This window comes from Neovison vison, chromosome 1 (genome assembly GCF_020171115.1).
Source record: "Neovison vison isolate M4711 chromosome 1, ASM_NN_V1, whole genome shotgun sequence".
Classification (NCBI taxonomy): domain Eukaryota; kingdom Metazoa; phylum Chordata; class Mammalia; order Carnivora; family Mustelidae; genus Neogale; species Neogale vison.
Window position 1 is genome coordinate 265810227 of NC_058091.1, and position 576716 is coordinate 266386942.

General features: G+C 41.4%; 5 protein-coding genes and 2 long non-coding RNA genes across 12 annotated transcripts; 4 read left to right on the forward strand and 3 right to left on the reverse strand.

The window, feature by feature from the left end:
• The first annotated feature begins 69169 nt into the window (after window positions 1-69169).
• On the forward strand, window positions 69170-338592 carry ATP10B (ATPase phospholipid transporting 10B (putative)). 3 transcript variants are annotated; one of them, XM_044230157.1, is made up of 25 exons: window positions 69170-69225; window positions 148480-148543; window positions 218992-219073; window positions 238047-238341; window positions 239329-239523; window positions 255868-256072; window positions 272100-272185; window positions 274876-274982; window positions 278430-278561; window positions 281893-282020; window positions 283572-283824; window positions 284928-285166; window positions 294452-294643; window positions 296637-297237; window positions 299638-299747; window positions 302446-302572; window positions 305532-305716; window positions 310018-310339; window positions 313230-313306; window positions 315328-315453; window positions 322719-322919; window positions 324099-324179; window positions 325410-325514; window positions 331399-331586; window positions 335943-338592. In XM_044230157.1, exons 4-25 carry the CDS (start codon window positions 238067-238069, stop codon window positions 336403-336405), a joined length of 4398 nt encoding a protein of 1465 aa, XP_044086092.1. In that variant the 5' UTR covers window positions 69170-69225; window positions 148480-148543; window positions 218992-219073; window positions 238047-238066; the 3' UTR covers window positions 336406-338592. The 3 variants fall into 3 exon arrangements, with proteins under 3 accessions (XP_044086092.1, XP_044086101.1, XP_044086110.1); XM_044230166.1 differs by lacking the exons at window positions 69170-69225; window positions 148480-148543; window positions 218992-219073; ... (1 more) ...; window positions 239329-239523; window positions 274876-274982 and having other exon boundaries at window positions 256008-256072; XM_044230175.1 differs by lacking the exons at window positions 69170-69225; window positions 148480-148543; window positions 218992-219073; ... (2 more) ...; window positions 255868-256072; window positions 274876-274982 and having other exon boundaries at window positions 272086-272185.
• LOC122893278 lies at window positions 322811-405823 on the reverse strand. The gene is made up of 4 exons (XR_006381606.1): window positions 405683-405823; window positions 398978-399088; window positions 335492-335641; window positions 322811-322892 (listed from the first exon to the last, which is right to left on the reverse strand). It is a non-coding gene; the product is annotated as an uncharacterized LOC122893278 (long non-coding RNA).
• A 78004-nt stretch (window positions 405824-483827) lies between these two features.
• Window positions 483828-491256, reverse strand: PTTG1 (PTTG1 regulator of sister chromatid separation, securin). 4 transcript variants are annotated; one of them, XM_044230204.1, is made up of 6 exons: window positions 491138-491256; window positions 490672-490772; window positions 490151-490332; window positions 488757-488850; window positions 484687-484845; window positions 483828-483963 (listed from the first exon to the last, which is right to left on the reverse strand). In XM_044230204.1, the coding sequence occupies exons 1-6, from the start codon at window positions 491215-491217 to the stop codon at window positions 483887-483889; spliced, it is 693 nt and encodes a 230-aa protein (XP_044086139.1). In that variant the 5' UTR covers window positions 491218-491256; the 3' UTR covers window positions 483828-483886. The 4 variants fall into 4 exon arrangements, with proteins under 4 accessions (XP_044086139.1, XP_044086130.1, XP_044086147.1 ...); XM_044230195.1 differs by having other exon boundaries at window positions 490151-490335; XM_044230212.1 differs by having other exon boundaries at window positions 490151-490335; window positions 491179-491227.
• Window positions 491257-494884: 3628 nt separating this feature from the next.
• Window positions 494885-510274, forward strand: SLU7 (SLU7 homolog, splicing factor). The gene is made up of 16 exons (XM_044230232.1): window positions 494885-494992; window positions 496415-496600; window positions 497872-498025; window positions 498362-498442; window positions 498735-498899; window positions 499789-499857; window positions 503484-503531; window positions 503713-503844; window positions 504116-504213; window positions 504384-504451; window positions 504583-504722; window positions 505587-505748; window positions 507301-507405; window positions 507565-507636; window positions 507748-507864; window positions 508707-510274. Exons 2-16 carry the CDS (start codon window positions 496431-496433, stop codon window positions 508884-508886), a joined length of 1761 nt encoding a protein of 586 aa, XP_044086167.1. The 5' UTR covers window positions 494885-494992; window positions 496415-496430; the 3' UTR covers window positions 508887-510274.
• A 1570-nt stretch (window positions 510275-511844) lies between these two features.
• On the forward strand, window positions 511845-518175 carry ZBED8 (zinc finger BED-type containing 8). Its single transcript, XM_044230238.1, has 2 exons — window positions 511845-512247; window positions 515762-518175. The coding sequence occupies exon 2, from the start codon at window positions 515811-515813 to the stop codon at window positions 517593-517595; it is 1785 nt and encodes a 594-aa protein (XP_044086173.1). The 5' UTR covers window positions 511845-512247; window positions 515762-515810; the 3' UTR covers window positions 517596-518175.
• Window positions 518176-527365: 9190 nt separating this feature from the next.
• LOC122893328 lies at window positions 527366-533642 on the reverse strand. The gene is made up of 2 exons (XR_006381615.1): window positions 533564-533642; window positions 527366-528839 (listed from the first exon to the last, which is right to left on the reverse strand). It is a non-coding gene; the product is annotated as an uncharacterized LOC122893328 (long non-coding RNA).
• A 43-nt stretch (window positions 533643-533685) lies between these two features.
• On the forward strand, window positions 533686-555710 carry C1QTNF2 (C1q and TNF related 2). Its single transcript, XM_044230249.1, has 3 exons — window positions 533686-533807; window positions 550500-550752; window positions 554751-555710. Exons 1-3 carry the CDS (start codon window positions 533688-533690, stop codon window positions 555362-555364), a joined length of 987 nt encoding a protein of 328 aa, XP_044086184.1. The 5' UTR covers window positions 533686-533687; the 3' UTR covers window positions 555365-555710.
• Window positions 555711-576716: the final 21006 nt, after the last annotated feature.

Here is a 576716-nt window from a genome sequence, read left to right on the forward strand (position 1 = left end):
CTTTGGTCAAATCAGAATGCCCTATGTTGCTAATCTATATTATGAAATTTGAAAAAATTAGTGTTGCATTACAGTCCAAAAAGAGATTCTGAATGGCATTGGAAACTACTTTGATCCACTATCACTTATTAATATAGCTAGTGCATGTCTCCACAACTGAGAGACTCACCAAGTAAAAAATTACCCACCCATGAGCAATTATGCCTTTTCTTAATATTCACTCACAAATATATATGGATCATAACACAAGCAGAGCACAGAGTGAGACACTACAGAAGGGCACAAAATTCAATCACAAGAAGGTATCATCTCCATCTCGGGACACAGAGTACATGTTAACCATCTCATCCCACTAAATACATAGAACCAACTGTCCATATCTCCCACTGGCTCCCACAGCAAGAAGATAATCAGGGGCAGGGATGATCAGAGAATATGTTCGGTAGGAAGCAAAAGAAAAGCTTATAGTAAGTTAAAGGGGATAAAGTAGCCACAATTTTCTGAAGAAGAATTGAGCACATTCCAAGGAGAAGATCTAAAAGGCCCATGGTTTTAGTCAAGTAAATCTTTCCCTGATGAAAGCACTGGGGATTATGTAAAATAAAGTGTGCCCTTCCTCATGAAATAAATACAAAATAAAAATAAAACAATATCTTCTGCTGACTAAATTAACAATATAAAATAATTATCTTTAGAGCTGATAACCCCTACTCTGGGGCTGTATGTGATTTGCTACAACTTTTCTTGAGGGACAACTAGCAATCTGCTACCAACGGCCTTCAAATTTATCATACATTTTAAGATAAAAATGCCATGTCTATAAAATGAGATCAACGTTGAATTTCTGTAAAATGGAAAAATTACAAAAATATCTATGTCCAATAGGTGGCAATTAGTTAAAATACACATCCACATGATGATGATAATGGGAAGAATATTTAATAACTTGAAAATTATTCATAGCAACTAATGAAGAATGTGGTCCAATTTTCTTAAAAGCATTTCCTATATACTAGGAAGCATCTAAAAATCTAAAATCATATTCATCAAAATGTGATGGTTCTCTCTGAGTTGTAAGGTTAGAGGTGATTTGTTGTTTTTTTCTTTCTTTTTATTTATGTCACTTCCACATTTTCCATAATGAACACGTATGCCTTAGAAACCAGAAGAACATGAGAAGTGTTCTTTTAACAACTAAGGAAAAAGGTTGAATGAGGAAAGGTCAGTGTTTTCTCATTGCTCACAGTATAAAGGTCAGATTCCCTTACAAGGCTTGGCTCTACCTGCTCCTCCAGTCTCCTCTCATTACAGTGCCATCAGCTTACTCAGCCTTAGCCACACGGATCTCTGGGGTTTTTGCGATTTGCTCCCTACCACAGAGCCTGAGTGTAGTCGATTATATTATTTTTGCAATTATATATCCCCATCCCCTCCCGTCAGAAAATTATGCTCCTGCTCACTGCCATGCACAGTACTCTGTCCTGAGAGTCAAGGTCTGTACATCCCTGTCCCGTTGGCTTTGAGTATGGCTTTGATCTCTACTTCTCAGGCCTCCGTGGCCCCTTCTTGTGGATTTTGAAACTGTTAAAAGCTCACTGTCATCAAAAGGAATGCAAACCAAACATGACAAGTCTACATCCAAGCAGAAGCCTTCAGAGTTGTGTTAAAGGTTTCCAACAGTGTTCCTGACCTTTTGTTCCGCTACAAGAATAGCATGTCCCACATTGGGGCTGTTCCTTCAGTTTGAGTCCTTGAATGAGGCATGGAGTCATGGCCCAAGCAGAGCTACCATCTACCTATAGCCTACCTGTGAGTAATAGGCAAGTAATTAAACTCTATGGTATAAGCCATTGAGGTGTGGATGTCAGTCAAGCCACCACAGCATACAAAACAAAACAGACTAATACACATGGCACATTGTGTTTCTTTATCTAGAATATTCTGACATGCCACCTCTACCCTATAGAGTTAATTCCATCACTTCCTTTACATCTCAGTTCTTCCCTAGCCCCCTAACAGGTCAAATCTGTGTCATGAGTTTTCTCAGTACTGGGTACTGCTCCTTCATAACATTTAGCACAATCATAATATCACAACTTTTGCATGATTGTCCAATCAATATCTGGCATGCCAGTGGACTATGAACTCCTTCAGATCAGGGATAGTGGCTCTTCATTCACCCATGGGCCCCCCCAGGACCTACACAGTGCTTGGCACATAGTATATCCTCAATAAAAAAAAAATATTTAAATGAGTACATAGAGGAAAGCATGGATAAACTAAGAACCTTAAACATAAAAGTGAGAAGCATAAATCAAATAAAGCAAATATTTGGAAGATACTATTGGTCTTCTGGTGAGAATACATTGTAAGTCTTTTATAGTACAAATAAATACACGGTAACTATGTTCAGGATTTCCTGAATAATAATATTTAATAATTAAATTAATTATTAACAATTAATTAAATAATATTTAATAATATTTAAGCACTCTCACTTTAAAGGCCATATGTATATATATGCACATATATATGCACTTATATATATATGTACATATATATATAAGTACTACTATCTGCCCCCAACCACCCCCAGGGACGTTTGGCACTATGCCCAAACCACGCGGTTGGGAGCTGGTGGAGTAAGGGTTTAAATCCAAGCACTCTGGTGTCAAAGTCTATGTCTGTAACCACTAGATTATGTAGCTGTTCATTTTGTCTGAAGGTTATGAGTACTGGAAAGGACTTGGGGAACTGCATTGGCAAGACAAGAAAACATTTAATTTTAGTTTCCCTGTTGTGTCACATGGGATCACCTGAGTTACTGATAGGGTGGGGTGCACCCCTCCAGGAGAGCATCTCCCTTGGGTAAATAAAAAGCACACACATTTTCCCACACCACCCTCATTATTCGTTTCCTACTCAGTGTCCTCTCCCTGATTCACTGATAAAGTGATGCCCATGACGGTAATGACATCATCATCTCTTCACACCCCTTACTATGCCTAGCACAATGCCCTGCACATATCAGGTGCTTAGTAAATGTGTTTTGAATCAAATGGGTCCTGTCATTCTTGCCTTATGATTTCAATGATTGAGATGGACAATCATATGAGATCTAGTTGCCTGTACGACAACGCCTTCTGAGGGAGCAAGTGAGATGTGAGAATTTCATTCTAACGCTAAACCTGACTGAAAAAATAAGAAGCTTGAACCCATTACCTCAGCCATGGAGTAGGGAGAGGACCTGATTGTGGGGCCCATGCACCTGGCTTCTTCCCCAGAAGTAACAGTACCCTAGGGAGTGAGCCTGGGAAGGGTTGGCCTGAGAGGAGTCAGCTTTGGGAGAGGAAGAGTAGTGGTAGCAATAATTTAAGGTCTAGGGGTCAGAAGGGAGAAAGGGCAGAACTAGGGCTCAGTGTCTTTTCTGGTGGGATAAGAAAGGGTTCAATGATATCACATCTAAGGTCTCTTACAGTTGGAATATCTGTGAGTCTAACACTGTCCTCTGACAAAACTCATCTGTAAGTTAAAGGGAGGAGGCACACACTGCAGCCAGCTGGGACATTCCTGAGGGCAGGGGCAGAAGCAGGAACTGGAAACAATGGAAACAACTGGTCCTTGCAAAGTTTAAAAGGCATCAAGAAATGTCAGGCTGGAAAGAGAGTATTTAGACCTCTTCTAGGGCAATATTCCTGGAAGCACAGAGGCTAGACCATTCACAGGTGAATCCTGTAGGGACATTTTTTAAAATAGACTCCTGGGTCCTCTTGGAATCTGAGAATTTCATGCAGAAATCTGCCTTCTTAAAACCTGAGATAATTCCTATGAGTCTAAATATCTGTAAATCTCCGATCTGGAGAGAGGGAATACTAACTTGCCTGGGCAAGGAAATAAAATCCCCAATGCTTAGATTTGAAATCTGAGCAATGATTTTTGTTTTGTTTTGTTTTAAGATTTTATTTTATTTTATTTTATTTTTTTATAGTTCAGTTTTTCCACTTTATTTTTTTTCCAATTTATTTATTTTCAGAAAAACAGTATTCATTATTTTTTCACCACACCCAGTGCTCCATGCAAGCCGTGCCCTCTATAATACCCACCACCTGGTACCCCAACCCCTCAGATTGTTTTTCAGAGTCCATAGTCTCTCATGGTTCACCTCCCCTTCCAATTTACCCAAAAGCACATACCCTCCCCAATGTCCATAACCCTACGCCCCTTCTCCCAACCCCCCTCCCCCCAGCAACCCACAGTTTGTTTCATGAGATTAAGAGTCACTTATGGTTTGTCTCCCTCCCTATCCCATCTTGTTTCATGGATTCTTCTCCTACCCACTTAAGCCCCCATGTTGCATCACCACTTCCTCATATCAGGGAGATCATATGATAGTTGTCTTTCTCCGCTTGACTTGTTTCGATAAGCATGATACGCTCTAGTTCCATCCATGTTGTCGCAAATGGCAAGATTTCGTTTCTTTTGATGGCTGCATAGTATTCCATTGTGTATATATACCACTTCTTCTTTATCCATTCATCTGTTGATGGACATCTAGGTTCTTTCCATAGTTTGGCTATTGTGGACATTGCTGCTATAAACATTCGGGTGCACGTGCCCCTTTGGATCACTACGTTTGTATCTTTAGGGTAAATACCCAGTAGTGCAATTGCTGGGTCATAGGGCAGTTCTATTTTCAACATTTTGAGGAACCTCCATGCTGTTTTCCAGAGTGGTTGCACGAGCTTGCATTCCCACCAACAGTGTATGAGGGTTCCCCTTTCTCCGCATTTTATTTACTTATTTGACACAGAGAGAGATCACAAGTAGGCAGAGAGGCAGGCGGTGGGGGGGGTGTGGGGGGGTGGAAGCAGGCTCCCTGCTGAGCGGGGCTCAATTCCAGGACACTGGGATCATGACCTAAGCCGAAGGCAGAGACTTTAACCCACTGAGCCACCCAGGCGCCCCAATGATGGTCTTTTTTAAATTAATTTTTATTCTCTTTTTAATTACTTTTTTCAAGTAATCGGACTCTTTTAAGACCACCTGTGGATCAGTGGAATAGCCATCAATGGGCATGACTAAGTACTTGTTAATAATAAACCTGGAGTGCATTGCTGTACTTGCCTTGCTGATCTCCCCAACACAGAAGAAACAGAATTTCCTTTCTGCCTGTGGTCAGAATTCAACCTGTCTCTCAAGTTCTCCCCCTCACTTTTTTTATTGAAAATAAAGGTGGCCACTGCATCTGTCGTGAGACAAGCTGGGGCCTGTGAAGAAGGGGTGCTGGATAGCCAAGCCTCTGGTAGAGATACAGCTTCTTGGCCTGGAATGAAATTACCCTGTGGAGCAGCTAGACAGAACCCCATCTTCTGGTATTTTGGACTTTGAATTCCTACAAGTTTCTAAATCAGTCACCAGAAAATGGATGCTCTCAGGCCAAGTGCCTGAGTTCTGGCTCTAATCTAGGGGTTCCCTCTCAAAATAACTTGGAGGGCCCAGAACCAGGCTGGTGGAGACCAGGCCAACCACCCACCAACTAAAAGCACAGGCAGCCTCCCTGGGGTTAACTCGGGCTACTTCAGCTGGTTCGGCCAGCCCAGCCAGGGAGCATTGAAGGAAGAGGAGGAGGAGGAGGGTGGAGATGCAGGGCTTGGAGGAAGAGCCTTCAAGCCGTGGGGAGGGTGGGGCTAAGCAGCAGGCCAGGAGAGGAGGAAACCTAGTGGGGGAGCTGTCTTCAGGTGTGTAACACTTGGGCGGGGCTTCTGAAAGGGGTGGAAGCAGCCTGCTCCAGCCAGAGCTGAGAAGGAAACTGTCACTGGCACTCACTCCTCTTTGGAGGGATAACTGGAGGTGGTTGTAACCTAGCCTCTCTAGTTACTGTCCCACCAGAAGGAGTCCTGACTCCCCCTGTCATAGCTGTGGAGCTTGTACCAAGGAAAGAGGAGGTAAGCATCCTACTTGATGGGTTGTTTGTTTGTTTTTCCTCCACTTTCTGCACTGCTTGCTGGCCTGGGACAGGTTGTCACTTCAAAGGGAACCTTTGAGCTTGTCTCTGGCCTCCTCCTCAGTACCCGGAGTCCTGGGGTCCGCAGCTATGTCCCTCATTAGCCACCAACAGTTCCAGCCTCCCAGGGAACTCTCAATTTGGGGAGCTCTTTGCCCAGGCTGGAAAGCCCTGCGCATGTAGTTGACTGGGTTGTGAGGGCAGTTGCAGATGGTGACTAATCTATGTAGTTTTGGCTTTTTCTACATGCTGATGAGCAGGCAGCCTCTGCCTATGTTGCCTATAGCTTGAAATGAATTACTCGTATGGAGAGTCAAAATACACAGGTATTGATCATTACCTATACTATTCTAGGACCTCTCCCAAGAGCTTACAAAACCATTATGCAGGATTTTGAAATACGTACACATGTGTGAGGAAGAGAGTAGAACAAAGTTGGGTCTTTGATGGAAACTAAAAGTAATAATAGTGAGAGCTCCTTGCAAGCTTATGGTTTGCAAAGCATGAGGGTGAACCATATTTTGTCTTATTGCAAGTTCCCGAGGCAGGTGTTGGTATTATCTACAGTTACTGACGAGGATGCTGAGGCTCAGGTTAACTGAGCCAAACCGATGTTTGCAGGTCCCAGTCCATGCTCTGGACTTAAATCATGAGGTCATAATTAGTCTTGGGTTTTCCAGATTTGAAATGTACCGGGGTATAGTAAGAAACAACCAACTGTAAAGAGGCTTTGTAAGGAAGCTTTCTCCAAGCAGAACAAAGCTGACAGCCTCCATTTCCTGTGGCCATATTCAGGAAATAATTTAGACTGTCTCTCTACTTCTAAGACTTCAATGTTCCCTTCTTGTGAATTTGGAGACTGTCTGGAGCCCACTATCAGCAGTATGTAATCCACATGATTTGTGCCATTAAGAATTCAGAGACTGTTGGGGCGCCTGGGTGGCTCAGTGGGTTAAGCCGCTGCCTTCGGCTCGGGTCATGATCTCAGGGTCCTGGGATTGAGTCCCGCATCAGGCTCTCTGCTCAGCAGGGAGCCTGCTTCCTCCTCTCTCTCTCTCTGCCTACTTGTGATCTCTCTCTGTCAAATAAATAAAAAAAATCTTTAAAAAAAAAAAAAAAAGAATTCAGAGACTGTGCAGCTGAGCAATAGAGCTAGTCTTTAAAGCACTAGAACCCATGGTGGAAGGGGAAAGGAAACGCCCTCAGAGGCCAGACCCCAGGCCAGGGCAATATGGCCACTCAGAATTAAACCCAGTGCCCCCAAAATGGTTTGACAGACCTCTTGTGACCTCAACTCTTTCCTACACCCCAGTCTTAACTAACATCGATCCCTTAATTCATGGTGAGCCAGCAATACTGGCTGCCTGTTCTTTTCCTTCTTGGGACCTGTGTGCCTAGTCTTCCTTCCACTTGGAACATTTTCCCATGGGCTTTTCCTATATTTGTCCTTCTTCAATCAGGTTGCAGTTCAGATGTTGCCTGTTCCAGAGGGCTTCCTCAAATGCCTACAGAAGCTAAAATAGGCCCACCACTACCACCATTATCACCCCCAATTACACTCACTCAAAGCATTATTTTTGCAATGCTAATGACCATCTGAAATTCTGTCTTCTTGTGTATTGTGTATCTCCCCACTAGGACACAAGTTCCATGAGCAAAGGGAGGCTCCATGTCTTCTACTTGCTGGACACTCCTGGGTCCCCAGGGCTTAGCAGATTTCCCAATAATAATAGGGACTGGGTTAACAGGTTGAATGAAAAATAGAAAGGATGAGGAGATACCTTGACCACCAGAATGCCTCCTTCTCATTCAATACCTCCTCTCGGTCTCCCTTGACAAGGCAAAGCCATTGGTCTAGAAACTGAAATAAGCACCTGAATTTTCAAGTGCCCAGGGGAAACCGATTACATTCCCGGAGTAACATAGGGGAAAAAAGCTAAATGGCATTAAGCGGATTTAGTTCCCTGAGGAATAGCAAGGTATGGTAAGGCTGGCTCTGCTGACCAGTGTCGATAAACAGCACTGCCTCTGATTCAGCCCAGAATGCTCTTTTGAACCAAATGTGGTATGGATGAGAGCCATGACGGAGTACTTGCCGTGCCAATAGGATTTCAGAAAGCTGAGCGTGCACCTTTCCAGGCTTGCTTCTTCAGTCACTCACTTAAATTCTCATCAGGCTTCACTCATGTGTCTTTTGCTATTTGGGGCGTCATTTATAGGGTGGGAAGAGGCTTATAATTGGTACTGGGGGGGGTCAAAATGTTTCTATGGGCAATTGTGGGAAAGTCCCTTAGTGCCTCCACTTGTCATGTTTCTCCTCGGTAAATGGAATGATTACAGCCGCCCTGTATAGCCTATGAGGTTGTTGCCAGATCTGATGCCAGCTCTTTGGGTATTGCAGGTGATGGTGATATAGAAACTAGCACCATAAATCTCTTGCTCACAAGCACACAGCCCTACGCTTCCAGGGGAGTGTAGAACACACAGGTGTGTTCGTGGGTAATTTCACTTGTGGAAAATCCACAATTTCAAAAGAAATCTATGAGAGGAAGAGACTCCTCTGTAGGATTCCTTTTCTCAAACAACTACCTCAAGAATCAACTTCTACACTTTAATTAACACCCAGCCTATTTGCTTTGCAGTGGGGAACTTTAGAATCCAGCCTAGTGATGCTGCTTCCTTGGCAAGCACACAGCATTTGGCAGTATTTCACATGCTGATGGTTTTTATGGGTCCCTTCTTACACTTATGGGTTCTTCATTGTAATGTATGTTAAGCCATCCTGGCATCAACCCTGGCCCTATTTGATTTAAGAGACATCTGATTTTTATATCTGATCCTCAGGTTGTTCTATAATTTTTTTTAAGGCACTCCTTATCTTGTTCTATCTTGTGTTATTCTTGATTTGCAGATTTTTAAAAATGCCTTTTTGTTTGTTTGTTTGTTTGTTTGTTTTTAAGAAAATATGTCTTTGTATCAGAAGCCACGCCAGAACCCTAATGATTTTCTGGGGAAGAAGGGGCCCATACGCAAAGTTGTATCCTGAGGAAAGAATTACATTATATGGAGACATGGGCTTGAATCCTAGCCCTACTTCTCAGTAATCTTTATCCAGCTTCTGGGGCCTTGGTGAGCATAATAGCAATATGAGCAGTATGACTTTTTTGAGAACTTACTAAGTGCTAAGAGGATTCCTTGAATAATCTCATGTGATGTTTATCCTGATGACCTCTGTGTTTGGAAATAGGGAATACAAGACATGGAGTTTATGAGGTCATCAGGTAATAGGTCATGGAACCTGGATTTGAATGCATGCTTGTTGACTTGAGAGCATGTGCTCTTATCTCCCAGGCTTATTGCCTTCTACTCTGATACACTATCCTGGGAACTTTCTTTATACAAAATTTGACATTACTGGGTCTGTCCTCTTCATAGGCTGTCATCCAATGAAATAATGCCTATAAAGATACACTGAACTGTGCAGTTTTACATCACCATTTTTGTTGACCAAGATTTAGAGAAATATTCTATACGGACCCCCTTTCTCTAAGTGGCCTTTGAAGTAAATGACAAATATTTTCATAAAGCAAAATGGTGCATCTTGCCAAGAAGGAGTATGAAGATCATCTGCTCTAACGCCAAGCATACATTGGATACTAGGATAGACCCAAACTTCTTTAAATTCTTAAAATCTTTATACTAGAGACTGATGGTCAACAACATCTTCATATTCAGTACCGAGAGAAGCATTTTCCTTGTTATTTCATGTGCAAGAGGCCATTCATCGTCATGGTAAAAGATGTGGCCTCATGGTTTAGAGTGTCTGACTCTGTCAGTTGCTAGTCTTATAACCCTGGACAAGTTTCTTAGCCACTCTGTGTTTCAGCTTCTGAGTCTATGAGTGGGGATATGACTGAACTTTCCCTCAGTGTTGGGAGATTTATAGAGGTGCTGGAACAGCTCTTGGTATGTAGTGGATTCTCAAATATTTGCTGCCATTCTAACTTTCCCCTCAGCGCTTCTATAAGTGACATTCTCTCACCTTCATCTTCTAAATGTAGACACTGATGAAGAGTCAGTTCATCTGACTAGAACCAGCATTTGAACTTCTGTGTTCATCCAGGGCCTTCCCTCATCTATGTTCTATTTCCTCAATAAAATCTCAAGGAAATACCAATATCTCTGGGAACCCACAGTTTGATGGGATTTATACTCTAAAACCAAACCTACTTTCTCCTCATGCATGTACCTAAAGGTACCTATTGGTCTCCTGTCCTCTTTAGGCTGGTGAGTAAAGTGTCTTGTTGAAAATGACTAAGTTGTGTTTCTAGGTTATCATCAAACCAGCCAGAATTTTTTTTTTTTTTTTTGTCTATTCAAGATTCTTTCTGTGGACAGGCAACCCTGCTGGACTTAGGGTGCTAAATTTGCTCATTAAAAGCAACCAATGGCACTATTTCCCAAGAGAGAGTACTGACCTAACCAGGTAGGTGGCTTCTTTTAGCTCTAACACCATCCTGTGCTGGCTTAAATCTGTTGACCTAAATTCTCTTGAGTTAGTACTGATGTTGGGCTATGTAACCAGAATAAATTATCTAGACATCTGTCCTGGGCTAGTCAAAGACGGATGCCAGCTCTTGTACTCTTTTGGTTATAGTACCCAGTTGGAAATTGGAGTCATTTTACAAAGTCCTTCTCCCCCTGCGTGGGGACCTGCCTCTGCCAGGATCCCAACACACAGTGTAAGAGCACCAGGATTCCTGAAAAACAGCCATCCTTCCTTTGCCTGCCCTGAGTAAGCCTGTGTCTTAAAAATCTCTCAAGTAATGGCAGTAATTAATAATTAACAAGAGCTTCCTTTTATGAGTACTTGCTGTGTGTGAGTTTACTTAATTATTCATGTAATCCTAATGCAATACCTCTCTCAAGAAAGTTCCACTATTATCCTCTCTATTTTAGGGAAGAGGAAGACAACATGTAGAGAGTTCATAAATTTGGCCAGAGGCCACCAGCTGAAAGTGGCACCACCAGGACATAAACCCAAACCTGTGTGACTAACTACCTGTTCTTCACCTCTGTGCTTAACTACCCCAAGCTCCTCCTCCTGAATCACCCTCACCTAGATGGTTTGATAACACATTTCTGATTAGCTGTGGAAAAACTAGTTCTATGGGGCCACCTCACAGAAGATGTGGACAAACCTGTCTCACCTGTTTCCCTGGACCTTCCTGCCCTGACCTGGGTGGTGAGGTTCTTTTTCCTGTTGCCTCATCTTAGCCAGACATGGTTGAGCTCCTTCATTACTCAGCTTGGCCTTCCCTCCCTAATCTTTCAGCCAATGGAATATTCTAGTAGATGAACATGGGGGTGAAGTCTCTGTCCTTCCAAGGCACCCTCAGGCCACTCCTTACACTTTGGAAAAGTAATCCTTTTGTGTTTGTCCAATTTCTTTCCTTTCTTGTTCTCTTCTCAGCCTGGTTTATGAGCAAACCAGATTAGATCACAGATCATAAAGCATATTCTCTATGCTGTGAGACAGTCCAGTAATTGGTATCTTAGCCTGAGCAGTGGCCCGTGAATTCTGTCTTTTACAAAAGCAGACAAAATGGTGGTCTTCATTGTAGCTGTCCATCAATTGTTGCTTATGCAACTGGACTCTTACCAGTAAGGAATGCACAAAGGAGTTGGAGAAATCTAGTTACATTGTAGATACCATACCATGCCTCTTAATGCCTGTGTGATCATGCACCAATTATTTTCCACAGTAGCATAACAGTGTTTCGTTTCATATAGCTCTGCATATTTTACTGACATTTCTACAGTGTCCCAGGCACTGACCCTAATATGTATACATTTCACTTAAGTCTGAGACCAACCTAATGAGGTAAATACTGTGATCATCACTTTACAGATGAGAAAACTAAGGCTGATAAGGTTAAGGTGGGATTTCAACCCAGTTCTTTCAAAATCAAAATCCATTCCATTATGCTGGCTGATGGTTCAATGCTAAATCATTCCCTTTCTACCGCAAGAACATATACAAGTCTTTCTCTCGTGCAGCTCATGCTGAGGACATTTTTCCAGGCCCCATCCAACTGTACTGCTTCTCCTCATTTGCCAGCCTTCCAATCGATGACCGAAGAAGCTCTAGCCAGTGCCCAGACCATCACTCATTATCTCTTCTGTTCAGTCTGCTCTCCCTGTCACAGAAAGAAAGATACCTCGTCGATGAGAGTAAACACTTTTTTTCTTTCTAGCAATTGAGAGATCTTCTAAACAAATACTTATGCTTCCTTCTGACAATACAACCATCTATTTCCTTTGTCTGCATGGTAGAAGCATCACCAGACACTGCTGCATTTCTAGGACACTCCAAGACAGAAAAGCAGGGGCTGTATATGGGTGAGCTGAATAAGCCATGGAGTTGGGGGCTTGGAGGGGACCCATTAGGACTTAAGCCTGTGAGTACAAGGGTCAACTCCATCTCATTTGTCACTGTTCCCCAACACCTAGATCAATACCAGGCACAGAGGACAGGCTCACATGTTATTCACTGAATCAGTATATTAGCACTAAAAAAAAAAAAAAAAAAAAAAAAAAAGTGTGTGTTTATTACATACTTGTTTCCTAGATATGTTTCTGTTTTGTTTAAAAGTAAACAACAACAACAACAACAAAAAGGTGGCTGGGGGGTAGCTGTTGGGTCATTGGAATTCGTATATTTGCAAACAGTTTCTTTTATTAAAGCAGACAGTTACCATGCCCAGCTACACTTTGAATTAGTCCCAACTAATTTTTTTTTAAATTTTATTTATTTATTTGACAGAGAGAGATCACAAGTAGGCCGAGAGGCAGGCAGAGAGAGAGGAAGGCAGAGAGAAAGGAAGGGAAGCAGGCTCCCAGCTGAGCAGAGAGCCCGATGTGGGGCTCCATCCCAGGACACTGGGATCATGACCTGAGCCGAAGGCAGAGGCTTAACCCACTGAGCCACCCAGGCGCCCCCCAACTATATTTTGAGGATGAAGCTTTTTCTCCCATGTAGTAACACCATCTCTCCTGTCACAGCTCACACTGAGAGGCCTATGACACACACTCTAACTCTTTCCATCCCAGATGGAAGTTTGGTTGGTGACCACCTGAGTGTCCCTGGACCCCACTTTTTGGCCACATCCTCCTTTTTTCTTTGCTTCCAAAACTATAAGATTTCCATTTACCAGTAGCAACCAACTAGGCATAGTGCTAAATACCTTCCATATACTACTAAATTTAATCATCCCAAGATCTTTACCTTGTCATTTTGCAAATTTCAAAAACTCTGACAATCGGAAAGGTAAAGTGATGTGCTACAGGTCCCCAAGATGGTTGTTGGTGAGCCCAGGCCTCCCATGTTGAGTCTTTGGGTTCCCAACCCCAAGCTCTTTCCACCAGGGGCTGCACAGCAAATCCATGTCTGAGGCTTGTTATGTAACCTCGTATGTGAGAGGGACGCTAGTCCTTTCCTTACTTTCTCAAGCCAAATACCCACAATATAAAAGGTGTGCCCCCCCCCAAAGGGCACTTTCTGATGTAACTTACTGTGAAGAGCCTGCGGCTGAGTTCCATGTATCTATTAGGAAACACAAAATCCCATAAAGGACCTGCACCTTCACTCTTGGTTGCCATTCTGTTAAGGAAGACAGAAGGGCTGCTGTGTGGTCTGAGAGAATATGGCCCCAGCGCTTAGAAAAGGCTGCAGTTGGCTCCAGGTCATGAGGCCTTAAGGCCTTTCCACCGCTCAGTGTGTGAGGATGAAGGTCATTTGGGAGCTCAGATAGAGGGTTTGGCAGGGGTGGGGATCCTATTCTTCCATTCCTCATGACATACAATGACCACATCTTGAGGCTCCACCAGGGGCAGCCTTCACTAATATTTACTAGACATCATTATTTCAACAGAAATGAGATTTGTCTTCAAAGTCAACTACTCTAAGTGGAAAAATCACATTATCACAAACAGCAACTGTGAAATTAAATACAATGATCACAGAGCACCATGAGTACACTCTACCCAGACAGTGCTATCCATGGGAAGCTCTGGCCCTGAGACTGGTTCTTGCTTTGTCTAAAAGGAGAGTTAATTATTCACTGGCACTGCTTTGTGGGTAGGGAGTTTCAGTCTGGGAAGTTCTGGAGATGGAGGGCAGTGGAGACTGCACAGCGGTGTGAGTGCACTTAACACCATGAAACTCTGCACTTAAAAGTGGTTAATATGTAAGTTGTTTTATGTATTTTATCAGTGGGGGGAAAAAAAGGAATAAAGCAGCTCTTTGTGTACAGTTACAAAACAATCTTCAAGGTACCTTAAGTGAAAACAAGGTACTGAACTGTGTGATTAAAATGTTGCAACTTGTAGTTTAAAAAAAGAGACACACCCACACATCTATGCTTGCATATGCATGGATTCCTCTAGAAAGAATGACATTTGATTCCATAGAGGGAAGGGGCTCTATGGGATGGGAACAAAGAGGGAAGGAGGGTCATTGCTTGCTTTTGAGGTATGTTCCAGGGCACCTGTAACTTATTCTAATTAATAATATTTTAAACCCTAATAAAAATGACTGACTAGCATCACAATTAAATTGTCTCCCTAAAGCAGTGGTTCTCAACCTTGGCTGCACCCTAGACTGTAGCTGCTCCAGATAAAATCCCCTAATGAGCAACATCAGCATCACCTGGTTACAAATGAGGGTCTCCAGCCCCACCCACACCCTTGGAATCAGAATCTGCCTTTGACCAAAATCACCAAGTGGTTTGTCAGACACGAAAGAATAAGAAGCTTTGGCACAGGACTGATTTAATCCTGAGGGGCTTGAGCCTGAAGTTGACTGAAGCCCCCCAGGTGGTTTCATGGGGCAGCTAATGTCGAGAGCGACTAACTTAATGCAATTGGGAAAAATGAAGAGATTGGATTTCCCTACTATGTAATGCAGTTTTATTCAGTGGGGTCTCTGTGTGCCTCTTAAAAATCGTTACCCATGCCACACTTGAGAGCGCTGGTCTCAGATCTCGCAAACATCACAGGGACCTATAACCGTGAGCTTCACCTGAGCTCGATGGGGAAAATGTTCTTTGTTAGCTTTGAGTACATTTTTCATGTTATATAAAATAGACTTCAGAGTTCCACACCAAACATATACCGATTAAGGATTTTTTTTTTTTTAATCCAGGAATATAGCATAACGCCAAGTCATCATAAAGTCAGACTTGAGAGTTAGAAAAATATGCATCTGAATTCACCTTTCGGAGCCCCCTGCCAAATGGGGTTCACACTTACCATATGGAACTGTGTTATTTAAATGAGATAGTGTAGATAATGCTTGATTCATCCTTTGCGCTTGCTCCCTGGGAAGTAACGATTGGATGTTTATGTCCACTCTCTGCTCCCTGCCACATCGTGTCCGGAGCTGCTCTCCTTGTCACTGGTTCTTTCACATTTGCTTATCTGCTTTAAGCATCTCTTGTACAGATGACATTTCTCACATTGCAAGTGAAGCCAAGGACCTTGCCTTCCACCGCCCGCATCTCTTGACAAACAGAAAAAACTCTGCTGGCTCTTACCAAATTATCTGACACATTTCTAAAATACAAGTGAAACCTCATTACATGGATGAACAGCTTTCCATCAGCTCATTCCTAGCTCTGATATTAATATAACTGTTGCCGAGACATTGCAGTTGGCCTTCGAGGCAGGCAGGGAGGCGTCGTTGTTAGCACCCCGAGATGACTGCAAGTGCAGAGAGCTGGCGGAAGCGGCTCGGCTTCTGCGTGGATAGATGATGTTGCAGAGTGAACGCCATGGCTCCTTTTCCACTGCTGTGACAGGTAACAGCTGGTGGAGGGGGATAGGGTATCCAAGTCGAAGATAGATGTCTCTCCCCACAACACCCAGAATCATCTTTTCAAAATGAAAATCGGCACATGTTGAAATCTTTGCCTAAAACCTTCTGAGAGCTTCTTACTACTTTGAGCATGAGGACTACCTTTCCTAATGGGTCTGCAAAGTCTGGCTTCTAGCTACTTCCCAGTCAAGTCCCCATCTCCAATTTTTCTGATCATTGGGATGTCTTCTCACTTGATTAGGTTCTTGCTTTATGTGAATCCTGTTTCCCAGGCCATAGACCAAGTCTGATTTTTTGCAATCTCATAGCCTTAGGGCCTAGTTTGTAGCAGATGCTCAATAAATATTCATGGAAAGAATAAACACAGGCAAGAATGTTATACAAGGGGTTCCTGCCTAATTTGCCACCCCTGCCTTGCAATATGTCTCCCAGTAACACTGAAATGCTAGCAGTTGCCTAAATAAGTACCAGTCTTCTTATTTTTTCTGTTTTAACTTTTGCTTGACTACCTTATAGCTTTTGCTTGACTGGACCTCTTGCCTAAGATTAGCCTCTTACTCCTCACTCACCTTGTCTAGGAAATCTTATTCTTACACAGGGGTTTTCTCTAATAAACTGCCCTTGACTCACCACCCTTCTAGTCTTCTTAGCCCTCACAGCCCTCCTTTATGTCCTCATTGCTCTCCATATATAATCTCTCATTTAAGTCTGTTCCAAGTTTGTGCCTATCTTTCCAGCACTTTGAGAAAGAAGAAATGGGGTCGTGTAAACTGTGTGTGGTATGGTAGGTAATGAGTAAATAGGGTGTGTGTGTGAGTTGTGTGACAGAGAGCAAGAAAATAGGTCACCGGTGTTTCACTGTGAATAAAGAAGTATGGCTTACAACCCTGATGCTTTCATACGTGATGTTTCCTTCATCTGGATTCTTTCCCCATCCCTTCTCTTGGCCATTTTATTTATCCTTCAGACCTTCAGTTATACCACTGCCACATGGAAATTTTTCCTGCCCTAACACTAGACTCTATCAAACCCATTTTTAGATCCTTATGTTTCCTTTATGAAGCAGAAAACTGTTTCTAAATACAAACTGTATTCTTAATTTCATTTGCCTGTCATTATACTGGCAATTTCCTGAGAACTGGCTTTGTCTTCATTTCCCACCCTACACCCTTAGCCACTGACCCAGCATCTAGCATAGTGCCTGGCATCCTGTAGGATGAATTGAAATGAATTATTGATCGTCTACAACCCTTTTGAGTTCCCAAGTATGAAAAGAGAAATAGATTAAGAATGCCTAGCTTCCCTTCCTTCTTGTGGTCCTGTGAGCCTGTTGCTCAGTTGGCTAGACATAGAAACACCTCAGCCCACTCCAGTCTTCCAACAGGGCAGGCATCTGCAGGCAAGCATTGTGGCTGCTGGTCCCCACCCTGTCCCACAGTGCTCTTTTCCCTGCTTAAATTAGGCCACAATTGTCTGAGAACTAGTTTCTTGGAACACTCTACCAGGTCCAGCTGCCAACTGCTGAGACAGCAAAGGTTCAGAGTGACAAACCCAGAAGGAGAGGCAGGTGGCAGGGAAGAAAGCAAAGTTGTGGCTTGTAAGTAGATATGACATCCTCAGACATGTTCCGTCTAGAAAAATTAGCCGTAACAGACTTGGGACTGGCAAGGGGAGAACTGATACTCTCCTCCTCCTGCTGCCCCTCTCAAAACAGACCAATGGTGTGTTTGGACTTGAGTAGAATACCCTTTCAGGTGACATTACACCCCCAGTCCAATTATAACACTTGAAGCTGAACATTTCCCTGTCGTTGACATTGAGAGGACCCTGACATTCCTAACATCGCCAAACCACCACCAAGTTTTTCTTCTTTTTGTCCTGTCCTAGAAAGCTTTCTGGTGCCTGTCCCCAGGCACCTTGAAGGTTAGAAGCCTTCAAACATCTAAGCAGCCCAGGGAGAGGCTTGGAAAGTATGTATATGAGTGTTTGTCCTTCACTAGTAACAGCCCTGTGCCACGGGTCCAGCAGTAGCCTGGTTATCACAACAAAGGAGAAACAAAGGAGAAAAGCACATTGAGCTCAGAATCCTGGGCCCCACACCCAGCTACCTGCTCTCTGTGCCTTATTTTATTCCCTGTGAAACAAAGGGGCAGGATGATAGGAGTGATTTTTCTCACATATTCTCTGGAGCAGGTGAAAGAGCTGATTTGGAGCCACCATGGAGGGCAGAAGACGGGGACCTTGAGGCCTTCCTCCCCATGTTCACGTGTGTACTTGACACCATGACCTATTCTACTCCTCTTCTCTCCAAGGTTTCGTCTGTTTCATGTCCTGGCATACTGTGAAGGGCACATGACACTGCATGTGATAAGAGAGTGGGGTCCAGCAGAGCATGAAAAGATTTAGAAGCCACTAAACCAGATAACCTCTGAACTGTACCAGCCCCTTGAAACTCCAGCTGTAATACTGGGATGCACGGTCCTGCTGCAGACGTGTACCAGAAAGTAACAAGAGGATAGTGGTTAAGGAGTAGGGGCTCTGGAGCCAGACTGCACAGGTTTGAGTCTGGCCGCTGCCACATACTGTGTGTCTTTAGGAAAGTTATTTAACATTTCTGTGCCTTCATTTCCCCATCGCTGAGATGGGCACAAAGGAGCACCTACCTCTTGGAGTTATTGTGAGGATTAAATGAGTTAAATAGGTAAAATGTATATAAAAATGCTGTGTGGTATGACATAGAAAGTATTCTTAAGTATTAGAAGTTACTGTATTGTTTAACATTCGTAGTGGTTTTTAACATTTTGGGGGATCATGCATCCATCCTTTTGTAAATCTATTAAAGCTGTGGACTCTTGCCTTGGGAAGCTATATACCAAAAATTCTGTGCATTCAATTCAGAGAGCAATTAGTTCCTCATCTTCAGTGGATCACTGAGACCCCAAAGTGTGAAAGACTTTGCCCAAGATCATGTAATGAAGTAGAAGTAAAGCTAAAACTGGAGTGTGGATTTGCAGTTCTGTCTGGTGTTCTTCTCAGTGCATACACCATGCCTCCCACATGCAGACCTTGTAGGGCATCACAAAGACTTAGGCTCTATCCCTGTTCTTCCGTCTACTAACTGTAGGACGCCGGCAAGTTTCTGAACATCTCTGAGCCAAAACCAGACAAGTTTGCTTGTCTGTAGAACAGGGATATGCTGTACCTCACAACTTGTTATAAAGTTCCCATATCAGGGAACACAGACTAGGTGGACCACCCACCTCCCACCCTCTGTCTCTATGGTAACAGAAGGGCTGTTCTGGGAAGTCCAACTCTCTTCTACACAGAAGGCAGGCTAATGGAATGAAAAGGGTTTTCTTTCCAAGAAGTGTAGTGGCACCAGAAAATAGATTGTTATGCTTGAGAGATAGCCTGAACCAAAGCATGGGGAGAGTAAGTGCTTCGTTCTCTTTTTGTAATATCCCTTGTCTAGATGTTCAGGGATTGGCTTTCTAGAGGGTACCACCTCCAATCGAGTTTTCCTCTCCACCTTTGAATGTCATTTCATCATACTTTGAAAAGCTTTTAAAGTCATAATTCAATACGATTTGAAGGAAGTCCAGTGACTTGTTCAAGGAGGTCCTTGCTTATACGGTTTGCACAAGAACTCAGGCCTCCTGCTTCTGAATCAGGACGCCTCCTTTGTTCTTGCAGTCACCCTGGTCCTACAGCATCCCACTTCTAGGCTCTCCATCAGTCTGCAGCTTATATTTGGGCACCTGCTTCCACAGAGCTCTTTTCTAGGCTTTATGAACTCCTTCTAACCAGGCTTCCCTGAGATCAGTCCCCATGCTGTGTCCAAGAAGAGAGGCTGGCTGTTCCCTAGTTCTAATCCCTGAAAGGAATTTTCTCTCATGGTCCTTTAAAAACAGAAGTGGGTAATTTCACCAGCCTTTTACTAAAATTATGGAAAGTCTATGTCCTCAAGCCCATGCTGGCAACTTCTTTCCCTGAACAGCTGTATAATTGGAATCTAGACATATAGTCATGACTACATATAACCTCACATTTATCTTTAGTTGGTTCAGGTTCATAAGTCTTATCTTCCCAGTTAGATTTGTAAAGAGTCTTGAGTGTAGGGTGCTGTTTTATAACCTTTTTGCCGTTGGGTCTTGCACCCTTCTGAACATAGAAGAAGGCTTAGTTTAACATTTTTTTTTTAACATAACCAAGCAAAACACAAAAGCCTGGTTAATTTTCTTATATAAATAAATACACACATAAACACACACACACATACACACATACCTTTAAGGGGCAAGAGCTTGCATATTTGTAGAAGTATGTTATTAAGTCACTTAACCAGTGAAACAATGAAAAATCGGGCAATTAATCGCTTCTGATAAATGACTGCTAATTACATTTTATGACAGAGCAGAGCCAATCTATATTCATCTTAGAAGGATCTCAATATGTCCCTTGAATTGCTGCAAATCCTTCAAACAAGGTATACATTTATTTAAGCACCTTCCAAAGGGACCTAGTTTCAGGGATTGCAATTTGCTAAGAGATTGGACTGGGTATTTCCACAGCAAATAATTCCATTTACATTACACCCTGGCCTGGTAACACTGCATGCCCTGAATAACTCATTACTATCAGTGCAAGGCATCCAACCCTATAAAATGTGCAAAGCATAAAGAATGCATAAAGAAGATAGAACATTCAGGTTTGTTAAATTTCTTCAGCTTTTTTTGTTTTGTTTTTGCTAGCCCTCTCTTCCTAGGACTTTAGCTAGGAGAATGAAAGCAGTGAGTTTTACAACCAAATAGAATGTAAGATTGGAGCCATGTGGATTGAAGTAAAGGAGATAATGGATGGACTAGGATAATGAGCTCAGTGATCAGCATGCCACTAGGTGTATGCGGCTTTCATTTTCTGGAAGCCAGTTTTATGAGGCTGCAGTCCCATGGCAAATGTCTCTAGTGCCAACTCTGCCTCTGGGATCCAACAAAGTTCTGAGAGAGGGGAGAAAATAAAATATGCCAGAAGGGAATCCCTCTATCATCCCATTTTCTCCATCAATCTTAACTCCTTGAGTTTCAGAAGTAGATTTCCAGGGAGCAGCAAATCCCATTGAGTTTTATAGGGTAGTTAAGGTCCTATCTCAGGGTATAAAAAAACATGGACCTCAGGCTGAACTTAGATCTCCTAATTCCCATACTGGTTATAGAGTCATAGGAAAATGAGCAAGAGATCACTTATCTTTTTATCTATCTGGAGACCTATTTGAAGGAATTCTCCTTGGTGTGGTATGTATGTGTGTGTGTCTGCAATTAACATATAATGGACATGTAGCACTGTATTCATCTCAGGGGTACAACATAATAACTTGGTATTTGTGTGTATTATGAAATGATTATCACCAGAATAAGTCTAGTTAATATCTATCATCATAAAGGGTTAAAAAAAAACCTTTTTTAAATTGTGATGACAACTTTTAAGATCCATTCTCTGAACATCTTTCAAATATACGTTACAGTAGTAATTATAGCCACTACGCTGTATGTTACAAATTCATGACTTGCTTATTTTATAACAAGAAGTCTGTATTCTTTGATCCCCTCCACCCATTTTGCTTGCCTACCCCTCACCTTCTTCAACCAGCAGTATCTATTCTCTGTATTTATGAGTTGTTTGTTTGTTTTTTTAATTCCACATGTGAGACCATAGCGTATCTGTCTTTCTCTGACTTATTTCAATTAACGTAATGTTCTCAGGACCTATCCATATTGTAGCAAATGGCAAGATTTCCTTTATTACGGCTGAATAATATGCCATTGTTTGTATATGTGTGTGGGTGGGAGTATGTATGTATGTACACACACACACACACACACACACACGCAATTTTCTTTATCCATTAATTCATAGATAGATACTTATGTTGCTTCTGTATCTTGGCTTCATTGCCTCAAATGAAGCTAAATATTTCATTCAAATCTAGGATTCTATTTTAATCTGCAGAACAGCTAATGCATGAGGGACACTGAGATGTTGTCCTGGAACTGAGTCATGGACCATCTTGTTCTCTTTCCCCCACTGAACTGGTGGCCTCTATAGTCCTTCTCCCTTATCTAAAGCACTACCTTTTTTTAAGACCCATTTACCAAAGAAGCAGGAGAAGGTACCTTCTGAATTATTCAAACCCTACTCTTCAAGGTCACAGAGAGCACAGGGAAGTGTGGGATGCCAGATTACATTGCCCCACTGAACCACCCCACCTGGTGTCCTTAAGGTCCAAGAGATAGGGAAAGCACAGATATTTAACACCATCTAGAATCTTTAAAAGACAATTACAAAGAATTATCCCTGTCCCACAAAAGTTCCTTATTTCTTTGGGTAATTTATTCTTCATTATTGTACCTTAAATTTGTTTTTTAAATACAATTCTACTCTGTGACAACTCACATTTATTTGTTATGCTGAGTACACAGGCCCTGCTTTACCTGTTCTCGTCTCTGGTCAGTACCCACACAGCCCCTTTCCACACCAGTGGAAGTAATCTCTCTCCCTACTGGGGTGAAAGCTTCTTGGCAGTGCTTAATTTTTTTTTTTTTTTTTTGGTCTTGCTCTTGGGTCTTTACATATAGTAGGTCTATTTAAATATGTTTCAGCTAGAACAGATTAATAATCATGTTACTAACCATGATGTCTTCACACTTACTATTTGCTAGACACTGGGATGACAACTCTATGTGCATCATATTTGCAAGCAGGTTGCTGTTTCCTCATAGGTTAAGTGGAAATACTACTGTGTTTTTTATGTCTGAAAAAACCAGGCTGGGTCAGTTGGTGCTTTGAGCTGAATTGCATCCCCTGAGAGTATAATCCTTTGAAATGCTCCCCTCTCTGGCTTCCTAAGGAGAAACATTTTTGTCCTAAGTTCTGTTAATGGAAGAATATTCCCCACAGTTTGCTTTTTAAGATTTAACTGTTTAACCAACCTCACAGGCTATTGATGCATAGGACTCTCACATAATTTGGGCAAAGCTTCAATGTATCTGAGCATGTGTATTCCTCTGCCCACCCAGAACCATCTGCTAAAATCAGAAATGACCTTCAGAGAAATCTAGTTCAGCCTCCTACTTCTAGTCGACTCTGGATGTAAGCATCCTGACCATACTAGGCAAAAGGAAGCCTCAGTCTTCCCTTAGATTTACTTACTTACTTACTTACTTACTTACTTATTTGAGAGACAAAGAAAAAGAGAGAGAGAGAGTACATGAGCAGGAGGGGCAGAGGGAGAGGGAGAGAGAACCCCAAGCAGACTCCATGCTGAGAGCATGGAGCCTGACACGTGGCTCAATCTCATGAGCCTGAGATCACAGCTGGAGCCAAAACTAGAAGTCGGATGCTCATCTGACTATGCCCCTTAGCTACCCTCTCGGTCTTCCTTTGTGATTCATTTCTGTTCATCCTTTTCTCTCTCCAATTCTTTTTATGTCAGTTGGAACTCAGATTCCTCCTTTTTTAATGCACAGTCATGGTCTTTTTCTTTTTTTTAAGATTCTATTTATTTATTTAGAAAGCCAAGGGGTGGGATGGCAAAGGGAAAGGGAGAGAGAGAATCTCAAGCAGACTCTAGCTGAGCATGGAGCCCAGTGCAGGGCTGAGTCTCACAGTTCTGAGATCATGATCTGAGCCAAAACCAAGATTCAGTTGCTCAACTGACTAAGCCACCCAGGCACCCCCTTAGCCATTGTCTTAGAGCTGGGGCATGTAGAAGTGGAAATGACAGAGAAAGTTTGTAGAATTTTTAGAGTTCCTAAGATGTAGCAGGAGAGATAGTTTTGAGTTATATCTCTTTTGTCCTCTGAGCCTTGGGAAGGTATATAAGGGAAATTATGTTAGTCAGGGATGTTAAGCCCAGACTGAAGAAGACATACGAAGAAAAAATAGTTTGAAAACCAGCCCCTTCCACTGGCCAGCTTCAGGGTACTGAGAAAATCTCTATACTTTTTAAAGCTTATAATGATATTTCCTTGATTCTAAATCACACACTTTTTTGTCATCAATGTTTTTAGGCTTTGTTTTGGTTTTTGGTTTTTTCCTTTTTTAAAGATTTTATTTATTTATTTGACAGACAGAGATTACAAGTAGGCAAAAAGGTAGGCAGAGAGAGAGGAGGAAGCAGGCTCCCCACTGAGCAGAGAGCCCAATGTGGGGCTCAATCCCAGGACCCTGGGATATGACCTGAGCCAAAAGCAGAGGCTTTAACCCACTGAGCCACCCAGGCACCCCTATTTTTTTGTGAGAGTGAGTGAGTGGGGTGGGGCAGAGAGAGAGGGAGAGAAAAGCAGAGAGGGAATTTTTTTTAAAGATTTTATTTATTTATTTGACAGACAGAGATCACAAGTAGGCAGAAAGGCAGGCAGAGAGAGAGGGGGAAGCAGGCTCCCTGCCAAGCAGAGAGCCTGATGTGGGGCTCAATGCCAGGACTCTGGGATCATGACCTGAGCCAAAGGCAGAAGTTTAACCCACTGAGCCACCCAGGTGCCCCCAGAGAAAGAATCTTAAGCAGGTCCAGGCCCAGCATAGAGCTGGATTCAGGGCTTGATCTCATGACCCTGAAATCATGACTTGAGCCGAAATCAAGAGTCAGACACCTAACCGACTGAGCCTTATCAGACACATGAAAAAATGTTCATCATCATTAGCCCTCAGGGAGATTCAAATTAAAACCACATTGAGATATCACCTTACACCAGTTAGAATGGCCAAAATTAACAAAACAGGAAGCAACATGTGTTGGAGAGGATGTGGAGAAAGGGGAACCCTCTTACACTGTTGGTGGGAATGCAAGTTGGTGCAGCCTCTTTGGAGAACAGTATGGAGATTCCTCAAGAAATTAAAAATAGAGCTTCCCTACGACCCTGCAATTGCACTCCTGGGTATTTACCCCAAGGATACAGATGTCGTGAAAAGAAGGGCCATCTGTACCCCAATGTTTATAGCAGCAATGGACACGGTCGCCAAACTATAGAAAGAACCAAGATGCCCTTCAACGGATGAATGGATAAGGAAGATGTGGTCCATATACACTATGGAGTATTATGCCTCCATCAGAAAGGATGAATACCCAACTTTTGTAGCAACATGGACGGGACTGGAAGAGATTATGCTGAGTGAAATAAGTCAAGCAGAGAGAGTCAATTATCATATGGTTTCACTTATTTGTGGAGCATAACAAATAGCATGGAGGACAAGGGGTGTTAGAGAGGAGAAGGGAGTTGGGGTAAATTGGAAGGGGAGGTGAACAACGAGAGACTATGGACTCTGAAAAACAATCTGAGGGGTTTGAAGTGGCGGGGGGGGTGGGAGGTTGGGGTACCAGGTGGTGGGTATTATGGAGGGCACGGATTGCATGGAGCACTGGGTGTGGTGAAAAAATAATGAATACTGTTTTTCTGAAAATAAATAAATTGGAAAAAAATTGTAAAATAAAAAAAAAGAAGATTCAGCCTTTATAAATTATAAGCCCATTCAATGTAGCATTTTCCCCCCTCCTTTTAACACTTTTAAGAATTATTGAATTGTCTTACCACCAAATTTTTTTTTAATTGCTCTTGGTACTGAATTATATTCTTGCTCAATTTATAGGATGGTGAAGTCTGAATGAGACTAAACTTAGGGCATTTTGAAAATTAAAAAGACCCAAAGAAGAGCTAATTATTATTCCACTGGCTGAATATTTACTGAGCATATACTATGAACCAGACTTTGTTTTCCATATAAGGACTAGAACATTGAAAAAAAAATTTAAGGCTCTGCTCTCATGTAGCTTTCTTTCTACTAGGAAGAGGTCAAAAATATGCACACAAATAAGATTTCAGAAAGTGATGAATACTATGAATAAGGTAATGGAGAAATACTGGGTAGCACCATTTTGCCTGGGAGAACCAGGAAAAGCCTGCCTGAGCTGAAATCTGAATGTTAAAAAGGAATCAGGGAAAAGGGAATGAAGGGGAAAGGATGGAACGGCATTTCATACAGAGTAAAGAGCAAACAAATGTCCTGGGACAATCCTTTCAAGAGTCTGAGGACATTATGGCTGGAACACAGTAGGTAAGGAAGAAGGAGAAGAAAGCAGAGAACAGAGCAAAGGCCAGATCATATATGGCCTCTTAGGCTATGAAAAGAGCTTGGATTTTACTTATCAAGCCCCTGCTTTTAACAAATTCAGTAACTAAAACCCAAAGGTGAAGTGACTTGTGCAAGGTCATGGAAACACTCTGTGGTTTTGGAAATTAGATCTTTTCACTCCCTGACAGTTGTTCTGCTTTACTGAGCTACTTGCAAACAGCAGGTTTTTTCATGTTGGTCAGCTGAGGCCTTCAAGATAAAACCTGACATTCCTTTGTACTCTTTGCGCTTGTGGTTTTCCCCACATTTTCCTAATAAATCATTTTCCTCCTAATTAGAGATGACTATATTCTCATCACTTAGCTGCTTTATAAACAAACGCCAAAATAGAAGAGATTCCAAGCCATTTAAGTCAAGATTAGTTATTAAGATACTAAAATAGTCCAGATAGGAAAACAAAACAAAACAAACACACACACACACACACACACACACACACACACATACAATCTGATGGATGGTTCTACAAAGCAGCTAATCTAAGTTATTTCTATTGTTGGTCCATTGGGGAAAATATAATAGCACGCCAAATGTGACAGGATCCTGCTCCTAGATTCAGAACACTGATTATCTCAAGACAGTGTCTGCTAAAGCTAATGGTAGCCCTCCTCCAGGTTCCTCGGCTCATCCCTTGTGACCCACTGGCCTGTAACTGGAACATGTATCATCAGAGAGCATCCCTTGGCATGCCCAGTGGGGGAAACCAAGGCTCTGATATCATATTTTAATTTGAATCACTTTCCAATGCCATGTTATTTTTCATCTATGATATCAAGATAACTCAGGTCGTTATAATTAATCCATGCAATGTAAGTATTTCTCATAAAAAGTAAACAAAACTATCTGTCAAGTTATCTGGCTCCATAATGTCCCTTCCCTTCTTATGACATCTCTTAGAATCAAGGGCTCTTTGTGTCCCAGATCAATCTGCCTTTTCTTGCTCCATTCATAATATGTGGGTCCAAAACTACTTAATAAACACCTTCTGAATGACTCGAACTGACCACATACACCCGGCTAATTAATATTTAGGGACATTCCCATTCTTGTAACAAACATTATGAAGTCTATAAGAAATATAATCTTTCTGTCCTAAAGAGTTTGACACTTCAAAGGATGATTTCTAATTAGAATATGATTTAGGATTTTGTATTTCTAAATACCAGAGTGTAGGTTCCTGGGAGGAAAAGAGAAAGGAGAGAGGGATACAAACTGGAGCAGCCGGAAGGCTTTGGGTAAAGGGGCTTGAGCTTGGCAGGATGAGGACAAATCTGGAAAGGAGTTGGTGGTGTTCCAGTTTAGGGGATTAACAGCTAGGTAGGCATGAGCATAGTGTGGGTGTAGAAGGGGAGAGCATGATAAAATAATAATCCCTGCCACTACCTGGATTATTAGTTTTTCCACTCTTTTCTGCAGCCCAGTGAGTATCTTCATGATCATTACTTTAAACTCCTTATCAGGCATATTGCTTGTCTCCATTTCATTTAGTACTTTTTCTGACATTTTTGTCTTGTCCTTTCATTTGGATCATATTCCTCTATTTCCTCTTTTTCTTGACTTTTTGTTTGTTTCTGTGAGTTAGGCAGAACAGTTCCTAATTCTTCTAAACTTGAAGAAATGGTCTGATATATGATCATCCCCTGTGTAGTCTGTGTGCACTTGGTTACTTTTACCAGCCAACTAGAGCTGTGGCTGGTGTGGGCTGGGAATCACAGGGCACTCTATGCTGGGGCTGCCCTTGTCAGATGGTCAAAGCTGAAGTAGGTGCAAGCCAAACTGCCCAAGGGTCCTGTGCCTCTACGACACCCTGGAAGGACAGCGGAAACTGAAGTGGGTGCAAGCCAGGGAACTCTGGGGCTCTATGCACAGAAGACCATTTGGCAGAACAGCTACAGCTGAAGTGGGTACCGGCCTGTGTCATCTCTGGAGTCTCCACACAGAGGGTGCCCTGGCAGGACAACTGAGGCTGAAGAGGGTGCAAGCCAGAAAATCCTGGAGCTCTATGCACAGAGGGCACCTTGGCAGGATAGCTAAAGCTGAAGTGGGTATAAGCCAGGGTGTTCCAGGACTCTCTGCACTGAGGGTACCCTAGGAACAACTGAAGTTAAAGTGGGGGCACATGGGAGTGTCCCAGGACTCTGTGCAGGGCCAGCACAGGCAGGAATATCCTGGGCTTCTCTGCATAGGGGGCACTTTGATGGGGTGGCTAGAGCCAAAGCGGCATCAGCCAAGAGGTCCCAGAGTACTTTGTACCTGGGGCGCTCTTGTAAGCCATCTAAAACCAAAATGGTGAGGGCCTAGAGTGTATGGGGGTGCTTTGCACCTATGTCACATTGTTGTAAAAGCTGGAGCTGTAATGAGTGCTAACAGTTCCGGTGTGGGGGGAGTGTGCACCTCACTTGGTCAGCCTTGGTGGGATGGCTGGAGCTGGTGTGGGATAGCGGCCCAGGGCCCGCTGGGGCAATAGGCATGTTAAGGTGAAGCTGCGGGCTTTTTGTAACATTATTTTGGAATGATATCCCATCACCTCTGCCATATTTTTTTCATTAGAACCAAGTTATAAATCTAGCCTACACTTGTACTTTCTCTCCAAAGAAAAGGCAGTGGTGCCTGGGTGGCTCAGATAATGTGTGATGCTCAGTTAAGCATCATACATTATCAAGAAAGGTAGGAGGGGCACCTGGGTGGCTCAGTGGGTTAAGCCTCTGCCTTCAGCTCAGGTCATGATCTCAGGGTCCTGGGATGGAGCCCTGCATTGGGCTCTCTGCTCAGCAGGGAGCCTTCTTCCCCCCGCAACCCCTCTCTGCCTGCCTCTCTGCCTACTTGTGATCTCTCTCTCTGTATGTCAAATAAATAAAATCCTTAAAAAAGAAAGAAAGAAAGAAAGAAAGGTAGGTAGGTGACTGTATAATTCAGTCAGGAGTCCAGCTGTTGGTTTTGCCTCAGGTCATAGTCTCAGCTCGCGAGATTGAGATCTGCTTCAGGCTCACCGCTCCGCCAGGAGTCTGCTTGAGATTCTCTCCCACTGGCTCTTCCCTCGCTCATGCTCACATGTTCTCTCTCTCTCTCTCTTTCTCAAATAAAGTCTTACAAAAAGAAAAGTAGGAGAAGAATATTTTACATTAACATTAGGTATAGTACCTCATCCATTCTAAATTCTCAATAAACGGAAGCTATTTTCTAAGTTCCTTCAGAATCTAACTTTCTCAGCTTTAGATATTCAAAATCTAAAGTCTAAATCTAAAAGCCATGCAATTCCAGTTACCAAGTACCTGCAGGATTCCACATGTAATAAAAGTAAAAAGGAGGGTGCAGAGGAAGTGGGAGAAGAACATAAGTCTCTACAGAAAGTCATGACCTCAGGTAAACAAAATTGTTGCATTTCTTTTAGTTTGTCTTGTTTTGTTTCATTGAACTCTAATTGGTATACAATATCATATTTCTTTCAGGTGTACATGATAGTGATTTGATATTTTTATGCATTGCAGAATGATCCCAACAATAATTCTAGTGACTATCAGTCACCTTACAAAGTTATTACCATATTATTAACTATATCCCTTATGCTGTATGTTATATTCCCATGATTTATTTTATAACTGGAAGTTTGCAACACTTAATCTCCTTCACATATCTTGCCTAACCCCTCAACCCCCTCCTTCTCTGGTAATAGTTTCTTTCCTATATCTATGAGTCTGTTTTTGTTTTGTTCTGTTCATTTGTTTTGTTTTTCAGTTCAACATGTAAGTATACCATATTTATTTTTCTTTCTCTGACTTATTTCATTTAGCATAATACCTGCTAGGTCCATCCATGTTATTGCTCATGGCAAGATTTAATTTATTTATAGTTGAATAATATTCCATGGTGTGTGTGTGTGTGTGTGTGTGTGTGTGTGTGTGTGTGTGTGTGCCTATATATATTGCATCTTTATCTATTCATCTATCAATTAACACTTAGGCTGCTTCCATATTTAACTATTTGAATAATGCTACAATAAACTTATAGGGGTGTGTATATTTCTTTGAATTAGTGTTTTCATTTTCTTCAGATAAATTCTCCAAATTGGATCATCTGGTAATTCTATTTTTAATTTTTGAGGAACCTCCATACTGTTCATTGTAGTGACTGAACCAATTTGCATTTCCACCGACAGTATCTGAGGACTCTCCTTTCTCCACATCTCCACCAACACTTACTTGTTGTCTTTCTGATAGGAGCCAATCTGACCAGTGTGAGGTGGTATCTCATTATTGTTTTAATTTGCATTTCCCTAATGATTAGTGATGAACATCTTTTCATGTGCCTTTTGGACATCTGTATATCTTCTTTGGACAAATGTCTTTTCAGATCTTCTGCCCATTTTTAAATGAGGTTTTTTTTTTTTTAATGTATCAATGTGTGTAAGTTTTTCATATATTTTGGATATCAACCCTTTATCAGATGTATGATTTGCAAATTATCTCCCCCCATTCAGTCAGTTTCCTTTTTACTTTGTTTTTCAGAGTCCATAGTCTCTCGTGGTTCACCTCCCCTTTACTTTGTTAATGGTTTTCTTCACTATACAGAAGTTTTTCAGTTTAATATAATGCCATTTGTTTATTTTAGCTCTTGTTGCCTTTGCTTAAAGACAGTGTTCTAAAATGTTCCAAATATTGTTAAGACTGATATCAAAGAGCTTACTGCCTATGTTTCTTTTAGAATTTGTATGGTTTCAGATCTTTCATTCAAAGACTTAAATATAATTTAATCCACTTTGAATTTATTTTTGTGGTATAAGAGAGTGGTCCAGTTTCATTCTTTTGCAAATGGTTATTCAGTTTTCCAATACCATTTATTGAAAAGAGACTCTTTCATATTTTGTCATAGAGTAATTGACCATATGAAGCATGGGTTTATTTCTGGGCTTTTTATTCTATTCTATTAATCTATGTGTCTGTTTTTATAGTAGTACCATACTGTTTTGACTACTGTGGCTTTGTAATACAGTTTGAAACCAGAAAGCATGATATCTCCAGCTTTGTTCTTTCTCAAGATTGCTTTGACTAATCAAGCTGTATTTCTGTTCCTTACAAATTCTAAGATTGTTCCTGTTCTGTGAAAAATGCCATGGGCTCTTTTATGCAGAGTGCATTGAATCTATAGATGGCTTTGGATGGTATGCACACTTTAATAGTATTATTTATTCTAGTCCATGAATGCAGAGTACCTTTCCATTTGTTCTTGTCATCTATTTCTTTCATTAGCTTCCTATGGTTTTGGAGCACAGGTTTTTTACCTCCTTGGTTAAATTTATCCCTAGGTGTTTTATTGCAAAAGGGATTCTTTTCTTAATTTCCCTTTCAAAATTTTCTCATTTCTTTCTTAACCCTATCCTTACCCCTTCACATTACTTTTTTATTTCAATGAAATTAGGCTTGAGACAAGAGCTTAAACATAAACATTTGGGTCTTTAATATTTTACAAAAAAGTTCAATGTTTCATCTATTTACTGGCCAGATTGAATTGAATGCCAGCCATTATGTGCTTTAGTTGAGATTTTATATACATTATAACAAAAATTTTAATATTTAGGAAGCACTCATTGAGCCTCAGGCTCTGTGCTAGTACTTTACAGGAATGATCTTTACTCAGCAAAAAAACCCTACCATGTAAAAGGTACTATCACTTGTTTTGTATAGGAGGAAATTGAAGACTCAGGCAAGTTGTGAAATATGTCAAATATCATAGCTTCAGGTGGTAGAGTTGTGAGTCAGACTTGCTCTCCAACTCACTAGGCTGTGTTGCTGTTTAATTTTCTTGGCAGCCCTGTGGAACAGAAACTGTCTCACCATATACCTGAGGAACCCCAGCCCCAGGGATGTTAGTGACTTGCCCAAGGCTAACAACAAAGCTATTAAATGGTTGATCTGGGATTGAACCCAGGCTCATCTGAATTTTAAATGCAAAGCTGGGCAATCCCACAAGACTTGTTACCAAAGACTAAAGATATCTAATGCATTAACCCCTGTACATAACTCCTCTATCAAGATTTACATACACAGTGCAGTACTCTAGAACCAAACCAGCTCTCTGTCATTAGGGTGGTTTCTTAAGCTCTCTAAGCCTCAGCTTACCTATATGTTAAATGGGACTAATGGTACCTGCTTTGTAAGCTTGCTGTAAGCACTTGAAATAATATTCAGTCCAGAGTTTGTTGTTCAATACCTATTAGTTATTTTTCTTCAACCTTGTTTACGGTATAGTTTTAAGGAATCTCCTTCTTTGTCTAGTCCTCAGTTTCCCCACATGCAAAGTAGGAATTTGTCTTGATATCCTCTGACTCCCCTAGCTGTCATTCCACCCTTATAATTGAGTAAGATGCCACGTGAAGCCACACAGGTTTGTGTGGCACCTAATGGAAGCGTAAGGTCTTCGTGAAAATAAACACATGGTTAATGTTGGCAAGACAAATTCCATAGCCCCCAAACTCTTAATGATTATAATTGCTTTCATTTGCAGAGTGCTTACTACATACCAACTGCTCTTCAGAACATGGCAGTTATATTAATGTAGGTAATTCAAAAATCTGTTCACCCTTTGCTTCTCCCTTGCTAATGTTGGCAAAATACATATTTTTGCCTAAAAATGTATGTTATAATCTGGGCAGACCACGTTAGTGCAAGGTATCATATTAGCTAAAATAGGTGCTGCAACAAGCATGAGTGATTCATGTAAGTGCATTCATGCATGTGTGCACACCTGTGCGCACACACACGCACATGCACACACCTGTAAATTGAGAGAGAGAGAGTTAATATTATTGCTTTGTCTGGACTGGAATGTCTGCCAATCTTGCATCTGTTTAGACTGTGAAGGCCAAGAATAGAAAGAGCTCATATATACTCATATAGGAAGAGCCCACATATACTGAGCAAAAACTAAATTCTAGGTCTTGCTATGAACATTGCACGTAGACTGCCTCATGTGCTCCTCACAGTTGCCCTTTTGTGTAGGTATTATTAATGTCTTTGCCTATAGATATGTATGAGACTTAAAGAGATTAAGCAATCTGATCAGCTAGGAGATTAGAACCCCATCCAACAGTCTAACTGCGCAGCCCTAGACTATTAACCACACTCAGACCTTGCCACAGTTTCTGAACTTAAGCCCCTTTAAGAAATATTTATTTATTTAAGATAAAGAGCATGCGCAGAAGGAGGGGCAGAGGGACAAGCAAACCCCTACCGAGCACAGAGCCCAACCCCAGGACCCTCAGATCATGACCTGAGGCAAAAATCAGATGCTTAACCAACTAAGACACCCAGGTGCCCCTGAACTTAAGCTCATTTTTTAAGCAGGAAACCACGCCCAGCAACCTGAATAGTTTCATGGGTTTTGTTTTGTTTCGTTTTGGATTTTTGCTTTTTTTTTTTAAAGGCACTGAGATCTTTCTTGGTCCTGGGGAAAAGAGCAGGGGTGGAAACCTTAGCAGGAAGCGGAGGCCCTCAGTCCTCAAGCCTTTGGTCACAGAGGCTTCCAGGTGAGGCTAGCTACTCCATGAATATTCTGACCTTCCACATGTCACTATGAAAACACTCGTGGGGCCACTAGCCAAGAATGATCTCCTGGTCCGGAGAGATCTAAGGCCAAAGGCCTGTTCCAGCCCTCGCTGACCTGGGGTGAGGGGAGAGCTGTGACTGACTGCCACTGAGCAGTGCACCGGCACTTCCTTCTGAATGAGAACAACATGAGGCTAGGTGGGTGGGCAGGGGGCCGTGCTGTGCTCCCATTCTGCTGCTTTTGGTGGTGCGAAACCTGCCGGGAGCAGCCAGGCTGCAACTTGGCAAGCGTGTGACCGAGTCCTTAAACGATGAGGGGACTTGTTCTGCAAGAAGCAAAATAGGATGAGAAAAGGGATATTAATATTGTATCCAGGCTTCTATAATATTTCATTTTCAGTCAACCATCAAACAGGTAGTTAGCATTTCATGCAACTGGAAAGAACAGATTCATGTTATTACAAGTTTTCCATTTATGGAGAATATACTCTATGGTGCAGGTCCTTCAATGGCTCTTGAAGTACCCTGACTACAGAGAGAATAAACTGAATTTGGGCCTCTGAGAACCTGTAAGCCAAAGCCTGCTGGAAGCACGTAGCTTTCTCTCTATGAGAGATGATAAACAAAGGATCACATGTGGCAGGGCTTCAGGTCCCCAAGCCTGCCAAGGCAGCCTCACTGCATTAAGAACAGGGACAGGCTTCTCTGAGACCCAGACTAGCAAGTTAGAAACTTTGAGTCAGTCTACTGGGTTCTGGTCTTGAATTTGACACAAACAAGCTACGTGGCCCTGAGCAAGTTGGCCTTTCTGGGCCTCTGCCTTCCTGCCTAGAAGATACAACATTTTGATTGAATGGTCTCTGACTCCTCTTTTAGAATGTTACATAGCAAATAAATTCTCAGCCATTTGCTGCTGTTGCTTATAGTTGCTTATTAGTTTTTGAGGCAAGGCAGTGGATGGGTGGGGTTTTGGAATCCAAGAGAGCAGATCTGTTTTGCTCAAGATTCTTTCTCCAGTGCCTAAAACACAGTGGATACTTTGTAAATGTCAGATGAACAGTAGTTGCATGGGTTCTGCTTTCTCTTCTGAGTTAAATACTATCTTCCATGGATACTTCTAGCATGTACTCACAAGCACTCATCAAAATAGACTCCCAAAGGGTGTCCATATTAATTGCTGGTGACACTTTTGAAGCTTACACAGTGGATCCCTTTAGTCATTGGAACATGTGTCTCTCTTGTTTCCTTTATCACTTGCCAGTCCACATGCCTTTATAGTAGCAATGACCTTTCTCATCTGCCAGAATGTTCCAAGTTATTGAGCAATTATTGAATTGTCTAACCTGTGCTAGAGTCCTCTAAAGGATGTTTTAGAGGAAAACCAAAATTAGGAAAACCTGTGCACTGCCATCAAGGAATCTGTGGTTATTGGGGAAAAGAAAAGATGCTCCTATTTCTCTGTCACCTTTGGTTCTTGCCCTGATACTCTTTGTTTTCTTCATCCTGAGCTCCATTCTTTCCCCCAGAACAGAATTTGAAACTGTACTCTATTCTACCATTTTGCAGATCTCCTTAAATGCTTGGCATTTCTCCATTTTCAGGGAAATTTGACCCCAGGTGTTCTCAATTACACATTTGCCACAGTCTCTCGAATTATGATAGTGAGGACACCATCAGGGATTCTGAAGTGGAGAATGGTGCGTTTCTTTACTATAACACAGCAAACTCATCATAAGGCTGGCCTATGGAGTAAGATGCCGAGGCTCACTCATTCGGGGTTCTTCAACTGTCCTCCCCACAGGAAGAGATTTTGGAAAACTTAGCATCTATCAGAATTGTTACCAAAGCAGTGAGACTTCTCTTTTGTTAAAAAACAAAAACAAACAAACAAAACAACAAAAAAACTATGGTTTTATTTTCTAGAATTTGACCTTACCCTTAAAAGAGGAAAAGGACTTCTGTAAAACTAATGTTTGATTTTGAATTTCCACTATGTAGACAGTAATGTACTTATTTTTAGTTAGTTTAAACTAAAATTAAACCCTTTTGTACACGATCCTATACCTTCACTCCTTCAAGGATTAGTAGAAGCAGGTGCATCTGAAAGACTCCCAACAGAGGTGGACTCTGATCTTGGTTCTATAGCCAGTCATGTGACCTTGAGCAAGTTAACTTCACTGAACATTTTCTTCATCAGCAGAATGTGGGTCCTTTATTTAAAGGACTACCTCATGTAGTTGTTGGAAAGATTAAGTGAGGTAGAATCTATAAAATGTAATGCTTAGCAGATCATAGGGGCTCAATAACCTACTGTCTGAACCAAGTTCTACAATTTATTGGTCTTCTGCAGTGCACAAGGACCTTTTGGGGAGTGCAGAAAAAGCCACAAGGTTGACCCACTGTTTCCCAAACAAACCTTGATACATATACCTCATGTGCTTCCCATTCTATCCTCACACTTCTAAATATCAGCTCCAATATCCTTGCTACAGAGAGGGCTTCCCTTCCACAGTATTTAAAACCAGCCCCTCATCTCATCACCTTGTATAGATCCTTCACAGTATAAGCATGTTTTATAGGTTTGGTTGGTTGGCTCTTCCTTCTCCACAAGCTGGGGGAAGCTGAGACTTTGTGTCTTTTTCATTATGAAATCAGACAGTACTCAGCCCAGTGTTTGGAACCAAGTAGACATCCCAACTATTTTTAATTAAATGAACTAATCCTAGCTACTGAGGGTTCATGAGTATGAAAGCAGGTGTAGGTCTTCTTTGGATTTGATTCACAACCAAGTGGGGAAACATAAGAACCTACAAGCTAACTTTTTAAAACTTCCCTACTTTTACTAAGACTTAACTTTCTACCTCAGAGAAGACAATGATGGGTTTTACAAAGGAGGTATAAATGGAAGTGCCATACCCAGAAGAGGAAGGGAAGAGGTAGCTGGGGTGAGGAAAATGTGTTACCAAATTTGTTCATGCCCAGATGTGCAATAAGCCAATATCTAAGACACTAGTTTTAAAGCAAAGAATATTTTATTATCAGGAGGGCAGTCCAACAAGAAGGCAGAGATTATTCCTAAAGCGGCCTTCTCCTGCTGAGCCTAGGCACAACTTATATATGTTTGTGGAAGGAGGTGAGGACATAAGAGGGTGAGGCATTTCTTGAAACTTGGGAAAGGGTAGCACTTGAAACAATGTAGAGCAATGCATTCTTCTGGACAGTGAGGCACCATTTGGTACTTGGTACAATCAGTTACATCAGATAATTTCAAGACAAATATTACCATCCAGTCCCTTTAGGTTTCTACAATCACTGGGTCAACAGGGTGTAGGGGTGAAAAAGGCAAAGTTGATGATTCATTGTGCATGAGGCTAAAAGGCACATATAACCTAATCAGGAAACTAAACAGAACTTGGAGCTAAGTTAATAATGCAATTATGCATCTATTGTTCTGCTTATGCTTTCAGAACAGGTCCAGGAGCCAAGTATCTGGTCTCAGGTGTGGGAAATCTTTACTAGAAGATGGCATATGAAACTTCATAACATTTGCAATGCATTCCCAGGATGGAGCACTTTTTTCAGATCAGCTTGTGGTCACTCTCAGGAAGAATGTTCCCATTCTGAACTAAGAACTGAATTTTTCTTTAGACAAGTTTTTTTTATTTTTTCAATTTATTTATTTTTAGAAAAACAGTATTCATTATTTTTTCACCACACCCAGTGCTCCATGCAATCCGTGCCCTCTATAATACCCACCACCTGGTATCCCAACCTCCCACCCCCCCGCCACTTCAAACCCCTCAGATTGTTTTTCAGAGTCCATAGTCTCTCGTGGTTCACCTCCCTATCCAATTTACCCCAACTCCCTTCTCCTCTCTAACACCCCTTGTCCTCCATGCTATTTGTTATGCTCCACAAATAAGTGAAACCATATGATAATTGACTCTCTCTGCTTGACTTATTTCACTCAGCATAATTTAGACAAGTTTTGATTTGCACCTCGGATATTTTCCTATGATCCTGGAACAACCATATTATGTTGCTCTCTAGGGAGAGAAAAGATGCCATTCTCTTGTCACAACCAAGGTTATAAGGAGAAAAAGAATACACCCCTCCCCTTAAAAAGCATTTATACTTTTCAGAATATGTTCCAGCACTATTTTCAATAACATGAGTAATATGTGCTCATTGCAAATATTTAAGAAAATACAGATAAGCAAAGGAAGAAAGTAAATCTTATTCATGATCTCATAATACAGATTACCATCAACACATTTTGATGCATATGCTTTTGATTTACTGTGTAGTATATGCCAATCATAAAGTTATTAGATGTGTGTTTTATGCCTTGTGGTATGTAATGACCATTTTCTTTACCATTTAATATGCTCCTTCACCCAACAGAGGCAGCACATACATCAATACCTGTGTGAAGGGAAGAGGGAAATTTGGGGAACTCACGAAAAGGGCTGTCTGTGGCTGGGAGTTGAAAGTGCAGATGTTGGAGTTGTCCCATGTTCAAATCTGGGCTATGCATTCCCAAGAAGCAGAACATCCCCACACCTTTGAACTTGTGATAGCAATGTTTTCCCTATCTGTAAAATAGGAAGAGTGATGGTAAGTGTTCCCTGTGGTGTTTTTAAGGATTAAAGAGTGTAAGGAAAGTGGTTATCCCACAGCATTCAACAAATGTTCATTTATTTTTCATATTCAAAGGGGAAATAGAGCAAGATGGAAAGAGAAAATGTGAGCAGAAGACAAGGCAGGGAAAGAAAGGAAATGCTGTTTCCATAATCTGAAGCTATGCAGGAGTTAAGGCAACCTAAGGAGAAGAGGAGTCGATGCCCCATGGGAAATGGCAGATTTTCTATAGGAGCTTCTGGTCTATGTGTCTGAGCTCCTCGCTGCTTTAGGTAAAAACAAAACACAATAGCAACACAATTTTTTGTTGCCCATCTGAACGGTAAGCTTTCTGTTGAGGGTGACTGATGCAGTGAGGGGGATGGAGTGGGAATCTTCGCTTTGCTCTCCCAGGAGGGGAGTCCCCATGAGCACAGAGGTAGGTACAGGAGGCCACAGCTGCTGCCTGGGCTATCCTCTGTCCTTCACCTGCATGTGGACCTCACTGGTGTCCCATTCCAGAATGGGTAGTATAAATGAGATGTATTATCTCTACCTTCAGGCACTTACATTCTGAGCTCACCTGCCAGAGAAAATCCATGACTGCCATTTTTCTGTAGTGGTGGTTATTTTTTTCCATATAATCTTTACTGATGTTAACAGCTTTATTGAGGCATAATTACTACGCAATAAATTGCATGTATTTAAAACCCCATATTTAGTTTGTAACATATGAATACACCGGCAAAACCCTCACCACAACCTACCTAATGAATATCTCTGTCCCCTCCCATCTCCTCATGTTCCTTCATTGTCCCTCCCATCATCAATCATGCCCCCAAAATTTTTTGCATGACTGCATTTTTCAAATTCCTTTTCCATTTTATTTTCAGTAATGAGACAATTCGATGTTATCATATTCCTGTGGTTTCTTTTTTCTGAGAGTGGATTCTCATTGTATTTTTCTCCATATTCCACTAAAAACTGTGACACACACACCCCAACCTCATGTCTAAAGCACTTCCGAAAAGATAACTACATCTTTTAATATTCCTTATTGCAAGTGGAAATGTTCTTATACTTATATTGTTTTTGATTTCCCTATGGAATTGGAAGTAGACCTTGCTAGAGATGATTTTGGCACCAAGATGGAAGAGAAATCATGGCTTTATTCATTCAACAAAAGGCAGGCAGCTCCTAGAAGGCAGCTTTTCATATGCGAGGAAGGGTTAAGACAGAACAGGTTCCTTACCTCACAAAACTCACAGCTTAGAAAAGGAAGGCTGAGCATACCCAGGTAAACAAACAATCATTTAGGAAGAAAAACAAAAAGCATGTAGTTAAAAAAATTCTGGATTTGTTTTCTTTTATATGTTAAGCATAAGAAATGGGCCATCAGAATGAAAGCAATTAACTAAGTGGATAGCAGATTCCATCTTACTGAAAAGCTTCAGAGAGCCTGATAATGGGTATTAAGGAGGGCACGTATTGCATAGAGCACTGGATGTGGTCCATAAATGATTTCTGGAACACTGAAAAGAAAATAAAAAAGAAAAGAAAGAAAGCCTGGGGAGCAAGGTTCTAGGCTGGGTCATGAGCAGATGCCAAGGACCTGAGGCAGAAAAGAAATTGAGACCTCAAGAGAGCCATCCAGCATGGTTGGAGCCTGAAAGACATAGAGAGATGGCTGAGAACAAAGGTGCAGGTCAGAGCCCATGTGGGCCTTGGAAAAGGCTTGGATTTTATTCTAAATGAAATGAGAAGCAATAACAAAGCCTCATTCAGAGAAGTGGTACAATTTGATTCTTTAAAGATTATAGCTTCTCCTTAATGGATGTAGAAAATATGAAAATGTTAATGTCTGGATTAAAGCAATAAATATAAATCTCTATAGCTACTGAGCTCAGAGAAAAATAACTAATGACTATTTTGTATTAAAATGTGCTATCTGCCAGACATAGCTCCAGGCATTTTAGCTATATTCCTCATTTATCTCTACAAAACATGTATTATTCCTACTTTACAGATGAGAAGATTGAATCAGGTTAAATAATTTTCCCAAGTTTACAAAACTTTGAGACTAGCTTAGCTAGGGAACAGTAGAGCAGAAGGAAATGTTTCTTTCTATCAGAACTTCTCAGCTACTTTTTGCTGCAAAGGCACATTTAAACCTGTTTTCTTAACCCCCATGGAGGTTAATGGCTTTCAGAAGAAAATAGGTCATGCACTGAAAGTCAGTGATGAAGAAAATCAGTGGGGGTGAAGGACACATACTGGTGGGATATTGGGACAAGAGACAGAGTGTCCATGATGGTCACCCAGAGCATATGTAAGGTTACTCTCTACCTGCAAAGTAACACAAGGGGCAAGTCAAGCTATCATGTGGTTCTGGCAACATGGAATGTTGGGCAAGGAGGAGCACACCCTAGCAACTGCACACATGTGTTGCTTGTCTCATATACAAAAGGCCTCAAAAAATTAAAATTACCATGTGACTCAACAATTGCTCTTCTCAGTATGCATTTATCCAAAATGAAAACAAATATTCAAAAACAAAAACAAAAACAAAAACAAAACTTTGTAAATGAATGGTCATAGCTATACCAGTTGGAATCATCAAAAGGTGAAAACAATTCAAATGTTCATCAGATGACGAACGGATGGATATAACGTGGCATACCATACAATGGAATGTGACTCAGTCACACACAAAATGGATTTCCAATACATGCTATAATGCAAATGAGCTTTGGAAATTACATTTATAAGGAAAAGATGCCAGACCTAAAAGGTTACATACTATGTGACTCTGCTTACATTAAATATCTAGAATAGGCAAGTCCAGAGAGATAGAAAGCAGATTTGTGGTTGCCATGGGCTGAGGTCGAGGAGAGTGGGGAGTGGCTGCTTAATGGGTATAGGTTATAGGTATATGTACTGCCAGTTGTGATGTGAATTATTACATTGTGAGAGTACAACATGGCACTATTTGTATATTTTAAATGATTACATGTTTTCTCAGTAAGAAAAAATTCAAGAGAGTCAGAGGGAGCATCCAAAATCACTAGCTAAGGGAAACTTCACAATCCATAAAGAGAATCTTTAATTTTTATTCATTCCATTTATATCCATTGAACATTTACTATGTTAGGGATTAGGCTAAGCCAAATGTTACATGGTCTCTGCCTTTGTAGAGTTCATAGATAGCCTAGTGGAGAAAAAAGACATTAATCAAACAACCACAAGAATATAAACTATGAATGTGGTGAATGCTCTGAAGAAGAAGGTTATAGTGCTAGAAGGGGAGTAAGGGAATGCTTCCCTTATGAAGTAGCAATTGAGGAATCTTCTGAAGGAATTTACTAGGAGAAGGGCAGGCAGCTTGAGATGGAGAGGGAACAGCATGTGCAAAGGCCCAGTGATGGGAAATTTCAGGGAAGAGTTCAGGACCTGAATAAAAGCTTGTGTGGCTGGGTTGTAAACAAGAGAAGGCCTGTATAAGATGAGCCTAGAAAGGCAGCCTGGAGCCTCGAGTAGGTCAGATCACACAGCGCCCTGGAAGTCACATTCAAGATTTTGGTCCAAGTTTTTGGAACCAAACACACTTCATGTCTCCATTCCCTGCCCTGCACTTTCCATCCTGACACTTTTTACCACCCTTGACATGTCTGTTGACTGTCTCATACCACTTCTGCATAAACAGCATAAGGGTAGGGACTGTTCACTGATAACGTTTGCAGCGCACAGCACTTACTAGGTGCCCAAAGACTTGTTGAATTGACTCATGGATTTCTATCTTGAAAAATATCTTTCATACTGCAGTATGGTAAAAACGGATTGGTTTGGGGTAAGAGGAGACTCTGTGCCACCAGCTCCTTGATTCCGTAGTAGAAGGGAAGAGCTGTGTGGTTGGGTTACCTCTCCTGAGAACCTGTGTGTGTGCTGCACTGCCTGGGCGTGGGCAGCAGCTGCTTTCTCTGCAACAGGCAGGTCTTTCCTGGAAGACTAAGACCCACCTCTCAGCTGAGCACTCTGTGCCTTAGCAAGAGGTTAAACAATCAAAAGGGAGCATCCACTCAGTGAGGAATGTCAGAAGCTGGGGTCTGATGGCAGGGTAGTGCACGGGGCTTGGCTTCCAGAGACCTGGCTTCTACCCCATGCCCATTTCACCATGAGACCTTAGCGTCTCCATCTTTCTGCTTTTCCATCATATTAATGAAGTAAATAGGAAATTGTCTAAGTCAATTTATCCCTATTCTATCTTTTCCACAGAAGATTTTGTCATTTGTGATAAGAGCAACCTGTTTCTTTATCTAAGACACTGGGACAAAAGGGTACTATGTTGAGCCTTATGACAAACCATCCTATGAATTCAGTAACACTTTTAATAGGATTCATATTTCATCATGCCGCTAACACCTACATCTCAAAAACATATATGTATACACAAACTCATATTTATTTAATCTAGAGATAATGTCTAGTGCTCATGGATTTGCTGGAATGAAAAACATACAAGATCATAATCTGAGGAACAAAGAAAAAAATGATTATAGGATGGAAAATGGAAAAGCTTCACAGGCTGCCTTGAGGTGAGGCTGGTTTTTTTTTTTGGTTTTTTTTTGGTTTTTTTGTTTTTTTTTTTTTGCTTCTCCCCCTCTGTTTCCTGATTCCGAACAGGTGATGATCCCCAGTACCTCCTCCTCCAGGAAGAAAGGTCCTCCCAGAACCAAGGAGCAGACTGCCTTCTTCTTTGACATTCTATTGCCAGTGTGCTGACCCTGAGCTGGTTTCTAGAACGGTTCACAAAATGATGAAAGTTCAAAGAAGCTGCCTGGGCGCTGAGAGAATTCTGTTGGCTGCTTAATGAAGTTTATCAGAAAAAGCAAAACTTGTGAATCTTTGAAGCAGAAAGACCCAAGTCTGGAAATTGGCATTGCCCTTTCTCTTGGCCTCTGCTGCATTTATATTTTTCAAACAGATTTCTTTGTCAGAGGCACTGATTTTCTTTTCCCCAAGCTCATTAATTTCTCAACATTAATACATTTCCCTTATCCTCTAATTAGGCACCACTTCTCACATATTTATGGGAGTGAATGCCCATGGGCCAAGCTTGCCCCTCTTCATGTAACACAGGCCAGTCCACACTTGTGATCTGTGCTCCAATTGCACGCATGGCAGTGCGGGAGCCACTTATAAGGGTAATTCACAAAAGGCTCCATTGACCATAGCCTTTTATTCAATACATTAAACAAATATTTGAACAATGACTGCATTTCAGGTGCTATCCTAGATGCCTGGGATTTTTGCACAGAACATAACACAAAAATCTCTGCCTCCCATCACAAGTAAATGATATCATAAGTTAGGAGTTAGTAAATGCCTCATAAGGAAAAACAAGGAATAGGGCTGGGATTGCTTGCGGGTAGCAATGGGTAACTTCCCATGTAGCAGGGAAGGTGTCTGTAAATACCATGTTGAGAAGTTGTATCAGGAAAGAGTTAGCCAGAGCAATCCAGATGACAGGGACAGTAAGTGAAAGATCCTCAGAAAGGGTGCATAACTGCTACATCCAAAGAATAGTAAGGAGGTCAATGTGCCTCAAGTGAGAGGGGCAGGTGGGGAGGGTATCATAAGAAGGTTGAGGTCAGAGTAGTAATGGGTTCTGATTGTGGGAGGCTTTTGGGTCCTCTGTAAGGTCTAGGGCTTTTAGTAAAATGGTCCATGCTGAGTTTTAACCAGAGGAACAATAAGATCTCATTTTTGTTTTATTCATCACTTGCTTATATTTCCTTTCACCTAGTAGCTTTAAAACCGATTGAAAATTTGTGGCTGGATCAATTTCATTAAAGCTTTGCAAAATACTTTTTCTAATTCTATCACTTATTCTCCCTCATCAGCTGCCATTCCTTTGTGAAGTAGAACTTTCTCTCATCAACTCTGGGTATTTGATTGCCCAGGAATGTATTTCCTGCTGGAAAGTAAAAAATAAATGCTTAGGTCATTGTCTTTAATGGCAAATTCTCAAGTATTTTTTTTATTAAATAGCCACCTCAAATAGAGACAAACTGTGGATCTTTGAAGCACAAAGATCCTTGTGCTTTAGAGGAACTCTCCCACTGCCTTCTTACAGCATCCTTTCTTGGTCCTTGGGATGAATATCCAGCAGGGAGCCATTCCTTCAGTTAGCTGACATCTCTTGGAGACTTCTTTTGGGTGGTGTACACCTGATACCTAGAAGGCTAAGAATGGCCCTGGAGGAGAGGGTGTTGATAACTCTTCCCTAGATTTGTTGATCACATGAGCTGATTATTGTGTCCAGATCCTGGAAAGCAACTAAGATAATGCCACGTCCCTTGTTCAACAACTTTCATTACTTAGTTAAATTCAAATGGCTTCACTGGGTTTTTAAGGCTCTGTGAAATTTGTGCCCTGGTAGTCTTTAACTCCTTGATTCTGTTCCTGTCCCTACATCCTCCCTCCCTGCCTTACCCACACTCACATACATACACACCCTACATTTTGGATATTACTGTAGCCCCTCCAAACTACCCAGTGCCCCCAAACACACCCTATTCTATCCCATCTCTAGATTTTCTCTATGGTGGAATATTCCATTGGGATGTCCTTTTCCAGAGTTATCTATGCCTGTTGAATTTCATCCTTCAAAGCTTTCATCAAATGCTCCTTTCTCCATCTCCACTCTAGGCAACACCTGACTCTTCTTTCTCCATGTACTTCATCTTTTTTTGTCTTACTCCATTTTCACTCTGTTTCTCATGTTCTCAATTGTATAAAAGTTACTTGTGCTTATGGTTGTATCAGCTACTTAAGAGATGAGGCTCTTGCACTGATTTTTAGTTTCTCCTGATGGCTGAAAGTAGTGTCTGGTTCATGATAAGTGCCCACACACTGGCAGAAAAGTATGTACACAGCAGCTGTAACAGTTTTCAAATGTCTACTTTTATTCATACATTTAATTAAAGGGTGCTATACACTGAGCCCCTACTGTATTCAAATAATGGGTATGATGGAGAATACAAAAATGAGTGAAGTAGATCCTGCTTTCTGGAAGAGTCCAACTTAGAAGGAAAGTGAGACATCTGTAAATTACTACATTACAAAGGAAGGAGTGCTAAAAGCTAGAAGAGTAGGAACAATAGGTTACATTCATTTTGGTATTTCTCTTTGCCGCTCCAACAGTCTATGAATCATCCCATTAACTGGGATGAAAACAACTTTCATTAAACCACCTGGGATTTTTCTTTTGTCCCCCAGAAGAGCTTTCAGTATCGTGCTGATGCCCTTTCTGAGCAGACAACAAAGACATATCATTTCTCCCTTTCTCTTAATGCATGTTGGATTCACACTCAAATGTGATTTTATAACTTTCACCAATAACCAGGACTTTTGTTTCCATGACTCCCTGAATTAGAAATCAATACAGTTAATCCTGAAGTTAGGTAAGATGACCATAAGCTCCATCTTCTCTGACTTGCCTAAGAAGTCATTTTGGTGTCCATTGTTCTCATGGGTCTATCAGCCAGCCCTGAGAACACATCTGGAGGGAAGAAAAACACTTAAGTGTTTTCTCTAATGTCCTGCTGGTTCAGATTTCATATTCTGCATCTGGACCATGCAGGTGTTCTCTTCCTTGTTAGAGTCACAGTGTGCTCTTTGCATTAACCCCCCTTACTAAAACAGGGGTGTTGAGAACAACCAGATCCTTGCAATTCCCTCTCAGCTCATCTGTTTTCTCTGTTTACTTATGCATTCACTTATGTATTCATTTATTCAACAAATACTGATTAATCACCTCCTTTTTTATATACCCTGCCTATTCCCAAAAGGATCAGAGGTGGCTTGCAGGATCAAACATAATGCAAAACAAAGAAGCTAAGGATAAAAACAGAAAGAAAAGAGGAGGCCTTGCCACCTGCTACAAAGATGGTCGCAATTCAGTTCTGGTTCTATTCCAACAAAAGAGAGATTTGTCAGATCTCTGGGTTTTTTGCATTCTGATCAACAAAACATGCAAATTTGTGTACAGAGTGTAATTTTTTCTGCAGCTAAATACATTTATTGAACATCCAGTGGAATGCTTTGTTCTTATAGTGCAAATGCCTTCAGAATAAATGAAAGAACTAATTCAGTGGTTTCCAAATTTTAGTCAGTCGTATGCCACTTTTCAAATGTTTGCTTAACTACATGACTGTTATTTACTTTGTAGGTTAAAAAAATTAACTTTTAAATTTACTTTAAAAATACTTGTTCCTTCTATAAATACAGAATTTATATCAATTGCCATAACTAAAAAGTAATGATAAATTAAAAGGAACCTCACATTGCAAGTAAAGATAGCTCCTACCTAAAAACCTGAGCTTTGATGTTTTCCTTTGTGTTACCAGGGAAATTAGGATGTGTTAAGGATTAAAATCAAGCTAGCACCAAATTGTGATAGATTCTTTCAATACAAAAGGAAACTAAAAAAGAAAAATCCCATTATAGACATCGATATTCTATTACTCCTTTTTCAGTAGCATCCTACATTTTCTCATACTGCCCATGGGCCCTATTACATAGGCTCTCCCTACCCTGGCAAGTACTGATCTATTAACTGAAGCTGAAACGTGTGGGGTAGAGTTTCTGTGCTATCTGGAAGATATGAAAGGTCTTTATACACATTTGGGTTTATCCCAACAAGTACATCAAGCCACTCTCACCCTCACCTCTACCACCTTGGGTTACCTAAAAAGAATGGCGGTAGTATGGTTAGCCTCAAAACAGAATATGTGTGTCTCTTTGAAGAGTTAATAATCGAGATAAGATTTTGGAAGACCTGCTTGGATCCAGCAGCAGTAAATTATGCTCATTTAATGTTATTAGGTTGCTTAACAACAGTATTCCAGACAGCGTAAGGGACTATTTGTTGATTAGGAAAGTCTCAAAAATTCAAGAATATTTCTGTTCACCTATTAGATGTCCTAGTTTCAAAGTGCTTAGATTTGGATCCTAATTTCTTCTCATATTCTAATGTACTCATTTAGCTTCTTTTGCATCAAAAATGCATATCAATAAACATAATTATCTACTTAGGGAGTAGAGAACCTATAAGAGGATCCAGTGAAGATTAACATGTATTCCAGCAATGGCACCTGATTTCAATGGACATCCACTTTGGTCTTGTTTGTTTGCTTTGACAGGTTGGATGGTCCACTCTATCTGTTCAGGACGACCTCTTTCTCTTCTCTCTTGCTTGGTTTTTTGTTTTTGTCTCCCCCCAATTCATATGTGAAGTCTCAACCCCTACCTAAGAATATGACTTCAGTTAGAAATAGAGGCATACAGATGTAATTAGTCAAGCTATGAGGGGGTCCCACTGAAGTAGGTGGGCTTCTAATCTAGAATGACTGGTATCCTTATAAAAACAAACTGGTATCCTTATAAAAAATAACGTGCACAGAGGGAGGACACTAGGTGAACATGAGAACAAGCATTAAGAGACTAGATAAACACGAGGACAGGGATCAAGAGGATATGTCTCTAAGCCAAGGCACATAAAAGATTGCCAACAAAACAGCAGAAGCAAGGAGAAGGTATGAACCAGAGTCTCTCTCCTACCTTCAGAAGGAACCAGCCCTGCCAATACCTTGATCTGGGATTTCTAGCCTTTACAACTGTTAAGACCATAAATATCTGCAAGTACTACCCAGTTTGCGGTACTTTGTCTCAGCAGCCCTAGCAAACTAATATCTCTTCACCACTACCCCTGCAAGAGGGAAGGGTTGGAGACTTGGCACCACTGCACTTTCTAAGTACTGCTGTCCCTCACTCAAATAACAAACCTCGTAATTATCATTCAAAATACCACAGGCACAAATGTACACGTGACTCAGCAGAATTTCTGCACTTCTAAGAAAAACAAATAACTTTTATTTAAGAAGTTGACATTTGGGTGTTATTTAGCTGATTTGTTAATAAAAAAAGTTTACCTAATTTCAAGGGGCAAGAAAAAGCTTTATCTGTCATTTAATTTCTGGGATTTTCTGATAGAGCTTCAAGGGGAAAATAATATTAACTACTTAAGTGGTATTTAGCTTATTGGTTATTGGACCATATAAGCCCTACTGATCTAACATACAAAAGTAGTCATATCTACTCTAATTTTTTTTAAAGATTTTATTTATTCATTTGACTGACAGAGATCACAAGTAGGCAGAGAGGCAGGCAGAGAGAGAGGAAGGGAAGCAGGCTCCCTGCTGAGTAGAGAGCCCTACATGGGGCTCGATCCCAGGACTCTGAGATCATGACCTGAGCCGAAGGCAGAGGCTTTAACCCACTGAGCCACCCAGGCTCCCCTGTACTCTAATTTTTTTAATGTGCTTAATTTAAAGAGCATTGGAACTTTTGTTAGTATATTTTTTTTACCTTCTAATGTTCTTTTTGTTTTTGTGTGTATCCATTTTTGGTAATTTGGAAAGCTTATACTTAATGTATAAGTAATTATTTTAACTATAACATTACTAATGACTATTAACCCTCTAATTTATTTAAATAATGTCTATCAACTTTATTATAAGCGTTGGTAAAATTAAAATATCTCCTCTTTTCCCCGTTATTCTATCACCCAATTACAGTTTACTATTATCTTTGCTGGTGTTTTCTTCTGTTCTATTATACTTCAGTGTTCACTTTATCATTCTGGGTTATAAAATGTAAGAAAATCACTGTATCAATACCACCTGTCCTTATCTGTCCCTCTTCTCTCAACTTTTGTAGGGTAATAAAATGTAATACCCTCCTCTAAAACCGTAATCTCTATGTGACATTCGGTCTCAGTCCTGTAGTTACATACATTCAGTCCTCCCCCACCAGTCTTTTTGCTATTATTTTTACATTCTTAAATGGGTGGGCTGGAATTTTTCCTCCAACAGATTTTTTGGTGAAGACTCTTGGGGACAATATTCCCTAAGTTCCTGCATATTCAAAAATGTAATGATAGTTTGGCTGGGTGTAAGGTTCTGAATCTATATATTCTATCCCTGGGGGTTTTTTAAGGTGATGCTGCCTGTCTTTCAGCCTTTGCTGAAGCTATTTTCCCTCCTTACCCAGGACTCAAATCGTTTTTTTCTTTGGCTGCCCCTAAGGATTCCCTCTTTATCTTTAATAGTAATAACTTCATGAGGGTATGTCATTGGATTGGTAATTTTGGGTCACCTCTTTCCCAGAACATAGACTACCCTTTCGAACTATATATGCAATTTTTTCTCTGTGTTTACTTTTTTCTTTCATTATAATTCCTAATATCTGCTTTAGCTGCCTATTTCCATTTTCCTCATAAAAGTCTTCAGTTATACACATAACGGACAGCCCCATCTGTCTCTGATATTGTTAATTTCCCCCATGGATCTTTTTAAACTTTTCCCATTCCTTCATTCTGTAGTCTACTGCATTTATATTAGCTTTTGTTCTTCCTTGTGTACCATCCGATGTCAGGTTTATTTTTTTGTTGCCTTCCCTTCTATTCTCCATGTCTTTTCTTATACCAACCAGTTCCATTATCTTTTTTTTTTCCTTTCTGTATTCTTACAATACTTTTCTAGACTTTAGGGTTCTGACCTGATCTCTGGATTTGAGTGATTATTGCTTCACAAGGTGGTTTTGTTGTGCTGTGCTCACCGTGAAAACTTGGTCAGAATTATGTCTTCTCTATGGTAATATTTTTTGTTGAGTATTTATTGTTTTCATTAGTTTTTCCTGTTCAATTCCCCTCTCACTCTGTGTAGTATCTATGTATAAAATTAGCAGCTTTTACAAATTTCTTTGTGATTACTCATCTTTGAATAAGATTCTGTGCTTCTGAGCCAGTTATTTGCAGGAGGTTTGATGGAGATGCTAGGGGAAATTTTAAAAGGAGGGTTTTGTAAGTTTTTCCAGAATTTCTTTCCCAAACTGAAATACATAGGCAATTATAGGAATATTTCATGTCCCACAGGTACTGTTGGCTTTGAAATTAGGCATTTTTATAAATTTTTAGTCCTATACCCTCAGCTTCTCTTAACCAAATAGGGAGTGAAAATGACATGATAAATGATAGCAGCGTATGAGATGAATTATATTGTCCAGTTCTCATACCAATGGAGAAAAATGAGAGCTGTTAGATGTGGTACCTAGTTTACAGTTGAGTTGGGCAGAGTACAGTCATAACAACAACTGCCAGTGAATGTTATGCCAGATTAATTCTCAGATATGAGATATGGATCTAGAGCAAGGAAATTTATAATAATTGTGTAAAGTAGTTATTACTTTGCTTATTTTTCAGAAGAAGAAACTAATACTGAGAAACTAAGTAGTTTTTCAAGGTCAAGTACCAGAAAAAGGTGGCAGAAAAGGTGGCAGAGGTGAAATTAGTACTAGGTCTGTGTGAATCAATTCTAATGCATTCTCAACCTCACTGACTCCCCAGTGGTTGATACATAATTAACCCTTATAGGAATTACTTGACTTCCCTATTTAATTAATGCCATTGAATAATTACAGATTGGGTAGATATTAGTATGTCCCTGGCTTCCACCGCTATTGAGGGCTCCAAATCTTGATTCTCTTAATCTATGTAGGTATAGTGGTATAAATTTCAGTATTTTCCTCACCAAATATTCCTGGGCATTCAAAGGCATACCTAATATGCAATCCCAATTAATCCTATTCCTTACCAATTTGCAGGTCTTATATAATGTCACTCACATTCGCAAGGTTAGAGTAGTATTATGTAATTGATTCGTCAAGAGAAGGCAGACTTTTCTTTTTAAATTTATGGTAATCCAACCTGACTTCCACATCAGAAAGATACATTTATTCCTTTTTTTATAAGAAAAACAATTTAATAGAGTGTTTTCAAATCAGAATATGAAGTTATTTTTGTTTTTTCTTTCTTTTTTTTTATTAACATACAATATATTATTTTCCCCAGAGGTACAAGTCTGTGAATCATCAGGCTTACACTTTTCACAGCACATACCCTCCCAATGTCCATAACCCAGCCACCCTATCCCTACCCCCCACCCCCCAGCAAACCTCAGTTTGTTCTGTAAGATTAAGACTCTTATGATTTGTCTCCTACCCGATCCCATCTTGTTTCTTTTTTTTCTCCCTACCCCTCAAACCCCCCTCACTGCCTCTCAGATTCTTCATATCAGAGAGATAATATAATTGTCTTTCTCTGATTGACTTATTTCACTTAGCATAATATTTCACTGAGCATAATACCCTCTAGGTCCATCCACATCATTGCAAATGGTAAGATTTTATTTCTTTTGATGGCTGCGTAGTATTCCATTGTATATACATACCACATATTTTTTATCCATTCATCTGTTGATGGACATCTAGGTTCTTTCCATAGTTTGGCTATTGTGGACATTGCTGCTATAAACATTCCAATGTGCATGCCCCTTTGGATCCCTACATTTGTATCTTTAGGGTAAATACCCAGTAGTGCGAATACTGGGTCATAGGGAAGCTCTATTTTCAACTTTTTGAGGAACCTCCATATTGTTTTCCAGAGTAGCTGCACCAGTTTGCATTCCCACCAACAGTATAGGAGAGCTCCCCTTTCTCTCCATCCTTGTTTTTTCCTGACTTGTTAATTTTGCCATTCTGCATGGTGTGAGGTGGTATCTCACATGATTTTGATTTGTATTTCCCTGATGCCAAGTGATGTTGAACACTTTTCCATGTGCCTGTTGGTCATTTGGATGTCTCCTTTGCAGAAATGTCTGTTCATGTCTTCTGCCCATTTCTTGATTGGATTATTTGTTCTTTGGGTGTTAACTTTGATAAGTTCTTTATAGATTTTGGATACTAGTCCTTTATTTGATATGTTATTTGCATTCTGTCAGCTATCTTTCATTTTGTTGACTGGTTCCTTTGCAGTGCAAAGCTTTTGATCTTGATAAAGTCCCAATAGCTCATTTTTGCCCTTTCTTCCCTTGCCTTTGGCAATGTTTCTAGGAAGAAGTTGCTGCAGCTGAGGTCAAAGAGGTTGCTGCCTGTGATCTTCTCAAGTATTTTGATGGATTCCTGTCTCACATTGAGGTCTTTCATCCATTTTGAGTCTATTTTTGTGTGTGGTGTAAGGAAATGGTCCAGTTTCATTCTTCTCTTTGTAGCTATCCAATTTTCCCAGCACCATTTGTTGAAGAGACTGCCTTTTTTCCACTGGGTATTCTTTCCTCCTTTCTCAAAGATTAGTTGACCATAGAGTTGAGGGTCTGTTTCTGGGCTTTCTATTCTGTTCCATTGATCTATGTGTTTGTTTTTGTGCCAGTACCATATTGTCTTGATAATGGCAGCTTTGTAATAGAGCTTGAAGTCTGGAATTGTGATGCCAGCTACTTTGGTTTTCTTTTTCAACATTCCTCTGGCTCTTCAGGGTCTTTTCTGGTTCCATATAAAATTTAGGATCATTTGTTCCAGTTTTAAAAAAAATTGATGCTATTTTGATAGGGATTACATTACCTATATAGATTGCTTTAGGTAGCATAGACTTTTTCACAATATTCATTCTTCCAATCCATGAGCATGGAACATTTTTCCATTTCTTTGTATCTTCCTCAATTTCTTTCATGAGTACTTTATAGTTTTCTGAGTACAGATTCTTTGTCTCTTTGGTTAAGTTTATTCCTAGGTATCTTATGGTTTTTGGGTGCAATTGTAAATGGGATTGACTCAATTTCTCTTTCTTCTGTATTGCTATTGGTGTATAGAAAGGCAACTAATTTCTGCACCTTGATTTTATATCCTGACACTTTACTGAATTCCTGTATGAGTCCTCGCAGTTTTGGAGTGGAGTCTTTTGGGTTTTTCCACATAAAGTATCATATCATCTGCAAAGAGCGAGAGTTTGACTTCTTTACTGATTCAAAAGCCCTTTGTTTCTTTTTGTCTGATTGCTGAGGCTAGGACTTCTAGAACTATGTTGAATAGCAGTAGTGATAGTAGACAGCCCTGCCATGTTCCTGACCTTAGGGGAATAGCTCTCAGTTTTTCCCCATTGAGAATGATATTCGCTCTGAGTTTTTCATAGATGGCTTTGATGATAGTGAGGTATGTACCCTCAGTGCCTACATTGTGAAGAGTTTTGATCAAGAAAGGATGCTGTACTTTGTCAAATGCTTTTTCTGCACCTGTTGAGAGTATCATATGGTTCTTGTTCTTTCTTTTATTAATGTGTTGTATCACATTGATTGACTTGTGGATGTTGAACCAATCTTGTAGCCCAGGAATAAAGCCCACATGGTCATGGTGAATAATCCTTTTAATGCACTGTTGGATTCTACTGACTAGTATTTTGGTGATAATTTTTGCATCTGTGCTCATCAAGGATATTGGTCTATAATTCTCCTTTTTTATGGGGTCTTTGTCTGGTTTTGGGATCAAGGTCATGCTGGCCTCCTAAAATGAGTTTGGAAGTTTTCCTTGCATTTCCATTTTTTGGAGCAGATTCAGGAAAATAGGTATTAATTTTTCTTTAAATGTTGGTAGAATTTCCCTGGGAAGCTGTCTGGCCCTGGGCTCTGGTTTTTTGGGAGTTTTTTTTTTTTCCCCAATTTATTTATTTTCAGAAAAACAGTATTCATTTTTTTTGGGGGGGAGATTTTTGATGATTGCTTCAATCTCCTTACTGGTTATGGGTCTGTTCTGGTTTTCTATTTCTTCCTGGGTTCAGTTTTGGGAGTTTATATGTCTCTAGGAATGCATTCATTTCTTCCAGATTGTCAAATTTCCTGTTGCATAGTTGCTCATAATATGTTCTTAATAATTGTTTGTATTTCTTTCATATTGGTTGTGATCTCTCCTCTTTCATTCATGATTTTACTTATTTGGGTCCTTTCTCTTTTCTTTTTGATAAGTCTGGCCAGGGATCTATCAATCTTACTAATTCTTTCAAAGAACCAACTCCTAGTTTTGTTGATCTGTTCTACTGTTCTTTTCATTTCTATTTCATTGATTTCTGCTCTGATCTTTCTTATTTCTCTTCTCCTGCTGGGTTTAGGCTTTCTTTGCTGTTCTTTCGTCAGCTCTTTTAGGTGTAGGTTTAGATTGTGTACTTGAGACCTTTCTTGTTTCTTGAAAGGCTTGCATTACTAGATACTTTCCTCTCAGGACTGCCTTTGCTGCGTCCCAAAGATTTTGAACAGTTGTGTCTTCATTTTCATTTGTTTCCATGAATTTTTAAAAATTCTTCTTTAATTTCCTTGTTTACCCATTTATTCTTTAGTAGGATGCTCCTTAGCCTCCATGTATTTGAGTTCTTTCCAACTTTCCTGTTGTGATTGAGTTCTAGCTTCAGAGCACTGTGGTCTAAAAATATGCAGAGAAGGACCCCAATCTTTTGGTACCAGTTGAGACCTGATTTGTGACCCAGGATGTGATCTCTTCTGGAGAATGTTCCATGTGCACTAGAGAAGAATGTGTATTCTGTTGCTTTAGGATGGAATGTTCTGAATATATCTATGATGTCCGTCTTATCCAGTGTGTAATTTAAAGCCTTTATTTCCTTGTTGATCTTTTGCTTAAATGATCTGTCCATTTCAGTAAGGGAGTGTTAAAGTTCTCTACTATTATTATTGTATTATTGTTGATGTGTTTCTTTGATTTTTTTTTTATTAATTGGTTTATAGCATTGGCTGCTCCCATGTTAGGAGTACAGATATTTAAAACTGTTAGATCTTCTTGTTGGACAGACCCTTTAATATGCTATAGTGTCCTTCCTCATCTCTTATGGTCTTTGGCTTAAAATCTAATTTATCTGATATAAGGATTGCCACCCCAGCTTTCTTTTGATATCCATTAGCATGGTAAATTATTTTCCACCCCCACACTAGCAATCTATAGGTGTCTTTGGGTTTAAAATGAGTTTCTTGTAGATAGCATATCGATGGGTCTTGGTTTTTTTAATCCATTATGATCCCCTGTGTCCTTTGATGGGGAATTTAGCCTATTTACATTCAGGGTAACTATTGAAAGATTTTAATTTAGTGCCATTATTATTGCCTGTAAGGTGATTATTGCTGTATATTGTCTCTGTTACTTTCTGGTCTGTTACTTTGAGGCTCTCTCTTTGCTTAGAGGACCCCTTTCAATATTTCCTATAGGCTGCTTGGTGTTTGAAAATTCTTTTAAGTTTTGTTTGTCCTGAAAGTGTTTTCTCTCTCCTTCTATTTTTGGTGGCACCCTAGCTGGATATAATATTCTTAGATGAATATTTTTCTTGTTTAGTCCTCTGAATATATCACCATACCTGTTCTTTCTGGCCTGCCAGGTCTCTGTGGATAAGTCTGCTACCAATCTAATATTTCTACCATTGTATGTTACAGACCTCTTGTCCCGAGCTGTTTTCAGGATTTTTCTCTTTGTCACTAAGACTTGTAAGTTTTACTATTAGATGATGGAGTTTGGACCTATTTTTATTGATCTGGGGGGTTTCTCTTTGCTTCCTGGATTTTGATGTTTGTTCCCTTCCCAAATCAGGGAAATTCTCTGCTATCATTTGTTCCAATATAACTTCTGTCCCCTCTCCCTTTCTTCTTCTTCTGGGATCCCAGTTATTTTAATATTGTTTCATCATATGGTATCATTTATCTCTTGAATTCTCCCCTCATGGTCCAGTAGTTGTCTTTTTCTCAGCTTTGTTATTCTCCTTCATTTGGTATCATCATTTGGTATCTCCTTCATTTCTGTATCACTAATTCTTTCTTCAGCCTCATTTATCCCAGCAGTAAGAGTCTCCATTTTTTATTGCACTTCATTAATAGCTTTTTTTAAAATTTCAACTTGGTTAGATTTTAGTTCTTTTAGTTCTCCAGAAGGGGATTTTATTTATCCAGAAAGGGATTCTCTTTTTTCGAGTCCAGGTAGCACCTTGATAATCATCATTCTGAACTCCAGTTCTGACATATTACTGATATCCATATTGATTAGGTCCCTAGCTGTTTGTACTGCCTCTTGTTCTTTTTTTGGTGGTGAGTGTTTCTGCCTTGTCTTTTTATCCAGATAAGAATAGATGAATGAGGCGCACCTGGGTGACTCAGTGGGTTAAGCCTCTGCCTTCGGCTCAGGTCATGGGGATTGAGTCCCACATCAGGCTCTCTGCTCAGTGGGGAGCCTGCTTCCTCTTGCCTCTCTGCCTACTTGTGATCTCTCTCTGTGTCAAATAAATAAATAAAATCTTAAAAAAAAAAGAATAGATGAATGAGAGCAAAATACTAAAATGGTAACAATGACCCCAGAAAAATATATACTAACCAAATAAGAAGAGACCTGAAACTGGGAGGAAAGATGGGGGGGGTGGAATATATATATATATTAGATGGTTAATAGAACAGAGCCACACACTTGATTTTGGGTGTATTTTGATCTGTTAAAAGAAACTTCCCCTCAAAATTTTAAAGAAAGAAAAATCTATATACACAAAAATAAGGTTAAACATGATGAAGGGATAGAATATGACTATAAAGATACAAATTTTAAAAGATTATAAAAAAGGCATTGATAAGAACTTGATTGAAAAGAGAGAAAAAAAGGGAGGAAAGAATGTGATCAGGCTGGAGACTAGAACAAAGTCATGTGCCAGGTTTAGGGTGTATTTTGATTTATTAGAATAAATTGTATCCTAAAATTTTAAAGAAAAACAACCTATATGTATACAAAAAATAAGGTTAAATACAATGAAAGGATAAAATATGACTTAACAATGAAAATTTTAAAAGATTCTTAAAAAGGTATTGATACAATAAAATAGTTAAAAATGTTGAAATAAGAAAAAGGAAAAAAATTTTAAATAGAATAGGAGGAGGGAGGAGTCAAGATGACGGAGAAGTAGCAGGCTGAGACTACTTTAGCTAGCAGGAGATCAGCTAGATAGCTTATCTAAAGATTGCAAACACCTACAAATCCATCGGCAGATCAAAGAGAAGAAGAAAAGCAATTCTAGAAACAGAAAAACAACCACTTTCTGAAAGGTAGGACTGGTGGAGAAGTGAATCCAAAGCGATGGGAAGATAGACCCTGGGGGGAGAGGCCGGCTCCCAGCAAGTGGCAGAGCAACGGAGCACAAAATCAGGACTTTTAAAAGTCTGTTCCGCTGAGGGACATCACTCCAGAGGCTAAACCGGGGTGAAGCCCATGCAGGGTCAGCATGGCCTCAGGTCCCGCAGGTTCACAGAAGGATCGGGGGTGTCTGAGTGTCGCAGAGCTTACAGGTATTAGAATGGGGAAGCCAGCTACAGAGACAGAGCCGACAGTGAGCTCACAGCTCAGGGTTACCTGGAACTGGTCGCAGGCTCAGTGAGCTTGGAGCACTCCCAGAGATCAGGCAGACGGGAGATACTGGGCGCTGTTCTCCGAGGGCACACTGAGGAGTGGGGCCCCAGGCTCTCAGCTCCTCCCGGCCTGAGACCAGGAGGCTGCCATTTGTATTCCCGTCCTCCAGAACTCTACAGAAAGCACCCAGGGAACAAAAGCTCCTGAAAGCAAACCCCAGCGGATTACTCAACCGAGCCTCTGGTAAGGGCGGTGCAATTCGCCTGGGGCAAAAACACTTGAGAATCACTACAACAGGCCCCTCCCCCACAAGATCAACAAGAAATCCAGCCAAGACCAAGTTCACCTACCAAGGAGTGGAGGTTCAATACCGAGGAGAGCAGCAGAATTCCAGAGGAGGAGAAAGCAAAGCACGGAACTCATGTCTTTATCCCTGTGATGCTTTAGTCTTGCAGTTAATTTTATTTTTTTCTTTTTCATTTTTTTCCTCTTATTTTCCTAAATTTTTTTACCTTTTACCCTTTTCTTTTTTAATGTTTTTTATCTAGTTTATCTAATATATATATATATATTTCTTTTTTATACTTTTCTTTATTCGTTTTCTTTTTTAATTCTTTTCTTTCTTTCTTTCTTTTTATTTCTTTCTTCCTAAACCTCTTTTTATCCCCTTTCTCCCCATTCACGATTTGGGATCTCTTCTGATTTGGTTAAAGCATATTTTCCTGGGGTTTTTGCCACCCTTTTAGTATTTTCTTGCTCCTTCATATACTCTTATCTGGACAAAATGACAAGGCGGAAAAATTCACCACAAAAAAAAGAACAAGAGGCAGTACCAAAGGCTAGGGACCTAATCAATACAGACATTGATAATATGTCAGATCTAGAGTTCAGAATGACAATTCTCAAGGTTCTAGCCGGGCTTGAAAAAGGCATGGAAGATATTAGAGAAACCCTCTTGGGAGATATAAAAGCCCTTTCTGGAGAAATAAAAGAACTAAAATCTAACTAAGTTGAAATCAAAAAAGCTATTAATGAGGTGCAATCAAAAATGGAGGCTCTCACTGCTAGGACAAATGAGGCAGAAGAAAGAATTAGCGATATAGAAGACCAAATGACAGAGAATAAAGAAGCTGAGCAAAAGAGGGACAAACAGCTACTGGACCATGAGGGGAGAATTCGAGAGATAAGTGACACCATAAGACGAAACAACATTAGAATAATTGGGATTCCAGAAGAAGAAGAAAGAGAGAGGGGAGCAGAAGGTATACTGGAGAGAATTATTGGGGAGAATTTCCCCAATATGGCAAAGGGAACAAGCATCAAAATTCAGGAGGTGCAGAGAATGCCCCTCAAAATCAATAAGAATAGGCCCACACCCCGTCACCTAATAGTAAAATTTACAAGTCTTAGTGACAAAGAGAAAATCCTGAAAGCAGCCCGGGAAAAGAAGTCTGTAACATACAATGGTAAAAATATTAGATTGGCAGCAGACATATCCACAGAGACCTGGCAGGCCAGAAAGAGCTGGCATGATATATTCAGAGCACTAAACAAGAAAAACATGCAGCCAAGAATACTATATCCAGCTAGGCTATCATTGAAAATAGGAGGAGAGATTAAAAGCTTCCAGGACAAACAAAAACTGAAAGAATTTGCAAATACCAAACCAGCTCTACAGGAAATAATGAAAGGGGTCCTCTAAGCAAAGAGAGAGCCTAAAAGTGGTAGATCAGAAAGGAACAGAGACAATATAAAGTACCAGTCACCTTACAGGCAATACAATGGCACTAAATTCATATCTGTCAATAGTTACCCTGAATGTTAATGGGCTAAATGCCCCAATCAAAAGACACAGGGTATCAGAATGGATAAAAAAACAAAACCCATCTATATGTTGCCTCCAAGAAACCCATTTTAAGCCCGAAGACACATCCAGATTTAAAGTGAGGGGGTGGAAAAGAATTTACCATGCTAATGGACATCAGAAAAAAGCAGGAGTGGCAATCCTTATATCTGATCAATTAGATTTTAAGCCAAAGACTATAATATGAGATGAGGAAGGACACTATATCATAATCAAAGGGTCTGTCCAACAAGAAGATCTAACTATTTTAAATATCTATGTTCCCAACGTGGGAGCAGCCAACTATATAAACCAATTAATAACAAAATCAAAGAAACACATCAACAATAATACAATAATAGTAGGGGACTTTAACACTCCCCTCACTGAAATGGACAGATCATCCAAGCAAAAGATAAACAAGGAAATAAAGGCCTTAATTGACACACTGGACCAGATGGACATCACAGATATATTCAGAACAGTTCACCCTAAAGCAACAGAATACACATTCTTCTCTAGTGCACATGGAACATTCTCCAGAAGAAATCACATCCTCAGTCTAAATCAGGTCTTAACTGGTATCAAAAGATTGGGATCATTCCCTGCATATTTTCAGACCACAATGCTCTGAAGCTAGAACTCAACCACAAGAGGAAGTTTGGAAAGAACCCAAATACATGGAGACTAAACAGCATTCTTCTAAAGAATGAATGTGTCAACCAGGAAATTAAAGAAGAATTGAAAAAAATCATGGAAACAAATGATAATGAAAACACAACAGTTCAAAATCTGTGGGACACAACTAAGGCAGTCCTGAGAGGAAAATATATAGCAGTACAAGCCTTTCTCAAGAAACAAGAACAGTCTCAGGTACACAACCTAACCCTACACCTAAAGGAGCTGGAAAAAAAACAAGAAAGAAACCCTAAGCCCAGCAGGAGAAGAGAAATCATAAAGATCAGAGCAGAAATCAATGAAATAGAATAAAAAAAAAAATAGAACAAATCAACGAAACTAGGAGCTGGTTCTTTGATAGAATTAATAAAATTGATAAACACCTGACCAGACTTATCAAAAAGAAAAGAGAAAGGACCCAAATAAATAAGATCATGAATGAAAGAGGAGAAATCACAACTAACACCAAAGAAATACAAACAATTATAAGAACATACTATGAGCAACTCTACGCCAACAAGTTTGACAATCTGGACGAAATGGATGCATTCCTATAAACATATAAACTACCACAACTGAACCAGGAAGAAATAGAAAGCCTGAACAGACCCATAACCAGTAAGGAGATTGAAACAGTCATTAAAAATCTCCAAACAAACAATAGCCCAGGGCCAAACGGCATCCAGGGGGAATTCTACCAAACATTTAAAGAAGAACTAGTTCCTATTCTCCTGAAACTGTTCCAAAAAATAGAAATGGAAGGAAAACTTCCAAACTCATTTTATGAGGCCACATCACCTCGATCCCAAAACCAGACAAGGATCCCATCAAAAAAGAGAGCTATAGACCAATATCCTTGATGAACACAGATGCAAAAATTCTCACCAAAATACTAGCCAATAGGACTCAACAGTACATTAAAAGGATTATTGACCACGACCAAGTCGGATTTATTCCAGGGCTGCAAGGTTGGCTCAACATCTGCAAAGCACCCAATGTGATACAACACATCAATAAAAGAAAGAACAAGAACCATATGATACTCTCAATAGATGCTGAAAATGCATTTAACAAAGTCCAGCATCCCTTCCTGATCAAAACTCTTCAAAGTGTGGGGATAGAGGGCACATACCTCAATATTATCAAAGCCATTTATGAAAAACCCACCGCAAATATCATTCTCAATGGAGAAAAACTGAAAGCTTTTCCTCTAAGGTCAGGAACACGGCAGGGCTGTCCATCATCACCACTGCTATTCAACATAGTACTAGAAGTCCTAGCCTCAGCAATCAGACAACAAATGGAAATTAAAGGCATCCAAATCGGCAAAGAAGAAGTCAAACTATCACTCTTCGCAGATGATATGATACTATATGTGGAAAACCCAAAAGACTCCATTCCAAAACTGCTAGAACTTGTACAGGAATTCAGTCAAGTGTCAGGATATAAAATCAATGCACAGAAATCAGTTGCATTTCTCTACACCAACAACAAGACAAAAGAAAGAGAAATTAAGGAGTCAATCCCATTTACAATTGCACCCCAAACCATAAGATACCTAGGAATAAACCTAACCAAAGAGGCACAGAATCTATACTCAGAAAACTCTAAAGTACTCATGAAAGAAATTGAGGAAGATACAAAGAAATGGAAAAATGTTCCATGCTCCTGGATTGGAAGAATAAATGTTGTGAAAATGTCTATGCTACTTAAAGCAATCTACACATTTAATGCGATTCCTATCAAAGTACCATCCATCTTTTTCAAAGAAATGGAACAAATAATCCTAAAATTTATATGGAACCAGAAAAGACCTCGAATAGCCAAAGGAATATTGAAAAAGAAAGCCAAAGTTGGTGGCATCACAATTCCGGACTTCAAGCTCTATTACAAAGCTGTCATCATCAAGACAGCATGGTACTGGCACAAAAACAGACACATAGATCAATGCAACAGAATAGAAAGCCCAGAAATAGACCCTCAACTCTATGGCCAACTAATCTTCGACAAAGCAGGAAAGAATGTCCAAAGGACAAAAGACAGCCTCTTCAATAAATGATGGGAAAATTGGACAGCCACATGCAGAAAAATGAAATTGGACCATTTCCTTACACCACACACAAAAATAGAGTCAAAATGGATGAAGGACCTCAAAGAAATCCATCAAAATCCTTGAGGAGAACACAGGCAGCAACCTCTTCGACCTCAGCCGCAGCAACATCTTCCTAGAAGCATTGCCAAAGGCAAGAGAAGCAAGGGCAAAAATGAACTATTTGGATTTTATCAAGATCAAAACCTTTTTCACAGCAAAGGAAACAGTTAACAAAACCAAAAGACAACTGACAGAATGGGAGAGGATATTTGCAAACGACATATCAGATAAAGGACTAGTGTCCAAAATCTATAAAGAACTTAGCAAACTCAACACTCAAAGAACAAATAATCCAATCAAGAAATGGGCAGAGGACATGAACAGACATTTCTGCAAAGAAGACATCCAGATGGCCAACAGACACATGAAAAAGTGCTCCATATCACTCGGCATCAGCGAAATACAAATCAAAACCACAAAGAGATATCACCTCACACCAGTCAGAATGGCTAAAATCAACAAGTCAGGAAATGACAGATGCTCCTACACTGTTGGTGGGAATGCAAGCTGGTGCAACCACTCTGGAAAACAGCATGGAGGCTCCTCAAAATGTTGAAAATAGAACTGCCCTATGACCCAGCAATTGCACTACTGGGTATTTACCCTAAAGATACAAACGTAGTGATCCGAAGGGGCACGTGCACCTGAATGTTTATAGCAGCAATGTCCACAATAGCCAAACTATGGAAAGAACCTAGATGTCCATCAACAGATGATTGGATAAAGAAGAAGTGGTATATATACACAATGGAATACTATGCAGCCATCAAAAGAAATGAAATCTTGCCATTTGCGACAACGTGGATGGAACTAGAGCATATCGTGCTTAGCGAAATAATTCAAGCAGAGAAGGACAACTATCATATGATCTCCCTGATATGAGGAAGTGGAGATGCAACATGGGGGTTTAAGTGGGTAGGAGATGAATGAATGAAACAAGATAGGATTGGGAGGGAGAAAAACCAATAAATGACTCTTAATCTCACAAAACAAACTGAGGGTTGCTGGGGAGAGGAAGGTTGGGAGAAGGGGAGTGGCTTATGGACATTGGAGAGGGTATGTGCTATGGTGAGTGCTGTGAAGTGTGTAAACCTGGCAATTCACAGACCTGTACCCCTGGGGATAAAAATATATTATATGTTTATAAAAAATAAAATATGTAAATAAAAAAATGTTTAAAAAAATAGAATAGGAAGAAAATAAAATTTCAAAAAATTTAACTTTGAAAGATTTAAGGATCAAGGGGAAAAAAACATGAATTCTATGTGTTGCTTTCCCCTTGCCCTGGAGTTCTGCAGTTCTCATTGATTGGTGAACTTGGTCTTGGATGGATGTTCTTGCTGATCTTCTAGGGGAGGGGCCTGTTGCAGTGATTCTCAAATTTCTTTTCAAATTCCTGAGGCAGAATTGCATCATCCTTGCCAGTGGCCGGGCTAAGAAATCTGCTAGGGTTTTTTCTCAGTAGCTTCTGTTCCATGAATGCTTTCTGTACAGCTTTGGAGGATGGGAATGAAGATGGTGGCTTCACTATCTCTGGCCCCATAGGAACCAAGAGCTTGGGGCCCCCCTCTTCAATGTGCCCTCAGAGAAAAGCAGTCAATTCCTTCCATCTCCCTGGTCCCCGGCCACACTCTGTGCTCACCCTGCCTGTGACTGAGCATTTCTATCCCCGGTGCACAGCCCCATTTGGACTTTCCAAACCTAGCCAATTCCTGCAGCATATTCCTGCACTGTTCCTCCTGGAGAAGGAGGGTGGTGGTCTCCCCAGATCTGCCACTTTTGGGGTCCCTGCTCAAAGAGCAGTGGTCTGACTGTGCCATGGATCACAGTTTAAGGTAACCCCAATCTGAGAGCACACTCCTTAGCTCTGTCTCTGCAGCTGGCTTCCCTGTTCCAATACCTGGGAGTTCTGTCACACTCAGACACTCCCTGTCTTTTTGTGTCCCTGTGGGTCCTGAGACCACACTGTCCCCATGAGAGCTCCACTCCCTACTTAGCCTGTGGGACAACATCTCTCAGTGGATCAGATTTCTAAAAGTTCTGATTTTGTGCTCTGCTGCTCTCATTTTCTGGGAACTGGCCCCTCCTCCCACAGTCTATCTTCCCCTCATTTTGGATTCACTTCTCCACATTCAGGAAAGTGGTCGATTTTCTGTTCTTAGAATTGCTGCTCTTCTTTTTTTCTGTCTCCTGTTGAGTTTGTAGGTGTTTAGAATGGTTTGACTATCTAGCTGAACTCCTGGGACCTGATGATATTTCAGTCTCCTAGTCCGCTCCTTCTTCAAAGTTATTTTTGATCCACATATTCATATGCCTGGGAAACGAGGTTCTTATTGGAAAATATGCAAAAATTTTTTTCTTAAATTTATTTTTTAAAGATTTTATTTATTTATTTGAGAGAGAGCATGAGAGAGAGAGCATGAGAGGGGAGAAGGTCAGAGGGAGAAGCAAACTCCCCATGGAGCTGGAGCCTGATATGGGACTTGATCCCAGGACTCTGAGATAATGACCTGAGCTGAAGGCAGTGGCTTAACCAACTGAGCCACCCAGGTGCCCTGTCTTAAATTTATAAACTTCATAGCAACTGTTTCAGCAAGTGTTGAGTGCATGTGAGGAAATTGAGTAAAGCCTCACTGGAAACCCTGTGATGATGATTACTTATAAATTTAAATGAGAGGGGCACCTGAGTGGCTTGGTCATTGGGCATCTACCTTCAGCTCAGGTCAGGATCCCAGGGTCCAGAGATCGAGCCTTGCATCAGGCTCTCTGCTCAACAGGAAGCCTGCTTCTCCTTCTTCAATTCCCCCCACTTGTTTTCCCTCTCTGTATCTTTCTTTGTCAAATAAATAAATAAAATCTTTAAAAATAATAAATAAGTAAATAAATTTAAATGAGAGAAAAAGAGTAAATTGGATCAAATGGACATGTAGGTTTTTACCTAAGATAAAAACCAACTGTTCAACATGTTCAGGTTGATTGAGAAACCAGAAGAATTCGGGTAAAAAATCAAATAGGCACTCACTCTTCATGCAAGATTAGCCACTATTTCACCCCAGATGTGGAGATGGTATTCTAGCAGCCTCTTTGGGAGGAAAGGTTTTTTTGTTTGTTTGTTTTTGTATAGGAACTTCAGAGAGCAGGTCAGAGGTGTCTATGTAAACCAGGCTTAATAACCTCTCTAGCCTTGTGATGCTAAGGATTTGGTTGGTTTTCACAGTTCTTATAGATATCACCCAGAGCCCTTTTAAATGGCATAAATGCAGTGAAATAACAAAGCCAGAGCCATAAAATATACTTGAGAACTTCTAATATGAGGAGTATGCCTTGAGTTCTAAGATGTCTTCAATCATATACTACATTTGTAAATTAAATAATAGCATTTGAAGATTTAAAATATCTCATAAAAGTACTTATCAAGTGTAAGAAGCACCATAATTTCAGAAACATTAGCATATAAAAAAGTGAGTATATATGGTAATATGAGCTTTGATCTTATGATACTAATTGGAATAAATCCTTTCCATAGAATTTCCCAGAATGAAAAAAAGAAAAGAGTTACCAAGGATACTGGAATATTAATTACTGCTGAGACTGATGGAAAAATCAAGGATATACCTGTCATCCTATAGTCTTTGCCCAATTCATAATTAGTTGCAATGTAGAACTGTGAGGATGGTCACTTACAGACACATAGTTGGGGAACTTCTATGTGATGCTAGTGATGTTGATTGCATAGATGGGATTCATATTCTGCAGAGGCATCAAAAGTCAAGGGAGACCCTGGAAATCAGAAATGAGAGTTTCAAATCTATATGATATAGCAATGATAAAGTAAAGGAGCTATAGAATGGAAAAAAATTCTGAAGATGTTCAACAAGTCTTTGGAAGACTTTCCCAAGACTATTTGGATGCAGAAGTGTCCCTAGAAAACATGTGGTACTTGGGCTCTTGTTCCTTTGAGGCACAATCTGAGGTACCATCACACATGATGCCTCTGCCTCCACCATCCTATTCAGAAAAAGTGTCAGGGAAACATCTTATTGAATGAATCAAATATTTGAGTCTACTTAAAGTGTCACACTGTGGTACTCAGAGTTCACTGCTCTTGGTCCAAAGTCCCAAGAGTCACTTTATATACCACTGTTTATTGTCACAGACTGAATGATACTCATGCTCAAGCCTCTGGCCAAACCCTGGTGCTAAATATAACACCCTGCATGGGCACCAAAGTTAACAGAAAGTTTATTCCTATTCCTGTTTGCCCCATTTCTATTATAATAGGAAAATACTAAAAGGTGAAATAATAACAATAAGCCATAGACTTATTTGGGCTGCTGAGAGAGTATGTGAATAATTTGGGACTTAGGGGCCTTAGACACATCCATACAAAGGAAGAGCTAGAGGAATCTTAGAACTTTTTAAAGAAAGGCTCTCATCCCAATCAATATATCTCTAGTAACTGTGTGGTTCTCCTGCCAACTTTGTATAGAACAACCCAGCTTGATTTAAAGGGGTTACAGGAGAGAGAGAGTTCCTTCTTCTGGTTCCCTCTATTGCTAAGTATTGGCTTCTTATTATAATCACAGGATGGTGACACAAAGACGACACAAGAAGAAAGTATAATTCCTGTAGGAAAAGTTACTAAAATTCTACTTGGAGAAAATACTAATGCAACACCTTATGTTGCAAGTAGTTGGTAATTGAGAATTAAATTGTGTTGTTATTATAAAGAATCCAAAAGGAAGTGGATCATTGAGAACAAAGAAATTTGGAGAGTCTTCTTAGAGAAAATGTCAAAAATAGGTGTTCCTAATCAATAAAAGTTAGTACTTAATTCCACAAACGTATGTGTTTCCCATTATGTGCTAAGAACAGTAGGTGCTATTTTTGTTCTTTATTTCTTTTCCTACACATAAAATACTTTATTGTGACTGTCATAACAATGGCTAGTCTTTTTTTTTAAGGTCTTATTTATTTATTTGAGAGAGAGAGAGAGAGAGAGAGAGGGAGGGAGCAAGCATGAGCAGGGGTGAGGGGCAGAGGGAGAGCAGAGAGCCCAATGAGGGCCTTGATCCCAGCACCCTAGGATCCTGACCTGAGCTGAAGGCAGCTAGATGCTTAACTGAATGAGCCAACCAAGTATCCCTGTATAATCTTAATCTTTATTTAGAGCTCAAAGAATACCACACATTATACATGCATTATCCATGAATTAGACAGTGGTGGCATCCCCACACTATAGGTGAGGTTTTTAAGTCTTAGAGAAGTAAAATAACTTGCCTAAGGTCACACAGCTAGTAAGAAGTCAAAATCTGAACCCACAACTGTTTAGCTTAAAAAGCCCTAGCTCCTAACCATGACCATGTAATATCTCTTTAGCTTCTTCTGAAATTAAGCAAGTAACAATTTCTTAATCATTTGTGCTGCACTTAAGTCTGATTTTCCTCAAAAGTAACATTATAAAAGCCCAGTTTTGCCAGATTTTACAGTATCTTCATCTGCATTATAAAATTCCCAAAGCCATAATAACCAAAGTTTATGTGAGTTGAAACAAACAAACAAAAAAATTAGAATAATAGGATAATAGGATGGAACTTGAGGGCACTATGCTAAATGAAATGACTTAGATAAAGCTAGATAAATACTGCATGGAAAAAAAAAAAAAAAGAACTACCAAACAAAAATCAAGTAGATAGATACAGGGAAAAGATTGTTGGTTATCACAGGTGGGAGTTTAGGGATGGGTAGAATGGTTGAAGGAAGATCAAAGGTACAAACTTCCAGTTATAAAATAAGCCATGAAGATATACTGTACAACATGGTGACTAGTTAATAATACTGTGTTGCATAGTTGAAAGTTGATTAAAAACGTAGATTTTAAAAGTCCTCAACACAAGGGGCACCTGGGTGGCTCAGTGGGTTAAGCCTCTGCCTTCGGCTCAGGTCATGATCTCAGGGTCCTGGGATCGAGCCCCACATTGGGCTCTCTGCTCAGCAGGGAGCCTGCTTCCCCCTCTCTCTGCTTGCCTCTCTGCCTACTTTTGATCTCTCTCTCTGTGTCAAACAAATAAATAAAATCTTTAAAAAATAAATAAATAAAAATAAAGGTCCTCAACATAAGAAAAAAAATTGTTATATCTTGATCAACTGTTCATCAACTGTATGTTGATGAATGTTAACTAGACTTATTGTAATGATCATTTCACAATATACAATATATACAAATGCTAAATCATTATGTTATAACCTTTAACAATATAATGTTTTTTGTCAATTACACCTCAATATTTTAATTTTTTTAATGATTTTTTTAAATTTATTTGAGAGAAAGAGAGTAAAACATTGGGGAAGTGCAGAGGGAAAGGGACAGGCAGACTCCTTGCTGAGCAGGGAGCCTGATGTGGGGCTCAATTCCAGGACCCATGAGATCATGACTGGAGCCGAAGGCAGATTCTGAACCAACTGATCCACCCAGGTACCCCTATACCTCAATATTTTTAAAAATCAGAGTAATGCAAGCCCCATCACAGGGTTAAGAGGACTGGTAATATATGCTATGAAATCACAAAGAACAATAGTAGGCCATTTTGGAAATTGTGGCATTCAAAAACTCACATACTGAAAACCAAAAATATCAAACCATTCGTAGTGTTTTACCTTTAAAGATTCCATGATGTAAGTGACACTTGCAGTCTGTGGTGATGAAAAGTGATGATGTGGCCTTGGGACTACGCAAGGGAACAATTATATATGAACTGTTTGTATGTGCAAAGGCAGGGAATAAGCATTCATTCAATACCAGAATGTGTTCTAAGAATATAAAATAATGTGTATATTAATGTGTATGAAATCAATTATCCTGTTGTAATCCATAATGAATCAATCTTTTCTTCCAGCTTCAGAAATGAGATTTTTCTGTATCATTGTCATTACAGATGGTGACACAAGTTATTTAGAAGAAGAAAAGCAACACTGTTTCCATGGTTGTTGTTCCTATGTTTGGTAAGTTTCAGTTCTTAAATATTCCATGAGGTCGAATTTTAGAATATGATTATCACGTATTTGTTGTTTGTGCCTTCTGAGAACCCCTGACCTCCTTCTGATAACCCATTTTCTTGTAAATAATATATTTAATGTGGCTAAAAGAAATGACTTTGCCGCAGCAATGTGTACATGAGTTGGTGAATCAGAATATCCATCCCTATGACAAAAGTAATTGGTCCAGGAATGAGCCCTAAACCAAAGTGAGCCAATCGGGGCTTTCCTGGGACTTGGGCAAAATAAAATGTTTCAGGAAAAGCATTTTAATGAAACCAAGCCATGATGTATGTATGGAACCCCAAGGGCCACCTAGAACACCACATTGAGAAAGCCAGCCTACAACAGGTAAGGAGAAGGCTTATGATATCCTAGTTCTGTAGCCCAATAAATTCTTCTTTTTGCTTAATTAGTTTGAGTTGGGTAGAAAACATACTGTGATTATGGTAACCTCATTGAGACAATGAGTAGCGGCAGAATAAATGAGGATATAAATGAGGCAGAATAAATAAGATAGACTTAGCAGTGACATTGATTTGTGACCTAGAAGCAAACTGCTTTATCTTCTCAAATCTGTCTCCTTTTGGATATGCTAATACTGGATCACATAAAATCTGAGGCCCTATCTTATCTCTGTTTTTATTCCAAATACCATTGTTTTAACTTTATTAATTCATAGTTTTCTCACCTAGAAGTCATAGGGAATGGTGAGCCATACACACTTCCTATTAGCACATCTAATTAAGGCAAGGCTTTTATTTGCAGATGAAGATCACATCACTGTTCCCAGGCCTCATTCCATCTCTAGCCCGAGCAGCTGCCTTGAAAATGTGTGATGTTAGACAACCACAAGACCTGCACAACAGTGCATGCTTGACTCTGAGAAAATCTATCCCTTTCACTTGGAAAAATCAACTTGAGTACTTGTATTCAGTGGATAAAAAATCATATACAAAGGACACTGTGTTCTGTCTCTTACTTCATGTCTTTATTTTTTCCTTTATATTCCTGTAGCCCTTATTCTAACCAATGATTTCCACACAAATGCACAATGAAAACCTCTAATTATTTTTGAAAGCTGTGAGATTCACAGCTATTACATTTGAAGTTAAACATATGTGTGCTAATCGACTCTAAGACTAAAATTTCCACATTAAACTAGCAGCTGTATCATAATGATTTTTAGAAAGATTTTATTTATTTATTAGAGAGAGAGAGAGAGAGCAAGAGCACAGGGGAGGAACAGAGGGAGAGGGAGAAGCAGACTCCCATCTGAGCAGGGAGCTCCATATGGGGCTGGATCTCAGGACCCTGGAACAGGACTCAACCTGAATGAAGGCAGAGGCTTAACTGACTGAGGCACCCAGGTGCCTCCAGCTGTGTCATAATTCTTCTAGTACAGAGGTTCTGTACTATTTGTCATTTATTTCCTAAACTAAGTGAAAAGTATTATATATGGATATTGGCATACCTTTTGGATTTCAGTGTATACAGATTATTGTACAACTTTTAAAAAACCTGAGATCTGCCCTATTGACCTGTGTGACAAGCTGTTCAGTTCTCTGTGTTTTTAAAATGAATAAGGCCAAGAGTTTGCTTGAAATTTAAAAGATGTCCTTATGACTTATTGGATATAGACATAAACAAGACCAGTGCTTAGATGAGCAAGTAAATTTTCCTAGTTGGATCTGGTTACCTGTTGTCAATTAAATTTATTTCCAGTATAAACAGATGGGTTTCACTGTGTATGAATAGCCACCATTTATAAGTTCTTTAAATATTCTCTCTCATAAGCAACTACGTATAATTCTTATAAGATCCTAGAAAGAGATATTTATGTGCTTGTATACAGTTTTTTTGTTTGTTTTTTATTTTAATACTAGCTGGTACCTCCTTAGCGATTAGTTTTCTGGAAACATCTAGTTTATTTTCCATGTAAGCATTGAGAATTTGGAAACATGATTGCTGTATCAGGGCACTTGACATTCTCTAAAATTTGCAACTTTCAACTTCTAAAATTCTCTCTTAAATCTGATAAATGATGTGCTTAAATTAAATATGCTTACAAAATTCTATAATGTTTCCCATTTACAAATTATACATAAACAGTACATGTCACCATTTAGAATAAACCACCAATGTCAAATCTGCTGAAAGATAACAAGCACTGGCATAGAAACTATGAATTTAAGAATCAAGACTAAAAACCACTGATAGATCAGTGCCATCTGATAAATATCTCCTCTGAGGATAGAAATGATGGTTTCTGCCTAACCAATTCCATAGAATTATTATGTTAAGCTAATTCATGACAGGAAAGCCATTTTAAGGTATATCCTATACTACTGATCTCAAAGTGTCCACCTATCAGAGTTTAACCAGAGAAACTGAACCAGTAGGCGATACATCTTAAAAGATTTATTGCAAGGGGGTGTCTTCCATGACTGTTGGGCTCATTAAGCAAGTGTGACATCCATAAGGTAAGCTGAACATCAGGCAGGCCAGCTGGAATTCTCAAGCATAAGCTGAGGTTGCTATGTGTAGCTGTAATTTCTTCTTCTATGGAGTACATATAACAATTACTCTAAGGCCTTTCAACTGATTAAATCAGACCCACCCATATTATCTAAATAGGCTCTCATATTTAAAATCAACTGATTATGGACTTTAGTCATATCTATAAAATCTTAGCAACACCTAGACTAGTCTTCGATTGAATAACTAGGGATTGTAGCCTAGCAAAGAGACACATAAAACAAACAGTTATAGTCCCCCAAATCTCCCTTTTTCAACCAGGTATAAGGCTGGATTATTCTTCATAGTGAGACAGATCAAATGCATAAACAGATATGAGAATTCAGCTGTCTTCTATTCATATATTAAAGAGATTTAGAAAATTCTCACTAATTTTTTTTGTTTTGGAAATACAGTTATTTTTTATAAAACTGTTGTGTGTGTTAACATGCAATGAATATATTATTTTTAAAGAAATGTAAAAATTATTTCTAATTAAAGTTTCTAAATATGGATGGATATAACACATATAAACAAAACTCATTAGGATCCTAAATAATTTTTAAGAGTGTTAAGGAACCCTAATCCTAAAGGGTTTCAGATTAATTCTGAACAAGTAGAAAGATTATATAACTACTCATATCAATAAAACAAACACCTCAGTAGTTATCCTTATATTTGTCATAAATCATTGCAAATATCTTCTCTTATACAGCATGTTTCATAAAAATTTTGTCCTACTTTATGAATGTAAAAATCATGCATTGATTTAAACAAATTATTATTCAAAGAATCACAACCTCCTACTAACTTAATCTGATGCTATAAACTACCTATTTGAATTTTGGCTATAAACACTTCCAATATCAGTATTCAATATTTTATTCTACAGCTTAGTTTCTGCAGATTCCAGTAAGTTATCCCTACCAAGTTACCCATACCATGGTCAAAACATTTATTTGGGGGATTTTTTAATCTTGATTTATATAGTAAAAATTATTAAGTGACTTTCAATTCCAATTCTTGATATTGGATAAATATCAAGTTATTCTCTACCATTAGCTACTTTTTGATTAGCAGAAAAAATTAGAGGAAAGTCATGGAAAAGCCAAAATCTCATTTTTTGGGGAAAAAAAAATTGACCAAAAGATAGGGCAAAGTCGATCTGAGAAAAATGCATCCGAGTAAAACTGCATATCATATCCCAAACAGTTTATTATGTGTCACCCTAAAGCGTAAAGTATAAAGGAGTATAAATATAATCTTTTAAGACTGAAGTTGCAAACTAAGATTGCTGCAGGAACATAGCAGATAATGTCATGCACTGAAGCTATTCATAGGAGGAATAGAGATATTTGTGCCCTGTCCAAACTGGGCAGCCATTATTCAGCAATGGCCAGCTCTTGACTTGTGGGAATGTGTACCCATTGTTGTCAGTTCTTTAGCTTGTTTCACAAAAAAAGAATCTACATTACTATGAGAAATACCCAATGTTTAAGTCCTGCCAGCTAATAAAAAATTTAAGCCTGTGCAGGCCAAATATTTCTGCAGATGGTTACCACTATGGAACATCTGCTTTAGGAATGCTGGATATCACATGAATTACTTGGTGACAGAAGACCAAGAAGATATCATCCTCTAAGGTAATCTGTCCCTACCCCCTCAACATTACTTAATATAAAGGCTCCTCATCGTTATTTTGTCTCTGCTTTCTAATATTACTTCAGAAATCAAATTAATCAGTGGAGGCCCAGACTGAGACTTTGTGCTCCCTCAAATTGCTCATCTTTAAAAGTTTGTTCAATATCTGGAAAAAGAACCACACTTAGGTGGAGAAGAGGCAGACAGAACTCACCAAACTCAGTCTGTTCACTCAGTAAGTCAGTCCTGCCATTATCCTAATGAATGCATCACCTTGAGAATTCAGAAACCTCTCAGGCAGGATTTCTTAACCTCAGCAATATTGACATTCTGGGACAGATCATTCTTTGTTGCAGGAGGCTATCCTGTACAATGTAGGATGTTTAGCAGCACTAGAGGCCAGTAGGAGCCCCAACCCAGTTTGGCAAAGTTGTTTTCAGATACTGCCAGGTATCTCGAAGGGACAACATCAGCCGTTGTTGAGAACCACTGATTTAGGGGTAGTTCATGCATGCCCCATGGGGTCCTCTCACCTCTTCTCAGGCTGGTTACTCTATACTCTTTCTAAAACGAGTTCTGGTTAATGAAATGTGTTTCATCATGTTACATTTCAGAGATGTTTGAGGCCCTGGACAACTGTGTTGCTGTCCATCGCTTTGCCTCAGTCCTGAAGGAACACGTTTTATGGCTAATGTCTCATGTTAACCTATTCCTCTTCCTATTTCTGTAACTTGCTTAATATTTCTTCTAGCTCGTGCTCATTAGTCCCATACCAGTGTTTGTATCTGCTTAACCAGCTAAAATGCTTCAAGTTACTTTCCATTCCAAATACTTAAGACATTATTTTGCTGTATAGTAAAGATTAATCTAGACCCTTGCCTTTCTTATGACCAAAGTCATATGTATCTGTCTTAATTTATCAAAGTGACTATAAGATTTTTCCTTACAACTTTTTCTATTTCAGTTGGTTTGAAGAATTGGATAACCCTGTTTTTTTGGGGGGGGGTGCTTTTAAATATTTTATTTATGATAGAGAGATTGAGAGAGCAAGGGGAGAAACTGAGGGAGAGGAAGAGAATCTCAAGCAGACACCATGTTGAACACAGAGCCTGACACGAGGCTCGATTTCACAACCCTGAGATCAGGACCTGAGTAGGAAACAGGAGTCAGATGCTTATCCAACTGAGCCACTCAGGTGTCTCTACAGCCCTCTTTTTTTTTTTTTTTTTTAATAGAATAGTTAAGTCAAACCATAAGAGTCTCTTAGTCTCAGGAAACAAATGGAGGGCTGCTGGAGGGGGTAGGGAGGAATAGCATGGCTGGATTATGGACACTGGGGATAGTATGTGCTATGGTAAGTGCTGTGAGTTGTATAAGACAGATGATTCACAGACCTGTACCTTTGAATCAAATAATACATTATATGTTAATTAAAATTTTCTTAAAAACTTAAAAAAATAGTTAAGTCAATTTATTAAGGTTGCTGGGGAATTAAATGAGTTATTATATAAAGTGCTTAATACAGTGCTAGGCATAAATTGATCAGTAACAGTTATAACAGCTGCCACTAGTAAAATTTTCACAGCTTGTAGTAAATAATTGGTTGTGAGTTTTTATATTTCATTCTAGTCATATGGTATTTGGGTGTAAGATGGGAAAAAAACCTCTATCAACAATTACTTTGTTAATTGGCAAGTTTGAGCAACAAGAATATGAAAGCTAAACATGACAAACTTCCTAAAAATCATAAACAAAAAGCATGATGCAGTCAATGAGAAATGCATGTATATACAAAATGCTAAATTCACATTAGTGAAGAGAAGTTGACCGCTGGAAAGGGAAATTATATAAAGGTCTGAGGTGTGTGATCCTGTAACATGATTTATCAGGGAATTCTAGAAGCCCCTCTAAAAGAAAGAAAAGAAAAAAATCATGGCCTCTCTAACAAAAACTGAACACACCATTTCTTTTTTTTTTTAAGATTTTATTTTTATTTATTTACAGACAGAGATCACAAGTAGGCAGAGAGGCAGGCAGGGAGAGAGTGGGGGGAAGCAGGCTCCCCGCTGAGCAGAGAGCCTGATATGGGGCTCGATCCCAGGACCCCGAGATCATGACCCGAGCCAAAAGCAGAGGCTTTAACCCACTGAGCCACCCAGGTGCCCCGACACCACTTCTTATCTATTGTCATTAGGGCTCTAATTAGCTAGTCAGTGGCATTTGATTTCATGTTATCATTATTCCATGAAGTTATTTACTCCATGATATAAATAACTTGCTACAGGCCTATTAGTATTTATAGTTTCTAAGCAGCTAGGCAAGTAAGTGTGTGCTTTGAGGACTCTATATTTACTGGTCAGGATGACTCTCTTATCCAAAATTGTTCGTGCCTCTCTCTGTGTGTTGGGGAAACGATGAGGGGGAGGAGCAGGGGTTGTGGAAGTAAGGAGATGTGTTCTGTGTCTGCCACTAATTTCCTGTATGGCTCTAAGCAGATTTAACATCTCCAAGCTTCAGTGTCCTCACCCACAGCACAAGGAAGCAGCACCAAAGACTTCTGATTACCTTCTGTTGTTAACATTTTGTGATTAACCAGATCTGTGATTCTAGGTCACACTTGTGCTGAGAAGCCATGAGACTCAGAAAAGAGAGGAACAGGACTTGCAAAGCACTCTTCTCTTTAGCAGATGGAGATCCGTGGAATGCCAAGTGCCTTTAAAAAAAAAGTTCTAGACTATCTAAAGTGTTGGGCAAATTTCATGTTCTTAAAAATCCCTAACATATCTTACAGCTATTCCAGTTTTAGACGTGTGGGTGTTTTGTCCCTTCTACCATGTTTTTATGTCCACATTTCTTCTTAGTATTCTGATAGGATCCAACAGTACACAGAAGTTCACAATTACCTTAGCAACCAGCCAAGATCCTAGGGAAAGATTTTCATGAAGTTAGATATTATGTTCCATTTTTTCCCCACCTCTTTTCTTTCCCAAGCTTGGCAATAGTACCCCTTTTTGCTACCTTCGGAATAGGCTTGTTGCTCGCTCTATCTTGTTTTATTTATGGACTCACCAATAACTATCGATCAATATGGCAACTGGTTCATGACTTTACCCCAATTAGCAGAATTGCAACCAACTCAGTAAAAAGATTATACGTGAAAATTTTCCTTAGGGAGTGAATCAGGACTCTCCATAAGCCCATAAATAAGTCTGACTTTCTGTATGTCTGAAGCATTCACATAATCCATAACTATAATGTATTGGTCCCCCTTTCCTTATTTTGTATAATCAAACAGTAATCAATAAGAACTATGACTGCTGCAAAATGGGACTGCTGAGGACTGGAGGGCAAATTCATCACCAGCACATGTATAAAAGTCACCGCAGAGAGTCTTTTCTCTCTTTAAGTGCCCTTGAAACCCAGCGACTGAGTTATGTTCCAGGCCCCCAAGGAGAACTACAAGGTTATAATTGTCTCACACTTAATTACATGCATTGCAAAAGGTAAATGGACAAAGTCATTCTTGTACCAGGTATAGAGAATAAAATCACTTATGAATTTTTATATTGCTGGCTCACTGATTCACAGAAAGTAAAAATTTATGCAAGACCCATGTCTAACAGTGACGGTGCTGTGTAAATGTGCAGCCAAGCCAAGAACACTGCCTTCACTGTTCTGGGCCCCGGGCCTACAATCACAGTCCTGCTATTCTTCTCTTTCTCTTGTGGCCCTAGCGCGGCGGCTTGTTTTTCCCTACTTCCTTTACAGGCCACAGTTGTTATTTGCCAGGCCATCTTCTTCTCTGAGTTTCTAAGAGAGGGTTAGCTTAATGCCTTGTCTTGACACTATCAGATATAATCAGAGAAATGAAAAATGCCATGGGCAAGATAAATGATATTTTAGCCAAGCTGTTCAGGATAAACTGGGCCACTTTCAAGTCCCGTTTTCCATGGTTTCTACTGGAGTCTTCTCAGGAGAGACAACAGCCTTTCTGGGGTAAGTAAACAACTGACCCTTTCGATATGATGGGGGAATGATTACCTCCTATGATCACTAATCCTCAGTTTTGAATCAAGCCCATGATATATACCTACTTTTCTTCATCCTGCATTTGAAATGTCATTTGGCTTGCTGGGTAGAGATCCACATCCCTTTTGTAACAGAATGTTGCATTTTTCTTTAACTGATTTCATCAGGAAAAGCTGATGGCAAATCCTACTTCCTTATGCAAGAGTTTGCTGCCTGAATGAACCTGTATATGTTTTATGATAAATAATATATCTTACATTTATCCAATGCAGCCTGAGGAAGTAAGATGGAGTTAGTGTCTTGTGTCTTATTCTCAAAGCAGAAAGAAACTACAGTTTAGAAGAAGAGAATGAAATTATTACACGCCTTCCTAATTTCATTTTGATAAACTCCAAAGCTGGCACATTGTGGCACATATAGGTAGGAATTTTGACTCTCCTTTGAGTTCAAAGGAAAAAACTGATGTTTAAAGAAAACTATTTTTAGTGTCTGAGTATAAAGTATTCCCTCCAGAAAAAGCCCCGTGTATGCAGGCAAATCGATGAGGAACACCTTTAGTATAATCCTGTTGTGATATGGAGTAAAACCTCTCCAACCACAGGCAAAAAGTAAATTTTTTTTTAATCACTCTGAGAAGCTAGTTCTTTAGCCTACAGAGTTCATATACCTGGTGAAATTCATTTGTCCTCTTAAATTGCTACACAACTGTGATCAAGGTAGTCAGAGGAGAATTGAAATTCTGGGGAAGAACTAGACCTTCAGTAGCCAACCTAAGAACCTTCTCCTTTCTTCTCCCATAAGACTTTCTCTATTCCCAGATCTTGAAGACATAGAGTGAAGAGTGCTAGGAATGTTACTCCATTAACAGATGCACTGTTCTGTTAAGCTATTAATCAAGCAAATCACAGATGTTGTTTTCTTTCTAGATGTTACTATAATTGCACCTAATAACACCTACTGAATTTGTCATTTCATTGCCATTGATGACTTTTTTTTCCATTGATGACTTTTTAAAAAATTTATCATCTAAGTCATTTCTTAAATTCCATTTATATGGCTATCAGTTGTACGTCTACCTTGAAGGGTTCAGGATCTCTCCTCTAGTTGTCACCGCATATTTGCCAAAGAATGTAACGAGTAACCTCACATATGGGTAGATAAATAGGTTCTTGAGAGACTGAAGTTTGAAACCCACATGCTGAGTTTGCAATCAAACCATATTCTCCTTACACTGAGAGATGGGTATTGTCATTTTGAGGCATATTTGGTGCTAATAAATCCAGTTGAAGGAATCTGCCATTCTTTTTTTTTTTTAAGATTTTTATTTATTTATTCGACAGACGGAGATCACACGTAGGCAGAGAGGCAGGCAGAGAGAGAGGAAGGGAAGCAGGCTCCCCGCTGAACAGAGAGCCCGATGCGGGGCTCGATCCCAGGACCCTGGGATCATGACCTGAGCCGAAGGCAGAGGTGTTAACCCACTGAGCCACCCAGGCGCCCCGGAATCTGCCATTCTTAAAGGCAGATCCAGGAAGGGAGCTTAACCTAGCTGCCTGCTGTGCAGATGGTGAAACTGGGACCCAGAGAAATGAAGTTTCAGTTACTGAGACAAAAAATGACCAGAGTCCAAGGCTCACGCCTCACAATCTATTGTTATCTCTTCTACCATACTAGTTCTCCAAATAGTCCTTGCCATGTCAGGAGGAAATAAAAATCTCCTTCCTGATTTAGCTGAAACAGTTCAGATTTCTGAGATTCATTCTACACATTTGCCCACTCTCCTAAAATTAAAATTTAGCCAGATATTCTTCAACCCTGATTTGAACTGAGTGAGCTCTATCTTCATTGCTGATTAAATATCGCTAGTTTCTCCTGTTCTGGTGACATCATTTTAAAATTTCCTTCTAAAACTTTCAAGTTTATGGAGTGATTTTTCCTTCTCATCTTTTAGGTCCCTATAAAATATGCTGCTATTAAGAGATTGATAATTGGGTAGTGACAATAGTAGTGGTGTGGCTTAGAAAAAAATGGGCATTGGAATTGAACTTGGAATCGAATCTCTGATCTGCTCAGTAACTGTGTGATTTCAAACACGTTACCTAAATTTTCACATCTTTCCATTGAAACAGAAAGTGTTCCCGGGTAAACACCTGGTACACACAATGATTGGCTTATAGAAGGCACTTAATAATGATTAGTAATTGCTATTAAAAATAATGATTAGTTATTGTTATTGATGAGAACCATACAAGAGAGTGGGAACTGCCATGGCATTTTTTAAATGTTCCTTAACATCTAGAGGAGAAAAGGAGGACCTCATTTTCTGCTTTTAGTATTAATGATCATGGGTTGCTACCACCAATGCAGAGAGCCTTGCAGATAGTTAGCTGCCTACAAACTGTATTACTGAAGAGGAGGTACTTTGACCTCTTAGCCAAGATGGTTGCAGGCTGCTGTTGTGGTGTATATCAAACTGAACTCACTGGATTGAAGAAACAATTCAGGGGGCTCAGTGGGTTAAAGCCTCTGCCTTCAGCTCAGGTAATGATCCCAGTGTCCTGGGATCAAGCCCCGCATCACGCTGTCTGCTCAGCCGGGAGCCTGCTTCCTCCTCTCTCTCTGCCTGCCTCTCTGCCTATTTGTGATCTCTGAGTGTCGAATAAATAAATAAAATCTTTAAAAAAAAAAAAAAAAGAAAGAAAGAAAGAAACAATTCAGGACCACAAGAATACGTTGGGTGTTTCTTTGTCTTACCTGTTTCATTAAATAAGAATTCCGAATCCCAGCACTCACCAGTGAACTTAACGGTGTCATGTTCACAGAGACGCCCATGCCACCATATGTCCTCAACCTCTTCCTTCCCAGTTACGACCCAGAGCGGTGGTTCTGGTAATGTGCTTCCTGGGCCAGCTGCATCAGCTTTCGTTAGGAACTTATTAGAAATGCAAATTCTTGGGCCCAACTGGGGACATGCTGAATCAGAAACCCTGGAGAAGACTCAAAAAGTATGCTTTTAACAAGCTTCCAGGATGCTACCAGTGCTTACTAGAGAGTCAGAGAACAGTTACCTGGAGGATCTGCCCAGGTGCCCCAGGGTTTCTCGAAGTGAGAAGGAGGTACAAGGGCAGGACTTCAAACGATCCAAGAGAGGACAACAATGACTTTCAAGTAGTGAGAGATTTCCTGTCTTTATTCTCTTTCATTACTTAAGTCTCTGTTTGATGTTCATAGGCCTCTAATACCTCTCTCACCATCGCTAATCTTCTTTTTCAACAAAGAGAGTAGGATTCAAATCCTAGGTCTTTAGAGAGTGGCAGAATTTAGTTAGAATTTAGTGATATTTTGTTTCTTTCTGTTTACTTTTATGGATACCTTCAGCTTATGGCCCATCATATTTGTTGTACATTTAATTGTGGTTAAAAAGTGTGTGTGTGGGCGCCTGGGTGGCTCAGTGGGTTAAGCCTTCTGCCTTCGGCTCAGGTCATGATCTCAGGGTCCTGGGATCGAGTCCCACGTCGGGCTCTCTGCTCAGCAGGGAGCCTGCTTCCTTTCTTCTCTCTCTGCCTGCCTCTCTGCCTGCTTGTGATCTCTCTCTGTCAAATAAATAAATAAAATCTTTAAAAAAAAAGTGTGTGTGTGTGTGTGTGTGTGTGTGTGTTTTAATAAGTGTTTAGTCAAGGGGTACCTGGGGTGGCAAAGTTGGTTAAGTGGCTGACTCTTGGTTTCCGCTCAGGTTATGATATCAGGATGACGAGATTGAGCCCCAGTTCAGGCTCAGTCCAGAGTCTGCTTGAGATTCTCTTCCTCTCCCTCTGCCCCTCCTCCTTGTGCTCTCTTTCTCTCTCTCAAAATAAATCTTAAAAATATAAGTATTCAGTCAATTTAAGGAAAAGGTTAAGAAAACAAAATAGAGAGTATGCAGATATGGCAAAAATCAGTGACACCAGAGTAGATGCATTCAGAGAAATGCTGGCGTAGTACAAAGAATATATTCTGTACTACTTTTCCTAGCTTCAATTTTTTCATCAACTGAGAATGATGATACTAACATCACAGAAGCGGTGTAAGAACTTATGTATGAGAAATACTGGCTGTAATGCTCAGTTACTTTACTTGCCACATTCTTATTCTCTTGCCACATTTCTATTCTCTCAAGCTTTATTTGGAAGTTGGCTTCCTGTGTGGCCTTCAGGATACCATTTCGTTTTGGACTTCTAAGACGTCATTTGTAAGGCAACAAAAGGAGACTTGATTATCTCAAAAGTTCCTTCTAACTCCTAACCAATATGTATATACATGTATGTTGTGTGTGTGTGTGTGTAAGCATATATAATAATATCTGTATTTCCTATCTTTATGCAAACATGAAATAGGCATTAGTAGCTATATTCCCCAGCTATAAACCTCGAGTACTTGGGAATAATATTGAAAGTGAATGAGCTGTGTTGGAAAAATAAAAATCAAGTCATGAGGAATGTGTGAGCTGATGTACATTTCAGAGCTCAAAGGTAATTTCATTGTATTTTATTATCATCTGTCAACTTTAAAGCAGTAGTGAGACTAGAAAATAAATTGTCATGGAGGTTTCTGAGGACAGTGGTTTCCATGAGTTGATGTAAATATATTCAGAGAGACTCATTCCTACTTAATAACTCACATTTTTTCTTCTGAATTGCTGATGCATTCACTTATAGCATTTGAAAGGCAGCTTGTCCTTGCTGTCAAGTGAACTTGATAGAATAATAGAAAATTCTGAAAAATTCAATCAGATCTTGTTGTTCCTCAAGGGAATTTCTTTTTTTTTTTTCAAGGGAATTTCTTGACTATGTATTCTATTTAAGGAGAAAGCATTGGCAATGTTTTTTGGGTTTTTGTTTTTTGTTTGTTTGTTTGTTTTTGATCTTGTACAAAATGTTGACCAAGTTTAACAGCACAGGTTCTAGTTAGCAGGTGCTACATTGAGTTTTCCCTTCTCAGCATTCCAGGGGATGGTGCGCTGGAGTTTGGGTTCCTTTGGCAGATGAAAGAAATACTTAAGTGTATACTACAGTCTGGGATTGTTATGAAATCAGAGGTGACAACCATCAGCTTGCCTACTGTTTATAGCATTCTCATCAATTAGACCTAAAAACAGAGCAAAAAAGTGGTGAACTTAGTTTCTCTCAATCATAATGTAAAGTAGTTTGACTGTCTTTTATGTAACTGACTATTAAAGCAGAAGATAGATGCTCTCCGATATTGACACTTCTGATGAAACACCCCAGTGGGACTATTTGACTCAATTCAGCTGTCAGTTAATTGAAAATTACTATGTAAGTAAGGTACAGGGAATGTGCTTGAAGTCAGATGGACAAAGGTTCAAGTTATTATCTCCCTATCTCTTTAAGCTCTGGTCTCCACATCTATAAAGTGAGAATAAAATGCTCCTACTTCACAAGACTGTTCTGAGAATTAATGTTGGAAATAATTTAAAAAGCGAATAGTCACTGGGCACTTACTACTTACCAGGTGTCATTCTAAGGGCTAGGATCATTTAAGCCTCCATAAATCTGAGCCTAAGTTATTAGTTCCAGGTTATGGTTATGGGAACAGACCCCAGAGAGAACTTAACTCGCCAGACATTATGTAGTCTGGCTCCAGTTGCATCTTTAAGGCTTTAAAGCACTTGATATTGTTCCTAGCATTTCAAATGAATTGAGTCGTATGAAAGTACAGATACTTGACCATTTTTTAAATGTATAAAAATAGCAATTTCATGTGGTTCTACCTTATAAACATTAAATGTGTATTTATAGTATCTGCACTTGTTATTGCCAATAACGGTAGCAGTGATACTGATTTTATCTTTGAAACTCATTAATGTAAGGAATGCAGGTGGCATTATAGTGTAAAGATTCCTAGCATGGCAATTAGGATCTGGCTAAACTCTAGGTCTTGCTTTCCCCACTTGTAAAATAATGGTGTTTGTCTTCTCCAGCTCTAACATTCAATGGCAGAGATTTTAAAACCATGTATTAAAAAAAGGATCTTTTTTGGGACACCTGGGTGGCTCAATCGGTTAAACGTCTACTTTCAGGTCAGGTCATGATCTCAGTGTCCTGGGATGGAGCCCCACACCAGCCTCTGTGGTCACCAGGAAATCTGCTTCTCCCTCTCCCTCTGTGAGTGCTCTCTCTCTCTCTCTCAAATAAACAGATAAGATCTTTTTTTAAAAAGGAGATTTTTTTGGTCTAATTCATCTTTAATGACTAGTTCTACCATGAGACTAGTACATAGTTCATGTCATACATGAGGTGAGTTTACTATACACATGTTTAGATATTGTAATAGAGCCAAATTGTACCCATTTCTAAACATATATTATTTTCTTATTTACCTTGTAAGCCATTAATAATCAATTCATGCATGGGCACTGGTTCATGAACTGTATACTATGAGTAACATTAGAACTCTGTGGTATATAAATGTATTCTTAAAGAAGAGTGTGTGGATGCAGGTGTGGGTGTGTATTCATTCCCTTCCCTTTAAAAAAATGTATTCTTTGGAGATTATAAATGATTATTTAAAAATGTAAGGAATTGTAAAAGTAAAGGCCACAGATAGAAGTATTACTCAGGGTATTTGGATAAGATAGAGAAAAAAAAGCAATGTATTCCACAATCTGTTAGTACATTTATACATTTATATATATATTTTTTTTTTAAATTCAAAAATGGTTAACCTTCTTTCATGTTGTGTTTATATATATATATATATATATTTTTTTTTTAATTTAAAAATGGTTAACCTTCTTTCATGTTGTGTTTGAAACACTAAGGAATAGGGTTAATTGAGGCATGGCCCTTGTCCTGCAGAAGCTCACAGTCTAGCCAGAGATGCCAGCAAATAAGCATATAATTACAGGATAGTAGATAATGCTCTAACAGAAGATTAACAAAAAAATATTTTTTAAATATTTTATTTATTTATTTGACAGGGAGAGATCACAGGTAGGCAGAGAGGCAGGCAGAGAGAAAGGAAGGGAAGCAGGCTCCCCACTGAGCAGAGAGCCCAATATGGGACTGAATCCCAGGACCCTGAGATCATGACCTGAGCGGAAGGCAGCGGCTTAACCCACTGAGCCACCCAGGTGCCCCAACAAAAAAATACTTAATTTGGCTTGGGTATCAGAGGGGTTTCACCCCTAAGGTATAATTTCTTATATTTTGTTGTTTAAAATGTTTTCACTTTACTGAAATACTTTTTATTTATTTATATGTGACACAAAACCAATGGAGTAATCTTAAGTCTACAGATTGGTGAATTATAATAAAATGAACACACAAATGTATGTAGTTCTATATAGTTCAAGAAACTACTACTTGATCAAAATTAGAATTTTTTTTAGCTTTCTGGAAGGTACTGATGTGCCCTGTCCTCAATCATTGCCTTCTTCATCTTCACAAATGTAACCAAAATCCTGATTTTTAATACCAAGAATTAAATGTTTGTTCTTCAATCCTACTTTAAAAACAAAATATCTAGAAATAAATTTAACAAGTAAGTGAAAGACCTATATATTGAAAACTATAAGGCATTAATGAAATAAATTGAAAATACAAATAAATGGATATTCCATGGTCACGGATTGTCAGAATCAATATTGCTGAAATGTCCAAACTTACTCAAAGCATTATACAGATTCAATGCAACCCCTGTCCAATTTCCAATGTCATTTTTCACAGTAGTAGAACAAATAATCCTAGGATCACAAGAGATCCGAATAGCTAAATAATCTTGAGAAAGAACAAAGCTAGAGACACTATGTTTCGTGATTTCAAAACATATTAAAAGATAGGATGATTAAAACAGTATATTGCCATAAAGACACACATATAGATAAGTGGAACAAAAGAGCCTAGAAATAAGTCCATGAACAGATGATCAATTTATGAAAAAGACAAGAATATACAATGAGGAAAATTCAATCTCTTCAATAAGTGATATTGGGAAAACTGGACAGCCACAAACAAAATAAAACTGACCACGATCTTAACACTCACAAAAATTAACTGAAAATCACTTAGAAAGTAGAAAACATAGGCATGTTAAGCTCTTTGGCATAGGTCTTGGCAATATATTTTTTTAATCTGACACCAAAAGCAAAAGCAACAAAAGAAAAAACAAGTGAGACTACATCAAACTAAAAAGCTTCTACACAGCAAAAGAAACAATCAACAAAATTAAAAGGCAACCTGCTGAATGGCAGAAAATTTTTGCAAATCATGTATCTGGTAAGGGGTTAATATCTATATAAAGACCTCACAACTCAATAGCAAAAAAAATTATGATTTCAAAATGTGCAGAAGATTTGAATAGACATTTTTCCAAAGAACACCTACAGATCAACAATGAATGAAAAGATGCTCCACATCATTCATCATCAGGAAAATGCAAATCCAGAGTAAGATAGTACCTCATACCTGTTAGAGTGACTTTTATCAAAAAGACAAGTAATAACAAGTTTTGACAAGTATGTGGAGAAAAGAGAAACCCCATGCAATAGATGGGAATGTAAATTGGTGTAGCCACTATGGAACACAGTAAGAAAAAATTAAAAATAAAACTACCATGTGATCTAGCAATTGCATTTCTCAGTATTTACCCAAAAAAAAAATAAAACAGTACCTTGAAAAGATATATGCACTTTCATGATCATTGGAGCATTATTTACAATAACTAAAATATGGGAAAAAACTAAGCATCCAGGGCACCTGGGTGGCTCAGTGGGGTAGGGCCTCTGCCTTCTGCTCGGGTCATGGTCCTGGGATCCTGGGATAGAGCCCCCCATTGGGCTCTCTGCTCAGCAGGGAGTCTGCTTCCCCCTCTCTCTCTGCCTGCCTCTCTGCCTACTTGTGATCTCTGTCTGTCAAATAAATAAATAAAATTAAAACAACAACAACAACAACAAACCAACTAAGCATCCATTGATGGATGAAATAGATAAAGAAATGAATAAGAAATAAAGAGAATTAGGTAAAGAATTGTGGCAGTTCTATGGGTGTATATATGTATATACACAATGTATGTATAGTTATACACACACACACACACACAGTGTAGGCATATAAATACAATGGAATATTATTTAGCCATAAATATAAGATAACCATAAAATTGGATAAAGAATTGTGGTGATTCATATATATGGTAGTTCATATATATGTATATATATCTACACACACACACACTGGAATATTTAGCTATAAAAATGAAATCTTACAATTTGCAAAAATATGGGTAGAACTTGTGGGCATTATCTAAGTGAAACAAGTCAGAGAAAGACATATATGACCCCTCTTATATGTGAAACCTAAACAAAAGAAAACCAAACTCCTAGATACAGATAACAGGTGGATGGTTACCAGGAGGAAGAGGAGACATGCGTGAAAAATAAAAATTTTTAAAAAGTTTGTAGCAAGGCAGGAATCCCAATTATACTTGCAATATGTTAGAGTAAAACATTGTCTATGAGCTATTTATGGGGGAAAGCTAAAAAACTATCAGTGTATTAGTAGGAGTTTTTCTTGGGTCATAAAACAATGATGATCTTTTTTTTTCTACTTTTAAGTATTTCTTGCATCTGCTGTAATGAACATGTATCACCTTCAATGAGAAAAAAACTAGTCAAGTTTAAAAAACTACTTTAGAAAAAAATAAGTTTTTTTATTTAAAAAAAAAATAAAAAAGACTGTTTTAGGCCTAGGCTAGTTGTCAGAACCCTGCAGTGGTAACCTCTGCTGGCTGCTGTGTCTGAGAGGTTAGTCCATCATTGTTCAGGCCCCATAATGACATTTACTGAGTATTGTCTATGGGCAGAGATTTAAATGAAGAGCATTTGTTCTAATTGGGTGCTAGAAGGATGCAAAGACAACCTAATAGATGTGGAAGACAGGCAAAGTAGAATGAGAACTATAGACATGGGGTCAAGTTTGTTATTTGCCTCTTACCAACTCTGTGAACTTGGACACTCCTTTGTTTCTGGGCTTACAACTTTTTCTTCGTAGAATGAGGAATGTGGACTACATGATCACCAAGATCTCTTTCAGTTCTAAAATTCTGTTGAGATCCTTTTCCCCCACCCCTGAGTTTAAAAGGGAGACCTAACTGTAAGATCTAGATAGCAGATTTAGGGGCCTGAATGCTGGGTTTTATACTTAATAATGTTGCTAACTTCCTGGCCTTAGTTTTTACTCCTTAAAGTTGAAAAAAGCATATATGCCTATTCTTTAAATCTTATGCAAATGGAATCACACTAATGGATTCCCTTGTGTCTCACTATTTTTTGTTCAATGTGATTCAAAATCATGGTTCCCAAACTGTGCCAAAGCATCCCAGGACACTGTCAGATACTTTTTTTAATTTTAGAGAAACAGTAATACTCAACATGTCAGAAACTGGACAAAGTAATAGCTTCTGGTAGTTCACAATTTAAACATTAGATTGTATCATGTCTTTTTTTTAATGTGTCATAGTTTTGCATATTTTAAGGGCAGCTCTGATTTAAAGTAAATACGTGCAAAAATCAATGTGGAAGAAAAAAATAAGGGTGGCTGTACCTAATCTGACTAAAATTTCAGAAGCTGTGTCGTACCCAGAAGGCACACACATCCCATTAGTAGGCTGTTGTGACTACTTAAGAATAAAATTTTAAAAACTAGGCTTTTTTCTTTTAATTGTTGTGTACTTTTCAAGCATAGCTTCTAAGTTGTTGGGACATAAATAATAAGTTGCTGGGAGCTAACTACTTAATAATCAGAACTGTTAGGTATTTCTTTTGGGGTAGCAACATTATGAAAAAATTCCTGAGACACTAAGGAACCTGAGAAAATTTGGAAATTTTTGCTCTATGAAATCCATTTCTGTTTCCCAGTACTTTTAAAAGTTATGTGTACACTATACAGTAGTCTATTAAGTGTGCAATAACATTATGTCTAAAACTACACCTAACTTTAAAAATAGTTTATTACTAAAAAATGCAAACCATCATCTGAGCTTTCAGCTGGTCATAATCTTTCTGCTGGTGGAGGGTCTTGCCTCAGTGTTGGTGGCTACTGACTGATTAGGGTGGTGGTTGATGAAGAGTGGGGAGGATATAGTATTTTCTTAAAATAAGAAAGCACATTTGACACATTGGTTGACTCTGCCTTTCACAAACAATTTCTCCGTAGCATGTGTTTCTGCTCAATAGCACTTCACCCATAGTAGAACTTCTTTCAAAAATTGTGGAGCATAACAAATAGCATGGAGGACAAGGCGCATTAGAGAGGAGAAGGGAATTTGGGTAAATTGGAAGGGGAGGTGAACCATGAGAGACTATGGGCTCTGAAAAACAATCTGAGGGGTTTGAAGGGGCGGGGGGGGTGGGAGGTTGGGGTACCAGGTGGTGGGTATTGTAGAGGGCATGGCTTGCATGGAGCACTGGGTGTGGTGAAAAAATAATGAATAATGTTTTTCTGAAAATAAATAAATTGGAAAAAAATTAGAATCAGTCTTCTGAAAACCTGCCACTGCTTTATCATCTAAGTTTATGTAAATATTCTAAATTATTTGTTGTCATTTAAACGTCTTCATATCTTCACCAGGGATAGATTCCATTTCAAAAGAAAAAAACTCACTTTCTTTGTTCATCTATAAGAAGTAACTACTCAACCATTCAAGTTTCATCAAGAGAAGGCAGAAATTCAATGCCATCTTCAATCTCTCTTTCTAATTCTAGTTCTCTTGTCATCTCTACCATATCTGCCATTTTGTCCTCCAACTGAAATCTTGAAGTCATCTATGAGGATTGAAATCAACTTCTTCCAAATTCTTGTTCATGTTGGTATGTTTATCTCTTCTCATGTATCCTGAATGTTTTTAATGACACCTAAGATGATGGATACTTCCCAAAAGGTTTTCAATTCACCACAACCAGATCTGTCAGAGAAATTACTATATATGGCAGCTATAGACTTTATGTATTTCTCTAATTTTAAGACTTGAAGTCAGAATTACTCCTTGATCTGTGGGCTGCAGAATAGATGTTGTGTTAGCAAGCATGAAAACAACATTCATCTTGCTGTACATCTCCATCACAGCTCTTGTACTTCCATCAGAGGTACATTGTTAATGAATGGCAGTATTTTGAAAGGAAGCTTTTTTCCTGAGTAGGTCTCAACAGGAGGCTTAAAATATTCTGCAAACCATGCTGTAAACAAATGAACTGTCATCCAGACTTTGTTGTTTCATTTATAGAGCACAGGCAAAGTAGATCTAGCATAATTCTTAAGGGCCCTAAGAGTTTCAGAATGGTAAATGAGCACTGGATTCAACATAAAGTCACCAGCAACATTAGTACCTAAAAAGAGAATCGATCTGTCCTTTGAAGCTTTAGAGCTAGGCACTGACTTCTCCTTTCTAGCTATGAAGCACTAAATGGCATCTTCTTCCAACAGAAAGCTGTTTTGTCTACACTGAAATCTTTTGTTTAGTGCAGCCACCTTCATTAATTACCTTAGATATGTCTACTAGATTCTATATCTATATCTACTAGATATGTCTACTAGCTTCTATATCAGCACCTGCTGTTCACCTTGACTTTTATGTTATGGCGATGCCTTCTTTCTTTAAACATCATGAACCAATCTCTGCTAACTTCAAACTTCTGCAGCTTCCTCACCTCTCAGCATTCATAAAATGGAAGAGAGTTAAGCCCTTTCCCTGGGTTAGGATTTAACTTAAGCGAATGTTGTGGCTGGTTTGATCTTCTATCCAGACCACTAAAACTCTCTCCATATAAGTAATAAGGATATTGTACTTTCTTACCTTTTGTGTATTCACAAGGGTAACATTTTTAATTTACTTCAAGAACTTTTCCTTTGCATTCACAACTTGTCTATTTAGCAAGAGGCCTGGTTTAGATGTATCTTGGTTTTAACATGCCTACTTCACTAAGTTTAATCATTTTTAGTTTTTTATTTAAAGTGAGAGACATGTCACTTTTCCTTTCATTTGAATACTTAGAAGCCATTGTAAAGTTACTAACTGGCTTAATTTCAATATTTTTGTATCTCAGGGAAAAGTTGAGGCCAAGGGAGATGGAGAGAGATAGAGTAGGTGTGAGGTGATATCTTACTTAGAGTTTAATTTGTATTTTTCTGGTAATCAGTAAAATTGAGCTCCTTTCCATATACCTTTGACTATTTGTGTGTCTTCCTTGGATAAATGCTTATTCAGAGCCTCTGCCTATTTTAAAATCAGATTTTTTTTTCTACTGAGTTGTATAAGATCTTTATATGTTTTATGTGGTAACCCCTAGTGAGATACTTGATTTGCAAATATTTTCTCACATTCCATAGGTAGTATTTCATCTTGTAGGTGGTTTCTTTTGCTATAAAGAGCTTTTTAGTTTGATGTTGTTTCAGTTTTTTCTTTTGTTGCCTATGCTTTTCGTGTCAAATCCAAAAGTTATTGCCAAGACTGATGTCAAGGAGCTTCATGCTACAATTTCTTCTTGGAGTTTTATGGTTTCAGGTCTCATGTTCAAGTCTTTAATATTTAATATTTGCATATGGTATAAGACAGGGATCCACTTTCATTTTTTTGCATATAATTGTCCAGTTTTCCCAGCACCATTTTTCAAAGATAAATTGTATATTGTATTTTTTTGCTCCTTGTTATAAGTTAATTGATTGTATGTGCATAGGTTTGTGCCTGGGCTTTCTATGTAGTTCCATTGAAGTGTTTGTTTTTATGTCAGTACCATAGTGATTTGATTTTAAAAAGCCTTTTAATTTGGTTTGAATCAGAAAGTGTGATGTCTCCAGCTTTGTTATTCTTGCTTAAGACTGGTTTAGCTTCTATGGGGCCTATTATGATTCCATTAAAATTTTAGGACTGTTAGTTTTATTTCTGTGAAGAATGCCACTGGAATTTTGATATAGAGATGACACTGAATCTATAGATGGCCCAATGATATTAACTTTAGACTGGAAAGAGACTGAAAAGTCTATGAACAGAGGATATCTTTTCATTTATTTGTGTCTTCTTCTATTTCTTTCATCAGTGTCTTACAGATTTCAGTGTACAGATCTTTCTTGGATAAACTGGTTAAATTTATTCCTAAGTATTTTGCAATTTGATACAGTTCTATGGAATCATTTTCTTATTTTCTCTTTTTGATACTTTATTGTTAGTGTATAGTATCACAACTGCTTTTTGCAAATTGTGTATTCCTGTAACTTTACTGAATTTGTTCTAACAGTTTTGGGTTTTTGTTTGTTTGTTTGTTTTTTGTTTTTGTGGCCTCTTTAGGGTTTTCTACATATACAATGTCGTCTGCCAATAGAGACAATTTTAATTCTTTCCAATTTGGATGACTTTTATTTCTTTTTCTTGCCTAACTGACCTGGCTATAATTTCCCAAACTATATTGAATAAAAGTGGTGGTAGTAGGCATCCTTGTCTTGTTCCTGACTTTAGAGGAAAAGCAGAAAACTTTTAGAATATTCAGTTTTTCATTCTTGGGTACAATGTTAGCTATGTGCTTCTTATATAAGGCCTTTATTTCATTGAAATATTTTCCCTCTATACCCCTTTGTTAAGAGTGATTATCTTGAGTGGCTATGGATTTTCATCACTTATCTTAGCCAAAAGGCCGAGAAGCAATACAGAATTTCATCAAATATTTTTCTGTATCTATTGAAATGACCATTTGATTTTCTTCTTTTTTTTTATTTCTTTTCTTTTTTTTTTTTAAATATTTTTATTTATTTATTTGACAGAGAGAGATCACAAGTAGGCAGAGAGGCAGGCAGAGAGAGAGAGAGGGAAGCAGGCTCCCTGCTGAGCAAAGAGCCCGATGCGGGACTCGATCCCAGGACCCTGAGATCATGACCTGAGCCGAAGGCAGTGGCTTAACCACTGAGCCACCCAGGCACCCACCATTTGATTTTCTTAATGAAGGATTGACTGATTGATTTTTGTAGATTTTAGGCCATCCTTGCATCACTGGAATAAATACCACTTCATCACACTGTATAATCCTTTTTTAAATTTAAATCTTATGCAGTTAATATACAGTGAAATATTGGTTTCTTGAATAGAATTCATTGATTATATACAGTGCTCATCATAACAAGTGCCCTCTTTAATATCTCTCACCCATCTAACCCATCCCCCACCCATCTCCCTCCGTCAACCCTCAGTTTGTTCTCTATTGTTGAGTCTCTTTGACTTACTTCCCTCTCTCCTTTTTTTATTTTCTCCCCTTCCCAAATGTTCATCTGTTTTCTTTCTTAAATTCCACGTATAAATGAGATCATATGGTATTTTTCTCTGACTGACATATTTCACTTAGCATAATACACTCTAGTACATCTGTGTTGTTGCAAATGGCAAGATGTCATTTTTGATGGCTAAGTAGTATTCCATTTTATATACATATCACATTTTCTTTATCCATTCATCAGTTGATGGACATTTGGGTTCACTCCACAGTTTGGCTATTGTTGATAATGCTGCTATAAACATCAGGGTGAATGCACTCCTTCAAATCTGTATTTTTTTTCCCCCTTTGGGTAAATACCTAGTAGTGCAATTGCTGGATTGTAAGGTAGTTCTATTTTTAACATTTTGGGAAACCTCTGTACTGTTCTCCAAAGCGTCTGCACCAGTTTTCATTCCCACCAACAGCACAAGAGAGTTCTTTTTCTTTTCTCTGCATCCTCACCAACACCTGTTTTTTCTTGTGTTGTTAATTTTAGCCATCCTGACAGGAATGTGGTGGTATCTCCTTACAGTTTTGATTTGTATTTCCCTGATGATGAGTGATATTGAGCATCTTTTCAAGTGTCTGTTGGCCACCTGGATGTCTTTTTTTTTTTTCCCAATTTATTTATTTTCAGAAAAACAGTATTCATTATTTTTTCACCACACCCAGTGCTCCATGCAAGCCGTGCCCTCTATAATACCCACCACCTGGTCCACCTGGATGTCTTTTTTGGAAAAGTGTCTATTCATGTATTCTTACCATTTCTTATTTGAGTTATTTGTTTTCTGGGTGTTGACTTTAAGTTCTTTATAGGTTTTGGACACTAATTTTTATCAGATGTCACTTTCAAATATTTTCTCACCATTCCATAGGCTGTCTTTTAGTTTTGTTGACTGTTTCCTTTCCTGTACAGAAGTTTCTTATATTGATGAAGTCCCAGTAATTCATTTTTGCTTTGGTTTCCCTTGCTGTAGTGATGTGTCTAGTAAGAAGATGCTATGGCCAAAGTCAAAGACATTGCTGGCTATTCTCTAGAGCTTTGATGGTTTCCTACTTCACATTAAGGTATTTCATCCATTTTGAATTTATTTTTTGTATATGGTATAAGAAAGTAATCCCGTTTCATTCTTCTGCATAGAGCTGCCCAGTTTTCTCAGCACCATTTTTTGAAGAGACTTTTTTCCTTTGGATATTCTCTCCTGCTTTGTTGAAGATTAATTGGCCACAGCATTGAGGGCCCATTTCTGGGTTCTCTATTCTGTTCCATTGATCTATGTGTCTGTTTTTGTACCAGTACCATACTGTTTTGATGACTACAGCTTTGTAACATAGTTTGAAATTTTGAATAATGATGTTTTTATTTTTTTCATAATTGCTTTGGTTATTCAGGGTCTTTTGTGGTTTCATACAAATTTTAGGATTGTTTTTACTAGCTCTGTGAAAAATTCTGGTGGTATTTTGTTGGGGGTTGCATTAATTGTGTAGATTGCTTTGGGTAGTATAGACATTATAACAATATTTGTTCTTCCAAACCATGAGCAAGGTAAGTTTTTCCATTTCCGTGTGTCATCTTCAATTCCTTTCGAAGTGTTCTATAGTTTTCAGAGTATAGGTCTTTTACTTCTTTAGATTTATTTCTAGGTATATTATTGGTTTCAGCTCAACCCCAAAGGGATTGGTTCCTTGATTTCTTTTTCTGTTATTTCATTTTTGGTATATAGAAATGCTACAGATTTCTGCATATTGATTTTATATCTTGCAACTTTGCTGAATTCATGTATGAGTCCTAGCAATTTTTTGGTAGAGGTTTTCAGGTTTTCTACATAGAGTATCATGTCTTCTGCAAATAGTGAAAGTTTGATTTCTTCCTTGCCAATTTTGATGCCTTTTATTTCTTTTTGTTGTCTGACTGCTGAAGCTAAGGATTCCAGTACTACATTACATAACAAAAGGGAGAGTGGACATCTTTATCTTGGTCCTGACCATAAAGAAAAGGCTCTCAGTTTTTCACCATTGAGGACAATACTAGCTGTGTGTCTTTCATATATGGCCTTTATGATATGTTCCATCTCTCCCTACCTTGTTGAGGGTTTATCAGGAAAGAATGCTGTATTTTGTCAAATGTTTTTTTTTCTGCATCTATTGAGAGGATCATATGGTTTTTATCCTTTCTGTTATAAATATGGTGTATCACATTGATTAATTTGCACGTATTGAACCACCCCTATAGCCCACGAGTAAATCCTACTTGATGTTGCTGAATAATTCTTTTAATGTACTTACTGTTGAATTCAGTTTGCTGATATTTTTTGAAAATTTTTACCTCCATCTTTACATGGATATTGGCCTATAATTCTGCTTTTTAGTGAGATCTTTGGTCTTGGAACCAAGTTAATATTGGCTTCAGAGAGTGAGTTTGGAAGTTTCCCTTCCATTTCTATTTTCTTGGAACAGTTTGAATAGGTACTAATTCTTCAAGTGTCTAATAGAATTCCCTTGTGAAGCCTTCCAGCCCAGGACTTTGTTTTCTGAGAGATTTTTGATCACTGATTAAATTTCTTTCCTGGTTATGGGTACACTCAAAGTTCCTATTTTTTCCTGTTTCAGTTTTTGTAATTTGTAAGTTTCTAGGAATTTGTCCATTTCTTCTAGTTTGCCTAGTTTGTTAGCATATAATTTTTCATAGTATTCTCTTATAATTATTTATGTTTCTGTGGTATTGGTTGTGATCTCTCCTCTATCATTTGTGATTTTATCTACTTGAGTCCTTTCTCTTTTCTTTTTGATAAGTCTGCCTAGGGACTTATCAATTTTATCAATTCTTTCAAGGAACCAACTCTTAATTTCATCAATCTGTTCTACTGTTTATTTGTTTCTACATCATTTATTTCTGTTTTACTCTATTATTGCCCTTCTTCTGCTGACTTTAGTCTTTATTTGCTATTTCTTTTCTAGCTCCTTTAAATGTAAGATTAGGTTGTATCTTTGAGATGTTTCTTACTTCTTGATGTAGGCTTGTACTGCAGTATACTTCCCTCTTATGACTTCTTTTGCTGCATCCTCAGGTTTTGGGCTGTCATACTTTCATTTTCCTTTGCTTCCATGTACTTTTTTAAATTCTTTTTTTCTTGGTTAATGCATTCATTCTTTAGTAGAGTGTTCCTTAACCTCCATGTATTTGAGGACTTTCCAAATTTTTCTTGTGGGTGACTTGCAGTTTCATAGCATGGTAGTCAGAAAATATGCACAGATCCCTAACTTGAGGGTTAATTTCTGACCCAGTATATGATCTATTCTGGACAGTGTTCCATGTGCACTCAAGAAGAATGTGTATGTTGCTGCTTTAGAATGAAATGTTCTGAAAATACCTGTTAAGTCCATCTAGTCCACTGTGTCATTCAAAGCCATTGTTTCCTTGTTGATCTTCTACTTAGATGATCTGTCCATTGCTGTGTAAGTGGAGTGCTAAAGTCCCCTATTATTATTGTATTATCGTCGAGTTGCTGTTTACTAATTGATTTATATATTTGGGTGCTTGCAAGTTGAGGCATAAATATTTACAGTTGTTAGATCTTCCTGGTGGATAGACCCTTTAGTTATGATATAATGCCCTTCTTCATATGTCATTACATTTTTTTGTTCTAAAATCTAGTTCATCTGTTATAAGTATGACCACTTCTGGCTTTCTTTTGATGTCCATTAGCAAGATAAATTGTTCTTCATCCTCTCACTTTCAATCTTCAAGAGTCTTTAGGTCTAAAATGAGTCTATTGTAGGCAACATATACATGGGTCTTTTTTTTTATATACATTCTCACGTATTTTGATTTTTTTGATTGGCACATTTAGTCCATTTACATTCAGAGTGATTACTGAGAGACCTGAATTTAGTGCCATTGTGCTACCTGTAGAGCTGGTGTTGTGTTTTTTTTTTTTTTTAAGATTTTATTTATTCATTTGACAGAGAGAAATCACAAGTAGGCAGAGAGGCAGGCACAGAGAGAGAGAGGGAAGCAGGCTCCCCACTGAGCAGAGAGCCGGACGCGGGACTCGATCCCAGGACTCCGAGACCACGACCCGAGCCGAAGGCAGCGGCTCAACCCACTGAGCCACGGTGTTGTGTTTTGATGTTCTCTTGTCCTTTCTAGTCTTTGTTGTTTTGATCCTTTGTTCTCTACTCAAAGAATTTCCCTTAAAATTTCTTACAGATTGGGGCACCTGGGTGGCTCAATGGGTTAAGCCTCTGCCTTCGGCTCAGGTCATGATCTCAGGGTCCTGGAACCGAGGCTCGCATCGGGCTCTCTGCTTGGCAGGGAGCCTGCTTCTCTCTCTCTCTCTCTCTGCCTACTTGTGATCTGTCAAATAAATAAATAAAATCTTTTAAAAATAAATAAATAAATTTCTTACAGATCTAGCTTAGTGGTCATGAGTTCCTTTATCTTTTGTTTGTCTGGAAAACTCTTTATCTCTCCTTCTATTTTGAATGACAGCCTTGTTAGATAAAGAATTCTTGATTCCACATTTTTCCCATTCAGCATGTTGAAGATTTCCTTCCACTTCTTTCTGACCTGCCATGTCTCTGTGAACAGATCTGCTATGAACCTGATCTGATCTTTCATTGTAAGTTAAGGACCTTTTTTCCCTTGCTGCTTCCAGGATTCTTTCCTTGTCTATGTACTGATACACCTTGTCAATGGACAGGGTTTTTTTTGTTTCGTTTTTAATTTAGTGGGAGTTCTCTGTGCTTCTTGGGTTTTCATGTCTGTGTTCTTCCCCAGATTTAGAGAAGTTTTCAGCTATAATTTGTTCAAGTCAAACCTGAGCCCTTTTGTCTCTCTTTTCATCTTCTGGTATTTAAATGATGTGGATGTTACTATGTTTTACTGAGCTAATGAGTTCTCTAAGTCTATCTTCATGTTCCTTTACCTTTCTTTCCCTCTTCTTTTGGCGTCACTGTTTTCCATAATTTTATTGTCTATATCACTGATTTGCTCCTCTGTTTCATTCATCCTCATTTTTATGGCCTCCATTTGTGTTTGCATCTCAGTTATAGCATTTTTAATTTTGGCCTGACTAGATTTTAATTCTTTTATCTATGTATTAAGGGATTTTCTAGTGTCTTCTGTTTTGTTATTTTTTTTCAAGCCCATCTAGTATCCTTATAATCATTGTTTTAAATTCTAGTTCAGACATCTTACTTATATTGTATTGATTAAATCCCTGGTTGTGAGTTCTACCTCATGTTTTTTCTTTTGTCCTGTCTTACCATCATTTTGCCCAGAAAAGAAAAGAAGAAAGAGAAAAGAAGAAACAACAAAAAAACAAAAGCAAACCCAAATCAAATAAAAGCAAGAAAAATCAAATACAAAACAACCCCCCCCCAAAAAAAAACCTAGGTCCTGGATGTGTTTTGGTCTGCTTGTTAGAAGAATCTAGATCCCAAAATTTTAAAAATAATTAAAAAAATAAAAGTAGACAAGAAATAAAAAATATATATGAAAAGTATATATATATATATAACTTTTAAAAAATTAATAAATGAAATAAAAGGAATTAGAAAATAAATGAAAAATAATAAAAAATTTTAAAAAGAGAAAAAGTAAAAAAGAAGCTCTAGCCTACTTCCCCTAGAGTTGAAGCTTTGTAGCAGTGTGATCAATAAATTTGGTACAAGCTAATTGTCTGTGCTGGTCTTCTGGGAGAGGAGCCTGCTGGGCTGATCCTCAGACTGCTTTGTTTCAGTGGAAATACTTCTCCAAGGTACAAATGGGTGGGACTAGGTGTACAGAGGTAGCTCAGGCCTCCACCAAGTGGCGCTGTTTTGTCCTCTGAAGGCACTGATGGGCTGGATGAAAATGGCTGCACTCTGCTCTTAAGCCTCTGAGCTGAGCCTCTGAGTTTGCACCCCCTAGTTTTCAGTAAGGCTTCACAAAAAAGCAATCAATCACATCATTCTATTTGTTTTCCCTGCATGTGGCCAAGACTTTATCTCAGGTACATGCCTGAGTTTCAGAATTCCAAATTTCAGGGACCCCTGTGATGGGGACCTGCACTGTTCCTCTGGGGGAAGATCTTGCTATGCTTGCTGCCCCATCCCAGGAAAGCAGTTGCATAAGCAAATGGCAGCTCCCAGTTTATAGCAGTAAGCTGGCACCAAGATCCACTGCTCTCTACCAGCTTCCTGGCTCATGTGCCTGGGAATGGCACAGCACCTTGACACCATCAATTCTTCCTGTGACCCAGAGGATCTTGAGACCACCATGTCACTCCTGAGATTCTGCCCTTCTTCTGCCACCTGAGCACCTTTAATCCAGGTATGTCCCCATGATAGCGAACTTAAAAGTTCAGATTTTGTGCTCCACTGCTTCTAACACTTTGCAGTAACTAACCTCCATATATTCAGGTTCCCTCACCACCTGATCCTCAACTATGTCCCCCACAAGTGGATTTATTTCACTCCTACCTTACAAAAGGTGGTTGCTTTTCTATTTATAGACTTGCAGATTTTGTTCACTTAAACCTCTGACTGACTTCTTCGGTGTTCAAAATAACTTGATAACTATCTAGCTGTGTTCCAGGAAGAAGACAAATTCAGGATCCTCCTACTTCTCTGCCATCTTAACTCCTCTGCCCATGTATGATCCTTTTGATGTACTGTCAAATTTAGTTTGCTAACATTTTTGACAATATTTGCATCTATGTTCATTAGGGATATTGACCTATAATTTCCTTTTCTTGTAGTGTCCTTGCCTAGTTTGGAGATCAGAATAATGTTGACCTTGTAAAATGATTCTGAAAGAATTCCCTCTCCTTTAAGTTTTGGGAGAGTTTGAGGAGTACTATTAATTCTTTAAATGTTTGGAAAATTTCACCAATAAAACCATCTGGTCCTGGACTTTTACTTGTTGATAGTTTTCTTGTTTTGTTTGTTTGTTTGTATTCATTAGTGATTCAATCTCTTCAGTCATAAACAGTATATTCAGATTTTCTATTTCTTCAGGATTCAGCCTTTGTAGGTAATATGTTTCTGGGAATTTATTTCTCCTAGGTTGTCCAATTTATTGGTATATCGTATTTCATGGTAGTTTCTTATAATCATTTCTATTGTGTGGCAGCAGTTATACTGTTTCCTGTGTCATTTTTGTTTTTAAATTTGAGTCTCCCCCCCCCCAGTAAGAAAAAAGGTTTCACTTTTGTTTATCTTTTCAAAAAACCAGCTATTATTATTATTTGATAATTGTCTTTGTCTTTTATAATCTTTAGCCAAAAGTCTATTTTGTCTGATGTAAGTATAGACAATCCTGCTTTCCTTTGTTTCCATTTCATTCAATATCTATTTCTTTCTTTTTCATTTTTAATCTCTGTGCATTCTTGAAACAAAAGTGAGGTTCCTATAAGCAGCATATAGTTGGGCCTTGGTTTTTTTAATCTATTCAGCCACTCTCTGTCTTTTGATTAGAGAATTTTGTACATTTACTTTTCATTTATTTATTTATTGAGAGAGAGAGCACACACACATGCCAGCAGGCGTGAAGAAAGGGGCAGAAGGAGAGGGAGAATTTTAAGGAGGCTCCACACCCAGCACAGAGCCTGACTCAGGACTCCTTCTTATGACCCTAAGGTCATGACCTGAGCTAAAATCAAGACTAGGATGCTTAACTGAGCCACGCAGGTGTCCCTAGTCCATTTACTTTTTTTTTTTTTAAGATTTTATTTATTTATTTGACAGACAGAGATCACAAACAGGCAGAGAGGCAGGCAGAGAGAGAGAGGGGGGAAGCAGGCTCCCCGCTGAGCAGAGAGCCCAATGTGGGGCTTGATCCCAGGACCCTGAGATCATGACCCGAGCCGAAGGCAGAGGCTTTAACCCACTGAGCCACCCAGGCGCCCCTAGTCCATTTACTTTTAAAGTAATTAATAAATGGGCTTACTGTTAATGTTTTGTTAATTACTTTCTGACATTTTTATAATTCTTTTCTTCTTTTATTCTCTTCTTCAATACTTAATAATTTCCTATAATAATATACTTAGAGTCCTTTATCTTCTTTCTCTTTTATCTACTATAGGTTTTTGCTTTGTGATTATCATGAGGATTACATAATACATTTTATAGCAGTCTATTTTAAGCTGATAGCAACTTCAAACATGTACTAAAGCTCTACAATTATACTCTTCTCCAATAAATGTTGTCTTTGATATGACAATCTACATCTTTTAATCTTGTGTGTTCATTAACAAATTATTGAAGTTATATTTATTTTTAGTATTGTTTGTTTGTGTAATCTTTATACTAAAATTATAAATGATTTACCCACCACTGTTACAACACTGGAGTATTCTGAATTTAACCATATATTTACCTTTCCTAGTGAAAGCTATATTTTCATATATTTCCCATTATTAGTTAGCATCCTTTTATTTCAGCTTGAAAAAGTTCATTTAACAATCTTATAAGGCTATTCTCTTCTAGTGGTGATGAATTCTGTCAGCTTTTACTTATCTGGAAAATTCTTTGTCTTTCCTTCCATTGTGAAGGAAAACTTCCAGGTAGAATATTTTTGATTGGCTTTTTTTTTTTTTTCTTTCAGCACTTTGAAAATAACCTGCCACTTTCTTCTGGCCTGCAAAGTTTCTGTTGAAAACTCTGCTGATAATCTTATGGGGACTCTCTTTTGTGTAACTTTTTTTTTTTTTAATTTTATTGCTTTTAAGGTTCTCTTCTTCAGCTTTGACAAATTAATTATATGTCTCATGTGGGTCTCTTTGGATTCATCTTATTTGGAACTCTATGGACTTCCCAGATTTGAATATCTGTTACTTTAACCAATTTAGGCATATTTTCAGCCGGTATTTCTTTGAATAAACTTTTTCTCCCCCACCTTGTTCTTCTTGGACCCCCCTCCCATAATGTCTACATTGGTCTGTTTGATGATTTCCCATAACTCTTTTTATTACCTGCACTCTTTATTCACTTTTCTTTTTGTCACTCTGATTGGATGAAGTACATTGTCCTATTTTTGAGTTAGCCAATTCTATTCTGCTATCGAACTCTTCTCTTGTATCTTTCAGTTAAGTTATTCCATTCTTCAGCTCTGTGATTTTATTTAGTACTCTCTTACATTTTCTATTTCTTTGTTGAAATTCTCACTTTTTTCATATATTGTTTCCTGACCTCAGTGAGCATCTCTATGACCATTATTTTGAACACTTTTATTAGGTAAATCACTTACCTCCATTTTATTAAAATCTGTTTCTGGAGTTTCATTTTGCTTTTTTCTCTGTGTCTTCATTATTCTTGACTCTATTTCTGCACATTACATAAAATGGCCCCCTCTCCCAGTCTTGACAGAGAAACATCCAATAGAAAAGAATTGGCATTCAGCCCAGGCAGTGTTTCTGGTTATCTCTCAAACCTTTGTGATTATTCATGCCACATTATTTGTTCTTTGTGGCTGGTTCCCAGTAGTTGAGAGAGTGTCAAGGTCTAACCATGTCCCAAACAGAGGATCACAGTCAGCACCCAGATGCAAGATGATTGAAAGCCAGATGCTTGGGCAGCAGCTGGAAACATATATAATTAGAGCCCTTCTTAAGAGAAACAGGGAGATTGGCTTTTTTGCTTGCTTTCTGTATGAGTCTGAATATAGAGCCATAGGGACTGCTCCCACACCTATTAATAACTGCTTCTTTGTTTGGTACAATTCTGTAGGTCTTGCTAATGCAAGTCCCTTTGGTTATCAGAGCCAGGTGATCCTAATTTCATCCCCTGGGTGACACCACAAAATCTGGGGCACCAGACATGTATACAAGCTTCTTGTAGGGTATCATTGGTAACTTTAAGCAAGCTAGAGGAAAAGGTCAGTAAATGTGCCCTTAGACTTTCCTGTTGTTGATGGAGGATAGCAGCACTTAGATGCATATTGAATTAAAAAGCTGACATTTACAATCAGAGAAAGACAACTATCTTATGATCTCCCTGATATGGGGAATTTGAGAGACAGGGTGGGACCTTGGGGGGTAGGGAAAGAAAAAATGAAACAAGATGGGATCAGGAGGAAGACAAACCATAAGAGACTCTTAATGTCACAAAACAAACAGAATTACTGGGAGGGGGGGCATGGAGAGGGTGGTGGGTTTATGGACTTTGGGGAGGGTATGTGATATGGTGAGTGCTGTGAAATGTGTAAGCTTGATGATTCACAGACATGTACCTCTGGGGCAAATAATACATTATATGTTAATAAAAATTAAAAACAAAATAAACAAACAAACAAAAAACCCTGATATCCAGAAAGTAGCTTTTAAAGTATAAAGCAAGGCTTTTTCAGGAAAAGCATAAGAGATGGTTGTTTCTGACTTTTCTCTCTGCCTTGAGTCCTGGAAGGTTAACCTGGAACATTGTTTCTTTGTTTGCTACAGTCCTGTTGGACTTGTAAAGGCAGGCTCCATTGGCTACCAGAGCCAGGCAATCTAGGGGTCTATAATTTGGGTGACAACCATAACAGCTGGGGCACCAGATGTGTGTATGAGCTCCATCCAGGAAGATACTGGCAATGTGGAGAGGGCTGGAGTGAGAAGGTGGAGATGTTATCTCTTAGCTACTCCAGTCTCCAGAGATGATCGTCATCAGTCCCTAAATACATGTTAAATTAGAAGGCTGACCCTCAAGCAGCGACTTTTAAAGTATGCAAATAGTTCTCTTGCAAGGAAAGACTGAGAGTTTTTTGCCTGCTCCCTGTGTACTGAGCCCTGACAAATAGCTCTACTGAGTCCACACAAGCCCCTTATGAATTATTTATTTGTTTGCTATAGTTTTGTGTGTCTTATGGATACTAGTCCCTTTGGCTTTCAGAGCTAGGTGTTTTCAGGACCATCCTCAAGTGGGAGTCTTTAAAGTTGAGGCACTAGATGTGAGGCCCCAACCCTTCACTCCTCAGGGAGAGGATGGTGGTTTCCCCCTAATTATGTAAAGCTATGCCAGGAGTCAGGTTTATGGCAAGCCTGTGTTTCTCTTTCCTGCCCATTTTGGTATGGGTGAAATACCATTTTTCTCTTTTGCCTTGATGTATAGGAACTGCTTAGCTGTTTTATAGATTGCTTCCACAGGAGATTTCTCCATATGTAGCAGTAGATTCAGTGTGTTTATGAAAGGAGGTGAGTTCAGAAGGCGCTTCTGTCACCAACTTGGACCAGATCTCCAAAAATACTCTTTTGTTTCTATCTTTCTTGCATTTCATATAAGGTGTGGATCTGGCTTTGATATCAAGGCAGATCAAATAAACTGGGAATTGTTTCCTATTTTTCTACATTTTTTTTTCTCTTCAGATCGTATAAGTCTTTCGCCTTTTACTAAAGATTTTCTACATTTTTGAAACAGTTTGCTTAAGATTCATGTTATTCATTCCTTAAATTTTGGAAGAAATCAGTAGTAAAGCCACATGGTCCCAAAATTTTCTTGTAGGAATGTTTTAAAAAATGAACTCAATTACTTAACAGATATGGGGCTATTCACGTTTTCTTCTTCTAAAATCAATTAATAATGGGTTTTATTTTTATAGGAATGTGACCACATCATCTAAATTTTTAATTTTATTGATAGAAAGTTGCTCATAATATCTTCCAATGGTGTTTTCTTGTCAGTTGAAAGTTTAATAATATCCCTTTAATTCTCCTCACATTATTGGTTATTTGTGTCTTCCTTTTTCTTGATGAGCCTTTCTAGGAGTTTATCACTTTTTGTAGTTTTTTTCTAAGTCAGACCCTTTGCATTTTTAAAATTCTGTCTACATTTTTTTAAGCTTATTAACTTTCACTTACATGCTTTGGGTTACATTTGCTTTTTCTCTCCTTATCTCCTTAAGAAATATATTTAGATAGTTGTTTTTAGCTTTTGTTTTTCTAATATATGCATCTAAGTTCACAATTTCCCTCTAAACATGGATTTAGCTGCATCCCACAAATTTTGATAGGCCATATTTATTATCATTCAGTTCAGAATATTTTCTAAGCCTCCATTATGATTTCTTCTTTGACCTGTGTGCTATTTATCAGTGTATTGCTTAGTTTTCAGTTTGAGGGTAGATCTTTCTGCTATTTCTTCCTAGCTTATATATATTGTAGTCTGAGAACATACTCTTTGATTTTTATCCTTTTAAATTTGTTGAGACTTGCTACATGACCAGGATGGGATCCATTTTGGTAAAACATTTTACGTACACTTGAAATCCTATGCAGGACTAAGAGTATATGATCAAATACTCTTTTCATAAATTCATTGGAATGATTCTTTCTCCTGCTCCCTTTTAGTTTGGTTATATCATTTATTATAAATACAGCTCATTTGTTTTCAATTTGCTTTCAGTTTTAAATTTTCCTTCTTCTGAATATACTCAGAAAAGTGTTACTGCCTCCTGCATTTTTTCAATTTCATTTCCCTTAACAATCTTGTTTCCTCATTAATTATTTTTGTTTTCTTTTAGATGAGTAGATGTATATATGCTCTTAATTTCCTCTTCTTTTATACAATGTAGCTTTTAAGCTCTTTTTCAGTTTCCCTTTTTCATTTAACTGCATCTCCCAGAAATCACTCCACATCATTCATAGAGATTTTTCCTCGTTCTTTGCATAGTATTCCATAGAATATATGGGTCATAGTCTATTTAATCAATCTCCTAGAAGCATTGAACATTTAAATAGTTTCCTAAAAATAATACTGCAAGTATCAGCTCTTAGTGTATATGTGTTTTGTTTTGTTTTGTTTTTCATACTGTTGGTAGTGTACCTTCAAGATAAATTCCTATAAGTGAGATTGCTGGGTTGAAGGATAGATGCTCATGTATTTGTATTAAGTGGCACCAAATTCCCTCCATAATGATTTTGCATTCCTACCTTATTGCATTTCTACTAGAAATATATGAAAGTGCTTAATGATTTTCCACAGCCTTTGACAAAATGTATTATCAACTTTTGAATTTTGCCAATCTGATGAGATATATTATCTCAGTGAGTTTTAAATTGCATTTGCTTTAATATGAGTTTTCTTTTCATATGTTCAAGGCTCATGTTTATGTATTTTGTAAATTTCATCTTCATGTTATCCTGTTTTTCAAGAGTATTTATCATTTCATTTTTTAATTGAAGTATAGTTGACATACATTATTAAATTAATTCAGTTAAATTACATAATGATTTAACATTTATATGTACATTACAAAAGAATTACCATGATAAATATGTTACCATTGGCCACTATATATATTATTAATTGTATTTTCTATGTTGTACTTTATATCTCTGAGACTTACTCATTTTATAACTGGAAGTTTGTATCTATTAATCCCCTTCACCCATTTCACCCATTCCTCACAGATTTATCCACTCTGGCAACTATCAGTTTGTTCTATCTGTTTGTGAGTCTGTTTTTGTTTTGTTTTGTTTGTCCGTTGTTTTCTTTCTTAGATTCCACATACAAGTGAAATCATTTGGTATTTTTCTTTCTTCAACTTACTTTACTTAGCATAATATCCTCTAGGTCCATGTATGTTATGCCAAATAACAAGATTTCATTCCTTTCTATGGTTGAGTAACAGTGTCTTGTATATGTATATATGACATCTTTGTCCATTCATCTATTGAGGGCCACTGAGGTTGCTTTCATATCTTGGCTCTTGTAAATAATGGTTCCACAAACATAGGGATGCATGCAGGTTTTCAAATTAGTATTTCCATTTGTTGGGGGTAGTAAAAACTCAGTAGTGGAATTAAGAGATCACATGATATTTCTATTTTTGATTTTTTGAGGAAACTCCACAGTGCTTTCCATAAAGGCTGCACCAATATACACTCCCACCCAAAGTTCATGAGAATTGCCTTTTCACACTCTCAACAAAACTTGTTATTTCTTTTTCTTCTTGATACTAGCCATTCTGACTGGTGAGAGGTGGTAATTCACTGTACTTTTGATTTGCATTTCCCTAATTATTAGTGATGTTTAGTATCTTTTTATTTATGTTGGTCATTTGTATGTTTTCTTTGGAAAAATGTCTCTCTAGGTCCTCTGATGATTTTTAAATCAATTTTTGGTGGGGAGAGTTGAGTTATAGGAGGTTTTTTTTAATGTACTTTGGATATTAACCTCTTACTAAATACGTAATTTGCAATTATGTTCTCCTATTCAAGAGCTTGCTTTTTTTGTTTTGTCAATGGTTTTCCTCCCTGTGCAAAAGCTTTTTAGTTTGATGTAGTCCCAGTAGTTTGTTTGCTTTTGTACTCCTTACCTTATGAGACATATCTAGAATAATGTCTCTACAATCAATGTCAAAGAAATTACTGCCTAGGTTCTCTTCTAGGAGTTTTATGATTTCAGGTCTCACATTTAGATCTTTAATTGATTTTGTGTTGATTTTTGTGTATGATGTTGGAAAGTGGTCTAGTTTTATTCTTTTGCCATGTAACTGTCCAGTTTTCCCAGCACCATTTATTGAAGAGACGGTCATTTCCCCATTATAAATCCTTTTCTCCTTTGTCATAGATTAATTGACCATCTAAGCCATCTATGTCTTGTTTTGATGGTGAAGTGGGCCTATTTTCTTCATTTCCTAGACCACTCTAGCAAGAATATAGGGTAATGGCCTCTTTGAGTCTACAAGTAAAACTGCACCGTGTAAGAACCCCCAGACTGGAAGTCTAGTACCAGCTGTCCCGTGCAGTTTTTCAACTTCATGCTGCATAAATCAGAGAAGAGAGGCATCATGAATTGATGAGGTATAGCATAGTAACCTAGGGCTTCAAAATTGGTGCCAGATGAGAAAGCGACTAAACTTCTATGTACTAACTTAATTTTATAATTCTGGCAAAAGTTTATTAGTGAAAGATAGCTCAATACCAAATGGTGCCTGCAATCTGTGGCTCCATTGTAGAATCCTGATGTGAAAGATATAGGTTCTGATAACTTTGCTCAGACTTCTAGGAGATAATGTATACCTTTATAATCAGTAATGGTTCTTATATCTTAGTGAGCTAATGACAAGTACAGGAATATCTCCAGGGCAAGAATGGGATGGAGAATGGATCATGGGGAAATAATTCTAAAAATGGTTCTCTAGAGCTAAGGGATAAACCAGATAGTATGTATTTGAAAAATGGGGAAGAACAAATTATAGCTATTTACATTTCTACTCTGAAGGCAATGCCTGTATTTTCTGTAGTATAGCTTCTTTGTTAAGGACTATTAACTTGAAAGGGGAGAACTACCACCAAATGTTACTTTAATGGCCAGAATTAAAAATGTGTTACTTTTGCTGTGATTTCATGGGGGAAAAAATGTATTTTGGTAAAGAAACCTTGATCATATTTTATAATCTCTATTGGGTCTTTCTCATAAAATAAAATAGCAACATTTTAGGAAGAGAAATTCTAACATGGCTTTCTCTTTTATAAACTATTCAGTTTGGGGCACCTAGATGGCTCACTTCGTTAATCTACTGCCTTTGGCTCAGGTCATAATCCCCGGACCCTGGGATCAAACCTCTCATTGGGCTCCTTACTCAGTGGGGAGCCTGCTTCTCCTTCTCCCTCTACCTGCTAGTGCTCTCTCTCTGTCAAACAAATAAAACATCTTTTAAAAAAAAGAAACTATCAAGCCAAAAAATGTTCAATAAGCTCTTATTATATTCATGGCACTGTACAAGGTACTAAGGGAATACAACGGGGAATAAAATTTATCCCTTGACCTCAAAGCATTTTTTTTATTTTTGTGAAGAATATTCCAGTAATTAAATTTTCTGTATTATATGATAAGAGATTGTAACAATATATAAATGATCCTCCTCACATACAATTATAATAGCTGATATCTTTTATCCTTGCTTTAAAAGAACTTTTCTAGTTGAAAAAAGAAAATCCCATGAAACTTTCTTAAAAGAGCTATACAACTTGCAACATTAGACAGATATAATCAATAGTAATGAGGAAACATGGTGGACTGACTGATGAGGAGGAAAGACTTTTGATTGCCTGGATATATGATTAGACACTGAATCCCTATGCCTAGAACCAGAACAGTGATTTTTCCAAAGGGTTGTTATACTGAAAACCTCTCAAGAAAAAGAAAATTGAGACATTAAAGGAACATTTTCAGCTTCAGTAAGGGAATATTTGATAACTCCAGAATGAGAATATTGTCATAACATCATGGTTCAAGGGAAAGCTTCAAGGAATAATAGCACTATAGAATACAAGAGGGAGGAGAAAATAATAGTCAGAGATAGAGTATAAAGGAAGGAAACCTGGAGGAGGTGGCATTTAATGTCAGCCCTGAAGGATATAGATGGGTTGAGTCCCTGAGAAAGAATTGTTTCAGAGGAACTACAGTGACCAAACATACGATGCACTGAATTTTCTAGGAATGTTGTGGGGAAAAAATAATTTGTCTGTTGAGCTGGTAAGAGCTGAGGAAGCAAAAATAGTTTGCAACTAGTTCACAGAGGATGTCCATTGAATTTTATTTAATAAAAAAATGAAATATAATGCACTAAAATCATGGTTTTAGAAAGGTAACAATGGAGGAGCAATGTAAAGGGTAAGTAAGTACTTGTGGCAGTAGTCCAGACAGAGAAAAGAAGCAAAAAAACTCTGCCTCACTTTGTCCTTTACAAATAACTAGCACCTTATTGAGCCCATGGCAGGCATTCCACAAATATTTTATTTACTCAGCACTTGACTGTAGCATGTCTTGCACATATAAACATCTGTGGAGGCTGTAGAAATGGAGAAATGTTCCATTGTTCCCAGGAAACTTTGAAGGTTATCCAAGGTTTAGATGCCTAACTGTTTTTGAAATGGTTTACATTCCACTCTCAAGGATAGCAATAGTCAGGACCAAACTTTAGGAATAAGCCACACACACACACACACACACACACACAAGATTAAACTGTACAAAAGATTATCAATTGCACGAAACAAGCAAACAAACTCGACTCTCTATTACATCTCCATAATGCCTTATTGGTTTATTTCCACTGAAATTATATCTAAAAAAGCAGAAACGGAAAATACGAGATCTGACGACAGGGGGCGACCATAGCGTTATGGAGGACTTACATATTTCCAATGCATGAAGAAAAATCCTACCTAGAACCAAATGCCTTAAGCCAATTAACCAAACATACATAACATAGGAAAATAACTGTTTGACAAACAGGCATTTGGAATCAGGAAGAGGAAGATACATTTTGTTTGAAAATGGCATAGTGATATTTATCTCTACAATGCTGTATATTCCCCAAGCTTGTCTTGATTCTTAACCCCTGAGGAGAGAAATAAACTGAATTGAAGCCAGTGGATCAAGATCCAAATGTAGTACATAAGCTTATTCCTGATGGAGGTAGGAGGTCCCAGAGAACAGCATGTTCTATAAAACCTTGGGCAGCAGAAAGAGATGACCATATGCTCCTCTTGCCATTTCTTCTTGTCATTTTAGACTCCCCTTCCCCCTGCACTGATAAGCAAAAGCTTAATATTCCTTACAAAACAAAATAAAACAAAACAAAAAAACTCACAAACTATACATCTCAACTTGTTCTTCAGCAAGCACAGTCTGTTTCTGAGCCAGCGTTTGGAATTTGAAGTGATATTTTATTCCCCTCTATCTCATCCTCAAATTATTCTCTTTCATTTGCCGTATTTTAATCCAGGGTATATGAAACAGGATTCTCATAGAATGAAAAAAAAAATCTTGCTGAGGAATTATCTCTCCCAGCTCTACAACACCTTTTTTGGATATTCTCCCACTGAGCATGTGTTCAGAGGGACTTACAGCTCATCAGTAGTCTGCATCTCAGCTTTTACTTCTTTGGGGAAAAACAAGGAAACAAACAAACAAAAAAAAACCCTTGATTTTCAGTTTTTAGGAAACACACGGAATCCCGTAAGGGACTTGGAAGTGGGGGTGTTGAATGAGGCAACTACAAACTTATGGTCAAAAGATGCACTGAGATACATACAAAGCAACCTTATTCTTCCTATTACCATCACTGAGAAAGATTCAGGATGCGTAGTCTTACAGATCTTCAGTCCTTAAGGAAATATATGATCATAATAACAAATTCATGTTGAGCTAGGAAATATTTTTAAAAATTCTGAAAGGTATACCACAAAATCATGACTAAAGATTTTCTCCACTTCAGGAGAACTTATATGTGAACTTGTATAGAAGCATGTTGTAAATTGAGAAGATCTGTCATACCTTATGCCTCCTGATTAGGTTTTATCTAATTAAATTTTAAGCACCATTCACCTTATTTGACACACCTTTTTTTTTTAAGATTTTATTTATTTATTGGAGAGAGAATCAGTGAGAGAGAGAGCACGAGAGAGGAGAAGGTGAGAGGGAGAAGCAGACTCAGGAGCTGGAAGCCCAATGCGGGACTCGATCCTGGAAGTCCAGGATCATGACCTGAGCCCAAGGCAGTCGCTCAACCAACTGAGCCACCCAGGGGCCACCGTTTTTTTGTTTGTTTGTTTGTTTCAGTTTTATCCATATTTAACTCAACTAGTAGGCTCTTACGAAAAATGTTGTCCTGTAAAGACAACATCCCTCTGTACAGAGGAATCAAATATATATTTTAAAAATCAATATTCATTGGTTCCTGTCACATCCAGCCCATGACTGAACTTGACCACCCTGGACAGCATGCCCATTACTCTATATATAACAATATTATGCCCATAGCTGTATAAGAATCTGCTGTTGCTTCTTGAAAACACAAGTAAAAATTCTCTTCACAAAGAAAACAGTGCTTCTCTCTCTCCCCTAGGGACATTTTTTCCCCTAGAATCATACAGTTGGTATTGAAAAAACTACTTCCTGAATATAGGCTTTTAGAGATACTATTGGTATGGTTACCATTTTAATGTCTAGATATCCATACAGAGAACTTCATTGAATAACTGTCATTAAGTACAATAGAACCATTATTGCCAGTAAACTTCAGGATGTGCCTAGATCTATACCAAATTTTTCTATAGAGTTGAAATTCTCTTCTTAAGTATTTGAATTGCACTTTAACCACTGCACATGAAAACATTTTGAAATTTGTTTTTAAACTTTTTAAAATTTTAATACACATCTCACTGTTAAAATATTAATGATACAAAATCACACAACATAAAAATATGGTTCTTTTTTATAACTTTCATTCTCAGTTAAAACTCTCCATCCCTTTGTCCCCTTTCTTCCACTAGATTCTTTAAAATATTGACCAGTTAGGGGCACCTGGGTGGCTCAGTGGTTTAAGCCTCTGCCTTCGGCTCAGGTCATGATCTCAGGGTCCTGGGATCGAGCCCCGCATTGGGCTCTCTGCTCAGTGGGGAGCCTGCTTCCCCCTCTCTCTCTCTGCCTGCCTCTCCACCTACTTGTGATCTCTCTCTGTCTATCAAATAAATAAATAAATAAAAATCTTTAAAATAAAATATTGACCAGTTAAAGTCTTTTAATTCCAACCTCTGGACTGCTGCTATTGACTACTTTTTCTCTTGATTCTGAATCACTTTTTCCTGCTTCTTTGCCCATCTTATAATTTTTTTTGTTGTATGCTGGACATTGTGTGAAAAAAGAACCATAGAATAAGATAAATATTAACTCCTTGAAAAGAACATCTCCCTTTTTATTCAGTCTACTAATATGGAAAATTAAGTCCATCTAATTATCTAACTTATAATTGAGCTGGTTCTGGGAATTGTTGCAGGTTTGTTTTTTTGTTGTTGTTGTTTTTTGTTTTGTTTTATTTTGTTTTGTTTTTAATTCAGTTCACTATTGACTTCAACAAATTTGACATCAGGATCAGAATTTTTCCTTTATTGGGGCTTGGGATTTCATTACTAGTGAGAGTTTTGAGCTCCTGCTTTTCTCTACAATTGAGCAGCAGCTCCCCAAATAGTGGTAGGTCTCTCTTTTATGACACAGCCATCAACTTCTTAGTTTTTGGTGTCTTATTAAATCTCCCTACCATTCTACTCTGACACCAGCCTTCTGAGCATTACTGCTTTAAAAAAAAAAAAAATGGGTGCCCTCTCTTACATTTGGTAAAGGCCCATGCTCCATAGAGGAAATTCCATAAGATCTCCTGGTCTACCACTGATTCTGGCACTCTAGTCTTGGGCATTTTTTAAGGGTGTTTTGGAAAAGAAGTGGCATGTAAGTGATTCTTGCTTTGGTTTGCATTTGCTTGGGATTCTAATTTGTCATGTCAGTCTATACCTGACCACCTGGCCATGAAAAGATTGTTATAAATTGGGCTTGTTTCCTACTGACCCTATTTAGATAGGTTTGATCCTCATTCTGCCATGCCTTCAGGACTGAAAGAAGTTTTGGCATCTTCCCCTAGGAGTAGCTTATCTTTTTCTATTTATATCACTGAGGATTCTTCATATCCTCAATTCTCTAAAGAATTTTTTAAAATTATTTTGTGGGCTACTTAGCTTTATATTATTTTCAGGGTGGGAGCAGCTGTCTCTTATAACATTCTACATTGTAACCAGAAGAAATCATGCAGGAAAAATTTGAAATTCTTCTTGCTCCCCAAATATGTGTACATACACACACACACACATAACCACCCACACAGTATGTGTGTGTGTGACTTTCAAAATAAGTATGTAACCTGCTATGCATTCCCTCTACACCTTCCTCTTTTTATTCCCCAGCAATGTGCTGAGTGTATATTTCCCTGTCAATACAGGTAGAGTCACAACATTCTTTTGAACACTTACATAGTATTTCATCATATTGGTTAAACCCCCATTTATCCTAGCAACCTCATACTGATGGACCTTTAGTCATTGTTTTTTTTTATTATTATTAAATTTTTTATTTTTTATAAACATATAATATATTTTTATCCCCAGGGGTACAGGTCTGTGAATCGCCAGGTTTACACACTTCACAGCACTCACCATAGCACATACCCTCCCCAGTGTCCATAACCCCACCCCCCTTCTCCCAACCCTCCTCCCCCCAGGAGCCCTCAGTTTGTTTTGTGAGATTAGGAGTCACTTATGGTTTGTCTCTTTCCCAATCCCATCTTGTTTCATTTATTCTTCTCCTACCCCCTTAACTCCCCATGTTGCATCACCACTTCCTCATATCAGGGAGATCATGATAGTTGCCTTTCTCTGCTTGACTTATTTCGCTAAGCGTGATATGCTCTAGTTCCATCCATGTTGTCGCAAATGGCAAGATTTCATTTCTTTTGATGGCTGCATAGTATTCCATTGTGTATATATACATCTTCTGTATCCATTCATCTGTTGATGGACATCTAGGTTCTTTCCATAGTTTGGCTATTGTGGACATTGCTGCTATAAACATTCAGGTGCACGTGCCCCTTTGGATCACTACATTTGTATCTTTAGGGTAAATACCCAGTAGTGCAATTGCTGGGTCATAGGGTAGTTCTATTTTCAACATTTTGAGGAACCTCCAAGCTGTTTTCCAGAGTGGTTGCACCAGCTTGCATTCCAACCAACAGTGTACGAGGGTTTCCCTTTCTCCGCATCCTCGCCAGCATCTGTCATTTCCTGACTTGTTAATTTTAGCCATTCTGACTGGTGTGAGGTGATATCTCATTGTGGTTTTGATTTGTATTTCGCTGATGCCGAGTGATATGGAGCACTTTTTCATGTGTCTGTTGGCCATCTGGATGTCTTCTTTGCAGAAATGTCTGTTCATGTCCTCTGCCCATTTCTTGATTGGATTATTTGTTCTTTGGGTGTTGAGTTTGTTAAGTTCTTTATAGATTTTGGACACTAGCCCTTTATATGATATGTCTTTTGCAAATATCTTCTCCTATTGTGTCAGTTGTCTTTTGGTTTTGTTAACTGTTTCTTTTGCTGTGCAAAAGCTTTTGATCTTGATAAAATCCCAATAGTTCATTTTTGCCCTTGCTTCTCTTGCCTTTAGCGATGTTCCTAGGAAGACGTTGCTGTGGCTGAGGTCGAAGAGGTTGCTGCCTGTGTTCTCCTCAAGGATTTTGATGGATTCCTTTCTCACATTGAGGTCCTTCATCCATTTTGAGTCTATTTTCGTGTGTGGTGTAAGGAAATGGTCCAATTTCATTTTTCTGCATGTGGCCGTCCAATTTTAGCAACACCATTTATTGAAGAGACTGTCTTTTTTCCATTGGACATTCTTTCCTGCTTTGTCAAAGATTAGTTGACCATAGAGTTGAGGGTCTATTTCTGGGCTTTCTATTCTGTTCCATTGGTCTATGTGTCTGTTTTTGTGCCAGTTCCATGCTGTCTTGATGATGACAGCTTTGTAATAGAGCTTGAAGTCCGGAATTGTGATGCCACCAACATTGGCTTTCTTTTTCAATATTCCTTTGGCTATTCGAGGTCTTTTATGGTTCCATATAAATTTTAGGATTATTTGTTCCATTTCTTTGAAAAATATGGATGGTACTTTGATAGGAATTGCATTAAATGTGTAGATTGCATTAGGTAGCATAGACATTTTCACAATATTTATTCTTCTAATCCAAGAGCATGGAACATTTTTTTCATTTCTTTGTGTCTTCCTCAATTACTTTCATAAGTACTTTATAGTTTTCTGAGTATAGATTTAAAGAAGAACTAATTCTTATTCTCCTGAAACTGTTCCAAAAAATAGAAATGGAAGGAAAACTTCCAAACTCATTTTATGAGGCCAGCATCACCTTGATCCCAAAACCAGACAAGGATCCCATCAAAAAAGAGAGCTATAGACCAATATCCTTGATGAACACAGAGGCGAAAATTCTCACCAAAATACTAGCCAATAGGATTCAACAGTGCATTAAAAGGATTATTCACCACGACCAAGTGGGATTTATTCCAGGGCTGCAAGGTTGGTTCAACATCCGCAAATCAATCAGTGTGATACAACACATCAATAAAAGAAAGAACAAGAACCATATGATATTTTCAATAGATGCTGAAGAAGCATTTGACAAAGTACAGCATCCCTTCCTGATCAAAACTCTTCAAAGTGTAGGGAAAGAGGGCACATACCTCAATATTATCAAAGCCATTTATGAAAAACCCACCACAAATATCATTCTCAATGGAGAAAAACTGAAAGCTTTTCCGCTAAGGTCAGGAACACGGCAGGGATGTCCATTATCACCACTGCTATTCAACATAGTACTAGAAGTCCTAGCCTCAGCAATTAGACAACAAAAGGAAATTAAAGGCATCCAAATCATCAAAGAAGAAGTCAAACTATCACTCTTTGCAGATGATATGATACTATATGTGGACAACCCAAAAGACTCCACTCTAAAACTGCTAGAACTTGTACAGGAATTCATTCAAGTGTCAGGATATAAAATCAATGCACAGAAATCAGTTGCATTTCTCTACACCAACAACAAGACAGAAGAAAGAGAAATTAAGGAGGTAATCCTATTTACAATTGCACCCAAAACCATAAGATACCTAGGAATAAACCTAACCAAAGAGGCAAAGAATCTAGTCATTAAGTGTTTTAATATTATAAATAACACTGCCATGAAGAATCTTACAAAGTTATGAAGAATTTTTTTTAAAGTTTCTGTATATTTTTAAAATTTCAGTGTTCCAGAATTCATTGTTTATGCACCACACCCAGTGCTCCATGCAATACATGCCCCCCATAGTACCCACCACCAGGCTCACCCAACCTCCCACCCACCCCCTCCAAAACCCTCAGTTAGTTCCTCAGAGTCCACAGTCTCTCATGGTTCATCTCCCCCTCCAATTTCCCCCCACTCCCTTCTCTTCTCCATCTCACCATGTCCTCTGTGTTACTCCTTACGCTCCAGCAAATAAGTGAAACCATATGATAATTGACTCTCTCTCTGCTTGACTTATTTCACTCAACATAATCTCTTCTAGTCCCATCCATGTTGATACAAAAGTTGGGTACTCATCCTTTCTGATGGAGGCATAATACTCCATAGTATATATGAACCACATCTTCTTTATCCATTTGTCTGTTGAAGGGCATCTTGGTTCTTTCCAGTTTGGCAACTATGGCCATTGCTGCTATGAACACTGGGGTACAGATGGCCCTTCTTTTCACTATATCTGTATCTTTGGGGTAAATACCCAGTAGGGCAATTGTAGGGTCATAAGGAAGCTCAATTTTTAATTTCTTAAGGAATCTCCACACTGTTTTCCAAAGTGGCTGCACCAACTTGCATTCCCACCAACAGTATAAGTATGCCATTCTGATCAAAATTCCACCAGCATTTTTCAAAGAGCTGGAGCAAATAATTCTTGTATGGAATCAGAAGAGACCCCAGATTTCTAAGGAAATGTTAAAAAAGAAAAAACAAAACTGGGGGCATCATGTTGCCTGATTTCAAGCTTTACTACAAAGCTGTGATCACCAAGACAGCATGGTACTGACACAAAAACAGACACATAGACCAGTGGAACAGAGTAGAGAGCCCAGATATGGACCCTCAATTTTATGGTCAACTAATCTTCAACAAAGCAGGAAAAAATATACAGTAGAAAAAAGACAGTCTTTTCAATAAATGGTGCTGGGAAAATTGGACAGCTATATATAAAAGAATGAAACTTGACCATTCTCTTACACCATACACAAAAAACTTGAAATGGATAAAAGACCTCAACATGAGGCAGGAGAAACATTAATTGTGAACTTACTATATGCTAGCCTTGGTGCTAAGAAATTTACCTGAATTATCTCATTTACTTCTTCCAAAAGCAGACAAAGGAAATACTATTGTTATTTTTAATGGACAGATAAAGAAACTTGGACCCAAGGAAACTAAAAAAATAATAGTAATTTGTTTAGAGTCACAAAGCAAATGAAAAAACAAGTGGGAAAGCTGAGATTTAAACTAAGCCTATCGCATTTCAAAGTCTGTCTTTAACCACTTGATTTAACCCCACACTATTCTTTCCACTCTGAATATATGTACATGTGTGAGATAGACACAGAGAAAGAATGAGAATGAAACTAACCAAAGCTGTTGCTCTGATAGGTGAGATTAAGTAGGATGAGAGTCAGATTGAAGGCCAGGCAAACCTGGGGTAAAATTTCCACTTGTCAGTCATCTCTCTAGGTGCCGTTCTGTATGCTGTCCTCATTTCTCCTCTGGAGCTTCCACCAACGTGACTTGTAGATTTTGCAATGGAAATCTTCACTGCAGAAAAAAGGACTGTAGAGCATCCTGGAGCTAAGAAAAAGGCCAGTCCAGAGAGTTTCATATATAAAAACTTATCTCAATTTCTAATGAATTTGGATTACATGAAGTCAACAATATTTTCTCTGGGGAAAACCAATCCGCACAAGCATACAAGAAGGCTTAGATTAATCTGCAGCTGGAAGCACATTTGAGAAAGCAAAGCACAGGTTTTCAAAGCTCAAAAACCTTAGGCCTATTTGATCTAGTGCCATGATTACAATTTGTCACATGCAGAAACATATTTATTCATCAAACATATATGGAGCCCTTCATTTCCAAGCACCATGTCGATTGCAGCAACGCCTACATAAACACACAGTCATTGGAAAAGATTAAGGAATGAACTGCTTGAGTACAACTGGGAAGATTATTAAAAATGGAAGATTAAAGAAAATATAAAAATGTGTGCTACTAACTTCTGGCATATAAATAAACATTATCAAGAAATCACTTGAATGGGGGGCGCCTGGGTGGCTCAGTCGGTTAAAGCCTCTGCCTTCAGCTCAGGTCATGACCCCAGGGTCATGGGATCAAGCCCCACATCAGGCTCTCCGCTCAGCGGGAGCCTGCTTCCCCCTCTCTCTCTACCTGCCTCTCTGCCTACTTGTGATCTCTGTCTGTCAAATAAATTTTTAAAAATCTTTTTAAAAAAAGAAAAGAAAAAAGGAATCACTTGAATGGCATTAGTATAATGAATTTTATATTAGAAATCTCATATGCATTCAAATATTTCCTGAGCAACTGTTATGTGCTAGATATGTGTTGGGTCCTGGGATGCATAGGACAGTTTTTTAGCTCAAACAGCTTAAAGCTGAGTAAAGAAGAGAGTCATAAAAAGATAATAACCATACAACTTACCAAAGGTGTTAAAAACAAAATTCACCTTTGTAAATTTGAAGATCTAGCTGACTTTATTAAAAGATTCATGAATCTAAGTGACTCTTAATCTCACAAAACAAACTGAGGGTTGCTGGGGGGAAGGGGGTTGGGAGAGGGGGGTGGGGTTATGGACATTGGGGAGGGTATGTGTTATGGTGAATGCTGTGAAGTGTGTAAACCTGGAGATTCACAGACCTGTACCCCTGGGTATAAAAATACATTATATGTTTATTTTTTTAATTTAATTAATTAATTAATTAATTGAAAGAGCTGTATTTGGGGAAAAAAAAGATTCATGAATCAAGCAGCATCCCATCTTAATAAGTAGAGGAGAATCTCTGCTGAGCTAAACAAAAGAAACTTTTTCAAAGGCAAATAGAGGTCATTAAAGATTTTATTTATTTATTTGACAGACAGAGATCATGAGCAGGCAGAGAGGGAAGTGGAAGGAGAGAGAGGAAAGCAGGGGAGGTGGAGGGGAAGCAGGCTCCCCGCTGAACAGAGAGCCTGATGCAGGGCTAAATCCCAGGACCCTGGAATCATGACCTGAGCCAAAGGCAGAGGCTTTACCCACTGAGCCATCCAGGTGCCCCTACCAGTAAATTCCTTAATATTGATCAGGAAATTCTGTGTTGACCTGTTAAAGATTATATTGGTGGTGGGCAGGAAAGGGGGATTGAAACTGCCATTAGGTTAGATATTACATCTTGGTTTTCTGACTTAGAGTCCCTAATAAGTGTTGCCATCTCTTTTTTAACAAGAGATAAAGAAGTAGCATAAACAAAAATTGAATAAAAGTCATAAAGAATTGGTAAACCTTTATGACATGCATAAAGGTAGTTGACAAGTTATATTTAGCCTCTGGAAATATTGGAGAAGATTTGGGGGATCACAGGAAAATCCTGTCCAAAGAGGACACCAGGCACAGAGAAGGTAGCTCATCCAGAGTCAGCAATTGGCAGAATGGGACTCTAAACATCCTTGTTGCATTTAAGAACCCTTTGTTGGAGATATTCAAAGAAGAGAGGTGAACTTTGCTGGCACACTTCTCACCTGGGAAGAAGTTGTTCTCCACATTTTCTACTTCTGAACTTCTTAGTTTAGAATGATCATTTGTGAACATGCCAAAGTACTTTCCAGAAAGCAATGGAGAACACAAGCAGTTTGAAATAAACATTTCCATTGCAAAATGTGATAGGGGGTACTTTTTTGTAAACTATTTGCATTAGAATCATCTGTAACAAAGTGAGAACTGCTGGTGTTTACTGAAAATCCTTCTTGGCATAACAGGGTGCAAATAAACAGCTGCTGCATTTCTGCAATGTCACTGCTTGGAGGTTTGTTAGAGGACTTCTTGTTTGTGTTGGATATATCTCCAGGCCACTAAGAGTTATCTTTACCAGGAATTAATTTAATCCCCTTTATTATTCATAAAATAATGAAAACTGGAAAACCAATATCCACCTGCTATTCAGTCTGAATCCCCTTTCAGTTTTATTCACTGGACTACTGAGATGTAGGGGCTAGACAACTACATGGGAATCTTAAACATGTTCATGTACTGTAGCCTCAAAATTCTACTTCCAGAGTTTAAGAGAGATTATGAAAAAGAAAAAAAAAAAGGATCCACTGTATTAAACCTACTTTTCAAAGAACTGGTTACAATGGTAAGAATTATATAAATACCTTACATGTCAAATAATATAGACAAGCTGGGCAAATGAGATCAATTCTAGAACATTATAAAGAAATTAATACTAATACCTGTCTAGCCCCATGAAAAAACGTGCTTAACATGATGTTTGTTTTCATTTCTGACATTTTGGCTGATTAGATAAACTAGAAACCTTATATGGCAATTTGACCATATAACCTGAAAGTAACCTAGAAGAAAAAAATATAACATACTTCCTTTTAAGTGCTGACTAAGCACTCAAGAAAGTAAAGAAAATCCCGAGGGGTTAAAAGCCAAATAGAAACAGAAAAGGAAATTATAAATGTTGTTACTCTGAGTACCTGGAGTGAGTTTAGGGATAGCAGATAGGGCTAATAGTCTCTATAATGTAAGAACTTGATTTTTTAACAACCAGTAGTGTGCAAGAGCCAAAATCTTGGGCCTCAATTATTTAAGAATCTTGAATTAAGTTGCCTATATAAAACCAGACACTTTTTTTTTTAAGATTTTAATTATTTATTAGAGAGAGAGAGCACAAGTAGGGGCAGTGGCAGATGGAGAGGGAAAAGCAGGCTCCCTGCTGACCAAGGAGCCCAATGCAGGACTTGATCCCAGGACCCCAGGATCATGACCTGAGCAGAAGGCAGTTGCTTAAGCTGAACCGACTGAGCCACCCCAAGTGTCCCAAAACCAGAAACTTCTAAGGACTACAACTTAGTGAAAGACTACAACTGAAGAAAAAAGTGTGCCCATTAGAAGTTTATATACCAATGCCTGAGTTCAAGGAAAAGTATGGAGAAACCTTCCCTGAAAATTCAAACTGAGTATGTTTTTGCTTGTGTTTGGAATTTGAATTTCATACCACCTGTTTGGTCCAGGAATTTTTAAGCTGTAAAATATACATACAAATAGAGTCTTGTTTTCTGCCTCTGGCTATGATGTAATAACTATACTTGACTCCCTCCATGAATGATTAGAAGACTAGGGAAAAAAAATGAAACAATTCTTTTCAAACAATGAATGAAAGATAGTTTAAGGCTGTAATTCCTAAGAAAAGGGGGGAAAATAAGGTAAGCTTTCCATTGTCCCAATTTTTGCCTATAGGCACTTTCCAGACCACAGTGCAGGAAAGGAAAACCCAAACAGAAACAGATCGTAGCAGACTCTTGATTTCAGAAGACTGAGATAGGGTGCAGGAGAGTTTAAGTGAAAGGAATTTGGAAGGTCAGTCTACCAGAAAAGAGGAAACCATATTAAAACAAAAACAAAACAAACAAACAAAAAAATGTTCCTGGAAATTGTATAGGGTCCCTTGATTCTGTTGCTGAATATTAAAATGCATAAGTATAAGATGAAACTATATGGGACCAACCAAAATAAAACATAGATATGGCATGCTGGTCAAATCACAGGACTCACACAGACCTGGGAGGTGCCCACATTCTCAAATGCTAGGAGTTTAGTCATTGGACTGTGAAGGTGCTCAATAGCAGCCCCATAAGACCACACTTTACCCACCTGAGTAGGTGGGCTAAATTAGCACTAGAATAGAAATTACTCCGGGCTAATTCTAAAGAATCTTAAAATATGATCCACAAGATTAGTGTGACCTACAAATAACTTACTTGACTGCCAGAACAAAGTCTAATATTCTTTAAAAGGAGATGATAGATGCAGATATTCAACAGTATATAAAATTCACAATGTACTACTAGAAAAAGTACTACTAGATTTAACAATGAAACATGAAGACATGACCCATATCCAGGAGAAAAATCAGTCGGTAGAAACAGATTCTGGAACCACAGAGCTGATGCAATTAGCAGATGAGGACCTTAAACTAGCTATTACAAATATTCTCAGTGATTTAAAAGGAATTTGAGGGATGCCTGTGTGGCTCAGTTGGTTGGACAACTGCCTTCGGCTCAGGTCATGATCCGGGGTCTCGGGATCGAGTCCCGCATCGGGCTCCCAGCTCCATGGGGAGTCTGCTTCTCCCTCTGACCTTCTCCTCGCTCGTGCTCTCTCTCACTGTCTCTCTCTCTCAAATAAATAAAATCTTTAAAAAAAAATAAAATAAAAGGAATTTGAGTATTGTGAGGAGAGAAATAAAAAATATAAAGAACTAAATGGAATTTTCATGGCTGAAAAGTACATTATAAACAGAAAATTCACCAGATGGGATTAGCAGCCAATTTGATATTACAGAAGAAAAGACTGAGCTTAAAGACAAAACAGTAAAACTACCTGAACTAAAACAGAGAGAAACAAAATAATGGAGGGCAAAATGGACTTAGTGACCTATGAGGCAACAGTAAGTAAACTAATTAGAATCGTAGAAGGGAGAGTAAGGGGGTAAGGGGAGAAATGGTGTTGAAGTAATAATGTCTAATTTTTTTTAAATCAGAACTATAAAACTATAAATCCATAAAGCTCAACAAGTCTCATGTAAGATAAACATAAGGAAAAAAAAACACACTATAGCACATCATAATTAAATCGCTAAAAAGCAGTGATTAAAAAAACTAAGCAGCAAGAGAAAAAAAGATACATTACCTAGAAAGAAAAAAAAAGTAAGAATTAATTATTTATAGGAAACATTATTTTATAAAGGGAAAATTCTCAAAAAAAAAGCTACTAGAATAATAAGTAAATTTAGGAAGATCACAGGGTAAATATATAAAAGTTACTTGTACTTTTATAAACTAGAAAAGTGATTAGAAGTAAAATTTAAAATACCATTTACCATCCAAAACAATCCCATTAAACAACATATGTTACCTGGAAAACTCTGCTGAGAGAAAATTTTAAAAACCTAAGTAAATATGAAGACATACTCAATTGATGGATTGGGAGACTCCGTGTCATTCAGATGTCAATTCTATTGAAATTTGTCTACAAATCCCGTACAATCCTGATGAAAATCCAAGCAGGCTTTATTGTAAAAATTAAAAAGATGATTCTAGGGACGCCTGGGTGGCTCAGTTGGTTGGACGACTGCCTTCGGCTCAGGTCGTGATCCTGGAGTCCCGGGATCGAGTCCTGCATCAGGCTCCCAGCTCCATGGGGAGTCTGCTTCTCCCTCTGACCTTCTCCTCGCCCATGCTCTTTCTCACTGTCTCTCTCTCAAATAAATAAATAAAATCTTTAAAAAAAAAAAAAAAAAAAAAAAGATGATTCTAAAATGTATATGGAAAGGACAAGACCTAACAGCCAGAGAAACTTTAATGAAGCACAAAGTTAGAGAGCTTGTACTATCTGATTTCTAGAGTAATTATAAAATCATTGTAATAAAAAATAGTCATCAAAATAACATTGTATCAACATCCATATGGACATATGGATCAATAGAGAACAGAGACACCAGAAATAGATGCCCACATATATGATCAATTGTGTTTTGACAAAGCAGTTGTGTTTTGACAAAGCAGTTAATGGTGCTTTGTCAACAAATGGTGCTGGAATGCTGGCTATCCATATTAGAAAAACAAGGAAGCTTGAAAAATAAATTTGAAAAAAATGAACTCACACTAGACCCTAATACTGAAGCTAAGACTACCAAACTTCTTAAAGCATTCTTTGTTCAGAATGGTAAAGCTAAAAAAAAATGTGAAAACAATTTATCAAGAGTAAGTTATTAATCAACAAATATCAGAATTAGATGCCAAGAACTTTGGGGGAATGAAACTGGCAAAGGCTGTAAAATATGAATGATGAAATGCATAAAAGAAGGCATGGCAATTATAAAAATTGGAACAAAACTGTCTCAAAAGTGACCAGGAAGACTTTAAAAGAAACAAATAGGGCTTGTGGAATGAAAGAAATAAAAGTTAAAAACACAGTCAGTGACTTTTAAAATTACTTGGTGTTACACAGCAGACCCAGGAAATCAAGAAGTAGTAAACTGAAATATAACTATAAAGAAATTACCCAAAAAACAACCATAACAGTGAGTAAATGAGATAGAAACTCGGAGTGGGGGAAAGAAATGGAGGAGAAGCTGACAGACACAGGAGTGAAAGAAACAAAAAAGGGGTGGCGGGCAATCAGAACTGTGGCTCTGGTAGCTCAGATTAACCAGAGTGCAACTCAGAGCTGAAAGTCTGCAGCACAGAGACCCAGAGTAAACCTGCAGACCAGGAGACAAAGAGAAATCTCAGAAAAACATAAATGATAGATACTGTTGCAAATAAATACAGACTTCTCATTGAAAAAATAGAAGACAAAAGAAAATGGCACTAGAAAAGAATCACTTTTAACCACAAAGTATATATCCAACTAAGGTAGTATTGAAGAGTGAAAACAAAATATTATTGTTGATGTGTTTCTTTGATTTTGTTATTAATTGGTTTATATAGTTTGCTGCGCCCACGTTCGGGGCATAGATATTTAAAATTGTTAGATCTTCTTGTTGGACAGACCCTTTGAGTATGATATAGTGTCTTTCCTCATCTCTTATTATAGTCTTTGGCTTAAAATCTAATTGATCTGATATAAGGATTGCCACTCCTGCTTTTTTCTGATGTCCATTAGCATGGTAAATTCTTTTCCACCCCCTCACTTTAAGTCTGGAGGTGTCTTCGGGTTTAAAATGAGTTTCTTGGAGGCAACATATAGATGGGTTTTGTTTTTTTATCCATTCTGATACCCTGTGTCTTTTGATTGGGGCATTTAGCCCATTAACATTCAGGGTAACTATTGAGAGATATGATTTTAGTGCCATTGTATTGCCTGTAAGGTGACTGTTACTGTATATTGTCTCTGTTCCTTTCTGATCTACCACTTGTAGGCTCTCTCTTTGCTTAGAGGACCCCTTTCAGTATTTCCTGTAGAGCTGGTTTGGTGTTTGCAAATTCTTTCAGTTTTTGTTTGTCCTGGAAGCTTTTAATAAAGATGTTTTCAGACAAAGACTGAAAGAATTTAACACAAGAGACTCCCACTAAAATATGTGAAAATTTAATAAAAAATAAACAGATTTGAAGAATATATTTAGCAAAGTTGATTAAGTGGACACACAAAGAACCCAGCATCCAAAGTGGACCAAAGGTATTCTCTTTTGAGGACAAACATATTTATAAAATTGTCAATGTATTCAACATAAAACAAATCTCAAATACTAAAGAATTGGTATAATACTAACAATTTAATTAGAATCATTAAATGATTAAGCAATAACCAAAAGATAACTGTTTTAAATTCTCATATATTTGGAAATATAGAAAATTCAAATAGGTGAAAGAAGAAAGAATAGAAATTTTAAAATATTTAGAACTAAGATATAATGAAAATACCACATAACAATTTCCAAACCCCGTAAGAAGAAAAACTAATGCCTGGAATTCTTATATTATGAAAAAAAGACACATTAAGCTAACAAAAGAGCTAGCATGACAGGAGGAAAATAATAAAAATTAGAAAACAGATGAACTAGGAGAAATTGAACAAAAAGTCAATAGGTGGGCTCTTTGAAAAGACTTAATAAACCCCATGTATTTCAAAGTTGATCAAGCAAAGGAAAAGAAGATACAGTAGAGGTTAAAGAGAGATACAAAATATTATTTACAACTCAAAGTCAATAATTGTGAAGGCTTTAGAGTATATGATCAATTTCTTTAAAAATATAATTTATCAGACCTGATTTAAGATAAAATAAAAATGCTGAAGAAATATTAAAAAATCTAATATACTCAAAAAAGGTCTTAATCACTAAAGATAATAAAAACAACAGTTTAAAAAGCTCTTTCTTCCAGCCTCAATTCCTTCTACAAATACCAAGATAGTTTTTCAGGTGAGTTTGACTATATGTTCAAAGAACAGATAACATCTATCTTAGAACCAGAAAGTACAGTTCCAATTCATATGTAAAGCTGATATGACCTTAAAGCCCCATCATACAAGAATAATAAGAAAGAAAAAGTATTGGCCATCTCACAAATGAGCATACATGAAACATCTAAAATAATAAAACTGTCAATGGGTTTTTAAAAATCATCTCAAAGGTTAAAAAGCAAGTCACAGACTTGAAAAAATATTTTAAATTCATATAACCAAGCATTATTGTCTAGGGTCAATTAAGAACTCTTACAATTTAGCAACAGTAAAAGACAAGCTAACAGTAACAACATGCAGGGCAGTCTGGTGATCAGTTTATAGACATAATATACTAGAAATATACATAATCCTTACTTTTATATTTTATTTTTTATATTTTAATTTTTATAATTTCCTTTATTAAGGAAATAGACATAATCCTTACCCACAGAATGCCCACAGCCAAGTGAGGGATAAGAAACAAACAGGTACACAAATCAAGTTGAATACATTTTGTTATGGATTGAATTGTGCCCCCCAAATTCTTGGGTTGAAGTCCTAAACCCAGTACTTCAGAATGTGAACTTGTTTGGAAATAGGGTCTTTGCGAATGTAATGAGTCAAGTGGGGATCATTATGGTGGGCCCTAATCCAGTATGACTGGTGTCCTAATAAAAAGGGGGAAGTTTGATACTGAGATAAGCATACAGGTGGAACATCATGTAAAGATGAGGGTAGAGGGAGCCTGAAGTTTCTACGAGCCAAGAAATGTGAAAGATTATCAGAAAACCACCAGAAACTAGGAGAGAGGCTCACAGCCCTCAGAGGGAATCAACCCTGGCAAGCCCTACATTTTGGACTTCTAGCCCCCAGAAATGTGAGAAAATAAATTTCTAGTATTTAAGCCACTCAGTTTGTGATAGTTTTTTATAGCATCTGTAGCAAAATAATGCATAACTCAATCTTAATACATGAACAGAATGCAGTAGATAATGCCTTAGAGAACAATGGGGATCTGCCAAGATAAAATGGTCAAGGAAAATTTTCTTGGGAATGTCTTATGTAAGCTAACATTGGAAGGATAAGAAAGATGCAGGGAGGCCAGGAGTTTGAGGCAGATTATCCCAGAGAGAATGATGTGGCCAACGCAGCTAAGGTAGAGAAAAGATAGTTTACAGTTTATTAAAAGAGAACGTTATTGTGGGGGACAGTGGAAGGAGTTGATGATAGAATGCAGGTTATTGGCTTTTTGAAGGATAAATGATTACCAAAAACAACTTTTAAAACCCAGTTCATCCTCATATATTTGAGGGTCACCAAGGTCATGGTGTGGATCCCCTGACAACCCTCAGTCAGAGACAATCTGCCATCCTCAAAGTATTGTGCTTATGGACAATATGGTAAAATTGCCATTTCCAGGGATGTTAGAATCCTACAAGAGTCACTGGAATGCCTCAAATCTCAGTCTGCCTTCCAAAGTGCATTGACATCATCTCTGAGATCTTCACTATTTGAATATTCCCTGTCCACTCACCGCCTCAAAGAACAGCCCATTCTGTTTCTCAAGTGTCACTTACAAGTGTATTTTGAATCAGTAGTATAAGTATATGGCACAAAACTTTAGAGATTAAAAAATTGATTTACAGTCAAAATTGTCTCTCTCCTCTGCTTCCTTCTAGTTTCCCTTCCAGAGGCAGTCCCTATTATGACCCAAGTCTATGGATTTATGAACAAACATGAAGATTTTCTTTTGGCAACACAACTGGAGCAACTATACACAGCCCTTGACCTTTGTTTTGTTCTGTGGTTTACGGGGGTTTTTTTTTTGTTTTTTTTTTCCTCTTGGAGGTTCCATATCAGTATCTAGAGAATTGCTCATTCTCTTAAAATAGAAGTCTGTATAGCTTGCTTTTGTGGTTCTAATTTTTTGCTAGATTCTCTTTCACTGGGATAAAGTCTGTATCTCCATAATTCTTCCTCATCAGTCCTTGCTCTGGATCACTTGAAAATGGAGCTAATCCCGCTTGGTCTCTGCTAAATTTCCACACGAAATAAGGAAAATTTCCCTGAGGACTAACTAGCACAGTGCTCTAGAGCCATAAACCTCTGCAAAGGTCATGGTGAATTCGGGAAGGCAATATAGACATTGGCTAAAAAGATAGATAGCCCGTGTTCAAATCTGGGCTTTGTCACTTCTAGGTAAGTGACCCTTGACCAGTTACTCCAACCCTCAATTTCTTCAACTGTAAAATAGAAATATTGCACCCATGTAAAATGTGTTGAGTTGATTAGGCCACATTTGTCAAATCCTAGCGCATGGTAAAAGTTCAATAAATGCAAATGGTTGCTCTCTCCATCTTCTCCGGAGAATATAGATCAACCTCCCAGACTTCCTGGACATTACTGAGAGAGAAAGACAAACACAGTGAAGGGAAACCTCCCTTTCAGCTTGTATTCCTGCCTCTGAACCTTGTCCCCCTCACCTCTCAGGGCACCCTCTGAATAAGCAAGGGTGGCAATGCCCAGCTGCCCTTCAAATTCTACCTCTTTTTTTTTTTAAATTTTATTTATTTATTTAACAGAGATCACAAGTAGGCAGAGAGGCAGGGAGGTAGGGGGGAGGCAGGGGGAGCAGGCTCCCCACTGAGCAGAGAGCCCCATGCAGGGCTCAATCCCAGGACCCTGAGATCATGACCTGAGCTGAAGGCAGAGGCTTAACCCACTGAGCCACCCAGGTGCCCCCAAATTCTACCTCTTGACTTGTTTTCAGATCTTATCCTTACTGGCAACAAGGGCATTTGACCTTGGTCTCTGTCAGAGGAGTGTCATTTGACTTGCAACTATCTTCCCACAGGATGCCCCCACTTCATACCTGGGACCGTCTGCTCACATACACACAGCTGCTATACACAAAGGAACCAGCAAGAGCCTCTGGGGCACTCAGGGCCACCACAGGCACGGTGTAAATGCTCGCAAGTGCCTTATGTTTCACTGTGCTTGGGAGGTTGGCAGGCAGCAAGACAGGTTTCTGGCTCTGGAGAATATGGATTAGTCCCAGTGGCCCTTCTTGGTGGGTGTGACCCAGTTAGTATAGTCACCCAGAAAATCTCATGTGTGTTTGCCAGTCCTCAAATCCGCAGCACTGCAGGCAGCTTCGGTTCAGCTTCTAAAATGAACAGACTGCATAAAACCTTAGATGGTCTAAATGGTTTCTTCAAGATATACTCAGCAAGGCAGTTAAATTTAACAAGATGCTGTTAAATACCAATGATCATTTAATAAGAATGTGCTGAGGAGCTACCATGTAGGCAACACACATTAGTATTAATTACTGCTAAATGATTTTAAATATAGCATTTAAATTTTAATAATTCTTATCAAATTGGAATACTTACATGCAGAATTCTACATATGATACATAAGCAGTGATATTTAGTCTTTAAAGCTCTTCTTTCTCCAAAAGGGAATAAAAACTAATATGTATGCTATGTGGGTACATACAGTATACCAAGTGCTATTCTAAGCACCTGAGAAATAATACAGTTAACCTCAGAACACAACGAGATACTCCTGTCTATACCTCTATTTAATATATAAGGAAACTAAGGCACAGAGTGGATACATGACCCAAGGTTGAACACCCTTAGTGGAGGGTGATGGAGCCAAGTCTTAAACATAAGCAATCTATATCCGGAGGCTGCACGCTTGACAGCTGATCGTACCAACTCCCACGTGACTGCAGCCTTGTTTACTTTTCAGTCTCTCTCGTCTAATACTGAAGGGACCTGGGGCTTTGGATCCAGGTGAACCAGGGTTTGAAACCTGACTTATTAGCTATTTGTGACTGTGGACTCCCAAGCCTGTTGCATCATCTGGAACATGTCCACACTATGCATGCTTACATGGTAGGAGAAATGTCTACACTACGCATGCTCACATGGTAAGAGAACTGTCGGCACTGCAGCATCCTTACATGGTAATGCATGCAGAGTGCCTCACACAGGACCTGGCACATAGCAGGAACCCTGGTTCACTCACCAGCCTTATTCATTGAACATTGTCTGTGTACCACCCCTGTGGAAGATGCAGGCAAAAATGATAACTGAAAGTAGTGGTTGATGCTCTTATCACACACGGAAATGAGACTGAACAGGGGAATTTGACCTGTCTCTGAAAAGGTGATGGGCACCTGTAACTCATCCTTTACAGGTGTAGGTATTTGGCCAGATGTGTCTGTTGTTATGCACAAACACAAGTATAGGACATTCGATGGGAGTTTTTTGCTGGGACTTTGAGCATTTGAGCTCAGGAGTTGTCGAAGGAGTTGTCAGGAACTGGCGCAGAAATGAAATCTGCTCTCTGTGAAACCTTCCAGGGGCAGTGTTGAAGAAATCTCAGCATTGACCCACCCTAACAGAACCTCTAATGGACAAGAGATGCTCAGTAAAGAAGAACAAATATAAAGCATTGGGAAATTTTTTTAGATTTATATAGTATCTCACATTATGAACTGTTTTTCATTAGAGATCAGTGGTCGAACTATCAGGTTTACATGATTCCACCACATATAACCCCATGGGACCTTGAGTAAGTTTCTATGCCTCAGGTTCCTCCCCTGAGAAAATGGGTTAGTTGAGGATTGAAATAGAGAGTATAAATCTCTTAGCACGTTCCCTGCCATGTGGTAATATTCATGCCAGTATTCCGAGGTGGTGGTCCATGGCAGGTGATGGTGTGGGTGAGTGTTCAACTTACATAGCTCAACAAAAACGGGTGGTAATAGAATTTTCCTTTTACATAAAAGGAAAAATGGAAGTTCAGAGGTCTAAGATAGCATGGCTAGTCAAACTCAAGTCAGCAGGATCCAAACCCCTCAGGGCAGGTGAACTAACAGAAGCCCTTAAAGCAGAAGACTGCTGCAGAAAGAAAAAGCCTGCCTCAGGGGGCTGTGCAAGAGCATGAGGTCAACAAGAAGTCATTCATTCCTTCTGAACAACCAGTAAGTGCACCTTGTGGCTTTGGATGTTCCCTGGGCAGGGAATCTAAGCTCACAACGAGGACCCCAGAATCTGGGGTGGGTGGTAAATACAGCACCAGCAGGTTCCTGGGCTGCAGAAATCAAGGAAGAGGCCAGAGTTGCGCCATTTGATGCGAAACTCTGGCCTGTAACTCTAGGATATTCTGTGGTGTGACCAAGATTTTATGGCATGAAGGTGTAACTGAGTCAGCAAACTCTGCATTATGAACTTACTTAATAGACAGAAGAAAGGTCCAGGTTTTGAAGGCCCTACGAGGGCTCTAGATGAGAAGAAATTTCAGAGTTTTTCAGAAGAAGCAGATCTTGGCATGGGCCTTGAAATAGGAATGTTTTAAAGTTGTTTCCTAAGCTGATATCATCTATCCCAAATGATAATGGGGAAATATTTCTTGCTCAGTATGAGCAAATACTGATAATCAAAGGAAAATGTCCTGTTGCTGAATTCAGTGGAGGAAGAAAATAAAGCAATTGTATTAAGAGCCAAATCAAATACAAAAGACCACTAAGCAAGATCCAAGATTCTTCTCTGGCTGGAATCTACTGCCTATCACTTAGTACTTTGGAGTAGTAAGAACCCTAGATCACAGTTCTAACATTGGCTAATGGTAACAGATCAAATCCTAGGTCTACTGTGTTTTTGCTGTGTGATAGAGGACAAGTCTCCTAGCCTCTCTGCTTTTCAGTTTCCTCATCTGTAAAGTAGGAATAGTGATATCTTTGTATATTTATTTCTAAGATGAGAAAACTGAAGCCTAGAAAGATAAAGCAACTGAGTCACTCATCCACTAAGTTGCAGAGCTGGGATTTAAACCCTGGGTGTTAGACGTGAAGTCCATTCTTTTGACCACTACCCCACAATGATAGGATTATAAGAAATAATGTACATGAAGTACCAACCAAGATTTCTGACCCTCAATAAATGACAGCTGTTGACATTTTCATCATTATCAAGGACTTAAAATTTCCTTCTTAAATGAGATAATGAATATACAACATTTGGTTTGATAACTGACACATTGTTAGTGCTCCAACTCAAAAGTCCTTATTACAGTTGGCAAGGAATGAGGTTTAAATTTCTAATCAGAAGATTTTGCATCCTGAATAGATGAGAATTAGAGGTGAAGTCATCACTTGTAAGGAAGAAGGAAAATTATCTTCTTCTAGACTCTGAGAAACGAAGAACTCTAAATCTTATCAAGTTGCATAAAACTGTGTACTCCAGGACATTCTGGGGCTTCTTCCCCATTCTTCCCCTCAAGTAATGTGTTTTTCCAGAAGCACCAGACAGCCTAGCACTCATAAATGGCTTAATTCAAGCTGTAATTGGGCACCTGAATCTAGTCATCCATTGATTTTTAGGCACACACTGAAAGTTGCATTCAGCATTAGAAAAAAACCCTTCATCCCTTAAATAAGCACTTTTTATAGCAATGTCAGCAAAGCAAGCATCAGCATTAATTAACAGTGACTTCGGAATGTGTAATGTTTTCCATTAGATCTGAAGGGGGCTAGAGGGAGGAGGAGAAAGGACAACACAAGTCATCACCACGTGTCTGGGGAAAAAAGCAGCTAAATTCAGAATGCAGAAGTAGAATCCTGTTTGTTCAAAAATAGAAGGGAAGTGATTAGAAACCTCAAGTTGGTAATGGTGTAGATGGTTAAACCAGATGACCAGTCTCCCAGAGTGACACGCTGTGCCTATCAGTGGGCAGCTATGTTGCTGAGGGCACAGTAAAGGGCATAAGTCTCTCAGCCTTAAGGAGAGACATGGTGTTCTGAGCATGAAGACTGTTTTCATTCACTTCATTGGTATACCTTTTGAATAAAAATAAAATCTGAAAATTATTTAGATTATTAGATTATTTAAATCTAAAAAATTATTTTAAAATAAAATCTAAAAAAAAAAATCAGTTCTTATTGCTAATAAGACTTTCTTGTGGATATCTGTTTCCCTAATAATGAACTGTCTCTTGCTTGCCCCCTAAAAGGTTTCTTAGGGCGGCTCTAAGAAATTGCTACACATGTAGACTTTAAACAACAGAAATGTACTCTCTCACATTTCTAGAGGCTTGTAGTCTAAAACCAAGATGTGTGAAGGGCCATGTTCTCTCTGAATGCTCTTGGGGAGAATCCTTCCTTGCTTCTTCCCCCAGCTTCTGGTGAAGGCCAGCAATCCTTTGCATAATGGACCTTGTAGATCTAACACTCCAGTCTCTGCCTCTGTCTTCCCATGTAAGCACAAACTCACCGTAACCAGCTACATCTACAAAGACCTATTTCCAACTAAGATTACATTCTGAGGTTACAGTTGGACCTGAATTATGGGGAGACACTGTTCAACCCCATTCATCACCCCTTTGACCCCCCAACCTCACCAGCTAAGCTCTGGCCACTCCCCTCAGTTCTTTGGATCTCTTGAACGCTTTCCTGCCTTTGTCCTTTTGAACTTCCAAGTCCTCGCGCTACCTGAATGTGCCCCTGGCTACCATGTCTTGGCCTTGCTGGCTCCTTCCAGCACTTCATGTCTTGGCTACAACGTCACCACCTCAAAGAGACCTCCTTGCCCATCCTATCTAAGCCTCTCTATTGCATTATTGCTTCCCAGTCTCCACACATACTTCTTTTTAGTATTTAACACCATGTCAATGCTTTTCCTGTTTGCATGTGGATTTTCTTAGCTTCCTCACTAAAATGTAAGTTTGTCCACCAGAAGTTCCACACTGGTTTGTTCGCCCATTATTTCCCCCCCAGCTCCAATTAAGTTCCACGTCAATCACCAAATGTACTAAATGAATAGTTGTTTATTTATCAAAAAAAAAAAAAAGTGTTAGTATCTACTACATGCAAGCCCAGAGCTAGACACATGGGAGACAAGAAGTATATGAAATATAATTCCTGTCTTCAAAGGATGTAGGCTGGAGGTGAGACCAGAGGTAAACACAAATAATTGTAAAACATGGTGTGTTAAGTTCAAGCAGAGAGGACTGAAAAAGTGCTGCAGGAAGAGCTCAGAACAAAGAGTTTGGCAAAGCCGACTGTCTCAGGGGAGTGGAGGGACACAGGTAGGGAGAGACTTGGAAAGTTGCTTTTAGAGCAAAAGGGAGCTGGTGTTCATTCAAAAAGTGAAAGTAATTCAGGGTGCACACAACCATGGGTAACCTGGGCATTAGGCACATCTGTGGGCTGGATTCAGTGGAGCCAGGTGGAGTAGGTGCCTCACCCCAGCTGCTGGGGCAGGCAACGTGTTCAAGAGGAAGATGCAGCAGATGATGCCTTTATCAGCCAGGGGTTCCAGTGCCCTAATCCTGGGCCTCTAGAGGACTGGGAGCCATATGTTTAATGAGTTTTGAAGATACCAGAAACTCAGGAAGGGCTTTTGCTGCCTACCCTTCAGTGCCTCTAGCAGCTGGTCAGGTTCTACCCCTTTTTCTCCCCTCTAGCTCCCACACTAAAAGGATTGTATAAGCTTCAGTTTAAACTAAATCCTGATGCTCCTGGAGCAAAAGGCACTCAAGCTTTTACTCCAATGGACAGCTGGCTCAGAAGAGCCTTTTCTGCCTTTATTCCTTCTGGACACCCTTCTGGTCCTCCAGATATGGTAGAGGTAATACCCAGGTGAAGGGTTCCCTCTCAAGATTCCCACTTGCTGTAAGAATCTATGGTCAACAATATGTCAGAGGAGAAGGGAACCTCTTGTCAGGCATTAAATATAAAATGTAATTTTCTCTGCAATTTGCTGGCTAGAATCCAATATCCTTCTGGAAGAAGATCTTTGGGAAGCGCACGTGTAATGTGAACCAAGGCAATACCAGTCAGGAACTGGTGTGACAGTGGATGTGACACAGATGTGACCATGGGCTTTGTCATGAATACACTTGTGAAAGAATTCATTTAGAAAGTACTGTTTTTGGAATGTGAAAGAGATAATACATTAAAAATGCTTAGCACCAAGGTTGCCACATGGCAAACAACTAGTTACTGTTAACTACTGTTGTTACTACTATCGTTACTATTACTGTTTAATATTTTCACATTGCTTGTTATAGTGGAAATCTCCATGGCACCCAGAAAAAGACTGGACCCTTCTTTACCTGCTGCTGCTGCGTGGGCTGAAAGAGCTTAGTGTGAGGATGAAGAGAGGAGATTCCCCATAGCTGAAGGTGGCTAGAGGAGAAAGGCCACTGAGAAAGGAGCAAGAGAAAAAAGAGGAAAATAGCAGCTGCTGTGGAAAGTGGAATGTGAACACTGAATATTTTTTTTAAAGATTTTATTTGTTTTATTTGACAGACAGAGATCACAAGCAGACAGAGAGGCAGGCAGAGAGAGAGAAAGAGGGAAGCAGGCTCCCTGCTGAGGGGAGCGAGCCCGATGCGGGACTCGATCCCAGGACCCTGAGATCATGACCTGAGCCGAAGGCAGCGGCTTAACCCACTGAGCCACCCAGGCGAACACTGAATATTGAAAAAGGCTTTGTAGCATGTTAAGGATAAGACTGTCCTTCATAGCTCTCCTTATTAGACTGTATACATTGATTGATAAAGTGTCTAGAGTGGGCCTGATAGAGTTACCAGGTATGGTATGTCTTGTCTTGGTATGGTCAGTCTTCAGACTGACCTCAGTGTAGTCTCTGGGCTAAAGAGGCTAAGTGACCCTCAGTCTATAATACAGATGAATATTGTGTCAGTTTCTTAAGACTGCCATAACAAATTACCACTGACTTAGTAACTTAAAACAACAGAAATTTACTCCTTCACAATTCTGAAGGCCAGAAGTCTGAAATCCCCTCAGGGGGCTTTAGGGGCAGAATTTGTTATTTCCTTCTTCGGCTCCTCATTGCTCTTGACACTCCTTCTCTTGTGGCCTCATCACTCCAATCTCTATCCCTGTGGTCCCATGGCCTTCTCCTCTTTCTACAAATCTCCCTCTGCCTTTCAGTTATAAGGATACTTCTCATGGAATTTGGGACCCACCTGAATAACCCAAAATGATCTCATCTCAAGATCAACTGCAAAGACCTTTTTCCAAATAAGGAAACATACACAAAATCAAGGAATTGAAACATGGATATATCTTTGTTCATGGTGTGGGAGGTCTGGGGGGCACTGTTCAGCACACTATGAGTACCCTACAACTAAGAGGTTAAATGACTGGCCAAAAGCCTCAGAGCTGTCAGCAAACAAAGGAGCTGAAAGAAATCTCAATATAAAAATCTGAGAAACAGAAAGGGAAATGATTTACTCAAGATAGTACAATAAGGACTAAACAGATTCAAGGCTTCTCTCTTCACCAGTCTGCAGTGGTTTCACCCAAAGATAAGAACAGTATGGGTATTTTCTGTAATCATAAAAATATTCTTGTCTGGGTTACTGGAAAATATCAACGAAGTTGCTTTTTTTTGTTTGTTTGCCATTGAGGTATCCAATCTCAGACTCAACTCAAGGAATCTTTTTCTAATCAGGATTTTAAAAGATCATTTATAAGAAGATAAAGAAATGGAATGCCCAGTTTACCATGCATGTCAGTGTTGAAATGTAAAGGGGAATGATTTCTATAGAACATGGCCTCCATCCTTTTAATCACCAAAAAACATTCATCTGTTCATATAGTTATTTGTTTATTCCTTCAACAAATTGAAGACCTTCCCTGTGCCAGGTAGTGTGCTTGGTTAGGGAGATCATAATGAACAAGATGATTGCATTCCTTCCCTTTGTGTAATATACTATAATATGGAGAAAGCAGACAACAACAATAATAACAAAATAAGAGAGTGCTATTTTGAATTTTTGAACAATTCTATCAATAAGATAGAGTGCTGTGAGAGAGTCAATTACTGATTATTCTCCTTTAGGTAGAGGAATTAGCCAAGGTCTCTGAAATTAAGGTGAAATGCCCTTAAAGGGGCCAGTGGGCTTGTCATGCTCTTAGAACACTTAGAAGGCCAGTGTGTCTAGAATTTAGAGATGGATGGGAAGGTGAGTAGAATGAGATTGTAGAGGTAGGTTGATGCTACTTTTCATATTGCAATCCAGAGAAAAAAAATTAAACTCAAAGTACAATGAGTTGAAGTGTTAGGAGTATTTGTGTTGGGGGAGGAGAGACTTTGTATTTTTTAAATCTCTTAGTGGAGAAGACATTACAGGAGAGCAAGAGTAAAGCAAGAACCTATTAGTCTATAGTACCGGTCTAAGCAGCAGATGGTGGAGGTTTGGACTTGTGTAGTGACTATGCACATGGAAGTGAGAGGACCCATCTGATGTATCATTAGGAGGTAGATCCTATAAGACTTGGATGATGTACTAAATGTTGGACATGATAAAAGATAAATCAGGAGCAAATGGATGGATGGTTGTACCATTTAGAGATGAGGGAGAATAAGAAAGGAACAGAATGCTGTCAAGGCAAGTAGAGCCAGATTATAAGGAGTTATTGTAGCACTATGTTAAGTTGGAAAAGCCTATGAAATGATCAAAGTGGAGATGTCAAATCAGACAGTGAATACATGTGTTTAGAGTTCAAGGCCATGGTCTAAACTGGAGGTGTAATTTAAGAATCATCAGTCTATAGATGGTATTTAAGAAAGCCATGAGATGGACATCCAGGTGGCTCATTAGGCTAAGTATCTGCCTTCGGGTCAGGTCATGATCCCAGGCTCCTGGGATGGAGCCCTGCATTGGACTTCCTTTTCAATGGGGGGACTACTTCTCCCTCTGCCCCTCCCCCTTTTGTGCTTTCTCTCTCTCTCAAATAGATAAATAAAAATCTTCCAGAAAAATAAAACCATGAGAATGGATAAAATCACCTAAGGAAAGAAGGATCAGACATCATTTCAGGAAATGGGTTGGTATCTCATTCTGTCCTGATTTTAATAGTTGTTATTTTTTAATTTTTTTTTAAGATTTATTAATTTGAGAGAGAGAGACTGTGCACATGAGTCAGGGAGGGGCAGAGGATAAGGGAGAGAGAGACTCTCAAGCAGACTCCCCACTGAAAATGGAAACCAGCACAGGGCTTGATCCCAGGACCCTGAGACCATGATCTGAAGGAAATCAAGAGCCAGATGCTTAACTCAGTCACCCAGGCACCCTGTAAGCCTGAGTTCTGATCAGCTTTTACTTTATCCTTTTCTAGCTTATAGATAAATTGCTCTCTTTGCTCTGAGACCTCTAGACCCTCAAATTTCACATGATTGAAGCGTAGCAATACCTACTAATGACTTTGCATACAGAAGTCAGAAAACGTCTAAGGACGGCCAGCAGATAAAGGGCTTGGTCATGACTTCTGGTGTAATCCTTCACAAGAATGGAGTTTAACTGGCTACTTGGGGTTCTGATGGGTGTCACCATCATTACTCCTCCTCCAAAACATAGCATGGGTCACATAGATGGAATTTGTACTTGAAGAAATGTAATTACGTTAAGTAAACAGATTTCTCTCCTGTGGACAAACTCATGTTTACTATGTAACTGCTTCCTGTTTGCTCAGTGGAGAGACACTGACACAGAACTATCTGCTACCTCTAATTCAATTAGACGTGTTATATATGGTCAAAATGTGGCTATACAAAATTCAAGGAAACCTCCTTTAATAACATTTGGTGAGATTAGATATAGATTGAGACCTACTTAAAGTTGTTTTTGCCTTTTCCTGTTTATATTCCTGGCTCCTAACTTATGTTAGTGCCTGCATCAGTATAAGTCAGTCTGAATGGCTGGTGAATTAACACTTCATCTCTGACCTCTCCTCCCACCATTCTCTCCATGACTTTTTATACCATCACCCTTTACACTACATAGCCTTATTTCAATTTCTCAAATACACCAAACTCATTCTGACCTCAGGGCCTTTGCACTTACAGTCCCCTCTGCTTGAAGCACCCATTCCCCATATTTTCACATGGCTGGCTTCTTTTGGAATCAGATTTTAGCTCATATATCATCTTCCCTTAGAGATCTTCTATGACCACCTGTACTAGATGCTCTTCTTATTTCTACCCCTACTTTCATATCCATGGCCTGAAATAACTTGAGATATCCTCAAGTTCCTTATTCATTTATTTGTTTTTTACTTTGTTATCATATCCCTCCCACTCAAACAGAAGCTCCTGAGGATTAGATTCCCATCTGTCTCATCCTCCCATATCCCCAGGCTTAGAAGACATTCACTCAATAATAATTGGTTTAACAAATACAGGTAACAATATAACTTTTGATTATATGTCAACTGCTCTGCTTAAAGCTTTATATTTACCTCAATATATCTTCATCAAAACCCTTTATGAGGGGATAGATATTATTTTCTCAACATCATATAGGGGGCTGCCAAGAATGCCAGAAATGAAAGCCAAGCCTGTCTGCTATCTAAGCACTTTTTCTTTACTACCACTATGTTCTGCAGTACTTTGGGGATGGATGACATTTATGACAAAATAAGAGAGGGAGAATTTTTTTAAATCTTGAACTCCTTTGCACCTAGCTGAAGAGACAGTCAGTATGGGGCTATTCATTTATTCATCCATCCAGTCATTCATTCAAGAAATATGTCTTTAGCATCCGTTCTGCTCAATGCTTAGAGTGATTGGGACTCCCAGGCAAAGGGGCTCAAAGGTAGTGTTCGACTCTTTTTTCATTTACATTTTAATAAATAAGTAACGAGTGCCTACTATGAGCCATTCGTTGTTTTAGTATCTGGCCCAACTAATGTGTATCCTTCCAAACTGATGTGACCACGTGTCCCTCAGCAACTGCCTCTTCATCTTCCCACCCCCTATCTTTCTTGGTTCCACTTCTCTATTGCAAAAAGGTTTATTCCATGTGGCAAAAGAACTGCCATAGTTGACTCCAAGATTACATCATCCCAGCCCAGTCATGACAAATCAAAGAGCCTCTGTATCTTCCTTTTACCTAAATTGTAAATCCCAGAAAAGTCCTTTTCAGCTCAGGTCTGGGTCATGTTACTTCTCTTGAACACATCATTGTAGTCAGAGGAATATGGTACTTAGAAAAGGCAGACCTGGATCACCTGACTCCCTTTCTGTCAGCAACCCCATCAGAATCACACAGTGGGAGAAACAGGGAATCAGTTGAGAGAAAGGAGTTCATGTAGGACAGATGAAACAATAGACGTTTACTATCTTGAATCATCTACTACCCACCAGTTCCTTAGGAGCAGGGATATTGTCTCATTCACCACTGTTTTCCCCATGATGAAGACAGTTCCTAGGACATGCTCCTGAAAAACTTTCTGTTGTATTGATAGGATCTTTATTGATAGGACTCTTTATCCTTAAAAGAAGGATAAATTATTATCTGGAAAAAAAAAGATTTACATTATAACATACTTAACAGTGGATTACTAAATGCTACTATTATATAACTCTATTGCTGAGGACTATTGATCTAGGGATTGGGAAAACTAAAACTTCTGCTGCATAAACTACCAGACTTTCTTCATGATTAAATGCTATTAGATCATGAAAGGGCTTAGGAAAGTATTAAGCAACATACAAACACAAGGCATTTCATTATAAATGGCAGCTAGGAAATGAATGATCAGCAGAATTGTCTAAATAGGCTCTTAAAGGGGTATGGTCAAAAAAATGGAATTTTATAAAGAAAGTTTGGCATTGGAAGAAATGCTTAGGTAGCAAAAGACAATTTTCTAAAACAATGAGTTTGAGAAGAACAAATCAGCAATGAATGTTGGTGCAAAACGTGATTTAGGAAGCCTGGACATTCTTATGATTAAAAGATATTTTCGGGTGCCTGGGTGGCTCAGTGGGTTAAGCCGCTGCCTTCGGCTCAGATCATGATCTCAGGGTCCCGCATCGGGCTCTCTGCTCAGCAGGGAGCCTGTTTCCCTCTCTCTCTCTGCCTGCCTCTCCATCTACTTGTGATTTCTCTCTGTCAAATAAATAAATAAAATCTTTAAAAAAAAAAAGATATTTTCAAGAGTGACTCCAGCAGAAATAATAAAATGTTAGGCATGAACCTATTCACTTAACTCTTGTAGCTAACCAAAACAAGAGAGCCTGAGCTCACAACTCCTTCCCACCAGGAGTCCTCAGCACCTTTCAAGTTAGGGCATTATGCACTTCAACTGTATGTTTAGTATTTTAGGTCTCATCGTTTCAGCCTAGGTGCCTCCCTCTTGGAGAATGACAAGTGGAAAGGAAGCCAGACATCTGTCCATAGGCCAAGAGACCAATTCCTATCAATCATGTGAATGAATTAAGGCACAGATAAACAGCTAGCATGGAGACCAAGCACAACAGCTTAGAGGAGCAAGCCTGTATCCTCACAGCCCAAAAGTGGGGGAGTAGTCGAGGGCAGGTAGGCAGCTCCACAAGGTCATTCTGAGTCACAGACTGACCAGTTAGCCCTGCCATCCTCTATATGTGGCTTCCAAGGAAACTCCCATATTGTTTTCCAGCCAAAAGGAAGGAGCCTAAGAGGAGAAGTCCTGACAAGTAGATTTATCCTTAGGGAGATGAGTGAAAATTTTCAAGTATCAGTCCTATTCCTATTCTACTAACCCTAACTTAGTCACATGACCACATGTAACCAAAGGGAGACTGGGCACTAAAATAGCCAGTTGGACAGCTATGTATGTGAAAAGCACTTAGGGCAAGGGAGGGGGGTTATTTCTAGGAAAAGGGGACTATGGATACTGGGGATTATGGATATAAACTAGCAGTCTCCGCTATGTCATGCATAAACTGAGTTTATGCCATGTTTGAGAATTTCAACTATGTATAAGACAATAGTCTACATTTCAACTACATATAAGAAATAGCCTGTATTCCAGAAGGCAAGACAGTCTATCACATATAGCAATAACTCTCACATAAGGAGAAGTGTGACAAGGAGTAAATATAAACCCAGTGTTATGAAAGTTTAAGGAAGGAGGGGATTATTTCCCTCTGAGCGAACTTGAGGAAAAATTCTTAGAGGAGGTAAGATTTGAAATGGGCCCTTAAAATTGAATAGAACTATAAATTGAAGTTAGGAAAAAGGGCTGGGAAGCAGGTGCACTGGGTCTTTGGTCAGTATGGAGGAAAGAGCATCCCAGCCAGAGTCATTTTCATATTTATGACCTTTTGAGAACCATCCAGGAATGCCCCCCCAAAAAAGAATTACTACATGAAAGTAAGTATTGTTTGCTATCCCTCCCTCCTTATCTGTTCTCTCCTATTTCTTTAGTGAAGACAATTCTTTTTTTTTTTTAAGATTTTATTTATTGTCAGAGAGAGAACGTGCGCCCACACAAGCAGGCAGAGTGGCAGACAGAGGCAGAGAAAGAAGCAGGCTCCCTGCAGAGCAAGGAGCCCAATGCGGGACTCGATCCCATCATGACCTGAGCCGAAGGCAGCAGCTTAACCAACTGAGCCACCCAGCCATCCCAGTGAAGACAATTCTTTTAGTTCAACATATTTTCCTCCATTTAGAGATTATATATGATCATGTGACCAACTTTGGGCCAGTGATATATAAGTAGAGGCACTGTATACAACTACTGAGAAGTATTTGTGAAGAAATAGCTTTCCTTTGCACCTCTTCTGTACCACTATCTGGAATTCAGCTGTGATGACTAGAGCTCTGGTAGCCATATTGGGTCAGAAGAATGAAAGTCAGCCCTGAAAGTGGCAGAGCAGAAAGTTAAAATTAGCATTCTTTCCTGGTGACTCTATAAAATCCCCTGATTAGGAAGCCATAATATACTGTCTACATCCAGATTTCTTTAAAGCAAAAACATGCTGAAATGTTTAAGCAACTGCTATTTGGAGTTTCATGTCACATTTGATCACACCAAGTCCTCACAAGCACAAGCAGCTTGCAAGCGCCAGCTGATGCTATCAAACTCAATAATGGATGGGGGATAAATAAAACCCATTAGTGCCCTAAGGCTACCATACACATTATTACAAACTTGGAGACTTAAAGCAATACAACTTTCTTTATCTTAGAGTTTTATAAGTCAGAAGTCCAACTGGGTCTCACTAAGCTAAAATCAAGGTGTCTGCAAGGTGTGCTCCTTTCAGGAGGTTCTTGGGAGAAATTCATCTCCTTTCTCATTCAGGTTGTTGGCTGAATTTACTTCTCTACAGTTATAGGACTGAGGGATCACATTTCTTTGCTAGTTTTTAGCTAAAAACTATTTCCAGCTGCCAGAGCCTACCCAGATTCCTTGGCTCATGGCCTCCTTCCTCCATCTTCAAACCCACAACAGTTCATCAATCTCTCTCACATTTCAAATCTCTCCAAGTCTTCCAACACTGCACATCTCTGCTTGCTTCTTCCATGTTTATGGACCCATGTGATTACATCAGGCCCACTCAGATGATCCATGAAAATTTCCTTCTCTTAAGGTCTGTAACCTTAATTTTATCTTCAAAGTTTCTTTTGCTATGTAATGTAACAAATTGATAGATTCCAGCATTTAGAGCATGGGCATCTTTGTAGGTCATTACTCTGTCAACCATAGTTAGAGAATATGAAGTTCCCTTTGTGTACCCTCCTTCTCCTGTCAATAGAAGATCTTATTTCAGTTGTCCTCCTCATTGACAGGTGTAATAACCCAAGGGTCCAACTGTATTGGATATCCAGGGCCCTGGGTAGCCTCGACAGTCAGGGATGCTGGCCTCCTCTAATCCTCAGTAATAATGCAGCGTCTTTACCCGATCTCCAAAAAATATCAGGGCAATACATCAACTAACAAAATGGGCTACGATGCGGCCAAATTTGGTGAACACTGGGGGTTTTTCATGGAGGCATGGACTAATACTAGTGTCCGTCTTTAAGTTTCCTTAAGGCCTGAGAAACTCTGAAAAAGTTTAGGTCTGCTGAGTGGGTTGCAGAAAGCAAGTTCCTTATAGATTCTTTCAAGCTGGATTTGAGGATGGAACTGGAAAATTGGTGTATTATACCCAAGGCAGTAATTTCAAAGAGAAGAGAAAGGAAAGAACAAACGTCCCTCCAAGAAAATGAAGAGATAGAAGACTGTATAAATTATCTGGGTGGAGTGGGGCAAGTCACCTAATTGGTAGTGCTCTCCTTAATATCCCATTATAGCTTCATTTTTGTACTTTGTTCCTCATGCACTTTGAGGGACAGAGGTGTTTCATTGTAAGGTGAGTGGAGTGTTAGCTCCAAGAGGACAGGATCTTCCTCTGTCCTTTTTGCTTTACTTCCCAGCTCTCAGGGTTCTGTTTTGCCCAGAGTAGTAATAAGTATACATTTGCATGAATGAAGAATGAATGAATGAATGAAATATTAATTAATTGGTGGCCATCCAGTCTTTTTTCCCATTAGGCAGTACAGCCTTGTGGTTAACAGTTAGGCTGTAAAATCACTTGAATACAGGTCCCACCTCTGCCATTTATCCTGTCAATGTACTCCCTGGGAACTTAACCTGAGTCTGTTTGCCATTTGTAGCATATAACCATTACTACTTGGCTTTGTGAGGTTTCATTGAGATAATAGGTAAACAGTGTTTAGTAAAGTTCCCAAAAGTCAATGAGTATTAGCTCTTAATGTTAGTCCAAACTGTGTGCTAATGCCAAAGTGGTCTCCCCTTGATCGTCAAACTGAATTTCTAGCCCCCACCTGCCTTTGTTTGTGTCAATTATCCTGTCCATTTAGCATTTTATGCACACATATGAGTATATGTATACACATGTGTACCTATGCAAATATCACAGAGAGCGGTCAAAAACAATTTAAATATGATCTTCCCCATGAAACCAACCATTATGAGAAGTCATCTCTTCCCTTCAGAACTCTTGGATACTGATTAAGTCACTTTTGCGTTTATCACATACCAATGCCTAGCACAGTGTCTGGCATATAATAAAGGAACCTAACACATTTGAACAGATGGATGGATGGATGGATGGGTGAATGGATGGATGGAAACTTATGTTCTCTGGCAGCTCCACAGGAATTTATTTGTTTTTATACCCACCCTGGTCACACAGTGCCTGACCCACAGCAAGAGCTCACCAAATCCTGATTTGATGGGAATAAAGGGGAAGAAAAATCAGAAAAAGAGAAAATCAAATCCAATGCCCACCTGGATCCATTCTCTTTTTAGGGCATCCTGTTGAAAGGAGTTATTGAGGAGAGAAGCAGGGAGTTGACAGCCACTCTCTGGACTCTCTCCCAGGGCCTTTTTAGAACAGGAAAGTTAATTATGGAACCAGATTAACAGTTTCTTTTTTGATACAGTCAAAGTAAAACCAGCAGGATGCAATTTAGCTCTTCCCCACTTTCCAAATAGCAGCAAATTTTCATACAAAACAAAGAGACACTTGAATTGCAAATTACTTAGAGAATCAGCTAGCAACCCCAACGGAAGAATATTTCTGCTACTTTCAAAACCAAGCTGTTGCCTTTTCAGGTTTAACCATGTAGTGGGACCTTCACAAAGGCCTGGGCGTCTTGCTGTTTCAACTCTGGGCCAAGTGGGGAGGAAGAGTGATTCACTGAGGCTTACTGAAATGGCACAGCGAGGTCTTTTTGCTCTGAACATTTTTCTCTTCTCCACATCGTCTCTAACTCTCCTATCACTGGTCTCCACCCACAGAACTGGGACTGATGATGTGTTCTCAAAGGTCGCCTACATATAAGGGTGGCAAGAACAAATGCCTTCAAGGGCAGGCAAAAATATAAATGAAGCAAGAGGTCAGAGTATGTGTATATGTCCACTTGGAAGTGAGTGAGGACTGGGTTAAACCCATCTAACCACTGTTGTCATGGGAGAATGCTGGCCCACTGTCAAGAGTTGCTAGATAGTTCTGACACATCTGCTATCTGGATTCTTTGTTGAAATGTTCTTTCTAGCTGTTGGCAAGAGAAAAAAATACCACCTATTGCTTCCATTGGCTGGTTATACCTTGAAGGCCACCAGTTTACAACTTCTAATCTAGCTCAACTTCCTCTCTTGATAGATGGAAAAACAGAGGTAAGGAGAAGGAAATCATTTATGAAAGTTCACCAAGTGACAGTCTTCTGACTTCTTACCTAATGCCTAGTGGATTATACTACACTGTCTCCCCCAAATCCCTCTCTCCTGCACACAGGGCAGCTATATTTTCACAAGAGCATTTAGAAAACTCGTCTTTCTGATTCAAATAAATAAGTCCTATTTTTTACAGAGGATTTGGAGGATACAACAAGGATAAAGAAATAATAAAATGAAATCTCACATAATGTGATTTTATTTCTGGAGGGACTGGAGCTGGATGTGGGAGCCTGGCTAGAAATAGGCTGCTTCCAGACAAGGCCACTGGAGGGCAAGGTGGCATCTCAGTTGGGTTAGCCCCAAATAGGTCAAAGGAAAGTTAGGACAAGGGTTGAAAATGTGTATGCTCACAGCAGCCAGGCAGGTGGCAGAAATGAGTAAAAAGAGGCCAGATGGGAAATAGGGTGAAGGAAGAAAATACATCTAAAGGACTCAGATACCACTCAGATCTGGCCCGTGTCACCTTGTGGCAATGCACACAGTTGACAGTCCTTTTGATTTTTTTCAAGCAAAGCTTGAAACCTAAGTTTTTATGTAAAAATTCTCAATGTTTAAATGTAGTTCAAAAAAAGTGTGACTCAAACAAAACATATGGAGGAGTGGGATTTGGGTCGCAGGCTTCCACTTTTTGATCCCTACTTAGTGACTCATTGTGGGTAGATAAGTCACTGCACAGGTCAGTCTGCTGGGCGGAGAGTTTGCAGTCGCTCTAGTCACAGACCAGCAGACAATGCTGTCATGAGAATGACGGAGGAAGCAGAGATGCTCCAAAGACTTAGCACAGAAGTCCTCTGGGGGAGAGTGGGCTTCAACCAGAGCCAGCCTATAGCCTGGACAGATCCTTGGGGGAGAAGATTTGCACACATCTAAAATACCTACTGTGGCTTTCTATAGTGTATATACATGCATATGTGTGTGTGAGTATATGTGACAATCTTTACTTCCTAAAATAATATAGGTTGGGGTGCCTGGGTGGCTCAGTGAGTTAGGCCTTTGCCTTCGGCTCAGGTCATGATCCAGGGTCCTGGGATTGAGTGCCGCATCAGGCTCTCTGCTCTGCGAAGAGCCTGCTTCCCCCCTCTCTCTGCCTGCTTCTCTGCCTACTTGTGATTTCTCTCTCTGCATGTCAAATAAATAAATAAAATCTTTTAAAAATAATAATAATAAGTAAATAAATAAATAAAATAATACAGGTTATCTCCCTTGGTAGCCCTGTGGAAGATTCATCCAATTTCTTAAAAGCAGAAATGTTAAAGTCAGTAAAGACAGCAATGAGTGTCTCAATTCTTTCCATTTTGCTGTAACAAATCACTGAATGAGTAGAGTGGAGCAATGGAAGGAGTCCTTCAATTAGAGGTCTGGGACCTCCCCACCTTAACATTTCTCTGGGCCTCCATTTCATACTTTGTAAAGTGAGAATTGTAATACCTGACCCGCCTTTCTGCATTAGTGAAGATTCTTGATTGGGAGAGACAGAAAATCCAATGAGCTTAATCAAAAGCATGCATGTCTTGGTTCACACAAGTGGAAATTTCAAGTATTTAAATCATAGCTGGATCCAGGTGCCCAAATAATATCAGGCCCTGGTATCCCTCACTCAGAACTGCAGTCTTCATTTTCCTTGTTGGAGCCGGCAGCTCCTGCTGTGCTTTCTCACCATCCGAAGTACAGCCAGAAGAGATCTGGTCCGGCCCCACATGTTCCACATGAGTTTCAGGACTGACTTTCATTGGTCTGCGTCAGGTCCTATGCTCATTCCTGGACCAATCAATGTGGCAAAAGAGATGAAATGCACTGAGTGGCTAGGTCGATACACATTTCATGGAGCAAGTAGGCATTTAGCCGGAGTCTATGGGAACATGATGTACATTCCAGAGGGTAGCAGATAAAACAGAAGACTTAATTCCCTGATAGGAATAAGCTGTTCTTATTGAAACAACTTCCTGGGAAAATGTCCAGATTTCTGGAGTCTGTTTAAAGCTGGAACCACGCACCTGGAGAGAAGAAGGCAAAGTACTTGATTACTGCCTAGTGCCAAAATGAGATTGTATATTTTGTACATATTTTCTCTGTGTGTCTTACAGGCTTGCCTTGATGAAAGGATTGGAACTGGTAACACCTGTTTCAAAGAAAAAAAGAGTGTGAATAGTGAGTCATTTTCCTATTATTCTTTGGGTCTACAATATGGACTGCTGTCTGGTGCCAAGACGAGCCTTATTAAACTACTATTCCTTCCTCCAGTTTATTTAAGAAAACATCAACTGGCTTCATTATTAAATCAAATGCAAAGTATGTGACTTAAATTTCTCTCCCCACCATACACACATACACACACACATACACCCCAGAGCAATATAGGAACTATCAAGGTACAGAACTATTAAGGTGTGTTCTTGGCTGTAAGTAACAAAATACAGACTCAAGGTGGCTGAAATAATCTAAAAAAAAAGTAAAGAAAGGTGAAGAAAAAAGTTACTAGTGCTCAGAACAAGAAGTCCTAAAGTCGGACAGATCCATAGTTGATTAATTGAGTAGCTCAAAAATGTCACCATAATCTGGATTCTAACCTCTTCCGTGGGCTGTCTCTTTCATTTCTTTCTTTTTATCAGCCTTTCCAGAAATCCCCCCGCAGGGTTCCCTCACGCTCTTTGGTCAGATGCATGTCACGCGCCCTTTTTTACAATTCCTTGCAATGCAGATGGGATCACTTTGATTGACTGAGATCAATCATGAGTCCTGTGCTGGGGCTAGGGATAGTACCCACATTCTGAAGAGAGTGAATATCTGAACAAAACTGAACTCTTGTTTAAAAGGAGAAAGGAAGGAGGAATGGTTATTGTAAAGGCAATCAACACTCTCTGCTATAAGGCAAAACTATCAAAATCTTAGTGATATTTCCTCCAAGGTGAAAGTTTGTACAGGCACCTAAGTTCCAAGGTGTCTTACACTCCATCACTAGAGAAAAAGCAGCAACCTAGCCGTGGCTAACCTCCCCCAAAATCACTGATAAATTGAAGAATTATTAGAAATACCTTTGACTCTGGATATAAAACCCAAACCATTATAATACCATATGCAGGCTGTTTCTTCAATTTGCATAATTATATACTCCTCCTCAAAAAACTAAGCATTTCTGCCAACTTAGAAAAACAAACTACAAAGCAGTATTAAATGTGCATTGCTAATTTGACTTTTTAATTTTTCTGGGATCTTCATAAAGACATTCATAACTCTATAGATACTGAGGCTTAATAAGATCTTCCACCTGTCTGAAAAGAAATCAGCAGGAAAAGAAAGGCTAAAACCAAAATTTTTTAGCTAAAGAATTTGATTTGATCTGAAAATTATCAGTAAGAGATCATTCTATTAAAATGACTCTAAAACTCACTGTTCTGTGTGCCAGTATCATTCAGTTGTAGGTGATTGCTTTGTGCAGCCAAAAATAGGTAATATTGCCTTAGATGTCTCTATTCTGTTTAGAGTCACCTATGAGCTATGTGTGTTCTTAAATTTGAACATTTATAGGAAGTGACTGAAGAGATGCAGAAAGACTTTCTTGCCTCCTAATCTATTAGTGATCCACACAAATCCCTGACTGGGGCTTTGAAGGTCACAGCTATAATAAGTATATGTTACCTAGCCAAGGTGTATTATTTTTAGACACTTCAGTTTGAGTTCATCAGTTAGCCCTAGTGATGAATGAGACACAGGATACAGATGTAATACACATCCAGAGAGGTCCTGCTGGAGCTGTATTACAAACCACATATACTAGCATAACTCAGAAGTACTGCAGGTTCGTGACTACCACAATAAAGCAAATATCATAATAAAAACAAATCAAATGAGTGTTTTGGTTTCCTGGTGCATATAAAAGCCATGTTTATACAAAACTGCACTCTATTAAATATGCAATAGCATTATGTCAGAAAAAATAATGTACATACCTTAATTTAAAATACTTTATTACTAAAAAGTGCTAGCCAACATTGAGCTTTCAGCGTAATAATCTTTTTGCTGCTCTAAGACTTTGCCTTAATGCTGATGGCTGCTGATTGATTAGGGTGGTGGTTGCTGATGGTTGGAGGAGCTGTGGTCATTTCTTAAAATCAGACAACAATAAAGTTTGCCTCTTTAATTAACCCTTCTTTTCACAATTTCTCTGTAGCATGTGTTTCTGTTCGATAGCATTTTATCCACAACAGAACTTTTTTCAAATATGGAGTTAATCCTCTCAAACCCTGCCACTGCTTTATCAATGAAGTTTATGTAAATATTCTAAATCATATGTTGTCATTTCAACAATCTTCATAGCATCTTCACCAGGAATAGATTCTGTCTTAAGAAGCCACTTTCTTTGCTCATCCATAAAAAGCAACTATTCATCCATTTGTTTTATCATGAGATTGCAGCAAATCAGTCTCATCTTCAGGCTCCAGTTCTCATTCTAGCTCTCTGTTATTTCCACCACATAGGCAGTCACCTCTTCCACTGAAGTCTTGAGCCTCTCAGAGTCATCCATGAGGCTTGGCATCAACTTCTCTCAAACTCTTGTTCATGTTGGTATTTTGACCTCTTCTCCTGTATCATGAACGTTCTTAATGGCCTCTAGAATGCTGAATCCATGCCAGAAGTTTTCTGCTTACTTTGCCTAGATTATCAATGGAATCACTGTCTATGGTGGCTACAGATTTACGAAGCGCATTTCTAAAGTTAACAAGACTAGAAAGTAAAAATTTACTTGGACAGTAGAATGGATACTGTGTTAGCAGACATGCAAATAACATTAGTCTTATACATCTCCCTCAGAACTCTTGGGTGCAGTGTCAATGAGCAGTAATATTTTGAAAAGAATGTGTTTTTCTGAGTAGTAGGTCTCAACAGTGGATTTGAAATATTCAGTAAACCACACTGTAAGCAGAAGTGTTGTCATCCAGGCCTTGTTGTGCCATTTATAGAGCACAGGCAAGGTAGATCTAGCATAATTCTTAAGGATTTTCAGAATGGTAAATGAGATTTGGCTTTGACTTAAAGTTACCAGCTCCATTATTCTCTAAACAGAAGAATCAGCCTATCCTTTGAAGTTTTAAGGGCAGGCATTGACTTCTCCTCTCTAGCTATGAAAGTTCTAAAAGGCATTTTCTTCCAACAGAAGCCTGTTTTGTGTACATTGAAAATCTGTTTTTAGTGCAGCCATCTGCATTAATTATACTAGCTAGATCATCTAGCTAACTTGGCTGCAGCTTCTACAGCTGATTCACCTGGCCTTTTATGTTGCGGAGATGGCTTCTTTCCTTAAACCTCATGAACTACTTCTGCTTCTGTCAAACTTCTGCAGTTTCCTCACCTCACTCAGCCTTCACAGGATTGAAGAGAGTTAGGGCTTTACTCTGGATTAGGTTTTGACTGAAGGGAATGTTGTGGCTGGTTTGACCTTCTATGCAGACCACTAACACTTTCTCTGTGTTGTCAATAAGGCTATCTCACATTCTTATCACTTACTTATGTGTTCACTGGAGTAGCACTTTCAATTTCTTTCAAGAGATTTTCTTTGCATTTACAACTTGGTTAACTGATACTAGAGGTCTCGCTTTCTACCTATCTCAGCTTTGACATGCCTTCCTCCCTGAGCTTAATCAGTTTTAGCTTTCAATTTAAAATGAGAGAAATGTGACAATTCCTTTCACTTGAATACTTAGTAGCTACTGTTGGGTGGGTTATTAATGGGCCCAATTTCAATATTGTTGTGTCTCAGGGAACAGGAAGGTCTCAGGAGAAGAAGAGAAATGAAGGAACGGCCAGTCAGTGGAGTAGTCAGAACACACACAAAGTTTATTGATTGACATCTTCTAGGGGTGTGGTTTGGAGCAACCCAAAATAGTTACAATAGTAACAACAAGGATTACTGATCACATATTACCATAACAAGTATAGTAATAATAAAAAAAGTGTGAAATAGTTCAAGAATTGCCAAATTTGACACGTGCATATGAAGTGAGCCAATGTTGTTGGAAAAATGGTGCCAATAGACTTGCTCATAAACCCAGGGTTGTCACAAAACTTTGATTTATAAAAAGCACAATTTTAGCAAAACACAATAAAATGAAATGAAGTAAAATGAGGTATGCTTATATAAATGTATACATATGGATCTATACATAAAATAAGGATAAAGATTATGTATAAATACAACACACATATGTACAATATTATGTAAGTGAATTCCTTTTAATACAAGCTCTTCTATAACCTGCTTTTTAAACTCATCAATACATTACAGACATCTTTCGATTGCAGTTTGTGTGTATTTATGTACACATCATTTGTTTTACCATTGATTAATGTTACAACTCAGGAATGAATGGTAATTCATTCACTCAGTTCTCTACTCCAGGATGTCTATCTTTGCAAGTTTATATTGTTACTATTTTAAATTACACCAAACCTTCATGTGCATCAGGACCTTTCTCTACACACTTGGGTTATCCTTTTAGTCAGGTTCCTAGAAGGATGATCACTGGGTTAGTGAAAAGTCAACAAGCTGTGTTAAAGGGAGAGTCATAAACGGTAGAATCTTGACCCTGGACATGGGCTCATATCAGACCATGGGCCCTTTGGGGCTTCTGGATATGCCAGTGAAACATTGAGCTCCTACAGAAGGAAGAGGTGAAATGATAGGAGGAAGAAATTGGGGACAAACTGTATGAACCCATAACTTTTTTAATGCAATATTTTTATCCTTTGCTATCATGGAACAGTAAGGGAAGTACTGTTATTATGGTCAACCATACTTATTTTTGTGTTTACTTGAGAAATGTCTATCAATCCTCTGTCTGGACTATAAAGTTCCCATGAAGTGAGGTCTGGTTTTCTGTTGTTGTTGTTCACTAATATGTGCTGAATGCCTGACATATTTATTACTGTAGATGTGATTTGGGAGGTGAAAGAGTGAATTAGTTACATAGAAAATATTTCATGATGGAAGGGATTTGGAAGGAAGTTCCAAGAGTGAAGTACCAGGAACTGTGTCCTCCTACTGATCTTCTACCCAATGCCCAGTATGACTTTTGTCTATTACACTCTTTATCCTATAACAGTGGAAATAGAATGCCATACAACTCCAGATATATCTACTATCTTAGGGCAAAAGATGATTCTGTCTCAGGAAGGAGTATATAAAAGCAGGCTGTTATAAATGGACCATCCCTGTGAGTCAAGATTTATCTTTAATGTAATTCACTCAACCACTGACCTTAGTGTCAACTTGTTTTTATGACCAGCATTTGATTTATTTTTCCCTTATACTTCCCTTTCTAAACAAGGTGAGATTCTTTGAGATTGTGAAAGTCAAGGAAGAAATGGACTTACAGATGGGACTTTATAATAAATTCCAGCCATTGCAAAATGGTGGGATTCTATAACATTGTGCAATTTGACTTGCTCCAAAACACACTGGAAAGACGAGATTTTTTTCTTTCCATAAATGACACTTACTTGCCTTTTCTCTTTCCAAAAATGTTTCCTGTCACATCATTCAGGGTTTTATCTAAGATTCTTGAATTCTTGTCATCCTTCCCAGAGCAGTGAGGTAGTTTTCATGCTTCCTAAGTCACTTAATGTCTGTCTGCTGTTCTGTGTCCAGCCAAAGAGCAAGATAAACAGAGACACCCTACACCAATCACCAAACAGTGACTCCATTGGCTCCTGGGCGGAGAGTAGTACCGACCTTAGAAATCCTTCAACTAATCCTGAGGAAGAAGAGAGATTGCTATTTGGCTTTCAGAGTGAACACTTCAGACAACCAGGATTAACATCCTCTGGTAGCTTCTTAAAATGCAGAATCCCAAACCCCACCTCAGACATAGTAAGTCATAATATACATTTATCAACACCCATGGTATTTGGTTATATACTTTTTAGATCTCAAGGACAGTCTCTTGCGGCTATTCTCCCTGCTATCTTCCTATTTCCAAAATATCTCCCAGCTTTAACCAAAATGAAGCACATATAAAATACAGAATAACCAAAGGTGCATTATTTTAATATCTCACACCATTATCCTTTTAGGTTAAAATCATATATACATATATACATATATACATACATATATGATTATGTTAAATTTAGGTTAAAATCATATATACATATATACATACATAAATATATATACATATATACATATATACATACATATATATACATGCATACATATATACATATATACATACATATATATACAGATATACATACATATATACATACATATATGATTTTATATATAAATATATACTATATATATATTTCATATCAATTTAAAGACCATTTTCTCTATTTAAAAATAACTACTTAAGGGTGCCTGGGTGGCTTATTTGATTAAGCATCTGCCTTCAGCTCAAGTCATGATTTCTGGGACCTGGGATTAAGTCCTGAATCAGACTCCCTGCTCAGTAGGTAGTCTGCTGCTCTCTCTCTTTCTCCCTCTGCCCCTCCCCATGGTTCATTCGCGCTCTCTCTCAAATAAATAAACAAAATATTAAAAAATACTACTTTATCCTGGAAGTGTTTTGTTATTTTCAAAGCAATTCCCCCTAACCATTCTCTCATTTGTTCAAAATCATAGCCCTACAATTAGATCAAATCATGGTTAAAAATGAGAAGTAAAATAAAGTGATTTTTGGTGTTCCCAGCCCCACCTTCTGAACTTATTTCCTCTGCTCTGTTAAGGATTCTAGTACTCTCACTCACTCTCTTACCTCAAGCAAAATCTTTTCTTGGGACAGCACATATTGCAACCATTTATTACTTTATATACTTCCACAGATTTGTTCTAAAAATTTGTAGTCATATCTCTCATAATGAAAGAAAGTCTTTGTCTCACATTAAAGGAATATTACACATGAGGAAGAGTGAAAATATAAGAAATACTGACCTCTAGATTAGAGCTGGCAAGTAAGTTTTATATGAGCAGGGAGCTTCCTGGAGCTCTGTGTTGAAAAGGATTCTGAGGCTGCATTTGGGTTCCCTGAAGGGAGAAGAAGGAGATTGTGATCAGTCAATCACTAGGTATGAAATAAATATGAAACCATAAACCAGCCATACAATGTTTCATGCTAACATTGACTAAATCTTTACCTGCCATGCATGTCAAGCTACTTGTATGCTGTCTTCATTATCTACTGCTGAATAACAAATCACTCCAAAATTTAGTGACTTACAGGTATAATATTTATCATTACATAGTTTCTGAGCATCAGGACTCTTTAAGCAGCTTTCTTGGGTTCTCTGTCTCATGGTTTCCCATAAGGAAACAATCAAGGTATCAGCTGAGGCTGCAAGTCTCATTGAAAAGGCCTACCTGGAGAAGGATTCACTTTCAAGATCACTCATGTGGTTACCGGTAGCATCAAGTTCCTGGAGGCCTCAGCTTCTCACTGGCCATTGTCAAGAGATAACCCTCACTTCCTTGCCAGATTGCTTTCTCCATATGGCAAGTATGCAAGACAAGTAAGAGAGAATGTTAGCAAGAAGGAAGTCACAATTATAGAAATGCTATCCCTTCACCTTTGTCTGCTGTACTCATTGGATTAAGTAACCCTGTCCACTCAAGGAGAGGGCGTGAATACTAGGAAGTGCGAATCACTGGGAGTCCTTTTACAATCAGCCTGCCATCCATGTCCTATCTCAATTAATCTCCACCTGACCTCTTAAGATATGTACAGTTATAACCCCATTTTTACAAGTGAGGAAGTAGGGATAGAGAGGCAGTCATTTATTCAAGATGATAAAGCTAATAAGGGACAGAGCCAGGGGTTTGATCTGGGTCCACTTGTCTTTAAAGCTGTTGTGATTGTTGCAATGCCTTTTTCCATCTCTACTACAGGGTGGTCCTCAGAATGTTCAGTTGGAAGTTTCTGCTGTCCAACCACAAAAGGGAGGAACTCACCTCCTCATCCCATGATAAATGTTAGGAGGAATGTTGAATGAATAAGAGCTTTAACAATTCCTTCCTCTTACTTGGTTTCACCAAGTCACATAAGGAAGGATATTATAGAATTGGAGTAGCCTCCTTCCAGCTCAAAGCTGTAGGGCTTGACTGTGGAAGAAGAAGAAGAAGAAAAAAAGGCCTTTAATTCTTCCTCATGATCAGGCTTGAGGGGTGGAAAGAAGTGCAAATGTAGTTTCCAACGAGACTATCTGCTTTATAAGGAACTATTTATTATTGTCTAAAAATTATATGTGTGTTTACTTTAAGTAGGTAATCCATTCACATGGTAAAGACATGTTTAATGCAGATATTTAATGATAATTAAGTTTTCCCAACAGCTTGTCTTCACCCTCTCTGCTCTCCTCCCCTAAAATAACCACTTTTTTAAAAAGATTTTATTTATTTATTTATTTGACAGAGAGAAATCACAAGTAGATGGAGAGGCAGGCAGAGAGAGAGAGAGGGAAGCAGGCTCCCTGCTGAGCAGAGAGCCCCATGCAGGACTCAATCCCAGGACCCTGAGAACATGACCTGAGCTGAAGGCAGCGGCTTAACCCACTGAGCCACTCAGGTGCCCCTAAAATAACCACTTTGAATATGTGTATCTTTCCAATGAAGGTCTGTATCCATTCAGATATACATGGAGATGTCCACTTATTTTGTGGTGGGCAAACCCAAGTGGTTTACACATTGTTCTACACCTTAGTGTTTTTTCACTTATTTTTTCCTAGATATGGTCTTATATCAGTACACAAAACACTTACTTATTCTTCTTAATGGCCACATAATATTCTGTAGCATAAATGCGCCAAAATTTATGTAACCAATCCTCTGTATATGGATACTTAGGTTGATTCCAGTCTTCTGCTCTTATAAACAATGCTGTGATCAATCCTTTAGAGACTTATTGGGGCAAATATTTGGCTTTCTCTTTTTCCTGACCACTTAAGAACTGTGTAGTCTTTGTTTGGTCCAGGTTGGGGAGTAGCTGACTAACACAGACATATATTCACCTCTGAATCTTCTAGATAATTCTCTGACAGAGATGCCCTTGCTCTGGTACTTGCTGAATAAGCCCCACAATGCTACAATGAGACTCCCCTGGAAGGTTAGAGAAACTAAGGCTCCATCTTCCTTCTATGAATTTCCCACTGTAGTCCTGGGAACTCTGCCATGGACTAGCTAACAGAGGTTTGCCAGAGTAGTATGAGTGGCCTTGAACAGTGGCCATGGTATAGAGAGGCAGCCCCAGCTTTCAGGTTTGTGAACCTGAACTCTGTGGGCAGTTCCTCTAATCAAGATGTCACCAGAAAATAGGGGCTTGGTTGCTGGCTAGACACAAACCAAGGGTGCCCACTGTAAGGGGCATTCAAGCAGATCCTTCTTCAGTGACCCTTTGTCATTATCCCTTTTACAGCTCTGAATTCCCCTGCCTCTCAGTCCTCTTTCCACAGCAAGACTAGATGATCTCTAAGATCTCATCCATCTCAAGTTTCCCCGAACTTTGTGATTTGCCATCACAGGCATCTGCCTTTACTTTCTTTCACCCACATCTTATCAGATCACTCAGAACTCCCCAGATGTGGAAATCTGGCCCTTTCTCTTGCTTTCCTGGCCAACTGCATATGGGAATTATTCACAGCTGCCCAACTGAAATGCCTTATGAGCACCTGTTTTTTCTCTGATTTTCAAATCTTTATTCTAGCTGGGGTGACACACACACACACACACACACACACACACACACAGACACTGAAATCTCAGCCTCTGGGCAAGATTTTGACATGTAGACAGATTGTCGTAAGCATATGGATGACAAGGCTGATTGTATCATTCCCCTCCACAAATGTCACAGGGAGAAATCTTTAGTACTAACAACAGCAACAGCAGAAGCTCCATTTGAGTTCCTATTTGACCATGCAGTCTGTGTGAGATATGGAAGATTGTGAGGAAGAGCATGGGACTGGGAATCAGTCTAACTGGTTGAGAACCCCATTTCCATCTCTCTGCAGCTTCATCATCCTGACACAGTCTTGACCTCTCTGAACATCTGTTACATGATCTACAAACAACACCACCAACAGAAACCCAGCATCCACACCTACTACAAAAGGACCGTTAGGAAGATCTAATGAGGTGGCCCATGGAAAGTACTCAGCCCAGCACCTGGCACAGAGCAAACACGAAGTACTAATTGGCTATTCTTGTAGCTATACCTACAAGATTGTTTCTCCCCATTTCATAAACATGAAGACTCAGAAGCAGAGAGGTAAATAACTTGCCCAACACCAAAAAATAGCAGAACAAGTAATTAAACTTAGGTTCATCTGTCTCATTAATTTTTCAAATAATTTTTGTGTGCCTCCTAGGTTCCAAAACACCAGGAATAGGGAAACAAGTGAGTAAGGCACAGTCATGGCCCTCATGGAGCTAGCTGGCTGTCTATTGAGGTGCCATAGAGCTCTTTGACCTACCTCCAATCCACTGTCTTTCCGGAGCTGCTCTGGGGCACCTGGTTAAAATGTGCTGCCCGCTCCAATATTCTTGACAGTAACTGCAATAGCTAGAATTTATTGGGTGCTATTGAGTGCTCATTTAATTTTCCCTGCAGCCTTGTGAGGAAGCTACTATGATTATCATTTTACAGATCAGGAATCTGAGGCTTGCAGAAGGTAGAATGACTTGTTAAGGTCATGGAGCTAGAAAATGCTAGAGCTGGTATTTGAACTTGGGATGCATGCTAGCACAGTTTATTAGATTATTTCCAGGGAAACAATGTGACCTGTGACTGGGATAGGAGCCTGGGCAAAAAGCTGTGTCACTGCTAGAGCCCACAGCTAGTCACCCACGAGGTTGGTCCCATTTTTTTGTGTCCTGAGCTCCTGCAGTTACCCTCCAAGGGCATGAAATACTAGAAGAGACATTTAGCCCTGAAAACAAAGAAATCAAGCACTATCTCGTTAAAAATCAGGCAGTGGGACTTAAACTGATTACCTATGCTCCCCTAAGCTCCAATTACTTGCATTTTTAAGGATCCCTGTGTCAAGAGGCAAACCCTCATTAGGTCATCCAGTGGCAGATATTGACCCCCTTGGAAGGAGGGCTTGATTCGGCTGGGTGCAGACAGCCATGGCCCCAGAAGGCATGGGCAGGGCCTGAGCTGGGAGTCTTGCTGATAAACATAGTTGTGGCCTACTGACTTCTGCAACACGGCTGCATATCACAGAGAAGGCTGTGTTCATAGGAGTTGAACAAACTTAATTCTGACCCCCTGATTCAGAAGATTCATCTGAATCTCCACAGGCACCTAATGGGTCCAGGGAACCAGTGATGCTAGTAATAAGTAAAATGGTGCCAGTATGATTTTTCCCTCATTTGTTGGCTTTATTCATGGCTCACTGTTACCAGCCAGCAAGAGAGTGTCAGCACAAACCTAAGGCATTGTGAGATGGTTGTGAGATGGTTATTGAGGAGTAAAAACAAGGCAGAGAAACAAAGAGGCCTTGCCCTTCACAAACAGACAAAGCCAAGCACAGCTGGAGCCAGAGTTCAGGTCTGTGTTACTTACAAAAGAGAACACGGAGCCAAAACAGAGACTAGATTTGTAATTGTGTTCCCAAACTGAAATTAAGAAATCTAAAGCAGTGAGTTCCTTCTAGATCAACTCCCCAGCTGTCTCTCAATGTGGGCAGATCACCATAGGAAAACATAAATGACCACCCAGATGGTGCAGCGAGGCTGAGCACAGTTGATAGAGCTAGATAGGAAGCCTTCCCTTTCCAAAGTTTTACTGATGGTGTGTCCCATTTGAGCCTGAAGCATAACGTAGGGAAGACACTGGATACTTTAACTCACTTTATGTGTCTACAAACTGTGAGTATCCAGGCAGGTTATGAGATCTGCCTAAAACCAGGCAGCAACTTGATAAGAGAAACAATACCAAACTCCCTATCTGTCTGCTCTCAGTGCACACTTAGACTTCAACAGTATCTCCAGGGACACACGAGAACACGTGCAGGTGCTCCCCACAGCCACTGCAGCCTTGGAAGCCCTCAGTCCTCATTTGTCATCAGTAAGTTGCTGATACTCTGGCTACTCTTCCCATGGAGCCACAGGGAAGACCAATGTCATTTACTGTGTATGTCTACCTCCTAGGGTTATAGTGGCAAACCTCCTAAGGAACCCCAGTGGAAGAAAGCACCCTCCTGAATTAAAGCCCTTGAGAACATCTGCTACACCTTCCTCCTTGTAGAGGAAAAAACTGTACATATAAAGAGTATTAGGAATACGTGTGCCTGGGTGGCTCAGATGGTTGGGCTTCTGCCTTTGGCTTGGGTTGTGGTCTCCAGGTCCTAGGATGGAGCCCCATGTCAGGTGTGGCTCACTGGGGAGTCTGCTTCTCCCTCTCTCTGTGTCTTTCCCCCTGGTTTTGCTCTCTCTGTCTCTCTCTCAAATGAATAAGTAGAATTTTTTTTTTTTTAGAGAGAGAGAGAGTCTTGGGAAAAAACAGAAGAGAGAAATTTGCCTCTGCTCAAGGTGTGCCTGCTGGAACAGGACGGATGTTTCTGGGATCCAGAACTTGCCACAAAACTGCTGCAGAATAAACTGTAGCCGGGTGGTCAAGAGCCAGACAGAATGAGATTCAAGGCCAAGATCTGCCACACTCTAAGTGTATAACACTGGAAAAATATTAGCTGTTCCATCTGTAATTCTTCAACTATAAGATGGAGCTACTATGTACCTAACAAATGGCTCATAAAGTATTTAGCTGAATAAATGAGCCATCTCAGTAGCAGGTTTCTAGTAGAGCTGGAAATACCTCCAGAAATCACCTCACTCAAAGGTTCCCAAATCTCACTGAGCACAACCTCTGCAAGGTGCTATCTAAAATGCATATGGCTGGACCCCAGACACTCCCATCCCTTGCAGCTCTCAAACTCAGAGACCTCCTCACTCCTTTGATATACAGTTACAGAGTCTGACCAGGGCAAAAGTAAGTCATTTCCATTAACAACATCTATAACTATTTTTCAGAATTTCTGAGGATAGAGACCAGGCTTCTGTTGTTTTCAAAGCTGCACAGGTGATTCTTCAGTCATGAGATAAGTGTTAGCTCTTAAAATGATCCGGGGGCAGGGGGATGGGGGTTGCTGTGACCTACACCTGGGAATCCAAGAAACTTGAAGTTCCCAGAACCATAGAACTAATTAGCAAATCCTAATAATAACAACAAATACACCCTCCATTTTTCTGATTTTCAGTCTAACGACCGTTCCAAAGCAAACTAAATCAAGGAAAGAACAAATCTTGGGTGGCCGCCTCAAGTGAGGTCCACGTGTCCTGGTCTATGATGTGTTAACAACTGTTTATAGAGACATCACCAGATTCCTCCCTAAGGACCTAGGGTATTCATCTTAGAACCCTAAACCCAGGGAGATGTAAGATCGGTGTGCTGAAACATTGCTGACCTGCTCCAGAAAAGGCTGGCTTTTCAGGACACGAGGCCAGAGCACAGACATCACAGCTCCCTCCTACAGATGCACTTGCAAGTATCTTCGTGGGTGATGAAAGGCATCGTGCCCCAGACAGAAATGACCAAATGGAAAGAGCAAACCAGGCACACAAACCAATAAGGGATCGCATGTGTTACATTCGGAACCAGTGGTTAGGATTAAGTCCTCCTTTTCCTGAGAGCTGCCCAGTTGCCAAGAAATGTGCTGAGTATTGAGATAACTTACTTTAGCAGCACTACAAGAATAATGCTCTTGTTTATTCTTTCGTCTCACTTATCAATGATTTTAATTTATCACCGTTGTAAGGATGAGGAAATGTAAGTGAGGAGGTGGGGAGTCACAGAGCTGAGATGAGCATAAAGTCACATAAAAAAAGAAAAATGTAACATTCCTGTCTTTACAAAAGGAAACACATTTTGTTTTTAATAAATGTCATAAATGTTAATGACCTTTCCTTTAAATAACAGAATATTTGTTGCCCTCAATATTTCTTGATGCTTCATTTTCCTCAGTTGTAAAATAAGGATTTATAATGTGCCTACTTCCTAAGATTATCAAGATTGAATGATTTAATGCATGAAAAACACTTAGCACAATGAATACATCATAATTGTTCAATGAATGTTAGATACTATAATTGCTATTAGACTGGATTTGTCTTTCATTAAGTAGTAAAATTTACTCAATTCTAAGGGTGAAAAATATAGTGAATGATTCATTTGAGTGCATTTATACAGATAATAATTTATATAATATGGCTCGCTTAGGGCTTTAGACATGGCAATAGTTTTTTATTGCTATGTAACAGATTACCAGAAATTTAGCTTAAAGCGGCCTTCATTTATCATGTTACCATTTCTGTGGGTGGGAAGTCCAGGCAAGGCTGGACTGGGTTCTCTTCTCAGGGTCTTATAAGGCTGAAATTAAGGTATTCATTGGGCTCTATTCTTTACTGGAGCTGCTTCCAAGCTTACTCGGGTTTTTGGTCAACTCAATTTTTTACAGATGTAACCCTGAAGACCCCATTTCTTTGCTAGATGTCAGAGCTGGGACTGTTTTCAGCTCCTCAAGGTTATCTACATTCTTGACCACATGGTCCCAGCTGCCTATCCATCCTCAAAGTCAGCAATGGAGAATCCCTCTCCCATCAAAGCCCTCCCACACTTCAGATCTCTCTTGCCAGTCCATTTGAGGGGCTCACCTGATTAATCAGACTCACCCAGGATAATCTATCTTAAAGTCAGTGGCTTTGCAACCTGAATTATATCTGCCGGACCCATACCCAAAGTCCCTAGAATGGCATTTAGTTGAATTAATGGGAGAAGGCATGTATAGACCAGGGTCCAGGAACTTTGGGGACCATCTTAGAGTTCTTCCTACTAAAGATACATTTTCTCATCAAATCTGCAAGATGGGAGAGTAAAATAATGAGAGGGACTTCTTTTTTACATGCAGATTTCTTTACATTTCTTTATATTCTTTACATTTCAAATTTAAGGAATTAAAGCAATAATTATTTAAAGATTATTTTCATTGTTTTATAATTATATCCCATATATGGGATACCCAAGACCCTTGGCTAGCACTTAGCAGGAATAAGGGTTGAACATGCTATATAGTAATGTATTATTAGAGTCTCTAGAAATAATCCCCAATACTCCTCAACACTGGTTATAATGCACTTAACATTTTCATACCTATTTTATCACCTGTAAATGGAAGAGATGAACATTCACCTCACAGGGCTGACATCAGAGTCTAAGGATATTTTACATAAGTGATAATGTTGATGAACAGCTCTCATTTCTTGCCAGCTTACCAGGTGCAGGCACTGCACATACTTTTAGGGGCATTGTGGTATCACTGAAGGTGTGCAGCCCCAGAACTGAGGCTAGAGCCATGATTCAGTCCCAGCTCTCTCTCACCGGGTGAATTTCTGGACTACTTGGAGTCTCAGTAACTTTAGAGAATAGTGATGGAAACATAAATGTGGATTTCACCCTAAATACATGGTCAGGAGTGGCCTCTACACAAATACTTTTTTTTTTAAGATTTTGTTTATTTATTGAAAAGAGTGAGAGAGCACAAGCTGGAAGAGTAACAGAGGGAAAAGCAAGCAGGCTCCCCTCTGAGCATGGAGTTGGATACAGGACTCCATCCCAGGACCCTGAGATCACGACCTGAGCCAAAGACAGATGCTTAACTGACTGAGCCACCCAGATATCCCTGCATAAATACTTTCTTTCTAAAACTGCCGTCTTTCATGATTTTTGCCCTAACTGCATACCATCTATTCATACTACCTACATACCATATATTCATTAAATCAATTTTTTTCATATTCAGGCCATCATAGTCTTGATGTACTTCATTTTTTTTTAAGCTTATGTTAAAATAAATGCACAACTGCTAAAAGCGCACTGAGCAGGGGTGCCTGGGTGGCTCAGTGGGTTAGTCCTCTGCTTTTGGCCTAGGTCATGATCTCAGGGGTCGTGGGATCGAGCCCCACATTGGGCACTCTGTTCAGCAGGGAGCCTGCTTTCCCCTCTCTCTCTGCCTGCCTCTCTGCCTACTTGTGATGTCTCTCTCTCTGTGTCAAATAAATAAATAAAATCTTTAAAAAAAAAAAGTGCATTGAGCAGAATTACCAAGTGTGTTACTAGGGTGCATGTTAAGAAAGAAAACAATAAGGATATAAAAATTCCCTTCTAAATAAGAGGTAGTGCTCCTTGAGGTCCTGAACTGAGAACTCCCCAGATTTTAAATGACTTAATTTTTTTTTTTAAAGGTGACTGGAAGTCGAATTCACAGAATAGTGAAAAGAAAATTAAAGTATACTCAAGCAGAACTCACACTTATCTCTTCCTAAATCCAAAACTCATGTTTTTTCACCTCACAGCAAAAAATGGGACAATGGGAAGGAGGCAGAGGAGATGACTGGGGCAAGTGCAGAGGGAAAACTAGAAATACAGAAGAAGAGTGACAGGCAGAGAGGGAAGGAGGGAGGAGAGGACATATCAGGAAAGAGATATTTCGGGCGTGGGGTGGATTTAGTAAATCCTTAAGTAATTATAAACCGTCCTTATTATCCATACTCAAGCTCCAATGGCTTGTAAAATGTAATTACCACCTAACACTATTCACTGTATGTTAATAGGTGACTGACAGCTCTTTGAGTGTGTTTTCTTTGAAGCCTTTAGAATCCCCCTTAGCATCCATGTGATATGGCTGCACAGTAGGACAAACTTATGAACTGTCTGGCACGCTCATCCTCAGGGCAGGGTGACTCCAGGATCTGAAAATCAATCTGAGATCCTTAACTGAGTCCCTGTCCTCAGTCCAAAAAGTGGCCACACTAACGAAATTCTGGTAACCAACTTACGATCTTGAACAAGTGAATGAGGTGGTTTCAGTGTTTCTTTTTGACTTTCTACTTCTGCTAAGTGGTTCTCCAGAGGTGGATTTCTTGCAGCCATTTGCTTCAACAACTAGAATTAAATTCTCTGCCTTTGCCACTTCCTGTCCCAAGAAGCCCCACAACACTGAACGCTCAGCACCTAGGGAAGAGCACTTTCATTCTATATTTTAATTAGGCCCTGACATCTGGTGTGGACAGAGTGCTTATTTGCACACCTGCAGGCTATTGGCTGTAAAGGAGCCCAGCCTATCTGGAGATTACTCCTGCAGATGGAGACTGCAGTCATTTAATTTAATAGAGCAATTGTGTGGGCCTTGTAGAATGTGCCGCAACTGTGGAACGCAGGCCCCATCTCAATTCGAGGTAGTCAGTGCTCTTCTTCAAACAAGGCACATTTCACCTCTTCTGTCAATCTTCATAACAAATACAGTCAGTTAGAAGAGAAGGTTGGCAACAGAGCCACCTTGAAAACCTTTCAAGCGGGGAGGGAAGAACGGTGGGGCTCCCAGGAAACAATTAAATATAGAGAGACAATGAAACTTGCCAAGGGTTTAAACGATCATCTTCCCTCCTCTGTTCAAACAAAGGTGCCCTGTGCCACCCTCGCCTCATCTAATGAGACGTTGTCTGTCCCTGGGAAGCGGGAGGGGCATACCTGGTACCAAGACGGAGGCAAATGTGACAGGAGGTGGTCAGAGTGGGCTCAGGAGCACTTGTGTTTCCATGACACTGGGGACAGTCCTTTACTTTCCCATGACAGACTGCCAACTCAAGACTGAGGTTCCTGTTTTATGGAACTTCGCCTGCAACATCTGTTTTATTTCCCACTATATCCCAGTACCTCTTATGGGGTCCAACCATTTGCATTCTCAATAAGCGTTTGTGGGAAGAAAGGAAATGAATGATTAGTCAGCTGAGGTTGTATTGTCAGACCACGGAGACCCATGAGCTTCCTGAATGCATCCTTCTGGACATTCTCAAAGCTCTGGGCCCACCTGGGTAACTTCCTGGAAATTCTGCCCATCGGTGTTCACTGGCTATGGAAATAGTGATGCTCTTATTTGATTTACATTGTTGCCTAATTATCTCTTGCATACCTGCTTAAATTTTCACAGAGGAGAAAGGGCATTCAGTAAAATAGTGGCAAATGATTCAAAACAGAAAAATACCTAATGTTAGGTACTAATTAAATGTTGGAGGGGTTGTGATGCATGTGTGGCTTAGTTGGTTAAATGTCTGCCTTTGGCTCAGGTCATGATCTGAGAACTGAATCCTGCATCTAGCTCCTTGCTCATTGGGAAGCCTGCTGCTCCCTCTACCTGCCACTCTCCCTGCATGTGTTTTCTCTGACAAATAAATAATAAAATATTTAAAAAATAAATGTTGAAGGAGTTCAGAGGAGAGGGAATTTATGTGGCCCAGGAAAATAAGAAAGGCCTTGTATAGGTCTTAAGTATGGGGGGTCAGAGGAATTGTGGAAAGTCTACCAGATAAAGAGGAGAGGGGTATAAAGCAGTTAGCAGCATGCATTATGGTCAAAGCTGTCTTTTTCTTTTTAATTAACATATAATATATTATTTGCCCCAGGGGTACAGGTCTGTGAATCATCAGGTTTACACATTTCACAGCACTCACCATAGCATATACCATCTCCAGTGTCCATAACCTCACCACCTTCTCCCTACCTCCCCAACCCCCAACAACCCTCAGTTTGTTGTTCTAAAATTCCTCATATCACAGAGATCATATAATAATTATCTTTCTCTGATTAACTTATTTTGCTTAGCATAATACTCTCTATTCCATCCATGTCATTGCAAATTGCAAGATTTGGGGGTTTTAATGGCTGCATAGTATTCCATTGTGCATATATAGCACATCTTCTTTATCCATTCATCTGTTGATGGACATTGAGGCTCTTTCCATAGTTTGGCTATTGTGGATATTGCTGCTATAAACATTGGGGTGCACATGCCTCTTTGGATCACTACATTTGTTTCTTTAGGGTAAATACCTAGTAACGCTGCCAGTTTTACCATTTTCCAGCCACATGAATATAAGTAAATAGCATAATATCTCTAAACCTTAGTCTTCTTTTTTAAAAGTGGGAATAATTATGATTATGCCACAAACATGTCAGAAAACATTAGGATTAGAATATTTCAAAAAAAATCCAGATACATAGCAAATACTGAATAGATAACGATAATGATAACGATAGGAGAAGATGATGATGGTGAAGCCAGTGATAGCCAAGACCCCATAATAGAAGTTGCTTTTTCTGGAAGGAAGGAAAGAAGCTCATGCACTTGGGGAAGGGGTGGTTGGTGCTAACAGAGTACGGCTCTGACTCAAGAAAGACTTGAAAATTGTGAAGTGACAAAGAAATACTGAGTGGTAGAAACATTCAGGACAGGAAAGGAAAAGTTTACTTGTATGGAGTGCAAGGAAGTCAGAATTATAAAGGTCAGGTTCACCAAATGCAAAATACATGTGTTTAAAGGACTATATCCTCAAATTGCCAAGGATACTAAGTTTACATGTATCTGTTCCTGTTGGAAAGACAGCAGCTTCCTCATGCGATTACCATATTCATAAAGTTCAGGACGTTTCCACAGACATGAGCATAGCAAACATCTGGAATTAAATTCCTTTGTTAGGATTTCAAGGTTTATGTGAAATAATCAAGGCTTTAACATTTTGGGGAAAAGAACCAGCCAGAAATTTTTGGAGGATTGATTCTCCCCTCCCCCCAAGTATCCATTTTTGCTTCTACTGAAGTAATAGCTGTAATCCATTTCATGGCCACAGATATTTAATTCCAAATCAACGATTTGGGAGTCAGATGTTTGTTCAAATGACAGAATTATCGTTAAATGACGCTGTGAGTTCAAATTGCTTAATCTCTCTGAAGCATAGCCCCACCATTTGTAAAAAGGGGATGAAACTCTTGTGTTATTTTTTTATGGATTAAAATATAGGTAAGCACTAAGCACAGTGCTGACACGTTAGGAATATTCAGTCAGAACAAGTTTTTCTCCCATTGCCCAAAGCTATGCATCCTCACATCTACCTCAGGGAAGATGCGAAGGTGAGAATATTGATCCCAACGAGCCTGTAACTTCTCCACTAAGCTTGGAAAATCCCCTGGAGACTGAGTGGAGGCCAGTGTCAAACTTCAGAAGTCCTTTGTCATGTTCTGGAGGAATGTGTCTGTGTGGATGAAATAGCACTATCGTTGCCCTCAAGTCAGTCTTCAGCAAAGTGAGAAAAATTAAAAAATATAATAGGGTTTTCATAAAGTGAGATTAATTTAACTTAAGGACTATCATTTGTTCTAAGAACAAATCATTCCTCCCAATGAAGTACTAACCAGGCCCGACCCTGCTTAGCTTCCGAGATCAGATGAGAAGATCATATCATTCCTAATGTTGACAGAATAAAACCATATGAGTATAAAGGTAGTTTGGGGTTTGGGTTTTGTTTTTCACTTAATTGGAAAAGTAAAACCTTAGCAATCCTCGATCAGCTCCCAACATTTCTTTGTAAATTTTATTACACTGTATAAGGCAAAGGATGGGAACTCTTGCAGGAAATCTTCATTTTGCTGATTAGGACAGTAGTGGCAATCACAGTACCTTACCTCCAGAATTATTGTCTTTGGATATATACTGGAAGCAAGGCTGTGGGAAAAGAAAGATTCTAGTCTTCTTGGTTATTGATTATTTCAAGCCACATGCACCCAATTTAAAACCCAGTCACACCTTCTTTCACTGAAATACCAACACTGTTGTTGTGTTTGTGACATGCCTGTTACCAGTAAGTGGAGGTGTTGACTTACATTCTGCGGGTAGCAGATGCTCAAACTGCCCGATTTTCCTAGAATGAGAATGGAAGTTGGTATCTCTCTCTCTCTCTCTCTCGGCTTCGAATTTGAGAATCCTATCCTAAAACTGCTGGCACTTCCTTCTGTTGTCTAAGAATGCTGCTCTGAGGATATTTGTGAAATGCTGAAGTGTGGGCCTGACACCCTCAAGTGTGGGGCATCGTTGCTCCGTCTACAATGGTGGCAGTAATGGTAGAGGATACCCAAGGACTCCAGAATTCCTATGAATAAGCACATCCTGGAGCAGAAACAGCCAACACAGGGAAGGACAACATTCAGATTTCCTCTTCCTCCTGAAAGGAAAGCAGTTCTCTTTTTGTGAGGATGGGAGGGGAAGTGTGAAATGTTTGCATGAAGGTGATGACTTGGGGTGATCGAAGAGGGCATAGGAAAGAACAGACTGAATATTCCTTTGGGTACAGACATCCTGACTGTTCTTACACAGCCTGTTGCCATAAATGTCTACAGAACATGCCCTGGTGTTTGGAAAGACTCAATCTACAAAGACCTCAGGTGTTCACTCGTGCCTTACTGAGTTCAGTAAAACAGATGGAGAAGCAAAGATCTTTAAAAAAAAAAGGCTGTTTTATTTTCTTTGTGTATATATTCAGTGAAAGATAACTGGCCATCATTTATGGATGACCAAGCTATTCTCTTCTTATCAGGGTTAGAGCTTTCAAATAAGCTATCATGCTTACCTCTGCTTCCATCATGATACAATTTAAAGGCTGGGTGCTATTGAAAACATGAATTGTCATTTCAGGAGAGACTTTGGGAAAAATCATAATATAGATTGATCCACCAGATACCAGGCAGAGCTTTCCTTATCATGAGGAGTTCAGTGTATTTCATGGTGTCTGTGCCTAAAATTCTATGAAAATGTGGATAACTCAGAGAAAATAATTACAGCTTAAAAGAATCCAGAAAGGCAATCCTAACCTTCTTTTACAGATTCTTGAATCATACATTTTTTATTTGTCAAAGAAACTCTAAAGATTACAATGTAAATTATGATGGACTGGACTGCTGGATTGATGGTTATTTTGTAATTATAAAGTCTGGGACCCTAAGATGCCCAAAGCCAGCTTTGTTAATCATCCCACTACTTTATGGGCTTCCCAAGAAAATCATGTAAAAGGAATGCAAAGTACTACATTATTAAGAGTTTGGGAGTGTTGCAAAGCTCTGATAGAAAGGTTAGATTGAATCACAGGGTTTACTGAGATCTCAATTATTAATCTAGCCTTTCCTCCATGTCTCTCTACTCCCCATCTGAATCATTTTTTTTTTTTTTTTTTTTTTTTAAGAAAGACGAAGGGAGAGACAGAGAGAATGGAGGGAATAGCAGAGGGAGAGGGAGAGCGAGAATCCCCGTCAGGCTCCATGCTGAGTGCAGAGCTCAATGCAGGGCTTGATCTCACCAGCCTGAGATCATGATCTGAGCTGAAATCAAGAGTCTGATCCTTAACAAACTGAGCCATCCAGACACTTCTACTCCTCATCTAAATCTTGACCCAGTATTCCAAAACATGCCAGTAAGAAAAGAGTGATGATAAGGCTCCAACAAGAGCCATGTCCACCTACCCAACTGGGAACACTAAATCAGAAAAAAAGAGAGGTTAGCAGACTCTCCCCAGTGGCCAGGCCTGCCTTCATCTGTTTACCATGCAGAGACAGGAAGACAGAAGTATGAGAAAAAAACTAAAATTTTTCAGAGTATGGCAGCCTTGACAGCTAGTGAGCTCTATGTCAATGCTTTGATCAGTCAGGAAGACATCTTCTCTTGCCTTGCAGAGGAACCAGGAAGAGAATGGACAGAGGCAAAAGCTTCTTGTTGTAGGAAAGTGATTCTAGAGTGCAAGTGTTTCTGCCTTCATAGTAATAACAATGTCCACCACATATTAAGTAGATACAATGTGTTAGGTGCTGTTCAGAGGTTTTATGTAGATCATCTCATTTAATTTTCCCTGAACCTCTTGTGCTCTTGGAATTATCATACATATGTAACAGACAAGAAAGCTGAGTCTTAGGAAGGTCAGGTTTCACCTCCAGCTATCCTATTCAGTGTTTCAATACCCACTGGGATATGTAGCCAACCACTGGTGACATAATAACATAAAATTCACTTTCACCACACCCAACCTTTAAGCAGCTTGGATCAACCACTGGTAATTTTGAACACAATGAAGTTCCCCCTGCTATTGAAAACGCTGTTTCCCTATAGCCTACTACAATGAACTATTTGTATCCTCTATAGCCTTGATTTTCAAGTATGGTGATTTTGCCCCCAAAGACATTTGACATCTGGAGACTTTTTGTTGCTACTGTGGGAGTGCAGAGTTCTGGTGATACTGTAAACACCCTACAGTGCACAGGATAGCCCCCACAACAAAGAATTATCTGACCTAAAGGATTAAGGTTGAGAAATGTTGTTGTGTTACCATACACAGTAAACTGAACTACTTTCTTCATTAGCATTCTTTTTTTAATGTTAGCCTTTAGATTTCTGGAGAGAGCAAAATGTCATTCTAACCTCTCCACCTTGTGTATATCCCATCCTTACCACACGAACTCTCCAGTCTTCTGTTACTGACTTGTTTTAATGTTCCCCATATATAAGAATGGAGACTTAGACAACTCAGTCTGCTCAAGATCAAATACTATTGAATGATAAAGCCAGCATTAGATCTAAGATTACCTAGTTTGTATTTCAACTCTCTTCCATTTACACCATGTCTAATCTCAATCCATTCATTGGGAATAAATCAATATCTCTGTTCTTACAAAGATTTATCCTCCAATGAACATTAATCCAATATATTCCCTACACAGGTATGAATAATCCCCTTTTGTCATTTGATTTGGTTGTGTTTGCTTTTAAAGCCAATAAAAAAATTCTAATAATCCAGGGCTTCAAGGAAAACATGATAAATTTCAAGTCAAATATGAGCCTGTACATATAGATCAACAGAACAGAGGCCAGGAATGTACCCACATACATATAGTCAATTGATTTAGACAAAGGTACCAAGGCAATAAAATAAGGAAAGGATAATCTTTTCAATACATTGTGCTAAAATAATTGGACAGTCACATGCAAAAAAAATGAATCTTAAACCTTTACACCATAAGCTGCTAACTCAAAAAGATCATAAATCTAAATGTGAGATCTAAAATTATAAAACTTCTGGGAGGAAAAAACCTAAGAGAAAATTTTAGTAACCTTGGGCTTGACAAAGATTTCTTAAACATGATACAAAAGCATCAACTATAAAAGAAAAAATTTAGATTTCATAAAACCAGGAAGTTTGCTTTGAAAAGACACTGTAACAGGAATAAAACAAGGTATAGATTGGGAGAAAATATTTGCATGACATATCTAACACAGAACTTATGACTGAGATATGTAGAGAACTTGTAACTTAAAAATAAGACCAGCAACATAAAAATTTTTTTAAAAAATAGGGAAAAGATTTGAACCAAAAACAAATTGCAGATTAAAAAATACATGAAATATATGCAAAATCTTTGGTCATTAAGGATAGGCAAATAAAATTCATAAGGAAATACCCCTGCAACATATTAGAATGGTTAAAAATTAAAAAGACCACAAACTGGTAAGAATTAGGAACTAGAACTTTCATACACTGCTGGTGGGAATGCAAGATGGTAAAAAAACATTTGTAAAGCAATTTGGAAGTTTCCTAAAAATTAATTTTATAATTATATATCCACTTAGCCCAATTATATTGAATTGATTATATCTCCACTATTCAACCTAAAAACTCCCTTCCTAAATACCCAAAGGAAACAAAGAAACTGGTATCCCACTCATAAAGACAAATATTGAGAACAATTTATTTACATTAGCTCAAAACTGGAAACACAAATAAATAGTGTGTGGTATATGCTGTGCAAACAGCAAAAAGGAATAAATTACTGATACATAAAAAACAGAAGAATATTAAATAATTGTGCTGAATAACAGATGCCAAACACAGTTGCCACCCCACCTCCAAAATACTGTATGATCCCATTTATATAAAATTATTAAAAATGCCCCCCATCAGGCTCTCTGCTTAGCAGGGAGCCTGCTTCCCACCCGTCTCTCTGCATGCCTCTGTGCCTGCTTGTGATTTCTGTCTGTCAAATAAATAAAATCTTTAAATTTAAGAAATATATATATTAAAAGAGGCACCTGTGTAGCTCAGTGGGTTAAAGCCTCTGCCTTCAGCTCTGGTCATGATCCCAGGGTCCTGGGATCGAGCCCCGCATCGGGCTCTCTGCTCAGCAGGGAGCCTGCTTCCCCCCTCTCTCTGCCTGCCTCTCTGCCTACTTGTGATCTCTGTATGTCAAATAAATAAATTAAATCTTTTTTAAAAAGTTATTAAAAATGCGTGTCTGTAGGACAGAAAGGAAATCCAATCCTGGAAGGCAGGATTATGAGGGACAGGGATTTAGAAAGAGGCAAAAGGAAACTTTTGAGGTGATGGATATATTCATTAACTGGATTGCAGTGATGTCATGAATGTATACTTATGTCAAACTCATCAGATTGTATACTTTAAATAGACATCGTTTATTATACATCAAATATACCTCAAAACTATAGAAAAATGAAATGAAATAAAGTGTGTCTGTGGCAAGGAGAATGGGCTGTGTCCTCTAGCTTCCTTTTCACAAATGGAGGCCTGCTGCCCAACAGGGAACATCTGTATCTATCCCTATAGTGTTAGCCACACTGGTCATTCCCATGACGACTGCTTCTCTAGGGCCAGCCTACTGCAGTCTCCTGATCTCTAGGAAGTCATCTCTAGGAAGGCTCTGCTGGTGCAGCCATTCACCGGTCAACCAGCACACAAAGAACTGAAAAGGCAATGATTGCTTAGAAATTGCACATCAGTGACATCAGTGGCCTCATCTTGGGTAATCTTCATCATTAAATATGGACTGAGTTACACCAATCATTTTAGAGTCAAAGGCATAAATTAGAGGTCATACAAGTCCCAATCTGCTAAAACACAATGTCTGAGCACATATGTCACTGTCATAGAACCTTATAGTACATGATCCTTGAGTTTCATTTCACATCTTTATTTGTTCCCTGATGACGTATCTTGGAAAGCTTATTTGTTTTGACTTTCCTTTGTCTTTTTCCTGACAAGAAACAATAAAATCCTGAGACAAATGAAGACCACAAGACATTTATTTTCCAGCAAACTTCTTTTTGGGAATAGGTTAACTATGTGTTTAAGACTTGGGAATCTACATTGATGATATTTGGGAAGATGTTTATAATGCTCTTGGACAAATTTCTGTCATCTTACCATCATATCTCTCTCTCTCTCTCTCTCTCTCTCTATATATATATATATATATATATATATATATCAGAAAGGGGTGATAACATACTATACATGACAGGCTGCCTGCTGTAGTAGAAACTATCACAAACTTTGCACTCAAATCTGAACTCACAGACTCTATACCGAGCAGTATGACCTTAGGCAAGTTTCTTAATGTTGCCTCAGTTTTCTCTTCTGTAAGGTGGGATAATTGTTGTAATGGTTTAGTAAGATAATTTCTTTAAAGGACTTTGTACAAGAAGAAGTCATAGTACAGACATTCAGATCATGGAATCTAAAGCCAGACACACTACATTTTAATTCCGGCCTTACCTTGCATTGCTTAACTTGGATTACTCTGTGCCTCAGATTCCTCATCTGTAAAATGGTCATACCTCACAAGGTTGGCATGTCAGGATTCAATTAATTAGTAAATATAAAGCATTGACAACAGTACCTGGAACAAGATGAGAACTCAGTAAATGTTAGCCGTCATCAGCATTAGTATTGTAGTCATTTGTTATGATGTGTGCAACATAGTAAGCATGGATAAGTGATAGGAATTGTTCATTTAAGATGGTCTCTTCTGGTTTTCAAAACAAATTCTGTTTCCTATAGTACCCCTGAAGTAATTCCAAGAAAACACAAATGTTCTTCAGATCACAGTAGGAATGACACTTTTTTTTTCCCTGTGTGTGTGTGTGTTGCTTAGCAAAGCAAATAGAATAATAACTAATGTGAGATTTTAATTATCATGTATGTCAGTGATGCTGCTTTGTAAATCAAAGTTAATTAATTCTGAGTACTTGCTACTTCTTCGATCCTCCTACCATCTCAGGAGCAAGCATGCTATTTTCTTTGTAAACAACAAGGGTGCTTCTAGAAAAGATGTTCAGAACAAGCAGGGTGCCATCTATACTAACCGATTTAGAAGGCTGGGAATTTAGACTTACCATACCAAGTTATACTCAAAATATATATCCTAGAAAGGGAGGAGAACATGATGTTTCCTCACTGTAATGTTAGAGCACAGCTTCCTCCAGCAGTTGTCTTTGGGCTAATCCTTCAAAAGTTGTTCCAAATTTTTTGAATCAATGATTTTGTCTTAGCAGTCCTCTGCAGCACTCCTTTATATAATGGATTTTTCTTTTATTTGTCTAAGTGCATAGTTTTCAAACTTATGTTTACTCACATTAAATCTTGCATGAAAATATAATTCACCAAGCGGAAAATAAGAGGAGCTGAGGGGTTTAGTTTGAGAAATAAAGCCAATTGCCTCCCAACCAAACCCCACACATACTCCTGTCCCCTACAGCTTCCCCTGAAGTACTTCTAAGAAACCCTAAATGTTCTTCAGATCGCATCAAGAAAGTTTCTTCAGTGTAGAAACTCAGTTTCTGAAGAAGCTGCTTCATCATTACATTTGTGTATTTCATGAAAAGCCCACAATCCCTAAGACCCCTGGTTTTACCTTTATCCGTTTCAATCGGGTTGTCTTTAAACTGCCTTCTTTCCAAAATGAAAAATCCAAAATTTTTAATAAATCGAAAATCCTTCTTCCTTCCTATTATCATTCTCCTAATCATTATAGTGATTTTTAAAAAGGAAATATAGGGAAGCTTTCAAGATTCTTTAGTCTGGAAAGATACAAGCAAAAGTTTGGAATGATTAAAGCCCATGAAATTATCATGGGGCTGGAGAGAAGGAAGATGTGTTTGTTCAGCAAATCCTTCACTAAGAGATATGAGGAGATTCTTCCTTGTAGCTTAACAATAAATATCCACTCAGAATGAGAATTTATTACTGAAGCAAATATAGATCAAAAATAGAAATTGCTTTGCCAAAAACAGACCAAAGACGACAAAGCTATCCATTTTTACTATTCATCAGTCTTGGGATGGCAACTCCATGATATGTGCCCCCATTCCCACATCCAATGGCCAAGGCAGAGATCACTAAGTGATCAGGGCTTAGGTATAGCCTCAGTCCTTCACAACACAGCATTCCAGGCAGCCACTACCAATTAATCGATTAATCATGATTGGCATGGGATTTGAAATCTTTCTGCCAATAATAATCAAGTTCAACCTGCAGAGTTCACATAGAGTTGACAGTGTGCCCACACCATCACACAGTTAGTAAGTGGTGGAGAGCCACATCCTTTCACCAATACAACTCTGGGTCCCTTACACTGAAGAACCTTTCTTGGACCCTGTTTGAGAATGCCTGTGTTTGTATTCCCCACCTCCACACATAGGGAGCTAAGAGCATCTCCTACCCTTCTTTAGTTCTCAGGTTGTTCCACAGTGTTTAGTTCCCTGTAGCTTTTCAAAATTGATGTCACTAATACTATATATGGGTGATGTCTTGCAAAGGTTAAGAGATAGGGTACACCTGACCAGGCAGAACTGAGTTGGTATTTCTGCTCTGCTACTTACTTGATGTATGATTTCCAGGACACAGTCTAAACTCCTTGAACTCAGTTTCCTCGTGGTTAGAACAGATCCCATCTCACAGGGATGTTATGAGATTAAATCCAATACTGTATGTAAAAGTGCCCAGCATGGGGCCCAGAGCTCAGCAGGTAAAAGATTTACCTGTAAGAGTTTTCCTTTTTCCCCTTCCCTTCTTTCCTTTTCTCTTTTCCTCAAATTCAGTTCCATAAGTTATTAACTCCTTGACCTTGGGCAAGGAACTTAACTTTTCTGAGCCTTCATTTTTAGAATGAGAATCAGATTATTATTAACTACACTGAGTTGTTATGATGGGTATACAAGATTAGAGCAACAGTAGCAAACTCAATTTACAACATGGGTATAGACTCCATACTGAGAATCTTCTAGAACACTGAACAGTTTCCTTGCACATAAATATCTAGCCCCGGAGGCTTTTTCCATGAATGTTTATGTTACAGCCAGTGGAAGTAGAATTGGCAGCTACTGTTGGAAATCCCAGTTCTCTCTTAAGAGGGAGTCCTTACATAATGGGTAGGAATAGTCATTGGATTTCAGGTTTACAGACTTGGATTCCCACTGAATCTTTCATGAAGTTGCTCTATGCCCTTTAGGAGATCTTTTCGTTTTTCTGGACTTCAGGGTAATCCACTATGCCCACCTTAAAACATTAGTGACCCAAATGAAAAATGACGGAGGGAAATCTAAATGATCTACAAATAGAAGGAATTTTTTTCTTTTTTTTCTTTGTTCCTGGAACAAAAAATTAGGGTTGGGGTGAGAGATCTGCCCCCTTGAGTTTGAATTGACTGTAGTTTATCTTTATTCTCTTGTATACACAAATGTCTTTTTCTGTGACGATTTTTTTTTAACTAAAAAATTAGAAATGTGGCTGCCCTACTTAGAGTCAAGAATGTCTTTGAGCAGCCGTCTCTAACTCCTACACATATAGTCAATTAGACGGTGTACACTGATCCAGCGCCTCAAAGAATCTTCTGATCTTTATAGTAAAAACTTCATGTTCAGATAATCTCTGAGTTGATACATCTAATGACCTAGTTGATCCAGGACAAAAAAAAAAAAAAAAAATGTGAAACATACCTTTCTTTTTACCTGTTCCCCACTGCAGACAGACACATATGCATATGTGCATGCAGATAGACACACACATATTCCTTTTTCCAGACCCCTTGGGTCAAACATTTTAGAATCCCTCCTGCCAAGCTTCTGTGAGACTCCAGAATGACAACAGTGGGGACAGCATCAGTGACAGTGTCAGCTGTGATGAATCATTTGACCAGCAGCAAAGTTTCTAGAATGGAATGAAAGCACTAGGTAATTGAGAATGAGTCCTTTGGGCTATTAGGTATCTAGCAGATGGTAAGATAAATCCTCATCCCTTGCTAGTTATTAAAAAGAGAGAGAAAGGGAGAGATGTTTCCCCTACAAAGAAAGTGAAAGGACTAGACCATTATCAGTTACCATGGCAACTCAGATCCACTACATGCTCAGTTCATCCTGTCACTACGGACAACTGGAAGAAAAAAAAAGAAAACAACACTATGCTTCTCTCTGTTTTTTGTCAAATATTTTGAAGTGACATTTCATGGCATGAGCCTAAAACAACTTTTTCTGAGAGGAAAGGAGGGGAGAACCTGAGAGATAGATAAAGGGGGAGCGAAAAACCTGGGGAGGCTGGGGATGTGTTTGAGAGGAACTAAGTGTGGCTGATGTGGTCAGTGCCAATGAAACAGAGAAGGATGGAAAAGAAAGCAGTAAATATTTATTGAGTGCTCACCACATGCCTGGCACTGCTTAAGAATGAATAGTCTGCAACTTCTCAGAGTTCTCTGTCCGGAAGAGAAAGACTCAAAAAACAATTACCACATAAGGGGCACTTTGTTCCAGGTCAGAAATATAGGAGGTAGTGGGAGTAGGTATCATGTGGGCTGACATAGGTGTTTGGAGTGGGAAGTGGTGGGGGTGGTTCCCAAGAAAATGTCTGAGGAAGTAGTAGGGGAAACCAGGTGAACAGGTGTTGGGCCATTGTTGACTAAAGGAGAAAATATGCAGAGGCCTTGAGGAGAGAGAAGCCTGGATCCTGAGAGACTGTAGGAGCTCATTATGGCTGGAGTGGAGCTTCAGAGGGCTTAAGAGGAAGGATGAACTCAGCGGGAGAAGTTAGCCGAGGCTAAACTGCAACTTATGAGAAGTCACATTTAAAGGTTTAGAATTTACCTGGAAGGCAAGGATACAATTTGGTGTTTTAAACAGATTTGTAGCATAACGAGAATCGTGCCAGCAGCCAAGTAGAGCGTGGTAATGGTAGAGGGAATGAGAGACACACTTGACCAAGTCAACAGTGTGGGTGATGGAATAGACAAGACTAGTGGCAGTGGAAAGATGCTCATGGATTCTGGAATTAGAGCCAACAGAACATATTGGGGATGAAAGAGGGGAGTGAAAAATGAAGCCCGTTGCTGGGCAATGGAGTGAAGGGCTGGGCCATTGGCTAAGAGGGGTCAATGATGGAGAAATGAATTATGGGCCATTTTAGTTGGTCACCAAAAAAAAAGCCAAGTTTGTTAGAATTTTAGAAAGCCACTTGTCACACTTTTGTGTGAGATTGTGTATGGGTATACTCAGTTTAAAATAGGCCTTGTAATACTATGAAGCCATCAAAAGAAATGAAATCTTGCCATTTGCAACAACATGGATGGAACTAGAGGGTATCATGCTTAGCGAAATAAGTCAATCGGAGAAAGACAATTATCATATGATCTCCCTGATATGAGGAAGTGGAGATGCAACATGGGAGGTTTGGGGGGTAGGAAAAGAATAAATGAAACAAGATGGGATCGGGAGGGAGACAAGCCATAAGTGACTCTTAATTTCACAAAACAAACTGAGGGTTGCTTGGGGGAGGGGGGCCAGGAGGGAGGGTAGTGTTATGGACATTGGAGAGGGTATGTGCAATGGTGAGTGCTGTGACGTCTGTAAACCTGGCGATTCACAGACCTGTACCCCTGGGGATAAAAATACATTATATGTTTATTTTTAAAAAAATTAAAATAGGCCTTGTGACCCTTATGAGAAGATTACATGTTTACATAAGACATAACAAGAAGGATCCTAGAATGAGATCTTGTGTAGACTCCATCTTCAGATGCAGAATTGCAACCACAGCAGAACAGTTCCCAGGGTGTCTTCTTATTCTGTCTTTACTTACAACCTACACTTCTTCTGCATCTTTCATTACTGCCATCTGCACATGAAAGACCAGAGATGATCCTTAGCCTTGGAGAAAAAAGGAAATTTAATCTCCCTGTTGCAATTTGCACTAATATACAGGAACTTAGCTTTGGTGGAGCTCAGTAGCCTCAGACACGGTTGGAGAAATTTATAGTGACAATGCTAAAGGTGGGCCATGCTGGAGTCTGGTGAGAATAGGATGTGGCCTAGATGAGTTCTATCTGGTGGTGGTTGGCCAGCTGGCTGGCTAGAGGATTCCATCTGTGACCCTCACATGCGCTCACTTATGCTCTCTCCTTGAGTAAGTCCCGTGATAAACTCATTGTCTTCTTCCAGTGGTCTGTAGGCTTGCTCCAAAGGTTGAACTCATCTGTAGACTCACCCATACGTAGACCATGCAAGATCTTGGCTTCTGCCATTTTAACTGCCTGTACTGTGCATGAAGCCAGAGGATTTGAGACCTAGTACCACAACTGGATGTTGTGTTAATCTTGAGCAAGTTTCTTAATTCTTGGAGAGTTTCCTTCTCTGAGTTAGAGGAATAATAGTGAATAATAGTGAACCCCACCCTTCCTCCACAAGTGGTGGTGAAGACTATCAGTAAGACAGGGCTTGGAAAGTAGGTGCAGAAACTGAAACAGGAATTGGGGCTTGCTTTCATAGCATGGAGAGAGCATCTGAATTATAGAAAGAGAAGGAGCAAATCTCCTGATTCCTCCTTTCTGCGGGCATGCATGTCTAAACCTCTCTGTCAGGCCTTTCCTTGGGTGTAACTATGAATTTTCCTATTGGAGGGTACTGCAGTCTGAGAAGACAGAATTCTGTGTGTCCTGGAGCTACCACTCCTAGGCAATTTTTCCTCCCACATGGATAAGACTGTGAAAAAAATAAACTTTCCTCTATACTTGTACCTTTTGTCAAATCTGTAAGGTAGCCTTGAACACAGACCCCTAAATAGGGTTACTCAGTTTATGCTTCCTCCAGTAAGTAACAAGAAGGCATTCCAAGAGTGGTAGAGTGTGGATTTGGATTCAGACTATGTGGACTCATCTCTGACATTTACTGTGGTATATGGTCCTGGATAAGTCATCTAACTTTTGTGAGAGTCTATTTCCTCATCTGTAAAAACACATATAATCGTTCTTAAACATTCTTTTTTTTTTTAAAGATTTTATTTATTTATTTGACAGAGAGAAATCACAAGTAAATGGAGAGGCAGGCAGAGAGAGAGAGAGGGAAGCAGGCTCCCTGCTGAGCAGAGAGCCCGATGCGGGACTCCATCCCAGGACCCTGAGATCATGACCTGAGCCGAAGGCAGCGGCTTAACCCACTGAGCCACCCAGGCGCCCCGTTCTTAAACATTCTTAAAAGGATTAGAGGTACTGTATGTCAGAGGCCAAGTGCAAGGCCTAACACAGAGCAGGAACTCAATAAAAAGTAGTTATATTATTTCATGTTTTTCATTTTTTTATTTTTTTATAATGGGGAGGGAGGAAATAGTAGAGGAAGGGGGAGAGAGAATCTCAAGCAGACTCCACACCCAGTGCAGAGCCTGACAAGGGGGCTCAGTCTCACAACCTTGAGATATGACCTAAGCCGAAATCAAGAGCTGAACACTTAACCAACTGAGCCACCCAGGTGCTCCTATATTATTTAATTTTAATAAATCATACTAACAAATAAGATGATAGGCTTCCCCAAACCCTTAGCCCACCCTCTCTCAAATTTTCCATGAATTATGATGCTATATAATGATTCCTCCCATCCTGAAGGAAGCATCTGAATTCAGTGGTTATAAAGCCAGTTGACATCAGAGAAGATGGGGAAATACCACGTCTCTGACTAACCCTGTGACTGCTCAGAAATCTCAGCCGACATTACCCTAGCTGGCATCTAGAAGTTACTCCTGCATCTCAAGAGCCAGGTCCTTTGAGAGAAGGTACGTGTCTGCGGGCACAGGGGGTAGGAGGCAGGAGAGCTAGGGGAAGAAATTTAGGTGGGCGTATGCTCCCAGGCTCTCCTTTGTAGCCCTATGACTGCATAAAGGGTGGATGAAGGGTATTTGGTTTTAATTGGGAAATGCTATCAATTGTCCCAGGCTCATTTAAAAATCCATTAGTATCTGGAAGCAGACAGATTAAGCAATGAGGAAGAGCAAAGCAAAAAGGCTGTCAGTGCCCTGCTTTGTAGGGAGCGAACGGCCTGTCTAAGCTTTGCCAAAGTGTGCTGCGCTGAATGCTAAGAAGCTACTAGAGTCAATTTCGAGATGCTGGGGAGAGAAAGGAGGTGTCTGGACCAATTCATACAAAGTCCTGGGCAGGCTTGTTGTTCTCGCAGCTTCCAAAGGTGGTACCGCAATGATCTGCACTGTACATTTCAGGTTTCTGCAGCTGTTTCTGGCAGCCTGGCAACTATGCCACCCAGCTCTGAGCCAAATCAACACCTGCAGATAGTTACTCCCCTTTGTCACCTCCCTATCTGCCAAACTCTGAACTGGTTCCAGCAACCTTTTCATCCTGGGAGACACCAGAGGCTAGAGTCCGTAATGGACCAGAGGAGGACAGGGCAAAAGATGACAGAGATGCACCAGAGGAGGGATGAAAATAAACAGGACATGGAAAAGAAGGGAGGACAAAGATAAAAGCAAGTTAGAACTTGCTATTCCTTTCCTTTATGAAAGGAATATAAATAGGGCTGTGTGTTCATTTCCTAGGGCAGCCATAATAAAGTACCAAACTGAGAGGCTTAAGACAACAGAAATTTGTTCTCCTATAGTTGTGAAGCCTAGAGGTCTAAAATCAAGGTGTCTGCAGGGCCATGCTCCCTCTGAAGCCTTTACAGACAGGATCCTTCCTTGCCTCCTTGCTCATGGTAGCTTAACTCCCACCTCTGTCTCTAACTTCACGTGGCCATCTTTCCTCTGAGTCTGTGTCTACATCTCTTCTCCTCTTCCAAGAGGAGTAGGTCCACCCTAATTCAGTATGACCTTATCATAACTTGATGACATCAGCAAAAACCCGATTTCCAAATAAGATCATAACCACAGGTCCTGGGGGCTAGGACTTGAACCCATTTCTCAGGGGGACACATTTCAACCTATTATCAGCATTCAGAGAGCTGCTGCCTGGTTGATTTAGCTCAACACTCTAGAGGACGTGGGGGTGTGGGTGAGGAGGAAATGAGAAAAGGACTGCTCAGGAACTCAGGGTTGCAAATTCACATGCCTGCAGAGGTCAGGTACGTAGCCTAATAGGCTGCAGAATAGGAAAATGGTAGTTGTTCCTTAGCCCACAGTCCATGGAACAGCAGCAAACAGGAGTGCTTGCCCCATAACAACAGAACATGCTCAGCTCCAGCCATACTTGCCTTGCAGGGCATAGGCTCCAGGAGGCCAAACATAACAAGGAGCTGATTTATAAGTGAAATGTCACTATTTTTTAAACTTTAGCAACTTTTTTTCTTTTTTAACAATGTGATACAGGCCAAGATGGGATAAGCCCATCTGGAAATTAGGAAGTCATGAGCAGCCACCTTGCCACCACTGGTAAAGAGCCTCAGGTTCAAGTCCCAGCCTTGCCACTGCTGTGTGACCTTGGGTGGTTTGCCCTCCATCTCTGGGCCACAACTGATGGTAGGATGAGATGGTCTTTGAGATACAAGGTGCACACTTGGTGTATTTACAGATTAGTTTGAGAAACAAAACTTACCTATCTGAAAACTTGAGTGATCTCATGCAGCTGTTCTGAGGATTATATAAATGGGTCAACTTAAAACCACTAGAAAGTGCCTGCCCCACCCTACTGCTGAATAATCCTTCTCCTTGTGCTTACCTCCTTTCAGGGCTCCTTTCTCAGTGAGACTTAGCAGCTGTTTCAGTACAGTGGCTCAAAGCATGAATTCCAAATGCAGAGATGTGAGGAAAATATAACCGGGTGGGTAAGAAAGGCAGCCACAGATTGCAGACAGAAAAACTTCAAATCTTGGCTTTAATGCTGCCAATGACAACAGTTTGTTGTGCATATTCTCTATATGAGATATTGTACTAAGAGCTGTTGTGGATTATTTGCAATTAGTGCTCGTGCCAAGTCTATGAGGTAGATATTATAAGGACTCTTATTTCATTGACAAGGAAACAGAAGCTGAAACTCCAGAGTTTTAGGTGGAATGCAATCCCTTTAAATTATGACAGCTAAACCAAATATTTTTTAAAACACCGTATACTGTAAACAAGCCCATCTGCAAATTGGACCCATCCCACAGGCAACCACTTTATAATCACTGATCAAGAGCCAGTGCTGGCTTTGAGCCAGTTCCAGAGCCATTTTCTGTGTGACCTTGGGTGAGTTACATACCCTCTCTGGGCCATAGTTGAGATGTTCAATAACTTGCCAAGGTCACAAAGCTTCTAAGTGGCAAAACCCAGGATTTAAGCCCAGGCAATGCAGTCACTATATTTAATCACTACACCAAAGGCTTCAGTAAGTGTTTCTGACACTTCTAAGACCCTCCACCAACAAAGCTACTGAGATCTAGGTAGGACACAGGATACTGACCCACTTGCCCTGGATGAAATCTTTAACAGATTCCAACAAAAGCCAGTAAAAATGAAGGTGAATACCTGGAAGATTGCATAGACTTCTTGAAATGTGAAGGGCAAAGAAGAGGTAGTGAAGGTCCCTGCATCATTTGGCCTAAGATTGTATCACTGAGATTTTATCCCAGTCATGTGACAGTTTTAATCCATGCTTCAAAATAAGAAGAATCTGGCTTTAATATTGATGTCATTTAGTCCTAAAAGCTCTTGATGTGAAAATGAAGCTGTCCAGTGGTTTTTCAAATTTATTTTTAGCAGAAAACCCTTTTAAAAAAAAATGGAACCTTACATAGAATGCCAGCATATAAAATAGAGTCAGCTGGTGTCCATTATGTGCTGCTAAGGCATAATAATCATGATGATGGTAATAATAGCAGCTAGTCCTTGCTGAGAACTTGCCGCATGCCAGGCACTATTGATTCTGCGACCTGACCCATGGTAACTCATCCAAGCCTTACAGCAACCCTCTAAGGAAACTGAGGCACAGAAATAGTACATCATTTGCTCAAGGTCACAGAGCTCAGTGTGAGAGGCAGGCAGGCTGCCTGGAGGCCCATGACTTTTCCCATCCTCCTGCTCTGTCATTCACTCCGGTTCACTACAGCTGCTTGCAGATAACAACCAGCTCTACAGAGCTGTGCCTTTGCAGCTTGTGGCTTAGGGTCCTATCAGACCATTGTTCAATTTTACTACCCACGGGGACGTAATACATGTGAAACATCTCACCTAGCTGATAGGTACACAGGTCTGTCATTGTATCTCAGTCTTAGCTAATCTGTCTTTGAGGTGCTCCATCAGGTCTTTCAAAAAGGTATTCATGTCTGCCTCAAAGCATACATTTTAAGGCAGAATAAACCAAATGTTGGCATCCAAATTTGGTGAAAATCTGTCCAGCCTTCAGAGCACTGACGAACAAACCAGCCCCACATCCACTGTATTGACATAGATCAAGGAGGAGCTACAGTGATCCAAGGGAGCCAAGGGCCCAGCAGTAGCCAGGAGGCAACCTCAGGGAGCCTTAGGCTCTGGGAACCAGCAGAAAAGCCATGGTTCTAGACAAGAAGAATGTGCTTGTCTTCTCTGGAGAGAAATGACAGATTTGGAAGTAGAGTCAGTTTGTTGGACTATGGGGTGGGGAAACACAGCAATGATGAGAGTTTTGAAGCACCCTCTAAGACATTGATCACGGCTTCCTTGAGATTCGAAAAGACACTGGTGACGTCAGGACAAAACATGGTATTTAATTTGCATGAATGAGCTGGCACTGATGATACAAACAATAATAAGATAAACTTCTCTTGAGCTTGGTTTTCTTTACACTTTGCTGATGAAATATAACATTTAAATAAAACATGGAGTTTAAACATTAAGCTTCTGGGAAGTTGAACCAGAACAAATTTCTCTCAACATTGGCATTATTGACATTTTGGGCTGGATAATTCTTTGTCATAGAAGTAATCCTGGGCATTGTAGGGTCATTAAAAACATTTCTGGCCTCTACTAACCACAGGCCATTAGCATGAACCTCCCCTTCCCTAATGTGTGACCATCAAAAATATCTCCAGATATTACCAACATGTCCCCGGGAGGGCAAAATAAATCCCAGTAGGACACTGAATTAGATGATTTCAGAAGTACCATTTGGCTACAATCCTTTGATCTCTGTGATATTTTAGATGTTTTTATATAAAAAGTCAAACTTGGTAGATTTTTCCTACTGTTAAACTTGTCCTTTATCTAGATGCCCTGGTGAATATGTTGAGGCCAAGAGCACAGTGGTTTGCCTTCACTCCAGTTGCTCCTGGCTACTTGACCTCAAGTCTGTTACTAAAATAATTTAGCTTTAATAATCCTTCCCACCTCTCACCACCTCCTGTTGCTTCCAACTGTACCTACCAGCCTTTCTCTTGCTGCAAATGTGAAACTGGAAGAAACATGAAAATAAATGTCAAGGGTCTTGGTTAAGGCTAACTCACATAGGCTTTCTCTTATCAAGGGTTATCATTTATTTTTTACTTTATATTTTTAAATTGTCTTTCCCCCATCAACTTTCTCCAGTAACTCCTACTTAATTAGTTAAAGGCTTAAGTCACACACTGTTTATGAGCATAAGCACGAAGAGTTTGAACCTCATACTCAAAACATAGGCTAGGTTTGAATGCTAGCTCATCCAACCACTAGTTTCAGACTTGTGGGTAAGTTCCAGAAAGTCTTAGCTTCCGTATCATTATCTACAAAACGGAGACAGTAATAGTGCCAGCCCTCCAGGGTTGTTAGGAGGATTTAACAAAATGCTGGATATAAAGTAGTTAGCAGAGTGCTACGCATAGAGTAAGCATCAATATACACTATTACCCTTAGCATCATCACCATTATAATTATTTTTAATTATCACTTCATTCCCTTTCCTCCTATTTAGCTAGAAGTACCTGGAGATAATGACTTCAGGCAGCCGGGGAATTGCTTTAGGAACTTCTGTAAAAATCAACATTTTGGAAAGCAAATGATAACTTCTTTCATCATCCTTTTTCACCATTCAAATCACCAAGCAAGATGTCCACAGGATATCTACAAGGGACTCAGCCAGCCAGAACCAGAAACCAGGAAGCTCCAACAGACCTCCTCCCCCAAGTCCCCAAATTACTCTTCTTTCATAGGCACCTATATATGGCCTCCCTAACTCCCTCCACTTGCCTTTTCCAAAAGTAGTGACCACCATCCTTTGAAGAGACTACCCTTGACTCAGAATGCCAGGGGAGAAAAGATCTTGTTTCCTTGGTGATATTTATTTTCTCAGCAGGTGAAAAACAAAGACTTGGAGGGAAGAGGTGAATCTTAGGTGCAACCAAAGTAGCTCCTGCCCCTTTCTCATCACCCAATATTAACTCCTTGCTGCCTGTGTGTCCAGCCTATAGGAAATAGCCCTTTAGGATTTAGGGGTTTAAAAGACTTACAGACCTCTTTTTTTTTTTCCATCAGCAAAGATTTAACTGTTTACCATGGAGTCCTATTTTTTCTGTGTATGTGATCATCGATGAGGGGTCTGGATGGTGGCTTTCTTTGGATATAATTTGTATACAGTGTAGCGTCACGCTTATACCCTCAGTTTGGAAATGCCCAGACCTGGATTTAAATCCCAGTTCTGCCATTTACTAGCTATGAGGGAAGGATTGTCCCTGCACGCATTTCAAGACACTCTCCTATCCAGCAGCGCAGGTGGTCCCCGTGCTAGTCAGCCTCCGGGAGACCAGAGTACATAGAACCATTAAACGGAGAGTGAGAGAGGTTGTTATTTGCTCAAGATGATAGACCAGTTTGTCATGAATCAGAGAATAACTCTGGTGAGTTATTTGACCTGTTTGAGCTTCAGTTTTCATATCTGTGTTTTTTCTGCACCGGGTTCTAATGATTCAGTTTGTAGACAACGCTTATGATACACTAAGCTCAAATCCTGGCATCTAATGAATGCTCAATAAATCATACTGAAAAGAATGGTTATTTAGATGAAGACAAGATGGCCTATGAAGAACAGTATATGAAAAGATCCCCCACGGAAGCAATTAGGACACCAGATCTGTCCCTGTCCCTGAGGAAGTTATCTCAAGTGACTATCTCAACCTCTGCAGCCCAGTTTCCTACTAGGTTAAAGTGGAGTTAATATTATTTGCCTCCAGTTGCTTAGAAAGAGAGGGAAAGGCTCAACTGAGCTCTAAGGTGGTATCTTTGAAAAATGTAAAGTACAAAACAGATTTACCTAATAATAAATTCCTCATTCTTTGCATTCTTTGTTGTTGTTGCATTTGATCCTGGCAATGGCAGCTAACAGGCTTGGTTACCCTTCTGCCCTTCTAGCACATTCCTAGACAAAGAGAGTCTGCTGTAAACCCTTGTTGAAGACACCTCAAGGCAGAGTCAGATTAGGACCCAAGTGTCTGACCTCAAGCCTAGTTTCTTTCTCACTCACAGAATGTGAGGGGTCCTACAGAAAATGTTCCCGTCTTCCTCTTAACAACCCAGGGAGGCTGGGTATATTAACTAATGGCATTAAACAGAATGAGGGGGGGCGCTTGGGTGGCTCAGTGGATTAAGGCCTCTGCCTTCAGCTGGTCATGATCCTACGATCCTGGGATAGAGCCCCACATCGGGCTCTCTGCTCAGCAGGGAGCCTGCTTTCTCCTCTCTCTGTCTCTGCCTGCCTCTATGCCTGCTTGTCTGTCAAATAAATAAAAATCTTTAAAAAAAAAAAACCAGAATGAGAGGCATCAAGTGATTCTGTGTTGCCATTCTGCTTGTTAAATTTACAGAAGCATTTCTTCAGAGCTATTTGTCTTTCCTTCCTTTTCCAGCTCTTCAGAGTAAAAGAGCATTCAGCTGCTGACAGCTGGTGACATGCTTACCCTGGGAAGAGTTCATAAAGCATGACTGCTCCCAGGAGAGCTGTTTGTACAAGACTGGGAGAGGGCTCAGTCCACTAACGGGAGCAGCAGAGACTGCCTGTAGAATAAACATGCAACTTCTTGAAGATCATCACTGTATTTTGATTAGCTCCCTAATAGAGGCCGGGGCGAGGGAAAAAAGGATTGAGGAGGCCATTTCTATTCCATGACCTTATAAAGTCCCGTTGCTGTAAGAGCTGAGTGGGTTAGTGAACTGTCAAGGGATGGTGATCTCCCAAAGCAGATCAGCGGCATGTCAGGGATGAAGGTCAGGCAAAGGTCTAAAGTCATTCACCACTGCTACTCCTTGTCACAGAACTCAACTGGAAAAACCAGTGTAGGCACTCTTCATACTCCAGGGCTGCCCATGCTTCTCAGTAGCTGAAGTTAAGAAACTCGAGGACAGGTGGTACCAAGGGACCATTATCTGATTTGGCCTTTGTTCTGGGCTGAGACCCCAGACCCTTGCTGGGCTGATTACAGAAGAGAAGAAAAATCAATCTAGCACTAAGATTGTTTAGTTTTGGAAAGAGAAGACCAGAGGCAAACCCGATAGCCCTTCAGATATTTGAAGAGAACTCTTAGGGAAAAGAAAACCATGTTTTTAGCCAGGCTCCATAGAGCAGAGCAAAGGCCAAAAATGGAGGTCGCAGCAAGATGACTCTGCATCTGGAAAATTGACAGGTCGTTGGTCCAAAATGGAATGAACTGCTTTGTGAAGTAACAAGTTCTCCACTGGAGGCATCCAAGCAAACTGTTCTAGGTAGGCTTAGAGTTCTCTTAACGTTCAATAAAATCACAGCGTGTGTAGGAATTAGCTCTGATGGTTGGTCCTGAAACAAAAATCAAATTCGGTTGAAATTACTTCTGAAAATCCTTTAAATTGTCCATAAAGTCTCTATCTATATATCCGTGTGATTTTATTTCTCACAGCCCTGAACAATTAAGGCTGGATTTCCTCTGGGGACCATGTGGTTGAAAATGGGTTTTTATACACTGGAATCACTTTCAGTGAGGTTAGATGTTTGTGGTTTGGAGGAATCATAGCTGTTCACGTCTCTCACCAGAGCATGAGCTGTGTGAGTGGATAGATGAACAGGAGGACCCACATACAGTATTTAATTGCTGTACATTTATATAGCACAGAAGGTTGAGGGCACCAGTCAAAAACGAAATATGCCGCTGGTTTATGAATCTCACAAAATGACGGCAGAGGTGAAATCTGGGTGAAAATTATAGCATCTTTGCTATAATTTTAAAGGCTTTTTATCTCTGTCTTACATGCTAGGGTCTTCCCCCCCACATGCCTTTATTGGGGTATAATTTGAATATAATAAAATGTACCCACTTTAGATGTACATTCTGAGTTTCAACACTTGTAATTTTGTAGCCATTGCGATTAAAATATAGATCACTTTATCACTACTGAAACTTCCCTTGCACCCGGGCCCCTTTGCAGCCAATCCCTTCCCCTTCCTCTTGGCCACTGGAAACCACTGATCTTCTTTCTGTAGTTTCCCTTTTTCAGAATTTCATATAAGTGGAATCATATGGTATAAAACTGTGTTTTGTGTTTGACTTCTTTTACTCAGGATAAATGGTTAAGATGATGCAATCACATTGTTGAGCTTATCAATAGTTCATATCCTTTTATGGTTGAGTAACAGTCCAGAGTATAAATATATGATAACTCTTTATTCACCTGTTGATGGACATTTAAGTTGTTTTTAGTTTTTAACTGTTATAACTAATGTAACTATAAATATATACATTCAAGTCTTTGCTTTCTTTTCTCTTGGGTGAATACCAGAATTGGGAATGTCAGGTTGTTTGGTGAGTATCTGTTTTACTCTCTAAGAAATGGTCAAACTCTTTTTTGAGCCAGCTGTCCGTTTTTGCACTATATGAGAGTCCTAGTTATTCTGAATTCTTCCCGACACTTGATATTCTCACTCTTCAATTTTAGCCAGCTTAATCTGTTTAAGTGGTTTTAATTTGCATTTCTCTAATACCTAATGATGGCAAGTACCTTTTCATGTGTTTGAGAATTGGAGGAATCATAGCCACTCTCGTCTCATCCATGCTTGTTTTCAAGTGCTCATTTTATCTTCTTTTGTGAAGTACTTGTCCAAACATCTTGTCCTCTTTCTAAATTCAGTTGCATTTCACCTTATAACTGAGTCGTTAAGAGTTTTTAATAAATTCAGGAGGCAATCTCTCTGATGGATATATGTTTTGCCAACATGTCCTATGATAGTATATCTTGGTTTTTTGTTTTCTCTGTGTATTTCAAAACCCAAAAGACTTTAATTTTGTCATGATCTAACTTGTGAGTTACTTTCTTTTATGGTTTGTACTCTTGGTGTCCTATCTACGAACTCTTTACCAAACCTAATGATCATAAAGATTGTCTCCTATGTTCTCTTCTGGAATTTTGTTGTTATTGTTTCAGCTCTTATATTTTGGTCTATAATGATTTCAAATTAACTTTTTGTATAATGTAAATAAGAGTCAATGTCATTTCTTTCCCCTCACACAAATGTCCAGCTGTTCCAGTACCAGTAGTTAAAGTGAATATCTTTTCCCCCATTGAATTACCCTTGGCACCTTTGTCAAAATCAATTGACTATTTCTAGATTCTCTAATCTGTCCCACTTATCTGTCTATAATTACACTAGTACCACACTGTCTCTCTTTATAGTGAGTTTTGAAATCAGGCAGAGAAGGTCCTTCAAACTTGGTCTCCTTTTTCAAGATTTTTTTGGTTATTTTAGGTCTTCTGCACTTTCATATAAATTTTAAATTTAACTTGACAATTTCTTCAATGTTTTTTCTGCATCTACTGAAAGGATTACATGGGTTCTCTTTTTTATTCTTATCAATTATCAATATGCTGAGTCAAATTGATTGATTTTGTATGTTAAATCCAACCTTGAATTCCTGGAATAAATCCAAGTTGACCATAATGTGCTTTCCTTTTTTATATTACTACATTTTATTTGCTAATATTTTGTCATGGATTTTTAACTGATGTTCATGAGGGATATTGGTATATAGGTTCCTTGTCTTGTTATATATTTGTTTGATAATACTGAGCTTATAAAATAATTTGAGAAGTGTTCCCTTCCCTTGTCTTTCCCAAAGGAGTTTGTGTAAGGAATTTTTTTCCCTTAATTATTAGGTAGAATCCACCAGTAAAGCCATCTGTGCCTTGTTCTCTTTTTAAAGAGATTTTTATTTTATTTCAAATTTTTAATTGACATAGGAGCATTCATTTCCTTTTGTTTCTTCTTGTGTACGTTTTGATCATTTATGTCTCTCAAAGGAAAGCTGTCAAATTGATTGCCATAAAGGTGTTCACAATATTCTCTTATTATCATTTTATGTCTGTAGGATGTATAGCGCTTAGTGATATTGGTATTTTGGTTATTGTATTTTTGAGCAATGAGATAGTGATACATCAATTTATTGATTTTTTCAAAGATCAATTTATCTTTTGGTTTCATTTATTGTTTGGGGTTTTTTTTCCTGTTTTGTGTCCAAATTTTATTTCATTGATTTCTACACATGTTTATTCATTATCTTTTTCCTTCCTTTACCTTGGGTTTACTTGGATGTTTTTCTAATTTATTAGGTACAAACCTAGATCCTTGATTTTTAGATCTTCTTTTTTAATATAAGCAAATGAAGCTATAACTATCTCTTAAGGCAAGCATTTAGCTGTATCCCACATATTTTGATATTTTATTTTAATTACCATTTATTCAAAATATTTTTTCTTTATTTATTTCTTCTTTAGTGCACAAACTGTTTAGAACAGCATTGTTTACTTTCCAAATACACAGTACTTTCATAGATAACTTATTGCTATTGATTTTTAACTTAATTCCAATGTGGTTAAAGAATATACACTGTCTTATTTCAGGCTCTTTAGACTTATTGACATGTGTTTTATGACCTAATACATGCTGGTGAGCATGTGCCCTTGAAAATAATTTATAGCTAGCAATTATTAGTAGTTCTATAATGTCAATCACATAAAGGTGATTGATAATAACGTTCAGATATACTGTCTTTACTAATTTTTTGGCTAGTTCTACCAGCTGTTAAGAGAAAGATATTAAATTTCTAACTGTAATTGTGGAATTGTCTGTTTTCTCCTTTAATGTAACTGTTTGTTTCATATATTTATTTAATTCATATTTAAAGGTCTGTTATTAGGCTCATTTATGGGAATGATTGTCATGTCTTCCTAATACAGTAATCCTTTTAATGTGAAATTTCTCTCCTTACCTTTGTCTTGAATTTTTTTTTCCCTGATATTAACATAGCCACCCCAGTCCTGTTATGCTTGCTGTTTTCATAGTCCTTTTTTCCTATCCATTTACTTTCATCATATCTGTGTATTTTTATATTATTTTTATATTAATTTATTTATTATTCATTGATTTTTATCCATTCTGACAATTTCAACATTTTAATTGAGGTGTTAGGTTTCTTAATATTTAATGTAACTTTTATTTGGTTATGTTTTATTCTACTATTTTGGTATTTATTTTGAATTTCCCCCTCTGGTTTGCTTTTATGCTATCATTACTTTTCTATTCCCAAAAAATTTTGGATTATTTTCATAAATTTTAGAATTCCATTTTAATTTTTCTCTTGGTTTTTAGCTATACTTCTTCATATTATTTGTTGTAGTAGTTTTATTTGGTCTTAAAGTATAAATCCTTAGATTTTAATGGTCTAGTTAGAGTTAATGTGTAACATTTCACATGAAATGTAAAAGCTTTGAAATTAGGAAAGTCCATTTATTCTTCTTCTTTTTTTTTTTAATTGGCAGACAGAGATCACAAGTAGGCAGAGAGAGAGAGGAGGAGGAAACAGGCTCCCCACTGAGCAAAGATCCCAATGCGGGGCTTGATCCCAGAACCCTGGGATCATGACTTGGCCCAAAGGCAGAGGCTTTAACCCACTGAGCCACCCAGACACCCCAGTCCATTTATTCTTCTACTTCTATCCTTATGCTGTTGTTATATGTATTATTACCTCTACTTTCATAAAAATCCCAGAAGGCAATATTACCTTTTTTCTTTACACAGGCACATGTATTATAAACAAATTAAGAAGAAAAAAGCCCCCCCCCCAAAAAAAGTATTTTTTCTTTTCTATATTTACACAGGTTTTTACCATTTCTGATGCCTTCTTTTTTCCTGGGGATTTGAATTTTCATCTGGTGTCATTTTGCTTCAGCCTGAAGAAGTTCTTTTAGTGTTTCTTGTAATACAGACCTGGTGGTAACAAATTCTCATAGTTTTCATTCATGTGACAATATGTTTTGCTTTCTTCTTGAAAAATTATTTTTGTTGGCTATGTAATACTGTTTTTTCCCTCTTTAACTCTTTAAGAATGTTCCAATCTCTTTTGGCCTTTAATCAAACCATTGTTCCCTCATATGTAATGTGTTAATTTCTTTTTTATTCCTTTCAAAATTTGCTCTCTTCCTTGGCTTTTCATAGTCATTGACACATGTATGTGCCTATGGCTTTTTTCATATTTATTCTCCTTGTAGTTTATTGAACATTTGAACTGGTAAATTTGCCTTTTGTCAAATTTGGTAAGTTTTTTACCATTATTTCTTGACATTTGTTTTATTCCCCATTCTCTCATTCTTATCCTTCTGGGATGTCAGTAACATTCATGTCAGACTACTTTATATTATTTAACAAGCCCCTGAGGCTCTGCTCATTTTCTGTCTGTTCTTCACACTGGATAATTCCTGCTCTATCTTCAGATTCACTAACTTTTTCCTCTATCATGTCTATTCTCCATTGTCTAGCCAGTGAACTTTTTTATTTCATATATTTTATTTTTGGTTGTAGAATATTATTTTTTGCATCTTTGTTCCTGTATCTCTGCTGGGATTTTAAATTACTTATTGCAAGCATATTTTCTTTTATGTCATTGAAAGTGATTACAGATTCTTTTAATTTGATATCTGCTATTTCCAAAGTCTGTCATCTTGGGGTTAGTCTTAGCTGATGGGTTTTTTTTTTCTTTTAGAATTAGGCACATTTTCCTGGGTTTTATATGTTGGGTGTCCTGGAAACTATAAATGTTAAGCATGGAGATTCTGGAGTCTGTTGTTTTTCTCTCTTTTTCTTGTTAAATTTTTTAAATTTTTTTTATTTTTTATAAACATATAATGTATTTTTATCCCCAGGGGTACAGGTCTGTGAATCACCAGGTTTACACACTTCACAGCACTCACCATAGCACATACCCTCTCCAATATCCATAACCCCACCCCCCTCTCCCAAACCCCCTCCTCCCAGCAACCCTCAGTTTGTTTTGTGAGATTAAGAGTCACTTGTGGTTTGTCTCCCTCCCAATTCCATCTTGCTTCATTCATTCTTCTCCTACCCCCTTAACCCCCCATGTTGCATCTCCACTTCCTCATATCAGGGAGATCATATGGTAGTATGATAGTTGTCTTTCTCCTTTGACCGATTTTGCTAAGCATGATACCCTCTAGTTCCATCCACATTGTCGCAAATGGCAAGATTTCATTTCTTTTGATGGCTGCATAGTATTCCATTGTGTATATATACCACCTTTTCTTTATCCATTCATCTGTTGATGAACATCAAGGTTCTTTCCATAGTTTGGCTATTGTAGACATTGCTGCTATAAACATTCGGGTGCACGTGCCCCTTCAGACCACTACATTTGTATCTTTAGGGTAAATACCCAGTAGTGCAATTGGTGGGTCATAGGGTAGTTCTATCAACATTTTGAGGAACTTCCAAGCTGTTTCCCAGAGTGGTTGCACCAGCTTGCATTCCCACCAACAATGTAGGAGGGTTCCCCTTTCCCTGCATCCTTGCCAGCATCTGTCATTTCCTGACTTGTTAATTTTAGCCATTCTGACTGGTGTGAGGTGATATCTCATTGTGGTTTTGATTTGTATTTCCCTGATGCCAAGTGATATGGAGCACTTTTTCATGTGTCTGTTGGCCATCTGGATGTCTTCTTTGCAGAAATGTCTGTTCATGTCTTCTGCCCATTTCTTAATTGGATTACTTGTTCTTTCGGTGTTGAGTTTGCTAAGTTCTTTATAGATTTTGGACACTAGCCCTTTATCCGATACATCGTTTGCAAATATCTTCTCCCATTCTGTCAGTTGTCTTCTGGTTTTGTTAACTGTTTCCTTTGCTGTGCAAAAGCTTTTGATCTTGATGAAATCCCAATATTTCATTTTTGTCCTTGCTTCCCTTGCCTTTGGCAATGTTCCTAGGAAGATGTTGCTGTGGCTGAGGTCGAAGAGGTTGCTGCCTGTGTTCTACTCAAGGATTTTGATGGATTCCTTTCTCAAATTGAGGTCCTTTATCCATTTTGAGTCTATTTTCATGTGTGGTGTAAGGAAATGCTCCAATTTCATTTTTCTGCATGTAGCTGTCCAATTTTCCCAACACCATTTATTGAAGAGGCTGTCTTTTTTCCATTGAACATTCTTTCCTGCTTTGTCGAAGATTAGTTGACCATAGAGTTGAGGGTCTATTTCTGGGCTCTCTATTCTGTTCCATTGATCAATGTGTCTGTTTTTGCCAGTACCATGCTGTCTTGATGATGACAGCTTTGTAATAGAGCTTGAAGTCTGGAATTGTGATGCCACCAACTTTGGCTTTCTTTTTCAATATTCCTTTGGCTATTCAAAGTCTTTTCTGGTTCCATATAAATTTTAGGGTTATTTGTTCCATTTCTTTGAAAAAAATGGATGTTATTTTGATAGGATTTGCATTAAATATGTAGATTGCTTTAGGTAGCAGAGACATTTTCACAATATTTGTTCTTCCAATCCAGGAGCATGGAACATTTTCCCATTTCTTAGTGTCTTCCTCAATTTCTTTCATGAGTACTTTATAGTTTTCTGAGTATAGATTCTTAGCCTCTTTGGTTAGGTTTATTCCTAGGTTTCTTATGGTTTGGGGTGCAATTGTAAATGGGATTGACTCCTTAATTTCTCTTTCTTCTGTCTTGTTGTTGGTGTAGAGAAATGCAACTGATTTCTGTGCATTGATTTTATATCCTGACACTTTAGTGAATTCCTGTATAAGTTCTAGCAGATTTGGAGTGGAGTCTTTTGGGTTTTCCACATAAAGTATCATATCATCTGCAAAGAGTGCTAGTTTGACTTCTTCTTTGCCAATTTGGATGCCTTTAATTTCCTTTTGTTGTCTGATTGCTGAGGCTGGGACTTCTAGTACTATGTTGAATAGCAGTGGTGATAATGGACATCCCTGCCGTGTTCCTGACTTTAGCGGAAAAGCTTTCAGTTTTTCTCCATTGAGAATGGTATTTGTGGTGGGTTTTTCATAGATGGCTTTGATAATATTGAGGTATGTGCCCTCTATCCCTACACTTTGAAGAGTTTTGATCAGGAAGGGATGCTGTACTTTGTCAAATGCTTTTTCAGTATCTATTGAGAGTATCATATGGTTCTTGATCTTTCTTTTATTGATGTGTTGTATCACATTCATTGATTTGCGGATGTTGAACCAAACTTGCAGCCCTGGAATAAATCCCACTTGGTCATGGCGAATAATCCTTTTAATAATCCTATTGGCTAGTATTTTGGTAATCCTATTGGCTAATAATCCTATTGGCTAGTATTTTGGTGAGAATTTTCGCATCTGTGTTCATCAAGGATATTGGTCTGTAGTTCTCTTTTTTGATGGGATCCTTGTCTGGTTTTGGGATCAAGGTGATGTGTTCTCATAAAATGAGTTTGGAAGTTTTCCTTCCATTTCTATTTTTTGGAACAGTTTCAGGAGAATAGGAATTAGTTCTTTAAACTTTTGATAGAATTCCCCTGGGAAGCCATCTGGCCCTGAGCTTTTGTTTGTTTGGAGATTTTTGATGACTATTTCAATCTCCTTACTGGTTGTGGGCCTGTTCAGGTTTTCTATTTCTTCCTGGTTCAGTTTTGGTAGTTTATATGTCTCTAGAAGTGTATCCATTTCTTCCAGATTGTTGAATTTGTTGGCATAGAGTTGCTCATAGTATGTTCTTATAATTGTTTGTATTTCTTTGATGTTGGTTGTGATCTCTCCTCTTTCATTCATGATTTTATTTATTTGGGTCCTTTCTCTTCTCTTTTTGATAAGTCTGGCCAGGGGGTTATCACTCTTATTAATTCTTTCAAAGAACAAGCTCCTAGTTTCATTGATTTGTTCTATTGTTTTTTTGGTTTCTATTTCATTGATTTCTACTCTGATCTTTATTATTTCTCTTCTCCTGCTGGGTTTAGGGTTTCTTTCTTGTTCTTTCTCCAGCTCCTTTAGGTGTAGGGTTAGGTTGTGTACTTGAGAACTTTCTTGTTTCTTGAGAAAGGCTTGTACCGCTATATATTTTCCTCTCAGGACTGCCTTTGCTGTGTCCCACAGATTTTGAACCATTGTGTTTTCATTATCATTTGTTTCCATGAATTTTTTTTCAATTCTTCTTTAATTTCCTGGTTGACCCATTCATTCTTTAGAAGGAGGCTGTTTAGTCTCCATGTATTTGGGTTCTTTCCAAATTTCCTCTTGTGATGGAGTTCTAGCTTCAGAGCATTGTGGTCTGAAAATATGCAGGGAATGATCCCAATCTTTTGATGCCGGTTGAGACCTGAACCCACGATGTGATCTATTCTGGAGAATGTTCCATGTGCACCAGAGAAGAATGTGTATTCTGTTGCTTCGGGATGAAATGTTCTGAATATATCTGTGATGTCCAACTGGTCCACTGTGTCATTTAAGGCCTTTATTTCCTTGTTGATCTTTTGCTTGGATGATCTGTCCATTTCAGTGAGGGGAGTGTTAAAGTCCCCTACTATTATTGTATTATTGTTCATGTGTTTCTTTGATTTTGTTATTAATTGGTTTATATAGTTGGCTGCTCCCACATTAGGGGCATAGATATTTAAAATTGTTGATGTTCTTGTTGGACAGAAACTTTGAGTATGATATAGTGTCCTTCCTCATCTCTTATTATAGTCTTTGGCTTAAAATCTAATTGATATGATATAAGGATTGCCACTCCTGCTTTCTTCTGATGTCCGTTATCATGGTAAATAGTTTTCCACCCCCTCACTTTAAATCTGGAGGTGTCTTCGTATCTGAAATGAGTTTCTTGGAGGCAACATATAGATGGGTTTTGTTTTTTTATCCATTCTGATACCCTGTGTCTTTTGATTAGGGCATTTAGCCCATTAACATTCAGGGTAACTATTGAGAGATATGAATTTAGTGCCATTGTATTGCCTGTAAGGTGACTTTTACTGTATATTGTCTCTGGTCCTTTCTGATCTACTACTTTTAGGCTCTCTCTTTGCTTAGACGACCTCTTTCAATATTTCCTGTAGAGCTGGTTTGGTGTTTGCAAATTCTTTCAGTTTTTGTTTGTCCTGGAAGCTTTTTATCTCTCCTTCTATTTTCAATGATAGCCTAGCTGGATATAGTATTCTTGGCTGCATGTTTTTCTCATTTAGTGCTCTGAATATATCATGCCAGTTCTTTCTGGCCTGCCAGGTCTCTGTGGATAATCTGCTGCCAATCTAATATTTTTACCATTGTATGTTACAGACTTCTTTTCCTGGGCTGCTTCCAGGATTTTCTCTTTGTCACTAAGACTTGTAAATTTAACTATTAGGTGCGGGGTGTGGACCTATTCTTGTTGATTTTGAGGTGGGTTGTCTGCACCTCCTGGATTTTGATGCTTGTTCCCTTTGCCATATTAGGAAAATTCTCCCCAATAATTCTCTCCAGTATACCTTCTGCTCCCCTCTCTCTTTCTTCTTCTTCTGGAATCCCAATTATTCTAATGTTGTTTCTTCTTATGGTGTCACTTATCTCTCGAATTCTCCCCTCGTGGTCCAGTAGCTGTTTGTCCCTCTTTTCTTCAGCTTCATTATTCTCTGTCATTTGGTCTTCTATATCACTAATTCTTTCTTCTGCCTCATTTAGCCTAGCAGTGAGAGCCTCCATTTTTTATTGTAACTCATTAATAGCTTTTTTTTTTTATTTCAACTTGGTTAGATTTTAGTTCTTTTATTTCTCCAGAAAGGGCTTTTAAATCTCCTGAGAGGGTTTCTCTAGTATCTTCCATGCCTTTTTCGAGCCCGGCTAGAACCTTGAGAATCGTCATTCTGAATTCTATATCTAACTTATTACCAATGTCTGTATTGATTAGGTCCCTAGCCTTCAATACTGCCTCTTGCTCTTTTTTTTTTGTGGTGAATTTTTCCGCCTTGTCATTTTGTCCAGGTAAGAGTATATGAAGGAGCAAGTAAAATACTAAAAGGGTGGCAAAGACCCCAGGAAAATACGCTCTAACCAAATCAGAAGAGACCACAAATCATGGGGGGGGAGAAAGGAGATAAAAAGAGGTTCAGAAATAAAAAAAAGAAACAATTAAAAAAAATGAATAAAGAAAAAATATAAAAAAGATGAAAATATATATATTAGATAAACTAGTTAAAAAACGTTAAAAAAGAAAAGGGTAAAAGTTAAAAAAATTTAGCAGAAGAAGAAAAAAAAATTTTTTTAAACCACAAATTAAATTAACTGCAAGACTAATGAATCATGGGGAGAAAGCCATGAGTTCAGTACTTTGCTCTCTCCTCCTCTGGAATTCCCCTGCTCTCCTTGGTATTGAACCTGCATTCCTTGGTAGGTGAACTTGGTCCTGGCTGGATTTCTTGTTGATCTTCTGGGGGAGGGGCCTGTTGTAGTGATTCTCAAGTGTCTTTGCACCAGGCAGAGTTGCACCACCCTTACCAGGGGCCGGGCTGAGTAGTCCGCTTGGGTTCACTTTCGGGAGCTTTTGTTCCCTGAGCACTTTCTGCAGTGTTCCAGAGGACGGGAATGAAAATGGTGGTCTCCCAGTCTCTGGCCCAGAGGAGCCGAGAGCTCGGGGCCCCACTCCTCAGTGCGCCCTCAGAGAATAGCGCCCAATCACTCCCGTCTCCCTGGCCTTTGGCCGCGCTCCGAGCTCACCCAGGCTGCAACCGGTTCAAGGTAACCCCGAGCTGAGAGCTCACTCCTCGGCTCTGTCTCTGTAGCCAGCTTCCCCACTCTAGTACCTGCGAGTTCTGCGACACTCAGACACCCCCGATCCTTCTGTGATCCTGCAGGACCTGGGGCCACGCTGACCCCACGTGGGCTTCTCCCCCATTTAGCCTCTGGAGCAATGTCCCTCAGCAGAACAGGCTTTTAAAAGTCCCAATTTTCTGCTCCATTGCTCCGCCACTTGCCGAGAGCCGGCCCCTCCCGCCCCCCAGGTCTATCTTCCCATCGCTTTGGATTCACTTCTCCGCCAGTCCTACCTTTCAGAAAGTGGTTGATTTTCTGTTTCTAGAATTGCTGTTCTTCTTCTCTTTGATCTCCCATTGGATTTGTAGGTGTTTGCAGTGTTTAGATAAACTATCTAGCTGATCTCCTGCTACCTGATGTAGCCTCCGCCTGCTACTTCTCCACCATCTTGACTCCTCCCCCTGAAGTCTGTTGTTTTTCTACAAGATACAGTTTCTTGTCTTTTAACAGGCACATACTTGGTTGAAATTGAGGTGTAAACTCTTTTTCTTTCAAAGAAGCTCCCTCCTCAGTTCAAATCTGTTCGTTTTTAATGGATATTCTTGGATTCTGTTCCATCATGAATAGTTCAGGCGTGAGCTAGAGATGTGAGCAAACAGAACTTGGAGGTTCCCTCCCTGACTGGTTCCCATCTGAAAATACTCCCCCATCTTTCTACAGTGGGTGTGATTTCCCTAGATCCAGTCCTCTGGCTACCCATGTCACAAAGACAGATTTTTCCACAAACACTCCCACCAACGCTCTTCACCAACCACACTGCCCCCTCCCATCACCTCCTCTTCCACTCTGCACCTTGTCTTCTCAGCATTAAAATCATTTCTATTGACAGAGAAATGTATTAACACATAAAAAGTTTTATTTGTACGGAACTCTACTCAGGTGAGGTTTGCCAACATTCCATTTCTTAAATACTTCTTTATCATTTCTACCAATACCTCTTGACTTTTGATCTTCCTCTCATCTTGATGCCTTCTCTAGTGCTGCTTTGGTTATTCAGATCCTACTATCTAAATTATAACTCCAGTCCCACCTTGAAACTTGCTGCCATTCTGTTCCAAGTTAGCACTGTGTCCTTTGAGTAATGTTTTGTTTTGTTTTGTTTCTAGAATTTCAGCAGTTCCATCACATACAATATCTTGGGCAGTTCTTTACCTTTTGAGATAAAGGGGGTTTCTTTTCCCTCATAATTGGCCTAAACTCCATGACCACAAGAAATATGTCGTATGCAGTTATTTTTTTCCTCCATAATAATTAAAGGCAGATAGATAAAGATTAAATCCAAAATTTCCTACTTATTTACTATCTATTTCTCTAATTTCAGTATCCTAATTTCTAAAATAGATTTTACAATGCCTGATTTATGGGGCTATGTTAGGATAAATAAAATTATTTCCCTAGTACAAATACTCTATTATTCTTTATGAATGTTTTTATACCTTCTTTTTTCCTCAAATTTCCAATGCCTCTGTCCCTTTTTCATTTTCACTGAATGAATTTTTGCTTCTGATTTCACTGAGAAAACTGTGAAATCAGTAGCAGTGAAAAAGAAAGTCCCACACATTCCCACCAACTAATCTACATTTATACCTACATATATGCCCATTTTCCATGTCTTTCCTCTTGGGAAATGTCAGCACTGCCATAAAAGGCAGTTCCTTCACTTGGGTACTTGATGACATTTTTTTACTCAAAAACATTGTTCCTGCAATTATTCCCTTTCACTCCTTGTCATCAGTGTTCCATCCCAACTCAGTCATCCTACGAACATGGAAACATGCAGCGATGACCTCCATCCTTAAAACAAAATGAACTTTTTCTCTTGACCTCATACCCTTTCCATTGTCGTATCCCCTATTAACAATCCTCAAAAGTTGTTTGGAATCACTCTCTACCTTTCTTTGTCCCCCATTTTCTGCTAGATCAATATGCTCAGGCATTTCTATCTATCAACTGATGAGAACATTTCTTGTTAAGAGCTTCATTTTGACAAATCCAATGACCAGTTAACACTCCTCATTCTTCACTTTTCTCACTAGCTTCCAGGATTCTATTTTCCATTGATTCTCCATTTATTTCACTGGCCATTCTTTTTCAATCTCCCAGATTCAGTTCTTATGATACTTTTCTGCATTCATTGTCTAGCTGATCTCATATTATTCCATTGCTTTAAATACTATCTACATATTGATAACTCGAAAATGAATATCTTCATCCTAGATCTCTTCTCCAGATTGCAGATTTAAATAACCTTGTCTACTGGTTATTTTCACTTGGATAATTAATAGTTATTTCAAACCAACTTATGCAAAACTGAACTCCTAACCATATCTCTCAAGCCACCTCTTTCCATAGTCTTCCCATCTCAGTAGATAATTACTCCCTCTGTTTCAGATGCTTGTGTCAAATATTGTACTCTGTCCTTGACTCCTGTTTCTCTTTTTCCCTGTATGTAATACATCAGGAAATTTTTTAGGCTCTTCTAAATACATTTACAACCTAACTGCTTATCATCTCCAACACTAGCTTACTAGCCTAAACCACCGTAATCCCTCAAGTGGCAATATTATTTTAGTAACCTCCAAACTGCTTTTCTTACTTCCATTCTTTTTTTTTTAAAGATTTTATTTATTTATTTATTTGACAGAGAGAGATTACAAGTAGGCAGAGAGGCAGGTAGAAAGAGAAGGAGGAGGAAGCAGGCTCCCTGCTGAGCAGAGAGCCCGATGCGGGACTCAATCCCAGGACCTGAGATCATGACCTGAGCCGAAAGCAGCGGCTTAACCCACTGAGCCACCCAGGCGCCCCTCTTACTTCCATTCTTTAGCTCCTGCTACACTGGTCTCCTTATCCTTCTCAAAAATGACAAGCATGCTTCTGCTTCAGGGCCTTACACTGGCTCTTTTCTCTTCTAGCAGTTCTCCTCCTCAAGATATCCTGTGGCTTTATTCCCTTGCTTCTACTCTCTGGTCAAATGTCACCTTCTAAAAATTTTCTCTGATCTCACCATATAAAATAGCAACCATACCTTCATTAACTAGTCCTCTTACCCTGCTTTATTGATAACACTTCATAGCACTTATCACTATCTGAACTCTCATATAGTTGTTTCTCTTCTTCTCCCTCCCTCTCTCCCTCTCTCCCCCCAACATACACTTGGAGACAGGGATTTTGTTCTGTGTTGCTTCACTGCTGTATTCCCAGGGCCTAAAACAATGCCTGACATACAATAAGCACTCAGCAATTATTATTTTATTAAACAGATGGATGAATACAAATTGAGGTCCTATCACAGTACCTGGAGTACAGTTAGCACTTAATATATCCTAGATTTTATTACCAGGTACTTGATAAAGATGTGTTGAATAAATAAATGAGTTTCTTCAAAAGTAGCTGAAAGAATGTTATCAGTATTGAGCCAAAACCATGATCTGCCTCTTGATCTTGTGTCTCATCTCCTGATTACTTCGTTAGATTCTCCATCCAGACACTAGGTGCCCAGGGTTCAGAAACCCATTGCATCATCCTTGTGAAAGATCCCATTAAGGTAATCTTACCCTCAAACACACAGGCCTGGCTGGTCCTGAAGACAGAAGACTGGGTCAGGACAACATGGCTTCTCTGAACTTAAACATTAGAAGCATTTTTATTCCCTCTGTTTTCCTTAGACCCATGCACTGCAAACAAGACTGGTTCCTGTCAGTAGGGGTCCAGAGTTTATGATTTTTAATATTTAGAAGAAACTAAAAGTAATAATGGAGACTATTGTTGAGTAAGACAAAGCAGCATCTACATCCTCCTTGTAGTTTCTCTAGTCAGAGTTAGCTATTTCCTTGGTTAAATTTTTTTGATTCACATACTTTAAACTAGAGGAAATGTTAAAAAGGCATTTATGGGAAGGTTGATGGGGTCTCACACAAAACCCAAAGACAGGCTGAACCCACCCTCCTCTGGGAGGGGGGAGGTCCAGGACCCTTTTTACCAGTATTCTGCCATTAGATTGACACATGTCAGCTCCAAGCCTAGAAATCATTTGATTGGGTCAGCTGATTTTGAGATACACAGGCTTAACCAACTGTTCCAGCCAATTGGCTGGAGGAGGTGGGGGTGGTTCCTATAAGAGAAACATGGTACTAGGAGTAGAAAAGTTGTAGTTTTCAGAGAATGAAGAATAACTAGACAAATATCCTGGAAAGGGTCTCAAACACATAAGAGAAAGTAGAGGGAAATTTAGAGGAGCTGCTTGATGGGCAACATACACATACAAAAGAAAAATGTTTTGCTGCCTCAGTCATCTGATCTAACAACAAAAAAAAATATTGATTTTTCCCAGGAGCTCCTTCAGCCTTGAGCATATGCAACAGCTGTGCATGCATCGTTACAACTCTCATCAAGCAGGGGGAAAGTGCATCAGGAAGCCAAAGAATCAATTTCCTACCTCACCATGTGGTCTTAGGCTTATGATTTAACTTTTTTTTTTTTCGCTTAAATTTCCTCATCTATAAAATGGGAAGAATACTATTTCCCACACAGGGTAAGGATGAAGTAGTGTAGTATGGAAGTCAAGAGAACAGACCTGAAGTCCAAGCAACTGTTGAACCTGAAGTCCAAAAACCTCACCTTCTCAGAGCTGCACACTCTGCATCTCTAAAACAAGGACAGGTGTATCTGCCGTGGACTTTGGCAGCACGAAATAATTTATAAAAGAACAACACATAAGGCCTTATAGTTCAAGGGCTTAAAACTGTAGCTAAAAACTTTTTAAGTAAGTAATGGTACTTTGAAAAATATAAAACACCTGTGGGTGCACACTGTGGTTTTTGATATTGTCACTATTACTATTATCATGGCTTCACCACTGATTCAAGGAAGCACAGTAGGAACAAGAATAAGGAAAGTACAACTTCAAAGTATGTTCTTAGCCTTCCTTCTTCAAAAGACTCTTCCTTGCTACCAAGTAAAATAAAAATACTTTGCCTTGCTGGATAAAGTCATCTCCAGCCTCATTTCTTGCATTCTCTCCCCCCTGTTCCTGTTGCTTCCCTTGCTGTATTTAATAACCCAAGCTCACCAGCTTTGGGTCAGTCCCCAAATACACATGTGACTTAAAAGTCCCTGAGACTTTATTTGAGTCACTTTCTTCTCTTGGAAAAACCCTTTGATTAAGCTCTACCCATTGAAATTCTTTTAAATCCTATGTAACTTCCTAGACCTTTATTGCGGGGACTACCATTGCCACCTTCTGAGTTATTCATTCACTCCTTCAAATTTTCCTGTACCTTCATTCATAATTAGCCCTTGTTTATATTTAGTTGTTTATATAAACCAGCCTCTCACCCCGTTAAAAGCCCCTATAGGGCAAGGGACAGCTCATTGTTTGGTAATCCCTGCTAGCTATCCCAGTAACTGACCTATGGTAGAATACAGAGTTGTTGGAAGTGGAAGGAAGGAAGCAAGGCGGGAAGACAGTGTGCTGGAAAGGTTCCCCTGTGGAGCTCCCATGTGAGATCCTGACAAGCATTAGCACTGGGTTCCAGTCAACTGGGCTACCCAGCCTAGCAAGAGTACCCAGAAATGAAAAGATAAACTTCTGATTATAAACCTCAGGAAGGTTTTCACCCTTTCCATGCTGGCAATCATGGAATCCCAGAAAATCTAAACCCTTAAGAGACCTAGTGATAATTTAACTCAGTATCTCCATAGTAAACCTAAAGAAACTGAGGCCCAGGGAGCTTTAACCACCAGCCCCACAAAGGCATTAAACAAGGGAACAGCAGACCTGAGGCTAGGATCAGGGCCCCTCTATGCCTGCCATGTCCAGACCATCCTTCCTTAGCTTCCGTCTGCCATTCCAGGGCTTTACCTGGTTTCCATTTTCCTGGGCTTGACCCCTGGCTTGTCCCCAGTCCCTTGCTGGCCCAACCCAGTACTACAGTGGCTCATTCTAGGGGCTTGTTACTTTGAATTTAAACAAGGAGACAGGAGTAGTACACAGTCCAAACTGAAGCAGCCAGCAAAAGGGCTAATTGAGCCCAAAAAGTTAGAGAGAATCACAGTCCATACACCCACCTACACCTTTGACACCAGCTGCAAGTTTTGGGGTTCCCAAGACCACCCTTGGGGTTGTTGACTCACTAGCAGGACCCAGAACACACTGTATGCTATTAGACTCATAGTTATGGTTTATGACAAGGAGAAGATACAGAGTAAAATCAGTCAAGGGAGGATATTCATGAGGCAGCTTCCAAGAAAGTTCCAGATGTAGTTTCTACTGTCTTACACCCCTAGAACTGGGAATCATGTTACTTTCCCAGCATCAATGTGTGAAAACACATGCAGAATATTTGCCAAACAGGGATGCTCCCGTCATGCTTTGTGTGCTGAGTTTTCACTGGGCTTTCATCATGTAGACACAGCCATCTGCCCACATGGTTAATCTCAGTCTCCAGCCACTCTGCATGTTGAGCTGATACTACATGACACAAAGCTCCCACAGTAAATCGCATTGTTAGACTATCTAGCATGACCCAACAAAAACACTCTCAGGCATGACTTTCTGTGGCCTTGGAAGTTACTTCCCAGAAGTAGAGGGAGAAAGGAAGACCTCTTTCAGGCAAGGTTAAAATCTTCACTATCACACAGATTCTCTTCCTGACCTCTTTGCCCTCACTTCAGCAAAGCATTTTGGGAAATTCATGAGCTTTGGAGCCAGATAGGCCTGTGCAGGCTTTATCATTTACATCCCCATGACTTCAGCCAGGCACTGATACCTATAAGCCTAAGTGTTTCCCTTTGGAAAATGGAGATAAAATACCTATCACTTGCAGTGTTTGTAAGGATCAGAGTTAATGCTTTTAACATACCTCCTATAATTCTCACATGTAGGAGGTACCAAATAAATGAGAGCTGGCATTAATACCTTCTGTTCTGCAGTTCTTTCTTTATCCTTTTCTCTCTTGTGATCTCTCTCCCTCTTTCTTTCTCACTCTCTCTCTCGTGATCTCTCTCATTCTCCCGTGTCCTGTTTCCTTTTCCAACCTTTCATCCTCTCTCAAAATAGGAGGATGTCACTTAGTGTGCTGTGAGTAAGAAAATGCCCAACTCAGAAGAACCAAATCTTGCAGCAGCCTTGGGATATGCTGCCCCCTAAAGACAGCCCCTGAAGGTCTATGTTGGACAGAACCGGCTGTCCCAGGCTGGGATGAACAAGAGCTAACACATTGTAATAACTTAGCTCCACTCCAGATCTGGTGTAAATTGAAGATGAAAATGTGTTTTCCAAAAATACACGGGCTGCTACAGATATCTGGGCCTGTTTCACCTTTGGTTATACAATAGTCTTGCCTGGGCTTCTCTTCTGGGTTCACAGGGATGGCTGGGCTCACATTGCAGGAAATGTTCAGAAGAAAAGCTCTGTGAGTAGCAGCCAGCACACTTACTGCACAGAGAAAGAAGCTAAAGCACCCAAGAGTAACCTTGACCCTGTTCTAAAGGCAGGTCTTAGACCACGGAACTCATACCCTCCTGAGCTGTTCTCATGCATCTTTCAGAAGCTCCTCTGATGCTGCCTGGAATTGTTCCAGGATTTAGGAAAGGTAAAACTTCTCCAGACTCCTATTCTGTGATTCAGATCAACCTGTGTACACTTTTCCTTCAGAATACTTTTCCTACATAGCTATAATCATAACGAAGGAAACTCGAAGAAGTCCTGGTCCGGGACCTCTGTTTTCAGACTGTTAAAGACCTGCGTCACACGTGTGCTGTTTCCTTCCCTGCACTGCTTCCCACAAACACTTGGAATGGTCAGTGGTAAGGAGCCTGTATATTTTCTGCATGAGAATCTCATGACAAGCCTATAATGGATTCCCAGGCAGTAAGAGCTGGGTGAGACATTTAAACACTGGTGCACTGCCTTTATTTTACCTGCAAGCTCTAGAGAGAGAAAACCACTTCTCCAAAGTCACAGATGTTCTTAGTGAGCTGAGTAGGTGACTCCCTAATCTTGGGTAATGAGTGAAGATTGAACTGAACTAAACAAAGATTTTGCTTTCCATGACTCCTGGCTATTCTTATACCTGGCCTCTCTTATTTGGCTTGAAATGATATTTCCCCTGTGAACATTCCTTCCTTCCTTTCCCTTATTTGTCATACTCCCTCCTCTGCCTTTTCTAAATCAGGTATCATTACCTTTTTCAATCTTGATATTTTTAAAATTATCAGGTCAGAGGAATAGTGTTCTCTTCCTTAGTTCATTAAAGCAACAGATATTTATTAGGTCATTCCTACACACAAACTAGTCTAGGCTATCTAAATACTGGAAAGGACAAAACAGACAAAAATCCCCACCCTCATATAATTTATATTTTAGTAATAGGAAACAAATACATAGGAAAATAAAAAATAGTGTATGTGTGTATATATATATATATCTCAGATGGTGATAAATGTTTTGGAGAAAAAAAAATGTAAGGAAGAATGATAAAGAATATTGAGGCATAGGGGGCTTGCTGTTTAGGGTGGTTGGGGAAGTCCCTAGTGAAAAGACAACATCTGAGCAAGAACTAGGGGAGGTGATCAAGGGAGCCCAGTAGGTATTAGGACAGACGTAACAGCAGGTTGTTGGGCTCTAGGGGGGCATGCTGGGAGTGCCCTAAGAACAATGGGGCAACTATGGCTGGAGCAGAGTGAGCACAAGAAGAAGGGACTTAGGTGATCAGAGAAGAGAGGAGGGTCCAGAAAGTATAGGATCTTCTGTTGTAACTGCAGACTAACAAGACATACAAACAGAAAGGAAGTTCAGTTACTTTGACTTTTACTCTGAGCATATAGGAAGCCTCTGGAGACTTTTGAGTGTAGTCATGAAATCACTTGATTTATGTTTTTAAGAACAAGCATGGCTACTCTTTTAAGAATAGACTCGAAGGAGCCGTAGTAGAAAAGCAATCAGCTTGGTTTTTATTGCAACAAGCCAGTTGAAAGATGATGGTGTTTCAGACCAGCATGTATCAGTGGTGAGAAGTGCTCAGACTCTGTATATATTGAGGCAGAGAAGAGGTGGTATTTCTTGATTTCCTGTATATGATCAGATACGGGGTAAAACAAAGACAGAAAATCAAAGGCAAATGAGAATGACACAAAGGAATTGGAGTTGCAATTTGGAAACAAATTATGATTAATCTCTTTATGCCTCAGTTTTCTCATCTGCCAAATGGGTAAACTAATTGAAATGATAAGTTTGTAGAAGTTAAATGAGCTGTTAAAACCAAAATGCTTGGGATTTTTCCTGGTCATAATAAGCAAATGTTAGCTACTATTCTCTTGATTCTCCTCTTTTTCCTGCTTCTTCTTTTAGAGAATCAAGCATAGTCTCTGATATGATCTTGTGGGGGGGGGGGGGTTTTGGTCATCTGTTTCCTTCACCAAAATGTAAGCTTCATGAGGACAAAGATCTCATATGTCAAGTTCATTCTGTATTGTCAACTTCTACAACAGTTTCAACCTTAACATATGCTTGATAAATATTTATAAGTAGAAGTGTGAAAAGACAAAACACTTGGACTGCCTGGATTTCTCATGATGTTTTTGTTTGGCATATGTACTGTTGGTTTCATACACTCATACTTGTCTGTTTGATGTTTAGAAAATTTGGTTCCTGACATTAAGGAGAGCCTTAAAAGGTAGACCACACATAAGTTAGTGCGCTCTGAAAAGTCTCTTTGTGCTATGGCTTGAAGAAAGGAAAAGTTCTACCTAAATACAACCATCAGCAGGAGCTCTGAGATTCTGGGCACCACAGTCCATGAAGCTCCTTCTGAAGCTGAAGTGAATGCACCTGGTTGTTCTTTAATTAGCAGAGCCATCGCTCTGCCTCCACCCCCTGGTTCTGCTGTCAAGATGTCACACATTTCTGAGCTGGCTTTCCATCCCAAGATGGAAAGATTTAGCTTGCTGTGCATGGCTGGAAGAGGCAGGAAAAGGGCAAGGAGCCAATTAGATTGAAATGGAATCTGGTCTTTGGAGGCCCCTTGTCAGGTTGAAGAGTATTGGATGTTCCCAAAGATGACAGATGCTTCTTTATTTGGGCTGATCTTTGGGGTTAGAGGTCATTTGTAAATAAGATTTGCTCCATTTGGTATGGCAAGTTCTATTCTCTGTGCCTTATTTTTTTTTTCAGTCCCTGAGTCTTTTCTCTGTGGTTTGACATGCTCACCGCCAGCAGAAAGGCCATTTGGTCTGGAATGAATATTTCAGATCTTTGGGAGCAGCTGAAGTAGCAACCAGCAGTTAGATAGGTTCCCTTAGGGCCCAATGATCAGTTCAAATATTGCTAAAAAGAATAGAATGGAAAGAAAGAAGGTAGAACAACTGGTATGATGAAGGAAGGATGGAAGGGGAGAGGAAACAAATATTAGCAAAGTCTCAAAGATTATTTTTTCTTATTTAGCTGAGAGGAGAGGAAATATGCTAAACACTTTTAGTCTTTATTTTGTTGGTCTAAGTAATCTTTGTATAGATGATATTCCATGAATGTAATTTCCAAATAAATAAAAACCCATTCTGAATACAGACACAAATGTTAATCCAAATCAGGGAATTTTAACTCAGGTCAGTGGACTCACAAGTATCCATGAAATGCCTGAAATATGCTTTTTAAATATATTTAGTTGACAACCACCTGTAAGGAAAGCCCTTAATATGGCACAGTCTTTGTTCTAACATTTTAGAAGTTTTATCTCATGTAATCCCCACAACCCTAGGAGGTAAATATTATTACTATCACCATACAAGTTCTGAGATACTAAGATACCAAGATAAGTAGGACTTAACAACTAGTAAGTCGCAGAGCTAGGGTTTGAACTCAGGTAGTTTGGATCTATTGAATATACAGTGTAATGATAGGTCAAGGAAAGGACATGGATATAGATTGTTGCTGTTTTTTGTTTTGTTTTGTTTTGCTTTGCTTTATAAAAGAGGGTATATTGAAAAGAATCAGAACATCTCATAGAATTCAAAGGCAAAGAGAGAAGCTAGCCTCATGAGGCATTAGAACCAGAGAATGCTAAGACATAAGGAGCCTTTGCAACAATCTATCTGGTCTCTTAGCTTTTCTTTGTGTTTTCTCTGCAAAACTGGCCTATGAACCCACTCATCAACTGAATGTGGCCCATCATAGCTGACAAACACATAACCTCAGCTTCTGGCTCTCACCTTTACCTCTCATCTGTGGCTCCATGGATAAATAATGATTGGCCTAAGTTGATGGGGTTTAAAAGTTTAACTTCTAGAAACTTCATTGGATATCGTGAGTTGCACTTCAGCAACCTGTTCAGAACTGTGCATTCCATGTTTCTTCCTTCATGCCACCATACTCATGGCAATGAACCTGAGCCTTGGGGAAGACAAAAGTGTGGGCTTGAACCCAGAGATGATAATGTTGAAGATCTAGCAGAACCCATTCTATATCTTGAAACCTTATTTTCCCTTTTAATAAAATCAATATTATAAATCAGGTCAGCATCACCATAATTACCTATCAATGCTCATTGCTCAGGAAATGATAACATCTGAGAGAAAACAGACTATCCCACCCCAGCATACTCCACTTTGGCACATGGATTATTTCAAAATGAAGACAGGGCCGATCAGACTGAGAAAGAGCTTTTTACCTCCCCTTTAACTGCCTAAAAGAATTCAGACAGGGCGCCTGGGTGGCTCAGTTGGTTGAGTGACTGCCTTCAGCTCAGGTCATGATCCCGGACTTCATCGGGCTTCCAGCTCTTTGGGGAGTCTGCTTCTCCCTCTGATCTTCTCTCTCACGTACTCTCTCTCACTCATTCTCTTTCAAATAAATAAATAAATAAATAATTTTTTTAAAAAAGAGTTTAGACAGGGGTCTGTACGAGGAAGAGAGCTTTATATCGTAGGCTTATGTGCATGGCATAGTAAATATTTGTTTATAAAACAATTGCTCTTCACATCTTCCTACGAATTATCTTTCTTCCCTTTGAAGTCTCAAATCCCTACCTCTTCTCCTTAGTTAGAGTGGTAGGTAAGTCTCAGTTACCTGATATTAGGGTCACATATTTTTATGGGGCTCCCACACATACAAAGTTTGTTTTTCTTGTTATCCTGTCTTTATCAATTTAATTATTAGATTAACCAAAGAACCTAGAAGAGAAAAAGAGACAAGATTTCCACCCTTACACATTCCATAAGGACAGAGCACCATTATTCATGAATTCCTAGGTGTTCTGATGAATCCTGACCTGTGATTCAAGAGAGTGATGTGTGTACATTGTCCCCAACTTAAGTAAGCCCAAGTAACAATATTCTACTTATTTTGTTTTAATCATAAGTAACACAGCACACACACATACACACTCACACCTTGGCAGCCACAACTTGTATTAAAATTGGCCTACTCACTATAGCCAATGTAGACCCTCATGTCAGTTACCATCTGAGTGACTTAACATCAAGAATAATAAGAAAAGACAACGGGCTGAGTCATGAGATGGAATAAGTTTTGATTGCAAAAACATATGGTTTATGACCAAACATGCAAAACATATGGTTCTTCATCAAAGCTACTATCCTGACCAAGGCAACATCTCTCTTTGAAAAGCTGACAACAGATGTGGTGAAGCATCAAAGAAATTTTCAGCATAAGTAAAGGATAGTTTGAGCTCTTCAGGAAGAAGAAACTATAAACCCAAGGAAAAGTTACATATGCAAAAAAGAAGCAAGGCAAGAATCTTTCAGAGAGTTCAAGAGTTGAAACTACTGATGTAGGATACTAGCAATTGCATGGTATTTTACATCAAAATAAGGATAAAGATTTTCTGGATCCATTGCACAGGTTTTCAGTCATATTGACTCATAAGAAAAGTTTAGGAGTGTTGATTTTCTTTATTTTTATTATGTTATGTTTGTCACCATTGTCATCATTAGTTTTTGATGTAGTGTTCCACAATTCATTATTTGCATATAACACCCAGTGCTCATTACAACACGTGCCCTCCTTAATACCCATCACGGAACTAACCCATCCCCTGACTCCCCTCCCCTCTGAAATCCTCAGATTGTTTTCTAAGTCCATAGTCCCTCATGGTTCATATGTTCCTCTGACTCCGCCTCTTCAGTTTCCCCTTCCTTCCCCTAATGTTCTACATGCTATTACTTATGTTCCACATATGAGTGAAACCATATGATAAGTCTGCTTGACTTATTTCACTTAGCATAATCCCCCCCAGTTCCATCCATGTTGATGCAAATGGTGGGTATTCATCCATTCTGATGGCTGAGCAATATTTCATTGTATATATGAACCATATCTTTTTTTTATCCATTTGTCTGTTGAAGGGCATCTCAGCTCCTTCCACAGTTTGGCTATTGTGGACATTGCTGCTGCAAACGTTGGGGTGCATGTGGCCCTTTTCACTACATCTGTATCTTTCAGGTAAATACCCCTTAGTACAATTGCTGGGTCATAGGGTAGCTCTATTTTTAACTTATTGAGGAACCTCCATACTGTTTTCCAAAGTGGCTGTACCAACTTGCATTCCTACCAACAGTGTAAAGGGTTTGCCTTTCTCCACATCGTCTCCAACATTTGTTGTTTTCTGCCTTGTTAATTTTTGTAATTCAAACTGGTATAAGGTGCTATCTCAATATGGTTTTGATTTGAATTTCCCTCATGGCTAAAGATGTTGAACATTTTTTCATATGTCTGTTAGCCATTGATATGTCTTCTTTGGAGAAGTGTCTGTTCATGTCTTCTGCCCATTTTTTGACTTGATTATTTGTTTTTGGGTGTTGAGTTTGAGAAGTTCTTTACAGGTCTTGGATACCCTTTATCTGAAGTGTCATGTGCAAATATCTTCTCCCATTCTGTGAGTTGCCTCTTAGTTTTGTTGACTGTTTCCTTTGCTATGCAGAAACTTTTTATCTTGAATAAGTCCCAATAGTTCATTTTTGCTTTTGTTTCCCTTCCCTTTGGAGACATGTCATGAAAGAAGTTGATATGGTCAATGTCGAAGAAGTGACTGCCTGTGTTCTTCTCTAAGATTTTGATGGATTCCTGTCAGACATTGAGGTCTTTCATCCATTTAGAGTTTATCTTTTTGGTATGGTGTAAAAGAATGGTCGAGTTTCATTCTTCTGTATATAGCTGCCCAATTTTCCCAGCACCATTTATTGAAGAGACTGTCTTTTTTCCATTGGATATTTTTTCCTGATTTGTCAAAGTTTAGTTGACCATAGAGTTCAGAGCCTGGGCTCTCTGTTCTGTTCCACTGATCTATGTGTCTGTTTTTGTGCCAGTACCATGCTGTCTTGGTGATCATAGCTTTGTAATGTAGTTTGAAACCAGTTTTTCAATATATTTTGAAACTTGATGTCCCCAGCTTTGTTTTTGCTTTTTCAACATTTCCTAAGTGATTCAGGGTCTTTTCTGGTTCCATACAAATTTTAGGGTTATTTGTGCTAGCCCTTTGAAAAATGCCATTGGTATTTTTTAAATTTATTTTTTATTTATTTTCAGCATAACAGTATTCTTTTTTTTTTCACCACACCCAGTGCTCCATGCAATTCATGCCCTCTTTAATACCCACCACCTGGTACCCCAACCTCCCAGCCCCCTGCCACTTCAAACCCCTCAGATTGTTTTTCAGAGTCCATAGTCTCTCGTGGTTCACCTCCTCTTCTAATTTCCCCTAACACCCTTCTCCTCTCTAACTCCCCATGTTCTCCATGCTATTTGTTATGCTCCATAAATAAGTGAAACTATATGATAATTGACTCTCTCTGCTTGACTTATTTCACTCAGCATAATCTCTTCCAGTCCTGTCCATGTTGCTACAAAAGCTGGGTATTCATCCTTTCTGATGGAGGCATAATACTCCATAGTGTATATGGACCACATCTTCCTTATCCATTCATCCATTGAAGGGCATCTTAGTTCTTTCCACAGTTTGGTGACCGTGGTCATTGCTGCTATAAACATTGGGGTACAGATGGCCCTTCTTTTCACTACATTTGTGTCTTTGGGGTAAATATCCAGTAGTGCAATGGCAGGGTCATAGGGAAGTTCTATTTTTAATTTCTTGAAGAATCTCCACACTGTTCTCCAAAGAGGCTGCACCAACTTGCATTCCCACCAACAGTGTAAGAGGGTTCCCCTTCTCCAACACATGTTGTTTCCTGTCTTGCTAATTTTGGCCATTGGTATTTTGATTTGTAAGGGCATTGAATGCATAGGTTACTCTGGGCAGCATAGACATTTCAACAATGTTTATTCTTCCAACCCATGAGCATGTAACGTTTTTCCATCTTTTTGTTTCTTCTTCAATTTCTTTCATAAGTGTTCTGTAGTTTCTATAGATCCTTTACCTTTTTGGTTAGGTTTATTCCACATTATCTTATGGGTTTTGGTGCTATTGTAAATGGAATCATTTTTCTGATTTCCCTTTCTACAGTTACATTATTAGTGTGTAGAAAAGCAACTGATTTCTGTGCATCAATTTTGTATCACGTTACTGAATTGCTGTATTAGTTCTAGTAATTTGGAGGTGGAGTCTTTTGGGTTTTCCACATCAAGTATCAGGTCATCTGCCACGAGAGAGAGTTTGACTTCTTCTTTGCCAATTTGAATACCTTTTATTTCTTTTTGTTGTCTGATTGTTGTTGGTAGGACTTCCAGTACTACGTTGAACAATAGTGGCGAGAGTAGGCATCCTTGTTGTGTTTCTGATCTTGAGAATAATATTTGTTGTGGGCTTTTTATAGATGATTTTATGAAATTGAGGATGTTCCCACTATCCCTATACTCTGAAGAGTTTTAGTCAGGAAAGGATGCTGTATTTTGTGAAATGCTTTTCCAGCATCAGTTAAGAGGATCATATGGTTCTTGTCTTTTCTTTTATTACTGTGTTCTATTACATTGATTGATTTGTAAATGTTGAACCACCCTTGCATCACAGGGATAAATCCCATCTGGTCATAATGGATAATCCTTTTAATATACTGTTGGATCCTATTGTCTAGGATCTTGAAGTATTGACTTTAATCTGAATTCAGTTCAAAGGAGCCTGAAGCAAAGAATGTTTAAGAAGCTTGTTGGAGTGATATTGGCCAGGAAAGGAAGCCAGCATTTTCATTTCAAACTCCATTGCACTCAGAATTTTGTCACTTCTTAAAGAAAAAGAAAGAAAATACAATGTAGACTTTACATTCACTATTTGATTTTTGCTTCTTAATAATGTTTATAAAAGCACATATTTGGGTGTTATTTTCCCCCTTATTTATTTTCATGATTAGTGTTGGTTTTTTATGCTATATGAAGTTTCCACAGGGTAGTAATAATTCATAACATCTGTCCAATGGAAATAAATGTTTACATTATGTCAACTAGATTTGCCAGCAGAAAACAATTAGGTTAGGAGTTACATATATTCAGGGTATATTCATGAGATAAGTAGCCAGTGCCTTGGGAGGGGTTGTAGTGCTTCACATTTGATAAGCTCTCGACCAATTTACTCCTTTTTAAAGCAGGCACTCTGCTTTAAAAAAAAAAAAAAAAAAAAAAAAAAAAAAAAAAAAACTCTGCCCTTTGGAACAAACTATTCCAAGTCCAGTAAGGGCTTGAATTTTCAAGAGGAGAGGAAACTCTGGGGGATCTAGATCCTTCTCTTCAGGAAGAGAATGTGAAAACCAAAGTCCTAAGTGGTGTCACTTAAGCCAAGTCAGCAAATCAGAGCTTACTACCAATTCCAATTTCAGCCTCAACCTCCCCTAGAAATGTAGTCTTAACTACTAAGTGAGGAATTTTCTGATGAGCATCATTGAGGTAATCTGCCATATGGATCCTCTCCATCCCCCTAAGGAGAATGTAGCAATCACCTAATAAGACCCCTGCTCTTTCCGCCTAACAGAAGGTGTCCTTGCCTAGAACCATTTTTTTTTTTTTTGGTTTTGCTATTAACTTGCTTGCCCCACCCTCCTTCCTATAATAGTCTTCCATTTTCTACAACTCCTCAGAGCTCCCCTCTACTTGCTAGATTGGATGCTGCCCAATTCGTGAATTAGAAAGCAAATTAGATCTTCAAATTTTTGTTCTTTAACAAGAGAAAAAAGAGTGAATGAACTACTCAAAAGAAGAGGATAACTAGAAAACACACATACCCTTCTGAAAGACACACTGGATCCTACCCTCCACCAAACTTATCAAATTTTAACAGTATTTCATTTTTGCTTTAGAGGTTTTTTTAAAGGTTAGACATATGAGTGAAATTTATGGTGTATCCCTCTGTAGTGCTTCTTCTACCTTCCTTCTCCAAACACAACTGTTGTCCTAAATATGATATTAATTATTCCCATACATGTTTTTCTACTATAAACAATATACAGTATTCTTTCAAGCCTTATCTAAATGGTGTTTAGGATAGAAACTCTTAATTTCCTATTCAACATTTATTTATTAGTTGACCTACTCAGTATTTACTCTTCTGTTTTATAGAACAGGTAGTATATTCTGGGTAAAAATGCACCCTACTAAAGGCCTACATCTCTCACCTTCTCTTACAGCTATAGGGACAGCCAGTGAGAAGAGACAAAGGTCATTGGGCAGGGCGTCTGGGATGACCCTTTAAAGTGACTCAGCTGACAGGTATACCATTTGCTCTTCCTTCTTTTTCCTTCCTACTTGGAACACAGCTGTTGTGGCTGAAGCTCCAATAGTGTAATGCCCAAGTTTTCCCATCTGAGAGACCACCAAGGAGCCAACACCGATGCAATCACACGAGGGTTTATTTTACAAGCTTAAGCTTGGGCCCAAGTATACCCGATGCAGAGGAGTAGGGACTTGGACCCCAAGGCTAGTTAAGACAGGGGTTTTTAGGGGTCATTACAGGAGGCTTGGGGAGGGGGTGAGGAGGAGAAGTTTCAGACTTTTCTGCAGTAAGCTGATTAGCTGTTGCCAGAGTGTTGCAGGGTGGGGTACTTTCTTGGAACTAAAGCAGGGTGGGGGTCCCTGGAACTAAAGTAAAGTAGGAGAAAGTTCAGCCCTTGGGCCTGAGATGGCTGCCAAAGCTAAGATGGCTGTACTTGTGCTAATGCTAAACCTGAGGTGGGATGGCCTTAATTTTCTCGGCCTCCACAATAGCTCTTTGGTTCATGATATCACCTAAGGTCAGAAACCAGTGCTAAGAATCATGGAACAGAAAGTCCAGGGTCCCTTATGACCCTAAACTGTATCAGCCCTGAACTGCCTACCTCTATATTCATTTTATGTTATAAATATGAATATAAATACAAATATCTTGTTCAAGGCACTTTTTATTTTTAAATATAGTTGAACTTCACCCTCAATAACAAAGAAACTTACTGTGTGAATCATCTTCCAAACTGAATTTTTCTCTCAACATTTTATTTTTGTTGCTCAGCATTCTGAGGGTATTTTATAAGGCAGGTACAGTGTTAAAATCACTAATTCTGGGATTAGACTGGCTGGTTTACAGCCCAGCTCTGTCATTGATAGCTATGAGACTTGGGGGTAATTAATTACATTTTTCTGAACCTTAGTTTGCTCATAAAACAGAGATGAAATAGTACCCCTGCCAGAGGAATGTCAAGAGAATTAAATTAGTTCATATGTATATGCAAAGTGCTTACAGTAGTACCTACAGCAAAATAATTAGGCTATAGAGAATTATTAACTATTATTTTGCTATTTATCCATGATGATACAGTTCAGTTTTAAGTGCCACATAATATTACATTTTATAAATGTGCTATAATTGATGTTTTCATTTTGTATGATGTGTATGTTTCCAGTTTTTAACTTTTACTAAATGATGATACATTGAACATTTCTGAATATATCTTCTGCATTTTGAATCTACATGTGAAGGTTTTTCCAGGGTATCTACCCAGAAGTAGAAATTCTGAATCTAGGGACGTGTGAACTTCCAGCCTGGCCTGATAAAGCTAAATTGCTTTCCAAAGTGGTTGTAACAATTTATATAAGAAAAGTGCCCATTGCATTTCATCTTTGCCAAATCGTAATGTAATTAGAATTAATTTTTGCCAATCTGATGATACAGCAAGGTATCACTTTGTTGCTTTAATTTGCATTTTCCTGATTACTAACAAAGCTGGAAATAATTTCATGTGATTTGGAGCCATTTAGGTTTCCTCTTCTGATAATATCCTGTTCCTGTCATTTCTTGTTTTTTTTCTGGGTTGTTTATCTTTTCCTTTTTTAATTTGTTTATGTAATAATGTTTCAAATATCTCTTCCCTTTCTGTGACTTGCCTTTCTACAATCTTTAGGGCACAGAAAATTTAGTGCAGTCAAATTTATCAGTCTTTAATTATTGATGTCTTTGCCTTAAGAGTTGCCTCCCTACCACAAGGTCATAAGGATTTTCTTCTATATTTTTATTGCAACAGGAGGTTTTTGGGGTTTTTTTTGGTCTGCTTTGTAAAGTAGAAATTTGTTGTTGTTGTTTTTGCTGTTATATAAGTTAACAATCTCAACACTACTGACTGAGTATTCTGTCCACACTGATTTGTAAGGCCACATCTGTCACGTATCAAGTCCCCATATGTACACAAGTCTGTTGCCCAGCTCTCTGGTGTGTATCATTTGTCTATTTGCTATTTTGGTGCCAATACGCACTGTCTGAATCTGTCTCCAAGGGGTCTTTAATCCATGAGATAATTCAAGAACCTTGGTTTGTTGGCATCGTACAGATAAATCAAATCATTGGATGGATTTTCCACCATTCAGACAGTTCTTCCAGCACTACGTAGGACAAGTCTCAGTGCCACAGAGACACAGCAGAAGGGAGGAATAGGTTTCACTCAAAGCTGCTTTTTACCTCTTTTCTCAATATATATCCTGTGGTGTTTCAGACTCCAAAATCCATACACGCATTCTGCCGCCATCAAAGTCTACTCTACATGATGCTGTACTTGCCAGTCTCCTTTCCCCACATTGTTGCACAACAAAGCCATTTGTCTTTCTAATGGTCTAGAGGAAAAGAACGGTATCTAGGCAATATTTATAGCCTGCAAAATATGAAGTTCTTGTGACAGAGACCATCATATCAGAGATGTAAAACGTCACCAAATCCCTACACGCATAACCCTAAAAAGACTGAGAGAATTGGAAATAAATTATCCACTCACCAGATGGAGTGTTATCTCCTTAGCTCTTTCATGAAAGGACAGAATGAAGTGATCAGAGAGTGGGAGGGAAGGTGAGTGTAGCTACCTATGTGCGTTAATTTGCTTTTTTCTCATTTTCCAACATCAGAATAATAAGCCAAACAAAATATACCAGAAATAATGCTAATTTTGTCTTATAAATCAAATTTTTAAAAATCCTGCAACACCCCAAAAATGTTTAAATAGTTGCCAAACCCCTGGGCACCAGGAAATGTTAGTGAGTCTGCCTTAGCAACCTCAACCACAATCAATCAGACAGGAACATAAAAAGCAAGGCCCAGGGGTTTTCCTAAACACCCAGGATCTCTAGCCAAGGATTGAGGTTTAATGAAGAGAGAAGAATTGAGCCTTAGGGACTAAGGCTTCAGAAGGGGAAGATTACCTAGAGGTGTGGGCAGCTCCCAACCCCTATCAGACAGTCCAGCCAGGGGACATTACTCTGTCATTCTTCTTCAAGCTTTTGGTGGCAGATTGATTTATCCCTGTGCTGCTTTTCCACATCTCCATGGACCTTTGCCATTTAAACCATAGGAGTATTCAAGTGGTGACAACTGTTTCTCTACTTTTTTCTCTGTGTGTGTGTGTGTGTGTGTGTGTGTGTGCCTTTTCTCTCCTCTCCTGTCTCTGCGTTTACAGGTTTGTGGTTTTGTCATAGGAGACTACAGCCATTTTCTCCTTCACAGTCTTTTTCTTTTTTTTTTTTTTTTTAAGATTTTGTTATTAACTAATCTCTACACCCAACGTGGGGCTCGAACTCACAACCCTGAGCCTGAGAGTCACATGTTTCAGTGATGGGTCAGTCAGGCTCCTGCCCTCCTATTTATTTGTTTGTTTGTTTGTTTATTTGACAGACAGAGATCACAAGTAGGCAGAGAGGCAGGCAGAGAGAGAGGGGGAAGCAGGCTCCCTGCTGAGCAGAGATCCTGATGCAGGACTTGATCCTGGGATGATGACCTGAGCTGAAGGCAGAGGCATTAACCCACTGAGCCACCCAGGAGTGACTCCTTCACTCTTACAGAGCTCCTTCCACACACCCAACTTTAATATCTTCTTCTTGACTATAGGAAACAGATTAACAATTATGGTGTATTGTTCTCCAGAAAACTATCTGTGGATCTGTTTGCTCCATCCTGAAGATAAAATGTGCATATTTCAATAGACAAAAAAGAATGTGTGTTGTTTTCACCGTCCAATGCAAAGTCTCCGTCCAGAAAGCTCTTGCTTACAGTTTAATGAGTCTTATAACAACCAGGAAGTCCTTTTAGAATCTCAAATGATGTAAAAAAAAAAAAAAAAAAGGTTATGATTGGCTATCATGAAGAGTCCAGGTTCTCCGCGCCAAAAAGCCAGACTCCGAAGCACCCATACCAGCTCGAGCATTCTACTCATAGTGGGAGAGCCAGAGTAGTATGAATTGTACCGGAAAGTCACTTAGTATTATTTAGGTATAGTTAAAGGGATATAAAACAAATGAACAATCCATAAACAAACCTTTGACCAATTGAGTTTCTTGGCGCTAACCAAGTATCATGATAGCCCTGGGGTCAAGATCTGTATTGTTCTCCAATTTGAAATGCTCTGTAATTTAAGAAATGTTTTAAATGTCCAGATGAAAAATAAATAAAGTCTATAGTTTAGTTAATTGTTAATTATATGGTACTGGTGCTAATTTATTATTTTGAGAAATGTAGCCTGGTCTATAAGATTAGGAGAATGTCAGGTAAAGGAACTCTCTGTACTATCTTTTTTTTTTCCAATTTATTTATTTTCAGAAAAACAGTATTCATTATTTTTTCACCACACCCAGTGCTCCATGCAATCCGTGCCCTCTGTACTATCTTTGCAACTTTTCTGTAAATCTGAAATTATTCTGAAATCAAAAGTTTATTTTAAAACAAATAATCCAGGGCAATAACAGATATCGAAAGCTATAGGAACAAACACAAATGACTCACACTGAGGTAGAAAAACCAAAAGCCACGCTGTCCAGGCTGTGCATTAGGAAACTGACAATTCTACTGATTCTCTTTATGACTTTAAGTCACCTAACCTTTTTTTGTTTATTATTCCAGAGTAAAAGAGCCATCAGATTGATCTCTAAAACATGAAAAAATTCAGAATTATTCACAGCCATGCCCTCCAAGCCAGAATTTCACCAAATATGAAAATTTAGTACAAACAGATTTAATCCTGTAATCTTCTAGTTCACCCAGACAGTATCAGTTCTGCTGTGTGCAAATATCAAGTCATTTCTAAGAACACAGGGAACTGAAGAGTTGGTAATAAATAAAGACAGTGTGTTAGAAGTAAAAGTTTACATGAGATAACATTGAAAGATAAATATTGAACGCATGTGAATTGTGATCCTGGAACTGCAGAGAGAGCTTTTGCCAGGAGACGTAAGAGCACGCTTTTACAAGTACTTTAGTCAGAAACGCCCCTAAGCAGTTCAGGACAAGCAATCCTATGTCATGGGAAGAGAGTTTCAGAAACACTTCCCCAGAAATTTATCTCAAAGATCCAGCCATAGTCATTGATATCTAAGAAGCCAGAAATCAAAAACACTATTTCATAAATCAGAATAATTTTGTTTGTATGCTTCGTAACAGATGTTAGCTACAAACAGAATTAACTTCCAGTTTCTTGTATTTTTTTTTTAAGATTTTTTATTTATTTATTTATCTGACAGACGGAGATCACAAGTAGGCAGATAGTCAGGCAGACAGAGAGAGAGGGGGAAGCAGGCTCCCTGCTAAGCAGAGAGCCTGATGCGGAGCTCAATCCAAGAACCCTGGAGTCATGACCTGAGCTGAAGGCAGAGGCTTCAACCCACTGAGCCACCCAGGCGCCCCCCCCCCAGTTTCTTGTATTAAGAGAGGCAAGCATTAGAAAGTTCTAGAGAGCAGATTCTGAGTGAAACTTTATCATATCTGTTGTTATTTTAAAAGGAAAAATTTCATTTATATTGAAATTATGTAGTATGCTACATCGACTGTCTTTTTCAAAACATTACATATTATTTTCTCAAAGCTTGTCACAAGGAAGAGGAACTTCTGCTATGAGTTCTCGAATTCCTCAATCACAGATCCTTCTAAGTGGGCATATTGAGGAACTTAATGCCTATGGCTAGAAAGAACCACCATAATACTTCAATAGATCATTTGGAGGGAAAAATGGAATAATAAGGTTGAGGTTTTTTGAAATTTTTAAAAATAATATTGCAAAAAAAAATAATATTGCAATACAGATTTTTTTCTTCATCAAATCAGGCACCTCTTGGTGCCTATCATTGTACTGGGGAAGGAGGTGTAAAGAGCTGATTGTTCCCAGGAAGTGCTGGGGTAAAGTCATGATTAAACACACCAGGCACTGGGGAAGAATGCACTAGGGTTGTCAGTGGTGACTGCTTTCAAGAGACATAGAGTGGGGTTATTAAAATGGTGGCTGCCCCAAGAAACATGGAGTGTAGAGTGGTGACTGAACCATAGAAGCCTTCGATCCAGACAAATGCATAGGCTCGATACACAGAACTAGTACTCTGAAGCATATGAGTAACCCTTAAATCATACTTTAGGACCAAGGAAAGTTTTCCAGGGGAGGGAACATCTAACTCAAAAAATGAATGAAGATTAGCTAGGCCTGGTGGTGGTGGGGAGGGGTAGAAAGTGCTGCTGGTATTGGCTGTGACAGTGAGAGACACAAAAACAAATAAAATAATTTCCTGTGACTAGAATAGAGCACAAAAAAAGAGATACAGAAGAGGAGATCTACCTAGTTCATGGAGAGAAGGATTCATAAATTATTTTAAAGTTTAGTTATTCTATCTGATGGAAACTGAAAGCTAGAAAGGGTTTTGATCAAGGCAGTGACATGAATGGATTCACAATTGGATGACATCTTTCTGATTTCACTTTGGGAAGACAGATTGGAGGGGAGCAAATTTGGAAGCAAGGGGACCAACTATGAAACTATCCATGTATTTGAGGCAACTGTGGCTTAGATTGCTGTGGTGGCAAGAATCCCAGAGGAGAGTAGACAGAACTGACAGAATGCATATAGGATGGAATCAGCAGGACTTGGTAACTGATTGGATACCTCAGGTGGGAGAGGAATCAAAAGCCTAGTCTACTGAAGGCATAGCACTGTCAGTCCACGAGATAGGGACTGGAGTTAGCATCAGATATGGAGGTAAAGACAATGAGTCTCTCTGGAAGCAAACAGAGATTGCCATTCTTAATAGACATCCAGATGATAATATCCAATAGACCATTAGGATCTGTCTTGAAAATCCTCCTTATATTGGGAACAGAAGTTTGGTACTAGTAGAGGCCTTTTGAGAACATTATCATGGCTATATTAATGTAATGAGAAAGGAGAAATAATAAAGATGAGAGGGTTTAGGTGTTGTTTTGGAAATGTGAGAATATTCAGCCCAAAGCATGTATAAGAAAATAACTCAACCAAAATAGATCTGAGAAAAGGGCTCCATTTCTGAAAAGAAAAAGGATCAGCTACTTAGCAGTGTCCTGCTCTGAGACCTGACCTTCTAAGGATAGGCTGTCATCTGGGGAGGAAATAATCTGCCCTCTGGCAGGGTCCCTCATCAAGGTCACTCATCTCCTTGACTTCTGAAAGTCAGGGTGGGAATTATACCTGAAGCAAAAGTGTTAGAGACACACATGGGTGTGAGTGATTACCTAGTCAAATTCCCTCATTCATAGAGGAAGGAACTAAGGCCTGGAGAGAGTAAGCAACATGCCCTCTGGTCACACAGCTAGTCAGTGAGATGTATAAGCCAGGTGTCAGCTTGGCATGGCTTACCCCACCCTTTAAAATGCGAATTAGGGGAACTTGAACCCGTATGTTACATCCTATGAAAAACCTCATGCCACCATTTGCCTCCCAACTTCTATGAATTCTTATGGGATTTTTGTTTCTCCTCGTCATCTCTAGTTCTGATTTCCAGAATTTGCTAAGTTTCTCATTCTCTACTCTTTCTTTTGCCTCTTCTTTTATCTTCTTCCCCTGGTATTGAGCCAACCAAATATGGGAACAACTCTTTCTTGATTTCTAGACCTCTACCCCTAATCAAATGCTATCATTTATACAAGGCATGTGTTGTGAAGTTTTATGAAAAAATTTCAAGTAACATGAAAACATATTCCAATATCATACATATTTTTAGTGAATATTTGAGCTTTTAAAAAAAGTCCCATATATACAATGGAATATTACTTAGTCATAAAAAAGAAGGAAATCTTGCAATTTGCAACAGTACCAATGGATCTTAAGGGCTTTACACTGAGTGAAATAAATCAGAGAAAAATACTGAGTAATCTCACTTATATGTGGAATCTAAAAAAAAAAAAAAAATGAGCTCATAGAAATAGAGAACATGGGCATGTGGGCGGCTCAGTCAGTTAGGCATCCGCTTTCAGCTCTGGTCATGATCCCAGGGTCCTGGGATCAAGCCCTGCTTCAGGTTCCCTGCTCAGTGGGAAGCCTGCTTCTCCCTCTTCCTCTGCTGCTCCCCCTGCTTGTGCTCTCTCACACATATGCTCTCGCTCTCTGTGTCAAATAAATAAAATTAAAGTTAAAAAAAAAATAGAGAAAAGATTGGTGGTTGCCAGAGGTGGTGGTGTTTGGGGTGGGTGAAATGGGTGAAGGGGGTCAGAAGGTACAAGCTTCCAGTTATCAAATAAGTCTTGGGTATGTAACATAAACACATGACTGTAGTTAATAACACTATATTGCATATTTGAAAGTTGCTAAGAAAGTTCTTAAATATTCTCATTATAAGAAAAAAATTGTAATTATGTATGACAATGGATGTTAACTAGACTTATCGTGGTGATCATTTTGCAATATATACAATTATTAAATCATTACGTTAGACACCTGAAATTATGGTAGTGTTATGTGGCAATTACACCTCAAAAAATTTTAGAAAGTCCCTCTACCTTTTTCTGACAATGCAAGCACCAACTATCTTAATCTCTATTTCTTATACTCTTGCCAACTAATTCTCTCCTCCTTTCCCTTCCCCTTTTTTTCTTCTACTTAATTTGTGTTCCCTAGCCTTTCATCCCAAGTGTTGATCAGTGTGCATTTCCTTCCTAAGGAAACTCTAGAGACACCCACTAAAATATCAGTTTTTCTCACCCCATTTTACAGATCTGGTCCCATTTTCTTGGCACTGAGCCGGTTGTCTAGTCCGTTTGACCCTGAGAAAACTCCTCCCATCTTTCCCAGGCCCTGCTCTCTCACTGGCTACCTCACCTCAGTCTTTCCCGGAAGTATTAACATGTAACTTACAGAATCGTGCATATGTTTGGAGTGAAGTGAACTGAGCACATCAGTGTGTTCTATTGTCTTTTAATTGCTTTCACTCCTGCAGACTTCGAACAACTTTCTTCACCCTTCAGCTCAGCACTGATTTATTCAGCTTGTGCAAGCAATTTGTTCACTTTTAATTAGACCCAATTTAATTATTTTATCAGTAAAATAAACTGAAAGAACTATAAAACAACTTTTAAGTGAAATTACCTTTCTGCCTGTAGGGATATAAAAAATGAAATTATGTATCTCATTTTACCTGCCTCTTACAAAGATTGCCTACATTGTCTTTTTATTTCCCAAGATCTTCTGCCTTTATTAGGAAGATACTTGGGAAATCAGGCTTGGAATAGAGGAAAGAAAATAAGTAAAGGTAGTTTTCAATAGACAGCAGATATTTAAGGGCATAAGGGAGGGTCTTTCCAGGTTTGCCCTTTAGCAGTCCCTTCTTTACAATGATCTGGGAGCTGGTTAGGAGTACCAGTTTCCTATCCCATCCCCAGGATTTCTAACTTAGTAGGTCTGAGAGGTGGGAACAAGAGACCTTGTTTCTGGGTACCCAGGCTTTTATTCACTAATTGACCACTTCTGCTTCTCCAGCAAGTTTGCCTTGTCCTACTCAATCATTCATGATTTCTTCTACCTTTGGCAACTTCCAGAGCTTGCTGTTTGTGCTTATTCAATTCTCTGTTGATAGCCTACCTGTTACCTTTCCTGTGTATAACCTCATCTCTCCAACCATCTTGTTGGGGCAGGAACTGTGCTTTACAGAACTTTTTCTCTGCACTTAGCCAAATACCTTGTATTCAACTCTGTGCTCCCTCCACTACACCAGTCTTTCCAACCTTTCAAAGCCCAAAGACCTCTTCTTTCATCAAAGAATTTCATAACCTACACCTCAGAGTTGGTATAATTTTAGTATCTTGGATTGAGGAGATATATAATAGCAAAAGTTTACCATGAAGTCAGTAATGCCCTTAAACAAATTTGCAGGATATCCATTTCAACCCTATCTGCTACACATTTGCAAAGGTAGTGGCTCACATTTGCAACAACATGGGTGGAGCTAGAGAGTATAATGCTAAGCAAATTAAATCAGAGAAAGGCAAATACTATATGATTTCACTCATATGTGGAATTTAAGAAACAAACAAAAAAGAAATCAAAAGAAAAAAAATAAGAGAGAGAGGCTCACAGAAGAACAGGCTCTTAACAATAGAGAATAAACCGATGGTTACCAGAAGGGAGGTGGGTGAGGGGAGAGGTTAAATATTTGATGGGGATTAAGGAATGCATTTGTCCTGATGAACATAGGGTTATGTATGGAGGTGTTGAATTATTATATTTCATACCTGAAACTATTATAACACTGTATGTTAAGTGAAATTAAAATAACTGAATAAATAAAAACTTTTAAAAAAGAAAGAGAGAAAGAAAAAAGAAGTAGAGGTTCACATATATATGCAGCATATAATGTGTTCCATCTACAGACTATGCCCTGGAGCACATACGAATTCTCTAATATCTCATTATCAACAGCCTTAACCCAGGGCAGCAGCTAAGGGTCAGTATTTACAGATCCCTCTCTTGGCCTGAAATTTGAAGGAGAGCACCCAAATAGAAGGTCAAAGTGTTCAGAGAGTGTAGAATCCCTTTCTTCAGCTAATGGGAAATAATGACAGGTCTGACCATATCCTAATTGCCACACTGGCACGTTGTTTAGTAGCCCTCAGTGGATTAATCCTATACCCAAATCTATGAAGAAATGTCATTTAACTTGGGACCTGGTAGAAACCACCAATTCTTGCCAAAGATTCTATGTATTTGCCCACATAGCTCACCCTCCCTTGTAGCCGAGGTTAGACCATGTGGCTGATTCTGGCAGTCATTTGATTATGAGCAAAGAAATGTAGTTCACTTCTACATCTCTGTTATGGCTCTATTTAAAGCCACATGTTGAGATTATGAGGCAGAGGGAGCCTGGAGTCCTGAGCCACTGGATTGAGGAGAGCTACCTTGGAGCTGCAAATCCTTAGTAGGTGTGCTAAGCCACTGAGATTTAGGGCTTCATCTCACAGGCTGGCCTGTGGCTTAGCCTGACTAATAAACTAGGCAAAGCCTGAAGAAAGGGCCTCCAAGGGAGACAAACTACTAACTGCCTAGATTCTCACACATGTGCACATGTGCACATGTGCACATGCACGCACACACACACAGATGCACACACACATGGGGTGGTGGGAGGCAGACAGGGGAGGTGGAGAAAGAAAGCTTGGAGTACTTGAGAATACTAAATAAGAAGAAAAGATATAGGTGGGAGCTGGGTCACATGAAGTCTAATGTAGGCCACAGTGAGAAGTCTGGGTTTTATACAAAAACAATCATAATCACTGAAAGTATTAAGAGACCTGACATGACCTGATTTGCACTTTAGAAAAGCAACTTTGGCTGTTAGGAGGAAACCAGGGTGGAAAGGGAGCAAGCAAGGATGTAGAAAGCCAACAGGAGTCTGTGCAGTGGTCCATACAAGAGACAATAATGCTTTTCTTATATTGGAAGCAGTAGAAATGTTACTAAGCAGATGGATTTGAAAAATATTTAGATGAACACATGTAGAATTTAAAAATAGCTTGACTGTCAAAAAAAATGAAATTTTACCATTTGCAACAACATGGATGAACTAGAGGGTATTATGCTAAGTGAAGTAAGTCAATAAGAGAAAGACAAGTATATTATAATTTCACTCATATGTGGAATTTAAAAAACAAAACAGATGAACATAGGGGAAGGGATTGGGAAAATAAAATAAGACGAAATCAGAGAGGGAGACAAACCAGAAGAGACTCTCAGCTATAGGAAACAAACTGAAATTTGCCTGAGGGGAAGCTGCTGGAAGGGGTAGGGTAACCGGGTGATGGGCATTAAGGAGGGTACTTGATGTAATGAGCACTGGGTGTTAAATGCTTGTGATGAATCACTAAATTCTACCTCTGAAACTAATAATACACTATATGGTAATTAATTGATCTTAAATATAACTTTAAAAAATAGACTGTAGCAAATGAAGAAGAAATCAGAGATAACGTCCAGGTCATTTGGGTACAGGGAGATGCTACTCATAGGAATGGGGGCTACTGGAACCAAAGTGAATTTTGGAGAGAGTCCGAAGCTTTAGAAATATTAAAGCTGGGGGCGCCTGGGTGGCTCATTGGGTTAAGCCTCTGCCTTCAGCTCAGGTCATGATCCCAGGGTCCTGGGATCGAGCCCCACATCGGGCTCTCTGCTCAGTGGGGAGCCTGCTTCCTCCTCTCTCTCTGCCTGCCTCTCTGCCTACTTGTGATCTGTCTATCAAATAAATAATAAAATCTTTTAAAAAATGAATATTAAAGCTGAGATACCTAGAAAAGAAGAGAAAATAGCAAAGAAGCAGTGGACACTCTTATCCAAAACTCATGAAAGATGTCTGAGCTCCAAATACACCTAATGGGAGACCATCTTGCTGGGTACCTGGTGATGCCCTAAACTCCAATGAACCTGGGGAGTAATGAAGTAGAACATAGCAGACCATAGAACTTTCTTCTTGTCTGTTTAAGAAACAATTGCTGTCCTTGAAAATCTGTTGGAGTAAGGATCTTATGGACCAAGATGCTAAGAAAAAATCAGGGTAAACCACATTCACAAAAAAGACTGGTAATGGAGACTGAGTGTGGTATGCTCTTAATACTTCTATAAAGATCTACCCTCTGATCATTCTCACAAAACCCCATTCTGTAGGATTTCATTTGTGACATGTTTTCATTACCTTCTACAGAAGTACATCCTTCAAATTAAATTTTATCTGAGGTGATTGCTATTTCCTTCTCACACTGCCTTTGCCTTTCGCTCCCATCAGCCTCCAAAAGCCACAATTTCCACCCCACCCTGTGCAAGGGCCTCAGACACATTTCTTATTCAAAATTTCTTTCTCTCTGGAGGAAGTCAGCATCTGGCATCCTAATTATAGGACACATTTTATACCCGGTGAATGAGGCACAATCACAGCTCCTGCTCCTCCCAGTGGGAAGGACAGAGCACTTTCTGGTACTTACAAGAACTGATTGCCCACAGCAGCTATATGTAGAATCCTGGAGCTGCGTACAAGGCAAATGAAGGCTCTGAAGTTCCGCCATCCTCAAGGCTTCTAGCCTCTCTGAAGAATAAGGTCTCCCCTTGGGCCATTCCTTTCCCAGCTTTCTCAGCCAGGTTCTGGAACTGGAAGCCTTAGTGACAGGCTTTTAAACTGTGATTTCTGTTCTGGGGTCTGCAACTAAACGTATTTCCTTAAATCTAAAATGCCATCAACTTAATAATATGTTGTGAGGGTAAAAAAGAAATATTATCATATCAATTATGTGACATATCCTAGGTTCAAAACATTAAAGTGTGGAAAAAAAGTACATTTTGGATTCTAATAAATATAGGTTTTTCTAACAGGGAGGAGGAAGAAGTTTCCATAAAGGAATCATTCTATTCCCCTTACTTTTGTTTCTCCATCTATAAAATGGGTATGGGTAAAATAGGTAGAGGACTACATAAAAGTAGTGGCCATTTCCTTGAGCAAATCCAATCAAAATAAGTGGGGGAAATAACAAAATGAATAGGGAATTGGTAATAAGTTTGTAGTATTGCAAATTTTTCCTTGATCTAGTAGAATATTTGGGAAATGGATAGGAAGCAGTTTCTCTGGATTTTTTATTTAATTCAGGTTTGATGAAAAGCCTTTTGTTGTTTTGACACTTCTGTGGGAAACCAACAAAGAACTTGCAAAACATGTTAGCGGCATTTCCTGCATTAGTAGGTAAGCATCGAATAATGAAAATGATACTTTCTCTATAATTGGTGATGTTTCTGAACCTGGTTCCCCCAATGGCAAAGGGAGATATAGAAGGTCTAGGACAGTGTTGTGATAATGGGCCAGCAGTTTTTATTTCAATAAAAGTAGGTCCATGTTAGTGCCTATGAAAAATAATGTGTATCAAACCCCTAATTTCAGATATCAGTGTCATATCAGAGTTATAGTCAGTGTTATATCACTGTTAAAGTCAATATTTAAGCTTTAAAAAAAGCAAGTTGACTTAAAACATATGCAATAATGAATAATGTTTTTCTGAAAATAAATAAATAAATTGGAAAAAAAACATTGCATTTAATAAAACAAATGATCTTTGGGTATGGTAAAAATTGGAAAGGTAATTCAAGAATGATTGCAATTTGGGGAAAACTGATATAATTGATTGATTTAAGGACATACTAACCCTTGGCTACTCTAAGGTGTTATTGTTTGTTAACTAAAAGTCTAAGAGGAAATTATTTTGTGAGATTCATACATTTTGTAGGGCACAGGGTAGAGTGTTTTAAAAACTCCTGTGGTTAATTGAAGACCAAACTTTCTTAGATACCAATTAATTTTAATATCAAGACAGTGTACTGTTTATCAAGAATCTCAGTGTAGACTAAATTTAATTTTATAGTTGTTTGTTTGTTTGTTTTCCCTTCATGGTCCTGCCTAATTGATATACTGTTTAAGGAACTGGACATGAAGGGAAAATAACTCTCTGGTCTCCACTTACTACTACTTTCTAGCATTACTTGAATTTTCTTCCCATTTTTAAAATCAATATTTGCTCTAGCCATAGGACACTTGTAAATGTGGCTTCTTCCTAGGATGCTCTCTTACTTACAGACACAATGCACACATACACAAAACACACATACACTTATCCCATCCCCCTTACAGACACAATGCACACATAACACCACACACATACACTTATCCCATCCCCGTGATCTCAGCTCAAACCCCACCTCTTCAGGGACAAGGCCACACCCCTCTGTAGTGCAATCACGTTGGGCCCTTTTCTCCTTTGTGACACTTATCATGGTTGGTGAATATACAGTTGACTCTTGAAGAGCACAGGGGTTAGGGGTGCAGACACTCCACACAGTCAAAAGAATAAGCACAAGTCAAAATCTACATATAACTTCTGACTCTCCAAAAACAACTACTAATAACCTACTATTGACTGGAAGCCTTTTGGATAACACAAACAGTCAATTAGCACATATTTTGTATGTCATACGTATTATATTCTTTGTTCTTACAATGAAGTAAACTCGAGAAAAAATATTTTAAAAATCATAAATTACATTTACAGTACTATGCTGTATTGAAAAAAAATCTACATATAAGTGCACAAGAGTGGTTTAAACCCATGCTGTTCAAGGATCAACTTTACATTTATTTCTATGAGTGTGTGTTTAGCTTCTGAGTGCTTTACTAGAGTATAAGTTCCAGAAGAAAAGAAATGGATGGGTGGGTGGGTTTTACTCACTTAGTACAAAACAAGAGTTCAGTAAGTATTTTTTGGTTCGAAGAATGACTGGTTGATTGACTCCTTCACAGTGAAAATGGGATTTGCTAAAGATGGGGTTCCTTGGTTTGTTAAAATAAAAAAGTAAAGGCCTAGGGCTAATTGGAATGTGGGCCAGGCTAGATGGAGAAAGTTGAGGAACAAGTACAGGATTTCTCAGTAAACTGTAATTAACTCAGACCGTTAGGCTAATGGTCCACCAAATAGAAATGTACCCCCTACCATCTAGAGGACATTCTGCCCAGGGGAAAATGATAGTGGTACTAGAAGGAATTACTATTTCCAGCCAGAGGGGTCTGAGTATAAATTAGCAAAACTAGAAACTTCTCAAGCTCATTATTAGTGGGAGGTACCATTTCAGAAAATTAGGAGAGAAAGACTTTGTAACTGGATGGACCTTGTAGAGTTACTTCAGACAGGCCCTCCCTCTAGGCAAGCAGTAATAAACCTCACCTCAGATAAAAGGATTACACAATACCCCCTTGTTTCCTGATCTACTTATGGAAAGAAGTTGCTTACTTGGAAGAATGAGGAAACAGTGGGTTAAGGAGCTGCGGTCCCAGTGGGTCTTGGCCCCACCCAACCCATTCCAGTAAGTTTCGGGCAGAGCAGAGCCTGGGATTCTCAGCTCTCGTCAGGTGCTTTCCCTGCCTAAAACTCTTCAGGACTCCATTCTACTCTCACCACAACAGCCTTAACAAGGCAGCTGGTTGGGCTCTGTGGGGAGCCTGCTTCTCCCTATCCCTCTGCTGCTCCCCCTGCTTATGCTCTCTCTCTGTCAAATAAATAAATAAAATCTTAAAAAAAAAAAAAAAAAAAAGGCGGGGGGTGCTCCTGGGTGGCTCAGTTGGTGAAGCTTCTGCTTTTAGCTCAGGTCATGATCCCAGGGTCCTGGGATTGAGTCCCGCATTGGGCTCCCTGCTCACTGAGGAGCCTGCTTCTCCCTCTCCCTCTGCTGTTCCCCTTGCTTGTGCTCTCTCTTATTCTGTCAAATAAATAAATAAAATCTTTAACAAGCCATCTGGTCCTTGTCTGGCCCTCCAGACAAGTCTGTCCCGTACTTCATGTGCTCTATAGGACACTCCTATGAACTTTTCTTTTTGTTTCTAGAACCAGTTCTTCTCCATGGAACACCCCTGCACAACCTTCCTACCTAGCTAAGTATGTATATGTATATACGTATACACACACGTATAAACTTGGACATTATTTTCTGAACCACTGAAACATCTTGCCCCTTTACCCATAACTACTTTAGGATGAATTTTCTAGGAACAAGAACATTTTCTTATATAAACACAATATAATTATTATAATAGGGAAATTTGACATTACTAAAATGCTATTACTAATCTTCAAATAATTTTTAAATTTTATGCATTGCCCATTTATGTCCTTTATACCTATTTTATCCCCCCCAGGCCAGGATCCAACCCAGGATCACACATTACACTTAATTATCATATCTTTTTAGTCTGTTTTATTTATTTTTTATTTTTTTAAGATTTTATTTTATTTTTTTATTTGACAGAGAGTTAGAGAAAGATAGATCACAAGTAGGCAGAGTGGCAGGCAGAGGGAGAGGGAGAAACAGGCTCTCCACTGAGCAGGGAACCCGATGTGGGGCTCAATCCCAGGACACTGGGTTCATGACCTGAGCCAAAGGCAGCCCTTTAACCGACTGAGCCACCTAGGAGCCCCTTTTTAGTCTGTTTTAGTTAGCAATAGTTCCTCTGCCTTTTTTTGACCTTTGACATTTAATATCTTTAAGGTAAGCTGATTATTTTGTAAAATAATCCCCAGCTTGAGGCTTTTCAATGTTTCTTTGTGACTACCACAGAAATGATGCCATGTCCTTGGTACATTATAACAGGAGGTACAGAATGTCAGGTTATACCATATTGGTGATTTTGCTTTAATCTCTTAGATTAGGTGGTGCCTGCCATGTTTCTTTACTGCAATGATTCCTTTTTTTTTTTACTACTGTAATTAATAATTTGGGGGAAGATATTTTGAAACTATGGAAATATTCACTTCTTCATCAAACTTAAGTCTACTTGTTTAGCATCCATTTTACATCTGTTTTATTTTTAAGAAAGCTTACTTTACAGTCTGAATAAAGAAAAGCAAAGGATATGATATGAAAAATGGACTTTTTAAACCACCCCACCTAAAATACCTGCATCTCCCATATCAATTCAGTCTTCCTTCTTGAAGTCCTTATTGTCTAAAATTGAGAGAACCCTGATAGGTATGGCATTAGGCACGGCAAGATTTCTCATTTGCATTTTCAACCCTATTCATGAATTATCTTTTCATTTCCTTTTCTTTTACAATAATAAAAAAAATCCTTGAAAGGATTTTTTTATAACGAGAAAGAAGATATACGGTATTATTTCTGGCTTATCATATGTCATAATATTGCTTTTGGTCACATTATGATGGGCATCAGTAATTGCATTTATTTTTTCATGCTTGCTACAAGAGCTCACTTAAGACTCTGAAGAGCTCTTCTGGATTGAAAATCATTTGGATTGATTAAACTCATGAGGAGAATTATGATAAGGGTCAGATCATATGGGCATCAGGAAGGAAAAATATTACCATTTAAACTAGAAATGGAACTTTTTCTCCTTTAAAGAACCATATTGTCAATGACAGGTGAGATTGTTCATTGTAAGATAAATAATACCTGAAATTTACTGGTCTATTTATTCAAAAGAAAATCATCCTGTGAGCCTAAGTGAGAAGCCCCATTATATGCAACTTCTTACAAAGGATGTCTTTGAAGAAAATCCTTCAGGGTCTTTAAGTAAGAATGGCCAGAGGGAAACTTGAAGGCTTGCTTATAGGTTCTATTAAAAGAGCTCAGGAACTGGAATATCCTAGATAAAGCAGTATTTTGTCCCCCATCTAGGAGGATCATCTGAAAAAGTGCTCAGTTTCAGAAATCACCAAATGGAGTTGGAGAGGAAGAGAAGGGTCTCCCACCCTCACACCCAGTCAGCCACATTAAAAAAAAAAAAAAGGTGATGTCGCCGGAACGACATTCTGTACAGCACAGTCACCTCAGGCCAAAGTTTCCTAGGAAAGAAACTGTCTCCTCTGTCCCACCTATTACTCTCATTTGAGGTTCTGACCACAAGCAAGGTTCTCCAAAATATCTGTACCAGAGAATTTTAGAGATCGAGAACACCCTTCCCTTTAAGATATGACTCAGCATATTTTTATGTACTGTTTAATTCACTCCTTACAAAAAGCTTGTGAATGAGACTAGTTTTCCTCATATTACAGTGAGGACACTAAAGACCGTGAAGGTGAAGGGACAGCTCAGTGTTAGGAACAAACCACAGATCACATTCTGACCTCTGGGGGTCGTAGCCCACAGGGCTATACCTTTCCGGATAGGCCGAACAAGGTCATCAGCACCCTCCCCCCATCTCAAATGCTTTCATGGTATTTACAACTGTGTTAGTTGTGTATTATTTACATGATTATTTGCTTTATGTCTCTCACTCTTGAACATATGGTTTATGGGGATTGAACCTATTTGGTTCACATTGTATCCCAGAATCTACCTTGGATGGATGGGTAAACAAGTGGGTGAGCCAATATTCCACTTATTTTCTTCTGACCATGGCAACTGCCTGTGTCTATTTTCAGACCGTAGCTTGCTGTCAGAAATGGCCCTCTCAGTGGACTCATCTTGGCACCGGTGGCAGTGGCGAGTCAGAGATGGCCTCCCCCAGTCTCCATCAGAAGCCACACCTCTGTTGTCCCAAGATGGAAGGAGGCAAAGCTACAACCTGACACAGCAGCGGGTCGTGTTCCCCAACAACAGCATGTGCCACCAAGATTGGGCAGCGGTCTCCAGGAAATACTCTGGCAACAGAATCTGCACGACCAAATATACCTTCCTCACCTTCCTGCCTCAGAATCTCTTTGAGCAGTTTCATAGGTATACAGCCAGTTGGCTGAGTAATATGTGCTTTAACCAAGTATTTGCTAGTATTTCTGAAACAAAGATGCTGCCCTCGGGGCCACCTAGCCTTTAATATCCAAATGCATAAAGTGTGAAAACACTTGTCATTCATTTGCTCATTCATTCATTCAATAAATACTAGATTCTACTCTGTGTTAGGCCATGCATTAGCTGCTAGAGATACATGAGGGGAAGAAAAGAGAGAGATTGTCCTGACTATTTTCTAGTAGAAGAGACAGACATTAATTTTAAGAATTACATAAATTGATATAAAATTAGAACTTAGAGAGATACTTCCAAGGAGAGGTATATGGTGATCTTAGAGTGAATAGGAGGGAGATCTGGCCTAGTTAAGAAAGTCAAGAAAGACTTCCAGGAGGAAGTGACAATTGAATTAAAGTAACCTGAAAGAGGAGAATGCATTAACTGGATAAAAACAGAAGTCAGGAAGGGAGCCAGGGGAATGTTCCTGCCAACAGAACTTCATAGTGGCAAGAAGGAGCAAAATGCACTTGGAAGAATTAAAAATGTAAGCCATACTTTCAAGATAATATATGCAAGATCATCTTTTATTTATAAAGCAAAATAAATACCAAGCTATCATCCTAAATTTTGTAATTGTTATTATAAGCTATCATTTATTGAGCAAGTACCATGACTGAGAACCCTCTATTGTGTATGTAACAAATATTATCCTTTGTAATATTTATATGAGTCCTTAAAGTAGGTAGTACTATCCCCATTTTATACAAGTTGAAACAAGCTCCAGAGGGTCACACAACTAGTGAACAATTCAAGTTTTAATGTATCTGGATTTGGCTAAAAAGCCCTTTTCATAATTCCAGGTGACAATGAAAGAGAATATCATTTCTGTTGGTAAGGGACAACAGTAGGGAAGAAGGAATGAGGAGAGTATATTTTTCTCTCCGTGGTTTTCCCTCACACTTTGCTTGCTCCTTCCAGATGGGCTAACCTCTATTTCCTCTTCCTGGTGATTCTGAACTGGATACCCTCCATGGAAGTTTTCCACAGAGAAATCACCATGTTACCATTGGCCATTGTGCTGTTGATCATCATGGTCAAGGATGGCATGGAGGACTTCAAGAGACATCGTTTTGACAGAGAGATCAACTGCTCCAACATCTGGATATATGAAAGGTAAGAGAAATCATTCTTCTGTTTGCTTTCTTGCAAATAGGTTATACATATTCACCAGCCTTTTCAAAGGGTTGGTTTCTCTTCTCACATTTTATTTTCTTAAGTTCACTTAATTCAGTGACTCTCAACCAGGGCAGTTTTTCCCAGGAGGGAACATTTGACAATGCCTGAAACATTTTTGGCTGTCATATTGGGAAGGAAAATGCCAACGGCATGTAGTGGATAAAGGCAGAAAGATGATGCTAAACATATTACGCCATGCAAGACAGCTGTCCACAACAAATAATGTCAGTGATATTGAGATTTAGATACCTTAATTTAACATGTATAAACACTCAAATTATTAAATACAAGAATGTTATATTATTAATAGTATAGTTGGAAGCTCAAGAATTGATATCTAAAATTGACTAGATCGGGGCACCTGGGTGGCTCAGTGGGTTAAGCCTCTGCCTTTGGCTCATGTCATGGTATTACAGTCCTGGGATCAAGTCCTGCATTGGGCTCTCTGCTCAGCAGGGAGCCTGCTCCCCCTCTCTCTCTGACTACTTGTAATCTCTGTCTGTCAAATAAATAAATTTTTTAAAAATCTTTTTAAAAAATCTTTAAAAAAAATCTCTGTCAAATAAATAAATTTTTTAAAAAATATTTTTAAATATTTTTTAATCTTTTAAATATTTTAAATATTTTAAAAAATTTTAAATATTAAATATTTTTAAAAATCTTTAAAAAAATTTTTTTAAAAATAAAGTTGACTAGATCATCTCAGGAGACCAACTTTAAGAGTAGTTCTTTGGAGAGTGAGTGACAGGCTATGTCTCCCATACAAGAAAATGTATACCATTTTTTATATACCATTTTTAAAGCATCTGAGGCTTCTTGTTTTTAAAAACTTTACCAGGTAGGTTTTAGGACCTAGAGTTGGCACACCTGTTCTTGGCTGCCTGGGTGGAAAAGGAAGATCCCCATGGGTGCTGTCGATATTCCCAGAGGCGGAGTCTCAAGAGGTAGAAGGAAGTGGCCTGGCAGGTGCACACCTGTTCTCTGCAAGCTTTTTCCTTGTCATTTCTCACCTGGTGTTTGTAAAACAGCTTTTTATTTTTAATTTTCCTTTTGAAAGAAGAGAGAGAAATTTCCAGCGGAGAAGGCAAGTAAAAGATGTCAGGGACATGACTCACTGGCAACTCAACAATGGGACTGATTAGGGAAAAACTCTTTTATGGGGAACTCATGTGCCGGCTATGAGAATTAAAGAGACGAATTGAGCCGAGATGAGAAAGGAAGGGAAGAAAGGGTGGAAAAGGAAAGAAGACAAGAAACGAGTGGTAGTCTCCAACCTGCCCTTTGAAGGATGGTCCTGCAAAGAGAATCCCAACAGGCATTATTGTGGAAATCAAATTAAGACCAGCAAGTACACTGTTTTGTCCTTCATACCCAAGAACATCTTTGAACAGCTACACCGCTTTGCCAATCTCTATTTTCTGGGAATTGTGGTTCTGAATTTTGTCCCTGTGGTCAATGCTTTCCAGCCTGAGGTGAGCATGATACCTATCTGTATCATTCTGGCAGTCACTGCCATCAAGGATGCTTGGGAAGACCTCCGGAGGTACAAATCTGATAAAGTGATCAATAACCAAGAGTGTATCATCTATCGCAGGTAAAGCAAAACCCACTGGGGAAGTCTTGTGGGCCCAGCTCTGATATTTCTATGGCTTCTGCCACTACCGCTACGGTTGATAGAGATGGAATAGGGAGAGAGCATTATTTTATTTCAGTGAAGCTGTTTAATTCTCCACAGTCAGAATTATGATCTAAAAGCAAAAACCAGATTTAAAAAAAAAAAAAAAAGTCTTGAATCCATTGCTCATTTTTTGTAAAGATTTTATTTATTTATTTATTTATTTGAGAGAGAGAGTCCGCAAGCGAGGGGAGGGAGAGGGACAAGCAGACTTTGCACTGAGCATGGAGCCCCAGGCAGGGCTCATCTTGCAACCCTGAGATCATGACCTGAGCCTTAACTAAGAGTCAGACACTTAATAGACTGAGCCACACAGGCAGCCCTTGAAACCGCTGTTTATTAAAATTAAGAGGTCTTTATTATGTGATATTTTCTTTGGTGCTTCAAATGTGTTTCACATTTAAGAATTTTGCATAAATTTTCATCCGCTCTTAGTCTGGCGTTACTATGCACTGGAGCATATCTGGAGAACTTTAGATGGAACAGGCGTCACTCTTTTTCAGGAGAGCTGTAGAGCATTTTTTTATTAGATGCATTGGAGACACACACACTGCCTGAATCAAACTGCTCATTAGCTACATGACCTTGGGCAGGTGACCCAAACTCTCTGAGCCTCATTTTGTCACCTATAAAATTGAAATCCTTCCTGGGATGATCATGAGAATTGCATCATTGGAAAGTGCTTAGCACTATGCCTGATATATAATAAATGCTCAATACACAAGCTGTAATTGCTTTATTTTTAGACTATAAAACTCATGTTAGCTCCATCATCAAGGCTTTTCTTAAGATTTCTCTTTGATGTCATCCCAACAATAGCAAAAACTGAACCACCTGTCTTGCCACATTTTTTAAAGTTATTTCATATATGCTATTTTACAAAGATTCCACTGACGGTTGTTAGGGAAAGGACATGCACTTGGTCAGTCATATCCATATCCTTCTTTAGTGAAAGAGAAAAAGATAAGAGTTGTTGTAGGTCTTAACTTTATGACTGCACATGTAGCCAAAAAAGAAGCAAGGGAGTCAAGTCTGGGCTTGCAGAGCAACTGCCTGCCGTGACTGAGAGCTTTCTGGGCTAGCAGTCTGAAGCCATTGATGACTGAGTCGCGAGCAGGGACGGTCTTGACTGTTTTGACAGATGAGGAAAACATCTATGTCTCTCAAAGGGCACCATCCCTCTGACTTTATCAACCTCAACTCAGCAGAAGTTCTGCCATCACTTTGGTCACTCTTAAAATGAAAAGGACTAGCTTCAAGGTGTGCACTACAGCGTTTTAGTGGCTTCCGTCTCAGGAGGGTTTCTATTCCCCAGGGAAATGGAGGGTGACTGACTTGGAGCTGGCTGATGAAAGGTTTTATAAGAGACCATTGAATACAAGGGACTCATTTGTCCCAGGGCACCTCTATGAAAAATTCCACTCCCTCCCTCAGCAGTAGCGGTGCTTCTGGTCTTTTTGCTTGCAGGGCCACAGCCGCATGTCTAAAGAAGTTCATCGGAAGTGTGTGTGTGTGTGTGTGTGTGTGTGTTTTCAGCTAAATCTAATTGTCTTGATTGTTGTTAGCACACTGAACACCTAGAGATGAGATTTAGTCGTTCCTCACCTTTGAATAATAAAATTATAAAGAGAGGGAAAATAATTGTCAGGTTGCCTTTCTTTGAAGAGACTGTCAACCGGTCCACCCCATCACTATTTGTTTGCTCCTTTTCTCCTTTGTTGTTTTTCTCAGAGAAGACATACAGAGGTGAGCCAGGAAACTGTTTCTTTAGGGAAGAATGATGGACACATCAATTAGCCTGATCCTATTCTCCCTCATCTGCCAGAAATCCTCTGCCCTAAGCCTCCTAGAGTCATGGGCCTGTGCCTGGGGATAATCTCAGTGTTGATCAGACCCTAGACTGACCTGTGCTGGGAGCTGGTCTGACATAGGCCACACTGTTGTTCTGTTCTCCAAATAGCTTCCAGGGAACAGTGAAAAACAGAGGCAGTAGCAATCCTAGCAAAAAGAGACCTTGGTCCACCGGTTCACTGGCAGTGAGGGACATAAGAGGTTTTATAATAGTAGTATTTCCCAAAATGTATTCAGTGGAATAATAATGACAAAGAGGTAGTCTCTGAAAAAAAAGGCATTCATGATCAAAAAATAATACATTGGCCCTCCTAACCTGTGTTCCATGAGGGAACTGAGAAAAGAGACACCATAAAGAAATCTGTCCATCCTTAACTCCGTGTTGTTCCTAACTTACGTAACTTGGAAATTTTTTCTAATATATATTAACATCTCAATTTTCCTTTTTGTATCTAGTCCACTTCATTCATTCAATTACCTGCCTGGCCCTGTAGTCAATTATTTTGTTATATTGAAGAAGGTAAAATTCCCCAAGCAGTATTATCTGCGTACTAACAAGTGGGAACGGATCCTCCGCATCAGTGCTAGGGTGAGGAAGGGAATGGTAAGCACTCTGGCAAATGGGGGGACCCACGTTCTCATATCAGGAGGCAGAGCTGGCCACCATATGGAAATACAGACCTAGTATTACCAGATTGTCTGAATTTTATTAAAAGAGCTTAGAAGCTAGCACTTTTATTTTAAATAACCTGATATTTAAATGAAATAATCTGATATAATTTTTTCAAATACTTCATGCCTATTTGTTTGGCCTGAAGTTCTTATTTTGCCTGTGAGTCCCTAATTTGCAAACTTTGCTTTAGCCTCTGGCCCTAGGAATCTGGAGTCTCTGAAAAAGAATAATTAGATTCTTCTTTTGAGATTCATCTTCAGTGAAGGAACCTCTTAACCTCTTTGTGCAGGGATGGGATGTAACTTTGAAGTGAGAATACAGGCCTGGTATTCAGTAGGTCTAAACCGAAGCTCACATCTACGACTGACTACTAATAGCTTAGAAAAGTCATTTAATTCTTTGGATCTGTTTCCACTTTTGTAAGTCTTGGGAGTCAGACTAGATCTTGTCCTGTGAAATGGGCTCTGAAAGAAGAGAATCCACAGCCAAATAAATTCAAGAAATAGAACGTACTTGACATTTCTCTTGAATCTAACAATGCACAGCAATATAATAAAGGTCCTAGGAGGACATTCCATAAGTAACCTGTCCAGTTTTGTTTAATTCAGTTGTGTTTGTTGGACTACTCTCTACTGTAAGCAGCAGAAACCAATTCAAATTTTTTTAATTTTTTATTTCATTTCAGCGTAACAGTATTCATTGTTTTTGTACCACACCCAGTACTCCATGCAATCCGTGCCCTCTCTAATACCCACCACCTGGTTCCCCCAACCTCCAACCCTCCGCCCCTTCAAAACCCTCAGATCGTTTTTTAGAGTCCATAGTCTCTCATGGTTCACCTCCCCTTCCAAATCCCCTCAACTCCCTTATTCAAATTTTAGCAACAAACAGACTTGTTGGTTTAAGTCACTACAAATGTTCTGAGGTGGTCAGGTGATCAGATATAGTTCAGTCTGCTTTCTAGATCTAGAACTTAGCTGTCCTTTTCATTCAGTTTCCTCTGCATTATCTTTACCCCTGGCAGACTTCCCTCATGGCAGTGAAATGGCTGCAGCAGCTCCAGCCTTCACGTCTGCATGTGGTAACTCACAAAGGGAAAAAGAAAGGTACTTCTGGAAGTATTCTTGCAAGGGCAAGGAAGCTTATTTTCCCAAACCTCCTCACACCTCAGTGACCCCAGTGGTCACATGCTCATCCTTGAACCAATCCCTTTGAGTAGGAGACAGGATTATGTGAACTAAATTTAACTGAACCACAGTCCAGCATGAAGACCATTTCCCTGAATGCATATGTGCTACCCAGAGAAGATGTAAAACCCAAATGAAAATAATAATAATAATAAAAATAAAGTAGTTTCTAAGAGAAGGGGGAATAGATATTGAAAAGACCACCTCTAGGGACTCAATACCATCATCTTAAAATATATTTGAGCCTAAATTCTTTGTAAATTGCTTTGCACATATTAACAGGAGCATATAGTCTTGGCGACATTCTGTAAGGTTCAGTAAGTTTCTTCCAACTCTGAATCAATTATTGATTCTATAGAAGACCCTGGAATAGGAAGCTAGGAAATTCTAGGTAAATGTTAGTTATTACCTTAATTAATGGATGCTGAAGGACATTTCCTTTTGCCAAATATCAATGGCACATGATAGGACATCAGGCAAAGAGTACAAGATCTAAGAGGACAATTTGTTTTTTGAGAACCATGTAAAAGCTTATATCTCGGGCACTAGCTCTATCCATTTTGTCTCAGCATCACACATTTGAGAAATGTTGCCTGTGTGTGTGTATGTGTGTATACATACACATGAGTGTCACTGAATTCTAGGGCCCTTAGAATTTTGCTCAACCCAATTCTATGCATCATGCAGCCCAGACTTGTTTATACTGCGAAAGACTCCTTTTGCAAACAGCAGAAGCCTTGTTAACAGAATTACAATCCTGTTAGAGCATTTTCTTTTAATATAGCAACTGTGCTTGTGGTCTAAAGGTGACCCATTAATCAGATTTATGGAATGACTTCAAGAAGAGATTAGCTTCAGAATTGTATTAGCTTACTTTCTCCCAGGGCTCAGTTTAATGAATCTAGGAACCATACCCAGCAAGAGATTTCTATCCTTCCATTCAGCTTAGTAAATTTTTGTTTGTATTCAGAAAACATGCAGTGTGAACAGAGGAGATCTGCGATGGGGTTTGTTCCCACATTATAATGAAACTAAAGCCCTCCCGTGTCTCAGCAGCAGTTGGTCACTCATTTGTTCCCAAATGTTCATTTGGGATCTAAGTGTGTATACCACATAGTAGGCCCTGAGAAGACCCCACGGGTTCTCAGTCCAGGGATCACAAGGAACTTGTAAACAGCTACCTTGTCCCATGCATATGCACAAAGGGCACAGTCATTAAGGGGATGAGGTGATGCATCTGCCTGCAGAAAACATCAAGGTCGAGGGAAGCCTCCCTGAAGAGGTGACATTTCAAGAGGCATTAGAACATGAGCAGCATTTAAATGGGCAGAGGAAATGCATTTAGCTCATAGCCTGTTCATGCGTCAACTAAAGGTTGTATGTGTGGCTTATGCTGGTATCAAAAAAAACATGATCAAGAAACATCAGAAATTTAGAAGAATGGCTCAGATTCGAGATTTTGAAATTCTGGCTCTTTTACCAATTCTTGCCTGGAAGTCAGGTGGCCACTGTGACAGACGCTACAGGACAGTGGCCAGTCTTCCGACAGCATGGCACTGAGGGCCTGATTTCCCAGCAGTGACCTGCTCTACTGGGAAGAAAGAAGCCTGACCTACACCCTGTTTTTAGTTGTACGTCAGTCACCTTTAATGCCAGAGCCCCTACTGGAAAGCCTGAGAATGCAGAAACCAGAAGTCCTGGTCTTGGGTCTGCCACTAATTAACTGTACGACATCAGGGAAGCCACTTAAGCAGTTGGGGCCCCATTTGTCTCATCTTATGAGTGGTCATAATCTCTATGGCGTATTTTGTGAAAAGACACATAGTTGACATACAAGAGGGCTTGAAAATAACAGAGCTATAGAAACAAACTATGTAATGTGTGCCAAAGGAGGGTGAAAAATGAGTGTCAACGATGGCATTTAAAATGTGACCTCTTACTGGATGCTTGGCATCAAGGACTTTGGCCTCAGACCTAGGATTGTCCAGAACTGCCACATACCAAAGCCGTGACTGTGTGTAGTGATTTGATCCCTTGAAACTTCATTTCAACCCCTATAAAGTGGGAACAATACTAGCTCCTAATTCTTAGGGAACTGCGGAGGAAATGAGATCATCTTTATAAATTGTTTAACTTCCTGTTTGCACCATAAGTAGTACTAAGTACTTTTTTCCTTAATTTCCAGTGTCTTCAACTCTAATTTTTTCAGCATCAGGCCCAGCCTGAGTCTTTAACTTTCATGCTACACTCCACACACATGCAAGGGAGGAATCACTCATGTTAGTAATGCAAAACAAGGCTCTGCTCCCTTCTTTCTATTCAATGTGGCAGAATCTGAAACCTGAAATCAAGAATCCCCTCTGGAACCTGGCCCTCTTTCCCCCTCCTCCCTTTTCACAGAATACCTAAGCAAACCCACACCAACAGTCACATTCAGTTAAAGGATCCAGATGGACTCGATTAGCCCACAACCAAGGGCACTTTGTCCAACCCAACTTCTAACACAGAGCATGCATTAGAATATCATACATGTGTGGTTATTAACAAGGCAGTGGTTTGGACCCCATTTCACTATTATTTCCTCTAAATAATGGCTTTCACTATTATTTCCTCTAGATAATGGCTCTTTGGAAAACCCGAAGGAGAGGAGATGGTTGATAAGACAGAATTCAGGCTTTGCCAGGGTTATTCCAACATCGAGATACATAAAAACACTTTTCTCTAAAACTATGTCCCTGGGTTGCTGTGGGTGCTGAATGAGAGAATATATGTTAAATGCTTAGCATAGTGCCTGACGCTCAGTAGCCTTCAGAAAATGTTAGCTATAATCATGATAGCCAGGAGTTACCATGAGCTTGACCCAAGACGATTAAGGAAGAAATGCCAATGGCTGGCATTTGAAACCACATGAGAGAAGACAAACTCTGTAGCTAAAGAACTTGAACTCCAAGCTCTTGAACAGAACAAAATGGGCCTGAGGGAAAAATCTGAAAAATGCAAACAACAGACAAATGTCTAGTGTCATCTGAAGCATGGCCATGAAAAGCACCGCTGGCTGGAGTTTATGGCTCTGCAGCCCACTGCATTCATCCGACACATCTTTGCTCTGCATTTAGCATCAGCAAACTAGGCTCTGCTCTGAAGCGTCAATTTTACAAGCACCCACCCTATTCCCGCTGATGAGCCTCCCCTGAGCTCACAGAAGGCCATAAACTATTTGGGCCAATTCAACTTGTCATTTCAACATCGAATGCATTAGGTCTTCTCCAAGACTCAATGGATGGAGGAGTCATAAAACAAGAATCCAGGTGTCCCTGAAGCTCTTACCTCATGTCAATGGGCATGATTTATATTTCTGCAGGTAGGGATTTATAGCCTCTGTTAAGGAGCTCACAGTTCCAAAAGGTGAGGCTCCTATTTTCAATCTGGCTCTAGTTGTTTAGGTCACCAGTTTCTGAGGCTTCATCTGCATGGTAGCTCACTCCCAAACAGAACCAAGAGACCACATCAAACCATGAAGCCTCCATGTCTGTCACTTATATGTCCAAATAGACACACCTGTGTCACCTTATGCAAGTTAGAAAACCTTTCTGGGCCTGCTTTCTCACTTATGAAATGGGGATAATGGTAATAATAAAGATTGTTTCGTTATTAGGTAATATAATGTAGCTAAATAGTAATGTAGCTTAAGTGCTGGGCAGAAGATAGATAAGCATATTGTGTTGTATTGTGTTCTGTTGTGTTGTGTTGTGTTGTATATTACCGGAAGTCTCCCCCTGGCAAGTCCATAACAAAAAGAGAGAGACTGGATATCAAAATGGCTAAAAGTTTAGGAAAAGCTTCTCTTCTGCTGCCTCATATTCAAAACAAATCTGCACAGAATCAGTTACTAAATACTTACTAAACACTTCCCCATATGCTAGGCATCCCCCACCAGATCCTATGTAGGAACAGAAATATAAGGCTCAGGGGCCATCCCACCTCTCCACAAGTTTATTACATTGTTAAAAGTAAAAGAGACATGAAACAGTTGGGAAATAGGACCACAGTATGTCAGGAAATGGGGCAAAGAGAGGCGCACTACTGATATTCAGTGCCCAGAGTTGAAAGTGAAAGGTCGCATTTACATCTGCAGCGGCTCGAGGAAGGGCTTTTTGGGTGACCTCTCATGCCTTCAGTACTCCCAGGCTGCTTCTCCATAATCTGGGAATGTGACCTTGATGGATTGCACCTGTTTGTCTCTTGTCCCCTGAGCATGGTGTTTCAATGGCCATCACTGCTTTGTGCCATTCTGTGCTCATTTCTGCTTTCTGTGTGGGACAGGCGTGTGCACAAAGAGGTCAAAGAGTGGACTGTCCCTTGGAGCTTTGATACAAAGATGGGACTCTCAGTATAAAGAAGGACTTTAATAACAAACGTGACTGGTTGTGTTAGGCTCATTGGCCTCTGGGTGAGGTCATATTAATACATATACCCTAGTGACACTTAACCCCAAACTGCTGATTTGGGACATGTTCTCCCACCCTAATTTCAAGCCACCCTGAGACATGCCTAAGCATCCTCAGATACAGGGACTGTCACTGTGTCCCTCAATATTTCCAGTCAAACCAGAAATCAAGGTACCCTGCCACTCCTCTGGCCCCCCACTATCCCTTTCTGGTGCTTTTCTTAGTCCTGTAAGCCTGAAGCCCTCTCACTTGTGGACTGTAGCTGACAGGTGGATGCAGAGGGGAAGGAACGGCCAGGCAGGGCGCACTCACAACCCCGGCTCAGCTGTCTTTAACGTAAATGCTTTAGCTTCTGTTCTATTTCCTGGAGCCAGGTCAGGGACAGAGGCCACACAACCCTGTATCTCTTTGTCCCTTTTCAAATCTTCTATACCTTCTTGCCACTTTCCTCCCTCAGGGGAAAATAAAGAAGAAGAAGAAGAAGAAAACACCTCATTCATATGAGATCATAAAAATAGACAATTTCACCCTCTCTAGTCTACCGTCTCCACAGCAGTGAACCTGTTTGCTCCAAGCTAATAATAACTACAATGATAATAATAGCAGTAGGAAATGCCATTTGCTGTGCAATCGTTAAACACTTCTCATATATTATTTTAGTTACTTCTCACTATAACCTATAGAATATATTTCAGTTGTCCTATTTGATAGATGAATAAATCGAGGGTCAGACAATAAGGCAGTAGATTCAGGGCAGTACCACATGTAAGAGATAGTTCCAGGTTTCAAATCAGGCTCACCTGACTCCAAAACTTTTAACCATTCTCTGGTACTGCCTCTACCTCAACACACCACTGGCAAAACAATGGGACATTACAAGTATTCCTGAGGCAGCCACAGGGCCCTGAGTTCTCTTCCTTGGCACCATGGAAAGCGTATAGGTTCTAGAGCAAACTTTGTTACTGTGTACCTTGGCCAGGTCACTCCTAGCCTCAGTTTCCTTCCCTGAATAATAGGAGTAGAACTGGAAATCCATCAAATCCCTTCTCTCCTGATTGGTGGTGGTTGTTGTTGTTTATTAAGATTTTCATCACCATACACAAGGTCATCTGGATTTTCTCCTATGTTAACTTCTGAAAGTCTTATAGTTCTGTGTTTTGCATTTAGGTCTATGATAAATTTTGAGTTAATTTGGAGGAAAGGTACAAGGTCTGTGTCTAAATTCATTTGTTTGTCTGTGGACATCCAGTTCTAGCAGCATTTGTTGATAAAACTATCTTTCCTCCATTGTATTGCCTTTGGTCCTCTGTCAAAGATCAGTTGAATGTGTGTGTGTGTGTGTGTGTGTGTGTGTGTGTGTGTTTCTGAGTTATCTCTTCTGTACCATTGATCTGTTTATCTGTTCTTTCACCAATACCACACCGCCTTGATTACTGCAGCTTGAAGTCCTGAAGTCAGATAGTGATAGTCCTCCAATTTTGCTCTCCTCTAATAGTATGTTGGCTATTCTGGATCTTTTGCCCCTTTGTATCAACTTTAGAATCAGTGTGTCATCATCTGCAAATGAACTTGTTGGACAGCACTGATTTTAAGGGTATTATTTCCTGGGAGTTTGTGCCAATAGCCGGAACCCTAAGTCTTCAATCAGCTAGATTGAGTCCCTCTTTTCTGAACTTGGGAAAAGGATTCAGTTTTTAGAGTTTCCTGTGTTTGCGTATTGTGTCGCTGGGCCTGCCATAAAATGCAATCATGGGCATAAAATGGGTGTCCCAGCTGTGAAGGAGAGAGCTCTGGGCCTGGCAGAGCAGGGAGTTAGCACTCACCATGATATTAAGAACCATCATCATTGTCCCTGTCCTCATCATCGGCATCATCATCATCATCCTCAAAGGACTTTGTATTTATTGAGTACTTACCAAGCACAAAGCCCTGAGCTCAGTCCCTGTCATGGGTCATGTCACCAAACCTTCCAACAAGCCTCTAAGGCAAGTGCACCTATTACTGTCAACTGAAAAAACAAAGGCTCCATGAGTTTAAATAACTTGCCCAGGGTCACATGGGTAATTAGCTGCGACGCTGAAATTCAAACCCACCCTTAACCCCTCCACTATACTCATTCTCCCTGGCATTCCTCTTTCACCCTGGGGTAGGAATGTGGACTCTTCTACATCTGCCATTCAAGCTTCTGGAAGGACAGCTGAGGTCAGCTCATCATCCTGTTTTGAATATATAGTCCCACAGACAACCAAACCTCCTGAGAAATCCTCTCTCCTCTAGTTCCTTGAAACTCTTTTTGTAAAACCCACACACTTGATGAATGGAGCCTTAAGCCTCCTCTCCTTCCCCATCTCCCTCCTTTCACCTGCCTCCCCTTGGCATCCAGTTGGTTACAAACCTCTCGTGCTGTTTATTTCCCTCTTAATAAGCCCCATCTCCTCTCGGAAAGCCATTTAGCACGGCTCCACTTAATTTCTCCTCGAAGCAGAATCTGCCAGATGGAGTCTTCATCCCAAGCCATGTTGATTTGTCTTATTTTTAAACAGCAGTGAACACCCCATGAAACTAAAATAGCAGTCGGTTCCCAGGTGTGACTCACTGAGCAAGGAGGTGATCAAGAGCGCGTGGAGTCATCCACCTGAGGCAGCTGTTCCGAATGACTTCCTCAGGTGGCGCCCAGCCAGCTGCTGGCCACATCTGGGTGTCACTCAATGCAGAAGCATGCTGCTTTTCCGCATCAGCTGGGCTCAGCCACTCATCACTTCCTCTGGCTGGACCCCATTTGGCTATGCATCCTTGCCTTTCCCACAAACATATTCACACTCCTGACTATTGGGGAGACAAAATGGACCCAGAGGACCAAGAGACCAGCACAAAATGGCCAAATGAAACAATGAAATGTCTCATTTTTTACCCTGATATTTTTATCTCCAAAATACCTGATTTTTATCTCCAAAAATTTCTTTAAAATTTGACTGTGATTCTAGAACTAACTATATTTGATTTAATATAAATATAATTCATCAAAATATGTATCAGCTAAATTGCTAAACCATATCCCTACACACACACACACACACACACACACACACAGCAGGTTTTTTAAAGCTAACATCCCAAAATCATGTTGATTCTATAGCTTCATTATCCCAGACACACATAATAGGTTGTGTGTGTCAAGGCATATGTGCTTCTGTTTCAGGTGTACACTCACAAAGATGGGCAGTCTCTTTCATAAGATAGGATAAGCCTACAACAGAGACTAAGAATGTTTCTTTACTTCCACATGTCATCCTAAGAAAGGATTAACTTAAAGGAAAGACAGAAGTGATAGTTACTAGTAAGACAGTGACTTCCCTGGGATCTGAGGAATAATATAAATCAGAGACTGGTCTGACTTTCTGCATCTTGGGTGGCTCCCTGACCTCATTATACCCAGCATCCCAGTGGAAATTGACAGCATTCAATCCCAGCTCACAGAAGTGACTGCTTGTAAAAATGTATATGCCATAAGCTCATCTCCATAACTCTCCATCTTCCATAACCTTAAGAGCCCAGAGCCCATAATAAGCAGTGGAGTCTGTTATTAGAAGGTGAAAGAATGAGGGATGGCTGTGTGGTTCAGTTGGTTAAGTGTCTGCCTTTGGCTCGGGTCATGATCCTAAGGTCCTGGGACAGAGCTCTGCATCAGGTTCCCTCTTCAGTGGAGAGCCTGCTTCTCCCTCTTTCTTTGTTGCTCCCCCTGCTTGTGCTCTCTCTTTCTCTGTCAAATAAATTTTAAAAATCTTTTTATTAAAAAAAAGGCAGCGTTCATAGATGAGGGTATGCTGGCCTTGCCTCTGATATGCCTATGTATGCAGCAATTCCAACTAGCACTTGCAAATCTTCTGAACCAGTGTTCTCTGGAAGCTTTGGCAATGAGGATATTGCTCAGAATCTAAGGCATTTTCACTAAACTCAATTTCAAATACCAGGCAGAATGCTGAGATTATAGGGATCAACTGATACCCACCATCCCCAAAGGCATTACCTGATAGGACACAGAAGTCAAAGCTGGGAGGTGGGGAAGAATGTGGACAGGTTGAGTGATAATCCTTTATTCCTTGGATGAATTTTGCTATAACATTTAGGAATTTTTTGTTTTGTTTTAAGCGCCCTCTCAAAAAGAAGAACAACAACAAAAGCAGTAGAGAAAGCTAGTCTTTCTTTGACCGTGTGAGGTTCCTTCTCCCACAGAGAGTATGGGCCATTCCAGTTCCTTTAGGTAGCCTTATACTCAAACATTTATACTCTGAAGAAAAAAACAAATCCTTCCCGGAATCAGCAGAGAGACCATGAATTATTTGACAGTAATATTCACATTCCTGGCGGAGGAGTAGCCACCCCAAATACATCAAGAAACAAACAGGTATATTTCCAAAATGCCACTGAGAAAAAAAATGAGGGGTACTGTGCCTATTCTTTACAGGAAAAACAAGTGGTAAAATAAGTTGATGGAATCAAAAAAGTCTTTAGAAACCTGTTAAATGTCTTTCCATGGAAAGAAGCACTATTACTATTATTAAAATGCCACAGGTGCATTGCCCCCCAAATCCTCAGAAGTGGTGGCATTAGTCATGTGGATGATATTGCCCATGGACTGATTATACCAGTGGCTGCTTTATTGTTCTTTCTGGAGCCATGGGAATGTCCACAGAATTCTGTGGGTCTTTAGCATGGCAAGATGCTCCCCAGTACTAATGTCCCTGATTATCTTATAGATTCAGATCAGACCTTCCCTTGATTGGCCTTCCAGATGCAACCACACTCATTTCAGGGGATTAGGAGAGTCCTCTGCATAGATCTTTTATGACAAGAACAATGATGTCTTAGCAGGGCTTATCTGAGGTTCTCCAGAGGGCACCAAAGAAGAAAACAAGACCTCAAACCCTTACCCACTTTAGGGACTTTTATGAAGTTAAAAAGGAAAAGCAAAATTCCAGTCACATCTCTTTTCCTGTGAAAGAGTAGTCTTGTCGTGACCAGGGCACCCAGATTCCAACGGAAACATTAACATGCCAGGGGGACTCAGCACCAGTGGAGAAAAACAGCCAAGACCCTGCTTCCCTGGGCCTGACTGGGCTCAGAGGTACCCAGCTGAAAACCAGCTGGGCTCAGTTGAAAAGACCATGTGTACAATATTGGTTTGGTTCCAAATCCCATATTTAAAGAGGAACATTTCCAAATAAAGCCCTAGACAAAACAGCCCACACTTTCACGACAGGTCTTGAAACTGTCATACAGGAGTCATGAAGGGCACTTGGAGAGTTAAATTTGACTTGGCAAATCCAAAAGGCTCCCAGAAATACCTGATAAATGCCTTAAAATATTTACAAAATGGTAGAAGATGGAATAGATTACCCAGGAGAGCAGAACTAGTTCAGTATTTGGCTAAATAGAAGGAAGACTTTCTAAGACAAGAGCTCCTTGAAATGGAATGTCTTGGCTTGGGTAGTAGGGAGTCCTTTTGCTGATGGTGCAAAAGCTGAGACCACCAGAGACCTGAGGAAAGAGGGGAATACTTTTGAGAAGGTAGGATCTTCAAGCATTGAAAACTGTGGGGCTGGGTGCCAACTCGGATCTGGGCTTGGGTTTCAGATATTTTTGTAAGACCTTGGGAAATTTTTCTTTGACCTTCGATTTCCTCATTTGTGAACTGGGCCTAATAGTATTCATTTCAGTAAGCTATTATACAAATAAAGACAGTATTAACTATCACTACTGCTTGGCACAGTAGATATGCTGCTACATTTGTGATTATTGCTGCCACTCATATCTAAGCTTGATAAATGGGGTGGGAAGAGAAAGTTCATAATTTCCTGGGATTTCTTTAACCCTCTGTTTCTATGATTACCATGGGTCCTATCCCGTCAAACTTCTGGTGCTATCTTTCTAACTCCCTGACTGCCCAGAGTTTTCCATTTCAGCATCATCCCAGATCTTTCTACACAATGGTTTATATCCTCACTTTCCTATGGCCACTTTCCTAATCAGAAGCACTCTTTCCTGAACAACCTTTCCTTGCAACCCTGCTTCCTACAGTGATAGCTGGCTATTCTGGAAAATGATGTCTATCAAGAGTACTAAAGTAATATGACTATGTAATCACCTTCTCCTTTAATTTTTTTTCTTCTGCTAGGAAGCAAGGCTGAGCATAGTACCTAGTCTACAGCCAACAGTCAATCAAAACTCTAAAGGCTCATGAGGACAGATCTTCTATTAGTGGGATTCTATAGACCATACTCAGCCTTTCTAGAGAGTTATGACGGTGGTTATTTGGGGCAAGGTAGAACACCAAGCAATCTTGTGACAGGCTGCTTGAAGGATATTTAGGCACAGGCCAGGCCTTCCTCCATTCACTTATTAATTCTCTAGAGAACCTTAAAACTCACTATTGTTATTCTACCCAAGAAAAGAGCGGAGCTACGTGCAGAAATGCTGGAAGGATGTGCGTGTGGGAGACTTCATCCAAATGAAATGCAACGAGATCATCCCAGCAGACATACTCCTCCTCTTTTCCTCAGACCCCGGTGGGATCTGCCACCTGGAAACTGCCAACCTGGATGGAGAAACAAACCTCAAACAAAGACGTGTTGTGAAGGGCTTCTCACAGCAGGTAAGGCTCTTTCTAACATCTTAATACATGAGGTCAAAGGGAAGAAGCAAGCCAACTCTACTGGGAAATTGAACTTAGTCTGATAGCTAGAGGAAAGAGTAGGGGATGCCTCCTTTTCCCAAACACTTAGCTATACTTAATCTTCCCAGCAAGCCTCTTGATGGCTATTATCCCTTTATCACAGATGGGGAAATAGTCTGAGGAAAGTTGACTAACTTCCTGAAAGCCTCAGAATTCCTAAGTGGGGTCACACTCTATTAAGGAAACTGTGTTCTGTGCTCTGAAGAGTCTAATCTCTTCAGTTACCTTTAGGACTAACTCACTTTTCCATGCTTATGCAGTCCTTGCCCATCCTCCCCAGCTCCACTCCCTCAACCACTTCCTCTTTGAATCTTCTCCAGAACTACTTTGACTCCAGTATAAGCTACAGGAAGGTATTGCTAACTATTTTTCCACTTGTGTACATCTTACCTTATCTCCTTGAGAAACAGGGAATGATCATCATCACTTTCAGTTAACGCCCATATACCTCCATGTATGGTACCATAGACATCATAAGGAAGTTACAACTGTTTGGTGGTTAAGAGCCCAGGCTCTGGAGGCTGACAGAACTGAACTCAAAGTCCAACCCAACTGTTTATTAGTATTCTCACCTCAAGAAAGTTACTACTCTCTCACATCCTTATTCCCTCATCAGGGAAATGGGTACAAAATTAGTCCTTCTCCATTAGGATGATTCTGAAGACTAAAAGACATGTATAGGAATTATTTATCATAAAGGTATACCCATAGTAAGAAGCCCGTAAATAACTAGCAGTAAATGTCAGTGGTGTTCAGAGGCAATATGTGTTGATAAACTGAAACTAGATGTGATATTCCAATTTTCAATTAAAATTCCTCTTTGAAGGGTTGGTTTTTAATCTAGAACCTTCTTCTGCCTGTGGAAAAGAATAAAATTCTATCAGTTTCTTCACTCTGTCAGCCTTCGGTGGGAGAAAAATTAGATGAGTCAGGGATTTAGGGAAAAGAAGGCAAGTGCTTCATGCCTCAGAGATTCTCTTGATAGAGTTCAGTTATCCAGATGGAAACTTTTTGAGAGACGTTTCAATGACAACTTGACAACTGTGACAACTTGTCATACCTCACTTTGCCTCTCTCCAAGCACCCGATGAGCAGTTCTTGAAAAATCTCTTTGGTGTGATTGATTCAGTCCACAGAAACCTGTTCTCTGACCTCTACATAGTTCTTCCCTAGTTCTGCTCTGAGATTCAGAGGAGATGAAGAAAGTAAGGAACAAAATGTAAGGTTTGGTGCATAGTAGGCCCATAATAAATTGTCTGTTACTGCTACCTCAGTTGTATTTACTACCCTGGGCATGGAAACCACCGTGACCACTTTGCTGCCATCTTCTTTTTCTTGCTATTTTGCAGGTTCAGTCTTTCCATTGGTCTCTCTCTGTCTCTCTCAAACAAATAAATAAAATCTTTTAAATAAATAACTAATTAATTAAAATTTAAAAATTAAAAAGTAGCCTCAGACAGCTCTCTAAGAAGGAGGAATTTGGGCTGCCCTTTGCTACCTTGCTTCTCCCTTATGTCAGCGTGAAAAGATCTCTGAACATAAGTAGAATTCTCTTCTAACTCTTTACTATAGCATTTCTCAAATGTGTTGGACAGACATGGAGAGTTGCAGGATGAATATATGTTGCAAAATCATAAAGTAGAAGACAATAGGTTACAAATTTTCAAATATTTCACAGAGTACTGCCTGACATCTCAGGTAATTTAAGAAAGCTCAAGGAGGAGAGAGGATGGGGACTAGTATGTAGCATCTCTAACCATTTCACACAGAGAACTTTCGTTCCACAGAACATACTCGAGGACTACTGTAGGAGACGTAGGATCACAATTTAGGGATTTGGTCCAAATATCTTACAGGTGTTCAAGATGTACCATCTTCACCACAGGGAGAAACTTTTAAAAATATATATACGTTCTTCCCCATTACCACTAGAACTGAGTAGGGGTCAGGCATGCATATTTTTAAATGCTCTCCCATATGGTCGTGCCATGAGCCTACCACATACCAGCTTTTTTGAAGACCTGTATGACAAAGGGAAGGTGTCACCTCAAGCACTCACAAAAAACCACTTTTAATAATAAGAACAAAACTACCATCTCCATGCTTCTTAGATGTGCCTGTGCTTTTCCATACATTGTCTCTTTTAGTCCCTGCAACCACCCTATGAAGTAGATATTACTATCCTCATTTTACAGATGAAAACTGAGGAATAGAAGTAGAATATTTCACTATTGTCTCAGAGAAGATTTTGAGCACCTACAGATATGGTTTGTTGGGAAGTTTGATATCTTAAAAAATAAGTAGTAAAAAATAAATTTTTTAAAAAAAGCATTTCTTAGTTCCCTCTAACCCTTAATGACTATAAAACCTTCACCTTGCCAAAAGGGTTTCTACTAACAGAGATTTATAGAAATTTCCCACCGCATCTGTACACCTATACCCATTTTTACCATCTTGAAAATGATGAGAGATTATTATATTTTGTTAATTTAGAGTTGATAAGCAAACTTTGTCCCAGCTCGCCTAGATCAGCATTTCTCAAGACAGAGTATGCCAAATGCTTATCTCAAGAGATAGTTCTTAGAAAACAAGTTTCATTGTCAAATCTGATTGGAAAAACTGTCCTGTGGACCCCTCTTAGAGGGTCCAATGAACATCAACATAGCAAGGTCTCTAAGAAGATCTGCAGTCAACAGAGCTTTTAAACTTTCTTGAACCCTGAGTTTTCAGAACTATGTTTTGGCACAATAATTTTAGCATTCCCATGAAAATTTGGGAGGAAAACTAACATGGATTGTGGAGCATGCATGATCACAGTAGCTGAACAGTAAACAGAGAAGGACCTAGGCAATTCATCCTTCCCTTTCCTATATAGGTTCAAATGAAATCATAAACATAAAAGAGCTTCTCAAAAGTATTTTTCTGCTGTGACAAGTCACATCATTCTCAAGGTTGCCAAAGAGTCGCTTTCAAAATCCTTTTCTTAGAATTCAAGTTGGACAAGGCCAACTTTTTTTTTTTTTCAATTTAGAATTTTATCATGCTGGGTGATCTTTGAATTCACAAAATTATTGACCTGTTCTTAAAATATTTATTCCCACATCCCATTGCTGAGGAAAGGGAAGGAATCCAAAATTAGGCTTATGCTAAGGTCTGCTGAGCAGGTCAGAAGACTTTATTAGAGAATTAAATTATACCATTCTCTCTTTGATACCTTCTGATACCCAAAATCTCTTCTTAAAAGGATTTCCAAGATGAGTAGGAGGCATTTAATAGAAAAGAGTATGTGAAAAGAAGTATGTGCCTTTATTTTGGTAAATAGAAAATACCAAAGCCAAAGAATCAGAAATGAATTCTTCCAATTAATATTTCAGATGAAACATATTCCTGGCTGTCTATTATTCAAATCACTGAATCCTAAGTCCTACTAAACCGTGTGTCAGATCATTTCCTAATGGCCAGCCAAGTGCTTACCATGGCAAGTATGATATGTGGGTGAGCCTCTTTGTTGTCAACTGGGAGCTTGTTAAAAATGTGGAATATCAGGCCCTACCATAAACTCAATCAGAATCTGCAGTTTAACGAGATCCCCCACATGACGGCCGTGCACAGCAGAACATTGAAAACTCTGGCTTAGGGCATCATCGACTGATGTAATAATTGCGCTTATCTGTTTATTGCCCAAATTAAAGATTTTTAATTGACTTTCCCTTTTAACTAGCTTGCCTTCCATGAAGGTTAGTGATTTTAAGCCATTTTCTCAGTTGTGAAGAACCACTGGAGCTCAGATCTTCTACAGTGAATGTGTGCACTGACTTTAACATATTTAGGCAGCAGAGCACTTTGCTTAAAGACTTGAGGGAAGATAGGGAGTCCTTTATCACCCTCCCATTTCAGTAATGACACACCTAGAAAGAAGCAAAAGGTAGCTATCCTCTCAACCCTGCCTGCCCTGAGAACCAGAGGAAAAATCTCCTTTCCTGGGGGATTTTGTAGTAAGACCTGCCCATGGTAGGCTGTTGCAAGTTTCCCTTAAGAATGATAGTCTTTCTACCTATTGACCACTGCTTAATGTTGAGCAGAGATCATATTTTCTAGAGTCCCTTCAATATAAAATCTACATCATGATATATAATGATAATAAGTAATATCAATAGATAAGTTGATTGATCCTACACTGTGTGCCATGGGCAGGTCTCTTAAGTGTTTTAGACCTATTATTTTTCTCCTCTCCATAAATAACCCTGCGAGGTAGGCACTTTGAATATCCCCACTTGACAAATGAGACAAGAACAGTTAAGTAACCCTCCTAGCAGTGAGCTGAGCTTGGATTTAAACTCAGGCAGAATTATTTTACTTTAACATTTTTTTCTTTTTTTTTAAGATTTTATTTTTTTTCCAATTTATTTATTTTCAGAAAAACAGTATTCATTATTTTTTCACCACACCCAGTGCTCCATGCAAGCCGTGCCCTCTATAATACCCACCACCTGGTACCCCAACCTCCCACCCCCCCGCCACTTCAAACCCCTCAGACTGTTTTTCAGAGTCCATAGTCTCTCATGGTTCACCTCCCCTTCCAATTTTTGGCAGACAGAGATCACAAGTAGGCAGAGAGGCAGGCAGAGAGAAAGGAGGAAGCAGGCTCCCTGCTGAGCAGAGAGCCCAATGCCGGGCTCAATGCGGGGCTCAATCCCAGGATGCTGAGATCTTGACCTGAGCCGAAAGCAGAGGCTTAACCCACTGAGCCACCCAGGCACCCCTTACTTTAACATTTTATTATGGATATTTTCAAGTGCATTCAAATGTAGGGAGAATAGTATGATGAATTTTTAATGTGCCCATCACCCAATTTCAACATCCACCATAGCCAATTTTGTTTCATCTATAGCCTCACCCTCTTCACTCTGCAAATTATTTTGAAGTAAACTTCAGTGTTGCAGCATTCCACATATAGATACTTTAATTAATCTATCTCTCAAGGATACGGTTTTTAAAACATGCAATGATACCATTGTCACTGCTAAAATATTAGCATTAATTTCTTGCTGTCAGCTTTCAAGTCAGTGTTCAGTGTTTTCCAGTTTGAATAAGAATCCAAGTAAGTCTAAAGACCTAGATAAGTTTCTCTTTTACTCTAGGGGTTCCCTGCTCGGCTTTCTTTTTTTGTTTTTCTTGTATATTCAGTTTTTGCTGCTGAATAAATCAGGTTGTTGGTCCTGTAAAATTTCCTACAGTCTGGATTTTGCTGATCGCATTGACTCCCAGCTGTGTCATTTAAACGTCTTTCCCTATTCATTATATTTCTATAAATTAGCAGTTAGAGCTCATGCCTAAATCTGATTCAGGTTAGGTTTGTGTTTGGGAGTGTGTATGTCACCGTTGCATGAACTGATTGCCTCCCATCTTGCAAAAGGTGACCAGTGAGTTTGTCTTTTTTAGTATCAATGTGCACTGATGGATTTAAACAGATTTGATATGTGTCAAATCAGTGCAGTTGTTATCTTTATTATTACCCTATTTTTAGCTGGTGAGACTTTCTATGAGTTGGCTTCTGAGCTCTTTTTCATGATCCCTGTAGTCTTAATAGATCGAGTCCTTTTCAATGTAAAATAGGATTTAGAAATCACAGTAAGACATGTCAGAGGTATATACAGCTATTGGATTGATCATTATTTCCATGCCATTTAAATGGACACAACTAGGACTTTTTAAAGATTAAATAATCAAGATTTATGCTGATACTTGAAATTCAGGACTAGAGGACACAACCTCATCAATACGAAATATGTAAACCCTTCTCTCACATTAGGCAAAGTCATTAGCCACTGTACTACACAGCCCATTTTACCACACAGTCCCCTTGGATATTTGACACTCACAGCAATCCTTGGAAGTAGAAAAGGAAGGGATTAGTAACATTTTCAAGATGAGGAAACAATTGCAGAAAAATTAAATCTTATCAAAGATTACCCCACGAATGCAGTGTTATGCCAAAATTGGAACTCAGTTCAGATGTACATGATTATTTTTCCCATTGCTGAAGGGATTCTTAGATCCTTTTATGTGTATATTTTATTTCTCAAGTAAATACAATTTTCACAGATATGAAAATACTGCAACTATACAAGTTTTGGTTGTAATTATTTGCAATAATAATAATTAGATCAGGAAGGAAATAACCTTACAAAAAAATTTACTTTTATTTTTGATAGCCCTCCGACCTATTTTTGGCCAGAGTTGTTCTAGAGCATGAGCAACACACACACACACACACACACAACACAAACATGGGAGATCCCCTCCCCATCCCAGTGTTTAGCAGTATTTGGAAACTTCTATTAAAAAGTCTTTTCCTATTTTTGTCCCTTCAGGGCCTTACGAGGAAGCACTGCTACGTTATGTGAAAGATATAATCATGCAAAGTGTTAATAGATGATAGCTTAAACTTTTCCTCCTCCCCACTATCTCCATATACCGTGAGAACATATTTACCTTTGAAGAGTGGCCTTCACAGTCATAACCACCAGGGATAATTGGGAATATTTCAGGCCAGTGTGGGAACTATTTGATGTCTCAAAGGAGAACCATACCAATCTAGTATAAGGATTAGGCAAGACTCTTCATTGCATGTGACTGAACTCTGATTCATAGTAGCCTTGACAGAAAGAGAATTTACTGAGAGAAAATAAGGTGAATTGGACCTTGGGGTAGTGTCAACCAGAAATTTAGAATCCATCAGTACAACCCTCGCTTCTTGTCTGGGTTTCTCGCCATGTTTGGCTTTCATCTCTCACGTATAGACCTAACTCTCACAGCTTCATCTCCAGAGGAGGACTGGAAACTTTCCTGATGTCTGAATTGAAAGGTATCCCAAAGACAGGGACTGATTGGCCTGGCTCATACTGTGTACCCATCCTTAGACCAACCAATTAACTCTGGCTAGAGGGAAAGGATTCTGAGAATGGCATCATCTACTTGGACTTGATGGTTGAGATTAGCCTATGGAGCAGGAGGGTTCTGAGCAGCTCACCAATAAATGTCCATTAAATACGTATTATGAATCAGGGCTATATGTATCTAACTTACCTATGTGCCCTATCTCTGCCTACACAGCATCCTCTGTAACATACCCAGAGTAAATCGTTCCTCCCTCTGTGCTCCCATCGACCACCTTTGTTGCTCTCAACCATTGTGCCTGCCTCACTGTAGTTAATTCAATGAATTCACTTTTCCAACCAGTATCCGATGAGGTCCTTTTGTCGCCAGATACTGTGCCAGATCATTTTGGTATTGTTTTTTGGGATGACGCACTACGATCATATCTTTTGTGAACAACTGAATAAAAAGTTTCTCAAGTAGGAATTCATACTCTCTTCTCTGTGACTTCTTTTGCCAGAAACATAAAGTACAAAACGTTGGCTCTCATGTCATTTTCTTTTGTCTCAGTTATCCTTAGCCAGAAAAAGGCATGCAAAAAAGGTTTGTCTGTGCAATGGCCTGTGAAGGCACCACGGCCCATCTGGTGGGCATGTTTCAGGCATCATGTAGTCCCTCATTCATTCACCAAATATCGATGGATTAGGTCCTCTGTGTCAGGTGCCGTAGTGTGCACTAGGGGTTCAGATTTAAACAGGGGAGATACAGGCTGTGACTATATACTCTAACAGGGAATCACAAAGACAATGATTAGCAAACACTCCCACAAATAATTAGTAATCGGCTCCTTCTAAGAATGACAGAAGAAGTCATTCTTTTTCCAGTATTCGCTTGGCATGCCAAACCCCTGCCTTAGAGGTTGGAAAATGTCATAGCACAATTTCAAGATTAAATTTCATCTTAGCCCTGAATAAGAATCAGAATATCTGTCCACTTGAATAAAGTCCACACAAGACTGTAAGGAATCCTTAGATAGGATCCCCCATCCTGCAGCCCAATCTGTGCACTTTAGCGGGAATCTCTTGGGCAGACAGGGAGACCTAGGGTGGTTGCATAATGCAGACCATCTCCTCACCCAGAGTCATAAAGGAAAGTAACTGCCAGTCACTCTGTTGCCGGTTATCTTGAAAAGAACTCTGACTCGACTGGGAGCAGGAAGGTTATCGAATGCTGGTAACTGTCATTAGTTTTCAGATGGAATTCTCAGAAATCAGAGGGTTGTCTAATTTGTATGCCAGGAAGGAAACCTTGGTCACCTGGCTTAGCAGCTAGGGCGTGAAGAACATTGGATTCTAGCATTATCCAAACTAATAAGCTTTAAAAAAAAAAAAAAAAAAAAAAAAGCAAAACTTTAAAATAGTATCCTCCTAAGGTTGCCTGCAATGTATCTCCTGGGTAGTCACCTGGGGGGTGTGGTCTGTGTATCCTGAAACCTTGCTCCACCTACAGGAATGCTCCAAAAATGAGCTAGTTCTGCTTTATCATCCTCTCCCTGGTATGGGCAGGTTTTTCTAGTCACCTAGCCTGGGGGTCATGTAGAAACAGAATGAGAGCTGCACAGAAATTTGGCAATCCTGGTTCAATACTTCTTTTTCACAGGCTTAAAGTGAAAACTCAATAAATAAGCACATTCTGTGTTTAAGGAGTTTAGCTGATTTCTTTAGCTGATTTCCAGTTAACAGAATCTTTCTTGAATATCTCCTCATAGCTATAGAGGGGTTTCAAGGTGATGTAAAATGTACTTCTCTCCTCTAAGAACTTAAGACAATGGGCACCTATTTTTTTAATTTAAAGACCCTTTATGACTATCAAAAATCTTTGATAACCTCGCCCTGACTAAGCTGTCTGACCTGAAAGCAATTGTCCTTTCAGTGTCCATTACTTAAGAAAATAAAACAAAAAGATACCATGAATTTGGATTTGTAATTTACTGATCTCAAGAATTCCTCAAGAAATCAGAAAACTGGGGTGCCTGGGTGGCTCAGTGGGTTAAGCATTTGCCTACAGCTTAGGTCATGATCTTAGGGTCCTGGGATCAAGCCCTGCATGAGGCTCCTTGCTCAGTGGGAGTCTGCTTCTCCCTCTCCCTCTGCCCCTCCCCTTTTTCGTGCTCTCTCTCTCTTTCTCAAATAAAATCTTTTTTTTTTTTTAAAGAAAGAAATTAGAAAACCATGTATGAGACTTATGTTTCTGCTGTCTCTGGACAACATCCTGCTGCGTATAGGGATTTATAGACAAGCTGCAATGTGTAATCTACCAGCTGGCTTATAGAAATAGCTTGGTATTTAGCAATTAGAAGCATAAGATATTACAAGTTCCAAGTGAATGACATGGATATTAAGAATTGTCCCAAGCAAGACAGATTGCTACAGTCTATGGTGGACACATGGGTCCTATTGGGCCTGGCAATAAAAGTTTAAGAGTTATCAATATGGAAAACCTACAAAGAAAGCATAATAAAGGAAAGGCCAAGAGGGTTTTTCCTTTGGGCAGACAACATTAGATGCTAATGCCAAGCAAAGAACATGTATAACCTTTAGAATCAGACAAAGTTGGGTGCTCTTGAGCTGTGTACTCTTAGACAAGCCACTTAACACAAGCAACACTCAATTTTCTCTCCAATAAAATGGGGCTAACTTGTCCTCAGCACTTCACAGGAGAGCTGGGAAGAGTGAATAAAATCAGGTCAATAAGGGACAGAATTCTGTGAACTGCAATTTTACCAAATAAATAAAAATCATTAAGGCCAAGATATATCTGTGGGACTGATATATCACGTGGGACGTGCCACTGTTTTGATTAGACTTCTTTATTTGCAGGAAACGGAAATGATCCTGGCTAACTTAAGCAAAATAGTAACCTTGCAAAAATGCAGGGGCAGGTAGGGTGGAGGGGGAGAAGCGTACCATGTGGCTCACAGAATCAAAGGAAAGCTGAAAACCCAGGTTCAGAAACAAGAACCAGGAGCCTCAGTGCAATGGCAAGTATTGGGAGCAGCAACTACTTAATGATCTCCGTTGTTTTTTCTTCCTTGAGTCATTCCCCTCAAGTCAAAGTCCCACAGTGGGAGAGTCTAATGGGCAGGGCATCTTGACGTAGAGTCCCATCAAGATTACAAACCACGGAGGAGAGGTAGTTTCCCATAAGGAAGTGAAAGGACTTTTAATGAAAAGGGAGTAGACTGGAAGGCGGGTAGCCAGAAAACAACTGCCCACCACAAACAATTTGGAAACATCATTCATACATATGTAATCACATTTATGAATCAACATGAAATTCATTTATGAAGAATAGAGGAAAATAGGCCTAGAAAAGTAAAAATTGAGACTAGTGCAGGGGAAGTGGCCCATTCTTGTTACTGGACCATATTTCAGCCTCTTTGTTAAACCTTGACCTTCCTGATGGGCGTCAGAGGATGCAGCTTGTTGATTCTGGGTCATAAGTCAGTGGAGACCTTAACCCCGAGAGTCATCTCACACTCGCACTTGGCCCACTTTCCTCTGCTTTCCCAGATACTGCCATTGACGCACCTGGGCTAAACTGGGAACTTTGAGTTGCTTTATGACTGCAGTAACTGATTTGTGTCAAAAACCTCTCCATTCTTTCTGATTGTTTCTCACTTTCCCCCGTGGCTCATATATTATGGGAATTCAATTAAATTTTTGAATATATGAATGAATGAGTGAGTGAATGAATGAATTGGAGACCAGTTTGGCCGATGTTGGAATGTTGGGATCTACTTCTTTAGCTACTTTTTTTTTTTTTTTTTTTTAAGTTGAGCCAAAGAATTTCCTTACAAGAAGCAGCCTTATTCCTATGAATCAAAGTTAAGAATTTGTCCCTGGGGCTCTTCTTAATTGCTCTGGGCAATCTTTACAGAGAGGTCTCTTACAGAGAGGTCTTCCTTCATCTCCTCATCCATCACCTTTCAATGTATACATTCCTCACACCACCCTCTCCAGGACTAACCTTCTCTCAACAAATCTCGATGGTATGCCTGTTGCCTCAAGGTATTATGGGAGATGCCCCAGAGGAGGCTGGCAGTAGAGGAAGTGTTAATGGAGGCAAAAGTAGTGTGGTAAGGAAGCACATAAAAAGGACAAATTCTCATTGGTTGGGGTGAAACGGTCTGTGGCGATTCGGGTGGACTTCATAGAGGAGGTGGCAAAAAAAAACTTCTTAAATGCTTAAAAAATTTAAATATATACATATTTTTGAGGAGATATCTATATAGATATCTCCTCAAAATATATAGATCTATATAGATATATAGATATAGATACAGATATATCTCCTCAAAAGAATGTCACAATTTAGGTAGTGTCTTAACTTCTACCCTTCAAAGGTACCCTGCTTTAAAATGCAAATACACTTGGAAAACATAATACATTGCATTTCTCATTAGTTGTGGTATATTCTAAATATTTTCTACTAGATTTTAGACAATGAATTCATTTCTTTTCATTATCAATCCCCTTTTATTTTTAACCTTGGCATGGTACATATATTGTAAGGAAACCTCCACCATGTTTATACAATAATTTCTATAGTATATATAGGATAGAGTGATATATACAGATTTCTCATCATTCAATCATTAGGAACTCCCAGTCATAAAATCTAACCTTTTTTTTCCAATTGAAGAGAAAAGAAAAGAGGGAAAAAATCCTATCATACCCTCTCCTGATGGACAGATAGGATACAGTGTGTTCTCAATCTTAGCAACTTTATATCTCCTTAGTCTGGAATTGGTTCTAGAGCAATTCTCGTTTCTACCCCAAGAAATGTCTATAAACATTTTTGGTTATCATATCTGGCAGAAAGAGAGGGCTACTGGTATGAGGTTGGTAAAGGCCAGGAATGCTGCTAAAATCAAAGAATTAACCAGCCCCAAATGTCAGTAGTGCCAAAGTTGAGATACCCTGGTCTAGAAATTCCTTGACTGCCTACCAACTAGATGTTTATGTAGATACTAGAAAAAAGGATGAGACCAAGCCAATGACTCTAAGAAACAACTTTCATAAAATGTAAAAGTCTTTTAGAAACAATCAAATAAAAGCATTTAATGGAGGCAAATCAAAGGCCAGCCTGACAATATGATGTAGTTTAGATTTTTCATGCTTCCTTGTTTGACTCCCATTAAGAAGGGTGAGATGATCATGATGATTATAATAATGATGATTTCCAGGCACTGGGGCTTGCTTATTTTCTTACTAAGATATAATTGACTTATTATATTAGTATTAGGTATATAAACAATGATTTGATATTTGTATATATCATGAAATCACAATAAGTCTAGTTAACATCCATCACCTCACAGTTATAATATTTTTTCTTGTGATGAGAACTTTTAAGATCTCTCTTAACAAGTTTCAAATATACAATGCGATATTATTAACCATAGTCACCTTACTGTACATTGCACTGCATGACTAACTTATTTTTTAAGTAGAAGCTTGTACCTTTTGACCCTCTTTACCCACCCCCACCTCTGGCAACCACCAATCCATTCTCTATATCCATGAGCTCAGTTTTTTGGGGTCTGTTTTTTAATTCCACATTTATGAATTGATTATATCAGGTACTTCAATTACAGAAAATGGAAAAGAAACACAGGAAAGGAAAAAGGGCTGAGGGGAGATCTTTTTTTTTAGTTTTTACAATTATTTAAATTCAATTAATTCACATAAAATGTATTATTGGTTTCAGAGGTACAGGTCTGTGACTCACCAGTTTTATATAATATCCAGTGCTCATTACATCACATGCTCTCCTTAATGTCCACCCCTCAGTTACCTCATCCGACCACCCCCCCCTCCCAAAGGAAGATCTTAAACACTAATCTTTCCTTTGTGGATCAAAATAACACCATTGTTAAAAGAGCAAAGTGTATGGCATCAGAAGTCCCATAGTTAAAGCTTTCCTTCTCACCTTGCTAGCTGTAGGTCTTTGGGGAAATTACCAGGTCTCCTTAACCTTAGTTCCTTTACTTGTAAAATAGAGAAATAGAGATAATAATAGTCTCTGCCTGAGGCACCTGGGTGGCTCAGTCAGGTAAGCCTCTGCCTTCCGTTAAGGTCATGATCTCAGGGTCCTGGGATGGAGCTCTGCATTGGGCTCCCTGCTCAGTGGGGAACCTGCTTCTCCCTCTCCCTCTGCCACTCCCCCTGCTTGTGCTATCTTGCCCTCTGTCAAATAAATAAATAAAATCTTTAAAAAATAATAACAATAATAGTCCCTGTCTGATAGAGTTATTACGTGATTTAAAGGCAATAGCTTGTATAAAATATTTAGTTGGTTCTTAGCACATAACAAGCATTCATAAGTGCTAAAGCAACAATAATAAAAACAGGACAGAGAGGATTAAATGTATTGATGATGGTCAAGATGATGACCACAGAGACAACAGTGATGATAATTGGCTTTGGATTCCAAAGATGTGAACCACAGTCACAGCAGTTACTTACCAACCCTAAGACAATCGCTTTACTTCATTCTCTATTTGCACATCTCTCAATGTCTCCTACAGTCACTGTGAGAACTTAATGACATGTGCCTGGTATATGTATAGAAAATGTTTGAGGGAGGAGGGTCTGGCCTGAAGGGCGGCAGAGACACACACACTCCTCTCCGGAAAGGGGTTATCTTTTCCTGGACCCTGATGGCTCCCCAGGCCATTTTGCTTATTAGTGGGGCTTTCTTTGATAAAGAGCTGAGTCAGAAAGAAATGTTGGATAGGTGGGTTTCATCCACAAGTTATGAAAATCTGTGCTGTAATAAATCAGAAGGGAATCAGAAACTCCTGAACGAGACTAATGTAAGGACCTTGCAGGGTTTGGCAGGTCCCTCCATGCCCTCCTGTCCTTGGACTCTCCTAGCAGCTCCCCGGAGTGACTACAGCAAGTCCTTCAAAGCAAGCAATCCCCAGAGCTTATCTTTGAAGATGGCAAGACCCACATGCCCCTCTTTACAGCTCATTTTGGGGAGGGAAGTAAGGAGCCCAGGGGACAGGTAGCTAGAAAGGGTCACCTCCTCAGAAAAAGAGGGAGATGGACAGAGGACCCAAGGCCAGTGCCCCGAAGAAAACTAGAACAAGGGACACTTGAGGAAGAAGGTCCCTGGGAAGCCCCAGCACAGGGACAAGGAAGGCCAACCTCACATTGCTGGCATCTGCCGGGTAGGTAAGATTCAGCAGACACCCAGGACTCACTGCAGTAGGATCATTAGCTCTGAGACCCACTGCCACTCATACCTGAAATGAGTTTGGATTTAGAAAGCCAGCAATGAGCCGAATGATATGGATCGGAGTGAAGCTCACGGCTTAATCAGGGGCATGAAAGCAGCTGACAAATTACAGCGTGATTTGTCATCATCTCAGGACTCGGCAAGTGTTTGTCCCTGAAAGAATCGATACCTGGAGAGAAAAGGGCCATATTTTTAGAAACTCCTGGATGGGTAATTTATTTCAAGTGAGTGGAGAGTTTATTTATGTTGGCGCCCCCACAGATCCAATGGACAGTATATTTATACGAAGCCAGAAAATGCTGTCATTTCTTCTAATCAATTTGCCCCTTTGAACAGCTGTACCTTGAAACTTTCAGCAATAAATTCAGTCCCCATGCTAAAAGCTCTACCCAAGAAACCATTTCTCACCCCACCTTTAGCATTCCTTCCTTCTACTGCGTGGCATGTTACACCTGCTAAAACTCTCCATGTGGATTCTGTCTGCTGGGGCACAAATGAGACAGACAGGGAATGTGGAGTTAGCCCCATTCCACAGATGGGAGACGGAGGCTCAAGAGGTTAAAAGGAGAATTAGCCCATGCGGGTAGAAATCAAGATCTCCCCTCCCCCACCAGATTGTAAAATTTTATATACCTAGATAACCTAATAAAAGAGAAATCATGGAGAAAAAGGCAAGCATGTGTCTGAAGTACTTTGCTATGAGAATGTTCACTGGGGGACAGTGCTGTGCAAGTAAAGGACAGGGGTCCTCCTGTCAGACTTGGATTCAAATCCCGGTCCTGGGACAGCCATGGGCAGCCTGTCTACCCTTCTGAACCATGGTTTTTCCCGTCCTAAAGAGGAGATAATTGGTATTTCTACTTCACAGAATAATCATAAGTTTAAAAATAATATATGCAAAGTTCTCATCATAACAGCTGGCAGAAACGAATACAGTAAATGCTGTTTATTGTGTTTTATTAGCTACAATTTCTACAGCATGTTCATAATAGAAAAACAAATTGACACAATATAAATGTGCCATAGTGAAATGGTGAAATGAATGTGGTGGCATTCACACAACAGGTTTCTATGCAGGTGTTAGTAAAGTTGTGTAAAAAATTTAAGCTGTGAAAATTTCCAATTTACATGAACACCATCATTTTTTTTGAAATGTACAAATGTATGTATACCCATACATAGATGTATGCGTTGGTATATTTTTAAAATTGTATTTTTTCAAATGCTACAAGTAATTATATACTCAAGAATATGAATTCTGGTTACGTCTAGGTGATGCAATTTATAATCTCTCTTTGATTGTGTCTGTGCTGCCCAATGTGGTCGCCACTTGCCACAGGTAGCCATTTAATTAAAGTGAAATAAAATATAAAAATCAGTTTCTCGGTCATATGTCCACATTTCAATAGCCCTGTGGGATGAGGGGCTTCCATATTGGACACACACACTCAGAACACTTCCGTCATTGCTGCAGGTTCTGCTGGATGGCGCTGGTCTGGAAACTCAAACCCAAGCCTGCCAGAGAATTGTGGGATGGGCAGGGACCTCCCTCTGCCGTGCTTCCAACTTGCCAGCATTCTCAGTGCATCTGCTTCCTCCTTCTCCCTGAGGATTTCAGTTTTCTTCTAACATTCGACTACTATCCTGATGCGACAAAGCAGGGATTGCCTTAGCTGTGATGGTTTTAACAGTGCTTAGCTCTCCTAGTAAAACTAGATCCCTCTGATTTAATGCCCTCCTGCTGTTCTCTCCCTCACAGGATGTACAGTTTGAACCCGAACATTTCTGCAACACCATCGTGTGTGAGAAGCCCAACAACCACCTCAACAAATTTAAGGGTTATATGTAAGTCTCTAATGTCCCTGTGCTGCTGGTAACTATTTCCCCTACAGCTAGAACACCACATCCTTTCTTGAAATGGCTGAAGAGATTGAGGATGTGTGTCTTTCTTTTTACCATAAAGAAACGCTAAAGAAAACTAACAATGTTGGGAAACTTTTTCTTTTTTTTTTTTTTCTTTTTTTGCCAGAGTGGCATTTAATTATTTTGCTGGGTTAAATTTACTAACTTTTTTTTTTAACCTCTGGTGATGAAATAACATCAAAATCATGACCGCACTCTGATTCAGGAAAGGCAAGATTTCATTGAGGTCCGTGTTCTCACAGAGCTTGCATTGCATTGCAGGTAAGAACAGGGACTTCTGAGTTTGACAGACCTGAGTTTGAAATCAGGTTTTACTCACTTACAAGCTGTGTGGCTTTGAGTAAATTCATTAACGTCTCTGGGCCTTAGTTGTCTTATCTGTAAAATACAGATTACAAGGTCTACATCATGGGACTTGTGTTTTCTATGAATTAAGTGGTTTATCTCACACAGAACCCACAGCACAGCAACTTGCACAGAGTGAAGGGCTGATGGTGGCTGCGTTCTTGTCATCAGTATTATTCTTGGGCCTCAAGTTTAGTTTGGCCTGAGAATTTGATGGTCATTCTGCACCCATATCAGACTACTGGTCTTAATGCAAAGATAGACCACAAAAGAGCAATGGAAACGATGAGAATATGAGCCCTCACACAGTGTTTTCTCAGTTTCTAGAGTATTTACAAGGAACATCATCTCTTTCACTCTGTCCAACCACCCAGGGAAGTGATGATTATGATCCTCCTTTTCCAGATAGGGATAATCTAAGACTTTCCAGATACACCCAAAGGCGCACATCAGGTACCAGACAATGCCAGGTCTTGAATCCCTGTCTTTCCACTTGAGCCCCAGTATGTTTTGCATTGTTGTGCAGAATGAGGCTCAGCTTGGTAAGGCAACTTCTTGACCAATCAGATCTGGAGTGAGGCTTCTTGGAAGGCAGATGTCTATGCTTTCTCTCTGCCCACATTTTCTCAGGCCTGTGTGGTCAAGAGGAACAATGAGTGAGGCGAAAGGATAAGAACAATACAAGATGAACAGCGGCTTTTAAACACAAATTATTTTAAAATGCACAGACAGCACAGATGGAGACAGGCAGAGAAGGGCCAGAGCTCCTGGCAAAGAGGAGGATTCGTTGCCTGCATCTGTTCAGGTGAACTTGCCACCTGCCCCAGCAAAGAGGCCATCCCTCCTGCCCAAGGTGTGTGGATTTAGTTCATCCCAAGTCAGCTGTCAGACATTCTCATGTTAGAGTCAAAAGAATTGCAAATGGAAAGGACTCTGATTCAGTGCAAGTTAATGGGGCACTACTCTGGGAATCCTAGTTTGTGAAAACAGCATGACAGCTGCTATCTGTGGCCTGGGTCCCTGAGTCCTAAGATGTCCCACGTATCAGGTGTGCGGCCTTCAAAAAATCTCTCGCCCTCTCTGGGCTTCATCTTCTTCACGAGAAGGATAATCACCCTTCTAACTTCCCAGAAGTATGAAGAATCAAATAAAATGATATAAACAAACTTGGTTTATAACCACAGTAAGGAATAATTGGTATTAAATTATTATGAGTTATGAGTTATGAGTATTTATTATTATAAAATTATGAGTGGCAGGATAGCATCTTGGAGCCAGACTTTGTGGACTTGAATCTCCATTCTGCCATTTACTAGCTCTACGAACTTGCCTCAGTTTCCCTTTTTACAAAGTGGGTATGGTAACATAACCTATCTTCCAAGGTTGTCGTGATGATTAATCGAGTTAGTAAATGGAAAACAATTATAACCAGAACTAGAAAAATGAAGTATTGAAGCACTAAAAAGAGAAAGGCCCTAAGGGCTCAGATGATTATTCTTTTTGTTCTCCCTAATGCTTTGGGGAAGTTATATTTAAATTTAAATGATCCCAAAGGAAGGGCATCAGGGTTGATAAAGGTCAGACCCCAGGTAATTTAGAAATTTCTGGTGTGAGGTGGAAAACTGCAATGCCCCTGAGACTAGAGCAAGGAAAAACCTCTCGGCTTTCAGGAGCTGCCTCCCCCATGTGGTACAGAGGGTTACTGTCCCCCTCCTGTGAGGTCTGTTTATTTCACAAGAGACGGAGCAAGAGGAGGGAGAGAGGCAAGTGAGAGATGTAGCTCCATATAAGAGGACCCTTGCCAACTCACTGGGGACAGATGGGAGGGGGGGCAGCACTGTCTGGTGGCTTTGGCAGACTTGCAGTCAGACCCCGTGGTCTGGTCCCAGTAGCCAGGCGAGACAGAGTATGGGAAGGCTGCTTGAGGAAACACTGTGTGGTCTTTAGGATATCCTATCCACACTAAACCATTCTGAGTGAGAAAACTGAAGCCAATGCTTTTTCAGCAGAACCCTGACTTTGAGGTGGGTAGATGATGATTTCCATAAGGATGGATAATTCCCTTTTAATGGTCCACCAGGCCTCCCAGGAGCAATGAAGGCTGTACTTGAACTTGGAAACCAGATGACAAGTTAATAATACCCTTTGCTCTTCTGAAAAAAGGGAGGAGAGGGATCGTGTTCACTCACCACTTCTAATTCTGTGACACTAACCAGTGATAGCATGACGAGGCCACCAAACCACTCCCGGTATTTCTTCATCCCCAGGGAGCATCCTGACCAGACAAGGACAGGCTTTGGCAGCGAGAGTCTTCTGCTTCGAGGCTGTACCATCAGAAACACGGAAGTGGCTATTGGCATCGTCATCTATGCAGGTCATTGACTTATGTTGTCCTTCCCCTTGTCCTCCCTCCTCCAGCTCCTCCAAATCCGCCTGCAGCCAGTGGGAAGCCACAACAGTTCTGAGGGGTACAAGCAACTTCCCCTTTCTCAGCTAAGCAAAGTGAGACTAGAATCACAGCAGGTTATTTGGTTCACAGGAGATGCCAGACTAACATCACTCATCTGAACAGGAAGAGGGATTCGTGCTCATTGACCTCTCATGGTCTTGTGACCCAAAGGCAGGATGAAGAGTGCTTTCTTGAGCCTGAGCAATAATAATCTCACCAAACTTAACAACTCCACCTTTGTGTGAAAACTGTGCCTCCGTTTCCTCATCTAAGCAAATGGGAAGAACATTTGGTTCAGCCTCACAGAGTATTCGTGAGGGTCAATATACGAAACAAATTACATCTAACACAGTGAGCACTCAGTGTGTTTTAGTTGTTCCTTCTGAAGTTCTGTGTGTATTATTTATTCATTTCGTGGTGCTCTAGCTTCTCCTTTCCACTTTGATCTTGCTTTCCAATGGAAATTTAAAAAACCTGGCAGCTCTTCTCACAATGAACCCGAAGTCTGAGAGGGCCATCTTGGGACTACTGTATACCCAGCACTTAGCTAGTGCCCCAGCACTCAGTTGGTGCTCAATAAATTTCAGCTCTTACACCAACAACTTCAGACTCTTCCTCTGCAGAGAAAACTCGGTCTTCCTGGAGTGTCTACCTTTGCTGGAAGACCCCAAATTATGTTTTCCTGGTTTTCCTACTCACTAGGACATCTTGAAATATTTTGCTTGTTTGGTATTTTCTTTGGTTTTATTTGTTTTGGAATTCATAGAACACTACTCTTGATGGATAGGGCAAAGCATTTAAACATCAATCTACCTGAAGATTCACTTTTTGGAACTGTCAAAGAAAAACAGGCTTTTAAACAAGTGATGTCCCAGTCTAGCTAGCTTTCCCTAACTTGGTGGAGGGGGATTGTTTGACAGTTCAGGTTAATCTTTTCAAGGGTCTTTGGCAATGAAGTTCAATGCCATCTGGTAGACCTATGAAAGATAAATGCTGAAGCAATCCCCACTCCACCAAAAAATCCCACAAGGGCTTAGAGTTTGCTTCTCTGCCTGATCAGAAGCAAAACTGTGAGTGTGTGATGAACATGGTAAATGAGGGGAAGATTTGGGAGAGAGTGAATCATGACTAAGGAGTCAGGCTGCTTGGGGGTGAAATCTACTGGCTGGCTGCCATGTTCCTGATTGTGTTGGTTAAGCTTTCAACACAGGGATACTACTAGTTCTCACCTTGTAGGGTTATAAGGCTCAAATGAGATTGTCTATGAAGGGGGCTTAACACAGTGCCTGGCACATATTAGGCTCTCAAAAAGTGTGAGCAAAAATGATACTAAGTTTTTCAATATAATGATCTAGAGTAAGAGGTTCTCAACCTTGGCACTATTGACATTTTGTTCTAGATTGTTCTTTGTGGTTGGGAGGTGTTCTATAAAATGTTTAGCAGCATCCCTAGCCTAGAGATGGCATTAAGATGTGACAAGCTAAAATTTCTCAATACATTGCCAGATGTCCCCTGGGGAATAAAATCATCGCTGGTTGGGAACAACTGGTCTAGAGTCATAGTCTCTCCTCTGACAATATGGATGAACAAAATAGGAGCACCTCAGAGTAAAAGGCTCAAAAAGGCCAAAGGGAGCCTTCAGAAGGAAGAGATCCAACATAGGTGTGTGCTCCTCACAAAAAATATATATTGAGCTCCCACTGTGTATAAGGAAGTAATTCAGATACTTTGTGTATATCAATTCACTCTCCTGCCCAAACACACATATACAACTATTGTCTCTCATTCTGCAAATGAGAAATTGAGGTACAAAGGGATTAATTCACCCAAGATGATTTGTCTCCTGAGATTAATTCCTTATAACCCAATGTCAAGTCTCTACGGAGATAAGCTCTGATTCTAGAGACCACCTTCCAACCATTGCACCATACTGCCTTCCCTGGGAGCCTGTTTACCAAAAGAATAGTGGACTCTCAGAAGGTGGGAAGCAGGTGGGTAAAGAGGGTGGTCTTAGGACCCTGATGTGAGGTGGGAAGGCCACAGTACCATTAGCACAGTCAGCCTGTGCTCAGTGCTGTGGAAACCCCCTTTAAAACTACAGCAACTTGAGTCTGATTAATAAGCCCAGAGTTCGCTCACTCCTACTGTTTTGTTGCCACTTTAAATCCACAAGGCAACCAGCTAAAGAGCAGTAAAGCCATTCACTGCTGGAGCGGATATATTGGTTTTCTTTAATTTTGCACAGCAAATATGTGTTGGTTTTTTTGTTTTTTTTTTTTAATTTGCCAAGGACTATAACATGGTGTTTAAGTTTAACAGCCCCAAAGGACAAGCTCTGTATGAAGACAAAATCTCAACTTGGCTCTCAGCTCTTAGCTGTGTGGTCTGGGTAGCACAATTGGTAGGAGAAAGAGTAGGAATCAGAATCCTGGGTTCTCAGCATGGCTCTGACGTTACGGCTCTTTCCTGTGAGGCAGGTCTGTTCTACTCTCTGATCCCCAGTCTCCAACTGGGTCAAGGGTGACTGGATGAGACTGATAGTTTTCAAATTTTGTTGTCCTCTCTTTGAACAAAGTTTTATGCAGAATTCCGAGATAGGTGTAGAGTGGCTCAAGGTTAATGCTGGGGTAGAGGCCTTTGGCCCCTACCACCCGTACACAAGCAACACCAACATCTTGGGCAAAGAAGCAAGAATGAAAACTACTGGCCTAAGGCACTGTCCTGCCACACGGCCTTGGTATGCACTGTTTCCCAAGGCCAAAACCATGTTTGCCCAACTCTTTTCTCTCCCTTCAAATGTCCCTTATATGTCATCTCCTCTGAGAAGCCATCCCTGACCATGTTCTCTAACACCATCTCTTACTTTTTAGCTCATTGTGTATTTCATGGGAGTTCTTACTAACTGTAATTATTTATTTGTTTTCTTAAATATTTTCACCAAAATGTGAGTCATCTGCCTCATCCTTGTATCCTACAATTAGCCCATAACAGTGACTTTGTGCAAATTAGAAAAAAAAAATCTTTCCTCCAGTCAGCTTACTGTCATTTGCAGAAGTTTATCATGGTAAACCTACAAATCTAAAACAACTACAAAATGAGGGGTGTTTCTTGAGTTGTGCAGTGTACAACCTGTGCTTAGGAGCTCTATCAGTGTGCACCACAGTGTCTGGTGTGGATTCTCAGTAAACATATGGTGACAAATTGTGTGAAGCCTCTACAGCTGTTCTCAGCCATCTCCCTGAGGCAGGAAAGATTTAGGTTAGAGGAAGAAGCCTCTCTTCTATTGTAAGCTTCCGTGAGAAGAGCTAAGGATATGATCCAGGCCAGAGGAAAACAGATGCTAAAGACTTATTACCTCATTTTCTCTCAAAGGCCATGAGACAAAAGCCATGCTGAACAACAGTGGCCCACGGTACAAACGCAGCAAGATTGAGAGGCGTATGAACATAGACATCTTCTTCTGCATTGGGCTCCTCTTCCTCATGTGCCTCATTGGAGCTGTAGGTATGGAATGTTCTGGAAAGAACAAGACAACAGTAAACTTCTGTTTCTTTGGGCAAATTGTTTCAGCTCTCTGAATCCCAACTTCCTCATCTATAAAACAGAGTTAATGAAAATAAGTCCCACTCTGTAAGATCAGTCAAATAAAAATGCTTATGGGGTCAACTGGCTGCCTCAGTTGGTAGAGCGTGCAACTCTTGAGCTCAGGATCCTGAGTTCTAGTCCCACGCTGGGGGTGGAGATTACTTTTTTAAAAATACTTAAAAATACTTATGAAAATCTGCTGAAAGTATTATGCGCTCTAAATATTAGGAATACCATCTATCATTTATTTCTCCAAGAAATACTGAAACCAGGCACTCTCTTAGCATAAGAAAATAAAAAGTCTGAGGACTGGTCCTTATTGAGCTCACAGTTTAGCAGGAGGGAGTCCAACACATGAACAGAATTGGTAAAATCTGTCCTACACAGTAAAGACTGCATGCAAGCACTGTCTTAGTTTTCCATTGTTGCTATAAAAAGACAACACAAATTTAGCAGTTTAAAACAATACTCATTTATTGTGTTACAAAGCTAGAGGTGAAATGTCCAAAATTAATTTCACTGGGTTAGTTCAAGGGTCAGTAGGGCTCATTTCTTCTGGAGGCTTTGAGGGGAGACTCTATTCCTTGTCTTTCTGAGCTTCTAGTGACTCCTTCCTCTTTCCTCAAAGTGCATTACTCCAATCTCCCCTCATACTTCCTTCTTCTTTTTCTATAGTAGTATTTCCCTATGCCTCCTTTTTCTTTTTCTGTAGTAGTATCTCCCTTTGCCTTTTTCTGTAATAGCATCTCCTTATGCCTCTTCTTTATAAGGACATTTATAACTACATCATTGGGCTCACCAGGATAATCAATGATACTCTTCCCCATCTCAAGACCCTTAACTTAAATCACATTCTCAAAGCTCCTTTTGCCACATAAGTCAGAGAGCATATTGAGGGGCCAGGGAATTAGGACATGGACATTAGAGGCAGCCATTATTCACTCTACTATTGGTAATATGAGAGCATCAGGGGAGGAAGTCTTCCTTGAGGAGATGGATGGAGCTGATCCCTGAATGCAGTCGTCATTACCAAAGGAGGTAGGTGGCAGAGGCAGGATGGGCAGGCAGCTGTGAAAAGAAAGAAGTCACTCTTAGCCTCGGGCACAGCACAAGTAAAGCACAGAAGTAGGAAGGAGAATCATTTTATGCAAAGGGGCATTTGGTGTGGCAAGAGTAAAGCCAAGCATGGAGACCTAATTAGAACCAGGCTGTGGCCACATTCTGTAACTGCGGAGTGTGGAAAGCTGCGGGAGGTACAGACATGAATAATCTGAGCCCTTTAAGTTGATTCTCAGAGTATAAGCAAAAAGGGATATTTGCTCTTATCCACTCTCTCTAAGGATGGTCCTCAGGATCCTAAAGGAGACCCCAAAAAAGAACCAGGGATGATCAAGAGGAGAAATTCATGTGCTAAGTCCAGAACCCCCTGCTGACCCCATACCAGTGGGCAGCAATGGTGTGTGCTCTTTATTTGCCTTGGTCAGAAATTGTGCTCATCACTGTTCTTGGAAGATTGTGTTTGAAAAGATAAGACCTCCTAGGGCCCAGGGAGATTTTGTGTGCCACCAGAGTGAGGACGATGGGATTTAGTCTTGTGAGTAGCCAGGTTTTTAACTATGCTTCCCAGATATGTCCAATGGCACTCCAGGTGAGGGAACACCCAGAGGGCCAGCAAGGTGGGGGACAACACCATCCAGGTGAGGCCACCCCCATGCCCTCAGAGACACTACAAGAACTGTTGCCTCTGCTTCAGAACAGATTTTTCAGGGGATGTCAGAGCTGGAAAGGACGTTCGAGATCATCTCACTGTGTCTCCAGAGAAAGGAAGTTAATGATTAAAAGGTCACACAGGGAGATAAGGTATAGGCAAACCAGAATCTGCTTGGCAGATTGCCCAAAATAATAAATAAATTGAGAAAGTAACAGGGAGGGGCAGAATTGTATGCTGTCTGAGAATCACTACTCATACACAGTGACAGGCCTCTGGTGGTGCCTAATTAAAGTCCAGCCCCTGCTGTAAAAGCTCTCAAGTGTGTGTCATTCAAGAGTTCTCTATCACATGCTTGCCTGGACTGTGCAAAGATGATGTTTCTTTTTTCTTTGCCCAAATGTCCTCCCCAGGCCTTTCTGATCACTGATACCCTCCTGGTCTCCAGGACTCCCCAAGGGTTCCTCCTCCATATAGACTTCCCTGGCTCCCTTGAGGGCCAGAGTTATTCATTCTATAATATTACCTTAAAATAACCTCATGGCTGTAAGTCTCCTTTCTTCTGCAGTATATTATGGCATTGGGCCCAACCTCCTGGGAAAAAAAGCACAAGGGACAGGGCAGTATCCTCTGGGATCTTTATTCCCTATAGTTCCTACCCTAGGGCTGAGAGCATTATACATTTATTTGGTCATTCTATTTTCACAGTAACCCTACAGAAGAGGTATTATTACTAATTGATGGAAGAGAAAACTGAGATTCAGAAAACTCTGCAGCACTTCCTCCTTTTAATCCTCAAGTGATGAATGTGGTTGCCCCCTTTTGTGGACAAGGAAATGGGGTTCAGTCTGCATTTGAATATGTTACTATGAGTTCTCATAACATTCCACACTCTGCATAGTACTTCTTAACACTCTGTGGGATTTGTCCCTTTACATCTGGTCTCTGAATTATTAGACCTCCTCAAAGACAAGAGCTGAGACCAATTCCTTCCTAAATTAATAGATGTTGGATAGAGGGAAGAAGGGAGGAAAGCAGGGAAGAGTGGGTGAACAGAGATATGGGTGGATGGAGTGTGGAGAGGTGAACTGTGGATGGACGAACGAATAGATAAATTGTGAAAATGTGGATGGGTAGATGAATTGATGGGCATATGCATGAGGAAAGAAGAGGGGCTAGCTTATGGGTCTGTCAAGATCCCCAGCTATGAACTTTCTACCACACAACTGAAAAGAACTTGTGTTCCCTTTTCTCTGTCCAATCCCTATATAACAGGACTTCATCAAAATATAAGTAATCTGCATGCTAGTCTCCTCCCAGTAGGACAGACTTTAATGCCTTCAAGAGATGGAAGTGTAGGGTATGAGATGGACCACTTTAGATGAATACATACACAGAGAATTAGCCTGTATAGAATAAAGATGGGTTCTTTCAAAGCAACTCACTTCTGGGAATAAATTAGGGACTGATATAATATCCCTTAATTAGACTAGTATAATTAAGTGAGGATTCTTCTTAATCTCTGATTTTGCCTACTCTCAGGTCACCGCCTTTGGAATGGGACCTTCAAAGAACACCCTCCCTTTGATGTGCCAGATGCCAAGGGTAGCTTCCTTCCTCTTGCCCTTGGAGGCTTCTACATGTTCCTTACAATGATCATCCTGCTCCAGGTAGGAAGCCCTCCCTCGCCAGGGGCTCAAGACCTGTGACCAATACCTGCATAACTTTGTGAAATACAGAACAAATGGTGCTATCCCCAAGAAAGAACTGACTGAACTAAGATGAGAAAACAGCCATTGCTTTCTTGTGGGTCTTTGAAAGTATTCATATTTGGGTTAATGTCAAGACCAGCCCTACCTTGTGGAAGGAACCTTGCCCCCCAGTTAACAGTGGAGGAAAATATTTACCAGGCTGTTCTATTTAAGCATAAGATTATCGTAGTAATCTAAGTGCACCTACCCCTTTGCCAGATATAATAGAACAGGTGAAATCTTAATGACCTGGAAACAGAAGAAGATAAAATATCTCAGAGAACTACGGAGACCTGTCAAGCCCTAAGAAACCACAAGTTAGTGTTTTAGCATCTGATAGGTTGAGAGGGAAAAAACACAGCTGGCCCTATAGAGGAGAAAACACAAAAGCATAGAGCACCTATAAGAAAGGGGCATTAAGGAATAAAAAGATGAGTAAATTCTCCAGGCTCCCTCCAGATGAGGGAAATTGCAGTTTTGTTTTCATGAGGCTCCATTTACATTCATTTCTTACAGTATTTGAGGGTGTTTTGTTGTCCTCTTACAAGTGAACTTTTTTCAGTCATTAGTTCATTCATTCATTTAGCAGAGTAATCTTTTTTAAATGTGAGTTGGGCCATACTCTTCCTCTGTACAGAATCCTCTAATGGTTTCACATCTGCTCGAAGAGAAATCCACAGTCCTTATGACAGCAAACGAGGCCATGCATGATCTGAACCCTGACTTCCCCCACCGGCCTCATCTCCTAGCCATCTCCTGCTCATTCATATAAGACCTGCTTACTCTTTTTTCTCAATTACCCAGTCCGCTGATACCCCAGTCTTTGCCCCAGTCCTCTTCCCACAGATAACTTCCTGCTTCACACCCTCATTTCTTTAGATCTCTGCTCAAAGGTCATGGTCTATAAAAGAGTCCCTTCCAGTCACCACCTTCTACCCTCTTGACTTTTCTTTCTCACTACCTGACATATATTTCTTTGTTTGTTTACTGGAATGTGAGGTCTTCAAAGTCAGGGATTTTGTTTTGCTTGCTGCCATCTCCAGGACCTAGCACAGGATCCGACATGCAGCAAACACTCAGAAGACGTTAGGTATTGAATCCAGAACAGTAATCAACAATGGGTCTGAATACATATAAGAGTGAGCAACAGCCCTTGGTGGCATAGAGATCTGAGGGGCATCAGGAAACTCTGGACAGAGGTACTAGAGCTCCCCTCCCCCTAACCACTCAGTCATTAAACAGCAAATAGTGAGAGCGTACCCATACCAGACCTCCCTGGCACCTGTTTTCCAGATGCTCCTAAGAATTACAAGGGAGGAATGAAGTCATTGACCCTCAGTTTCTCAGAGAAAGTCCATCGTGTGAGCTGACCTCCGCTTTCTAATAAATGCCATTGCTGCCTACTGGTGAGAGTTCTGAGACAGGGAACTGGCCTGGTCTCTGACACTGTGGGACTCAATCTCCTCACAGGTGCTGATCCCAGTCTCCCTGTATGTATCCATTGAGCTGGTGAAGCTCGGGCAAGTCTTCTTCCTGCACAATGACCTTGACCTGTATGATGAAGAGACTGATTTGTCCATTCAGTGTCGAGCCCTCAACATCACTGAGGACTTGGGCCAGATCCAGTATATCTTCTCTGACAAGACGGGGACACTGACTGAGAACAAGATGGTCTTCCGGCGTTGCACTATCATGGGCAGCGAGTATTCTCACCAAGAAAATGGTACGAGAGTTCCCAAGGGCCCTCACCACTCTTTCTAAATGAATCACCCTGCTATCCTAAAGAGTGGTAATGAAAGACATTTTCCTGGCTCCCCACAGAGGTTTCCTGGCTCTGTGGCAGATTGCTTCCTCTATCCCCGTGGGCTTCCTTTTCCTAGATCAATTGTGTTGAGTTCTTATCACCTGTGAACTTCCCTTGCTCACAAAGGCTATCAGTGACCTCCTGTGTGGAAACCCTCCAGTCAGTCTTTGCTGCCATTACACACAGGATTTTTATCTGCCAGAAATGAACTGGGGATGTGTCCAATTATGTACCAGGTATATAACCAAGATTTAAGAATTTGGGGGGTCACTTTACCTGACGTGTCAGGACGGGCCTCAGTATGGATGCATGATCAGATTCAGTACATCCAGGAAAAGCCTTCCATATTAACTGATCTTTTGGAATTTCACTGAGGCAGAACTTTGACTTAGGAGGTATAACTGAAGAATGCCAGGATGGTCATCACACATGGACTGAAAGTGACCTGTAAAGCTGATCTGATTGCCTCAGCAGCTCTCCACGATCACCACCACAAACATACTATACATACTTTCTAACTAAAGGAAGACACTCAAAAGAGCAGCACCCATTCTTTTGAGTGGGAGGAATGGAGAAGAAGAAAGGGGGAGATATTATGGGTGGCCCAATCACCTTTGCCATGTGATAACCATTTACATGGGAGCTTCTGATATCTTTTTAATAATAGCAACTACCATGACCAGTACTTAGAGTGTATCAATCACTTTGGCACACTATTTTATTAAGTCTTCCAAACAATCCTATGAGTTAAGTATTTCTTTTTAATCCCTAATGAAGGAAATAGGAGCACAGATTTAGTCAAAGCTCTGTCACATAGCTAGGAAGGAGTAGGACTGGATTTGAATCTGTGCAACTTAGTTGTACCCCTCTTTCTCCAGTCAAGGTAGCCCAGTTGCCCATGTTCCAGAGCAGCAAAGTGCTCTTACCCTGTGTTCTTTCCTCTACCTCCAAAGTCTGGTATCCCCAAGACCGTGACTTGGCCAAGGTATGACTAGTGCAGTAACAGGACTCCTTTCTTGCAGCCAAGCGACTGGAGACCCCAAGGGAGCTTGACTCAGACAGTGAAGAGTGGACCCAATACCAGTGCCTGTCCTTCCCAGCCCAATGGGCTCAGGGCCCAGCAACACGAAGGGGCCAAGGATGCGCCCAGCCTCTGAGGAGGTGCCACAGTGCCCATGTACCCATCCAGGGCCACTCCAGACAGAGGTCTGTGGGGCGCTGTGAAAGTTCACAGCCTCCTGTGGCCTTCAGCAGCTCCATAGTAAGTACCTGTTTTTTACTCTTCAAGTTGCAAGTGACCTCTTTTTGGGGACCGATAGGAGGGGACTCTGGGGTGTGAAAGAGAAAAGACTGTGCAAATCCTGAAGAGCTCTCAAAATGGCAGCCCTTGGTCTTATATTCAGTCCGCATATGTTCTATTGGGCATATACACTTCTTGTTCATTTTAAATGTTCAGTGTTTAGAAATCGGGAGATTTCATATAAACATATAGATCTCTGACTTCTCTTCTTGAACAGGAATTGGAAAATTTCTCCACATGAAGCCAACATTTCCTTGTGGCAATAATTGGCTTGAATGATGGAGTTGATGCTCCTTAGACTGGGGATGTGGTCTTCTGTTATCACAGACTATCCCCCTTCTCTGTTTACCCCCCATCACTGAACTGAGAGCCAGCAGCATGTCCATGATGGATATTTTTCCAAAATACAATTAAAGGAGAGAAATCATGATCGTGGCAAAGAACATCTATGACAAAATTACCCAGTACACTCCATTCCCTTAAATTAGTTGCCTGGCCCCTAGGGGGATTTGACTTTGCGACTTGGGTCTGGAGCTTTTTGTATATGTTTCCTTCATATTTGATCCAATGCTATAGCTATCACTAAATCCCTGGCACATAAAGAAATTGAGTTTCTTCCCCAAGATTACACCGCATTCCCAAAAAGGCAAGGCCAGAATCAGAGCTTTCTGAGTCCTGTCCCATTCTACTTTCCTCTGTACCATGTTCTTTTTCTAGGAGACACATCATCTAGAGTCTTTTGCACTTGCAGAAAAAGCCACAAGGAGCCCCAGCTATGCTGAACAAGGTCCACATTTTAAGAAAGGACTAAAATGCTATTATCTCATTATTAGAAAATTAGATTTTAAAAATTATTCTCATAATGAATTTCCTTCCAATTTTTATTTTCTCCATTAGACACACATAACTACAAACATTTAACATTTCTGCAGTCATAGTATCTATGAATTAAGTGTGATGGGTCTTTTTAATCTGAAATAATATCAAAAGCATATTCCATATTGCTACCTAGTTTTTAAAAGCTTTTTAAAAGGGTTTTCTGATCGAGACAGAAATGAATTTCTGTGAGTCTATGTGTTCTGGGTTATTACTTATTAAACTTGAGATGAGTACAAAGTTAACTCTTATGTTACTTCCACACAAAGAAATGCAACATTAGCAAGGATAAAGCATTAGCCATGTGTTAAGACAGATGATGCTCATAAACATACAAGAGGAATGACCCATAGATGCCTTTAGGAAGAACTTTTTTTTCCTTCTTTTTCTCAGGTAAGATAACAGAACATGCATTTTGTTGCATCTTTCTCTTCTTCAATTTAATTTTGTCCCCTCTGACTATAATGCTCCTCCTCCAGCTGCTTACCTAAATATTTCAACAATACATCTAGTGAATTCTCACCGGGCACAGATGCTAAGTCTTGCGTTGCGTGTGTCTTTTGACACCTTCCAGTCATGGATGCCGTGGGCATCCCAGGTGCCTGAGAATGTCTCCCCCAAGACACGCAGAGAGAAACAGGAAGCTTTCTTTTGTAGATCTCACTTGGGACAACACACAGATTCGTTCCCCTTGTTCAGCCTGACAAATCTTAGTGGCTCAGGAAAACTGCAGCCCTGAGCCAGCCGGGGGAACTTCTATTCAGGGCCTATCTATCACTAGGGCCTACAACCATCAGCAGCTCTTCTAAAAGTTAAATAGCATGATGTTCATGCCAACCTGCAAGGTCCCTTTCAGCTATAAATTAGGTACATTCGGGTTCAAATGCTCTAGGTTTTCATCTCTGCTCCTTCATCTACTCTGTGACTTTGGTGAGCTTACTGAGCTAGAACCTCAAGGTCTTCGTCTTTAAGAAGGACTATTGTTCTGTCTCCTGAGTTTATTTTGAGGACTTAATTCTTAAAATCATGTGTTCCAGATAGATAACTAGTAGAAGTCTAAAACAGTGTTTCCCAAGGAAAGCTCTCTAGCTGGTATAAATGTTCATTATCTGATGACATGGGAAATGGGAGTTTTCATAAAATGCATTGTGAAGCCCTCTCCAGTGAGATTCTAGTATATATGGTTTAGGGTAGGGTCTGAGTGTTCATGTTTTTTATTTCTGATGATTCTAGAGAGCAACAGGATCAAGAACCTCTCTAAACCTAGCATTGCCCCCCTAGGAAATCATCTTCATTTGGCTCAAATGGACATCTTCTATAGCTTGGGAGGAAGTGGCTAAAGAGGGTGATTTGGGCGGCCTTAAAGGGCTCTGATACTAACACATAAAATATCTGTGGCTGGAGTGGCAGATCCTTGAGTCAGTCCATAGAGAATATCGGTGGCAGCCCCGGGGTGGACCTCCTGGCTCCTGCCCCCGCCCACCCTTGGCAGGCTCTCCAAGCTTGCGTCCTCTTCCATCTGCCCACCTGGCATTCAGTCTGGTTGGATAATAATCTCTTGGCACCACCAGTTCTTTACCTTCCCTTTGTAAATCAGTCAGCACTTGCCTCTAAAACCACCACGATGCCAAGACCTGGCAGAGCAAGCACCCTACCACAATCTAAAGAAGGTGGTGGTTGGTTTCCTTGGAACTTTGCCCTAAACCCCGAACAAAATGAGCATCAAGGCTCACAACAACAGAAGCTGGCTTTTTTTCTTTTACTACAAAGAACAAGGAAGTATCCGTTAATGCCTCTTAATTGGCTGCTATAAAATCTGTGGCTTTAGGGTGGGGATAATACACTTAGGAGCGTGGTGAGTTAGTTCTAAGCCAGTTTAAGAGTACTGGCAGATGGAAAATGAAATGGCTCCCCCACCCTCCCAGCTGCGTAAGAAGCCAAGATTTGAGCAGAGAGTCTTTGTTTAGAAGTGCCACTTACAAGAGGTTTTCCGGAACCATCAGACCAAAGAATATCATCCTAATCATAAAACTCGCACTGGAGCCCTTACACTTCTCCAGATGGTACCACCAATTCCTCCTGTGGGCGTGGCCTCTCCCACCTGTCTGGAAAGAAGGCAATGGAGAAAAGTAAAGGCGGTGTCTTTGGCCCTCTGCCTCCTTTCCTTAGTTTTGGTCTTCCTTCCTTTCTTTGAAAGAAATGTGTGCAGCACTTCCAGTCTTCTCTGGACAGATGAGGACAGCCCACAGATACAAACTCCCACTCGAAAGTTAGATAAGAGTCCTGATTTAATTAGCCAAGCACACAAAATCTTTTCGGAATAATGTGGCCACACAGGGCAGGAACAGATGAAGCCTCTACCAGCTGTGCCTCCCTTAGCTTCCAGGGTACCAGAAGGTGGTGCACAGCTGCGGTGACCCTGTTCACATGGCATGAGGTCTTGCAAGATCTGGAAAACTCCCTTCTTGCTAGACCACTTAGTTTCTTTCCTTGGGGCTTATGTCCCTTTTGGGAAGAGCTTATCTTAAATCCACATGCTTCTATTTAAGCAAATATTTGCTAACATTGGATTCTCCCAGTTCTTTTTTTTTTTTTTTTCAAGATTTTATTTATTTGACAGAGAGAGGAGCACAAGTAAGCAGAGCAGCAGGCAGAGAGAGGGAGAGAGAGAAGCAGGCTCTCCACTGGGCAGGAAGCCCGATGCGGGGCTCAATTCCAGGACCCTGGAATCATGACCTGGGCCAAAGGCAGCCACTTAACCAACTGAGCCACCCAGGCATCGCAGGCTCTCCCAGTTCTTGAATGAAAGGTAGTGCCTCTAGCTCACAGCCTCAACCTGGGCAAAATCGTAACTTTCTTAAACCATAGTTCAGCCTCCAGCTCCCCAGCAACCCAGAAAGTTTGTTTACACAATAGTGATATAACCACATAATTAAGTAAGTATTAGAAATAACTGAAGGTCAAATGATAAATAATAAGTCTCCCTCCCTCCTCTTCTCTTCCCACAACCCCGGTGGCAACCATTATTTTCATTTTCTTGTGTATGTCCCAGAGATGTTCTACCTACATGGGAGCATACAAGTGTGGTATACACGTGAGTACACACGTGAGTACACCCTTTAGTGCAAATATTAGCACACCCTGCACATTGTTTTGGACTTTTTCTTTTAACCTAGTGAATCTGAGGGAGTATTTCATAGATGTAGACAGATATTCAATAGAGAGCTGCCTCATCTTTTTTTAAATGGCTGTTAGAATTTGTTGGGTGGTTGAGCCATTGTCTGTTTATACATGTGTATTTTTCTATAGTATTCTTCAAACATGATTGCTAAATTGTATCTTTTTTATTTTGATTGATACTTCCCAAGAGGTTATTAGTTCAGACAGTCACCCACAACAAATAGAAGGATGTGCTTCCGCCCACTTCTGCCAATTCTGTGTATCTACTCAGTATCTACATTTCTTTGGAATAGCCTGTCATTTATTGTCAAACTTCCAGTAAGCTTCCACAGTATAGCATGTATTGTTCTAAACACAGGGATTTAAGGTTTAATAGGGTCTCGTCCCTGATTTCAGAAGTTACAACCCAAAAGAGAGGAGAGAAGAACACCAGTGCCTACAGAACACTCCTTTTGATGCTGGGTGTAGGGTGCCGAGGGGCTATAGGAGCCCAGAAGGGGTGCGCCTGCATCCGATGAAGCCTCAAGAGGGCTGCCTGGAAGTGTTAGCACCTGAGCTTAATTTGAGACAAAATTAAAGATTAACCAGAGCAAAGAGAAGACCATCTAGTGGGGAGCAGTGAGGAATGCAAGTGACATGGAAAACTGGGGTTTTGAGGAGCAGCTCGAACAGAAGGTGCAGGTTGGAGAGAGGTTGACACCTGGAGATGGAGGCCCCGGAAGAACCACGCCACAGAGACTTTTCTTCCAGGCTGGACACCAGGGTTCCCCTTTTACTTTCACTGCTGACTCCATGGATTCCTGATAGCAGCAAACTGCTACAACCAATGAGTGATCACTGTCAATGTCAACTTGAGTGAGTAATCGTTAAAACTGAGAAGAAAGTGGCAGATTGAAGGTCGGCCTGCTTTCCCTAGCCTTCAGTGTGGGACATAGCTCAGCCATGTAGCACATGGTGGCCATATAAATTCTCACTGCTCGAACTGGGGTTCTGGGACTGGCGGTATAAGCATTATAGAAAAGCAGATGCCCAGGCCACACTTCCAACCCACTGAATCAGCATCTGAGTTTAAACCAGAGGCCCAGTTGATTGTGTGCATGTTAACGTTTGGGAAGGGCTGGCATGGAGTTTAAGGGTTCAGGCGTTGGTATCAGGAGGCAGAACTGGACCCACGCCCCATCCTTTTTATTAACTTTGTGACCTTGGTCAAATTACTTAAACTCAGTAAGCCTCGTTTACCTCATAATTAAAGTGGGAGAATAATAGTACCTATTTCAATGCAGTCATGATAACTAAACGACATCCATGAACACACTTACCAAAACACCTGACTTTGATATAATTTCTCAATAAATTATATATATAAATGGTAATACAAATGATTATATAAATGATAATAATAGGATCCTTGAGGGTATAGTGGGTATAGATCATCTTCAACAAAGAAAGTTTGAATGAGCTTTAGGTGTTCTGCAGTAGAAAGAAATCCAGCCAGCTGGGTGGCTGGCTGCCACAGAGCTCTAACCTGAACAACCAGGTAACCCACAATTTTATATTTCTCTTCCCTCAGAGAAGTAGACTAGCCAAAGGGCACAGAGGTGGGTGGGAGCATTGCTTTCTCTAAGTGTCCTAAGTGCCAAGTTCCTAAATGTTAATGGGCCAGACAAGAAACCAATGAGCTGTGGGCGAAGGGAACCATGAAGAACTTTGCCCTGTGGAAACAGTCTGTGGTGACAGGATAAAGCTTAACGGACATCTGCTGCTGACACCTGCAGGCTGGGCCTGCTGTTTTTTGTATGATTGGGTTGAAATAAGAAGAGCTTTAACAAAGAGATCCCGTGAGTTCATCAGTGGTGGGGGGTCATATGGGTTTGAGCGCTTGCTGTCTGCCAGGGACTGGGGAAACACCATGGGCTGTCTCTGCCTTCATGGCACTCATAGACTAAAGGGTAAATGAACAAGCAATAAATAGCCATTAAATCATTTTAACTGTGTCACCATTTGGAAATATGTAATGCATAGCTTGGAGCAAAGCAGTGTGTTGTCAGAAGCTGGGAGTCAGCTGGTGTGAAAACTGCCCTAGTTCTGACCCTAATAATGTTCAATCTTGAGTAGTTCACTTCCCACCTCTCTGACATTCAATTTTATCATTAGAAAAATGGGACATTTGGCTTTGATGACCTCCAAGCTCGTCCGCAGCTCTGTGAATCTGTGCAAAGGGTTAAAAGAGTCCCATTCATGTATACCCTCAGCCCCAAATGAAATCTTTTTCCTGAAAAAAAGAGATTCCCATAATCCCTTTTATAATCTCACAGACTATCTGCTGAGTCCTAAGGATTAGATATATAAGCCTATTAGTTGTGCTTGGGATGCCAAACACCAAAGATGCTTGCTGTCAGTATCAAAGGCTACTTCCTCCTCGTTGGGGGGTCTTGCCTGGCACAGAGGTTAAGAGCATGAATTCTGTTTGGACTATCTCAAATCAAGTAAAGGAGTCTCTTTCACTTACTGTGTGACCTTGGGAAAAACACTTAATCTCCCAGGGTAGCAGTATCCTCATCTGCTACATGGGTAACCAGGAGAATGATTGTACTCAACAGATAAGGTTGCTGTGGAACCACAGTGAGATAATGCAGGTAACCAGAATAGAAGAAGTACTGTATGCATAGAAACTATCATTACTACCTTAAGAAACGCGCTCAGGGCCCCTTGAGTGTTGATGGTGCACTGATAACAGGCAGTGGGTGGGGTCCAGAATCTGGCTGGGGCGTTTGCCGATGAGCATTAATAAGGGAGCACTGCTACTTTACCATGACCATGGAAAGGAAACGAAGACTCTAGACTTGCAGTCAAAGGGTCTGACATCTGATTCTGGCTTTATACTGGCTCACTGAGTGATTGGTTAAATCAGCCCATCTTTCTGGGTTTCAGTTAGGTTGGGACTGTGAGAAGTCAGTGAGGTCACATAAATGACTTTGCTTGGAAAAGTAGGAAGAGCTATATCAAAGTGAACTCCTGCTAGGAAAATTGCATTCAAAGGCAAAGAGGTTGGATAGGTGCATGCTCCCTAACTAGGCTTTCTGAAAATAGTGACACCATAAGGTCTGGCTGGTTCAACATTGCTTATCACAAGACAATGAGAAGAAATGCAGACTTGATATAGTTTTACTAGCACCCTTCCTGTTAATAAGTACTTTTCTCTGGATGTTGTTTTCCTAAGATGGTGTGAACCAGAGGAGTGTAATGTTGACTCTTGGAAAGCCCTGCAGATGAAGGCTGGAACTCTTTGCTCCAGTCCATTTCCCTTCACCTCCCTGTGCTGTTGGAAAGCCCAACTCTCATCCCTGCAGGCATCAAGCTGCTCTCCTGGGTGTCTGGGTTCCCTCCTCGGTGCTCTCACCTGTGCCAGCAACCCCAGAGAGAATCCAGTCTGACTTCTGGAGTCACCGCTTTTGGTAATCAGAGAAGACACAGTCTGAGGGCTCTCTCTCCACAGGGTTCTGTTTCATTTTTTTTCTTCTTTTTTTTTTTTTTTAATCTCAACTTGGGTTTTATTTGGCACTCAGTCCAGTTCACTGGCACTCAGTCTTAACCCAAAACAAATTAATCCAGATTCCTTCAGCCCATCTTTTTCAACCATTGAATTTCTTCTAAACTTTAACCTACGGACTATGAACATTGATAGAAGTAGTTTTGTGTGGAAATATCTTTGCTTGGTGACTTTTGTCGTATCTATTAGGAGTCAGTGTTTGTTGAGCTTCTGCTTCAAACAAAGCAAGAGCCGGGGCTCTTGAATGTACAGCTTTGTGGAAAATGCGGTCTCTATGTCTGAGGCTCTTACCCTATCTCCAGAGAGATTCAACATGGATATAAGAAAATTGAATTTTAAATATAGGTCAATATGTGGTGAATTCCAAAGGGACGGCACAAGTGCAGTTTCCTCAAGGATGTGAAAAATTGGAAACCCATGAGTCAGATCCAGCCCACAGACTTTTCTTTCTAAAAAAACTGAGTTCTCACATCATCTCTCTTCCTCTTGAAAAATCAATAGATCTGGCAAACTGGACTAGCACTGGAGCAGCTCACTAGCAGAACACTTGCCAGCTTTTAGGCAGGGTAGGACTTGCCAGGGCTCACAGCCCCTGCCATCCACAGCATCCTCATCTGTCCCATGGCCCAGTACCCTCATTCACCTTACCTACATGACTCTTATGGACATTCTAAGTTCAAGAACACGCTGTTGTGGCTCAAAAGGCTGAGAACTCATTGTGAGCTGGATAAGATCTCATGGACAGAGGGAACTTCTCACAGCTACTGAAGTCTAGGTGGGATTTGGGCAGAGAGATGGTTTTTCCCCCAGGGTGTGGTCAGAGGCATTTAAAGGGAGTATACACCGAGGAGGCATCAAGCGAACCAGCAGGCTGAGCAGAGGGTCTGCACGGAGAAGCGGCAGGAGTAAAGAGTGGGAATGCAGACTGTGGAAGAGTTTAGACGCCAGACCAAACTGACTATGCTAACAGTGAAGATCTCCTGAAGGTTTTCAAGCTCAAGAATACCTTGAGGGAAATGATGTTTTAGAAAGATGCATAGTTGGGGCACCTGGGTGGCTCAGTGGGTTAAAGACTCTGCCTTCGGCTCCAGTCATGGTCCCGGGGTCCTGGGATCGAGCCCCACATCAGGCTCTCTGCTCAGCGGGGAGCCTGCTTCCTCCTCTCTCTCTCTGCCGGCCTCTCTGCCTACTTGTGATCTCTGTCAAATAAATAAACAAAATCTTAAAAAAAAAAAAAAAGAAAGAAAGAAAGATAGATGCATGGCTAATACCTAACAAAGGTTAGAAAGAAGAGAGGTGAGAAGCAGCAACACCACTTCAGAGGCTGATGTAGAAATCCAGATTTGAGGACTAGAGATCTGTGCCTGGCTGAAAGCATCAGGAATGAAGGGCAAATGGCAGGGAGAAACTGGGAGGGAAGGGCTGCCAGAGACTGTCACTGATGGGCATGCAAGATGGAGGGAAAGGGAGGAATCACATACGAATGCCTTGACTAGGCCTGTAGGAGGAGGAGATGTGCTGGAGACATGACTTCAGGAACGACTGCATCATCCTTTCCCAGATGTGCAAAGAATCTGCTGGAGGGGCCTCCCTCCCCTGTCCCTTCAGGAAAGATTCTCATCCAGGCCTTTCCTTTTCAGGAAAAAGATGTGACTCCAGATAAAAATCTACTGCCCAAAGTGCAAGATGCTGCCCTGTGGCTGGAGACCTCGTCCGACACCAAAGCTGCCACGCCTTTTCCCTCCACCGCCTCCTCCATTGCTGACTTCTTCCTTGCCCTGACCATCTGCAACTCTGTCATGGTCTCCACAACCACACAGCCCCGGCAGAGGGTAAGGATCGCGGGGTGGGTGGTGGGATGCACGGAAGGAGAGCTCGGGTAAGAGGTTTATAGCAGCTATGGCCACAGTCGCCAAACTATGGAAAGAACCAAGATGTCCTTCAACGGATGAATGGATAAGGAAGATGTGGTCCATATACACTATGGAGTATTATGCCTCCATCAGAAAGGATGAATACCCAACTTTTGTAGCAACATGGACGGGACTGGAAGAGATTATGCTGAGTGAAATAAGTCAAGCAGAGAGAGTCAATTATCATATGGTTTCACTCATTTGTGGAGCATAACCAATAGCATGGAGGACAAGGGGCGTTAGAGAGGAGTAGGGTATTTGGGTAAATTGGGAGGGGAGGTGAACCATGAGAGACTATGGACTCTGAAAAACAGTCTGAGGGGTTTGAAGTGGCGGGGGGTGGGAGGTTGGGGTACCAGGTGGTGGGTATTATAGAGGGCACGGCTTGCATGGAGCACTGGGTGTGGTGAAAAAATAATGAATACTGTTTTTCTGAAAATAAATAAATTGGAAAAAAAAAAAAAAGAGGTAATGCCCTGAACAGAGAGACAAGACACTTGAGCCCTAGTCACAGAATCACCATCTCATCACTGTGACACTTTGAACGTATTCTTTATCTTTTCTGGGCCTCGGTTTCCTCATTTTTTAAATAAAATGGAAGAAGTTATATATGCACTTTCTCTATAGCTTTCAAATTCTTTATCTGTCTATAGGATAGATATTAAAAGTTAATATTTACTAAGCACTTGGTATGTGCCAGGCCCCATGCTAAACACATCATCTGCATGACCATTTTATCAACGACCCCAAAACCCTATAAGGCACGTCCTTGGATTTCACAAGTGAAGACACAGTGGCTCGGAGAGTTTCAGCAACTTAACAAAGGAAGTATAGTCAATACACAGGAGTACCATCTGTACAACTCCATAATAATATCACATTACCCTGGTCTCTGCTTTTATGTGAGGGCAAAAAAAAATTATTATGATTATTATTATTAACACCATGGGTGAAGTTCTGCCAATTTAGAAATAATGCAGCTGGATGGCTGTTTATAAAAGTTTATACTCTGACTTTTTTTTTAGTACTAAAGATGGATTGATCTTCAATGATCCACAAACTCTCACCCAAGGTCCCTTATGAGTGACTGATGAGAATAACTGAGTGTTATAACTGGTGATGTGAAATCAGGAAAAAGAAGGCTCACCCAGGCACCAAACCAGAGCCTCCCTTTCTTATACCTGGATCCCAAACTGCTCTGAACAGTCATTCCAGCCACTGAAAACTCACCAAGTTATCAAAAAATTTTTAGAGAGCTTTGGGAGACAGAAAACATTACCTGAGAAATTAGTTCTGTTTTCAAGAAAGGAAGAAGTACATTTTGGGAAAGACAGCATCTAACTCTCAGTTTCCAAATTAATGGGGAGATATTAGCTGGCAGGGAGCTCGGGAGTCCAATCTCTGGAGCCAGGGAGCCTCCGATTTGAGTCCAGCTCTACTACCTACACACCAGGTGGTTATGGCCCATTTATTTAACCTCTTTGTGTCTTGGTTTCCTCATCCAGAAGTTGTGATAACATAGCATCCCCTAGAGTTGCTAGGGAGAGTGAGATGAGATGCTGAATGCAAGGATAAAGCAAACAAAGCCATGGTAAGGACTTAGGTAATGTGAACTCTTAATATGGGTCTGGCCTTTGTCTCCTTTCTTTCCTTTGTCCGTGACCAGAGCAGGATGGTAAAATTGAGCATTATCAATCCCTAGGACGTCAGGACTAGAAAGAACTATCTTGCCTAATTCCCTCATGCTAAAAAAGTAGGGAAATGAGGTTCACAGAGAAGAGAAGCCCATAATCACTGAAACCCCAAACAATGTACTTACTACAAAATGACCTTCGTAGTCTTCCATAAAACAGCTTGACATTTTTTCCAACACTGAGAGTTAAATGTTCTACTTTCCTCCTTTGACCACAAGGTCACCGTGCCACCCTCGACCAAGGCTCTGGGGACCTCCCTGGAGAAGATTCAGCAGCTCTTCCACAGACTGAAGCTTTTGAACCTCAGCCAGTCCTTCTCATCTACTGCACCCTCTGACACTGACCTGGGGGAGAGTTTGGGAGTCAACATGCCTACCACAGACTCAGAAGAGAGAGACGATGCATCTGTGTACAGCGGAGGCTACTCCACAGATGGTGGCTATAGGAGCAACGCATGGGACGAGGGCGACATCCAGGCGTCTGGATTGGAGGCTTCCCTGGAGGAGGTGCTGGAGGCCCCAGCTCTAGGCCTGGCCAGCCCTGAGCTCTGTTATGAGGCTGAGAGTCCTGATGAGGCAGCCCTCGTGCACGCGGCCCGTGCCTACAGCGTCACACTGGTGTCCCGGACACCAGAGCAGGTGACCGTGCGCCTGCCCCAGGGCACCTGCCTCACCTTTGACATCCTCTACACACTGGGCTTTGACTCTGTCAGGAAAAGAATGTCCGTGGTGGTGAGGCACCCACTGACAAGCGAGATCATCGTCTACACCAAGGGCGCAGACTCAGTTATCATGGATCTGCTGGAAGACCCAGCGTGCGGTGAGTCCCACCTCACCAGGGCTCTAGGAAGAGGGCTCCTTGGTTTAAGAGGCAGCACAGAACAGTCATAAGGAGCTTGACTTATAGTGTCGCTTAGTCCCACAGATCCTAATTTGAACAGAGGCCACAGATGCTTTCCTCAGAGCAGGTTCCTTAAATCATGCTGCCTTCTGCATCTCCGAGCCCTGGAGAATTACGGTGCTCGTGAGCTTATTAAACACTTAGGGCAGTCTTACGCTGAAGAAACCTCTTTACCCTCATCCCAATTTCTGGTTTTTCAAACTCATTTAAATATGGATTAGCCGTACATAGTTTTTTTCTACCATGACACCCATTAACATGCCCTAGAACACACTGTGGTCCTAACTCTTAGCTTTGGAGAGAAGCCAGCTGAACCCAGAAAGGGAAGTGACGTAAGAGAGGTGCACAGCTAACCAGTGATAAATCCTAGGCCGGGTATCCTGAATCCCAGTTTGGAGCCTTTTCCATGCCACCAGAATTCTGCACCAGGCCCAGTCTGCTCTGGGAAGCCTCAGGTGTTGCTCTTTATCATCCTTTTCCCCAGCCTCCCCCAAATGGATTTTCATAAACTTGAGCCAAGCCAGAAAAATGTTCCAAAGTCCCTACATATCCATGTCCAATTTTGGAGCAGCATGAATTAGTGTGCAGCCGCTTCCTGATTGCTAACAAGAAGAAGACAGTTATGGGGCCATGATTCTCCCGGGATAGCAGATTCCAGCCAAGCTTTAGAATTGCCCAGGCAGCCCTGTGCCTCCTGCAGTATCAGCTGTGGATCAAAGCCAAGAGGTTCATGGGGATTGATGAGTGTTTAGAATGGGAAGGGAGCTAATTAGGTCTCTTCATCCCAGACTCTGGCAGACAATGAATTCAGTGTTTCTGAGTCAAGGGAACCACAGCACTCTATCCCTGGGCAACAGCCATCCAAACTGCCCTAGAGATGTTTTTTGTGGGGTTTTTTTTTTTATTTGTTCCTCACCTGATTCCAAAATGGATTAGAGATGCTTCCAATAAAAGACAGGGACACAATATTACCATAAGAATTGAGAATCAACGCTTTGCAAAGGAGAGAAGAAAATAACCCTAGGTATAATATATTTACAGTGTTTGAGCATTCAGTTTGACCCTGAGGTTCCTGGTAGCCTGAGCAAAAAAATAAACTCCAAGGAACACAGGTAGAAGGCAAAAGGGACTCATCTCAGGGAGCTAGTGTCTTTGAAAATAAAATACTATAAACAGTGCCCATTGGGACAGTAGTGCCCAATAAACACAAAGATTGTGCTGAAGACACCAGGGAAAAAAGTAGTATCTGAAAAATGAGATAATCTTTAAAATGATTTTTATATTGCATAAAAACAGCCTTGGAATAGTATCATGGGAAAAATCAGAGATTTATTGCACTTCCTTATATTTATTTTACTGTAATGAATTGTATGTTTGATTTTGCATTATATGGAGGGAATAGAGGAGGTACACAAAATCTGCTTACTACCTAGGGTCTCTGAAGATCGCAATCCAGCCCTGGTAAAGAAGGACTTGGAAGCCTTTTCCCAGCTCAGCTTTATACAGTGATGCATCTGATTAGTGATGTCTGTGACATCTTAAGTAAAGGAGGTGGGGATGGCATCAGAGCTGCCCCAGACCTGCCAACCCAGGCCAAAACATACTTTTTATCTGATAGAAAAAAGTACTGGATTTTCAGGAGAAAAAGATAAAAGAAAACACATCAGACTTCATAAAGGGAACGTTATACAACACAATGAAGTATTTTTTCAAGCTAGATTTATAGGAAATGCAAAAAATATTTTTTCCTAGGGCCATTTCCTATTATAGAAAGAAAGCCTAACTCAAAAAAACCAATGTGATGAAGAGCTTAGCAATGAGATCTAGAGCTGTGGCTATCCTGAGCCCTCAGTTGTATAAAGACTGGAATAGAGGACAGAGGGGATCATGGATGGTATGTCTAAAACTTAGCAAACTGTTGATCATCCAGGGATAACTGGCTACATGGAAAACACCAGAGGTAACAACAAAGATTCAGACTTCTGTGTCTGGATTCAGCAGGGCTTCAACTGGGAACCTCTATTATTTGTGTAAGTTCCCAGATTACTTCGATGCAAACTTGTGTTTGGGAACAATACCTAAGACAACCCACCATCCCTAAATAGGACTTTTCTCAGCCAGGTTTTCGTGGATCAAATATAGAAAGCAGAAAATTTAAGGATTCCTGGCGTTATCACAATATCATGGCAACCAAAAGAGATCGTCCATATTTCTGGGGTGGGCTATAAGGGGATTCCTCCTCACTCTTTCAGAGTGTTAGAAACAAGGATCCCCAAGCATTTGTACATGACCTCATGGAGGACAATGACTATTTGACAGCAACTGACACGGATGTGGAAAAGAAGGTGAGGAAAATTCGAGCCAGGACCCAAAAGCATCTAGACTTGTATGCAAGAGATGGCCTTCGAACACTATGCATCGCCAAGAAGGTAAAAATAAATACCCTTTTTAGTAGCTATAAGCTCTCAACCCTGAGTCTGTCCTTTCTATTTCTTTTTAGAAGACCCTTAATATTGGTTGTTTTAACATTTTCAAAATTCGGAAAAATATATATTTTCAAAATTCACTATTCTGACTCACCATAAAGACCCAGGATCTTGACAATTATGCTGGGGCAGAACTCTGAATGGCAAGGTTCCATTTCAGTGTAGCTTTGATGTTCCCTGTTTTTCCTTATATATACATATATAATTGGTAACCCATAACTCATAAAATAATTTTTAGTGTTCTAAATTTACCTTCAAAGTAGACGTTTTAAATTTTGCATTATTTGCCTAGACTTTAAATTTGGGAGAGACTATGTGATCACATAAAAATCTAGATTTCTGGTTTCTCTTAAAAATTTAGAGGATCTGATGAACCATGTCTCCATTCTTGAAGAGCAACTCATAGCTAGAGCTTTGTCGTAGCTGATCCCTTTAATATAGGGTATATTTTTCTGTGTTCTGCAATTGGTCACAGCCCCTACCTTCCCTGTTTCCTTGCCCTTGGCCCAACTGTAGTCTTGTAATTACCAACCTCTTGCCCTGCAGACCTTTGACTTTGCAGACCCTGCTAGAGAGGCAGGCAAAGAGATATGAATCCCAGAGTAAGGGCATCTAATGAGGCACCTAAAAATCAGATAAGGGAGGTATGATGGCCTGCATTTCTAGATGACTAAAAGTTGTTTCTTCTCTATAAATTCCCAGAGCTCTTCATCTCTTTTATAACACTTAGTGCAACTAAGTTTAAGAGCACCCACTTTAAACTCAGACCTACCCAGGTACAAGTCCCAATCTCACTACTTGCCTATTATGTGACCTTGGGAAAGTTTCTTCACCTCTTTGAGTTTGGGATTTTCTTATCTGTAAAATGGCATTAATGGTCCCTATCTCATACAGGTATCATGGAGATTAAAGTAACATATATCTCAGTGCTTGAGACAGTGACCAGAGCTTACTATCCATAAATTGTAGGTATATCCTTACCACCTTCTATTTTCCATTGAAATTCTTTGTGCCTTTTTGTCTCCTCTAATAGAATTATGAATTCCTCAAGAGCTAAGGCCTACACGTGTCCCCTTGGTTTTCCCCATAATGCCATGTACAGAAGGAAAAGCAAGGAATATTTGATTATTGGACAAAAGAATCATTTATTGCCATTAGAGACAGTATGCACATGATGCCGGCAGAGGGGTCTAATGTGCTATGGACTCTAAGGGAGGAAGATACGTCCTCCAGTTGGATTCTTCCAGCTACTGTGTATCTCCAGTTGCTGGTGGAATAGTCTACCAGACTATACAAGATCTGACTGCTGCTTACCTTCCCAGCCTCATTGCTGCCTCTTCTTTTTTTTTTTTTTTTTTTTTTTTTTTCCCAATTTATTTATTTTCAGAAAAACAGTATTCATTATTTTTTCACCACACCCAGTGCTCCATGCAAGCTGTGCCCTCTATAATACCCACCACCTGGTACCCCAACCTCCCACCCCCCCGCCACTTCAAACCCCTCAGACTGTTTTTCAGAGTCCATAGTCTCTCATGGTTCACCTCCCCTTCCAATTTACCCAAATTCCCTACTACTCTCTAACGCCCCTTGTCCTCCATGCTATTGGTTATGCTCCACAAATGAGTGAAACCATATGATAATTGACTCTCTCTGCTTGACTGATTTCACTCAGCATAATCTCTTCCAGTCCCGTCCATGTTGCTACAAAAGTTGGATATTCGTCCTTTCTGATGGAGGCATAATACTCCATAGTGTATATGGACCACATCTTCCTTATCCATTCATCCGTTGAAGGGCATCTTGGTTCTTTCCATAGTTTGGCGACTGTGGCCATTGCTGCTATAAACATTGGGGTACAGATGGCCCTTCTTTTCACGACATCTGTATCTTTGGGGTAAATACCCAGGAGTGCAATTGCAGGGTCGTAGGGAAGCTCTATTTTTAATTTCTTGAGGAATCTCCACACTGTTCTCCAAAGAGGCTGCACCAACTTGCATTCCCACCAACAGTGTAAGAGGGTTCCCCTTTCTCCACATCCTCTCCAACACATGCTGCCTCTTCTTTATCTGGCTCTCCATCCTTTAGCCAACTGGTATATTCAAGGGAACAGAAAGAAAGCTAAGTTCATTGATGTTTCGTGGACTTTGCCTTTGCCCCTCTCCATGACTGACCCCTTCCCATCATTGGATCTCAACTCGCATGTCACTCTGTCTAAGAGAACTGAAGATCCAAATGAGATAACCACACAGCTTCCCCCACCTAGTCACACTCTATCACGTCACCCTCTTTTGTTTTCTGTAATCCCTTAAAGTGATCTGTCCTTTTAATTAATTTACTTGGATTAATGTCTCTTACCCTCCACTAGTACATAAGCCCAGGCATGCAGGGATCTTGCCCATCTTGGTCACTACTATACCTCCAGTGTCTAGAGCACAGCAGGGGCTCGCTGGTGATAAAGGAACCTGAGGATCAATATATCACTGATTCATGCATTCAAAAAAAAAAAAATCAATGAGGGGAAATAATTGTGTAGGGAAGTGTAATTCCTACATCTAATTGTGTAGGGAACCTCAAACAGGCCCACAGAAAATGCTCTGGGATTCACCCTACATTTGGAAAGAGCCTCTTCCTTGTCCTGCAGGTCATAACTGAAGACGACTTCCAGCGGTGGGCCAGCTTCCGGTGTGAGGCAGAGGCATCTCTTGACAACCGAGATGAGCTTCTAATGGAGACTGCACAGCATCTGGAGAATCAACTCACCTTACTCGGTAACTAAAATAAGTCATCACTAAATTTTAAAAAAAGAAAAAGAAAAAAAAGGAATGCTACACGCTGTAGAGGGAGTTCTTGGCCCTGACTCTGGCACTGCTGCAGATGTGTCTCAATTAAAAGCCTTCCCTGGAGTGCCCTTCCAGGTATTTGGCACAAGTGGTACAGATACCCAATCCAGACTCCACAAGCTGCTTCCTGAGGATGCCCAGGAGCATTCCCACACTGCCTGCTGGATAAAGCCCAGGACCTTGGTTACTTCTCCTCCAGTTATTTGAGTGTTTATTGAGCACCTACTATGTGCCAATTGGCATGCTAGGTATTGGGACTAGCAAAAAAGAGCCCTAGGCCCTATCCTCTCAGAGCTCAATCTAGCGAGGAAGCCGGATGATTAAACAAGGAATTTCAACCAAGTGTGATGAGGGCCGGGCTGGAAGATTCACCTGGTGGTATGGGCACAAAATAGAAGGTACCAGCGTAGACTGGGGCCAGGGAGAGTGCTGGAAGGCAGGAAATGAGCAGGGCAGAGGAGCTGGCCAAACAAAGGCAGAGAGTTGTCAGGCAGAGGGAGGGGCCTGAAGAAGAGTTGGATGGGAGACAGTCTAGACGGGCTGGAAACCCTGCGGTCTGCCATGACTGAACCACAGAGAGTCGGGGAGAAAGCTCAGCGTGACGCAGGTCATGAAGGACACATAAATATATGCTAACAGTTGAGAGAGAAGGGACGAAAAGCAGGGACAGACTCGGGCTTCACAAAAAGCTGCTGCTCTACAGCAGTTCCACCGATAACACTGAGGTAAAGATGAGAAGCGGGGAGACGGGCTACGAGGTAGTCTTGTGTTTCTGTGGGAGGTAAAGCATTACCCAGGCAGAAGGACGAGGCTCTGTTTATCAGGGTTAATCACCTCACAGCTGGCAGCAAAATCTGGAAAAGGCAATGCCTGATGTGTATACGTGCTGACCACATGGCTAAAGCCTTCTTTCGTCTTGGGAGGCAGTGCTGAGCTGGGGATGACGGCCAAATCCTGGTCCTGGGCTGTGTGCTCAGGGACCTATCCCCTTACCCCGCTGAGCCCTAGCTTCTCCTCCATGTAAACCAGACTGCTCCGAACTCTCCGCCAGGCCGGGGTGCAAGGGGAAAGCACTGTGCTCTGTAAGAAGACAGAGATGACTTTATGGATTAAAGGTAGCAGCAAGATTTGTCAGGAGGGATGGCAAATGAGGAGACCTGTTCCCCACCTCCTTCAGCCTTTTTTTCTTTTCCTGTGTTTTGACTCTGGGGCCTTTGCCTGCTGCCTCCCAAGGCCTTTCTGAAAACTGGCCATGAGAACTTATTTTAACAGGAACCAGAAGGTAGCCAGGCCAGACAGCTCTATCCACATGCAAGGCGACAGAACGTCATCCCACTCGGGCACATGACTCCCTCCTCACTCCCCCTGCACCCTCTACCCCCCACCCCACCTAACCACCCGGCCCAGGTTGCTTTTGTGTCAGGGAGCACTTCGGTCTCAGGCAGCAAGCGATACTCCCCAGCTGGTTCTGCAGGAACGAGAACACGCGTGTCAGGATATTTCGGCTTCCCTTGCTGGGAAACACTTTCATGGTGTTTCTGCTTCATTTTTTTCCTTCACGCAAATAAATGTGTTTTTCCTCTTTTCTCCTTCACTCTGCTTCCCTGTAATATAAATCAGCTTCAGAATCTCACCTTCCAGGCTAGCCCTTGGAGGGAAAGACAAGGCCTGAGCCATCACTTTCCATGGGGTTGTTTGTGCATCTGGGGCTGCAATACAAAAGAGGCACAGTTCAGGATAGAGTCATTATTTTTGTTCCCTCAAGGTGGCTTGGGGAGGGGAGGATTGGGGCTGGGAAGAGATTTCATCTTACCACCAAGAATCTGCTACGCCACGAAAGCCGCATTGCATTCACCCTGGGTCCCACACTATGAAATGATCTTTTCAATATGCATCCGGTGTAACTGCTTTGCCAACCTATTGTCACTAGGGATTATTAAAAGAAATGAAATGCCTTGCTCCTGCCTAGAGTAAAATGGGTGGCCATGAGTCTGTTGTCTGAAGTGAATCTCAATTTAAATGCAGATTAATTTATGCAATCACTTCACAACTATTTAATATTTGGCTATATATTCATCAGGGTGGGTGCAAAGCTTGAGATCATTCAAAAATTATAGAGTCTGTATATTTAATTCCAAGAACAGTATCAAAAACCCGAGTCCCAATTCTGCCATGAGCTGTTATAGAGCAAAGTCTCTGCACTTCCCTGTCCAGTTTCCTTGTGGCTAGACCCACCCAGGCGATTTCTCCACACCCTGGCTCAGCCTTTAATCTCAACCCACCTCCCCCAATTTCCAGTCCTTCTCCACAATGATCTTCTTAAAACTCAAAACTGATCCCGTCACTCTCCATCTTAATTCCCTTTAATAGCTTTCTCGTCTACCAAATAAATCCGAAATCCTGTAATGCCCCGACGAAGCTCTGTAGGATCGAGCAGACTTCCTTTCTTCCTGGCCCCATCTCTTGCCCCACTCTGCCTCCCTTTCTGTGCCACCTTCTACTCTGACCTCTGGGCCTTCATATAGGCTCATCCCTCTACCTGGAATTCTCCTCCTTTGCCCTTTCTTGGCCTTGTCTTCCAGGTCTGAGCTCAAATGGCCCTTTTTAACAAGATTGTCCCTGACTTTCTAGAGGAAGTTCTGTTCTCCTAGTGTAGGGCACCCTCAGCTTTTCTTCTCATATGGTTCAGTTATAAATCCTCCTTCAACAAGCTTTTGAGTTGCAAGAGGGTAGAGACCGGCTCCATTTCACTGTTGTATGCTGACGGCTTAGCACAGCCTAGGACATGGGAGATAGTTAATAATCACTATCTGGTTTGAGAGGGCTTGAGGGAATTTAAGCAGTTTGTCACACTAATTGTAAGCTCTGATGTCTTTGATCACTCCAGGAGCCACTGGGATCGAAGACCGGCTACAGGAAGGGGTTCCAGACACAGTCGCTGCTCTGCGGGAGGCTGGCATCCAGCTCTGGGTCTTGACTGGAGATAAGCAGGAGACAGCAGTCAACATCGCCTATTCCTGCAGATTGTTAGATCAGACTGACATGGTTTACTCCATTAATACAGAAAGTCAGGTGAGACCAAAGTAGAGACCAGATGTCCAAGTGCAGAACAGCCTCTCAGCCAAAAGAGATAGGCTTATGGGTGGGATTTGGGTACACAGGGAAGCACCCCTGCCCCCAAAATATCACTGAACCTTGGAGCTCAGAGGCCCTCAGGAGTCACCCACTTCAAGCCCATGCACCACTGACCAGTTTGACCACATTACATCCAGTAGTACATGTTAGAAAGTTTTGATCTTCTAACTTCCACCTTTGGCCCAATCTCCACATTTTACAGACGAGAAAACTAAAGACCGCTGGGACTAAGCCACTTGCCCAGGGTCACCCTGGTAGTTTCTGACAGAACTAAATCTAGAACACTGTCCTCCCGCCAGGCCAGTGCTATCTGTGCCGTAACACATTGTTCGCTCACAGAACCCCAGTTGTGAGTTTCTTCTACTTTGGATTAACTCTCCCATCGAGAAAGCCCCATTCGCGTTAAAATGATTCTGAGTTTAAAATCTCAGCTCCAATTTATGTGTCCAATTGGTCTGCCACAGAATAAAACCTGAAGGGAGTGACTCATGAGACAGCATGCTTAGATAGGATGGGAGAGAGAGAGAGAAAGGGAGAAGCAGAGTCCTAAAACTGCGGTTTTCAAGCCCCAGTAAGATTGTGGGCAGCAGGGGATGGGATTTGGAGAGAGGATTGTGTGAAGTCTGAGGAAGAGTATTCGAAGTTACAATACAACTTTATATTTAGGGGCGGGGGAATCTATTTTCACAATGCAAACTGCAGAAGGGGAAGTTCCAACATCTTGGCTGATGACTATGGGAAGGAGGCATTGAAATGTATGGTCCTACCAGAAGAAAACAAGCAAGAAAAGTATCGGAGGGATAGTCGGAGGAGGGCAAGGGGAGATGTAGGCATACTGTGGGGAAAAGGATGGAGAAGAGGGAAAAAGATGGGAACGAACAGCACAGAAAAGGGAGTCAGGGAGGATGTTGGAACCACACTCTTTCAGTTTTGCTTCAGACTCATTGGACCCAGAACAGAGGTTTAGGAGGTTTAAATCTTTTTTCTTTTTTTTTTTTTCCATAAAGAATCACATGCACATTTTTTTAAAAGTAGTGTATACTATGAAAAGTGCCTGAGGCCTTTTGTAAGAATTGGAAAAATTACTTTCTTGTCCAGTGCACAGATTATGCTGTGATTAGATCAAACCCCAATGAATTTTCAAAATGAAAATAATCTTGGGGAAGTCTTTGGCATTAATATTATGCTTAGGAAAGAAATTTTTTTTCTTTCTAATTTGCTGCTTGCTTGAGTACTTGATCCCTGTAATAACAGTTGATATCTGCCTGCCCTGCTTACAATGGAAATTCTATTTACAAGGATTATTTCACTCCAGGTGATCCCAGAAGGAAGACATGGGCAAACTTCTGAGTCAGTCAGACCAAGAGGAATAGAGTGGGCTTTTGTGGTTTCTGTTAAATGTAATGTATTCCTCCAGGAAGCTGAAGATGTTTAGCAATTAATTAGCCAACGTTCTTAAGGAACAGTGGGTCACATTTCATGTTTTGTTCAGTCACTGTTGATTCATTTAAAGCTGTCCGGGACCCTCTCAGATGGTATCTGAATGTTAGCCCCTGTCCACACCCTAAGCCCACTAAACCTCTAAGATTAGTTTTTCTCACCCCCTTACCGGGCTACAAGGATATGTAAAGCCAGAAACTGGGGAAAGCCATTCCAAATCTCAGATTTACTTAAACCCTAGTTTAATATAATTCTGTATTCAGTGAATAATTTCTCCAAGGGTTTTAATCTGCCTAATTCATTATAAATTGATTTAGGGCTACTGTTTCTTTGTTATGTACCTTAAATCTATAAGCATGTTATGGGACCTCTCTAGACCTCAGGGTTCACATCCATAAAATGAGAGAATTACTAACCCATCACTGAAAGGGCTGGTCTGTCAAGGAATTTAGAAGGAACTAGAGTATTCAATAGAAATTAATAACAGCAATGATTATTATCATTTTTAGTAACATATATTGAAAGCTTAATATGGTCCAGGTATCAAACCTCCCAAAACTTCACTCTCTTCATATGTAAAACAGGGATTAGAAAGATTTATTTCAGAAGCTATGGGCAGGATTATGTAAGATCATAGAAGAAAAATACTTATTAGCATAGTATTTGTCTTAGTTAGCAAATTACTCCAAAATTTAATGGCTGCAAACAGCCAATATTTATTATCCCACAGTTTCTGTGGGTTAGGAGTCCAGGGGCAGCTTAGCTGGGTACCTCTGGTTCAGGTCTTTCTGGAGGCTGCAGTTAAGCTGTCAGTCAGGGGTATGCGTTCATCTGAAGGCTCAACTGGTAGGTTGTTTGGACGTGGAGAGAAGCCTTTCTTCCAAGCTCACAGACATGATTGCTGGCAAACTTCAGTTCCTCACCACATGGGCCTCTCCATAGAGCTGCTTCACAACATGGCAGCTGCTTTTCCCCCACAACAAGCCGTCCAAGAGAGAGAGAAAAGAGTGCCAAATTGGAAGCCATGGTCTTTTTATAAGCTAATCTGGAAGAGACTTCCCATCACTTTTGTAGAATTCTTAACATTAGAAAGGAATTGCTAGATGTGGCTCATGCCCAAGGGAAGGGATCAGACAGGGGCATGCATCCCAGGAGGGCAGGGATCATTGAGAACCATCTTAGGGGCTCCCTACCACAGTGCCTATCATATACTAAAGGTTAAATGAATGGTAACTATTTGGTTATTATATCACAATTTGAAATAAGGAAATTCAGAGATTTTTGAAACTTATATCTCCAATGACTTCCTGCAGCCATATGTTGGAGAAATTTATATAATTTGTGTCTGCCTCAACTCCCAGCATGGACTGTCTTGATCTCTTTCCCAGATAAGTGCCTCAGGCATAACCACCCACTCCTGGAACTACTTCCTATTACCCGTCTAGGTTCTGGGCATACCCTATTGCTTGCAACACTCAATTCAGCATCCCCTAAGGGAAGACTCAGGAATGATTATCTGCAGTTCTACTCACTCCAGAATAAATGATTCCAAATATTCTCAGAAGCTTCTAGATTAATGGCCCCCAAACCTATCATATCAGAACAGTCTTCACAATTTTTGCCTAAATCCACATATTACCTCTACTGTTCTTTTTAATTTAATGATTTCATTTAAATTGACTGACTTTACATACTTAAATTTATTTTTAGAAATGTGTTAGCACTACAGTAAATGAAAATCATCCTTGCCATGAATAAAAAACACTGCTAAATAAAGATCATGTGGACAAAATCAGAGAGGGAGATAAATCATAAGAGACAAACTGAGGGTTGCTGGAGGGGAAAGGGATGGAGGGATGGGGTTACTGGGTGATGGGCATTAAGGAAGGCACTTGATGTAATGAGTATTGGGTATTATATAAGACTGATGAATCACGGACCTCTACCTCTGAAACTAATATTATATGTTAATTAGTTGAATTTAAATTTTTAAAAAGCTTATAAAAAACAAAACAAAAAAAATAATTATGTGAAAAAACAATGCTATTAAAATTGATGATACAGTTGACTGCCACAACTTTTCTCTATCTTTATTTGAAAGTAATGTTGCAAAATCTAAAGGAGTACAAAGAAAATATTTAGAACCAAAAGGTGACTTTATCTCTGATACCATCAAAAGTAAAAGAGGCAAATAAATTCTTCACTAGGTTTCAAGATAAACATCAGAAAAAATCAGTGAGAAGTTTCTTTACATCATTAAGATGATCACATTCATAGTCAGTTTTAACCTATATGACCAAAACATTCATGCCAACAGATAAACATACGATGTATTTTTTTTATTAAAAGCCATAATTTTGGTAATAATGTTCTGCCTCCACTAGTAAGTTGGGTGAGCTAGGGCAAGTTACTAATGATTTTACTGTTTCAGTTGCCTCATCACTCAATTTCCTCAGGAGAACTAAAATGACTTGTGAGAAATAGAAAGCACAATACCATCATGACATTATTTATTAGCTTATACCATCCCAGTATCTGTCCCCATCTTGCTGAACTACTTCTACTCCCATTCCCTAGCCATCTCTCTTTTGTCATTAATCTGCTTAAAAGCAATTAACATTGCTTTGATGCCTTTTGAAATATTGCAGAGAAACGAGAGAAATCAGAGAATGCTTCCTGAGTAACCTCTATGGTGGTAGAGTTTCATAACTATTTTACTAAAGGATAAAGTGAAATCTTCAACCTACATTTCCAGTGTTGCTTACTAAAATACCATATTTATTATTCTGACTCTATAGGAAACTTGTGAATCCATCCTCAGCTGTGCACTGGAAGAAGTAAAGCAATTTCATGGACCACAGAAGCCAGACCCCAAGATCTTTGGGTTCTGTCTACCTTCTGAGACACTACCTCCCTCCTCAAGAGCTGCAGTTCCAGAAGTTGGATTGGTCATCGATGGGAAGACATTGAATGCCATTTTCCAGGGAAAACTGGAGATGAAATTTTTGGAGTTGACGCAGTACTGCCGGTCTGTCCTATGCTGCCGTTCCACCCCGCTCCAGAAGAGTATGATAGTCAAGTTGGTGCGAGACAAGTTGAACGTCATGACCCTTTCCATAGGTACCTATCACGTGGAGATGTGGGTGCAGCCTGTGAGGCCGATCTGGCAAGAGGCCTGGACCAGAGTTGGAAGGTCATGTGTCAAAGTCAAGATACCCAGGCTGAGGATCACTGTCTTAGACTGAGAGAGTTCAGAGTGACAGCCAAGACTGGCAGCTGGGAGATGAAGCAGAGGCTCAGCAGAGTGGAGAGTGAATCAAAGTTCTCAGGATGAGCAGATCACTAAGGAAAACTTATGACTTGAATGGAGGTTGAAGTCAGAAGCAGCCTCAAATTCAGAACATTCACATAACTCAGTAATATACACTCAGGCCAATTCAGTTCTGGGATACAGCCCATTCCCCTTTTGATACTTAACAGCTGGCCTAATAACATAAACGTCACGTGTTTGTGGATTTGATATTCTGCTGAGTGTTGATGGCTTATGGGGAGATTGTAGAAGTTGAGTCTATCCCATATGTCCATTCCAAAATACAAGGCCCAGCACAAAGCAAACACTCAACGAATGCAGACCTGTTGGTTGATGAAGAAATTCCTCATAGGACCCTAAACTTTAAACGTGATTAAGGCAGAGAAATCAAAACTGTACCTATATCAAACCTTCCAGGGACAAGCAAACCTGGTTTCCAAGAATCTTCACAATCTGGTCTCTACTAACCCTCTAGCCACATCCTTCACCACAGCTACTGTCTGTTCCCCAACATCTGGCACTCCATGCTCTAACCAGATGGAACTGATTGCCATTCTCCATAAGCCTTGTCCTATCTTTCTTACTCCTGAGCCTTTGCATTTGCCAAGCTATTTCTTCTGTAAAATACCCCTTATTCCAACCCCATCTAACCTTCCTTGTCTCTGGGAACTCCTGCAGCACACAGCCCTCACAGCTGCAGAGCACTGATACGCTTTCTGCAATAGCCTGCTCAGGAGACCAGGAGTTCCTTGAATAGTGGGAACCATATCAGTCTTATCATTTTGTCTGTGCTCTGCACATACCAAGCACATAGTAAACATTACATTCATTTATGGATATTCCTACAGATGGTTCCAGGTTCTATCCTTCCTACACAGACATAGAAAGAGAGTTTCCTTCCTGGCATTTCAAATTAAGAAGCCTACTTGCACATTGTTTTTTCTCCCAGTCTTCAGGTGAAAGCAATTCAAACCAAAAAAAAAAGGGGGGGGGCATGGGCAAAAAGACAGGGAGCAAAGCTTTAGCAACTGCATCCTGATTTTATTCCCCAAATTGTCCTCTTCAGAACTTTAAACACACACAAGACAATAGCCCTGGACTGACATTCTGAGGTAAGAAATTGGCCCCACTGCCACAGAAGCAGAAAAAACCCAGCAGGGTGAGTTATGGCATGATTCCATACCTCTACTTCCACTGGTTTGCTAACAGAAGAAGTTAAAGAGTAGATTTGTTCTCCATGGGGAAGAAGAAAATAAATAATGATCATTAAAAGAATAATGGTTACTTACATTCATAAAGTTTTAAAGATTAATTTCCTTGCCAAATAACAAAGGAAAGAAAATTCTCTCCCCAATTCCATATTCTCCATGTTATCTAATACATATTTAAATGCATTCTATTATGAGAACCTACTAGAAAAAGAGGTGGGGCCAGGAGGAGAATGAAGGCAATGCGGGCCGCAATCCATGGCCGCCAGGCTGAATCCAGACCACTACATGCTTTTGCAGGGATATGAGAATGACTTTTATGTTTTTTACTGTGAAATGTGTACAAGACTATTCACCTTTCAGCAAGAAGAGTTGTTCAGTTTTGCTTTTTGGCCCACAGAATCTAAAATATTTACTATCTGGCCCCTTATAGAAAAAGTTTGCTAATCTCTAGTCTGAAAGATAAAGCTTTGGGAAAAGCCAGGTTTGTAAGGAAAGCCTCACTGGGTGTGTAAAATGGTTACTACCTAGCTATATATAGGTATTAAAATTTATAATTAAATAGAATTTCACCAACCACATTTCGATAGTCACATGGGGCTCGTAGTCTCCATATTAGACAGTAAAGATAGACGATATTTCCATCATCACTGAAAAATTATATGATAGTGCTGGAGGCTGTTTGTGTATTTTTGTGCCCTAACCTCCAATTTCCTGAAATAAACACCTTAGCTCGTTAAATGGGAACACAGTGTGATTAAATGTTCCTCAACTAAAAAAAAATCAGTCAATCCCATTTTCCTATATTCAGAAACAAAACCGAACACCATCCCTGTCCTTGGACACCATTGCCAATCTGATGATTTAGCTGTCCAGACCTTCCAATGGTCTTAATACGGTAAATATTTTAGCTTCTACTGAGTTAGGAAAGGTAGCAAAGATCTTCGTGCCAATGCTCCTGGGCCCCTTCCCTAGCTTGGTTTACTCTTGCAGAATCTCTATGTTGCTCAGATTCTCCATTTGCTCATTAGTGAAGTCCACTGTAACATTTGTGAAGGCCTTTTATTGTAAACTGCAAAGCCATGCCCCAGCCTCACTCACCACTTTATTCCCAATACCTAATATTGTGCCTAGACAAAAGGTACAATAAACATTTGTCAAATAATAGAGCTTCTTGTCAAAGAAGAAAAGGCTATGGTGAGTGCTGTGAAGTGTGTAAACCTGGCGATTCACAGACCTGCACCTCTGGGGCTAATAATACATTATATGTTAACAAAAAAAAATTTTTTTATTAAAAAAAAAAAGAAGAAGAAGAAAAGACCTCTCTCAGGCCAAATACTGTAGCAATGACTTTTCTTATAGGACTATTCAGAGCAATGTTAAATGTATTCAATTATGTACACGTGGGGAGACTTTAGAGCCATTCGTGTAACTCCCTTTTCATTGTCATGCAGCAGTTAGACCAGGAATAAAGACACCTCTCTCCTTTCAGGTGATGGAGCAAATGACGTAAGCATGATTCAAGCTGCTGATATTGGAATTGGGATATCTGGACAGGAAGGCATGCAGGTACTGTTCCCCTCAATTATTCTCATTTCTTCCCTCTTTGACCCTTTTTGGAGAGTTATGGAATCCCCCCCCCCCCGCAGTGTTGGAGGATCTTCTCCCCAAGAGCTTTGCAGAATTATCATCTGAGACGCACAGGGCTTCCATGCCTATACATAACCTCCATCACTATATCCTTTGCTGCCCAGTCCTTCTGATACAGAAGAAATTTGAAGGATGCTTAGCCTTTTTTTTGGGGGGGGTTGCAAAAAAGGTGGTTTTATTAAGGCATGGGGAAAGGACCCACGGACAGAAAGAGCTGCACCAAGGTCATGGAGAGTGGCCCGTTATTATACTTTCAAGTTGGGAGGGAGTTACGGATAGCATAAGTCCCTAGGGAATTTTGGAAGTAAGGTTTCCAGGACCTTGAGGGGGCTTAGCTTTACCAGCAATACCTGTATTCTAAAGCCTCCCTGAATGGGAGGGCTAAGCTTTCTACTGACTCCATTCTTTCTCTCTGTAACTTCTATCCACATCCAAGAATGCGGTGCCCTCCATGAGCAGTGACAGATATAAAGACATTTGAAAACATTTTTCAATTGCCATTTTAGTCTTGATGGCTAGATTGACCTATAAATTGTAAGGTACACTTACTAAGTCAAAATTCAGCTTGGGACAAGCATACTAGCTTGAGCTACTAACATTTCCCACTAAAACAGACCCCACTTTGTGGTTTTGAACCATTAACAACTATATTCCCACCGCTAGTACAGACAGGAGGCATTGTCTAAATTTGTTGGTGAGGATGAAAGAACACAGTTACCTTTTGAGTTTCTTCCATAAGCCAGCACTGTACTAGGTGCTTGCACTAAACCTTGGATTTATTATTTCAATTGATTTGAAAAATCACATCCCCGTGTGTTAGGAATTATTATTCCCTTTTTTTTTTCCTAGATGAAACCAATGCTGGGAAAGGTTAAACAGCCTGGCCGAGACTTATACCAGAGTCCATAACCAAGCACTTCTAAAGCTCATACTTTTTTTTTAATTAACATATAATATATTATTTGTTTTAGGGGTTCAGGTCTGTGATTCATCAGTTTTACACAATTCACAGCACTCACCATAGCACATACCCTCCCCAATGTCCATCACCCAGCCACCCCATCCCTTCCTCCACCTCCCTCCCCTCCAGCAATCCTCAGTTTGTTTCCTGAGATTAAGTCTCTTATGGTTTGTCTCCCTCTCTGGTTTCATGTTGTTTCGTTTTTCCCTCCCTTCCCCTACTATCCTCTGTCTTATTTCTCAAATTCCTCAAATCAGTGAGATCATAGGATAATTGTCATTCTCTGATTGACTTATTTTGATTAGGATAATACCGTCTAGTTCCATCCATGTCATTGCAAATGCAAGATTTCAGGGGGGTTAATGGCTGCATAGTATTCCATTATATGTATATGAACCACATCTTCTTTATCCATCTGTTGATGGACATCTAGACTCTTTCCATAGTTTCAAACCTCATACTTTTAAGAGAACCATGAACTATGTCCTCTTCTGAATAATCCCAAGGGCAGAAAACATAGTTCAGCTCCACGTAAAGGAAGAGCTCTCCCGCCATCATCTCCACGTGAAGGTGGAGCCAGTGTTCTTCCGCAGATGGCAACCAGGGCGTTGAGAGGTGGGAGGCTTTTCTGCATGGACGCCACTACTTTCTGGTTAGCCGTCGCATCTCTAGCATGGTGCCAACACATTTTAGGCCCCAGTTAATGTTTATCAGAGAAATGGAAGGAGGTGAAAGGCCAGACTAGACCACTAATTCTTTCCAAGCTGCCTTTCTTGGGGTCTAGTGACGTTTGGATTTTTCGGAAGAAAGGATGGGGGATATCCAATCCCAAAGAGCCACCGTAGGTGCCACTTAATGACAAAGGGTCTTTTTGGCCCTACCAGGTACGGACCTAGAACAAAGCAGAGCACTCAAGGGGGACTCTTTGGTTCACTGGTGGCCATGGATAGAAGCTGATGTCTCTGTTCTGCCCTCTCAGGCTGTTATGGCCAGCGACTTTGCCATATCCCGCTTCAGACACCTCAAGAAGCTGCTGCTTGTGCACGGCCACTGGTGTTACTCGCGCCTGGCCAGGATGGTGGTGTACTACTTTTACAAGAACGTGGTGAGTAGCCCTATGGGAACCTCTTGTGCAGGCCTTGGTAGGCACTTCCAGGGGACCCGTTCCTACCACAGTGGCAAGACAAACAACCTCGGCATAAGGGAGGAAGACAGGCCAGCCTAGATTTTGAATCCTGAAACCTTCCTCCTAGCTCTATAAACTTGAGCAATACAACTCGCTTCTCCGGGTCTCAGTTTCTTCTTTTGTGACATTATTGTAAGCAGTAGCAACACTGTATGGAAAGCATCTGGTACAAAGAAGACAGCGTGAGTGGTTACAAGCATGGACTTTTGAGTCAAACATATTTGTTTCAAGTCTAGGCTCTTTTATTTGGTAATGGCCTTATACCTTCTTTTTACCATCTGTAAAATGGGAATGATAATAGTAACTTTCTCCTATATTTGTTAGAAGGATTAAAGGAGAGCTTGTTTATAAAGTGATTAGCACATAGTAATCACCCTATAGAGTCAGCCATCATTTTTATTATTGCTATTGCCATTGCTCTTAGATGGGCTCCATAAATGAGATTTACTTTCTGACTACGAGAAAAAAGGACTCGACTCGAAGAATAATTAGCCTGACATGTATCTTAAATTTTCTCCCCAGACAGACCCACCCCAATGCAAGCACTATACATACCACGCCTTGGGAGAGTACAGGTTTAAGACTGGAGGTGAAGACTGGCTTCACCTGATACATAGTATCATTTCAGCTTCCCCAGCCTTCCCAGCAGGGAATTCACTGAGGTCAGGACATTAAATGTTTCATGGCAAAAATGTTTGGATTGGGGAGATCATCTGGGTTTTAGTCTTGCGTGACTCTAGCATAGTGTGTGAACTTGGAAGTTACTTAACCTCTCTGAGCCTTGGTTTCCTCATCAATAATACGGAGACACTAAGACTCCCTCTGTCCCTAGAAGTATTATCAATAGACTTTAGTGTCAGAGCTCAGGAAAGCATGTAACGCTATACAATCATAGGAAGGTAACATTGTTTCTCCTAAAAAATACGTCCATTTCTGTCTTGTTGATAAGAGCCCAAAGCAGGCACACCCTAACTGAGGCATTAAAACTTTCAGAGGCTCTTATTTGAAAAGCCCTTGATTAACAATGGGTATTGGAAAAAGCCAGAACGTTGCTGTACTAAGGGAGGGAACCAGGGGTCTGAATTTTCATTACCTAGTTCAAGGACCTTTGAATAATCCCCAAGAGTCTCCAAATAGAATCCAATTCCTGTTTGCATAAGGAAAAAGGGAGGATTAAGAGTTGAGTGACGAATAGAGTGATGTCAGAGAAACACGTTAGCCAAGTAGCAGCTGCAAAATTGCATTTTGTCCCCTTGTTCCATTCTCCCAGTCCTGATTTAGGCACTGTGACAGTTGCCCTCCCTCAAGAGTGAGCATTTTTGTGCAAAGTTCAATGTATACGTAAATAAACAGCATGACAAAAAATAATGTAAATTCGATAAACTGCATGGTAATATTCAGCCAGTCTATGCAAACAAGTCACTCTATTTAACTTGAAACTCACTCTGGGCATGAAAGACTGTTTACTTAGAATTCAAAATGCCCCTTTAATTTTTTTTTTCTTGCCTCCAAAGGAGCTGTTCTTTGAATAAGCACAACCTCTTCTCCGCATTAAATTTGTGAAATAGAAAAGGAAATGTTTCCAGCCAGCCATGCTTTCAAAGCTTAAATGGTATTTATTTCCAGCCTGATGCCGTGCTCGAAATTGTGATACTGATGCCGCATTATCTCCCCATTGCAATTAGAGGGTGGAGAACTATGACTTCCACATCCGAAACCAATTTCAGAGGGGATTAAAATGCTGCCTGCTCTGAAATTTGAACAATGAATTAATTACTGCAATGTAGCTTCTTGGGAGGAAAACGCAGGCCCCTTCTCAGTGATGCCATCACCAGGTTCTGGGCGCCCCCTCCATAGGGCAGAGATTCCAGCAGATGGAAGTGGAAGCAAGCAAGGTCCTAACAGGGCCTGCGGAGGAAGAAAACTGTTAAACTCCAGGATATTGTTGGGACAATGGAACAACGACTGATTTCATTTATTCAAATCATTATTGAACATTTCCTGAGCCTGACAGTCTAAATCGGGGCTCAGTGAGCTTGTTCTACAAAGGGCCAGGTAAGAAATATTTAAGCTTTGCAGACTGCCTAGTCCATGTTACCTACTCCCCATCTGACCGACTCAACTCTGCTGCGGCAACATGAAAGCCAAGTGTAGACAACATGCAAATGAATCGATGTGGCTGTGTCCCAACAAAACCTGATTTATGGCCGGTTTTGGCCTGTAGGAAGTGGTTTATCATCTCCTCGGCTCCATAAATCTTGCTTCTCAAAATGTGGTTTCTGGACCAGAAGCATTAGCATCACCTAGATGCTAGTTAGAAATGTAGATCCTTAGAACTGTGTCCCGGGACTACTGTCTCAGAATGTCACTTTTAGTAAGATCCCCAGCTAATTTGTATGTACCTCTAAGATTAAGAATTACTATTATAGGAAAAGAAGTGTTACTATGCTAAAAGAAAAGAAAAAATACTTTACAATATTTTCTTACACACATCTCCCTCGAAGAAGGTCAGGGTGCTAAGCACATAACACCAGGAGATTCTTGACCTAATCAGTAAGAAAGAAGTAACATTTAAGCTAGGACCAAAAAGAAGAGCTAGAACTATGAATTTGCCAGTTTCCTTGCCAAGAAGAAGAGGCTTGACAACCTGAGTCTTCATAGAAAATATTTTAGGCAGTTTATAATTTTATATCATATACTGTATCTAATTCCAAAAAAAGAGATGAAAGTGACTTATAGTAAAAACAGAGGGAATAGAGAAGCAAGAAGGGAAATTTATAAGAGTATAGAGCAGAATTACAGAAAGGAAAGAAATGAGTTGTACTAGGAACTTGGGTTAAGATGCTAAATATTAAATGTCTGGTTAAAACAAGCATACCAGTTCTCCAGGAGGAACACTCTCCCTTTGCATCAATTTATCAAGCAAACCTTTAGAAGGTCACACAAAAACCTTCAAGAAACTGTCTTCTGTGGCATTTTTGTTGGAAATAAAAATTAACCTCCATCTGGTAACTTTTTCTAACAACCCATGATAAATCAGTATTAAATTATAATCCGGTAGGAATGGTTCTATGGAAAAATGAGCCAATGATATCCAAGCAGTGTTCTCTCCCTTTGACTAAGGATTGAAACCCTTCGATACTGCCCATGTGTGACGTGTAAGGCAAGGAGCTCAGTAAATGCTAGTTTTCCAACACCCAGGTCCCCAGAGTGCTCCACGCCACTCTTGATTGCTGTAGTGTCCTTGGTACTTAGCACAGCTGGTTAATGTTTGGCATAGCATCACTAGCACTAACATCCACCAACATCTATAGGGAACCAACCACATACCAGGTGCTGTCCTGGTATGTACGTTTACATATGTATGTAACTCTGAGAGCTACGTGTAATATTGGGGTTAAGACCAAAAATATGTGCAAGAACCAGACTGAGTTCAAATCCCAGCCCCAATCTGCTACTTAACAGCAATGTGGCTTTGAGTAACTTACTTCAGCTCTGTGTCTCAGTCTTTTCACCAGTAAAAGGGGGATACTACCTAACTCGCAGGGTTATTATGTGCATAAATGAGTTAATATGTGTGAGGTACCCAGAAAATCTTCCATCAGTTCTGTGGGGGTAGGGACAGTTATTGTCCTTCTATGGATGTGGTAGCTGAAAGCCAGAGGGGATACCCAGATCACACAGCTAAGTACATCACAGAATCAGGATTGGACCTAGTTCTACTATACTCCACAATCCCCAGACTGAATGTCCTCTCCGCCATGGCATTCAGTGTCTCCCAGAGGTCCAAGCACCTTGTTCTCCAGCAGTTGCCAAATTCTTTGTGTGCTTTCTGCTGTCCAAGCATCTCTAGCACCGTGTCTCCACATAAATTGTCCAAGAAACATCATGTGATATCACACTTGACCAGAGAGCTTCAGACAACCTCCAACACCAGCCAGTCACTGCTCCTTTAGCTTAGACTATGGCTGGAGCTTGGGTGAAAACTGGGTCAAGCATCATAGAATCTACCAGATAAGCTTGTACAACTTAAAAGCTGCAATTTGGAGAGGAAAGATTGAGGCTTGGAGTCAGAAAGACCAGATCTACATTGCAAATATCAGACGATGGCCTACAGCTGGCAAACTTGCCGCCTTGCTCTTTTGGCCCCCATGGCGGGAACTGCCAATCACAGCATTCTGTGTTCAGTACTTTCCCCCACTTGTAGCACTTTAGGATGGATCCACCTGGCCTCTCATGGTGTAGGATAAATGACTGCTAGTCACTAAATAACATTAGTGCTGGAGACTGAGCTGTAGTCTCAGATCTTGAATTGGTTTAACAAGAGCATCCACTTCCCCCATCATGTTTATGAGGATGGACTCTAGAGCCAGAACATCTGAGCTTGAACTCCAGTCTGTTACTTAATAGCTGTCTACTGCCAAAGCCAGGACTCTGAGGCTCAGTTTCTTCAACTGTAAAGTGAGAGTAGTGATGACTGACTGCCCCATGGGGCTGTTAGGGGGCTATGGGTCAGAACAGAGTTTAGCAAATAGTAAGTGCTTTGGGTGTTTGTGTTGCTATTAGTAGCCTCTCATCTGAAGATGGTCTCACTTCCAGCTCTGGCATCCTAGGCTTCTACAACTTCAAGTCACAGTTCTAGCCCCAGGTGGCCAAGGCTATTTGGTACAGTCACTTAGCCTATCTGAGCTGTTCAGTCTACCTATGTGTAAGGGAGATAAGAGTTACTGTCTTGCCCATCTTGCTGGGGAGGAAGAAGCAAGACAAGGTTCTCAAAGGGGAAAAAAAAAGAGAGAGAGAGGTCAAAGCCTCATACAGCTGCTGAATGCTAATACCAAGGGGACTTCAGTATTTCAAGTTCCTCTTAAGCCGACCATGTCAAGTGCACAAGTGGTTGTTGTTGATCTCAAAACTCTAAGTCTGCCCATAGTATATTTCAAACCTACCGGCAGCACAACAAACAGATTGAGCCTTCTCACTCCTTTTGACAGAAAGATTCAAGGTCCAGGATATCTCAGGGCACCAGAATCTCTTTCAGAGCCAAGAAACATCCCACAGGTCACCTGAGCAGAAAAGCCAAAGGATAGAGCTCCTTAGCTAGACTCTCTCCGTTAGCATTATTACTGTATAATCCAATAGGAGATTAAGAAAGTTTGGGGGTAGTCAAAGAGAAAGAGCTTTGAAAACTCAGATACTGGTTGTGTGACTTTCTAGCTCTGAACTTGGACAAGAGGTAAGTGAGTATCTGAAAACCTCAGATTCCTTGTCAGTCGAGTAGGGCTAATAACATTATCATCAAGATATAACATTAATATAATATGTACTTTTTTTAAATGATTTTTTATAGATTTTTTATTTATTTATTTGATAGACAGAGAGAGATCACAAGTAGGCAGAGAGGCAGGCAGAGAGAGAGGGGGAAGTAGGCTCCCTGCTGAGCAGAGAGCCCGACGTGGGGCTCGATCCCAGGACCCTGAGATCATGACCCGAGCTGAAGGCAGAGGCTTAAACCACTGAGCCACCCAGGCGCCCCTATGTACTATTTCTTAAGAGAAATATATGATTTTATTTTAAGACAGACATATTCCAATTTTCTTTTTTATATGATAACAAATACCCAGCAATCATATATGCTTTCATGAAGATATTTCTCTACCATTCTGTTCCAAAATACATGATATTTTATTTATTTTTTAATTTAAATTCAATTAGCCAATATATAGTACATCATCAGTTTCTTTTTTGTTGTTGTTGTTGTTTTTTAATTTATTTTCAGCATAACAGTATTCATTCTTTTTGCACCACACCCAGTGCTCTATGCAATCCATGCCCTCTAAAATACCCACCACCTGGTACCCCAACCTCCCACCCCCCTGCCACTTCAAACCCCTCAGATTATTTTTCAGAGTCCATAGTCTCTCATGGTTCACCTCCCCTTCCAATTTCCCCCAACTCCCTTCTCCTCTCTAACTCCCCATGTCCTCCATGCTATTTGTTATGCTCCACAAATAAATGAAACCATATGATAATTGACTCTCTCTGCTTGACTTACTTCACTCAGCATAATCTCTTCCAGTCCCGTCCATGTTGATACAAAAGTTGGGTATTCATCCTTTCTGATGGAGGCATAATATGTACTATTTTTATTAGCAATAAGCTTTCAAGAGTCTTGGGACAAATTAGGTCTATGGCACACCTAATGTACTATATACTAAAATAGTATAATATATATCAACCCATCTGGTATGAATAGAAGCTTCAGTAATGATCATTGGTGTTATGAGAATTAACATGTCCATGTTATTAAAATTCTAGAGAACCTCTTCAAAACAACCCTGGCCCAACAGTTAGAACATGAACATTCTAGTTTGTACACAAACCTGCTGAATGATTTCTTGTAATACATTTCACCTTTCTGTACCTCAGTCACACAGAGCTGAGAATCTCTAGTCCTAACTCTGGGAGCAGCAGTTTACGTGACCATCTTGGTCAGGTTACCAAAGCATATCACAGTGTGGTAGGCAATACTAGTGACCCAGCTCATTTCAGGGTGAGGTGCTTTTGAGTGGGAAACAGCTTTAGAAAGCATACAGAAGCAGGGAGAAGATTTCTTACTCACCCTTCTGAGTGGCATGACCATTAGGAAAATAATGTAAGGAAAACCTCATGAAATTCTCTTCCCACCAGTCTTCCTGCCCATGGTCCAGTCTTTCTATGATTCCCTCCCCAGGAGCAACCCCTTCTTTTTCCACATTACTACTCATAATAACTACCTTATCCCATGCCAGGTCTAGGTACGACTGTTCCTGTGTGAAAGAGGGCAAGGTGACGTTCAGAAACGTTAAGCAATTTGCTCCAGGTGACACAGCTCATAAGTGACAGACCTGGAACTTCCAAGCCAACCTTTTCTGCCTCCACAGCCTGTGCTATTAACCAGCACAGTGTGCTTAACCTTAATGAGTCGGTGTAGTTCCCTTCAGGTCCTAACTCACAGTCATAGTTGTTGTAGTGGCAGCTGCTACTCTAAGGATTAGTTACCACTGACCCTTACACAACTCTGTGTGTCACAAATGAGAAAACAGAAGCTCCGAGTCAGCGTGGTGACGTGCCAGAGGCTCCTAGGCAGCCGTGGGTGACCACGGCCCACGGGTCCTCACTCACAAAGCCACACTCTCCGCCTGCAGTGCTACGTCAACCTGCTCTTCTGGTACCAGTTTTTCTGTGGTTTCTCTGGCTCCACCATGATCGATTACTGGCAGATGATATTCTTCAACCTCTTCTTCACGTCCTTGCCTCCTCTTGTCTTCGGAGTCCTCGATAAAGACATCTCTGCAGAAACACTCCTGGCGTTGCCCGAGCTGTACAAGAGAGGCCAAAACTCTGAGGTAAGATGGAGAGGCCCCAGCTCCTCCCTGCTGGTGTCAGGGAGCGAGCACTTACCTGGGGTCAGGTGCCCTTGCACTTCCGTCACCACTCTGCCTCTGTCCTCCCGTGTGACCCACTCCCCGTTCCTGGCCTGTTCCTCATTTGCTGTGGAGGGTGATAGATCAGACCAGTGGGTTTCTAGGAAACCATACTGATGGTTTCCTAGAAGGCAGAAAGAGGTCACACTGACACCCTGAATGGTGGGGAGAAATCAGACCACAGGCCCTCCAGGTGGTCCAATTTGCACAGACACAGCCCAGAGACTGGATGGAAATGACACACAGGGAAACTGCCTTGAAGGAAGCGTCCTGGGAAGAGGGGCATTACATGCATGAGAATACCTCTGGGCCCGGGAGAAAGGTGTTTGAGAGCTAGTAATATTTTGTGGACAGCTAACGAAGAACTAAGCCCGGTCCTAATGCAAAAATGATCGGAGAGCAACACAGCCACCCTAGCACGTCAGGCGAGAGAGAGACAGTGATGGCACACATACACCCAGAGCTCCTCTGATTCTTCCCCTCCCGCTGATGTGCTAGATGTATAATGTATTCCTTGGGTATCTAACACTAAGAGAAGTTAATACACCAAAAACAAACGGAGAACAGCTTCATTTTTCTAGGGAAGGCAGGAGGAAGGAAGCACAAAATGAGAACACGTGTCTCTGAAGCCACTGAGCCCTGTCTGTTGGGAACCAGTGATCCTGGACTGGGACGGAGAGCTCCCTTTCAGATGTTATGTAGAAATCTTAGAATCTCTAAACTTACCAAGTGTGTATTAACACTAGTGATGTGCTAATGAATGGTAGCTATTAATACCTGAGCACTTCCTGGGGACTAAAGCACAATTGCATTTAGATTTCTCAAAACCCAAGGAGATAGTTGATGTTGTTTTTACCCTTTTTGTGGAAGCAGCAGCCATTATCCAAGCAGTTTAGTGACTTTCACAAGGTCATAAAGTTAGTGGCACAGCTAGGACTTGAACTAAGGTCTGTCACCCCCAGGTCTATACTCTGATGTTTCCATCCTATTGCCTCTAAGAACACTGTAAATACCATATTGTCGGTCCAGGTAGCACAAGAAAGTTGCTTACAAAGAATGGAGTCTCACTTTGGTGGTAGTTGATGTGTTTTTTCCTGGCAGTGCTACAACCCGATGACTTTCTGGATTTCCATAGTGGATGCATTCTACCAGAGCCTTGTCTGTTTCTTCATTCCTTACCTGGTAAGTTCTGTAGTCCCATTCTAACCACAGAAATCACAGAGTGGAACTGGTCCTGTTAATATGAAACAATGCAGCACAGAGGCCCCATCTGCAGACTACATCCAACGCAGTATTTGAAAACCAGACTGCTTTACCAAAACATCTCAATTTTTGCTAGCTTTTGAGAAAATGGAAGCTACCATTACACTGGGTCATTTTTCCCTCATGGCAAAAATCCAGAATTGACTCACAGCCCTGGTAGAAAGGGTATGTGTTCTCCAGTTTGCCATAGTCCCTACCACTCCCTTTTGTCTTATACCTAGCCTCCTACACTCCTTTACCATTTCTTACTTGAACACTGAAGGTATTTGAATTTATAATCCTTGATTTATATTTAGATTCGTGATTCCAGGGTCAGGGCAGCATGCATTCAGGCAATAAGTTCTGATAATAACAAATGCTACATCATCTGAAGTAAAAGCAAGAGATACCAGCCCCATCTCAGTAAGGTTCCCAGTTTAAAGAGTGGGAATTTAGATAGTCAAGCATAGCTCTATTTCTCCTGGATAGGGTACCAGAAGGTAGGGTAAGGTAGGGTAAGTGCATTCTTTTGTAGTTAGTGACAAGATGGGTCAAGGAGACAGTCATTTTGTGCTTCATTTGAATTTCCTATTTGTGCTTCCTATCGAATTTCCTTTCCTTCTCTGGGACTCTGCTTGCCTTTCTTGGTTATTTTTTGCCCCTACTATGTGCTCAGCACACCTACCTTCTAGGCCTATTTGAACTTTTCACCCTGAAGTTTTCACCTTTGCCTGGCGTGCCTTTCCTCTCTTTTCAAGAGATAAACTTCTCTTATTATGGTCTCAACTAATTATCTTCTCTTCTGTACCCCCAGGGTATTCTGTATACCTTGTACCATTATATCATTTATCCCCTTAATTGTACCACATTTTCCCTGCCTAGTAGACTATAACCTCCTTGAAGGTAGACACAGAAGTATCTTAAGCATTTGTCATTGTGCCTGCTGGTTCAGTCATTCCACAATGTTCTGGAATAACCATCGTGGATTCTGCCACAAATGTGTTTCCAAAGAATTTAGCCATAATAACTCACTCCTCATCTTGTCTGTTCCTTGGGTCAGTTCCCCACGGACGGCAGCTGCATATCTTCTCTTCATTCCTTCCCCTCCCACAACACCCACCTTGAATCCCAGGGCACATCTAACAGTGCTTGCTTTTTCCTTCTCTGCAGACCTATAAGGATTCTGATATTGATGTCTTTACCTTTGGGACACCCATCAATACCATCTCCCTCACCACAATTCTCTTGTACCAGGCAATGGAAATGAAGACTTGGGTAAGCACCTCAAGTGCTTATATTTGAGTTGTTTTACTCTGTATCATTGATCCACTCAAGAAGTCAAGCAGAGAAAGAATTATCATACAGTTTCCCTCATATGTGGAGCATAAGGGCCTTAGGGGAAGGGAGAGAAAACTGAATGGGAAGAAATCAGACAAGGAGACAAACCTGGACTCTGGGAGACAAACTGGGGGTTACAGAAGGGAGCAGGAGTGAGGTAACTGGGTGATAGGTATTAAGGAGGGCATGTGCAGTGATGAGCACTGGGTGTTATACACAACTGATGAACTGTTGAGCACTACATCAAAAACTACTGATGTACTATATGCTGGCTAATTGAACATAATAATAAAAAAGTAATTCCTGAACTCCTACCTGTGTCCCACTTCTACAGGGATGAGCCAGGTATAAAAGATAAAGTGTCTAGCCTCAACTTGCTTATCATCTATCCAGGATTATGAAAATTAGGCCTATAAAACTATGAGACAATTCATTGCAAAGATTAGGTATTTGGGGTTAAAAGCTTTTAGGGTATTTTGGAGATGAGGAAAACAGTAGCCTAACTGGACTTAAGGCTGTGTTAGGGAAGCATATGCTCTCCATTTAATTTCAGGGTAAAAGATTAGAAGGCTACCTTCATGTGAGCACACCTCAAGCATGTCCAAATATCACATCTCAGTATCTAGAAAGGTAATGCCAGATTTTTCATTAAATTCTTATAGCCAGTGATAATTATGAAAACAAAGAGCTTAAAATCATATAGCAGGTACCTATTTATATAATTTTTAATGTATCATCTTATCTAACATCCCAGAGCACTCTGTACGTTTGGGGGCTAGTGGTTAATCTTATACAGTGCTGTAATTATTCCTCAACAAGTTTAAGGTATAATCACTTGATATACATTTATTGTAAAGTAATGGATGTTAATTAAATTAGATCAACCTGTACCACGTGAGAGCTAGTAGGAGCCACCCAAGGAAACTTCCAGATCACAGACACCCTCTGTTCTAATTCATACCAAAGACAAACAGAACAAAGTGATAAAACCAAAAAGTTATAGTCAAACTTAAGCACAGGATAAATTTCTTTAAGAAGCACCAGCAATAGAAGAGGCTGAAAAACAGTGAGGCAGAGGAGGGAGAGGTACTGTCCTGGCTCAAACTGAAGGCTTTCCAGAATCCAGGACAAGAAACTGACTGTGGCAGTGGGGAGTCTGGTTCCTATGGGGTAAGGAAGATTGGAGCCCTGTTCACTGCTAGGTTCAAGGTCTTGGCTAGAGTAGCCCACTCAAGAAAGTAAGCTAAAGAAAAGTTGACAGGGCATGCTATTTGGAATTCCAGTTTTATCAGAAGCCATGAGGAAGGGAGGTAAGCGTCAAAGATGATTTTAATACTGGGAACTGAACCAAGCTGAGGAAACATAGAACTCTTCAAAATGAGCAATTTTGTCACTGAAATTAAGGATGCATTTTGTGGGATCTACTCTAGATCGGACTCTGACAAATAGTAAACTACCAGATTGAAGATATGATTGGGAAATCATCTGGAATGCCACCAAATACGATAAAGTAATTCAAAGGAATAATGGCTAGAATAAATGGCTCCAGCATCCACATGAGTGGTCATAGAAGAAGAAGAAAAAAATGGTAGAGAAGCAGTATTTGAAAAGATAATAACAGAAAATTTAAATAAATCTGAACATATCATTTGGATATATCATAGTGAAACTGTATAGCATACAAGAGACAATCTTAAAGTCCACCAGAGGCTATGGACAGCTTACTTGAAAAGGAATAGCCGTTAAACTGACAAACAATAGAAGCTAGAAAACAATGGAATAATTATCTTCAAAGACCTGAGGGGAAATAACAAACAGTTACACATCACTTAGAACCAGGGCAAAATCAATGACATTTTCAGATAAACAGACATTGTAATGTTTGCTACTCCCAGACCCTCAGCAAAAGAAGAAACATACTTCTGTAAGAACATAAAAGCCAAACTGTAAGAAACAACAACAAGGTAAGAAAGGATTGTTCAATAGGCAATTTATGCTAAAATCTTCATCATTAATAAAAGAATAGAAATATGTATTTAACTATCAATTTTTCCATAAAAGTCCATATTTATTTAGTGTTTCTCAAAACTTAAGGTCTCTTAATGCTTGAAAATGTATCTTCAAAACTTAAGATTTAGCTATAAAGAAATAGAAAGAACTAAGAGGGAAATGGGAAACTAACAATTCTGCATGGTATAGGAAAGATAAAAAGTTAAGAGCAAAGAAAAATGATAGCCCCCCCCAAGAAAAACATAAAATAAGATGTTCAGAATAAATCCAAATGTATCAGTACTCATAATAAATGTTAAATGTTAATGGATTTAATTCGCCTATTAAAAGCAAAAATTATCAAACTGGATTTTTTTGTCCAGCAGACATAAGGACAAATAGACAAATTCACAATTGTAGTGTGAGATTTATATACAATCCTATCAGAAACAGATCAAATAGAAAGAATATAAAAGCCTGAAATTATCACATTTGATCTAATGTAGTTGGTAAATATGCATCTTTTCAAAAACACACAGACCATGTACCAAAAACTAAAGGACCAAATTCTAAATTCTTACAGGAATTTGAAAGAATCATAATCATCTTTTCTGACAATGCATTTACATTAAAAACAAACAATAAAAAGATAGTCAAACAAACCTAACATGCCTGGAAGTTTCAAAATGTACTTCTAAATAACCCATGAGGTCAAGAGTAAATCATGATGGAAACTATTGCTGAATGACTATAAAAATACCACATATGCAAACTTGTGGGATGAAGCTAATACTTTTATTATTAAAAAAACAAGAATTCAATTCAGGGAACTTAAGAGAAAGGATCAATAAAACCAAAATTGAGTTCTTCCAAACCCTAATAAAAACTAATCTCTGTTACTCAGCCTTAAAAAAAGAATGAAATCCTGCCATTTGCAGCAACAGGGATAGGATCTAGGGAGTATATGCTAAGCGAAGTCAGTCAGTTCGAGAAAGACAAATACCACACTTGTGCGGAATTTAAGAAACAAAACGAACAAGCAAAAGAAAAGGCAAACAAAGAAACAGACTCTTAACTATAGGGAACAAACTGATAGTTACCAGAGGGGAAGTGGTTGAGGGATGGGTTAAATAGCTGATGGGAATTAAGGAGAGCACTTGTGATGGGCACTGGGGGTCGTCTGGACTTGTTGCATCACTGTATCACACACCTGAAACTAATATTGTACTGTATGCTAACTGAAATTTTAACTCAAAAAACTAATCTCTGGCAAACCTGATCCAAGAGAAGACACCAAAAGACCACAAAAATATGAGAATGACTGGTAATTATAGAAAAAAATTTTAGGTATGTTTTGAAAACTTAAAACAAGTTGGTAATTTCTTTACATGGAAAATTTACCAGAACATAACCAAGGTCATTTAGCAAACCTGATTAAATCAGTCACCATTAAAGAAGTTGGCTAAAATAATCCTGATACCAAAATAGGCACAGAAAGTTCAAGGAGAGAAAAAAAATTTTTTTTAAGATTTTTATTTATTTATTTGATAGACAGAGAGAGATCACAAGTAGGCAGAGAGGCAGGCAGAGAGAGAGGGGGAAGCAGGCTCCCTGCTGAGCGGAGAGCCCGATGTGGGGCTTGATCCCAGGACCCTGAGATCATGACCCAAGCTGAAGGCAGAGGCTTAAACCACTGAGTCACCCAGGCACCCCTCAAGGAGAGAAAATTATAGACCCATCTGACTAAATGAACAGAGATATAAAAATTCTAAATAAATTATTGACAAATTAACTCAGAAGTATGTGAAAGCTGAGAAAACCCAACCAAGGAACTTTCATATCCTGGTAGTAGACCACAAACTATAAGCTAATGCCACCACTCTAGAGAGCAGTTTGAAAAGAGCTGGAGGTTGGGGCGCCTGGGTGGTTCAGTGGGTTAAAGCATCTGCCTTCAGCTCAGGTCATGATGGGGGGGTGGGGGGGAGGGATATGGAGCCTTGTTTCAGGCTCTCTACTCTGCTGGAAGCCTGCTTCCTCCTCTCTCTGCCTGCTTGTGATCTCTGTCCGTCAAATAAATAAATAAAATCTTTAAAAAAAAAAATAGCTAGAGGAGCTTAAGTACTCACCTGCTAGGATACAATTCTACTTTTAAGTATGAGGCACCCTGGAAATACTCTTACATGTGTATATACAGAGATGTCTTCAAGAATGCTTATTATAGTATTGTTCCTAATAGCAGGAGGAAAAAAAAAAGGAAAAAGCCTAAATGTTCATCAATAGGAAAATAAATTGTGGCATATTCATATAATAGAACAGTTAAAATAAATAACCAAAGCCAGATCCATCAACAAAGATGGCATTCCAAAACATTAGGTCTAGTGAAAAAAGTTAAAGACACATTCATAAACATGTATGTATAAAATATGCATAAGAATGATGAACCACTGAATTTACATTCAAAACTGAAGAGACAACATTTGCAAGGGAATCATGGATACTTTAATTGTATATGTTAAATTTCTTTAATGAAAACTGGAGGAAATATGACATAGTTAAAATTGATAAAGCTGGATGTTGGGTATATGAGGTATACTATCTGCTTGAAATATTTTACAATTTAATTACATTTAAATAAAAGAAAACTAGCTCAAGACATTTTCCAAGAGGAATTCTACTATCTACCACCCTCTTAACCACCAGATTTTTTCTTAGCCCTTCAAAAGGCCCTGAAAAGTACAATCAGGCCTCGACTGTGTATCACATGGGTGATGAACTAAAGATTCTGTACCTTGATTCCTCAGCCCACCTTCTCACAGCACTGCATGCATCTGCTTTCAAAGAGGGGACCTTTTCCTTTCACTCCCCATTCAACAGTATTAACCCACCCAAAGCATTTCTAGACCAGCTAAACCAGTAGTTACTTCTAATTTCTGGTGCTCTTGGAAAAGGAGTCGGTTACTAAAAATCATTATGAGAACGTGTATTTCCCTTTTGAAAGTACTCGAAGCCAGACAACTCTCGTTCTTGGATAGAAATTTAACATGAATTTTAGTCTGTCAGTTTTCACTGACGTGACATTCAACTACAATAATGACTTGTCTGCTTTAAAAGAAGATAGAATTAAAATATGCAGTAGCAATAAGATTTAAGTCAGGAAAGAGGTAAACGGAGGTAAACGGAGTTAGAGTGCTCTAAAGCCCTTGTATGATTCAGGAGTAGGGAAAAGTAGTTACATACTTTAGACTATGGTAAGTTAAGATTGCTTATTATCATTTATTGAGTAATCAATGAAAGAACAGAAATGGAGTACACAGCTTTCAAAACAGTAAAGGGAGAAAATGAAATTGTACAAAATAATCAAGTTTAAAAGAAGATAAGAATGGGTAAAAGAACACAAAAATAGTACAAAATAAGATTGGACAACAGGACACACCATTGCTTTGAACATGAATAAACTGCCAGCCACATGTGAAAAAAATGGATTCCTCACACCAAACAGGATTTTATTTATCTAACATTTGAAAAACAGAGTATATAGGCAGTGAAACTACAAAGAATGGCTTGTAAGTATCACCAAATTCAAGGGTGAGACAGAATCTTTAGGGGTTCTTTGAGTAAGTATGTTCAAATTCTGGGTGATAGCAATATCACCCAGATATTGGTGATATTTGCTTCTAATACTCCATTAAACTGCATGGGTTTTTTTTTTTTAATTTTTTATGTGTTGCATTCCCCCTCAAAAAAGTTTAAAACAAAGTTTGTGCCATGATTTCACTGCCCCCTGATCTAAGCTATAGTTTCAACAGTGTTTACTTTTCCTTTCCTTCCACAGACCATTATCCATGGGCTTGTTCTCATAGGCAGCTTCCTGATGTATTTTGTGGTATCCCTTGTTTACAATGCCACCTGCGTCATCTGCAACAGTCCCACCAATCCCTACTGGGTGATGGAAGGCCAGCTCTCAGACCCCACTTTCTACCTCGTCTGTTTCCTCACACCGGTCATGGCCCTTCTCCCAAGGTTTGAGCACATTGATTGTTTTCTTCCTAGAACCACAAATGTCCCCCCCTCCTTAATAAGCTATTTTCCTAAGCCAAGAGTCAGGAGTTGGACTCCTGCTGGGAACCTTGAGACTGTTGTTTCAAAAACAGGATATTAGATCAAAGAGAATAATGAATTAGAAGGCAAATAAGAGGGACTCTGATCCCAGGTCAGCCACAGAGTAGCAAAGTCACCAACTGGCATGGCCTCAGTTGTGACACCTATAAAATGATAATTCCTGCCCTACTGCCTTACAAATTTTGTTGTGTATAAGGGATCGTTTTGAAAAGTTCCATGGTTCTTTACTAGCCCAGAAGTCTCATAACTCTAATAACTATAGGGACAGGCACACAACTGCAGCAAACCAGGTATAGTACAAACATGGGGAGAAAGACCTTCTCAGCTTCTCCCTATCATTGTCACCACAAAAGATCAAGTCTCAACATTCCAGAGCTTTACTTCTTTCAGAAATTCAAATTTTGCATGAAATAGCCCACTTTTTAAAATAATTCAAATTTATTACATATTTAAAAATGTGTATTAGCCAATAAAGCCTTCCAGCCCAAAGACTATTTCTAACATTTCTGGCCTAAACCTGCATTTTACTTTTCCAGAAAAATAGCAACAACAATGCCTTGCATTTCCTTGAAGCTCATTCTTGCCGCACACTATCTAACACTTTGTTTTGCTTTTGCCATCAACTAGATGTTAGGCAGAGCTATAGTTCTAGTACCACTTGCTCATAGGACAGCTAAGTCCCAGGAAGGACCCTAATGTTTCTGTAAGTCCACCAAAAACCACAGTGGGAACGAACTGGATTCTCCCAATTTTGTGGCCAGTGTTCTGTTCCGCAGCCCATACTCGAGTTAGAACAGTCAGTGAACTTGAACATGTTCACATCACCTGGGTGTGTCTCTGTCACTGCCTGTAGTCATTTGTTATAAATCGTCTATCTCTGACCATTAATTTCTGGACAGAAGGTATACTCCTTATCCTTATATTACCAATACTTAGCACAGCTCCTGTTACATAGGCTTCATTCTGAGACAAATGAGCAATCCAGGTTAGAAAAGAAAGGGGAATTAAAGAGGACCCTTTTTCTTAAGAAACCTGCAATCCAACAGATAATTCCAATAGAACTGTGACCATAATACAGGGAAGTGACAAGTTTTGAAAAAGGGCCTTGAGTGAAGAACGGGAAGCAATTAAGAACAAGTACAAGCCTCAGAGGATGTATTGCCCACCCCACCCCACCCCTTCTTCCGCCCAGCCCCTTGGGAAAGACCATTAAGAATGTGGGCTCATGGAAAGGGGCATCAAAATGTGGGTTAAGTACTTTTGTTCACACTTTTGGGTTAAACACAATTATGATCCCCACAAGCCAAGGACTGAGCCCCCCTGTTCCATATCATATTTAGGGTATGGAAAGAAAGTCATCAGCCTATATTCTTTGTCTTACCCTTGGGTGGGAAACACCTAGAGCCAAAACCAATCAGGTTGCTGAGGATATTTGACAAGTATCAAGACTGTTGACAACTGTTTTTGAAAAGACAAGCCTTCAGCATTAGAGCTTGTTATAACAGATAAGGAACAAGTTAGGAAAAAGTTAACAAATACTTGCTTGCTAATTAATATAGCGCATAAGTTAAATCTCTGTTCTTTTTCATCATTTACTAAGAAAAGCAGATATTTCCTCTGATAAAGATTATTTTAATAGTTTCAAGGACTATAGACTCATAATCTTGGAAAAATAAATGTTTTGTATAGAAATCTATGTGAAAGAATGCCACAGAAAACTACTCATTCACTTAAAGTTGTAAGCTACATTTATCATAATGGTGATTGATTTCACACACCAAGCTTGTGATAATTAGCCCACTTGCTGTGACCTCACTTATCTTGGTCTAATTCATTCAAGCAGTATAAAAGAAATGTACAGATTCTCTCAAACTAGGAACATGTAAATTATTTTACAGATAAAACAAAAGAAACTACCGCACTAAGTTTACAACACAAAGCAGTGTCTTAATTAGCTATAAGGGAGGATAACCATCCTTGAACACTCTTTCCTTGGCTTCAGTAACACAACACTCTGTTGGTTTTTCTCCAACTTCTTTGCTTCCTTTGCTGGTTCGTGTTCTTGACATAGTGGATGTCTAGCCTTGGTCATAGGTTCTTCTGTCTTCTAACTTTATATTGTCTCCACAGACATAGCAACCACTATTGTGAAGTTAAGTATCATTTTTAATAGATGAATCTCCAGTATAAATTCCTAGTATAAATTCCTATTCCAGTATAAATTCCTCTCTTCTGAATTCCAGATGTATCTTTCTAGCTACCTATCATCACCACCATGAGGTACATTTACTCTGAGGAAACAGACATCTGTAATTTAATTCATGATCCATCCTCTATCAGCAGCACCACCATCAAAGAAACAGGCCTCTTCCAGAGTTCTCTCCATCAAATGCTACCCACTTAGGACCAGGACAGAACAAACTCCTGGGAGTTATCCTTAATACCACCTATCACCTCATATCTGACTTGTCAGAAGAACAGATGGGTTTATCCCCTAGTATTTATCAAATCCATCTACTACTTCCATTTCTAATCTTTTTACCCCAAATTACTTCAGCAGTCTCCTAATGGGTTTGCTCTAATCCATTATCATTGTGTCAAAGTATAATCTTGTCATCTGTTTATGTCCCACCCCCCACCCAAGAGCATCTCAAGGCCTTCACAATAAAGCACAAAAACCCAAGATATGGCTACAGTCCCTTCCTGCTCTGGCCCTACCAAACCCTCTGTCTCATATTCCCCAACTCTTATCCTCACTTTCCATACTGCAGCCATTGTATGCAGGATTTTTTTCTCATCCCCTCTTTGCCTGACTACCTCCTACACGTCTCTCAGTCCTCAGCTTAAATGTTTTCTTCTCAAGGACGGGCTCTCACACCAGATCAGGTGTTTGACACTTTTCATTCTCTCTCCATTTATAAAAGTCTATTTATGTGCTATATAAAAGCAAGAACCTTGTCTTGTTCACAGTTTGATCCCTTTGGGCCTGGCATATTGTAGGGCCTTTACAGGTATTTGTTAAATAAATGGATGGAGAAAAGAAAGTGATAACTTGAGGGAAAGGCTTAAATTTCCAAGAAATTGAATCTTTCCTGAAACATATACATGGCCACCTGTACTGCCTCACTGGGTGAGATGGAAAGAATAAGGGAAATTTTATTTTATTCCATAGGAACTACTGTTGTCTTCAGAAACCCTTGCCCACTGTGAGGTCACCCTAAAGCTTTTAGACAATAGTGGAAGGATGGAGGCTTTCTATAAGGCTTTAGAAATAAAACTTTTTAAAGAATTATTTTTGGAAAAGACCATGAGTGTTCTCCTGACCAGTTGAATTACATTTTAGGTTAAGAAATTGACACCAGTGCTCGCTTCGGCAGCACATATACTAAAAAAAAAAAAAAAAAGAAAGAAATTGACACCAAAAGAGGGAACATGAATTGCCCAGTATCACAAGATGGTATAATGATGTGATTCTTTGTCCATACACCATATAGTTTTACTCACCTCCCTACTCCTTTCTTCCCTAAACTTGGACTAGAGAAAAAATTCAAACACAGAGACTCCCAGAGTCCACCTTCAACTTGGCAGAAACAAAGGAACACTTGAGTTAACCATCAGGGAGGTCATTAGGTCCTCAGTTAGGTCATTTAGGACCTCACTTAGGTCCTCAGTTTTTTCATCTAGAAAATAGTGATAATACAGTGATGCTGTCAAGTCAGTCCATAGATTCAGGGAAAATATGTATTTAGAAACTACTTAAAAATTAGTTCCACAAAGGGTTGATATTACAAAGCAAATACATTTACCTGAATTAGAATATCCCAGAAATAGAATGGACCACCTTCACATTGTAGATAAAAGCCTTGGGATCCAGAGTGCTCGGTTCTGATCATAGCTCTGTCATTGTGTGGCTCTGGACAAATCACTTAATCCCTTGGTGCCTCGGTTTTACTCATCTGTACACAGGGGAAACAAAAGTACAAACTGCACAAGATTGTTGGAAGAATGAAATGAGTTAATATCTAAAACACTTAGGATAGCTCAGACACACAATAAATGTTAGCTATAATATTTTGTTATTGTTGAACCCCCCATTACCAGAGGTACCCAGGCCTAGATTTGATAGCCAACAGTCAGGACTGTAACAAAGAGGATCTTGCCCTGTGTGGGGAATTGGATTCTAAGGCCCTTTCCAATGCTGAAATTCAAAAAGTCCACAAAAAAACAAAGTACTTTTATTGTGTTGTCTCCCACCAGGTACTTTTTCCTATCTCTACAAGGGACTTACGGGAAGTCTCTGATCTTAAAAGCTCAGAAAATCGACAAACTCCCCACAGACAAAAGAGACCTAGAAATACAGAGCTGGAGGAGCAGACGGAGGCCTGTCCCTATTCCTGGAGAGGCTCAGCGCACCCACCATCCAGTGCCACCTGTCCCAGAACAAGACTTCAGAGCCAGTAGCCCAAAGAGCTCTAGCCCTCCCAAGCGGAAGTGCAAGGAGGATTGGGTGCTACATGGAGAGAAATGCAGCAGAGACCATCTGAAGGATCACCCATGCCCAGGGGACTCCTCAACTAAACCCTCATCCAGGGAATACCCTCTTCTGGGGCCTAGCAGAACAATGGCTTCAGGAGCCTACTCAAGGGGTGGACAGATTGATGAGGACAGGCCCTTAAGCAGGGGCAGTCATCGCCGATCCCAGAGTTCAATGACCATATGAATGGCCTGCAGAAATCTGTACAAACCCAGAGGAAGCCACCCAGCTGATGGCCTAATTAACCCATGAATCTTCCTCTTCATGGAGGAACCAGGCTTGACTTCCTTGGAGAAAATGCTGGCCCCAAGAGCTTTGACAAAGGACTGGAAACCAGTCAACCTCTAGCTTTCTCCTGCTGCCAGGCAGCACATCACGCCATCAAAATTTTTATAAGAACGCTATGTTTTTAATATATTGAGTTGTTAAATATTTTAGCCCAGAGACATTGCTGTGACCTTCTAGGTAAGTAGAGCCAATGGCCAACACAACAGGGCCATAATTTTCCAAGATTCCAAGAGATCTATCTACCCAGGCATTCTCTCAGGATATGGAAGTTTCTGAGCTTGTCAAACCATCACCTCATCTTACTATGCCAAAAGTTAAAGTTTCAGAAGAGACCCATATACAAAGGTACTTCATCTTGAGTGTATTGCAGTGGTAATTATGTCAAGCTTAACAACACTTTCATTCATAGAGAATTGGGCTGCTTTCTGTCTCTAAGCCAAAGAAAACATCTAAAGATTAAAACTAGGTTTGAACTGAGTGTCACAGACACTTCTGAGAGTTGTAGGTCCATAGCTAGTGTAAGAGGCAATAACATAAGCATGCAAAAGTGAATGGGTTCACTATAGACCCCAAGCTTTTGCTAAAGGACCATATGTCCACAGTCAGTACCAAGAGAATAGGAGCAGTACTATTTAAGCTATTTATTTATTTTTGAATGGAAGTACTTATCCTTATTCAGATCTAAGACTGGTAGACTTTCATACCTCTGGACCCAGAATAAACCTGTATGATAGAGAAACTCTAAGCCCAAACAAGGACACCTCAAAGGACAGGTCCAGTATTAAACTCTATCATTAAGCTTATCCCAGATTCTTACCAGCTGGAAGACACTGGCCCATGCTTCATTTATATTAGGGAGAGTCAGAGGAAGTCTCATTTCAGAGGTTAAGGGATTATGGAAGCTTCTTATTCCTAGAGGTTACAAATGTCAAAATGTACAAGTGCTCAAAACAATGCTGAAATGAAAGAATGCACGATAGAATTCCAAGAGGCTATCAAGAGAATTCAGGGCTATTATGGACAAGGATAGTGTATCCCTAGTCTTTAGGATAAGTCAGACAAGACTACTGAACCCTCTCCTCCTTAAAGTAGTACCGTATATTAAGCAAAAACCCCTGTATATTAGTGATGGATGCAACACGGGTGCCCAGTCTTTGAGCCTAAGAGTTGTAGCCACCACAAGTTGACTTATCACTTGAGTAACTTCTCAGCAAAGATGCACAAAAATATCTCAACAATCAAATTGGCAAATGACAGACTGAGCTCATCCTCTGAACTTCCTGTGGACAAGACTGAACTGGAGAGATGGTTTAAAGCATTGTGTCCCTGGAACCAATACACTGGATCTCTTACTGACTGTGCCACATAATGATGCCAATAATGGCCAACCGGAGAATCCTATATGCTGATTGCTAGAGAAGGAGCGGGTGAACACAGCAGGCAAAGCAGTAATGATAGGAATTGTTCCAAATGAGAGGGTTGAGCCAAAACTTGGATCTTGGGGTCCCTATTTTCCCCCATTTTATTTCTGCCCACTCCTGCAAACCAGATTGAGAGCAGTAGGCTGCAGGGACATGTAAACACTTTGAAAAGTGTTTACACTCAAACCAGATTGAGAGCAGGGGACATGTAAACACTTTGAAAGTTGTAACACCCTCAATAGTAACACAGGGATTTCATTTCAGAGCTAAGGGGAAACAAGGTAATAGGAAACTTGTGAAAATGACCACTAAACCTATATGTCAAACCATACCCAACATTGTGATGTTGTGTTCTTTTTTGCATGATCAAACCATCCCAGATTGCCTGGGATTTTCCAAGTTTTAGCACTGAAGGGCTCTCATCCTAGGAAACTCCTCGATCCTGGGACACCTGAGACAACTGGTCACCTACTCTTGCCCCTCTTTGAAACCAAACCGTGACCATCCAACATGCCATCTTAAGGGAAAAGGTTATAACAACTTTTCCTATAACATTATGCTAATGATTGTACTTAGTATACTTTTATACTTTTATGACCTTTTACTGATTGACTGGAAATGTGTTATCCTTTATGAGAAAAAAGATAAACATTGTTTTCCATGATTGCCTGCATTTCTGAGTACCCTTTCATCCATCCATCCATCCATCCTTCTTGCATTCATTCATTTATTCAGTAGTCTGTCCATCCATTTATCTATCCAGTAAACTTCTGTTAAGCTCCTCTAGGTGCCTGGTGATGTGCTGTGTGCTGTGGGAAATTCAGTTCCTATCTTAAAAGAAGCTCATACCTTGTCAGACAGAGTATCAGGAACATGTTTGATCTAACAAGAGAGTGTGACACAAACCAAAATGGCTATAAGAATTAGAAGCAGAAGCACATAGAGTCTCCTCTGTCTGAAACTCTAGCCTGGCTACCCTCCTCTTTTTTTTTTTTTTTTTTTTTTTCTACCCTCCTCTTGATGGAAGCTTGACACCCAACCTCCAACCCAGATTGATTTATGTGCCTCCTTACACTCCTTTGGAAAAGATCAAGTGGGTGCCTGCTGTACACAGCACTGTGTTAGGCAGCAAGGATAAAATAGGAGAAAAAAATGGGCCCATCTCCTGTCCTCAGGGGATTTACAACTTAGAAGGGAAGACAACCTAGAAGGGAACCTAGTAATTAAGGAAACAGATAAATGAGACAGTTGAACTCTGAAAAGAAAGAAGAATGAAAAAGAAGGGAAGGGTGGTTCCCAGAAAAGGCTTTAACCATGATAATACGGCAGGGAAGGGCTATTCCAGATGGAGAGAATTAACTACCAAAGTCCTGAAAAGGGGGCGCCTGGGTGGCTCAGTGGGTTAAGCCTCTGCCTTTGGCTCAGGTCATGATTCCAGGGTCCTGGGATCAAGTCCCGCATCAGGCTTTCTGCTCGGCAGGGAGCCTGCTTCCTCCTCTCTCTACCTGCCTCTCTGTCACTTGTGATCTCTGTCAAATAAATAAATAAAATCTTTAAAAAAAAAAAAAAAGCCCTGAAAAGAAAGAGTTTGGTATACAGAAGAAGAAAAGAAAGGTCAGGATGACTATAACCTAAATAAGAAAGAGTAAATGCCCCCACGGTAATGTTAAGAGTAACAACCACACTAGCTCACTGTGTGTTTGATACTAGACTAATGCACATCATCATGGAAACCTCACAGCAACCCTCCAAGGTAGGTAATATTATGCTCCATTATTTCAGTTAGCTTCTGCAACATACCAAACCACCACCACCACAAAATGGAGTGGACCAACACAATTACTTATGTGCTCATGATTCCCTGTGCAGTTTGAGGTGGAAGGGCTGGGATCTCCCATCCTCGAGAACGTCAGCCAACATCATCATATGCCAGCAATGTTCTGGGAATGAGAACAGAATCTACAAAGCCTCCTGAGACATAGGCTCAGAACTCACATATCATCCATGTCATGACATTCTATCAAAGCAAATCACAAGGCCATCCCAGTTTCAAGGGAGTGGGGAAAATACATCCACCTTTAATGGGAGGATCTACAAAGAAATTTGAGGTCACTGACAATCCATCACATCCCATTACAAAGGGAGAAACTGAGGCAAAGACAAGCCAAATAAATATGGCACAGTCACACAATTAACAAGTGGGGAGGCAGCATTCAAGAGACTGAAACCAGAGCCTATACTCTTAGCCATGAAGCAACACAACTGCAAGGTGGGGTTGAACAGGTAGGTAGGAAACAGATGACAGAGGGTCTTGTCTTCTCCACATTCTCCTGAGAAGCAAAGTAGTTCAGTATTCAGTGAGCTGGAATTCCACCTTAACTCTGTCACAGACTGGCCATATGACCCAGAGAAAGACCACACTGTGTTCAGCTGGGTTGCACACCCAGACAAAAGCTTAAGTAAAGAAAATACTAACAGCTAAGATGAACTGGAACTCATGCCTACAACTGCCCTAAAATATCTCCCCATGAGCTGTTCACCTAGCCAGAACTTTCTATTCTGCCCTGAGAGCCCCAGGAGAAATCACATAGGAGCAAATTCTCCCATGCAATCGAAGAGGAGATGGCCCCTCCCTGCACCTCCAACCCAGGCAAGATTTCACTGTTAAAGAAGGTGGGGATTGTGAGCTGGGCCAAGCAGGCCTTTTGAGAGCATTACAAAAGGAGCTCTGTCCATCTGAACTTTAGGATGCCCACAATGAGGATATGGGTATTGTCAGACAAGAGCTGAAATCTGGAGCCTTTTTCTTCAAAGGCGTTCTGGTGCCACCTAGCATCAGTGGAGGAGCTGCTGCTTCTGACGACTCTTGCAGCTAGAGCAAGGGAAACAAGATGGAAGGGGAACTGAGCCAGGAGTTGGAGCCCAGATTTCAAGTCTGCTCTGCCAGTGGTGTCCACTGTGACCCTGGACAAATCCCCTCACCAGGTTTCAACCTCAAACTGAGGTTCTCTTGGCTTCCCCCAAACACTCAAGGTAGGAACTGGATTGGTTTTAACATTCTGTGGTTCTAAGAGCTATTTGTGGAATGCCCTTGTGCAACTGCAGCCTTTGGTTTACTATTTGTACGACTGTCAGATTCTCTGTCGTGCATACACACAGTGGAAAATCTCATAACAAAGGGACCCTGCAATCTTTTCTCTGCTGTGTTCCAAGTGCTCAGTACATGGCGATGCTCAACAGTGTTGTGACTCTGGCTGTTGAAGAAACTCATTAACGGGGGCTGGTCTCAGAGGGAGTAGAACAGGCAGGACAGCAACACTATTTGGGAAGATAATGAACCCCTCAAGCCTTTGCAAGGTCCCTGGTTGCCTTTCTCAGATCGGTAGATTGTAAGGAGCTGCAGGGCCAGGGAAGCCACCATCTCCAGCTGACAGGGGGAAGCTAGAGCTAGGACATCTCTCTCCCTCACACAGGCTGTAGACTCACTCCAGGTGCTGAGGTGTCTAAGGAGTGGGGAAGAACAGCTTTAGCCTCCTATCTCCTCCATCAACACCTCTCTATCCCCAGCCACTTACTCTTTAAATAAAGCACCAAGTCGAGTCTCCAGTACCCTCCTTCCATGCATATCACTATGCCTAAGCCCCTCCTCTGTCAATATTTAAACTGCCACCATCTGTGCCCTGACTCTCAGTCTGTCTACAGGAGAGGCAGCCTTTCACAGATCAAGCCTGGGGAAAGACAAGCCCAGGCACCTCAAGAACCAATACCACCTGGAAGGCAACAGTACCCTCAGGGCCTGTCCCCAGTGCCAGTTCAGCAAAGGGAGGCTGGCTGACCAATTTTTTAGGAAAAATGTTTTTCCCCCATCAATGTCATGAGCTTTTCTTACCCCAGCTAAACTTTATCCCACAAGATGAGGTGAAAGATATCCCTGCAGATGTAGATGACAAAACCCAAAAAACAGGTAAGTGGATGAGCCCCAAGTTACCAGCTAATTTATAATTAGAGCTGAGACTGAAACGGGGGTTCTCTAAACAATTAGTGAGGGCTCTTCGACCACCTCATCAACCAGAGATTAACTGGCAGTTTTTTCCAGGGCTGCTTGGACATTTAAATCTCAAAATGTTAATCCAAAGGAGAAAAATTTGAAAATATCAGGCCATATGGCAGGTGAGTCAGGAGATTTGACCACAGAATCCTTCCAGAACTCCTCATATCACCCTGTTTGCAAAAGGGCAGCCTAGGGTTGAAGGGTAGGGTTATACCAGTAAGTCACCTCTCAAAATTCTCTTCTCCCATCTGCAGGGTCAAAAGTGAATCCTGAAACCCCTCAACTGCTGCCTCTAAGCCTCTAATCTTGTCTTCAAAACTACCCAGATTTTCTGGGGGCATTGGGAAATAGAGAGAAAGATTTATAATCTTTTGCCCCTTTTTACAAAAAGAACTGTTTGAAAAGAAGCAGCTATTTGCTTTCCCCATTTATAACAGACTGGTATGTTAGGCAATGAAAGTGGTCTTTCAGGAAGGGGATACAAGACCCCAGGGAAGCTTAACATTTGCTATGCTTCCAGCCAAGCACTCCTCTTTTTAAAAAGCAAGGAACCAGAGAAGGAATAGAAGGCCCAAAGAGGGGACATGAACTTGCCAGAGACTGAAAATCACCTCTGCTATCCTCAGCTACCCCATGAGCTCATCCCAGGTGGCTGGAGAATAGTAATTTAGAAGGTCTCTTCCAGGTTGAAAATGAAATTTATGGAGTACCCTTTTACCAAATGGTCCCATTGGTGCCTCTCCCAGTAGGACCTCATATCACTCTCCTGGCCCCATTAATCAGTTGGCTCAGGATAATCAGAGGATATCTTTAGGGCATGCTCTTAATGAATATCATGACCAAATGTGAGAGCTTGGTAACATAGTTTAACAGCATTGTCGGGTACTTCATCATTAAGAATAAGCAGGCATGGGAGTTCAGGCAGAGTGGCAGACCAGAATGGTGGCAGGGGCAAGGGAGCATAGACACCTTTTGTCAGAAGACCCTTTCTTTAGAAAGCCCTTGTTTCATCCCTGGAAGTGATGGCCTGACACATCAGGTGGCTCTTGGAACAATAGGACAAACAGGGAATACACCTCATTTTTTTTGTTCCCTGTAAATGCCAATACTTTTTTTTCCATTCTGCTCCTCTATAAAATGAAACAAGGAAGCCAACTAATGTCTGATAACTTTCCCAAGTCAACAGACAAATATGTGGCTGAAAGAGGAGATTCAGCTCCAAGATGCCCAACTTCAGGGCCCAAAATATTAACACTTCTATAGTACAATGAAAAGATCCCTGACTAGATTTAGGGTTGGGATATCTGGGTTCCCAAATCTATAAATTTCTTATTATAAGACTTTTCTTCCCTTATCATTTTCCATATTTAAAATTAGGGGGTTGGCATGGAGACTTCTAAAGCCCCAGATTTTTCTGAATTCATCACTCTCACCTGTAAAGAACACATACTCAGTTTACTCTTAAGTGCCCTTGAAGTTTTCACTCAACCTACCAGTAAGAAATCTTTTTTCAAGTAGATGAGTTGGAAACCAGGATAATCAGCTCTTGTACAGGATAATTAGAGCCACTAGCAAGTCAATTGAAGACCTGCTGACTGGCTAAGCATCAGAAAATCACAAATATATGTTGGGGATGGAGAGCAGAAAAAGTAAGCAGGTGGTAAAGAAGAAATATGAAAGATGTTAAGGTAAATCCCAAAGGAAGTAAGCAAAAACTGTGTGTTCTACTTATGCCCCAACTCCTGAGTCCAGCATACACTGGGCCCCCATCACTTTATCCTGACCTGCCTTGCCAGGCTCAGAGCACCTGTTCAAGGGAACCTAATTGCTTACCATTATAAACACACTGTATACTTTTCCACCTTCTGTGCCTTTGGTTGAGCCATCTCCTCTACCTAGAATGCCTGCTCAAAGCCTGAATCTCAAATTCAGCCCTCTAGAGACCACTTCTTCCATAAAGCTATCCCTAGTCACTGAACTCCAAAAGCTCTCTGCACCTATCAGTATTCAATACAGACACTTCTCGTTACTCAGGTCTTTCTCCCCGCCCCTTAATCATACTTGCTAGAATGACAGAGCCTGAAGTGACAAGTCCTAAATGACTCACCCCAGGGCTAGAATTAAGCCTTGGCTAATGATAATAGTGGACCGGCTTATAAGAATGTTCTTTCATCAATTCCTGACTACAAATCCAGGAGGCAGAGGTCGGGAAAGACATTTCCCCTGCCTTTCCCCATACCAGAATATCTCTGTCTCAGCTTCCCACTTCTTCTCTTCCCCAAAGGCAAAGACCAAAGGATGATCCAATGGTCAATGTTCCAGAAAAATCAGTAGTTCTTGAGGGCCTAATCTTAAAACAGCTTCAGAAACATTCTGGGCTCTCCTATCTCTCTTCCATTTCCTCTTTCCATGAGGTCAAACAGTACAATTAGGCTAAGTGTTGCTTCACAGGGAAAACCAACCTCTCTTCTGCTTCCTTATCCGTCTTCAACTTTGGGCCACTGGGCTCACATTTATAAATAAATTATTTTGTTTCCATTCTGCTAATGTTTCTGGGAGTACTAGTACAGGGAGAAGGAAGTAGACCACTGGGAAAGTGAAGGACCACCAAGGGGAGATTAAGTGATTATCCATGTGGGCTGCAGACATTCTTGTATTCTAGGTCTATGATGACACCAAAATACCATCAAAATTTCAATTGGTATTTTTTATTTCCATTTTACAGGTAAGCAAACTGAGATTCAGAAAAGTTGGGTAGCTTATACAAGATGCACTTTTTTTTAAGTAGCCTCTATATCCAGCATGGAGCCTAACGTGGGGCTTGAACTCAGGACCCCAGGATCAAGACCTAAGCTGAGATCAAGAATCAGATGGTTAACCAACTGAGCCACAAGGCACCCCTCCAAATAATGCATTATTTTTAATAATGATGTGCATCAATAATGCATTAATAAGAGCGAGAAAAGCTATTCCAAACCCAGACCAGATTCCCAGCCCACTGTAATTACCAAAGACCAGGCTGCCCTTGTTGCTAAACAGCACATCCTGTAATTTTCCACAGTTCTGTCTCCCAGACTCTCTCAGGGTCTTAGTTTATACCTCTAGCCATTTAAGATTTCCAGCCTCCTTTCCTCCCAGTTTTCCATGGGAATACCCTCCAAACACACATAAATCCTGGGAGAAGGATTGGCATCCTGAAAGACATGAGACATTGGCTTAGCTCTAATTACAGCTCTAAAAGCCTGTACTGTGCCTAGTAGACAAACCATACCAGAAGCACATTAATTTTCTGCCCCAGCTGGCTCCCACCTTGGGAAGGCTTACATTGCCATGCTCAAAGGGGCTCTGTCTGAACCCCTGATGTGGGAGAGATGCTCCCATCCCTGCCTCTCTTCTTATTTTTAATTAGAAGTTCCATTAAAACCACTACAGCAATGAGGCACACACTAGGCAACATACTTCAGGACAATTAGCACACTCCTCGGGGGGCTAAAATGGCCTCAGTCTTGGTCTGGGCAACATAATTGCACCAAAACATACAGCCTACTAGGAGGCTCCCATTTTAAGTGGAAAGAAACAATTAGTCACACAATCTATCAGGCAGTTAGATCTGTAGGAAATTATTCAATATGCATAATTTAAAAGTTTTCCAGGGGTTGAGATATATAGAAATTATTACTTGCCTATGACTTGGTACATCCATAAGCAAACCACTATCCCCACCCATACTCACCCCATACTATTAATGATCTGTGTCTTCGTGTGTAGAAGCCTACCACATAGAGTCTAGTTGTAATTATGTGTCTGGATCACTGTAGACATTAGTTCATTCCTAAAATGTGGGAAATAATCAGTGGGACAGAGGGGTTATGGAAACCCCATCTACCTCACTGCCACTTTCTGAATCCCCAAGCCACTAATTAAAACCTGCCCCTAAGATAGCTCCTGGCCAAGTCATCCTGGTGATTCTGAGAAGTGAATAAAAAGAGCAAATTAGAAGGCCAGAAAGATCTCTCTGAACACCAGGAAAGCTGCAGAAAATCACCCGAGGCTCCCTGGACTCTGTTTGATGCCACACTTCCAGATTCCACATGCAGAAGCATCTTGTCTGCATTTGATCACCCTTCTCTAACACTCATTGCTGAACCATTGTACTTTCTGCAGACCAGCAGTGCCGCTATAATTAATATTCAACTGGCATTGCCACTGCACACTCAAAGCCTGTTCTTTCAGCCTTTTCAAATCCAATTCAGACCAAAGTAATCTTTGCCCTTGCATTTTGGTTCAGGCAGCAGCGATTGTTAGGATGGCAGATAATGGTTTATTAGCACTACCGAACAGCAAAGGAGCCCAGCATGGTAGCGGTCATCACTAGGTTTCTGAAACTAAACTAGGTCTCACAAACTAAAATTAACAAGCCAGCAGGACACAAATACTGGTGCAGGAATAAGACCATTTCAGGAAGGATTATTAATTGTAATTTTTCATATAAGATTACAGATGGAGTAGGACGTTGTGAGGCTTCCAATAAAGGGTGTGGTCCAGCTAATAAGAGGCAGCCACTGGTTGACCACTAACTTTAGACTCTCCACAATCATCCTTCAAATCTCATTATTTGTGGATCTAGAGCAACTGCTACAGTGTAAGAAGGCCTTAATTCAAATCCTAGACTAAATCACTGCATGACCTTGTGCAAATTCTTTTCCTCTAAGGAACTCAGCCCCTTATGTTTAAAATGAGAGTTAAAAAAGGATCAGTGGTGGCCATTACCCTTCATAATCATTTCCGGAGAACACAGAGATAGGCAAAAGTCAACTGCGGTGAACATTTTAATTAAGAGGATCAGTCCTATAGAAACAAGATGGCAGAGTAGCAGACTGAAATGACATCAGGTCCCAGGAGTTCAGCTAGATGGTTATCAAACCATTCCAAACACCTACAAACTCAACAGGAGATAGAAGAAGAGGAGCAATTCTAGGAACAGAAAATAGACCACTTTCAGGAAGGTAGGACATGCAGAGAGATTAATCTGAAGCAACGGGAAGATAGACTGTGAGGGGAGGGGCCAGCTCCCGGCAAGCAGTAGAGCAGTGGAGCACAAAATCAGAACTTTTAGAAGTCTGCTCCACTGAGTGACGTCACTCCAGAGGCTAAGCAGGGGTAGAGCCCTTGTGAGGACAGTGTGGTCTCAGGTCTTTTTTTTAAAAAAAAGATTTTATTTATTTTTATTTTATTTATTTATTTTTATTTATTTTTATTTTATTTATTTTATTTGGCAGACAGAGATCACAAGTAGGCAGAGAGGCAGGCAGAGAGAGAGGAAGGGAAGCAGACTCCCTCCTGAGCAGAGAGAGAGCCCAATGTGGCGCTCGATTCCAGGACCCCAGGATCATGACCTGAGTTGAAGGCAGAGGCTTTACTACTTAGTCACCCAGGTGCCCTGCAAAGTTAATTTTTTTTATTTTTTTTCCTTATTCTATTTTTTTAACTTTTCCTCTTTTAATGTTTTTTAAATAGTTTATTTTAATTTTTTTAAATCTTTTTAAATCTTCATTGTTATAGTCATATTTTATCCCTTCATTGTATTTAAACCTACTTCTTGTATACATATACTTTTTGTATACTTTTTGTTTTTTCTTTAAAATTTTGGGATACAATTTTTTCTAATAGATCAAAATATACCCTAAATCTAGCACATGGTTTTGTTCTACTCCCCAGCCTGATCACATTCTTTTTTTTTTCTTTTCCCAACCAACTTATTTTATCAATTCTTGCAGAATTTTAATTTTCATGTTTACAGTCATATTCCATCCCTTCATCATCTTTACCTATATATTTTTTTTCTTTCTTTAAAATTTGGGGAGGTAGTTTCTTCTCAGAGATCAGAATACACCCAAAATCAAGTGGGTGGCTCTCTTCTATTCACCAGTCTAATATATATATATTTAATTAATTTCTCCCCCTTTCTTCTGACCCAGTTTAAGGTCTCTTCTGATTTGGTTAGCACATATCTTTCTGGCATCTTTGTCACACTTATATAATAACAAGTATTATATTCTCTCATTCATATATTCTTTTCTAGATAAAATGACAAGGCAGAAAAACTCACCACAAAAAATAATAATAATAATAACAAGAGGTAGTACTGACGGTTAGGGCCCTAATCAGTACAGACATTGGTAATATGTCAGAACTAGAGTTCAGAATGATGATTATCAAGGTGATACCTGGGCTCAAAAAAGGCATGGAAGATATTAGAGAAACCCTTTCTGGAGAAATAAAAGAACTAAAATCTAACCAAGTTGAAGTCAAAAAAGCTATTCATAAGGTCCAATCAAAAATGGATGCTCTTACTACTAGGATAAATGAGGCAGAAGAGAGAACTAGGGATATAGAAGATCAAATGATGAAGAAAAATGAACCTGAGCAAAAGAGAGACAAACAACTACTGGACCACAAAGGGAGAATTCAAGAGATAAGTGATACCATAAAATGAAACAATATTAGTATAAATGGGATCCCAGAAGAAGAAGAAGGAGAGGGGCAGAAGGTATACTGAAGCAAATTATAGTAGAGAATTTCCCTAATATGGCAAAATATGGCAAATACACCAAAATCCAGGAGGCACAGAAAATCCCCCTCAAAAACCAATAAAAACAGGTCCATGCCCCATCATCTAATAGTAAAACTAACAAGTCTTAGTGACAAAGAGAAAATCCTGAAAGCAGCTTGGGACAAGAAGTCTGTAACATACATAGAAATATTAGATTGGCAGCAGACTTATCCACAGAGACCAGGCACACCAGAAAAAACTGGCATGATATATTCAGAGCACTAAATGAAAAAAATATTCAGCCAAGAATACTATATCCAGCTATGCTGCCATTGAAAATAGGAGAGATAAAAAGCTTCCAGGACAAACAAAAATTAAAAGAATTTGCAAACACCAAACCAACCTTATAGGAAATATTGAAAGGGGTCCTCTAAGCAAAGAGGGACCCTAAAAGTAACAAACCAGAAAGGGGCAGAGAAAATATGCAGTAACAGTCACCATACAGGCTATACAATGGCACTAAATTCCTATCTTTCAATAGTTACCCTGAATATAAATGGGCTAAATGCCCTAATCAATGACACAGATTTTCAGAATGGATAAAAAAAAAAACAAGGCTCATCAATATGCTATCTACAAGAAACTCATTTTAGACCCAAAGACACATCCAGATTTAAATTGGGGGCGGGGGATATATCACGCTAATGGACATCAAAAGAAACCTGGGTGGCAATCCTTATATCTGATAAATTAGATTTTAAGCCAAAGACTATAATAAGAGATGAGGAAGGACACTGTATCATACTTAAAGGGTCTGTCCAACAAGAAGATCTAACAATTTTAAATATCTATGTCTCTTACATGGGACCAGCCAATTATATAAACCAATTAATAAAAAAATCAAAGAAACACATCAACAATAATACAATAATAGTAGAGGACTTTAACACCCCCCTTACTGAAATGGACAGATCATCCAAGCAAAAGATCAACAAGGAAATAAAAGCCTTAAATGACACACTGGACCAGATGGACATCACAGATATATTCAGAACATTCCATCCCAAAGCAACAGAATACACATTCTTCTCTACTGCACATGGGACATACTCCAGAACAGATCATATCCTGGGTCACAAATCACATCTAAACTGGTACCAAAAGATTGGGATCATTCCCTGCATATTTTCAGACCACAATGCTCTGAAGCTAGAACTCAATCACAGGAGGAAAGTTGGAAAGAACTCAAATACATGGAGGCTAAAGAGCATCCTACTAAAGAATGAATGAGTAAACCAAATAATTAAAAAAGAATTTAAAAAAATTCATAGAAACAAATGAAAATGAAAAAACAACTGTTCAAAATCTGTGGGACACAACAAAGGCGGTCCTGAGAAGGAAGTACATAGCAACGCAAGCCTTTCTCAAGAAACAAGAAAGGTCTCAAGTATACAACCTAACCCTACACCTAAAGGAGCTGGTAAAAGAACAGGAAAGAAATTCTAAACTCAGCAGAAAAAGAGAATTAAGAAAGATCAGAGCAGAATTCAATGAAATAGAAACCAAAGTCACAGTAGAACAAATCAACGAAACAAAGAGCTGGTTCTTTGAAAAAATTAATAAGATTGATAGACCCCTGGCCAGGCTTTTGAAAAAGAAAAAAGGGTCGGGCCTGGTTAGTACTTGGATGAGAGATCACAACCAACACCAAAGAAATACAAACAATTATAAGAACACATTTTGAGCACCTATATACCAGCAAATTTGTCTATCTGGAAAAAATGGATGCATTCCTAGAGACATATAAACTACCAAAACTGAACCAGGAAGAAATAGAAAACCTGAACAGACCCATAAACAGTAATGAGATTGAAGCAGTCATCAAAAATCTCCCAAAAAACAAGAGCCCAGGCCAGATGGCTTCCCAGGGAAATTCTACCAAACATTTAAAGAAGAATTAATACCTATTCTCCTAAAACTGTTCCAAAAAATAGAAATGGAAGGAAAACTTCCAAACTCATTTTATGAGGCCAGCATCACCTTGATCCCAAAACCAGAAAAAGACCCCATTAAAAAAGAGAATTACAGGGATGCCTGGGTGGCTCAGTGGGCTAAACCGCTGTCTTCGGCTCAGGTCATGATCCAGGGGTCCTGGGATCGAGTCCCGCATCCGGCTCCTTGCTCAGCGGGGAGCCTGCTTCTCTCTCTGCCTCTGCCTGCCTCTCTGCCTGCTTGTGTATACTCGCTTGCTCTCTCTCTCTCTCTGGCAAATAAATAAAAAATCTTTAAAAAAAAAAAAAAAGAGAATTACAGACCAACATCCTTGATGAACACAGATGCGAAAATTCTCACCAAAATACTAGCCAGTAGGATCCAACAGTACATTAAAAAGATTATTCAACAGGACCAAATGGGATTTATTCCTGGGCTACAAGGTTGGTTCAACATCCACAAGTCAATCAATATGATACACTAATAAAAGAAAGAACAAGAACCATATGATGCTTTCAGTAGATGCTGAAAAAGCATTTGACAAAGTACAGCATCCTTCCCTGATCAAAACTCTTTGAAGTGTAGGGGCACCTGGGTGGCTCAGTGGGTTAAAGCCTCTGCCTTCAGCTCAGGTCATGACCCCAGGATCGAGCCCCGCATCGGGCTCTCTACTTGGCGGGGAGCCTGCTTCCCTCTCTCCCTTTGCCTGCCTCTCTGCCTACCTGTGATCTCTGTCTGTCAAATAAATAAATAAAATTTAAAAATAAGAAATAATTAAAAAACAAAGAAAAACTCTTCAAAGTGTAGGGATAGAGAGTAAATTCCTCAATATCATCAAAGCCATCTATGAAAAACCCAAAGCAAATATAATTCTCAATGGAGAAAAACTAAGCTTTTCTGCTTAGGTCAGGAACACTGCAGGGATGTCCATTATCACCACTGCTATTCAACATAGTACAAGAAGTCCTAGCCTCAGCAATCAGACAACAAAAAGAAATTAAAAGCATCCAAATCAGCAAAGAAGAAGTCAAACTATCACTCTTTGCAGATGATATGATACTTTATGTGGAAAACCCAAAAGACTCCACTCCAAATCTGCTAGAACTTCTACAGGAATTCAGTGAAGTGTCAGGATATAAAATCAAAGCAAAGAAGTCCATTGCATTTCTTCACACCAACAAGACAGAAGAAAGAGAAATTAAGGAATCAATTCCATTTACAACTGCACCCGAAACCATAAGATACCTAGGAATAAACCTGACCAAAGAGGCAAAGAATATGTACTCAGAAAACTATAAAGTACTCATGAAAGAAATTGAGGAAGACACAAAGAAATGGAAAACGGTTCCATGCTCATGGACTGAAAGAACAAATATTGTGAAAATGTATATGCTACTTAAAGCAATCTACACATTTAATGCAATCCCTATCAAAATACCATATTTTTTTTTCAAAGAAACGGAACAAATAATTCTAAAATTTATATGGAACCAGAAAAGACCTAGAATGGCCAGAGGAATGTTGAAAAAGAAAGCCAAAGTTGGTGGTATCACAATTCCAGACTTCAAGATTTATTACAATGCTATGATCATCAAGACAGTATGGTACTGGCACAAAAACAGACACAAAGATCAATGGAACAGAAGAGAGAGTCCAGAAACAGACCCTCAACTCTATGGTCAACTAATCTTTGACAAATCAGGAAAGAATGTCCAATGGAAAAAAGACAGAATCTTCAACAAATGGTGTTGGGAAAAGTGGACAGCCACATGCAGAAAAATGAAACTAGACCATTTCCTTACACCACACACAAAAATAGACTCCAAATGTGTGAAAGACTTCAATGTGAAACAGGAATCCATCAAAATCCTTGAGGAGAACACAGGCAGTAACCTCTTTGACCTCAGCCACAGCAACTTCTTCCTCAGAACATTGCCAAAGGCAAGGGAAGCAAGGGCAAAAATGAACTATTGAACTTCATCAAGATCAAAAGCTTTTGCACAGCAAAGGAAACAGTCAACAAAACCAAAAGACAACTGACAAGAATGGGAGAAGATATTTGCAAATGACATATCAGATAAAGGGCTAGTATCCAAAATCTATAAAGAACTTATCAAACTCAATACCCAAAGAACAAATAATCCAATCAAGAAATGGGCAGAAGACATGAACAGACACTTCTGCAAAGAAGACATCCACATGGCCAACAGACACATGAAAAAGTGCTTCATATCACTCGGCATCAGGGAAATATAAATCAAAACCTCAATGAGATACCGCCTCACACCAGTACGAATGGCTAAAAATAACAAGTTAGGAAACAATAGATGCTGGCGGAGAAAGGGGAACCCTCCTACATTGTTGGTGGGAATGCAAGCCAGTGCAGCCACTCTGGAAAATGGCATGAAGGTTCCTCAAAAAGTTGAAAATAGAGCTACCCTACAACTCAACAATTGCACTCCTGGGTATTTACCCTAAAGATACAAATGTAGTGATCCGAAGGGGCACAGGCACCTGAATGTTTATAGCAACAATGTCCACAATAGCCAAACTATGAAAAACACATAGATGTCCATCAAGAGATGAATGGATAAAGAAGATTTGGTGTGTGTATATATATATACAATGGAATACTATGCAGCCATCAAAAGAAATGAAACCTTGCAATTTGCGATGACATGGATGGAACGAGAGGGTATTATGTTGAGCAAAATGAATCAATCAGAGAAAGAAAATTATCATATGATCTCTCTGATATGAGGAAGTGGAGAGGCAAAGTTGGGGAGTTTGGGGGATAGGGAAGGAAAAAATGAAACAAGATGGGATGGGGAGGGAGACAAACCATAAAAGACTCTTAATCTCACAAAACAAACAGTGTTGCCAGGAAGAGCAGTGAGGAGGGAGAGGGTGGTTGGGTTATGGACATTTGGGGAAGGTATGTGCTATGGTGAATGCTGTGAAGTATGTAAACCTGGCAATACACAGACCTGTACCCCTGGAGCTAATAATACATTATATGTTAATAAATAATAAAAAAAATTGTAAAAATAAAAATAAATATTGTTGAGGAAGCAGGAATTATGAGACTTACTTAAAAGTAACAGTCTACCCAGGTTCTTTAACTTAGCAGTAACAAGACCAATTCTCAGCATGGGGACAAAGCAGAGTAAGAAGTCAGGTATCTCTTCATATCTTTTCTGGCTCCAGCACCCTCAAAAGCCTTATGGCTTCTATAACAATTTCTAGGCCTGAAAGGGGTAAGAGAAGGTAATATTTTTACATAATGAACAGAGAAGATGGTCTTATAAGAGCAGAGATGTTTCAGTTTAATAAATAAGCCCATAGAGTGGGAAACATAAAATAACAACCTCACCTTGCTCTCTTTCCTCCCTCCCATCTCTTGCTGCTGCCCTACACTGACAGAAATCTGCCAGAAGCTGAAGGGCAAGGGAACTCATTACTATAAATTAGTAGTTCTTACACTTTTAGGTCAGGATCATCAGAGGACTATTGAAACAAATATGCCCAGGCCCTATCCCCAAGTTTTCTGACTCACTTGGTGTTGGGTGGGACCAGAGGACCACCAGTAATGCAGGAAAGATGTGGATCTCAGAACACACAGTAAGGATACCAGCCAGCCTCCTGCGGTACAGAGCAGGGTGGAAGAGGTGGAAGGTTGGTCCAGAAGGGCACACATGCATCTCTTGAATCTATACCATTAGACCATGGGACAGCAAACTTTTTCCATAAAGAACCAGATGATACGTATTTTAGCTTTTACAGGCCATACAGTTGCTTAACTCTGCCATCATAGCAGTTGCTTAACTACTTAACTCTGCCATCATAGCACCCAAAAAAAAGCTCACAGACAACACATAAATAAATGAACATTTTCTTTTATTTTCCAATAAGAATTTACTTTCATTCTTTACTTAGAAAATTTTATTTCCTGAAAATTCATTTACGTCTAACCCACCTCTATCTCCTCAGTATTCAGAAAACACCACAACAGTCATTCCCTGAGTGTCCATATATAAATGCTGGGAGCTTTATGTGCATTGTATCTTTGCTTTGAAGAAACCTAGAGTTTAATCTACCCAGTTAAGAACACCACTTGGGTAGCTCTCACTTCATTTAAGCCAATTTCTCATCTCCACTGTGTGTTAGAAACTGCTAGTCGCTCAAGATCCAGAAGTAAATAAGACATCCACAGTCCCTATTTTGGGGGTTAACTGGCTAATGAGATGTTGGTTAAGGTTTTCTGGATACAAGCAACAGATATGAGCCTAAATAAATTAGATAAAAAGATAAGTGTTGGAAGAATACTGGAATGCCAAGAGGCTTGAGACACAAACAGGTCAGCTATTCTTCTGAAGGCTGGAACCCAGAATGGTTCCCACAAGAGTTGCCAAGACCCAAGCCCCACTTCTGGATTCTCTTAAACTCTCTCTGGGCTGGGGACCTGGCTTAAGTAGCTTTAAAATTTCTCCTGATGATTCGGATTTGTAAACATGGTTGATAACTACTTCTCTGGTCTCTTCAGAAGAATGGTTTCCCTCTTTTGTCATTCTGAATTTTAGTAGACCATGGACTCCCAATAAAGTTAGAATAAATGTTCAAAAATCTACCCAAATTCTCCAACTCTCCACCAAGTTTAACAGGTGGACAACAACATGCTCCATCTTTATAGTACCTTTCCAAAGCATCCTCAGGTTTTATCTTTAATGAGCCCTAGGAAGTAGATGGCACAAGTGTTATTATTCTTCAGTAAGGAAACTGAGGCTCTGGTAACACATGTGCCCAAATACACACAGCAAGTGACTGGGTAGAACAGAGACTAGAATGCAGTTCTCCAAAGGGCATTGGTTCACCAACTTGAGCATGAATAAGACACCAAGGAAATTTGTCCCAGTGCGGTGCCCTTGGCTTCAAACACAGAGGTTCTGATCCAGGAAGTCTTGAGTGAAGCACAAGTATCTACATTATCACTGAAGTGATTCTGATGCATAGGGCCCAAAAATCTCAGTTGGTGAAACACCACCATGAGGGAAGCATCTTCAACCCATAGCTGTGAATATTATCCTGTCCAGAAGTGAGAAAATAGACCCACTACCTAATTCAGGATGCTTTCCCAACCTAAGGTACTTCATTTTCTTTTCCCTTCATCTTATTACCTACTAGCATTAGCTTGCTAGAAAAATAATAGTCAAACTCTAGATCAGAAATAGTGAGTTTCAGTTCAGCATGCCAAGTCTCACCAACTTGCAGTGGCTTTTTAAAGCCTTGGATTAAGAAATAGGGAGATTGGGTCAGGTTCAGCAGGAGAATACGCGCTGATCAGTTAGTGGTGTCAGTCATGGACACAGTGAGGGATTCTGGCAGTCCAGCCTACCCTCTACTTAATACTCTATCCTCAGCTTTTTCTCATTTTTCTACTTAGTATTTCTAGGAAGAGATTAGGTTCTGAGTAACAGATAATAATGATTTTTTAAGAGTGCTTCCACACTGTCCATCAACTATGGGTTCTGCTTGAGACATTCTGGATGCCATGATTCAAATATCCCCTGAAATCCATCAATGTCTGGGTAGCTGATTAAGCACCATGGACTATAACAGTGTTCCCTTTTCTGATCTTGAGGCATTTTTTTATTTGTGTGAGCTGATGTATTAGCACAATGAGGGGACTTTCTCACATTCTGCTCATAACGGATGAGGTGTGAAATTGATTCTGAACACCTAGGAGGGTTATGATTTATCATCATACATTAGGCCCCATGGAGCTTTACTGGATGAATCCCAACTACATGCAGAATCCAACCACACTCCCACAAAGAAGACACTTAGGAACTCAAGAAATGTTAAGTACAGCTATTTCATAGTTGGCACCCAATGAAGAGCTCACTTTCATTTGTTAAATCAACAAATATTTACTGAGCACCTAACATATCCCAGGTTCTACTTTAGGAGCTACAGACACTGCAATACACAAGAGAAACTTATCCTAAGACCCAGCTCCCCTCCCAATTATAATTAGTAAATTTAACTTACCCTCACCTTTAGGTAAACACCCACAGCCTGGTACCTGAGGATCAATACTTGAGGTGTCCTGAACTGGGTATCATTGTACAGTTTCCTGGACTGCAGATATTGGAGGAACCAACCTGATGACTAATGTTGCACCTTCAGTATTGTTACTCCCAGTAAAAAGAAAGGATCCATGGAAATTTCTAATGAGGTTGTCCCACATGTGAACCACTCAGGAAGTCCCTCAGTCAAGAAGGGCTTCAGGTAAAAAGCCTTAACCAAATGAGAAGTTTGTAGATATCTGCAAAGAATTTTCTCTTCTGCCAACCAATACCTAAAACCACCTCCTTAGGCAGAACTGGACAAGGAAAATGGGGCGGTTCATAAGAAACACTTTAAGTTTTTGGTATATATGCTCCTAAGGCTTTATTCTCCCACCCCAAAATTCTGCCTCTCAAGTTCAAGCCTGGGCTTCGGGCAGATACATTTTGAATAAGTATGCATTGGTAAGTCTGCTGAATCTAGAAAACATGGTCTTTAAGTTTCATTTAGATACAAGCCTGATCTCTGTCAAAATACAAGGTACAAATTCTGGTAAATGGATAGAGACCTACCCAACTGGAAATCATGCAGGCTGACTTCTAGTACTGATTTTATCTTTAATCAGCTGTGTGACTTCAGACCAGATATTCCACCTTTCTGGACCTGTGTCATCATATGCACAAGGAGGGGAGAAGGAGTAGATCATTTCTGAAGCATCTTGCTTGAGGAGCTAAGTTTATATAGCTATATTTTTTCACATTTGCAGGCCAATTTCACATACTAATTGATTAAGCCCCAGTATAAATATCACCGTTAAGAAGGGTTTTTTTTTTTACAAGAAAGTAATGCATGTTTAAAATATATTTGTGCCAGATCAGCCCATTACATATTTAAATGCCTTCAGGATCCATAATTAGTCTCCTGGGGTGTTCAGTGTAGAATTTTTATAAACTCCCCAGTAACAGAGTCATCTTTGTACTATTTGTCACCTTGCCTTCTGCCTTCCCACCCCCTGTCCCATCATTAAGGTGTCCCCACAGCTGCAGTAGTCCGTCATTATCTGACTCTTACGTGGAAACTACTGGATTTCTGTGTCAATAGGGTCTGTAAATTCCTTCTCCTCATTAATGAATCCAGAGTTGTCTTTTTATCGACCTTTAACAGACAGACTTTCTGCCTAATCATCTCCATTTGATTAATATCCTCACTTTTTGTTGTTGTTGTTCTGATTGCCTGCCTCTCTATACCCCACTCACGTACACCTGCAGGCAAATACTCCCTGTGCTGATGGTTAAGACCATCACACAAGCAACAGATCAGATGGCAAACATCAAGGTTTTTAGGTCTATAGTTTCTATGGCTTCTCCATGCAGATAATCTGACATAGTAATGAATGGGACTGAAATCTGACTGTCTTGCCTATTCAAACTTGTCATGCTGTCCACACGCCTATCTTTAGCCAGGTTACATGGCAAAAATTAGCAAGAGTAATTCCCTGGGAATTCTTTACCAATCCCTAGTTGCTGCAGCCAGTGCTCATCTTAGGAACGGATTCACATTTCACTCCTCTTCTAGGATCACAGCGTATTCCAGCAGCAGGTCTCAAAAGTGTAATGCAGTGAGAATTCCACAAAAGAGTGATGATTGTTGGCTTACTGCTTAAAGCTCCACACCCTCCCTTCCATCCCCTCTTCTATATTACCAGGCCTGGAAGCCTGCATGCCGAATGTCCCAGGTTTTCTTACAGGGGCTTTTGGTTAGGTTGAGCCATTACAGAGCACTGGCAGCCAGGAAGGAGAAGTCACCCTGGTTCCAGCATAAGCATAGGTGGTATCTCTTCAGCAAGTCCAGCAGTAACAGTAGCAGCAAGGTACCCAACCTCCAAGGTCCCAGCACTGCCTGCATGGGCTCCAGACTAGCTGCTTCCTCCTCAACGGATCTCCCCTGATCCTTTTGAATCTTGTTCATTTACTCCTCAGCCTCAATCTCTCCTCCATTGCAGTTTTCCTGACTGGACCATAACTGATAAAGGCAACTTGTGAAGAATGCAAATCCCCTACAGAAGCACCCCTGACAATTTTGATGTGTGGTCTCAGACCATTCTTTGCCAAATACAGCTTTCAAGGGGCTACAAAAATCATCCTGTCTATACTATCATCCCTCGGGCAGTTTATCTTTAAGTTCACCTTTAGGTAAAAACTCAGTCTGATTAAATATTTGGCAACCAATGCCAGTGTCTGAGGAACATCCCAACACAGCCAAGGATTTTCTTCCCCCTAATTGCTAACTTCATTCCCTCAAGGTGCAGGTATCTCTTTCCTCATATTCTTGCTTTAAAAAAAAAAAATGTTAGTGGCTGAGAGAGATTTTAAGTAAAACATTGTTTTATCCCATAGGTTAAATAACTCAGCCAGATGGCCCCTTGGAATTAAAAATATAAAAGCAAGAGCAAAAAAACAAACAAAAACTCTTTAGTATCAGATTGGTTTTGGATAAATTAGATTTACTGTATGACTTTCTACAAGTCATTAACATCTCTGAACCTCATTTTTTTTTCTAACTGCTCAAGTCTGTTGTGAGAAATAAATGAAACAGAGTTTGTAAAAAGTTAATGCATTTGGTCTTGGCTTTTTTCTCCAAATTTTCTCTTAATAAATAAACTGAAGTTGGTATGCATTCAAATCCCCAGATTCCAGTTTTATCAGAGCATCATGAACAAACTCTGCCATAATGATGGTTGAAAAGCACCCATACTTATGGCCACTGATGGGGAGGACCAGTGCTGAAGCCAACCACCTTTCCCTGCCCTCGGGGGAAGAAATGCCCTAGAGAACTGCTGTCTCAAGAGAGGAACCCAAAGAGGCACGTTAATTCTTTTGAGTTTACCCAAGCAACAAGATGATGATTTAATACAAATTAATATTTTTTACCTAGACAACAAAGAAACAAAGAAAAAAATTCCTATTGCCCATAATAATCATGGTCAGTACTTTGAGTATATTCTTCCACACTCTGGGAGCTGTTCCCTTAACCTCCACTTCGACCTCTCCCAAAACCAGCCACTAGTATAAAACAAGAGAACAATGTAGAGGAGACTCTAGAACTCAGAGGTAAAATGGAGGGAGATTACATCACACAATCCACAGAAGACACTTCTAATTTCCCTCGTTAGATCTCTCGGTCCTTTCAAAGTCCTTCCTGGGCTGTACCTTGGTCAGGCAAGGAGGAAATCAAGAAGAAAGGTAAGAGGGAGGCCAAGGAAGAATACAGAGTTTCTTTACCCTTCCTATTATACCTAATGTCCAGCCTTGTTAAATCTTGCCTCCCTCCACAATACTCCTTTATTAGTGGGAACAAGGTAGCAACAAAATTATTGGGATTTTTTTTTTAAGATTTTATTTGTCAGAGAGAAAGAACAAGCAGGGGGAACAGCAAGTAGAGGTAGAAGCAGGCTTCCCACTGAACAAGAAGCCTAATGGGGAGCTCAATCCCAGGACCCTGGGATCATGACCTGAGCCAAAGGCAGATACTTGACTGACTGAGCCACCCAGGCACCCCATATTGTTAGGATTTTAATTTTGTTTTTGTGTCTCAGGATTCATACCCCACCCCTAATGAAAGCATTTATTTTTAGCTAAGTGGACTCCCCAAGAGATCCTAATGAATGGAGTTGCCTCCAATAACATGAATGTATGCATGCAGTATTTTATAGTCAAAATCCCATAAACACAATTAAGACTGTACCTATATACACATGGGATATAAGTATATGGTCATTAATCTCATGTACTCTATCACAAACTTCTCTGTCAATAAGTATCCTTTTACATTTTCAAAGCTATATGGTATCTTACAAGGTATGCATTAAGTAATTCTTCATTGTTGGATACCAGTTTCTTAATATTAGAAATTAAGGAAAAAGTATTCTTGTTCCATCTTTCTCTCCTGCCCAGTTATTCCCTTAGGATATAGACTTGAGGAGGAATAGCAGAGTCAAAGGTAGATAATATGCACATTTAAAGCTTTGATGTATTTTGCCAAATTGTTCTTCAGGGCTAGTCTCGTGGATATCCCATTGAAGACATGAGAGAGTGTTCGCAAGAGGGGATTTGTGAGCCCCAAATAGAATCTAAGAAGAAAGTCCATGTCAAAAAGCCTGGAGGCCTCCCCCTGAATCCCGGTACTTTATTTTTTTCCTTCAAACAGGCAGGCCTCCTCACTGCCTGCTTTGTAGCCTTTGAACATCACTGCCTATAATTCTTAGCTCTTGCCTCTTCCCTTTCTACCTCCTCCTTCGTGCTTTCTCAAGCAGTTAATGTAACAACTCTTACAACAAATTTTTCATTTACTTTTTTTTAAGAGATTTTATTCATTTGACAGAGAGGGAGATCACAAGTAGGCAGAGAGGCAGGAAGAGAGAGAGGGGAAAGCAGACTTCCTACTGAGCAGAGAGCGATTCAGGGCTCGATCTTAGGACCCTGAGATCATGACCTGAGCCTAAGGCAGAGGCTTAACCCACTGAGCCACCCAGGCACCCTTCATTTACTCTTAATGCTAACTTATACTAGCATGCAGCATGTTGGCCCTATGTACAGACAGCTGTTACTGCAATACTCCTGCAAAACATAACATTCCAAAACTCAACTTGTAATAGCAATTATTTATTGTTCACAGGACAGCAGGTTGTTTCAGGTGTTAGGACAGCTACACTTGGCTCTGGCTTCGGGACAGTTTCCATCTAATCCATTGGTCTCACTCTGAGTTCAGGATAAAGGAACAATGGCAATCTGTACCATGTGCATCTCAGAAAGACCTGCAAACTATTAATTATGCCCACATCCCATTAACCAGAACAAGCCACATGGCCAAGTCCAACATCAATAGAACTAGGAAATATACTCCTTCCACCCAAAGCACTGCAGGATTACATGGCAGAAAGAGTAAAGATGTGAGGATAATTCAATCTATCACATCATGTCAATTGTTAAAATACCAAAACACATCCAGGGTGGTCAGAGAGAAATTCCCTGCTTACTAAGATTACAAACCACCTAATAACCTTGCCCAGCTGTGGTTACAGAAGCAACCAGTGAGGCCTAATAGCAGTGCCATAATTGATGTGGGTAGCCCCTTGCAACTATGTAACAAGGAGTGGGGGTGAAAGCAATGCTGTATAGCTCCACCCACTACCCTGCAGAGAACCAGCACTGGTGAGGACATCAAAGCAGACAGTATAGTCAACCAGTGCCTCTGTCTCTACCTTCAAGGGTCAAGGCCATATGGAAACTCTTGGCATCTAGGAACGTACCTATCCCCTGACTCACTGACAATGTTCCTCACCATCTACCTACTACAGCAAGGTACAGAACTGTGGGACCTTAACTACTGTCCATTTTGTGAAAGTCTTTGATGCAATACTCATGTCAAATCATGGTTCAGACAGGTATTGAGCCAACAGAAGCTTCATTGAAAGTGCACAACAGAAATTTAATATTTAGAAAAGGAAAGAACACTACCAAACTCACATTCACAAGACCAGCATTTCTCTGACATGAAAGCCAGATAATGACACTACAAGAAAAAATTATAGGCTCATAACCTGATGAACAGACATGCAAGAACCCTCAACAAAATATTAGCAAACTGAATTTGACAGTACATTAAAAGGATCATACACCATAATCAAGTGTGATTTATTCCAGGGATCCAAGGATACTTCAACATCCACAAATCAATATGTTACGCTCTATTAACAAAAATCAAGGACAAAAAATCTTATGGTCATCTCAAATACATAAAAGGCATTTGACAAAATTTAAGATGCTTTCATGAAAAAAAACTCTCAACAAACTAGGCATAAAGGGAATATACTTCAACGTTAAAAAATTCCTATAGGACAAGTCTACAGCTAACAGCATACTCAATCAGGAATAAGACAAGGATGCCCATTCTCACCGCTACTATTCAAAACAGTACTGAAAAGTCCTAGGACAGAGCAATTAGGCAAGAAATAAAAAGCATCTAAATCAGAAAGAAGTAAAATTTTCTCTATTTGCAGAAGACATGATATTATAAGTAGAGAACTAAAGACTTCACTAAAAAACTGTTAGAATATGTGAATTTGATCAAGTTGCAAGATACAAAATACACAGAAATCAATTGCATTTCTACACATTAATAATGAACTACCAGAGAAAAATTACAAAAACAATCTCACAATAGCACCAAAAGGAATAAAGTACTTAAAGTGAAAAGTGAAAAGTACTTAAAGTGAAAGATCTGTACACTTAGAACTAGGACATTGATGAAAGAAATTGAATATGCAAATAAAAGGAAAGATACTCTGTGCTCATGGATTGGAAGAATGTTGTTAAAATGTCCACACTACCCAAAGCAATCTATAGATTTAATTTAATCCCTATCAAAATTCCAATGGCATTTTTCATAGAAATAGGAAAAAAATCCTAAGGTTATTATGGAACCACTAATGATCCCAAATCCCCAAAGCAATTTTGAGAAAGAAGAGCCAAGCTAGAGACATCTACTCCCTGATTTTCAACTATATTACAAAGCTATAGTAATCAAAACCACACACACATACACACACACACACACACACACTAGAATAGAACCAAGAGCCCTGAAATAAATATACTTGATATATATGATATATATATATAGTCAATTAATTTATCACAAAGAAGTCAAGTATGTACAACAGGGAAAGGATAGTTTCTTCAATAAACGGTGCTGAGAAAATGATAGCCACATGCAGAAGAATGAAATTGAACCCTTATCTTACAACATACACAAAAACCAACTCAAAATGGATTAAAGACTTAAACCTAAAACCTGAAACCATAAAACTCCTAGAAGGAAACTATAGGGGATAAGCTTCTTGACAGCAATATTCGTGGTGATTTTTTGCATTTGGCACCAAAAACAAAGACAATGGCAAAAAAAAAAAAAAAAAAGCAAAACTACATCAAATTAAAAATCTTCTGCACAGCTAAAGGAAACCATCAACAAAATGAAAAGGCACTGAATGGGAGAAAATATTTGCAAACCAAATATCTGATGAAAGGTTAATACCTAAGATATGTAAAGAACTATAACTCAATAGCAAAAGATGAACAACCCAATTTAAAAATGTGCAGAGGGGGGCGCCTGGGTGGCTCAGTGGGTTAAAGCCTCTGTCTTCAGCTCAAGTCGTGATCACAGGGTCCTGGGATCGAGCCCCACATCGGGCTCTCTGCTCAGCAGGGAGCCTGCTTCCCTTTCTCTCTCTCTCTGCCTGCCTCTCTGTCTACTTGTGATCTCTGTCAAATAAATGAATAAAATCTTTTTTAAAAAAATGTGCAGAGGAACTGAATAGACATTTTTCCCAAGGACACACAAATGGTCAACAGATATATACAAAAAGGTGTTCAACATCAGTCATTAGGGAAATGCAAATCAAAAGATAATGAGATCACCTTACACCTGTTAGAATGAATATCATCAAAAAGAAATATTGGTGAAGATGTGGAGAGAAGGGCACTCCTATACATTGATATACACACAATGGTGGGAATGTTAATGGGTGCAGTCACTATGGAAAATAGTATGGAGTTTCCTCAAAAAAAAAAATTAAAAACAGGACTACCAGATGATCCATCAACTCATTTCTGGGCATATATCCAAAAGAAATGAAAGCAGGATCCTGAAGAGTCATCTGCACTTCCATATTCATTGCAGTATTATTCATAATCGCTGACATGTGGAAACAACCTAAGTGTCAGTCAACAAATGAATGGATGGACATTAAGGGCATAATGCTAGGTAAACTAAGTCAGACAGAAAGAAAAAGTCAAGTTCTGTGATATCACTTACGTGTAGAATCTAAAAAAAACAAAAACAAAAACAAAAGCTGAACTCATAGAAAGGAGGCTAAAATGGTGGTTAGGAGGAGCTGGGGGCTGGAAGAAAAAGGGGATATTGGTAAAAGAGTAAAAACTTCCAATTATAGGAGGAAAAATATACAGCATAGTGATAATGGTAATACTGTGTTTATACACTTGAAAGCTTCTAAGAGAGTAGTCTTAAATGTTATTACAAGACAAGAAATGGTGATTTTTTTCTTCCAAGTTTTTATTTAAATTCCAGTTATACAGTGTAATATAAGTTTCAGTTGTAGAATTTAGGGATTCATCACATACATACAACACCCAGTGCTCATCACGAGTGCCCTCCTTAATCCCCATCACCTATTTCACCCATCCCCCCAGACCCCTTCCTCTAGTAACAATCAGTTTGTTCTCTATAGTTGTTTCTAGGTAATTATGTAATGCAATTGAAGGGTTAGTTAATGCTAGGACATAATCAGTTCATAATATGTAGGGTATCAAATCAACACCTTGTACATCTTAAACTTACAGAGTTTTGCCTATTATATCTCAATAAAGCTGGAAAAAACTCAACAAGTAATTTGGAAAGTAGAGTAATTTAACCCATGATATGAACTACAATTTATATCATTTGCCAAGCAGTTTTTAGAAATATATAGTACATCAACTAAAAGGAATTTTAAAACTTTTTTTAAAACTTTTTTTTATATTTTAAATTATCCAACAAGTTATTAACTATTTCGAGCATCACCTCTGCCTGTTTCATGACGGCAGCCTCATAATCTTATTCTTGTACTTCTCTCTCCTACTAGACTAGAACCCATTCCACTGCCCACCCAGAAGGCAGGAATGTCTTCCCTCTGGTCAGAAGATCAGCTTGCTAGCACAAAGGAAGTGTCTGTAAATACCTCAGTCAGGGACCCCTCAGTGGCTCCGTTGGTTGGCGACTGCCTTCGGTTCAGGTCATGATCCCAGGGTTCTTGGATCGAGTCCCACATCGGTCTGCGGCTCCCTCTGCGGCTCCCTCTGCGGCTCCCTCTGCTTGTGCTCATTCTTTCTGTCAAATAAATAAAATCTTTAAAAAAAAAAGTAAATAAGTACCTTAATCACAGACTCGATCATCTAGAATGGACCTTGGAGATCACATCCAGGTTTCACTTTACACCTAGGAAAGTTGGGATCTGGGCACAGGACCAGACCTGTGCAAGAACAGACAGCCATCAGGACCCAGATCTCGTGGCTCTCCTCAAGAAGTCACCCTGAAGCATAAGGGCCAAGAACTTACATAAGGGCCAAGATGTGGGCTCGGGTACCAGCTTTGCCACTTACCACCTGTGTGACCTTAATTGTTTAGTTTCTCTCAGCCTCTGTTTCCTCATCTGCAAATTTTAGATACTCCTACCTCCTCAGGTGGTTGAGTCAATGAAACTGTATGTGTCCTAAGCTCTCATTATCATTATAGCTTTCATGACTACCCTAGGGAAGTCTCTTATTTTCTCACCATAATCCAAATAGTCCTCTCCTCAGAACCCACAGCTACCAAAACACATGAAAAGGAAGGAAGTGGGAAATGGAACAAGATGACAACGGACTCTAGCTTGTACAGATACACAAAGGAATACAAAGGGCCTTGATTTTAATATGCTGGCTCCAGTGTCAGGGTGGCTCTAGGGCACCATCCTAGGGTCTGGATTACTGACAGAACTGTGCTAGAGAAAGAAGACCAGCACTTAGATAGCTCAAAGCAGCCTGTCTCAGGGCCTGAGAAAGCCAGGTTTGGGGTCAGCAATATCTTATACACTCACTATTGGCTGAGGGCACTTCTCACCAACAGCTTTGTAGATTGAGGTCAGAACTCACTACTTGCAAAACATCATCAATAAAACTAAATTTTAAAAATTACAGAATTTGTAAAATTCACTTTGAATTAAAATAAAAAATAAAACTAAAATATAAAAAAAATTAAAATCTGATCCTCTCAAGGGATCAGATAGCATCATTTCCAGTCATCACTGATGGAGCCAATCCTTTGACAACTGCCTTTCGACTCTCATTAGCAGATAGGCCTGCCATTGGGTAAAGGACCTCTGGGACTTCCTCCTTACAGTGTCAGAAATTCATTCATGATAGAGAACACAAAACTATAAAGCACAAAGATAGAGAACTTTCCATTACCATCCCAATAAGAACCTTTTAAAAAATGTATAATAACTATTATAGCTAACATTTATTGAGCACCTAACTACGTGTCAGGTGCAGTACAAAGCTTTTTAGTGAACAGTCACTGGACTGAATAGCACACTGAAGTGGGTACTACTATTATTCCTATTTGGGGGTAAGGAAACTAAAGACCTAGTAATACTAAATGACGTGCCCAAAGGCAGAGGAGCATGAAATGGACAAAGATTTAATTGCTGGTAGTCTGAGCCCAGAGCACTACCCTTAACCACTGCCCTGCTCTACTCACTTTACCTTTTTTTTTTTTTAAAGATTTTATTTATTTATTTGACAGAGAGAAATCACAAGTAAACGGAGAGGCAGGCAGAGAGAGAGAGAGGGAAGCAGGCTCCCCGCCAAGCAGAGAGCCCGATGCAGGACTCGATCCCAGGAACCCAAGATCATGACCTGAGCCGAAGGCAGCGGCCCAACCCACTGAGCCACCCAGGCACTTGAGGCCATGTTTCACCATGGTTCCCAATACTGGTCCAGGACTAAGAATATCTTTTTTTCAAGCTAAGCTCATTGGAGGTCAAGTTGTGTGACCTTGGCCACACCATCTCTTTCTCTATACCTCTACCTCATATCAGGTAAATTAAGCAGAGGGTTAGACCAGGTAATGCTGAAAATCCCTTCCCGCCCTGAAAATTAAGATGGTAAATGCTTTCCCAACATCATGTTATATTCCAAGTTTTACTCTCTTTTTTGCTAACTAAAGAGCATTAAGGGAGGAAAAAAAAAAAGCAGAGGCTATAAAAGTATGTTTATTAACTAACATAGGGAAATGAAAAGGCAGCCCAGGGGATTCTATTTATATCTCCCTCGAGGATTATGCCTTAATCTCTACTATTTGATTTTTTTAATGCATTTATTCAGAGCTGAGACCTATAGGGGGCTCTTTAAGTCTGGCACTGAATGAAATAATTCAATTAAAATAGGCTTGAGGCTTTTGCAAGGTATTAAACTCCCTGAAGAGATTTAGGACTTGATCAGGGCTGCTTCAGCACCAGGGCTGAGGACACCACAGGAAAATGTAAGTGGGACTTAGTCACAGGGGTTTCTGGAACATTGAAGGAATCATCCCAAGCTGCTTGGGAAAGGGTTTGTCAGAGCAGAAGCGGTAGCTCAGGGAAAATAAACTGTGCCTAAAAGATTCCCAACAGTTCACTGGAGTCTAACATTACCTTGGATAAAACCTATCCTTACCTAGCAGAAAATGAAATCTAGTAACCGTCATTCACAAGCACCATTCATCAAGCACTCTCTATAGCCTAGGCAGGATACTGACCTAAGTACTTTTCACACCTTTGTTAATACAGTCTTCATAACTGTAGGAGGTTAAAAAATCATCAAGCCCAAATGGATAAAGATGAGAGGTATATATACAATGGAACATTAGTCAGCCATCACAGGGAATGGAATCTTCCCACTTGCAATGAGGTAGATGGAGCTGGAGAGTATTTTGCTAAGTGAAAGCAGTCAGAGAAAGACAAAATACCGTATGATTTCACTCATCTGTGGAATTTAAGAAACAAGACAAATGACGTGAGGGAAAAAAAGAGGCAGACCATAAAACAGACTCTTAGCTATAGAGAACAAACTGAGGGTTGCTGGAGAGGAGGTGGGCAGGGGGATGGCTCAAGTGGGAGATGGGAAGGAAGGAGTACACCTGCCGTGATGAGCACTGAGTGTTGTATGCAATTGCTGAATCACTACATTCTACGCCTAAAACTAATATTACACTGTATGTTAACTGGAATTTAAATAAAAACTGGAAAAAAATCATCAAGCTCATTTTATAGGTGAGAAAACTGAGATGCCAAATAATGCCAGGACTTGCCCAAGTTTATGCAGTTAACAAGTCACACACTAAAACCCTGGTCTGTGGTGCCAAGACCAGTGCTCTCCAGCACTATGCCACTTAAAGTGCAAGTAGCAGGAAACTGAACCAGGAGAAACACAGGTTTACAAAAAAATAGAGACAGTCTCTTTCCTCAGGTGCACACAACCTGGTCAGCAAACGTCACTTGAGATCCAAACTTGAGAACGGGGAGAGAGAACAACAATACAGGAAGAGGACGATAAGAAGTGGACTTAGTGAGGACATTCACAGTCTTGGATCTACCCAAGACTGGCTCAGTTAGCCACTTTTTTTTTTAATCTCACTACTAAAATTCTGACTCCAATTCCAACGTGTAGGGGGTTTTCTCCCCCACCAAAGAACTCTCCAAGGTCAGCTGGGTGTCCTGTAACTTTACTCCATTCTGACACTACTTACCCAGCTACATTACCCAGCCACAACATTGGATTTCACAGGTTAAGGGCTCAGTTCCACAAGACTGTGCCCCCACATTCACTTCAGATACAAGCACAGATTTTCTGACCTACCAGATATAGGCTGGAAATTCCAACCACCCTCTCCTTATTTTCAAACAACTTGCTAGAGCAGCTCATGGACCCTGAAGAAACATTTTGCTTACTAGATTGCCAGTTTATTACAAATGATGGTAACTCAGGAAGAGCCTGCTGGAAGAGATGCATGGGACAAGGTATAGAGACGGGGTGAAGACCCACCATGCTTTCTCAGCAAGCCAGCTCTCCTTACATCTCCACCGTGTTTAGCAGCTCAGAGGCTCTCCGAACCCAGAGCTTTGGGGCTTTTATGAAGACTTTATTACACAGGCACAAATGATTAACTCATTGCCCATTAGTGATTGAATTCAATATCCAGGCCCTTTCTCCTCCCTGGAGGTCAGAGAACTGAAACTGAAAGTTTGAGCCTCTAATCAAATGGTTGGTTCTTCTGGCAACTAGCCCCCATCCTTAAGTGCCATCCAATGTCATTTCATTAATAAAACGAAAGACACTTTTGTCACTCTTATCACAGGAAACTCCTAGGCTTTTAAGACCACCATGTCAGAAAGGGGAACAAAGACCAAATGCCTATTTACTATAAATCACAGTCTTGCCACTGGGCATCCCACGCCATTAGGAGCTGTGCCTTTCTTCCCCAATATCTAGCACCTAGATTTTGTTTGGAGGAAGCAAGAATACCTAAAAGAAAGAAAAGAGGATATACAAAATGAAGTAAGCCAAAAAAACAATTAATCTCAACCCTAAATCTAAACATTCTCCTCTGGGGGGGGGGGAGGTGGGAGCAGAGCAGGACAGGGGTACTCAGAACAGGTAGGGTCCAGGATGCCTACTTATGAGAGGAAAGAACTCTCTAACAGCCTGAGCTATAAGGGAAGCCATTTTATGTTTCTAAGTCAACATGACTATATATAATCTTTGCTTAAAACAAAAACCCTGATTTATGGTCCATTATGCACCTGCTTTGTGAATGAGCAGCCTTAAGGAAAACCATCTTGTCCTCAAGATATCAATCAGTGCTCCTACTCCCTGCATTCCTTGTGTTAAAACTTGTGATTCCTGCCTACATACTAACGTATAATCTTTTGAGCTTGTAAAAGATGTAAAACGTATATAACTCCATGGAAATTGTTTATTCTCCAGAACATTTTCTTCCCTGTGAAGACCTATTTCCCGGGGAAGGTGTCCTAACAGACTCGAACAAAACTCTTTCTTACTTTTAAAGATTCTAGAAGGTTGGTTATTTTGCGTAAATGCTGTCTGGTCTGTTGCAGGAAATGCCAACAGCTGAAATGCCCACTCTAAATTGCTACCCTCAGATCATACTTAGGAAAGTGGAGTGCACATTAGAATCGACGGGGGAGCATATTAGGCCACAGGTTGCTGATCTACCCCCAGAGGTTCTGATCAGGAATTTGCATTTTTAACTAATTCCCAAGTGATACTAATGCTGGTTTAGGGTCTACCAAGAAACCTTCATTGCATATTAGAATCACCTGGGAGCTTATAAAAACACCCAGAATCCCTGGAGATGGGACTAAATCATGTATACTTTTTTAAAGATTTTACTTATTGATTTACTTACTTACTTAGTTGACAGCACAAGTGGAGGGAGCGGCAGGCAGAGAGAAGCAGGGGGCTAATCCCAGAACCCCGGGATCTTGACCTGAGCAGAAGGCAGACGCCTAACCGACTAAGCCACCCAGGTGCCCCTAAGTTACACATATTTTTTAAAACCTAGGACTAGGTGATTTCAATGTGCAGCCAAACCAGAGAGTTAGTAATGTAGAAGTATTATTTGAAATTCATGGGCCTGAAATTCATACCCATAAGATAACAGCAAATATTTATTGAACAGTTAGCATGCCATAGTCACTCCACTGAGTCCATTACTGCATGGTCTCATTCAATCCACACTGGAACCTTTCAGGTAGGGACTATTATTCCCATTCTACTGATAAGGAGAGAGAGTGAAATTAAGTGATTTGTCCTGGGCTATAAACTGGTAGGTGACAACCTGGCAATCCAGCTCAGGTCTACATCTGTGCAGACTCAGAACCACGAGACCACTAAATTTAGCCCCTTCCCCAAACCACTCGGGGCTCTGGTCTCTGCCTTCAATCTTCAGTATTTGGTTGAATCCAGATGCCAACAATCGAAGCTGGAACAACTAGAATCAACTTCATGTTTGGCATCATTTACATGGATGATAGATAGATAAACAGATACAGATCTGTATTCATAGATACATATATGAATAATCAAATGCCAGTCACAGAATGGTTGTTTTCCTGAATTCAATCCTTTTATAAACCCAGCTACCGCTCTATTTATAGTCCTTCAGTGGCACTTCCAAAAAAAGTTCAAACTCCAAATATAGTGTATTCAAGGCCCTTTCACGATAGAGCCCCTGCCTGGGACTCTGCAGCCCCTCACCCTCCTCCTCACTTCTGTCTACTCTCGACTTGGTCATTATTCTTCTTTCTCCTTCCTCCCTCCCTATCTGTGTGGAGAACTTCTACTGATCCTTTAAAACTCAGGTCAACTATCCCTGCTAATCTAAAATCCTCCCCCATAGCCCTTCCTGGAGAAATCAGAGCAGCACATGTATCACATTCCATTTTTCCTTATTACTATTTCTCATTCCCTATAGGCTTAATCAATCCACTGAATTTCCAAGAGATCTTTGGGAAAAGATCCTGGCTCTGTCCTGAGGATGAGACTTTCCCTAAAGACCCTTCCAGTGGATTGTACTCTCTCCCCTACACTAGGGCTGCAGATGGGGTATTATCCTTTTTCCTTTCTTCCAGATTATTCTCCTCCCTTCCTCCGTAAAACCCCTGCGGCTCTGAATCTCCTGTTATCAGATTACACCACCCAACACCCTTCCTTCGTATGGTCCCAGTCCCTAGCTCACAACTTCATTCCTAGAATATTTAGTCCCTGGCTTGCCAGTCTCTTCCTCCAAGCTCAGATTCCCTGGTCCATTGTTAACCCTCTTGCCCAATCCCCTGGCCTCTTCCCACTGCCATACTGGCTAAACAACACATCTCTCAGTGAGAATCAAGTCTCTGCCTGCTCTGCACCTACACCCTGGGAGCTGAAAGGAACTGGCGAGAAATAGAGCCCTGTCAACTGTAAAGTCTTGACCATATTCCTCAAGCAGCAGAGTTCATAAATCCTTCTATCATCCTACATGATTCTTTCAAGACTTTTCCCCTCTCTGCAAACCCCAAGTCTCCATCCCCATTTTCAGCGCTTGACTTGGCTTCTCTAAATTATTGAGAAAAGAAAGGCAATCAGATAGGAAGTTCCACAAGTTCCCACCTTCACTTCACTCCCCCGGGCGTGCACCCACGTTCTTTGATGGCTGTGATGTAGACATCTTCCCCCTCTAACCACCATGGATTCCAGGCACTGTGGCACCACGAAGCCCATATTCTGCCCTCTTTGGACCAAATTCTATAGCTCCCCTGGACTGGATGATACAACAGAAATGAAGATAAACCATGATGGGATGTGGATCTTTTTTCTTTGGTTAAATTAGAAATTTAAACTATTCCTTTGGGGGTACCTGGTTGGCTCAGTTGGTTAAATGTCTACTTTCAGCTCAAGTCATGATCCCAAAGTCCTGGGATCAAGCCCTGAGGGTCCTAGGATAGAGCCTCACATCAGGCTCCCAGCTCCTTTCTCAGAGGGAACCTGCTTCTCCCTCTCTCTTTGCCTGCTGCTCCCCCTGCTTGTACGCACTCCGCTCTCGCTCTCGCTCTCTCTGTCAAATAAATAAAATCTTTTTAAAAAAATTTTTTAATAAAAGGAACTATTCCTTTCTGCTTTGTCCCCAAGTAGAGGACAACATTATTTCAACATAAAAAAGGCTGGGCATCCCTGTATTGTTCCTCTGGTAGATGCCTATTTTTCTGGCTTCTGCTTATTTCAAGTACAACGACCCAAAGAAGACAAATAAAATGGGATTCGAGTCCTTAATGTGTTTGTGTTTATTTCGATTTACCAAGGCCAATTGTTGAATTCGATCAGTAGAAATAAAATCTTACTCCGTTTTTTCCCCTTGTAATATTGGAAGATCTCAGAAGTGAATTGTGTATGGGGGTGGGAAGTATGTGGGGGGAGATGAGAAGATGAAATGCCACTTTCTGTGAGCTCTTCTTAAAAAGCCTTCACTTTTCCCCAGGCAATTTTTGAAAAAGAATACTATCTTTGATTTTTCTCTCCTTCCTTTCTAGCCCAAACTGTTAACCATTCAAATTCCCACTTTCCTATTATACTAGTTAAGCTTATAGGAAAGAGTCTTCTAAGGGCATTTGCATTTTAATTTACATTGAACACTTACCATCTGCCTTGGCACTATGCAAGTGCTTTATGTCTGTTATTTCCATCTTTACGCTCATCTTCACAGGATTGGTAGTATTATATCATTATCCCCAAATACAGATTTGGAAACAGGCTTAGATAAATTCAGGGATCAGCCCAAGGTCTCTAGCTACTAAGTGGGGGAGCCAAAGATCCCACATGAGCAGTCTGACTCCTGAGTGTATATATGAGGGATGTCCCAGCACCTTCTGTTTGTTCCCCTCTCTGGGATTCCCTCCATTGTATCCTACAGTTCACTGGGTATTTAAGAGGAGAATGGGATGAATGGGATCCAGTTTCCCAGAGAAGATAAAAGATGAGTTAGGTCGATGGAGTAGATCGCCTGCCTCAGGATAAGAGTTAGCAAAGGAAAAATGCGAATTCTGGGTAGAAAAAAAAAAACCTCTTATGTTTTACATTCTTATCTGCTAACACAGTGGCAAGGATGGGACAACCCGAGTCTCTAAGTGGCTTAAAGAGGTAATCTAAGATACTGATTTTAGAATGAAAACTGCCAAGGTTTAAAGCCAGGCTCTTTTTTTTTTTTTTTTAAATTAACATATAATGTATTATTAGCCTCCCAGGAGTAAAGGTCTGTGAATCGCCAGGTTTACACACTTCACAGCACTCACCATAGCACATACCTTCCCCAATGTCCATAACCCAACCACCCTCTCCCAAACCCCCCTCTGCCTGGCAACCCTCGGTTTGTTTTGTGAGATTAAGTGTCTCTTATGGTTTGTCTCCCTCCCGATCCCATCTTTTTTCATTTATTCTTTTCCTACCCCGCCAAACCCCCCACGTTGCCTCTCAACTTCCTCATATCAGGGAGATCATATGATAATTGTGTTTCTCTGATTGACTTATTTCTCTAAGCATAATACCCTCTAGTTCCATCCACGTCATTGCAAATGGCAAGATTTCATTTCTTTTGATGTAAAGCCAGGCTCTTCTTACCATGTGATTGCCGGTCACTTACTTAAAACTTGAGTTCTTCCTAGGCAAATAGGGATAGTAATAGCAGCAACTTCAGAGTTAAGTTGGCACCAAGTGTTCACCAAAGGGCTAACATTAAACTTTGAATGCAGCATGAGAGACTGAATAGACAGTGGCCAGACATATGTAAAAATAAAACTCTAACCCACTATCTGCAACCAGCCCAGGAAACCAACCCATCATCTATAGTACTAAATGCAGGAAACCAGCCTACTTATATTTTTAAGTCAGATGTGTAAAAAGTCAGACCGCTATCTCTAGGGGAAAAAAAAATCCATGAAACCAAATAACTCCTTAAACAATCATCCTCATATAGGCAAGACTTCATTCATAACTGTCACCTTCATTGAATTTTGTCCTCACCTCCAACTTAGAACCACCAGAAAAAGCCAAGTATGCACCTTAACCAATCACGCAAGATGTCCTCCTTCTCATTAGCCCACCTACACCTTCCTCATGCTAACAGCCTTTAATCGGTGTGTACCTGAAGTCATCCCTTTTCTTCTCTCTAAAGCTTTCCCACTCCTCTGCATGCTCTTGAGTCTCAACCAAAACACAAGTGATGATGGCTGGGTTTCTTGTGATATCCCTTGAAAGCCCTGAATAAATAGCTTTTACCTGTTCTTTTTGGGTTGGTCTTCATTTATTTCCACAAACCTTAACTGAGCTCATTCAGGTAAGAAATGATGGGGACTTAGAGCAAGATGGGAACAGTGAATACAGCAAGAAGCAAGCAGATTCGGGATATATTTTAAAGGCAGAATCTTGGGAAGAGATGAGAGAAAGTGGGGATCATGTTCTAGCCCAGTAACAAGATGGACAATGGTACCATGGGCAGAGATGGGAAAGGCTAGAGTACGTACATTCCCAAACTGGAGGAACAGTGCTTTAGGTTTACCTACTCCCTACACACAGAAATGCAAATAGTTCCAGAAATCTTCTCTAAGAGACCGTGTCAGCCAGCCCAATATGTGGGCAGAGGATCATTTCCAAGGACCAACATACCTTTAGAGTCAGAGTTCATGAGTGCTATAAGCTTCCACTGCCATTTACTTCTCCTCCCTCCAAAACAAATCTTCACAATTCCCTGAATGATATGTGAAATGCTACCCTTGGAACTGGCTTCAACCACAATTAAAAAGTTAATAAGATGGCTTAATCTCAATTTGTTTTAAAATACATGTGTATCTAGAAGGAAATATAGCAAAATGTGAACCACGTTTGTTATCTCTGGGTAGTGGTGTTCTGGGTGATTCAAATTTTCTTCTTAATACAGTTCTGTATTGCCTAAGCCTTTAATAATGAACAAGAAACTTTTTTATTAAAAGAATACATTTCTTAAAAATGAGATCTCTGGGATAGGTAACAAATTAAAAGCTGTCAGTCATTTCTTTCCTGGCATGAATAAATGGAGTGTATATCACACATGGGCAAGTTCTGATGAGGAATGTAGAAGATATGAGAACGAGGCTGTCTGCTGGGGTCAAAGGCACACAGCAAATATGTGCTCCCAAGCACTTCACAAAAAGGCCAAAACCAGCCCTGCCTTTGCAGCTATGTGGGGGAGATTAGCCACAGAGCTGGGTCCAGAGAGTGAGCTGTGATATAAATAGATACAGAATTTCCAAACACCACTGCAGGGGAGTCACCACCAGCCTAAGAACAGGGGACAGCCTATTTGCTAATGAAATAATCAATTGGAAATGCAAACCAAAGGAAATTCAGAAATCAGCCCTCCCAAGAGAACCAGTCTTGACCAGTTCAGCCCTGACGAGAACTCATGGTCAAGGCCTGGACTTGGAGAAGCACCACGGTGTGTGGCCATATTTTGTCACTTGGGTGAGAAAAGGAAGTGAAATGACATTGGGCTCCATTCCCGCAGCAACCCCCCATTGAAGAGGAAAGCAGTCATCACCAACCCCCCCACCACCACCACCACCCATTCAACAGGCCTTCTGCTCTGAAAACATTAACTCCTTGGCTTATTTTCACTCATTCTTGGCTAAACTGACAAATATCTCTGTTTCCTTTGGCTTCAAGCAAAGAATAGACCCCTCCAAGGCCTAGTATTTAAAATGCTCTGCAGTGTGGCCGATTGATGGTGGGAGGATGGTCAAAGGAGAGTTTCTCTGGCAGTAAGAACCTAGGAGCTAGAGATGGATGGACTCTCAAAGAATCTGGAGAAAACTCCAGAAACATTTTCCTGCTCAACGGCAACACTGGAGGGAACTTTGGATTCCTTTGTTTTCATCCCATCCCCAACCTAATCCCAAATTATCCAAAACCTGGAAATAAATTGAAGAAAGAAATGACTGTCCTTTCAATGTCCTTATTTGAGAGGCTCCTGAGAGGATGATTTAATTAGGACTTCCATTTTTGCCATTCACTACTTGTGAGAAGGATGTTAACTTGTAGATATCTGTTCCAAAAGTTACAATTTCATTGCCCAGTAGAACTTCAACCAAGTTTGTATCTTTTAGCCAATTTATTTCCACATTCCTTTTGACTGGCTTACAATATAAATACCCATTCCTTGAGTTTTCTTTTTGAACCACTTCTAGCTCCTCACTGTCACTCATTAATTAATGAGTTGAGGAAACTCTCTGTACATGCTTATTGTCTTTCATATGAGTCATATGTCAGGGAGCAAGACTTTTCCTCCAGCCTCTCAGATTCAGAGCTCGGGGCCTACAAATTAAACTCAAATGGACAGATCAGCAAGAGAGAAAATAGATTTTAATCATGTGTGTAGGGGAGTTTGTAAAAAAACAGATTATGACTAAAGGGGCTTATATATATCATCTTAAAAGGGCAAGTGAAAGGGGAGATAAGCACTTGAGGGAAGCAAATGACTTCTTAGAAAAACAGACGGGAAAGAGCACTTAGAAGAGATGGCTGATATGATAGTTTTGTTACAATGTCTGCTTGGGTGTGGTGCCGATGTCTCATTGCCAAGATCAGAGTTGCTCTAGGGAAGGGATTTGTGACAATTGAGTTCTTTTTAGTTCTTTTGAAAGGCTTTGCTCTTAGGCAGATAAGGGAGCTCAGGATCTTAAATCCTTCAGCTCAAAAAAATTTTTATGCTACAGCAGCATATTCTGGACCCCTTCATACCTTCACATGTTTTAAATTTCTGGAAACTTGTCTTCCAATTTGCCGGTGTGGAAATATAAGTCTCAAGGATAGCAGAAGAGCCACACTTCAGTAGGATCAGAGCCAGACTTTAAAGCCATTTCTGACACTAAACTTCTTCCCACATTGTCGAACTAAATAGCTTGTGGCCTTGACCAAGACACTCTCCCCCTCTGAGCTTGGTTTCTACGATCTAAACCAGGGCAGGTAGAAGATGTGACCTCCACAGTTCCTTCCAGATCCCGTGATCCCTGGTAAAGTTAATTCCTTGGCAAAATGATAAAACAGCAAGCCAGACTGATCTTCACATACTCTTCCCATTCGACTCCCATCCCTAATGATGTCATTTCACAGATGAGCCCATGGTCATGAATTTTCTCTCCCCATCCAGAGTGCCCTATCCTGTGTCCTATCCATCAGGGAACACTTCCAACAGGGACTCTGCTAATGTTATAAACAATAAAGCAATCAATACTAAGGGAAATGGCTATTAAGAGATTAAGGGTCTCATGCACACACACACACACACACACACACACACACACACACACTCTCCTTTAAAAGGCATCTGTATTTACCTTCCAAGGAAGATAAAATTTTTACTCAGGTGAACGGCGAAATCGCAGGCGATGTGACAGGCAAGTAGGGTGGCTTTGTGAGAGCAAATACTCAAATACTCTTAATGCTTCTGCACCAGATGTATTTAGAGGGCTGAGTTTTGGTCAAAACAGACTGGAGCTGAGTTTTGGCCAGCACCCAGTCCCCACCCCACACCAGCTATTATATATTTTGGACACTACCCTTGCTTTTTTGTCTTGGTTCATTGAGTCACATCTGCTTCCAAATACATACAACAGGGACAAAATCTCTGCATCTGTTGCTAGGCATTCATCTTCCCCAACCCAAAATGTAACATTTGTACTTGAACACTGCTGTTGATTAAGATGATTAGACTTGATTCTCATTATTCTTCATTAAATAGAAAATAGATGCTTATATATTTTTCTTTTTACTTATTAATCTGTCCTAATGTTTCTACACTGACTATTTCTTCAATGCTAGCGTTTAAATAATGAAAACAACTAATGCGAGACTCTATTAAGGATAAGGAATGAGCCACCATCCTGATCCTTAAAGTGAAGCTTGTCTTTTTAATGCTATTTTCCCCCACCTCCCTGGTGACTAAAAGCATCTGTGCTGGGGAAGGGTGTGCATATACATGTTTTAGAGCAGAGGAGAACCAGTAGAACAGTTTTTGTCACTGCTGATGTTGTTAACAACATAGCATGTCTTGACTTACCAGAGAATTATTTCAGTATCATTTTTTTATAAAGATAATGAAGGGTCATCTTTGGGTTAGCATCAGATCTCAAGGGAATGTCCTGGCCTACACAAGACATAGCACAAGTGGTCAAAGGTACATGTACAACAATGTTTCTCAACCCTGGCTGCATATTAGAATCACCTGGGGACCTTTTTATTTCTTTTTAAAGATTTTATTTATTTATTTATTTGACAGAGATCACAAGTAGGCAGAGAGGCAGGTTGGGGGTGTGGAAGCAGGCTCCCTGCTGAGCAGAAAGCCAGATGCAGGGCCTGATCCCAGGACGCTGGGATCATGACCTAAGCTGAAGGCAGAGGCTTCCCACTGAGCCACCCAGGCACCCCTCACCTGAGGACCTTTAAAAAAAATAATAATACTCATGCCTAAGCAGTGCTCAGACCAATAAATATCAGAACCTCTGGTAGTAAGTCCAAGTATAAGAATAGAAAAGCTCTACAGGTAATTTTAACACACAGCCAGAAGTGCGAACCGTTGGTGTAGAGGGGTGTTCACTGAAGCTTTGCTTATAGAAGGAAAACAATGGAAACAACTTATAGTTTATTGATTGGGTGTGATTAATTAAATTATGGTGCATCCATATAATGAAATACTTACCAGCCTTCTAAAAATAATAATAATAATAACACAATAATAATAATAACACAAATCTATAGGTGTTGGGCAAAACAATTCTCTCCGTCAATGCTTTGGGCACAGTAAGTAAGGCCAATAATTTTTTGGGAGGCCTATAATGTCAGACACCTGGAAAAAAATGTTGATTACAAAATATAAAAGCAAAACTGCAAAGCTGCAACGAATAAAAGTTTGTCTATAAAACACAATATGCTATCGACTTCAGTAATTACTAGATTTGATATTCGTAAAATTTTTACTACATTTGAAAACAATTGGTAGGTTATATTCTCACCACAAGCATTCCCAAGTATGCGGCCTCCACAACAGCATGATCAGACTCATCTGGGAACGTGCTAGAAAAGAAGCCTTGTAGGCCTCACCTCCAACCTACTGAATCAGAACCTCTGAGGATGGAGCCCAAGTATCTGCTTGCACAAGCCCTTCAAGGGATTCTGATATATGCTCAAATATGAGAACCACTGTGCCAGATGATTACCAAAATAAAAAGATAATATTATGTAATTAAAATTAAAATAACCAACCATAAACTAAATAATAAGTAGCCAAGTAATGTATAAGGCACAATTTGAAAATTCTTTCAAAAATTTCTGCTGAGGGGCCCCTGGGTGGCTCAGAGGGTTAAAGCCTCTGCCTTCAGCTCAGGTCATGATCCCAGAGTCCTGGGATCAAGCTCCACATCGGGGTCTCTCCTTGGTGGGGAGCCTGTTTCCTTCTCTCTCTCTCTGCCTGCCTCTCTGCCTACTTGTGATCTCCCTCTATTAAAAAAATAAATAAAATCTTTAATAAAAAAATTTCTGCTGAGAAAAATATATATATATAATCTTCAAATGGCTACACATAAAATTATCATTATGATCTAGTAATTCTACTCCTAGAGTGACCAAAAGCACTGTAGGAACTCAGATACTTATACATCAATGTTCACAGCAGCATTATTCGCAATAGCCAAAAGGTGGAGATAACCCAAATGTCCATCAATGGAAGAGCTGATAAATAAAATGTGGTCTACATGTACAATAGATTATTTGGCCATAAGAAGGAATGAAATTCTGATACACACTACAACATGGATAAACCTTAAAAAACATCATGCTAACTGAAGTAAGCCAACACAAAAGGACAAATAATGCAGGATACAACTCAATTTGAGGTACCTAGAACAGGCAAATTCATAGAGGCAGAAAATAGAAGAAAGGCTACCAGGGGCTTAGGGGAAGAGGTGAGGTGGGAGTCGGGGAGGGGATTTAATAAGTAGAGTTCCTATTTGGGGCAATAAAAAAAAAGTTGTGGAAATGGATAGTGGCATAGTTGCACAACACTGTGCATGTACTTAATGTCACTGGACTGTGCACTTAAAAACAGTTAAAATGATGAGCTGTAGGTTGTCCATATTTTTCCACAATAAAAAAATACAAGCTGGAGAACCAAGAAAGCCAGAAATGTAACTCAGTCTAAGCCAAACCAGTGGAACCAATGGTGTAAGTCCCTTCCAATCTAAAGGCTTGAGAATCAAGAATGCTGATGGCTGAGGGCGGGAGAAGATGCATGTCCCAGCTCTAGCAAAGAGAAAAAATTTGCCCTTCCCTCCCACATTTTGTCCTACTCAGGTCCTCAGCAGATATGATGGTGCCCACCCACATGGGTAAGGAAGGACTTCTTTCTTTAGTCTACCAATTCAAATGCTAATCTATTCCAGAAACATCCTCAAAGACACACTCAGAAATAATGTTTTACCAGCTATCTGGGTATCCCTTAGCCCAAGCAAACGGACACATAAAATTTAGCATCACATGTCTGGTCTCACCACTTCTGTTCAACATAGTACTGGAAGTCCTAGCCACAGCTATCGGAAAATAAAAAGAAATAAAAGACATCCAAATCAATGAGGAAGAAGTTGAACTTCCACTATTTGCAGATGACATGTTACTATATATTAAAAAACCAAATAAATGTATAAAACTGTTAGTACTGATAAATGAATTTAGTAAAATCACAGGATATAAAATCTGAAATGCACAGAAATCTGTTGCATTTGTATACACCAATAATGAAGCAGCAGAAAGAGAAATTAAGGAACAATCCATTTCAATTAGAGACCTAGGAATAAACCTAACCAAGGAGGTAAAAGACCCGTGCTCTGAAAGCTATAAAACACTGATAAGAGAAACTGAAGATGATGGGGCGCCTGGGTGGCTCAGTGGGTTAAGCCTCTGCCTTCGGCTCAGGTCATGATCCCAGGGTCCTGAGATCGAGTCCCGCATCAGGCTCTCTTCTCAGCGGGGAGCCTACTTCCTCCTCTCTCTCTGCCTGCCTCTCATGCCTACTTGTGATCTGTCAAATAAATAAGTAAAAATCTTTTTAAAAAAAAAACAAAAAAGAGAAACTGAAGATGACACCAAAAAATGGAAAGATATCTCATGCTCATTGATTGGAAGAACAAATATTGTTTAAATGTCTATATTATCCAAAGCAATCTACACATTTAATACGATCCCTATAAAATATCAGCAGCATTTTTCACAGAGCTCGAACAAACAATCCTAAAATTTGTGTGGACCACAAAAGACCCTAAATAGCCAAAGCAGCCTTAGAAAGAAAGAAAGGGGGGCAGGGAGGGAAGAAGGAAGGAAGGAAAGAAGGAAGGAGGGAGGGAAAGAAGGCAGACACTAAGGAATGGGAGAAGATATTTGCAGATGATACATCTGATAAAAAATCCAAAATATATCCAAAATATATTTTAAAAACTTACAAAACTCAACACCCAAAAAATGAATAATCCAATTAAAACACAGGCAGAAGCCATACATGGACATTTTCCCAAAGACATATAGATGGCCAGCAAACACCTGAAAAGAAGCTCAGATTGCTTATTATCAGGCAAACGCATATCAAAACTACAATGAGATATCATCTCACACCTGTTGGAAAATGAACAACACAAGAAACAAACAGGTGTTGGTGAGGATGAGGAGAAAAAAGAACACTCTTGCACTGTTGGTGGGAAAGCAAACTGGTGCAGCCTCTCAGTATGGAGGTCCTCAAAAAGCTAAAAATAGAACTACCCTACAATCCAGTAATCACACTACTAGGTATTTATCTGAAGACTACAAAAACACTAATTCAAAGGGATACATGCACCCCAGTGTTTACAGCAGCATTATCTACAATAGCCAAATTATGAAAAAGCCAAGTCCATCTACTCATGAATGGATGAAGAAGATGTGGCGTATACATTGATGGAACATTACTCAGTGATCAGAAAGAATGAAATCTTAAAAAAAAAAAAAATGAAATCTTGCCATTTGCCATGATATGGGTAGAGCTAGAGAGTGTAATGCTAATTGAAATAAGTCATTCAGAGAATGACAGATTCTTTATGATTTCAGTCTTACATGGTATTTAAGAAATCAAACACATGAGCAAAGGGGGGAAAAGGGAGAGAGAGTTAAACCAAGAAACACACTCTTTTTTTTTTTTTTTAAAGAAGATTTTATGTATTTATTTGACAGACAGAGATCACAAGTAGGCAAAGAGCCAGGCAGAGAGACGGGAGGAAGCAGGCTCCCAGAGAGCCTGATGCGAGCCTGAGCCAAAGGCAGAGGCTTGAACCCACTGAGCCACCCAGCGCCCCTCACCCAAGAAACACACTCTTAACTGTAGAGAACAAGTGAGGTGGGTGGTGGAACGGGTGAAGTAAGTGATGGGGATGAAGGAGTGACTTGTGATGGGCAGTGAGTGATGTATGGAAGGGCTGACTCACTAAATTCGATACCTGCAACTAATATTACACTCTATTTAACTAACTGGAATTTAAATAAAAACTTTTTAAAAATTTACCCAACACAAATGATCTATTTACCATGTATAAGCTTGGACTATAGGCTCCTTGAGGGCAGGGACTGTTGTTCATAATTCTCCAATATCTAACCCAGCACCAAGAGGGCTGTGGTTAACAGTGAATGAATCAATAAGTGAATAAGGGAACGAGCAAGTAAATGAATAAATGAGAATGTAAATAAACAAGTGATTGTCTCCTAGGTCTTTAAGTGGTCTAGTATCCACTGAGCTTGTGTGCAAGATTTTGTGCATGAGGTTTTTCATAGAAAGGGTCTCATCTTTCATTTGATTATTGGTGGGACCCGGGCCCCCAAAGTGCCTGCAACCACTGGTGAGGAGACAGTGAGAAGATGAGGTGAACCAGAGGGCTTCTCAGTGTGGCTTACCCTGCTACTCACCCATCCCATTCCTGCACATATATATCTGAAGAAATTACCACACTGATTCCTACAGTGACTTAAGTAGTTTTCCGAGGCTTTGGGAAACCCCAGATGCTGTTTTGTTTGCCTCCTGTTACAGAGGATATGTTGGAAACATGGGTAAAACGCTCTGCTGCAGAGGGAAGAACATATTGCCTTCCACCTAGCTTCTGCACCTAGCTCCATAATCCCCATCTCAAACCACCTAGGGAGGAAAATGTGTCTGTTTCCAGAAGGGTGGATTTTAGAGGGCAAATGTCACCTGGATGCCGAAGACAAAAATCAACTCAGAAAGATGGCCTTTGACACAAGAGGTATCTCAGCCATTCCTGTATGAGAAAGTAGAATGAGAAATTTGGAAATTACCCTCACTAGGATGGCCCATCTAGTCCTCTGCCTTTCTTGAACTAAATGCTTAAGGCAGCTTCAAGAGCTCAAATCTAGGGAAATAATTTTCTATCGTTTCTCCTCAGACTATTTAAAACTTTGATTCGGGAGAGCTATGAATTTTTGGATGGAGAGGACTAGAGATCTAAAGTGAAACTATAATTATAAACAGAGTTTTTGAGAAAGGAACACAAAATGACTGCAAAATGACTACTTTGTACATAGCTTTATTACTTTATTATGTACTTTGTATGTAACTTTGTACATGGTTCCACTTACTAATAGTATGCCTTCTCCAAGTTGCTTAAAAACCTCAGTTTCTCTGTAAGGATTATAGCAAAACCTACCTGCATAGGGCCACTGCCAATGAAGTAACTGTGAAGCATTTAGCTCATAATGAATAGCTCATTATTCACAAAATTTTTCTTTTTCTTTTCAACCAATAAAATTTATTAAACCCTTTTGTGTTCACTAAACTGTCCCTTGTAAATAAAAATTAAATGTAAAACTCAAATTTTTTAAAACCAAACAATAACTTGGATCTAATCCAGTCCTTTTCTCCAAATCCAATCTTAACTCTAACACACAGTTAAAAAAAAAAAATAGTAACTTGAAAAGTAATTGAAAACAGAGTTGCTCTCCTGGGAGAGTCTGGACATGGAGAACTGCCCTCTTGCCTTCCACAGGACTCTAGAGTACCAAAGAGCACAGCCTGAAAATCACGGTTCATCCAACCCTTTCTTCTCCCAGATAAGGACTGTGGGACCTAAGAGTCTTAATTGTTAGTCCAAGGTCACAGGGCTAATCAGAGACAGACTTCTTAGGCTAGAATCTGGATCTCCAATAGCATGGAATTTACCAACTACCTATGGAAACAGGATATGTGCATGCTAGGATATGGAAGAAAATTTAGACTGTTTTTCAAGTTGTATTATCAAGTCCTTTGCTCTTCAGTTCTCCACTGAACTTTCTTTTTTTTTTTTTTTTTTTTTAAGATTTTATTTGTTTACTTGAGAGAGAGAGAGCAGAGCAGGAGGGAGGGGCACAGAGAGAAGCAGGCTCCCTGGGCTCATGACCTAAGCCAAAGGCAGACACTTAACCGACTGAGCCACACAGGCACCTCTGAACTTTCTGTTCTTAATAACATGTCTAAGTATCCAGTACCATGAAAAGAGTGATCGTTTACATGCTCAATGAGTCACACCAACTTTTCCTTCAATATTTTTATGAATTTGTGGATTTGTTATGAATTTAAATATGAATGTAAGACAAAAACATTGACATTATAATGAAGGAAAATCCTTTCAAATAAAACATCATTATGTAACGTGGAAATACATAGAAAAAACTCAGAGAGCAAGTATTAGGTCTTATTTCTGTACTTATCTTCTCCGTGCTTCAAACAATGAAATTTATATCGTTTTTATGAAATGATACGCTGAAACTTTATCTTTTAAAACTTACTGAGAACTATTTCAGATAGACAAGATAAGCTCTGCTTGTTCTGTCAGTTGACTCTGAGCAGGGCAGAGTGACCGTGAGGCTCGTTGCTTTGATTAAATGTGATTCTTGCCTAACGGCAGGACTGAAGACGAAAGGCTTCTGGAGACTGGGTATCTTCCTAACTTCCCACTGGGGAAGGAACAAAGAAAGGAAGGTGTGACTCACTTCAGTGCTCTGTTCCACTACCTGGGTTTGCTGCTTCGCATCTTCTGGCTCCTTTCTGTAAATATCCCTCAGTCCTGCATTACCTCTTCTCAGAAAAACCCACAGACATCCTAGTCTACGTTTTGAGTCCTCTTTAAAAGGCCTCAAACAAACAGACAGAAAGGAGCTTCCAGCAGAGCTCAGAACAAATGGAGCGGGGCTCATTTCCCTTCCATCAGCATCCCCTCCTCTCCCCACCACTAAACAAATGGTTCTTGACCAACATATACACTCAGTGCAAAGGAAGGCCATGGACCCAGACCTGCCTGGAAAGGTTTATCATCTAGTGGTTAAAAGAATTTGAACACCTAGACCTTAAAAGAGAACAAACATTTCACGGGAAGACATTTGATGCCAAGTGAGGTCAATGAATTGTAAATGCCACAGGACTTTAAACCACAGAGAAATCATTACTGATATTTAGAAAAGACTTGGCAAAAAAAAAAAAAAAAAAACCAACACAAAAAAACGATGGCACAGGAGATAGGGCTTCAATAATGGCAAGTATTGGATGGACATAAGGGAGGGTGTTCCCAATGGGGGAAACGGTGAACAGAGGACCCAGGAAAGGAAAAGGACAAGATGGAAGGAAGCAAGTGGGCAGGCTTATCTGTTTGAGTAAAGACAGAAACTGAGGCCAAACCATGAGGGGACTTAGAGACCAAACAGAAGAGTCTATACCTGCCTTTATTCCCCCCATTCCCAGGTGACTCTAATCTGATGAAATAACTCACAAACGGGTCTCAATGACAGATGTCTTGCCTCCTCACCCTCAGAAACCTGGGGATGGCAAAGACCTTCCCTGTTCTATGCAAAATCCTGTCTGTTGGTAAAAGTTATAAGAGCTGTGCAGAGACATGGGGCTTCTGGGTGGCTCAGTGTGTTAAAGCCTCTGCCTTTGGCACAGGTCATGATCTCAGGGTCTTGGGATCAAGCCCCGCATTGGGCTCTCTGCTCAGCAGGGAGCCTGCTTCCTCCTCTCTCTCTGCCTGCCGCTCTGCCTACTTGTGATCTCTGTTTGTCAAATAAATAAATAAAATCTTTTAAAATAAATAAATAAAATTTTAAAAAAAGAACTGCGTGGAGACAGATTCTAAGATCACAACTGAGCTCACCGTGAGTGCTGCGATTTATAATTACCACCTGTCAAGAACTACAGTAAGAATATCAGTGCAAATGCTTTGTGTTTGCCAACTCTGCTTTATCCAAAAATGATAGTTATCATGGTGGGAAATTCAGGCATTGAGGTTGCTTACTGGGGAAAGTGCTATAGGTTAAGGAAGGTCTTCCCAATTTCTGCTAGTTAGGTTAATGACCAACTCTACCTTTTCTTAAGACCAAACCAAAAGTTCTGCCCCAGACTGTAAGTGAGAATATTTAACCACTAGTGCTGACATCTGGCCTCATTAGAGAATACCGTCATTGACTAGTGATGTCTGCCATGGACTCAGCCCTAAGAAGTAATGCTATGCATACTCTATACTTACTATGCCTAGCTTTGCCAAAAGGAACACATGAAAAATATTTCAGACATCAGAACCAACAGATGCAAGAAGTTAGGTGTTCTTCTTTGGTTTGCTTTCGTTTTTCAAATTGTATAACCAAGTTAGCAGGTACACCTTCTATATACTTACGTAATTAGTAAGATCAGTCCAAAATAGAATGTTATGCTCCAGAATGAATTCAAGGCAGGACCACAGAGCTCACTCACAAGAGAGTTCAGGGACTTTAAAGGCTTCAATCATAGCTGTTGTATTGATCTTTACTGGTTTCTTCGGTGAGACCTAGCCAGTGTTGAAAATTCCAGCCCCTACCTGCCCATGATCCCTGGTGCCGATCAGCCCTAATATTTCATCTCCCTGCCTCTAATTTTCTCTCCTGTTGGAAGCCCTTCATCTCCTTCTCTACCACACTCCTGGGGACGGTGGAGTCTGTCGGCAGAGAGAGCAATTTTTTTTCTTCTTTTTATTCTTCCTGTAAATGCAAACAAGCAAACAACACTACAAGAACTTTCATATTTGCAAACACCCTAGGGTGCTTCACAAAAATCAATCTGACCAAAAACCATAAAATATAAATTCACCTGATACAGCACATGATGACTGTGGAGATTTCTCCCCCCACCTCTGCATTACACTGTGTCCATACAAATGATTCTGGAAACTGCACCAATTGCTAGAGCTGCTGGATAAGTCTCAAGGTCAGGAGAATTTGCAGGAAAAAGAAAGCAAATGAAATGCATCTTTAAAGAGGGCCCTCTGCCCAGGAGAGGCCGCTCTGGAGCACATTCAAACAAAAGTAGATGCTTTGGGCAAGGTATTTTTCACCTTCTCCTGATGATACTGCAGGTATCCATTCCCAAAGGACTTTCCTAACAGGAGTCTGTGCCACTCGCTTCTGTGATTGTGGAAGAAATGAGGACTGCACTGGGCACAGGGAAAGGCAAATAGGAGGGCATAAATGCTGAATATTTTGCATACAAAATGTTCACCTTTTTCTAATTCTAAGAAAAATTCTTACTTAGTGTTAAAACTTTGCAAAACACAAGGGAAAAAACTAAGATCACTCCTAATCCCTCTGCCACCATTGGTTAATGGTATATCCACCAGCAGTCTCCCAAGGCCATGGCAAAATCCCTGGTACATTCACAGAAGGAAGATTCGTGGGGCTCCCCCAACAGCTGCAGAAGCCAAATTTCTGAAAGTGGATGGGTCCCAGCATCCGCATTTTTGAAAAGCATGCCCAGAAAGTCTTACAAGGTCTTCCTCTCTGAACTGTAAACTCCCCTAATGTAGATATTTGTTTCTTTCGTTCACTATTGTATTCCGAGCCTGGCACATAGGAAGTACTCAATAAATTTGTGTTGAATAAGTAAATAAATTCTATCTTTTTCCTTACCCATAGACTTTTCTTTCCTTTTTTTTCTGAAACGTACCCTCACCACTTCCACTCCACCATATATAAGGAACTTACCATGAACTGGTCACTGTTCTGAGTTTTGCATGTACATATAACAAACCCATAAAGCAATTATTATTTATCCCCCTACTTCTGATGGAAAATCCTAGGGACAGAGAAGTTATGTAATTTGTCCAATGTCATACAGCTAGGAACTAGTAAAAGCAGATTTAAATCCCAAAATATAAATCTAGTCTTCACTAGACTAGATGCCTCACATCTGCCTCCAACTTGGAGGATTTTTAATAACATTTTACATTTTTTAATGGTAACATGGTATTCTACCATACAGATTTGCCAGAATTTAAGAAATTATTGGACAGTTCCTCTCTGTTTTTATAACACTATATAAAAGGCATGTTAACTAGGGGTATCAGGGTGAGGCATTCAGTTAAGTGTCGCGGTTTCCACTCAAGTCGTGATCTCGGGGTCTTGAGATCAAGCCCCGATTTGGGCTCCCTCTGCTTAAGATTCTCCCTCTTCCCAGCACTCAGTCTTTCTCTCTCTCTCTCTCTCTCTCTCTCAAATAAATAATAAAATAAATCATTTTTTTAAAAAGCACATTAACTAAATTTTCCCACAACTGCATTTTTTCCCCCTTACAATCACTTCCTGAAAGTGGAATTACCAGGTCAAAAAATCTGAACACGTTTTGGGCTCTTGATTCATATTGATTAATTGTCCTAAAATATTTTAATAAGATCCACATCCACAGTAGCACAAATGTACATGCCTAGCTCTCCCATTTTAAAAAAAATACAGAAAATTTAAATATCATTAAAAATACATATTTGTGGCTACCGTGTTTGGGGAAGTATTTTAGTTCTTTTTTAATGGAGGCACTTCTCACAGGACAGGATCCTGACAGTACCAGCAGACAAAGAATTAGGTAGGAAAGTGGTTTTTTCCCATACCTTCTAGAAATGCTGTGGGTACTCCTCCCCAGGTAGGGTTGGGGGGGGATATGTTTTTATTTTGTTTTGTTTTATCTCTGTACTTTACCTATGGTACACCCCCAAGATATTTCATGTCTATGCATATCCAGACTGTGAAACAACCATTCCCAGAGCTGACTAACCTAACAACCCTGCATCCAAAAAAAAAAAAAGAGCTTATGTCTCCCTATGCAGAGAAGGAAAAAAGAGCAAGGCTCTACTCTTTGCTACTCCAAATGTAACCATCACTCCTCCAGTCACTCACTGGCTTCGAACACTTTGCCTCTGGTGTAACTGAAAACATTATCGATCGAGAGTGTTCTCTAAATGAGCTCACAATCTACTATGGTCTGCGGACCAGCCAGGCTCCCAGGAGCAGCTGCTTCTTTGATCAGCTCTTCCTGGCTCATATTTACTCTGAGAAATTGGAAGTTAAAAGTAAAAGCAAATAAAGATGGAATTTAATTATATTGAGCAAAGGCACAGTGTGCAAGAACAATGCTGTTCTTCTCCTCTGATAAGCAAAAGAGAAAGTCTGAGTGGGCACCCAGGCATTGCCTGAATGGCCAGCTTTGCTCTGTACCCATCCTGCTTCACTGTCACCTGTTGATTGAGTGTAAGCAATATGCGGCCAAGGACTCAGCCCCGTCACTCACCATATAGGTATCTGTTGGACTGATAAAGAGGTTTAGAGTAACTTAAACCATTCTGAGTTGATTGTTTTCTAAGTGACCCCAGAGGAAGGCAGCCTCAGGCTGGTCTGACAGCTCAACCAAGTCATCAGGATCTAGGCTGTCCTATATTCCTGCTCTAACATCCTCGTGTGGTTCTTTCCACCCAAGCTTAGTGCTCCAGGCTCCCAAGCTCCAGGCGTCAACTCCCCACTCAAGGCAGGAAATCAGGAGAGGCCACAGCACCACCTTTCATCTCTGCCCTTTTTATCAGGAAAGCAAACACTTTCCCAGAAATAGCTATCCTTCCTCTTGATATCTCATCTAGCTTAGGATCACATGGCTAGTAGATTGGGGTAGGAAGGGGTAGGCAGAGTATCCTGCTCCATTTACAATAATCACAAGACTTCACTGGAGTTTGGCAAATTCTTGCCCCAATAAAATTTCCCAGAGAACTGAAGTTCTATTAGAAAGGAAGAAGAGAAAGATTGGCAAATAACTATATTCCCAGCACATAGCAGAAGGCCTGGCACATAGCAAGCACTCAGTGAAAACATATTCAGTAAGTCAATAAACACCCTTGTTCTACAGCTAAGAATGGAGAGAGGAGTACGGTTTGAGTTCAAAGAGGAGAAAAGAGGAGGGTGGAGGGAAAGGGGAGGCATCTGCTTCCCATCCATTCTTTGGAACAGGTCTAAGCTGCTATAGTTGAGAGAGTGAAGGCCAGAAACTGATGGGACCATAACTCAACGAACACAACCATAGCTCCTGGTGATATTTTGGGTATGGGATGATGGCCAGGGGCTCCTGGCACTGTTCATAAGAGCCCAGTGATAATGGGGCACAGAGCTGGGAAGAGGCCTTTTTCTAGGCCACCATATAACCCTGCAATGCTCTGCGCATTCTCAAAGTTGCAATAAAGCCCCCTTTGTCATGGAAAGCCTACAATGTCCTCACGAAGGGCACTGAGGAAGCTTCAGCAGCCAGCTTTCAAGGAAGCAGACTCTGTCAGGTAGGAGTAGAAGAGAGGAGGGAAGAGGCCATGTAAACCCTGCAGCTGACAGACAGGCTATGGGAAAACATGAGACAAGCCTTGGCAATCCCAGAAAGCACCAGGAAGACTTTGAGGGGGCAAATGCCAAGCAAGTGGGGGCTTGTGCCAACACAATTTGCATTTCCAGGTTGGTGGTGTTTGGTTGCAAATGGACAAGACAGAGTTGGCTGCAATTTTCCCATACAGAGGGATGTGGCCTACCTAGATTCTCAGAGCAGGGGTACTGCCAGTGAGAAGCCTACCTGGGAAGCCAGAGAAGTTCGACTTCTCTGTTAGGGTTTGAGGATTATCCAGACAGAGCTGGAATCAGGAGAGTACTTGGCAGCCAGGTCACCTGCTACCTCTAGGCTGTACATGGAACAAGACAGATGGACAACTACTCTTTCACTGGTTTATTTAGGTGGTCCCTTCTCCTCCCTGGGCTTCAGTTTCCTCATTTATATGGTGAAGGGATCACATTACATCCCTAAAGGTCCTTTCAACACCAGTGTTCTATTTTGTTAAAAAAAATCAACCAACATGAAAAAAGTTAAAATAAATTAGAGTGACTGGACTGAGCATACAAATAAAGGTGTGGCCAGACCAAGAGGCAGCAAAACGCAGTAGCCAAGAATTAAAGGCTCTAGACTCAGCCAGACCTGGGCTTAGGGCCAAGATCTGTCTCTTACTATAGGATCTCATGCTTTTAAGCCTGAGATGGGTTTTCCTTGTCAAATGGGAATAACACCAGCAATCTCATGAAGTAGTGTTCAGAACTAAGTAATATACTCATGTTGCCGAGCGAAGTACCAGGCAAATACTAGATGCCTCATAAATGGCACTTTCAACAAACCAGAAAGATGAATCCCTGAGTGACAATCTTCCTTTAGGACTTCAGAAATCTCAATATCCCGGTTTTGGTTTCCAACTCTTTGTTCCAAAAAGACTGTCCATTTTCTGACTACCAACTTTGGAAAGAACCAATCCATCATGCCTTCCTGAAAGCTTGATGACTGGAAGTTTTACATAGGGTATTTCCAGGGTTAACTCTGGACTCAGAAAGGTGTGCAGAGGCCCTCTATTCTGGGCAGATCCCACCCTTTTTCCTTTCATGGCCCTTGTCTTGTTGGATAGCCAGATAAAAGGCTCTGCCCACTCACATTCAAAAATCTATTCATTAATGGGATGCAATTCACATTATGTGCCTCTAATTACCCTAGGAAGGCAGTAAAAATTAATAAGGAACTAGAGTTTAATTGTTTGATAATGACAGGGAGTTCCAAAGTGCCCTCTTGAGTAATAAAATTAACATTTAAACTAGTTCAGTCAAAGAACCTTCCCTTAAACATAACTCTTCACCATTAGGATGGCTTATTTATTTATTTTATCTTTGGGAAGCTCTAAAATATCACAGATTTAGACTGAACTTCGAGAATCTGCCTAATGTTCCAGGACAGAGACTACAGGGTTTGCAGTGTTTCAGGTGGACTATGGGTGGACCCACTATACACGTGCATGCACAATAAAATCGGATGGTCCTATATTTATTTAACCAAAGGGAGAGAAGCTTCTCAGAGGACACTGCATCAGGGAGGTGGAAGCTGGAGGAAGCTGCCAAAACACTGCTTAGGATAGTGCCCTGCAAAATCTCAAAACACAAATTGTTGCTATAACATCATTCTTTTACATTTGAGCTTATATCGCTATTCTGGGGTCTTCCCTAGACTTCAGTTAAAGGGGATATGGTGGTTTTAAAATATGCCTGTGAAAAATGGAGTCTAATTTCCTTTCCCTTGAACACAGGGAAGATTTAGTGATTCTCTTCTAACAAATACAATGTGGCAGAGTCAACACTGTGTGACTTCTAAAATCAGGTTTGAAACTGCATACGGTTTCCACCTGGCTCTCTGTCTTGAGACAGTTGCCCTTAGAATCCAGCCACCAGGTTGTAAAGAAGCCCAAGGGCATGAAGAAGCTGCACTTGGGTGTCCAAGCCAGCTAGGTTCCCAGTCAACATCATCAACGGCCAGACTTATAAGTGAATAAGCCTCTAGATGATTCCAGCATGTAGCCTTTGACCCACCCCACCTGACCCCAGCCACAAGTCACATCCCCCTGTGCTGATTTCTAACCCACAGAAACTAGGGAGAGATATTAACAGTCATTCTTTTATGCCACAAAATTCAGGGATAGGCTGTTACAAAGCAACAGATGACTCCAACAGGAAAGTTTACAGACATTGGGCCTCGTGGTTCTTTTTTTTTTTTTTTTAAGATTTTATTTATTTATTTGTCAGAGAGAGAGGAGCTAGAGTGAGCACAAGCAGACAGAGAGGCAGGCAGAGACAGAGGGAGAAGCAGGCTCCCTGCCAAGCAAGGAGCCCGATGTGGGACTCGATCTCAGGTCTCATGACCTGAGCTAAAGGCAGCTGCTTAACCAACTGAGCCACCCAGGCGTCCTGGGCCTCCTGGTTCTTAAAAAAAAAAAAAAAAGCCTTAAGGCCAGCAAGGCCTCATGCACAGAGGGTCATCTCAGCCGTGTCTGACCGCTGCCCCTGTCACCAGCCTTTCAACATGCATGTGTGTCACCCTGCTGGGTGACATACCCCAAAAGCAGCTCATTAGCTTTGGGCAATTTTAAGGTTGAAAGGTTTTCTTATCCTTCACAGAGATAGGACTAAGCACAGTTCATCCACCTGGGATGTTTGCTTTCCCTAAAGAGCTAAGGATTGGCATGGATAATCCTTGAAAGTGGCCTTTCAGAGAGTTCCATCATGTTGTGGCTCATTTCACACATGCCTGGGAGAGGGAAAAGCCAGCAGAGAGGAAATGGCTATGTTGTGAGCCAGACCACGTCCAGCTCTCCCCCGCTCAACCCCAATCCTCACCCCAAATCCAGTCTCTCACACAAGCTCTGCTCTTCTCCCGGCCAGGCCAGCTGTCTTCTCGTTTGTTCATTTGCTCAATATGTGTTGAGTATCTACAGCATCAGGGGAGAAAGACATTAAACAACTCCTCATACAAATAAGAACTGCACTTACCCTACACACTAGTAGGGGGACATACATGGTCCCCTGGGGAGCTAGGAATATTTCACCTGAGACCTAAAAAAATCAGAAAACTAGTGAAGCAGACAGGGGAGGCATGGGATCATGGGGAGAGCCTTTCGAACAAAAGGCCACACAGTAGGAAGAAGGTGTGTGTATCTGGGGTTCTAAGGAAAGATCAGTCAGGGTGCCAGGAGTGGAGAAAGCAAGAGAGAGAATGCTCCAGAAGAGTCTGAGGAGGGAGGGAGCAACGGGTCATGTGGGGTCATGTAAAAAAGATTTTGTCTATATTTTAAGGACAGGCAGCTATTAAGCATTTGAAACAGTCGAGTGACACAGTTGAATTTCTTCATCAAAACACTTCTGTCCCCCTAGCCCCATTATTTCCCATCTGCACATATACCTCTTAAAACCCAGACCATTTTACATTATAGCTAGTTGCCTAGGTATCTCTTCTTCCCCACCTGGCTGATGGCTTCTTGAGAGCAGAGACTGGGTCCTAACCATAACTATAAACCATCAGGCTTCCTACTGTCCTTGGTATCAAGTGCAAACTCCTTTTGTCGCCTCCAAGGCCTGGTACCATGTGTCCCTTGACCACCTCTGCAGGATCACCTTGAGTCACCTCCTCTGCTCTCCAGTGATCCGCCATGCTCCAGCCACACCAGTAGGCATCTCACTTTCTAGAGGGCTTTTCAAGAAGCTCTGGCTAGGATAGCACAACTGTTTCACATTCTCAGAGCAACAAATGCTTCCCCATCACAGTACCTACTAGGATCTCTATCACTTATATACATTATTGATTTGATATCTGTCCCCTCTCCCAGACTGTCAGTTTCACAAAGGCAAAGAACCTGTCAGCCTTGGTCACCATTATACCCTCAGTACCTGGCACTGTGATGCTTGTGGTTGGCATTCCACAAAAAGTTGTTGGATGACAGAATAAATGAGTAAGAATGCATGAGTAGGTAAATGAATGGATGAATTAAGGCATGATCCCAGTGGTCACACAGGCCAACTCAATAGCTGATGTTGGAGACCTCTCTCTGATTGTTCTCTGGTACCTTCAAAGACATAACTGCTTTGCTGGCCTCACTGATTCTCCACTGGAAGGAATATATGTTAGCGAAGGCTTTATGGAATAAATGGATAGTAGAAATGGGTAGAGAAGGCCAAGAAGGCATTTCTGGCAAACTCTGAGTAGTTATTATCTTATTCCTTTTGCCAAGCAAGGGGAGAAAAGCTGGCAAACACCCATGTTCAGTGAACGAGTCCATGTAAATGCTGATGTGCACAGGACTTTGGCTGCTTTCAGAAGCTCCCAAAGTCCAGGGCATTTGAAAATCTTTCACAGGAACTAATGGGGTCAAATAGATTCATCCAGGTCAGTGCTTCTCAAACCATTTCTGGTAAAGGGCCAGGTTTTGTTTTTATGTTTACTCCATCAGAGATCAATACCTTACAAAATATAGAAATTATTCACTTGGATGAGGCAGCAATGTCAAATTGCTATAAAGTTTCTAAATGCTTATTTCCCATTTCTGTAATCATTTCACCATGAGTAATAAATGTGTTGTAGGCCTATAGCCAGCTGCCACCCACACTCTGAGTAGCACTAATTCAGGTCAGTACTTACGCTCCCACTACCTCATTCCTAGCCACAGCAGACATTGCTAATTGATTGTTACACCTTTCCACATCGAGCCCATGCTTGGCCTTAAAATCTTTCTCATCCTAGGGTTCAAGACAGTCATCACCATGTAAATAAACAGGGATCCCACAGGAAATTAAATTTATTTGCCACACCCACTCTACATGGTCCACAGATGGGCCACTTGTCATATTCATGCCCAGGATAGGGAAATATCTATATTTTTGTGTCCAGCCTAATGAAAAGTTCATAGAGAATGGCCGCTTCATCAAAGAGAGTCTGTCCTGGACTCACGTAGTCTATTAACAACCTTTCTGCAACTTGAGAAGCCCTTAATTCACACATACTAAGAGAAGATGTAGAAATCTATACCACATACAGAAACTTCCAGTGTGTTCTCCGATTTAAACTGTGTGGATCACACTCGGGAACAAACTCGCTGGCCCTTCATTGCTTTGATTCTTTCTTCCCTCAAATTCTCCATTCCTATGACTCACCTGCTTTTATCTCAGGTTGTCACAGGAGCTCATTCACAGTGGTTGTCTGCACTTCTCTTTGTCCTCTTTGTCAAAACAGTGAGGGTTTTCATTCCTCCCACATTCAACATTTTCCCATGTAAGATTAAAGCCCCTTAGTCCTTCTCTGGTAACAATCTAGCTGTAACCCAACGTCCAGTCATTGTCTTTGAGAGGCCACAGAAGAATCCACAGCAGGAAGGAATTAATCTGTTGTCTCTGGGCTGCAGATCTGAAGCTCACTCTGAAGAGAGGCAAGTTTCACTTCAAACCTTTTCTCTCAACCTCACCTGTCAAGTTCCCTTTGAAATGTTTCTGCAACTTCTTCATGGTCCTTACAGACCACAGACTCACAGACTATGAGAGCTGGACTGTGTTGTACGCAGCATCTGGCTAACCCGGAACCCTCTGTGGACGGGAGGGGAAACAGTGAGGCTTGTCTGAGGAGTCAGAAGGCTGAGGGCCCTCACTAACTAGTTGGATGACCTCAGAAAAGCAAATTCACCTCTCAGAGACCATTTCCAAGGGAAACAGATCAGATCCCTAAGACGGATTGTGACCCACTCACAGGGCTAGCTGAGAACTAAATGAGACAATGTGAACAAAAGTATTTTGACAATGAGAGTCCTACATGAATGTGAGGACCTTAACTCTTCTTCTGATAGCTCCACAGTGAATGGGAGGCTCGCGCTAGAATAGGAATCCTGGGATAGAAAGAAGGGAATGGATTACCCAACATACCCTTTGACAAAGACCACTCAGGAGCTGGAATGAATTTAAGGAAAAGAACTGGCAGAAAGGGGTGTTCCATTTGCAGTCCAATTAGGAGATGACAGTAGCTTAAACTAAGATGGTGGTCATGAAAGGAAAAAGGGGACAGATTCAATAATATTCATTAGGCAAAATCATCCAGGCTAGGTGATAGATTAGATACGTGAAGAGGGGAGAAGAAGGCATGCTCAGGGTGACATTTGTGCCTTACTTAATTGAATGAGGGTGTGGTTCAATGACACAGGAAAGAACAGGAGAGACCCAGGTAGGTGGGACACAGATGAGAGATAGCAGGCTTGCTTTCAAATGCATTGAGTTGGAGGCACCTTTGAGATATCCAAGTGGAAACGTCAAACAGGCCATTGGAACCAAGTGGATATGTGTGGCTCAGATACAAATTGCAAAGTGTGTCCACACAGGTGGGACCTGGAGTCACTGGCTAGGATAAGATCCCTTAGAGAGAGAGTACAAGGTAAGAAAAGAAGTGGGCCTCAGACCAAGTCTAGAGAAACCATCACATTTAATGCCAGAACAGGTAGAACTTCTAGGGAAACCAAGGAGAAACCAGAGAGGCAGAAGGAAAAGCAGACTAGCATTTTTAACCAAGGGAAGAACATAATTCAAGAAGGAAGAAATGGCTAGTAGCACCAAGTACTGATAAGGTTTCATTTAAGTAAAAGGCTAAAAAATTCAGATGAACAAGGGAGGCCATCAGTGCCCTTTGCCCTTTTGTGATAAAGATCATACTCCAGGTCCTTTCCAACAGTCTCTTTCCTGTTCCTTGCCCTCATTACCATCCAAGGTTAAGAATGGACCACAAATCTCTGGGAAAATCAATCTTCCTTGGGATCCTGAACACTATGGCTATTTCAACACAACAGTTTGGAGCTTCAGTTAAGCCTATAACGTTCAGGCAGCTCTACTCCACCCTACATACTAGTAAGTCCTATCTACTGAGATTGGTTTCCTACAGACCACAGAGGGCAAATACATAGCAAGCCTATTAACACCCACCAAATCTGGGTTCACATCAGACGTCACTAATCAATCACAAGTCCTCACCTAAAAATTGTGTGCCTTTGAAAGCCACTCTCTCTGCATCTCACATGGCAGGATGGCTATATAGTACAGAATCCAGAATCCCTGACTTCATTAATCCCCACTCACCATCCTCCTCTGAGGGAGGCAAGACACAAAGGAGACAGAGATGAGACACATTCCACACCCAGCATCCCTTTGTCCCTGGTTCCATGTCCCTGGCTGACTGGCTGCATGCAGCCCTTGGCCAGACCATTACATCTATTCCCAATATTGATGTGATCTGCAGTGATTTTCTTTGGAAATCAAAGCTGGGGATTCTGGGCTTTCTCTGAAAAGCAGGCCCTACTGCACTAGAAATGGGGAATGACTGGGCTCACGGCAGAGTTCTGGTTGGCACGTCCTGTCAGACACAAACACCCATCGGGTCCTGCCCAGCATGGACAATGTGCATGCCACTTACCAGCCTGATCTGGTAGGATGATGAGCTGAACAAAGGAGCAGATGATCACGGGGGCTTGTTTGTAGTCTTCACAATTTATATGTGTAGGAGTCACCCTTGGGAAATTAAATCCTGTGGGATGCAGAGGTGGGACAGATCAGGGAGAGGGAAGGAGGGGCTTAAAATGCCACTTTAGAGCACAGGAAAGAGGGTCAGACCAATAAGCAATCAGCTGGTGACAATAAAAACTTATCTGTTAGCAATATGGAAGAGAATGCAAATATGGGGAAGGGGACATTTTTAATAGTCTATAAATTACCCAGCACACAGGCATCAAAGTCTCTTCCTCTTCCCTTTGAGTCTACCTAGTCTGCCACCGGCTAGAAGCCATTTCCCTGTTCTGTAAAATGAATGGGCTAGAGAGGATGATCCCTAAGGCTGTGACTCCACCCATGACAAGGTAAAGACAGGCAACCTATGGGGTGTGCAATGGGTGGAATGAGTGGGGAGATGCGGGCTTGTTAAAATCTTGGGGCAGTCATAATAGAACATTCTGTGTTCTACTGTGATAGGACCAGTGGGCAATCGTTAAAAATGCTGTGCTGAGGGGCACCTGGGTGGCTCAATTGTTAAGCATCTGCCTTCAGCTCAGGTCATGATCCTAGGGTCCTGGGATCAAGCCTCACATCGGGCTCCCTGATCTGTGGGAAGCCTGTTCTCCCCTTCCCATTCTCCCTGCTTGTGTTCCCTCTCTTGCTGTGTCTCTTTCTGTCAAAAATAAAATAAAATCTTTTAAAAAAAAATGCTGTGCTGATATCACTCAACAAAAAATAAACTTCCATTAAAATGCATCTCAAGGGATTAAAGAGTATACACACAGGCACACAGGTCCTTAGGGATCCAGTCTGTAGGGCCTTTCTCAGAAAGCCTGTGGCGTTAGACAGAAGCTCCACCTCTCAGTGAGGCCCGGTCTCCTTGAGGTGGTCTTGTCTGGGTATAAATCCTACAATTCTACAATGACAAGGCAGAAAGTTCCTTACACCTCACTCATCACTCCCAGAGCAGTCCTGTTTCCATGCTGTTCTCAAGCGGGCAGTCTCCTGAGCTAGTCCAATAAGGCTCTGGATTCCAGGATAATGGAGGGTTTAATGCGAGTTTCAGGCAGAGACCTGCTTCTCACAGATACTCGTCCTGTCCCCAGAGCAGCTCCAATGCCTCCTCCCCATCAAAGGCAAAGCGAATGCTGACTGTCATGGTGTGATGTGAAAAAGCCAAGAGTCTCTCTTTCTCCACTTCCAAAACTCTACCCATAGCTCTTCATTTCTTTGTGTTAAGGTATATTTATCTGCTAAAATCAAAGGAGGTATGAGTCAGAAAACAAAACTGCATCATATGAAAGAGCCCCCAAAGTTAGAAATTATACCAGTGGGCATCCAAGGTGGATGAGCAGTTCCCCCATCTCATCCTCACCACTTGGAACCAAAAGGGACTTTTCACATCAGGCCATCCTTTAATGAAGGAGCAGTTTAGATCCAGAGGGTTTCCGTCTCTTACCGAAGATCACACGGCACACTGGGAACTAGGAATGGGGGCCCTCTGGCTCCTCAGCACATTCCAAAGGATCCTACAGAGTAATTTTTAATCCAAGACCCCCCATTCTTTTGTTTTACAGACATAGGAACCTCCCTCACAAAAAGTCCCCTTTAAAAATTTCTTTTCGGGCACTAGCATCCTTAGCGAATGGAATGATCACTGTAAGTACGCTTGTGTGTCTGAATCGAGACACGGGGAGCTTGAGACCCGTGGAACTTGACGCGTCCCGCACCAGCGCGAACCTTGTCCTACCGCGCGCGTTACCTGCGGGCTTCGGCTGCCTTGTGGCCCGGCCTTGGTCGTTTGCCTTGGCGCTCCTGCCCCCTAGTGACAGCAAACTTTGCTGCAGTCACAGTCACCCGACAAACGAAAAGAAGGGAAATTGGGTGAGAAGAAATAGAGGGAACCCGCATCCTTCTCTAAAAAAGGCAGGCCTGGTTATGGAGATCTTTTTTAACCTCACACACAAAACCACGACAAACTAGACATTAGCCTGCAGCCTATTTGAACCTGCGGAGAAGTGAGGGCAGAGGACCAAGGATCCTGGGTTGAAAACAGTTATGCAACTAACTCAGGGACTCATGAGAATCCCAGGGACTCTGAGAATCCCACGGAGGCAGGAACAGATGGCCTAAAATAGCACAAGAGGGGGACACTGGCATATGGGGCCCCACCACCACCAATGGCTAGCATGAGTGGATTCAGAGTACTGCCCCAGCGGCGGCGCTGTTCCCTGTCCGGGATCCTGTGTCTCTCACACCCAGGCTGAAGTGTCAGCTCCCTGAGGACAGGCACGGACTCTACTTTGTTGACTACAGAATCTACATCTTTAAAACGGCAGTTACTACACAGGAGGCCGTCAATTCATACTTTACAATGGAATTAATAAAATCACAAGTGTTGGTTGAATGAGTTACATCTGTTCTCAGTGGAGAAAGGAGAATATTATTTCAGGGCTTCCGGGCTGTGCCATGCAGGCTGTGGGATTAGTACCCTTCTTGCCATGTTTTGGGACCCTCCTAGTCTATAAAAGACACAAAGATCTCCTGAAGGTGGAGACCCTTGACTATCACCCCAAATGCTCGTCATTGCCCTTGGGGCAGGTAGCTAGGCAGGTGTCTACCATAATGACACTTTTTGACGATCAGCCTCCACAGGTTCAGCTTTTGTCTCTACTATGGTAGGAAAATCTGCCTGAGAACTGAAGGACAAGCAGGTTAAGAGGCTGTGAGGACGTCAGGAGAACCGACCTTCAGAGCTGCCTCTCTGTGTGACCTTGGATGATGATTCCCTGCACTAGCTCTCCATTGTCCCATTTGTAAAATAAAGATCTTGGGGTATGTAGCATCAAACTCACTGGTTTTTCAGGTGTCAGAAAACCCAACTTAAACTGCCGTAAGGAAGGAAAAAGGGGATATATTTTGCTCATGAAACTGAAAAGCCATGGATTCAGGGTTGACTCAATCCAGGATATTGAGCAACATAATCTCAGCCTGGTTTCTCTTCATCCTTCAGCTCGGCTTCCCTCTGTGTTGCTCTCCTTGGGCGCAGGCTCCCAATATATGGGCGTCTCCAGCAGCTCCAGGCTTTCAGCCCTCTGGCAGAAAAATAGAGGGACTTTCTCTCCCCAGTATTAGATGAAAGTCCCAGGACTGCCCCCACTGGTGCCTTTGGGACACATGCTCAAAGCTGTGAAATTCTTAGCCCTACCAGAATCCCACAATTGATACAGAGGTCCACCACCCCAGAAGGTGACTGGGGAAACACTCTCAGAAAGTGGGGGTGCGGTTGCTAGACAGGCAAACACAGAAACAGCACTGCAGAGGAAGTGATATTGAAAGACGTTTCCAGCTTCCAGTGCCCTGTCGTGACTCTAAAGAGATGCCGGGGAAGTGGAAGGGAGAGTAAAGCCAAAGACATGCTCTAGAGTCAGCCCAACTCCAAATAAGACCCGCACCCCTTCTAAAGGGAGAGAGGAGATGATGTAAGCAGCCCCTAGAGACCAAGTCGTGATGTTGACCCTCCAGAAGCCAAGGGGCATAAAATGAACGGCATTTTGATAACGCCACTAGAATGGAACATTTCTATTTCCCAAAAAGATGGACACTGTCAGTGAGATTCATTAAAAAAAAAAAAAATCTTATTAAACTTTCCCTTTCACTGCTTCTTTGTATCTCTGGTTGAAATGGAGCAGGATGCAGGTTGCCATGGTGATGGCTGAATTTTAAATAACAGGGCTCAGGAGCTCGGGCTGCTGGCTGTACCCGCCCCAGGCAGGAAACGGTGTGGGGAAGGAGAGAGGCAAAGTGAGCAAAGAAAGAAATCTGCTGGGCTCATCCCAGGACACTAACTTCTCCAGCCTGTTCTCCTCCCACTGGCAATAAGGCCCCAAAATCGCAGACTCTGCCTTCCTCAAAGGATGAGAGAATGTGGAATCCAAATGCGTAAGGACAGGACGTTCAAAGTCACTTCGTCTAGCCCCTTCCTGATTCACTGTCATGACAACTGGATTTCTCCAACACTTATACCCCTTCCCGTGAGCAACGAGCCCAGCCCGCCCAAGTTTTAGAAGGGCCGCTGGAAACCTAACCCCAAGAGAAATGTTCAAGACCTAGAGACCCTGAGAGTGAGAGTCTATGGGATTTTTAAGTGAAAGAGGAATTTGAGGGCAAAAGCCTAGTAGCTGCCAATTCAAACAGCCCTGGCCACACATTCCAGTTCTGCTCTTCTCTCTAGAACCATCTAAGAATAAAATGGAGAAATTCAGGAAGTGAGAGTTCCCCATGACTGGACACACAGAGGCCAGCATAGGCCAGCGAGGAGCTGACTGGCACTAATGTGTTAAGTAGTGTCCGGTGTCAGAGAGGTAGGGTCCTGCTGAGGGAAGCTCCGACAAGCGGCACACCAAGGCCTCCCCCCAGAAACCTTCTCAAGTCCAGGCTAGGCACAGAGGAAACCAGAGAGTAAGGCTGGAGAGACCAGCCACGAAGACACTTCCACAAAGCGTGGAAATCTGTGCTGCCGCCTACTGCCATGGGAACCCCGGAAAGAACTAGCACTCTCAGCTGGCCCATCCCTTGTCTCCCAAACAAAATGGCTAATCTGGATACGTCACAGTCAAGGCCATTCTGGGGATGTCACAGAATGGCTTCTAGAAGTTAAACAATAATAGTAATAATAAGTTTGTGTTTCTCTAACACAAAAACTATTGTTTTGCTCAAACCTGGAAAATGGAAAGATTATTATTATTCTCCCCAGGAGAATGTGGAAGAGCCAAGGAGATGGAACCCCTGGGCCATAGACCTACAGCTCCATGACCTGCATCTCTAAACCTGTCCTGTGCCCCAGGCCTGATATTACAGCAGCTTGGGGGATATGATTCCCCCATCCCCCTAGGATTCCCTAGGCAGCTTGGAATGAGCAAGAGAATGGCAGCAGCTTAAGAAAGAGAATAAAGCCAGATTCAGAGTAAAGGGCAGTTGCTCAGCATTCATACCACCAGGTCACTCTCCTGGGCCTTCCTGAGCAGCAGTGAGAACTCAGCGGCCCCCACTCCCGAGGTGGCAGAAGGCAGGTGCCCAACACTGGCCTTGATCTGTCATTTGTGCTGCCCAGGACCTACTGGCCTCTCTTCCCAAGGGCAAGCTTAGATCCCAAACCACCACTTTTGCCCACACACATTCTGCCCTGCTTGTCCTGCATGTGGGGGCGCGCACACACACACACACACACACACACGCCTAGAACAGGAGGCAGGAGCAGTATGCAGCCTTAGAAATTGCACCTAGAAATCTGTATACACGAGGCTTGTACAGGTATGAAGCAGCTCCTGAGGGATGCCCAGAATCCATCAACAGAAAGGGACCAGGAGACCAGAGGTTAGGGCCATGGGAAGGATGGGGATGTATTTTCCACTCCGCACCTTTATGGAAAATGTTTCTCACATGCATATATGCCTTTTTAAGAAATAAGTTCTGCTCTTCCTTCTAGAACATGCATACTCAATTTCTCTTTGTCCTGGGCACCCTTTGCCTCAGTTGCTGGGGCTGTACCGTGGAGTTGAAGAGACCTACTCTACTCTTCTCAGAGACCCTTCAGGAGTTCAATGAGACATAACAATAACAGCAGTGATAATAGTTAAATACACTGAGTGCTCATCATGGACGGGGCACATGGCTAGTCTCTCCAGCCTAAAACAAGCCTCTAACATTTCGTATCAATCTCATTTATAAAAGAGAAGAAAAACAAGGCAGAGAGAGGTAACATGCTCAAAGGCACGCAAGTACATATCCAGCCTTCCGACTCCAGAACTAACACTCTCACCCACTGAACACAATCTGTCCATCGGTATACATTATCCTAGATGCAGTCCCAAGGGGTTTGGGGGAGTGCTCAGATAGCCTCCACCTGTTCTCCCCAGTACTGGAGTCTCTGCCTTTGCTTAAGACAGTTTAATGAGGGGCAAGAATATAGAGATAAGGATATAAGCAAATCCCAAAGTGGGATCCCGGTTCTAGATGCCAGCATCTGTTTCTCAGCAAGAGACAAATAGCATGGAGGACATGGGGAGTTAGAGAGGAGAAGGGAGCTGGGGGAAATTGGAAGGGGAGGTGAATCATGAGAGACTATGGATTCTGAAAAACAATCTGAGGGGTTTGAAGGGGCGGGGGGTGGGAGGTCGGGGTACCAGGTGGTGGGTATTATAGAGGGCACAGCTTGCATGGAGCACTGGGTGTGGTGAAAAAAATAATGAATACTGTTATGCTGAAAATAAATAAATTTAATTTAAAAAGAGAGAGAGAGTGAGAGAGAGAGAGACCGGGTCGGTGGGCGCGCCTCTAATGGCCAGAAGCCCCACCTGAGGCTCCCAGTGGCACCACGGACTTGTTACTGCCCCACACCCTGTCACCATAGCAACGAGAGACCTAGGCTGCCAGGCCTCCACGGCTCTTCCTGATTTACAGAGCCTTCCTAACTCATGCTTCCCCTTTCACTCTCCTCTCTCCCGTGGACTTCGCAACCCTCTGCAATATCCACCAACGGACGGTCATGCAGCTCCTCCCGGAACCCCACACGGGATGAAGCACTCCCTCTCCACCCAGCCCAAACCAGTCTCCACCCACCCACCCTTACCTGCTTGCAAAGTCTCCTCTCTGCTGCCCTGAAATCTGTCTCCCTGTTTTGTCTAGCTCTCTGCCTCTTCTTCACTGTTTCTGCTGCTGCCACTCCTTCTTTCTCCTCTCCCCTCGTAGACTGTCTCCACCTCAAAGCTTCTGCTTCCTCATTCTTGCTTCTATTTTCTTCTGTTCCTTCTGCCCCCTTTTGGCCTCTAGCACTGCCTCTCTCCATGAACATTTGAGCTTCTGGGTCTGTCACCAGCTGCCTGATCTGCTCTCCCCCACCCCACCTCCCCAACCTCCAGACACACCCACCCCAGTTCAAATTCCCAAAGAGAGAGAATCAGATGCGGCAAACTTGTTCTTATCTGGACAAAGCTCCTCAAAGCAGCCTGTAGATTGGCAGCCCTTAGGTCCATATCCAATCTGTTGTGGCTGGTAAAAGGTTGGACCATATGATAGAAGTATGGGCTGTCCCTAGAAGATCATAGGAGTAGCCTGCCATTTACTGGCTACCAATATATTTCCTTTTGCATGCCAACTGCACTCAAAATATTGGCTGCTTTACAAACTGTGTTGAGACAGACTCAGAGATTACATCTGAACTCCATGGAATATGAATAATGAGTTTTATTTGCCATGGGCATGCAACAAAAAAAAAAGCCTCAGCCTACATGTCCATCACTTGCCATTTTAGTGTGAGACCATGTGATCTTCCTCATTGTGAATTTGCTGCTTCTCTTTATGAGGACTAAGATTGCATTTGCTTGTTTAGATGGATGGATCACATCCTGACTTCACACTGAACTTCAGCCACATAAAACCCCTAAACTTTTTTCATACCTGCTATTAAATTACATTTCTCCTATTCCATAGTATACCAAAAAAAGAGAGAAACCAAAGAGTTAAATTTTACATTTTTCCTTAATAAAGCTCACCTTGTTTAATTTAGCCTGTCACTCTAATCTACTGCGATCTTACTAGGAATGATGTCTTTTTTCTGCCTGTTTGATAAATTGTTCACATTCTGTCTGCAAGCCTCTGCCCATGAAACAGAGGTTAAATGTTTGTGCTATCTTTCTTACAGGACTGGCACAACGGAGAGTTTTGATTATTTGCTTCCAGAAACCTACTTTTCACAGTCTGGGGGACAACTGCTCAAGAATTTCAGAAAATTACTTTAAACTCCCGAGTTCATGTGAGTATCTGTCCATTGTGCCCACTGTGGGGATAATCAAAAATAGTTAAAACTATTTCATGGAGGAAGCTCCTTTCTTAGATTAATAGCTATTGTTTATTGACCATTCTGGGTGGTAGATGCTTTCATACATTATTTCTAACCCTTACAACAATTTCAGGAGGTAGGTTTTATTATTCCTCCCTCTTTTTTCAGGGATTAGACCACTGAGGCATAAAGCGTTTACTCACTTTCTGAGATCACACAGCTGGTGTGTCCTGTGGTTGAATCCCAGGCCCAGTCTGCCTGACCAGGATCCTATGCCCCTCCTGCTGGGCCACACGGCTTCTCCCTGAGGATGCCTCTCTGAGTGAAGGCAAAACTTGCCGTTGATACCCAAAAAACAGATAATCATGTCAAAAAATGGGCAGAAAACATGAACAGACACTTCTCCAAAGAAGACATACAAATGGCTAACAGACACGTGAAAAAATGTTCATCATCATTAGCCATCAGGGAGATTCAAATCAAAACCATATTGAGGGTTACCAGGGGGAGGTGGATAGCGAGAGGGTGGTTGGGTTATGGACAGTGGGGAGGGTATGTGCTATGGTGAGTGCTGTGAAGTGTATAAGCCTAATGATTCACAGACCTGTACCCCTGGGGCTAATAAGATATTATATGTTAATTTTAAAAAAAAGAGAGAGAAAGAAAGAAAGAAAGAAAAACGACATTGAGATACCACCTTACACCAGTTAGAGTGGCCACATTAACAAGACAAGAAACAAGTGTTGGAGAGGATGTGGAGAAAGGGGAACTCTCTTACACTGTTGGTGCGAATGCAAATTGGTACAACCACTTGGGAAAACAGTGTAGAGATTCCTTAAGAAATTAAAAATAGAGCTACCTTATGACCCTGCAATTGCTGGACTGGGTATTTACCTCAAAGATACCCCAAAGATATAGATGTAGTGAAAAGAAGGGCCATCTGTACCCCAATATTCATAGCAGCAATGGCCACAGTCTGGTGCCAAACTGTGGAAAGAACCAAGATGCTCTTCAACAGACAAATGGATAAAGAAGTTGTGGTCCATATATACAATGAAGTATTATGCCTCCATCAGAAAGGATGAATACCCAACTTTTGTATCAACATGGATAGGACTGGAGGAGATTATGCTGAGTGAAATAAATCAAGCAGAGAGAGCCAACTATCATATGGTTTCACTTACTTGTGGAGCATGAGGAATAACATGGAGGACATTAGGAGAAGGAAAGGAAAAGTGGACTGGGGGAAATCAGAGAGAAAGTCAAAACAAGAGAGTCTCTGGACTCTGAGAAACAAACTGAGGGTTTTGGAAGGGAAGGGGGTGAGGGGATGGGTAAGCCTGGTGTTGGATCTTAAGAAGGGTACGTATTACATGGAGCATGGGGTGTGGTACATAAACAATGAATCTTGGAACACTGAAAAAATAAAATTACATTTAAAAAAAAACATGCTGTTAAAAAAAATGCTGTTGATGACTGATGGCAAAGATTGGGGGTTCATGAATATAGTTAACTAAGGATCACACTGTTCAAAAGCACCTATATTCGATTTTTTAAAGTATGATATACCCATACTTGCAATATTAAAGGCGGAGGTAGATCTACATGTATTCATACAAAACACATCTAAGATGTAGTTCCAGTTTCTATTCTTAATATCTCCATTTTTATTTAATTTTTACATTTGTATATTATTCTACAAATAAAAAAAAATCTAGGAAAACAATGTGTCAAAGTCATCAGTTCCTGGGGTACCTGGATGGCTCAGCCAGGTGAACGTCCAACTCCTGTTTCAGCTCAGGTCATGTTCTCAGGGATCAAGATCCGCATTGGGCTCCGCACTCAACACAGGGTCCGCTTGAGAGTCTCTCCTCTGCCTCTCCCTTAACGTGCTCGCTCTCTCTCTCTCTCCCTCAAATAAATAAATAAAATAAAACATTTTTTAAAAAATCATCAGTTTCTCTCCCCCTTCAAGTCCTGAATGTCATGCATCTGCGTTAACGCATAAAGATCGGAGCCTCCTGTATCCGTGGCGGTAATACAAGAAACACTGTCTCACATACACACATGTAAGGCAGGAGAGCACCAGGGTTGGTTACCTCAGTGAGTGACTGGCTTCTGAGGTCCTAAGGCATATTTGCCCCCTCCAACCTCAGCATGCCACCTGGCCCCCTATACACCACTAACTGGCAACCACAGCTCTAGGTCTCCCAGGCAGCTAGGATAATACCCAGTGAGAAAAGAGGCTCTCTTCCTCTGTCACTCTTTTCCGCATCAACAAGAACCTATTCTAGAAACATCTTCAGCAGACTTCTCGAATCCCGTTAGTCAGAATTGCTTTCCTCGCCCCTGCTAATCCAATGGCTGGTAAATGCGATGAGGTCATTGAGCTGAGAATGGACAGATGATTTGCTCCCTGGGACTGGAGAGGCCAGCCCTCTTTGAGGCATGTGACTTGTCTGCTCCGGATGATATTAGGGTTCTGTTAACAAGGCAAAAGAGAGGGGACGGCTATAGGTACCATGGTGTCATGCTATTCCCTAAATTAATTAGGATACCGTGCTCCCCTTATGAGTGTTCTTACCCAGCAACTCTCTCCCTCCCCTCCCACCCCCAACCCATGTATTCTCAGGAGCACACTGTTTCTGAGCCAGCTTTGCTAGGTTTATAAACGATTTGAATATCAAAATGTCCCTTAATGTGTTTCTGATTTTGTTAGTTACTTATGCTGAAAGGAGTACTCATAAAAACCTCCACTGTAAATCCAAAGCCATGGTCCAGTTGAGTTCAGAAACTGAGAATTCTAAAATCAAGCAAACAATGATTTTTAGTGGTGGTAATTTATGGCTCAGTTTAGCAGGATATACAGTATTTGACAAGAAAGATTAAGCCGAATGGAATTTAGAGGAGAAATTTAAAACCAGACAGATCTGTCTTAGGTGTTTTGTTTTTTTGTTTTGTTTTGTTTTTAAAGATTTTATTTATTTATTTGACAGATCACAAGTAGGCAGAAAGGCAGGCAGAGAGAGAGGAGGAAGCAGGCTCCCCGCTGAGCAGAGAGCCCAATGTGGGGTTCGATCCCAGGACCCTGAGATCATGACCTGAGCCAAAGGCAGAGGCTTTAACCCACTGAGCCACCCAGGTGCCCCCTGTCTTAGGTGTTTTAAAATAAAGTTTTCTACAGGTAGGGCTCAATGTGCTCTGCCAATACTCTGAAAAGCTGGAAGAGGGTTACCACCACCTTCCACAGTCAGCATTTTGTCCATTTGGGAAGTCATCCAAATAAGTCTCGAGCCACATGTAACAAACTTGAGGAATCTCTGACATGGAATCAGTTTTTCTGATAGAGGAGGTTGCTGACCATGACTGCCAGGGAAAGAGAATGAGGAAGAGTTGTTGTTTCCCCAGCCCTGTCAAAGCTGGACCTTGAAATCAGTTATTTAACTTCATAACTGACTTTGGCTTGCCCCTTGTGCTAGATGCCTTCATTTGCTCCTCCCGAGCTACTCGGCTCTCTTCCCCATCCAGATTTGTGCCCCCAGAGGCTGACCTGCCCTCTGACTTCCAGGTGGGTCTGGCACTAGCAGGAGGGAAACAGGAAGAAGTAGAGAACACTTCGTGAGATTGGGATGTTTATTCTCCAAGTTTCCTCCCTTTTGGGTCCCCAAGAGCTGGCTTCATTTAGAGTTCTCCGTGAATAGTCCTATGTCCCCAATCCCAGTAACACACCCCCTCTTCTGCCATAGCAGAGGTAACGGAGCCCTGCTATTACTAATCTGAGGTTCTGAGCTATGCCTTGTGGTTTCCCTACACTCTGCCCACGCCTTTGTAAATAGCTTCTTTATGAAACTGTGCTTGAGTTATCCTAATTTGAGGGCGCCATCTGTTTCCTGCTAACACACCTCTCTAATTTGATCTTATATGGGCTGAATGTTTTGCTCGGTGATATTTCTGTGTTCCTGCCTCCTGAATCACTGCTCTGCACAGGAGCATAATCCGCAACCTCTGACGTTGCATAGAAATGGGCTCAGATCCCACTCCACCATCTATAGCTAGAAAACCTCGGGCAGACTCTTTACCTCTTTGAGCCTCAGTCTCGTCATCTGCAATATGGCAATAATAATAATAATAATAATGATACGCTCTCCAAGGAAACACTGAGAATGAAATGACACTAGGGAGTGGTGGGGAGCAGGGTGAACTACAGAGCTCATGCCACATCTGAAAAAGGAGGTTCCAGCTCCCCGGATCCCAGTAATGGCTGCCATGAAGAAAAAGCCAGTCCGGAGTTGCCAGTTCTTCTGATACAAAGCCAGAAACCTCAATTCCTATACAAAATCTCTTCTTGACAACAATGTTAGTACCATAAGGGCAGTAATGACCATTTTATACATTACTGTATCACTGTAGAGTGACTAGAAGAGTACCCAGCACAAACAAATGATCAAAAAATCTTTGTCGTGTATTTTTCCGATTTCTAAATTATAGCAACTGGTGAGGGCGGAACAAAACCGGGGGGCGGGGGAGGTGCCACAAGACTGCAAGAAGGTGAGCAGCTCCTTAAATTTGGCCTCGCAGGCATGTCACTCACCCTCGCCCTGGCCCTGAACACAACACTCGTGTGAACTGCTACTTTAGACTTCTGCTCTAGGACTCACCACAACTGACAGGTATCAATGATAGACACTTTGAGAGGCCCCCTACGCATTCATTAAGGCTCTATTTTCATGAAGCGGGGTGTAGCCATCATCCGCAGAATATGCCCTGTTTACACAGCTCACCTGCAACCAGGCATTTAGTCATTGTGGCCAGGGATGAAAGGGGATGCAGCAACTTTTTTCAGCCTGAATGGATCCTTCTCTCCTTCTACCACAGCCTGAGGATATAAACCCAGTGAGCTGTAGATTTGTTACTCAGTTTATAAATGCCAAGGAGACAGCTCTTCAGCAAAAGAATGACTCGGTGGACACACTACAGATAAATAATGTATGAAACCACTTCTATTTTTAACGGCACTTTGCAGTGACACTAATATTGATGAAAAATGTTAGCATGTGTTAGATGGTGTCATATTCAGTGAGAGATAAAGTTTGGCAGGCTCTGAGCCCCTTCCGATCTGGGCCAGAGATGTGAGAATAGCAATTCCCAGTTGATGGGTGTTAGTCCCTGTATGAAATAGGCTCTTGGGTCATATAAGACAAACACTTAACCTTGGCAAGTATGTTGTGTTGACTACTGTTGGTTAACTGACCCAATTGTCCTTACCAAATCCTTCTCTTCTAGTCAACTTCTATTCCACAGGTGGGAAATGTTTCAACCTCTTCTGCAATCAGCAGCAGTCACATTACACAATGAATCATGAGTGGAATTCTGCTGGGTGGAGGAAGGAATTCTGGGAAGAAAATGTGCTTTGCTGATGAAAGGGGCAGAAGTGGTTGATCAGCACCAACTCTTTCACTCTCATCTTACCTTCAGGTGGGATGTGATGTCCAGAGCCTTCACAGCCATTTTATAACCAAGAGGCATGGGAGAGCAAGACTGCAGTGACAGCAGTCTTGATGTCACTGAGCCTCCAACCCAATGCTAATAAACGTCCATATTCAGACTAGATGAGAAAAAACAAGTGCCTACTTGCATAAGGCTCTGTGACCTAGCTGTCTCGCTCAAAACAAATGAGTGCCTTCTTATACTTTTTTTTTTTTTCAAAAGATTTATTTATCTTTTGGGGAGTGTGGGGGAGGAGGCAGAGGGAGAGAATCTTCAAGCAGACTCCCTTCCGAGCATGGAGCAAGGTGGGGTACTACTTCACCATCCATGAGATCGTGACCTGAGCCAAAACAAGAGTCAGACACTTAACTGACTGCACAACCCAGGTGTCCTTTCTGATACTTAATCTTAACCTCTCTGTTAAGGAGAGGTTAATAGTAATAATAACTGTATAGGTAATAATAACTGTATCTACTATTACTATACTATATACTACTATACAGTTATAGTAGTATAGTAGATACTATAACTGTATAGTAGTATATAGTATAGTAATAGTAATAATAACTGTATAGTAATAATAGTAATAATAACTGTATCTACTATGGCAAAAGTCAGAGGCATTAATGAGAAAGTATTCAAAGTCTTGAAACAGAGCTTGGCCCATATTAAATCCTGAACCCTAGCTTCGTTATGTATTCGTGAATAAACTACTAGGCTCTTTTTTTACACTCCTAATGCCATCACAACCCCTGAATCAATGTAAGCTAAAAGCTAAAAGGAAATAGAGACAGATATTTAGCATAGATAGATAGATAGATTAAAGTGAGAGATTTGGAGTCAGGAGGTGCAGAGCCTAAATGTCCAGTAATAGAGAAATGATCATGTAAACAAAGGCATATTCATTCCATGAACTACATATGCAGTCATTTAAGATGCACTGTAAAGACCAAAGGACATGGGGAAAGGCTTATGATAAAATGTAAAATAGAAAACAGAACACACAGACACACAAGCTACATAGAAGGGATGATCCAACGTCCAATGGAAAAAAGACAGCCTCTTTAATAAATGGTGTTGGGAAAATTGGACAGCCACGTGCAGAAAAATGAAATTGGACCATTTCCTTACACCACACACAAAAATAAACTCAAAATGGATTAAGGACCTCAATGTGAGAAAGGAATCCATCAAAATCCTCGAGGAGAACACAGGCAGCAACCTCTTCGACCTCAGCCGCAGCAACATCTTCCTAGGAACATCGCCAAAAGCAAGGGAAGCAAAGGCAAAAATGAACTGTTGGGATTTCATCAAGATCAAAAGCTTTTGCACAGCAAAGGAAACAGTTAACAAAATCAAAAAACAACTGACAGAATGGGAGAAGATATTTGCAAACGACATATCAGATAAAGGACTAGTGTCCAAAATCTATAAAGAACTTAACAAACTCAACACCCAAAGAATAAATAATCCAATCAAGAAATGGGCAGAGGACATGAACAGACGTTTCTGCAAAGAAGACATCCAGATGGCCAACAGACACATGAAAAAGTGCTCCATATCACTTGGCATCAGGGAAATACAAATCAAAACCACAATGAGATATCACCTCACACCAGTCAGAATGGCTAAAATCAACAAGTCAGGAAATGACAGATGCTGGCGAGGATGCGGAGGAAGGGGAACCCTCCTACACTGTTGGTGGGAATGCAAGCTGGTGCAACCACTCTGGAAAACAGCATGGAGGTTCCTCAAAATGTTGAAAATAGAACTGCCCTATGACCCAGCAATTGCACTACTGGGTATTTACCCTAAAGATACAAACGTAGTGATCCAAAGGGGCACGTGCACCCGAATGTTTATAGCAGCAATATCCACAATAGCCAAACTATGGAAAGAACCTAGATGTCCATCAACAGATGAATGGATAAAGAAGATGTGGTATATATACACAATGGAATACTATGCAGCCATCAAAAGAAACGAAATTTTGCCATTTGCGACAACATGGATGGAACTAGAGCGTATCATGCTTAGCGAAATAAGTCAAGCAGAGAAAGAGAACTATCATATGATCTCCCTGATATGAGGAAGTAGTGATGCAACATGGGGGCTTAAGTGGGTAGGAGAAGAATCCATGAAACAAGATGGGATAGGGAGGGAGACAAACCATAAGTGACTCTTAATCTCACGAAACAAACTGTGGGTTGCTGGGGAGAGGGGGGTTGGGAGAAGGGGGGTAGGGTTATGGACATTGGGGAGGGTATGTGCTTTTGGGTAAATTGGAAGGGGTGGTGAACCATGAGAGACTATGGACTCTGAAAAACAATCTGAGGGGTTTGAAGTGGCAGAGGGGTGGGAGGTTGGGGTACCAGGTGGTGGGTATTATAGAGGGCACGGCTTGCATGGAGCACTGGGTGTGGTGAAAAAATAATGAATACTGTTTTTCTGAAAATAAATAAATTGGAAAAAAAAAGAAAGTGTTGGATAAAAACAGATACAGGAAAATGGAGAGGGGAGGTATTAAAAGCTTAAAATACTTTATTTTTATGGTAGATGGCCTCTTTCTCTTAGGAGTGGATAGTCCTAAAACTTTGGAGAAGGGGGATGAGAAAAAAAGACCAAATTATGGATAGTTTCCTAAGACTCATACATTGGATCTGATTAAATAAATAAATATAATTATTTTGCTCTAAAAAAAAAGAAGGGATGATCCAAATTGTATTTTTAAAAACAGTGAAAATGAAAAGAAATAACCCAAAATGGTAATCTCTGAGCTTGTTAATAACTTTTTTCTCCTTTATGATTTTCTGCACTTTACAAATTCCCCCCCGGGGTGGGAGGGGAACCATAATCATTGTTCATTACAAATTTTTTATGGTTGTTTTGCATGTTCAAAATACTTTGCAGTAAACTCATATTTATTTGATAAGAAAAATAATTTCATTTTTAAAATGAAGAAACATATTCGTTGCCCAGAGACAAATGGAATCTGACCAGTCTTAGAAGCATCACAGGACCCAGAGCAAAAATATATTATGGTTTGTTAAAAGCTACCAACAATGTAATTTTGACATATTTTAAAGTTTGACTGTGTGCCAAAGGGTGAAACTGGTCCTATATAAGGGTTCACTCCTGCTTACCAAAGCCAGAGGCAAAGGAGTAAGCCAGAGTGGACCTCCAGGTACACTGGTCTCTTTTTAGTCCCGTTAGTGAAACAGAGGCAGGGGATTTTTTTCTTTTCTTTCTTCCAAGTTTACGTGTATTCCTCTGAATTTTTTAGGTTAAAAAATATCTTTTTATTATAGAGATTTTGGATTTGAGGCTCAGCTTCACCAGTTACTAGCTGTATGGCATAGGGAGCAGAAAAGTTACAAAACCTTTGAAAATGTTTTCCCATCTCTAAAATTATGACTATATCTACTTCACTGGGGAAAGCTGTGCTCCACAAAGATGATGCATGTTCAAGTATTTCCTAAACTGTAAAGCCCAGTTCAAACTTTGGCAAAAAGAACATAGGCTCTGATTAGACAGCCTTAACATCTTGACTGTGACACTAAATAGTGTGTGAAATTTAAACAAAGTATATAACCTCCCTGAGCTTCAGCTTTCTCCTCTAGAAAGTAGAGATAATATCTCTCCTTTTATATAAGGCACCTGGAGCCCTATAAACACCTACTACAGGAAAGTTGTAATTATATCATCTGTGCTTTCTCAAGAATAATCAAAGTTAGCTCTTCTGCTTCAAAGAGCTGCCCCAGGAGATAGGAGCAAGATAGGAGTTCCTTCAAAAACTGTTCCCAAAACACCTTCATGCTATGAAAAGCAAAGGGCAACTGGGCAAGATGCCTGGTTTCCCCCCCGTCCCCCAGAGCATTTTTCCAGACTCTCTAAGCACCCAGACATCCAAGCTCTGAGCTACCTTTCTGAAATACTATCAAAAAAAGAGAGCAAGAGAGTCTAGATGTGAAAAAATATATATGAAAAAGAAGTTGTGAATGTTCATTTTTTGTGTCTACTTAACTGAGCCACAGGGTGCCCAGATACTTGGTCAAACATTATCCTGCGGGTGTCTTTGAGAAGGTTTATAGATGTGCTAACACTGGGATTTGCAGACTAAGAAAAGCAGATTTCCTCCCTAATGTGGGTGGGCCTCATCCAATTGGTTGAAACCCTGAATAAGGAGCCTGGATGGCTCAGTTAAGCATCAATCTTCAGTTAGGGTCATGATCCTGGGGTCCTGAGTTCAAGTCCTGCATCAGGCTCCTTGCTCAGCAGGAAGTCTGGCTCCTCCCTCTCCCTTTGCACCCTGCGTATACTCTCTTCCTCTCTATCCCAAATAAATAAAAATAAAACCTTAAAAAAAAAAGTCTGAATGAAACAAAAATGCTGACCTCCTGGGAGTAAGAGGTCATTCCTTCCCCCTTGACTCCTTGAACTAGAGCACTGGTTTCTCCCTGCTTTCAGACTCAAACTGAAAGCCCAGCTCCTTGGATCTTAAACCTGCAGCCTTCAGACTAGAACTACACCTTGGTTCTCATGGTTCTTAGACCCCCACACTCGGACTCCTTGATCTCCACCATGCTGACTCACCTTGTAGATCTTGGGAATTGCCCTTCTCCATAATCAGCAGGAGCAGATCCCTTATAAAATCTATCTACCTACCATTTATATAGAGAGATACCACTTTTCCAGAGAACCCTAAACAGGGATCTTCACCTTAACAAACTGAGACTGGACTTCTGGGAGGATGTGGGGAGCCACTGTGTTAGTGCCTCACGTGTCTCCGCAGCCGGGCAGCACAAATAGGCAGCAACTACTGAGCAGTGTGTCTGGCTTCCCACTGTATCTCATCAACATGAGCTGATAAATCATGACCTTCCCCCATTATGTGAGGATGGCCAATCAATACTTCCATTATCATTATTACTCCCAAGGCACCTCTCCAGGAGCATCTGACCTGTTCTCTCCCGAGCACAAAGCAGAAAGGATGATGAATCTGCTTCTGAGATCCCATCAATCAGAGCAGGAGGCAAAGGAGAAAATGGGAAGAAGAAACATAAGATACATAGAAGAGAGAGAAAGAAAGATAGAAAGAGAGAAAGGGAAGGAAGGAAGCAAGGGAGGAAGGAAGGAAGGAAGGAAGGAAGGAAGGAAAAGAGAGAGAGAAAGAAAGTAAATAAGTTAGTTTAAAAAGCCTTTGCAAAGCTCAGTTTTCCTAGAATGTCCAGAGCCCTTTGAGGTGATAGTCAAAATAGCAGTATCCTGGAGATGCCAAGTGTATAGGTCAGGGGAATGACCCAGAAATCTGCCTTAATCAACTGCCTCTTCAGGTGATCTCATGCACTTAAATTTTGTAGCTTAAAAACAGAGAGATCTGCTCATTCCTGGAAAGATCATTGGTAAGGATCTTGAGGTTTTTCAGTCCTGCTGTTCCTCTCTCAGAGGTAAGTTTTGCAGAATACCTATATACACACTTGCAGGAATGGGACGGATCTTCCATGTCAGCATCAGCTGTGTTCCAGTGGAGCGGAGTGGGGATGTCCCTTGACTGACACCCACGATTTGAGACCCTCAGTGTGCATCAGTCAGCCAAGGGGCTTGTTAAAACAAGCTGCACCCCCCACTCCCAGAGTTTCTTCTTTAGTAGGTCTTGGGTGGAGCTTGAGGATTTACATTTCTAACAAGTTTTCAGATGATACTAATGTTGCTCGTCTAGGAAACACACTTTGAAAACCACTGGTTTACACTGTGGATGGATTCTTGGAAAGCAGCACCTACATTGAGGGTTCCTTTTTTTTTTTTTTTCCTTATTTTGGCAGAAAAGCATAAATTACACAGAGGAAAAAAACACCAGTTACCTTTCCACCCACAATCCACTTAACTCACACATATGTGCACACGCGCGCACACACACACACACACACACACACACACACACAGAGTTCCTCTTGAAAAAAAAATCACATTATATATGGGAGTATGCTTACTTTCTTCACTGAACACATCAGCAACCTCTGTCCACTCTTCCATGGCACACCTCTGGAACACAGCTTCCAACAGATGCACAGCACGAGGGCTGTCTAGATTCATCATAATTGTGTGTGAGATTTCCTTCAATAACTTTATTGGTTTTCTTTTTTTATTTTTCAGTGTTCCAAAATTAATTGTTTATGCACCACACCCAGTGCTCCATGCAATACGTGCCCTCCTTAATACCCACCACCAGGCTCACCCAACCCCACATCTCCTCCCCTCCAAAACCCTGTTTGTTTCTCAGAGTCCACAGTCTCCATGGTTTGTCTCCTCCTCCAATTTCCCCCAACTCACTTCTCCTCTCCATCTCCCGATGTCCTCCATGTTATTCCTTATGCTCCACAAGTGAAACCATATGATAATTGACTCTCTCTGCTTGACTTTTTTCACTCAGCATAATCTCATCCAGTCCCATCCATGTTGATACAAAATTGGGTATTCATCCTTTCTGAGGGAGGCATAATGCTCCATTGTATATATGGACTACATCTTCTTTATCCATTCGTCCATTGAAGGGCATCTTGGTTCTTTCCACAGTTTGGCGACTGTGGCCATTGCTGCTATGAACACTGGGGTAGAGATGGCCCTTCTCTTCACTACATCTGTATCTTTGGCTAAATATCCAGTAGTGCAATTGCAGGGTCATAGGGCAGCTCTATTTTTAATTTCTTAAGGAATCTCCACACTGTTTTGCAAAGTGGCTGCACCAACTTGCATTCGCACCAACAGTGTAAGAGGGTTCCCCTTTCTCCACATCCTCTCCAACACATGTTGTTTACTAATTACTTTATTGTTTTAGTTAAATATGCTCAGTATAAGAATCAAGTAGAGAAAAATACAAAGAGTAGAAAACACATCTCCATTCCCACCATCCCAGAGAGGATCCCTGTTAATAAACTCATGTATAGTATTCAATGCACATGTTCCTAGACACATTTATAATTTTACATGAATTGAATATCATCTAAGTTATTTTGTGACCTGCTTTTTCTACTTACACAAAAATGTGTTTTAATAAAGCAAATACAACCTCAAAATTCCTCAGGCTATGTACTACTTAATGGAATCAATACAAATTAGGAAATGAAAGTCTTACATATAGTGAACATTTACCCAGTATTCACAGACCTTCCGTGCTATCATTTCTCAGTGCCTGCATGTGTACACACACATGTGTGTGTGTTCCATATTTCTTTTCTCAAGTTTGCTTTAAGAAGAGCTCATCTCTAGTAAGGATGAGACTTTCGTCGTAAATCGGAGTTCTGGGTCTAAGTCAGTGCTCACGGTAGAAATGATCTGAAACCCAGAGCATGTGGAGCTTCTGGTGTAATTTCTGGATTTTGTCCAGCAGTCTAGGTCTAAGGATACTGATCTCTGGTCACAGTTGAGCTCCACCAGTGTTCTGGTCCAAGAATGAGTCACTGACTAAGAGTCTAGTAAGCAAAGGGCGGAAGTAGGCAGGGTGAGGGGCGGGGAGGTTTTTGATACCACTGGTAAATCCCAGAGAGCACACACAGGCTCCACACCCATGCTGGGGAGCTTGCATAAGAACCAAGCACCACTGTGCATCCGTAGAATGTAGTCACACATTTTTATACAATATCCTTTTGCTAATTTGAGCCTATTTTCCAAACGAGGCTTGGTGTGAATACCAGAAGTGCCCTGACCACAAAGCCCCACATGTGGAAGGTACCCAGTGTGACTGAGAGGCCAGTATGAGAGTGTGCATGCTTTGTGCCTGCCTCTCCTCTCTGGGTCAGACCACACTTTCATTCTGCAAGCTATAAAGAGATGGACATTTCAGCCCACCAACAGACAGAGATGAATCAAAGATGAGTTTTCAAGAGATGAAGCACACTGCTTATTTTCCATCAGATCTAAAGCCTAATGAACATCCAGATATTAATTATACAGTCCCAACCCTCTGCCTAAAGGTAGAAATTGTCATCATCATCACAGCAAACCTGAGCCTCAGAATAGACCAAACTAACTTGGTGACAGAGGAAGATGACAGAAGGGCTTGACCCACAAAATATAGCTAACCACACCAGCAAGTGGAGGGAGCCTTCAAAACCTCTGTATCCCCTTTTCCCTGAAAGAAACTAGGGATTCTGGTAAAATCTAATTGCTCCCTCTTTTTGCCTGGCTTAGGATATAAAGAAACAATATAACCCTAACGTACTTATAGAAGGTAAAGAAGTAGAGATTCAAATAAAGGGACATGGGAACTGTAAGAGGGATGTACCCATGATTCTCAACTTTAAAAGATACTATTTCTCTCCACAGTCCATGCTAAAGAATGACTGTCATATTGTTAATTCTGTCTGATCCCGTGAGGAGGGGAAAATACCACCACATGGCAGTTCTAGGTGTCGCAGGCTTCACTGGTGATTTTCCCTAAGAGTCTCCTATAACAGCACGTAAAGCACCTCGTACAGCACCTGGATCGCCCTAAGTCATCAGTAAATGTAAACTAGTAGTGACAGTAGCGGTAGCAAGAATGACTTGCAGGGAGCATTCATTTAGCTACCTGGAACTCTGCTCAGCATAGAACTCGAGTTTTCTCACGACTAAATGAGTGTTTTTCCCATGAGCCCCCCTCCCTACAGAGTCTGAGACTTGGCCCTTCTGTCTTCAGTCTCCAAATTCTTCGGCCACCCTTGGGTCTGCCGTCTGCAGAATCCCTGATCCACGATGACAGAGATATCCCAGCTGAAGAACTGAACTTCACAGGTCTGACACTGACACAACCCATGGAATTCAGTTCTCAAAGCTGAGGATACACACCGGCCTTCTGGAGTCTGCACCAAGCCCCCCTCCTTGCAGTCCTGGCCAGCCTCAGCCCTATAAGATACGAGAGAGAAAAAGCAGGTGAACTCAGGTCAAGGCATGGCATCATAAGTTCTAAGCATTGGGACGGATGGGTGTGGTAGACACGTGCATCATTGGGACGGATGGGTGTGGTAGATACGTGCATCATTAAACAGCATTAAACACTATACAGCTGGTCTTTCCTGCCTGCTGTCCTAACACACACCGTTGCCTTTGCCTGGAAAATTCTTCCCTCTCTTTAACACCAACTCACCCTTAGGTTCTCACCTTCAATGTCACTTCCTCAGAGAGGCCATGTGCGGCAGAGACTGCTAATGGTTCACCCAACCTCTGTTTTCCCCTCCTTTCACAATAATAGAACCCCAGAATTTAGTCTGGGCACGTGAACACCCAGTACCTCCCAGTCTTGTATGACTGAGTTCTGGCTCTGAGCAGTAGTGGAGAGCCCTCCTGTGCCCTTTTACTCCTTCCTCCCTGCTTAGACTGTAGACATGGTGGAGAGCCCCTCCAAGGGAGAAAAAGAGCAGCACATTAGAGGATCCCTAAAAATTGTAGGGTTTCCATGTGAGCCCTAGACTACTTACACCTGTGCTACTGCACCAGTGAGAATTAAACATTTGCCTCATGTAAACCAGTGCTATTTGGGGATCTCTGCTGGAGCACCTGAATGTTACAGTTTTTCTAATACCTCTCTGCTAACCCCCATTAGCCTCCTGCTATTCTCTTTCATAATATCCAGTTCGTTCCCTTCATAGCACTTACCATAATTTGTAACTATAAATCTCTCTGTATAATTATTTGATTAATATTTATCTTCCCAGCAAGATTGTTTTCCACAAGGGCAGAGACCACGCTAGGGTTTTTAACATATATATAATAGCTTTATCGAGATATAATTCACATGCCATACTATTCACTTATTTAAAGTGTGCAGTACATTGGTTTTTAGGATATTCACAGAGAATGCAATCATCAACATAACAACACTTTCATCAGCCCCCAAATAAACCCAATATCCATTAGCAGCCACTCCCCATTTTCTCCAGCCCTAGGCAATCACTAATCTATTTTCTGTCTCTAAAGACTTACGCATTCTGTGCATTTTAAATAAATGATATCATACAATGTGTGACTTTTTGTGGCTGACTTCTTTACTTAGCATGATGTTTTCAAAGTTTATCTGTGTTTCAGCATGCATGAGTACTTCATTTCCTTTCTATGAATGGATAATGTTCCATTGAATGGGTAGGCCACATTTTATATACCTAGCCATCAATTGATGGGCATTTCAGTTGTTCCCATTTTTTGCCTATTATGCATAAAGCTTCTGTGAACCCATGTGTTTTCATGTCTCTTGGGCAAATACCTAGGAGTAGAATTGCTAGGTCATATGGTAACTCTCTGGTTAACCTTTTGAGGAACTGCCAGACTGTTTTCCAAAGTGGCCCCACTATTTACAACTCTGCCAGCAGTGTAGGAGGTTTCAGTTTCTCCACATCCTTACCAATATTTGTTATTCTCTCTCTTTTGATCATAGCCATCCTACTGGGTGTGAAGTGGTAGCTCACTGTGGTTTTGGTTTGCATTTCCCTGATGGTTAATGATGTTGGTTATCTTTTCACGTGCTTATTGGCCATTTGTAGGTCTTCTCTGAAAAAAATGTGTTTTCAGATCCTTTGCCAATTTCTTAAGTGGGTCATCTTTTTTATGGAGTTGTAACAATTCCTTCTGTATTCTGGATATGAGTCCCAAAAATGAGATTTGGAAACATTTTTTCCCTTTCTGTGGGTTGTCTTTTAACTTTCTTGATGGGTGTGGGTGTGTGTGTGTGCATTTTCCATAATATTACTTCTTGCTTTAGTATAATGTCCGGATCATGGTAGGTAATCCAGAGTTAAGGAAGGAAGGAAAGAAGGAAGTTAGTTTTAGAGATCATGTGGCTTAATTTCCTTATTTTATAGGTTAGGAAACTGAAAGTGTAAAGACATTAAGATGTTACCATGAGGAGATAATAGAAACAAGGAGCTAAAAGTTGGAACTGAGTTTAGTCCCAGCTTTTCTCCTATCACTGTAACAAGTAGGCAAGTCACATAACTTCTCTGCACATCAGAACCTCATCTTTCCAATGAGGTGCTGGAAGGAGCAATATGAACAATGCATGAGAAAGCAGTGCTTGACCATGAATTATAACTGAGGCCCAAGATCAAAGAGCTTAATCAATCAAGTCAGAAAAAGGTGGTGACTTGCCCAGTTTTGGTCCAGGGTACATGCTGGGGCATAATAATTCATTTTTCAGATTGTTGCTGATTTCCATCATCAATTAGGCTACTTTCCAGTTCAGTGCAGGGAAAGAGGCAGTAGGTTAGTTCCAAATCACACAAATTTTGAGTCTTCCTACCCACTGAGAATCCTAAACAAGTGATTCTTCCACTAAGTAGAGCCCTGAGCACAGATTACATCTTACTCACTACTGAATCCTTAGGGCCTAACACCGTGCCTGGCATATGGTAGATGCACAAAACTATAGTTTAATTAGTGAATGAATGAATGAATGAATGAAAAAAATAAATGAATGTCAACTGTAATATGAATCTGAATCTCAAAATCTTTATGAAGCAGATGAGAATGAATTTTACAGGGTGAAAAATTCTGAGGTGGCATTTGGGCATAACTAGAGGTAGTAATACAAAATAATTAGAGAATAGGGTTTTGAGTTGGCCTCCACGGCTGTATTCCCAGCTCTGCCACTGGCCAGCTGTGTGATCCCAGACAAGTTACTGACCTCTCTGAGACTCACTTTTCTTACCTGTACTATCAGGATAACAATAGATCTAGGTCACTGAATTGCTGGGATTAAGCCAGGTAATGTTTCTAGAACACAGTGCCTAGAATGCTGTAAACACTCAATAAATGGTAGTTTTATATCAGAATCAGGAATGAATGATGTGATGGATTAACAAAGTCTGTCACAAATACAGAGAAGGAAAGAGGCAGCCACATATTCTCACCTCTGCTTCTACTTACATCTGTCTAGATCAGTTGCTGTGTGCTACACGTATGCCTTCTACTCCTGTTCCATGCCAGGCTTCATGCTTCATTCATCCGTGGCCCTAAGCCAAAGCTCCAAGCGTTTTTTATTCTGGTTGGATCCACACAATTTGGTGATTACTATACACAGGTCTTGTTCTACTCACGCTGTAGCATCAATTCCGCCTGCTCAGAATGATCCACTGGGCACTTGCTTCCCTGGATGGATTGCAGGGGCTTCTCCATCATCCTCAACTAAATGTAGTCTTTTACACTTAGAATACAATGCAGAGAGCAATGCAATTACCTGCACTGGAGGGACTCCACTGCTTCAGCTCTTGGGTCTTTCTTCCCCCTTTTATGCAAAGGAAAACCAAGACAAGGAAGGGGGAGAAATGATACCCTCACCCTAACGTGCTCCAAAATGGATGACATGAAGACAGGAGAGCCAGCAACACAAAAATCTAATGCCAGGCAGCATAATAACTGCTAATTGACAACTGCTTGCCAGGCCCACACAAGGCACTTCACATGCAAATCTTACTTAACTCTCACAAGCCATAGGAAGTAGATACTGTTGCCATCTCTACTTGACAAGAAAAAAAAAAAATATTAAGGAGGAAGAAAAGGAAGAAAAAGGGAAGTAGGGCTAGAAGGTAAGTGGTTAAAACACTCACCCTAGGGCATGCTTTTTTTTTTTTTTAAGATTTTATTCATTTTATTATTTGAGAGAGATTTGGGGTTTGGGGAGAGGTGGGGGCTTAGGGCAGAGGGAAAGGGAGAGAATCTCAAACAGGCTCTGTGGTGAGCATAGAGCACAACAGGGGGATCAAACCTCCTGACCCTGAAATCATGATGGGAGCCAAAACCAAGAATCAGATGCTTAACTGACTGGGCCACCCAGGCACCCCACAACTAACACTTTCAACCATTCTGCCCCACTGCCTCCCTCTAGGAGAAATTTTAAAAATTAAAAATTAAAATTTTAACAAAGTTTCTTCCATAAAAGAAAATAAGGTGGCAAGGAGGTATAGAGATAAAAAATAAGGAACCATAGGAGGGGCCAGCAGCGGGTGGAAGGGAGACCTCACTCTAAGACTGCCCCTAGGAAGACACCTCCTCCCATAGTCCACCCTGGCTCAGTAAATGGAACTCAGGGACCCAGGCTAAAACTATGTGACCCATTTCTCTCACACACCCCATTCAACCTTCCACAAATCCTGAGAGCTCTTCTTCATAGCACACAGGACCCTAAGCCCTCACCTGTACCCAAGACCCTATTACCAGCCCCCTAAACCCCAGCAACCACCTCCTTGCTGCCCCATTCTATTCCTGCCTCTACGGTCCACCCCCAAAGGGCAGGCAGAGGAATCTTATCAGCCAGTAAATCAGATCATGCCACTTCCCTGAATAAAGCTCTCCAAAGGCTTCCTTCCCACTCAGAGCTTGGCCTGCGGGCCTGTGAGATCTGGCCCCTCCCATCTTCAGGCTCATTTCCTACCAACCTTCCTCCACTCTTCCACTCACTCCCAAGTGGCTTCCTTGCTGTTTTGATTACCACCCAGCCCCCAGGCTATTGCCTTTAACTGGAATGCTCTTCCTCCAAATATTTTTTCTGTTCACCTCTCCCTTCTTTCAGACCAAGCGTCACCTCATCAGGATCACCTGACTCCCAAGCTAAAATAACCACAGATATGCCCACCCTCATTCCTATGGGCTCCATCCTCTTGCCCTGTTTTTCTTCTTCATAATGTTTCTTATTCTGGGAAAGTTCTGGTTACTTATTTGTTACCTATCTGCTTCAGAGAATGAAAACTCCATGGGAGTGTGCACTTTGACCAGACTCATGCCTGGTACAAAGTCAGTTCTCAACTTGAGAACTCATTTTCATTATCTTCCCCTGAAAGAGCCTTTTTAGATATATTTTCCTAATCACCCCCACTATGAAATTTTAATACCACAGAGAGACTGTATAGTGTTTATGTATTATACATATGTCTATGCTTCATACATTTAAAAAAGTAAGATTTTTTTCACCACAACCCTCCCGCTGCCTCCCCAAGAGCCAATTTCCATGCTCTGGGGTCCTATTTCCCCCATTGGCAATGCATGGAATAGGTGCTTGATGAGTATTTGTTGAATGGCTAATGTGGATGAGGCAGAGAGCAAGCTGAAGACACACATCATACAAGCTACTAAGTACAGCTGCGGAAATTCTAAGTGCTCTCCCTGCCCCAACCCTCCCAACTGTAGTACAAGTATATCCTGTTAAGCCATGTCTGGTGACCACCCAGTACTTTTCTAATTCGGGTTTTCAGCTTTTTTTCTTTACCCTAATCTTGTTTGCTTGCATCCCAGCTCTTACTGCTGTTTTGGATGCCTCAATTCACTCTTCTTCCACCTTCCCCTTATCCTCAAGCATGTTTTAAAACCCAGATAATTTATTCACGCATGATGCATCCTTTATCCCACAAACCATCATTGAGTGTCTATGTGAGCCAGAGTCTGGAGATAAGAAGATGGTTATGATCCAGCCCCTACCCTCTAGGAGCTTACAGGTGCATGAAGGTAGACAAACAGGACATTTAGTACAACATGCCAAGTGCCCTAGTAGGAGAGACCATTTGCTTTGAAACGACAACTGCATCCGTCCAGGGGAATCTCTCCTTCCACAACATTCATTCATTCATTCATTCATTGTCAATGATTTATGGAGCTCCTGCTCCATGTAAGCTAAGCCCGGAGACAAATGCTGGAGATACAGCAGGAAACAAGAGGAGCATGGCCCTTGCCTTTGACCTCTTGGAGATCACCAAATAACAAGAGAGACCAAGCTCTCAAGAACAATCATACAAAACAAGTGAGCTCAAATGCGAGCATTGCCACCAGTTGAAAAGCACAAGGTCCTATGAAGCACCTGGTGGTTAGGAAGAAGTGACGTTAAGAAGAAATCTGGGGACACCTGGCTGGCTTAGTCAGTAGAGCATGCAACTCTTGATCTTGGGGTTGTGAGTTTGAGCCCCATGTTGGGTTTAGAGACTACTTAAAAAACTTAAAAACTTAAACAAAGAAGAAGAAATTCTGAAGGATGAACAGGCTGTGGCCTAGAGAGGAGCAGGTGAAAGGGTTGTTTGGGCAGAGAGAACGGAACATTCAAACACTCTGAGATAGAATGTGACTGGGCACAAGTGGGGACTGGCAGGGGCCCCTCTGCAGGGGCCAATAACAAGAATAGGGATGGCAAGGAAGTAAGGAAGGGTGGCCCAGGCAGCCTTTCACATCAGCCTTGCTCAGGAATTTGGAGTTGACCCTAATAGAAGACAGAAGAAGCAGGGAAGCAATGGGACCCCCATTGAACTTTTTAAACATTCTGGGCTTCTATGGCAGAAGTTGGGAAGAAGGCAAGAAGTAGTCCTGCCTATCCATCATGCAGTTTAACACTGGAGCCTGCAAGGTCTCGAATCCATCAGTGCAAGTCTTGTGAGACTATGACATTCTCAGAGACAGGCATGAAATTGAAAATGCACTGCACATGGTTGGGGATTAGAAAACATTTCTTGAATAATTATTTTGTAAAAAACTCTAGGTTTTTCTTATAATTAACGACTCCTTCCTTCTCTCTGCCCACGGAAAGATTGTCTCTTGTCCCCACACGTTCTCGCTCTGAAGACCACCATAACTTCGACAACCTCCCCACAAGTACCCTGTAACAGTCACTACATGGCTTGAACAGGGGATATCAGAAGCTCTGCCTGGACCAAGTCACCCAGACCGTCCAGTCTCAGGTTCCTCAGTCTACATTCCCAGCAAAGCAGTAGTTCCCTCCTGGGCTGCTCACAAGCCAGGTCAAAATGAACTTCAACTGTACAGCCAGAATCATTTCTCAGCCACAATGCAGAAGAGGACAGAGAAACTCAGAAAAGTAATTGCCTCCTATTTACCAGAATGTACTCTGCACTGTGAGCCATTTTGTCAACTTCATGAGATTTGTAGTCAGAAAATAGAAACCAAAAACAATACAAAGAATTTTTAACCATTGAGCCTCTATACTTATCAACACTACTGTTCCATGATGAGCATTTCCCCAGTGTAGAACTCAGGAAACTGAAGGTGTAGTCAATCAATAAAAAGTTAAATTCTTTTCTGAGAGAGAGTTCCACTGTGTAACTCCGTTGGACAAATGTACAATTTATCCTATGAAAAGAAATCTCTCACCTGACTTGGTCTTGGTGCATTAGGATAGTAGAGTTATTCACTTCTATTTCCAAGAATTCATCCCCTGCTCTCTTGCGTCTTTTCCCCACCATTTGAGGGAAAATAAAAGCTAACCCAAAAGTAGTTACAAGTATAATCTTGTCAAACAAAATTTCTACCGTGGCATTTGGCTCTTGCTATATAGGTTTAGAAAAAAGGAATGCATTTTCAGTATGTGAGGCTTTTAGAAGAGCTACTAATCTATCACAACTTTACAAATATAAAATCCTTTCAAAGCCAAATTAATCCTTGTCTTCCAATTCACTCCCAAAAGGTGTAAAGGAGATGCATCCAAATTGCTTTATATGCTCACTATAAAAAAAAAATAGTTCCTTACATAGCACTTTATTTTTAAAAAGTTTTTAAATAGTCTGCATAATTATCTCATTTAGATCTCTGCTCATAGGCTTAGGAGGAAAGCTGGAACACACATGGCAAAATAAAAGAAACAGGGTCAACAAGTCTTTGCCACTAAGAAACTACGGGGTTACCTTCTAGCACTGAACTTCCCTAGTCCTCTGTGTAAAACAAAATCCACTGATGACCATGAGGCAAGTTCTTGCAATGAGAAGAGAGCTTTACCAGAACACAACTCAGCAAACAAATGATCACAGCTGTGTATCAGGCGCCCAGCCCCTCTAGGCTCTGGGGCCCAGCCATCCAGGAAGCACATGACACCTAGCCCAATACAAAATATGCTTCAAGTCTACAGAAACTGTCCGAGGGCTGGATTCATCACCATCAAAAGTGGACAATTCTTTTCTCTCTGGTCTTCCAGCCTATCCACTTCAAATTTGGTGATTTTTTTCCTATTTTTGGTAGAAAAGAATTCAAAGCTCCATGCCCCTGTGTCCATGACCTTGATTATCTGTCCCCTGTGTACAGGCTCTGCCCATGTCTAGGGTCCCTGCCTTTGTGGTTACTAAGGTACCATATCTGAAGACTTCTCTGACTCCCTCCCACTTCCCCAGCTTTCAAGGTTCACTTGTCAAAACCCTCCAATTTCTAGGGCATACTTCCCTGTAGAGGGACAGAATGTCACATTTGCCCTCCATGTACCCCCCACCCCTTGCACAGTGCCTGGCTCATGAAGGACACTCAAATAAATAGTCATCATAACAATTATCATAATAGCTCAGATGTAGGAAGTGCTTACGGGCCAGCCACAGAGCTGAATGGATTGTCTCTTTTTTTTTTTTTTTTTTTTTTTTTAAGATTTTATTTATTTGTTTGACAGAGAGAGAGGAAACACACCAGGGGGAGTGGGAGAGGGAGAAACAGGCCTCCCACCAAGCAGGGAGCCAGACTCTGGGATCATGACCTGAGCAGAAGGCAGACGTTTAACGACTAAGCCACCCAGGTGCCCCGAATTGTCTCATTTAAAATTCCCAACAAAGCTATAAGGTAGGCACTACGATCAAAATCACTTCATAAAGGAGAAAAGGTTATGTGACTTGCCCAAAGCGGCGCAGTCAGTGAGTTAAAAGAACTGGAATTTTCAGCCTAATCATTTCAACTTCAGGACCTAGGCTCCCAGTCAGCCAGCTGCCCTGGCAAAGTGAATTAACCAAGCCTCACCAAGGGCATCAAACTAATGAGCCTTGTCCGGCCCACTGTCCCTGCAGCCCAGGCCGGGACATTCCTCTCTCTCCTCTTCAAACCAAATCCTGGTTTCACTAGAGGAAGTGAGTCCTTTGGACAAGGTAGAGACAGCCCATACCTGCCCCCCTGGCCCCAGTCAGCCAGATCTTCTTAAACACTAAAAATAATCATCCCCACAAGACGGGTTCTCGGGCAAGCTTAATAGCAAACAGTGTGGTGTCACAAAAGCTGCTGCTATGACAAAAAGAAGGGGGTGGGCGACTAAGTGACACCAATGGCTAGAAGCTACATCTTGCATCCATCTCCCTCTGCCTTGCAAGATTAGGGTGCACTTCGACAGAAAATGAACACAGCTTTCCCGAAGCCATCAAGTGAATGAATCAGGTAAGTCCTCAGTCTTCTCTTGAGCCCAGATTTCTCTCTTCCCACTGTCATTACTACCTCACTTAGAAAATCATTTCTGGGCTTTTCTGCAGCTCACAGAGCTGGATTGTCACTTAAAAGCCTGTTAACTAACTGGAATTGCTCTTCTGTAGCTGCAAATAAAATTCGCACGCAGCTCAGATGAGTTTATCATGGGAGCTGATTAATTAGCAGTTATGGAGCTCTGAAAATAGAGTTCCATTTCATTAACGAAGATGTGATTTTTTTGGCAAATATCGTTGATATCAACACAGTTGCTCCCTGGGTGGAGAAGATATGGAGGAGTAGAAAAATGGGAAGTCTGTGTGGTTATTAGGAGTGAGATCAAATATAAAGGACTTTTTTAAATAATAGTAATAACTAGCATTGAGTCAGGGGCTGTCCTACCAGGGGCTGTTCTGAGGGCTTCACGTGTATTTTTTCCATGGGTCCTCAGGACCATCCTGGGAGACAGGCTCCATTATGAGTTACATTTGCAGTTTATATGGAAGGAAATGGAGGTGCATGGCTACGAAACAGGGTTTAGTAGGGCCAGGGTTAACCTTCAGTCAGCTTGACTTCAGAGTGGTGCTTCTCAGCTGGGGAGGGTCAGTGGTGACACCTAGGTATACTTACAATGTCTGCAAAAAATTTTGATTGTCTTGAGTAGTCAAGGGTGCTAATGGCATCTGGTGAGTAGAGGCCAGGGATGTTGCTCAACATCCTATAACACACAGGATAGTCCCACAACCAAGAATTTACCAGTCCCCAGGGCACCTGGGTGGCTCAGTCAGTTAAGCATCTGCCTTTGGCTTAGGTCATGATCCCAGAGTCCTGGGATTAGGTCCCACACTGGGCTCCTTGCTCAGCGGGGAGTCTGCTTCTCCCTCTGCTTCCTGCTCACCCTGCTTGTGCTCTCTCCATCAAATATTCTTAAAAAAAAAAAAAAAAATTTACCAGTCCCCAAAAGTTAATAGTACTGAGGAGAAACCCTACTTCAGAGCCTCAACCTTGCCATTGTGTCCAAGGCTTGTGCTCAGAGAATAGGGCATTCTGTATAAGGGGCAGGTCAATAATTATGACCTCTTCCCCATGTGCAAGCAAAATGCATCTACTCCTTCCTGGCCCAGTCCCCTCAGCAGCAGCAACATCCATAAACAGGGTTACTAATGCCCCTCTTGCCTGGATGTGACCCCTTAAAAGCTCTGTGAGATCCCAGATTCCCTACCAAAAGCTATGAACTCTCTAGAAATAATATTAATTAAACATGTGATATTGGGACAGAAATAACAAACACATCAATAGAATAAAAGTGAGATTCTAGAAAGACATCTGCGTATATGTGGGAATTTAGGACCAGGCAAAAATATCCTTTCAAATCAAAAAGCAGCTGAGAGGGATATATAGGAACTCTCCGTACTATCTATGCAATTTCTCTATAATTCTAAAACTATCCCAAAGTTAAAAAGTCATTAAAAAAAAAAAAAAAAGCAGAGGGGAAAAACTGACATCCATAAAGGAAAAAATTAACATCAGATCTGTCTCACACCATATCAAAAATACACTTCAGATGGATAAAAGAGCCAACTATAAATAAATAATGTGATAACAACTAAAACTATAAAGTTTTGTAAGTGTCAGAATAAATTCTTGCAGCCCTCACTTGAAAAAGGCTTTCCCAAACAAGGCACAGAAACCAGTAAGAAACAGACTGGCAAGTCCGAGACCACCTAGGTGGTGATACCACTGTGCATTGAAGGAGGGAGGAGTACCAGCTCAGTAAAGAAGTCATCCAAATGGTTTTTGCAGCTTTCCTCTGGGAGAAATTTCTTAGCCAACACTTTGAGTCTCCAGTTACAGAAGTCAAAGGGAAAGGCCCTTAGGCGGATACCCACTGGCATTCCTCTCTAATTAGCTTTTGACTTAGGAGGGAATTTCTTCCTTCTCTCTGCTCCGGGTATATCACGGGGTTGAAGGAAGTCCCTGGCAAGCAGAAGGAATGTTACTGGTGCATGGGCACAACCCCAGAGCTGAAGTCTCGGCTTTGGTACAGCAAGGGGCTCTTTTCTTATTATTCTAATATCTGAGCTAATCAGAGTGACATTCCCTCCAGCAGTGGGAGAAGCTTGTAGCAACCACTATAGGTCAGACAATTGCTGATCCCTGAACACCAGCCCTGAGCCAAAATGATAGTACTCCACGACTCTGCCCAGCACCGCAAGACACAAAGATAGAGAAAATTGTTCAGCTCCACATCCAAAACTCTGGTGCTATCTTCCCTTCCCGTCTATGCAGTGTAATGCCTAAAAGTCCAAGAAATAGAAAAAAGTCCAGGAAAAAATCCAGGAAAGTTGTTTTATCATGATATTGTGTTATATCTTCCAATAAAGTATGCATCCAGATAGTCATGTCCTTAAGCATATGCATTTCTGGCATAGTAAGGAACCTAAGAAACAGCTGCACAGAGGTGTAGGTACAGGTCACCCCTTCGATAATATAGCAACCATCCATTTCTATTTTCCCAGAATGTTTTTGTTTTTTTGAGAGAATCGAAGATACTTTCCTGGAGAAAGGACAACAAATAGCATATAAAACATTATCATCAGAGCTGGTCTGGAATGGAAAAAAGTCAGAAGATGTGAGTTTGAAGCCCTCCTAGACAGGGCACCCTGAGTAGGTCACTTGACCTCTTTGAGTCTTGATTTTCTTAGCAGTTTAATGGGTATAATTCCTTCATTCAACAAATATTTAATAAGCTCCCATTATGTGATAATTCTACTTATCTCTACCAACCTACGAATTTTATGGAAGAATTACATGACCTACGAAAATGCTTTGCAAACTGTAAAATCCTAAAAATACTTCATTAGTTATTGCTAAAGAATTTTTTTTTAAGATTTATTTATTTATTTATTTGACAGACAGAGATCACAAGCAGGCAGAGAGGCAGGCAGAGAGAGAGAGAGGAAGGGAAGCAGGCTCCCTGCTGAGCAGAGAGCCCCAATGCAGGGCTCGATCCCAGGACCCTGGGATCATGGCCCGAGCTGAAGGCAGAAGCTTTAACCCACTGAGCCACCCAGGCGCCCTGCTAAAGAATTTTTTTTAATTTGCTATTATTAAGATGGAGGCTAGGACCAAAATAAGTAATTTTTGCCAGATTATACAGCCAGATTATACACCTTTGAATCCAAAAAGTGCCTCATAGCAAGCTTTGAGGGACCACACCCAAGATTATAAATTGCTGACAGCCAAAGAAAATAAGTATTTGCTACAGATTTAATCCAAAGGCCCACACTGAGAAGATGAGACTACACTGAATTCCCAAAGGGCCCTCAGAAAAAGTGAGGGATAGGAATTCAGAGACAGGATGACCAAGCAGCATCACTAGCCTTCCAGCCAGCACCATGCCCCATCCCATACCTGGGCCTGGTGGAATCCCTACAGAAGACACCGACTCCACCTGCCCCACACACTCACAATCCAAGCAATTCTAAACGATCTGAGCAAACCCTAACGTCAAGTTTTCTACCTTCCTCTCCCTCGGTGAGTTCCAACCATGAAGTTTCTTGTACCCCTGCTACCCTGTCCTGACGACTGCAATGCACAAGACAGTAAGGTGGTTTGTATTAAAAACAAACAACTGAAGAGAAATTTGTTCTGTTCAAAAACCCAGAATCAACAACTTGGGGGCAAAGGTCAGCCCAGCGCTGCCATGGGAAGGGTTTGGGGCCAAACCAAGTGCCAGCCCGAGCAGGCTAATGAAATGATGGGCACTGAATGTGAGGGTCCCAAATGACAAGAAAATACAATAATACAATAATTAAGCTTTCAGGAAAGAGGAGCTACACTACTTGCCCAAATAATATACAAGTCAAGTTCAGTAATGTAAAAAGATTAAAGAAAAACTTTTATATTCAAAGACTGAATAAGATCAAGAATAGGAAACAACAAACAAAATACAGCAGCAATAATCCCCCACTCCCTAAGCCCCCAAAGTACCTCATTGGTACCGTGCAATATTTGCATGATACTGTCACTGCAAGAAAGTTTATGACTTGCTAGACAGAGGCCACAGTCCACACACCGGGGTTTAAAGCATATTGTTTTATGATCCAGAGAGGTCCTACTCCACTTCCCAACCCCACCCGACCCCACCCTGAAACTAACAAAAGGTTAAAAATATTTTCCTTTTGGAAATGGAGCTACATTTTGACTAAAGCACTGGAAATATCTCCAAACCACTGACATTTTTATATTTATAGACCATGACAAGAGTCTCACCTATTTTAACTCTGATGTCATTCAATATGCTTTAAACATCTTGATTATATCTTTAATGTGCCATTTACTCTGCAATAATCCACTGTACAAGCCTGCTGCCTCTCAGACAGAGATAAGTATATAATAAATCAGCTTGCAATGATATTTCCCAGCTCATACAGAGAGCTCCTAAAATTTCATTTTACTTTATCTTTTCCAATTCGGTGCCCGGTTCTCCCCCTCCTCATTTTGCTTCTTCCCCCTGTCCATCCAGACCTCCCCTTTGGCATGGCTTCCTACCCAGGTTTCACCACTCCACTCGGAGCTGCCACCGCCGTCCAGGGAAGGAAGAGAGCTGTCAAGTGTCTTGGAGCAAGAGCATCTTTCTGGAGAAAGGCTCTCGTTCACTGGAGTAGAGGAAGGCACGCAGAGGCCTATTTGCATATGTTTTTATTCCATTTCCACACCCTGCACGCAAATGCTCTCTGGAAAGTCCCTTCTCAATTCCCTCCTCAGCGCAAGGGGGGGGGGTTGGCTTGTCGGGGGAGAGGTTGGGCCAGAATGAAAGGTTCCAGCGTGACAGTGTCAGTCAGCCTCTCCCTGGGGGAGGCTTCAGCCTCCTGCTGTCCACTGGGTCTGGACCCACCAGTCGGGGCTGGGGTCCCTCTTCCAGTGGGCCCCTGGGAGTGGAGCAGTGCTCTGGCCTATGAGCTCTGGAGAGTTCTGAGCAGGATGCCCTGCTCTGCTCCAGCCTCCCCCTGAGGAAGTTCTGGTCAGGCGCTCGGTCCCGGGCTTCCTGTCTGTACTCTCCGCAGCCCCGTGGGGGAAATCCCAAGACCTTTATCCGTGGCCCAACAAGCCTGATGGCTTTTCAAGTATGTGCAGGCTGAGTTTCGGTCAAAACCTCAATTTAACGTTAACCAAAAATAAATAAATAACATGTGTGCAGGCATTTATTTTAAAAAGAAAGAAAGAAAAAGAAAAGAGAAAAAAAGAATCAGAAAGAGGACCAGGCAGAAAGTTCTTTTTCATGGCTACAGAGGGCCTGGATTTGCTCACCATTTGAACAAATGGATGCTTTCAAGTGTAAATGGGCTGCTTGAAGTGGCCGCCAGCAGACCCAGAAATTTCTCTCCCAGTCCTCTTCTCCATAATGTGGAGAGACAAAGCAGTCTTGTGTCTCACTCAGCTAAGGATAACAATAAGAGCTAATTTTTAATGGGCACTTAGCCTGCACCAGGCACTCTGCTAAATGTTTCACATGCATGGTCTTTCCAGATCCCATAGCAAGCATGTCAGGTAGCCAGTAGTATGAGCTCTGTATCACTGATAAGGGAATTTTACCCGTGATGAGGTTAGGGTGACTTGACCAGTCATGCAATCAGTAGCTGCTTCTGTGGGTGCCCTTTGCTGCTCCTCTCCCCAAACTGGACCAGCCTTGGGATGTGCAACGGCAAAGAAGTGTTCCCAAAGAAGAGCAGTAAGACCTCCCTACACTAGAAACTTACTTATGGACAGAAAAGAGCCAGTTCAAAGGTTTTTGCTTCAGGGTAGAGTTAGTCATACCCTGACCTACCCAGAAGGTGTTCACTGCTCCCATTGCTGGACTCCCAAAAGGTTTTTTTGAATTTCTATTATAGATAACTTTTTAAAAAGTAAATATTTATCGAGCACTTACTATATGCCACACAACTATATATTACATGCATGCAGGTTCTTACTCAATCCTCCCAATGACCCCAAAATGTGGATATTGTTATACCCTGATTAGAAACAAGGAAACTGAGGCTCAGAAAGAGTTCAAGACTTGCCCCAGGTCACATAGCTAAAAGTTAGCAGAGCCAGGCCTGGACCAAGGCTTCCCCTCCTCCAGTCCCTGAATGCCATCACCACCTTACAGTGTCTCTCAAGAGGGTCAACATCAAACCCGTTTGCTGATGTGAGACTCTCTCTCTGGGAAAGCGAGCAGCTAGGGATGTGGACCAGGTGCCAGGCACCTGAGTCATCTCTGAGCTGACCTTCAGGCACTGTTCAGTATTTGCTGAAATACTGGATGAATGGGAGGGAGGAAGGATAAGCCAACCAGAAAAGTTAAGAGTACTCTTAACCAAACCCACATTGAATTAAGGAGTTGATGACCTACTTGTGAAACTTTTATAAAAAGCTAAGAGTGTGTAACGTCAATCAGTGATTATCTTCAGATGAAATGTGAGGTCATTTGGATCCAGCGTAGGGGCCAAAGGTAGGCTCCCCCAAAATGAGCCACTTTGGCATATTGGTGATTTTAAATAAGTTACCAAAAAGACAGCCTACGTAAGGAGGACACTCAGACCCTTCCTGCTCTGTCCCCCTTGAGAGCAGGAAATAAATCTCCCACGTGAAAGACACCCTTCCTGTACCAGGAGGTAGAGAGACAACCTTATCACCAGAGAGAGGAAATTTAGAGCTCAGAAGTCTGTATAAACAACCCTGCTACCTTTCACTAATTTACTACCACAGCCCAAATTCTGATTGTGGCTCCCAGAATTAAGTCTGCTTTGTCTTGCCAACTCCTCCCCAATTTATTGCCCCTTTGCCTATAAAGTATAAAAACTGCCTACCTTGGGCGCCTGGGTGGCTCAGTGGGTTAAGCCGCTGCCTTCGGCTCAGGTCATGATCTCAGGGTTCTGGGATCGAGTCCCGCATCGGGCTCTCTGCTCCCCGGGGAGCCTGCTTCCTCCTCTCTCTCTGCCTGCCTCTCTGCCTACTTGTAATCTCTCTCTGTCAAAAAAATAAATAAAATCTTTAAAAAAAAAAAACTGCCTACCTTGATCATTTCTTTAGGTCTCTGATTCACTATTGGCCCTCCATGCATGTATTATACAACTTTATCATTGTTTTTTTTTTCTATTAATCTGTGTCATGTAAGTTTCATTCTTAATCTGCTGGAAGACCCGGGTAGAGAGGAATTTGTCCTTCCCTTCACCATTAACTGGGACTAGACTCAAACAGAAGGAAGAGAAAGAACCCAAGCCTGGATGGTTTCTGCTACCAAGTCCATTACCCCATTCCAATTGGTTAAACTGACTTCTGCATTCCAAATGGCTCCCTCATGATACCTGGGGCCCATCTGGTGCAGTTTTCCAGACATATGCAAGGGGCAGGATTTAACGTCTATGTGCCGCCAGCAGTAGGCATCTCCATCTTGTGTCTGCTGCTTCAGTAAGAACAGACTTAAAATCTTGAGCCAGGTTTTCATGGGCAATAAGAAATTTAACCTCATCCTTTTATGATCAAAATTGATTATACCATTTTTGTTTTATTTTGTTGGGGGCAGGTAAAGTGGAGGCAAACTTAAATACCATTCACCATTCATGGAACCTATATGCCAGGCAAAGAGCTAAGTACTTTTCCTACATCATCTCATTTAATGCTCATTAAATGAGTCTCACCATCTCCATCTCACAAATGAGAATGTACACATGATGGACGCTCCTTCCCAGGTACAGAGTTAGAAAGGCAGTGATAAGAGGAAGGGACTTGTGGGATGGGTGTGAATTTTCCTGCCGGACAAGGACACTGCCTTTCCTGGTTTGGAGTCTCAGTCTAACCGAATGCCACACTATGCTCTTTATGGTCACCCACAAATACAAAAATTAATAGGATTATTGAGTCGGAGCCATTTTCTACCCCTTTACTTGGAGAGCAATGGGAACAACATCAGTACAAAAAGTTTTGAGCCTTGCATTGTTTTATTCTAAATCCAAGCTGGATTTATCAGCTTCCTTTTGAATAATTCATTCACTGCCCCCAACCTCTACCATTGTATTAGACATTTCCAAATGCATCCATATCCCACAGTTAATATCACATAGAGGCAGGTCTTGATTTTGCATAATATTGTATTAACTGAAATGAATGTTAATATAAAAGTTGAGTTAAAGCTCATAACGTTCGTAAAAAGTTATGATGTAATGTTGGGGAGGCATTTAATTAAACAGTTGTTAATTTTGATTTATGTGAGTTTCTTTGTGAATTTTGGCACCAGTTTTTCCCCAAAAAGCCACTGACGAGCACATATACACTCCTATTGTCCCGAGCCACTGGTGTGTTATCTGGTTCCATGTGTAAGTAATGGCTTTGCTCCATGTTTCACAATGCACAGACAGGAAACCTGAGAATCTTGCCACTATGCACCTTAAATATCACTGTGTGGGCACAGGGGTACAAAAATGTCAAACTGGAGAGATGACCCTCAAAAACATGCCCATGAGTACCATAAGCATGTCTCCACCTGAGGTCTTTTGCCCTCTGACTCTTTGATCCAATACTGGGAAATTGTGACATAGAGAGCTATGAAAGAAAATACCCCCAAATGTCATGGTGATGGTTGTGTTTCCAGCCCACTCAGTAGCTAAGAAGCTTAGGGTTCTTGAACCCAGGAAATTCCCCAAAGAGACAGCTTCTGTTGGGGTAAGGGTTAGAGTTGGTACCTTATCAGCTTATAGTTCAGCTGGAACCCACAGTCAGGATTCAGACCCCTGTCTCTGCAGGTTCAAGTGAGGGTTGGCTGTGCCTGGTGGACTGCTGCTCTCTGAAGAAAAAGTCCATGTAGCCAAGTGCCCTTCGGCTCAGGTGCTGTGTACAAGGCATAACAAGCAGCAGCCCAGCTTCCCTCTCCTCCCATCATAGCACAGTACTGTCCGGCACGAACACCCTGTCCAATGTTTTACCTTCTCGTCTGTGAATAACCAGTCCCTCCAACAAGGTTAACACCTGTAAAGGCAACAAGGAGTAGTAGAGAGAGCCAAACATCAGACTCCAGTTGAGAAAAACTAACTCAACCTCTAATTAACTTCTGACACAATCAGGAATAACTCCTACCTGACACAGCAGGGTTAAAAACTTAAATTTAAAAAAAATCAATAAAGTGCCAAACATAATACGTGGTCCATAACAGACCCTGAAAATGACAGAGCAAGAAGTCCACCTACTAAATACCTCAGTATTTCTCAGGTGGCCCTTCTATGAGCCGACTCCCAGATAGCTCTCTCAAACTTGGCTCCGGGGAAAGAGAGCATACTACCCTGTTAGAAAAACAAGCAGAGGGGCGCCTGGGTGGCTTATTGGTTAAAGACCCTGCTTTCGGCTCAGGTCATGATTCCAGGTCCTGGGATCGAGCCCCACATCGGGCTCTACGCTCTGCGGAGAGCCTGCTTCCTCCTCTCTCTCCCTGCCTGCCTCTCTTGCCTCTTGTGACCTCTGTCTGTCAAATAAATAAATAAAATCTTTAAAAAAAAAAGGAAGAAAGAAAGAAAGAAAGAAAGAAAAACAAGCAGGAAGACAATGATAATGCGGACAGCATTCCTGCATCTGGAGAGTCTGCTCCTGAACTGAAAATGTGGGAGCGGGCAATCAAGACTCCCTAGAGCTGGGAACACCACAGCCGGCCCAGAAGAGAAACAGAGTGTGCCCGTCACCAGCAGGAGACAAATGCTGGAGCACTGACAAGCTCGGATCCAGCAAATGAAGGAAGTCATCAATAATGTAGCAAAGATTTTGCCAAGCAATGCTCATAAGTAAAGCTGCTTTAACATCCAAATACTGGCAGCAAATCTCATCCTCCAAAATAGAGAATTGATCAAACCAATTATGGTGCATCTACCACATAAGCATTATCTACTCTATTTAAAATGATGATGATAAAGAATTCTTTTCTTTTTTTTTTGATGATAAGGAATTATTGATAACATTTTTTTTAATTTTTTCAAAAGGGAAAAATACTATAAAATGTTGGTTGTCATCTACTTTTTATAAGAAAAAGTGAAAGTAACACAACAAAAAGGTAAGAGTAGTTATTTATAGAAGATGTGACTATGTGAGATCATTCTGACATTCTCTTCGGTACTTGTACTTAAAAAAAAAAGAAAAAATATCCAAGTGTACTACCTTTATAAAAGGGGGGGGGGATATTAGTTTGAGTGAGAGAAAAAGGAAGGAGAAGAAGGGAAAAAGGAAAGGTGGTCAGAGAGCAGGGGTTCATAAACAGCTTCCCAGCAAGCTGCTGCTCCTCTGCAAACATTTCTGCTCCACTCCCTTCAAAGCTTTGGCTGGGGAAAACACCCCTAGCCATGCTGCTAGTAAAAAATTACAGATAAAAGGCTAGAAACATATATCCAATGCATTAACAGGGAGTAAACTTTTATAGATCAAAGTAAAATGTAAGAGTTATTTTAAACAAAAAGGTATTTTGTCTTTCCCGTGTACTCCAAAAAGCACGGAAGAACCCGGAAACTATCCAGAAGCTTTCAACTACATGAAATGATCCAGAGAAATATAGGAACATCATCATCTTTCTTCAAAAACAAAAAACACCCCAAGACAAAATATCATTTACAGCAAATGGTATTAAGGAAATGATGTTGTGGAGAATTACTTTCAGTCCCAGTCTGGGTGTGGTAAAAACTGTGGTGTAACGTTGAAGAAAGAGGTCCAGACCCAGACCGCTCCGGTTGAATTTTTTCACTTCCACTTACCAAGGGGTCAACTTACTTGATCTCTTTGACCTCTGTTGTCTTTTCGTAGGGATAGAAAACATTGTAGTATCTTGTAGGGTGTTCATTAGCACTAAGAGAATTGATACGTGTAAAATGTTCAGAACCAAGGCCAACACACAGTTGGGTACTCCATAAATGAATGCTTGATTATTCTCATTGACGGTTATTATGTACTGGCTGCCTAGCATCCATTTCCCTTCCAGACACTATTCCAGATCTCTTTTATGAAATCACTTCTCCCCTTTTGTCAACCCTATCATTTCGAGTGGAATTAATCCTATACTCCCCTCCAAAGGTGCTCACTGATTGGCTTAAATCACTGTGTGGTAACAATGATGATTGGCTCAGAAAAGGATGTACGACACATTCAGCCAATGAGAGAGAAGCAATCTGATGCTTGAGAAGAGTCTCAAAAGAGACCCTCTCTCTCTCTCCCACTAGACCATGAACTCTACGAATGGGGGGCTGAGACTGCCCCAGCCATGTGGCTTTCACAGAAGGAGTCTGGAACTGCCAGAAAGCCCCAGGTAAGAGCTGAAAATGAAGCCATCACTAAAGAAAAGTCCTGGGGATAGCGCTGCTGGAGTCCCTGGATCAGGCCTAACCTGAGGCTTGCCTACTACTCAACAATTCAGTTATATGAAGAAATGAACTGCTATTAAGCCAGTTTGGTCTGGCCTTCTGTAACTTGCACATAAGAAGCTCTAACTGATTCACTTTTCAGAGATGAATCATCTTTTGCATTTCTTTCTCTGGAACCTGACCCATGCTGTAGGCACTCTCTACCTCAGAATTTGAAGGAGTCTCAGACTCTCTGTGAAGAAAGTGAAAGAAAATAAGCTTTCAGCTGTCCTCACCCTTTTCTGCCTCAACTATTTCAACAGACCCCAATTTCTAAGCTAAACTGTTGGTTCCAAAACCACAATACGACTGGAAAAATGGTCCAGGCATTTGGAATAAGAAAAGCTCAGAAACCAAGTCAAATGCATAAAAATCCATGGTGTCTGTGTCTTTTAATGCAGTAACTACCCAAGAAGAGAGAACAAGAAATATTATTTGCAACAATATATTTAACCATTTTGATAAAATTTCACTATGAAATCGATGTCTCTGGGATTTAGTGATGAGTTATTTGAAGAACAGATCATGTTATCACACAGTTTCAAATCACCACAGCCCCTAAGCCAGCGTCTCCCATCCAGCAGACCCCAAGCCTCATTCGTCAAGGGGAAATGCCCACCATTGAGGCTATACCCTGCTCAAACCACCATTGTCGCCATTTACTCAGCACCCCCTGTCCACCAGGCACTTTTCTGGGCAATTCGCCCATATTCTTTTAAATAATTTACCTCAAAACACATCTGCCTGCTAGTTACTAAACTCCCATTCCTATTTTTAGGGGAGGAAACAGGGCCAGATTGCCCCAGGGACACACAGGTAATAAACGATGGCACTAAGATTAGAACCCTGACTTAATATGTAAAAGACACACTGACAGTGAAACACACATCACGAGTATGGGGAGAAGAACAAAAGATCATGTGGTTATGAGATGTAAAGGTCAAGGGTATTTGAGGGGAGGCAGTGTGATGTAGAGGAAAAAAAGAAACAAGAGCTCACACCCGTCTGCTATGATTGATCTTCATGACCTTAAACAAGAAAAAGAATCATTCATTCATTTGTTCAACAAATATCCATTAAAGGTCTACTATGTGCTTAATATTCAAGAAACGATAGCAAATAAAACAAACAAGGTCCTTCATCTAGTGGAACTTGCAATCCCATGAAGATCCTAGAAACGGAAAGGCCCTTCGGGTTCACCAAGTCCGATTCTCCCCTTTGACAATCAGGAAGACTGAGACCCAGAGCCAGGGAAAGACGTGCACAAAGTTACACAATGAGTTGGGGAGCGGCAGAGCTGGACCAAAGCCCAGCTTTTCATGGGACCTCCTGCAAACTGTCACAAGGAGGAAGAAGGCTACTGGCACCCGGACCCCATAAGACTCCCCGAGCAGCCGAGATGCGGAATCTGAAAGTAGTTTACTGTCAGAAGAGGTGCACACAAGCGTGCTCATACAAAGCCACTTCGATGTGTGCCAAGTAGGGGCTTCTCAGTAAACCATGGCACGTTCATATAATGGATGCTTCTGCACTAAAAAATAAATAAATAAAAGTGATAGTAACAAGTGTTAATTTTATTGGCTGGGTCCAGAGGGTTTTGAGAAGCAGAGGGGAAAGCAAGTTGCTTAATGGATGTAACATAATCCCATTTCTTATTGGTTTCTTCATTTTAAGAAGAAAACATAGATGTGTTTACATGTTTTATATATTTATATTTAAACAAAGATGTGAAAAAATATACATCATGGGTTTTCTCAGGGATTAGCACTGGAACAGAGGAGGGGCAGATCTTAACCTCTTTATACACAAACTCTATCATCTGACTTGGTACAAGCAGGTGCACTCCTTACTTTTGATCATTGTTTTTTGAAGAGGTAATATATTCACATGGCTCAAAATTCAAGGGACAAAGCATAGAAAGGAAGAAGTATCCCTACTCGCTCTATTCTCCAAAGGTTCTCCGTTCCCAGGGGGCTGTCAGGTTTCTTTGTATCTTAATGCAAATACAGTGACCTCTGTATGTATACAAGACACAAAATGCTGCACTTTGCGCTTTTTCACTTTCCAGTGCATCTTAGATACCGTACTATCTCAGTCAATTTGGACAGCTGTTACAGAACTGGGGTGGGGGGACACAAACATTCAGTCCATAGTATGGATCCTACTCATACATAATGAGCTTTCTTTTCTATAGCTGCATTTATGTGACTGACACCTCACTAATTGTCACCTAGGTTGTTCCAGTCTTTATTTCAATGACCAATGCTGAAGAGTAACTTTATAGAAATATTGTTCTAAAGTTACATCAGATTGTATCACTCTTCTATTCAAAAACCTTCAGTGGAACCTGGTTGATTCAGAGCAAAAATTAAAATCCTGCCAATGGTCTGCACAGCCCAGTGAGATCTACAGCCACAGCACCTCCCAGCTCTGGGACCTGACTTTCTACCTCCACCCCTGCCCAATCCTGTGAATGGCAAAGGCCTCTCTACTGTTCCTCAGAACTCCGTTATGTCTCTACCACTCATTGTATCATAGTTCTGATCAAATCTCAAGATTTGTCCAGGGAGTCCCCCTGCATTTTGAATAACACACACACCCCAGTGCTGTCTCCCATATGCACCTGCCACCATTTGCCCACAGCATTTATCGCCTTCCAGCATATGACACGGCTTTCTTGTTTAGCAGGGTGGCTGTCATCTGAACACAGCAAGTGGCACACAGGACAAGCTTAAAGAATATGTGTTAAGTGAATGACTGGGAGTTGCACACACGTGTGAGCATCTTTTATTATACACATATTTTTAAAAATTAAAGGACATTAGAGTATAGAAAAAAGGAAAGACACACTGTATTTGGAGAAGCGGACAGAGGAGTTGTAGATACAGTCAAGTCTTTCAAAACAACCACTTTGCATCTAACCATAGGGCATAGTTTGTGTGATTTGCTTGGGTCACCTTGGGCGCATCTCAAGCAATCCTCATAGGAACCTGTGAGTTAAGTGAGCACCGTTGTTAGCCCCCTTTTAGGACTGTGGGAACTCAGAGCAGTGCAGTGATTTGTCAAAGGTCACTTAGTTGTGGGGCGGGGTGGGACAGGGGCATGGGGGAGAAGAATCCACAGCATGGATCCAAAAACAAGGGCCCTGGTTCCAGAACCATGCTTTTACTTACCAAGCTTCAGCTCAGACTTCGGGTCAGGCCAGTGGCCTTTTTAATGCAAGTGAAATCCAAGAAAGCCACTCATTTATCACCAAAATCCAAAATCCTTAGCTGCATTTTCACACGTGCACACAGACTCCGGAGAAGTGCTCGAGGGTGAGAACTCACTCACTCGAGGCCACACTAGCGTGCCGTGCAGACGCGATTTGAACCTAGATGTTCCTCAGTCTTGAGCTTGCCCTTACACACCACCCCACACCGTCTGCGCCCGGCCCAGAATGAAGAAAACAATAAATAGGAGGGTCATAGGCTCAGAAAATCCAAAGAGCTCCCAGAAGGCTCTTTGTCCCCAGGGCCTCCCAGCGGCTGCCCAAGCTGCCATGCATGGTCTCTGGCAAGTTTAACTTACGTGGTTCTTTCAACAGGAAGTGTCATCAGCTCAGATCTTACCGTGATCAGTGCAGGGGCTAGGAGCTCTCGAAGCCACGTGGACAGGGCACGAGAGAGAGAATGCCATAGCCACCCTTGAAATGTTGTTTGAGAGGCAGTGGACCGTCAGCCCCAGGGCCATCAGAGTGCCGGAGAGGTGGGTGGTGTCAGCACACATCAAGCCCTCGGGACCCAGTAACTGTCACTCTCCACGTCTCCCAACAGGACAGCATAAATTATGTGTCCATCTCCAGCAATGCATCCTTTTGGGGCAGAGAGCAGCCGGCATTGAACGTGCCACTGACCTAGAACAGGCTTATGAATCTCCTGATGCTGTTCGCACTTGTGAAATAAAAATGAAGCCTTAGGGCTACACTTATTTATAGGTGGTTTCGCTTACTTAAAAAATGCCACCAGCCTGAGAGTTAGGAGGCCTGTGTTAAGATGATATCAATTATTTGCTGACAGCCGCAAGACATCTGAGTCTCAGTGTGTTTTTCCATAGAGTTAGAGGCTGGGCCAGGGTTGTGAATTTAGGCTCAGTTCCACTCTGAGCACTGGCCCTGGCTGATCCCAAGGCCTGGGACCCCCTGTTCTCCCTGTAGCTCCATCTCTCATTCCAGCCAGTGCTGGAGGCAGGCTAAGTCCCTAATTAGGGACTCAGAAAAATCAGGGACATCAAAAAAGGAATGATTTAAAAGCAACAGATAGTTGAACAAAAGCGTTGAGGTGGGCCCTGTAGGGAAACATCTGAACTTTTTTGTTATATTAATTGGTGATTTTCACTAACAGGTAGAGGAGGCACACCATAATCATTCCACATATACACCCTTCTTGTCTGACCCTGTTCTGAAAATGTAGGGGCTTCTGACCTCCTCCCTTCCTCTCTCCTTTCATCTGAAAAGATTGTTCAAAACCTCTGCGCCTTGGTCTCCTATTTTTAAAAGTGGAGCCATTGCCAAGAGTTACCCCATAATGGGACATATATACATGTGAGGGGATGCAGATCACTCACCGCGAGGGTAAAGAAAGGTGTGCGAGGTACCCTTCGCAGCATTGTTTGTAAAAGCAAAATAGGGGAAATTACCTAAATGCCCATCAACACAGTGTTCATTAACTCAGTCATGGACACATTCATTCTACAAATACTAGATGCCCTACAAGTGAATGTGGCCAATCCGTAAGTGTGAAATAGAACATTCTCCAAAACCCATTTCTAAATGAAAAAAATCAAGATGCAGAGCAAGGCATAGTAGACTCCCACTTGTGTTTCTTTTAAAGAAATCTATATTCACATATGCTGATTTATACATGAAATATTTTCAGAAGGATAAACAAGAAACTGTTACCAGTGGTTGCCTCTGGGGATTAGACTAGGCGGCCTGAATGAGAGGGAACAAAGCCTCATTTCCATTCTATATGCTCTTGTACTGTTTAATTTTTTTTTATTACTCATGTGCAGAACTTCTATTTAAATAAACCAAAGGGTCACACTTATATGCCCTATTGTTATCAATATTAATGATACAAGATAATGAAAGATCATACTGTCAACACCAATCAGAGAGAATTCCTTCATTTCAAAGACTGTGGATCATTTATTATGTGCAAGGCAAGGTGCTGTGTGCACAAGCCACTGGGAGAACCCCGAGGCTGGCTCCTCCCCTCAGTAGGGCACAGTGGTCACCAGCTCCCGCACTGGAGGGATGTAGAGTAGAGCTGAGCAGTGCGGAGGATCTACCACTGGGCAAATGTGGGGAAATCAGGTCACCTCCTTGAACTTCTGTTTCTTCATCTGTAAGATGAGGGTAAAGAGCCTGCTCCTCCCCAAGCTCCCCACCTCACTCTAAACCATTGCTGTGAAGAACAAAGGAGACCCAGCAGGTGAAACATGCAGCCCCAGAGGTATCTGGGTGGCTCAGTTAAGCCTCTGCCCGTGGCTCAGGTCATGATCCTGGAGTCCCAGGAACAAGCCCCACACTGGGCTCCCCACTCAGGAAAGAGTCTGTTTCTCCCTCTACTCCTCCCCTCCCCGCTGCTCATGCTTGCTCACTCTCCCATAAATAAATAAAATCTCTAAAAAAAAAAAAAAAAGCACAGCCCCAGTTCTTAGTAAATGGCAAGGAGCATAGGCCACTGCTCGACAGGTTTCTTTCTCTATTTGATTGACTGTAGCTTCTTGTTCTTCCAAAGTCTGGAACCTCTTCGTTTTGGATAACCCCTACCTCGCCCTACCCAAACACGCTATCTGAACTCAGGAACAAAACCAACTCAGAGAGAAAAGGGTATTCTCACACTTAAGACTTAGAAACAGAATCCAATCTCAGCCTTGCCAGATAGGTAAGCAGGTTCGGTGGGTGTGGGAGGTGGGAATTCCTTGCTGCGGAAGCAGGGATTAAGAGAGCAAGGTACCAGGCAGCTAAAGAGTGGGCAAGAGCCCAGTGTGGGGACCTGCACCCCGAGAGACCAGTGGGCCCATCAGGGTAAGGTTTCAAAGGCTGTGATGAGGAGCTTCCAAAACAAACTGATACTGGGCGTTGAGGAGCAATGGAATTTCTTGACCTAACAAGGGGAGGATGAGGGCAGCGGCAGTGAGGATGAAAAGGAGAAGATGAAACCTTAGAGACCCAGGATGTGGACTATGTAGGGTCAGGATATTTAGCTGGGGAAGATGAGGAAGAAGCTGAAGACAAACTCCAGAGTTTTAGTTAATGCAATATATCTGAGTTTTCCATAGTGGGTGGCAGGAGAAGTGGGGGACCCGTGTGAGTACATATAAATGTTGCTAAACGCAATTCACTCTTTCTATTTTAATTTCCAAGCTGCTCAGAGGATTTTAATTCATCCAATAAATATTTATTGAGCACTTGAGTGCATTAAGTACTATGCCATGAACCAGAAATATAACCGTTAAGAAAACACAGAGCTTCCGGGTGATGTGTGGAACTGTTGAATCATGAAATTGTACACCTGAAACTAATATAACACTGTATGTTAACTGGAATTAAAATAAAAGATTTTAAAACAGAAAGAAAGAAATAAAATACAGAGCTTGATCTTACAGTCTTAAAAATCTACTGTGAAGTCCAGGCAGGTTAACAGTCAATCACAACCACGCTAGGACAGAAGAATTCATGCGATATTGAGATTTCATGAAGGGCACTTTCTCTAAGCTGGGGGTCAGTGAAGGCTTAGGAAATCATTTCAAAGCTGAGAACAGAAAGAGAAGTAGGATTTAAGAGGACAAAGAGCCAAGAAAGAATATTCCAGGGTAGACAGCAAATATAATGGTCACCAAATGTGGAAGAGTCATAGAGGTACAATATCGCAGGATGGAGAGTGGGAGGTGGGCAGTGAGCAGAAAGGAGACCACAGTGGGACCAGATCACTTTGGAAAGTGTTAGGACTCTGTGCATACGTATCACTCCCTGGGCATTTATTTCTTAGCACCATCAAGACATAGCCCAGACCCTGCAGCCCAGACCCTGCAGCTCCAGTTTGCACAGTTAGAAGGACTGCCTCTGGGCACATGGCCCTGGGAGATTCCCCTCAAAGCCTGTGCAGCAACACTAGTCAGGCCAATGAGTTGGAACTAAGTGGATTTGAAAATGATGACTTTGCTTTTATATCAGATTTCTAAATAGGGATTTTTTTTAGCCCCATCAATGTCATGTGCACTGAGTTCCTTCTTTCACTCCCTCTAAAAACAAAACAAAATAAAAGTCATGCAAAATCCACATGAAGGTGGGTGGCTTGGTGGTGTGATGAGGTGGGACGTTCATAAGTACAGAACCTTGTCTACAGACTTCTCCCATCCCTCCATTTAACAATAATAGCTCCCAAGATTCCTACAATCATTTTCTCACCCTCAGGATACAGAAAGTAAGAACTAATTTTATTTTCAAGTTGGTTCTGATGCTTGAAAATATGGTATAGCTTGCCCAAGGTCATCTTGTACTTTGTGGGTCTACCAGCAGGACAGCTTGAGGTAGCCTCTTGTTCTACTTCTCTCTCCCACTCTCTTCCTTCCCATTCATTTTCTCTTTTCCTCTCCTACTCTCAATTGCACAAAATGGAGATGTACTTCCTTGCCTTTACTGTGGAAGTAGGGGAGAAAGTGCAAGGGAATTAAGGCTGGTCATGGAGGCAGATCTAAGACCTGCAGTGTGGCAGCAGGAAGAGCTGGAGCCTTCCACAGACACTGCTCTGGATCCAAGGAGCCTGCAAGAACAGCAAAGCAGGAGTCCTTGCCCTCACATCTCTGCCCTGCCACCCCTGTGATTCAGCTGTTTTCAGGGAATTGACTCTCTCTCCTCCCCCTGCCAAATGACTTTACAGCAGTTTCTCTCAAAATGTGATCCTTGGGACATTAAAGAGACATGACAATCGAGTGGAATTCATGACCCTGGGTAGGCTCCCAGGCCAGATAAAGACACACTCAGGATAACTGATGAGATCAGAATAACAACTGAAGAGGAGAGAATAGTATTGTATCGATGTTAGATTTCCTGAATTTGGTCACTCTACTATGGTTGTGTAAGAGAATAGCCTTCCTCTAGAGAAATACATTCTGAAGGATCTAGGAATAAAGGGGCTTGAGATATGCACACTATTTTCAGTTCAGGGGGAAAAATGTGTGTCTTTTGTATGGAGAGAGAGCAAGAGAGAGAAGCAAATGTAGCAAAATGTTTACAGCCAGTCAGTCTGGTTAATGAGTACAGAGAATTTCTTACAACTATTCTTGCAGCTTTTCTTTAAGTTTGAAAGTATTTTTAAGTGAAGAAGCTAAGTTACAGGAAACAAATTAATTTTAAAAAGAAGAAAAATGTTGTCCTGGACCAGACAGCTGCATCAGAATCCCCCATGGAGTGAATTAAAACACTGGACAGTTCCCAAGCTCCAACCCAGAACCATGGAATCTGCACCTCTGGAGCTGAGCTCTGGGGAATGGGCATGGCAAGGATCTCAGGTGACTGAGTATGCCCTAAAAGGCATAACATCCATCAGCCACATTAGGACCAGCCCAGGTTCCTTACAAAGTCAGCTCTCTCACATTATTTCTTATATCAACACTCTCAGTAAAGAGAGACCCCAATGGCTTGGCCCATATTTTCACACCAGCGTGCATCACAGGCTGCTACAAACCCATTAATTGGCTACTCTGGGGTCAAATGCCTGGTCCAACATTACTGGCTGAGGACCAGGGTACCATTGTCCTCTTTGAGATACATCTTTTGACCAAACTAGATTTATCCCTTAAAAGGTTATGAAAAGAAAAGCCCCATCATTGACTCATGTAGTACATTCTTAATCATGATCTCCATAGGAAAGCCTTTTTCAACAGATGCCATGTGTTTCCTTCCCCAAAAAGAATATTAGCCCTGGAAATCACAGGTAACAGGGAGGTTTTACCCAACCTACCTATAATCTTTGACAAACAGAAACTCAGAAAGTCTATACAAATTGAGAGCAAATATTTTTCCCAAGTACCAACAATTTCCATCAACCATGTCATGCATTTGAGTGTATGAGATATGAAGTGGCCTACCAGTTTACCAAGTCTTCATGAACATCCAGCTTTCCCATGAGGAAATACCACCTGGATGATACCACTTGGCTTTAGAAACTATATCCTTGAAATACCATATTGCTGATTTGAATTGAGAGCTTAATTTAAACCCCAGCAGGCAACAGGTCAAGAAGGTGGGATGTAAAGACCATCTTGATTCCTTTGTTTCCCTCACACCAAGCCTCACACCCATTGCTGCCCATCTAATCCACCAGCCAGTCTTGGAAATTCTATTTATGAAACAAATCGCCAAGGCAACTGCATCTCTCCAGCTTCACTGTCACCAGCCAATTTCAAATGACCATTCTTTCTCCCTCAACCATATGTCTCCTGCTTCTATTCTTTCCATATACACAGCAACTAGAATTCTTTTTTAACTTCTTATTTTAAATAATGCCAAACCAACAGAAGAACACCTACTGCTGGCCACAATGGAGTAACTGGGACAAGATTTACCCTCCCACATGAAACAAGTGAAAACCAAACAAAATATATGAAACAAAGGTTTCTGAGATCCTGAGCATAAGGCAATAAAAGTCAGTGATGCCTCAAAAATGGGAAACTATTGAGGGAAGTCCCACAATTGCCCTAGCTCACTACATTATGAGACTTTCCAGGTCGTAACATGGGGAGGCACAACCCAGGAAACACCTCAAGTTGAGAAAACATATCTGAAAGTCCTTTAAGTCCACAGTGGTGAGAAGTCACGAGACAGAGTGCCAGTAAGAAGGTGGTAGCACAGAGAGAGCCCCAGAGTTCCACACAGGGTCCTGCTTGAGTGTGCAAGAGCGTACTGATCCAGGAAGGTATGTGAGAAACCTATTCAAGGTTGGGGATAGAACCAAAGAAAGGATTCAAGTGAAGAGTATCTGTCATTCACTTGGCTTCAGCAAAACTAGCAAGCAGCTAGTAACAAAGCAAAACTAGCAAGCAGCAAAACTAGCAAGCAGATTCCTTCCAGAACCTGGCCCCACAAGCAGACTGGAAAATATCTTAATTAACTGGGCATAGGGAGAGTAATAAGAAGGGTCTTGCCTTAGTAGAGAGCTATGGTTAACTCTAGACTAGAGGCCAATCTGGTCTAACATTTCCTAAAAAGATCTGAAAGGATTAAACTATTTCTAAGTAACCACATCCTGGAACAAAGCTCAAGAAATTTCCTGTAGGAAAAGAAAACTATCCAACACCCAAAAAGTTAAAATCCACAATGTCTGGCATCCAATAACAAGTTATCAGGCATGCAAATAAGCAGGGAAACAAGATCCATACCAAGGAGAAAGATCAATTAGTTGAAACTGGTCTAACACAAATGTTAGAATTAGCAGACAAAGGCATTAAGTCATCTACCATAGTCTATATATTCAGAGTTAAGTAGAGTCAGAGAATATATTTTTAAAAGACTCAAATCAAACTTCTAGACTTGAAAACTGTATCTGGAAGGTATACTGGAAGGGATTAAGAGATCAGAAAAAATGAGTATTTTTCTGGAGAATCATATTTGTCTTTGGACATTGCTTTTTTCTCCTCCTCTTTCTCCACAGTCCTACCCTTTCTAAAAAAGTAATCAAGATATATGCTTAAAACTCATTGTTTTAAACAAATGAGTGCAAAAAAGCCAAAAGAGTTTAATGGATTCCCTCAAAGTTTCATAACTACTTAATGAAAGAATCCGAACTAGAATCAAGGGAAATTGGCATTCAGAGATATTTCCCTGTTATATAATAGTGCTTCTTCTTTAGTATTAGTTATATAATAGCAAAGCAGTGATGAAATATTTTGATACAGATTAGTAGATAAAACAATTCAGGTATTGCTCTTGGAAATGGACCTCAATTAACACCAGAGGAAGTTGTTAAAGACATAAGAAACTGTGTGCTAAAATTAAAATATAATTTTAATTAGGGCTGTTAGATCATCCAGGAGGGCTATTAGAAGTATTTCTCCTCCTGAATCTTTAAAAGAAGGATGTTTTTGAGTCCAACTTTGAGGAATGGTTTAGGCAAAATCATGCATATGGGCACATTGTTTCTGCTTTTGTAAAGAGCAATAAAGATTATAGCTTCTAATTTTATATGAAAACTTTTATCACCATAATTTTTGGCAGTTCCAAAAAGTCATAATACATTATTTTTAAGATCTTCATTGGAATTCTCCACCCATGTTTGCTCTGACATGGAGTTAATACTAATGATTTTAGATATAAAATTGTGTGTCAAAAAGGAAAAAAAAAAAAAAAAGGAGGGGGCACCTGGGTGGCTCAGTGGGTTAAAGCCTCTGCCTTTGGCTCATGTCATGATCTCAGGATCCTGGGATCCAGCCCCGCATTTGGCTCTCTGCTCAGCAAGAAGCCTGCTTCTCTGCCTACTTGTGATCTCTGTCTGTCAAATAAATAAATAAAATCTTTTTAAAAAGGAAAAAAAGCATATTAGAAATTGTGGAAAAAATATCAGTAAAATTGAAGACCCAGTAAACTACACAAAATGGAAATACACAAAGCAAAAGACTGGGAAAAAATGAAAAGAAGCATCACTGAGCTATGAGACAACTTCAGAGGCTTAATACATACATAATTGCAGCCCCAAAGAAGGGGCTGAGGGAACAGAAAGAAAAGACCACTTGAGGGACGCCTGGGTGGCTCAGTCGGTTAAGTGTCTGACTTCAACTCAAGTCATGATCTCAGGGTCCCGGGATTGAGTCTCACGTTACACTCCCTGCTCAGTGGGGAGTCTGCTTTTCTCTCTCCTTCTGCCTCTCCCCTGGCTTGAGCTCTCTCTCTCTCAAATAAAATAAAATCTTAAGAAAGAAAAAAAAAGACTATTTGAAAAAATAATGGATGAGAACTTCCTAAATTTGATAAAAACTATAAACCCAGAGATCCCAGAAGCTAGCAAACTCCACACAGGAGAAACACAAAGAAAACATCATAATCTAATTGTTCAAAATCAGTGACATGGGGGCGGTTTGCGGGTGGGGGAAAGTAGCTATTAAAAGAAAAAGCCGTTGGGCGCAGAGCAACAGGGGTAAGAATAGCAGATTTCTCCTCATTGAAAAATACACAAGAGGAGAAGCAGTAGAGCTTCGTCTTTAAAACTCTGAAAGAAAGAAAAAAAAAAAAAAACTGTCACCCTGGAATCCTACAAGAAAGACTTTTTCAGACATTACAAAAGCTGAAAGTGTTCATCAGCTGCAGATCCACATGTCAAGAAATAAAGAAGTTCAGCTCACAGGAGAGGAGACCCCCAGCCGGCAACATGGGGCGTCACAGGGAGTGAAGAGGGGAGAAAGCACGTTTTCTGATTTCAATCTCTTTAAGAGCTAATTGTTCAAACAAAAATAATGACATTGGAATATGTGGTGTATAACATAGGAGAAAGTATAAATTCATGACAATAAGACAAATGCAAGCAGACTCCCCAAGCTTCTCACGCTGTACATGAAGTATCAAGTGATAGACTATCACCTACAAGTGGGCCGTGATGCATTTAAGAAGCAGACTATAGGGGCGCCTGGGTGGCTCAGTGGGTTAGGCCTCTGCCTTCGGCTTGGGTCATGATCCCAGGGTCCTGGGATCGAGCCCCGCATCGGGCTCTCTGCTCTGCGGGGAGCCTGCTTCCTCCTCTCTCTCTCTGCCTGCCTCTCTGCCTACTTGTGATCTCTGTCAGACAAATAAAGAAAAAATCTTTAAAAAAAAAAAAAAAAAGAAGAAGCAGACTATAAATTCTAAAGCAGCCACTGGGGAAAAAAAAAAAGAAGAAAAACAGCCACACACGAAGAGTTACAGCTAATAAGCCAACAAAGAAGTTAACGAAAAAAAAATTACTGTTCCAGGATCAAACAGTAAGTTTGACAGGCGCGTCTCTTTAATGTGAAAATGTCCTGCATTTTCTTCTTTGTCTTTCGGCCCTTCTTTGTCTTTCATGACCTTGACCTTGCTAAAGAGTACAGACCAGTTGGGTTGTCTTTGTTGTTTAGTTTTGGGTGGTTGTAGAAGGCCCCTCGGTTTGTGGTTCTCTGTTAAAAGCAATTCTCTTTTACTGTCAATGAGATCGCAACAGGGCCCTACTGAAATGGCACCCACGGCTTCCCGACCCTTCACACTCAGATCAACCATGTTGTCACAGAGCCTTTCCTGATGTGGCCTCGGCCTTCCCCCCTCCCCCGCACTTTTATGTCCCATCACACTCACCCTGTCCTGCACCAACCACAAGGCTTGCTTTCCTTCCTTCCTTTCAGCTTGTTCTCACCTCAGGGCCATTGCACATGCTCTTCCCTCTCATCCTTCCTTTCTCAGTTCATAATCACCACCCCAAAGGCATCTTGCCTGATCACCACTTCGAAGCAGCCCTCCCACAGAATCAGCCCCACCACTTGCCACTCCTGGTGACCTCCTTTGGAGCCCTTCTCCCTGGCAAAAATGCTCTTCTGCGCTTGCCTTCTCTTGCCTTGGGCAAAGAGGCGTTCTCAGTACGGAGAACAGTACCAGGCACACGGAAGGCCTTCAGTACATATGTTGGCTGGGAGGGGATGGGAGAGGGGGAAGGAATGAAGAAGGGACAGAGGAGCCAAGAAAGAGAAAGAAAAAAAAAACAGGAAAGAAACATGCTTTGGAAGAAAAGAGATCCCAGGGACATAACATCTGCTGAGAGTTTACCCACATGCTGAGCAGGCTTCCACGCTCTGGATGTGGACCAGCTCGTTCACAGGACAGTCAGAATCTCGAGTCACTTAACATCTAAGACCCCAGACCCTCTGTCAGTAAACGGAGGAAGATATGTAACCGCAGCCTCAGAGAGACACGCATGTTCAAGTTACCTCAAGCGACCTGCACAGTGGTGAAGGCCATACAGAACAGCACAGACCCGTCCTCAAAGGTCAGAACGAAGGTGTGAGGGGGTGGAAACCACCTCTTGTAGTGAATGCCTCGTTCTCCTTCCTGGGAGGGACCCTTAGAGCCATAGGAGGGGACTCTAAAAACCCCATTTTTCCATAAGATCCTGCCTCCTGGACTGAAAAATCAAATGTCAGAATGAAGAGAGAGAAAATGAAGGAGCAGCCTGGAGAAGCAGAGGGGAGAGCTGGAGAAAGAGGTCTGATTTTCAAGTACCTGGTTCCAGGCCATTCCAGAGGTCTGGCTTCCCTCTTGTCGTTGGTGTCCTGAAACACTTTGTAGCCTCTAAGAATCTTTTTTTAGTGAAGCTAGCTCTGGCTGTTTTCTGTTTCTGCAGAATGTCTGTTGATGTGGAGAGTTGCCTTCAATTATTTGGGGGGCCCCTCCCCCTTCCTGGTCTCAGTGGGAAGCAGAGAGCACCTCCCACTACAGAAATGGGAAATGTCAGTCACTGGCTTTCCCAGTGTCCCTTGCAGCTGGGACGGTTAAGCACGTGACCCAGGTTTAGCCAATGAGATGTGTATCTGCAGGGAAGCAAGGCCCTGGAGAATTCATTTTACTGGGGTGGTGACAACATCTTCCATCCCATGCTCCCAGGGGCAGCAGTATAAGCCTGGTTTGCTTGAGGACAGTGGCATCTATGCCAGACTGGGGCTGCGTCATCACACTGACTGTTGTTGCGATGGACACCTGACCTCCCTTGCCACTGCCCTTTATCTCGTGCCTGATCTGTAGCTTGCCTGACATTTCTGTGAACCACCCAATGTGCTTTCAATTAATTCCTTTTCTGCTTAAGTCAGAGAATTGGTTTCTGTTACCTGCAACTAAGAACTCCAACAAATCCAGATGCTGTCCACAAGAGTCCTAATTCAAGGAGCTCAGTGTCACCTGAGTTTTAAGTGTATATTTCTGGCCTTTCAACAACCCTTCTCCCTGGCCTCCAGTGAACACTGCCCAGGGAACTCACGCAGGGAGAGCAAGCTCTTGGGTGGAGCTGATGTTTTGGTGCCCGAGTATATGTTGCAAAGTCTGCTGCTGGCCCACGTCCCACCTTTATGTGAACGAGGAGAAGGCATGGCCGTCAGCTGGGATGCCCTGTGCCAGGAATGACCTTCATGGCCACGAGCAGATGCCCAGGTGGCACATCTCTCCACGGTCTTGCTGGGCTGAGGCTAATAGCACAATGGGCTAAGCACATGTTTACAAATGGACAGAACCTTCACTGAGTCTGGGCTCCGTAGGAAAGTCAACTTGGAAGGCACGGGCTTCACAGAAGCTTGTAAGCTGAATAAAGCACAGACTTAGTGGTTGGCAAGTTGGATTCCAAGGATGGATTCCCAGGGGAGTCTTAAAACACCCTGAATTTTATATAAAACGTGTGAGGACATATATTCTTCTGGAGAAGTTGTCTAATTATCATCAGCTTGTCAAAGCCTCTGTGACCTACCCTCCCACCGCGCCAAACACACACACATCGTAACTCTATAACCACTGGGATGACCTAATCTTTCAATTTGCAAATAAGGAATGGAAGAAACAGAAATGTTCAGAAAGGTCACAGAACTCATTAGTGGTTAAGTCAGAATAAAAACCCAGGTCCACAGCTTAAATAACAGAATTTTCTCTGCTTTAAGTAGCACACACATGATCATGCCAACAAGGTATCTTCATTGAGAGAGAATTCTCCCTGGTCTAGAATGTCCCGGAAGTGGTAGCAAGAGCTCACAGACAGGTGTTCCTGAGCCTGGGTAGTGCTGGTCTTTCAAACCTCAGGCTCCCAGTGCCCCAGCCACCCTGCCCACCCCCATCTGGCCTACCACAGGCCTGTGTTAGTGGTAGGGCAGATCAAGGGTAAACCCTGGTCCTCTACTGTTTCCCCCCACTCTCCCGTCCTAGCCACATACTTGCAGGCACCTGTACCTGGAGGCCAGTCAGAGATGCAGGAAGCCTGTAGCCTGGAAAGCCACAAGTTGCTCAGCTAGCTATTTAAAACACCACCAACAAAAACTTTATAATTTTGTTTTTTAAGTCCTAAACCCACATAGATATGCCTGGCCCCCACATTACCTTCAAGGCCATGTGTGGGTGGGACAACCTTGTACATTCACATTCACCTCTGTGGGACAAGGCCTTCCCTTTGCAGGTGCCTATAATATTCATTTCATTTTATCAGTTTAAAAATACTGGGAACAGGGCCACCAAACAGCATCCCCCACGGCTTATTTCTAGGATTTACCAATTCCTTTTTTAAAAAAGTCTTGGGAATTACAACACACAGGAATAACTGCTAACATATGGGCCAGGCACTATAGTAAGCACCTGACATACATATTATAATTTCATCTTCACACTAAGGATAAATACTATTACCATCCCTATTTTATATTAGGGAAGTAAAGCCAAAGAAGTAGCTTGGTTAAGGTTGCAAAACTAGGAGGAGACAGAGAGAGCAAGGATTTATATCCAGGTCTTGTGAATTCCAGAGCCTCAGCTCTTAGCGGCTCTGTTAAGATAAATTGCCTCTTCGGAGAGAGGGTGCTGGTTGGGGTTTGTGAGAACCCTTGACTTTCTCCAGTGCCCTTCATCAAAATGTCTAAACTTTACAAAGTGGAAGAATGCTCCCCTCTTCAGGGAGTCTTCAAGGATCAGGTCCAGAAGAACTGCAGGGGTCTCTTCTAACCTTCTCAAGTTACAGGTGAGGACATAAAGAACTGGAGAAGGTAAGTGACGTGGGCAGAACACGAAGCCAGTGAGTCGTCAGTCCCCTGACCCTAAGTCCAGAAAGCCACCTGCTGAACCAGTGTCCCGGAGTGAGGGACATTTTGTCCTCTGTTGTATGGGAGACGATTTTAGGGACACACAAGAGAAATGCTTTAAATCATGTGGATTCTCTTAACTAATGAGAAAAATATCCCTTGACTTCTCTTTTAGTCGTGATCGAGGAGAGTCTCAGCTCAGTGTGAATGTGACTGCAACCGCTCTTTAATACTTACTACATTTCCTTTTTCCAAAGAGAGAATGGACCTTTGGTGGGAAACCATGAATCACCAAGAATGTAGCAACACTGCTTTATGTTGTTCTTTATAGGTTACCCTATAATTATGCTAGGTGATACAAGTTTTCCATTATACATTAATTTAAAGTTTCCATTTAAGCGTATGTATTTAGGTTACAGAAAAGTCGAATCAATTTAAAGAAAAATATTCAGTGAATACGGATGGCGTGCTGTGATACAAAGTAACCTCGAAAATGTCAATGAAAAGAAAACAAAGGGGTTACTTCATAATCCCTGTTTAAGCAAATGACAGGAACTACCACTTTTAAGCATCGGATTCTAATCGTGTTCCCGCGACTAGAAATCCACCACGCTCACTTGAGGTTGGGCCCCAGGCTCTGCGACTTCCTGGGTGTATAACCCCGCCCGCACCCCTCAGGGGCCCTGGGGGCGACCCTCCCGCCACCCTGGGGAGGAGTCTCTCGGGGCGCGATTACCGCGGTCCCCGCGGAGGGACTGGGTGGGCTCCGCTACCCGCCAAGGAAGGGGTGTGCCGCCCCCTGGTGGACAGCGCGGAAACTGGGCGGCCAGTTCTCGGTGTTCCGGGGCGTGGGCGCCGAGGCCGGACTGAAAGCCGGCGGTCCTGCGGCCTCTCCTGTGTGTTGGACGTGAGCGTACTTGTAAACATAGAGCCGTGCTGCCTTTGAATTTCACGTCAGGATGGTGAAGAGGGTTTTACGCGCGCTAAGACTGACACCCACCGTCCTACAGCAGGAGGGTCGCTCGCTCCCGTGAGGGAGGGGCGGGTGAGCCCCTCGGGCAGACCTCGGCCGCTGGAGGCCGTCCCGCCCCGCCTCCCCGAACCGTCTCCAGCCGCCGTCTTCGGTCCGAGTCCCGCTTCCCACCGGGCTCGGCCCTCCCTGGCCGCAGCGCCGCGCTCGCCCTCCTCCGTCAGCAGCACCTTCTCAGGGAGCCTCCTCAGTGCCCCCTCCGGAGCCACGCCCCTGTCCAGAGCGCGCGAACGAGCTCCCTCCCCACGGACGGGATTCGAATGGCCTCACCAGGCAGAGCCAGGCGGTCCAGCGTCTAAAACCACCGCTGGGTGTTGCCCCGAGGTCCCCCCACCCCTGGATGATTCCGTGAAGCAGCGAGCCGGGTCCCAGCGCTGGAGCAGACGCCCGGCGCTGCCTGGGGACGCTGGGGTACCCAACAGCACCCCTTCCGCCAGCCCCTCGCCCCCGGGTTTATTTCCAGAGGCCTCGGGAAATGTCGACTGATAAAAAACAGAGTCAAGATTTTCAGATAAAACTTACCACACTCACCAAGCTGAGACTGTCCTGAAGACAGAATCTGCACTTGCCGCCGAACTCGGCTCAACCTCTCCAAATTAGAAAAAGCAGCGAGGATGGAATGAGAAGGCAGGGGGCGCCCCCTAGCGGCGCCGTTACAATATCGCAGGAGGAAAAGCGGGTTCCGGAAATGCAAAGCAGAGGATTTAGCCTAATTTTCAAGGAGAAGGACAAAGTCAAGCGTTAAACTGAGGCAGGAGGCAGTGATGCCTGAAAGACACAAGTGGGACGTTACTGTCTCCTCAGTGGACCCGTGTGGATGACTTTTTTATCTGACTTTACCTCACAGGAAGTGGCTCACTCAAGGTCAGGTCCTTACTCAAGGAGAGGACTGGAAATTAAATCCAAGGGTGCCAACCACAAATCTGGAACTCTCTCCCCAGATGGGTGGCAACCCCTCCTTCCCCCAGAGTAAAAGCCGTCACTTAACGCATTTTACATCCTTCTCAGGACTTAGCACAGTCATGCATGTAATAGATATTTGATCCGTTATATAATGAAACAGTCATTTTACAAAATGATCATTCTGTGTCCAACACTACGCAAAGTACTAATAATAGATTATTCTATTTGCTATTCATAATAACTGTATTGAGGTAGCCTACTTTACAGAGAAGGAAACCAGTGCTCAGAGAGGTTAAGTAACTCACCTACGATCACAACGCCTGAGATCACACCCAAGTGCACTAACTCCAGAGTGTGGTCTCTTATCTACTAAACCACGAGTTATCAAACTCGGGACTCCTTTATGCTTAAAAATTATTAAGAGCCAGCAGCACCTGCTCAGTCAGGTAAGCATCCAACTCTTGATTTCAGCTCAGGTCATGATCTCAGGATCTTGAGATCAAGCACCCATGTCCAGCTCCCTGATGGGCGTGGAGCCTGCATAAGATTCTCTCTCTCTGCCCCTCCCACCAGCTCTCTCTCTCTCTCTCTCTAAAAAAAGAAAAATTATTAAGGACAACAAAGAGCTTTTGTTTACAAGGATTATGGCTATCAATATTTATAGTATTAGAAATTTTTAATTTTTATTTAAATTCAATTTAGTTAACATATAGTATATTATTAGTTTCAGGGATAGAAATTAGTGATTCATCAGTTGCCTACAACACCCACTGCCCTCTTTAATGCCCATCACCCAGTTATCCCATCTCCCCACCCAGCTCCACTCCAGCAGCCCAGTTTGTTTCCTAGAGTTCAGTCTCTATGGTTTGTCTCCCTCTCTGTTGATTTTTTTTTTTAAGATTTTATTTATTTATTTATTTGATAGAGATCACAAGTAGGCAGAGAGGCACGCAGAGTGAGAGAGGAAGGGAAGCAGGCTTCCTGCCCAGCAGAGAGCCTGATGCGGGGACCCTGGGATCATGACCTGAGCTAAAGGCAGAGGCTTTAACCCACTGAGCCACCCAGGCGCCCCCCTCTCTGTTTTTATCTTATTTTTCCTTCCCTTTCCCTATGTTCATCTGTTTTGTTTCTTAAATTCCACATGAGTGAAATCATACGGAATTTGTCTTTCTCTGACCGACGTATTTCACTTAGCATGCCTTCTAGTTCCATCCACATTGCTGAAAATGGCAAGATTTCATTCTTGTTGATGGCTGAGTAATATCCCATTAAATACAATATTGTATATAATTATACATCTGCTTTATTCATCTATTGATGGACATCTGGGCTTTTTCTATATTGGGGCTGTTGTGGACATGGCAGAAATTAAAATGCAAATTTAAAAATCATTGATTTAAACATTGCAAACCCTCCTAATACTATATTTTTTATGAAAAAAATCACTATTTTTCCCAGATTTAAAAAAATATTTAGTGAGAAGACTGTCATTATTTTTTTGGATTTCTTTATGACCTGACTTTTTTTAAAAGATAGCTAGATTCTCTATCTGCTTCTGCGTTTAGTCTTCTGGGATACCTCACTTCATGTAGCTTCCACCAAACTCCACTGTCCACTTATAAGAGAACAGGGATGCAAAGGGCAAATAACATCTTAGTATTATTACTGAAATAGTCTTGACCTTATGCACCCCTGAAAGGGCCTTTGGGACCCCTGGGGTCTCGGGCTGTTGTCGGAGGACCACCACTCTCTATAGGGCAAATGAGCCAAGGGCCCTCCCTTCCTGACAGTCACTTCTGCAGGGAGTTCATTCCACTCAAAGCACTCCTGTGGACATCTCAGCTGCTTTTCCTTCCTTTTTTCCTCCATTCTTGCTCTTTTCCTGGCAATTGCATGTCATCTCAGTCGACTTTTTCTTCCTTCGTGCCCTGGATGCAGCCTGTCAGGGAGATGATGAACCTCGAGACAGGATCCTACAAGCACTAACGAGGGGCTGTTTTAATCTTAGATGCCTCAATCTAAAGACCAAGGAGTATAAACTGTTAATTCCTATCATTCCATTTCTAGGGAAAAGAACTTCTAAAAGATCAGACTAAGAAACCTAGTATTGGGTTTCACTGAGATAAGTAGTTCTATACAGCCATATACTAAGGCACCCACCACACCTCCAGGGAACCTTGGCTCCCAGGTACCACCCCACCCCCAGTCTCCCATCAGCATCAGTGGAGAGGTCACCCCATCCACCACCACCAGGGATCCTCACTGCTGCTTCCAGGCCACTGTCCCTTTCTCTGCCCCAAAACCCAGCTTGGAACCTCATGTCATCAGACTATACCATCCATTGGCCTGCCTTGTTGTGAAGACCTGGGTCACTCCCTTCCCACCTTGGAGATTCTGGCTCCTGGTTCAGTACCGTTCTAACACCACTCCTTCATTCTGTTTCTTCCTCTCGGAACCCCGCTCTCAAAATTACTGGGCAATTCTCCCATGAGCTTGTCCTCCATCTGCCTGTCCCTCATTCCTGTGGTCATCTGCTAGACATGCTCACTACCAATAGCTTCAAAGTCTCCGTAATCTGACCTTCAAGCACCAAAGTCTCCATCTTCCCAGCTCAGCACTACCCTATTCTCAATAATATTTTGACCACCCCTGCCCAGGGACTTACACTTAAAATCCAAAGTCATTTTTATGGCCTTCAATGTCCTAATGATTAGGCCCCTGCTAACCTCTCTGGCACTGTCTCCTATCCCCCTAATACTCATTATGCTCCAGCCCCACTGACCTTTCAGCCATTCCTCGAACATGCCAAGTCCATTCCTACCTCAGGACCTTTGTACCAGCTCCCTCTTATGCCTGGACAGTCCTACCCCTGGATATTCTCAGCCTTTCTTTCTCACCTCCTTCAAATCTTTGTTCAAAATTACCTTCTCAATGAGGACCTCCATAAACTATTTAAAATCCCAACCCACCCACCCATCCCCTCACCCACAGGCCATTCATCCCTCCTTCTCTACTTTATCTTTCCATGGCACCCACCACTTTCTAGCCTATAGTAGACCTTACTATTATTTTGTAGATAGGTGGTTTCCGACTGAGGGAAGAGATTTTTATCTGTTCTGGTTAGTGCTATGTCCTTAGTACTTAGAACAGTGCCTGGCACTTAGGGACCATTCAGCATTTTCTGTATAAATGAAGGGAATTGGATTGTGCAGATTTTGAAACAATAAAAATGAGAGCTCATTAAGTCATCTTATACACACAGTTTTAAATAATAAGTACCTGCTCTCCCTGTCTCTCTTTATGCAGCTGTCTCCTTCAGCATCTCTCCACACCACCCTCAGCCCTCTGCCTCCACCGACAATGTAGGACAGAAAGATGATTTGTTTTACTGTTCTAGTTACATGCCCAGTTTTCAACCTACCAATGCAGAACACTGCATTCAACTAGCTTTTGATCTTTCTAGGAAGATGAAGATGCTTCCTAACTACGTGCTCTCCCCTCACACCTCCAGGTTAGTCTCCCATAGTGCCCCCAATGGGCTGTGTCCCTTCCCGGGTCAGTGCAAGGGTGCAGGAAGCCAGAGCCAGCTGTGGCCTGGGCTCTGAACAGCATACCGATGGCAGACAGCTCCCACCTCTGCAGTGGCCCTGCAAGATGGAGGGGAGGGACAGTGCGTGCCATCACCATGGAAACCCCCTCCCACTCCTCAGGCACCAGAGGAAGGCAGAGCCTGCAGGCTGTTCCACTGTGTTCTTAGAGAAGTGGCTCATCAATTCGGCCTCTTCTCACAGGAAAAGAGGCCTCTTCATAAGGAGTGTAGTCACAGATCCTCCCGGGAGCTGTGCATACAGGCATACTGGCAGCCACTTTGCTGTCTGACTTCCTGCTGTAACCAGTCCCACCAACTGTCCCAGGCAGGGCTGTGGGCTTGAAGGCTGCAAAGATCAAGCACCCTTCAGAGCACAGGACTGGAAGATGGGCCTCTGATTGCTCCTGTTGCTTGAGCACATGTGGCTAAGGCCCTCCAAAAGTCACCTCGTACAGCCTGTCCTAAAGCTAGCTCTGTGCTTGCTTTGAGGGGCAGAACCAACCACCAGGAAAGGACAGAGGCCTAGGAAATGGAGTGGTCAGCTTTTGATGTCTGCAGGGAAGACCCATCCACCGGAGGAGAACAGGTTTCCTCCCCCTCCTGTGGCCAAGACTGGCTCCAGATGAACCACACCTGAGGACCGGGACCTGCAAGAAGAGGAGAATGGTCCTTTGTCCCCCAGAGGCGTGCCTGCTGAGCTGCAGAAACTGTGGGCCCGTCTGGTGCCACCCACGCAGCCAAGCACTGTGAGACGGGGCTCCAAGGGGAGCATTCTGGAAGCCTAAGAATATGGTTCTTTTTCAGTCTTCTTACCAAACAATGGAGAGAAAGGGAGGATCATTGGCATGTGGGGACTTGAGCTTAAATATTGGTGGCCACTCGTGGTCCCAAGATTTCTCCCCTGCTGGAGTAGCCCAGCACTGTAGGGCCTGAAGATCCTCGAATATGGTGTGCCCAGGAAACTTACACCCCATCCTGCTCTCTATGGCCCTCAAAGGGTATGAACGGGACCCCAGTGGTTATTAAGGGAGGGGGGCCCTGGACAAAGCAGTAGGAAGCAGTAGGAAGCCCCACCCAGAAAAAGTACAGAGGAGGCATGGCTGCTATTCTCAAAAGGGTGGGAATCCCCAGCCATATGGAAAGCCATATGGAAACTCACAACCACACACACCTCTACACAGAGTGGAGGCCACCAGCCCCACACAGAGCTCAACACCCAGACGGAAGCCAGGACACTGCCCATAACCAACACGTGGCCTGTCACACGAGCACAATCGTTTCTCCCTCCAGCTGTCCTCCTTGGCGTTGGGCTGCAGGAAGCCCACACAAGCCCAACATCTGCAGGGGGGACAGGAGGTGTGTTCACCACACAGGCTCCAGTCCCAGCTCTACTCCATGCAGGGGGGGAGAGAAGAGCTTGTGAGGAGTCTGAGACTGAAGTTTTAAAATGAACTAGACGGAGGCTTACATTCCAAGTCAGAAACTGATTTTAACCAAGACGAACCAGAAAGCTATGGAATCTAGTAAGATGCTCCTCCCCACCACCCAACAGGGAGAAGAAGCCGACCAAACCCCAGTGGTAGCAGTTACTGAAGAAAGAAAACCAGCTCCCATTTCCACCCTGTCGATTTGGACCTTCTCTGCACACAGACAGGCAGTGCTAGGAGAACACAAACAGGATGGAAGCTGCCCAGCAGGGGAAGCGAGAAGCTGGCCCCATGGGCTTGTGCTCTACCCCTGCCTCTCTCCCTGGGGGGACCTGGAATAAAGGCAAAGTCCCTGGCCCTGACTCTGCACGATGCTAACAGTGAGCTTGGTGCAGTCACTGGGCCTCTAGACCTGGGTCCCCCGAGACGGATGACACATTCCTTCATTTCAGTAAATACCTGAGAACCTACCATCACCAGGAATACGAGAGCAAACAGGGCCGACCCGAGCTGGCCCCCAGTACAGCAGAAGAGACAGACAAACAGGCAGACACAGCTCAGCTGGTGACATGCTGGGAGGAGTTTCAGTGTCTGGAGTGGAGCAAAGAGGAGGGAACCCAGCCCCCTCTTTGGGGTATCAGGAAAGCCTTCTGGTCAGAGAAGTAGCTCAGTGGAGAGCGAAAGGGTGGATAGGTGTGAGCCAGCAAATCAGAAAAGGTTTCCTGGGGAAGAATCACACTTCCTCACCCTAGGAGCCACGGGGCAGCACTGGGAGTCACGTGGGCTTTCTCCCAAGGGCAGTGCGGCACCATTTAAAAGTGAAATGAGGAATGGCTGCTTGATGGGTACAGGTTTTCTGGGGGGAGGGATGAAAATGTTCTGAAAGTAGGTAGTGGTCATGTTTGTACAATACTGTGAATGACTTAAAAGCCACTGAATTGTACACTTCAAGATGGTTGAAATTTTTAAATGGTGAATTCTGCGTTATGTGAATTTTACCTCAACTCAAAAGGTAAATCACACCTGGAGGGAACTTTCAATGCCAGCCAAGTTGGCAGAACAATTTACCTTCCTGCCCAAAACCACTGAAAAACAACATATGAAACGTGGTTTCCAGGAGAATTGATAGTGGGCAACAAAGGACAGTGGTCCCTGAGGAATGGGGAATAAATGAGATGAGCCCCCTATGATATGGCCCAGTTCACTGGTCTGAACATTTCCAGGTCAGAGTGGGGAAGAAAGAAGAACAAAGCCAACTCTTTGAGCTGAAGAGACGGAGTCAGGGAAGACCATGTAGCTAGTCCAGCCAGCCAGAACACTGGAGAGGAGGGCACTGCACTGAGATGACCCTGGGAATCTGCCATCTCCTGTAGGGCCTCATTGCTTGCAGGTGAGGAAACCACCTGAGAGCTAGAGGGAAGAGCACCAGAGCTCACAGAGCACTGGGAAGCCTGTCTGCTCCCAATAGCCAGGCTGGAAAACCTCCCAATCCTCAAAAAGTGGATGGAGTTTTAAGAGTCTTACTTCATTCCTCAAAAAAAAATAGAACCACCATATGATCAAGCAAGCCCACTTCTGGGTATAGATCCAAAGACCATGAACACGGCATCTCAAAGAGATACCTACACTCCCATGTTATTGTAGCACTATTCCCAAGAGCCAAGATGCGGGAACAATGTAAGCGTTCATCAACAGAGGAATGGGAAAAGAAGATATGGTGTGTATACACATACAATAGAGTACTATGCAGGCATGAGAAAGAAGGAAATCTACCATGTGCAACAACACAGATGGACCTTGAGGGCATTATGCAAAGTGAAACAAATCAGGAAGACAAATAATATATGATCTCATTTACATATGAAATCTTTAAAAAGTCTATTTCAGAATGGAATACTGGTTACTGGGGGCTTTGGGGTGAAGGAAATGGGGAGATGCTAGTGTCCCTTCCCGGGACACCATTTTTCTTCTTTCCATTTTTCTTCTTTCTTGAGAGAGAGGGTGGGGGGTGCCTGGTGTCCCAATGAGTTGAGCCACCAACAGTTGGTTTTGGCTCTGGTCATGATCTCTGGGCCATGAGATGGAGCCCCAAGCTGGGCTCTGTGCTCAGCCTGGAGTCTGCTTTTCTCTCTCTCCCTCTGCTCCTCCCCAGATCACACAAGCATGCATGTGTGCATGTTCTCTCTCTCTCTAAAGTAAATAACTCTTTAAAAAAGAGACAGAGCACAAGCTGGAGGATAGGGTGGGGAGGAGCAGGGGAAGGCAATCTTAAGCAGGCTCCGCGCTCAGCACAGAGCCCAACGCCCATCTCATAACCCTGGTATCACAACCTAAGCCAAAACCAAGAGTCAGACACTTAACCAACTGAGCCACCCAGGTGCCCCCAAATTTCCAATTATAACATCAGTAAGTTCTGGAGATGTAATGTGTAGCATGGTGATTATAGTTAACAATATTGCATTATATAATTGTAACTGGCTAAAAATAGATCCCAAATGTTCTTATCACCAAAAAATGGTAATTACATGATATAATGAAAGTGTTAGCTAACTATACACATGTACCAAATCAGCACCTTATACAATGTTGTATGTCAATTAGATCCCAAAGCTGGGAACAACAATAACCAAAAAAAGCCTGGCTCCTGGGGCTAGACAGACATGAGTTTGATTCCAGACTCCTACAACCTACCAGCTGTGCCACTTAAATTTCGGGATACGGATTCATTTGACTGTTGTAAAGATAAATGGAAGAATATGTTTTTCTTTCAATAAAGCATGACCTCAATAGAAGGGGGAAAATTAGCCTTGTGTTGCCTAACAAACTTAAAAGCAAGACTCAAATGAATCAAATTGTTTCCGAGCAACTTAACTACATCCCAGAAAAAGGTTTGGGAATGTTTACAGAAGGGACACCTGGGAGGCTCAGTAGGTTGAGGGTCTGCTTTTGACTCGTGGTCTCAGGGTCCTGGGATTGAGCACCATGTCAGGACTCCCTGCTCAGCAGGGAGCCTACCTCTCCCTCTGCCTCCTCCCCTTGCTTGTGCTCTCTTGCACAGTCAGATAAATAAAATCTTAAAAAAAAAAAGTGTACAGAAATATAAAAATACCCAGCACAAAAAACAAGGTAAAATTCTTCTGGCATCCAATAAAAATTGCCAGGCATAGTACACAGTAGGAAAATAAGGGGGTGAAAAGCCAAAACAATTGAAACTGACACAGATCTGACAAGAGATGTTAGAATTAGTAGACGAGGACATTTAAAACAGAGATAACTGTATTCCATATGTTCAAAGTTAGGCAGAAACATGGAATATTAAAAAAAAATCAAGCTTTTAGAGTTGAGAACTACATCTGAAATTAAAAGGAAATGACACCATCACATTTGCTGAATGGGAACACTCACCCTGGCTGCACACAGAGAATAGCTTTGGGGAAATCATATGAAAGCAGGTGTGAGAAGCTGTTAGAACATCCCAGGGGAGAAATGGTGGCCCGAAGGGGAATACCAGTAGCAAAGGAAAGAATCAAACCCTTCTGAAATATGCAAGCAGGGTAAGTGGCAGGACTGGGTGACTACTCAGGTGAGGAACCAGAGGACGGACCAGGTGGCACAGATGAAGGGAAGCAATGCACTCCCTCTGCTTCAGAGCTGCCCCTGCCCCCTCAGGTGCAGTCAGCAATGGTTAGAGGAATCAGAAAAAATGCAATTCAGGAGGCAAGAGGGATGCATGCGTCCGGCAGGAGCTGCACCAGGAGCAGGAGTAGTGCCTCAGGAACTAGAAGGTAGGGAGAGGGAGACTGGAACAGGGGACAACCAAGCACCAGGCAGGGCCCAGATCATTCAACACCTCATAGGCTGAGGAGAAGAGTTCACCTGCTACCCAAGGCCCAGTAAGAATCTACTAGAAGGCTTCAAGCAGGGGACAAAAAGAGTTGCATTTAAAATGTCACTCAAGGGGGAGTGGGGGGGGCACCTGTGTGGCTCAGTCAGTTAAGTGTCTGCCTTTTGCTCAAGTCATTATCTCGGGATCCTGGGATCAAGCCCTGCATCGGGCTACCTGCTCAGTGGAGAGTCCACTTCTCCCTCCCCCTCTGCCCGTCCCCACTCCTTGCACACACGTGCTCTCTAATATTTTTTTTAAATAAAATATTATAATGTCACTCTGGGTCACCTGGGTGGCTCAGGTCATGATCTCAGGTCCTGCTTCTCCCTCTACCCCTCCCCCCACCATTTGTGCTCTCTTTCAAATACAATCTTTAAAAAATAAATAAAATGTCACTCTAGGGTACCTATGAAGCTCAGTCAACTAAGTGCCTGCCTCTTGGTTTCAGCTCAGGTCATGATCTCAGGGTTGTGGGAATGAGCCCTGCATTGGGCTCCACACAGAGTCTGCTTGAGATTATCTGTCTTCCTCTCCCTCTGCTCCTCCCCACACTGTATTCTCTCTCTCTCTCTAATAAATAAATCTTAAAAAAATAAAAAGTCAGACCAAGGCTGTCTGAGTGTGATGGAGCTTCCAAGGTATCGGAGCGGGAAGCCAGCTGCAAAGACAGAAGCAAAGAGTGAGCTCTCCTCTCCTCCTGCCTCTCAGCTCCAGATTACCTTAAACCATGATCCAAGGCACAGTTGAACCACCACTCTTCGAGCAGGGACCCCACAAGTGGCAGATCCGGGGAGACCCCCTCCTTGTTCCACTGGGAGAAGTGGCATAGGAGCAGCGTCGCAGGAATCTGCTGGGTTTGGAGAATCCAAACAGGGCCGTGCGCCAGAGATAGAAACACTTGGTGTTTCCACAGGCCAGGTGGGATAGGAGTGTAGCCAGAGACCATGGAGACGGGAAGGATTCACTGCTTTTCTCTGAGGGCACACTGAAGGGTGGGGCCCCAAGCTCTCTGCCCTCCTGGCTGGCCGGAGACTGGGAGGCTGCCATTTTTATTTCCAGCCTCTAAAGCTATACAGAAAGCATTCAGGGAACAAAAGCTACCAAGAGCAAAACCGGGCAGATTACTTAGCCTGGCCCCTGGCAAGGGTGGTGCAATTCCACCTCAGGCAGACATTTGAGAATCATGGCAACAGGTCCCTCCGCCAGGAGATCAGCAAGAACATCCAGCCAAGACCAAGTTCACAATCAATGAGAACTGCAGAACTCCTGAGCTAGGGGAAAGCAACGCATAGAAATCATGGCTTTTTTCCCATGGTTCTTTAGGCTTTCAAAGTTAAATTTTTTAATTTTCTTTTCTCCTATTCTATTTTTTTAAATTTTTCCTCTTTCATATTTTAACATTTTTAACTATTTTATCTTATCAATACCTTTTTAAAAATCTTTTTTAATTTTCATTGTTAAAGTCATATTATATATGACTTATTTTTTGTATACATGTGTTTTTATTTCTTTAAAATTCAGGGATAGTTTCTTCTAATAGATCAAAATATGCCCTAAATCTAGGACATGGTTTTGTTCTAGTCTGCAGCATGATCACATTCTTCCCTCTTTTTTTTTAACCAACTTATCAATTCCTTTTTTAGAATATTTTTTAATTTTCATCTTTACAATTATATTCCATCCCTTCATCAGGTTTACCCTTATTTTTGTAGATATATGTGATTCTTTCATTAAAATTTGGGAGGCGGGACGCCTGGGTGGCTCAGTTGGTTGGACGACTGCCTTCGGCTCAGGGCGTGATCCTGGAGTCCCGGGATCGAGTCCCACATCGGGCTCCCAGCTCCATGGGGAGTCTGCTTCGCTCTCTGACCTTCTCCTTGCTCATGCTCTCTCTCACTGTCTCTCTCTCTCAAATAAATAAATAAAATCTTTTAAAAAAAAAAAATTGGGGAGGCATGGGACGCCTGGGTGGCTCAGTGGGTTAAGCCTCTGCCTTCAGCTCAGGTCATGATCTCAAGGTCCTGGGATTGAGCCCCGCATCAGGCTCTCTGCTCAGCAGGGAGCCTGCTTCCTCCTCTCCCTCTGCCTGCCTCTATGCCTATTTGTGATCTCTCTCTGTCAAATAAGTAAATAAAATCTTTAAAAAAAAAAATTGGGGAGGCACTATCTTCTAACAGACCAAAATACACCCAAAACCAAGTATGTGGCTCTGTTCTACTCAACAGTCTATCATATATATACACACATATATATGTAGAGATATATATATACACATATGAAAATGTACATGTATATATACACATACACACATACATATGTAATATATATATATACATTATATATATATTTTTTCCCCTCCTTTATTCTCTCCCCAATTTCAGGTCTCTTCTGATTTGGTTATTGTATATTTTCTGGGGTTGTTGCTACCTTTTAGTATTTTACTCTCATTCATGTATTCTTTTTTTTTTATTTTTTTTAAAGATTTTATTTATTTATTTGACAGAGAGAAATCACAAGTAGATGGAGAGGCAGGCAGAGAGAGAGAGAGAGAGGGAAGCAGGCTCCCTGCTGAGCAGAGAGCCAGATGCGGGACTCGATCCCAGGACCCTGAGACCATGACCTGAGCTGAAAGCAGCGGCTTAACACACTGAGCCACCCAGGCGCCCTCATTCATGTATTCTTATCTGGATAAAATGACAAATTGGAAAAACTCACCACAAAAAAAAGAGCAAGAGGCCATACCAATGGCTAGGGACCTAATCAATATGGACATTAGTAATATGTCAGAACCAGGGTTCAGAATGAAGATTGTCAAGGTCCTAGCTGGGCTCAAAAAAAGCATGGAACATACTAGAGAATCCCTTTCTGGAGAAATAAGATCCCTTTGTAGAGAAATAAAAGAACTAAAATCTAACCAAGTTGAAATCAAAAAAGCTATTAATGATGTGCAATCAAAAATGGAGGCTCTTACTGCTAAGATAAATGAAGAAGAGAATTAGTGATAGAAGACCAAATGATGGAGAATGAAGAAGCTGAGCAAAAGAGAGGCAAAAAACTATTGGACCACGAGGGGAGAATTCGAGAGATAAGTGATACCATAAGAAGGAACAACATTAGAATAAATGGGATCCCAGAAGAAGAATAAAGAGAGGGGGGCAGAAGGTATATTAGAGCAAATGATAGCAGAGAATTTCTCTAATTTGGAGAAGGGAACAAGCATCAAAATCCAGGAGGCAAAGAGAATCCCCCTCAAAATCAGTAAAAGTAGGTCCATACCTGTCATCTAACAGTAAAACTTACAAGTATCAGTGACAAAGAGAAAATCCTGAAAGTAGCCTGGGACAAGAGGTCTGTAACATATAATGGTAGAAATATTAGACTAGCAGCACACCTATCCACAGAGACCCGGCAGGTCAGAAAGGAATGACATGATATATTCAGAGCACTAAATGAGAAAAATGTGCAGCCAAGAATACTATATCCAACTACACTGTTACTGAAAATAGAAGAAGAGATAAAGAGCTTCCAGAACAAACAAAAACTAAAAGAACTTGCAAACACCAAATGAGCCTTATAGGAAATATTGAAAGTGGTCCTCTAAGCAAAGAGAGAGCCTCAAAGTAACAGACCAGAAAGAAACAGAGACAATATACAGTAAAAGTCACCTTACAGGCAATATAATGGCACTAAATTCATATCTTTCAATAATTACCCTGAATGTAAATGGGCTAAATGCCCCAACCAAGAGACACAGGTATCAGAATGTTTAAAAAAAAACAAGACCCATCAATATGCTGTCTATAAAATACTCATTTTAGACCCAAAGACACCTTCAGATTGAAAGTGAGGGGTTGAAAAACAACTTACCATGCTAATGAACATCAAAAGAAAGCTGGAGTGGCAATCCTTATACCAGATAAATTAGATTTTAAGCCAAAAACTATAATAAGAGATAAGGAAGGACATTATATCATACTTAAAGGTCTGTCCAACAAGATATAATAATTGTAAATATCTATGCCCCTCACGTGGGAGCAGCAAACTATAAAACCAATTAATAACAAAATCAAAGAAACACATCAACAATAATACAAGAACAGTAGGGGACTTCAACACCCCCCTCACTGAAATGGGCAAATCATCTAAGCAAAAGATCAACAAGGAAATAAAGGCTTTAAGTGACACACCAGACAAGATGGACATCACAGATATATTCAGAACATTCCATCCCAAAGCAACAGAATACACATTCTTCTCTAGTGCACATGGAACATTCTCCAGAATTGATCACATCCTGAATCACAAATCAGGTCTCAACCAGTACCAAAAGACAGATCATCCCCTGCATATTTTCAGACCACAATGTTCTGAAACTAGAGCTCAACCACAAAAGGAAAGTTGAAAAGAACTCAAATACATGGAGGCTAAAGAGCATTCTACTAAAGAATAAATGGGTCAACCAGGAAATTAAAGAAAATTTTTAAAAAATTCATGGAAACAAATGAAAATGAAAACACAACTGTTCAAAATCTGTGGGACACAGCAAAGGCAGTCCTGAGAGGAAAATACATGTGATATAAGCCTTTCTCAAGAAACAACAAAGGTCTCAAGTACACAACCTAACCCTACACCTAAAGGAGCTGGCAAAAGAACAACAAAGAAAGCCTAAACCCAGCAGGAGAGAAATAAGAAAGACCAGAGCAGAAATCAATGAAATAGAAACCAAAAGAACAGGAGAACAAATCAAGGAAACTAGGAACTGGTTCTCTGAAAGAATTAATAAGACTGATAGAACCCTGGCCAGTCTTATCAAAAAGAAAAGAAAAAGGACCCAAATTAATGAACTCATGAATGAAAGAGGAGAGATTACAACCAACACTAGAGAAATACAAACAATTATAAGAACATATTACGAGCAACTATACACCAGCAAATTTGTCAACCTGGAAAAAATGGATGCATTCTTAGAGACATATAAACTACCAAAACTGAACCGGGAAGAAATAGAAAACCTGAACAGACCCATAACCAGTAATGAAATTGAAGCAGTCATCAAAAATCTTCCAAAAAACAAGAGCCCAGGCCAGACAACTTCCTAGGGTAATTCTACCAAACATTTAAAGAAGAATGAATACCTATTCTCCTGAAACTGTTCCAAAAAATAGAAATGGAAGGAAAACTTCCAAACTCATTTTATGAGGCCAGCATCATCTTGATCCCAAAACCAGACAAAGACCCCATTAAAAAGAAGAATTACAAACCAACATCCTTGATGAACACAGATGTGAAAATTCACACCAAAATACTAGCCAATAGGATCCAACACTACATTAAAAGGATTGTTCACCACGACCAAGTGGGATATATTCCTGAGCTGCAAAGTTGATTCAACATCCACAAGTCAATCAATATGATACATTAATAAAAGAAAGAACAAGAACCATATGATACTCTCAATAGATGCTGAAAAAGCACTTGACAAAGTACAGCATCCTTTCTTGATCAAAATTCTTCAAAGTGTAGGGATAGAGGGTACACACCTCAATATTATCAAAGCCACCTATGAAAAACCCACAGCCAGTCTCATTCTCAATGGAGGAAAACTGAGAGCTATTCCCCTAAGGTCGGGAACACAGCAGGGCTGTCCACTATCACCACTGCTATTCAACACAGTACTAGAAGTGCTAGCCACAGCAATCAGACAATAAAAAGAAATAAAAGGCATCTGAATTGGCAAAGAAGTCAAACTCTCACCGTTTGCAGATGATATGATACTTTATGTGGAAAACCCAATAGACTCTACTCCAAAACTTCTAGAACTCATACAGGATTCAGTAAAGTGTCAGGATATAAAATCAATGCACAGAAATCAGTTGTATTTCTATATACCAACAAGACAGAAGAAAGAGAAATTAAGGAGTCAATCCCATTTACAATTGCACCCAAAAGCATAAGATACCTAGGAATAAAACTAACCAAAGAGGCAAAGAATCTGTACTCAGAAAACTATTAAGTACTCATGAAAGAAATTGAGGAAGACACAAATGGAAAAACATTCCATGTTCATGGATTGGAATAGCAAATATTGTGAAACTGTCTATGCTACCTAAAGCAGTCTACACATTTAATGCAATCCCTATCAAAATACCATCAATTTTTCTCAAAGAAACAGAAAAAAGAATCCTAAAATTTATATGGAACCAGAAAAGACCCTCCAATAGCCAGAGGAATGTTGAAAAAGAAAACCAAAATTTGCAGCATCACAATTCCAGACTGCAAGCTTTATTACAAAGCTGTCATCATCAAGACAGTTTGGTACTGGCACAAAAACAGACACATAGATCAATGGAATAGAACAGAGAGCCCAAAAATTGACCCTCAACTCTATGGTCAACTCACCTTCAACAAAGCAGGAAAGAACGTCCAATGGAAAAAAGACAGTCTCTTCAACAAATGGTGTTGGGAAAATTGGACAGCCACATACATGCAGAAGAACGAAACCAGACCATTTCCTTACATCACACACAAAAACAGACTCAAAATGGATGAAAGACCTGAATGTGAGAGAGGAATCCATCAAAATCCTTGAGGAGAACACAGGTAGCAACCTCTTCAACCTCAGCTGCAACTTCTTCCTTGAAACATCGCCAAAGGCAAGGGAAGTGAGGGCAAAAATGAACCACTGGAACTTTATCACAATCAAAAGTTTTTGCACAGCAAAGGAAACAGTCAACAAAACCAAAAGACAACTGACAGAATAGAAGAAGATGTTCACAAATGACATATCTGATAAAAGGTTAGTATCCAAAATCTATAAAGAACTTATCAAACTCAACTCCCAAAGAACAAATAATCCAATCAAGAAATGGGCAGAAGACATGAACAGACATTTCACCAAAGACATCCAGATGGTCAATGGACACATGAAAAAGTGCTCCACATCACTCGGCATCAGGGAAATACAAATCAAAACCACAATGAGACACCACCTCACACCAGTCAGTATGGTTAAAATTAACCAGTTAGGAAATGACAAATGTTGGTGAGGATGTGGAGAAAGGGGAACCCTCCCACACTGTTGGTGGGAATGCAAGCTGATGCAGCCACTCTGGAAAACAGTATGGAGGTTCCTAAAAAAGTTGAAAGAAAAGCTACCCTACGATCCAACAATTGCACTACTGGGTATTTACCCTAAAGACACAAATGTATTGATCTGAAGGGCCACATGTACCCGAATGTTTATAGCAGCAATGTCCACAATAGCCAAACTATGGAAAGAACCTAGATGTTCATCAACAGATGAATGGATAAAAAAGATGTGGTATATAATACAATGCAATACTATGCAGCCATCAAAAAACCCAAAATCTTGCCATTTGCAATATGAAAGGAACTAGAGGGTATTATGCTAAGCAAAATAAGTCAACCAGAGAAAGACAATTATCATATGCTCTCTTTGATATGAGGAATTTGAGAGGCAGGGCAAGAGGTCATGTGGGGTGGGGAGAGAAAAAATGAAACAAGATGGGATCAGGAGGGAGACAAATCATAAGAGACTCTTAATCTCAGGAAACAAACTGAGGGTTGCTGGGGGCTGGGGGGAGGGGTTGGGTGTCTGGATTATGGACACTAGGGAGGGTATGTGCTATGGTGAGTGCTGGGAATTGTGTAAAAGTGATGATTCACAGACCTGCACCCCTGAAGCAAAAATACATTATATGTTAATTTAAAAAATAATGGTAAATAAAATACGATTCACTCTGGCAATGGTGGAGAATGGGTTGGAAGGGGCATGAGTGGAAGTAGAACTGCCAGTTAGAGGGCTTTGGTGATCATGAGAAATTACAGTTTGCACTTGAGGGGTGGGAAGCAGTGAACAAACCGGGAATAGATACCAGAGGCAGAATTATCAGGCTTGCGATGGGGATGGATGTGGGGAAGGATGGAGGTGACAAGGATAGCCCCAGGTTTGTGGCAGGAGTAAACACCACTTATTAAGGTATTGAAGGCTAGCAAGGTGCAGACTGGAGAGGGGAAAAACTAGAGCTCCAGGTTAGACAGAGGAGACTTGAGATCTAGTAAGCAACTACAGAGTTTAGGGGAGAGAGCTGGGTCAGAGACGGCAATGCGGCAGAGAGGTGGGATTTCAAACCGCAGGACTGCAGAAGATCACGCGGAGTTTGCGACTGGAAAGAGGTGGAGACAAAGAAGGAGTTTTAGGTACAAAAGGGAGACTGCAGAGGCTGGAGTCCCTCCTCAAAACTTCTTGGCCTCCACAGGATTGAGCCCCACATCGGGCTCCCTGCTGAGCAGGGAGTCTGCTTCTCGCTCTCGCTCTGCTCCTCCCCCTCCTTGCTCTTCTTATAAATAAAATCTTAAAAAAAAAAAAAGTATGACCTCAGACAATCTCTCCTGCCTCCAGAGGGAGGAGTATTTTCTCTTTCTTTAAATGGTGTAATCCTATTAATATATAAGTTTTTATAAGTAGAGGGGGGAGATAACCAAAGAGGGGACAAGGGGACATGAGCCAGGCAGGACATCCGTTGCAAGATGTTGTAGAATAAATGGCAGCAAGAAGAGGACATTCCTGACTGTGGGCTCCTGCAGCTTCTACTAGGGGGAGGTTCAGCACCTGAGAGGCAGGGGTGGTAGCAGACAGACTCAAGTTTAAGGAGTGGAGAGGTAGAAATACAGTGGCCTCCAAGTGGAAGAATGATATCAGTGTAAAACTGCCAGGCAATGTTGCGTGCCCCGGTCAACACACAAAGTTGGTTGATCATGAATCTGTACGGATGCTGACTGGCCCCACTGGGTGATCTGCCCCAGGAAGGCTCTTCAGCTCTCGAAAGGCACTAACACCAAAGCACCGTCTCCTACCCCAGCCAGCCTCCTATCCGGCCATTTCAGAAGCAGCTGCACTAGGCCCATCCCAACTCACGAACTGAGTGTTCAGGCATCCCTGAACCTTAAAGGCTCAAGGTAAGGCTCAAACCAATGCCCCCAGCTCCACAATAAAGCCCATGGGCAAGAACATAGGGATTCATTCGACTGTTATCAAGACAAATGGGATAAATGTTTTTCTTAAAAAAAAAAAATTACTGAATGCCTGGGTAGCAGGGTTGGTGAAGCATCTGCCTTTGGCTCAAGTCATGATCTCAGGGTCCTGGGATTTGTTATGCCCAAGTTTTCGTGTCCAAGGGACCACCAAGGAGCCAACACTGATGCAATCACATGAGGGTTTATTTGACAAGCTTAAGCTTGGGCCCAAGTATACCCAACACAGCAGAGTAGGGACTTGGACCCCAAGGTGACATGCTTAAGCTTGGGCCCAAGTATACCTGGCATAGCAGAGTAGGGACTTGGACCCCAAACTGGATTACAGTCAGAGTTTTTAAAGGCAGAGTGGGGGTGGACTTGGCAGTCAATATTTGGGCCACGATTGCTGGCACAGCAGTAGGTGAGGACAAAGGGGATGCTCAGAAGGGCTATCAGGGTAAAAAAGACTATCAGGATATTGGAGGCCCAGTTATTATCAAATCAAAGCCGTTTCTCCCTCTGCTGAGGCACTAACATGACAATTGGGAGTTTCCTGGTGGAATGCCACATGTCTCCTATCAAGTATTCTTGTTAGTGAGATTTAGGTTTAACTTTGTTTCCATTTTCTTCCGCCTCAGCCTCCTTCAGTTTTATGGAGGGGAGGGCGATATTAGGGCTAGACTAGACTCGAGGTGGGTACAGCCTTGTTTTTCTTGGCCTCCACAGGATTGAGCCCCACATCGGGCTTCCTGCTGAGTAGGGAGTCTAGTTCTCCCTCTCGCTCTGCTCCTCCCCCTCCTTGCTCTTCTTATAAATAAAATCTTAAAAAAAAAAAAAAAAAGTATGACCTCAGACAATCTCTCCAGCCTCCAGAGGGAGGAGTATTTTCTCTTTCTTTAAATGGTGTAATCCTATTAATATATAAGTTTTTATAAGTTTAAGCTGATCTCCCATATGCACACACAAGATAACCTCAGTAAGGCATGAATGTATGGTTTTATGGATATTTTTATGCTCACAAATAACCTAACCATAAATGAAACTGAAAAGCTTACTACAAGTCAAGCTGGTTTTTGTGCATGCAGTAGCTCACGTACTCATCCTGACAACCTTTCACGATAAACTCTATCAAGGATCTCACGAATGAAAAAACAGAAGTTCAGAGAGGTTAAATGATATGCCCAAGGTCACGGAGGAACTACATTGCTGAGCCACAATCTCATTTTTCACTTTTTGTCACTATGCTTTTCTGTCTCATAATATGTGTAAATAAAAGTGATGCTAGATCCTGTTCTGTAACCCACTTTTGACAACAAAAAAGTCCCATAATTATCTTTCCTTGGCCACATATATAGATACATTTTATTTTAAAAAGATTTACTTCAGAGAGAGAGAGCGAGGAAGCAAGTAAGTGGTGGGGAGGCATAAGGGGAGAGGAGCATCTCAAGTCAACTTTGTGCTGAGCACGGAGCCTGACACAGGGCCTGATCTCACGACCCTGAGATCATGACCTGAGCCAAAATCAAGAGGCGGTCGCTTAACCAACTGAACCACCCAGGCACCCCTAGCTCCCTTTTAATGAGTATATTTAATTCCAGTGTGTATCTGTATCATATTTTCCAATTACCGACTATGCAGCAAAAAACACATTTGTAAACACAACTGGGGAAACCTCCCCCCCCCGCCCCGTGAGGGATGCTCCCGGGCATCACTGACTCCTCCCAGTGCTATCTCCAGATCGTTTGCCACTCTGCCAAGTCCAACTCCTGGATCCCTCCTGAAGCCTTATTCCATTCTCCATGGTCACCTCTTCAAGTCATTTCATCAACATCAGCTATGGTAGACTCCAGAGCAGTCTCCCTGCCTCCACAGTGAGGTTCTGAAACACAAACCTCACCCTGTTACTCCCCTCCTTAAAACCTTTCCATGGCCCCTAACATCCCATCCCTAAACAGATGCTAAGCCCCTTGCCAGAGTTTACAAAGCCATGTGGCCCTGCTTAACTCTCCAGACTCCTTTGTTACCAACCACAGTCCTCACCCAAACCTGAAGGAGAAAAAGGAAAAAAATAAAAATAAAAATAAAGGCAGGAGTGGTGATGGGGGAGTTGGTTTTCATTCAACATTCGACAAGTTGTATTCTCTTGCCTCCCAGCATTTGCAGAAGCTGTTTCCTCAGGCCAGAGCACGTTTCTTCCATCATGTGTCCATCCATGGTTTCTCCTCAGGAAGCCTCCTCTGCCCTTCCCTAAACTGGGCTGGAAAGTGCTTCCCCAGCAGCTGGTTCTTCCTGCCCCTGAATTTATTTTCCTGTATCCTGACAGCATTTCCTGCCAGTGTCCCCCACTGGACAATAGCCCTGAGAGCAGGGGCAATGTGTCACTTAACCATCACAGCCCTGGTCCCTAGTACAGAGAGGCCTGTGTACATGATTGATTAAACTAATGGAAAGAACAAAGTCAACTTGGGAATTTTAATGGTTGTACCGACCCTTCTGTGGCTTGGTACCATTGCTCAGAATTGGTCTGAAAGAATATTTACATTAACATATTTTAAAAGCTTCGTGTTCCTATTGAGGGTTCATCAAAATTCAAAGCCCAAAAAATGTCAATGGAGGCATATGCTAGGTATGGGTGGACTTTTCATATATCAGAGCACCCTTACGGTCCGGTGTGGTGGAACTGCCTACCCCAAAAACAATCAACTTAGAGAATTATCACTTGGACAGACTAGAATTGCAAATAGGACTTCTTGTAAGCTTTAAGTAATGGAGCCAAACATGTGATACTTAGTAAAATGTATACACATAGCAGCAATCCCCACAGAATAAAAATTACCTATATTAATGGAGAGAAGCTTCTGTCTAAAGTTCTCAAAGCCACGACCAACATTAGTCACTTTTAAGATTTTACTTATTTGAGAGAGCATGAGAGCCCACACCTGGGAGAACAAGGGGAGAGGAATAGAGGAGGAGGGAGAGGGACAAGCAGACTCTGTGCTGAGTGTGGAACCTGACGTGGGGCTAGATCCCAAACACCCTGGATCATGATCTGAATCAAAATCCAAAGTGGAAATCAAGTCGGACAGACTGAGCCACCGAGGCACCCCAAGCACTTTGTATTTGGATTAATAGCAGATGAAGAGAGATCACCAAGGACAGCTAGCTGGTAAAGGACTAACTAGCTGCCAGGCTCTCAGTCCTTTGTTCCTTCTACAACAAGAGACCCCTTTCCAAAGCTTCTAAATTTATCACCGAGTATGAAAACCACTCACCATCATACTTTGTTTTCACAGGGCTCTTCCTATATCTGAGGATGGAAGATCTAATACTCTTCCTTAAAACCAAGTGTCCTAATAGTCTTATTTTCTCTTTTAGGAGTCTACTAATTACAGAAGTTCAGACTGATTCAGTTAGATTTTGAAGATAAAATTTTTTTAAGATCGAGATCAGTGTATGTGTTCCTAGTATTTCATGCCTATCTTGCCACTTCCTTGTTTGCTTCTGAACAATGGAGGCAATAAAGTACACATTGAGGGGTTTAGGTTTCAGGGATAAGTGGCAGCTTCTAAAATAAACCATTAAGGGGTACCTGAGTAGCTAAGTCGGTTAAGCGTCCAACTCTTGATTTCAGGTCAGAGTCATGAGATCAGGCTGCATTGGACTCCGTGCTGGGCATGGAACACGCTTAAGATTCTCTCTTTCCCTCTCCTTCTGCCCTTCCCCACTCACACTCTCTCTTGCACTTTCTCTCTCTCTCTCAAAATAAATAAAATAAATCATTAAAATAAACCAAAGGGTTTTAAGGTTGTTTTTTTTTTTAAGATTTTATTTATTTAACAGAGGGAGAGAGAGATCACAAGTAGGCAGAGAAAGCAGGCAGAGACAGAGGGGGAGAAAGCAAGCTCCCTGTTTAACAGAAAGCCCGATGTGGGACTTGATCCCAGGATCCTGAGATCATGACCTGAGCTGAAAGCAGAGAGTTAACTCACTGAGCCACACAGGTGCCCCTAAGTTTTTCAATAAGATAAATGATTGTCAGATTGCAGACCCTAGTCTGCTAAACACTTCTGCTAGCTTTCGGTTTCCAGCAAATTCCATAGAATACCAATTGCGATAACGATGGAAAAGGGTTCAGATTCTGACTACAGATGCTACAGACCTTACAGGAGAGAGGCTTCCTACATAGGCTGGTATTAAATAAGGATCAATTCAATTGGACCCCATGGCCTAGGCAAGTAAAGGGAGAGAAGGGAGCTGGAGTGAAAAGAGACAGTAGAAGGACACTTCAGTTGTCCCTTCGGGCTATTTCATTTAGGGCCTATAGCACAGAAAGCCCACCTAAAAGGCAGCGAGCATTCCACTGCCAGTCCAAGTATTCGAAACAAGGGCCAACTATTGCCAGATCTCCTTTACCAAGAGAAGCTCCAAAACCAAAGGTATGTGATACATTGGAATTGTAAATGGTGGCCACAATTTTTTTTTTTTAATATCCTCCATCCCAGCCCTCCAAAAAAGAAAATCCATAAGCAACCATTTATAATCTGATATTTTGATCCCAATCCCCAACTTGGGAGCCAAAGTGATAGCTCTTCATGTCTCTGGCATATCAATGAGTTTCTGCACTTCACAGTTCTCATCTGAAAAATAGGGTCATAAACTTGAAACACAATAATGCTTATTAAATATTTAAAGCAGGTCCAAAAACAGTGTAAGCAACTGAACAGAGTTTCCTATAGGTGAAGAGTGGTTATTACTAACCATAAATTATCTGCTGCGCTCTTGAAAGTACCTAATTGAAGATCCCAGGGAGGAAGAGTTCTCAGAAGATTTAGAGCCTTTCAAATTCTGATTACCAAATAGTGAGTATTAAAGTCATTAGAAACCAAATAGAACCAGCAATAAAGAATGCTTAGCAATAGATATTTAATGAGCTAGAAGTGGCTCTTCTAATTAAGAGATCTAATAACTGTCACTAGTTAATGGCCACAGAAAGGCAGTAAAGTACACATTGAGGGGTGTATGTTTCAGGGAGAACAGTGGCAGCGTCTAAAATAAGCTGTTAAAAAAAACCGAAGGGTTTTAAGGTAAGTTTTCAAATAAGATATACTTCTATTGTCAGATTTTAGTTCCTTGTCAAACACTTCCACTAATTTTCATACCATTTTAAGCAAATTCCAAAGAATACCAACTGCGAGATTAGGAAGAGTCTGTTAAAAAGTTGCTTTATTAATACAAAACATACAAACTATTAAACGCTAAGTAATTTAAATATCTAAGTCATAGCAAACAGGTGGCAATTCAACATCCAGGGTCGACAGAACACTTGGAGACTGCAACAGATCTAGAAAACAGGAATTTTTTATTCAATATCTGCAAATGCTTTAGTCCATCTCAACAGACATTGGTTGTCAATTTTACTCACAAATTGTTATTTTCCCCTTTGTCTAATGAATCCCTAGCCCCACCCCAGCTAGACACACACACACATACACTCAGTTCTTGAAATGTGGCTAAAACCCCAGAATTAAACTTCATTAGGAAATAAATCTTAGACATACCTGAAACTCCATTACTCTGAGAGACCCAAGTAAGAGCCAACAATACGACTATGGCAATTTATAAAATAGTATACGCTATCCCATCAGAACAAATAGAAAACATACAGAGGCCTCCCACCTTGGTAGTAAGATTTTGCCGTTCTGTGCTACTGTGCTCAGGTGTCTTGATCCTAGATTAGCTTTGGATAGAACTTGGAATTCTCATTCCAAACAAGTTTATTACACTTCAAGCTATAAGCTATGAAGCTGTATCCTAAATTTACTCTTATTTTCTGCATCTAAACTGTCCAGATTCCAGAAGGACTTAATTTTACCTGGGCATTTGGGACTGAAAACAATACCAACTGAAAGCAGTTTTCATTATTCTGAAACTTTAATTAATCTCTGAAGTTTGAAACAGAAATTACTTATAGGCTAATCTTCTACACAATTCTGCCCCCACAGTAATGGAAGCATTAGGAAACAAATAATCCGCAGCCCTTCTAGAAGGGCACTTGTTCACTTACTAGACTCCCATGGTGGAGAGGGTATCTTCAGAGGTGAAGGGGGGCCCAGGTGTAACAGCTTTTCAAGCTCCCTCTCCTCATCAAGGATCATGAGAGGCACTCCATTCAAGGGGAGGTGTGCAATCTGGTGTTCTTCAGGCAGGTCGAAACTCTCAAAATCTGCCACAAAGACAAAGTACTTTATCAAGGCAGTGGTTCTCAGAGTGGTCAGGGGCCCCTTGGGGGTCTGAGACACTTTCAGTGGAACAGTGAGGTCAAACTCTGTGCTTAGTAACATTAACACCTTCTTCTGCTGTGTTGACATTTGCAGTGATGGTACAAAAGCAATGATGGATGGAACTGCTGTGCCTTGGCACAAATCAAGGCAGTGGCAATAAACTATATTTTATAGTCACTACTCCTCAGTACCATTCACTTGCAGTAAAAAATTGCCAGCTTCACGCCTCACTTTGCCATCTGCAGTAAGAAGTATTAATTTTATTAGCTCTCAACCCTGAAGAACAGTGGTCTTTTTAGTATTCTGTATGATGAAATAAGTATGCCATAAAGCACTTCTGCTGCATACCAAAGTACCAGGTAAGCACAAAGAAAACAAGATTTGCATGATTATTCGGTTTGCAAGCTAAACTAGAGGCCTTTTTCCTGGAACACTATTTAGTTGAAATAACAATGGAAAGACAAACTGGTTACTCAAACTTGTGTATTTGTAGCACGGAATGAAAGAAGTTCTACCACTTCAAGAAACACGATATTCATTGCCAATGATCACAATTCCAAGAAAAAAAAATAAAACTAGAATTCTGGAAAACTTATCGGCAGTCATTAGCTTGCCAACTTCCTAATACACTTTTCTGATGAGATCCGTGGTGGCATTAATGTGTGTTTGATACTGCATAATGACACACTTCAACATTTGGATGAGCTACAGTTCCCAGTGAATCATTATTTCTAAATGATTAATGTGTGATAAATGCAAAAATAAAAGATACAAAGTGCAGAACAGCCCAGTGTATTTTAGCACTTATTGTCAGAGTACAAAATGTTCACTGATAAGGTTTTAGATTACACATTGCAACCCTACATTTGGAAACTGCCACCTGTTGGGTTTTAGTCTAGTAGGAAAGAAAACTCTGCACACTTATTTGAAAAGACTATTGAAATGTGCTTCTTCCCTTTATTTTTTTTATTTTTTAATTTTTTTAAGATTTTACTTATGTGACAGAGAGAGAAAGATTACAAGTAGGCAGAGAGGCAGGCAGAGAGAGAGAGAGGAGGAAGCAGGCTCCAGGCTGAGCAGAGAGCCTTATGCGGGGCTGCAACTCAGGACCCTGAGACCATGACGAGCCGGAAGGCAGAGGCTTAACCACTGAGCCACCCAGGTGCCCCTGCTCTTCACTTTCTTAACTGTGTATCTGTATGTGGCCAGATTTTTTTCATGTACTTCAACCAAAACAAGAGATACAATAGATTGAATGCAGAATCAGAGGACAAACCAGTGCTTTATGTTAAACCAAATTAAGCAAGTTTTCAAAAATAGAAAACTACACAATTCTTCTGTTTTAAAAAAGTTATTTTTAGGTCTTAGAAAAAAGTTACTTACATTAATGAATGGGTTTTTTTTTTAAGAATTCATTTTTTTATTTAAATATCCCGCATTAGGAATCAAAATTGATAAATGACACACAAAAGTTCTCTGGTGTCTTCATTAGCTTCTAAGAGTTGTGAAAATCCCACAACAAAAATAAGAACTACTGGATTAAGTCACACTCCTTATAATCCAAGTGCCTTACTTCTTAGGATTAGAGTAGATTTTGGGGGGGGCACCTGCCTCAGTTGGTAGAGCATGATATTCTTGACCTCAGGGTCTTGAGTTTACTGAGAGATTACTTCAAAAAAATTTTTAATTAAAAAAAGAATACAGCATGATTTTCTTGATAGTAACAGAAATAGAATTTAAATATTCTTTCCTCTTTTTGAGAGGTTTAGCATTTCCTCAAAAGAACAAAGACAGAAGGAGAACCATCGTTTTCTGAAGTGTGCAAGTTCTTGAAAGCCTAAATACTAGGAATAAGCCTGCTCTTTTATTTTATTTTTTTTTTTAAGATTTTATTTATTTGACAGAGAGAAATCACAAGCAGGCAGAGGCAGACAGAGAGAGGAGGAAGCAGACTCCCTGCTGAGCAGAGAGCCCGATGCGGCACTCGATCCCAGGACCCTGAGATCATGACCTGAGCGGAAGGCAGTGGCTTAACACACTGAGCCACCCAGGCGCCCCTAGCCTGCTCTTTTAAAGACTGACTAAAACCCAGAAGTTAAGAAGGAACTGAGTGATATGGAACTATTTAATTTAAAACCATTTAATTATAAGGGGTACTCAAGCAGCTCAGTTGGTGAAGCCTCTGCCTTTGACTCAGGTCAGGATCCCAGAGTCCCAGAATCAAGCCCCACTTCGGGGTCCCTGCTCAGCAGAGAGTCCAGTTCTCCCTCTTCTTCTGCCCTCTCCCCCTGCTTGTACTCGGTGTCTCACAAATAAATAAAATCTTAAAAAAAAAACAAAAAGCACTGAATTATAAAGGAAACCATAAACAGACAAAAGACTCCAGATGGAAAAAGTCTGCAACATATTAGGGTTAATTTCCTTTATCCACAAAAGCTGTTATAGAAAAGGAAAAAGGAAAGGAAGACCTATTATCAAAGAAAAGCAAAGATACCAACAGGAAATTAAAAAACAAACTATAGGAGGCCGATAATCAAGTATGCTCACCACACATACATGCTCCCCAATTTAAAACAATAAGATACCCATTGCCCTTTTGATAAGAGGTTTAAAACATCTGCTGTTAGAGATTAGAGAAGCAGGCATCATCCGCCACTGTACATGAATTCAGTAATTTATGCTATTTTGGAGGACAACTTGGCGGTATCTCTTTCCTCAAACACAGCATATGGAAGTCCTCCTTCCTGATCAAGATGCATAAATCTACCTCATTTTCCTTAATGGCTGAATGGTAATCATCAGCATGGAAGCACTCCGTTTTATCAAATCTTAATCACATACCCTCGGAGACTCAGCTATCCTGACAATCTCACAACAATACAATTTCAAGAAAACTGCAGAATTGAATTATATAAAATGTATTACATAAAAGCCAGAGACAACCTGGATGTACAGAATGACTAAATGCCCTTTGGATGAAAGGGCAAAAATGCCAGCTCAGAAACCTAGAAGGCGCTGCAGGACCTGCCCACAGTCTCACCTCTGTCGGCCTTCCCTCTGCCTTTGTCCCAGAACCACTCCAGTCCTTTGCTCCACCTCAGGACCTCTGCACACACATAGGTGTGGTGCTCTTGCTTGGCCCCTCCCTGCTTCACCTAGCTCTCCCCTGTTACCCTTTAAAAGGCCACACATCATGGCACTTCCTGAGAGAAAGCCTCCCTGCTCTTCCAGGTGAGGTTCAGTTCCCTCTAATGGGCTGGTTTCTCCTTCTCACTTACAGTGAGAGAATTTGTTCATGTTTGACTTTCCCTCCAAATCATGGGCTCCATCAACATGGGCCTGTCTTGTTAAACACTGCATCCAAAGCCTGAATACAGTAGCCTCTCCTCCAGTGGGAGTAGATTAAAGCTTGAAAAGGTGCTTCTATAACAGAAAATACTTCAGATACATTAGCAGGCTGACGGAGTAAAAATACACATGCTATCACGGACTATGTGGATTTTTTTCAGACACTGTTCAACTTAACATATAACTCGCTTTCTAAAAGGCTTGCCAAAAAAAACAGTCCCATTTAGACTTGTTCAATGTTAGTGAACAAATCTTATCCCCCTTATGTTTTTGAGGTCAGGAACAATGTTCTCCACATCTTTGTACCAATTCCCCTTCTGACCTAAGATGTTCCTTACAAATAAATCTGCCAACAAGTACGTTTGTGGAAAGAAACCCAGATTTAGACAGTCTTATTACAGTTTTGGGTCACAGTTCACATTCATATCCATATCAGATTAGAGCTGAATCGGATTCTAAGAGAAACTCAAAATTAAAGCATTTTTGTAATACCAAAGAATACTACCTAAAGGATTGAAGGGAAAGAATTTTTCTATTTCTGGGTAGGTGTCATCAGAGGCAGGAACAGAGCTTTTTGCTTTGACAGTCTTCTCAGTCACCTAAAACCATCCAAGAAAGTATGAATTAGTGAAAGGCAAGCCTTGTCAACTGATTAGGACAAAAGATCATTAGTCTTCTTCAAGACATGTGACTGCTTCACCAGTTTTTCAATCTCATGCTGACTTCTAAAAAACCATAATCCTTACTTCTCATAATTACATACCAATTCTGCCAGCAATTCTAGTGGCATGGCTCAAGAGTTAGCCTGAAATTTAAGTACCCACACCTCTCAGCACAAGTCACCAAGAAGGCAGAGTTAACTCAGAGCTAATCAACTCAGTCACTCAACCTGTCAGAGAAAACAGCATGACTCACCCACACAGAAGCTAATCCGAAAAGCTATTTTTGGGTTTTGGAAGTGTGATTTCCATCTATGTTTCCCCATCAGTGTTCCCTTAATTATTTGCTTAGTTAATATTAAGTTGAAATACACACACTGAGTAAGATTCAGCAAAAGACAGTTAAGCAGTTTAGAAGCCTGGATAATTCCCTAATCTTAAGTTGGCAGATAGGTAGTGTACTATAGCAGGCCAAAGCAGAAGCCTGCACATTCCTGATCCAACCTTATGTCATATGTGCATACCTATAGAAATCCTTAAAGCAGGGTTTCCCGCACTTCAGTTCTGTGTCACATTCTCATTATTGTTGCCATAGCCTTCCAATACTTGAACTTAACATTTCTCTTACTCAACTTAGCTTTTTAAAAAGATATCTTGTTCTAACCCACACCTCAAGTCTTATTTTAATATAAAGTACGAGGGTTTTTTTTTTCCTAATACATAATAAAACCACTTATTTTAGCAAAAGAAGTGTAAATCTATGTGCTGAGTCATCTTTCACAGCAAAGTCTCCTCAGTCTGGGATGCAGAGACTGTTAACTCGTGCACACACACTAAGGTCAACATGCTAGCAGAGTACCTGGTGCTTCCTCCAGGAGGCCTTTGGGAGGAGCATGGTACCTCCTAAGCTATTAGATTAGCTCCATGACCTCCGGCAAAGAACCCTCCCTCTCAATCCTTTCTATGACCATACATAGATACTACCTATCAATCTTCTCCACACTTATTAAGAACAGGTGAGGCAGAAATATTCACCAGCTGTTTCTGAGACTTCTGATCTTGCGGCACAGAGGAAGACCACAAAGAGTAAGCTTCCCATGCTTCCCTCCTGTTAATCTATATTGGGTAGCCTACATTTCCTTGCATTCACAAGAGAGAAAGCGAAGTAGGAGGCCTATAGTCACTTTAAGAGTTAAAAGCGCTAAAGTGTTTCAACAGTGACTTTGTAGCCAACACTTACCTTTTTGGCAGAGAAGGTTGGCTGCTTCTGTTTGAGAAGTCCACTAGTCTTTACTGAATTTTCTGTGGCTCTGTTGACGGTTCCCAAAGCCTTTCTGGCAACTCTAGGTACGGCTGCTTGAGCATCAAACATTTTGCCTACCCGTGGTGTTGAAACCTGAGATCTCCCATCCAAAGCTTTGACTGCTGAGGAAAAAGGCTTACCATAAGATTATTCAGGCAATAAACACGGGTGCAGCTAGAAGGCTGGCTGTGTAAATCAACCTGGCCTCATTCTCATCCCCAAACTCAACCTCCACTTTTATCGGTGGCATGGCCATAGGCCTAACAGTACTTCGGTTCTGTACCCCCTTAATTATCTGAGGTACTGAACATGAAAAAGAGACCCAAAAGCACGTTGCAATAGTGGTATTTGGTAATACCTAACTCAAGCTGTCAAGTACACAGAATGCTTCCCCAGCTCCGGGACACGCCCACAATTGATTGACAATACCGGACTCGGGTTGCAGCCCGTTTACTTACGAGGCCTCGACCCCAGCTTCAGCCCGTCCTTGGGAGCCACACGGGTGCCTGGTTCTCCATTTTCCTTATCAACAAAGATCAGGGTAGCCATTCTGGACCAGCTGCGGGTGTGAAACATACATTAGACCCCGGGGGTTATGGAAGAAGACAGAAGCGAAGGTGTAGCACAGACCAAACTTTCTACCCTGAGCACGTCCACGCAAAAACTAGAGCTAAGGAGCGAGTTTAGCCCGTTCTTGAGCCAACAGGGATTTAATCCAGCTCTTAACTCTTGAAACCTGCGCCGGAGGCTCTAAGTTCCAGAAGACCCGGCGGTTTGGGGCTGGCACAGACCCTGATACTCATCAGATGGAGGACTGCCCACGCAGAACGAGGCCGTGGCTCAACCCGGCTCGGCCACGCAGACGAGCCCGGGAAGCCCCAGACCCCGACCTCCAGGCCCTCCGGCTTCCAACCCCCAGCCCACCTTCCTCCTCGCAGGACCCGCGCACCCAGCCAGTCACGAACCCACGGTCCACCCACGTCGGGACCAACAGCCAAACTCATCCGAGACTCGGCCTCCAGAGAGTTCCCCGGACTCCGAGTTTAAACCACAACTCACGCTCCTATTGGTTCATCTTCCCAGGAGGCGGTACCGTGGGTGGGGCGGAGGCTCCCAGGAAGAACCAATGGGAAGAACCCATGTTGGGGGAAGGGGGACACAGGCTCCAGGTTTTCCCCGGGAAGTTTGTAGTTTGCTTGCTGGGAAGAAAAAGACCGAACCTGCGGACACCTTTGCCTGTAGGTCATTTCATGGGACTTATTTTAAACCTCTTAACTTTATTTTAAACCTCTGTATCTTAACAATACATTCATCACAGCTGCCTGGAAGGGCCCGGTGGCGGAGGGCACAAAGGCGAGGGAAAGACCTGGGGAATAATAAAATTATAGATAAGGAATTCCAATCCCCAAGATAGGGGGAGAAATAATGCTTGAAAAAGTTAATGACCCTTATTCTATTTCTGTAGTAAATGGAAATAGATTAAACAAATACAAGGTAAAGGAATAAAATCAAAAGACCAAAACTGGGGCGCCCGGTGGCTCAGTGGGTTAAGCCTCTGCCTTCAGCTCAGTCATGATCCTAGGGTCCTGGGATCCAGCCCCGCATCAGGCTCTCTGCTCGGCAGGGAGCCTGCTTCCTCCTCTCTCCCTCTTTACCTGCTTCTCTGCCTACTTGTGATCTCGCTCTGTCAAATAAATAAAATCTTTAAAAAAAAAAAAAAAAAGACCAAAACTGATCTGTATCATCCCGTCCCTACTCCCCACAGGTCACTAGATACATGCTAACTTGTAGGGAAGTTGAGAGAGAACAGTTGAGCCTACATTATTTCACAAAAGATTTAGCACCACACCTGGCATAGACGCAGTTCTCAATATATGTTAGTTCATTTGCCTTTTTTCCCTAATATTTCAGAACCAAAATTGGCTGAATGATTAATTCATTCAATATATATTTATTGACTATCGTTTAAATGCTAGACACTGGGCTAGGCATCAAGAAGAAAAGATCCTAACTCAAGAGGGCAAAAAGGACAAAAAAAAAACACCCATGCACACCTTTACTGCCCCTTCCCTGTCCTTTTCCTTTTATTCCCACTCCTATCCTTGCTTTCTCTCTGTATCTCCCTCTAAATATTTCAACTCTATATTGCATCATCAGCACATGAAAGTGTTCACTTTGAAACCCTATCTATACAGCCCCTATAGCTCCGAAGTGGGGAGTCTCTATCTCCTAAGGTCTTTGGATGCAAGTTTTCTATCTCCTCCAGTTAAGTCTAACCTTTACAACAGTAAGTACTGTATCTCCCAAGTTCATACAAAAACTGAAAAATGCTTTAACCACCTCCTCTTTGAGTGATTGTTGTTTTGGCACCAATGATGCCCCAGACCCACTTTACTACTCCCTACTATTATTAGATTACCCAATTAGTAACCACCCTCCACTTATCACAACACCTAGATGCTAATTAATCCCAGTTTATTCTAATCCTGATTTGCAAACAGCAACCCATCTAAAACTCACCCCTTGCTCCCCTATGTTCTCCTCCAAATCCTCCATGGGGGACCCCAGTCTTACAAATCTATTTCCATCTCTTCCAGTACCATTATAAGATTCCTCTGTGAGATGTGTTCCCTGACTTACGCCTGGTGGTTTTAAAACAGGCCTCAACACTCCCAAGCATATTTCAGAAATTGTTTAAAGAGATGAAAACAAAGTGTGGGTGATTCAGAGACTACTCACTTTTTTTTTTTTAAGATTTTATTTATTTGACAGAGAGAGGTCACAAGTAGGCAGAGAGAGAGGAGGAAGCAGGATCCCTGCTGAGCAGAGAGCCCGATGCGGGACTCGATCCCAGGATCAGGATCATGACCTGAGCTGAAGGCAGCGGCTCAACCCACTGAGCCACCCAGGCTCAGTGAGACTGCTCACTTTCAAACTATTCTCTGACTCTGTCCCTTCACCTATTGCCCTGTAAATATCAAAGTTAGTTATTTACATTCCTGAGCTCTAGGCACTGCAAATTTTTAATAAGAAAAAATACATATTGTATTATGAGAGGCTTTTATTGAGGCAAGGATGTGAGCTATTTTCACTTTTACTTTTTTTTATTTTTTATATATTTACTTGAGAAAGTGAGAGAGAGAGCATGATGGTGGAGAGAGGAGGAGCTGAGGAATGGGGAGAATCTGACTTCCCACTGAGCAGGGAACCTGACATGGGCTCCATTCCAGGACTCCAGAAGGGGAAGGCAGACACTTAATTGACTGAGCCACCCAAGGGACCCTTGCTTTTACTTTTAAAAGCAATACATGTTGGGGTGCCTGGGTGGCAGTAGGCTAAGCAACACAGTCTTGATTTCAACTCAGGTCATGATTTCCAGGTGCCAGGATCAAGCCCTGCAATCAAGTGGGAAGTCCTCTTGAGGATTCTCTCCCCATCCCTCTGCCCTCCCCCTGCTCGCTCACTCACTCTCTCTCTTTCTCAACAAATAAATAAGATACCTGATATCTTTTTAAAAATTTTTAAATGACAACAGCACAAAGAAGAAAAGCACAAGAAATTCTATGAAAATTACTGCTTATTTTCCAGTATTTTATCTTACTTAATACATGAACTTTTCCTTTAAGATTTTATTTATTGTTGAGAGACAGAAAGAATGAGCATGGGGGGGCAGGGAGTTGGGGGGAGCGGGGGAGAGGGAGAAGCAGACTTCTTGCTAAGCAGCGAGCCCCACACCAGGCTGGGCTTGATCCCAGAACTCTGGGATCATGATCTGAGCAGAAGGCACACACTTAACTGAATGAGCCACCCAGGCGCCCCCATACCTGTGCTTTATTTTTATTTATTTGTCAGAGAGAGAGAGACAACGGGCACAGGCACAAGCAAGAGGAATGGCAGGCAGAGGGAGAAGCAGGCTCCACACTGAGTAAGGAGCCCAGTGGGGGACTCGATCCCAGGAAGTGGGATGATGACCGACCTAAAAGCAGGGCTTAATCAACTGACCACCCAAGTGTCCCCACACATGTACTTTCAAAGGAGGCTTGGGATGTCATAGATACTATCGTTTTCCTAAAATAGAAATTGTTTTGTAGTATTTCTTTTCCAATGATAAAACGCGAGATCACTCCGGTGCAGAATGTCACAATTACCAAATAGTGCCTTACGTTCTCATATCATCTGGTATTCCTTTCACAGAGACTTTTTACAACTAAATTACTTGAATAATCATTTTAGTGTTTCACTCTGTATGATGTAATTTCGAAGAAATACTCTTTTTGCTCACCACGTCTCCAAAGTGTTACACAGTATCTGCCTAATTAACGCTAGTTTTATGTTTGTTTGTTTGTTCGTTTTAATATGTCACGAGGTTCCCCATTCATTTCATAGTTCCGTAGAGAGCCTTAAGTTGTTGTCCGTTTTCGGTACTTCAAAAAAAACAAACAAACAAAAACACACATCCTAAGCCTCCCCGAGTCTAAAATAAACAACAGCACAAACTCTGGGAGCAGAAAAGCATCTACTCAAACTAACCTCCTCCTCTTTCCCGAGGTAAATAAAGACGCTCTCGAGATCCCGCGATAACAACATCGCGTGGGAGCCTAGGACCGCCCCCTCCCCGCCCCGCTCCCCCCCCCCCGCCTCCGTTTTAGTGCGCATGTGTCGCTCGCCCGGAAACTACCGCAGTGGCTGCCGGGATAGAACTGAAAGCCCAGAAGTAAACATTGACGGATTGACTTCATTTTTGTCGGGTGATTTCGGGGTGGCCTGTGGCCCGACTGGGTAAGAAAATGTGGGAATTTGGGCATCGGGAGGAGATGAAGCTGGAAAACTGTGGGAAACAGAACAAGGGCTCCTATTTCTTAGACACATCCTTACAGAAGTGATGAATTCCAGGTCGAGAACGGAACGGGGATTGGGAACCATGAAGAAAGCCACCGTCCTAGGCCTCAGATACTATACTGGTGCCAAGCCCAGCCAGGACTGTGTCTTTTTCATGGTTTTTAGAGTAACAGCTATCAGATTTATTGGAGATTTATTGGAGCCAAAAGATACGCATGTTTCAAGAAGGGAAGGAACAGGGGTACCTGGGTGGCTCCATTAGTTGAGCGCCCAACTCTTGATTTCAGTTGATGTCATCATCTCAGGGTGGTGGGATTGAGACATAGTCTGCCCAGCTTCCCACTCAGCAGGGAGTCCACTTCTCTATCTCTCCCTCTGCCCACCCCCCCATACCCACATGCATGCTCTCTTTCCCTCTAAAATAAGTAAATCTTGGGTCACCTGCGTGGCTCAGTTGGTTAAGTGTCTGCTTTTGGCTCAGGTCATGATCCCTGGGTCCTGGGATAAAGCCCCATGTCAGGCTCCCTAGAGTCTGCTTCTCCCTCTGCCCTTTTCCCTGCTCATGCTCTCCCTCCAAAATAAATAAATAAAATCTTTAAAATAAAATATTTTAAAAAGGGGAAGGAAGAGAACTGAAAAATATCTAGTGGATTTAGCACATCGATCCTTGATGACTTAGTGGTAACTCTTCAGAGAGATGGGGGTGGAAGTTAAGTTAGAGTGACTGTGGAAGGAAGTAGGAGATGGGAAAATAGAGAATGAATATAGATAACTCTTCAGGCATTTCATCTTTAAGGAAAATAGGACACTGTTTACTCATGTACAGTTAACATGCTGGAAAAGCCTGAGACATACATAGATTCAGGAGTGTTAATGAGAGAAAGAGTCTTATGAAATTTTAAGTACACGTGTATGCAGGATGCCTGGCTGGCTCAGTGCGGTAAAGCTTCTGCTGTCCCCTCAGGTCATGATCTCAGGATCTGGGGATCGAGCCCTGCATCAGGCTCTCTGCTCAGCAGGGAGTCTGATTCCCCCCTCTCTCTCTGCCTGCCTCTCTGCCTACTTGTGATCTCTCTCTCTCTCTGCCAAATATTTTTTTTTTAAATCAAAAAAAAAAAAAAACTACACGTGTATGCTTCTCTCCATTTGTAAATTAGAGTTGAGGAAGGAACTGCAGACAGTACATAGAGACTTTTTGTAGAAAGGAAAGAGACCCTTCCCTCACAGATACTTTAATAACATATGAAATACTATGTATAAATGAGACTGCAGTATATGTTATTAGGGTGTACTTTTGATAATTTCACTGATGAACTCATGAGGGCCTAGTTTATACTAATATATATATATTTCTTTTCGTAGTGGGGTCCAGATAACCATGTCAGCTGCAGCTGTAGATGCAGTTAATGCGGCCCCCCTGTCAGGGTCCAAAGAAATGAGTCTAGAGGAACCAAAGAAGATGACCAGAGAGGACTGGAGAAAGAAGAAGGAGCTAGAAGAACAACGAAAACTGGGTAATGCTCCAGCAGAAGTTGATGAAGAAGGGAAGTAAGTACATTGTTTGCATGATCTGTTCATTAAAAATTCAAATTTATGTTCACTTAGTAATTTCTCATGTTTTGCTTTGACAGTTTCTCATATTTTATCAGATTTGTATATGTAAGATTTAATAATAGAAATGCATTAAAGAACTTCTAATGAACAGTAGTCATCCCTTTCAAGTCTTCCCACTCCCTGTCCCACTCTGCAAAAGTGACTACTTTTAAATCTTTCTATTTTGAGTTTTTCTGGTTGACAGCTCCACATCTCTAAATAATGTATCTACATGATTATTTTAATCAACTCTAGGCATTATTAACTAGCTTCTTGATCTTGTATAAGGTTTATCTACTAACATACATCCCTATTTTCCTTATCTCTTTCCTGACTTCAGTTCTGTCACTACTCTTAGTTGCTATATTGGAAATGTTTTCACTCTAAAATAAATTACATTGCTTGGGGCGCCTGGGTGGCTCAGTGGGTTAAGCCTCGCCTTCAGCTCAGGTCATGATCTCAGGGTCCAGGGATGGAGCCCTACATCGGGCCCTCTGCTTAGCAGAGAGCCTGCTTTCCCCTCTCTCTGCCTGCTGCTCTGCCTACTTGTGACTTCTCTCTCTGTCAAATAAGTAAATAAAATCTTTAAAATAAATTACATTCCTTATCTTCAGGTTTTTTTGTTTTGTTTTGTTTTGTTTTCTACTATATTACAGAGATATCAGGCATATTCTCTCCCCCACCCCACTACACTATCTCTGTTTTTACAGTCTGTATAGGCTACCTTTGTAATTGTAATACCAATTATTTTTAAACTTTATTTTTTTTTCTTTAAAGATTTTTATTTAATTGATGGAGAGAGAGACACAGCAAGAGAGGGAACACAAGGAGGGGGAGGGGGAGAGGGAGAAGCAGGCTTCCCACCTAGCAGGGAGCCCAATGCAGGCCTTGATCCCACACCCTAGGCTCATGACCTGAGCTGAAGGCAGTGTTTAATGACTGAACCACCAGGCACTCCTCAAACTTTATTCTTTTTTTTTAACTTTATTCCTTCTTTTCTTTTTTTTTTAATTTATCTGACAGAGAGAGAGATCACAAGTAGGCAGAGAGGCAGGCAGAGAGAGAGAGAAGCAAGCAGGGTCCCTGCTGAGCAAGAGCCCGATGCAGAGCTTGATCCCAAGATCCTGAGATCATGACCGGAGCCGATGGCAGAGGCTTAACCCACTGAACCACCTAGGCGCCCCCACAAACTTTATTCTTAAAAAATATATATTTTTTAATTACAGAGACATCAACCCTCATATACCTCAGTATATTTCTTCAGTGCCATGGTACATCGATCCGTCAAAAAGACCTACTTTAAAGCACCAGAGACCACAACCAGAGAAACAGAAGCAATACAGCTCATCTGGAGAATGGTACAAGAGAGGTGTAAAAGAGGTATGTGAGCAACTTTTATATATATCCCTATGAAAATGGAAATTTTATTTTAAGAACTTAATTTAAGAACATTTAATCAAGTTACATCAGAATATAGAACCTTTTACCTGGGATTAAAATTTACAATACATACTACTTTTGTTTCTGTGTTTTCTTTTCTACATTTTATTTTGCTAGAATACTTAAACTTTCTCATTTATAAAAGTGTGGAGACTTTAAGTAGTTTTACTCTTAATGAGTAAGTCACTTCACTAGACAATATAGTAATGAGAACCAAAATTATTTCTAACTTATTCAGAAATAAAACATTTTGTTTTTCTTTATATCTATTTACAGAATTCCATAACTACTAAGTACCGCAAGGGGGCATGTGAAAATTGCGGGGCCATGACACACAAAAAGAAAGACTGCTTTGAGGTAAGTTCATCTTTGAGAATTCTAGAAACTTGTCAGAGAATCTCTTTTTTCCTATCAAAGAGCTTAATTCTATTTTTCTAAAGTTACCTAAACTTTGGTACAAGTTAAATAAAAATTTATTTGAGTGAGATTAGTTTAGCACCATCGTAATTTTCTGCTGGGAGAGTAACTGATAATTGAACAGACCACAAACTCCCATGGTATGTTTATGCTTGCTTTGTAAAGGTTATCTGAAATTTTTCTCTATGCTACAGGAACTTGAGGAAAGGTTTGATTTTATTCTATTTCCCAGAGACCTAGGCGAGTTGGAGCAAAATTTACAGGTACTAATATAGCTCCAGATGAACATGTCCAGCCTCAGCTGATGTTTGACTATGATGGGAAGAGGGACCGGTGGAATGGCTACAATCCAGAGGAACACATGAAAATTGTGGAAGAATATGCCAAAGTTGATCTGGTGAGCAAAGTAACCTGCTTTCCCACACTTCTTAAAGAATGTACATTTTGCTGTATCATCGATTAAGCGACTCTGGTTTTGAGTGTTCGAGCAAAATAAAAATGGTGGCATTTTTATTATAGTAGTGGAAGGGCTGATAGAATAGTGAAAATAAAGTGTGCTAACTGTATTGGCAGCAGTTTCTTCTTATTTGATTCTTGTCTTTTTAATTTAACTCCCTAATGGAGGCTGCAGAAGATATTGGAAGCATGAGAACAGATTAGTATCTAGGGCTTTTGGATTTTTAAGGTTATGAACTCTTCCCGGCCCCACACACTGCATCTTGTCTGGGCCTGTTTTACAGATGTCTCACATAGCATTTGAGAGAAGTGAAAGAAAAACAGGATAACACATACCAGAAAATTGAATTTTATTTTAATTCAACTTCAGGTTTTTTTGTTATGATTTTATAAGCTTTCCCCCATTCCTTCAAATCCATAGTAATTTTTTTTTTTTTCTTAAGTAGAGTATACATTTAAAAGTCATGGGATTTATATAATGTAAATTTCATCTATTCTTGAACAGTGGAATATATGGTAATCCTGGGCCTGCCAGGCAAGCATCAGTCATTTGGGGTCAGGTTACAGCTGCCCCTTTTGGATAGGGCTTGTTCATTGAAGTTTAATCACTAGTGCTGTTTGGCTCAGTTTACATTAATGCCTGACTCGAATAGGAGTTTGTAAATCCTGTTATTTAGGAATCATACATCTAGAGTTACAGGAAATCTCAAAGAGATGACCTTGTTTATTGACCTTTCTGGAAACTATAAATTTATTAATTTTAAAAATATAAAAATTAAATGTTCATTTGAATGTTGTAAAGTAATTTCAAATGTTTCCTTTTTTGTTAGGCAAAACGAACCCTGAAAGCCCAGAAACTCCAAGAGGAATTAGCCTCAGGAAAATTAGTGGAACAGGCTGTAAGTAATAAAAACGATCCATAAAAACATTAAACTCTTAGTAAACAAAAAATGAAAATCAAAACAATTCATTTATATCTGTCTAGTTAGGAAAGACTTAGGAAGAGAGAAGTGCTATTGAGGGGAAAGACTAAAACTGGCACTTCTCTAACATTCACGGGAACATACCTTGATGCAGTCATTTTGGAAAGAATATTGCCATAAGATATTTATATACATTTTCTGGAATTAAGTCAGTAGGTCCTTCTGTCCTAAAGAATTTCCTAGTAATCAGAAAAAAGATCACATATGCAAAGATATTCATTGTAACACTTTTTTAAATGGCAAGAAATTGAAGTAGCCTAAATAGGAGTAAGGAGTTGGTGAAGTAAACTGTCTTGCATCTGTATAATAGAATGTTGCATAGTTCTTAAATGACTTTTATCAACACTTGTAACAAGAATGGATAACACTTATATTTAAATAACATATGAAAAAAATATTGTAATATCACATAGGAAAAAAAAACCAGAACACTGATTCTCATTCACTGTAGAATTAGTAAATTTTTCTTGGTATTTTTACTAGTATCTTCTACATTTTCGATAGTGACTGGAATAATTTTATAGCTGAGTAAAAAAATCTATAGTAAAGCTGTATTGCCAATTTTTTATTCATGACAGCTTAATAGTTACTGCATACTGTGCTTAGTAAAGGTTTTCTTTTTAACAGATTGATGGCACACATAAATAATAAGTAAAACATTTGGAGTTTAAATTCCTAAAAGGGACTCAGCAAATATGAGTTACAAACAGACCTAAGTAAGTAATTACCAGCTGAGCAGTCACTGAGGCCCTCTGGCAGGAAAGTTCACAGCACAGGTTAACAGAGAGATATCAAAATACAGCTCTGCCCCTGGCCAGTTAGGTGGTCACAGAAAAAGTAATTTATTTCTCTGAGCCTCATTTTATCATCTCAAGTAGAGACACCACCACCTACCGCCTAGGAGGCCTAGCATCATATCACAATGTAAGTAAACACTTGGTAATTAGAAGCTGTTACTATTACCAGCTCTGGAAAAGAAAACATACTGTTTCTCTTGTTCTAGTATATTCTCTGTTGTTTGTTGTAACCTGGTCTAATTTATTTCGCTGGTAAGCATACTTAAATGTGTATAGGAGACTGATGATTTGTGCCCACTTCAGTACTTGGATATTAATATTAATTACATGCAGTAGAATAGTCTACTATAGAGATTGAACTTTTTGTATGGCAGTATAAATGTTTTTTGTTGAACTAGCCACTTGTGGGAACATAAAATATTTCTGGGGTGCCTCGCTGGCTTAGTCAATAGAATGTGCAACTTTTGATCTCGGGGTTGTGAGTTCAAGCCCCACATTGGACCATACATAAAAAATAAAAAATAGGGGAGCGTGGGTGGCTCAGTGGGTTAAAGCCTCTGTCTTTGGCTCGGGTCATGATCCCAGGGTCCTGGGATCAAGCCCCGCATCGGGCTCTCTGCTCCGCGGGGAGCCTGCTTCCTCCTCTCTCTCTCTCTCTGCCCGCCTCTCTGCCTGCTTGTGATTTCTCTCTGTCAAATAAATAAAATCTTTAAAAAATAATAATAATAAAATAAATAAAAAATAAAATATATATCTATTATGGTAATAGAAATATATACATATATTTCTGATGCTGAAAGTAATACATACTGAGTGAAAAAATAGAAAATTATAAAGAAAGAAAAAAAGTATCTCTTATGTTAATTATTAACCTTTTGAAGTAGGCCTTTCCAGGGCCCACTCCGCCTCCCCACATGTATCTATATGTGTGTAATTATAACGTGTTTTTAACATGGATTTCATCTTTACATACTTATTTATCACCTACTCTTTCAATTAATATATAGTGCACTGAACTCATGTTTTCACTGTCATTATAGACCTATCTATTTTTATATTAATTCACATGGTTCAAAACTCAAGATAAGCAGTTATCTATTAAGAAAATATATAGTAAAAAGTCTCCCATCCTGGCCTCCATCTACCCTATCTCTAAACCTCACCCTGCCATAATCTGTTTTATTTTTCTTGTGATCCTTTCAGAGTTTCAAAAACAAAAACAAATAATACTATTCCCACCTTTCTCTCCCCTTTTTTTTAACAATAACTGCAAAAAAAAAAGAGGAGCAAATTCTGTTTTTTTCCTGCAAATTGGATAAAATCACTTCTAATGGGTGTTAAGTATTCACTGAGTGCAGTAATTTATGTAACAATTGTCTATTATTAATTTGACTTTTCCCAGATTTTTGATACTATATACAACACTGTAAATAACATTGTTTTACATACATCTTTATATAACTTATTTATATAATTGACATATTCCCTTAGGACGAATTCCTTAATGTGTAATTGATGCAGTGAGTATTTTTATTTAAAATTTTAATGTCATGGGGCGCCTGGGTGTCTCAGTGGGTTAAAGCCTCTGCCTTCGGCTCAGGGATCGAGCCCCACATCGGGCTCTCTGCTCAGCGGGGAGCCTGCTTCCTCCTCTCTCTGCCTGCCTCTCTGCCTACTTGTGATCTCTGTCAAATAAATAAATAAAATCTTTTAAAAAATAAAAATAAAAAATGAAAATAAAATTTTAATGTCATATCACTTAAGTACCATTCCGGAAAGCTATACAAATTTATGTGCATATATATATTTTATATATATATAATGTCCACATATGTATAATCATTGTGTTTACATAGAGAGGATAGATATATTCGTACACACTTATATTTCCACATCCCCCCACTAATGCTCTAAGGTAGTCTTTTTTAACTTTGAAGACTTCTAAAAGGACATGATAAGATGCTGACTACTTTGCTATAGGCCTTTTGTGGAGTTAGAGAAAATCCTAACCAATGCTAATGAAGGATGGATGTCTTTGTAACAAGGATCTCAGACTCTCCTTAAATTACAGTACAGTGGCATGCCTGGGTGGCTCATTGGGTTAAGCCTCTGCCTTTGGCTCAGATCATGATCTGAGGGTCCTGGGATCCAGCCCTGCATCCGGCTCTCTGCTTGGCAGGGAGCCTGCTTCCCCCTCTCTCTGCCTGCCTCTCTGACTACTTGTGATCTCTCTCTCTCTCTCTCTCTGTCTGTCAAATAAAATCTTTTTTTAAAAAATTACAGTATTGTATCATTTGAGTAGATTCCTCATTGCTTGATTTTGCAAAAGTTGTTTTGGCTCTAAAGATACTTATTACATGATTCTAGAAACATTTTCTTTTTAGACTTGATAGAAAAACTCCAGTGAGGCTTGGCAAAAATGGTATATGCCTGAAGGTTAACATATAAGAAATGAATATATATTGGATACATTGGTCATTTTGATGTCCTTCCTACCTTTGTGCAGTTATAATCATGTATCACTGAAAATTCTCTAGAAATTTTCTGGCTTTGTAGACAGTCTGATACAATTATTCACATGACATACTGGTATTCAGAATTTACATGCTGATTACAATGAGAAATAGGAGGATTTGATTAGCTAGATTTAATTTATGATGTTTTACCTATATATTTAAAGTGTTAAATAATTAGTAGATTCAATGGAATAAAATTACAATTCTTTTTTCTTCTTGAATGATGCAGAATTCTCCAAAACACCAGTGGGGAGAAGAGGAACCAAATTCTCAGACGGTAATAAATATGTGCTCTGTCTGGGTATACATTAAATTTTCCAATTTTTGACAGCTAATAACAATAACAATAATAATAATAGCTTTAAGAAATATAAGTAAATAAGAGTTTGGTTAGAGAGAAAACAGGAACTAGATGTTGCTCTTTTTTTCTTATTTTTCCTTCTTTCCCCTTCCTTCAGGAAAAAGATCATAATAGTGAAGATGAGGATGAAGACAAATATGCAGATGATATTGACATGCCTGGACAGAACTTTGACTCTAAGAGGCGAATTACTGTCCGGAATCTCAGGATTCGAGAAGATATTGCAAAAGTAAGCCTTGCCAGCTCAACATACACATCCAAGAAAATATTTGTGTTCCCACCCCAAATTTTGTCTACTCAACTGGTATCTGAGCACTGTATGGGTTGATACAGTCTGTCATTCCAAGATGAAGTATCATTCTGTTTTTTCCTCTTCATCTGTACTCCACCAATGCATACACACATGTAATTGATCATGATTAATTCCTCCGCCTAGTCTGCTGAAATTTTTTTTGACAGACGTAAACATTAATGCAGTCTTAAAACATTTTCCCTTCTAGTATTTGCGGAATTTAGATCCAAATTCTGCTTACTATGATCCCAAAACTAGAGCGATGAGAGAGAATCCCTATGCCAACGCAGGGAAGAATCCAGATGAGTAAGTATCAAGTTAAATGTATAGGTTTCACGGTGGGGGAGGAGTGTTTTTAATCGTAAAACTGAATCTGAGTTAAAATGAACAACATCTATGGCTGGGTCAGAAAAGAATGAATTTTCCTTAAAGAAAGCAATTTCTGAAACAATTTGTTTTTTAACTTGTGTTTACAGAGTGAGCTATGCAGGGGATAACTTTGTAAGATACACAGGAGACACCATTTCAATGGCTCAGACACAGTGTAAGTGTTTCTCTGTCAAGGTATTTTATATCCACTCTAAAGAAATTTGGTGGCATTTTTAGAAGCTTGTTTTCGATAAGTATACAATAAATGTAGCTGAGAACTCACTAAGATGCTTTTGATTATTGTAGTGTTTGCTTGGGAAGCCTATGACAAGGGATCTGAAGTGCATCTGCAGGCTGATCCTACAAAACTAGAGCTGCTGTACAAGTCCTTCAAAGTCAAAAAAGAAGACTTCAAAGAACAGCAGAAAGAAAGCATCTTGGAAAAGGTAATTTTGATCAGAATGCAAAGAAAAGAATGTTCATTGACGAGAAATGACCAGTTCATCATTTGATTGACATGTGGAATACAACACACAGAGAGGCTCTTTTAGTTCGTTAGGACTAGTTCTATCCTCCTATTAACTTGATCAGTTGTATACATTATCACTATATCCATATCAGGAAGCTTTTGCAGCAAAACAAACCATGGAAAAACTTAGTAGTTTAAAATAAACATTTGTTATTTCTCACAGTTTTGTATGTCAGCTGGGTCTCCTGGTCTGGGCCTGCTCATCTGAAGCTGGATGATCTAGAATGGTCTCATTCCGGTCTCTAGCAGTTAGCAGGTTAATTATCCTAGGAGCCCACCTCTGGAACAGCTCATCTGTGCCCCATGTGGGCCCTTACCTTGTAGTAGGCTAGTCCAGCTTCAGCAGGCATTCTCGGTACCAGAGACTAGTAACAAGAAGCACGATGCCCCAGTGTACAAGTGCTCTTCAGGGCTTTGCATCACATTTGCCAGTTTCCAACAGGCCTGAACAAGTAACATGGCCAGGCCCAGATTCAGAGGTTGGAGAAACTATCTCTTGAGGGGAAGAGTAGCAAAGTCATGTGGCAAATGGGCATGCATACGAGAATAAAAGGAATTAATGGTCATTTTGTAATCTACACACTCAAAAGATGAATAGCAGCTGGAGACCTCTTTTATTTCCCTCTAAGATTTTTGTGCCTTTTTTTGATGGTATTTTGTATAACAAAGGCCATAATGATTATTCCTTTCATGTTTCTGATTGGAAATAAACCCCTCAATAGAGATTTGAATGTGAATCTTTGCTGTAAAATGTATTTAATAATGTTCGCTGTTCTTTTAGTATGGTGGCCAAGAACACTTGGATGCCCCTCCAGCTGAATTGCTTTTAGCTCAGACTGAAGACTATGTGGAGTATTCAAGACATGGGACAGTCATCAAAGGACAGGAGCGGGCTGTCGCCTGCTCTAAGTATGAGGAGGATGTGAAGATCCACAATCACACAGTATGTGCTAAACCAGAACTATTTGGTGTCCTTGTTAGCATTTTGCTCTGGGTCATATTTTCTTAATACAACAGTAGCGAATCATTGTTGTGCTTTTCTTTTCTTTTTTTTTTTTTTACATTTTAATTTTGTTTTATGAAATTTTTCCAAAAATACAAAAAATTTGGAAGAATACTATTGTGTTCATCCACATAGCTACTACTTAGATTCAGAAATTTTTTGCATGTCGGTATATATGCTTTGGGGCATGTACATGCACGCGTGTGTGTGTGTGTGTATGCATGTGAATATAACATATGATTTATATATTTTTTAACTAAAACATTTAAAAATCACAGATACTATGATATTTCACCCATAGAAACTGTATTATGCATCTTATAAAATCAGGGATATTCCCCTCCATAACTATCACACTTTATAAATTGACACAACTCCTTCATAGCGTCTAATCTCTGGTTCTTAATCACATTACTAAAATATACACAAAAATGTCTTTAAAGAGATGGTTTGTTTTTGTCTTGCATCAGAATCCAATCAGAGTTCATTTTGGTTGTTGTATCTCTTTCTCTACCTTCCTCTTTCGTATCTCCCTTTTTTCATGACAGCAACTCTTTAACAGATAAGGCCAGTTATTTTTTAAACTGTCATATTCTGTATTTGACTGATTCCTAGTGATACTGTAGGATTTATTCCTCTATCTTCTGCATTTCCTGTAAACAGGAATTCAGAGCTAAAGGCTTGATTAGTTATAAGTTCAAAATTATGACAAGAACATGTGTGATGCAGAATTCAGAATTCATACTTTTTATGATGAATTCTACTTTTTATGATGAATTCACATCATAAAACATACATTATTTGCTATACTCTTGAAGTACTCAAACTACAATTGTCAAAGTCAGATCAAAAACTGAACTAGCTATAGGAGCCAGGCCACTAAATGTATATGATCGAAGTGAGCCAGGCACACACACACGCACAACACAAACCCTGTCTAAAAGGGGCATCCAGGGCACCTGGGTGCTTCAGTCGTTAAGTGACTGCCTTCAGCTCAGGTCATGATCCCAGGGTTCTGGGATCAAGTCCCACATCAGGCTCCCTGCCGGCCTGCTTTTTCCTTTCCCATTCCCTCTGCTTGTGTTCCCTCTCTCTGTCTCTCTCTTTGTCAAATAAATAAAAATCTTTAAAAAAATAATAATAAATAATAAATAAATAAATAAAAGGGACATCCACTTGTCACCAACAGCCAGTTCTTGCCAAGTGGGAATGTGGGCCCAGAATTTCCCAGTTCTTAATTTTTGAAGAAAAGTCAGATAATCCTAAATTTTTTTTTATAGTTATGGGAATGGAAAGCAAGACCATTATAATTTAATGGCTGCTTCTTACACCTGAGGTCAGGCCACCCTTTCCCTGTTACCTTGCCATGGAATCACCATAGTTTTCCTCCCAAATTACCTTTTAAAGGGCTGTATTATTTGGTACTCATATCAATAATGTATGAGAATGCCTAGTTTCTCTTACTTTTTAAGTAACAACTCTCTCTCTGCAGCATATCTGGGGATCTTACTGGAAAGAAGGCCGATGGGGATACAAATGCTGTCACTCTTTTTTCAAGTATTCCTATTGCACTGGAGAAGCTGGCAAGGAGATTGCTGTAAGTAATTGTCCTCTAGTTCTTAAACTGTAACACAACCAAAGCTCTTAAGTCAGAATCTGTATTAAGTATGTTTTCTCATGTTTCAAATGTTAACTTTTTCTTCAGTGATTAGTGATCACTGACTATGATACCCAAGTCAAATATATTTTCCCACAGAATTCAGAGGAATGTATTATAAATGATATAACTGGAGAAGAATCTGTGAAAAAACCTCAGACCCTCATGGAGGTAAGTCTGATCATTTGTCCTGAATTAAGTCCTGGAAGGCTGACTTTAAAATTTGTGCCAGAGCTTTGTTTTTGCCTTAATATCACTGTATATTTCAACCCTCCCTTTCAGATGCATCAGGAAAAATTAAAAGAAGATAAAAAGAAGAAAAAGAAGAAGAAAAAGAAGCATCGAAAGAGCAGTTCAGATAGTGATGATGAAGAAAAGAAACATGAAAAATTGAAAAAGGTCTCTGTGAACTAGAAATAGTCAAAGTGATGACAGTATTCTTTATTTGTAGCAACCTTAAGAAGTGAGGAAATAGGGGCGCCTGGGTGGCTCAGTGGGTTAAAGCCTCTGCCTTCGGCTCAGGTCATGATCCCAGGGTCCTAGGATCGAGCCCGGCATAGGGCTCTCTGCTCAGCAGGGAGCCTGCTTCCTCCTCTCTCTGCCTGCCTCTCAGCCTACTTGTAATCTCTGCCTGTCAAATAAATAAATAAAATCTTTAAAAAAAAAAAAAGTGAGGAAATAAGCCCCAAGTCTGGATGATTAGTTTAGGTTACCTTGTATCAGGTCTAGAATGCAAAAGGAGATTTTTGTGTATCTCAGTATTCCCTGCTTCTGGAATGTTTGGTAAAAATTACTAACATACTGAAGAAATGTGCTTTTAAAGCTGTTATTTTAGAGTTGTTGACTGCCCAGAAAGAATTGCCTTTTAGCTCTATAATTTGTAAGTTTCAACAAGTCCTTGGGAAAAGTCAGAATGGTAGTTTCCACAAGAAGCATCAGTTGTGGACTTCTGTTAGTGAAATCAATATCATTGAATCTTTGTTATTAAGTAAATTTTTTTTAACATTGAAAATGTGGTAGAATGTTTTGTGCTACATGAAAATACTGTATCAGCCAAGTAGTGATTAGTTACAGCTTGACAGTAGAAGGGCTGACACTTGAAGCTCTTTTGGACAACCTAGGTTTTTGATACGACAATTTATATTCAGTGGGGTCTTTTGGTATTCTGCTATTTTAGAAGAGAAGAGATCTGATGTAGAGCTGTGGTCTCAAAACATCTCGTGTTTTTCCTCTCACTATAGGCACTGAATGCAGAGGAGGCCCGCCTTCTTCATGTCAAGGAGATCATGCAAATTGATGAGAGGAAGCGGCCTTACAACAGCATATATGAAACTCGGGAACCCACTGAAGAGGAAATGGAAGCCTATAGAATGAAACGTCAGAGGCCAGATGACCCCATGGCTTCCTTCCTTGGACAGTAGTAACTAGTTATAGACAGTCACCCAAGATAGACACAGCTGATACATTCTTTTCAGCTTCTTGCTGATGATTGTAGATGGAAAAAACCCATGACTACTACTCTTGCTGCCTGACTTTAATAAAGACTCTGGAAGTCTCATAGCAAATTCATTTCTTTACACACTGAAGAAACAAAAACAAAGAGGAAGTACATTAAGTGTATATTTTTATTTTACTTCCAGTTTTATATTAGGGGATGTGCAAAGAGGCCTTGGCTCTCTACCTAACAAGAACATCTTCTACTCAACATTTATTAAGTCTCTAACTTTATTTCCTCAATTCTTATGGCCCTTTATCTAGTGCTAGTACACATTTTAAAGACAGATGAGTTACTCTTTCTCAAAATCACGGTTTTGTTTTTTCAAATTACTAGTAACTATAGTTGTAGTTATTTGAGTATCGTTTGTTTTTGCCTTCTAAGGTTTTCCTTGTCTAAAGCTAAAAATAAATCAGGTTACTGAAAGGAAACCTTTAGAATATATGTATGACTTTATCCCCCATTTCAGTCTGTATAATAATAATTCTGTTTTCTATTTGGTTATAAATTTTTGATTTTTAAAATATTTCCTTATACTTTATACCCAGAACTAAATGGATTAGTCTTTGAATGGAAAAATAACTCTTTTGTTATCTTCGAGTCACTATCAGTACTAGGTGTTTTACCATTCTGGACGTGAGCCTTTAGACACAGAAACCCTTTCCTCTATCATAGAGTATGGTTTGTGGTACTATTTGTTGTTTTAATTGTGATTGCCTTTAAATAATGATCATGAATATTAAATTTTAGAAGACTGTAGAGTATCCATTGTACCTAATCTTTACAGAAAGCAAAAATTGCTTGTAATTGTATAAAAATTGCAGAAAGCAAAACCTGAAATTGAAGGTTTCTTCAGAGAATCACAAGGATAACTTATAGGGCTATTAATAACTGAGACTACCATGATCCTCAGGCCTCTTCTAAGAACATTGTGAAGATAATACAGTGAGAGTGGGATCATGAAAACAGCCTGTTTCAAGACCTGACATAAGTAATTGGCTTTTAACAGCTCTCTGGCTTCTAAGCTACCAAAACCCACTAGGATACCACATTAAGTTACCATCTAAGAAATTGTGCTGGTGAGAGTAACAATCAAATTGTCAAGTACTATGGATACCATAGCTAGATTCAAACTAGTACTAGTACAAAGTTCAAACAGCAATGCAAAGAGAGCTCATTCTTACCTATTTCAAGAAAGTCAATGACTTACGTTTTCATACTCCTGCCATAATATGGAGTGGTTCAACAAAGCCTGACAGTGTCTATTTTGTATTTTATTTATCTTTTGTTAATAAAGATACATAATTGAGAATACTTAACTGAGTGGTTTATAGTATTATTTCAAATATTTGGCAGAAAAGTAGTTTATGGCAAGGGATTTTGAATTAGAAAATTTCAGGATCTTACTCAAAAAATGTGTCGACTTTTCTGGCTCTCTATCCCTCTTCAGTGAAATCTAATTTACTGATTTTAGGAAGACTTCTATACTACCTGAACTCGCGTCTTATTTCTCCATTTTGGAAAACAAAGATAACACCTGGAACATTATTCATTATGTGAACTTCGCGTTTGTTAATAATAGCTGCCTTTTGAGTGCTGAAACTGTACTGTAATTTTTTGTATGTTACTTCTGCAAAAAGAACTTCATGGTGTAATGGATAATGCCCCTATCTATCTTACAAAAAGCACATGGGCTTAACAATTCCAGGTAGCTTGCTCAAGTCCTGACAGTTAAAAGTGCTAGAGCCAGGACATAAAGCCAAGTAACTCTGACTCATAAATCCTACTCCTGTCTCTAGTATTTAAGACCCTGCTTTCTAGACCAGGAAGACTGGTCTTTTGCAGGCCTTGGTTGGCCAGGTTCACCCTCGACACCTGATAATGATGCATCTGTCCCACATTCTTTGATAGTGCCCCTTTCCCCAACCTTGTGGCATGTTTCTACCAATACTGACTATACAAAAATGAATAAATCGTTCTTTCATTAAGTTTGTAACAATTCTGGAAGGAAGTACCACCCCCCCACCCCCACCATCACCCCCACCCACCCCATCCCACCCCCGCCAACAAGCAGGAGGTTTATGTTTGAATTTCTTTCAGCAACGTTTTCTAGTTTCTGCTTTGGGATTTTTCCTATAAAATCTCTCTAAGGGTGCCTGGGTGGCTCAGTGGGTTAAGCTGCTGCCTTCGGCTCAGGTCATGGTCCCAGAGTCCTGCATAGAGTCCCGCATGGGGCTCTCTGCTCAGCAGGGAGCCTGCTGCTTCCCCCCCCACCCCGCCCTTTCTGCCTACTTGTGATCTGTCAAAAAAATAAATAAAATCTTTTAAAAATAAAATAAAATCTCTCTAATATGGATTTACAATTTTAAGATCATGTTAAAACGAATTTTAAAATTGAAGCTCTTTTCTCTAAAGTGATGATTCTGAGGAAATTCATCCTCACGCTCTAATTTATGGAAAGAGGTGACTTGCATGGACAAGAAGACACAAGCTCTAGACGCTCTTACCCACTCTGAGTATGTTCATGGAATTTACAGCCTGTCGCATTTGCTTCAGTGTTTAATTTGGGAGTTCAATGAGCTTCCTTCTCTTCACTCCTTAATCACACATAGAAAATGCTAATTACTGGAGTGTTAAAAATTTATTTCAGTGCTCTGAAGAGCTACGTAGATTTTGCCATACCTTCCATTCCTTCGATTCTACGACTCATTCTTTCTGGCAGACACAAAAAAAAACCCTCCTTGCTACGTACACAATTCAAAAAAAAAATGGAGAGGAACAACGCGCATGCTCTTTACTCAAGCCTGCTGAGTCCTCAGCCGGTGGCTAATGCGCCTGCGTGCGGGGAGACTCCTCGTCCCGTCTGCGGGCGGGAAGCCACACGGAGAACCCGGATGGAACCGCGGCGCGGGTAGGGTGGAGGTCGCTGCGGACTCTTCTGTTTCGCTGCGCCCGGTGGGTTCCTGCTCGGGGACCGGACCTGAGGAGCCGCCGCCCTGACTGGTTCCGGCGCCTAGTGGCTGGACCCCAGCCCGATCGGAGAGCGACCTGAAGCTGGAGACGGGCGCGTGAAAGAAGCCCGAGCATCCTTTGGGCCTGCGCCCAGGCTCGGAGATGGGCGGGTGGAGTCCGAGCGGAGTCTTCCTTCCTGGCCGCCGGCGCGCGTAGCTCGCCCGAGCCGCTTCCCAAACGCGCCGTCCTTAATACTCCAACAGGTCCTACCAGTTACGAGCTGCGTGTTCCTTACATGCATGCTTCATAATTAAAGCTCCCAACAACCCTCTAAGGTAGGTACTATTGTCCTCCCCACTTGAGAAATCGAGGCTTGGAAGGGCCCCAGCGTCCAGGTGACAAAGCCAGGATCTGCAGGCGTTTGCCTCTGGAGCGTTTGCTCAGCTACTGTTCCGTTTTCTCCTGGCTGTTGCCTTTAACTGCAGAGTGTGTTGATGAAATTCCGTCCCCCAGACACCCGCACCTCCCTTGGACTGGAAGAGGTAGTAGCGAGATAGAAGTTGAATTGGGTTTGATTTAGAGTTTCAGGTTTACAACTGCACTTGGGTGTTGTCACTGCGAAATATAGATGTTAGCATTTCCCAGAGGTTTCAGTTATGTGAATGCTCACTTCTAACCGGATTTTCATCAGTTGTGATACTTTTTGTGATCCTTATCTACCCTTATGCCTCATAAACTTGGAAAGACATTTTACTTAGTTATATCACGTCTTTAACTCCGCATCTTAACTCTCAAAGGAATCAAACAAATTATGTCTATTTTATAAGATAATGCACTTTGTTCGTTTTACTGTTTTCTGTGGAACCTTTTCCCATATAACATAAAAATAGTGAGTGGTGTAATGTAACAACCATCATTCAGCTTTGTTAACAACTCAAGGCCCATCTTTTTTTTTTTTTTTTTTTTTAAGATTTTGTTCATTAACTTGACAGACAGAGATCACAAGTAGGCAGAGAGGCAGGCAGAGAGAGAAGAGGAAGCAGGCTCCCTGCTGACCAGAGAGCCCAATGCGGAGCTCCATCCCAGGATCCTGGGATCATGACCTGAGCCAAAGGCAGAGGCTTTAACCCACTGAGCCACCCAGGTGCCCCTCAAGACCCATCTTATGTCTCCTATCTCCACTCCACTTTGTTTGTGTGTATACAGTATTTCAAAGGAAATCACAAACGTCATTTCACTTGTAAACAACTAAGTCTGTATCTCTAATAAATGAGTACTTTTTTCACACAAACATACCATTATCACATCTATTTAACAATAATGTCTCTTTTTTCTCTTTTTTACCTCCCCATTTTTTAAGCAGGCTCCACACCCAGCATGGAGCCCAAAGTGGGGTTCAAGCTCACAACCCTGAGATCAAGACCTGAGCTGAGATCAAGAGTCGGATGCTTAACCGACTGAGCTGCCCTGGCGCCCCAGTTAACAACAATTTTTTAATACAATGATGCTTTTTTAATGTTTACATATTTTAGGATAGATTACTAAGGAGCAAGTGAGAATTGAGAGGTTCTAAAACACAAGAAAGCCTCTTGGGCAATAAATTCCTCTTTGAGAATCATGAAAATTCTTGCCACCTATTCTCCCTTTTTGAGGGGGATGAGGAGGACTACTGCAAATGATTTTTTCTAAAAATCCTTTTGTTCAAAACAGGTAAATTTTCAATCATACATACATACTTGAGTAGCATAGTCAGGGTGAACTGGAATGGACTCTTAACTGGTCCTGTAATAATTTCTAACGAGACTAAAGCAAAGCTTTTTCATTCACCTCTGCTCCCCAAAACATACGTGGTAAATACACATAAGAGAATATAGAAAGATAAGCATTTTTTATGACAGTGTCATAATTACACTATCAGGAGTTTCTAAACAGTTGGCCCTATCATCATCACTTGACAAAAGAAAGTTTAAGATCAACATTTAAACTTCATATCATCTTTCTTGATGGGCAGATACCTTCCAGTTTTTAACTGACTCATACCAGACACCCATATGGTATATCAACTTACTAACTTACATAGAAGTTCATTTTATAGCTAGTTAATTGTGGCAGAGCCACTAGAAAGTGTTTTAAGTTAATGTTCTTGCCTTAACTTATTGTGAGGGTTTTTTATGGCCAAAGTGGGCATTTGGACTTAAATGTGTCCCTGTTAAATTATTTCTACCACATTCTGTAGTATAGAACTTTGGAAACAGGGGATCACTTGTTTACTGGGAGAATTGTTTTCAAAGGTATATTTGAGCCTACCTGTGGGTTATATCTTTGCTCATTGCTAAGGAGGAAGAAAAGTAAAAGGCATGGCTTTCTTTCTGTCCCTTAACTTTCTTAGGAGGTTGTTACCAACTCGGAAACTTAGAAGCCCATTAAAGCATTTACTTAGCAACCTAGCATGTCAGCAAGCTAGGGTTTGGCCTGAAGGATATGTTTTCATTATTCTAAATCTGACTGAACTAGGCTATGTATTAGAACTACCTGGACAAGATTTAGAGCCTTTTTTTTTTTTTTTAATAGTCTTTACCCAATGTGGGGCTCGAACTCACAACCCCAAAATCAAGAGTCCCATGCTGTACCAACTAAGCCAGCCAGTTGCCCCAAGATTTAGAGTCTTTTGTCCTCCTTCTAGAAAAGAAGATTTATTAGTTCTAAGGGAGGGAGATGTATAATTTCAAAGAGGTTCCCAGTGATTATGATGAACATCTCTTATTAATGATTACTGTTCTAGTTATCATTCATAAGAATTATCTAAAATGTTTATGTAGAATACAGATTCTGCACCCCTGCTGTAGAGCTAGGGAATCAGAATCTCTGGGAGTGGGTACCATGAATCTACATTTTACCGAAAGATTTCACTGATTCCTCCATTTGCTAAAGTAGGAACCATTACCTTCTAATCCCTGTCCTCAGATTAAAACAAATTTAATCTTGGGAATACTGCTTATTTTCATTCCATTGTTGTGGCTTCTTCTTTCTTGACCACTTTTATTGAGGGGTAGCTATATGAAAAAGCATCATGAAATTCCTATTGTAACTAAGGGTGTCCTATGAGAGACATTTTTCTGAAGTCTCAGTAACAAAAATAGTTGTGTTTCTCCTGAACAACTTGTTTTGCTTCTCTGTATGGACAATATGAATCATAGTTTGGTAGTGTGTTACACTTTAGCCACAAGGAAGCTCTGAGCCAAATTTGTATCCTACTTCTGTGTCAAAGGCTACTTAATCCAACCCGCTTGAAATTCTCTGCTTACGTTGGAATCAGAGCCAGTCAAGGATCAGATAATATTACAGACCTGTTTAATCCTTAACTATGAAAATGAACTGGCCACTACGTCAAAATATCTCCTTCATAAGAGTATTTAGTGAATTACTCCCTTCTCTATTCACTCATTCATAACTGCCTATGTGTCTCCATCCCTAGCGGAGAATGGAAGGAGGGGGTAGTATAGTTGAGATGCCCTTTTAGGGAATACAAAATGTACCAGACTTGCTTGGAACGTACATCACTGAAAACAAATTAAGCCATAACTTCAGTTCACCAATAGAGGTTTTATAGGTATTCACCACCTACATAAGTGCAAATCTCCCAAATGTAGCTTACTGGTAAGTCATTTATTCTGGGGCATTAGCTGTGAGTTGATAGTTCTAAGTTGGACCGTCATGCTCTCATGGTTTACTTTCAACTGACGTGTTACAGGACGTGTCTTGACATGTACAGATGGCATGCGATGTGGCTTTGTTTTTGTTCGGCTAGCCCATGGTTTTTAATGTGTGGGTTATATTTTGCTCCCAAAGCAAAATTCTGCAGCATCTCTGGAATACTGCCTGAGAATTTGGGGGTGCCATGTCGAAGAAACGCAAATGGGATGATGACTATGTTCGTTACTGGTTCACCTGTACAACGGAGGTTGACGGAACTCAGCGCCCACAGTGTGTGTTGTGTAACTCAATATTTTCAAACGCTGACCTCAGACCATCCAAATTGTCTGACCACTTTAACAGACAGCATGGTGGTGTAGGTGGGCATGATCTCAATAGCCTGAAACATACGCCAGCACCATCGGATCAGAGTGAAACCTTGAAAGCATTTGGAGTTGCATCTCACGAGGATGCCCTATTACAAGCATCTTATCAGTTTGCATATTTATGTGCCAAGGAGAAGAATCCTCATACGATAGCTGAAAAACTAGTGAAACCTTGTGCGTTGGAAATAGCACAAATAGTTTTGGGACCCGATGCACAAAAGAAGCTTCAGCAGGTACCCTTATCAGATGATGTGATCCATTCTAGAATTGATGAAATGAGCCAGGATATCTTACAGCAAGTTCTAGAAGACATCCAAGCCAGTCCTCTGAAAGTGGGTATTCAGCTTGCCGAGACCACGGACATGGGTGACTGCAGTCAGCTAATGGCATTTGTACGATACATAAAAGAAAGAGAGATCATAGAAGAATTTCTGTTCTGTGAACCACTGCAGTTAACAATGAAAGGAAAAGATGTGTTCAATCTCTTCAGAGACTTCTTTCTGAAGCATAAGATAGCATTTGACGTATGTGGCTCTGTTTGTACTGATGGTGCCTCGTCTATGCTAGGAGCGAATTCAGAATTTGTTGCCTGTGTGAAAAAGGAGGCACCTCATATCGTGATCACGCATTGTTTGTTGAATCCTCATGAACTTGTCACAAAGACCTTGCCTACAAAACTGAGAGAGGCTCTGTTTACTGTGGTGAGGGTGATAAATTTCATCAAAGGACGAGCTCCAAATCATCGCCTCTTTCAGGCTTTTTTTGAAGAAATTGGAATCGAGTATAGTGTCCTCCTTTTCCACACTGAAATGAGATGGCTTTCCCGAGGTCAGATACTCACCCACATTTTTGAAATGTATGAAGAAATAAATCAATTTCTCCACCACCAAAGCAGTAATTTAGTCGATGGCTTCGAAAATAAAGAGTTTAAAGTTCACTTAGCGTACCTTGCAGATTTATTCAAACACCTGAATGAACTTAGTGCATCTATGCAAAGGACTGGGATGAACACAGTATCAGCCAGAGAAAAGTTATCTGCTTTTGTTAGGAAGTTTCCATTTTGGCTAAAGCGACTTGAGAAAAGAAATTTCACCAACTTTCCTTTTCTTGAAGAAATCATTGTTTCCGACAACGAGGCAGCAAGCATCGCAGCTGAAATACCACTGCACCTGCAACAGCTGAGCAACTTCTTCCACGAGTACTTTTCTGTCGGCGATCTTGCTGAGGCAAATAAGTGGATACTGGATCCGTTTCTTTTTAATCTGGATTTTGTCGATGATGGTTATTTGATGAAAACTGATCTTGCTGAATTACGAGCTAGTGGCCAAATCCTAATGGAATTTGAGACGATGAAGCTCGAGGATTTCTGGTGTGCTCAATTCACAGGGTTTCCAAGCCTGGCAAAGACAGCTCTAGAAATCCTTATACCATTTGCAACTACATACCTTTGTGAATTGGGATTTTCATCACTTTTACATTTTAAGACAAAGTCCAGAAGCTGCTTTAACATGAATGATGACATCCGTGTGGCTATTTCAAAAAAAGTTCCTCGTTTCTCAGACATCATTGAACAGAAGCTACAGCTACAGCAGAAGTCACTGTGAGCGGATACATTTTTAATGTATAATTTTTAATATATTTTTAATTCCATTGTAAAATTAAGCTATAATTGTGTCTCTTTTATATTTACCGTCTACCAAAGCCCGAGAAAAAGTTTAGCATCTGTAACTTTTAATTCTCACAGTTTTGGTATTAAGAACACAGGCAGCAGAGAAGATGATGTATCGTCTGGTGGATATGTAGAATTCTTCAAAGTATCTGTTGAACCTGCTGATATGATACATAAAAAGATACATAAGCCCTAGAGTATCCAGCTAAGTGGTACAGTAGGCTAGGAATGGAGTCCATGGAAAAGAGAAGATCTCCTAGAAAATGGATCTTCATGTTAAAAGTAAAAGTTGAAGGACAAAACGACAGACTGAGTCCCCACATCTCTGTGAGTGTTGTTATGGGGAGGTTAATGGGATCAGAAGAGGATTGTGAAATGTTATAGTGGGAGAAGGGATGATTCTAGTTTATATAAGATATACTTTTAAATGTATTCTTTGGAGGTAGTCTTATAATATCCAGCCCTCTCACTCCCATGCTCTAAATACCATGACATTAATAAATGTCCTAATAGCCTATTAGTCACTCTTTGTCTTTTTTTAAATTACAGGAGGACTCTAAGTCATTGGGGCTGCTAAAAAGAGCCTTGCCATAGAGATTCTGATTTAGCAGGTCTGGGCCTTCATTCTCAACCAGCTTCCAGATAGTTCTGTTGGATTCTTTGGGCTTCTGTTCTCATCTTATTTTCCCTTTACCCCAATTTTCTCATTTATTTTACATCTTAAGCTATGTGAATTTTCCTAGCTTAGTTCAAAGCTTTTGAATGGACCAGAATATAAATAATAAATAAATTGACATGAAGTCACTGTGGTAAATCAAGGCCATCAGAAAATTTCCTGTGGGAATTTAAATTTATATGCTTTTTCTAGATAATAATTTGGTAAAATATATTTTTAAACATTAATAAGTTTACATTTTTATTTCAAAACTTTAATATCTTATCAAAGTGGTAGGCTAAAATATGAGTCCTATAATGAAAAGCCAGTCCCTTTCCTGCCCAATTACTTAACCAATTCTGTTTATCTCTAAGTAATGTGTGTATACCAAACACATATGCCAGTTCTGTGTTTTGGTTTTTTAGTTTTTTAATTAAGCAAACTCTACCCTCAGTATGGGGCTCGAACTCACAACCCGGAGACCATGAGTCACATGCTCCACCAACTAAGCCAGCCAGGCATCCCCACATACGCCGGTTTTGATTTATCAGCTTTAGAAGTTATATATTGACTCCTCTAGATAATGGGTAATTACTGAATTTATAAAATGTTCATTTCCTTTCCTACTATTCCTAATTTTTTATTTTGGTAGTATTAATTTTAGTTCCTTTGTTGATTATTCATAGCCCTTTGTTTGGGGATTTTTCCCTCTAGGAATTTACATTCTGGGAAGAGTCAGGGATATCCTGATTTTATTTATAAAATGGGTAATTGCAGCATTTTTATGATAGTGAAATATTGGAGGAGAAAAGACTGAAGGGGAATGGAATCTGACTAACAGTTACCACGTGAGTACTACAAATTGAAGTTTGTATTGTCTATGCAAAATTCAACCTGATCACCATCCATCAAAATATTTTTATATAAACATAAATACATGGCTTTCATCTAAAAATGTATTTATAAAATATAAGTCCTAATTTTTTTCTAGTATGATCTAACATCAAAAGCAGTGAGAAGAATTTCCAAAGCTAATGTAGGAATAAATCTGGAAGAGTATGTATAAAGTATTATATGTGTGTGTATCTAGAGATAGGAAGGAAGAAGGATGGGAGCAATGTAGGCATGTATGAAGCATGCAACCTAACAAAAAAGCAGGACTAGGATGCACTGCCAGAAGCAAATGATCTTTGATGGCCAGTCTTTCATTAAGTCCACTAGAATTCTCTCTTAAACTAAATTCATTCATTTCTGCTATTAAACAAAAATTCAAAGGATATTTTAAAGGGAATTGCTGAGTTTTTAATTTATTTTCAAATTCTACAACGGTTTATTTTCTCTGATCAAATACAGAGACTGCTAAATATCTGCTAAAATGAAGAAGAAACTTGGTTTTTTGTTGTTGTTGTTGTTGTTGTTTTTAGTTTAAAAAAATTTCCCGCAGTACATACATTGGCACTTACAACTCTTGTGTTGGTTTCATTTTCTCCCAAGAAAGAGATAATTGTCCTATATTTTTTCTATAAGGGTCATATAATTAAGGTCATTGGTCAATTGCAAAAAAGAATCAGGATAAAGACATAATCTTTATGACCAGCAGATGTCACTCTCTATGCATGATTGGTTGAAAATAAATAAGGTATTTGGCAAAATCTATGTGGTTAACATAGATTTTGCCAAATACCTTATTTTAAACATCTCTAGAAAAAGTATTTGTAGCTCAAATTAAAAATGCCCCACCTGAGGGGCGCCTAGGTAGCTCAGTCAGTTGAGCTGCAGGTTCTTGATTTTAGCTTAGGCCATCATCTTGGGCTCCTGGGATCCTGCCCATGTGGGGCTCTATGCTCAGAGGGAAATCAGCTTGAGAATTCTCCTTCTCTTTCTGCCCTTCTCCCTGCTTTTATGCTCTTTCTCTCTAAAATAAATAAATAAATCTTCCTCTTCTTCTTCTTCTTTTTTTTTTTTTTTTTTTAAGAAAAACTGCCCCACCTGAGCCCCTGCTGGCTCAAAATTGGCAAACAGAACTGTGGTGGAGCATTGGGAAATGAGGGCGGGAAAGAGAAAATACAAGGAGCTTTTTCTCCAAAACTGACTTGAGCATGTGGATGTTTGACATCTCGACTAGTTTTTCTAAGCCACCAAGGGCTACTTGAGTGGGTGGATAGGTCAGCACATACTCCTTTGCTATTCCATGACAGTAAGGCTGACAGAAGTACCAACAGCAAAGCCATGCCCAGATAATGTGTCTTTTCCAGTGAGAGTAAATTGCTGTCCTTTCCATGATAGAAGGGATCTAATGTAAGTAACCTGTCACTAAGTGCCCATATCAGGACTCAGTATTGGTCTCTGGTCTCTGCTGTTGGCAGGTCAGGCACTCAGTAGGTCAGTCTTGGTGAAGGGAGGTCCATGTCGCTAAGCCTATGTATAAGCCTCCGTCCTTGCCAACATGGCCACTCTTGTCCATGGACCCACTGAACAGTCACTAGGATGACTAGAAAAAGAAGCTAATAGCTACACAGTATGTCATCTTGTCCTGATACTGAGAGCCTCCTCTGTCTTAATTTAGGTTCAGGCAAGCCCTTCAAGGAGTCCTCAAGCCAAGACCGGCTATCACAAGAGACCCCTATATGCTTTAGTATTCCTGTTACTCTCAGTCATTTGCTGGAAGCAGCCCAGCTGGGAAGCATGAATCAGCACAGGTGTGATGAATTTCAAGAGCAACAGCTGGGGCCCATGGTCAATTATGTTCCCTATAGTTGCATGTTTACAAAGTACATTCTTATGGATGTACAGTGTCTTTTGGTGAATATTAGCCAGGAGCAAAATAACCTTCAATTCTCTGCCTATTCTGAGAGGTCCCTCTATATACTTCGTTCCAGACCTCATCACTTGTCTTACATATCTGTTCTTCTCAAATCCTGAACAATCATCCAATCGTTAGTTACTGCCCTTGAACTCTAGAGTTTTGATGCATACTTCTGGGTAGTGCCCAGTTCAGACATAGCAGACAAGGAGTTGTACAGCTCGGAATTCTTTGGAAGACTCCCTGCGTTCGGATCTTTCAGAGATGCACCCGATTGACGTTCTAATGCTACAGCAGACTTTGCAGCTTCCAGCTGCACAGCCTAGTGGGCAAAATAAACTATAAACCAGACTTAAATTTCTTGTTAGTCAGCTGGTCAGAAGTAACTCCTCATGCAGCCAAAGTTAAAGACTGAGAAAAAGGAAGACTTGTAACAGGAGTAGGTGTCAAAGAATTTGAGCCACCTACTCAGGCAGCTTGCTTATGCATTCTAGACCTGCTTGATCTCTCTCCCTTATATACCACTGCCGCTTGAGGAGAGGGGGCTGCTGTGCACATTCCAGTTTATGGCTTGCTGAATCACACAGCAACCAGTGCCACACCGCTGTTTCTAAAAGGAAAATCAGTTAGCTTCAAAAGAGGGTATGGATTTGCTCCCTAGCCCTAGAGCTATATGCTTCGCTTCTCATATCGGCATTTGCCAGAGGCTCCATATGGAATCCTTATTTAATGTCATTGAATCTACTGGTCTTCAGTTTCAGGGGTCAGAATAGCTAGCCCTATACTTGCTACAGAGCCTTTTCACTCCACTCAAACCGGCAGTGTTATGGTAAATGCGTCAGAGTGATACACTCAAACGTGGTATGTGTTGCCTCCAAAAGCCAAAAAAGCCCACCAAGGATCAAGCCTCTGTTGCAATGAGAGGTGATACAAGGTACAGCAACTTACATTTCACCTGGAAAGAACTATTGCAACATGGCTCCGGACTGTTAGCACATCAGAAATCTCATCAAGGTGCATGCATCCCTGGATTTTTATGGAGTTTACCTCCCATTCTCCGACCTCCCGTGCATTTTACGAAGGCATCTGAAGTACTGGCCACTACCTTCCTACCAGGTCCAATCTACATGTCATCAGTGAAGTGGACCAGTGTGATGGGACTGTGACACATCAAGATGATCACGATCTCTCAGATTATGACAGACAAGAGGCTGAGGTTGCCCTAAGGGAAAACTTTAAGGCGGTCTCAGTTCTGCAAGGTAGAAACAAGCTGCTTCTGGTGGCCATTGCAGATTGTTACAGAGAGAGGGGATAAACAGCATTTGCCAGATCACTACTGGTACGTGAAATGCCAAAGGTTATGTTGATTTTCTCCCATAAAGATAGCACATCTGGAGCAGCAGTTGCAATAGGAATCATCACCTAATTACTAATCATCACCTAATTACCTAATCATCACCTAATTACCTAATTACTAATCAATAGTAATTCTCAGATCCATTGACATTTGGCACAGGACAAACAAGTAAATTTAAGTGGAAATGTGAAGATACCAAGCCTATGGTGGTGGCACTAATCTCTGCAATTTCCTCTAAGGATGTGTTACTACTGTTGGCTTGGTAAGGAGAGATTTTCTAGTGGTTTCTCCTTGGCCCTTTTATACAACAATAACCCTCAGTCCATGGATCAGAGAGGAAATTTGGGGAATCTGCCAGTAATTAAGTATGTCTAATGCAATGATGTTCAAGAACTGGAGATGTAACCACTGGGTTCACAGACCTACTAGGCTCTCTGTAATTTTAACTTGGGTCAATATTCCATTCATCACCTGCGCAACATTAGCCCCCACTTTAACTGGTGGACCAGAGTACTGTTTTAGGGTCCCAGAAATTCCTGCCAGTTCAGGGCTAGTGCTTATTAACGTCCAAAAGATCTGAAGGGTTTTTTTCGGTACACAGTCACCCTATTAAAGACTGCAGGTCTCTGGGGAAGTCTTGAAAGACAGTATATAGTAAATACTGTGGCAGTGTTGTGGAGTTCTTAAGAGAACTCAGCATATCCTTCAGTCAAGGGGCCCTGGGCATGATAGCTGGCTTAGGTCTGGAAACCAAAGGAGAGTCTCTCTGTAGTGACTTTAGTCAGACTTCTGAACACCAGACCTAGAGTTTTTCCTAATGGGTAGACCAAGTAATATTTCGTAGACCCATCTACTTTATTCCTAGGTCCACTGTACCAACTATCTACTGTATTAGGGTTCTCCAGAGAAAAAGAACCAATAGGACATGTGTGTATGTACATAGAAGAGATTTATTATAAGCAGCTGGTTCGCATCATTATGGAAGCTTGGCAAGTCCCAAATCTGCAGGGTGGGCTAGTAGCCGGACAGGCAGGAAAGCAGATGCAGTCTGAAGACAGTCTGCCAGAGATTCCCCTTTTGCTTGAGAAGCTTGGTCTTTTTTTTCTATTCAGGCTTACAACTAATTGGATGAGGCCCACTCCCATTTTGGAGAGCAATCTGCTTTATTCAAAGTCCACCACCATCTGAATGTTAATCTCATCTGAGAACAGAAACAGCCAGAGTAATGTTTACCAAACATCTGGGCACCCCGTGACCCAGCCAAATTGACACATACAAGTAACTAACCATCAACAGCTACCGTCAGTGATCCCTGAGGGTCAAAACATTTTGATGGCCATTTTGTCCCTGCTGTGTATTATGTTAAACACATGCCCCTTATTTCTAGCGACTAAGCACTGCTGCTTAGTCTCGCTACTCTACTCTTCAATCCAGATGAAATTAATGAACAGCAATGAATTGGTGACAGCACCTTTTATACCAGCTGAAAGAGAACAGCCACCACAGAGATTCTCAAGAATACTGATGCTTGATCAGTAATGCTTGCTACCTTAATGAAGGAGTGTCCACTAGGTCCTCTTGAACCATGTAGTAGAGGACAGTAGTGGCAGAAGTTTGAAGGTCACACATAATATGTCTACTCCGACACATCTCTCTCCCTACGTTTTTCCATTTCTTTCTCTACATTATGCCAGGGAAGTTCTGGAATCTCAAACTGATTCTTATATGTAGGTCAATACTGAGTCCAAATAAGTAAATTCTTAATATAGGTTAACACATTAAATAGAGAATCCCTGATAAGCACACCCATATCAGTAAATCTGGCCTTTTATCGTCTGCCTTCTTGGGTCTAATGCTCTTAGAATCCCAATCCACACATTCACCAGGTTTCTGCCTATGTAAATTAGAAAAAAATCTTGCGGTTATTTTGAATTATAAAATCTTTTCTTCAGGATCAGACTCTGAACTTGTTTCCTTATAATATGCTGAATCTGACTCTAGTTACGGGTCTAGTGGCAATAAGGGTTAGTACGGTAGATCTTGCAGAGTAAAGGCATCTCCTTGAAAAGCGTCTGCCTCAGGTGAGGCAGACTTCAAGCAGAGGAAGCCTGATCTCAGTCATGGAGGGTGAAGGCAAGGAAGGCTCAGAGTGATTTAGGGGTTAAGATTTTTAGCTTCAGGGGTGCCTGGGTGGCTCAGTGGGTTAAAGCCTCTGCCTTCGGCTTGGGTCATGATTCCAGGGTCCTGGGATCGAGCCCCGCATTGGGATCTCTGCTTGGCGGGGAGCCTGCTTCCTCTTCTCTCTCTGCCTGCCTCTCTGCCTACTTGTGCTCTCTCTCTGTCAAATAAATAAATAAAATCCTTCCAAAAAATATTTTTTTAAAAAAAGATTTTTAGCTTCATCCAAGCCCAGGCTGATGTCTTCATTCCAAGTCTTAGAATTCGACACTGTCCCAGTTCTCTTCCCAACTTGACTGAGAGACATAGGCTATGAATTCAATTTACATTTAAATTCTGCAGCTTTCCCAGTTAAGTATTGCGTCTGAATTTGCAGGTACAAGAGATTTGAGATACTTTTTAGAATCCCCTAACCAGGACTTGAGCTGAGACTTTCAAGAGCTGAGGGTGTCATTTTCTTTCTGTAAGCACTCCAGTGCCCACAGAAGAAGGCATCCCACCCACAGTCCTCCCAGTCAGCCACTTGATCTCAGGAAGTTCTTCATCAGAATGATCTACAGCCAATAATTTGACTAATCGGTGCCGCTCTGTGGCATGGGTTACCAGCATCCCATTTCCGTGACAAGAAGCTCAAGAGTGCACTCAGGTCTAGAGACAAATCCAAACACCTAAAAAATTTCATCTCTGAGGGCCTGTTTCCTGTGACTTCTGGTGCCAATTTCTGCATCAGTCAAGATTCAGTCAGGGGGGCACAAACTCTACCAATTACATTCACAGACAGAATTTAATATAAAGCATTGTTAACCAGGCATTAGAAAACTGGAAAGGCAAAGAAAATACAGTAGTAAATGCAGAAAGCAGTTACCAGCCCAAAAGCTAGGAGAAAGGAGAAGAGCTTGGGATTAATAAAACCTAATAGCTCGGATAAAGGGACCCATGGGGCTGGGACAGGAAAGACATTTGCCAGCTGAAACCTGTATGTCTGAAGAAGCATAATGAGGCTGGTTCTGAGATTGTGGAAAAAATGGAAACTTGAACCAGCTGCTCCCACAGGAAATGATTCTGTCATTGCCAGCGTGAGGAACTGTTGTTTGGGTGACAGTGACAGTAACAGGAAGCAAAACAGAAAGGAGCAAGTTCCTGGCCAAGTCTAGACTTCCAGTCGCCCTCTAGTGCCCCCTATTGTCTGACTAACAGAAGACCGGGGGGCAAAGGGGAAAGAATTAGCAATCCCAACCTTGACATAGAGGCAGTGGAGTTCAAAGCTAAGAGAGTATAACGTAATAACCGTGTGTGTGCATGTGTGTGACACACACACACGTGCATGTTCTGAACCATGTTAAAGTGAGTTTCAACATTGTGTTCTTCACCCCTGCATACCTCAGCATCCATCTGACAGTAACTCCCTAATACTATCTAACACTCAGATCATATTCAAGGTTTCTCCAATTGCCCCCAAAATATCTTCTTAATTTTATTAAACACCTTTTAATTTTGTATGACATTTAAAAGAATGTCTCACTCTCTGAATTGGTTGTTTTCTCTTATATCATTGAACTAGTGCCTCTGTTCTCTCTTTTCTGCTAACCAGAGGTTAGGTGTGTGTATGTGTAACCTTTTTTCTTCACAAGCAGTAGCACATATAACGACTTTTTTTATTATGCCAATCATAAAATAAGTGGATGAGACCTGTAGAGCTAAGTGTCTTCAGAGTAATCTGTAAGTCTTTCGAAATACAAGATTTAGACAAATTAGTCTCTGTTCACTGCACAACAGCTGATAGACAAAAAAAAAAAAAAAAATGTCTTTCTAGCCACTAGCTACATCTCACTTATGCAGTCTAATTGTGCATCATCTCCTCAATCTAAGATTTCTGCTTTTCTTGCCAGACAAAAGGCAGAGATAGGTCCTTTATTTCTCACAGCCCCTCCCCACATTATGCTGGCAGAACATGGCAAGGCCTTGGTTTCTATACTCATTCCTATGCTGCTTTCTCAAACATTGACTCCCTAAAGCAAAAGGCTTCGACTTTCTTAGCAGGGCGTTTCCCTCAAATCAAATGTCTTGTTCCTTTCTGGTCCCCACACGGGCTTAGAGAAACATCCTCAAGAGCGTTTTGCATTAGATTCCAGAATGTCCCTTCAACTGGGGCCCTTCAAGTTGGAAAGGCCTCTGGAAAGGCCAAAAAAGTGGTTTGGATCTGGAAAGTAGTTGGATCTTTTCTGGGTCATTTCCTGTTGAATATAAATGGTAACTATTTTGGTCTGACTTCATTCGTGCTGGGAATCTTGCTAGTTCAGAGTGTTAACTCTACTGAAACCTTGGGCCAAAGGAGCCTCTCCGAGCTCTCTGGTTCTTCTTTTCCCTCCCACAAAGACCCTGTGCTTGCGGAAGCCATCGCCCAGCTGCATGTGGCCCCCGCAGAAGAACCTATGACTGAACAAGAGCTGAGCTCACATGGCATCTCTGGATCCTGCTTGCCCTGTAACCTTGGGAAGATGGCCAGCTTCCCTGCCTCTGTTCCTTCAGCTGTATAATGGGAGAAATAGTCATCCCAAACTTGGAAGACTCAAACACACTGAATTTTTTCTTTTTTAAGAAAGCATATAGTTGTAGGGGGAGGGTTAGTAATTTTAACTCTCCCAGCTCTGGCACAGCTGCAGATCCAACTCATCCATCAGAGCAAAGGAAGAATTTCCAAGGACTGTAACACAGTATAATCTTTTATTTTATTTTATATTACTGAGGGAGGGATATAGAATAAGAACTAGATTCCCATGTTTTAAAAGTCAAATTGTCCCATACAGTGAATAATAAGTCTTCCTTTTACAACTATTTTCCAGTTCCCCTCTCTAGAGACAACCTTTTGGGTCATGATGTTTCGTATCTTCCTTGAGGTAGATTATGTTCATACAGTCATGTGTTTTTCTGTGTGTTTTCCTCACCTCTTTTTAACTTGGATGCTAGCAAACTATACACACTGTTCCACTCCTTATCGTTCTCACTAAACAAAGTATCTTGCAGATAATTCTATAGTAGTACATAGAGTTCTGCCTCTGTGTAAGTACATATGTAATTAGTTCCCGATGGTGAGCCATTCAGATTGTTTCCAGTCTTTTAGTTCAAACACCGTTGAAATGAATATCTTTATGCATATTTCCAGAATAAGTTGTGGAAACAGAACAGCTATGTCAAACATAAACTGTGTATTTTCAATTTTTATAGTCTGCAAGCTTTCCTTGCAGTTCAACTATCATCTTGTTTGATTCTACGTGACATGATACACAGGGAAGCCAACACTCACTCCAACATCTCGATCTTTCTATGGAAGGACAGCAAGTCCTCTCTTTCAGCAGCTGTCTCCCTAGTGCTGCCACAGTAAGAAGACCCCATCTGGAATGATCTCATCCTGGAGAACTTCACAGCCCCAAAGTCCCTTGTTGAAAGTAAGCATTGACAATTTGGGTCTTGGCCATTAGCTATTGGGAATGATTCAACAATCACTTTAAACGCTCTTTTGTGCCAAAAATGCAGAAAAGAAGGGCTGAAAAAGGACAAAGAAGAAGGCCAGGAAGGCCTACATTTTAATCATGGGTGGAAGTCAAAAGATGGTAGACTTTCTCTGCCTTGACTTCACAACTAATTACCAAGTCCCTGAAGGTCTCTGTCCTCTTTTTCCCCAATGAAGACCACAGACCAAACTATTCCTCAGGACCTTTCCTCCTTTGGAGATTCAGATGCAGTGTAGGTCAGGGGTCCTTGCCCTCCCAACTTCACCACATTCAAAAAGCAAGAGCTGTCACAAATTGGTACATGACTAATATCCGAGGGGGTGGTCCAGTTGACATGGCATTCAGACAGTGCTGTGCTGGTGAACAGGCTGGAGCCTCGGCTGGGGGGAGAGAGTCTTGATTTGTCGCATTTGCTGATCTCCATCGCGTAATTATTCCCACTTTGATGCAAATATGAAGTTCATTGACTCAGAATTGGAAAGAGAAGCACAGAGGCACGGCATGGGCGGCTGTCTCCAGCAAACCACTAGTTAGGAATTCAAGGACATTTCTTCAGATGATTCTGTACTGAGAAGCCCTTCATGAAAGAGGAGAGACTTGAAGTGGGCACTGAAGGATAACACTGTAGGACTCTTTGGTAACTCACGGTAACTAACAGGAACGACTCACGCTGGCTTGAAAACAGACAGAAAATGAATATGAGAACGTGAATGTTGTCTTGCAAGTATCTGCACAGATTTCCAATAATGTGGTCAGAGCACACTCTCTCTCCCACCTGTCGGTGTTTCTTGCACCTGCTTCTATCTGTATGTTGACGTCACTGGCTCCTCCCATAAGCAGGCTCTCTCCAAATGATAGGAAGAATGGCGAGTGCAGCCCAGGGCTCTCTCTTTACACTTAACAGATTCAGAAGAAAAGCAAGTGCCATCTCATGGAAATCACATGGGAAGATTCTGATGATCTCTGCTTGGATCTCGTGCCCACCATGTGGGTCCTTAACTGGGCACAAAAGGAAGGGGTGCCTGGTCCACACGCCCCTACTCCTGCAGCCAGAGGGCAGGCAGAGCACCAAGATGGACCACTCTTTCCTTACCACCCAGAAGGAATTCCCCAGTGGACAGAGAGATGATGGACAGATAAAAGCTGTGAATTTCTAGTAGACACATGGGTAAGGCTTTGTGGAGAGGCAGAAGAGTGGTTAGAGGGACCTGCCTGAGTGGAGGTGCAGACATATGAAAGGTGAAGGTGAAGTTCGGAGCCAGCCCGACCGAAACGGGGCTACCCATAGGGCAGTAGCTCACAATGGAGGGCGATTTTGCCCACCTTGGGACATTTGGCAATGTCTGGAGATATCTTTGGTTGTCAAAACTGGAGGCTAAGGGGTTGCTGCCATCATCCGGAGAATAAGGCCAAAAGATCCTGCTAACCACCCTGCAATACCCAGGAGAGTCCCTCCCAGTGAAGACTTACAGTCTCAAGTGTCAATAATGCAGAGATTGAGAAATGTTGACACAAGAAAAAATCAGAGAAGTGGCTGGAAATATGTCAAATCACGGGGACTTCCAGTTAGTGAAGCTATAGAAACACCAAGAGGCTGAGGCTCTCTGCTATGACTATTACCCAGGGGAGCATTAGGGAGCTGTTGGGAACGGCTAGTGTGGCCCTTACGCACTGCTCCTTCGGCCTGGCACCTCTCTCCCTCCTCCCCCGCCACCTCCGCAGGGCTGGCTCGTTTTCATCCTTGGTGACATGGCTTCGATGTTACCTACTTGAGAGATCTTCCTAGACCTCCCAGGAAAGTAAGGTCTCTCACAGACTCCACCCTGCTGTTCTCTCCCACAGTTCCCTCTTCTTTTACTTCATAACTCTTACCACGGTGTAGAATTCTAAGTTTCGGTGCTCCTTTGACACTTGTCTCTTCAAGAGCACCACAGAGGCAGAGAGCTCCCTTGTTTTGTGCACTGCTGAGACCGGAACAAAAAACAGAGTGCCTTGTGCACAGTTGTTGTTTGATATCTAACCAATAGATTAATTGGTCTGAAAGTTGCTTATAGGACTGGAATGGGGTCGAGGTGACATGGAAAGAGGAAACAAAGGTGGGCCTCTGGAGATCTTCCCTGCTATACTGCTCACATTCTTGTCCTGCTCTGACTCTGACACTCACAACATCTATAGATCACAGCATAGTGTATCAGGGCTCATGTGAAGGTTCAAAACTGTTCTAGCTATTTTGAGAAAACACGGATTAATAAAGAGAATCAAGTGAACTCAGAATACTTGCAGAGCAATGTCTGGCCTGGCCTGGTGCTCCGAGAATGATTCCCAGAACACCACACAGTACTTGAGTGCCCAAGGGAACACGGTCTCTGCCATAGTCTGGAAGCTGAGGTTCCGGAAGTCACCAGACACACTCTCTGGCTACAGGAATACATAATTTTAGGCGTAGGCAGGGACCAGGAGTTACTGCCCAAACTCTAGAGTCATCTTGCCCCTTGTAGCTCACCGCCAGGACCATGGACCCTTCCCTGGCTACTGCCTCCTCTCCACCAAACTCCTTTTTTTCTCCTAATTCAGTGTTGAATTCAGGTTTGCATAAACGCATAGGACTGGCTAACCCTAAATTAGGACGGGAACCCTACCAGCAAGGAGTTTGGGAAATGGGACTTTAGTTTTTCAGCCTCTGTAGTACAGGAAGGCAGACGGAGAAAGGTTTGGGCAGACGGGGAACAAGCCAGTCTGCCATCTCTGGGGTAGGGGCATGTGGCTGCTCCTGCCGGGTTATAGGCTCTCTGTGGCCATAAATGTCTTGGTGTCCTTCATCTCTAGACACGAATGGCATCGTGAAATGAATTGAACTGAGCGGCTCCTGGGTGGCTCAGTCGTTTACGTGTCTGCCTTCTGCTCAGGTCATCATCCCAGGGTCCTGGAATCAAACCCTCACTGGGCTCCCTGCTGAGCAAGGAGCCTGCTTCTCCCTCTCCCTCTCCCTGCGGCTCCCCCTGCTTGTGGTCTCTCTCTCTCTCTCTCTCTGACAAATAAGTAAATTTTAAAAAATGAATCAAGCTGAATCAAACAAGTAGGGAAATCCTCATTTTGTACACTTTATATGTTACTGATAGCACTTACCACATTATGCCTCTTAGACTGATTTGTCTTCTCATACCCCGTGAACAAGATGTTCACCTCCTTGTCCCCACACTCAAGACAAGTAACAAATGTTTGTGGACTGAATTAAAGGCAGAAACAGGCTAGACCGAGGAAGTTCTGAGCCCCTTTCCATCTTTTTTTTTTAAGTTTTTTTTAATTTATTTGACAAATAGAGATCACAAGTAGGCAGAGAGGCAGGCAGAGAGAGAGAGGAGGAAGCAGGCTCCCTGCTGAGCAGGGAGCCCGATGCAGGGCTTGATTCCAGAACCCTGGGATCATGACCTGAGCCGAAGGCAGAGGCCTTAACCCACTGAGCCACCCAGGGGCCCTGCCCCTTTCCATCTTGAAGCAGCCCCTGCAGCTCCTAGAACAGCCATTTCATGAATATTTGGGATTTTCTACTCCATGAAGCCATCACCACTGGACAGGACCCCAAGGACTCTGCTCAGTTTCAGGAAACCTTGGTTCCAGGTCTCCCCCAAAAGCTGGAAGAACATCCACATCCATTCATTCAACCATTAAACGTGTATTAAGTACTTCCCAGGTGCCCTTCTCCTGTACTTCTTTCCCTTTCCTGTACTTCTCTTCAACCCTCTCCTTACCAACAAGAGCATGTCAGGGATTTCAAACTCTATGGCTGTGGACCCCCCATGGGTAACACATGGGAGATTCCTACTCTCCTGGAGCCCTTTAGGTTGTGAATGGCATCCACGCATTCGAGGCAAGGTTTCCTTACCTTTTTCATTCCTGACATATTTGGGAACAGACCAAGGTACCCAGAGGGAGTGGTGGACAGAAGTCCCCTTTCCAGCCATCTAGGAATCAACACACTAAACCCTACTTCACATGTCATCTTTCCTCTGTGTTTAGAGCTCACACTCCCCTACACCAAAACAAGTCCCAACCCTCCCTCAGGGCTCGAACCAGGTCTTCCCCTGAACACCCAGTTTCATACCCAGTGTTTTCTTCTTCTGTGATGCTCATTTCACTTGTAGCCACTCGTGTCATCCCCATGAGACTCCAAGTTCCACGAGGACAGGCACCAGACATTTCTGGTTTACCTCCATATCCCCGGCACCTGGCTCAGGGACTGACGGATAACATTTTAAGGCTTATCAAATGTTTGTTGGATGAACACCCGTTAAGCCTGCTAACTATCAGTCTCAGCTACTGTTTATGTAATATTAGTAATAATTCTCTACATAGTTCAGTGGCTTACCAAACACCTTTATGGGGGAGTGGGCCATCTTCGAGGGGGAAAGAACGCAATAATATAATCATTACTCTCTCTACTTTTCAGAAAATGAAACACCATCCATGAGGCAAAGGACTTAGGTGGTGGAACCAGCAGAGTTCAAACGCATATCTGCATTAAAATTCTGAATGTGGGTCATATACCATCTGCTAGGCAGATGCTCTGGCCTCGGAGTAAAATGCTGGAAGCTCATAGAAGAAAGCGGTGGAAAGAGGAGGAAGAAGCTAAGGCCGAGCCTCTGTGGTTTTCTTTCTTCTAGTGTCTGCTTGCAACCTGTTCAGGTTCTTGCAACTCTGCCTGTTCTGGGACTTTGAGGCAGGGGCAGAAAGTAAGTGAAGCCAGGGAAGCTTTACCTCCTGGGAGGAGGGAGATGAGGGCTGGGACGCAGTGCACTATTTCATATGTGCACACTCACATCTGGACGGAATCTACACCAAGGCACGTGTACATATAAACACACCCAGAATGAGCCACTACACAGATGCCACCCAGAAATCATGCACATACACACTGGTATGTGGTTGTGCACACCCATACGCACATTTCAACGTGTATGGAGCACGCAGATATCCAGCCACTGTTGTGTACACCCAGCAAATGAAGTGCACTTCAGCCCCCCACCTCCGCCGCCAGCAGCAATCTTGGACATGTGTATATGTGCATACGGGAGTCCTGATGAAAGTTTGGACACGTGCACTTGAGAATGCCTGCACACACACACACACACACACACACACACCCCTAAACATGCACACACGATTTCTAATCACTCTCAAGTACAGGCAAATTCCGTACCCAGGGAATTTACGCTGCTATAGCTGTCCTGCCCACACGCACCCTCTGGTCGCAAGCGAGATGAATGCTCACGTGCAAGCAATACAGAGGTTTCTTCGAACACACGCACAAATACCCACACCCTTGCAAACGCCTGGGTAGCCATCACCCTCGTACATGGAAACCTTCAAACACGCTGATAAGCTCTAACTACACAGATACCTGCATTGATACACTCTAGCCGTCACCAGCGCAGAAGTTTTTTTCCAAACCGAGGCCGAAGGGAGCGCTCGGAGCCGCGGGCGGGCCCACGTGACCGGGACGGCGCGCTCCCGCCCATGACGGGATGGGAAAAGTATGCCTGGGGCGGGCGCCCGCAGAGCAGCCGCGGCAGGAGGCGGGACGCCGAGCTCCGCCGACAGCTTCGCGGTTCCGGAAGCCCCTGGACGTGGCCGAGGCTGCGAGGGTGAGTGTCCGTGCGCTCCCCGCGCAGCGCCTCCGCCGCCCGCCCGCAGACGAGGAGCGCGCAGGTGGGAGGGGAGGGCTCCGTGGTGCTGAGGCCGGGGCAGGGGTCTGCGAGGGTGGGAGGTCGAGTGCTGCAAACTTATCCTCTTTGCAGGCCGGCCAGCCCCGGGATTCCTGGCTCCCGACCTCTGCCTCATGAACTATACCATGAGTTAACATGTGCTGAGTGCTCTCTGTACGCCAGGCTCTGTGCTAAGTGGCTTCACGGTTGATAGGAACACCACTACCATTTATTGAGCGCCTATTTTGTGGCAGGGTCTGCCAGCCATTTGGTGTGTTGTTTCATTTCCATGATGACCGGTTATCCCCATCTGCCAAAGAGGAACCAGGCTCAGAGACGTTAATGACTTGCTTCAGGTTGCACAGCTAGTAACTGGTGGTAAAGGGATTTGAACCCTGGTGAGTCTGAGTCCAATACCAGAGCTAACAATTCTAGTTCGTATTTGCGGAGAACGTGATCTCATTTACTTCTCACAGCACTTCTTTAATTAAATATATTATTAAACGGGCAAACTGAGCTCAAAAGGTACTAAGCAGCAAGTTGAGGTTTGCAGCCAATTCTTTCAACTCCCTTCCCCACAACTACTTGTCTCTAAGCCTTGTCTTAGTTACTTTGTTCATATTTGCCCAAGCCCGCTGTCATGGTCCTATTCCAGGACTGTAACTCTCCGCTGAAAGATCGCAATGGCCCCCGGTGGTCTCCCAGTCCTCATTTGCACAACTTCTGCACAATCCTCCTCTGCTCTTCGATCACAAAACTCTCCTACCTGGAACCATTCAAAATCTACCCCCTTAGATCCACCATCTCCCAGGGACCCCCTGTTCCTGTCCCCCACTGAAGCAGCAGCAATAGCAACAACATCCTATATATGTCAACCCAAGGCTGGTGCTCAGTTAGCCTTGTTCAAAGTCTGTCGTCTCCTCTCCTCCCTGTCTGCCCCCTCCCCCATTTACACAGTTCTCTTCTGGTTTATTCTGTTATCTGGTAACTGTATCCACTAGACACACGTTGCCCTTCCAGCACCCTTAGAACATCACTGCTACCCTTCATTCTAACACAGCAAGTGCACCATGGTCTTGGCTTCTTCCCAGTGTCCGGCTTCTCTCCATCTCCTAGCAGGGACACCAGCTTTGCCTGTCTTCTAATACTTAAAGGTCAGGGTCACCTTTTGTTTTAAATGCTATAAAATTAACAGTGCTCATCATAAGAAATTTAGACAGTACAAAAAGGGATAAAGTAAAAAGTAAAAGCTCATTCCTAATTCTGAGAGGAAACCCATTTATCAAGAAGTTGTGTCTTTTCAGAAGTTATCGTGTGTGTGTGTGTGTGTGTGTTGTCCTTTTTAACTAAAAAAGATCATACTTTGCATTCCATACCGCAACATGCCTTTTTCACTTGGTGTATCTTGGCTATCTTTCCATCTGCATGTCTGGACTGATTTTGTTCTCATAACGGTGTCCTAGTTTGTCACTGCACGAGTAAGTGGAGATTTGTGTCACAAGTTTGGGGTCCTCTCAGAAGCTATTCTGCCTCCATCAGATATTCAGCGAGTTCCCCCAGGAAGTGACTGCCTTCTCTGCAAACCCCCCTCTTCTTCCCTATCTTGCTACTCCTCCTCAGCTGCTTGGGTGCAGGGGACTGACCCTTCTTTCCTCCTGTGCCAGTCTCTGCTGCTTTCTGCTCCTGAAAGTTCAGCATAGGCTAACAAGTCCGTGTACACCCTCACAGCCTCCCTCACCCTTCCTCCCAGTCAGAGGCTTGCCAACCGGGTTTTGCCTCCATGAGATGAACTCCTGCATAAAGCAGATTTCAGTTCAAATTCTATTCTAGATATACTTTTGAAAGGAATTCTGCGCCAAATCTTTTTCCAAGAAAATAAGCCTCCCTGGATGTGTGCATTGCTGTGTTTTAAGGCTTTATGTTTGTGGGTTCTATGCCCAAGCACATGGCAGAGGGACAGGAGCCCCACACCCTGAGTCAGCAGGCCTGGGTCCCCTCCCAGCTTGGACCTGGGAAAAAATGACTTCACTTTTCTGAGCCCTGTTTTCTCTTCAGCCAAGTGAGGACGATAGCATCAGCCTTACAGAACTGTGAGGAGAGCAAAAGGGGAAAATGAATGTCAAAGCTTTGAAGTAAGAACACACAACATATGTGGAGAACATCCTTTCCCTCTGGGTCAGGGGTTCCCAACCCAGATGCTGACAGGGGTTGTGTGTGACACAAAAGTAAGGAGAATGCATGCCATCTGGGAGTGGTAAGTGCTGTGGACATTGGCAAATGTAGGTTCTGCATCATGATCTGTTAAGGAGGCCATAACAAAGTACCAGAGCCTGGTGACTTAAACAACAGAAAGTTATTCCCTCAGAGTTACAGGGGCTAGAAGTCTACCATTATGGTGACAATGGGGTTAGTTCCTTCTGAAGCCTCTCTCCGTGGCTTGCAGATGGCCACCTTCTTGCTGGGCCCTCACATCGTCACCCCTTTGTGTGTTGTGTCCTAATCTCTTTATGAGGATGCCAGTCATCATGGAACAGGGCCCATCCATATGACTTTATTTCCCTTTACTACTCTTCAAAGCCCCAACCTCCAAATATTGCCCCATTCTGAGGTTTTGGGGATTAAGACTTCAACATATGAATTTGGGGGAACACATTTCAGCCCATAACACTCCAAGAGGCAGCCTATTCGCACCCTGCCAAATGTTGCCAGATCCCCTAGATTCTCAAGAAAACCCAAAGATCTTGATTGTTTAAAAATTTTTTTGCCTTGGGGCGCACCCCCATTTCACAGGTGCAGAAGTGAGTGGCTCAGTGGGTTAAGCCGCTGCCTTCGGCTCGGGTCATGATCTCAGGGTCCTGGGATCGAGTCCCACACTGGGCTCTCTGCTCGGCAGGGAGCCTGCTTCCTCCTCTCTCTGCCTGCCTCTCTGCCTACTTGTAATCTTTCTCTGTCAAATAAATAAATAAAAATCTTTAAAAAAAAATTTTTTTTTTTGCCTTTTCCAACAACCTTCTATTAACCTGTTTAAAAGAGCTGAAGCTCTTAGGTTTATGGTGATGACTTTTGAACTTCTTTGGTGAGTCCAACTGCTTCTCCCAATGCTTGAGGACCAGCTCCTGGTCGGCTTCCATCTCTTCTCTGGCCCCAAGGCCCTTCTTTCTTGGACATCTTTGCTTCTCACCTCCTCTGTCAAACAGTCATCGGTGCTGCCCCCATTCTCAGTCCCTCCCAGGTCCCTTCTGGTGACCAACTCGGGTGGGTACAGTTCTGTCATGCGTGGTCACCGTCACTCGCCTCTGCGCCGTCTTCGCTGGAAGCGAGGTTCCCAGGAGTCTTCTCTCCGGCGAGTGGGCCAGTGCTGTCCATCTCGCCTTCCCTCCTCCTCCTTTTGTACCTGAGGCAGGCAGGCGCACCCTCCATACGTGGCTCCCATGGAGCTCTCTGGCACTGCAGGTACTGGGTATGCCTCAGCTCCTGCTCCAGGGGCTCCTCAATGTGCCCCGGGGTGAGTTTGCAGAACAGCTGGCTTGGGTTCTAGATGCCAGGAACAGTGTGCAGCTCCAACTCCGGACTTCAGGTCCTAGAAGGTGGGAGAGGCATGGACCAGCCGCCGGTATTTTCAGCAGGTGGAGACTTGGAGCTCAGGCAGAAGGCAGGGAGGCCGGGGGCTGGCAAGAGCGCTTTGCACCTTGCGGGAGCCGCAGACTCCGTTGCTTGTGCCTGGAAATCTTGACTTTAAAATCTCCCACGTTTTGCATTGGCAACAATTTCAAATTTAAACAAACACAATGTCCCCTTAGCATTTGTTGCCTTGCTGTCAACCCCTATCAGCTGTTAAAACTGCGTTTGAGCTGTTGACACAAGCTATTGTCACAACTGCTCAGCTCACCTTTCTCATATTTTACAGATGAGGCCACAGCAGAACCCGGTCTGCTCCTTTAACCTCCCGTTATATCCTATCTTACATGGTTGTCACCTATTTTCATTATGTCAGAATAACACTACTATTACGGAGTGCTTACTGGTGCTCGGTTACCGCGTCATCTCATTTGATATTCACAATTATTCTATAAGGGAGGTATGAGCAATTTAATTGCTCAGGGAGTAAAGACCTCAAATTATTCAAATTGGTGTCATTCACACTTCGCCTGCTGGAGGATCGCAGGTACTTCCGCTCACCTACTAGACTAGCGTCATCTCGTGGCTCTCACGGAGGCACAGTTGACGATTTTTAAGTCATGCTGCCTTGCAAGGTTCTTGGCAAACTTTTAATTGGGAGGCAGGGGTTGAGTTATTTCAGATTTCACACATAAAGAGAAGAAATATTTTTCCGTCGTGCTATTTCAAATCCAGGTGGCTTAAATAAGACATTGCAATATTTTTTTCCCATTTTACAGACAAGGAAACTGAGGCCCAGAGTGGGTACAATAGCAGAGGTCGAACATCTATCTATAAGATGAATCCTAAGCACCAGACCAACTCTGTGCTTCTCAAAGGCCAGCCCTGTGTCAAATCCTTAGAGTACCCTGAATGCCTATCAGGGCCTGACAGAAACAGGCTCCATGGAGACCAGCAGCCCAGAGAAGTCCAGGCAAACTTAGCCTTTGCTCCCTAGCCCTTCAGAGTTCAGAATTTCTTCCCTCCCTCAGTTCCTGGGTCTTCAAATGTGGCCCTTTCTATACCATTCCAAGGGATCATCTCACCCCACAGTTCCCTTCCCTTGCCTTCTGCATGGTCCTGGATGCTCTTTGGAAAGAGAGCCTGATTCAAAGCAAAAGGAGGTTCAAGGCTCGCTTTCCATCCTGGGCACCCGAGTGGGCCAGGCTAGACCCTCAGTATAACCTGACCATGTGCCCCATGAGGGTGGCAGCCACATCATTTCATCTCCAGAATCCCAATATCTGGCCTCAGAGGCAATAAGTGGCACCATTTATGGGCATCCACATGCTGAGCCTTGGTACCAAGCCCGTGATAGCCCATGTGGCCTCCTGTCACTGGCTGAGCTAAGCACTGTCCCACTGATTGACCTGTCTGTGCTTTATGGAGCATGAACACCCCAGGTGTCTCAGCGGTGTGGGGCCAAGACTGTCACTCCCGTCCTTCCCTCAGGAGGCAATGCCAGGCCCGCAGGAAAGGCCAAGCCTCCTGGCTTTTGGTGGCAAGTGACAGAAACACAAAGCAAGCTAGCTTAAATGAAAATGGAGAAAGAGAAGTAGTCAAGGGCCTCCGCCTGAAACGCCACAGGTCTCAGAGATCAGGACTGCTTTTCATGAGTTCAGCTGCAGATGGTGAGAATTACAGTTTTGAACAAGGTCTTGATTTCTGTATCATGCTTTACTTTCAACATCCATCATCCTGTTTGATCTTTGGAAGTATAAGAAATAATGCAGTAATCATAGCTCATGCTTTTGTACCCCTCACCACAGGCCATGTGTTGTCTAGGGACATTATGTCCTCCTAACAACCTTCCAAGGCAGTAGTAGTAGTATTGTTGTGCCCATTTTGAAGAGGACAAGGCTGAGGGAAATAGAATAAGTAAATTGTAAAAGGTCCCACGGCGAGTTCAGCTAGTTCAACTCAAGTGGCTCGGTTTAAAGCTAATCCCGGCCACCACACGGCCGGTCTGCGAGGGGAAAGTACACACTGGGTTAGCAGCACTCAGTGCTGATTAACAAATGCAAAATGCCTCATTAATCCTTTTTACATGAATTACACGTTGAAATGATCTTTGAGAGAGATAAGGCTACATAATATATTAAAATTAATTTCACGGCTTCTTTTTACCTTTTTAACATGGCAATGAGACCCACTTCAAATGGTGGCTCTTGGACGGTGCTGCTCAAACACGCTCCCCAGACCTCTGGGCTGCCACTTAGGGGCTGGCCCCCAGAACAAGCTGGATACAGGGCTCTGAACACCCTCAGGCCTCCTTCCCTCCCCTCCCATCTGGCACACCAGCTGCATTCTTCTGGCTCACTGCGGTCCTCCGTCTCCCCGGTGGAAACAGCTGTGGGCAGCTCTGAAGCTGGGTGGCTGGCAGCCCTCATTGCACGGGCAGCTGGGATCCAACACGAAGCGGCCGGGGCCTTGTGGGGTGAGCCCATGTCCAGCACAGCACCTCACATGCCAAATTTGTCGGTTGGTCGAGGTTTGGGTGTACATAGTGGACGGTATAGCGACTTCCAGTGTGCCTTCAGGAGTGTTTGCTGACGTAAACCCTGGGAGATCCCCGCTCCTGGGATCTCACTGGGTCATGCTTTGTCCTTGGGCCTCTTTTTCTATACCCAGTCAGAGGCAGGGAGTGTAGTAGGAGAAAACAGCAGATTGGATGGTTTCTGGAACCTCTTGGCAAGTGGGCCCCTTGCCTTTTAATCTTCTGTATTAGACTTGGGTTACTGGAGTGTTTCCAAATCCCAGGAAAGGGGACTTTTCTGTGAGCCCTACATGAGGAGCTGTCACCAGCCCCTCTCCTCCAGGCAGGCTGTCAGCTTTTCAGAGAAGCTGGAGAGGGCTGTTTCCAATCTGCTTCCTGGAATCCAGGGAGGGCAAGGGGTGTTTTTCATTATGAAATTCTCTCTCCCATCAAAGGGAATGTTCAGGGAGCTTCATCTGCAAGAGAGCTGCACACCATTCCAGCCACCGGCTCTTCCCCTTTAACTCCAAAATCTGGGGAAATTGCTGGCTGGGTCAGAATCAGGTATCCCCAGCAGCCCCCTGCCAGAACCAGCCTCCCCAGACACTCCAGGGGCTCCTAGTGGGAGGTCAGGACTGCTTGCTGTTAGTTCAGGGGTAGGTGATTCAGGGCAATTACAATTTTCAGCAAGGCGCAAACTTTTGTATCCTGTTTGCTCACAGTGTTGTTTATCTTGTTTGAGTCTCAGAACAGCCCTAGAAGGGAGACAGAATGAGTGTTACCACCCCCATTTCACAGGTGCAGAAGTGGAAGCTGGGGTAAGAGATGACTTCCCCACAGTTATGTACCCAGTAAGTTATAAAACCAGCGCTGGGACCCACGTCTTCCGGTCCAAGACCAGTCATCTCGCTGTGCCTCCTTCATTGGCCAAGTGTGGCTTTGTCATCTGCACAAAGCAAATGAAAGCTTTGATCCTGTTACCCTTTTATTACAAGGGGTGTCTCGTGCAAGGCTGAGGAACAGCTCTGAGCTGAGCACTCCTGTGTGGGGGGTGGTACTGTGCTGGGGTCTGGTGACAGGATCAAGAGCAAGACAGGCAGGGACTCACTTTCCTGGACCTTCCACGCCAGAGGAAGCACACTGTTAGTGGGTCAAGACACCAATACCTATAAAATCACAGCTCGGTCCAAGTGCTTGGGAAGGAAAAGCAAACTAGCTGGAGTGGGTAAGGTACTCTTGGTCCCATGACCAGACATTTCCTTCTGAGGAGATGGTAGTAGATCTGAGCCCTGAAGGATGAGGCAGGCAAGGGTCTGTGGGCTTCATGGGGAGGAGGGAGGACTAGTGGATATTTCAGGCAGAGCTCTCTCTCCAACTGCTGAGCAGTCACTGAGTCACACACTGGGCTCAAAGCTTTCAGGAGGTTATCTCATTGTTCCTACAGAATCTCCATGAGGTGGTTAAACCATAATTGGCATTAGATGTGGAAACTAAGTGGGTGGGTTTCCCATAGCTCCTAATCACAGAGTTAAACACCACCCTACCTGCCACTGTGTCATCACCCGATAACCAACAAGTCAGATTTATTTAAGCATAAGGGAGATCTTCTAGTCTCCAAGACAGGATGGCTCAGAAGAGAGCATCCGGCCTGGACAAGTGGCCCTGGAGTTTCTGCCAGCAGACCACACTCAGGGGTAGTCAGCAAGACACTGGTGTCCCCACTTCTGCTCCTTCTTGCATCACAGTCTGGCCCGAGGATCCTTGGAAATGAATCAGGGGCCGTGTCTTGAGAGCCAAGGGCAGATAGGAGGAGGAAGACTCTTGCCCTGACAGTGGATTTCAGGCTAGGGCTCATTAGCTAGTGTCTTCCTAGAATATGATTATTTATGAATCATTAGCTACTTAACTGAGAGGTGAGAAGCCCAGGGACGGGACAGATTAAAACCAGACTGAAGAACTTCTTCCAAGTTTAATACCTCATGACTTCATTTTGGAGGTTTAATCAACTAACATTTTTTCCCCCTACAGCAGGAAGACTGTCACAGCCTTCTTATTCAACTCCCACCAGAAAGAATTTAGGAAATAAGATATTTTTGGTTTTTTAAGGTTTATTTATTTATTTGAGAGAGAGAGAGAGTATGCACACGTGTGCCAGCGCAAGCAGGGGGAGCTGCAGAGGGGGGAGAGAGAGAGAGAGAGACGATCTCGAGCAGACTCCGCGCTGAGCATGGAGCCTGACACAGAGCTCTGTCTCATGACCCCAAGATCACGACTGGAGCTGAAATCAAGAGTTGGATGCCTAACCGACTGAGCCACCCAGGTGTCCCAGGAACTAAGATAGTTTTTTGAAAAGCTGAGGAAGGATCAATACTTTCCCCCGCTCTGATCAATTGGACAAATATTTATGGAGTACCTACTGCGTATAAAATACTCTGTAAGTGCCATGCCTGGAGTGGGGAGCCTGTGCTCTAGAAGGCCAAAAGGAAGGAGGAATTAGAATTAGATTCGCTTTGAGTTAGAAAAACCTCAAAAGGGAGAAAACTTGCTTTTTTTTTTTTTTTTTTTTGGAGAAAATTTATTTGGATCCAAGGATTCCTTTGATTTAGGCCATTGCCTTGTTTTCTCCTCACTGTCGACTTTCTTGAGGGCAGAGTGCATATCTCACTCATTAATGAGGCAAATGCTTCTTTTTTTTTTTTTAAGATTTTTACTTATTTGCTTGACAGAGATCACAAGCAGGCAGAGGCAGGCAGGGGTGGGGGCTGGGGAACAGGATCCCTGCTGAGCAGAGAACCCGATTCGGCTCGATCCCAGGACCCTGGGATCATGACCTGAGCTGAAGGCAGAAGCTTTAACCCACTGAGCCACCCAGGTGCCCAATGAGGCAAATGCTTCTTGAATACCCACTGTGGGCAAGGAAGTTGAAAGGTGTGGGCATATAGCAGGTCCGCTGGGGTCCCTGCTCCCATGGGGCTTCCATTTTAATGGGAGAGAAAACTGGCCCAGTAAGCAGGGGAGCGAGCTAATCCAGTGAACACAGGTGCATCACTGGGCTAGAAAGGCACAGACAAGGAGCTAGGGTCCAAAGGGCGGGAGAGCTGTGGGAGAGGGAGCCTCAGGGAAGGCCTAGGAGGAAGTGACCTTTAAGCAGAAACACAGTGGATAAAGAGCCAGCTAGCCAAGAGGGTGGGGCTCTTGGGCTGGCAGACTAGAGCAGCGGGCTGAAGGAGCATAGCTGGGGGAGGGAGCGAGGGGGGGGTGCTGGCAGGGGTACAGTGGTGGCAGCAGGGCCCGGGTCACTTAGGGCCTTGTGGGCCATGTCAGTATTTCTGATGTTTGTTGCCCTTACGGCCAGCAACAACTGGAGTAAGCCCCTCCAGAAAGTGATGTGGCGGAGTTCTGTTTGAACGGGCCCTCTGGCCTCACATGGGGAGTACGTGTGGGGGAAGGAGGGCCCTGCAGGGTCAAAGCAAGGAATGAGCTGCTGGGGATGGAGATGGGCTTTGTGCACCCTAGTCTTTCGGTTCTGCTCATGTTAATGGGGGACACCCCGTTAACACTCCAAAGGGGCTTGTGGAAGTCGGGGCCCAGGACGGGCCCCCATCCCCACCCTATCACTTTGGCTAAGCCAAGTGTGGGCCTCTCAAAGGTTAGGAGGTTTTCCTTAAGCATCGATTTACTCAAGTATCCTGAGGGAGAAAAAAAATCAAATCTACATTTTCAAAGTCATGTATTATATATACACGTGTGTGTGTGTGTGTGTGTGTGCGCATGCGCACGTGCCTGCGCATGCTCGCATGTCTGTGTAAACTGACTTTAAAGAAATTTCTCTGTTGTTGCATGTGGCTTTGGCAAATGCTTCAGAGTCTTTTCTGTGATTCAGAATATTTAGGATGAAAATCTAAGAAATGCTGACATAATGGAAAGCGTTTGGGCATTAGGGTCAGCCAAACCCAAGTTCAAATATAACTTCTGCCATGAACTAGTTGTGTAAATAAGAGCAAATTAGCCTCCCTGAGCTTCAGTTCCCTCTTGTATAAAACAGGACAAAAATAGCAGGAGAGGGGCGCAAGGTGGAGTTAATTAAGTGTGGTCTTCAGATCCCCTCAGACACTGGTTTGAATGTGGTCCCCATTGCTCCAATTGTGTAACTTTAGGTAAATCATTTCACTTTGCAGAGCCTGTTTCTTCCTCTGAAAAATAGCATAGTAAGTTTACCACCTTCACAGAGTTTATTATAAACTTCAAATAAAGTAATTCATGTAAAGAGCTTCATACAGTGCCTGGAACACTGCGGGCATCTAGTAAAGTCCATTTACCTCTGCCTCAGTTTCTTTGTCTGTAACTGAAGGGGTTGGTCCCTTGGGGACCTCCCCAAGTATGCCATTCTAAATTTATTTATTTATTTATTTATTTATTTATTTATTTATTTGACAGACAGATCACAAGTAGACAGAGAGGCAGGCAGAGAGAGGGGGGAAGCAGGCTCCCTGCTGAGCAGAGAGCCTGTTGTAGGGCTTGATCCCAGGACCCTGGGATCAGGGCCTGAGCCGAAGGCAGAGGCTTTAATCCACTGAGCCACCCAGGTGCCCCGTTTCTAAATTTATTTAAAAGACCCTGGAAGAGGTAACCTATATGGACGACTTGGGGCTCTGGCTCCCCTCTAAGTCCCCAACACCCAGTTTGTCTCACCACCATAGTGTGGAGAGTTGGCCTGGGGCCAGACTTGGGAGGGCAGGAGAGCAGGGGCACTGGGGCTGGGAGCAGGAATTTTTTGCAGCCTTGTTTTTCTTGGAGATGCCCTGGAGGCAAGGAGCCTCTGTCTCCCTCCAGAATCTAGTCTCCCCGCCTTTATTTCCAAAACAGTTCCTGGCTTGGACTGCGGGAACCCGCCAGACTCCAGCTCTGAGAAATCCCTTCCTCAGTGCATGTTCCAGAGCCCTGCGCCTCCACCCAGCCACTGGGGCCTGCCCTGGGCCAGCTGTCGCTGAGCAGAATCCCCTGTTGTCCAAAGAGGCTGGTGCCAGCGGAGGTAGGCTGGACGGCAGACCTTCCTCCCTCTTGCTGGGCTGTGTGGCCAAGAGTGATCATCAGAAGAGAAAAGGGGGCTCATAAACCGAAGCAGATGCTTCCTCTCCTTCCTTCCTCGTTCATCTAGCTGTCTCTCCTTCCTGCCTTTCTTCATCTAGCTATTTGCAGGACCTCATCTGCCTAGAAGACTCGCTCCCACCCGCTTCCTTCCTCCCTCTCCCTGGTCCAAAATGTTTGCAGATGGCAACTTTTCAGACCATTTCAAACCTGCTTTGAGGAGTCAGTTTCTCTTGTGGGTGCCCAGATGTATCACAGCTCACAAGGAGCATGGCAGTTTTCTAAGACTCTTGTCAAGCAGACCAGGGAAGGAGATGGAGATGCCTGGTACCTGGAAGGGTCAAGGACACAATTCTTCAGAAGTACATCACGCACATGACACTTCACCACGTTCTTCAGGTCCGTCTACCACCTCTGCTGTCACTCAGGCCGGCCAGGGGGAGCACAGGTGACCCTAGAAACACACATTTTTGCCTCCTCTGCCCCTTCGTAATGTAGCCAGGGAGGGACCTCCCAGGCCCTTGCATCCACTCCTGGGGAATCACATCTTCAATCTTTATTCAAAGGTGAGGCTTCCTCCTGTCCCCCAGCCCAGATGGGAAGCTAGCAGGGCCATGTGCCCCCTTTCTTAGCTCACCTGTTTCCAGGTTGAAGGAAAGAGAGGTAAGGGGACAGGCAGCGGGAGGGCTCTCCCACGCGTCTAGGCAGAGACTGCTCTTGCTCTCTCGGCTTGGCAGACATCAAAGTTACCTCTTTTGTGGGGGCCTTTTGCCGGCTCCTTGGAGCCGCCATATTGGACTTGGACTGTAACAGCCTTGAAGTGGACCACACACATTCTCTTTTCGCTGGCAAGTCCAGTCCTCGCCCTCAGCTTCTGGTTTTCTGGTATCTGCCCTGCGTGGTTATCACCGCTGTGGCTCCTCCCTTTCTGTCCAGACCCCTCTGGCCCAGGCTGGCTCCTGCTGGGGAATGTCTGGTACCTTCCACCTCCCAGCGAGGGGAGAAGGGAGTCAGCCCCTTCCCGTACTCTCTTCCCCCTTCCACCCAGCCAGTGTCTCAGCCTTTCACACAGGCCTCAGAGGCCTGGCGGTTCTCCTTCTCCGTCCCAGTGACACGGGCCACATTTTAAAATCCTTGATCTGAAATGAGTGCCAAGAATCACGGAAAGGCCTCTCACACTGTTCCTTTGTCCGTTTTTCGCTTGGCCTGACCACTCCTTTTAGCATACAGCCTTTCATGAGTCCTGGTGCCCAGTGGAAGTTTCAATTGTAACGCTCTCCTACACTCACCCACTAAGTCTTGCTTTCCCCCCTCTCCAGAGGACTGGATGCCCAGAGCTCCCCTGTGCCCCCATCCGAGTCTCTTTCTTTATGTGGGGCCACAGGCCTTCCTTACGTCCTAGCACATGTTCTTCTTCCCTGGGCCCCTGGTACCATATTCCTGTCTGGGGCTTCCCAAGATCTCAGTGCATATTTGGCGCTGGGGGCAGGGGGGCTTTAAGAATGGGTACGTACTGCCACGGATGACAGTGCTCTTGGCTAAAAAGGGGTAGTAGAAAGGATTAGGGAGGCATTAAAGATACATTATCACCACATTGAAATTGTTTTCTCCACTTAATCAGGGTCAAAGAAATTGAAAAGATAATAATTTTGTTAACTATATGATGTAATGTTATTGAAAGCAGTCACTGGCCAGGGGCTACCTCTATGGCAGCACTACCTGGCCAGGGCACCTCTATGACACTCACCTTGAGAAACTGCGTCAGGTCCAAAGAAGGTGAGCCTTGGTGCCAGAACACAAACAGGCCCCTAGGTCCAGGATGGTGCTATGCTCTGGCATTCCCTCGTCTCCCTGACAGCCAAGGCCCAATTTTCTCTCCCCTTCATCTCTTCCCAGGGTAGAGATGCCAGAGAGGGTTGGGGGGGAGGTGGAGTCAGCAGTCTGAACAGGCTCCTAGAACCAGGGCAAAACAAGGTCTGAAGGAAAGCGATGTTAAAGGTCCAGGGGCAAAGCTCGAACTCCAGGACCTAGACCTGCCAGCACCCTGGCACCCATTGCTGGAAGGCTCTGGCTAGGTAGCCAGAAGCCTCACAGGCGGAGTGGAGCCAGCAAGGCTTACATATCTGCAAGAGGGCAGGCCGAAGCCTGGAAGGCCCAGCATCAGAGATGAAGACACCTGAGCGACCATCTAGGCTGATGGTTCTCAAAGTGGGTCCCTGAACCACCACCAGCAGCAGCATCACTTGGAGAGTCACTAATGATGCAAATCCTTTAGCCCCAGCACAGACTGACTGAATCATAAACCCTGGGGGCGAGGCCCAGCAATCTGGGTTTGCACAAGCCCTCCAGGCGAGGCGATCCACGCCAAAATGTGGTAGCGTGGATCTGCTGACCTAGTTCAAACCCCTTCTTGCTCAGGTGGGAAAACTGAGGCCCAGAGAGGGAAAAGGGCTTGCCCGGGGTCACAAAGCAAGCTACCCTTTGGAACTCTCCCCATGGCAAGAAATGTTCCATACCTAGAAAGTTTCATTCTTGGGAGAAAGGCTGTTGATTGTGAAGTGACTGAACCAGTTTGTTGAGAGATCATGGTCAAGTTGCTTATTCCTGCTCTGGACCTCAGTGTCTGCATCTTCACAGTGAGGGCCTAGGAGTGCATCATCTCAGGAAGCCACGCTGGCTTAGTCAGTTAAATGTCCGACTCGGTTTCTGCTCCAGTTGTGGTCTCTCGGGTCGTGGGATCAAGCCCGATGTTGGACTCCGTGTTCAGCAGACAGTCTGCTTAAGATTCTCTCCCTATGCCCCTCCCCGTACACTCACTCTGTCTCTCTCATAAATAAATACATCTTTATTTTTTCTAAGATTTTATTTTATTGATCTGTCTGAGAGAGACAGCACAAGCAGGGGGAGCAGCAGGCAGGGAGAGAAGCAGCCCCCCCGCTGAACAAGGAGCCCCAGGTGCCCAAAGACTTGAAACTTTTTTTTTTTAATTACTACCCATACTACTTTTCAGGAAGCTATCACAGGATATATGCCACCAAACTGAAGCCTTAAAATTTTTTTTTTAATTAGGGGCGCCTGGGTCACTCAGTGGATTAAAGCCTCTGCTTTATTTATTAAAAATAAATAAATAAATAATGCAAAATACCAAAAAAAAAAAAAAAAAGTCACATACTCTACTGACTGATTCAGCCACAGTCCCAGGGTCCTGGGATCGAGCCCCGCATCAGGCTCTCTGCTCCGCAGGGGGCCTGCTTCCCCCCCACACACCTCTGCCTTCCTCTCTGCCTACTTGTGATCTCTGCCTGTGAAATAAATAAATAAAATCTTTTAAAAAATTTTTTTTTAATTTTTTAATTAAAGAGACAAAGACATGGGATGCATAAAACAGGAGATGTAACGAAGGAGAGAGGGAGAGAGGGAGGCAGAGGGCGTGGGGCAGAGAGGGTGCTGAGCAGAGAGCCTGACACAGACTCAATCCCAGGACCCTGAGATCATGACCTGAGCCGGAGCTAGAGGCTTAACTCACTGAGCCACCCAGGCACCCTAAGAGTCTCTTATGATTTGTCTCCCTCCTGGTCCCATCTTGTTTCATTTTTTTCCCTCCCTCCCCACATGACCCCCCGCCCACCTCTCAAATTCCTCATATCAGAGAGATCATGTGCTATTTGTCTTTCTCTGACGTATTTAACTCAGCATAATACTCCCTAGTTCCATCCACATCATTGCAAATGGCAAGATTTCATTTCTTTTGATGGCTACATAGTATTCCATTGTGTATATATACCATATCTTCTTTATCCATTCATCTGTTGATGGACATCTAGGTTCTTTCCATAGTTTGGCTATTGTGGACATTGCTGCTATAAACGTTCAGGTACACTTGCCCCTTCAGATCACTACATTTGTATCTTCAGGGTAAATACCCAGTAGTGCGATTGCTGGGTCACAGGGTAGCTCTATTTTCAACTTTTTGAGGAACCTCCATGCTGTTTTCCAGAGTGGTTGCACCAGCTTGCATTCCCACCAATAGTGTAGGAGGGTTCACCTTTCTCCGCATCCTTGCCAGCATCTGTCGTTTCCTGACTTGTTAATTTTAGCCATTCTGACTGGTGTGATGTGGCATCTCGCTATGGTTTTGATTTGTATTTCCCTGATACCAAGTGATGTTGACCACTTTTTCATGTGTCTGTTGGCCATGTGGATGTCTTCTTGGCAGAAAGAGTGACTCGATATCAGGGTTATGAGTTCAAGCCCACTTTGGGCGTGGAGCCTAATACTTACTTTAAAAAGTTTTTTCAAAGGGCACCTGGGTGGCTTAGTCAGTTAAGCATCTGCCCTCAGCTCAGGTCATGATCCCGGGGTCCTGGGATTGAACCCTGATTTGGGCTCCCTGCTCAGCAGAGAGTCCCCTTCACCCTCTCTTCCTACCCTTCCCCCGACCCTTCAGTATTAGCATATTATCTATTAATGGATATCAATGCCAGAGGAGATAGCTAAAAGGGTGTGGGGTCGGGTGTGAGGTTAAGCAGAGGTGGGGCTGGAGACCACAGTTTTTCATTATAAGACTTAGAGTATTATTTGACTTCACAAACAATGTTAAGTGTATTATTTCAATTAATTTTTTTTCACTTAAAAAAGAAGTGTGCGTTATTGCTGGCAGCAAAAGGACGCAAACTCTGAATCTGCCCAGTTTGTTCAAACCCTAGCCCTGCCACTTGCTGCTTGCATGAGCTGGACTTGTTGCTCACATCTCTGAGCCTGTCCTCCCTTGCCAGTATCTGTGTGGCAGGGATGCTGTGAGTTAGTAATGTACGGATCGCTCTGAGCCCGTGCCTGGCCCCCAGGCAGCTCCTGGTGCAGCCGGGGCTGCTCAGGTGTGGGGCGACTTGACTTGGAACTGGAGCCTTAGTTCGCACCTGATGCTCCCCCGAGCCCCCCTACAGAAGCAGCAAGAGCCACAAATCATCACTGACAGTACGAAGTATTTCTGCCCTGGAACTGGTTACTTGTACCACGTAGTGGAATGAAACGGTAGCTCCATTCTCTCCATCCATGGCTCCTCCCAGTCAGTGTGACTGGGCCGTCAGTCTCCATGGATGGAGGGAACGGAGCTACCGTTTCAGCTCCTGCCTCTGTTTCAGCTCCTCCAAAGGACAACAGTTTGGTGATGAGGGCCTCGCCCCCAAGACCTCTCCAAAGTATATTCTGGGTACATGACTCAGTTCACCCAAATATGTCCTCAAGATAAGATGACACTGTCCAGCTACTTGTATGTGACGTAGGAGAGAGCAGGAGAGAAATATAATGAAATTTCTCCCAGCTGCCTCCTCCTCCTCTGGTTGCATTTCTCCTGCCCACCAGTCAACCCAGTGACTGGACTTGCCTGCTCACAGCTCTTCTGCCTCCCACAGGTGACCGCCATGATCCCTTGGGTCCTCTTGGCCTGTGCCCTCCCTTGTGCGGCAGACCCGCTGCTTGGAGCCTTCGCCCGCAGGGACTTCCAAAAGGGCTCGCCTCAACTTGTCTGCAGCCTGCCTGGCCCCCAGGGCCCACCCGGACCCCCAGGAGCCCCAGGGCCCTCAGGAATGGTAGGAAGAATGGGCTTTCCTGGAAAAGATGGCCAGGATGGCCAGGACGGGGATCGGGGAGACAGCGGAGAGGAAGGTAAGAGGCCCAGCGCCAGCCCCTCCTGTTCCTACCGGGAGTTGACATCCTCTGACACAGAGGGAGTTTAGTTATAAAAACTGAAAGTAATCCCATTTCATTATAAACCGAATCAATGTCTCTTTAAAAAACAGAGCCGTGTATTCTCCTGAAAGTAACAGTAGGTACCAGATCTTGTGTTCCTTCCCCAGCTGCTGCATTGATTTGCTGAGTTGCTCTAGGCAAGTCTCCCGATATATTACTCAGAATTCCTTTGGTGGCAGGTGACAGAAACTCAATTTATAGCCCTGAATGGAATTTAATGGCTCATGCAGCTGGGAAGCTCAACGTCTGGGTCCAGAAGCTCAAATGTGTTGTCAAGGCTCTGCTTCTCGAGTGCATTGGTTTTGTTGTCACAAAGGCTAAGGGTTTTGAAATGGCGACCACTGGGCTCGCTCCTACCTCCTCATGGCTTGATCCACAGAACAAATCTCAGGATGACGAATCTTCCCAAATCACATACACATTCCGGACCAATCCTTTTGACTATGGAGGCGAGGTACCACCACCTGCCAGGACTGGGTCATGGGCCCACCGCTGGGTGTGACCACAGGAAGTCATGAAGGGCAGTTCCCTGAAGGAGGAGAAGCCAGGCAGCTAGCAAACAGACCAAATAGTCTCTCCAGGCCCTTTCAGCCTGTTATTCCTTATGTCTCAGAGCCCTTGACTTCAGCAAACATCCCCACGTGTACATTTTAAGCAGTAGGGACGCCATAATGACTTTTAACGTTGACCAAGCGATTATGAGTATGTTGCTCAACTGGCCATCCATACCATCCTGTGAAGGAGGCACTATCCCCATATGGTAGATGGAGAAACTGAGAGTCAAGGGGGTTCCCCTGAAAGCAGCACGTCATAGCTGCAAGAACCGGAACTCGGGACACAGACCTGCATACCTGCTTTGGCAAATGAATTACCTTCTCTCCATTCCTCAATTGCTTCACCTCTACAATAGAGATGATGACAGCAACTTACCTCACCGGGTATGAAAAAGATGACATATGACGGGAAGCCTCAGTCCCAAGGTAGATACACGGTAAATGGTAGTCACCCCTTCACTGACATGCCGAGCTTACGGTACAGGCCAGGAGCAGACTCCAAATCCAGACCTTTTCCCACCACACCGAATCAAGTCCTACAAAGGCACCTCTTTCCCCAAATAACTATATCAATGCTTTGACTCGGGGAGGTCTCACAGTGTGTCAGGCGCTAGGTGTCATGGTGTCACATTCCCTGACCCCAGTGGTAGCTTCAGTCTGGGCCTGGACTCCAAGCAGGGCTGGAGAGAGCTTCCCTTGACATTTATCTTGCAGGTCCCAGAGGTGAGTGGGCATCTCTGCTATTGACTTTTTCTCCTGGATCAAGAGGTATGAGGATGTAGGCTGGGGGCTGCTCTTGGCCATCTCTCCAGTGATGCAGGGAGTCTCTGCTGAGAATTAGGACAACATAGCAAGGAAGGCAGTGTAAAGAGGTGCAGAGTCCTGACCAGTAAAGCTGGGCCATCCTAGGACTACAGTAGCAACCACCCAACTACCCTCCCCTCACAGAGACATACAGATCCGTCTCCAGAAGGGTCTTGACAGGTAAAATCAGCCTCGCCTGCAGTTCCTCAAAAAAAGTCTCAGGAGGGACGCCTGGGTGGCTCAGTTGGTTGGACGACTGCCTTCGGCTCAGGGCGTGATCCTGGAGTCCCGGGATCGAGTCCCGCATCAGGCTCCCAGCTCCATGGGGAGTCTGCTTCGCTCTCTGACCTTCTCCTCACTCATTCTCTCTCTCACTGTCTCTCTCTCTCAAATAAATAAATAAATAAAATCTTTAAAAAAAAAAAAAGTCTCAGGAAAGAGGCACACCACATTACACACTGTAGAACTTCCTCAGAAATTCCTTTATTCCCCCATAAAATTCCAATGCAAAATGACTCCTTTTTTTTTTAAGATTTTATTAATTTATTTGACAGAGACAGAGAGATCACAAGTAGGCAGAGAGGCAGACAGAGAGAGAGGAGGAAGCAGGCTCCCTGCTGAGCAGAGAGCCCCATGCGGGGCTCGATCCCAGGACCCTGGGATCATGTCCTGAGCCAAAGGCAGAGGCTTTAACCCACTGAGCCACCCAGGTACCTCATGACTCCGTTTTTATTCCTCCTCACAGTCCTTTCTGCCACTATTAAGGCAATAAGGTTTGCTTCTTTTCATTTTTTCATGGAACAGCTTCATGATCTTAGTTTAATTTTTCTGCATTTAAAAAATTTTTAATTACGGGGCGCCTGGGTGGCTCAGTGGGTTAAGCCGCTGCCTTCGGCTCAGGTCATGATCTCAGGGTCCTGGGATCGAGTCCCGCATTGGGCTCTCTGCTCAGCAGGGAGCCTGCTTCCTCCTCTATCTCTGCCTGCCTCTCTGCCTACTTGTGATCTCTGTCTGTCAAATAAATAAATAAAATCTTAAAAAAAAAAATTTTAATTACAAGTAATACATAATACATTCTCATTGCGATATATCCAAACCACACAAATAAAACAAGAGACCTCCTTAATTCCTACCCTCCTCATCCTCTCCTCACTTCCCAGAGGTAACTACTCTTAATTGCTTAGATGTGTCTCCTTCCTGGCCTTTTTCTACATAATTTACATTTGTGTGTGGTAACACCAGGCTTTGCCAGCCACTTCAATGTTCAGTGAGAAAATGCTATTTGGGAATCTGTTTCCCAATTTCTTAAAATAGGAAGGATTTAAATGCATTACATCTTTACTCAAAACTAAAGCACAGTGAAGTGCCTACCTATATCCACATAAGAAGCAAAATACGTTGTCAGAATGAAAGACGCCTACAACGTTTCTTTCTGATCATTCATTTGCGGACTAGCGCAGAGTCGCCTCGTGTACAATAATGCCAGCATGCCTTTCGGCACCAGCAACCTTCAGAGGCAGGCCCTCGACTGACATTCAGCACTCTTCTCAAACATCTGCACCTGATTCTCCTGGTCTACCAGTTGTACCCGTTATACCATTGTGTTTGGATGTGACTCCAATCCTTACCACATTTGTTTCGTTTAAAAGGTCGTATTGAATTTAGGGGACATAAATAGACATGTGTACTATATAATCATTGGCCAAAAAATATTCTATTGAGAGAAATGTACACTTTATGAAATATAGGCCTTAAAAACCAAGGGGCACTCTACAGGAAAACGTGACTCGGGGAATGTTCTGTAGGATATGCCAACTATATTCGCAGAGTGTTGACTGTGGGCCAGCCATTCTCCTCTGCAACTTCATGGTTATAGAACTAGTTAGTGTGTGGTTTCCTTTCAACAAAAAAAAAGATTCTGCCACCTGCTTTTCCCTCTTAACAGAATACTTGAGAGAATTCCTCATATAGTGCACATAGATCTGCCTCACTGTTTTAACTCCTGCATAGAATTGCACAGTATGGGCAGAGCAGAATTTTTGAGTCTTTTCCTTTGGATGGGCATTTAGTTATTCTTAGTTTTGCTATTGTGAGCAATGCTACACTAAAACTCTTACCATATGGACAGGGACCTTGTGCACTAGGCAGGGCTTGTACCAAGATCAGTGTGTTGAAGTCAAGAAGCTTCTTCCCATTCTTTCGTCAAACCATTCCTGCCACAGCCCATCCAAGGATTGATCTGATAGACAAACCAGACTCTTCCTCAGAAGACTGGAAAAGGGAAGGGGGCAAACTCTTTTAAGTTATTCTTTTTGTCCTGATCCACAGTGGTTCTGGAAGGTAAGTATCACCATTCCTATATTCCAGATAAGATGGGGAGAGGTGCCCCGGTTGGTTACATCATAAGGATTTGCTCCCATTTCTATGTGACTCCAAAAGGTTCTTGCCTTTTCCATCACCCAAAGGCTCCCGCTCCAAGGATGGAAAGCCAAGGCCCACAGCTTCTGCCTAATTCTGTGAAGGTCCCTCCCTAACACCAGCTGCTCTGTCTTCCAGGTCCACCCGGCCGGACAGGTAACCGGGGAAAGCCAGGACCAAAGGGCAAAGCCGGGGCCATTGGGCGGGCCGGCCCCCGCGGCCCCAAGGGGGTCAGTGGTGCCCCGGGGAAGCACGGCACACCAGGAAAGAAAGGACCCAAGGGCAGGAAGGGGGAGCCGGGCCTCCCAGGCCCCTGCAGCTGCGGCAGCGGCCACGCCAAGTCAGCCTTCTCAGTGGCGGTGACCAAGAGCTACCCGAGGGAGCGGCTCCCCATCAAGTTTGACAAGATCCTGATGAACGAGGGCGGCCACTACAACACGTCCAGTGGCAAGTTCGTCTGCAGCGTGCCAGGAATCTACTACTTCACCTACGACATCACGCTGGCCAACAAGCACCTGGCCATCGGCCTGGTGCACAACGGCCAGTACCGCATCCGGACCTTCGATGCCAACACAGGCAATCACGATGTGGCCTCGGGCTCCACCATCCTGGCTCTGAAGCAGGGTGATGAGGTCTGGCTGCAGATCTTCTACTCAGAGCAGAACGGGCTTTTCTACGACCCTTACTGGACCGACAGCCTCTTCACGGGCTTCCTTATCTACGCCGACCAGGACAATCCCAATGAAGTGTAGACAGGCAGGTGCTGGGGCTCCAAGGAGGGAACAAGCTCCTGGACTTCTAGAACAAGACCCCTCAGCTCTCTGCCTGGTGGGTGTGGGAACTGCCAGCCTTGGACATTCCTCCACTGCCCATTTTTCCCTTCATCATTAAATCCAAGCTTTTTTATTCATCCCTCCACCTATCCATTCACTCCCTTTCTTTTTTTTTTTTTTTTTAAGTATCTATTGTGTGACAGGCATCATGCTGTGTTCAGGAAGGTGCATCAGGGAACAAGACAGACAGAGGCTCTGTCCTTGTGGGACTTCTATTCTAGTAGGAGATGCAATATACAAATAAATAATCAAAGCATATAATTACCATGCCTGGGTGGAGATGCACGTGCCATGGTCGAATGTAATAGAAATTATTTATTGCTTTAATAATAAGGAGATGAGGAGAGAGTGACTTTTTTTTTTAGATTTCATCTTTTTTAAGTCTGCTTACATAAAGTCTACAAATCTGAAGCAGACAGCTCAGTGAGTTTTTATGTGGGTACACAGCTTGTCACTTCTGTGTAGGTCACAAACACGGTATTTCCCCCTCCCTGACTCCCCGAGGCTCTCTTAAGTGCCTTCCCAGTGAGTACCAGGAAGAAGTTGGTTTTCAACTGAATTCCAACGACGCAGAGGACATAATTTGCATAATTTACATAATTTACATATTTTACACAATCTGCATAATTTGCATAATTTGTCTGGGAGAAGGGGGTCTCTTGACAGAAGGAGCTGTGAGTGCAAAGATCTCGATTTAGGAAAGAGTGTGACATACCTGAGGGACTGGCTAAAGGCCAGAGGGACTGGTGAAGCGAGAAAGGAGACAGGAGGCATGAGGTGTGAAGCCGGGTGTTACACAGAATCTCACAGGCCGTGGCGAGGAGTTCACTCGCTACAGGCAGCTTATTGAAATGCAACAGTGAGCATGATATCAATATGGGGATAACCTTGGATCTGCTCAGCCTCACACTTAAGGACTTTATTATTAGTTACAAATCACAGGCAGGCCCGCTTCTCCATCAGGGAGACCTTCCAGGATATCCCCGCATGCCTGAGAACCACGGCTCTAATGTGGCAGGAAAGAATAGCATAGAAATGAATCTTGCCCCCAACCTCAGGGATTTCCAGAGTGTAGGGGTCTGAGGGATATGAGAATCCAGTACAAAGTGGATGGTGCTGAGAGGGATCCACAAGTCAATCACTGAAAAGAACTTTCTGATGGAGCTGGCAGGTTACTCTGACTGACCTCTAGCTGGAAAGGTGGGTCCAGCGAGGCTGCCTATGGTGGTCCCAGAGATGGGTACCCCCCTCCACAAATAAAATGGGTTTTGCTTAAAATAGCTCCATTCTCTCTAAGCCACAAAAAGTGTGAGATTGGAATGTGTTTAAGTAACCCAGGAAGGGGTGTGGGCCCAAGTGGATTAGTGCGTGGGTTGTGGTGCTGCCATCAGCCCTGTAGGAAGGGGCCAACTTCTGAGAGTAAGGGTGTCTTTTTTCTATAAAGAGCTCTTTTTCCCTTTTTCTTTATTTAAAAAAACAAAAAAACACCCACAACTTTTAAGGAACATCTTTAGCCACTTCCTCTTCCTTCCCCCAGGGATTTACTTCTTTGAAGGCAGTTGACTTAACCCTTGGTAGTCTGAGTTATAAATCCTGCCTGAGCAAGATGGGCAGGAGCCCAAAGTACTGTGGCTGCCCTTTCTGGGACTTGACCTAAACCCGTGTGCCCTTGTCAGGACTCCCCAGGGATGGTCGTGGAGATGATGAGGGATACTTAGCCCTCTTTGCGGGGGATGAGGCAGACAGAGGCAGAGACCTGGCAGGACCCAGAGCTGGGGTGTTGTCTTCCTTAGCTGTGGTCCGGGGCTGCTGGAGATTATGAGATCGGAGCACTAGGTTTGTGACAGGTGGGGCAGAAACAGGTGACACTATTGAGGGGGACTCTGGTAGCCCCCTGCTGGTGAGGGTGAGGGCTGGTTCATCTCCTGACACTTCTGAGGGGGCTGTCTCCTTGGGGAGCCACTGGGAGTCCTCGGGCAGAGGAGGCAGGACCAGAGGAGGCAGGATGGAGGTCCAGACAAGGAAGGTGTTCCCAGGAGGGGACCTTCCCAGCACATGGGGGCACCAGCCTCTCTTCCTGGCTCTGGCTGCTTTGTTGGCCTCAGCCAACAAAGCCTATCTTTAGGCCTTTCCGTTTGTAGGTATTGATGAAGACCCAGAACGGTTGCATCTTTCCCCAATGAAATTGCCCTTGAGCCCAGGGTCTTTTCTCATAAGGGACACACTTTGAAAGGCACCCATTGTCAAAGACAAAGAAAGCTGATACTCATCAAAGTGGTAAAGACAGATTTAATCAGTATTATAATCACTCTGACAATAGGGAAAAGCATCCAACAGGAACTGAACTCAACTTCGATTTTTACAGCCGTGACTGGGTGTTTTGGGGTGTGGAGGGACTAGGGATGAGGGTTTCTCTGGAGTCAGTGGAGTAAAGAACTACAAAACAGAGGAAAAGTTTGGTCCACATGAAACCCACCTACATTTGCTAAGTGGCATTTATCCAAAGTGGGCTCCTACCCTCCCACAGAGCCTGGGAGACACTGTCTTCAGATGCAACCTGGAACAAACAATACAGTTTTTTTTGTTTGTTTGTTTTGGGCTGCCTTGAGTTTTTTCCATCAGTCACTTTAAGGAGGGGCTTAGGGTCACAGTTAGGACACGACCCTGAGCTATTAGAAACTATGGTAATGTTCTTGTTCAAGTCTTTATAGGTCAAGGTTGACCCGCCTGGTCCAGACAACTGCTCCAAGCAGTGTGGCAGAATTTAGGCCACGAAAGAGTCTTTGTCACCATCCCCTTCTGGAGAAAGCCAACAATGTGCAGCTCTGGTTATTATGGTGCAAAGATCAATGGACCCGTGCTGCCTGAACAGGCCAGCCCTGGTCCTGGCCCGGCCTCCGGTTCACCTGACAGGTGAGGGAGGCTGCAGGTTATGTGTCTGCAGAGTGTTTCAGGGCTGACTTCTGGATTAGAACTATGGCTGGGGGCGGGTGGCAAGTGAGGCACTTGCCTCTGGCACAAAATTTCAGGGGCTGTCAAAACCCTCCGTAATATAAATAATATTTCAATGTAATATGTTAATAAATCAAAATGCAAAGAAGCTCTACGATGTACAAAATAGCAGAATTTTAAGTAAAGATGGGATCTGACTGTGCTGTGATTAGGGTGAGGTGAGGGAGGCCAGAGATCCTGGCAGCATCACACCCCTAGCCCCCACGCCCTGGAGGGGGGGGAACTCTTTTCTTCACTTCCTGCCTGTCATCTTCACTTCTTCCACTAGGGGGAGAACGTCTACTGCACAAACCTCCAGGCCCTAGGCTTAGAGGCTGGAAGAGCCACTCTGGTCTCTAGGCTGTTTTCTAGATTCAGAGCCAAACGAGGGGGAGAGAGAGAAAGAGACTCTGGCTTAAGGTACTATGCGGCCATGACCTTGCACACTGGGGAAGAGAAAAAATAAAAACACAAGAGCCGCGTGTGTTCCTAACATTTTCAGTGGAAGAATTTCACATACATTCAAAATTGCAGAGATGGCTGGTTTAGCGCAAGGAATACAGCAGTTGTCTGGGAAACAAGAAATCTCTGTTCCAGTCCCAGCTCTGCCTTGATGCCTTGGGTGCCTTTGGCCAAGTCATTTCCCATCTCGTGGCCTCAGTGTTTCCATCTGTAAAATGAAGGGTTGGATCAGATGGTTCCAGAATCCATTTTGGCCCTAAACATCTCTGTTTCTGTCTCTAAAGCAAAGCTGGAAGAGCCTGAAGTTCCTGAAACAGAAAGTAAAGCAGCCGGGTCATTCAGGCAGGCACATCCTGGAAGGTTGATTTTCCACATTCGGCCTTCTGCCTGCATCCAAGACTTTCAGCCAACCGCCAGCACTAGGTGTCCTGAGCTGGGAGACAAGTCACGATATCCAACATCGGCCTTATGCTCGGTTTTACACGCTTTGTCTCTTTTCAGCTTCTCAACACCACTGTGAGCAGCTACTAGGATCATCAGCCCCACTTTACAGATGGAGAAGTTTGAGCCCTTGCAAAGGTTAGGTCAGTACCAAGGTCACCTAGCTGGTGAGTGCATGGCTAGGCCTGGGCGGGCATTTAAGTCCAGAGGATGAGCAAGCCCATGTGTGAGCCACAGACCCTCCCTGCCACCTGTGTATCCCCTAGGAGGGTGGGTGTCAGGCAATGAGAAGTGCCCTGATTTGGAAGCACTCCTGAGTGGTGGGGGGCTGGGCCGCAGACACTTCCCTCCCACAAAGCAGGATGGAAGCTAATGATGGATGGATCCAGCAGACAGCTCCTGGGTTCTTGCCAGGGCAAGGCCGGGGAGGGCCCCAGTGGTACCCATGTCAGGCGAGGAGTCAGAAACCCCTGGGCAGGGTGGGAGTGTGGGAGAGGGCAGGGTCCTACCTTCTCCAGCTCCTCAGTTTCCCTGGTGGGGCCTGCAGGGGTGAGGATGAGGGGGGATCTGGCGGGTGAATCAGCTCCCCAGCTCATTCTAAAGCACAGCCTGTGTTGCCAGTTCCTGGCTAGGCCCGAAACCAGGAAAGACTCCATTCTGCTCTTTAATTAGGGGGGGGGTCCTTTTTCTTCATTTTTCCCTTTCTTGGTGCTATTTCCACAACTGCCCTTAGGCCCAGGTGGAAGGTGAATCTGAAGCTCTGAGGAAGAGTTGGAAGGTCGAACTCTTCAGCCGCAGGTCCTGAGGGCGAGAGGAGTGCCAGGCTGATGGGCTCCTAGTAACCTCCGGGAACTTCCTGGCCTGGCCCCTCCCCCTTTCCCTGCTTCAGAGACAGAAGCCTGGAAAAAAAAAATTTCTCAGCAAAGGCACCAAGATGGCTCTGGGCAAATGGCTTTTTAAAAAAAGACATTCTTCATCTACTTTATAATTTTCCCTCAGATTGGCCCTGATTAAAAATGAGAAGGAAGAGTTCACCTTTGTCTCTGGGATTTATTTTCACTGATGCCCTTGTCAATTCAGCTACACTGAGTCATGCCTGTCCCATGTGCTCTTCAAGTTGAGGCTGACAAGGACCCAAAATGGCCTCCTGGTGTAAAAAGTCCACGTTCCACTTGGGCTCCCTTATCGAATAAAAGTCATTTAAGGTATGACCTTAACATGGAGCTCAAGGGCCTCGGAGGTGAAAGGCTAACAAGGGCATCTGGAACTAGTTCTCAGCTGCCCCATCAGCTGGCAGAACTGTATGAGCAAATCACTCTTGAAAAGCTCCCCATCCCCTAGTTTTTGTCCCAGTCAGGCACCATTCAACCAGAACCTGCCCAGGACAGGATATGGAGGGTCTGGAAGAGCCATTTTCTATAAGGAACCAAGAGGAGGGGAGAGTAGGAGTCCCAGTGGTGCCTGCCTACACTTGCAAGGGAGCCCAGAGGTCAAGGGTGCAGACTGCTGTGAGAAGTTCTAGAAGGCACACTTGAACAACTGTTGGAATTTATCTCGTGACCATATTTGGTCAGTTTATTTATTCAACATCTAACTACTGACCCTCAACTATGTGCCAAGCACTGAGTTAAGCATTGAAAATACTGGGAGGAGCAAAACACAGAGATGGTCTCTGTCTTCCTGGAACTCAGCCTCTAGTACAGGTGACAGACATTGGGCAAATGACCACCACATAAAGGTAAAACGTCAACTGTGACATGGTGCCTTGAGAATGCCAAGTGAGGATTTGTCCTGATAAGAGGCCAAGGAGAATTTTACTGGTGGAAGGACACCAAAGCTGAGAGCTACATGGTGAATTAACCGTGGGCAGCAAGGAGGGGAAGCATTTCAGGGAGGAGCATCTCATGCAAAGGTCCTGTGGTGTGAGAAAGCATGGCAGTTGGAGGCAATCAAAAAAGCCCCTTCCCCCGGGCAGCGGTAGGGAAGGGTGTAAGATGAGAAGATGACTGGCAGAGCCTGGATCTTGAAAGCTTGTAGGTCAAACTGAAGACTTTTGTCTTGTCCCTGAGAATAACAGAAAACCACAGAATGATTCTAAGTGGGTGGGTGAGAGAAACAAACTTGGGTTTTGAGAAGATCACTCCTACAGCCAGAAAAAGAACACTTGAAATTAACCTACCAAACAACCTTCTAAAGTAATACTTGACTTGGGGAAAGTAGTAACAATAAACACATTCATCGGCCTCGGCCTCGTATAGAGAATGAAACATAGTGCTGTGTGCTCCTCAGGGATTCATACATTTGACCTTGAGAATAGCATCTAAGACAGGTGTATTATTATGATGCATGTTTTGTAGATGAGGAAACAGAGGCCCAGAAGGTTGGCTGTGGTCACTCAGCGAGAGAAGGTGCAGAGCAGGAGTTCAGATCCATGTCTGGGTAACAGCAGAGGCCCTGCTATCATGACTACGGTCCCAGAAAGCTGCAGGTAACCCTGGCCTGGTCCTCAACCTTGGCTGCACGTTGACATCGCCTGGGTGGGGTGTTAAAGAGTCTAGTCCTCTCCCCAGTGAGACTCCGTTACAATCAGCCTGGGCATTGGGAATTTTTGTAAACTCCCCAGGTGGGTTTACAGATTGTGCAACCCGATAGAGACCCCCCTGCCCTCCGCCTAGGAGAACACCTGGGAATGTTCCATTTCCAAGGTTGGGGCTTACAGCAGTGTCTCTGGCTGCACTCAGTGACCTCCGAGTTCCCTGCCAGCTTGGAGAGGCTACAGTTTCATGATCCACCAGTTGTGCTGCCAGAAGCTTCTCTCCCAAGGTAAATGGGTTTCTGGAACTGACAGATGGAAGCCAAGGGACCTTGGTAACACAGCATTGGCTGTAACGCCTAGGCAGCAAGAGCCAAGTCCTCAAGGCTGCGTCTTAAACCCTGCCAGGCACCTTCCCCTCTGGCCCAGACCCAGCCCGCAGGCAAGCTGAGAAGAGGAAGAAAGATGGTCAGCTAGTCCCAGGTGGGCAGGGCCACAGCTGGGTGTTGCTGGCTGTTGGCCCCATTACTGGGGACTGATCCACTCCTTTGAAAGCATCTAGAGCCTCAGAAGATGGGGGATCCCTCCAAAGCCAAGGCTTCCCAGAAGTCAAGGGTGACCATGCCTGAGGACTGGGTGGTGAAAAGAACCAGGAAGCATCCCTCACCGGCCCCCTTGGGGGCTCCTTGTCTTCTTGGAACTGCTGCTGCCTGGATGGATATTTGACTTCTTCCCCTTCCTCTCTCTAGCCAGGCTTGTGTGCTACCACTTGAAGCTGCCAAGTTCATGCCCCCATCCAGGCCCTGCATTTGTGATCCTTGGTAAGCTTAGAATGCCCTTGTCCAGCTATTGTCTTGGCAACTCTGGGCCTGAAACCCAGGCCTGGCCACTTGGCAGAGCTATGAGAGCAGACTGTGAGTTGCAGGGCACAGAGGCAGGCCATACCTGAGCCCTTGCTCCTCCCACATGCCTCTTCCCTAACATCTGGGGGGCCTTCCTCTGTCCCCAGGGAGGCCAGGCCCACCTGAACCAGCATCACGATGGCAGTCTGGGGATTCAAGTCACAAATGCTCACCTGACCCTCTCCGAGACCAGGACCGCACAGCCATGGGAGTCTGGGAAGAGGTGGAGCAGCGAAGAATAAAACCACCACCTCACATCGGTGGGCTGCTTCCTGGCTTTTCCAGGCTCTCCTGGAACTATTGTCTCATTTACAGACATAGAATCCAACAACCCCATGCCAACCACATGTGTCTCCCTCGTTATAGAAATAAGAAACTTAGAGGACCAGAGATGGTATGCTTATTATAAAGTCATGCGATCTCAACTCCAACCCAGCCAGTTTGGATGCACCTTTGATTCTCAGGATAACTCTGCAAGATTGGCAGAGCAGACCATCAGCCCATTGGACAGATGAGGAAGCAGAGGTGCAGAGAAGAATCAGTCCACCCAAGGTCACCCTGGACCTCACTGGTGAACAGAGACCAGAAATCTGTACTCTTGGCTCCTGCCACCACTACACTGCAGAGCCCTGGTTCTGAAGGGCAGCGAGAAGGGCGAGAAGACAGGTGGGACGTAAATAATGTGAGCTGAAGTGAGTTCAGGTGGAAAGTTGCTTTTAGGACTGTGAATTTGGAACTTCTCAGAACTAGAGTTTGCCCCCAAAGGTCAATCTCAGCCCAGTGTTTTTCCTTCACCTCATGAGTCTCAGTGTTTTCATTTATTAAATGGCAATAAGTGATAGAACTTACTTCATAGGGTCATGACCTATCAAGGTCATAGGTCAAAATGTATGACCTATCCTTAACAGGTAATAATGAGTAGTTGCTATTTTTATTTTAATTGCCATTATTATAATTTCCATTATAATCATAACCATTCTGGAAAACAATCCATCAAAACAGCTTCTTCCAGTAATGGGGCCTCATTTCCAGCCTGCTGGGCTCCTAGCTGGTAAATCACCCCAGAGAGAATCTATCCGTCTTTGCCCTTCCTTGTTTCTTCCTTGAAATACAGTGGTGTGCTGGAGGCAAACGGTACTGGCTTTGAAGGCCTATTGTTAAATTTTCAGGAATTTTCTGAGCTGGTAGTTCAACACGAACATAATTAAAATTAAATTATATAAACCGCTGGGAGCCAGTTCTTCATGGGTCTATCTCACGTTAGCGGGTCTCACAAGTAGAGGCACTGACTCTTCATTCCGGACTGTCTTTTCAAAGTTGTTTATACAATGTCTTCTTCCAGAGGAGAGGGTAGGTTTGCTTATCGTCCAGAATAAGAAACGTCTACCTCTGAGCATTGCAAAAGATGGTAACTTACCGGAAAAAGAGATTCAGGGGGCGCCTGGGTGGCTCAGTGGGTTAAGCCTCTGCCTTCAGCTCAGGTCATGATCTCAGGGTCCTGGGATCGAGCCCCGCATTGGGCTTTGTGCTCAGTGGGGAGACTGCTTCCCCCCTTCCCCTGCCTGCCTCTCTGCCTACTTGTGATCTCTCTCTTTCTGTGTTAAATAAATAAATAAAATCTCGAGGAAAAAAAAAAAAAGAGAGAGAGAGATTCAGGCCCCTAAGCTCAGGCTTCCTCTCTTGTGTTCAACCTGCTGCTTGTGCAAGTGCCAGCTGGCCCACTTTGCTTCCGCCCTGTGGGAACTGGGGCTTAGGGAACTAGTGCAAGATAATGCTGACACTCTGATTACTGCAGCTGCTGTGAGTAATAAAGGCCTTTGTCTCTGACCTGGGAGTCTCATGTCTTCTGTTGGCATCTGTGAATCTGACAATTTGTTAGTTTACTGGTAGAGTAGATTCTTAGACCTTCCGAAGTTCTTGATGTAAAATTAAATAAATTACACTGAAAACAAAGGTAATTAATACTCTAAACTCCTACTACATTTTTTTAATTATCTATACTCCATCTATGTAAGTGTGGAGATACAATGTATTGGTGACCTTCTGAGCATCTCCTCCCAACTCCGCATTCAGTGGTACAATATAGGTAGCTTGAAATCAACTATGAAAGTCGTATTTTTACCACAGAAATTGCCCTTCCTCATCTGGAACCAGTTGTGAAACATTTACCATCACATCACTGTCGAAATCCTACAAATCTCTCCCCAGCAGTTCTCAAATCTTCATGTTCCTGAGGAGCTTGTCAAAATGCAGGCGGGGCGTCTAGGGGGCCCAGATGTTAAGCGTCTGCCTTCAGCTCAGGTCATAATTCCAGGGTCCTGGGACACAGCCTCCCCTCAGGCTCCCAACTCAGTGGAGGTCTGCTTCTCCCTCTCCTTCTGTTGCTCCCCTGCTTGTGCATATGTTCTCCAATAAGTAGTCTTTTTTTTTTTTTTTGGAAGATTTTATTTATTTATTCGAAGGAGGTGCAGAGGGGGAGGGGGAGGGACAAGGAGATTCCACAGGGAGCAGGGAGCCTGACAGGGGCCTCCATCTTATCACCCTGAGATCAGGAGCTGAGCCCGAATCAAGAGTCAGACACTTAACTGACTGAGCCACCCAGGCACCCTGATATTGAAGAAATTCTTAAAACTCAATAGTAGAAAAACAAGCGATCCAATTAGACCATTGGCCAAAGACATGAAGAGACATTTCACCAAAGATAAACAGATGGCCAATAAACACACACAGAAATGATGTTCAAGATCATTAGCTATTAGAGAAGTGCAAATTAAACCCACAACATCACTAAGCACCTATCAAAATGGCTAAAATAAAAAATAGTGACAATACCAAATGGTGGCAAAGATGCTGAGAAATGATCATTCTTCATTGGTGGTGGCGTAAAACGGCACAGTCCCTCTGAAAAACAGTTTGGCAGGGCGCCTGGGTGGCTCAGTGGGTTGGGCCACTGCCTTCGGCTCAGGTCATGATCTCGGGGTCCTGGGATCGAGTCCCGCATCGGGCTCTCTGCTCAGCAGGGAGCCTGCTTCCTCCTCTCTCTCTCTGCCTGCCTCTCTGCCTACTTGTGATCTCTCTCTGCCAAATAAATAAATTAAATCTTTAAAAAAAAAAAAAGAAAAGTAAACAAGCACTTACCATACAAGCCAGCAATTGTTCTTTGGCGTTTATCCCAGCGAAGTGAAGATTTGGGTTCACAAGTACAAAATTGCAGGGGCACCTGGGTGGCTCAGTCAGTTTGTGTCTGCCTTCAGCTGGGTCATGATCCCAGGGTCTCAGGATTGAGCCCCACATCCGGCTCCCTACTTAGCAGGAAGCTTGCTTCTCCCTTTCCCTCTGCTCTTCCTTCCTGCTTGTGCTCTCTACCTCTCTCAAATAAATATATATAAATATATATTAAAAATATATAAAATATTTTTTAAAAATAAGGGAAGGGCTGAATAAACTCCATCTCATGGAACAGTACTCAGCGATAAAAAGGAACAAACCATGGATACATGCAACTACAGAGGAGAAGAACTGTAAAGAAAATATCTCATCCCTTTGGCCCAATAGTCCTACCCTGAAGAAGTGGGATGCTAAACACAGACAGATTACTTATGTAAATAAAGACTAAGATTAAATTAAGATTATTTATGTAAATAAACACTAAGTATATACATGTTCCAGGCTCTGTTCTGGATACTGAGGATAAAGCTACAAAGAGAATAAAGACTCCTGCCTTCATGGACCTTCCAGTCTAATGGAGAGAGGGATGATAAGCCAGGTAAACAGACACAGCAGTATGTTGGATGTTCCTGAGTACTATGAAGAGAAAATGAAGTGGAGGAGAAAATAGGAGGTTAGTTGGCGTGGGTTGCATGTTTGGTAAGGTGTTCAGAAAAGGTGTCACTGCAAAGGTGACATTTGAGTAAAGACCTTTTAGTAGGTGACATGCGAATATCTGAGGGTATTGTGGGGGAGGGGGGACATTTCAGCGGGAGGGAACAACACATGCAAAGGCCTGAGACAGTGTATGGCCAAAAAGTCACTGTGGCTGGAACGGAAGGTCAGGCAAATAATGGTGGCGCAGGTCATGTACGGCATCTTGTCGTGGGCCACGGACCTGACACTGGCTTTTATGTGGAGGTGGAGAGTGACCTGGAGTGTTTTGAACAAAGCGTTTACATAAATGATGTACATGTAAACAAGAAATAGATGCAGGCCCAGGTCCCCCAGCAGAGAGCTGGCTGGGTGGGCCAGATCTGACAGCGTTCTCAAGTAGGTTTCATAGTGATCAACAAAAAAAGGGGAGTGGGGTAGAAGTCAGCTCCAGAGAAACGCACATCCTTGAACTTAGTTACAATAAATTACAGATAAGAAATAATCCTGCGGAGGAGGGAAGGGATGTTTTCCCTCTTCGTTCTCTTGCTGTGCTCTGCCAGGCTTTGGTTCTGCTGAGATGACATGAAATCCTTGCAGCACGTGGGACTGGGAAGTGGGACATTAGCTGGCTGCAGCTGCCCATCCTCCCTGCTTCATCTCAACCCTAGGTCCAGATAACTCCTATTCCCCTAAATGCCTTGCACACAGCTTCTCATTTCTAATGGATGGATGGATGGATGGATGGCTTTTATTTTTAAGTAATCATACCTACACCCAACATGAGGCTCATTTTCACTACTTCAATTTTCACAACAACCTCATCAGCCAGGTCCTATCTGCTTCATTACATTTTAAATCAACACCAAGAAAAAGAATTTATTCCATTTCATACTTTTTCCATTTAAAGACAAGCACTACCTCTTCAAAAGGGTCCATTTGAAGACATATTCTCAATACCAGCGATGTTAAAAAGTGAATGACAGAATTGAGGAAATTCAGAATTATAACCCCACTCTGAAGGTAATAAAGTTGAGGATCCTATACTTAGAGGTGTAAAATCGGGGTGGGGGGCGGGGAAGCAGCATGAAATCAGAGACTTGAACACACAATCATGGATCCTGGCCCCAGTTCCCTCGTTTTAGTAACTGGCAACCCCATCCACCTATGTGCTCAGCTCAAAAATGTTGGGAGCATTCCCTCTACCACAGTATTGAGAAGGAGGGTTCATCTTAATCCTAAATGAACAGGACCTTGGCTGGGCAGATGGAGCCTCCTACCATAACTACCATCTGTTGATTTTTCGCTCCATGGCCCAGCTCCTGAATATTGCTGATACGTTTTAATCATCAAAATCTATGTGACTTTGCCATTCAACTTATTAGCATCTCTCTAACTGTAAAACATAGGAATAAAACATTTTCCTTGGGCAAATTTTTAAATAGTATTGAAACTTGAAGGAAAATGGGACACGACCTTGGGGACCCAGCACGCACTGATAAGTAGATCCATTCGGTTGTGTGTTTCCAATTAGTCAACCACAGCTTGCCGCTTGGCAGATACGGGTAACAGATGAAAAGGTACTTTGTGTGTCAGCATTAATGCCTCACTGAAAGCAAGTCAGTAACGATTTGTAAGAGGAGGCAGACATCAAAGAGAAAAACCACCATATCATCAGGGTAAGCAAGGGTTTCTGTATTTAAATTGAAGGATGTGTTTGGATGTGTTTTTGGCATGCTGCTTATTATAAATTCCTAGTGTTGAAAGCAATGATGACTTTTCACTCTTGCAGTGGTGAACTAAAAAAGATACTTTTATTTGCGTATGCCTAAGATACATATATATTTGTTAATTATCATCTTTGTCTTGGATTTTACTGTTTTATCTTCAAAGCCATCTCTTATTTATAGGGATTGCGGTTTAATCACAGGTGCTGGGGCGGAGGATAGTACTGCAGTTAAATTTGCCAGGTCTTTCTTAGGTTTTAGTGCACTTAGAATACTTGTGGTCTTGCTAGCTTTTGTTCACTGAGCCCTTACAATGTGGGGGTCTTGTAAAAAATTCCCCCCAATGTCACCTGACCTAATTCCTCACTCTCCAGCTTAGATTTCACGGCCCAACATTAACTCACTCCCTTCCACAAATGGCCTGAATGTCCTTATCTTCTCTTCCTATTATTCTTCACTAACAAAACCTTGATCTGGCCATGCCCAAGCCTCTCCTTTCTCCATTCACTTATTCCTAGCTGGATGTTGAAGAGAAAAAACTGTGCCAATTGACCTCACTTTATTATTTTCTTTTTCATTTGGCATCACTTTAAATTCATGTCTTCAAATCTCAAATAGCACGAAATGTAGCTTAGCAATCCCATCAGCTTCCGTCCCAGACCCCCAGCATTCTCAATGAAACGTTCTTGAGGTGGGAAACAGCACAGCTGGTTCGAGGACCTGAGTAATGGAGAAGGGAAATTGGGGGGGAGGGGTAACACAGAGGTTACAGGGGCCCAGATCATGTAGGTCCTTGTGGGACCTTAGAAAGTTGCAGCTTTTATGTTGAGTGAGTTGGAGGACCATTGGAGGAGTGGCGAAATCCAACTCAGATTTTAACATCTCTCCAGTTACTGTTTTGAGAACAGACTGTAAGGAGCAAGGACAAAATCAAGGAGAAGGAAGATGATTGCAAACACCCCAGCAAGAGGTGATTGTGGCTTGGCTCCAGGTGCTTGCAGGGAAGGAGGTCAGAAGGAACCTGACTGATGCTGCCTTTGAAGGTAGAGCCAACAGGGTTTGCTGACGATACACACATGGATTACGATAGAAAGTGAAGGTTTGGCCTGAGCAACTATAAGGCTAGAACTGCCCTTTCCTGAGAGGGTAGAGGCAGTGTGGGAGGAACAGTTTCAGAGGGTGAGGACATGGGGAGGGGAGTAACTGAAGACTGTGTTCCAGACATATCAAGTTGGAGATATCTATTAGACATCTATCTCTCTTAGTTTCCTAGGACTGCTATAACAAGTTAGTGCAAAGTTGGTGGCTTCAAAGAACAGAAATTTGTTCTCAGTTCTGGAGGCCGGAAGTCTGAATACTAAGTGTCAGCAGAGCCATGCTCGCTCTGAAGGCTCTGGGAGGACCTGCTCTTTGTCTCTTCTAGCTTCTGGTGGCTGGTGGCATTCTTTGATTTGTGGTCACACTGCCTGTCTCCCATAGAAGCAGGAGAGAGCCAAGCGACTATGATGCTGGAAGCCAAGTGTCTCAGTCCGTTCAGACTACTGTGACCAAGTATCATACACGGGGTGTGTCATAAACAACAGAAATTTTTATCTTGTGGTTCTGGAACCTGGAAACTCCAAGATCAAGGAGTCAGCAGATTCAGTGTCTGTGGAGACTCCACTTCTTGGTTCATAGACCACCATCTTCCTGCTATGTCCTCATATGGTGGAAAGGGCAAGATGTTCTCTGGGGTCTCTTTCACAAGGGCACTAATCTCAAGTTCCTGAGGGCTCCACACTCATGACCTAATCATCTCCCAAAGGCCACATCTCCAAATACCATCACACTGAGGATTAGGTTTCAATATATGAACTTGAGGTAGACACAAACATTCAGTCTACAGCACCAAGTGAAGACACTGTCACAAAAAGGAAGACATGATCCGCCATGTTGTAGCATGGATGATGCAGCAGGAAAGGTAGGATTAGGACCAAGAGTGGACCACTGGCTTTAGCAAGATGGAGTTCAGAGGAAATTTTTTGGAAAGAGTCATTTGGGAGGAGGAGCCATTAGAGGCAAAACATGGCTGGAGAAGATTCAAGAGACAACAGGAAGCTCCATCTTTGCTGAATCTGTTCATTAGCTCTAGTAGCTTTCTTGGAGAGTCTTTGGGATTTCCTCTGTGTAGGAAAAAATTCGGAAATCGTGGTGATGTTTGCACAACAGTGTGGATGTGATTAACGCCACTGGATCACACACTTACCATATTTAAAGGAGCATATTCTGTGTTATATATATTTTAGGACAATAAAATGTAAGAAAATAAGGATGGGTGAAAAATTAGAGGCAGTGACTACTTTGAGAAGTTTTGTTGAGAGAGATTTTGTTGAAAGCCCAGAGAGGTAGCAAGGAGGGAGATTTGAAATTTTTTTCCTAAAATGAGAGAAGTTGTAGCATGTTTCGATGGCAATGGGGGTGCCCCCCCAGAGGGACAGTTCCTCTGTAACAACAGGCAGGAAGGCAGCAGAAAGGCAAGGAGGAATGACAGGGAGCTTGGGCAAGTTCTCTTCTGACCGCTCTTGTTTTCCCAGTGAGATTGTGAGGCCGTGTCAGCAGTCTAGAGTGAGGATGGGAATAAGGTGTTGAAGGTTGAGAAAAGGTGTGAAATAGTGGCCATGGTCCTCACAGGAGTCTTCAGACCAGCAGTATAGTCTCACCTGGGCACTGTGAGAAATGCAAATGATCTGGCCTACCCCTTCTTATCAGGGATTCGGGACCCCACAGAGTGGGACCAAACATCTGTGTTTAATAAGCTCTCCCGGATGGTCTGAACTTGGTCTGGTCTGGCCTGAGAAGGCCCAGCCTATTGACATGTGTTATCATTGCTGGGCATTAGCAACCCTATGAGGTCTTCAGACCTGAGAGGCTGGTTTCCTTGTTCCACGTGTGGGGTATCGAGCTGGGCTCTGCTATAATTCTTCCACTTCGTTGTGTGATCCTGGGGCAGTCCCTTGACTTCTCTGGGCCTCAGTTTTCTCACCTTGAAAATGTTGATGATAATTCTCATGAGAATTAAATGATTTATTCTAGAATAATGACTTATTCCACCCTTCATGATCTCAGGGTTGAAAGATCCAAGCCCCAAGTTGGGCTCTGTGGCAGCATTGAGTCTGCTTGAGATTCTTTCCCTCTGCCCCTTCCCCTGCTCTCTCTCTCTCTCTCTCTCTCTCTGTTTCTCAAATAAATAAATCTTTTAGAGTGAGGGCTTCAGCATGGTTCTCTGTTTTTATTGTAACATCTAGTTGCCCAGGGACAGAGTAGATGACAGTTGCATTCTCTGCAAGGCTGGACTCTTGCCAGGTGGGAGTCATGAAGTGAGAAAATGTAGCAGAGTTGAGCGTCTGGACAACAAAAGGGTTTAATGATAAGCTCTGGAATCTTCTGTCTACAGAAGCAAGCTTGGGCCTGATAGCAGGTGGGTGGGACAGTGAGAACGTGGAGGATCAATGGACGGAGGGCCCAGTGGGATGGAATGATTGTTGGAGTTTAGGGGCCAGAGGGGTGAGCTGGGAAGACAGGTGGGCGGTTTATAGTGTGTGATGCCTGAAATGGATGGTTTACAGTTATTAGCAATAAATTTGGGGTCTGGGCTGAATGTGGAAGACAACAAGATCGTTGGAGAAGCTCTCAGGAATTGAGAGTCTTGGACCTTGGATCATGACCCACGATAATGAAGCCAATGAAATGAGCACAAACTATGATGAGGCAGTGGTCAGGATAGTGATGACGAAGCATGGCCTCAAGTCCTCAAGGAATGAGGAGAAATGCCTTTGGGCCTTAGGACATTGAGACAAAGTGATCTAGTCTGATGATGTAAATTTCTAAGCAGTGGCAGTTTATGACGGAGGGAATGAGAATGGTTTGAGTGTGCCAATGAGGCACAAGGAGGTCACCCACCCACCCCCATTCCGGCCCCCGGTATGAGGGGAATAGAACAGAAAATAAATCCAACCTAAGGGGGAAAAAATCCAGTGTAAGGAAGCTAGTGTGGAAAGACGTTCTCAGAAAGGAGCCAGGTTTTAGGTAAAGGGAAAACAAGAAGAGAATACTGAAAGAGATTGATAGTATAAGTTCATTCTCTGTGCCATTCAGCTGGGTGTGGAGACAGTGAACAAAACTGTAAAATATCCTGTCCTCATCGACTTTCCATTCCACCTGGGGAGACAGAGTAAACAAGATTGAAAAAGTCAAATATACAGTCTATTAGTGCTTAATATTAGAAGAAAAAAAATAAATTAGTGGAGAGAGAGTACAGTGTCAGTAATTGGGAACTGAAATGATAAAGGCCCCCTGAGAAGGTGACATTGAGTAATGACTTGAAAGATATGGAAAGCTGACCAGATATCTGCGAACAAGAAGAACAACAAGTGCAAAGGCCCTGAGGTCGGAGTATACCCAGAATGTCTGAGGTAAACAAAGAGGCCAGTGTGGTGGGAGCAAGTGGAGAGATGGGGGTATCATGCTGGCAGATGAGGTCAAGACGGAAACAGAGAAGTGGGCCAATCATATAGAGCCCTGTGGGTATCAGTAGAACTTGGCCTCTACTCAGAGGAGATGGGGAGCCACTGAAGACTTTGGGAAGAGGAGAAATGCACTTTGATGAGAAGATTCTGGCTGTTATATGGAGGGCAAAGTGGTGGAGCAAGGGCTGATGTAAAGAGACCAGTTGAGAAACTTTTGGCAAAATCCCACCAAGAGTTGGTAGTGGCTTGAACCCGGGGCAGTAATTGGGCCATGGCCTCAGGAGTCCACACGGCTAGTACATCCTTACTAAGAGCGAGCAGGTAGGGAGAGGGTGGGGGCATGGGAGCAGTAAGAAGGGGCACAGGTGTGTTTTGGAAGTACCTCCGGTTTCTTCTGGTTCGTAGTGAATAAGGAAGCAAACTGCATATGAGGTGGGAGAGGAAGTATCAGGAGTTTGCAGGAAGGGAAAGTATAGTCATCGAAGAGAATGGGAGAGAAGATGGACCAGAGCATTGGTTCTCAGACCTGAGCAGCTGCCCATGTCAGGCTCACCTGGACGGCGGCTAATGCAGACCGCTGCCCTGCCCCCCAGCATTTCTGATTCAGTAGGTCTGGTCTGGGGCCTGAGAATCGCATTTCTTCCAAGCTCCCAAGTAATTCTGATGCTGCCATCCAGGAACCACCTTTGAGAAACACCTGACAGGCGGTACAGCCAGCTTGCCCCACAGAAGGGAGCACTCACTTGGGCTTAATGACCGTGACTTCACTGAAGGCCATCAGCGTGGCTCCATTCTTGTCCAGTCACGCTCAGCTGGCCCAGAGCAGCCGGGTGGGTTTCACCGGGTTTGAAATTTAGCCAAAAGGATGCTACAGATCATGAGAAAGGCGACTGGGTTGTGGGTAAATGCAAAGGAGTGGTGTGACTGATCGACCTTGGAACTAAATGCAGACAAGGTGAGAGGGGGATGTGAGACCGTGGAGAGGTGACAGGATCCAGGACTTTGAGGCACTGGGGTCTGAGTCCTAGCAGGAGTGAACTGGAAGTTGAGGTTAGGGATGGGGTGAGATCCTGGCAAGGGGTGGCCAAGGTGGGCTGGATGACGGGGTAAATGGAGGATGGTGGGGGTCATGGGAAGTACATCAGTCTTCTTGGGCTTTGAAAACACCAAGACTTAAAAGAGGACCTGGTTAGCGAGAGTGACAGTGAGTGATAGTGAGCCAGGAACCAAGGTCCTCAAGCAACGAGGTGCTAACCTGGGGGCCGGGAAGTGGCCACAATAAGGAGTGGTGGCAAGAGCTGTACTCTGATGATAGGAGGTCCAAAGCCAGAAGGTTTTACAAATGACAGAGGAGGAAGGTTTGGCATGGGGGAACAAGGAGGAGCCCCCCCACTCCGGGACCCCCAGAGCAGAGGCAGGAATGGCAGTGCCGTAACAGAGAGCAGCTGAGTACGCTGAGCCAGAGTCTATGTCTTTGTCCTTGAGGCACACATTAGAAACAGCTGGGGACTCAGGAGACCATACCCGCGCCTGGACACCACCCCCCCATCTGAGATTTTAATGTCAATAGTCTGGTGAGGTGCCTGAACTTTGGAGGGTTTTCAAGCCCGGGAAGAGATTTGAATGTACAGCCCAAGAATGACAGCAAGAAGGGGAAGGGGACACTGAGGAGTCTGAGGATGTGGGGGTTTTGCCTGTGACGGGGGTGGGGCACCCTGCCGGAGATGGAGAGAGGATTGGGTAAGAGCTGGCTTGAGGATCTGAGTCTGGGGGATGGAGTGGAGGCCTGGGCTGGAGGGGGCTCGAGTCCCTGATGTGGTCTCAAGACAGATCATGATGGTGGTGGGGCTCTGAGTGTTGGGGAGAGGGAGGGATGGGATCTTGCCTGGAGCACAGAGAGGTCAGTGGTCCCCTCTTCACTAGCAGTGGGGGCCTGGAGGCTGGAGGGACTGGCAGTCCTAACAGAAGGCCTGGGGCTCTGGGGCCCGTTTCCCTCCAAGTTTCCTCCTCCCCACATCCGATCCTTCAGTGGGCTCTAGTAAGGCAGACAAAGTACCAGGGAGAGCCTAGCTTGTGGAGTCAGATGGTTTTGGTTCAAATCTCTGGTCTAGGCGACCTTAGACGAATTACTCAATCTTTCTGTGTCTCAGTTTTCCAATCTGTAAAATGAGGCTAAGTATAGGACCCATCTGCCTAGGATTTTGAGAACATTGAGTTAATTTACAGATGGTTGCTAGAAGAGTGTCTGGCAAACAGTAGGCCCTATTTATGTTTACCATTGTTCTTTGTAAAACATACCCCAAATCTTTTCCCTTTATCTATCCCCATTATTACTACTCCCTCTAGGCCACTGTCAGCACCCACCATCATGGCTGGGAGTCCTGTTTTCACTCCCTCCCTGCAGAACCACTGTCTCGCAAAACTCCAAATCAATCCATGTCACTCCTTGGCTTAAATCGTCCTATGGCCTCTCATCCATGGCATTTAGAATAATGTTCCTGGATTATGATGTACCTCACCATCTGGCCTCCTCTCCACCTCATTTCCTCCCCCACTAAATTCCTAATTCACTCACCTTCTTCTTTGGTAACAGGCCATGCACACTCCTGCTTTGGACCTCTGCACCCTCCTTCCACCCCAGATCATTCCTTCCCCTAGACCATGCATGGCTGGATTCTTCTTCCCCCTCAGGTCTCAGCTGAGGCTTTCCATGACCCCAGTGTTGTGTGACCTCTGGTTATTCATTCTTTTCATGACCATTTAAACCCTCTGCATGGTACTGGCTACCCTCTTGTATTTTTTCTTTCTTCTTTTTTGAAAATGTCTGTGCTACTTTGAATTTCTCTGAAAACAGAGACTAAGACAAGGCTCTGAGTGTGGATGTGCTCTTTGGAAGATGCTGCCAGAAGCAGTGGGTGAGGATGCAGGGAGAGTACATGGGCTGCCTCAGTGAGCACAAGGATGCAGGGAGAGCGAGAGAGGAAGGTGTGAAGTCAGCATCAGCCTGTTAGCCTTACTGCTGAGGGGGAGGGGTGGCATCTCACCAGGGCGTCCGGGAAGCATGTGGAATACCTCACAGACTTGTTCCGCTAAGGAATGGGAGGCTGAAGCCTTGAGCCCATCAAGGGGTTGATGGGCTGCCATCCCCCGTTGGCTGAGGGCTGCCTTTGGGGCATTATTTCCCTGACTTCCCGGTTGTGCTAACCGGAGGGTCAGTCTAATTCTGGCAGCCAGAGGCCCAGCAGCCCTCCCCAACACAGCTGTGGCTGAACTCAGAGACTGGCTGCACCACAGGCTCTGGGGTCTGCTGCCTGATGCATTTTGCCCTCTAGAGTGTAAGTTGTTAGTGAGTGGAGAATCTTGTGTCCCAAGAGCCCAGCACAGTGTCAGACAGATAATCAGTATTAATAAATACTAGTTGAAGGAATTTAATTCATTCTTTCTTCAATCTACAGGTAGTTACTATTGTTATCTGCATTTTTACATTTTTTTTAAGTTTTTTTTTTTTTAATTTATTTGAGAGAGCATGCAAAAAAGCAGGGGGAGGGGCAGAGGGAGAGGGACAAGCACACTCCCCACTGAGCAGAGCCATATTCGGGTCAATCGCAGGACCTAGAGATCTTGACCTGAGCCGAAGTCAGATGCTTAACTGACTGAGCCACCCAGGCTCCCCTTAAAATTTTTTTTAAGTAATCTCTATGCCACCAGAGGGCTTGGGCTTATCAACCTTACAACCCTGACATCAAATGTCACAATTTCTAGCTCTAAATCTGGAATCATAGAATGCCAAAGCTGGGCGTGAGCTCAGAGGTCTAACCGCATCTGCTCCCACCATTGACTCAAATTCCC

What these genes read in the sequence shown, in the direction of transcription:
- ZBED8 (XM_044230238.1), top strand. Translation starts at nt 515,811, where the DNA reads ATGTCGAAGAAACGCAAATGGGATGATGACTATGTTCGTTACTGGTTC.
- C1QTNF2 (XM_044230249.1), top strand. Translation starts at nt 533,688, where the DNA reads ATGGGAAAAGTATGCCTGGGGCGGGCGCCCGCAGAGCAGCCGCGGCAG. An exon ending in ACGTGGCCGAGGCTGCGAGG is followed by an intron (nt 533,808 to 550,499) that starts GTGAGTGTCCGT and finishes TGCCTCCCACAG; the next exon opens with GTGACCGCCATGATCCCTTG. An exon ending in GGGAGACAGCGGAGAGGAAG is followed by an intron (nt 550,753 to 554,750) that starts GTAAGAGGCCCA and finishes TCTGTCTTCCAG; the next exon opens with GTCCACCCGGCCGGACAGGT.
- PTTG1 (XM_044230195.1), bottom strand. Translation starts at nt 491,217, where the DNA reads ATGAGTTTGGCTGTTGGTCCCGACGTGGGTGGACCGTGGGTTCGTGAC. An exon ending in CGGGTCCTGCGAGGAGGAAG is followed by an intron (nt 490,773 to 491,137) that starts GTGGGCTGGGGG and finishes TCACACCCGCAG; the next exon opens with CTGGTCCAGAATGGCTACCC. An exon ending in CTTTCCCTTCAATCCTTTAG is followed by an intron (nt 484,846 to 488,756) that starts GTAGTATTCTTT and finishes TCTTTGTGGCAG; the next exon opens with ATTTTGAGAGTTTCGACCTG.
- ATP10B (XM_044230157.1), top strand. Translation starts at nt 238,067, where the DNA reads ATGGCCCTCTCAGTGGACTCATCTTGGCACCGGTGGCAGTGGCGAGTC. An exon ending in TGAAGGGCTTCTCACAGCAG is followed by an intron (nt 256,073 to 272,099) that starts GTAAGGCTCTTT and finishes TCTCCCTCACAG; the next exon opens with GATGTACAGTTTGAACCCGA. An exon ending in CCACACAGCCCCGGCAGAGG is followed by an intron (nt 294,644 to 296,636) that starts GTAAGGATCGCG and finishes TTTGACCACAAG; the next exon opens with GTCACCGTGCCACCCTCGAC.
- SLU7 (XM_044230232.1), top strand. Translation starts at nt 496,431, where the DNA reads ATGTCAGCTGCAGCTGTAGATGCAGTTAATGCGGCCCCCCTGTCAGGG. An exon ending in ACAAGAGAGGTGTAAAAGAG is followed by an intron (nt 498,026 to 498,361) that starts GTATGTGAGCAA and finishes ATCTATTTACAG; the next exon opens with AATTCCATAACTACTAAGTA. An exon ending in AATATGCCAAAGTTGATCTG is followed by an intron (nt 498,900 to 499,788) that starts GTGAGCAAAGTA and finishes CTTTTTTGTTAG; the next exon opens with GCAAAACGAACCCTGAAAGC.